This window comes from Loxodonta africana, chromosome 17 (assembly GCF_030014295.1).
Source record: "Loxodonta africana isolate mLoxAfr1 chromosome 17, mLoxAfr1.hap2, whole genome shotgun sequence".
NCBI classification, from domain to species: domain Eukaryota; kingdom Metazoa; phylum Chordata; class Mammalia; order Proboscidea; family Elephantidae; genus Loxodonta; species Loxodonta africana.
In genome coordinates, this window is record NC_087358.1 from 2,628,979 (window position 1) to 3,205,694 (window position 576,716).

Sequence of the window (576,716 nt, forward strand, 5' to 3'; positions counted from 1 at the left end):
CCCAACCCCCTTGTGATGTTTCTGTTGTTATAGCCAAAAAAAAACCCAAAACCAAATCCGCTGCCTTGGAGTCAGTTTTGACTCATAGCAATCCTATAGGTCAGACTAGAACTGCAGCATAGAGTTTCCAAGGAGCTCCTGGTGGACTCGAACTGCTGACCTTTTGGTTAGCAGCCTTAGCTCTTAACCACTATGCCACCAGGATTTCTGTTGTTACTGGGTAACTAAGGCAGTTGGAGTTCAGGGGTTGTTTTTTCCTGCTCAGAGCCCCTTCCCCGAAGCGCCGCCAACCTGGGTCCCAGGTGAACAGAGCTATTAAAACCCGGCCCCCCAGTTATCTTATGTCCTGGCTCAATAGGATGAGCTGGGTGAGTTAGCCGTTCTTTCTGGTTTAAGCTGTGGAAAAGCTCAATTCATTTTTCTCATAACAAGAATTTTGGAGGGGAGTGGATGTAGAGTCAGTTCAGTAGCTGGGTGAGGCTGGTGGTCTTGGTCAGCATCTCCGTATCCCTCTTGGCCTTCTCATGATCATGAGGGTGGGAATGGGGGTGGGTGAGACGGGTCTGCTGTGCACGGCAAGCAGGATGTGTGCATGGCAAAGGGCAGAGTCTCTCCCTGTGTGGCTCATTCTAATGGGCTGGGGATCCTTCTTAGGAGGCAGGCATTAGAAACACCTGCTGTTGTTGTTAGGTGCCATCGCTCAATTCTAATCCATGGTAACCCCGTGTGACAGAGTAGAACTGCCAGTGGGGTTTCTTAGGCTGTACTCTTCATGGAAGCAGATCTCTAGGTTTTTTTCCTGCAGAGGCATTGGTGGGTTTGTACTGCCAGCTTCTTGGTTACCAGCCAAGGGTTTAACTGTTGCATTACCAGGGCTCCACTTACGTAGTGTTCTTTTGTGCTGTCACATAGATTCTGACTCATATCAACCCCATATGGCAGAATAGAACTATCCAATAGTGTGTCCTAGGCTATAATCTTTACCAAAGCAGATTACCAGGTCTTTCTCCTACGGAGCCATTGGGTGGATTCAAACAGCCTGACTTGGCGTTAGCAGCTGATGGCTTCACCTGAATGGTCTGGGATCTGCAGCTTTAAAACCATCAGCCAGGAGAGCAGAGACGGTGCCCCTGAGAAGTCTTTGCATACAGTTGCCCGGTACTGTTTGTACTGTGGTGGCCTCCCGAGTATTGCTGAGTTTTTCCCACTCAGAATACAAGTGTGATGCTGTAGTCCTGATGCTTAACCAGTTTTCTCAATGCTTGTAGGCACTTGTATGTTAGTCACCTAGTGCTGCTATAACAGAAATACCATGAGTGGGTGGCTTTAACAAAGAGAAACTTATTTCTTCACAGTAAAGTAGGCTAAAAGTCCAAATTCAGAGTGTGAGCTCCAGGGGAAGGCTTTCTCTGGCGGCCTTCTCTTCAGTCTTCTCCTGGTCGAGGAGCTTCTCAGGTGCAGGGACCCTGTGTTCAAAGGATGCGCTCTGCTCCTGGTGCTGCTTTCTTGGGTGGTATGAGGTCCCCCCTGTCTCTCTGCTCACTTCTATCTTTTGTATATCAAGAGATTGCCTCAAGACACAATCCAATCCTGTAGGTTGAGTCCTGCCTCACTAACACAACTGCTGCCCATCCTCCCTCATTGACATCATAGAGGCAGGATTTATACCACACAGGAAAATCACACAATACCAGGAACCATAGCCCAGCCCAATGGATACACACATTTTTGGGGGGACATAATTCAATCCATGACAACTTGCTTGTATGTAATGTGTATATGCGTGTCAGTATGTGAGCCAGGTGGTTCCTGTGGTTAAAAACACAGTGTAAAAACCAGGAGTTTGTGGGTTCCCTAATCAAATCTGTTGCCGTCGAGTAGATTCCAATTCCTACTGACCATATAGGACAGAGTAGAACTGTCCCAGAGAATTTCCAAGCCTGTGATCTTTACACGGAAACTCTGGTAGCGTAGTGGTTAAGTGCTACGGCTGCTAACCAACAGGTGTGCAGTTAAATCCACCAGGCTCTCCTTGGAAACTCTTTGGGGCAGTTCTACTCTGTCTTATAGGGTCGCTATGAGTTGGAATTGACTCGAAGTCAGTGGGTTTGGTTTGGTTCTTTGGGATCTTTATAGAAGCAGACCGCCCCGTCTTTCTCTTGAGGGGCAGCTAATGGGTTTGAACCACCAATCTTCCAGTTAGCAGCTGAATGCTTAACCATTGTGCGACCGGTTCTCCTCCTATCTCTGTTGTCGTTGTTGTTAGGTGCCATCGAGTCGGTTCTGACCCATAGCGACCCTATGCACAACAGAACGAAACACTGCCCGGTCCTGCGCCATCCTTACAATCCTTGTTATGCTTGAGCCCATTCTTGCAGCCACTGTGTCAATCCACCTCGTTGAGGGTCCTCCTCTTTTCCGCTGACCCTGTGCTCTGCCAAGCATGCTGTTCTTCTCCAGGGACTGATCCCTCCTGACAACATGTCCAAAGTATGTAAGACACAGTCTTGCCATCCTTGCCTCTAAGGAGCATTCTGGCTGCACTTCTTCTAAGACAGATTTCTTCGTTCTTTTGGCAGTCCATGGTATATTCAATGTTCTTTGCCAACACCACAACTCAAAGGTTTCAATTCTTCTTCTGTCTTCCTTATTCATTGCCCAGCTTTCACATGCATTTGATGCCATCGAAAGTACCATGGCTTGGGTCAGGCGCACCTTAGTCTTCAAGGTGACACCTTTGCCTTTCAAAACTTTGAAGAGGTCCTTTGCAGCAGATTTACCCAATGCAGTGTGTCTTTTGATTTCTTGACTGCTGCTTCCATGGGTGTTGATTGTGGATCCAAGTAAAATGAAATCCTTGACAACTTCAATCTTTTCTCCATTTGTCATGATGTTGCTCATTGGTCCAGTTGTGAGGATTTTTGTTTCCTTTAAATTTTTTTTTTTTTTTTATGTGGAGGTGAAATCCATACTGAAGACTGTGGTCTTTGATCTTCTTTGGTAAGTGCTTCAAGTCCTCTTCACTTTCAGCAAGTAAGGTTGTGTCATCTGCATAACGCAGGTTGTTAATGAGTCTTCCTCCAATCCTGATGCCCTGTTCTTCTTCATATAGTCTAGCTTCTTGAACAGGGCTATTATATTATTAATATGCTAATTCAGAAAGCAAAGAACATTTTGCATTCAGTTTGAGGTGGTATTTTAATATAACTAATAGGGGTTTGTTTTGATTGGAGTCCTGGTGGCGCAGTGGTTAAGAGCTCAGGCTGCTAACCAAAAGGCGGGCAATTAGACTCCACAGGGCGCTCCTTGGAAACCCTATGCTGCAGTTCTGCTCTGTCCTATAGGATCACTATGAGTTGGAATCGACTTGATGGCAATGTTTTTTTTCTTTTTTGCCTTTGTTACCTAGAGATATCGTAACCGAAATACCACAAGTGGTTTTAAAGAACAGAATAGAAATTTATTTTCTCACAGTTTGGGATGCTGGAAGTCTGAATTCAGGGCGCAGCTTTAGGGGGAGGTCCTTCCTTTTCCCCATCATCTCCTAGTAGCCAGCAACCCTTGCGGTTCCTGGGCTTGTAACTGCGCACGCCTACTTCATCTTCAGATAACCTGTCTCCCCCTGTATGCGATTTTCATTGTTTTCCCCTGCCTAAAAATGTTCATTTTATAACTCACAAGTGGTTAGGTTTGGGACACACTCCTCACTGATATAACCTCACTTACAGAACACAAACCCTGTTCTAAACAGAATTACATCTACAGGTACAGAGGTTAGGATTCCAACACAGATCTTCGAGGACACAATTCAACCTTTAACAAGGTTCCCTGGCCACACCTAGCCGCCTTGATCTCTTTGAGCTTTAACTTTCTCATCTATAAAGTGGGAATTACCTTAAATGACTTAATGTCTGCAAATATGCTGAATAAGCTGTGAGAAGATAGTCTTTGTGGTTTCCAGATACAAGGACGGACAAGAAAGGCAGCGGGTGACTTCTTCAGAGTGGTCTCTTCTGTCCCTGAATGGGGTTCCTCGTTGTTTTTCTCTCTGCCTTTCAAACAAAAGCCAGGATCCTGCACATATTCCCCAAGGCTCAACCTGCAGAATGGGGAGACCGGGTGCTCACTAGCGGAGACACTGTTGTTAGATGTTGTCAAGTCAGTCCCGACTCATACGAACAACAGAGAGAAACACTGCCTGGTCTTGCTCTGCCCTCACAATCGTTGCTGTGTTCGAGTCCATTGTTGCTGCTGTTGTTGTTAGGTGCCATTGAGTCGGTTCCGGCTCATAGAGACCCTATTCACAACAGAATGAAACACTGCCCGGTCCTGCACCATCCTTGCAATCGTTGTTATGCTTGAGCTCATTGTTGCAGCCACTGTGTCAATCCACCTTGTTGAGGGTCTCCCCCTTTTCTGCTGACCCTGTACTCTGCCAAGCATGATGTCCTTCTCCAGGGACTGGTCCCTCCTGACGACATGTCCAAAGCAGGTAAGACGCAGTCTCGCCATCCTTGCTTCTAAGGAGCATTCTGGTTGTGTTTCTTCTAAGACAGATTCGTTCATTCTTTTGGCAGTCCACAGTATATTCAATATTCGCCAACACCACAATTCAAAGGTGTCAATTCTTCTTCTGTCTTCCTTACTTATTGTCCAGCTTTCACATGCATATGACACGATTGAAAATACCATGGCTTGGGTCACGTGCACCTTAGTCTTCAAGGTGATGTCTTTGCTCTTCAACACTTGAAAGAGGTCTTTTGCAGCAGATTTACCCAATGCAGTGTGTCTTTTGATTTCTTGACTGCTGCTTCCATGGCTGTTGATTGTGGATCCAAGTAAAATGAAATCCTTGACAACTTCAATCTTTTCTCCATTTGTCATGATGTTGCTCATTGGTCCAGTTGTGAGGATTTTTGTTTTCTTTATGTGGAGGTGCAATCCATACTGAAGACTGTGGTCTTTGATCTTCTTTAGTAAGTGCTTCAAGTCCTCTTCACTTTCAGCAAGCAAGGTTGTGTCATCTGCATAATGCAGGTTGTTATTGAGTCTTCCTCCAATCCTGAAAACCCATTCTTCTTCACGTAGTCCAGCTTCTTGTATTATTTGCTCAGCATACAGATTGAACAGGTATGGTGAAAGAATACAACCCTGACGCATACCTTTCCTGACTTTAAACCAATCAGTATCCCCTTGTTCTGTCCGAACAACTGCCTCTTGATCTATGTAAAGGTTCCTCATGAGGACAATTAAGTGTTCTGGAGTTCCCATTCTTTGCAATGTTATCCATAATTTGTTATGATCCACACAGTTGAATGCCTTTGCATAGTCAAAAAGACACAGGTAAATATCCTTCTAGTATTCTCTGCTTTCAGCCAGGACCCATCTGACATCAGCAATGATATCCCTGGTTCCACGTCCTCTTCTGAATCTGGCCTGAATTTCTGGCAGTTCCCTGTTAATGTAGTGGGTGGCTGAGCTGTCTAAGGCTCTGCGTTCAGGTCGCTGTCTCTCCTGAAGACATGGGTTAGAATCTCACTCCTGAGGGTGTGGTTTTGGTGCCTCGGTGGGGCAGTGGTTAAGAGTTCCGCTGCTAACCAATGGGATTGGGCAGTTTGAATCTACCAGCTGCTCTTTGGAAACCCTATGAGGCGGTTCTCTGTTCCGTGGGGTTGCTATGAGTCAGAATTGACTCGATGGCAACAGGTTTGTTGTTTAAGGAGCCCTGGTGGTGCAGTGGTTAAGTGCTTGGCTGCTAACCAAAACGTCAGTGGTTCGAACCCATTGTTGCAGGCTCCATGTTAATTCATCTTGTTGAGGGTCTGCCTCTTTTTCAGTGATCCTCTGCTTTACCAAAGGAGCTGTGGTTATCAGCTTGGCTGATAACCAAAAGCTTGGCAGTTCAAACCCGCCGGCAATTCTGGGGGAGAAAGATGTGGCATTCTGCTTCCATAAAGATTACAGCCTTGGAAATCACGTAAGGCAGTTCTACTCTGACCTATAGAGTTGCTATGAGTTGGAATCAACTTGATGGCAACGGATTCAGTTTATGGGCTTGCTAATGTATCAACTGTCTTCTCCAGGGATTGGTCCCTCCTATGACATGACCAAAGTGAGGGAGATAAACAGATACTTTGCATGAGGAAGTGCTTTCAAGTCATACTTCACGCTATTTCTTGGAAGTATTATATTGCACCTTATTTCACGCATCAATTTGTCATACGCAATTTATTCTCTCGGCTTTCCTCACTGAATGCATATGAAGAGATAAACTTCTTCATAACTATTTCCAGAGAGAGATATAATTTAGACTATTTGCTCCTCCTGTTTGGTATAACTGTTAAAAGAACTGGACGATAGAAACGTAAAATTGATCTGTTCTTCGGACTGTAAAAGTCTTTAAGGAGGAATTCAGAGATGTCTGTTCAAGTCTGCCCTCAGGGAAATGTTGACCAAGATGGAGCAGTCGAGTGTGAACAGCTTCATCTGAAAATGACACAATTGTTTTAGTGTAATATGGGCTGGCATCTTTGTCTTCTAAGTCTGGGTTTAAGACTGTTTATAACTCTTAACTCTGGTGTCTTAAGGGGATTTATTTCCCTTCTATTCCACAGTTGTTGGTTTTTCTACCATTGATTTCTGTAATTGCACTTGGCTTTCCCTTTTACCCAGCAGAGGTGAACTATGGTGTTATGGATTGAATTGTGTACCCCCAAATAAATGTTGTAAATTCTAACCCATATACCATGGTATAGGAACCGTGGTGGCACAATGGTTAAGTGTTCGGCTGCTAACCAAAAGGTCGGCATTTCAAAAGCATCGGGGGCTCCTCAGGAGAAAGATGTGGGAGCCTGCTTCCGTGACGATCACAGCCTTGGACACTCTGTGGAGCAGTTCTGCCCTGTCCTGTGGGGCTCCTGTGAGTCGGAACGGACTCCACAGCGACGGGTTATGCCTGTGGTTATAATCTCATCTGGGTACAGGTTTTCTCGGTATGTTAATGAGTCAGTATTAGCGTAGGGTGTGTCTGAAATTAATCTTTGACTAAAGGAACCCCCCCCAGACCACCAAAAAGAGCAGATTAAACAAGCGAGCAAGCAAAAATGGAGGGAAGATACATGCCACGTGAAGAATGCCAAGGGCCAAGGAGTAAAACCTGAAAAGAAACAAGGACCTTCCCCCCAAAAAGTAAGAGTCTTCCCCTAAAGTACGGCCGTCCCCTAAAGCCAGTGCCTTGCCTTCGAACTTCTAGCCCCCCAAACTGTGAGAACACAAATTTGTTTGTGAAAGCCACCCACTCGCCATATTTCCGTTACAGCAGCACTAGACACCAAGCACCAAGATACATGGTTTCACAAATTTTAGATGGACAAGATGTTTCTAGGTTTTTTTTTTCCTATTATCTCAAGGTGCTTCAGACAAGCCTTCACCTGAGAGAAACAACTCAGTTTCCTGAGAGCTAGTGAGTATGTGGATATCAGGAGAAGCAAAGAGGAATTAAAAAATTTTTTTTTGTCGTTTTGGTCTGTTTGCGTCTGTTTTCAAACCTGGCCTTATTCAGCAAGTGTGGGAGAGCAGGAGAATCCAGAGCTCGGTAGGGAACAGGGAGGGTGGGGACGGCATTGCCGCTCAGGGGCACTTCCCTGTTACCTAAAAACCAGAACCAAACCTGTTGTCAAGTAGAGTTGATTCCGACTCATAGCCGCCCTATAGGACAGAGTAGGACTACCCCACAGAGTTTCCAAGGAGGGCCTGGTGGATTTGAACTGCTGACCTTTTGGCTAGCAGCCATAGCACTTAACGAATGCACCACCGGCGTTTCCACTCTGTCACCTGGCACCCCTGTCACCTGGGGTCTGATATTTACAAATGCTCACATTTGAAGCCTCTCAAGGGAATAATAGCTTTTTATATTGTTGTTAGTTGCCTTGGTGTCACCCCCGACTCATGGCGACCCCACGCACGATGGAACAGAACGCTGCCTGGACCAGTGCCATCCCTGAGATTGGTTACAGAGCTGATCATTGTGATCCACAGGGTTTTCCGTGGCTGATTTTTGGAAGTAGATCCCCAGGCCTTTCTTCCTAGCCCATCTAAGTCTGGAAGCTCCACCGAACCCTGCTCAGCATCACAACCTCCACTGACAGACGGGCGGTGGCTGCACGTGAGGGGCACTGGCCAGGAATTGAACCCAGGTCTTCTGAATGGAAGGTGAGAACGCTGCCACCGAGCCACCACTGCACCCATTAGTAGCTACCTAAACCAAACAAAACCAAATCTCTTGCCATCAAGTTGATTCCCACTCATAGCGACCCTGTAGGGCAGAGTAGAACCACTCCATAGGGTTTCCAAGGAACAGCTGGTGGATTCAAACTGCTGACCTTTTGGTTAGCAGCCAAGTTTTTAACCACTGCACCACCAGGGCTCCTTGTATCTACCTCCAAAAAAACCAGACCAAACCCACTGCCATCGAGTCGATTCTGACTCATACCGACCCTATAGGAAAAAGTAGAACTGCACCATAGAGTTCCCAAGGAGCGCCTGGCAGATTTGAACTGCCGGCCTCTTGGTTAGCAGCTGTAGCACTTAACCACTACACCATCAGGGTTCTGTATCTACCCTAAAAAAAAAAAAACTACCCTAAGTGGTATTAAATCAGAGAGCACAGCCTTCAAAGCTATCATGCCCTTCTGCTAAAGAGGCAATACCGCTCTCTAGAATTCCCGGGCATCAGTGGTTGCATCAGGCCAGGGTGTGTTTTCCAGCTTCACCCTCCCAAGTCTCCAAATTCCAGATTCAAGAAGGGAAAGGAAATCTAACAAGAGATCCTTCTCTTGGTGCAGTTATTTTTAGAAGTGTATTTAGGTGATAGTAATTCTATTCAAGGGTGTCCATTATGTTCAAGAATGGCCTTAGGGAAGGTGTGTGGTTTAATTACCTCTCTGCAGTAGGACTGGGCTCACATGGCTGCATTAAAGGTTTCACATCTGGCTCTCTTGTGATCAGTGAAACACCAAGAGATAGGGGACAGTCACAGGCATTGAGAGATGATCCAGCTTACGACCTTTGCCTCATTAGCAGTCTGACCCAACCAACCAGAGAGAAGCCTGCCTTTGATTCTGGTAAAACAGACACCCTGTGATCAGAACAGCTATGGGCTCCTCAATGTGGCTCAGAGACGAAGCCCTGGTTCTATAGAAACCTCCTTGTCGGTGCAGACATACCAACTTAGGATATCTTACATCATTTCTCTTTTCCTTCTCTCTTTTCCATTAAAATGTGATGCGACCAGAAAAGCTGGATGGTACCTGGCTACCATTACTGAACATTTTGGTAAAAGATTCTATAGAAGAATCCTGATCAAGAGAGGTAAAAATGAGGAACAGAATTTAAAATTCTCTTGGAATTCAGACTTTCTGGAGCCATTGAGGCTGAATGGACCCCCGAAACTGTTGCCCCGAGATTATCTTTAAACCTTAAACCAAAAGTATCCCCTGCAGTCTTCTTAAAACCAAACAATAAAAAAAAACACACACACACAAAAAAACAATAGCTTAGCTTAATCGGTAAAGAATGTCTGCCTTGAGCATGGTGCCCTTTGAAAGAACTATCTGTATGGAATCAGACTGACAATAGTAACTTGAAAGGTCAGACAGGAAGCTTAGGGGGCAGTGAGTTTAAGTTAATAGAGGAGGAAAAACTCAGAAAAGGAGGGTGGGAATGGCTGCACAACTTGAAGAATGTAATCCATGTCACTCAACTGTACATACAGAAATTGCTGAATTGGTGTGTGTTCTGTGTATATTTTAACAATAATAAAAATAAAAAATTTCCAAATGTTCAAGTTACCCACTCATCTAAAGTAAATGAAAGCAACTGTGCAATCTTTATTTATTTTTTCTTAGAAAAGCATCAAAGGTTCACAGATATGCAGTGAAATCCAATATCTAGATATTTAGATTTTTTCAACTGGGAAAAAAAATTAACAGTTCGTTTGAAATAATTTTGGACTTCCAGAAAAGGTACAAAATTGTACAAAGAATTCCTGTACACCTTTCACCAGCTTCCCCTGGTGTTAACCTCTTACGTAACCTTAGTACAATGATCAAAACCAGGAAATTAACATGAAATTAAATGAACATACTATTAACTAAGCTATACATTTTATTCACAGTTTTTCCTTTATCCCGTAGTATCTAGGAGCGCACATTGTGCTTAGTTGTCACGACTGCTTGTTGTTGGATGTTGTCGAGTTGATTGTGACAGAGTATTCCTTGTGCCACAGAGGGTTTTCCAGGCTGTAATCTTTCCGGGAGCAGGCCGCCAGGTCTTTTTCCCACAGAGCCACGGGGTGGGTTTGAACCACCAACCTTTTAATTAGCAGCTGACCGCTTAACTAACTGCAGCCTAGTGTAGACCAGGTACTAAATATTAAAAAGGAGCCATGATGGCACGATGGTTAAGTGCTCAGCTGCTAACTGAAAGGTCGGCAGTTTGAACCCACCCAGAGGCTCTGGAGGAGAAAGACCTGGTGACCTGCTCCTGTGAAGATGACAGCCTTGGAAACCCCACGTGGCAGTTCTACTCTGTCACAGGGGGCCTCTGTGAGTCAGAATTGACTCGATGGCAATGGGTTTGGTTTTGAGTTTCAGATGTTAATAAGTGAATAAAATACAGTCCTGACCTCAAGACGTCCTGTGCTAGAGGTAACAGAGTGATATATACTCAGGATGGATGCTGGGGATGTAGGTTGGCTAGGCTAACCTAAGACTCTCCTACCCTGAAACCACAATATGAAATTCAAGGTTCAATGCTACAAAAGACTGAGGGAAAATCAGGAAGCAATGTTTAATGAATGGGATTTCAATCCATCTATCTTGTCTTTGTTTTGTGGCTTATGCTGCTCTGTAGTTCAGACTGACGACGGCTAAAAGCTATTGGTTTCTACAAAGAAAAGAAAAATCAAATGCACCGCACGTGAGGGTAATTGAATGGATATCTTCCTCACACTGACAAGCCCACGGCACGCCTGGCTGCTGGGAACCGTGTGGAGGGAAGAAGCTAGATGGTGACTCTCTTCCAAGTCTTTAAATCACAATTACAGACTTACCCTTCTCTAAAAAACCCATTGCCATCTAGTCGATTCCAGCTTAAGGTGACCCTGTGTCTTACGGAGACGAACTGCGCCGTAGGACTTTCATGGTTGTGATCTTCATGGAGCAGATCGTCCAGGCCTTTCTTCCACAGCACTGCTGGGTGGGCTTAAACCGCTAACTGTAAGGTTAGTAGCCAATGGCAAACCACGGTCGCCACCCAGAGATCTACTTCTCTATTCTACTTAGTCCTCAACGATTCTGGAAAAGGCAGCCCAGGACATACTTTATGCCATTAGAAAGGTCAACTGAAGGCACCCTCGTGGCACAATGGTTATGTGCTTGGCTGCTAACCAAAAAGCTGGCAGTTCAAACCCACCCTGTAGCTCTGTGGGAAAAAGACCTGATGATCTGCTCCAGTAAAGATTACAGCCAAGTAAACCCTATGAGGCAGTTCTACTCTGTCATATGGGGCTGTCATGAGTCAAAATCAACTCCATGGCACCCAACAACAACAAAAAGAAGTGGTCTCATGACCCGTAAGCCCTGTCACATTTATTAAACGGTGCCAAAGTTAACCGGTATATGATCGGTCTTTTCATCATCAGTCAAATAATTCCTTCAATCTCCTGTTTCCTAGAATTTTTAAAAAGGATTTTGGGCTTCTCTTTATGCATATTCAATCATCATACTATTTTTTTTCAACAACTGAAGGGGTAAATTCATCCTACAGCGTGATGGATAATGAGAACGCTCTAAATTTATAGCTTCATCAGGTGGTTGTGAGCCACGTTTCCAAGTGGGAGCTCTTCATGGAGAAAAACTCATAGTTTATGTGTAAAAGATCTAAAAATGGCTGTATACCATTTCCTTCTGACTACATAAGAAAACGGAAAAAGAAACAGGCCATCCCTTTTACTGAGCTACAGACCAGTATTCACTGGGATAATAATAATAATCTCAAACATTTCAGCTCTTCCTGCCTTTTGTTGTCGTTTTATTTTTTTTTACTTTGGTGAAAGTATACACTACCAAAGATACACCGTTTTAACAACTTCTGCATGTACAATTCAGTGACATTGATTACATTCTTCAAGTTGTGTTACTATTCTTGCCATCTTATCCCACTTATTCCACCACTGTTATCTTAACCTCAGTGCCCCTGAGCTTCCCACCTAACCTTTTGAGTTGCCCTTGTCAGTTTGATCTCACATAGATAATTCTGTAAAAGAGCACAATCCCCAAAGCAGATGTGCTTTACTAATTAAGATAAATTGTTTTTTGGTTCTCTCTCAGTCTTTTGATTCTGATTTGGTTAGCCCCTTCATCTGTTTGTATGAGAAGACTGAGTAGACCTGTATTGGAGATCAGCAAGAGTAGTGCTGGCCAGCTGAATGGGTCACACAGCAGCCGCCACCAAGGCCTCAGAATAAAGAAAGCTTTGACTCCCGGTGACTCCCACTTCCCTTCCCTCAGTGAGCACAGCCTGCCCTTTGGGAAGCAGATCTGTTCCTGTGTTGTTTAGGGTTCAATATCCTAGAAAATTAACAGCGAGATACTCAGGTTTGCCACGTATATACTTGTTTGTTTTACTGCGAGGCAGTCATGGGAAGGCAAGCAAGGCCTCACAACATTCACTTGGGACAGGAGAATCAGAATTAACAGTCACAATTTACAGTGTTAGTTCAGTGGTTAGAGTCCAACTCTTTAGACTTCAAGTGTTTACCGTTAAAGAGAGGTCTCAGGAGGAAGGCTTAACTACAGCTTGAACTCGGTAGAGGTCTGTATAGCTAGGGTCCAAGGTCGGTAGTGGACAGAATCTCAGTTCCATCTTTGCCTTCTCTCCATGAGTGAGCAGAAATTTAGGTTTTATGTGTGAACTTGTCACCTTGTGTAATGTGGTAGCGATAGTGTCAAACCTTCTCTAACTTCGGGGAGAATGAGAGTCAGCAGAGCAGCTCGAAGCTGACTCCTATGAGGCGGAGGTCAGGCATACCTCCACTCTCCAACTTTTTACCAGTTCCGACACAAGCTGTCCTCCCCGAGGCACTCTCTACTTCTCTGCTGGGTTCCATAATTCGTTGCAGTGGTCACACAGAGCTCACAGACCCTACTCACAGTTACATGGTTTTTTAGGGAAGTAACACGGAATCAGAACTAAGTTGGAAGTAACAGGAACAAGATCAATGTTGGGAAGCACACACAGGAAGGTCTGAAAGGCTCTCCAAAGTGAAGAACACATCCCTCCCTTCTTCAGTGTAGGACAGCTCTCTCTCTCTGTCTCTGTCTTGGGACAGAATCCTCTCGGCCCCCTCAGGATGGGCTCCTCTCAGTCCCCTGAGGACAGGCTCCTCTCGGCCCTCTGAGGACAGGCTTCTCTGGCCCCTCAGGACAGGCTCCTCTCAGCCCCCTGAGGAGAGGCTCCTCTCAGCCCTGAGGACTGGCTCCTCTTGGACCCCCAGGACAGGTTCCTCTGGCCCCTCAGGACAGGCTCCTCTCAGCCTCGAGGGCAGTTTCCTCTCAGCCCCCTGAGGACAAGCCCCTCTCTGCCCCCTGAGAACAGGCTCCACTCGGCCCCTGCCATGCTCAGGCAAGTGTGACAACTCTATTAGTTCTGTTCACAAGTGACCAGAGGCGTCCCACTCAGCCAGTAAATCTGCCCAAAGGTGCTCAGCTCTCTTGCTCTGTGGATTGGCACACCCACTGTAGCCACCTCGCTCTGTGGGCTAGGCCATCTTGGGCCAGTCTCCTGGTTCTGCTGCTACTCTTTCTCTGCTGCTTCTTGCTGTCTCATGGTGATTGCAGTGTTACAGCTCTCTCTGTCTCCTAGGTCTAGGAGGTTCTCAGTGCAGGGACCCTGGGTGCCAAAGATGTGCTCCATTCCAAGCTTTTCCTCCTGATGCTAGTGAAGTCTCCCTCAACCTCTGTGGGATGGCTGCTTATATAGACAAGTAGCTCAATCCTATTGGATGGATTTTACACACACTATTTTTATTTGCATAGCAGACTGACTAATCTCACTGACTAAACTGACACCCCCCCGCCGCCCCATAAGTAGCTCTGTCTATTTGCATAATAACTGACATTTTCTGCTGGCAGGGACTGGCTTTTTCCTTGGGCAAAAGTAACAAGCTTCTCCAAAGGACTAGGGCAACTGTAGCAAATCTTCAGAGCTCTGGGGATACAACTCTTCAGAGCCCTGGGGAAAAAGCTCCCTAGTTGTTTTTGTTTTTTTTCTCTTTTTCACAGAACCAAGGCAAAAGGCCATATAAGGGAACTCAGGTCACTGCACTTGGGGTCCACAAGACAAGGGCCAGTGTGACGTAAATACCAGTCTGTTCTGCTTTTTCTTCAAGGTTAGAGATTAGGTGGATTTGTTTAGATTTATGTCTCAAGGCTAGTTTAGAAAATTAACTATGTTATGTCATCTTTTATTGCAGCATGTCTGTCAGGTCAAAGCCAACGGAAATGTCCTTCACATAGTTCTATGATTTTATGTCTAAGTTCAGAAATTTTCTAAATGACTTTTGGTTAAAGGTAGAGAGCTTCCCAAAGGTAGGCCTATTTCTCAGTTCATATTATGAGGTCTTATTCATATGTATTTTGAAAAGCATAATAGTGAATTATATTTTATGGAATTTGAGGTCTTTACAGAAACGTACAGAACACTCAGGTTGCCGCTAAAGGGTGGGTAAAGAAGCCTACTTACTGGTGCTTTCACTATGGTGTGCACGTAGTGTCCCATGTAACTGACAATAAACACTCCAGTCATCAGATATTGTGAACTCAGCTCTTTCCAGGTCTCTGGGTAGATAATCACCTTGTTAGCTATTGGAAATCTGATATTCCCAGACGTACTTAATAGGCAGGGAAGCCTTGCTTGCTCAAAAGGAGCAAAAGACTCTTTATAACCTGTGAATTTAACACAAACCAACACTTGCAGAGAGGTGATATGGACTGAATTTTTGTCCCCCCAAAATGTGTGTTGTAACACCTAACTTCTGGTGGTGCAATGGTTCAGTGCTTGACTGCTAACTGAAAGGTTAGTGGTTCAAAGCCACTAGCCACTCTGCGGGAGAAACATATGGCAGCCTGTTTCCATAGAGATCACTGCCTTGGAAACCCTGTGGGGCAGTTCCATTCTTCCCTGCGTGGTTGCTGTGAGGCAGAATCACTTGACATCAGTTGGTTTTGTTTTCGGTTTTATACCTATGGTTATAATGCCATTTGGGACTGGATTTTATTTGTTATGTTAATGAGGCAGTTATTAGTGTAGAGTGTGTCTTAAGTCAATCTCACCTGAGATATAAAAGAGTAGATTAAGCAAGCAAGCAAGCAAGCAAGCAAGCAGACCTACGGAAAGGAGATGCCGCACCACATGAAGATCACCCAGGAGTGGAAGCTGAAAAGAGACAAGGAATTTCCCCAGAGCTGACAGAAGGAGAAAGCCTTCCCCTAGAGCCAGTGCCCTGAATTCAGACTCCCAGCTTCTTAAACTGTGAGAAAATAAATTCCTGTTTGTTTAGGCCACCCATTTGTGGTATTTCTGTTTTAGCAGCACTAGATCGCTAAGACAAGAGGCTACGCTTATAGACAGCTTAGATCTTATTCAGCTCCATTAGTAAAATGACAAGCTATTTACAAACAAAATACTCAAATCAACTGAAGTCTGCATAAATCCCCCTAGCCCCTGTCCCTTTTATAGTGTCCTCCTTGGACATCATTTAAAAGTGCAACTAATTGATCTGACTCTGAAAATATTAGCCCCCCCCCCCTTGTTTCCTTAAGAAACACTTGCTGTGCACTTTCCGTTCAATCTGAAGCTGCTGTAAAAATGATTATTAGTGAGCATGCAAGATTATACAAGGTGCATGCTAGCTTTTGCCACGTGGTCAGTCACAAAACTGGAAAGAAATAGCCCTGGTGGAAGTTTGAATGTCCTCACCGAACTGTAAACAATAGAAGAGCCATCGCCTACCCTTGGCTTGGATGTGGCTAAGCTCACGTGATGCTTGTCTTAGTTTGCTGTTGTTGTTAGGTGCCATCGAGTTGGTTTCAACTCCTAGTGCCCCTGTGTGACAGAGTTGAACTGCCTCAAGGATTTCTTAGGCTGAAATGTTTGTGGGAACAGATTGTAGTTCTTTTCTCCCGTGGAGTCACTGGGCGGGCTCAGACCACAGCCTTTCAGCTGGCAGCTGAGGGCGCCAGGGCTCCTTTCTAAGGGGAGGGTCCTTCCTTGTCTCCTTTGGCTTCTAACAGCTTCCAGCGATCCTCGGAGCTCCTGGGCTTGCAGATCCATCTGCTTCATCTTCATGTGGCTTCTCCCCGTGTGTGTCTCTGTGTCTATTCTGATCTTATAAGAGACCACTCAGAAGAGAGATGACAGCCAGGGCCCAGCTAGCCTGGTACCCAAACCAAACCTGTTGCTGTCGCGTCAGCTCCAATGCAGGGCGACCCCATGTGTGTCAGGGTAGAACTGTGCTCCTAGGGCTTTCAGTGGCTGATTTCTGGAAGCAGGTCATCAGACCTTTCTTCTGAGGCACCACTGGGTGGATTCAAACTGTCAGCGTTTCAGTTAGTAGCTGAGCACTTAATCGTTTGCACCACTCAGGCTCTCCTTTTTTTCTGATATTACCTAATCAATAGAGAGAGAAAGAAACAAAAAACAAACAAAAATTCTGCTTGCAAACAGGGTCATATTTATAGGTACTGGGGTTAGCACCTCAGCACATACTTTGGAGGGACACGATTCAACCCACAGTTGTGTTCTTGAGTGAAGAGAGAAGTGAGGGAGTAGAGCCATGGTCTCTTTCTGATGGTAGGAATGAGCTCTCCTGGGGCTCTGTGAGAAGACAGTTTCTGTGATCTCATGGGCATTACCGCAGGGCTTCCAAAGATGCCCAAGGCAGCTGGTGAGCAGACGGTAGGTCTTGGGAGCACAGCAGCCCAGTCCCCTAAACAGCCACCGAAGGGGACTTGTGGGAAGGCTCTTACGGCTATTGCAGACCCTGCCCCTGCCCCCACATTTCTGCTGGGGACCTTCACAGCCTGGGTCCCTACAGCACACACCCAGGCCTTTCTCCATTGCAGAACTGGCTTTGAGTGCATTTACCTAGGAAAACTTACCATCTAGATGTGGTGAAGGCTTCCAATTTAATCTCAAGATTTGAGAGCATTAAGAAACCTGGAAAGAGTAGGCAAGCTTTTAAAGTCTTCTTAGCAGGAGTCCCTGGGTGGTGAAAACAGTTAATATACTCTGCTGGTAACTGCAAGGTTGGAGGTTCGAGCCCACCGAGAAGCGTCTCAGAAGAAAGGCCTAGCGATCTACTTCAGAAGGCAGTCGCTGAAGACCCTATGGAGCACAGTTCTACTTGCTGTGAGTCAGAATGGACTTAATGGAAACTGGTTTTAACTGGTTAGCAAGTAAAGTGATAAATGAGAAAACGGGTGAACTATGGTAGAGTGTGGCCCCATTGCAGGATTTTTTGGGTAGCATTATTGTGACAAAGAGCCCTGGTGGCACAAGGGTTCAGTGCTCGGCTGCTAAGTGAAATGAGAGAAAGACCTGATGATCTGCTTCTGTAGACATCACAGCCTAGTAAACCCTATGGGGAAGTTCTGCGCTGTACCTGGGGTCTCCGTAAGTCGGAACCAACGTGATGGCACCAAACAACAACAAAGCAGCTATTGTGACATTTTAAAATAAACATGGAAAGTGAAAAAAGAATGCAAAACTGCATTCCCACTGTAACATAATGCCACAAAACAAACAGAAAAGTAAGCTAATATTACTCCAATGGGAAGGAAGCACAGTCGAACGTTTTAAACGCTGTTTCCACACACTGGGAACATGGATGCATTTTGTCTTCTGTACACTTTTTCTCATTTCCCACATTTTTCTGTAATAAGCATGAATATGTTTGCATAATGAAACATAACCAATAAACTAACACACACAGATTTAAAATATATTCAAACAAGGGATTTTATACCATATAAGTCTTAACTACTGAGTTTATGTGGAGCCTGAAATTCCCATTATAATCCCTTTTATGATTGAAAGTGTAATATTCAAGAGGATCCAATTTTAAAATATGAAATGCTACAAAGTTGTTGCTGGGTGCTATCGAGTCACTCCTGACTCCTAGTGACGCCATGTGACTGAGTTGCTGTTGCCGTTAGGTGTTGTTGAGTCGGTTTTGACTCATCGCGATCCCTTGTGCAACAGGACGAAACACTGTCCGGTCCTGCTCCATCCTCACAATCATTGTTGTGCTTGGGCCATTGTCGCAGCCACTGTGTCAATCCACCTCATTGAGGGCCTTCCTATTTTGCATTGACCCTCTACTTTACCAAGCATGATGTCCTTCTCCAAGGACTGATACCTCCTGAAAACATGTCCAAAGTATGTGAGGTGAAGTCTTGCCATTCTTACTTTTAATGAGCACTCTGGCTGTACTTTTTCCAAGACGGATTTGTTCGTTCTTCTGGCAGTCACGATATATTCAATATTCTTTGCCAAAACCATAATTCAAAGGCATCGATTCTTTCTTGATCTTCCTTATTCATAGTCCAGCTTTCCAGTGCATATAAAGTGATTGAAAACACCATGCCTTGGGTCAGATAAACAATTCTCAAAGTGACGTCTTTGCTTTTCAACACTTTAAAGAGGTCCTTTGCAGCAAATTTGCCCAATGCAGTGTGTCTTTTGATTTCTTGACTGCTGCTTCCATGGCTGTTGATTGTGGACCCAAGCGAAATGAAATCCTTGACCACCTCGATCTTTTCTCCGTTTATCATGATGTTGCTTCAGTTGTGAGGATTTTTGTTTCATGCTGAGGTGTAATCCATACTGAAGGCTGTGGTCTTTGATCTTCATCAGTAAGTGCTTCAAGTCCTCTTCAGTTTCAGCAAGCAGGTTTGCGTCATCTGCATATCTCAGGTTGTTAATGTGTCTCCTCCAATCCTGATACCCTGTTCTTTTTATAAAGTCCAGTTTCTTGGATTATTTGTTCCGCATAGAGATTGAATGAGTATGGTGAAAAGATGCAACGCTGTGACACAGTAGAATTGCCGTATAGGGTTTCTTAGACTATAGACTTGACAGGAGCAGATTGCCAGGTCTTTCTCCTGAGAAGCTGCTGGAAGGCACTCAAAATACACAGTGGCCACAGGGATGGACTGGAGCACACGAACCATCATGAAGATGGTGCAGGACCGAGTGAGGTTTTGTTGTACCGCTCATGGGGTCACCACAAGCTGGAGCTGACTCAACGGCAACTAACCACCACAGTGCTGCAGCAAACACTCTTGTTCATAGATTTTGGTGCAAATATCAGGTTGTTTCTTCAGGATAAATCCCTGGAAGTGGACATACTGTATCAAGCAGTTCTAGCAATCTAAGATTTTCAACTGCCAGTTGTCAGCACATTCTAACTGTAAAGCACTGGGCCAGAGCGTTGGTACTTGGTCCCATGGGGACTTCATGAGACTTCTCAGGAAAAAGGACAAGGCAGAGACACCAGGGCTGCACTGCTGGCTTCTCCAGAAGGTGCACTTTAGGGCACTTGGGCTCTTCAGCAGTTACATAGAAAGTGGCTTTTAAAAATATTGTGGTTAAATACATAAAAATTTCCATAAGTGCACTATGCTAGTTATTTTTACATTTTGCTTAGGACTATACCTCACGGGGGAGGGCATGGTTGGCAAAAAAACTTAGAGCACAAGTGTTATTTGCATAAATATATGGTATTTTTATTATTTATATTGGTATCTGTATTTTTATTATTTCATTTATATTTGATTTCTATTTCTATAAAACAAACCATTTGCCATCTCAAACTTTTTTACCTGTACAATTCAGTGCCATTAATATGTTCATCATGTTTTTCAACCCACAAAACTATCCGTTTCTAGATTCTCCCATCCCTTAGCAGAAGCTCAGTGCCCCCTAAGCAGTGACTCCCCTTCACCCCCCACCCCAGGTGATTTTGAGGTCACGAATAAAAAAAAAAAATTTTTTTTTTTTTATTCAGAGGATCGGTTAAAGCCACCGTGGTGAAACCTGTGACAGCTGGAACCCAACAGGACTGCCTTGTTTCTCTGGGTGTCACAAGTTTTCCACCTTTGACAGGGTGAAGTCTTACCACTTTTCTATTGCTTGTTTTTGTGGAAAATACTGTGTTTTCCTTCTCTGACAGGTTTCCACCTGACACAGGTTCTGGCTCTCGTAGGTTTTACCGTACCTTCAGGTGAACGTGAGGCATACGCTGTCACAGGGCCTTCGGACAGCAAGTGTGGATCTCAGCTCGTGCTCTGAGTAAGCCTCTGTTTATCACAGCCAGACAAGACTGTCTACCAGGGACCAAATTAACGGAAAATGAGCCCTGGAAGGCTGACAGCTTTAATTGTCATTTAATAGACCCATTTCCTAAGCTCCCTAGTATCCTGTGTTTATTGTGATTGTCAAGGGTCCCAGGGGTAAATCTAATTTAAACTGATGCTCAGTTTGGCCAGGATTGAAGAACTACTCAGTGGTAATTGTGGAATAAAACTGGGTAAAATACTTTTCAGCTCTAGGTGGTTCAAGTACTTCGACTTTTAACACTTAAATACAGCCCATCTGGAACCCTCCAAGGAAAGCTGTGATTCTCCGAGAAAGGGTTTGAAGGTCTCTCTGTCTTCCACTGAAGGTTTTAAAAGGCAGTCAGCAATTAATAAATGAGATCACAGGCGCAATAAAATTCTTTTTTTTTTAACCTGATTTTAATAGGATCATATCTCAGCCTTGGCTCCGAATCGTGTTTAGGATGAAAGGAGGCTGATTATATTCGTCTGACCTCTGGGAGCCCTGTGACGATTGGTGAAAGAAGAAATAAACACCCTTCAGCCATTCGTATTCTAGGACGATTATTTTCTGTTGGGACGAAAATCACCCGTTTCTTGCTTTTCTTTTGGGGGGACAGCAGGGACCATTAAAATAACCAGAACGTATACGGTGGTTGATATTTGCTGCATGATTCTGCTTTGTTCCTCTTTCCCCAGCAAGCTTTTAGAGTCACCCTTGCCATTTTAAAAAGCCTGGGTGTATCTTCTCTGCACGAGGGGTTCCTCTGATTTTTCCTGGGCTATTTGTAAGGAGCCCTGCTGGCACAGTGGTCAAGAGCTTGGCTGTTAGCCAAAAGGTTGGTGGTTCAAACCCACCAGCTGCTCTGTGGGAGAAAGACCTGGTGATCCGCTGCTGTAAAGATTACAGCCTAGGAAACCCTAAGGGACAGTTCAACTCTGTCCTTTAAGGTCACTATGAATCGGAATAGACTCGACGGCAATGGGTTTGGTTTTTTGGTTTGGTAATTCTGTGTACCACTTTGCACTGCATGTGGTTTCCATAAGGAGCCCAGGTAGTGGAGTGGTTAAGTGCTCCACTGGTTTCTAAAAGTGTGGCGGCTTGAACCCACCAGCCGCTCCACGGGAGAAAGAGCTGGCGATCGGCTTCCATAAAAGTTTACAGCCTTGGAAACCCTGCGCAGTGATTCTACGCTGTCACGTGCAGTCACTATGAGTCACAATCAACTCAGTGGCAATGGGTTTGGCTTTGGTTTGTGGTTCTCATAAAACCTTCACATGAGATTGAGTTTTACTACATAGATTAAAGGAGCGTCTCTGAGGCCTACCTAAGGATAATGTCTTTTTCATCATCAGCAATTCAAAAGCAGGCACATTGCAAATATGAGCCAGACACGAGACACTATGGCACACTGCCTCAATAGCCTGAAGGTGATGGCTCCGACTTTCAAGAAAGTCTCATACATTGTATGTTGGCTATGCTCCAAAACCAAACCCACTGCTGTGGAGTTGATTCCGACAAATAGTGACCCTACAGGACAGAGCAGTACTGCTCCATAGGGTATCCAAGGCTTTCCTGAAACAGACTGTCAGGTCCTTCTGCTGTGGATGGGAACTGCCAACCTTTTGATCGGCAGCTGATGGTTTAACTGCTGCACCGCCAGGGATATGCTAGAGTTTGAGAAACGATGTCTGCAAATTCCTAACACCCATGCTTGCAGCATCAGCAGTCTTAGATAGAATGGTTACGTTGAAAAAGTCGCTGTCACATGGGTAGATCTTTTGAAAACTGAGGAAGTTATACAGTCTCCAAAACTAAGGTTGATAAACCATCCTGGGTTATAATAAGAGGACAATGTGGCTGGAAAAAAGTAAAGTCAATAAGTAATATCTAATACGGAAATCCACCACCCGCCTGCCAGTGTTAGCCTGTGGTAGCTGGCGTGTTGCTGTGATGCCAGGTCACCCATGGTGGGCGGGTTTCAGCAGAGCTTCTAAACTAAGTAGGAAGAAAGGCCTGGCCATCTGCTTCTAAAAATTGCCCCATGAAAACCCCGTGGACTACAATGGATCATTAGCTGATATGGTGCCGGAAGACGAGAGGTCGGAAGGCACTCAAAAAACACAGTGGCCGCGACAACGGACTTGAGCACACCGGTGACTGAGAAGATGGCACAGGGCCCGGAAGAGTTCTGTTCTGTTGTACATGGGGTCGCCGTGAGTTGGAGTCGACTCAACAGCAGCTAAGAGCAACAACGACATGGAAAATAAAATGGATTTCTGGGTGGTAAAGACACCTTTTGCACATACCTTTTTTTTTGTCTAGTTCTGCGTGAACTTCACTAAAAGCTCTTTCACAAAGCAGCAATTGGGGTTTAAATACAAAACCAACAGGGTTTGCTACAATAACCTTCGCTGTCTTCACGTTTGCTTACTGAGTCAGAGGCTAAAAGATAAAGGAACACATTTCACTTTTACTTATGTAAATAGAAGATGTAGGTAGTAATCATACCCATTGCCGTGGAGTTGATTCCAACTCATAGTGACCCTATAGGACAGAGTTGAACTGCCTCATAGGGTTTCCAAGGAGCAGGTGGTGGGTTTGAACTGCTGATGTTTTGGTTAGCAGCTGAGCTCTTAACCACTACACCACAAGGGCTCCAGACAGTAATCACGGGAATCTGAAATAATTACACGACTTTTTACACTTCTGACACAACCCCTTGATACAGCTTCATCGCTGAGAAAGATATTCTAGTCTCTTGGTCTGAGAGTCAAAAGCTGGGGCTGTGAGCTGGAGCTCTTGGTCACTGGAAGCAAGTTGCCTTGACAGCATATAGAGAGCCGAGCACTGAGGTAACTGGGTTCTAAACGCGTGTTCGAAGAACGAAGACGGGAAGCTTTTTTCGCAGATGAAAAGATGTGTAAATGAATGATTGGGTTAAAGGTTACATCTGAAAAAAGGGAGACAAAGTTGTAATTAGGTTAGAGTATAAATTTTTTTTTTTTTTTTTATAGAAGGGGAGATTATATTTGAATATGCGTTCAGTTAAGAGCCTACTGTGTACGTGGCTGAGCGTTTGAATCTGGGGAAGGCACACGGACTGACTAACCAGTTGCCATTGAATCAATTCCGACTGACAGTGACCCTGTGGGTGTCACAGGAGAACTGTGCTCCACAGGGTGTGCAATGGCTGGTTTTTCTGAAATAGACCACCAGGCCTTTCTTTAGGTTCCTCTGGGTGGACTCCAATCTCCAGCCTTTTGGTTAGGACCCTAACATGTTAACCATTTTGTTGCTGTATTGATTTGCACTCACAGTGATCCACATGTTAGAGTACAGCTGTGCTCCATAGGGTTTTCAGTGGCTGTACTCCTGCCCACGGTGCAGGCTGGGGCTCCAAGGAGTCAGGAAGGGTTCCAGAAGTAACGTTCAAACAATGAGGGGTAGGAGTTGACAGATAAATACCATGACTTCCTTGTCCCTTGGTGGGATAGTTCTGGGATGTGAAATGTAGAGTTACAGAAGGTTCCCAGAACCTGAGATGTTCACAGCAGCAACAGCTCATTAGCCCTCCTTTTGCTTGCTTTCCACCCTTCGGAGTCTGTGGGAGACACAAACAGTTAAGCACTCAACTACTCGAGGAAAGGTTGGTAGGTTCAAGCCCATCCCCAGGTGATCTGCTTCCAAAAGGTCATGTTCTTGAAAACCCCACAGAGCACTTCTGCTCTGCACACATGGAGTCACCATGAGTCAGAATTGACTTGATGGCAACTAATAACAGTAAGTCTCACTTCAAATGTCCCTAAACCTGTTGCAGTCGAGTCGATTCCGACTCATAGTGACCCTAGAGGACACAGTAGATCTGCCCCATAGGGTTTCCAAAGAGCACCTGGTGGATTTGAACTGCCGACCCTATGGTTAGCAGCCATAGCACTTAACCACTACGCCACCAGGGTTTCCTCAAATGTCCCCAGGTGGCACAAATGGTTTGCACTCGATTGTTAATCTGATGGTTGGTGGTTTGAACCCATCCAGAGGTAAAATGTAGAAAAGTCCTGGCGATCTGCTTCTGCTAAGATTACAGCCAAGAAAATTCTGTGGGGCAGTTCTACCCTGTAACACATGGGGTCGCTATGAATTGGAATCGGCTCAGCAACTAACAATAACAATAGTCTCTCTCTGGAGTACCTGGTGGTGTATAACAGTTGATGTGTTAGGCTGTTACCTGAAAAGTTGGAGGTTCGAGTCCACTCAGAGGTGCCTCAGAAGAAAGGCCTGCTGATCTACTTTGGAAAAACCAGCCATTAAAAGCCCCCTGGAGCATAGTCCTACTCTGACACACATGGGGCCACCAAGAGCTGGAACTGACTCAACAGCGGCCCTCCTCTGACACACATGGGGCCACCAAGAGCTGGAACTGACTCAACAGCGGCCCTACTCTGACGCACATGGGGTCACCAAGAGCTGGAATTGACTCAACAGCGGCCCTACTCTGACATACAGGGGGCCACCAAGAGCTGGAACTGACTCAACAGCAGCCCTACTCTGACACACATGGGGTCACCAAGAGCTGGAACTGACTCAACAGCGGCCCTACTCTGACGCACATGGGGCTACCAAGAGCTGGAATTGACTCAACAGCGGCCCTACTCTGACACACAGGGGTCACCAAGAGCTGGAACTGACTCAACAGCGGCCCTACTCTGACACACATGGGGTCACCAAGAGCTGGAATTGACTCAACAGCGGCCCTACTCTGACGCACATGGCGTCACCAAGAGCTGGAAGTGACTCAACAGCAGCCCTACTCTGACGCACATGGGGTCACCAAGAGCTGGAATTGACTCAACAGTGGCCCTACTCTGATACACATGGGGCCACCAAGAGCTGGAACTGACTCAACAGCGGCCCTACTCTGACGCACATGGGGTCACCAAGAGCTGGAATTGACTCAACAGCGGCCCTACTCTGACACACATGGGGTCACCAAGAGCTGGAACTAACTCAACAGCGGCCCTACTCTGACATACATGGGATCACCAAGAGCTGGAACTGACTCAACAGCGGCCCTACTCTGACACACAGGGGTCACCAAGAGCTGGAAGTGACTCAACAGCAGCCCTACTCTGACGCACATGGGGTCACCAAGAGCTGGAACTGACTCAACAGCGGCTGGTTAGTCGGTTAGTTAGACGGCTAGTTAATGTCACTTCACCAGACCCTGCTCCCTGGACTCACTTCCAAACACACTCCATACGCTCTGTTTTTCCCAGGTCTGCTTCGGGGGAAATCCAAACTAAAACATGTGCTGAACGGATGTTTCACAGAGGAAAAAAAATTTTTTTGATAGGGGAATGGTGTGTTTTGATGGAAGCATTAAAAGGAAGAGTTGTGACGAGGAGCGTTTGAAGGAAGCAGGGGCTTTACTCTCAGGCAGGCTGTGATGAATACGGATTAACAGGTTGGGATGGATGGTGGTTATCGGTGCTGGAGATGGTCACAAAGTTTCCATCGTACACAGAGATTCACAAAAGAAATAGGAAGGAAGATTTTGTGGAAAAACCTACAAAGGACAAGTAATTCTGCTTTTGTATGCAACCAAAACCAAACCCACTGCCGTCAACTCGATTCTGACAGACTGGAACTGCCCCATAGGGTTTCCAAGGAGTGGCTGGTGGACTTGAACAGCTGACCTTTTGGTTAGCAGCCGAGCTCTCAACCACGTCGCCACCAGGGCTCCATTTTGTATGTGAAGTCCTTAGAGCTTGAAGTCTTTCCTTCAGATTCGCACGTCACTACAGGCTTTGTGATGGGACTGGTGAACTCGTTCACACGCGCACCCACAGCAACGATTTCTCCTTCTCTCTAAAAAATACCAACGTAGGGAAACAAGAACAAAAGATGGCAATGTTCTGGTGTGGGTGGGGGGTAACTGCCCCCTTGTGTTTAAGGTGCCTGTTTTCTGCCAGCTTCAAACATCTCAACAAACAACAAAATGCCTGACTACAAAGAGCAACTGCTCTGTATTCTGGAGGAGCCCTGGTGGCACAACCAGGCTGCTGAGTGAAAGGTTCGTGGTTCGAATCCACCAGTGGCTCCACAGGAGAAAGACCTGGCGATCTGCTTCCATGAAGACCATAGCCTATGAGGGCAGTTCTACTCTGCCACATGGGGTTGCTATGAGTCAGAATCACCTCGATAGCACACAACGACATCAATTTTGAGTTCTCAAGGGCATGCTAGAGTTGTTTAGTCTCTGTTGTTGTTGCTGGGTGCCTTCGAGTTGACTCCGACTCATCGCAACTCCCTGTGACAGAGTAGAGCTGCCCCATAGGGTTTCCTACGCTGTGATCTTTACGGGAGCAGATTGCCAGGTCTTTCTCCCACACAGCTGCTGCGTGGGTTCGAACTGCCAACCTTTCAGGTAGCAGCGTTGGGCCACCAGGGCTCCTTTAGTCTTTGTAGGTTATCTTTATCCTGAGCAGGTTTCCAAGCTTATGACAGTCTGTTTCTTATTCCATATGTGAATTATCTTGTTCCAGCTTTTTTTAACCACTTTGTATTTCTACTTTGCATTAAAAAGGAGATTTTTTTTCTGGGCCTGTCTGAGCGGACCCAGGTGTGTTCCCGAGGTCAGGAGCTGACAGGGTAGCAGCAGTAACACGGAAGAGCTTTTCCCCCCGACCAGCTTCTCTCACCATCTGATCTGCGAATTTGCTTTCAGCTTTCACGGCTGAGGCGCTGCTAATTGTCAAATTTGCATTAAGATCGTAAGCTCTGGCAAGCCCGAAATCCATTTTGGCTCATTTCCTCAGCCTCATTCCACAAATAGTATCTCCAGCCCCAAATGCTGAGACCAAAGGAGACAGATTCTGAGCGGCGTAAGGCAGAACTTTGGCCGTTTTTTTTTTTTTTTACTGTAGAGAGATGCTTCGGATAGAGGTAAAAAGAGGCTAGAAATGAGAAGGTGCCCCTCAGCCGTAGCTTGTCTGTGTCAGAGCAGAGCCAACGACTGGCCTTGGAGGAAGGACGGAGTGTTTTCACACCAGGGCAATCTGGACAGAGTGAGGATTACTGCTTTCTGGGGACTTGGGCCATTTTCCTCCAGCTTTGTTCAGTTCTAGCAGCAACTCAGAGACAGTGGCTATGTGGGCAGGCTGATCCTGGTTAAATCAACACCCATTTATACTTAAGCTTTTCTTCAGAATTCATCATTGGGTGATAGCAAAAACCTTTTTTTCTGAGAGTTGGGATTTTTTTTGACCCTGAAAATACGACATTGAAAGAATGTGCTTCTCTGAGTTATGAAGAGCTAAACCTGGACAGGTTTCAATGGTGTTTTCTTTTTTTTCCTCCTACAATTCTAGTTGATTTTATTAAAAATGGGGTAGGGAACTTTACAGGGCGAGGTTGTACTGCAGCCCATTCCCAGTTCATCCCGTTTTATTTAACAAACACAGCTCTTTTTCTAAGAGGAATTAGGATAAGCAAAAATTTCTCCATCTTAAAATAAGCCTCTGAGAGTGTCAGCCTGTATTCAGGAATCTGATAAACACGTTCAAGCTCAACTACCTACATTCGTCATGGCGTTATAGGATTTGATGTTTCTTCCCTGCATTTTCCCTGGACTAATGAGCCATTATTATTTTATACTCTTAATGAAGTGCTTTCAGATGTGAATGATCTAGTTGGCAATTAGTCCCGTTAAATAGCCAAGAAGAGAAAAAAGGAAAAGGTAAAAACAAAACAAACCATCCCTTCCTCCAAGTTCAGGTTCAATTGGGTTCTTGGAAGAGAGTACTTTGAAATAAAATCATTGATTATATTCCATTTTTTGAGTTTCAAGTTGTTTTGGGGTAATACTATGATGTTTTGGGATAATAACATGGATATAATTGTAAGGGAAAAAGAGGAAGACCCTCAGCGAGATGGACTGATGCAGGGCTGCAACAATGGGCTCAAGCATAACAACGATTGTGAGGATGGCACAGGACCCATTGCCATCAAGTCTTCTGTTGTACGTGGGGCCACTATGAGTCGGAACTGACTCGACAACACCTAACAACAACAATAGTTGTAAGCAACTGGGATGCATCACTTTTTCATTTCTTGGAAATTTTTAGATAGAAGTAGGAGGAAAAAATAATCATACTAGGTGTCTTAGTTTCTTGGACAAGAAACTAAGCAAGTGGGTGGCTTTAACAAACAGAAACTTATTTTCTCACAGTTTAGGAGACTAGCAGTCTGAATTTGGGATGCTGGCTCTAGCGGAGGCTCTCTTTCTCTGTTGGCACTGGGGAAGGTCCTTGTCTCTCCTCAGCGTCTGTGCCTTTGTTCCTGGAGATCCTCATGTGGCGTCTCTCTTCCCAGTGTGTCCTTGCTTATGTGCCTAGTCTGATCTTTTCCTATCGTGAAAGTGATTGGCTTTTGAGACAACAAACATAACAAAGAAAACCCTGTTCAAATGGACTCGATCCACCATTGCCACTGAGTTGATTTCAAGGCTTCGCAGCCTGTATGACAGAGTAGAACTGTCCCGTAGCATTTCCAGAGCTGTGTTTTCACAGGGGAAGATCACCAGGTCTGTCTCCTGCTGAGCCACTGGGTAGTTTCAAGCTGCCAACCTGTGAGTTTGCAGCCGAACACTTAGACACATTACCACTAGGCATCCTTGTACGGGGGTTAGGAGTTAGGATTTACGAAACACATATTTTGGGGGCATACAATTCAATCCAGATTACTAGGTTGGTGAATCTCTTACTGTAGAGGACTAAAACAAACCAACTAAACCCGTTGCTGTTGAGTTGATTCTGACTCGTAGCAACCCTATAGGACAGATAGAACTGACCCACAGGGTTTCCAAGGAGCGGCTAGTGGATTCAAACTACCAACTTTTTGGTTGGCAGCTGATCTCTTAAGCACTGCGCCATCAGGGCTCCAAGTTAGGGGAGTTACTCGTTGTTTATTAAAAAGACATGTAATCCATATCTAAGGCGTTCACCACGTTTTCTTTGCACTGGTTTTCCTGAAGTCAGCCTCCATCAAGACAATGGTACAAGGATCCAGGCTGAAAGGGTCATCAAATTGGAAGCTGAGTATGAAAAGAATAAATTCTTAGGTAAATTTTGTGTGACACCCGTTTCACTATTTAGTTAAAAAACAAAAGACAACTATAGAATTTAAAGCGTTTAGTTTTATAGGAATGAGTAACAGGGAAATTACAGTGAATCCGCATAAGTTTTCATCCATGGAGTGCCTTGATCAACCTCAGATGAAGGCAATTTGTAGCTATAAATGGTTCCTTTTTAATTGTATTGCACTGTTTTGGGGGTTAAAGCCAGATCATCAGAAATTTTGGAAAGGTGACTATGGTAAAAAGAGGGCCTGATGGTGCCACAGTTAAGCGCTTGGCTGCTAACCAAAAGGTTGGAGGTGGCAACCCACTCAGGGACTTCGAGGGAGAAAGACCTGGCAATCTGCTCTTGCAAAGATTACAGCGTTGGGGACACTGTGGGACAGTTCTACTCTGTTACATGGGTCACCATGAGTCGGAATCAGTTCCAAGGCACACAACAACGGTGATGATAAATATTACCTAAGGTATAGGTATATTCTGGGATTCGTAAGGGTGTTTCTATAACCTACAGAAGCAATCGTTTCATTAGGAGTTTTATCACTAATCTGATTTTCTAAAAATGAATCTTTTCGAAAAAGATGAGTGAAAGTGCTTTCCTATGAGACGATATGGACTCAAAACGGCTTTAAAAAATGAATTCCTAAGTTGTAATTCATTGAGGTTACAGAAAGGTGAAATACGTAGATAAATTAGAGCTGGGAGATTATAGCAATGGTGGATGCCTAGGTGAGATTTAAGCTCGACTTTCAGGGGCCAGGCACGACACTCTCTCGTCTGCGGTGGTACCTGAGGCAAGCGCTTCCCCTTCGAAGGAAACATCCTTATCATCGTCCTTCATCCTTCCTCCCACACCCCTCCCACACACAAACAACAGTCTGGTAATTGATGTCTGTGGCTCTGGGAGACACTCTATGTAGCCTGCAGTCCCTGCACCAAATGCCTGGACCTGCTTCAGATCTTCAGGGAGTTGGTAGGGGCTGCAGGTGCCCATCTACCCTGAGATGCCTCAGGAGGAGTGAGCTACATGTTCTGGCCACAGGTCTGCCCAATAGCCCAACCCAGTGGGTGTAGCTATTAAGACCTGCAACAGGGCCGGGTCCAAATAAAAAACCAAATGCCTTGCTGTCAAGTGGCTTCTGATTCATGGTGACCCCACGTGTGTCAGACAAGAACTGTACTCAACAGGGTTTTCTTTTCTTCTTTCTTCCTTTTTTCCCTCCCTCCCTCCTTTCCTTTCTTCTCTTTCTCTCCCTCTGTAGGGTCGCTATGAGTTGGAATCAACTCAACGGCAACGGGTCTAATTTTTGGCTGTTTATCTCCTGAGATTGTGTTGGTGCATTGTTAGGTGCCGTCCAGTTGATTTAACCTGATGGCAACCCCATTTGACAGAGTAGAATGCCCCATAGGGTTTCTAGCTTGCATCTTTATGGAGCAGATTGCCAGGTTTTTCTCCCATGGAGCCGCTGAATGGATTTGAACCCCCAAGCTTTCAGTTAGCAGCCAAGCTCTTAACTGTTGCACTACCAGGGCTCTTTAGAAGAAGGATAGACAGTGTAAACCCTATCATAAGGACCTCAGACAAGCAGTTGGCCATAATTTTCCCACAGGAAACTGAAAATGTCTTGCTTCAAATGGCTGTCTGGGGACAAATTTACAAGTTTGAGGTCAGTTAACCAGTTTCTGGGGCATCTGCGTCTATTTTTCTCATTTTTGCTTTAATCTTCTAACAACAACAACAACAAAATGCCTATTTTAGAGCACTGAGGGAATAAAGGCAAATAAAAATAAGATACTCAGAGTGGGCTGAAATCCTTCCACTTGGACATTACCACAGTTAACCTATTAGTGCCCATCCTTCCAGTCTCTCTCTGTGTACATTTACATATATGTACATATGTGGCAAGCACAAGTTTACCAAAATGTGATAATCTTATTATCACAGTTGCCTTTTTTTTTTTTTTGACAACACAATTTTATTCTTACAATTCTGGAGGTTAGAAGTCCACAATCAGTCTTACTGGTCTGAAGTCATGGTGTTGACTGGTTTCTTCTGGAAGCTCTGACGGTGAGTGCATTTCCTTGCCTTTTCAGCTTCTAGGTTTCAGCCTGCATTCCCTGGCTTGTGGCCCCTTCCCTCATTGTCAAAGAACACCACTTCAGTTCCTGCTTCTTCTGTCATCATCACTGGCTTCTCCTGGTCTCATAGTAAAATCTCCCTCTGCCGCTCTTTTATAAGAACACATGATAATAGATATTTTGGGCCCAGGCTGGTCATCCAGGAAAACAACTGTCATTTTTAATGGCTGCCTAGTAGCCCTAAAAGTGGCATAAAGGTTAATTGCTCAGCGGTTAACTAAAAAGTTGGCACTTTGAACCCACCCAGAGGCTCTGTGTGATCTGCTTCTGTAAAGATTGCAGCCTAGAAACCCCTACAGAGCGGTTCTACTCTGTCACATGGGGTCCCATGAGTCGGGATCGATTTGACAGCACAAAGGAACAACACCCAGCGACAGCAACAACTCGGAGCTCTTTGTAAAAAGGTACCATAATTTACTTAGGTAGGTTCTCTCGTGGGACATTTCACTTGTGTCTGATTTCCTCTGGTATAAACCACATTGTCTTAAACATCCCTGTACCTAACTGCAAAAGAACATTCATTATTATTTCCTCAGGATAGGTTGCTAAGTAAAACTAAGAACTTCTGGTACATGTTTTCAAATTGTCATCCTTAAAAGTTGTGTTCATTCCTCACGCATTTGACACACGTTTACGGCTGAGCGGTCAGTGTACATACGAGTTGACTTTTGACCCCTGGCGACCCCATGTGACAGAGCAGAGCTGCCCCGTAGGGTTTTCTAGGGTGTAATCTTTAGGGCAGCAGATCGCCGGGTCTTTCTGCCCTGGAGCCACTGGGCGGGTTTGAACAGCCAACCTTTCTGTTAGCAGCCGAGTGCTTAGCCATTGTGCCACCAGGGTTCCTATGGGGATATAAAGCAGTGAATAAGGCAACAGAGACCATGTCCTCATGGAGACAGACAATAAGTATGAGAGTGTTGAATGTCATACAAGGTCAAGGCCAGGGGGTACTAGAGATTCCAAAAGGAGCAACATGCCAGACTCCCCAGCCTGTGGAGAACCCATGTGAGCACTTCCTAATGTCGTCCCACGTTCCTTTTATGCTGACGTAAACAACGAAGAGCATCCCGGGTAGAATGGTGCTGTGTGTCTGTCTGTACGTCTGTGCAATCCAGATGCAAGGCATGATAAAATATTCTGCCATCCCTGCCCCTCCTAGGATTCAGGCTTAGGAGGTGCCTCGTTGAGAGATTTAAATTCAATAAACTGAGTCAGCAATCTGGCAGGGGAATTGCTTTGTAAGCTGCAGAGCTGAGCTGGCTTCTCTCGACACCTAGAAGGGCGCCTGGACTCCCCGCCACCCTGACAGAATTAGCCATCTGCACATCTTAGAAGGATGAGACAGATAACAAATTTATTGTTTTTTATTTTTTACAAGTGTCTGTTTCTTTTTCTAGACCCTGGGCAACTTAGTGATGGGGGTTGAGCCTGCTCGGGGTCCCAAGGGTCGGTGAAAACTCAGCAGCTTGTTGACTAGTTGGCTGGGTGAGGAAGCCACCTGGTACTCGCGTTACTACCTGGCCGCACTGATTAGGAGCCTGGGTTTAAGTTACACACCTCGGGCCTGTTTAGAGAGGATTTTTTTGCAAAACAAATATTAAAACAAGGTATTTAAATGTTCCCCTTAAAACCTTCTTCCATTGTCCCAGGGGAAGAGGGAGATGACTCATCTCCTTTTTAGCGAGATGTTGTTATTGTCAGTTGCCAATAAGTTGACACCAACTCATGGCCACCCCGTCTACCATGGGACCAAACTGTTTTGATCCATAGGGTTTTTTTTTTTGCTGAAAATATACAGTCATGTATCATTTCAACCATTTCTGCGTGTACGACTCAGTGATGGGGATTACGTTCTCCGAGTTGCGCCAACATTCTCGCCATCCTTCTCCAAGTTGTTCCGCCACCACTGACTTACACTCGCTGCCCCCAAACTTCTCATCTAACCTTTTCTGTTGCCGTTGTCCATTTGTGATCTACAGGGTTTTCACTGGCTGATTTTCATAAGTAGATGGCCAGCCCTTTCTTCTAAGTCCAGCTTAGCCTGGAAGCTCCTCTGAAACCTGTTCAGCATCAGAGCAACCTCTCAGCCTCCACTGACAGATGGCCAGTGGCCGTAAGTGAGGTGCACCGGCTGGGAAGGGAACCCCGGGTCTCCTCCACGGGAGGGAAGAATTTTACCACTGAGCCACTCTTGCCCTCTTTAGCAAGATAACAGGCTAGGAAGTCGGGCCTGGAGGAGAAATCTTAAAATTTCACGTAAGGGAAGCTCAAATTGGAGGACGGTTGGGGAAACCACTTCTTCTTGATGCAGGTAAAAACCAAAAATAAAAACAAAACTGTTGCCGTCGAGTGAATTCTGACTCATAGCGACCCTATAGGACAGAGTAGAACTGTCCCATAGGGCTTCCAAGGAGCTGCTGGTGCGTTTGAACTGATTACTTTTGGTTAGCAGCTGAGCTCTTAACCACTGCACCACCAAGGTTTCCCTTGACGCAGGAAGAGGTGAAAAGAAGAGAGGCGACCAAGCTAGCTAGGGGCAGCAGTCATACCCGAAAGGTGCAGGTATGTCAGGTAAGTCCAGGAAAACACTCAGGACAGAGGTGTTCTTCTGGGCTCCCTGGGGGCTTCAGGGGCTGGGGCAGACCCTGTTCGGGGAGGCTTGAAGGAGAGTGGGACAAGGGCTCATGCAACAGAGAGTGGCTGGGTCTGGGGCTCCAGCAGCTTCAGGTGTGAACATCACAGGTGAGCCATGATCAGGTGGGCCCAGATCACCCTACAGAACACATTGTTGCAGCCACATGTATTCTGAGTGCCTTCCAGCCTCGGGGGCTCGTCTTCCAGCACTATATGGGACAATATTCTGTTAGGATCCATACGGTTTTTATCGGCTAATTTTTGTGAGTGGATAGCCACACCTCTCCTCCTGTATGTAGAGAAAGTGAAACCTGCTCTCAGTGAGGCCCATGAATTATCCAAAAGCAGCTGGTTGCCACTGAGTTGATTTGGATTCATAGCGACCCCATGTGACAGAGTAGAACTGCCCCACAGTGTTTCCAAGGCTGTCGTCTTTACGGAAGCAGGCGGCCACGTCTTTCTCCCAAGGAGCAGCTGGTGAGTTGGAACAGCTGACCTTTTGCTTGGCAGTCCAGTGCTTAACCACTGTACCGCCAGGGCTTCCTCTCTGAGTTACAGAGTTGGTAATAAGCTGATCCCTAATAATTCTCTCTTTGCTGGCGTTCTTCCACCCTCCTGTGTGTGTGTGTGTGTATGTGTGTGTTCGGTGCCATGAAGTCAATTCTGACTCATAGCGACTCCATATGACAGAGTAGAACTGCCCCATAGAATTTCCTAGGATGTAGTATTTACAGGAGCAGGTTGCCAGGTCTTTCTTCTGCAGAGCCACTGGGTGGGTTCGAATCACTGACTTTTCATTTACGGTTGAGCCTTAACCATTGCACCACCAGGGCTCCTTCTCCTGCTGTCCTGTAGCATACATAGCACAGCTGCAACTTGTTGACATGGGCTGCAGTGCCTGCTGACGCTGGGATGCCCGCCGATGTATGACTTCACCTGCCTGAAAGCGTGGTCTGTATCTGTCCCCACGGGGACCCTGAGCCCCAGCCAGCATGTTTCACGAGGAGAGGTACAGCTGAGGAATCTTCTGATTTTATAGTCCTGCAGGGTGATAAAATGCCAGACGTACGGATACTGTTTCGTTGTGCACGACGCTCACGTTCCTTATTCCCATCTGCTGTGAAGAAAGAAATTATTTCTCCCTTTGACTTGTCAGGCTGTTAAGTGTATGTTGCTTAAGATCTTGAAGACTTGAAGCGTAGGTATCAACCAGCGTAAAAGATGCGGTGTGGTGGCCACCCTTCCGTGCAAGCCGAGCTTACCAAGGGCATCTTATTGCCATTGCAGCTATTTTTTATTTTGGAAGGGGAAGATAAACCTTTATGTCTCAGTTTATTAACAAAATCTGTCCTCAAATAAGGGTGAGCTTTCTTAGCTACACACTTGCCTGTCAATTCTTCCTCAAGTTTTGTGCCATTACGTGTGTAACTGCTCCATCGTCACGGTGTATCAGGAATTCTGCCCAAGGAGGGCATTTCCTTTCCCTTTTTTAAAAATTTATTTATTTATTTTTTGTTGTTGTTGAGAATACACACAGCAAAATATACAATTCAACAGTTTCTACGTGTACAATCCAGTGACATTGATTACATTTGTCAGGTTGTGCAGCCATTCTCACGCCCCCCTTTTCCAAGTTGTTCCTCCCCCATTAACATAAACCCACTGCCCCCTAAGCTTCCTGTCTAATCATTTCAGTTGCTGTTGTCAATCTGATCTCATACAAATAGTTCTTAAAAGAGTATAATGCTCAAGGCAGACTTTTTTTGCTAGTTAAACTAAACTATTGTTTAGCTTTTTAAAGTTTTTTTTTTTTTTTTTTATTGTTTAGCTTTAAGAAGACTCCAGGTGAAATGTTTGGTTTAAAGTTTAAAGATTATCTCAGGGCAATAGTTTCAGGGGTTTGTCCAGCCTCCAAGGCTCTAGAAAGTCTGGAGTCCATGAGAATTTGAAATTCTGTTCTGCATTTTTCCCTTTTTGATCAGAATTCTTCTATAGAATCTTTGATCAAAATGTTCAGATGGTAGCCAGGCAACCTTCAGTTCTTCTGGTGTCATGCCAAAGGGGGAAGTTGTTCATGGAGGCAATTAACCACACATTCCATTTTTTTTTTTTTCCATTTTCTCCTCCTGTTTCAAAGAGTGTATTTTCAACTGCAGCCTCATCGGATGGCCTTCCTATAGCCATGCAGAATGGCTTCTTACAGATTCCAAGGAACTGCAAATGCAAAGCTAGTCTCTCTCTCCTGAAACCAGAAACAGAATGTTTCCCTGTACCTGACAGGGAGAGCCCTTTCTGACTCCCTAAACCCCACAGAAAGAACAGTTCTTTGGGCACACTTTTATATTCAGCAAACTCATTAACGTGTCATTTCTCTTATGGGAGAACAATCAGGCATTCATCTCGTCACAATAGAACAGATACACAAAAATATGAGAGCCACAAAGGGGACGAAAGAGGAAAGATGCAGAAAAAAGCAATGTACCCAAAATATTCCCAATCACTAAATTCAGTAATACTGATCTTTATGTAACTAAGACCTCAAAAAAAAAAAAAAAAAAAAAAAAGGAGAGAAGACAATGCAAAATGGATTCGTTTAAGCAGTTTGTGGAGAAATGATAACTGTGAGGGAAAGCCCCCTTTGTAAGGTTTGGCAAATTTATAAATATTTAAATAGGGGAAAACTACTTATTTTATTTTTAATAAACCACTAATATGTTCATCATATACGTGTGCCTGTATGCTGCTGTTCTTGGTTGCCATCACGTTGGCTATGACTCATGGTGACCTTATGTACAGCAGAATGAAACCTTGCCCAGTCCTGTGCCTTCATGACATTTGGTACGCTTGAGTGGATTGTTGTGGCCATGTGTTAATCCATCTCGTTAAGGGTCTTCCTCTTTTTCACTGACCCTCTACTTTACCAAACATGATGACCTTTTCCAGTGATTGGGCTCTCCTGCCGGCGTGTCCAAAGTAAGCAACCCAACGTCTTGCAATCTCGGCCTCTAAGGATCATTCAGGGTTGTGCTTCTTCTAAGACTGGTACATGTATATGATTAATAACACTGTTACCCTAGAAAGAGGTTTAAGAACCCTTTTCCTTTTTTATTAACTTGAAATTCACCTTTATTATTTTAGACCTACCTGGTTTAAAAATATAAGTAAATGATTCCCAACTTCAATATTTTATCAGAATATAGCAAGTGACTCATGACACCCTCCCAGCATCTCAGGAGATGTGACATGGGATTGAAGCTTTGCTGCGGAACATCACGGTCTTTGTGGGGCCTTCCACCTGGTGCTTGGCAGTGACCGTCTTGTGGCTACCTGCAACATCCTTTACGGGAGCAGATCACCAGGACTTCCCTTTGTGGGTTTGAATTGCCAACCTTTCAGTTAGTGGCTGAGCACTTAACTGTTGCACCACCAAAGCTCCCTTTGGATTTGATAGACAGCTTCATGAATAGTCCAACACCTCACCTAGGGATGGGGAAGTACAGGCACTACAGTCTGGGGGCCTCAGTTGAAACTGAGACAAAAAGCTCCTTTGTAATAACCTGTTAAAGTCTGAAACAATATCATCCCTCTTTCTGATATGAGTACTATTAATATGAATTTAAAGTGTTTTATTTTTAATCTTGTGACAAGCCTTTAAAAATTATACAAAAACCATTGTTGTTTTACCTGTGCCCATGAAGAGGTTAGCCCATGGGTACTGACAGTTTGAGAAACACTGCCTTCCAGTTTTTTAATTGGGCACAATTACAACACAGCCCACCTGCTAAGAATCAAAGCTATCTAATCATCGACCCACTGTAGCTGTCTGCTTTTGGATCTGCTCAATTTGAGGTGTCTATATAGAATAAAAATACTATACAGAACAATTTGAGGTGTCTATAGAACACTAATATTCAACACCAGTAGGCAGTTAGAGTTATGGGCCTACAGCTCAGGATAAAATAAAATAAAGAAGAAGTCAAAGAAACGGCTAAGACACTCAGGTAAAGGATGCAGAATGAAAAGATAGTGGAAACCAGAAAATGTAAGTCTCAGATGAATAGTGAGCTGATGGCACCAATCTTTATATCTGAGGAGGAAGATTCGCCCTTCTGAGATTCTGAGGGTATCTCTTTACCTTTATGTACCCAAATTATTCTCATTGTAATCACTAATTCTACTTTCAACTCTTATTGTAATCCCTAATTGCATGACTAAACAATATACATACATACACACACATATATATACATATACAATATGTATATATTCACAACACTTGTACATTAATGTATGAATATACACCACCATGCATCTGTCAGGTTGTCCTACTGCAGTGGCTTGCATGTTGCTGTATACTGGAAGCTTTGCCACTGGTATTTCAAATACCAGCAGGGTCACCCTTGGTGAGCAGGTCTCAGCTGAGCTTCCAGACTAGGAAGAAGGACCCAGCAGTCTGCTTCTGAAAAAATTGGTCAGTGAAAACCTTATGAATAGCAATGGAACATTGTCTCTTACAGCACGGAAAGAAGAGTTCTTCAGGTTGGAAGTCACTCAGAAGACGACTGGGGAAGAGCTGCTTCCAAAAAGTAGAATCAACATTAATGACTTGATGGAGTCAAGCTTTCGGGACCTTCATTTCCAATGCGGCAGGACTCAAAATGTGAAGAAACTGCTGCAAACATCCATTAATAATTGGAACCTGGAATGTACAAAGTATGAATTTAGGAAAATTGGAAATCATCAAAAGTGAAATGAAACGCATAAACATTGATATCCTAGGCATTAGTGAGCTGAAATGGACTGATATTGGCCGTTTTGAACCAGACAATCATATGGTCTACTATGCTGGGAATGACAACTTGAAGAGGAGTGGTGTTGCATTCATTGTCAAAAAGAACATTTCAAGATCTATCCTGAAGTACAACGCTGTCAGTGATAGTATAATATCCATATGCCTATGAGGAGGACGACTAGTTAATACGAATATTATTCATATTACACACCAAACCTTAAGGCCAACGATGAAGAAATTGAAGATTTTTACCAACTTCTGCAGCCTGAAATTGATGGAATGGGAAATCAAGATACACTGATAATTATTGGTGATTAGAATTCGAAAGTTGGAAAAGAAGGATTGGTAGGTGGAAAATATGGTCTTGGTGGTAGAAATGATGCTGGAGATCACACGATAGAGTTTTTCAAGACCAACGACTTCTTCATTGCAAATACCTTTTTTCAACAAAATATATGGCGACTATACCTGTGGACCTCACCAGATGGAATACACAGCAACCAAATTAACTACATCTGTGGAAAGAGACAATGGAAAAGCTCACTATCATCAGTCAGAATGGAGCCAGGGGCCAACTGCAGAAAAGACGATCAATTGCCCATATGCAAGGTGAAGTAGAAGAGAATTAGAACAAGTCCACAGAAGCCAAAGTATGACCTTGAGTATGTCCCACCTGAATTTAGAGACCATCTCAAGAATAGATTCGACACATTGAACACTAACGACTGAAGACCAGACGAGTTGTGCAATGACATGAAGGACATCATACATGAAGAAAGCAAGAGGTCATTAAAAAGACAGAAAAGACCAAAATGGATGTCAGAAGAGACTTTGAAACTTGTTCTTGAATGTCAAGTACCTAAGGCAAAAGAAAGAAATGATGACATAAAAGAGTTGAACAGAAGATTGCAAAGGGCAGCTCCAGAAAACAAAGTAAAGTATTATAATGAAATGTGCAAAGGCCTGGAGACAGAAAACCAAAAGGAAAGAACACATTTCTCAAGCTGAAAGAACTAAAGAAAAAATTCAAGCCTTGAGTTGCAATATTGAAGGTTTCTCTGGGGGAAATATTAAACAACACCAGAAGCATCAAAAGAAGATGGAAGGAATACACAGAGTCGCCATCCTAAAAAGAACTGGTAAATCTTCATCCATTTCACATGGTAGCATGTGATCAAGAACTGACGTTACTGAAGGAAGAAGCCCAAGCTGCACTGAAGACGTTGTTGAAAAACAAGCCTCTGGGAAATGACAAATATCAATTGAGATGTTTCAACAAATGGATGCAGAGCTGGAAGTGCTTGCTCGTCTATGCCAAGAAATTTGGAAGACAGCTACCTGGCCAACTGACTGGAAAAGATCTGTATTTATATCATTCTAAAGAAAGGAGATCCAACAGAATGCTGAACTTATCGAACAATATCATTAGTACCACACAGAAGTAAAATTTTGCTGAAGATCATTCAAAAGTGGTTGCAGCAGTACATCAACAGGGAACTGCCAGAAATTCAGGCCAGATTCAGAAGAGGATATGGGACAGAGGATATCATTGCTAATGTCAGATGGATCCTGGCTGAAAGTAGAGAATATCAGAAAGATGTTTACCTGTGTTTTCTTGACTATGCAAAGGCATTTGACTGTGTGGATCATAACAAATTATGGATAACATTGCAAAGAATAGGAACTCCAGAACACTTACTTGTACTCATAAGGGAGCTGTACCTAGACCAAGTTACAGTCATTTGAATAGAATAACGGGATACTGTGTGGTTTAAAGTCAGGAAAGGTGTGGGTCAGGGTTGTATCCTTTCACCATACCTATACAATCTGTATGCTGAGCAAATAATCTGAGAATCTGGACTATATGAAGAAGAACGAGGCATCAGGATTGGAGCAAGACTCATTAACAACCTGTGATATGCAGATGACACAACCTTGCTTGCCGAAAGTGAAGAGGACTTGAAGCACTTCCTGATGAAGATCAAAGACTGCAGCCTTGCTTCAGTATAGATTACAACTCAACATAAAGAAAACAAAAATCCTCACAACTGGACAAATAAGCAACATCATGATAAATGGAGAAAAGATCGAAGTTGTCAAGGATTTCATTTTACCTGGATTCACAATCAACACCCATGGAAGCAGCAGTCAAGAAATAAAGGATATGTTGCATTGGGTAAATCTGCTGCAAAAAATCTCTTTAAAGTGCCAAAAAGCAAAGATGTCACTTTAAAGACTAAGGTGTGCCTGACCCAAGCCGTGGTGTTTTCTACCACCTCATATGCATAGGAAAACTGGACAATGAATAAGGAAGACTGAAGCAGTATTTATACCCTTGAATTATGATGTTGGTGATGAATATTGAATATATGATGGGTTGCCAAAAGAACAAACAAATCTGACTTGGAATAATACAGCCAGAATGCTCGTTAGAAGCAAGGATGGTGAGACTTCGTTTCACCTATTTTGGACATGTTGTCGGGAGGGACCAGCCCCTGGAGAAGAACATCATGCTTGGTAAAGTAGAGCGTCAGTGAAAAAGAAGAAGACCCTCTATGAGCTGGATTGACACAGTGGCTGCAACAAGGGAGCCAAGCATAATAAAGATTGTGAGGATGGTGCAGGACCAGGCAGTCATTCATTCTTGGGTACATAGAGTCTCTATGAGTCAGAATCGACTCAACAACACCTAAAAACAACTATATATGCACATATATGTATATATATGTTCTTCTTGTTAGGTGCAGTCGAGTCGGCTCTGACTCATACACACACATACACACATATGTACGTAAACACATGAAGTTACTTCTGGATTCACCTACGCAAAACCAATCTCAGCTGAGTCTGAGGTTTTTTAGATCCATTTTTTGAGTGTGTCTTTTGTGTGCATGTATTTTTGTATGTGTGATTTAGGTAGCAGCACCCTGGCCCTGTGGCTTCTTATAATGATCACTTTGTGATAGGCTGATGATGAGGACTATGGAATAAAAATGCCATTTTAGCTAAACTCAACCCTTCTCACTTCCCAGCGAAGCAGAGTGCCACATCGCCTTTTGCCTGTCACCCTTGCTGGTCTCTCATGTATCACTGTAACACTCTATCCTGCTCCACGCCGTCAGCAGCCAGTTCCATTGCACTCTTAGAAGTCTTGGCTGCCCTGTGAGCTGACCCAGCAATTACTGCCAAATGCTTTAGGGATGCCACTGTCCATTATAAACACATCAATGAGCTTGTTGATTGATGTGAGAAGGATGAAATTACACTTCCTCACTTTCAGCAGCTTCCAGAAAGTCACCCACAAGGGGAGACTTCATGGTCTGAGGTGGCACTCTTTGATGACCAGGCCCTGGGAGCAAGAGAGATCCGAGCCCAAGGGGCATGTTGTTGTCGTTAGTTCTGCCTAGTCAGGTTCGACTCATGGTGACCCCATGTGTGCAGAGTAGAACTGTATCCCACAGGGTTTTAAAGGCTATGACCTTTTGGAAGCAGATCACCAGAATGTCTTCTGAGGCACCTCTGGGTGGGTTCGAACTGCCAGCCTTTTGGCCAGTAGTTGAGAGTTTACCATTGGCACCACCCAGGGCCTCAGGGGATGGTCGTCCTTGCCTTCATCTTTGAGTCTGTTAATTCACTGCGTGAGAGAGAGGGGGATGTATTATCATAACCCCCCTTCAAGACCTTTCTGCTCTCTGAATTTAATCCCACATCATTCACACCAGCCAATTCCTTTCCTCCAGGATGAAGGTCCCCGCTTGCTAAAAGCTTTAGGTTGATTACTCGCCTGGACTGAATGCATTGCCCTGTGGAAATGGGGACAAGTAGAGTCAAAAGCCCAATCTCCATCTCCCACCTCCAGGAACCAGCACTGAGGTGACGGTCCCCGATCCTGCAGCCCGGCTCCCTTTCCTTGCTCTGACTACATCCCTGCCACTCAGGCACTTTCGACTCTTGAATTGGGTGGTGTCTGTGGGTGTGAGTAGGTGCTGGAGGTTCAGAGAAAAAACGGGTTAGATCTAGAAGGAATAATTCTTTCTGCTAGAGACTGATATACTTGCAAAGCAGGTGTCTTCTGTGGAGTTTTTACTTCAAAATCTCAGAATTTTAATATACAATATTGCTTTTTTTAATGTTTATACCACCTGCCATCCTTCCAAGGAGCCCTCTTGGTGCAGTGGTTAAGTGCTCAGCTGCTAACTGAAAGGTTGGCAGTTCCAACCCACCAGCTTCTCCACAAGAGAAAGACCTGGTGATCTGCTCCCATAAAGGTTTATAGCCTAGGGGGCACTATGGAACAGCTCTCCTCTGTCATATGGGGTTGCTGTGAGTTGGAATTGACTCGATGGCAATTTTTTGTGTGTGTGGTGGTCCTTCTCAACTGCATAGTTGATTCTCGTCAGCGGTAAAAAGTTGCGCTAAAAGTAAACACAGTAGTGGATCCAACGAGGATCTTTCGATTTACTTCTGTGTTTTCAGCTTTGATAATGTAATCTAGGGCAAGACCCAGAATCTCTCTGGACTATAGTTTTTGTCTTTGTAAATCAAAAAAGAAGGTGAGAAAGTGAGAGAGATGAAAGCAAAGGAGAGGAAGAGATGGGCTCTGGCTTTCTTCATACAGTCGTTTATCAAACATTTAATGACGGCACACATGAATAAGATACAGCCTAGTCCACCAAAAACTTCACAGTAGAGCAGAAGAGAGGTGTAAGAACACCGGGCTCTCACAGTTTGCAAAGCCCGCAGTAGGTTTCCACAACATGATAGAGGAAGCCCTTCGACAAGACGAACTGACACAGCGGCTGCAACAATGGGCTCAAGCACAACACGATTGTGAGAACGGTGAAGTACCGGGCACTGTTTCGTCCTGTTATACGTGGGGTCACTGTGAGTTGGAGTCGACTCAATGGCACCAAACAACAAGAAAAGGCCACACTTTCAGGAATAAATTCTACCTGCAAACACATTTGGGAGGATTTTCCCAAAAGAAATGTCGGTTAGACTGAGACTTGAACAGTGAGGTAGTTCCTGGGTGGTGCAAATGGTTAACACACTCAGCTGTTCACCAAAAGGTTGACTGTTTGAATTCACCCAGCAGTACCTTGGAAGAGAGTCCTGGTGATCCACTTCCAGAAAATCAGCGGTCAAAAACCCTGTGGAGCATGGTTCTCCACCTCCCACGGTTCTCTCCCTCCCACTTCCAGGAACCAGCCCCGAGATAACGTTCCCAGACCCTGCAGCCCAGCTCCCTTTCCTGTTCTGACTACAGCAGGGGTGGCCACGAGTCAGAATCAACCTGATAGCAATTTTTTTTTGGGGGGGGGACAGCGAGTAGGGCTTGACCCAGTGGGGATGTGAGGAAGTAAATTCTAGACTAATGAGCAAAGATTTCTGCCGCATGTTGAAGGAGTGGCAGGCACCAAGATTTCAGCAGATAGAATGCGTGGGTGATGGGGACAGGTAGTGGATGGAACACAAAATTACATGGAACCAGCCCATTCAGGACTCTGAATATCGTGCCAAAGAGTCTGAGAGGATGAGAAAGGCAAGTGATGGCTCCTCTTCCCAAGACAAGGAATTGAGACCAATACGGAGACAAAACTAATCTAAACTCAGAGAATCCCTTCAAGACCTGTAATTCCTGGTTGGATGATCGCCTAATGAACAAAAAGCAAGAAGAAATGTGCGTCACACTGTCCCTCTTCGGCGTCCTGTGGGATCCCAGCGTTAAGTCTCTTCGTTCAAGTGTTTGCCTCATTTGCTCACGTTTGCCGCGACTGCTGATATCTGGATGGATTCTCCAACTATCCTGGCGTGGAGTCATCCTTCCAGACTGCTGTTCCTTTGATGCTTCTTTCCAAGAGACTCCTCTGCTTATCCATAAGGACAGAGTGTCCACTTGTCAATCAAAACACAACCAGTCCCCAAGCTCCCTGGGTGTCCAGGGGCTGGAAGGGAAACAGGGCGGCCTTCCCCCTGGAAGTCTGCCAGTTTTACAGGGATCAGATTCTCGTGGGGAGACCTTGGAAATGGTAGAGAGGAACCCCAGAATAGAAACCTCTGCTTCTGCTATCAGTCTTTTATATGCATCCTTTACTATTCAAGTGCAGCAGTTGGTGGTTCAGTGGTAGAACACTCGCCTTCCATGTGGGAGACCCAGGTTCAATTCCCAGCCAAAACACCTCAAGCACAGCCACCCGCCATCTGTTGGTGGAGGCTTGCATGTTCCTAGGATACTGAACAGGTTGCAGCGGAGCTTCCAGACTGAGACAGACTAGGAGGAAAAACTTGGCAATCCACTTCTGAAAATCAGTCAAAAAAGTCCTGTGGCTCATAAGGGTCTGATCCACGGCTGATCTGGGGAATGGCTCAGGACGGGCCAGCATTTTACTCCCTTGTACATGGGGTTGCCGTGAGTCCAGGGTCCACCTGACAGTAGCTGATAACAACAGCAATACTATTCTAATAAGAAGTTTCAGAGGGCTTTGCAAGACCACCACATTACTCCACTGCAGCTTTGTACCTGCTCTGGGGGTAACCAAATGTGCCTCTTGACTGCCTTGCCTTATTTTGCGTTAGTATAGGTGTTCTTTGCCTTGTCCCCAGGACCCTCCACCCCAGAATGTTCGGGCCTGAACTTTCTCATTCTTCCAATCACTGAGCCGCTTTCTCCTGTGACCAGCAGCAATGAAGGCTGAGGATAAGTAGGCGTGCTTTCTACTCACAGCACCTGAATCAGAGCTGTCTCACATGCCGAGGGGCAGACCCATCCCAGGAGTTTATGTAAAACCTTCGGTAGGGCTTGTGCTGGCCCAGCTACGGTTCTTAGGATGCCTGGGACATTGCAGTGTGATATTTCTGCGTCTCGTTCTTGCTCTGTCTTTTCAGAGAATGGCTGGACAGCAGATTTGGCAAAGCAGGAGATGTCAAGGTTTGGAGACCAAAGAATTTCTGGTGTGGATTTGTCTTCCTGTTAGGTGTTGCTGGGAGATCTGTTCCCTTCAAACCACTGCCAGATGTGTGAACCCACTCAGCAAATGGGCTGATGGTGAAAGGAGAGCTGATGCTTGTTAATTGTCCAGTCGAGCCCTTGCCCACTGGTGAGGGTCTACTGTAAATCCTGAGAAGCCAGGTCTGGAGTGGGGACAAAGAGCCTGGGGGAAACCATGGAATACAGAGGATTGTTTCCACCATCACGGGATGTTTGTCTTTTGGAAATGACACCCAGGCTCGGTATCTATTATAGAAAATGATGGTAAGATTGACTAGTCAGGGCTCTGAGAAACGGTGGAGAAAAAAATGGAGAGTGCTGGAGCTGCTGCCCTTAGAACCTCACAGACCATCCTCATCACAATAACCTGAATGGATCATTCCTTGGCCTTACCTCGGAAATGTGATGAAATTCAAATTAAAAACAAAAACCAAACCCATTGCCGTCAAGTGAATTCTGACTCATAGCAACCCTGTAGGACAGAGTAGAACTGCCCCATAGGGTTTCCAAGGAGCGGCTGGTAGATTCAAATCGCCAACACTGCCCAGGCCTGCGCCATCTTCACAGTTGTTGTTATGCTTGAGCCCACTGTTGCAGCCACTGTGTCAATCCATCTTGTTGAGGGTCTTCCTCTTTTTCTATGAGCCTCTACTAAGCATGATGTCCTTCTCCAGGGACTGATCCCTCCTGACAACATGTCTAAAGTATGTGAGACGTAGTCCTGACATCCTTGCTTCTAAGGAACACTTTGGTTGTACTTCTTTCAAGACAGATTTGTTAGTTCTTTCAGCAGTCCATGGTATATTCAATATTCTTCACCAGCACCACAATTCAAAGGCATCAATTCTTTGGTCCTCCTTATTCAGTAAATTGAATAAGGAATAAGGAACTTATCACTGTGCTATGTTTAAATTATCCTATTTGTATGTACTCATATAAATGCATATATATTTGTTGCTGTTAGTGGCCATCAAGTTAGTCCCAACTCATGGTGACCCCGTGCACAACAGAACAAAACTCTGCCAGGTCCTGCACCATCCCCTTCATCAGTTGTGAATTGGACTGTTGTGATTCATAGGTTTTCCACTGGCTGATTTGCATAAATAGATCACCAGGCCTTTTTTTCTGGTCTGTCTTAGTCTGGAAGCGCCACCGAAATCACAGCAACATGCAAGCCTCCACTGACAGACGAGTAGTGACACGCTTGCTGGAGAATAGAATAGTGCCTGTATTTACTGGTGGCAGCGTCTTAGGTTGGAAACTGGTCACTCTCTTTCTGTTTCTCTTTTACTTCCCTCCCTCCCTGCCTCTCTTCTGTCTGGTGAAAAAATTGTGATGGTGTTCTAAAAACAAAACAAAAGAAAAACAAAAACTTTTTTTTCTAAGACCAGGAGATACTAATTTTGATAATATGGTTACTGAAAATAATTTGACTCAGATTTATGCAATAGCAAAAATGTGAAATGCTTTTCCTAGTGTACAATGGGTATTTCTAATTGTTGTTGTTATCGGATGACGTCAGTTCGATTCTGACTCAAAGAGACTCCACGTGACAGAGTAGAGCTGCCCCATAGGGTTTTCTTGGCTGTGATCCTTACCAGAGCAGGTTGCCAGGTCTTTCTCCCATGGAGCTGCTGGGTGGGTTCAGATTGCCATTCTTTCGGTTAGTAGTCAAGTGCTTAACTGTTGCAACACCAGGGATTGTAGTCTTTAAAAATTTTAGTTCTCCCTCCTGGCTTTTGTATTTCCTTTGATGATTGGGTATAGGATCATCCAAACCTTCCTTAGAATTTATGGAAGTCCCTTCCTTCTCTCCTTTCTTCCTCTCCTCCCTCTCCCTCCATTTTCCCCCCTCTCCCTTCTCCCCTTACCCACCTTATAATGACAATGACTGCATTCTGTGCTTGGCCCATACTAAGGGCTCGTCTGTATTGTCCCACTCAGTCCTCACAGTAACTGTATATCCTTGCTGCTGTTAACAACACTGTTTCACAAATCAGGATGCAGCCGGTTGAGATAAAGTCCCCAAGGTCGAACACCAGGGAAGTGGCAGGTCCAAGATTCACACCAAGGAGTCGAGTTCCACGGTCTGTGATTTAGACTATAACACACTGCTTCCCTACAACATGGGAAGAATTATCACTTGAGAATTAACCTCGAGGAGTTAGGTAAGATGCCCAATGGCATAGCTGGAATTCAAAACTTCCAGTTACCTGGTGGCAGATATCAAGCTCCCCACGACCCCAATTGGGCTGCTTCTCAAGGGGACAAGAGGAATGGCCACAAGCCAGGCATGGATACAGATACTCCTCAGGCCCCAGAGGAGATCAGGGCCAGGGGTCTTTTCTGGAGGAAGGGGACCCTGAATTGGGTCTCTGAGTGTGAGGAGAAGAGATTCAGAAGAAGAGGAAAGGGGCAGCATGGGGGGATCGTAGACACCCAGGGTGGAGGTGGGGCTACACAAGCAAGGGCACCCATGTGGGAAACGTGGTGAAGGGCAGTACTGTGGAGTGAATTGTGTCCCCCAAAGTGTGTGTTGGAATTATAACCTCCACCACCCAGTGGCTCTGTGGGAGAAACACCTGGCGATTTGCTCTTGTAAGGATTATTGCCTAGGAAAATCCCCTGAGGCAGCTCCACTCTGTCATACATGGGGTCGCTGTGAGTCAAAATAGACTCCATGGCACCCAATAACAACCACTGCCACAACAACAACATGTCTATGGATATAATTCTGTTTGGAAATGGGGGGTTTTTTGGTATGCCAATGGGGTCAAGTCGGACTAGGGTGGATTCTAAATCTAATCACTTCTGAATGTTAGAACAAGTACAGATGAGACCAACACACACACACTCACACTCACACTCACACACACATGCCCACACTCACACACTCATATCACTCACACTCATGCACTCACATACTCACATGCATGCACACACACTCACAGACACACTCACCCTCCTACACTCACCCTCCCACACTCACCCTCCCACACACTCAAGTGCTCACACACAGGCACACACAGACACACACCACACATACTCACACACACAAATCAAACACACTCACACACAAATCGCACATACACACTCACAGACATACACACACTCTCACAGACACTCACACACACACAACCACACACACTCCCACACTCACAGTCATGCACATACACTCACACACAAAATCACACACTCACATGCACACTCACACATAATCACACAGTCACACACTCACACTCATACACATATTCACACACACACACCGTCACGCACTCACACTCTTCCTCTCCTTTGATTCCTCACTTGATAAAGAAATGGTGGAACATACACTTCTGTGGATTCGAACCACCAACTTTTGGATTGGCAGCCACCAGGGCTCCCTGGAGTGTGAAATAACAGGGGACCTAAGGAGGTTGCTCAGGCAGCAAGTGTGAGGGGGGGCTTGAAGCTTCTGGAGGAATGACTGCTGTGACAGCCCCCAAAAGGAAGGGGCTTGAGACAAGCTGAAGACTAGAGCAAGTGTGATATCTCCTTCCCGTCGTCATGTCCCCCTTTACCTCAAATAACACAAGACGGGCGTTTGATGGCACTGTGGGGTGGCTATGAATCAGAATCAACTCAACAGCCAAGGGTTTGGTTTTTGGTTTGCTGTTGTTGTTTGCTCCCTATTCATGGTGACCCCACAAACAATGAAAGGAAACGCGGCCTGGTCCTGTGCCATCCCCGTGATGGGTCGGAGGGCGAGAATCGTTGCCCAGCTTGAAGAATGCAATCAGTGTCGTTGCATGTACATGTAGAAATCGTTGAATTGTGTATGCTTTGCTGTGTACATTTTCAACAACAATAAAATTAACTATTATTAAAAAGTGATAATAGACAATATGTAAATGAATGGGAAAAGCTGTGTTGCAATAAAACTTTATTTATGGAAAAAAGAGATTATGCAAACAGAGTTATTAAATAGATACATGTTTTTTATAAGAACTTCCATGCTTTCAGATCACAGAACATCTTAGAAATAAATTAATGTGTGATTCCTGGACAGTTTCAAAAAAAAAAACAATTCTGAATCCATTTGGTAAGTAAATAATCACGCCAACGGATCATACATAAATGTGTTAAACACAAGGACATTTTAATGCCCTAGTTACTATCTGAGTAAATCCATGTGAGAACTTTCGTACCTAAAGTGAAAACGGCGAGCTCTGGGCTTCTTGCCAATTTCATTTTGGGTGTGAAATTTCTAATTTGCAAACTGGAATTTTTGGATCTTATAAGCATTTTTTTTTTTTTTTTTGCCATTGAGAACAGCGTCTGCGCCCACAAAGTAACCTAGTTTCCTGTACCTAACAGTTAGGCAGTGGCAAGAGTCACAGAAGGACATTCTGAGAACAGGGCCTCGGCCCATCTTCAGCCCCTCACCTGTGTCTTGCACCAATGTGCACGGCCTGGTGAACGTCACAGCACCTAATACGGCAGGCAGGCAGTGTCTTCAAGGGGCAGCGGTGGCTCAGTGGTAGGACTCTAGCCTTCTGTGCAGGAGACCCAGGTTCAATTCCCGGCCAATGCACTTTATGCACAGCTAAAACCCATCTGTCAGAGGAGTTTTATGTGTTGCTATGATGCAAAGGAGGCCTGGTGGCACAGTGGTTAAAGTGATTGTCTGCTAATTGAAAGGTCAGTTGTTCAAAGCCACCAGTGGCTCTTTGGGCAAAAGATGTGGCAGTCTGCCGCTGAAGAGAATTACAACCTTGGAGATCCTATGGGGTCACTATAAGTTGAAATTGACTTGATGGCAGTGGGTAGGATGATACTGAGCAGATTTCAACAGAGCTTCCAGACTAAGACAGACTAGGTAGAAAGGCCTGGCAATCTACTTCCAAAAATTGAAAACCCCTATGGATCACAATGATTCCATCCACAACCAATCATGGGGATGGCGCAGGACCAGGAGGTGTTTCTGTTGTGCATGGGGTCACCATGAGTTGAACTCGATGGCAGCTAACAACAATAACTATACAAAGACCAATGCATGAAAACTGCTGTCAAGGGAAAGCCAGGGTGTTTGGTGAGCAAAACACAACTCAGAGGGACCCGTGGAGCCTGGAGTGTTAGGTAACACCGAAAGAGGGAAGGTTTGAGCTGAGATCTGTTCATTCGGCGTAAGGTAGAGGGGAGGGTGAGAGTTCCAGGCAGAGGGAACACCATGTGCAAAGAATTCGTGGTAAGAGAGTGCATGGTACATTCCAGGAAATGAGAGTGGGATTGCAGCTGGAGCAGAGAATAAGGAGATCCTGGAGTGGGACGTGGTCCGGAGGTAGGCTGGGACAAGAAGACTCTAATTTCTGGAGGGTATATTTCTAGGAGTGGGATTGCTGGATTATATGGTATTTCTATTTTTAGCTTTTTAACCAAGTGCCATAACGTTTTCCAAAGCGGTTGTACCATTTTTCATTCCCACCAATTTTTACGCAGGCAGACTGTCACATCTTTCTCCCATGGAGAGGCTGGTAGGTTTGAACTGCCAATCTTTCAGTTAGCAGCCGAGTGCTTACCCACTGCTCTACCAGGGTTCCCTCAGGTACCATTGTCATTACTTAAAAAAAAAATACTAGATCAGTTGACTCCAAGTCCGTTCTGACTCGTGGGAACCCCATGCACACCAGAGTAGAACTGTGCTCCACAGGGTTTTTCAGGGCTGATTTTTCAGGAATAGATCACGAGACCTTTCTTCCAAGGCACCTCTGGATGGACTGGAACCTGCGACCTTTCGGTTAGCAGTTGGGGTGTTTACCGTGTGCACCGCCCGGGGACTGTTGCTGTTGTTGATAGTACACTGACATAGAACAGTGTCAGGAGTAGGAGCTCAACCATGTGCTCAGCAGATGCTCAGCTCCGGGAGGGCCAAGGAGGAAGACAAGGTGTGATTTCCCCTTGACCCTAAAGAGCAGAGCCTTGTAGGGCTCACGAGTAAACATGAGATGCGGGGCTTCAAGCTAAGTTCCTTATGTCCAGTCACTCCCCTCTGGAATTGCTTTTCTGAGTAAAGTGGTTTCTCTGCTTTGGGAAAAGTTCTTTGAAAAAACATACAGGGCTATTGCTAATGCAGGATTTTTCCTCCCATTTTACGAAAACAATACAAACATAGCAAAATGTAGCTAAAGACATGAATTAGAACCTAATTGAAAATGATAATACCAATATTTATTTTCTAACCTCGTGCTATGACATCATTTTGTATCAACTTATGTTACTCTTCACTGTGTTTATAGGGTGTAAATTATGTTATCAAGATCTGTATTTTTGAGGACTTTTTATGGCAATAAAAATGTAAAAAGGCATTTAATATTCTGGAAAGCACTTTCCTAATTGTTTGATAAAAGGATGAGAAGAATTCATTTTCTAACACCTGAAGATTGATGGTCTACACATTGTTGTTGTTGGGTGCCGTCGAGTTGACTCTGACTCGTGGTGACGCCCTGTGACAGAGTGGAACTGCCTCATAAGGTTTTCTAGGTTGTCATCTTTTGGGAAGCAGATCCCCAGGTCTTTCTCCTGTGGAGCAGCTGGCGGGTTCAAACCACCAACCTTTTGGTTAGCAGCCGAGCGCTTAACCACTTTGCTGCCAGGGCTCCTTATGGAAACCACATGTGGGACAGAATGGTGCATGGAATCTCTGACAGAGGATGTTGTTTTTGTTATGTGCCATGGAGTTGATTCTGACTTACACTGAAAAGAAAACAAACAAACAAAAAAAACCCGTTGTCATCTAGTTGATTCTGACTCAAAGTGACCCTAAAGGACAGAGTAGAACTGCCCAAGGGGTTTCCTATGCTGTAATCTTTATGGGATCAGATTGCCAGGCCTTCCTCCCGAGATGCTACTGGGTAGTTTGAATTGCCAACCTTTTGGTTAGCAGCCAAGCGCTTAACCAGTATGCCCCCAGGACTTCCTGGATTTGTGCTTACTTAAGGTAATTTCAACCTTAGAAAAGTCTGAGTTGGCATTCTTTCACTGCTGTTTTGTTTTCCTGTCTGTTCCATACGTTGAATCAATATGTGAGAAATGAACTTTATGCTGTCCAGATTTACCTTTTCCATGCATTGCAAAACATCTAGAGAAGGGGCTTCTGGAAAGAAGTTGTCTGTGGTGAGCCAGATAGATGGATTAGCTTTCAAGGTGAAAATATAGGTCAAGATTTGAGGTTTCCAGCTCCACTTCATACCTTTGTTAAGGCATGAAGAGTTTATTCAGTTTCTGGACTGAAAGATTCTGAAAACATGAAGAACAGAACAGCCTTTGCTCTTTGGAGTCTAGTGGGACTGATGGGCATGCAAACTAACCAAACATGGTACATTATCAGGCAGAGTTTCCATAAACTGTTAGGGGAGAATGAAGGAAGAAACGTGATCAAGAAAGGCTTCTCTGTGGAAGGGCCATTAAAGTCTTGAAGGAAACGTTGGGGTTGACCAGATGGACAGGACAACAGGTGCCAGACTACACAGGCCTCATAAAGCATGGTATATTTTGGAGAACTGCAAGAGTTTCTTTGTGGCAGAAGTGAAACAGGACATGTGTGATGGAGAAAAATGAAAATCTTATATGAAAAGGCTCTTTCATTCTGCAGAATCCACTTTTAGGCATGAAAAATAGTGTTGGCTATGCAAGGACAGATAATATGAATTCAGTATTTGATATCGTTGCCTTTAATTTTCATTAATCAGACAATGAATAGTGTAGACAATACAAGAATGTACATGAACTTTTTGTAATTAATTTTAAAATCTGATACCTGCTGTGAAGGACATGGAATAATTACAAGGGTTTGGGTTTCTTGACAAATTGCTTTCAGGTTTTTGGGTATCCTGAAATATTCTCTGTAAATAGGTCCCTCCCCTCCCCTCCCCTCCCCTCCCCTCCCCTCCCCTTCCTTTCTTCTGTTCTTCTCTTTTCCTTCTTTCTTCTCCAAGTTCAAACATAACAAAGATCAATATTTTACCATCTTCTTTAAGTTTTAAAAAGAAGGCTCCATTGAGTAAGGCTGGCAAGAGGAGACCACGTTTAAACGCCTGTCTTATAAATTCCTATTCAGGCCTACTTCAATTGATTCCTACCATCTAAGAATGAAAACTGCCCCCTCAATCAAAGAAAACAGAAGGAATACACAGAGCCACTGTGCTAAAAAGAGTTGGTCGATGTTCAACCATTTCAGGAGGTAGCATGTGATTAAGAACCAATGGTACTGAAGGAAGAAGTCTAAGCTGCATTGAAGGCATTGGCAAAAAGCAAGGCTCCAGGAATTGAGGGAATACCAATTGAGATGTTTCAACAAACAGATGCAATGCTGGAAGTGCTCACTCATCTATGCCAAGAAATTTGGAAGACAGCTACCTGGCCAACTGACTAGAAGAGATTCATATATGTGCCTATTCCAAAGAAAGGTAATCCAACAGAATGTGGAAATTATTTAACAATACCATTAATGTCACACACAAATAAAGTTTTGCTGAAGATAAAAAATGGTTGCAGCAGTACATCAACAGAGAATTGCCAGAAATTCAAGCCAGATTCAGAAGAGGACGTGGAATGAGGGATATCATTGCAGAAGTCAGATGGATCTTGGCTGAAATTTGAGAATACTGGAAAAAAGTTTACCTGTGTCTTATTGACTATGCAAAGACATCCAACTGTGTGGATCATAACAAATTATGGATAACATTGTGAAGAAAGGGAATTCCAGAACACTTAATTGTGCTCCTGAGGAACCTGTTCATAGATCAAGAGGCAGTTGTTCAGACAGAACAAGGGATACTGAGTGGTTTAAAGTCGGAAAGGTGTGCATCAGGGTTGTATTCTTTCATCACACCTATTCAGTCTGTATGCTGAGCAAATAACCTGAGAAGCTGGACTATATGAAGAAGAAAGGGACATCATGATTAGAGGAAAACTCGTTAGCAATCTGTGTTATGCATAGTATACAACCTTGCTTGATGAAAGTGAAGAGGACTTGAAGCACTTACTAGTGAAGATTAAAGACCACAGCCTTCAGTATGGGTTACACCTCAGCATAAAGAAAACAAAAATCATCACAACTGGACCAATAAACAACATCATGATAAATGCAGAAAAGATTGAAGTTGTCAAAGATTTCATTTTACTTGGCTCCACAATCAACACCCATGAAGTAGCAGTCAAGAAATTAAACAACATATTGCATTGGACAAATCTGCTGCAAAATACCTATTTAAAGTGTTAAAAAGCAAAGATGTCATCTTGAAGACTAAAGTACACCTGACCCAAGCCATGGTATTTTCAATCACATCATATGCATTTGAAAGATGGACAATGAATAAGGAAGACCAGAGAAGAGTTGATGCCTTTCAGTTATGGTGTTGGTGAAGAATATTGACTATACCATGGACTGCCAGAAGAATGAACAAATCCATCTGGGAAGAAATATAGCCAGAATGTTCCTTAGAAGTGAGGATGACAAGACTTTCTCTCATGTACTCTGGACATGATATCAGGAGGGACCAGGCCCTGGAGATGGACATCATGTTTGGTTAAGTAGAGGGTCAGCGAAAAAGAGGAAGATCCTCGATGAGATGGATTGACACAGTGGCTGCAACAGTGGGCTCAAACAGCAAGGATTGTTAGGATGGTGCAGAACTGGATAGTATTTGTTTTGTTGTACGTCTGGTTGCTATGAGTCAGAGCTAACTTAAGAGCACCTTACAACAGCAGTTTAGAAATGATTACCAACTGCAAATTCTCTCAGATATAGTCTCCATTTTAAAAGTGTCTGCCGACAGAAAGTCATATGCTCCCAAGGATATTTCTGAAGTCTAGCCTTTCATACAGAGAATGTAAACAACCCCTTTGAACAGAACATTTCACAGAAAGCAATACCAAGTATTAGCCAAGCCATTTAGAATAACCCCTTAAACCCCTATCCTATTAGAAAAAAATGTGAAGAGCTTAAAATAGATTTCATGCAACGCCTAGAACTTCTCATATGAAGGAAAACAACATTCTGTTATCACCAGGTTTATTACTCTGAAAAGTTTTAGGGTTTTCTTTCTAAATTGGATTTTGATCAAATGCCTAAATAAATGAAACATCTTTTTCCTCTTCTTGAAGCCGTTCTGACTCTGAAGGCCTTGGTTTCCTTGCGTTGGAGCTGTCTCAACATCTTGAAATGAAATGACTAATTAAAGTGTTTTTGTTTTTGGCTGAAGTTTTCTTTTTCTCTGGCTACAGTTCCGTCTTCTTTGACTGAAGCCACTCCAGCATGTTCCCACTTCTAATTTTTGGTGTAGAAAATACCTATGGGTGGGGCATCAAAAACTATGAATGAAACATTTGCCAACTGATTATCCGCCTGGCTTTTCCTGATTAAAAAAAAACCAGAAAATGTGCCCGGAATCCACGATGCCACTGTCATAATTTCATATGAAACAGGCTTTGTAAGAGAATATTTTATGTGCCCGACTATTGGTTTTGTGTAGCATCTTCTGTCTTGTGTGTATGAGCATATATTGATTTTAGAAATAAATAACTTATTTTCTCAAACTCTTTTTGAGAGCCTATATTTGCCAGGTTCTGAGGATCATGCACTTTAATATTATCCCTTGTTTATTTTTGGCTTTGCCCTCTAGGCTGTAAGCTCTTGTAGGGTGGGCCTAGGGCTTTCTTCCACCACCTGTCTGTCAGTCTGTTGTACTGGGGTAGCTTGCATGTTGCTATGATGCCAGAAGCTATGTCACCAGTACTTCAAATACTGGCAGGGCCATCCATGGTGAACAGGTCACTGTGGAGCTTCCAGATTAAGACCAACTAGGAAGAAAGGCTTGGCAATCTACTTCCAAAAATTAGCCAAGGAAAACCTTTTGGATCACAACAGAACATTGTTTGACTCGCTTGCTTTGGATGTGCCGTCAGCAGGGTTTGATCATTAACGGAGAACATTATGTTTGGTGAAGTAGGGGGCCAGCAAGGGCCAGGGAGACCCTCAATGAGATGGACTGGCACAATAGCCACAATGTTGTCGTTGTTAGGTGCCATCGAGTCAGTTCCAACTCATATCTATGTACAACAGAATGAAGCAATGAAGGACTGAAATGTGCCAGTGATCTTCAGGGTAATGCAGAACTGGTCAATGTTTCGTTCTGTTGTGCATAAGGTCGCCATAAGTTGGAGCTGACTAGAAGCAGCTATCTATCTATCTGACTGTCTATTGATCAATCGATCAATCTGTTGATTCATCGATCCATTAATCTATCCATCTACTGATCTACGTACCTACCCACTACCTACCCACCCACCTACTTACCTATCTACATACCTCTTTATCAGTCTGATATCTGTCAGTCTGTCTGTCTACCTACCTACCAACCTATTGGTCTATCAATCTATTGATCTATCTACCTACCTACCCACCTACCTACCTACCTATCTACCTCCCTATGGATCCATTAATCTATCAATCTAGTTACATACCTACCCACCTACTGACCTACCTACCTACCTACCTATTGATCTGTCTACCTACATACCTACTCCTCATCTATGTATCTGTCTACCTACCTACCTATCTATGTAGCTATCTGTCTATGACTCCCTTGTTCACTGTTGAAACCTTCTCATAGGGTACAGTGTCTGGCATATGATTAAGTCCTAAATGAATGGATGATTGAATGAATGGAAGAATAAGCAGAGTCACTGCTTTCAAAGAATACATTGCCAAATGAGGATAGAGAAACTAGCATATAAACAGTTATATATTTATATCAGACCCACAGGTCTAAGAACCAACAGAGCCATGTATAAAAACTATGACACACCCATGAGGGACAGATTCCTGCGTGTGTAGGGTCCAGAAGAAGGGCAGGGAATGTCAGGAACGGACTCCCAGAGGGAATGTTATCTGAACAGTATCATGAGGAGTAAGTAAGAGCTTCCTAGCAGGCCTGGAGGAACTGGAGAGGGGAATGTATTTCAGGTGAAGGAACCCACACTGACAAAGGCATGGATGCTTTCTGACTGTGTTCAGTTTTTTGAGGTATCTATGGGACATGATGTGGAGATTCTCAGTGGGTTTGGAGCTGAAGATCAAGTCTGAAAATGTAAGCATCTTGTCTAATGTTCAATACACATCTCAATTTCCAAATATAGTGTTGGGGACCTGTGAACACTAAATAAATGATAGACAATTTGTAGACTGATTAGATTTAATTTAAAGAAAATTGATGCACAATAGACATCATGATAAATGGCAAAGAAATTGAAGTTGTCAAGGATTTCATTCTTCTTGGATCCACAATCAACACCATGGAAGCAGCATTCAAGAAATCAAAGGCTGGGCAAATCTATTGCAAAAGACCTCTTTAAAGTCTTAAAACACAAAGATGTCACTTTGATGACTAAGGTGTGCCTGACCCAGCCATGGTATTTTCAAATCACCTTCATATGCACGAGAATGTTGGACAATGAAAAAAAGAATACCGAAGAAGAACTGATCCATTCGAATTGTGGTGTTGGTGAAGAATACTGAATAATCTATGGGCTGCCAGAAAGAGAAACAAGTCTGTCTTGGAAGAAGAACAGCCAGAATGTTCCTTAGAAGTGAGGATGACAAGACTTTGTCTCATGTGCTCTGGGCATGTTTGTTATCAGGAGGGACCAGTCTCTGGAGAAGAACATGATGCTTGGTGAAGTAGAGGGTCAGTGAAATAGAGGAAGACCTTCAACGAGATGGACTGACACAGTGACTGCAACGATGGGCTCAAGCATACCTACTATTGGGAGGATAGCACAGGACTGGACAATGTAATGCATAAGACAGCTATGAGTTGGAGCCAAATTGATTGAAACTAACAACAACAAAATGCAATAGTTTAGAATGACTTAAAACTTTATATTTGAGAGATGGAAATGCAATTTTTTAAAAAGGTCTTCAAATAGTAGCTACTGTCTTAAGTCAAAGGGTAGTCTTCCATTTGGGAAGGCCATGTGTTGACAATCTCACTCTACACATGGATGGCGCAATTACTTCCAACAATTTATTTTGTGTAGGTTGAGCCAGATATTGGTAGAGAGAATTTGGGGGTGTTATGACCCCTTCAAGGAGTGCTGGTGGCTCAGTGGTTAAAGCGCTTGACTGCTAACCTAAAGGCCATTGATTCCAACCCACAAGCTACTCCAAGGGAGAAAAGACCTGGTGACCTGCTCCTGTAAAGATCACAGCCTAGCAAACCCTATGGGACACTTCCGTCTTGGATTGAATTGTGTCCCCCTGAAATATGTGTCAACTTGGGTAGGCCACGATTCCCAGTATTGTGTGGCTGTATTTGTGATTGACGTAATTTTCCTGTGTTGTAAATCCTAATCTCCGCCTGTGGTTAATGAGGCAAGATTAGACTCCGTTAAAGAGTATTAGGGTGGAATATAGCACCCTTACTTAGATCGCGTCCCTGATCCGATGTAAGGGGAGTTTCCCTGGGGTGTGGCCTGCACCACTTTTTATCTTACAAGAGATAAAAGGAAAAGGAAGCGAGCAGAGAGGGGAGAGCTTATACCACCAAGAAAGCAGCACCCGGAGAAAAGTGCATCCTTTGGACCCGGGGTCCCTGTGCCTGAGAAGCTCCTTGACCAAGGGAAGATTGATGACAAGGACCTTCCTCCAGAGCCAACAGAGAGAAAGCCTTTCACTGGAGTCGATGCCCTGAATTTGAACTCATAGCCTACAAGACTGCGAGAGAATAAACTTCTCTTTGTTAAAGCCACCCACTTGTGGTATTTCTGTTATAGTAGCACTAGATGACCAAGACATGTATTCTGTCAAATGGGGTCGCTACGACTCAGAATCGATTTGACGGCAAAGGGTGGGTACGTCCCTACTCTCTAAGAGCTTGTAATATAATGTGTGTTCTTCCACATTAAACAGGAAAGGGCACAAAATAAGCAAAGGAAAATTATTGGAAGAACGTTCATGCAATGGGCTTCACGACGTTAAAGGCAATGAAGAATGAAGAGTAAAGGAAGCTCAGACACTTTGGGTCCAGTCCTGGTCGTCAAAAGTACAATTGCTCTGGACAGAGGTAAACGCTGCATGGAACAATGGGGCCTCAGGAGCTTGTTGGCAAAGATCAGCTTTGGGAAGAGGTGAGTTTGGAAATGTGGGAGGCGGGAACTGGGTGGCCAGCTGAGTATTGAAGGAGGGCTCAAACGTAGTCACGGCCGAAAGAAGTTAAGTATATCTGGGGCATGGAAGGAGACGTGCTTGAAGGACAAAGAAAGGAATTTGGACATTATCTTTAGTACATAGCAAATTATAAATATTTATTAATATCCCCTTTTGCCATATAAATGACTCAAAGGTGGCCTGTATGTATTGGCCCCTGTTTATTAACTTCCTCACAGCAAGTTGAGGCCTGTTAGCCCTCCAAAAAGTCCACCAGTACCAAACTCAAATTTGTACACATCCAGCTGTTTTAAAACAGCCCAAATGAGCAGATTTTTAGCCACTTAGAGCCTGCCTGAACTGTGGTGGTGCACCGGTTAAGCACTCAGCTGTTAACCTAGTTGGTGGTTCAAACCCACCCAGCAGCTCCACTGGAGAAAGGCCTGGCGATCTGCTCCAGTTCTACTCTGTCACACGGGGTTGCAACGCATCAGAAGTTGCCTGGAGGGCACCCCACAACAACAGAGCCTGCCTGTTTCACATACCCTGCAAAGCTGCACCCAACATCTCCTAAGCCCAAAACAAAAAACCAAACCCGCTGAGGTCGAGTCAACTCCTACTCATAGTGATCCAAGGTTGAGTCAATTCCTACTCATAGTGATCCTGTAGGACAGAGCAAAACTACCCCAGAGAGTTTCCAAGGAGCGCCTGGTGGATTCAAACTGCCGACCTTTTGGTTAGCAGCTGAGCTCTTAACCACTGAACTACCAGGGCTAGCCCTAGCGAAGACAGAACCCCGCAGGCATGAAGACCCCAGGGTGGTGCTGCTTTCTTGGCCCTCTGACCACAGACTCCCTGCCTTGCTGCAGGAGGCAGCACCTAAGCCGCTCGCTCCCCCTCCTCTTCTGAGGTTACAAGCCCTCTTCCCTTGCTGCCTGCCTATGGCAGATCCCCTGCTGTGGGGGCTGCCCCCTCCACGTGGCTGTCAGTGCTTCCACCCCAATAAATAGCTTGTTGTACAATGTTGCTCTCTCATGGTCATATCTTCTTCATTGATCAGCCCCTAATTCTCTCAAACTCAGTACCAATGGTAGGAACTTATTAAAAAAAATAATGCCTTAGCCATGCCGATAAAAATTGAGGCTTATAACACCATCTGTTTGATCAACTTCTGACTGTGAGATGTTACTGTTCTAAAAGAGACTTTTCTCAGGTAGGGCCCTTCCGCAGGATATTGTTGTTGTTGTTGGGCATCATCCAGCCGATTCTAGTTAAAGTGATCCCATGCGACAGAGTAGAACTGCCCCATAGGGTGTTCTTGGCTGTAATCTTTATGGAAGCAGATTGCTAGGTCTTTCTCCTTCAAAGCAGCTGAATGAGTTTGAACCGACTACCTTTTGGTTAGCGTTTAACCCCTGAGCCACTAGAGCTTTGTTTTGAAAGAGCACACACCCTATGCAGACATTCTTGGTTCAATTCCGACTCATAGTGACCCCATGTGACAGAGAAGAACTGCAGCATAGGGTTTCCTAGGCTGTAAAATTTATTGGAACAGATCTCCAAGTCTCTTCTCCCATGGGTCGCTTGATGAGTACAAACCACTGAGCTTTCAATTAGCAACCGCCAGTGCTCATTTTCTGCAGGATGGAGCATGACATGCTTGCAAATCCACCTCCATGTGTGCTGTGCTGAGCATATGTATCTATGTCTTCATATGGGACCCTGAGCTCTCTATGTGGGAGCCCTGAAAATAGCCTTCTCTGATCATGTTCCAGCCAGTGAGTCCAGGAAGTGAGAGTCCTGTTCCAGTGACCTGGGGAATATGTTGTGTTTGTCCCTTGTGCCGAGACGGTCGTCAGTTGTGAGCTGTCTGAACGCATACTAATCTTTCTCTTAGAAGAAGGTGAAGTGATGTCAAGAATGTACCTTTGTGCTCCAGCTTATTATGCAGAATGAACACTCCGTAGATAGAGGAAAAAGAAAATAATTCAGGAAGCATGCTAAAAATAAAAAAGTGTATTTTGAAGCTCTAATACTAGGAAGTGCTGGGAAAATCGATACCAGTGTTAGGAGGAACAGAAGTGAATGCATGTGATATTGGCCGAAAAGATGAGGGAAGAAACTTGCCACAAGTGGAGCCGTGGTGACGCAGTGGCTAAGCATTCAGCTGCTATAACCAAAAGGTCAGCAACTCAAACCCATCCAGCAGTTCTGCAGGAGAAAGACCTGGCTACCTGCTCCTGTAGATTATGGACTAGGAAGCCCCGTGGGGCAGTTCTACTCTGTCACATGGGATTGCTAGGAGTCGCTACTGGCTCCATGGCAACGGGTTTGGTTTTAGTTTGTAGGCACAGCATGGTGTCAAACTCTTCCTGAAGAGGAAACTGTGCTATGCCTTTTAGAATCATTAAGATGAACTTTCAAGCATTAGTTTGTGAGCAGAATGCTGCTAGAACTTCAGCAGGAGGTGATCCCCCACCAGTGACGGGTGGTGGTGGGTGACCCCAAACCAACATCTAGGTCATAATATGAGAATGAGGAGCTCTCGTGGTACAACAGTTAAGCTCTCGGGTGCTAACCAAAATGTTGACGGTTTCAACACCCTAGTAACTCTGTGGAACAAAAGACCTGGCAATCTGTTCCCTTAAAGACTACAGTCAAGAAAACCCTGTGGGGCAGTCCTACTTTGTCACATGGGTTGCTATGAGTTGAAAACTGACCTGACAGCATTTAACAACAATACAAAATAGAAGGGGGCCTGACAAGACCCAATGCCCTCCCCATGATCAGCTACCTAACACGTGCACTTTCTGTGTGCCCACATGGGAGTGCTCCCCATGATCAGCTACCCAACACATTCACTTTCTGTGTGCCCACATGGGAGTGCTTGCTGCCATGGAAACGAACTTGGGATTGGGATGTATTTCTGGTAGTTTGGAAGATCTGAGTAGGAAGCTGATGAACTCAGAGACAGGGTGTACTGGGTGTATTATTTCTTCTTCCAAAGTCATGTTTTTAAAAGGAAGATAGGAAGATATGGAAAGTAATTGAATGGCACAACATAAGTGGGGAAATAAAAGAATTTGGTCCTCTGGCATGTGGTTCATGGTAACAAAGTGATAAAGAGCAGATAAGATCCCATGAAGTCTGGGAAGAAAAGAGTTGTTTGGGAAAGCAGTTGACTTAATCTCTTGAGAACAATGTGAACTGTATTTTATTCACTCCCGAATCTTTAGCATCTAACACAGTGCTTTATGTGTAGTTGTTGACAGTTGTGGTCCAGTTGGTTCCAACTTATGGCGACCCCATGTGTGCTGAGTAGAACTGCCCCGTAGGGTTTTCTAAGCTGATACCTCTCGGAAGTAGATTGCCCGGCCTGTCTTCTGACATGTCTCTGGGTAGGTTCAAACTCCTAACCTTTCAGCTAGTGGTCGAGGGCTTAACTGTTCGCACCACCCAAAGGGTCCTTTCCATATAGTAAAAACTTAAAATTAAGAGGCTTTAATTTATAAGGGAGGGAGAGACGAAAACATTAAGCAAAGACACTGTAAATCACAATTCTACAAATGACAGTAGGTTTGAACAAAGCAAAACACAACACACAAACAGTGGATGTGCAAAACCCGCACGGTGATTCTCACAGGAAAACAGTGGTGACACTGGCCACGAATACCAACCTACAGCCCTACTTGTGCACATAAACGCAAAACAGTGGGGATTAGCAAAATGGACTCAAAAGATTCATGTAGGCAAATAAACATTACCTCATGGCCATCACTGTGTTTCAGTGAACCGAGTGATTAGAAGGCTACATACAGTTCCAAGGAAATAGATTTGATCCTGGCTCAGGTACAGCAGAGTACATCAAGAATACATGAATTCAAATCAATAGTGTGCTAGTTCAGGGGAGATCAAGATATGAAGATGACTAAGACATATATTTGCCATTAAAGACCTAACAATAGTCAGCGGAGACAGGTTAAAAAATGATAAGAACCGTAGCTGATGTGTCCAAAGGTCATGAGAACATTAGACTCATGTGGCATGTAGCACCACACCTCCACCTTAATGGAGGACAGTAAGAATAGATTTTTAAGTTTTTTTTATAATAGAAAAGTGGCACAGAGATGAGAAATAGAAATGATGGGGGAATCTATCTATTCAGGTAAGAAAATAATTTGTTACCTTTGACAACTATTCATTGAGTATCTACTATGGGCTAGTTACCATGCTAGACACCGGAGATACAAAATTAATAAGATGGTCACGATCTACAGACTGCCTAAAAATTACTTCTTTTTTTATGACTGAAAATTTTGTCTTTTAAAAATTTTTCAAAGAGAGGATAATAGTGCAACTATGACTTTGTAATTAATTCCCATTACCTAGAAACTTCCAATGAACTAGAATTAATTTCTAATTATACACGAAATTACTGAACTCTTAGGAGAAAGGGGTCCCATCACTGAGCGGTTATTGTAAGGAGGGAATGAATGTTAGGCCTCATCAGGCTCAATTTCATGCTTTAAGAAAGCGAATTTTAGCGGGCTCCGGGGAAAACTGTTCTACGTAGGGTAGCTATGAGTTGGAACCAACTGCATGGCACCTAACAACAACTGGGGAAAAAATAGTTACAGTTTTATGACCAGAGAGAGCCACACTGTGACGGTTAATTTTTGTGTCCCCTTGGCTGGACTAAAAACTGTAATTCCCAGTGATTTGACCAAACATTAGCCTGGTTGCTATCACGGTGGAGTTACCTGTGATGAAGTCAGTTGACACTGGGTAGAATAGATTACCTTCTGTAATATAATCGAATGTGACGTAATGTAATTTTGTTGTTAGGTGCCATTAAGTTGGTTTCGACTCATAGCAACCCTATGTACAACAGAACGAAACACTGCCCAATCCAGTGCCATCCTCATAATTCTTGCTAGGTTTGAGCCATTGTTGCAACCACTGTGTCAATCCATGCAGTTGAGGGTTTTCCCTCTTTTTCACCGACCCTCTGCTTACCAGGTATGATGTCCTTCTTCAGGGCCTGGTTCCTCCTGATAACATGTCCAAAGTATGGAAGGCCAAGTCTCACCATCCTCCCTTCTAAGGAGCATTCTTGCTGTGTTTCTTCCAAGACAGATTTGTTCATTCTTTTGGCTGCTCATGGTATAGTCAAAATTCTTCACCGACGCCATAATTCCAAGGCATCAATTCTTCTTCAGTCTTTCTTATTCATTGCCCAGCTTTTGCATGCATATGCAGGGCTTGAAAATACCATGGTTTGGGTCAGGGACGTTTTAGTCCTCAAGGTGACATCTTTGCTTTTGAACACTTTAAAAAGGTCTTTTGCAGCAGGTTTGCCCAATGCAATACGTCCTTCGATTTCTTGACTGCTGCTTCCATGAACGTTGATTGTGGATCCACGTAAAATGAAATTCTTGATAACTTCAATATTTTCTCTGTTTATCATGATGTTCTTTATTGGTCCACTTGTGAGGATTTTTGTTTTCTTTATATTGAGATGTAATCCATACTGAAGGCTGTGGTCTTTGATCTTCTTTAGTAAGTGCTTCAAGTCCTCTTCACTTTCAGCAAGCAAGGTTGTGTCATCTGCATAACGCAGGTTGTTAATGAGTCTTCCTCCAATCCTGATACCCCATTCTTCTTCATATAGTCCAGCTTCTCAAATTAGTTGCTCAGCATACAGACTGTATAAGTATGGTGAAAGGACACAACCCTGATGCACATGTTTCCTGATTTTAAACCACTCAGTATCCCCTCGTACTGTTCGAATGGCTGCCTCTTTGTCTATGTACAGGTTTCTCACGAGCACTATTAAGTGTTCTGGAATTCCCATTATTTGAAATGTTACCCATAATTAGTTATGATCCACACAAATGCCTTCGCATGGTTGATAAAACACAGGTAAATATCTTTCTGGTATTCTCTGCTTTCAGCCAGGATCCATACGGCATCAGCGATGCTGTTTCTCATTCCATATCCTCTTCTGAATTTTTGGCAGTTCCCTGTCGATGTAGTGCTGCAACCATTTTTGAATTATCTTCAGCAAAATTTTACTTGCGTATGATATTAACGATACTGTTGGATAATATCTGCACTATGTTGAATCACTTTTCTTTGGAATGGGTACAAATATGGGTCTCTTCCAATCGCTTGGCCGCGTGGCTGTCTTCCAAATTTCTTGGTATAGCACTTTCAGCCTTGCATCCGTTTGTTGAAACATCTCAATTGGTATTCCGTCAATTCATGGAGCTTTCTTTTTCACCAATGCCTTCGGCGCAGCTTGGACTTCTTCTTTCAGTACAATCAGTTCTTGATCATACACTACCTACTGAAACAGTTGAAGGTACGTTGAATCTCTGTATTCCTTCCATCTTCCTTTGATGTTTCCTGTGTCGTTCAATATTTTGCCCGTAGAATCCTTCAATATTCCAATTCTAGGCTTGAATTTTTTTCTTCAGTTCTTTCAACTTGAGAAATGCCAAGTGTGTTCTTCCGTTTTGATTTTTGAACTCCAGGCCTTTGCACATTTCAATATAATACTTTACTTTGTCTTCTCAAGTCGTCCTTTGAAATCTTTTGTTCAGCTCTTTTACTTAATCATTGCTTCCATTTGCTTTAGCTACTCTACATGCAGGAGTAAGATTCAGAATCTCTTTTGACATTCATTTTGGTCTTTTCTTCCTTTTCTGTCTTTTTAACCATCTTTTGCTTTCTTCATGTATGATGTTCTTGATGTCATCCCCCAACTCATCTGGTCTTTGGTCAGTGGTGTTCAATGCATCAAATTTATTCTTGTGATGGTATCTGGATTCAGATGGATATACTCAAGGTCATACTTTGGCTCTCGTGGAGTTGTTTTAATTTTCTTCAGCATCAACTTGAACTTGCATATGAGCAATTGCATATGAGCAATTCCACAGTTGGCCCCTGGCCTTGCTCTGGCTGTTGATATGGAGCTTTTCCATTGTCTCTCTCCACACACGTAGTTGATTTGATTCTTGTGTATTCCATCTGGCGAGGTCCATGTGTATAATTGCCATTTATCTTGTTGAAAAAAGGTATTTGCAATTAATTAGTTGTTGGTCTTGCAAAATTCTATCATGCTATCTCCAGCATCATTTCTACCAACAAGCCCATATTTTCCAACTACAGATCCTTCTTTGTTTCTAACTTTTACATTCCAATAACCAGTAATTATCAATGTATCTTGATTGCCTATTTGATCAATTTCAGACTGCAAAAGTTGGTAAAAATCTTCAATTTCTTCATCTTTGGACTTAGTGGTTGATGGGCAAATTTGAATAATAGTCATATTAACTGCTCTTCCTCGTAGGTGTATGGATATTATTCTATCACTGACTTTTTTATACTTCAGGATAGATCTTGAAATGTTCTTTTTGACAATGAATGTGACACCATTTCTTTTTGTCATTCCTGTCATAGTAGACCATATGATTGTCCAATTCAAAATGGCCAATATTAGTCCATTCCAGCTCATTAATGCCTAGGATATAGATCTTCATGCATTCCATTTCATTTTTGATAACCTCCAATTTTTCTAAATTCATGCTTCATACATTCCATGTTCATATATATTTTTTTAATTACTCTACATGTAATACAATGTTAGCAATGTAAGGTAGTATGACGTAATGTAATCACATTCCATAATGCAATTGACACAATGTAAACAATAAATCGAGACCATACCAATGTAGAGTTGAACCTAAACCTAATCACCTAAGAGTTAAAAAAAACAAAACAAAACAAAACAGCAGAATGAATACAACGATGCACACAGTGGAAGACAGACTACATGCGAGGATCATATGCAGGCAAAGGAACTGCAAATATCAGCAGCAGACACCAGAAGTAAGAAAGAGGCTCACAGAAGGAATTGACGTTGACCAAGACACTGATTTGGCTTTTTGGCCTCCAGAACTGTGAGAAAACACCTTTCCATTCCACAAAGCTACTCACTTGTCATATTTGTGTTACAGCAGCACCAGCAAACGAAGAAGCTTAGGATGTTGGGAGTCTCTAAATTGAAAAGCATCATCCCATGACCTGCCCCAGACTTGGTGAAGTCCCAGGTGCCTAGCGCGCTGTAGGATAAAACCCAGATTGAATGATTGTAATGACAAAATTATATATACACAACTTTCTTTACTTGAGTCAGTCTTTATTTTTCTCTCTCTCTTTTGTTACTTCTGATAAAAACATATACACTAAAACATTCACCGACACAACTTTCACATTTACAACTCAGTGACAGTGGTTGTATTTCTGTGTTGTGCTGCCATTTTCACTGTCCTACACAACCACCTTTAGCATGAACTCGATGCCCCCAAACAAAAACTCCCCTTTCCCCCTACCCTCTGCCAGTAGAGTATAAGCTCCTTGACTACAGGTAGCTGACTTTTCATTCTTGTAAGCACAGCACTAAGGGTAGCTGACATGTAATATGTCAGGATAATGTTTGCTGCATTTTAACATGAAAAACCAATGAAGAAAGCTGACTACGTATGTTGGTAGAGGATCATCACACACCCTGCCAGCCATTAGATTGATTGGTGAGATTTAACAATTCGTATCACTTTGGGTGCTTTCCTAGGTAATACTGGGACAAAGAAAGTACGGTGGGCCTCTTAATACATTCTATGAATGAGATAAAACCAAAAACCCTTTGAATCGACCCTGATTGTGGTGACTCCATGTGTGTCAGAGTAGAGCTGTGCTCCATGTGTTTTTAATGGCTGATATTTGGGAGCAGATCACCAGGCCTTTCTTCCGAGGCAATTTTGAGTAGACTAGAACCTCCAACCTTTCAGCTAGCAGCCAAGAGTGTTAGGCATTTGTACCACTCAGGAACTTCTATGAATGAGATGACCTATGTGAAATCAACTAGAACATCCTGTCTAAAAGTAAATGCTCAATACACATTTGTTGAAATTGAATGAAATTCAATCATTTATTTATTCATTCATTCATTCCAAAAGCACTTACTGAAAAATCGCAACACGCCTGTTCTTTTGCTGGCGAAAGCAAGGGGTGTACATTGAGGCAGATATGTAAGTAAAGGGTGTTGTTGTTAGGTGCCATCAAGTCAGTTCCTACTCGTAGTGACCCTATGTAGCAAAGCATAATGATGGGATATGAAGAGTGTTGTTACAATTCTTTGCCTAAAATGCTGGAAGGGTACACAGGAGGGAGAAACTAACTATCAGAAGGCATAAAAGAAGGTGTATGGGTTCTTGGCCTGTTTTCTCAGATATATTTTCTGCCTTCTCCATTCTGCATTATGACTCAGGGAGACTACTTTCCAGGCTTTCTCGCCTCCTCGATCCCAAGTAGGCCAGCGGGGGGCACAGTTTTATGATCAGGGAGAACCATAGCATCATGGTTAATTTTTGTGCCAACTTGGCTAGACTATAGTCCTCAGTGGTTTGGCCAAACACTAGCCTAGTTGTGCTCATGGCGTAGTTATATGTGATTAAATCAGTCGGCCTTGAATAGAGCACACTACCTTCCATAATGTAATCTAATGCAGTGCAAGGTAATTACATGTACTGTAATGTTAGCAATGAAATGTAACCGTCCTCCATAACATAATGTAATCTCCTCCCTTAATGCAGTCTATGTAGCGTACTCAGTCAGCTGAGGTCTGATGGGAGACCAAAGGGCTGGATGAGGAGTAAACGCTGTTCCCCCCCGGGTCTCTCTCTCAGTCAGCTGAGGTCTGATGGACGACTAAAGGGCTGGATGAGGGAGTAAATGCTGTTCCCCCCCGGGTCTCTCTCTCAGTCAGCTGAGGTCTGATGGACGACTAAAGGGCTGGATGAGGAGTAAACGCTGTTCCCCCCCGGATCTCTCTCTCAGTCAGCTGAGGTCTGATGGACGACCAAAGGGCTGGATGAGGAGTAAATGCTGTTTCCCCCCGGGTCTCTCTCTCAGTCAGCTGAGGTCTGATGGAAGACCAAAGGGCTGGATGAGGGAGTAAACGCTGTTTCCCCCCCGGGTCTCTCTCTCAGTCAGCTGAGGTCTGATGGAAGACTAAAGGGCTGGATGAGGAGTAAACGCTGTTCCCCCCCGGGTCTCTCTCTCAGTCAGCTGAGGTCTGATGGGAGACCAAAGGGCTGGATGAGGAGTAAACGCTGTTCCCCCCCGGGTCTCTCTCTCAGTCAGCTGAGGTCTGATGGACGACCAAAGGGCTGGATGAGGAGTAAACGCTGTTCCCCCCCGGGTCTCTCTCTCAGTCAGCTGAGGTCTGATGGAAGACCAAAGGGCTGGATGAGGAGTAAACGCTGTTCCCCCCCCGGGTCTCCCTGTTTCGGGCATCAGTTTCAGCAGCGGCCGCTGCATCTTCTCCGTGGATCCTGCTGGGCAGGCCGCTGGGGCTCCAGCTTCCTCAAGTGGCCTGTACTCTTGGTTCTGGAAATACTACCTTCTCCCTCTGTCCCTCTAAGAATCGCAGTGGCTTCTTGCCTTTTCTAACCTCTCAGGTTACCTCCCTGGTAGGCTCCTTGGCTCTTCCATTACCTGTGAAATCAATAACCCGCCTGCAAAACAAATAGCATCACCTGCCTTCCCCAAAGAAGGTCACATCTAAAAGCTAGTGCAATGGAGACTCATTCCTTCTTATAATTAGTCTTCTGTTGTTGCCTTGTTTGGTGGCTGCAAACAAAATTTTATTCTGGCCTCAGATTTCTTCCTTAACAATCAAAACCGAACCTGTTGCTGTAGAGTCAATTCCAACTAACAGCAACCCCACAGGACAGAGTAGAACTGCCCCATAGGGTTTCCGAGACTATAATCTTTATGGAAGCAGACTGACACATCTTTCTCCCACAGAGCTGCTGGGGGGTTCCAACTGCTGACCTTTTGGTTAGCAACTGAGTGCTTAAGTACTCGCACCACCAGGGCTTCAAAAGGACACTAAAGGAATCTTAAACTGTGTTGTTGTTGTTAGGTGCCATCGAGTCGGTTCCAACTCACAGCGACCCTACGCACAACAGAACGAAACACTGCCTAGTCCTGTGCCATCCTCACTGTTGTTGTGATGCTTGAGCCCATCGTTGCAGCCACTGTGTCAATCCATCTCGTTGAGGGTCTTCCTCTTTTCCGCTGACCCTGTGCTCTGCCAAGCATGATGTCCTTCTCCAGGGACTGATCCCTCCTGACAACATGTCCAAAGTATGTAAGACGCGGTCTCGCCATCCTTGCTTCTAAGGAGCATTCTGGTTGTACTTCTTCTAAGACAGATTTGTTCGTTCTTTTGGCAGTCCATGGTATATTCAATATTCTTTGCCAACACCACAATTCAAAGGCGTCAACTCTCCTTCGGTCTTCCTTATTCATTGTCCAGCTTTCACATGCGTATGATGTGACTGAAAATACCATGGCTTGGGTCAGGCGCACCTTAGTCTTCAGGGTGACATTTTTGCTCTTCAACACTTTGAAGAGGTCCTTTGCAGCAGATTTACCCAATGCAGTGTGTCTTTTGATTTCTTGACTGCTGCTTCCATGGCTGTTGAAAGTGGATCCAAATAAAATGAAATCCTTGACAACTTCAATCTTTTCTCCGTTTATTATGATGTTGTTCATTGGTCCAGTTGTGAGGATTTTTGTTTTTTTTATGTTGAGGTGTAATCCATACTGAAGGCTGTGGTCTTTGATCTTCATTAGTAAGTGCTTCAAGTCCTCTTCACTTTCAGCAAGCAAGGTTGTGTCATCTGCATAATGCAGGTTGTTAATGAATCTTCCTCCAATCCTGATGCCCTGTTCTTCTTCATATAGTTCATCTTCTCGTATTATCTGTTCAGCATACAGATTAAATAGGTGTGGTAAAAGAATACAAGCCAGCCGCACACCTTTCCTGACTTTAAACCAATCAGTATCCCCTTGTTCTGTCTGAACAACTGCCTCTTGATCTATGTAATGGTTCCTCATGAGCACAATTGAGTGTTCTGGAATTTCCATTCTTCACAGTGTTATCCATAGTTTGTTATGATCCACACAGTCAAATGCCTCTACATAATCAATAAAACCCAGGAAAACATCCTTCTGGTATTCTCTGCTTTCAGCCAGGATCCATCTGTCATCAGCAATGATGTTTCTGGCTCCACATCCTCTTCTGAAAATGGCCTGATTTCCTGGCAGTTCCCTGTTGATATACTGCTGCAGCTGTTTTTGAATGATCTTCAGCAGAATTTTGCTTGCGTGTGACATTAATGATATTGTTCTATAATTTCCACATTCGGTTGGATCACCTTTCTTGGCAATAGGCATAAATATGGATCTCTTCCAAACAGTTGGCCAGGAAGCTGTCTTCCATATTTCTTGGCATAGATGAGTGAGCACCTCCAGTGCTGCATCTGTTTGTTGAAACATCTCAACTGATATTCCATCAATTCCTGAAGCCTTGTTTTTCACCAATGCCTTCAGAGCAGCTTGGACTTCTTCCTTCAGTACCATCGGTCCCTGATCATATGCCACCTCTTGAAATGGTTGAATATTGACTAATTCTTTTTGGTATAATGACTCTGTGTATTCCTTCCATCTTCTTTTGATGCTTCCTGCATCATTTAATATTTTCCCCATGGAATCCTTCACTATTGCAACTCGAGGCTTGAAGTTTTTCTTCAGTTCTTTCAGCTTGAGAAACACTGAGCGTGTTCTTTCCTTTTGGTTTTCCATCTCCAGCTCTTTGCACATGTCATTATAATACTTAATTTTGTCTTCTCGAGATGCCCTTTGAAATCTTCAGTTCAGTTCTTTTACTTCATGAATTATTCCTTTTGCTTTAGCTGCTCGACGTTCAAGAGCAAGTTTCAGAGTCTCCTCTGACATCCATCTTGGTCTTTTCTTTCTTTCCCATCTTTTCAGTGACCTCTTGCTTTCTTCATGGATGATGTCCTTGATGGCATTCCACAGTTCGTCTGGTCTTCGGTCACTAGTGTTCAATGTGTCAAATCTATTCTTCAGATGGTCTCTAAATTCAGATGGGATATATTCAAGGTCATATTTTGGCTCTCCTGGACTTGCTCTGATTTTCTTCAGTTTCAACTTGAACTTGCATATGAGCAATTGATGGTCTGTTCCACAGTCGGCCCCTGGCCTTGTTCTGACTGATGATATTGAGTTTTCCCATCGTTTCTTTCCAGGGATGTAGTCAATTTGATTTCTGTGTGTTCTATCTGGGGAGGTCTCAAACTGTATACAGCTTCAAATAACCTTAAACTGATTTGCCGTAACCTTCTTAATCAACAAAGAGCTATGGTGGCACAGCGGTTAAGCACTCAGCTGCTAACCAGAAGGTCGGCTGTTTGAACCCACCCAGCGGCTCTGTAGGAGAAAGACCTGGCAATCTATTCCCATAAAGATGACAGCTTAGGAAGCTCTATGGGACAGTTCTACTCTGTCACATGGGGTTGCTATTAGTCGGAATGAACTCAATGGCACCTAACAGCCAGCATGGTTTTTGTATAGACTGCTAAGAAAATGTTGGCAGTTTGAACCCACCCAGCAGCTCCACGGGAGTAAGACCTCGTGATCTGTTCCCATAAAGATGACAGCTTAGGAAACCCTATGGGGCAGTTCTGGTCTGTTACATGGGTTCCCCATGAGTTGGATTTGACTCAGTGGCAGCACTGCTTCTTTTTTGGTTTTCTTAATCCACAGGCCTGTAATTAGGGGACAAATGGGGCCTCTTGTACGCACCCTCTCTAAGTGAAAGATGTTCAGAAATTTCTCTCCTTCAGGAAATGCTGTTTCCTTATCTATAGGATGGGGTCTTTTACACCTAAGAACTAATGATTACCTTGAAGGAGTGAGGGATGAACTCATCAATCTCCTTTTCTGTGGGTGGGAACATATCAAATCCAGTAGGTTTTGATCAGGAGAAATCATATTTTTACACACTTTCAGAATACTCTAGTATCTTCCAGAAACACATTTCAGTTTGAGGAACTTTTTTCATCTTATCTTAATCTCACAGGCTATTTCTCACAAAGATGAAGGACAGTTTGCTACAGTCCTCTGTATAACAGGTTAAGACCATAACTAGGTTCACTCATCATTCAATGAGTTTTTAGTGAGCTTCTACTACAGAGAGTCAGAAATTGTGATAGGGCCTGGGCACTTGCTGTTGGGTGCTGTCAAGTTGATTCCAACACACAGAGACCCAATATGACAGAGTAGAACTGCCCATAGAGTTTTCTAGGCTGTAGACCTTTTTTTCTGGGTTGTCTTTATGGGAGAAGATCACCAAGTCTTTTCTCCCTTGGAACCACTGTTGAGTTCCAGCCATCGACCTTTCTTTCAGTTAGCAGCTGAGTGCTTAACCATTGCACCACCAGGGCTCCTGGGAATTCAGGGAAGCTTCTTGAAATCTTGAGAGATGAGCAAAACTAGACATAGGGCCAATCCTTTAAAATTTCTTTTATAGCAAAAAAAGATTTGCTTCTTTATTTTCTTCTTAGACCAGTTTTTCCAACCCTTACTGTCTATATCTACTTGCCCCACTCTTACAACTTTTGGTGTGAAATTGGGCAAGCGAACATTGTTATTAGGTTCCATGGAGTCAGTTCCAACTCATAATGACCCTACACACAACAGAACAAAACACTGCCCAGCCCTGTGCCATCCTCACAATTGTTGCTCTCTTAGAGTCCATTGTTGCAGCCACTGTGTCATTCATCTCGCTGAGGATCTTCTTTTTCACTGACCCTATACCTTACCAAGCATGATGTCCTTCTCCAGGGACTGGACCCACCTGATAACATGTCCAAAGTACGTGAGACGAAGTCTTGTCATCCTTGCTTCCAAGGAGCATTCTGGCTGTACTTCTTCCAAGGCAGACTTGTACTTCTTCCAAGATAGCCAATACTACTCTGTAAAATAAGTCTCTGAATCTGTAAAATGGTGATGGTTATAGTACTTATCAGATATTTTGGAGGCTTGGGTGAGCTAATAAATGTTCAACAAACATTGGCTCTGACCATTGCTGTTTGTTGCCATCCAGTTGATTCCAACTCATGGCGACCCCATGTGTGCAGAGTAGAACCGCTCCATAGGGTTTTCAAGACTGGTGACGACCCCATGTGTGCAGAGCAGAACCGCTCCATAGGGTTTTCAAGGCTGTGACCTTTCAGAAGTAGATTGTCAGCCTGCCTTCTGAGAGGCCTCTGGGTGACTTCAAACTGCTGAACTTTTGGCTACTAGTCAAGCAGTTAACTGTTTCACCACCCTGGGACTTCCTTGCTCTCAGTGTTGTTGTTGTGTGCCTTGGAGATAATTCTGATTCATAGTGACCTCATGTGATAGAGTAGAACTGACCCACAGGGTTTACTAGGCTGTCATCTTTACGGAAGCAGGCTGCCAGGTCTTTTCCCTCACGGAGCCACTGAGTGGGTTCAGTTAGCAATCTAGCGCTTTTACCGTAGCCATTCCTATTTCCGTGAGAATTTCTATAGCTGTGCTCTCCAATATGGCCAATAGCCACATGTGGTTACTTAAATTTAAATTAATGAAAATGAGATAAGGTTAAAAAGCCAATTTCTCAGCAGCACTAGTCACATTTGAAGTGCAAGGTAGCCACACAAGCCTAGTGGCTACCATACTGGACAGTGCAAATTTCCATCATTGCAGAAGGTTCTATTGGACAGCACTGGTCTCTAGAGTCCTCAAATGAGAGGGAAAGAGAAAGAGAGGAGACAGAAGGGAGAGAGAGAGAGAGAGACAGGGAGAGAGACCCAGAGAGGGAGAGAGAGAGAGAAAGACAGATAGTGAGAGAGATGAGGAGACAGAGGAGAGAGACCCAAAGAGAGGGAGAGACAGAGACAAGAGAAAGACATTGAAGGGGAAAGAGAGAGAGAGAAAGACAGAGAGAGAGAGAGGAAAAGGACAGGAAGCCCTAAGGTGTTGACTGGTGCACAGAATCAGCAAAACTGGGCCAGACTTACTTCTGAGGGGTTTGTTGAAAGTTACGTTTGCATAGACAGTTATTTCCCTGTTTTTAGGACGTTCTATAACATCTTGTGCTCTGGAGCTGGGCTGCCTGGGTTTGAAGAATCCTGGATCCACTACTTATTGGGTATGTGATTTCAGACAAGCTCCTTATGTTCTGTCCTTGTATTTTCTCCCCTGTGGAATGAGGATAATACAGTGCCGACCTCAGCAGCTAATCTGTGAAAAGCACCGGATCCTGCCTGGTCACAGGAAGTCCTCTGTAAGGCACTGTTCCTAGACCTCAGACAGGCACGCGTGGTCAGTGGACTTGCGTGGTCCTGGACTCACGTGGTCAGTGAACTCGTAGTTCCCATAGACACCCAGCTGTATCCCTTCCCGGGCAGCTTCGAAGGCAGGTCCTCTGCCTACTCCCTGCTGAACTTCTCTGAGTCTCTACTCACTGACTTTACAATGGAACTAATGCTCCATTCCCCAGGGTTGGGCTGAGGACTCAGTGAGACAGCATATGGAAGCTCTGGCATACCGTAGGCATTTAATAAGTGCTATTTTCTTCCTTTCTTTTTCTTATTTTTTAAAATTGCTGTTGTTGGTTGCCGTCAAGTTAATTCCGACTCACAACGACTCCCACGTGGCAGTGTAGAACTGCCCCATAGGGTTTCCTAGGCTGTAATCTTCACAGGTTGCTCTTCCGCAGAGGCACTGGGTGGGTTCAAACCACCAACCTTTCAGTTAGCAGCCTAATGCTTAACTGTTTGAGACATCAGGCCTCCTTTGTAAAAAATTAGAAACACTAAAAAGTGCAGGTCATTCTGAATATTATGCCTCATTGCCTTCCTTCCCTCCTTTCTTTTCTTTTCTTAGAACCACTAAGAAGTACAGGTCTTTCTGAATATTATGCCTGATTGTCCTCCAGGGTTATCTAGCGCTGCCTGGGAACATAGACCAGAGAGCCCTGTAAGAGAACGCACAGCTCCTGTGAAGTAGGTAATGCATTTTCCCACTTGGTGTGTTCAGAGGGCATCTCAGCTTGCAGTAAGTTTTCAATCACCTAACCAACGGAAGGGAGAAACAGCGAGAATAATCTGAGATGACAGATGACCCAAGTCGAGGATGGGTGCAAAAGTCATTAATATTCTTATTTATAAATGTTTCCTGACTCAATCCACATTTATCAAGAGGTGCCCAGTAAAGCCTTGTGCTAGGTGCTATTTATCCTTCAGAATAATTTTGACAGCAGATTTATCCTAGCACGTGTTTAGTTTGGGTTTGAGGTTGGTGGTTTAAATCTGCCCAGAGGCTCCTCGGAAGACAGCTCCGGCGAGCTGCTTTTGGAAGGCCACAGCCATTGGAAACCCTGTGGAGCACAGTTCTACTCCGCACACATGAGGTCACCATGAGTTGGAATCTACAACAATATTTAAATTGGTTTATATTCCCTAAACATAGAGTGACTGATGCTAGATAATGAGGCAGCCTGGAGTGTAGCAGGAGAGAGTCAGGCTAAGATTAGAAGTTCACTCAATCAGTAGTCAGTGTGTAATTTCATTTATAAAATGATGTCTTGGTAGGAAGAAAACAACGTTCCTTAGTAACGTATATTGCCAACTGCAATATATGTATATGAGCAGTCCTTTCTGCCAGCCTCAGGGACATTCCCATGGACTGGACATTGCCTTTCTCCGCATTGGCTGCTGCGATGTCCCTTGATTAGGTGCCTCCGATAGGCCAGGGAGAAAAGTACAGGGTACAGGAATATGGACATGGAGCAGTCGTTAAGTATTTGGCTGCTATCCCAAAGATCAACTGTTCAAACCCACCCATCGGCTCCACTGGAAAAAGTCTTAGCGATCTGTTCTTATAAAGATTACAGCCAAGAAAACCCCATGGGGCAGTTTTACTTTGCCACATGGGGTCACTATGAGTCGGAATTGACTCGATGACCCCCAGCAACAACAACATACTGGAAGAACGCACAGGTAACCCCAGCACTGAAATGAGGACACTGAGGGCTGAAGACAAGTCATCTCCTTCATCAAGCGGTTCTCCCCTTTCTGAAACTTGACTAACCTAAAGGCGTGGCCAACAAGCTTTGCAAAGACAAGACCAACTGATAAGCAAAAAAGCCTCATGCAGTGTCAACAGACTAATAGATGAACAAAATGTGGCCCACCCTTACCGTGGACTATCTTTCAACCATAAAGAGAAATGAAGCCCTGATACACACTACAGCAGGGATGAACTGTGGAAATATGCAGAATGAAATAAGTCAACATAGGACAAATAACGTATATTCTCTCTTACATCAACTGTCTAGAATAAGCAAAGGCATAGAGACCAAAACTTGTCAGTGGTTACCAGGGGCTGGAGGAGAGGGGGAATGGGGAATTATTGCTTAATGAGTACTGGGTTTCTGCTTGGGATGATGAACATATTTTGCAAATAAATAATGATTGCACAGTATGAAAATATAATCAATGTCACTGAGTTGTACATTTAAAAATGGTTAGAGTGGCAAATTTTATGTTACATGTATTTTACCACAATGCAATAAAAGATGCATCATGTAAACATGCATAGAAATGATTTCATTAAGTTGGCCCCCATAATTTAAAATGGAAAGATCTCTTAGGGCCATTGGGTTTAAATTCAGGCCTCATTTGCTGGAATCCTATGGAAATTTGAGAAATGAAGGGCAACCAAGACAGAGCAACTTCGTGAAGTACTTTGTGGCGTCAACAGGAAAGCTTTTGGAACCTGTGAAGTGTGGTTTCTGGTGTCAGAGTGCTGTAGGGGTCAGGGTGGTCACATTCCAATTCTCTCCTTGGTAGACTTGGGTAGTATTTGGAGAATGTCATTTTCAATAAATGCCTATCAATAAGGAGGAGTGAGCTCTTGGTGGATGGGGTAAGAAGCATTCCAAAACTAAACCAGTTGCCATCCAGCTGATCGCAGCTCATGGCGACCCCCCGTGTGTCAGAGTAGAGCTGCACCCCACAGGGCTTTCAATGGCTATAATCTTTCAGAAGTAGATTGCGAGGCCTTTCTTTCCAGTTGCCTCTGGGTAGACTTTAACTGCCAGCCTTTTGGTTAGCAGCCGAGCGCGTTAGCTGTTTGCACCACCCAGGGAGTCCGGAGTAAGAAGAGGAATGACAACACATGGAGTGTGAGGGAAGAGCATCAACCTGGCACCTCTGCACCTGTGGCTGGGTAGCAAGTCCATTTACATTTTGGCGTAATTATCAACAAAGTTCGGGATGAATGGATGAATACTTTGACGCAGCATTTACGCTCAGCTGAAAGATCCATGTAGAAAGCCTGTAATTAGGGTATCTGGAAATGTGCAATTTTGATCATTTTTTCTGTTGAACTTATGAAGTATATGGAGCAGAACGGTTCTTGTGCCTGGTCAGAAGATGAAGGGATATTCCTGTTCTTGCGACTCATGCTAGCTAATCAATACGCTCCTCCTGCCTTTCCTCAAAGATAACCAGCGCATCAGGAAACATATATAACTCCCTCCACCATCCACCTGGAATCCAAGCAGGATAAAATGAAATGAGCTTTTTTTTTTTCCTTGTTCAAAAATCCTTTTTACTGTGCCATGAAGAAATAAACATCTACCAGAGGAAAATGAAGAGGGGCTGAGAGGAGGATCTAATTGCTCACTTCAATCACTCCCACACAAACACCTGGTAAAGGATGGGCAGGGACAGAGAGCAGCAGCCATTTCGCAAAAAATTTAAAATAAAAAAGAAAAGGGAAAAAAATTGCTCCAGCAAGAGTTCTGCAGACAAATGGAGACAGCTGTCGCATTTTGTCCAGACTGCTATCTCTTTCAGACAGACCCAGAGAGAAGCCAGGTCTTGGCTTCATTGATCGCTTGATGTTTTTGATAATGGAGAAAAAGGGAGCTTACCCACCGCTCTCTTACTCAGGGAGCAAAATCCTTAAACGGAGTGGAATGTGCACCCACAACCACATCCAAGGTCTGGAATATGAGGTCTTTCTTAGTTTTCTTCCTCACCAGCTTTCACGAATAGAGCCCTGGTGTCGCAACGGTTAAGCTAACCAAAAAGTTGGCAGTTGAGCCCACCCAGCTGCTCTGCAGGAGAAAGACCTGGCCATCTGCTTCCATAAAGGTTACATTCTAGGAAACCCCATGGGGCAGTTCTCCACCAATGGCACCCGAGAACAGTAACACCCTTCACTTTTATTTTAAAGCATGTTTGCACAGTGCTGCAGTCTCAAACCCAGGTTAAGAAAGCTCTTTCAAGTAAAAGGACAATATTGTATGCCCCACGTATACAGATTATCCACAGGAGGCAAATGCATAGAGACAGAGTTTGCTAGTGGTCACCAGGAGCAAGTGGGAAGAGGGTCGGGTTTGCTAGTGGTCACCAGGAGCAGGGGGGAAGGGGTTTGGGCTTGCTAGTGGTCACCAGGAGCGGGCGGAGGGGGGTCGGGTTTGCTAGTGGTCACCAGGGGCAGGGGGGGAGGGGTTTGGGTTTGCTAGTGGTCACCAGGAGCAGGGGGGAAGGGGTTTGGGTTTGCTAGTGGTCACCAGGAGCAGGTGGGAAGGGGGTCGGGTTTGCTAGTGGTCACCAGGAGCAGGTGGGAAGGGGGTCGGGTTTGCTGGTGGTCACCAGGAGCAGGTGAGAAGGGGGCCGGGTTTGCTGGTGGTCACCAGGAGCAGATGGGAAGGGGGTCGGGAGGCATGCTGAAGGGATACTGGGTTTCCGTTGTGGACGATAAGAAAATTTGGAAATGGATAGTGGTGATGGTTGCAGAGCACAGTGAATGTGATCACTGTCATTGAATTGTAGTGTAAAAATGGTTGAAATGGCAAATGTTTTGTGTATGTATTTCACCACGATTTTAAAAAAAGAGAAAGAAAACTGTCTTAGAATTTTGTCCTCCCCATCTCTCTTTGGAGTCTCTGAGTGGTACAAACAGTGAACACTCACGAATGCTATGTCGGAGTTTGGAGTCCGCCCAGAGGCACTGAGAAGAAAGGCCTGGCAATCCGCTTCTGAAAAATCAGCCACTGAAAACTCTATGGAGTGCAGTTCTATTCTGACACATGTGGCGTCTCTACGAGTCAGAGCTGACTCAACAACAACCGGCTCATCTCTTTAGTGTTTGCAGGTGTTCAAATATTTTGTGAGATTATTCTTCCCCCCCCGCTGCCGCCACGAGGCCTTCCTTGATTAATTAAACAATCGTATTGTCTGAACTGCATCTTGATATGGAAACTGCATGCATCCTTAACTTAATCACACCTGAAAAGTTCTTTTTGCTATATATGGTAACACTCACAGGTCCGGGGATTGGGTGGTAGATACCTCCCGGGCCATTATCCAACCTACCACAAGCCTTCTTCTTTTATCGTCTCTGTTCCTGCCTAGCTGGGCTATTTGATGCCCCAAACACTGTTGGGTTGTGGTTGGTATGGATTGCTCAAGTCTCATGTTCTAATAGCGAATTCTACCGCCATCTGACCACTCTGGGCCTCAGGGTCTGTGTGAACATGCCTTTGGTGCAGGAAGACTGGCTGCCGAGCCTTAGACGTTAGAATCTGAGGTCAATAGGATCGGCCAGGAGACATGCAGGAGCAACTGTGACAGCTGAGACATGCGAAGGGTCAGCATACAAGGAAACTGGGACATTTGGAAGCTCCACATGGCTTCCTGTTGTTACAGGATCTGATTAACGGAGTCGCTGACAGGGACAGGACAGCTCCATACACACGTTGTTGCAGACACCAAGGAACGGCCTTCCCGCTCTGCCTGCGAACCGTCTTTATTTTCTGTTGTTTTTGTCCACACCCATGTCCAGTCTGTCACTTTGGCCATTGGTCCTGTTTCTCTAATGTCCTGTGTCCATTCTTCTTCTGTGTGATGACAGAGTGATGTCCATGGCTAGGCTCTTGTTTCCCCAGCTGGTCCTGTTTCTCTAATGTCCTGAGTCCTCTCTTCTTTCACCTGATGACAGGAAGCTAGGCTCTGCTTCCCCAGCTGGTCCTGTTTCTCTAATGTCCTGTGTCCTTTCTTCTTCCATCTGATGACAGGAAGCTAGGCCCTGGTTCCTTGAGCTGGTCCTGTTTCTCTAAGGTCCTGTATCTGTTCTTCTTCCATCTAATGACAGGAAGCTAGGCTCTGTTTCCCCAGCTGGTCCTGTTTCTCTAACGTCCTGTGTCCTTTCTTCTTTCATCTGATGACAGGAAGCTAGGCCTTGGTTCCTTGAGCTGGTCCTGTTTCTCTAACATCCTGTGTCCATTCTTCTTCCATGTGATGACAGAGTGATGTCTATGGCTAGTCTTTGGTTCCTCAAGCTGGTCCTGTTTCTCTAACATCCTGTGTCTATTCTTTTTCCATCTGATGTCAGAGTGATGCCCATGGCTAGGCTCTGGTCCCCCTAGCTGGTCCGTGGAGCTCCTCTGCCCACCTTCAGCACTCGTGCCTCCCCGGCACCCACGCCAGCCCCGTTTCCTTCTTCACTCCTTACCTTGACTGGTCACTTTTCTGGCTCCGCCCAAAAAATGAATCCCCATTGCTGTCTTAACGGAACTCTCCTTCTTATCCTGGTGTCAAAGCACAGCCGAGCTCTCTGTGATTGCTGTTATTTGCCTTCAAGGTGGCTCTGACTCATAGAAACCTTCTTTATGTTGTTGTGGTTGTTAGGTGAAATCGTGTAGATTCTGACTCATAGCTATCCCTCTTGACAGAGTAGAACTGCCGTATAGGGTTTTCTAGGCAGCAATCTTTATGGTAGCAGACAGCCAGGTCTCTCTCCCTTGGAGGCGCTGGGTGGGTTCGAAGTGCTAACCTTTTGGTTGGAAGCTGAGTGCTTTACTGTTGCACCACCAGAGCTCCTTGACCTTATTTATAACAGAATGGAGTATTGCCGGTTCCTGCCACATCTTCGTGATTGTTGGTATGTTTGAGCACATTGTTGCAGGTATGTGTCAATCTGTCTCATTGAGAGTTTCCCTCATTTTTGCTGGCCCTCTGCTTTACCAACCATGAGCTCCAGGTACCACCTAGTTTTTCTGTTGTCACAGTACTTCTCTTTCTTTTCAGCCTGAGACAATTCACTGCCCACCTTTTCTGGTTCTCCTGCCTTCCACATCCCTGTGCCTGGCACACTATCACCCTCTGAACCTGCCAACATGGCTACAATGCCACTTTGTCCATGAATTCTGTGGTTAAATGGGGAACCAACGTGGTCCCAAACTTCTGGATCCAGAAGTAAACAAATGGAACACAGGGGTTAGAATAATTTCACTCTGTACTTCATAGGGTTGTTGTTATTGTTGTTGGTGGGTACCCTGGAGTTGATTCTGATTCATATCGACCCCATGTGACAAAGAAGAACTGCCTCGTCAGCTTCCCGGCTCTAATGTTCATGGGAGCACATGACCAGGTCTTTCTCCCATGGGGCCACTTGGTGTGTTCGAACAGCTGTCCTTTCGGTTAGTAGCCGAGGTCTTAACCATCGTGCAACCAGGACTTCTCATGGGGTGGTCATGGAGATTAAATGACCTAACACAAGTGCTCAGAACTGCGGAAGGCACTCAAAACACATAAGCCATTGTTGTTAGCATCATCGTTACCATCATCGTCATTAGTTTAGATCAGTTTTGCATTATTTTATACGTTAGCTCTTTCTACTTTAAAGTTCATGTCAGTGAAGACTACTGTTAAACGTGAGCTCTGTAATCACAATGACTAGTTGGTTTTGATTAGTGCCTGGCATAACACCAAGTCCTTCAGGACATTTATAAAATGTCATTCAAAGATGGCAATGCTTTAATAAGAGAGTCTGAAGAAGAAAGAAGCTGTTGGTGCCTCAGGACCCCTTTGTCTCATCTCTACGACTCTCTAATCTGGGGACCTTGCATACAGACACTGCAGGAGGGCCAGTTCATTAGAGGGTGTCTACTGGTAGGAGAGGTTGATAAAAAGCTTGCTATTGAATGAACGAAGGAGTCCTGTTGGTGCACTCGGCTGCTAACTGAACAGTTGATGATTTGAACCCACCCAGCTTCTCCAGAGGAGAAATATCTGGTCTTCTGTTCCCGTAAACATTATAGCCTAGGAAACCCTATGGGACAGTCCTACTCTCACCTGTGGTCAATATGAGTCAGATTCAACTGAAGGGCACCCAACAACAATAACAACAACAACAACCCTATGAAGTACGGAGTGAAATTATTCCGACCCCTGTGTTCCGTTTGTCTACCTCTGGATCCAGAAGGTTGAGACCACATTGATTCCCCAATTAACTGTAGAATTAGCGGAGAAAGTGGTATCATAGCCAGTGTTGACAGGTTCAGAGGGGGACAGTGTGCCAGGCACAGGGATGTGCAAGGCAGAAGAACCAGAAAAGGTGAGCAGTGAATTGCCTCAGGCTGAAAAGAAAGAGAAGTACTGTGATAAAAGAAAAACTAGGTGGTACCTGGAGCTCATGGTTGGTAAAGCAGAGGGCCAGCAAAAATGAGGGAAATGCTCAATGAGATGGATTGACACATACCTGCAACAATGTGCTCAAACATACCAACAATCATGAAGATGTGGCAGGAACCGGCAATACTCCATTCTGTTATAAACAAGGTCAAGGAGTTCTGGTGGTATAATGGTTAAATGCTCAGCTACTAACCAAAATGTTAGTGGTTCAAACCCACCCAGCAGCTCTGTGGAGGAAACACCTAGTGATCTGCTCCCGTAAAGATCGCAGCCTAGACAACCCTGTGGGGCAGCTCTACTCTGTCACATGGGGTTTCTATGAGTTGGAATGGACTCAATGGCACCCAACAACAACATTGTGTGAATGAATGAATGAATGAATTCAGCATCCATAGAATGTATGTGACTTCTGTTCCATTGAATGTGAAGATTGGGTTCCCCCTTCTCCTATCTCTACTGATAGATGGGATCAAAGTATTATAAATCAATTGGTCTGCTTGTCCTCCTATTCTGTATAAATTCTCAGAGGAAAAATGGTTGTTCATATAATCAGAGTTGACTCAAAGGCAACAGATTTTTATCCTCTCCCAGTATCAGTGAGAATGCTAAAGAACCAGGTTTGAAGAGACTCAGGAATCATGAAAGTCCAAAAACCAAAACTAAACTCTTTGCGGTCGAGTCAGTTCTGACTATGGCCACCCTGTAGGACAGACAGAGTAGAGCTGCTCCACAGAGTTTCCAAGGAGTGGCTGGTGGATTCTGACTGCTGACTTTTTTGGTTAGCAGCTGAGCTTGTAACCACTGAGCCTCCAGGGCTCCGAGGCAGCCACAGATCCAGCCCAAATCACACCTTAAGAGGAGCCCCACGAGGGTGCTGCTGTTGTAGCTGCTGTCATGGCACATCCTTGCCACCGGCATTGCCACCAAGTCCAACCAGTGCAGCTTAACCCAGGTACCACACCACCATCACCAGCCAGAATCCCTGGCCAGTGCCACCTATGCCCATCACGGGCTCCAGATTAAATCCTGGGCTGACGGGCCAGGTTTGTTCATTTGCTACCTTCTAGCAGCCTAAGCACTTTCCTCCAGCATTTTTGAGATTGCTTGAGATTTCCAAGGTGGAAAGACAGATGAATGCTGGGTGGCCAGTCCCAACAAATGTCCGCTGCAGGTACCACTTTGCACCCCCTGTGATGGCTGTTAACGGCTGTGGAGTCCACCCCGGACTCATGGTGACCCCATGCACAACGGGCTTGGAACATTGTGATCCACAGGGTTTTTACTGGCTGATTTTTGGAAGTAAATTGCCAGGCCTTTCTCCCTAGTCTGCCTCAGCCTGGAAGCTCCATGGAAACTGTTCAGCATCATGCAAGCCTCCCCGACAGATGGGTAGGAGCTGCACACGACGTGCAGTGGTCGGGAATAGAACCTGTGCTCGCACATGGGAGGTGAGAAGTCCACCACCGAGTCCCCGAAACTGCTCTTGGGAATGGTATACAAATATTTTTATTTCTATAAAAAAGTCTAGGGATTTTGTTTCAGATAATGAGTGAGAAAAATGCTGGGTCTCTTTGCTTTTTAATGCCTCAAATGTGTGTCTACACAACATTGCGAAGATGCTGATTGTATGAGCATTTTTGGAAGAGAAAACAGGCCCATTTTCACATTTTGAGCAATCTTGTTAATTTGCACATTAAGGAGAAATGAAAGACATAGAGACTGCGTTAGGATAAAGGCCTTACTGATCTAATATGCAGTAAATTAGCCTCCACAGAGCTGGAAGACAGGCGATAGAGTAGCTCATACAGCTCCCTGCCGTGTTGTGCCAAGTCTGACTCATAGCGACCCCTTGTGCCAGAGTAGAACCACCCCATAGGGTTTCCTAGGCTGTAACCCTTGTGGAAGCAGATTGCCAGGTCTTTCTCCATGGAGCCACTGAGTGGTTCAAACAGCCAACCTTTCGGCTAGCGGTTGAGTGTTTAACCATTGCAACACCAGGGATCACTTAAAAAAAAAAAAATATATATATATATATATATATATACACACATGCGTTGTTGTGTGGATTGAATTGAGTGTCCCCAAACTGTGTTGGAAATTCTAACCCTTATACCTGTGGCGGAAACCCTGGTAGCATAGTGGTTAAGTGCTTTGGCTACTAACCAAAAGGGTGGCAGTTCAAATCCACCAGGTAGTCCTTGGAAACTCTTTGGGGCAGTTCTATTCTGTCCTATAGGGTCGCTGTGACTCGGAATTGACTCGACAGCAACAGGTTTGGTTTTTGTTTTTTTATACCTGTGGTACAGCCCTAGGTGGCACAGTGGTTAAGAGCTCGGCTGCTAACCAAAAGGTCAGGAGTTTGAATCCACCAGCTGCTTCTTGGAAACCCTATGGGGCACTTTTACTCTGTCCTATAGGGTCGAAATTGAGTTGGATTTGACTCCATGGCAATGGGTTGGTTTGGTCTTTGGTACTCCGTGGTTATAATCCTGTTTGGGAATGGGTTTTACTTGTTATGTTAATGAGGCGGTATTAGTGTAGGATGTGTCTGAGTCAGTCTCTTGAGATACAAAGAGCAGATTAAGCATAAACAGGGAGAAAGGCACAGTCCTCATGATCACCAAGAAACCAAGGAATAGAAATCAAAAAGAGACAAAGAACGTCCCCCAAAGCCAACAGAGAGAGAAAGCCTTCCCCCAGAACCAGTGCCATGAATTCGGAACCCGTGGTAGTGTAGTGGTTAAAGCGGTCGCCTGCTAACCGAAATGTTGGCAGTTCAAACCCACCAGGTGCTCCTCAGAAGAAAGATATGGCAATCTGCTTCCGTAAAGGTAATAGCCTTGAAAACCCTACAGTGCAATTCTACCCTGTCCTATAGAGTCATTATGAGTTGGGATCGACTTGATGGCAACGGATATGTATGCAGCCTCTTAAGCTGTGAGAAAACAAATTTCTGTTTGTTAAAGCCACCCACTTGTGGTGTTTCTGCTACAGCATCACTGGATGACTGAGACACACTTCTATGGGGTTGTGATGGCCTTTCGTGGTTATGTCAAAATATGTAGGGAGGATGAGCAGATGTGAATTGTGGGGTCTTGTCATTTTTCTTGGGCCCCCTGGTCTTTCCAAACTGACTACTGTTTAGTTGGACCCTCTTACCCCTGGGTCCCCGGGTCTGAGCCTGACCTCAGATGCCCGTCTGCCCGTGGAAGGCAGCATTGCCTCCTCTCACATGCGGGACCGAAGGTGGTGTCAGCAGAGGGGACAGCCGATTTTAGAAGTGCCACCTTTCCTGATTTGCCTTCAGGCTGTGTGCATTTTGTTTTTCTTTGAAAAATATGTTCTTATGGTATTTCACTGTAATTAAGGAGCCAAAAATAACTCTAAATGGGTTTAGCATTTTTACTCCAGGTGTGGGTCTTTTTTTTTTTTTTTTTTCTTTTCCCTGTCTTCAGAGCATGGTGTAAGAATCCACCCAGACAATTAGATTTCTGCTGCAATGACAGATGGCCTGGTGCATCTTTTCCCGACACGCACGTGGTTGGTACCTGAATGTTGAAGTTATCTCAGGGAGAGCCACGCAAAGAAAACCAATGGTGAAAACAAAGAAGCATTATTGCTGTAATAATTGATAGCATTCCACCTTACTACGTGAAAATTAGGGAGTAATATCAACAAGAGCAGTGCATGAAAAGTATTACCTTTATATTACTATTATTATTATTTTTAACCTTTAAATGACCCTAGATTTGGGGACGGAAAAAGTAAAAGGAAAGCTCACTAAGCGTTGGCATTTGCATCCAAGCTGCATTCTACAAACCTATGAAAAAGAGGTCCTATTAAAAATTTGTGCAGAAAATGTATGCAAATCATATAAATAGGCACATATTCACATCTGATGGCCTTTTCCTTGATAGCTGTGCTCATATATTTTAATACTTATATTGACATTTTTTAAAGTGGAGTTGACTCTGATTTGAGAAGTTTCAAATGCAGATTGGACCTTCCCAGAGTCTTCATTTTTGGGATTCTGTGAGGGAATTCGTCCTTCTCTGAGACCCTGCCTCCTTCTGTAGAGACATTCGTGCTCTCCACCTACCCTATTAAATCTTGCGTTGGTTAAGTTGACATCATCAGGTGAGTGCGTCCTGAGATCCCTCCTCTGCTACCTGTAAGCTCACCTCACCTCCCTCCCATATTCAAGGGCAGGGGGGTTCTCCTGCACCCTGGCATCTGCACTGGGAGTAGCACCTCGCCACTGCCCCACGGTGGTTGCTGCTGTCCACCTCCACCCTAATCTCCCTTCTGCACCCAGCTCACCCCATGCTCAACAAGGAAGAGTCTTCTCATTATCTACGGAATAAAAACTTATTTTAAAAATTATATATTAAACAAAAACACCAAAATCTTACTGAGTTCTAATTCCCTATCCCTGTCAGCTCTTGAAAGACAAGTCCACCTTTGCTTGCTCTCTTTTTTCTTTCTGCCTGTCTTAGTTTCTTAGTGCTGGTATAACAGGAACACTACAAGTGGATGGCTTTAAAAGCAGAAATGTCTTTTCTCTCAGCATAGGAGGCTGGAAGTCCGACTTCAGGGTATTGGGTCTAGAGGAAGGCATACTTTCTCTGCTGGCTCTGGGCGAAGGTTCTTGCCTCTTTTTGGCATCTTTTCCTGGTTCCTTGGAGATCCCAGGTGGTGGCATCTGTCTTCCTCCATCCCTGCTTGCTTGCTGCCTGCTTGATCTGCTGTCTTATATCTCAGAAGAGATCGATGTAACACACACCCTACGCTTACACTGCCTAATTAACATAGCAAGGAAAACCCTATTCCCAAATGGGATTATAACCACAAGTATGCTAGGATTTACAGCACATATTTTTGGGAGACTGTTCAATCCATAACACGCTCTTTACCCTATAATCCAACTCCCCATCCCACCTGCTCTGAGGAGATTCTGACACAGGCTCCCGACTAGTGACATTCTGGAAAGCCGATGGACACTTCCCGGTTCTCACTAGATGTCCCTGGAAATTGATCCCAGTGCCCATTCCCTCCTTCTCCAAGCCTCCCTGTAGTTTCCTTGGCATTTTTCTCTGAAGGTTTTTATCCTTCTTCTCTGGGCTCTTCTTGGTCACTTTTAGAGGTTTATTATTTGATGTGGATTGAATTGTATCCCCCAAAATGTGTTGGAATCCTAACCCCTGTACGTGTGGATGTAGCCTACTTGGAGATAGGGTTTTCTTTGTTAGGTTAACAATACGCTATCAGTGCAAGGTGTGTCCTAAGCCCAGTCATTGCTGAGTGACATGAGTGCTCAGCTGCTAACCCAAAGATTGGTGTTTGAAACCAAGTGGTTAAGAGCTCAGGCTGCTAACCGAAAGAGGTTTTCTTTACGGCAATGACTATGGTTAATAACAATGGCCAAGACAGTAAGCGCTTTTAGTTTTAGCACATAGGTATTTGTGGAAAAAAACACACAAAAAGCTATAGTGAGTAGGAATCACTTCACAAAGGGGGAAATGTAGGCTTGGCTGCTAACCAAAAGGTGGGCAGTTCGAACCCACCATCCACTCCTTGGAAACCTTATGCGGCAATTCTACTCTGTCTTATCGGGTCGCCATGAGTTGGACTCGACTCGACGGCAACAGATTTAGTTTTTTGGCTTTTTAGTGTCTGCATGGGAGAAAGGCTTGGCCACCTGCTCCCATAAAGGTTATAACCTTGAAAACCCTATAGGGCACTTCTACTGTGCCTGTGGGGTCGCCAAGAGTGGAAATCGACTGGATGGCACTTAACAACAACATCAGATTTCCACTCCATTTCTATCAGTCACTAAATCTTATACGCTCCCTGGGTCAAACTAACGCACCATGTCTTCCTTTACTCCCGCTACCATTTCTTTAGTTTTAGTTTTTAGCCTCGTAGCCCCCTTCTTCTCCCTTTCCATTACAGCCTCCTAAGAACTGATCTTTCTGCAAAGCTCTTCACTGTTGCCAGAGTGTATTTTTCTAAATCACAAATCTAATCATGTGGCTTTTTTGTTTGAAAGCTGCCAAGGCTCTGCAGAGCTTTCAGGGTAAAGAGCCAATTCCTTAGCAGAATACACAATGTCTTTGTGTTCTCACTTCTCTTGATCAGTATTTCCCAAAGCATGTTTCCTGAAATACTTGTGGGGAGAGAGCATGAGGAGCAAAAGGGAGTTTGTTTTTCTACCACAGGGCTTTAATATGTTAACACAAGCTGTCTATCTACAAGGGGAGCAGTCAGTGGCGGTTCAGTGGTAAACTTCTCATCTTCCTGGTTTTGATTCCAAGCCGACGCTCCTCAGCTGTAGCCACCACTTGTCTGTCAGTGGAGGTTTGCGTGTTGCTGTGACGGTGAACAGACTTCAGTGGAGCTTCCAGACTAAGACAGACTAGGAAGAAAAGCCTGGCAATCTGCTTCCAAAAATTGGTCAATGAAAGCCCTATGGAACACAACGGTTTGATCCTTTTGTGCATGGGGTCGCCATGAGTCAGAGGCCGGCTTGATGGCAGTTAACAACAACATCAGTCAACAAGAGGTGGATATGGTATGCAGTGTTTCCCAAAGTGGTTTGATAGTGGAATCTTTTTTCTCCCCCCTAAAGATAATTTGAGACTTCTGGTGGTCCAAGTAACACAACTTAGAAAATCCTCTTTCGACCATACCTCGTGACACTCGCCCTTACACACTCTTGTTGTTTGGTGTCATCCAGTTGGCTCTGATTCATGGCGACGCCACGTACAACAGAACCAAACACTGCCTGGTCCTTGCGCCATCCTCCCCATCGTCGCTGTGCTTGAGCCCATTGTTGCAGCCAGTTTGTCAGTCCATCTCATTGAGGGTCTCCTTCTTTTTCACTGACCTTCAACTTTACCAAGAATGATGTCTTTCTTCAGGGGTTGATCACTCCTGATAACATGTGTAAATAAACAAGACAGAGTCTCGCCATCCTTCCTTCTAAGGAGCATTCTGGCTGTATTTCCTCCAGAACAGGTTTGTTCATCCTTCTGGCAGTCCATGGTGTTTTCAATATTCTGTGCCAACACCACAGCGTGATTGCATCAGTTCTTCCGTCTCCTTTTTTCATTGTCAAGCTTTCACATGCATATGAGGTGATTGAAAATGCCACAGCTTGGGTCAGGCACAACTTAGTCATCAAAGTGACATTTTTGCTTTTCAAGATTTTAAAGAGATCTTTTGCAGCAGATTGACCCTATGCAATACGTCCTTTGATTTCTCGATTGCTGCTTCCATGGGCATTGATTGTTGATCCAAGAAGAATGAAATCCTTGACAATGTCAATATTTTTTTCCTTTTATCCTAACATCGTTTATTGGTCTAATCATGAGGATTTTTGTTTAGTGGTTTCCTGAATATATGGTGCTCTTTCTCACCTATGCCTCTTTGCACAGGCTTTCCTTCTGCCTAGAGCATCTTTCTGTGATTTTTTAAAATCTAAATAACTTCTAGTTTTTTCAAAATAAATGTATCTATATTCTTGTTGTTTTAGGTGCCACCCAGTCAATTCCGACTCATGGAGATTCCATGTGACAGAGAACTGCCCTGTAAAGTTTTCTAGGCTACAATCTTTAGGGAAGCAGATTGCCAGGTCTTTCTCCTGCAAAGCTGCTGGGTGGGTTCGGTTAGCAACCAAGAGCACTTAACCATTGAGTCACCAGGACTCTATTCTGTATCTCTGTCTCTGTCTCTACAGTTATGGATTGAATTGTGTCTCCTAAGATGTGTGTCAACTTGGCTAGGCCATTATTCCCAGTATTGTATGACTGTCCACCATTTTGTCATCTGTTGTGATTTTCCTATGTGTTGTAAAACTTACCTCTGTGATGTTAATCAGGTGGGATTAAAGGCAGTTATGTTAATGAGGCAGGACTCAATCTACAAGATTAGATTGCATCTTGAGTCAATCTCTTTTGAGATACAAAAGAGAGAAGTGAATAGAGAGACGGGGGACCTCATACCACCAAAAAAAGAAGAGCCAGGAGCAAGCATCCTTTGGACCCGAGGTCCCTGCTCTGAAAAGCTCCTAGACCAGCAGTAGATTGATGACTAGGACCTTCTGCCAGAGCCAACAGAGAGAGAAAGTGTTTCCCTGGAGCTGGCACTGTGAATTCAGACTCCTGGCCTCCTAAACTGTGAAAGAATAAATTTCTCTTTGTTAAATCCATCCACTTGTGGTATTTCTGTTATAGCAGTTGTTGCTTTTAGGAGCCGTCAAGTCAGTTCTGACTCATAGCGACCCTATAGAACAGAGAAGAACTGCCCCATAGGATTTCTAAGGAGCAGCTGGTAGATTTGAACTGCAGACCTTTTGATTAGCAATTGAGCTTTTAACCACTATGCTACTAAGACATATACCTATAACTCTCTCTCTTTCTACCTGAATCTCTATTATCTATCAGGATGGCAATGATTTGGCACTTTAAGATAGATATCACCCAAAATGTGCTGCTGGACCTAAAAGCAGCATCTGAAAAGGTTTCTCAGTAGGTTCTGAGCAAGGACAGAATGGTTAAAATGTATGTAAAGCTTCCCACCTGCTATTTTGATTGACCACCCTTGTTAGATTGGGTTACCTGGGGACAGACTTTGAGACGTACAGTTGCTTGCAGAGTGTTTTCTGGGAGGTGGTCTTGGGGGGCACAATGTAGGGAAGAGAAGGAAGCAGGATCAGGCAGAGAGGAGATACTGACCCCAAACGCAATTGTGGTATGGATGTATGGAGTTGTTGCTGTTGTTAAGTGCTGTTGAATCGATTTCTACTCATAGGGCCTCCATGTGATTGAGGAGAACTTCCCCATAGGGTTTACTGGAGCTGATCACCTGGTCTTTCTCCCGTGGAGCTGCTGGGAGGGTTCTAACCACCAACCTTTTGGTTAGCAGCTGAGTGCTTTAGCCATGGCACCACTAGGGCTCCTACATTTATCAAAGGATTTAGGAGTTTGAAAATCATGAGAAACTACTCTATTCCAGTAAGCCAGACCAAACCAAACCTGTCGCTGTTGAGTGGATTCCAGCTCATAGCGACCCTATAGGACAGAGTAGAACTGCCCCATAGGGATTCCAAGGTGCCACTGGAGGATTTGAGCTGCTGACCTTATGATTAGTAGCCAAACTTTTAACCACTACATCACCAGGGCTCCTCCAATAAGCCGTATGTCCTGAATAGCACCCAAAGTGATTAAAATATCAAGACCATTTAAAAGAACACACTTACTAAACTGAACTAGAAGGCACTGTAAACTAAAAACTCTGCCGGTAAACTTCCACTTTCATGTGTGGGGGCCTACTACTAGTCAAAGGAGCTTTTATCTGGTCAAGTAACTGAGAGCCCCTGCTGTGACAGACTCATTCACCTCAAGGAACTGTACATCTCCTGGGTATTTTTGTTCAACTGAAAGAGTGCTCCACAGCCAATCCCACAGTACTCTCTGTCCTCCGCTATTACGATTCCTGAGACATGCGGACTGATTCTGCCATGGGACCTTTCCTGTCTGAGACAGGGTTCTCTTTTTCCCTCGAGTCAGGACTCCCAGTGGAGTGACCTCCTTTGGGGCGAGGAAACAGAAAAAAAAAAATGACCATCCAACCTGGTACCTGGATTCCACTGGCCTTTGAAATAGTTTTTTTACCTTGTTTTGGCTCTTTTCCCCTGGGGACCATCTCAATGGCCATCGTGCTGAGACTAACTGTTGACACTCTCCTGGAAGAGCACATGAGTAGGGGTATTAACACTACTTTTCCGGCATGGACTGGGCTGTCAGGACCCCGATCTGATACTGAGTGGTGGGCTGATGGGGCCTGGGTCCAACAGGAAGGAAAGCACAACATGTCTGAGGAGCGAGTTGTTATCCAAATTCTCAGTACCCTCCACCACCCCACCGCCAGGTGCTGCTGAGTCGACTCCGACTCATGGCGACCCCAAGTGTGTCAGAGTACAACTGCTCTCCATAGAGTTTTTTAAAAAATTTTTATTTATTTTGTTGTTATTGTTCAGAATATACACAGCAAAATGCATACCACTTCAAGAGTTTCTACACGTATAATTCAGTGACATTGATTGCATCTTTGAGTTGTGCAACCATTCTTATCCTCCTTCTCTGAGTTGTTTCTCCTCCATTAACATAAACTCACTGCCCTCTAAGTTCCCCATCTATTCTTTCGAGTTGCTGTTCTCAATTTGATCCCAACTAGACAGCTCTTAAAACAGCACAATGCTCAAGGCCGACATTCTTTACTAGTTAAGCTAAACTGCTGTTTGGTTTTAAGAAGACTTCAGGGGATATATTTAGTTTAAAGTTTAAAGATCATCTCAGGGCAATAGTTTCAGGGGTTCATCTGGCCTCCAGGTATCAAGAAAGTCTAGAGTCTACAATAATTTGAAATTCTGTTCCACATTTTCCCTCTTTTGATTCTTCTAGAGAATCTTTGATCAAAGTGTTCAGTAATGGTATCCGGGCACCAACCAGTTCTTCTGGTCTCATGGTAAAGGAGGCAGTTGTTCACTAAGCATGGGGTTTTCAATGGCTGATATTCAGAAGTTGATCACCAGGTTTTTCTTCTAAGGTGCCTCTGGGTGGACTCAAATCTCCAACCTTTCAGTTAGTAGCCAGATGCCTGACAGTTTGCCCCACCGAGGGACTCCTCCAAGGACCCCCAAATCCACCTGCCTCTGTCGAGGTTACACTTGGATGGAACGTTCAAGGCTTGGGTGGCCCCATCTAGATAAGGCAGTCACCTGGGGAAGGCTAGTGCTCCAAGACAAAGAGGTGTTGGCCAGCTTGACTTCCCACTGGGATGTGGCTCACTGGACTGCAGGTTGCACTGGGGGGGTGGTTTTTCTGCCACTCCACCAAAGGGCAAGCTGTAACTTCATTATAGTTGCCTTTCTGCTGCTTTGGCAGCACAACTTGGCAACAGCTTCCAGGTTGGCTGTTGGGTGGATGGGAGTCCATGGTGCCTCTTGGCTTCTCTGGCAAGACTGCATGTTACCTTGTACAACCCCAGGCTTTTCCAGAGTAATTATGCCACACCCTTCCCCTCTCCCTTCCTCGAATTGTGTCTGTCATGGTCTGAGTTTCTTGCCTGGCTTCTTGGTGTGTGGTGGTGGTGAGGGGGATAAGGGTGGAGGTGGGATAAAGATGAGTTCCAAAAGCACAGGAGTCAATCCTTCCACACAAGCACGTCCAGGACTTTAGCTTAAAGAGAGGCCCTGATGTGTAAGAGCCTATTCTGACACTAACTTGTAAATATTTTTTACCTTGTACAAAATTAGGAGCCCTGATGGCACAACACTGGTGGTGTAGTGGTTAAGAGCTATGGCTGCGAACCAAAGGGTCAGCAATTTGACTCCATCAGATGCTCCTTGGAAACTGTATGGGGCTGTCCTACTCTGTCCTATAGGGTCTGTATGAGTTGGGATCGACTTGACAGCAACAGGTTTGGTTTTGGTTTTGGGTGGTGCAATGGTTAAGCGTTTGGCTGCTAACAGAAATGTTGGCCATTGGATTGATAAAGAACAATAATGAATCTGTGAAACATTTCATAACATGGAGGAACCTGGGAGGTATTATGCTGAGTGAAATTAGTCAGTTGCAAAAGGACAAATATTATATAAGACCAGTAATGTAAGAACTCGAGAAATAGTTTAAACAGGGAAGAAAATATTCTTTGATGGTCACTAGAGGGGACGGGAAGGAGGGAAGGAGAGGAGTTTTCACTAATTAGACATAGATAAGAACTATTTTAGGTGAAGGGAAAGACAACATGCGATGCAGGAGAGGTCAGCACAACTGGACTAAACCAAAAGCAAAGAAGTTTCCGAATAAACTGAAGGCTTGGGCCAGTGCAGCAGGGGCGGGGGTCAGGGGACATCTAAGTCAATTGGCATAATAAAATATATTAAGAAAACATTCTGCATCCCACATTGGAGAGTGGCATCTGGGGTCTTAAACCCTAGCAAGCAGCCATCTAAGATGCATCAATTTGTCTCAACCCACCTGGATCAAAGGAGAATGAAGAACACCAAAGACACAAGGTAATTGTGAGCCCAAGAGACAGAAAGGGCCACATAAACCAGAGACTACACTAGCCTGAGACCAGAAGAACTAGATGGTGCCTGGCTACTACCGATGCCTGTCCTGACAGGAAACACAACAGAGAACCCCTGAGGGAGCAGGAGAGCAGTGGGATGCAGACCCCAAATTCTCATAAAAAGACCACACTTAATGGTCTGACTGAGACTAGAAGGACCCTGGATGTCATGGTCCCCAGACCTTCTATTAGCCCAAGACAGGAACCATTCCCAAAGCCAACTCTTCAGACAGGGATTGGACTGGACTGTGGGATAGAAAATGATACTGGTGAAGAGTGAGCTTCTTGGATCAAGTAGACGTATGAGACTATGTAGTCATCTCCTGTCTGAAGGGGAGATGAGAGGGTGGAGGGGGTCAGAAGCTGGCCAAATGGACAGGAAAAGAGAGAGTTGAGGGAAGGTATGTGCTGTCTCCTTAAAGTGAGAGCATTTAGGAGCATATAGCAAGGTGTTTATAAATTTTTGTATGAGAGTCTGACTTGATCTGTAAATTTTCACTTAAGGCATAATAAAAATTAAAAAAAAAAGAAAGAAAGAAATATTGGCCATTGGGACCACCCAACAGCTCTGAAGGAGAAAGACCTGTAGATTTCCTCCCATAAAGGTTACAGCCAGGAAAACCCTATGAGGCACTTCTACTCTGCTACATGGGGTCACTATGAGTGGGAATCAATTTGACAACACCCAACAACAAGGTACAAAATAGGACATTAGCAAAAATCACTCCATGTAGACAGAAAATGTGTATTCAGATTAAAGACAGTCATGGAAACAATAAATCATCAAAGACTATTAGTTTCCTAACGCAGCTGTTAGAAACTATCACAAACTTAGTGGCTTGATACAACAGAAATTTATTATCTTACATTTTCTGTAATGAGTCTTCTGAACCAAACCAAACCCATTGCCGTCAAGTCTGTTCCAACTCACAGCGACCCTACAGGACAGAATAGAACTGACCCATAGGTTCTTCAAGGAGTGGCTGGTGGGTTCAAATCACTAACCTTTTGGTCAGCAGCTGAGCTGTTAAACACTGCGAGACCAGGGCTCGGAAATGGGTCGCACACGGTTAAAATTGAGGATTGCGTTCCTTCTAGAGGTTCCAGGGAGAATCTGTTCCTGACCTTTTCTAGCTTCAAGGGGATGCTCACATTTCTTGGCTTGTGGCTTCATCGTTCTGACTTCTGCTCCCATCCTCATGTCTCCTTCTCTGACTCTAACCTGCCTACTTCCCTGTGATTACATGGGGCTCACCCAGATAACCCCGGATAGCTTCCCATCTGAAGATCCCTAAGTAACATACTTACAGGTTCTAGTGCTTAGTATGTGGGTGTCTTCAGGGGACATTATTCTGCCTACCACAGATACTATTGCTCCTGGTGTTAAGCAAAAAATTTTATTTGAATAGGTAAGAAATACATCCTTGTGTATCCCCAAAGGACAGAACAGAGATTGTTGGTAGACCAGTCACTCGCCCTGTCCCCATTTCTTATCAGCTGTCATCAGTCCACTTCAGCTACGGCCAACACATGGAATTAGGCCAACCACATGTTCACTTGCTGGCTGATCTTTCACTCCGTAACCCTGGCGGTGCTGTGGTCAAGAGCCCAGCTGCAAATCAAAAGGTCAGCAGTTTGAATTCGCCAGCGGCTCCTTAGAAACCCTATGGGGCAGATCTACTCTGTTCTGTGGGGTCGCTATGAGTCAGAATCAACTCGACGGCAAGGGTCTGGTTTGGTTTCCTTAGCTGCAGACGTGAATTGAGAACTTACACACGTCCTATGTGCTTGCCGAGTTCCGTAGGTGGCACAACTGGTTTGGACTCGACTGCTAAATTAAAGGTTGGTGGTTCAAACACACCCCTCAGTGTCAGGAAAGAAAGGCCTAACGATCCGATTCTGTAAAGATTACAGCCAAGAAAACCCTATGGGGCAGCTCTACTCCATCACACAGGGTCACTATGAGCTGGAATTGACTCGATGGCAGCTTTTTTTGTTTTGTTTTGGTGACCATACACATACGTGAACACACAACCCCTACTGGCCCTCTGGGATCAACGCAGGGTCAAAAGTGAACTTTTTTCAGAAGCTCTTCCTTCTCTGGTTCCATCTGCGGTAGGTAGCTAAGTGGTCATTCCAGCTACACAAACACTCCTCCTGTCCTGGCAATATCTGGATCTCAGTTCTGGAGCTCCCTGAGAACGTTGGTACATAAAATTCCAGTTTCTGGAATTTTCTGATGGTATTGAGTGAGTCTTCCATCCCTGGAATATCTTTGTCAGCCTCCACCCCTTCATTTCACAGCTCAAAGCAAAATAGAAGCCAGCTATGATCTCAAATGATTTATTTTTAATAAAATATAGTTTAAAACTCTGGTTATATTGATGTTAAAGAAATGTACAAAGTAACACACACATGCACATATACACACATACATACATACATGTGAGAATGTTCTATTTATGTAAGTAGTGACAGTGCATGTCAGTAAGACAGAATGAGTCGCAGGAATTACCATAAAGAAACACAAATAGGAATTTTTATTCTCCTAAAAGACCTTCATGGTTTCCCTGAAGGGAAAGCAGTGGGTTTGCTTCTGTTAAGCTAATCTTTAACTTCCTTACTATTTTAGATTCTTCAGGATTTGTATAGTTTACAGTTTTCAAGCACTTCTTATTTATTTTGCATGAAACTCATAGTGGTACCACTTAATATTTTAATTAATGATGTAGAGGTAATCACTTTTATTTGCTTATTTGTTTCAGTAACACAACTATTAATTTCCAAAACGGTTCTTCAGTGATAGCCATAGTTTAAAAAAAAAAAATTTTTTTTAGGCTGTTGTAATGAAATTTATTCACAAAATTAGTTTCCAAGGGACTAAACACTAGTTTTGCATTTTCTCGATCATCAGCGTTCTCTTGTATATTTATAGCATAGAGTACTAAACGGAGCCAAACAGAGCCCCACGCAGGATTGTACATTTTCTATTAACCCAAGGGTCTGTCTTCAAGCAGAGGCTTCAGATACTTTGGGGTAAATCGCTTGGGGCCATTCTTTGGTGTCCCCATTTATAAAGCCAAAGTCACTATTTCTTGTTTTGAAAATAATAATTTGATCAGGTTCACAAGGAGAAAATTACAAAGATACTCAGCTTCTGCTGCATGTTTTAGTAAAATGACAGATGGATTGAAAATAGGTATCTCTGTGTTCACCAGCACATTCACTGGAAACTAAGACTGTCCTGAGGTAGAGTCTAGCCTAGCAAATGCTCATCTGTGAGTACTTTAGAACGCTCTGGGTTCGTGCTGTGAGGCAGGTAAGGGCCGAGTGCTGAGAAAGCAGAGAGGAAGAAGTGCCTCCTTTTTTCTGGGAGAGGAGAGTGGCAGAAGGCTTCACAAAGCAGTATTTGAAATGTTTTGGTCTTTTTCAGTTAGTGACATTATTAAGGGAGGGTGCTGTGGACCGACCAGCCAGTCAGAGGGGAGAGTTGAGGGTAAGTTATTTATTTTTTCTCATATAGATCATAAAACAGGTAGGAGGCATGATCAAGTAGTGCTATTGTTGGGCGGGAAACGCTGGTGGCGTAGAGGTTAAGAGCTCTGGCTGCTAACCAAAAGGTCGGCGGTTCTGATCCACCAGCTGCTCCTTGGAAACTCTATGGGGCAGTTCTACTTTATCCTACAGGATCGCTATGAGTCGGAATCGACTCGATGGCAACAGGTTTTCAACAGGATTGTTGGTTGCCGTCAAGTCAATTCCAACTCATAGCAACCGCGTGTGACACAGTGGAACTGCCCCATAGGGTTTCCTAGGCCGTAATTCTATGAGAGCAGATCGCCAGGTCTTTTCTCCCTTGGAGCTGCTGGTGGGTTCAAACCACCAACCTTTAGGTTAGTAGCTGGGCACTTAAGCATCTCTCTACCAGGGCTTTGTAAGAAGTGGTACAGGACTTCAAATATGTAGATGTGTTTAGAGAGTCTTGTTCTGCCAAAGGTGCAGTACCTGAAAAGCTTTTTCCTGCTCTTACTGGAAAGCGCATCGTTTATAGGCAGTAGTGAAAAAACAAGAAAATGTTAGTGAAGCAGATTGTCAGTTTTGAAAAGTTTTCTGACTTTGGAGAAGAAAATATCCAGTTGTTGACATGGCTGCGTTTTGCTCAGTGATGTTTCACGGACTCCGTGTTCCTGGACCTGGATTCACAGCCGAGAGACGTCATTTACCAAATAAATTCCTTCAAAAGTTACTGAACTTGTGTCGCACATTTTTTTTTAATTGTTGTTGAACATACAAACAACAAAGCATTCACCAATTCAGCAATTCCTACCTGCACAGCTCAGTAACACTGACTGTGTTCTCCAAGTTGAGCAACCATCCTCACCCTCCTTTCTCAAATTGTACCTCCCCCATTAACATGAACTCACTGCCCCCCAGCTTCCTATTTAACCCTTCGAGTTGCTGTTGTCAATTTGATCCCATAGACATAGTTCTTAAAAGAGCACAATTCTCAAGGCAGTCAGTTTTTACTAGTTAAGAGAAACTATTCGGTTTTAAGATGACTTTAGGGGATCTTTTTGGTTTAAGGTTTAAAGATTAACTCAGGGCAATAGTTTCAGGCTTCAGCCAGTATCCATGTTCCAGAAAGTCTGGAGTCTATGAAAATTTGAAATTCTGTTCTGCATTCCCCCCCCTTTTTTCTTACAAATTTTTCATTTGTTTAGTGAGGGAAATATTAATTCATTCCACATAGGATTGTGGTCAGGCTGAAATAAGACAGCGTGTGTTAAGTGCTTGGCACATGGGAGGCACTGAAATTCTGGTTCTTGTTGTTATGATTAAACATTACTTTCAGAACAAGACACGTGAATGAAGCCTGTGTACACCCCTCTCGCTATGCTTTATTTCTCGCTAATGTTACCTTGTTTTACAGCCCAGATGCGCAACGTGAAAAGAAGGAACTGTCTTAAAGGAGCTGAAATCAATTATGTGCTAACAAGACCAACGCACATTTGGAATTTTAACCCTTCTACCATCAATTAATCTGGGAGCCTTGGTAATAAAATGTAAGATTTTTCTTCTCTTAAAGCTAGCTGTGGACTGCATCTAAATTTACATTAAGTAGGCAATCAAAATCTTTCACTTTTATTACAAAAGACTTGTAGTGGAAAAAGGGAGACAATTTAAATGCATAAGGAATGAGGTGGAATAATGATTTGTACATTCTTATAATCGCTACTTCCTTTCCCTAGCGCCCTACGATAAATGTGCTGTCTTTTTAAACTTCATTAATGAGAGATTACAAATTTAATGGGCTACAATAATTCTACCTTAATTTTAGAGCAGTGGGTTCCAGGTGTCTGCTCTTCCTGAGTTATCTTCTCCTCTACATCCTCAACGATTTCAGACAAGCTCTTTACAGATTGCGGTAATGTATGGTGTTGGTACCAAAAGCATTTATGTTTTAGTTCTCATGTTGGAGATTATTAAACCTTTAATGCAGCAAGGGAAAAAACAGCCAATTCTGCTCTTATGCAAAAAAACAAATACCTTTTACCAAGTTTTAAAATTTTAATTGGAATTAAGGCTTTCTTAGCAGTCCATGTGGCTTAGTGCACAATGCAGTAAGAAATCTGGCAACCAACATTGAAAAAGACAAGTCGATTCTGACGCATAGCCACCCTGTAGGACAGAGTAGAAGCGCCTCCTAGGGTTCCCAAGGCTGTAATCTGTGTGGAAGCAGACTGCCACATCATTCTTCCACGGAGCCGCTGGTAGGTTCGAACCAACAACTTCCCGGTGAGCAGTCAAACACTTAAACACTGTGCCACCAGGGCTCCTTAACTAGCATTTAACCAGGTCTAAATGCATTGCGGTTCAGTGGTAGAGTTCTTGCTTTCCATGCAGAAAAGCCAGGTTCGATTCCAGGGCGATGTACCTCAAGCGCAGCCACCACTCATCTGTCAACGGACGCTTTTATGTTGCTGTGATTCTGAACAGATTTTAGTGCAGCTTCCAGACTAAGACTGGGAAGAAAGGCCTGGTGATCCACTTCTGAAAATCAGCCACTGAAAACCCAGAAGATCACAGTGGTCTGATCCTCCAGTGAGTCATGGGAATGGCACAGATTTGGTTTGGTTTTGTTGTGCATGGGGTCGCCATGATTTGGGGCCAACTTGATGGCAGCTAACAACCAAAACAAATGCCTAAATTGACAGGGTTATAACTCGATGAAAGCATTTGGGCTGTTTTAACTTTTTATGAAAGGTCCACAAAGAACAGATCTCAATACTGAAAATGGCAACTGTCCAGTTCAGGGCCTGCCATGACCATAATCCCGGCCTTTTACTTACTGGGCTGGCATTTAGTGTTTCTAACATTGATTTTTTTTTTTTCTTTTCCTGAACATGTTTCCTGTCTAGTGATGTTTCCGAACTTCTGAATTTGAGGAATGATACTGAAGCAACTAAGTCAGCAGATCAGAGGAGGTTATCCAAGTCATTTCCAAAGTTCAAGCCGGAGCTGAAAATCTTCCCTGGAACTGCCTGAGGTTAGAAGGGACTTCTAAGTAGAAAACAGAAACTTTCTCCCAAGACTGATTGTCCTTTAAAACCATCGAGAGGGGATAAACAACAACAATTAGTCTCCAGCTTTCGCTTCTCCAGCCACTAATAGTTCTCCTGATTGGTCCCATGGGATAGAAGGAATCTCTGCTCTTCCTCTGAGTAAAAAGCTTTGGGTTGAGCTTCACGCTTGCGATGTTTTCCTGTCTTATCGTGTTATCAATTACACCCTGAGGCGGTTTTCAGCTTCGGTTTAATCGTCTCCCACTCTGTCCTGTGGATGTCATTGACCGTTGCTTCCTTCATAGTTTAATTTAAAGGCTTTTTTTGCAAGGGAGAACTGAATAGGACAGGATGGCATTTTAACATATTTCATAGGAGTCCCTACCTCAATACTCCAAAACTCATAGCGACCCTATAGGACAGAGTAGAACTGCCCCATGGGGTTTCCAAGGAGCAACTGATGGATTTGAACTGCCAACATTTTGGTTAGCAGCCGAGCTCTTAACAACTGCGCCACCAGGGCTCCTCCTCAATATTACTTTATACCAAACTGATCCAAGAGTTGAAACTATGAAATGTCTGGCTTTGTGTGTGTGTGCATGTGTGTGTGTGCGCGTGTGCACACGTGTGCAGGTGTATGCACATGGCACCAATGTAGTAGTTCAAGGACAGGGAACAACTGAAAGAACTTTTTTTTTTTTTTTAAAGAATTAGATCCATTTATCAGCCAATTTGTTGGCCCTTAGAGATTTTACCTGTACAGAAATCCTGTGGCAAATTGATGTAGAATAATCTTGCCAGAGAAAAGATGCCTAATTCTCCACTCCATTACCTCCAGCCCAGCCTGATTAGCCCCTGTCTCCTGAGACCTAGGGGCAGCCATTCTCTGGAGCTATTTCCTGTGTCCACCAGGAAGTAGAAGACATAAGTACCCTGTTATGGATTGAATCGTGTTCCCCCAAAATGTGTGTCAACTTAGCTAGGCCACGATTCCCAGCATTGTGTGATTGTCCACCATTTTGTGATCCGATGTGATTTTCCTATGTGTTGTAAATCCTACTTCTATGATGTTAGCGAGGTGGGATTAGTGGCAGTTATGTTAATAAGTCAGGATTCAATCTACAAGATTATGTTGTGTCTTAAGCCAATCTCTTCCGAGAAGTAAAAGACAGACGTGAGCACAGAGACATGGGGCCCTCATGCCGTCAAGAAAGAGGCACCACAAGTAGAGCGCATCCTTTGGACCTGGGGTCCCTGGGCTGAGAAACTCCTCAATCAAGGGAAGGCTGACGACAAGGACATTCCCCCAGAGCTGACAGAGAAAGAAAGCCTTCCCCTGGGGCTGGCACCCTGAATTCGGACTTCTAACCCCTAGACTGTGAGAAAATTAATTTCTCTTTCTTCAAGCCATACACTTGTGGTGTTTCTGTTATGGCAGCACTAGGTGACTAAGACATCCACTGTGGTATTTCTCTTACAGCAGCACTAGGTGACTAAGGCATCCACTGTGGTATTTCTGTTATAGCAGCACTAGGTGACTAAGGCATCCACTTGTGGTATTTCTGTTATGGCAGCACTAGGTGACTAAGACATCCACTTGTGGTATTTCTGTTACAGCAGCACTAGGTGACTAAGACATCTACTGTGGTATTTCTCTTATAGCAGCACTAGGTGACTAAGGCATCCACCTGTGGTATTTCTTTTACAGCAGCACTAGGTGACTAAGACATCCACTTGTGGTATTTCTGTTATAGCAGCACTAGGTGACTAAGACATCCACTTGTGGTATTTCTGTTATAGCAGCACTAGGTGACTAAGGCATCCAGCTGTGGTATTTCTGTTATAGCAGCACTAGGTGACTCAGACATCCACTTGTGGTATTTCTGTATGGCAGCACTAGGTGACTAAGACATCCACTGTGGTATTTCTGTTATAGCAGCACTAGGTGACTAAGGCATCCAGCTGTGGTATTTCTGTTATAGCAGCACTAGGTGACTAAGGCATCCAGCTGTGGTATTTCTGTTATAGCAGCACTAGGTGACTAAGGCATCCAGCTGTGGTATTTCTGTTATAGCAGCACTAGGTGACTAAGGCATCCACTTGTGGTATTTCTGTATGGCAGCACTAGGTGACTAAGACATCCACTGTGGTATTTCTGTTATAGCAGCACTAGGTGACTAAGGCATCCAGCTGTGGTATTTCTGTTATAGCAGCACTAGGTGACTAAGACATCCACTGTGGTATTTCTGTTATAGCAGCACTAGGTGACTAAGACATCCACTTGTGGTATTTCTGTTATAGCAGCACTAGGTGACTAAGGCATCCACTGTGGTATTTCTGTTACAGCAGCACTAGGTGACTAAGACATCCACTGTGGTATTTCTCTTACAGCAGCACTAGGTGACTAAGACATCCACTTGTGGTATTTCTGTTATAGCAGCACTAGGTGACTAAGGCATCCACTGTGGTATTTCTGTTACAGCAGCACTAGGTGACTAAGACATCCACTGTGGTATTTCTCTTACAGCAGCACTAGGTGACTAAGACATCCACTGTGGTATTTCTCTTATAGCAGCACTAGGTGACTAAGGCATCCACTTGTGGTATTTCTGTTATGGCAGCACTAGGTGACTAAGACATCCACTTGTGGTATTTCTGTTATAGCAGCACTAGGTGACTAAGGCATGCACTTGTGGTATTTCTGTTATAGCAGCACTAGGTGACTAAGGCATCCACCTGTGGTATTTCTGTTATAGCAGCACTAGGTGACTAAGGCATCCACTTGTGGTATTTCTGTTATAGCAGCACTAGGTGACTAAGGCATCCACCTGTGGTATTTCTGTTATAGCAGCACCAGGTGACTAAGACACCATCCGCCTGTGGTATTTCTGTTATAGCAGCACTAGGTGACTAAGGCATCCACTTGTGGTATTTCTGTTATAGCAGCACTAGGTGACTAAGGCATCCACCTGTGGTATTTCTGTTATAGCAGCACTAGGTGACTAAGGCATCCACTTGTGGTATTTCTGTTATAGCAGCACTAGGTGACTAAGGCATCCACCTGTGGTATTTCTGTTATAGCAGCACCAGGTGACTAAGACACCATCCACCTGTGGTATTTCTGTTATAGCAGCACTAGGTGACTAAGGCATCCACTTGTGGTATTTCTGTTATAGCAGCACTAGGTGACTAAGGCATCCACCTGTGGTATTTCTGTTATAGCAGCACTAGGTGACTAAGGCATCCACTTGTGGTATTTCTGTTATAGCAGCACTAGGTGACTAAGACATCCACTTGTGGTATTTCTGTTATAGCAGCACTAGGTGACTAAGGCATCCACTGTGGTATTTCTCTTACAGCAGCACTAGGTGACTAAGACATCCACTGTGGTATTTCTCTTACAGCAGCACTAGGTGACTAAGGCATCCACCTGTGGTATTTCTGTTATGGCAGCACTAGGTGACTAAGGCATCCACTTGTGGTATTTCTGTTATAGCAGCACTAGGTGACTAAGGCATGCACTTGTGGTATTTCTGTTATGGCAGCACTAGGTGACTAAGACATCCACTTGTGGTATTTCTGTTATGGCAGCACTAGGTGACTAAGACATCCACTTGTGGTATTTCTGTTATAGCAGCACTAGGTGACTAAGGCATGCACTTGTGGTATTTCTGTTATGGCAGCACTAGGTGACTAAGACATCCACTTGTGGTATTTCTGTTATAGCAGCACTAGGTGACTAAGGCATGCACTTGTGGTATTTCTGTTATGGCAGCACTAGGTGACTAAGACATCCACTTGTGGTATTTCTGTTATAGCAGCACTAGGTGACTAAGGCATGCACTTGTGGTATTTCTGTTATGGCAGCACTAGGTGACTAAGACATCCACTTGTGGTATTTCTGTTATGGCAGCACTAGGTGACTAAGACATCCACTTGTGGTATTTCTGTTATAGCAGCACTAGGTGACTAAGGCATGCACTTGTGGTATTTCTGTTATGGCAGCACTAGGTGACTAAGACATCCACTTGTGGTATTTCTGTTATAGCAGCACTAGGTGACTAAGGCATGCACTTGTGGTATTTCTGTTATAGCAGCACTAGGTGACTAAGACATCCACTTGTGGTATTTCTGTTGTAGCAGCACTAGGTGACTAAGGCATCCACCTGTGGTATTTCTGTTATGGCAGCACTAGGTGACTAAGACATCCACCTGTGGTATTTCTGTTATGGCAGCACTAGGTGACTAAGACATCCACTTGTGGTATTTCTGTTATAGCAGCACTAGGTGACTAAGACATCCACCTGTGGTATTTCTGTTATAGCAGCGCTAGGTGACTAAGACATCCACTGTGGTATTTCTCTTACAGCAGCACTAGGTGACTAAGACATCCACTTGTGGTATTTCTGTTATAGCAGCACTAGGTGACTAAGACATCCACTTGTGGTATTTCTGTTATAGCAGCACTAGGTGACTAAGGCATCCACTTGTGGTGTTTCTGTTATAGCAGCACTAGGTGACTAAGGCATCCACTTGTGGTATTTCTGTTATAGCAGCACTAGGTGACTAAGGCATCCACCTGTGGTATTTCTGTTATAGCAGCACCAGGTGACTAAGACACCATCCACCTGTGGTATTTCTGTTATAGCAGCACTAGGTGACTAAGGCATCCACTTGTGGTATTTCTGTTATAGCAGCACTAGGTGACTAAGGCATCCACCTGTGGTATTTCTGTTATAGCAGCACTAGGTGACTAAGGCATCCACTTGTGGTATTTCTGTTATAGCAGCACTAGGTGACTAAGACATCCACTTGTGGTATTTCTGTTATAGCAGCACTAGGTGACTAAGGCATCCACTGTGGTATTTCTCTTACAGCAGCACTAGGTGACTAAGACATCCACTGTGGTATTTCTCTTACAGCAGCACTAGGTGACTAAGGCATCCACCTGTGGTATTTCTGTTATGGCAGCACTAGGTGACTAAGGCATCCACTTGTGGTATTTCTGTTATAGCAGCACTAGGTGACTAAGACATCCACTTGTGGTATTTCTGTTATAGCAGCACTAGGTGACTAAGGCATGCACTTGTGGTATTTCTGTTATGGCAGCACTAGGTGACTAAGACATCCACTTGTGGTATTTCTGTTATGGCAGCACTAGGTGACTAAGACATCCACTTGTGGTATTTCTGTTATAGCAGCACTAGGTGACTAAGGCATGCACTTGTGGTATTTCTGTTATGGCAGCACTAGGTGACTAAGACATCCACTTGTGGTATTTCTGTTGTAGCAGCACTAGGTGACTAAGGCATCCACCTGTGGTATTTCTGTTATGGCAGCACTAGGTGACTAAGACATCCACCTGTGGTATTTCTGTTATGGCAGCACTAGGTGACTAAGACATCCACTTGTGGTATTTCTGTTATAGCAGCACTAGGTGACTAAGACATCCACCTGTGGTATTTCTGTTATAGCAGCGCTAGGTGACTAAGACATCCACTGTGGTATTTCTCTTACAGCAGCACTAGGTGACTAAGACATCCACTTGTGGTATTTCTGTTATAGCAGCACTAGGTGACTAAGACATCCACTTGTGGTATTTCTGTTATAGCAGCACTAGGTGACTAAGGCATCCACTTGTGGTGTTTCTGTTATAGCAGCACTAGGTGACTAAGGCATCCACTTGTGGTATTTCTTTTACAGCAGCACTGGGTGACTAAGACATCCACCTGTGGTATTTCTTTTACAGCAGCACTAGGTGACTAAGACATCCACTTGTGGTATTTCTGTTATGGCAGCACTAGGTGACTAAGACATCCACTTGTGGTATTTCTGTTATAGCAGCACTAGGTGACTAAGACATCCACTTGTGGTATTTCTGTTACAGCAGCACTAGGTGACTAAGACATCCACTTGTGGTATTTCTGTTATAGCAGCACTAGGTGACTAAGACATCCACCTGTGGTATTTCTGTTATGGCAGCACTAGGTGACTAAGACATCCACTGTGGTATTTCTGTTATAGCAGCACTAGGTGACTAAGACATCCACTTGTGGTATTTCTGTTACAGCAGCACTAGGTGACTAAGACATCCACTTGTGGTATTTCTGTTACAGCAGCACTAGGTGACTAAGACATCCACTTGTGGTATTTCTGTTATAGGAGCACTAGATGACTAAGACATCCACCTGTGGTATTTCTGTTATAGGAGCACTAGATGACTAAGACATCCACTTGTGGTATTTCTGTTACCGCAGCACTAGGTGACTAAGACACCATCCCCTGGCGGTATTTCTCTCATAGCAGCACTAGATGACTGAGACATCCACTTGTGGTATTTCTGTTATAGCAGCACTAGGTGACTGAGACATCCACTTGTGGTATTTCTGTTACAGCAGCACTAGGTGACTAAGACATCCACTTGTGGTATTTCTGTTAGAGCAGCACTAGGTGGCTAAGACATCCACTTGTGGTATTTCTGTTATAGCAGCACTAGGTGACCAAGACATCCACTTGTGGTATTTCTGTTACAGCAGCACTAGGCGACTAAGACATCCACTTGTGGTATTTCTCTCATAGCAGCACTAGATGACTGAGACACCATCCATTTGTGGTATTTCTGTTACAGCAGCACTAGGTGACTAAGAGAGAGCCCTAGTGTAATATACTGGAAAGGGCGAGAGATTCAAAATCAGATAAAAGTGAGGATGGAGTCCCTGGGTGGTGCCAATGGTTAAGTGCTCAACAACTAGGTGAAAGGTTGATGGTTTGAACCCACCCGGAAGCTCCTCGAAGACAGGCCTGGCAATCTACCTCCGGAAGAGCACAGCCTGAAAACCCTACAGAGCAGTTCTACTCTGACACACATAGGGTTGCCATGAGTTGGAATCAACTCAATGGCAGCTACCCCAAAGTGAGGCTAGTCCCTGGGTGGTGCAAGTAGGCAATGTGCTTGGCTGCTGGCCAGAAGGTTGGAGGTTCTTGTCCACCTAGAAGCACTTCAGAAGAGAGCCCTGGCGATCTACTTCTGACAAATCTGCCACTGAAAGCCCCACAGAGCACAGCTCTGCTCGGACACACATGGGGTCCCTGTGACGGGGCACGGCTCTGCTTGGACACACGTGGGGTCGCCGTGACGGGGCACGGCTCTGCTGGGACACACGTGGGGTCGCCGTGACGGGCCACAGCTCTCCTCGAACACACGTGGGGTCACCGTGACAGAGCACGGCTCTGCTGGGACACACGTGGGGTCGCCGTGACTGGGCACAGCTCTCCTCGGACACATGTGGGGTCGCCGTGACGGGGCACAGCTCTGCTGGGACACACGTGGGGTCATCGTGACAGAGCACAGCTCTGCTGGGACACACGTGGGGTCGCCGTGACGGGGCGCGGCTCTGCTCTGACACACGTGGGGTCGCCGTGACAGGGCACAGCTCTGCTGGAACACACGTGGGGTCGCCGTGACAGAGAACAGCTCTGCTGGGACACACGTGGGGTCACCGTGACAGAGCACAGCTCTGCTGGGACACACATGGGGTCGCCGTGACGGGGCACAGCTCTGCTCGGACACACGTGGGGTCGCCTGACGGGGCACGGCTCTCTTCGGACACACGTGGGGTCGCCGTGACGGGGCACAGCTCTGCTGGGACACACGTGGGGTCGCCGTGACGGGGCACAGCTCTCCTTGAACACACGTGGGGTCGCCGTGACAGAGCACAGCTCTGCTGGGACACACGTGGGGTCGCCGTGACGGGGCACAGCTCTGCTGGGACACACATGGGGTCGCCGTGACGGGGCACAGCTCTGCTCGGACACACGTGGGGTCGCCGTGACGGGGCACGGCTCTGCTGGGACACACGTGGGGTCGCCGTGACGGGGCACGGCTCTGCTGGGACACACGTGGGGTCGCCGTGACGGGGCACGGCTCTGCTGGGACACACGTGGGGTCGCCGTGACAGAGCACAGCTCTCCTCGGACACACGTGGGGTCGCCGTGACGGGGCACGGCTCTGCTGGGACACATGTGGGGTCGCCGTGACGGGGCACGGCTCTGCTCGGACACATGTGGGGTCGCCGTGACGGGGCACTGCTCTGCTGGGATACACGTGGGGTCGCCGTGACGGGGCACAGCTCTGCTGGGACACACATGGGGTCGCCGTGACGGGGCGCGGCTCTGCTCGGACACACGTGGGGTCGCCATGAGCTGGAACAGATTCCACAGCATGTGGTCTGACTTTAGGTGTTTTAAAGTGAGGACAGTTGTAGGTGACTCTTCTGTCACTGCCAAGCCTTTCCCACTCAGCCCTCACCTTCCCTTCTCTTCTCTCCTCCTAACATCTCCTTATCCTTGGCCCACATACATTTTTTTCAAAGTCTGATTTCCTCATTTCTGTTTTCTGACTCCACAGATGTTGAATCCTACCCTTCCTACCCTACTTGTGTCCACAAATAAACGTGACTTTCTCCACTTTCTCTGGGTTCCCTGGGCTTGGAAGATGGTCTCAGATGGCTCCTGACCACTGGACTCCTTGGCCTGACTCAGACGCCAGCTGTGCCTCCACTGGGCCTTCCACAGAGATTGCAGACTCAGGCGTCTTGTCAGGCACCTTCGTGTATGGTTGTATGATCACCTGCTGAGACCTTTCCAATGAAACCAACTTAAAAAAAAGAACAAAACAAGTTTTAGTCTTCATGTTGAGATACTTTTGAAAATTATACCATACGATGTGTTATTAGTTTTTGTCACCACTATTAGGATTTTTTTCTCCCTAATCAAGTAGCTTCCAATCCTTGAAATCATGTTCACTTCTCTCTTACTTCCCCATAGTTACGATCAAGGCCTCTCAAATTTTCTTTTAAACGTTTCTTACTTTAGAATTTTCTCCCCTAACCTAGGCCACCCTCCTGACACTTCATACCGAGAGTTGCCTTCAGGATCTATCCATTCAAATTCTTTGATGTCTCCCCATTCCGTCTGTCAAATTGATCTTAATCCGCTGCTTTTGCATTTTGCTCCTCAAACACTTTCAGTGGTTCCTCGCGGTGCGTCAGCGTCACAGCAACACACAAGCCTCCATGGACAGACGAGTGGTGGCTGTGCGTGAGGTGCATTGGCTGGGAATCGGACCCGGATCTCCTGCATGGAAGGCGAGAACTCTGCCACTGAGCCACCATTACACCTTGAATACGTAAGTATAGATACTCCTTTAGTGCCTCCCCTACTGTATCATAAATAAGCCCACGATGTCAGGGCTCCAGGCCTCTCCTTTTCTGAATACGTGGGTTTTAATGGTGGCCTGTGAAACCTGCCATCAATGTTACAAAAATCTTTTCACCGTACCGCTTTTGATTTCTCCACAAAATGGAGTATTTAGCACAAATAGAGTAGTCCACCTTAGCATAGCTACCAAGGACACATACTTTTCTTTCTTTCTTTTAGATATTGTCGCTTTCTTGTACACTTCTGGTTAAAATGCCCGTAACGATTCTGTTTGCCTCAGCATCCTGGCCATTAGCCTAAGACTGATGACCTTTTAGGGTTCATCCTACTAAACAGACGTGAGGATGCACAAAGAGAGTGAATTACTGTACAGACCTAAAGCAAAGAATTTATGGATGGCCTCTTGCTTGAAGGAATACTTAATTTGAGTCTGGTTTTGGTAAACCACCACATCCAGAAGAAACCCTCTGAAGGTACTTGGTCTCTAAGCAAAGTTTGCAGACTGCTGCCTTAGTTATCTAGTGCTGCTATAACAGAAATACAAGTGGCCGGCTTTAATAATCAGATTTTATTTTCTCAGTTAGGAGGCTAGAGGTCCTAATTCGGGGCACCGGCTCTAGGGGAAGGCTTTCTGTCAGCTCTGAGGGAAGTACCTATCTCTTCAGCTTCTGTTCCTAGGCTCCTTGGTGATCTCCATGTGGCGTGGCATCTATCTTCCCTCTATGTCTGCTTGCTTGCTTCGTTACCTGCCCAATCTGCTCTTTTTATATCTCAGAAGAGACAGACTTAAGAAACACCTACACTAATTCTACCTCATTTACATAACAAAGAAAACCTGTTCATAAATGGGATCACATCCTCACACATAGGGGTTAGGACATGACATGGAGGTCATGCACTCGGCTGCTAACCGAAAGGTCAGCGGTTTGAACCCACCAGCGGCTCTGTGGGAGAAGGATGTGGCAGTCCTTCTATAAAGATGACAGCCTTGGAAACCCTATGGGGCAGCTCTACTCTGTCCTATAGGGTTGCTGTGAATTGGAACCAACAGTAGCAGGTTTGGTTTTTGTTATATTTTGGGGGAACACAATTCAGTCTATAATAATGGCTGCTTCAGAATGAATTTTTCCCTTCTTGCAATGATAAACATCAGTAATTCCAGTTATGCCTTTGCCCCCCAGGTCAAATCCAGGGACAAACACAACCCTTGTCCTTAAAGAGTCAAGCCTGGGCTTGAGGCAGCTTCTGAGACACACTTCTGGAACAGTGATACATACCTCCTTTTGGGGACCCATCTTTTCTCCACCACTTGGGTCAACGGTGTCTTAGTTTCCCAGTGCTACTATGACAGAAACACCGCAAGTGGATGGCTTTGAAGAACAGAGATTTGTTATCTCACAGTTCTGGTGGCTAGAAGTCCAGATGAGGGTCTTGGCCATGTAGATTCCTTTGCCGGTCACGCCGGGGTTCTTGTTCTCGGGGATCCTCACGTGGTTGCCGTCTTCCGCAGTATGTGCCTGTGTCTCTGTATCTATTCTGCTTCTTATAACTCAGAAGTGATTAGGTTTAGGACCACTCTACAGTGGTGTAACCTCTGGGGGGTGCAAGCAGTTAAGCCCTCGACTACTAGCTAAAATGTTGGTGGTTCAAACCTGCTCAACCTGCTTAAAATAGCAAACACCTCCCTAACACACAGGAGTCCCTGGGAGGTGCAAACAGTTAACACGCTTGTCTGCTAATGGAAAGGTGCAAGTCTGAGTCCACACAAAGGGACCTAGGAAGAAGTCCTGGTGATCTGCTTCCAAAAAGTGAGCCATTAAAAGTCTATGGACCACAGTTCTACTCTGACACACACGGGGTTGCCAGGAGTCAGAACTGACTGGAAGGCAACTGGTTTGATTTTTTGTTTTTGCTTTTGCACTGGTATCGTCTCATAACATAACAAAGAAAACCCTATCACCAAATAGGATCATATCTACAGGTATAGGGGTTTGGATTCCAGCACATATTTTGGGGGGACACAATTCAGTCAATAACAGATGGTGTTGGATGTGAGTTTCACATTTGAAATGTTATTCACTTGTGTGGACTTTTTAAATTTTAATTCCATTGCTGGATCCAGGTTTCTGATTCATAAAGCAAACCCATCTATGCTTCATCAACATTATTGCTGTCAGAGCTCACAGCCGTATCAGTCGAAGAAGTTCTGTGTTTTGTAAGTTCATGTTGTGAGAGTATTGGCAGAAGGTGTTGCAATCAGTATTGGTTTTCCTGGACAAACTCTGCAATCAAACCCACTGCTGTCCAGTCAATTCCGACACGTAGCTACCCTATAAGACAGAGTAGAACTGCTCCCATGGAGTTTCCAAGGCTGTAAATCTTTACGGAAGCTGACTGCCACATCCTTCTCCTATGGAGCAGCTGGTGGGTTTGAACCACTGGCCTTTTGGTGAGCAGCCAAGCACTTTAACCACTGCAGTTAAAATAGTCTTCTTGTTCCCTTCAAATGGAGGTGGACAAAGCTATTAACTTCCTGTTGTCCTCATGTCCCTTCACCTACCCTTTTAAAAATGTTATTAGGCACTTTAATATGTGGGTTGAAATCAGCAGAGGACAAGCTATTACTAAAAAATCTTGGTCAGCTGTGGCCCGTCACTAGCTATGCAGGCACCTTAGGAAATTAGCTCAGACCTCTAGGCCTGAGGTCTGAGAGAAACAAGGGTCTAGGAAGAGACACTATACCACAAACAGAAAATGCTGCCACTAGGCTGCTCTGGGCTGCTGCTGCTCACCTGTAAAACCAGTCTGTTTTTATGCTTTCATGAGTGTAAGGAGATGGGGTGGGAGAAGGGAAGGGCATTAACCGATGGAAAGTTTCCTTTTATGAATGTATCAAGAGCTAGATATCAGAGCAACTTGGGAGAAATAGCAAACAGGTGCAGAAACAGGTGAGTGGACTATTGCTTCTTAGTACCGTGAAATAAGCGCCCGGGGGAAGAAGTAACGTTGCCAGGTTCTGTGTGCGTGTATGCTAGGACTGCTAGGACTGGTAGACAGCCCGTTAATGCAAACAGTCTGGGGAAGGTTAGAAGTTAGAAACTGAAGCAGTGACGGGGCTGAGTAGGCAGAAAAGTTGATTCTGTGGGTACGTACTTGAAGTTAGAAGGATCAGGAGGGAAATTTAGTCAGAAGACAAGTGTGGGGTTATAAGGAAGATTGGCGCAAGTTGAGAAGTGCTCAGAAGCCAGAAGAATTTGGGTTTGAATCAAAATTTCTTCACATACCACTTCTGTTCTTTGTAAGTGTCAAGCTATGCAGCAAGATGAGGTTTCAGGTTAAATTCCTGACAAGTAAAAGAAATAAACAAAAGCTAACGACCCACCCTCTACATTTTCCCGATTATGAAAAGTCAAGAATGAAATAATACCTTTTCAGTGCCTGGTGTGTAAAATGAGGAATTTATAGCCCATCTTTCAGTGTCCACCCCAGCGACTCCTCATTCTTTGCCCACCTGACATGGGGGTGGAACCAACAATTCCTTTGTGCAACATGTGTCTTATGCAAGAGGGAGTTTTTGTGTTTGCATTTTCCTTTATAACCTGTATTTGCAAAAGTTACTGAGATCTGACCGTTTAACCAGTTCAGTAGCTTACATGGCCTTCCCCATTTGAGGTTCCTGGTTTCTTTGTCCACATTTTGGCCAAATAAATTTCAATGAGACATTTTTTTTTAGTGGAGTATGTGGCATATCTACCAGGAATGCATTTCTTTTAATATTGACTTTTTTTTGCTTTACACGTGAACAATTTGAGTGTAAGAGTCTTGAGTCTTGAAGTTTTCCCCACAGCAGCTCCATACTTATTGGCCTGTTATCATTTAGCATTTCTTATGACAGAGAACACTTTTGAGAACAACCTAACTTTTCATTTTTTACTTATTTTTGTCAACATCTATAGGGGTTCTACTTTATCTCTTAAGCATAAACTTTCCTATGTTGTTGTTAGGTGCCATCCAGTCAATTTTGACTCACAGTGACCCCACATGACAGAATAGGACTGCCCCATACAGTTTCCAAGGCTGTAATCTTTCAAGGAGCAGATCACCAGGTCTTTCTCCCTCAGAATCTCTGGGTGGGTTTGAAACACTCAACTTCTCCATTAGCAGGCCAGTACTCAGACTCTGCGCCACCGGTCTTCTTCAGTTTCCCTACGGAGTATAGACATTTTCTCTCACGCTATACGTAATAGCGTGGGTATAAGGCACTGCAAGTAAATCAAATAGCTCCAGAAAATATAGAAACCATACCATCAAAAGGAAGGAGTGATGAAAACTGATGGTTACATGGAACAGCCAGGTGGAAGGAAGGCCAACGTTAAATCACACGATGACGAATTCGGCAAGCGCCCCGGGAAGAAAGCTGCACTCCCAGAATAAATCCCTGTCTCCTGGGAGACGACACCTGGGAGTGATTCTGCCCCTGATGATGAGAAGGTACTCACACATAATGAAGCAATTACAAAACCGAGGTCGCTTACCTATGACCAAGGAGAGACAGTTATTTGGATTAAAAAAAACCCGCTGCTCTCGAGTCAGTTCTGACTCATAGTGGCCCCATATAGAAACGGGAAGCACCAGAGATGGAGCTGGAGGTAGAAAGCAGTAGGTAAAAAAGGCAGGAATGCTGTTTCTTTCTGGTACATTAACCAGACTTCTACCTCGTCACAGAGTCTCTGCCGGCGTCACCGAGTGCGAGAGCTTTGGGTAAAAGTAGTTCCTACTGTGTTAACTAGGTATTATGATTGAGAGCATGCCACATATGGGCTGGCTGGAGAGTGCTTTTTCTAATAGATCTGAGTCCTGTTATCTAGAAGGAAGCTTAGGAGCCCTGGAGGCACAGTGGTTAAGTGCTTGGCTGCTAACTAAAAGGTCGGCAGTTCGAACCCACGAGCTGCTCTGCAGGAGAACGGTGTGGCAGTCTGTTTCCACAAAGATTACAGCCTTGAAAGCCCTATGGGATAGTTCTTCTCTGTCCTGCAGGGTTGCTATGTGTTGACGTTGACTGTAAGCTTCACAGCTCCTCAATACAAGCCAAAGCACAAATTGTGGTTAGGTCAACATCTTACGGTATTTTTCTTTTATCCTTTTATTTACAATACTGCTAGATAAATCTAAGTGAATCAATTGACAAATTCTTTCAGTCTGCCAACTTTATTTTTTTTTATTTCAACTGAAGAACATTTTCATCACTTATGTCTTTGAGGATTAGTTCTGTTCTTCCCCCCCACCCCCCCCCCCCCGCCCCGTCTCCTTTGATCTCCACTTTCACCATCTTTGTTCTCATTGGGATGATTTCTTTGTCTTTTTTCTCTGTATTATCCGGAGGCTGCTTTAAATTTTAATTCTAGTATTTAATTTTATTTTAGCACTTCCTTATCTCAGCTCACTCCCTGTTTTTCTCATCTGTTATCTTTACGAATTACGTTATTTCTCTCTGTGCTTTTCTGTTCTTTTTCATGGAATTTGCTACTTTTGCACCAAGGCCTTATAACAGCATCCAAAATTAGATTTTCTTTTTGTAATAAATTATTCTCCCAAATGTGTTATTCCACTGAGTGGTCTATTGCCTGTATCAATCAGGGTAGGCTAGGTCATACTGTAGTGACAAGCAACTCCCACATTTTGGCGACCATAATAAAGAAGGTTTACTTCTGGTGTCCAGCGCAATCGATTGGAAGTGCTGTTCCTTCTCTCCTCACTCTGACTCAAGCATTAAATATCGCCAGTGCCTGTGACAGACAAAAAGAAAGGATGTGGCAAACCAAGCACTGCCTCTTAAAGCGCTCACTGGAAAGTGTCCCATGTCGCTTCTCATATTTCATTGATCCAAACAAGTCGCATGCCCACCGCCAATTTCAAGGGGACACGAAGGGCAAGGGAGATGTGGGGGTCTAGTGGCAGGATTCTTGCCTTCCATGAGGGAGACCCGAGTTTGGTTCCCAGCCAATTGTGCCACCAGGGCTCCTATTAAATATATATGTATATATATATTTATAAAATTATTAAATATACTATGTATTTTATAAAATATGTAAAAATATATATACCTTTATAAAATATGGAAAATATATGTATGTATAAAATTTATATTATATATACACATATACATGTATATTTATAATTTTTTTTTTAATAAAGTCTTTGCTAACTTTTTTGGAATAAATCATTACTCCTGATGCTCTCAGAAAACTTTGCTTACGCTGCACTTGTGGCCTTTATGTCTGGCCTTTAATGATAGCTTTTTGGGACACAGCAAAGCTCTCTCCTAAACTTGAACTTCTTAAGAACACAATTGTGTATATTTTCAACAACAACAAGATAAATAAAAGAATACCATTGTGTTTTCTCCTCTTTGTGCCTCCCAGGGCCTGACACAGCGCCTCAGTATTGTGCCTCCCAGGGCCTGACACAGCGCCTCAGTATTGTGCCTCCCAGGGCCTGACACAGCGCCTCAGTATTGTGCCTCCCAGGGCCTGACACAGCGCCTCAGTATTGTGCCTCCCAGGGCCTGACACAGCGCCTCAGTAAGCACCAGCCGACTTCTGGGACTTTAGTTTTACAGGTAGTATCCTGACACAGGTAAGGTCGTCTCAGGCGTGGGGTCTTTTAATGCAGTGACCATTCTCTCTTTGTATTCATGCCATCTTTAGACTAAAAGAGTTCATGCAAATGAGCTATGAAGCAAAATCCATTTTATTTGAAAAATTGTGCATATACTATGCATATCTTTTTTTTTAAAAAAAATTATTTTACTTGAATATATATTTTAGGTGATGGACTTAATATCTGTAAAATTTTAGATTTGTAATACTTCTTTTCTCATATCTCTTACCCTCTTCTTTCATTGGTCATTTTTCATGTCAAATTTTCTTATTACCTATTTTCATAAGTCCACACATTTTGTTCCCACCACTTGCCCATCAAGTTTGTCATACTGTGGTGGCTTTCATGTTGCTGTGATGGTGGGAGCTATGCCACCCATTTTTCAAATACCAGCAGGGTCACCCATGGTGGACAGTTTTCAGCAGAGCTTCCAGACTAAGACAGACTAAGAAGAAAGGCCTGGTGACCTACTTCCAAAGATTAGCCAGTGAAAACCCTATGGATCACAATAGGATTGTCCAATACAGAGCTGGAAGATGAGCCTCCTGGGTTGGAAGGCACTCAATACACAGTGGCCTCAACGATGGCCTCGAGCAGACCAACGATGGTAAAGATGGCACATGTCACACATGGGGCAGCCATGCGTCGGAAACAATTCAAAGACAACCAACGGCAACATATTTTGTTCCTATTTAAATTCCCAGTTTTCGTTCCACATTGAGATAGCCTACTTCTGGTAGCCCCCATCATCACCCCGCCTTCACACCTTTGCCGGCTGGTTCTCATCGTTGATACCCAAGTCGTTACCTCAGAGAGGCCTGTCCTCACCACTCACCATGAAGGGTTCTCCACCTTGTTCCGATCCCTCCATCCCATAGCTCTGCTCTATTTTCTTTTTGGAAGAAAAATGAAGAAATCCCCTTGCTAATATTTCTATGGTTTTATTCATTCTGTACTCCTCCTTCCCTCAAACACACCTCCCTTAGCAAACTCACACACAAAGCAAAAAGCTACAAGTGAGATAGCTCTTTATTTATATAAATAATATAATAAATGATTTGGAAATGTAATTTTCAGATCTCCTGAAGACTAATCAGCACAATAAATTATCATTTCACCACTGAAGCTCTGAGCCAGAATGGTATAGGGCTCACCACATTGTAAGGCTTCAGTGAACAAAACAAATAAGCCCATGGCTGTCTAGTCCATTCTGACTCACAGTGGCCCCATGTGACAGAGTACAACTGCCCCAAAGGGTTTCCTAGGCTGTGTTCTTTACTGGAGAAGATGGTCAAGCCTTTCTCCTGAGGAGCCACTGGTGGGTTCGAACTGTCGACATTTCACTTAGCAGCCAAGTGCTTAAACACTGTGCACCAGGGCTCCAAGCCTTCAATTAAACTTGTTGCTGTCACGTTGATTCTGACTTATAGCAACCGTACAGGACAGAGTAGAACTGCCCCATAGAGTTTCCAAGGAGCAGCTGGTGGGTTAGAACTGCCAACCTTTTGGTTAGCAGCCTGAGCTTTTAACCACCATGCCAACAGGGCCCGGGGTTGGACTACCAGGGCTCCTGATTGTGCTTTTAGGTGCTGTCAAGTTGATTCTGACTCATGATGACCGCATGCGACAGAGGAGAACTGTGTTCCATAGGGGTTTTGTGGCTGTAATCTTTACAGAAGCAGGTTGCCAGGCCTTTCTTCCATGGAGCCGCTGTGTGGATTCAACCATCAACCCTTTGTTTAGCAGCTAAGCACTTAACCCTTGTGCCACCTAGCACTACTCCAACAGAAATACCACAAGTGGGTAGCTTTAAAGAACAGCAATTTATTTTCCCACAGTTTAGGAGGCTAGAAGTCCTAATTCAGCACATTAGCTGTAGGGGAAGCTCTTTCTCTCTGTCGGCTCTGGCGGAAGGCCCTCCCTCAGCTCCTTCAGTGCCGGCGTTCCTTGGTGACCTTCACGCGGCCCGCATCTTCCCCCTTTTAGGCTTGCTTGTCTCTGAGCCTAATCTGCTCTTTTTATATCTCCAAAGCAATCGGCTTAAGACGAACCCAACACTGATATGACTTCATTAACACAATAAAGAAAACTCTCTTCTCAAATAGAGTATGGGGGTCAGGATTCCACACATATTTTAGGGGGACACAATTCACTCCATAACAGGAGGAACTGGTCTTTCTGGAACCCTAGAGAGTCAAGGGCTTCCCCAGTTGTGCCATTCACCCTTCAGCTGTGGGTGTTGGGTGCCCCTGAGTCAATTCCAACTCACAGCACCCCAGTGTGACAGAGTAGAACTGCTCCCAAGGGTTTCCTAGGCTATCACCTTTACTGGCATAGATTGCCAGGTCTTTCTCCCACCGGGTGGGTTCAGCCTTCTGGTAGCAGCCAAGTGCTTAGCCACTGCAACACCAGGCCTCCTTCAGCTGCTCAGTGAGACGGCTTTCTCACTCACTCTTGAATTTGCCCTCCTGGTCAGAACTGACCTCCAGGATTCTCTAAACAATACTGGCTGACAGTTTCTTCAGCCTCTAAGTAAGGCAGTGGTCAGACGCAGCACACTCCTCTGACCTCCATAAAGCTGAAATAAAGGTCCTCTGAAGGCATCCAGTTGGGAAAACAGCATCAGGGCTTCAGAGGGAGAGAACAGAAGGAGGCCTGGTGGCAAAGCCATTAAGTGCTCAGGTGCCAACCCAAAGGTCAGTGGTTCGAACCCACTAGCCGCTCTGCGGGAGAAACGTGGTGTCTGCTTTCATAAAGATTACAGCCTAGGAACCTCTGTGGGGCAGTTCTGCCCTGTCACATGGGGTCGCCATGAGTCAGAGTTGACTTGACGGCACACAACCACAACAACAACAGAGTGTATAAGAAGTATGAATATGAAAGTCTAGACCGTAGCTTCTGTAGGTGGCCAGTCAGCTTGTCTGTGGGAAAGTTCTCTGTGGGAGCCCTCGCCTAGTCATCCGTGCATGGTGGTCCGAGGAGGTGACAGAGGGAGCTGATGGCAGGATGACGAACAGAGGGCATGTGAACTTGGTTTCTGGTGCATGAAGAACTTCTTCAGGGCTGAGTCCTTTAACTGGATGGCTCAGCCTCTCTTCATTTTTGTGGTATCTTAGAACCAAACACTCTTAAAGAAAATGCTTCTTGAGCGTTGTTGTTATTGTTATAGGATGCCTTTGAGTCGATTCCGACTCCCAGTGACCCCAAGTGACAGAGCAGAGCTGTCTTATACGGTTTCTAGGCTGTAATCTTTATTGGAACAGATCGTCAAGTCTTTCTCCGATGGAACAGCTGGGTGGGCATTAAAGATTCTGGTTTCATAAACCAATTGCCTGTACAAATAATTCTTACACGCTCAATGGTGACTCATCACCACTTCTCCCCTCCAGGTACTGGGATGCTAAACTCCCTGAAAATCAAACCAGCTCAGTTGCAGGTGAGTCAGCCCAACGCACAGTGACCCCATGAGTGTCGCGGAAAAACTGCGCTCTGAGGGTTTTCAATGCCTGGTTGTTTTCAGAAGAGATCGCCAGGGCTTTATTCTGAGGTACCTCTGGGTGGACTCAAACTCTCAATCCTTCAGTTAGCCACAGAGCAATTTAACCATTTGCACCACCCAGGGACTCCTCTGATTTAATAGAGGCTAGGAAGGAAAAAAAAAAAAAAACCACTTCTTTCTCCACACTTTTTTAAAGAGTGCCATTTTATGATTTCCAGCTTTCCTCTGGTCTTTTTCATACATTTAAACTTTGGCCGAGCTTTCTGACATTCTCAAGGTACTATTCTGGAGGGGCTAAGAGGCTAATTTGAGTTTTCTGCTATTCAATGAGGCTTTACGGAATTACCTTGTATCTCCCCTCCTTACAAAATGCTAGCAGTCCTGACAGCACTGAGATTCTTTTTAGAGCACTGACCTTTCTGGGTTGTCAAACTCCTTCAGCTCCTGGAGAAATAGATGACTTCAGATGAGGTCTAAAGGGTTGATGGCAGTCTTAAACTTACTACAATTCCCAAGACTAATGCTTTTTATAGAAACCCTTTGCTGGCTTCATCGTTCAAATGGATAACTGAATGGGGAAAGAAGGACTCACTCAGCTATTTGCTCTCATGCGTATTAATTCATAAAACTGAAGACCCAGAGGGAGCCTGGTGAGATTAAGCTCTCCATGCCCTAGCCTCCAGGGAGAATTTGTTCAGAAACCGCCACTAGAAACCTTGCCACTTCCTTCAGTAACGTACCCTGTGCCTTATCAGTCCTTACAGACAGCTGCTTCTTCATACACTCTAACTTAAATTATTCTAGAAAGCGATTCGTCAGTTTTGTTCACCCAAGTATTCCCAGTTCTTTGAGAGAATCACTGTCGTGTAGTAGGTTCTAAGTAACTAATTTTTTTTTAAAGGAATGAATGACTGAACAAATAAATGAACATAAAGCTATACAACAGAGGAGATAACACAAACACTCAAGTTACCAGGCATTATTAAACATCAAAGATGTAGTGAAACCCATGTGAAATTGTTCACCAAACCCATGCTTACCTTGCTTACTGGGTCATCTGAACCTGTTGGGGACTGTAAATCTAAAAATAGGCTTTTATTCTGTAGGAAGGTTGGGAGAGAGGCAGATGGCAGCCATACCTAGAGGCAGAATCACTGATGTGGTGAAAAAATGTGACATTGTTCACTACAGATGATCTGGTCAGCTTACCTTGCCTAGAGAATAATCTGCTTACTGGTAGGACTTGGAGTTGGAAGATGTAGAGATGACAACCATAGCAAAGGCGTGGAGACAGGAAAATACGGGGGTGGGTTCAGACACATTGAATAGTATGGTGTGTCCTGAGAGTCTTGTATGTCTGTCTATTTGTGGCTATGGTGGTGGAGAGGGCAGGAGTAGGTTGGGAAAAGACCAGGAAGATTTTCTGGGGCCCCTAAAAATGGTTGCCAGAGAGTTCATAGTAAGAAAAGATCACTCATGTGACAAAATACCACATGATAGGCTCCATGAAATCTGGGATTTTTGTCCATTATAGCTCCTGCTCTACCTGTGGCCCGTGAAGCCGCACCTAGGATGTGGTGGGCTTTGGGTAAACACTTGGTGAGTGAGTGTGAAGTTCTCTCACTGTGAGGATGGCCAGCATAGGTCATGCCTTTGATCTGCTGTTCAACTTCTATTTGTTTGCATTTTCTCTGCTGAAGGGTCAGCACTGAAACTAGAAAAGGTAGATGAGTTGTCCACAAAAAGTGATTCAAGGCCAAGACCGTAAAAGAACATCTAGCTTCTTGAAGTAACATCAACAAGGTGTGCTACAGAAAAATGATATGTTAGGTACTCATATAAGCTTTAGATGCAACTCCTCAATACTGTCAATAATTTTTAAGAACTTATGAAGAATAGCAAGAGCTACAAGAAAAATGGTTAGTGGTTACTATTGGCCCACCACCTAAAGGACAAATTCCACAAACGTTGTTTCCAGGCTACATCTACACTTGAAGATTATTATTAACTGGATTTTTTCTGAGCTCTTGGGGGGATGCTAATTACAGTAGTTCCCTCTGCCACTCCATGCTGGAAAGCGGCTGGGGAAAGGAGTGTATGGTGAGGGATGGGCCGTACATACATGCATATTCTTGTTATGGACTTCAAGAACAACACCCAAGCCAGTGCTGTCGAGTCGATTCTGACTCATAGCAAGCTGCCAAGAACAACACAGCAGCAGTAAAATAGATATGGTGTAGAGTAATTGGAAATGAGGTTGTTCTTCTAGTTCAACAGAGATCGGTCAGTCAGTAAGACAGTGATCGGTAAAGATTCTATGGAAGAATTCTGATCAAACGGAAGGAAATGCAAAACAGATTTTCAAATTCTCGTTGAATCCAGACCTTCTGGAGCCATGCAGGCTGGATGGACCCACAAAACTATTGCTGGGAGATAATCTTTAAACCTTAAACAAAAAATATCCCTGGAAGCCCTCTTAAAACCAAGTGAGAGTTTAGCTTAACTGGTAAAGAATATCTGATTTGAGCATTGTGCTCGTTTAAGATCTAGCTATACAAGATAAAATTACAACAGCAACTCGAAATGTTGGATAGGAAGCTCAGGGGGCAGTGAGCTTGTGTAAACAGGGGAGGAACAATTCAGAACAGGGGGATGAGAATGGTAGCACAACTTGAAGAATGTGATCAGTGTCACTGCATTGTACGTGTAGAAACTGTTGAATTGTTGTATGTTCTGCTGTGTGTATTCTCAACAATAATAAAAAAATTATAAAGAAAAAAAAAGGTAGAGATCAGGCTGCATATGGCCAAATTCTGCAAACATAGAAGATACAGTAAGAACAAAGGATACCATCCAGTTGGAAATCACTCTTGGAACCACAGTCTGACAGATGCATACATATGTAGGACTAAGTATCAAAAGCTAGAGTCACACTAACTGAAATTAGTTTCAAATACAGCTTCAAATGTCCAATCCAGGCTTGGCCACAAAAGTCCCCACCTTACAGGGTTATTGTCAGGTTCCAATACATTGGTGTGAAGGCTTACAAATCTCTGAGAACAGTGCCTGACCCAGAGTGAGGATTTTATTATTTTATCTGTTAGTAGTAATAGCAAAAGACCTCTTTAAAATCTTGAAAAGTAAAGATGTCTGTTTGATGACTAAGGTGCGCCTGACCCAAACCATGTATTTTCAGTTGCCTCATATGCATGCAAAAGCTGGACGATGAATAAGGAAGGAGAGTAGATGAATTTGAATTCTGGTGTTGGCAAAGAGTATTGAATGTGCCATTGACTGTCAGAAGAAAGAAACAATCTGTCTCGGAAGCCAGAATGCTTCTTAGAAGAGAGGATGGTGAGACTTCATCTCGCATACTTTGGAGATGTTATCGGGAGGGATCAGTCCCTGGAGAAAGACATCATGCTTGGTAAAATAGAGGGTCAGCGAAAAAGAGGAAGACCCTCAACAAGATGGGTTGACACAGTGTCTGCAACAATGGGCTCAAACATAGCAACAATTGTGAGAATGGTGCAGGACTGGGCAACATTTCCTTCTGGTATACATGGGGTTGCTATGAGTCAGAGCCAACTCAATAGGGCCTAATGATAAAAATAATAAGGTATTAGCAATAAAAATTTGAACATCTTTCAAATAAAAAAAATTTTTTAATTTTGTTTGTAAACAGAAAAATGGCAAACGTCTTACTTTTCATGAATTGAAAAGTGGGAATGAGCAATGGAAATATTTGTTGATTTCTGTAACTCATTCATACATTTATGCAACGAACATTTATTGAGCACCTTTTATCTGCCAGCACTGCCCTTGATACTGGGGACATAAAGACAATGAAGACAAGGAATTTATTCTTAAGAAGCTCAGTCTAGTAGTGCTGCCCCTGAGAATTACAGAGTCTTTAATGCCTAAAGCACTTTACTGCACTTGCTTGTATCAAGAGTATCTTGGTTAGTGTTATGTATTGAATCATGTCCCCCCAAAACGTGTGTCAATTTGCCTAGTCCATGATTCCCAGTATTGTGTGATTGCCCACCATTTTGTCACCTGACGTGATTTTCCTGTGTTGTATATCCTACCTCCGATGTTAATGAGATGGGATTAGAGGCAGCTATGTTAATGAGGTAGGACTCAATCTACAAGATTATGTTGTGTCTTAAGTCAATCTCTTTTGAGACATAAAAGAGAGAAGCAAGACAGGGGAATCTCATACCACCAAGATAACAGCACCAGGAGCAGATCGCATACTTTGGACCCAGGGTTCCTACACAAAGAATCTCCTAGTCCAGGGGAAGATTGTTGACAAGGACCTTCCCCCAGAGCCGACAGAGAGAGAAAGCCTTCCCCTGGACCTGGCACCCTGATTCAGACTTCTAGCCTCCTAGACTATAAGAGAACAAATATCTGTTTAAGCCCTCCACTTGTGGTATTTCTGTAACAGCAGCACTAGATAACTGAGACGGTTAGATTGCAAGCTCCTTGAGGAACACACTGTTTCATTTCCATGGTTACATCCCTGGCACCTAGTACACTGCCTGTCACCTAATATTCACTCAGACTTCCGACTCCATCACAGTGAATCTAGCTATAGTTGTTATTAGATGCGATCGAGGCAATTCTGACTCATAGCAACCCCATGTAACAAAGTAGAAATGTCCCAGAGGATTTTCTAGGCCGTAATCTTTACAGAGCTCCAACGAGGCAGTGGTTAAGCACTTGGCTGCTAACCGAAAGGAGAGCAGTGTGAACCCACCAGCTGCCCCAAGGGAGAAAGATGTGGCAGTCTGCTTCCATAAAGATTACAGCCTTAGATACCCTATGGGGCAGTTCTACTTTGTCCTACAGGGTCCCTATGAGCCGGAATCAACTCGACAGCAATGGATATATTTTTTTTTAAATATACAAAAGGGCTCAGAAAAGTTGAAAAATATGGAGCAAGACATACCAAGCAAATAAGGTATTTAAAGAAAATTGTTACATCTGTTTTAATATCAAAACTGAGAAACACTAAAGATTGCATGTATAAAAAACATTATGACAATCATATTATAAGCCAACATATAAGCATATATTACAGCATGATACATTTTATATATTACACCAGGTAAGGAATTGCCATTTTTTCAGAGCAAAGACCTTGAGCTTTGTTCATTATTTTGATACAATTTAGATTCAGAAGGAAAAGAATAGGCTTTTTGCATCAACAACCTCCCCCTCCCCCACTCCACCAAAGAGCTCACTAATGCTAGTAACAGTAGCTAAAAGACAGTACCGTCCAACCTCAAAAAAATGTTGGAAGGCACTCAAAGGACGACTGGGGAAGAGCTGCTTCCTCAAAGTAGAGTCGACCTTAATGACATGAATGAAGTAAAGCTCTCGGGACCTTCATTTGCTGATGTGACACGACTCAAAATGAGAAGAAACAGCTGCATATATCCATTAATTATTGGAACCTCGAATGTACGAAGTATGAATCTAGGAAAATTGGAAATAGTCAAAAATGAAATGGAACGCATAAACATCGATGTCCTAGGCATTAGTGAGCTGAAATGGACTAGTATTGGCCATTTTGAACTGGACAATCATATAGTCTACTATGCCAGGAATGACAACTTGAAGAGGAATGGTGTTGCATTCATCATCAAAAAGTACATTTCAAGATCTATCCTGAAGTACAACACTATCAGTGATAGGATAATATCCATACACCTACAAGGAAGACCAGTTAATATGTCTATTATCCAAATTTATGCACCGACCACTAAGGCCAAAGATAAAGAAATGGAAGATTTTTATCAGCTTCTGTAGTCTGAAATTGATCGAACATGCAATCAGGATGCATTGATAATTACTGGTGATTGGCATGTGAAAGTTAGAAACAAAGAAAAAGGTTTGGTAGTTGGAAAATATGGCCTTGGTGATAGAAACAATGCCAGGGATCAAATGATAGAATTTTGCAAGACCAAAGACTTCTTTATTGCAAATACTTTCTTTCACCAACACAAACGGCGACTGTACACATGGACCTCACCAGATGGAAAACACAGGAATCAAATCGACTACATTCATGGAAAGAGATGATGGAAAAGCTCAATATCATCAGACGGAACAAGGCCAGGGGCCAACTGTGGAATAGACCAACAATTGCTTATATGCAAGTTCAAGCTGAAACTGAAGAAAATCAGAGCAAGTCCACGAGAGCCAAAATATGACCTTGAGTATATCCCACCTGACTTGAGTATATCCCACCATCTCAAGAATAGATTTGGCACATTGAACACTAATGACTGAAGACCAGACAAGTTGTGGAATGATGTCAAGGACATCATACATGAAGAAAACAAGAGGTCATTGAAAAGAAAGAAAAGACCAAGATGGATGTCAGAGGGGACTCTGAAACTTGCTCCCAAACTTCCAGCAGCTAAAGCAAAAGGAAGAAATGATGAAGTAAAAGAACTGAACAGAAGATTTCAAAGGGAGGCTCGAGAAGACAAAGTAAAGCATTATAATGACATGTGCAAAGAGTTGGAGATGGAAAACCAAAAGCGAAGAACATGCTTGGCATTTCTCAAACTGAAAGAACTGAAGAAAAAATTCAAGTCTCAAGTTGCAATAGTAAAGGATTCTATAGGGAAAATATTAAACTATGCAGGAAACATCAAACAAGATGGAAGAAATACACTGTCACTATACCAAAAAGAATTAGCCAATGTCCAGCCATTTCAAGAGGTAGCATATGATCAGGAACTGATGGTACTGAAGGAAGAAGTCCAAGCTGAACTGAAGGCATTGGCAAAAAACAAGGCTCCAGGAATTGATGGAATTATCAGTTGAGATGTTTCAACAAAAGGATGCAGTGCTGGAAATATTCACTCATCTATGCCAAGAAATATGGAAGACAGCTTCCTGGCCAACTGACTGGAAGAGATTCATTTTTATGCCTATTCCCAGGAAAGGTGATCCAACCGAATGTGGAAATTATAGAACAATATCATTAATGTCACATGCAAGAAAAATTTTGCTGAAGATCATTCAAAAGTGGCTGCAGCAGTGTATCGACAGGGAACTGCCGGAAATTCAGGCCAGATTCAGAAGAGGATGTGGAACCAGGGATATCATTGCTGGTGTCAGAGGGATCCTGGCTGAAAGCAGAGAATACCAGAAGGATGTTGACCTGTGTTTTATTGACTATGCAAAGGCATTCGACTCTGTGGATCATAACAAATTATGGATAACATCAAAAAGAATGGGAATTCCAGAACACTTGTGTTCATGAGGAACCTGTACATAAAGCAAGAGGCAGCTGTTCAGAAGGAACAAGGGGATACTGGGTGGTTTAAAGTCAGGAAAGGTGTGTATCAGGGTTGTATCCTTTCACCATACCTATTTAACCTGTATGCTGAGCAAACAATCTGGGAAGCTGGATTATAGAAGAAGAACCTGGCATTAGGATTGAAGGAAGACTCATTAACAGCGTGCGTTATGCAGATGACACAACCTTGCTTGCTGAAAGTGAAGAGGACTTGAAGCACTTACTAATGAAGATCAAAGACCACAGCCTTCAGTATGGCTTGCACCTCAACATAAAAAAAAAAAAAAAAAAAAAAATCCTCACAGCTGGACCAATAAGCAACATCATGATAAATGGAGAAAAGATTGAAGTTGTCAAGGATTTCATTTTACTTGGATCCACGATCAACAGCCATGGAAGCAGCAGTCAAGAAATCAAAAGACACATTGCATTGGGCAAATCTGCTGCAAAGGACCTCTTTAAAGTGTTGAAAGGCAAAGGTGTCACCTTCAGGACTAAGGTGCGCCTGACCCAAGCCATGGTATTTTCAATTGCATTATATACATTTGAAAGCTGGACAACGAATAAGGAAGACTGAAGAAGAATTGATGCCTTTGAATTGTGGTGTTGGCTAAGTATATTGAATATGCCATGGACTGCCAGAAGAATGAACAGATCCATCTGGAAGAGGTACAACCAGAACACTCCTTAGAAGCAAGGATGGCAAGACTGTGTTTTAAATACTTTGGACATGTTGTCAGGAGGGATCAGCCCCTGGAGAAGGACATCATGCTTGATAAAGTAGAGGGTCAATGAATAAGAGGAAGACCCTCAAGAGGTGGATTGACACAGTGGTTGCAACAATGGGCTCAAGCATAACAAGGATTGTAAGGATGGCACAGGACTAGGCAGCGTTTCATTCTCTTGTGTAAAGGGTCGCTGTAAGTCGGAACCAACTCAACGGCACCCAACAACAGACAGTAGTGTTGCCTGTCAGGTACTGTGTAAGTTCACTATATAATTCTAACTTTAAACAGTCTTTTGAGATATTTGATCTTACTAAGCACCGTTTGAAAGATGAAGAAATTGAAGCTTACAGAAATTAAGATATTGGCTCAGTTACCTCACTGAAATCTATACCAGCCAGACTCCAGGAGAGTGACTTAGCCGCGCCAGGTCTGCAACTGAGGTCTCCACAGAAATTCCTTAAGAGGCGTGAGAAGAACCTTGAGACAGCAGCACAGGGTGGCAGTGAAGGTTACAGTGTCATGTTGTGATCCATAGGGTTTTCATTGGCTAATTTTTGGAAATGGATAACCAGGCCTTTCTTCCTAGTCTGTCTTAGTCTGGAGGCTCTGCTGAAACCTGTCCACCATGGGTGATCCTGCTGGTATTTGAAATATCGGTGGCATAGCTTCCAGCATCACAGCAACATGCAAACCACCACAGTAGGACAGACTGACAGATGGGTCAGTTTGGGTCACTGCGAGTAATTGCCACCTGTGTAAAAGTATCTGGGGTTGGGTACCTGGCCCAGAGCTTTACCTTCCCCAGAACGAAGGAGTACCTTTTTCTGATTTCACACAGAGAGGCTAAATGAACTAGTGGTGTTGCTGGGTGTTCCATATAACCCTGGGAGAGCCAGCTGAATCCTAGTCCTTCCTGATATGAATTATTTATGGTTCTATAAAGGCTGTTTTGAAGATTTGTCTCAGCAGGATGCTTAGAAAAGTCAGCTTCAGTTATCACATCTTAAAACAGATGTATTCTGATTGGCATAAATCCATTCTATCCCTTCCAGATTTCCCAGTGCAAACCTCTAACATGCTTGAAATCACAGCATCTCAGAGAGCAGTGAGCGTCCCTGAAAGCACCCTTAGCATCAGCACTCTTCAGGGAGGGGTTTTTAAATGCCTGCTGCAGCTGACCGCCTCTCCTGACCTTGTTTTCTTCAGGCAGGATCTAATATGAGCCACACCGTAGGCGTTTGGGAGCCTTTGCAGTGTTTCTATTTCTAACTTTCAGGTTCTCTGGTTTCATTCTGAGGAGCCCTGGTGGTGCAGTGGTTAAGCATCCAGCTGTTAACTGAAAGGTCAGCAGTTTGAACCCACCAGCCACTCTGAAAAGAAAGATGTGCCAGTCTGCTTCCGTAAAGACTCCAAAACCAAAAAAACCAAACCCCTTGCCGTTGAGTCAATCCTGACTCATAGCAACCCTATAGGACAGAAAAGAACTGCCCCGTTGGTTTCCAAGGAGCATCTGGTGGATTAGAACTGCTGACTCAGCTCTTCCACTGTGCCACCAGCCTTGGAAATCCTATGGGGCAGTTCTACTCTGTCCTCACTTTGAGTAGGAATTGACTCGATGGCAATGGGTTAGCTTCATCCTGAGCCCAAGCACACCTCTCCTGTCACCGCATTCACTGCTGAGGTTCACTAATGCATTTGTGTCTCCATAGCTGACGTGACTTGGGAGGGCAAGGCGAATAACTTCATTCACTACTTCAGCAACATTTGCTGGGCTCCCACCACATGCCTGGCACTCTCTGGGCTCTAAGGTACAACGGTGAAGCCAGCAACCAAAGCCTCTGCTCTCGCTGAGCTGATGCAGAGAGCAAACGAGGGAACAAGCACAGACACATTGCATGTTGTCATTGTTGCTGTCAGCTGCCCTTGAGTTGCCGCCTGACTCATGGCAACTCCCTGTACAACGGGATTGGACCGTTGTGGTCCATAGAGTTTTCACTGGCTGATTTTCAGAAGTAGATCACCAGGCATTTCTTCCTGAGTCCCCAGTGGTGTGGAAGCTGCACTGAAAGGTCTTCCATATCATAACAACACACACGTCCCCACTGACGGGTGGGTGGTGCAGCAAATCTGCTGCAAAGGCTTCCTTAAAGTGTCACCCTGAGGACTGAGGTGCCCCTGACCCAAGCCATGGTGCTTTTAATTGCCTCATAGACATGTGAAAGCTGGACAATGAATAAGGATGACTGAAGAAGAATTGACGCCTTTGAATTGTGGTGTTGGCAACGAATATCGAATATATCATGGACTGTTAGAAGAACGAACAAATGTGTCTTGGAAGAAGTGCAGCCAGAATGCTCCTTAGAAGTAAGGATGGTGAGACTGCGTCTTACGTGCTTTGGACATGTTATTAGGAGGGACCAATTCTGGAGAAGGAGAGGTAAAGTAGAAGGTCAACGAAAGAGAGGAAGACCCTCAAAGAGATGGATCGACACAGTGTCTGCAACAATGGGCTCAAGCTTAGTATCAATTTTGAGGATGGGAAAGACCTGGCAGTGCTTCCTTCTGTTGTGGTTGCAATAGCTCTGATTCGGAACCAACATGACAGCATCTAACAGCAACAAATCTTTAGGGAAGCAGATACCACATCCTTCTGCCATGGAGCGGCTGGTGGGTCATAACTGCTGACCTTTAGATTAGCAGCCAAGCACTTAACCACTGAGCAACCAGGCCCTTGGAAACGCTATAGGGCAGTTCTACTCTATCCTACAGGCTCCCTATGAGTCAAAGGCAACTCAAAGGCGGTGGGTTTTTGTTGCCGTTGTTGTTCTTTTTTAATCATTATGGAAATAGGTCCTCAGGTCTCTCTCCTAAGGAACCTCTGAGTGAGTTCAAACCACCAACTCATTGGTTAGCAGCCAGATATACTATATGAAGTGTGCTGAAGGCTATGGAGAAAAATAAAACAGGAAAGCAGAGGGGGAGTGCTGGTGGGGGGATCGCTGTTTTTTATTGTGTTCAGGGAGGGTCTTTCTGGTATTGGGCCAAGAGAGGGAGGTAAGAGAGTGAGTCGTAGAATCTGGGAATGACCAGTCCATGCAGAGGAAAAAAAAAAAAAAACAAGGCCCTGAGGCAGGAGGCCAATGTGGCTGAAACAGAAGGAGAGGCGGGAGAGGGAAAGTGGCCCAAGTGGAAGCCAGACTGGGCCTTGTAGGGCATCGAGGAGCACCTGGCTGTAGAAGGGTCAGTTCAGCTTTCTGATTAATTCAGAATCAGCTTCCGGAAGCCTCAGCTTCATCTTTCCCTTCCCCCCTTTAAGGAGATGCAAAGCCCCTGGAGTGTTTGAGCAGAGGTGTCAGACCTGACTCAGCTCTAAAAGGTTCTTCTGGCAACAGCTTATCGACGTTCTGTCCTCCACTGCACAAAGCAGTGCATCTTGCCTATCTTACGGAGCTCTCGTTCCGCAGTGGTTCTTGCCTATCTTATGGAGCTCTCGTTCCGCAGTGGTTAAGAGCTCAGCTGCTAGCCAAAAAGGTTGGCACCTCGAATCCACCAGCCGCAACTTGGAAACGCTATGGGGCAGTTCTACTCGGTCCTACAGTGTGTCTTGCATATCTAAGGTTTATTAAAAAGAGTTCTAGTTGTGCAAGGGTTAAGTGCTAACCAAAAGGTTGGGGGTTTGAACACACCCAGCACTCCACGAGAAAAAAAATCTGAAGATCTGCCCCTGTGAAGAATACAGGCTAGAAAACCCTATGGGGCAATTACTCTGTTCCACGGGGGTCGCAAGCAGTCAAAATTGATTCGAACGCACACAACAACAGGTTTATTAAATAATTACTTTTAATTAACAGGAAGGCCTGATTTTCAGGAGTATTTCTGTACGCCCTTACTTTGGATTTCCCAGCAACATGTGTGCTGACATATAAAATAGTCCCATATAAAATGTTCACCTAAAATAAGTAAACACCTAATGAAAAATAACTGCGTCTGACTTCTTCCACGTTTTAGTCTTTCCCCGTTAATTTATAACGCAGTTCAGTGTTCCTGGGAGACAGTGGATTAGGACTGAGCTGAATAAAAAGCTGTTGTTGTTTTAGGGCAAATCCACAGATTCGGAAGCAGCATGGCTCTGCTAATGAAGAATGGACTAGGCTTTGGCTTTCTCTGTTACTGTGTTGCTGTGTGCTGACTCAAACGATCTCATGTGGCAGAGTAGGACTACCCCACAGGGCTTCTGAAGCTGTCATCTTTACCGGAGCAGATCTCCAGGCCTTTTCTCCCGAGGAGCCGCTGGGTGTATTCAAACCACCAACCTTTGGGTTAGCACCCCAGAGTTTAACTGTTGCACCACCAGGGCTCCTTTTCATAAAAAGTAGAACATCAAATTATGGAAATTTGTGTCTAGTCATTTTTACAAGAGTCTACTAAAATCTAGGGCACATCATAATTAAGTTAAAAAATAAAAGATGAAATGCGAATGTATAGCTGAAGAGAAATATAATCCTAACTGTTAGTGACTCAGTTTTGGAAAATATTGATTTTCATAGTTACACCCAATTTGAAATATGAACAGAAAATGATTTCTTTTACCTCTTCGCTTAAATCAGGATGGTATATCAGAATACCAAACCCTTTCCTCTCTTCTCTTTTTGACTTTTTGATAATATTCGTGTGTGCTTAGGAAGGGAAAGGAGTGTGAGCTGCGTGCCCCGAGGCCATTAGTGAATCTTGGGAAGGTGTGGCTGGCCTGCAGTCCAGAAGGGTTGCCTTCTGGTGGCAGAACATTTTTCTCTATGTGTCGCCATTTTCTCAAAAGACGTATTTTGTAATTAATTTAATTCAATGCGAAGGAGCCCTGGTGGCACAATAGTTAAGCACTCAGCAGGTAACCAATAGGTTGGCGGTTAGAACCCACGTAGCAGCTCAGCGGCAGAAAGACCCAGTGATCTGCTCCCATAAAGATTAAAAAAAAATAATTAAAAAAAAATTTTTTTTTTTTTATAAAGATTACAGCCTAGGAAATCCTACGGGCAGTTCTGCTCTGTCACGTGGGGTCGCTATGAGACAGAATCACTCAGAGGCACCCAGCAACATTCCACACATATTTATATGCACATTTTTGAATTTTCAGCTATTTTGTGTCACAGTACGAGGGCAAGCAAAAGGATAATGAAAAAGGCGTGGTGGAGATTCAGCCACCAAGCGTTCCACTGAGAAAGAAATTTTAAAACAAGAAACGTTGGTTTGATTTCAAGATGGCTTGTCAAAAAAAAAAAAGCATGCTGCCAATGAACTGCAGAAGCACAAACAACAGACTGTTGGAGCCAACAGTGAAGTGATAAGGTCAGCAGAATTGCTGACTGAGCTCAAAAAGGCCAAAGGGATTAAAGAGAATAAAAGCTTTTTTCAAATATATTGAGGAAAGAGGAACAGCAGCAGAAAGAAGGGGTGCAGAAGAATAGGGAGGGAGGGAGGAGCCTGTGTTAGCTAAAGAGGCTCAGGGCTGAACTGCCTCTACAAACCCGTGTCTGACAGCCAGGCAACCCTGGGCAGCTGCGGCCTAACGAGGACCTGTTCATGAGGAACTGATGTAGCAGCTGATGGCATTTCTGCATAACGTGGGCAGAGGTTAGAATTCTCCAACAGGCCTGCTTCTACCTGTACTCAGGTGTCTACAAAGCGATCTGCTATCCAAGCTGCTGCCTTTATCCAGGGGTGCAGCCTGATCCTACCTTCAGCCCTGGGAGACTTCCACAAAATTAAAAAAATCAAGTAGAACATGTGGAGTCTCAAAGGATTGATAAAAAGACTGGGAGGTACCCAGGCTGTGTGTTTCAACCCTGTTCTTGCCATCGGCTTCCTAAATGTCACTGTGCTTCTATTAAAAAAAAAAAAAAAAAAAGAACAAAAAACTAAACTCATTGCTGTGGAGTTGATACGAACTCATAGCAATCCTATAGGACAGAGTAGAACTGCCCCAAAGGGTTTTCAGGAAGTGCGTGGTGGATTCAAACTGCTGACTTTTTGGTTAGCATTCAGGCTCTGAAACACTGCGCCACCAGGACTGCAATAGGAGGCTCTCTTCTGATCTGTCATAAAAAAGGACCTTATATTCACCCACCAAAATATATGAAGCTCAAGAGAGCTTAGCATGTGTCATAAGCTTAAAGTGTTTGTCAAATACGTAGTTAAGACGATAACAAAGCCAAGTCAATAAGAGTTAAGTTTCTCAGTTCTGTCAACGGAGAGATAGTACAGGCAAGTGGTTACGTGCACCATGTATAGAGACACACTGCCTTGCCTTGAACCCATGTCTTACTGTTTACTGGCTGTGTGACCCAGGGCAAATTACTCAACTGCTCTGGGCCTCTGTTTCCTTTGCAAAATTGACATCTATTACAAGGGTTAAATGAGATAAGCCAGGTAATGCTCTGTAATATCAGTTATTATTATTAGAGAAAAATCCTTTAAGACTCAAAGAAAGGATCTGGAATTCAAACCTACATTTCTGCCAATGAGAAGAAAGTGAGCTTATAAGAATTGGGCCTAAAACATATTTTCAATAATAACGTGTCTGTAAATAGAAGTTCACAACTGGAATGTCCCTCAGAAGGGAAGATGGTGAGATTTCAGCTCACTTAACCTGATGGCACAGGGGCTAAGCACTCAGCTGCTAACTGAAAGGCTGGCAGCTCGAGCCCACCAGTGGCTCTAAAGACCTGGAACTCTGCTCCTGCGAAGACTACAGGTTAGAAAACCCTATGGGGCGGTTCTATTCTGTCACATGGGGTCGCTGTAAGTTGGCATCGATTTGACGGCACACAACAACAGCAGCACTTGGGACATGTCATCAAGGAAGACCAACTGCTGGAATAGAACATCATGTTGCACGAAGTAGAGGGTCAACAAAAATGAAAGAAACCATCAACAAGACGGATTCACACAATAGCCGCAACAGTGGACTGAAACGTCGACCGCAATGAGGACAGCGCAGGACTGGGCAAGATCTCGCTCTGTTCTCACGAGCTGGAGCGGAGTCAGCACCAACTACCGACGACAATACAGTTGGAGCGAAGCAACCTGAACACTGAGTGTGGCGCTGCCTACCTGTCTACAGCCCTCAGACGTCAAGAGTGAGCGCTGAACTTCGCTTCGTGGCTCAGCTGTTTGACAACCACAGATGGCCTGTGAACTCACAAAGGTGACAGAGATCTTCACAAGTCCTCCAGTTGGGGTTTTTTTTTTTTTTTAATTAACTTTTATTAAGCTTCAAGTGAACATTTACAAATCCAATCAGTCTGTCACATGTAGGTTTACATACTTACTCCCTTCTCCCACTTGCTCTCCCCCATTGAGTCAGCCGTTTCAGTCTCTCGTTTCGTGCCAATTTTGCCATCTTCCCTCTCTCTCTATCTTCCCATCCCCCCTCCAGTCAAGAGTTGCCAACACACTCTCCAGTGTCCACCTGATTTAATTAGCTCACTCTTCTTCAGCATCTCTCTCCCCCCGCTGACCAGTCCCTTTCATGTCTGATGACTTGTCTTCGGGGATGGTTCCTGTCCTGTGCCATCAGAAGTTCTGGGGAGCATTGTCTCTGGGATTCCTCTAGTCGCAGTCATACCATTAGGTATGGTCTTTTTATGAGAATTTGGGGTCTGTATCCCACTGATCTCCTGTTCCCTCAGGGGTTCTCTGTTGTGCTCCCTGTCAGGGTAGTCATCGATTGTGGCCGGGCACCAACTAGTTCTTCTGGTCTCAGGATGATATAGGTCTCTGGTTCATGTGGCCCTTTCTGTCTCTTGGGTTCTTAGTTGTCGTGTGACCTTGGTGTTCTTCCTTTGCCTTTGCTCCAGGTGGGTTGAGACCAATTGATGTATCTTAGATGGCCGCTTATTGGCATTTAGGACCCCAGTCTCCACAATTCAAAGTGGGATGCAGAATGTTTTCATAATAGAATTATTTTGCCCATTGACTTAGAAGTCCCCTCAAACCAAGTTCCCCAGACCCCAGCCCCTGCTCCGCTGAGCTTTGGAGCTTTCATTTTATCCCGGAAACCTCTTTGCTTTTAGTCCAGTCCAATTAGGCTGACCTTCCTTGTATTGAGTGTTGTCTTTTCCTTCACCCAAAGCAGTTGTTATCTACTGATTGATCAATAAAAAACCCTCTCCCTCCCTCCCTCCCTCCCCTCTTTGTAACCATAAAAGTATGTGTTCTTTTCCGTTTTTTCTATTTCTCAAGATCTTATAATAGTGGTCTTATACAATATTTGTCCTTTTGCAACTGACTCATTTCGCTCAGCATAATGCCTTCCAGGTTCCTCCATGTTATGAAATGTTTCAGAGATTCGTCACTGTTCTTTATCGATGCGTAGTATTCCATTGTGTGAATATACCACAATTTATTTACCCATTCATCCGTTGATGGACACCTTGGTTGCTTCCAACTTTTTGCTATTGTAAACTGAGCTGCAATAAACATGGGTGGGCATATATCTGTTTGTATGAAGGCTCTTGTATCTCTAGGGTATATTCCCAGGAGTGGGATTTCTGGGTTGTATGGTAGTTCTATTTCTAACTGTTTAAGATAACGCCAGATAGATTTCCAAAGTGGTTGTACCATTTTACATTCCCACCAGCAGTGTATGAGAGTTCCAATCTCTCCGCAGCCTCTCCAACATTTATTATTTTGTGTTTTTTGGATTAATGCCAGCCTTGCCGGTGTGAGATGGAATCTCATCGTAGTTTTAATTTGCATTTCTCTAATGGCTAATGATCGAGAGCATTTTCTCATGTACCTGTTGGCTGCCTGAATATCTTCTTTAGTGAAATGTGTGTTCATATCCTTTGCCCACTTCTTGATTGGGTTGTTTGTCTTTTTGTGGTTGAGTTTTGACAGAATCATGTAGATTTTAGAGATCAGGCGCTGGTCGGAGATGTCATAGCTGAAAATTCTTTCCCAATCTGTAGGTGGTCTTTTTACTCTTTTGGTGAAGTCTTTAGATGAGCATAGGTGTTTGATTTTTAGGAGCTCCCAGTTATCGGGTTTCTCTTCATCATTTTTGGTAATGTTTTGTATTCTGTTTATACCTTGTATTAGGGCTCCTAGGGTTGTCCCAATTTTTTCTTCCATGATCTTTATCGTTTTAGTCTTTACGTTTAGGTCTTTGGTCCACTTGGAGTTAGTTTTTGTGCATGGTGTGAGGTATGGGTCCTGTTTCATTTTTTTGCAAATGGATATCCAGTTATGCCAGCACCATTTGTTAAAAAGGCTATCTTTTCCCCAGTTAATTGACACTGGTCCTTTGTCAAATATCAGCTGCTCATACTTGGATGGATCTATGTCTGGGTTCTCAATTCTGTTCCATTGGTCTATGTGTCTGTTGTTGTACCAATACCAGGCTGTTTTGACTACTGTGGCTGTATAATAGGTTCTGAAGTCAGGTAAGGTGAGGCCTCCCACTTTCTTCTTCTTTTTCAGTAGTGCTTTGCTTACTCGGGGCTTCTTTCCCTTCCATATGAAATTGGTGATTTGTTTCTCTATCCCCTTAAAATATGACATTGGAATTTGGATCGGAAGTGTGTTAAATGTATAGATGGCTTTTGGTAGAATAGACATTTTTACTATGTTAAGTCTTCCTATCCATGAGCAAGGTATGTTTTTCCACTTAAGTATGTCCTTTTGAATTTCTTGTAGTAGAGCTTTGTAGTTTTCTTTGTATAGGTCTTTTACATCCTTGGTAAGATTTATTCCTAAGTATCTTATCTTCTTGGGGGCTACTGTGAATGGTATTGATTTGGTTATTTCCTCTTCGGTGTTCTTTTTGTTGATGTAGAGGAATCCAAGTGATTTTTGTATGTTTATTTTATAACCTGAGACTCTGCCAAACTCTTCTATTAGTTTCAGTAGTTTTCTGGAGGATTCCTTAGGGTTTTCTGTGTATATCATCATGTCATCTGCAAATAGTGATAACTTTACTTCTTCCTTGCCAATCCGGATACCTTTTATTTCTTTGTCTAGCCTAATTGCCCTGGCTAAGACTTCCAACACGATGTTGAATAAGAGCGGTGATAAAGGGCATCCTTGTCTGGTTCCCGTTCTAAAGGGAAATGCTTTCAGGTTCTCTCCATTTAGAGTGATATTGGCTGTTGGCTTTGCATAGATGCCCTTTATTATGTTGAGGAATTTTCCTTCAATTCCTATTTTGGTAAGAGTTTTTATCATGAATGGGTGTTGGACTTTGTCAAATGCCTTTTCTGCATCAATTGATAAGATCATGTGGTTTTTGTCTTTTGTTTTATTTATGTGATGGATTACATTAATGGTTTTTCTGATATTAAACCAGCCTTGCGTACCTGGTATAAATCCCACTTGATCAGGGTGAATTATTTTTTTGATGTGTTGTTGGATTCTATTGGCTAGAATTTTGTTGAGGATTTTTGCATCAATGTTCATGAGGGATATAGGTCTATAATTTTCTTTTTTTGTAATGTCTTTACCTGGTTTTGGTGTCAGGGAGATGGTGGCTTCATAGAATGAGTTGGGTAGTATTCTGTCATTTTCTATGCTTTGGAATACCTTTAGTAGTAGTGGTGTTAACTCATCTCTGAAGGTTTGGTAGAACTCTGCAGTGAAGCCGTCCGGGCCAGGGCTTTTTTTTTTGGGAGTTTTTTGATTACCGTTTCAATCTCTTTTTTTTTATGGGTCTATTTAGTTGTTCTACTTCTGAATGTGTTAGTTTAGGTAGGTAGTGTTTTTCCAGGAATTCATCCATTTCTTCTAGGTTTTCAAATTTGTTAGAGTACAATTTTTCAGAGTAATCTGAAATGATTCTTTTAATTTCATTTGGTTCTGTTGTGATGTGGTCCTTCTCATTTCTTATTCGGGTTATTTGTTTCCTTTCCTGTATTTCTTTAGTCAGTCTAGCCAATGGTTTATCAATTTTGTTAATTTTTTCAAAGAACCAGCTTTTGGCTTTGTTAATTCTTTCAATTGTTTTTCTGTTCTCTAATTCATTTAGTTCAGCTCTAATTTTTATTATTTGTTTTCTTCTGGAGCCTGATGGATTCTTTTGTTGCTCACTTTCTATTTGTTTAAGTTGTAGGGACAGTTCTCTGATTTTGGCTCTTTCTTCTTTTTGTATGTGTGCATTTATTGACATAAATTGGCCTCTGAGCACTGCTTTTGCTGTGTCCCAGAGGTTTTGATAGGAAGTATTTTCATTCTTGTTGCTTTCTATGAATTTCCTTATTCCATCCTTAATGTCTTCTATAACCCAGTCTTTTTTCAGGAGGGTATTGTTCATTTTCCAAGTATTTGATTTCTTTTCCCTAGTTTTTCTGTTATTGATCTCTAATTTTATTGCCTTGTGGTCTGAGAAGATGCTTTGTAATATTTCGATGTTTTGGACTCTGCAAAGGTTTGTTTTATGACCTAATATGTGGTCTATTCTAGAGAATGTTCCATGTGCACTAGAAAAAAAAGTATACTTTGCAGCAGTTGGGTGGAGAGTTCTGTATAAGTCTATGAGGTCAAGTTGGTTGATTGTTGTAAGTAGGTCTTCCGTGTCTCTATTGAGCTTCTTACTGGATGTCCTGTCCTCCGAAAGTGGTGTGTTGAAGTCTCCTACTATAAATGTGGAGGTGTCTATCTCACTTTTCAATTCTGTTAAAATTTGATTTATGTATCTTGCAGCCCTGTCATTGGGTGCATAAATATTTAATATGGTTATGTCTTCCTGATCAATTGTCCCTTTTATCATTATATAGTGTCCTTCTTTATCCTTTGTTGCGGATTTAAGTCTAAAGTCTATTTTGTCCGAAATTAATATTGCTACTCCTCTTCTTTTTTGCTTATTATTTGCTTGATATATTTTTTTCCATCTTTTGAGTTTTAGTTTGTTTGTGTCTCTAAGTCTAAGGTGTGTCTCTTGTAGGCAGCATATAGATGGATCGTGTTTCTTTATCCAGTCTGTGACTCTCTGTCTCTTTATTGGTGCATTTAGTCCATTTACATTCAGCGTAATTATAGATAAGTAAGTTTTTAGTGCTGTCATTTTGATGCCTTTTCATGTGTGTTGTTGGCCATTTCATTTTTCCGCATACTTTTTTGTGCTGAGACGTTTTTCTTAGTAGATTGTGAGATCCTCATTTTCATAATATTTAACTTTATATTTGTTGAGTCGTTACGTTTTTCTTGGCTTTTTTCTTGAGTTATGGAATTGATATTCCTTTTTGTGGTTACCTTATTATTTACCCCTATTTTTCTAAGTAAAAACCTAACTTGTATCCTTCTATATTGCCTTGTATCACTCTCCATCTGGCAGTTCAATGCCTCCTATATTTAGTCCCCCTTTTTGATTATTGTGATCGTTTATCTATTGATTTCCATGATTTCCTGTTATGTGTATCATTTTGTTTATTTATTTATTTTTTAGAATTAATCTTAATTTGTTTGTTTTTGTGCTTTCCCTATTTGAGTTGCGTTGATATCAGGACGTTCTGTTTTGTGACCTTGTATTGTGCTGGTACCTGATATTATTGGTCATCAGGCCAAACAATCTCCTTTAGCATTTCTTGCAGTCTTGGTTTAGTTTTTGCAAATTCTCTAAACTTGTGTTTATCTGTAAATATCTTAATTTCGCCTTCATATTTCAGAGAGAGTTTTGCTGGATATATGATCCTTGGTTGGCAGTTTTTCTCCTTCAGTGCTCTGTATATGTCGTCCCATTCCCTTCTTGCCTGCATGGTTTCTGCTGAGTAGTCTGAACTTATTCTTATTGATTCTCCCTTGAAGGAAACCTTTCTTTTCTCCCTGGCTGCGTCTAAAATTTTCTGTTTGTCTTTGGTTTTGGCAAGTTTGATGTCAATATGTCTTGGTGTTTTTCTTTTTGGATCAATCTTAAATGGGGTTCGATAAACATCTTGGATAGATATCCTTTCGTCTTTCATGATGTCAGGGAAGTTTTGTGTCAGGAGTTCTTCAACTATTTTCTCTGTGTTATCTGTCCCCCTTCCCTGTTCTGGGACTCCAATCACTCGCAAGTTATCCTTCTTGATAGAGTCCCTCATGATTCTTAGGGTTTCTTCATTTTTTTTAATTCTTTTATCTGATTTTTTTTCAGCTATGTTGGTGTTGATTCCCTGGTCCTCCAGAAGTCCCAGTCTACATTCTAATTGCTCGAGTCTGCTCCTCTGACTTTCTCTTGCGTTGTCAAATTCTGTAATTTTATTGTTAATCTTTTGGATTTCTGCATGCTGTCTCTCTATGGATTCTTGCAACTTATTAATTTTTCCACTATGTTCTTGAATAACCTTTTTGAGTTCTTCAACAGTTTTATCAGTGTGTTCCTTGGCTTTTTCTGCATTTATCCTAATTTCATTTGTGATATCTTTAAGCATTCTGTAAATTAGTTTTTTATATTCTGTATCGGATAATTCCAGGATTGTATCTTCATTTGGGAAAGATTTTGATTCTTTTGTTTGGGGGGTTGGAGAAGCTGTCATGGTCTGTTTCTTTATGTGGTTTGATATGGACTGCTGTCTCCGAGCCATCACTGAGAAACTAGATTTGCCAGGTAATCAGCTGGTACGCTGGCTCCTAGTTCTGAAAACGATCACTGTCTGCCTGTATCTGTTCATTCTCCGTCTCTAAGTCTGTGTTTGTTGTTCAGAGTTTGTAGATTGTTATGTATGTGATCGATTGACTTGTTTTTCCGAGTCTTTGTTGCAAGAGGGATCCGCGGTAGCGTCCACCTAGTCTGCCATCTTCCTCCAATTGGGTTTTAATGTAATCCATATGAAGGCATTAAAGACTGTGTATTTCTCTTTCCCACAGTTGTAAACCCAGGAGGTGAAAACTGAACATTTTCCACATTGATCAATCTACTTGCTCAAAGGCACCAAGGGCTAGAGGCAGAGCAGGGCCCTAGTCTAGGTCCCCCAGCTCTTTATTGGTCATGGCCCACACACTCTGTGGTTGGGAGCCTCTTCAAAGAGGCACGGAAATGGATTTCCTTGCCAAGGAGAACAGGGGTCATTGGTGGCCCCGAACTTCAGGGGCTACACTGAGAACTCTGGGACCAGCAAAAACTTAAGCAAAATACAGTGGGCTAGTTTGCATGACAGGAGCCCTGGTGGTGAAACATTAAGCACTTGGCTGCTATCTGAAAGGCTGGCTGTTCAAACCCGCCCCGCGGCTCCACTGGAGAAAGACCTGTGCATCTGCTTCTGTAAAGATTACAGCCTAGAAAACCCTATGGGGCAGTCCTACTGTGTCACATGGGGTCACTACGAGTCATAATGGACTCAGTGACAATGGGTTTTTTTGTTTGTTTTTTTTAAAGGAAATCTCAAAGTCTAGAATAATATTGTCAGAAATAGGTCCAGAAGCATCCATTCATCCATTTAGTCATTCACTTATTCATTCAACAAGTATTATCTAAGGTCTCCTATGTGCCAGGCATTTAAGATACGTCAGGGAACAAAAACAGACATAGATCCTTGCCTTTATGAAGTTTGATCTCTTCCAGGGGAAAACAAGTCATAATTAATAGCATGCTAAGTAAACAAATTGTCTAGCTTGTGTTGTCCTTGTTGGGTGCTGTCAAATTGATTCCGACTCACAGCAACCCCGTGTGTTAAGGAGTAGAACTGCCCCATAGCGTTTCCTGGTCTGTAGTCTTTTTGGAAGCAGAATGCCAGGTAAGATCAATGGACAGTTCGTTCAGGAGGCACATATGTGTCTTCTACTACAAAAGATAATACCTGATTAATTAGTGTTTCTCAAAAGAAGAATAGATTAAAGGAAAAATGATTACGTCACAGGGGCTATTTTAATAAAAATTTTGAAAGAGAGATGGTGGCAATAAGATAGGAAGCAAAAGCCCTGAGATCAGAGGATGCCTGTTTGAAAAACAGCGTAGAGACTGGTGTGGTTAGAGGAGAAGCAAGTAAAAGAGAAATAGGCTATACTATAACAGAGGTAATAGCGGGTTGAGTGTGGAACATAGAGACTTAGTAAGACAAGAAACAGAGAGACCCCCAGATCTGCAAACAAAATAAAAAGAAATGGGCCAGGGCGTGGAAACAAAGCCACTGCCCGGAACAGTAATAGTCCGCAAACGTCTTTAAAGTGGCCTTTCAGAAGCAGCTGGAGAAAACCAGGCCCAGGGACATGCACAGAACATGCACCTGTGACCGCTATGTGACCTTCTACCACGGGCAGTGAGTGGCTACAGCCCCAGCCAGGGAATCGAAGCTGGGGAGCAGGAGACTGAACAGGAGTGACACCCCATAATAAATCCCGCTATGACTCCCAGTATATGCCAAGAAATGCCATGAAATATGAAAGATAGCTTTCTGGCCAACTAGCTGGAAGAGAGCCATTTTTATGCTTAATCCCAAGAAAGGTGATCCAACTGAATGTGGAAATTATAGAACAATATCATTAATATCACACCCAAGCAAAATTTTGCTGAAGATCATTAAAAAATGGCCGCAGCAGTATATCGACAGGGAACTGCTAGAAATTCAGGACAGTTTCAGAAGAGGATGTGGAGCCAGCAATATCATTGCTGATATCAGGTGGATCCTGGATGAAAGCAGAGAATACCAGAAGGATATTTACCTCTGTTTTATTCACTATGCAAAGGCATTCAACTGTGTGGATCATAACAAATTATGGATAACATCAAAAAGAATGGGAATTCCAGGACACTTAATTGTGCTCATGAGGAACCTTTACATAGATCAAGAGGCAGTTGTTTGGACAGAACAAGGGGATACTGATTGGTTTAAAGTCAGGAAAGGTGTGTGTCAGGGTTGTATTCTTTCACCACACCTATTCAATCTGTATGCTGAGCAAATAATACAAGAAGCTGGACTATGTGAAGAAGAATGGGACATCAGGATTGGAGGAAGACTCATTAACAATGTGTGTTATGCAGATGACACAACCTTGCTTGCTGAAAGTGAAGAGGAGTTGAGGCACTTACTAATGAAGATCAAAAACCACAGCCTTCAGTATGGATTGTACCTCAACATAAAGAAAACAAAAATCCTCACAACTGGACCAATGAGCAACATCATGATAAATGGAGAAAAGACTGAAGTTGTCAAGGATTTCATTTTACTTGGATCCACGATCAACAGCCATGGAAGCAGCAGTCAAGAAATGAAAAGACGCATTGCATTGGGTAAATCTGCTGCAAAGGACCTCTTTAAAGTGTTGAAGAACAAAGATGTCACCCTGAAGACTAAGGTGTGCCTAACCCAAGCCATGGTACCTTCAATCGTGTCATACGCATGTGAAAGCTGGACAATGAATAAGGAAGACTGAAGAAGAACTGACACCTTTGTATTGTGGTGTTGGCGAAGAATATTGAACACACCATGGACTGCCAAAGAGCGAACAGGTCTGTCCTGGAAGAAGTACAGCCACAGTGCTCCTTGGAGGCGAGGATGGAGAGACTGCATCTTACATACTTTGGACATGTTGTCAGGAGGGATCAGTTCCTGGAGAACGACATCATGCTTGGCAGAGTACAGGAAGACCCTCGACGAGGTGGAGTGACACAGTGGCTGCAACAATGGCCTCAAGCATAACAACGATTGTAAGGATGGCTCAGGACCGGGCAATGTTTCGTTCTGTCTTGCATAGGGTCGCCATGAGTCGGAACCGACTCAACGGCCCCTAACAACAACGACACGACTCCCAGAGACCTCCAGGCAGAAGCCATTTTGGAAAGCTGCTGCAAGTGCACCTTAGTTAACATATCCCTGCCTGTGCCTATGAATAAACATGAATCTTTTCCCTCCCAAGAACTTTTGGAAACTCGGGCCTGTCTTTTGTTCTGTGAGATGAGGGTATGCGTTGCTCTAGGCCCTCCTCGTCTCCGCTTGCAAGTCTCTTCAATAAAGCTTTGCTTGTGTGGAAAACTACTTGCCTTACCTGCTCATTCTTGACCAGTGAGAGGCAAGAACCTTATTCCGGTAACAGCAAGGATCTTTGATGGTAAGCCATTAGAGCCAAGCGAAGAATATGGAGAGGAATAAGATAAAATGTCTGCCTCCGAGATGCTCCTGACCATTCTATTTAATACTCCCATGTATTCAGAATCCACTCACCAGCACTCCCTAAGTCCCATGCCCTGCTCTGACTATTCTTTTATCCAAATCATTTATTGCCTTATAATGCCCTAGAAAGGAGCCCTGGTGGTGCAAAGTTTAAGCACTCAGCATTGTCCAAATTTCATCATAAGCCAACAAAACTCTTCCCTCACACCTAGGACTGTTTATGAAATGGATAATTTTGTTTCATTGCTCACATCTGTCTGTTTCTTGTTAAGTCTTAGTTCCTGATAGCTGCTATAACAGAAATACCACAGGTGGGTGGCTCTAACAAACAGAAATCTATTTTCTCACAGTTTAGGAGGCTACAAATCAGAATTCAGGGCACTGGCTCTAAGGGAAGGCTCTCTCCCTCTGTAGGTTCTGGGGGAAGGTCCTTGTCTCTTCACAGTTTTGGTTCTTTGGTTCCTTGGCGACCTTCATGTGGCATGTATCTTCCCCTCCATTCATGCTTCCTCCTCCGTGCCTAATCTGCTCTTTTTCTATCTCAGAAGTGATTGGGTTAAGACACACCCTACACTGATACGGTCTCATTAACCTAACAAAGAAAGTCCTATTTCCAAATGGGGTCACATTCATAGGTATAGGGATTTAGAATTAACAACATATATTTTGGGGGACGCAGTTCAATCCATAGGAGTAGCCTTCAGGTAGTGACATAGTCTTGAAGGTGGTCCCAGAGTGACCAAGGAATAAGGATGGATTTGGGGTCAACATCTGGGTGGGAATCCTACCTCTGCTGCTTTCCTGCGTGTGATCTTGTGTGTGTTCCTTCACCACTTTAAGCCTCACCAATAAATAGGAACAAGACCAGTGTTCTCTCAACCTCTGAGAGCTGTGGTGAGGCTTCACTGAGAAAACTGGAAGGGCCTTTATAGATTGTGAAGCTTTAAACAACTGTAAGTTACTAGCCAACTTTTTTTTTTTTTTAATCAGTTTATCAGGGAAACCTTGGTTCAAACCACCACCACCAAAAAAAAAAAAAAAAAAAAATCATTGAGATCGCTGCAAGTTTTTAATTAGGGGCTTCCTTATTTACCATTGCTGGCCTTCCTACATTCGTTTCCTCCTACTGCTCCTGGTACAGTTCTTACTGCTATTGGGTGCCAATGCCAACTCTTAGCAGTCCATGTGACAGAGTAGAACTTCCCCACAGGGTTTTTTGGGTTGTAATCTTTATGGGAGCAAATCACAAGGTCTTTTCTTCTTTGGAGCTGCTGGGTCGGTTTGAACTGCCAACCTTTTGGTTAGCACCCGAGCACTTATCCATTGTACCGCAAGGGCTCCTTCTGGTCCAGAGAGGAATAAGCTAATAATATACAAGGACCTCCGGCACACACTTGCTATGAATTTTCCTCAGCACAGCATCCCTCATATCATAACTGCAAAGAGCTTCAGAGGAGAAGGAGAATCTACACTCTGACACCTTGTGCCTCTGTTCTAGCTTTTCAGTTAGCTCATCGCCTTATTCTGGCTATTTTCATCTTCATTTCCGGAAAATGTGGGCCTATGGGTAAGAATTTTCTCTAGCTATTGTGCAACGATTAAGTGCTCAGCTGCTAACTGAAAAGTCTGAACCTACCCAGAGGCTCCATGGGAGAAAGACCTGGCAACCTGCTCCCATAAAGATTCACAGCCTAGAAAACCCTATGGGGCAATTCTACTTCTGTCTCATGCGGTCATTAGAGTGAGAATGGACTCGATGGCACCTAACAACATAACAGCGACATTACTAGTCTTCCAAAGGTAGTTACTTCTCCTGTGTGAGATTGCCTGTGAATCAAGAAGAAGACATTGCTCAATATTACCAGTGGACTTTTCCATTATTTCTTTCATTTTTTTCCTGCCCATATGTCCCTCATGGGTTTTACTCACTCCTCTCCTCTTAATAATGGCTCACATTTGTATCATGATAACAGATCCCCTGTGATGTAGAGTACAGCCACTCCTCATTTATCGACATGGTTAGGTTCCAAAGACCAGGTCATTGTGCAAAAATCGGCTCTATGTGAAAATGGAGGATGGCAGTATCAGGTACAAACTGGAGGATGATTACATCATCACAGAACTTCCAAATTACATGATTACATACCTGTAAAATCACATCATTACATAACTTCCAAATCATATCATTACATAACTGCCTAATTACATCATTACATAACTGCCAAACCACAGAGAATCATGTCCCAGCCAAGCTGACACATAACCTTAACCATCACAGCCAGCGTTATCTCACCACCTCACACCTTGGCATTCATTACTGTCAGACGTAAGTCATTAACGTACAAAATAGTTAGTAGATTTGTTACTATTGTTGTGATTGTGAAATGTCAGCTAATGAGACTGGCAATAAGTGAGGAGTAGGTGTATTATCGAATTGGAACCTCAAAAGAAGAACCTGAAGAGATAGACAAGGAAGGAGTGGTTATCAGCTACTCTGTGTGTGTGTGTGTGTCTGTCTGTGTGTGTGTGTGTGTGTGTGTGTGTATGAGGTAACCACAGCTCAGTTACCATTTTTTTGCATGATGGCGACTGGAATCCTGTTTGCTGACTTCAAATGTCTGGATTTCATGAGAATTTGAAATTCTAGTCCTCATTTTTCCCTTTTTTGATGAGATTTTTCTATAGAATCCTTAATCACAATGTTCCTATTCCTGACTCTCTTCCTCTGTTTCTCCAGGTGGATAAAATGTATCTATTGACAAGGCGAAAGGGCCACATAAAAAGCCAGTAGAAAGGAAAGAAATTGTGGGGATGGTGGAAGCAGAGCTGATTCAGAGTTTAAAAGCTAATAAAGAACTTACGGTGAAAACTCTACACTATGAGACATGTTTTCAGCTAGGTGCATAGCCTTAGACAGGAGAGTTCACTTCTTCTGGTTTCACCTTCCTCACTTATGGAAGTAAAGGGGGTGGATTTGATGATCTCTAAGGTCCTTTTTTGGAAACTCTGGAGGTGTAGTGGTTAGAAGCTATGGCTGCTAACCAAAAGGTAGGCAGTTCAAATCCACCAGGCGGTCCTTGGAAACTCTATGGGGCAGTTCTAGTCTGTCCTATATGGTCACCATGAGTTGGAATTGACTTGACAGCAGCGGGTTTGGTTTTTAAGGTCTTTTTAGGGATATTATCTTTAAATTCTGGTTCTATATCACAAAATATTTATTGTGCCCCTGTGTGTAGTGCTTCTAACTCCAGAGATACAAAGAGTTGTAAGAGATCCTCCCTGTCTTCTAATGGCTAATAATCCAAATGGAGGGTTACCAGATGACAGTGAGAAGACAAACGAAGATTCAGGGTCAAAATTGCTAAGTCCTCAATGACTGATCCACAAACATAAGTGCTAGGAGAGAGGAGGGAAAGTCATTGTTAGGCCTAACTGTAGGAAAACAGATTGACTTCTAGACCTTGGAGTTTCATGTGAAGGAGAAGTCTCTCAGCTTAATGTTGGTTGCAGACCAGTATGAAGAATAGAACAAAAAACGTGTATTTTTTGTTTACTTTTAAAAATTTTTATTCATTTTTGTTGTTGGTGGTGAAAATATAGACGGCAGAGCACACACCAGTTCAACAGTTTCTACATGTACAATTCAGTGACGTTGATTACACTCTTCAAGTTGTGCCATCATTTTCTCCCTCCTCCTCCAAACTGTTTCTCTCCCATTAACATAAACTGCCCCTAAGCTTCCTGTCTAACCTTCGAGTTGGATCCCATATAGAGTGTTGTTTCAAAGAGCCCAATGTTCAATGAAGACATTTTTTACTAATTATAAGCCAACCTATTGTTTGTTCTAAAGAAAACTTCACAGGATATTTTTGGTTTAAGGTTTAAAGATTATCTCAAGGCAATAGTTTCAGAGGTTCATCCTGCCTCAATTGCTCCAGGAAGTCTGGATTCTGTGAGATTTTAATCCTGTGCCACAGTTGTCCCCCTTTTCATCAGGATTCTTCTTGAGACTCTTTAATCAGAATATTCCTATCCATGGCTCTCCTTCTTCCTCTGTTGCTCCAGGTAAATAAAAATGTGTCTATTGATAAATGGGGGAGGGATCACATAAAAAGTCAGTAAAAAGGAAAGTAATTGCAAAGGTGGGGATAGTGGTGGCCATTCAGAGTTTAAAAGCTGTTATAGTCCTTATGATGAAAAATCTATGCTGTAAGACATCAAATCACTTTTTCACTTGGTTCACAAGGTTTTGTATTTATCAAACCTTGAGATGAAAATTAAAAGCAAGGCAAAACTTTAAGAGGACAGAGATGTGCAGGCCGATGGACCATTTGTCTGGGAGAATAGCTTTTAGAGCTGATATTTCTCTGTGTGTATTTTTCCTCAGAGTTCAATCTTTTTAAAGATGGCGCTCTCTGGGTTACCATGACAACCTGTAGATATCATCTTTAGAGAGTTAAGGCCACAGATCTCAGCCTGAAGTATTTTTCCCACATACTTATAGAAAAATCCTGTTGATGTCCTCTAGATGGGCTAAACAAAACGTGGAAAACCTGATGCTATTATGGTCCATTTCTTTGAAATATTTCTGGTATGGCTTCTATACTGTTAAAGGACAACTACCGCCACCCCCGTCTTCCCCATTTTACCATTATCTTTAAACTCTGAAGCATCATTCATTTTCAGTTATTTACTGAACTTTTCTCAAGACAAGGCAAAAGCAAAGGCTGACGCTCATTTCTCTTTTGCACTTGTCTTTTAAAAGGGAGAAAGATTCTAATTGTGGGTTGTGCTGTGGTTTTAGAGTTCTTCCTTTGGCTGTGTTATCTCAAGATAGTATCCATAGTAACAAAGCTGGGGGAGGGCTAACAGCTAAGTTATAACCGTGAAAAAAGGACTGGAAGATATAGATGAGGTAAAAGGTCCCCAAAGTGTGGTTATTTTCTGTCACAGCTGTAGTGAACATGGGTGCCTGGGGGTAGCCAACGCTTACGGCAGCTGCTAAATAGCCACGGAGATAAACATTCAAGTTTGGAAAATCCCCCAGAAGGGGTAATGACAGTAATGCCATGTTGTAAATGTGTTTCACTATAAAATAATGGGGTGAGAAATTGAGAGTCTTTATGATGTGAAAACAAGTATCTTCAACTTCTTTGATGATTTCAAAAGGCATTGATGATGCTGATTTCTCTGTATGATGATCACTTAAGCAATCTAGAACTCAGACTGTATACTGTACTGAGTAATTCGGTAGCTGACATGGAAGAGAGTGGCAGGAATTTGTTTTTTCAAAGGACTCCCAAGGCATTTCTTCATATTTACTAGGACAAATTTGAATTTTGGATGTCACACGGGCAGCTGAACCTTGCAGCCAATAGCACCCTGTGGCCACGTTCAGTCATTTGTGGAATAGCACCACATGACCATGTTCGTTCATTGGTGGAGTAGCACCATGTGGCCGTGTTCACTCATTGGTGGAGCAGCACCAAATGGCCATGTTCAGTCACTGGTGGAGTAGCACCATGTAGCCATGTTCATTCTTTGGTGGAGTAGCACCACATGGCCATGTTTAGTCATTAGTGGAGTAGCACCATGTGGTCAAGTTCAGTAATTGGTGGAGTAACACCATGTGGCCATGTTCAGTCATTGGTGGAGCAGCACCACATGACCATGTTCATTCATTGGTGGAGCAGCACCATTTGGCCGTGTTCACTCATTGGTGGAGCAGCACCACGTGGCCATGTTTAGTCCTTGGTGGAGTAGCACCATGTGGCCACGTTCAGTCATGAATGGAGTAGCACCACATGACCATGTTCATTCATTGGTGGAGCAGCACCACGTGGCCATGTTTAGTCATTGGTGGAGTAGCACCACGTGATCATGTTCAGTCATGAATGGAGTAGTACCATGTAACCATGTTTAGTCATTGGTGGAGCAGCACCACGTGGCCATGTTCAGTCATGAATGGAGTAGTACCACGTAGCCACGTTTAGTCACTGGTGGAGTAGCATCATGTTGCCACATTCAGTAATGAATGGAGTAGTACCACGTGGCCATGTTCATTCGTGGTGGAGCAGCACCACATGACCATGTTCATTCATTGGTGGAGTAGCACCACAGGGCCGTGTGTCTTGCTCATCTAGTGCTGCTATAACAGAAATACTGCAAGTGGATGGCTTTAACAAACAGAAATTAATTTTCTCACAGTTTAGCAGGTTACAAGTCCAAATTCAGGGTGTCGGCTCCAGGGAAAGGCTTTCTGTCTCTGTCAGCTCTGGAGGAAGATCCTTATCCTCAATCTTCCCCTGGTCAAGGAGCTTCTCGGCCACAGGGACCCCGTGTCCAGAGGACACACTCTGCTCCTGGTACTGCTTTCTTGGTGGTGTGAGGTTCCCAGCTCTCTGCTTGCTTCCCTTTCCTTTTATCTCTTGAGAGATAAAAGGTGGTGCAGGCCACACCCCAGGGAAAATCATTTTACATTGGATCAGGAATGTGGCCTGAACAAGGGTGTTACATCCCACCCTAATCCTCTTTAACCATAGGCAGAGATTATGATTTATAATACATAGGAAAATCACAAAATGGAGAACAACCACACATGGCCTAACCAAGATGACACATATTTTTGGGGGACATGATTCAATCTATCAGACCATGTTCATTTATTAATGGAATAGCACCACGTGGCCATGTTTAGTCATTGGTGGAGTAGCACCAAGTGGCCATGTTCAGTCATTGGTGGAGTAGCACCACGTGGCCATGTTCAGTCACTGGTGGAGTAGCACCACGTGGCCATGTTCACTCATTGGTGGAGCGGCACCACGTGGCCATGTTCAGTCATTGGTGGAGTAGCACCACGTGGCCATGTGCAGTCATTGGTGGAGTAGCACCATGTAGCCATGTTCATTCATTGATGGAATAGCACCAAGTGGCCATGTTTGGTCTTTGGTGGAGCAGCACCACGTGGCCATATTCAGTCATGAATGGAGTAGCACCATGTGGCCATGTTCAGTCATTAGTGGAGTAGCACCCTGGTTTACACTCACTGTTGTTAGGTGTCGAGTTGATTCCAACTCTTGTTGATCCCATGTGTAACAGAATAGAACTGCTCTGTAGGGTTTCCTAGCATAATCTTTACTGGAGTGGATCACTAGGTCTTTTCTCCCACAGAGCTACTGGTGGGTTTGAACTACTGACCTTTCAGTTAGCAGTCGAGTGCTTAACTGTTGCACCACCAGGGCTCCTTAAGAGGCCCAGTGCTTTGTATTTTACAATAGTAATGAGCCACTGCCCTCAAGTATGTCAAATTATGGGTGAGCATGGTATAATTTGCCCTTGTTGCAGTGATTTGTAATTTTTTTCATAGTAAGGGTAAACCATATGAACAATGAGTACCAAATGTGTTTCATTTGTAAGAATTTTTGTAGCAGCTAGTTGCCATCAAGTCAACTTTGACTCACAGCAGCCTCATGTGTGTCAGAGTAGAACTGCTCCATAGGGTTCTCAAGGCTGTGACTTTTCAGGAGCAGATGACCAGGTCCATCTTCCGAGGCACCTCTGGGTGCTCTTGAACCACCAACCTTTCAGTTAGTAGTTAAGCCCTTGACTGCACCACCTGGGATGTAAGAATAATCCTAAAGATATATTGTACAATAGCGCTGCAAGGGTTTAATGAGAAGAGATTCTTGACAACCATATTACAGTGTAATTAATGAAGAGAAAGCGCCTTCTGGGGTTGTGTTTAATTAATGTTAATGTTGAAGTAATTGAGCCAATTTAATGGGTTTTGGTATTGTCTTAGCATAAATCAGTATTCATAAAAGTTAATGATAATTATATTTTTTACTTAGAAGAATTCACTTAACAAGTGCTGTTTCAAGTGCTTTCATGAGGCAGGGTGGGATTATATTCACCAAAATCACTCATTAAGGTAAGCGAGGACCCTGAGTTGTGCAAATAGTTCATGCGTTCTGCTTCTAACCAGAAGGTCGGCAGTTCGAGTTCACCCAGAGGCACCATGAAAGAAAGACATCCTGATGTGCTTCTGATCAGTCAGCCATTGAAACCCTGTGGGCCCCAGCTCTACTGTGACACACATGGGGTCACTAGGAGTTGGAATTAACTCAATGGCAACTTTTTTTTTTTTAAGGTAAGTAAAGGGAAGGCTTGGAAGAAAAAACTGCATTCCATTTCAAAATTTATTGCCACTGAAAAATGCATAGACATTGAATAAATTAGAATACATTTGATATAGTCTCCAAAATTCAACCCAGTAAAAATTATGATACCTAATTATTGTAACAACATCAAGATTAGAAGATGACTCATTATCAATTTGTGGTATGCAAATGACACAACACTGGTTGGTAAAAGCGAAGAAGACTTGAAGTACTTACTGATAAAGATCAAAGACCACAGCCTTCAGTATGGATTACACCTCAACATAAAGAAAATAAAATCCTCACAAGTGGACCAATAAGCAACATCATGTTAAATGGAGAAAATACTGAAGTTGTCAGGAGTTTCATTTTACTTGGATCCACAACCAACTCCCACGGAAGCAGCAGTCAAGAAATCAAACAAAGTATTGCACTGGGCAAATGTGCTGCAAAACGCTTCTTTCAAGTGTAAAAAATGAAGATGTCACTTTCGGGAGTAGCGTGTGCCTGACCCAAGCCATGCGTGTTTTCAATGGTCTCATATACATGCAAAAGCTGAACAATGAATAAGGAAGATGGAAGAAGAATTGATGCCTTTGAATTATGATGTAGGTAAAGAATATTGAATAACTTGGACTTCCAGAATAATGAACAAATCTGTCTTGAAAGAAGTATAACCAGAATGCTCCTTAGAAGGGGGCACGGTGAGGCTTTGTCTCACATACTTTGGACGTGTTGTCAGGAGGAACCAGTCCCTGAAGAACATTATGCTTTATAAAGTAGAGGGAGAGCGAAAAAAAGGAAGACGCTCAATGATATTGACACGGTGGCTGCAACAGTGGGCTCAAACATCACAAGGATTGTGAGGATGGTACAGGACCGGACAGTGTTTCATTCTGTTACGCGTGGGGTTGCTATGGGTCAGCACCAACTTGATGGCATCTAACAACAACAACGATTATTGTAAAGCAGAGAAGTATTAGGCAAGATGAAAGCAACAGCTGGGAGTCATTGTCTCTCTCTCTTTATCTTGCTCTGTCTCTCCTATAACACTTCAAAACAATGATTCGATACAATAGTCATTTTATGTAAGTGAAAGAGGCATGGAGTGAGGTATGGGCAATAATCGATTTTAATTCATACAGTCAAAATTTTACTTTGAATTCTAGCAGGAAACTGGATTCTTACCTTGTCACTCTTTCTAGATATTCAGGAGAAGTTTCACTTGCAGTCCTAAAGCATTTGAGCAATCCATTTGTCACTGGCAAACTGAACAGTTCAATTCCTGTGAAGAGGTTAACAGGTTAACAGACATCACTGGTGGGAAAGGAGAATGGATTTAAAGTTAATGGAAAAAACACTGGTTTTGAAGATCATTTTTTTAAAAGTATTTTGTTGAGTTTTCAGTAAAGGGTTACACAGCAGTTTAGGTTCCCATTCAATAATTTCTACATAGTTTGCTCGGTGACGTTGATTGCATTCTTCACAATGCGTGAGCATTCTCAATACTTCCATTCTGTTTGTTTCATTTCCATTAATCTAGTTTCCCTGCCTCATTACATTCTCATTTTTGTTTTCAAGTAATTGTTTACTGATTGGTCTCATATAGGCGATTTTTTAAAGAAACACAGTACTTACAGGTGATATTCATTATTTTTTGAGCCAGTTTGTTATTTAGCTACAAAGTGACCTCAGGGGTTAGTTTCGGCTCAAGGTTTGAAGAGTGTCTCAGGGTAATAGTCTTGGGAAGTCTTCTAGTCTCAATCAGCCCAGTAGATCAGCTGTTTTTTGTTTATTTTTAAGAATTTAGTTCTATTCCACATTTTTCTCTCATTCTATCAGGGTCTATCTATTATGGCCCTGATATTACTAGTCAATAGTGGTAGCTAGGCACCATGTAGTTCTTCTGGTCTCAGGGTACATGAGGCCATCGTTCACGTAGACTATTTGTCCTGTAGACTAGGTTCTTCTTCGAGTCTTTGATTTCCTTCTTTCTGTTTTGCTCTAGATGAGGAGAGGCCAATATTTGCATCGTTGATGGTTTTTGGCAAGCTTCTAAGACCCCAGACACTATTCACCAAACTAGTATGTAGAATATAACTTTATGAACTATGTTATGTCAATTGACCAAGATGTTCCATGGGATTGAAAAATATTTTTAAGTTTATTTTTTTCATTTATAAAACCTGTGGGTGTACTGCTAGTTCAGTGGCGGAATTCTGACCTTCCATGGGGAGATCCAGGTTTGAATTCTATTTTCTTAGATTGGTTTCCTAGCAAAGGCATTAAGGGACTAAAGTTTGTGCTTTTTTAAGACTTTCCATACGCACCTCGTGCGCAGCCGCCACCCATTTGTCATTGGAGGCATGTGTGTTGCTTGATGCTGAACAGGTTTCAGTGGAGCTTCCAGACTAAGGGGGGCTAGGAAGAAAGGCCTGGTGATCTACTTCTGAAAATCAGTCAGCGAAACCCTGTGGATCACAACAGTCTGACTCCACCATCGTGCAAGTGGTCATCACGAGTCTGGGACCAAATCAGTTACAGTTAACAGCATAAAAGCAATGTTGTCGTCAGTGTTGTTAGGTGCTATCCCACTCACAGTGACCTTATGTACAACAGAAGGAAACACTGCCCAGTCCTGTGCCATCCTCACAATCGTTGTTATGCTCGAGCCCATTAGTGAAGCCACCGTGTCAGTCCATCTCATTGAGGGTCTTCCTCTCTTTCTCTGACCCTCTACTTTACCAAACATGATGTCCTTCTCCAGGGACTGATCCTTCCTGATAACATGTCCAAAGCCTGTGAGACACAGTCTCGCCACCCTTGCTTCTAAGGACCATTCTGGTTGTACTTCTTCCAAGATAGATTTGTTCGTTCTTTTGGCAGTCCATGGTATACTCAATATTCTTCGCCAGCACCACAATTCAAAGGCATCAGTTCTTCCTCGGTCTTCCTTATTCATCATCCAGCTTTTACATGCGTATGAGATGACTGAAAACACCATGGCTTGGGTCAGGTGTACCTTAGTCTTCAAGGTGACTTCTTTGCTTTTCAACAGTTTAAAGAGGTCTTTTGCAGAAACAGACCTAAATAGATATAAAAAGAAATATGTGTTTATATTAAGTATTTATTGTTTATCCTCCCCTCACCCTTCCTTGAAGCAAGCCTGGGTTTTATTTGGAAATCTCTCTATCCCTATATTTCGTTTCAGTTGACCTGGGTGGGGGAAGAGCTAGGACAGAGCACATGGTCAGTGTGGGGGAGGAGCTGGGACAGGGCACGTGGTCAGTGTGGGGGAGGAGCTGGGACAGGGCACGTGGTCAGTGTGGGGGAGGAGCTGGGACAGGGCACGTGGTCAGTGTGGGGGAGGAGCTGGGACAGGGCACGTGGTCAGTGTGGGGGAGGAGCTGGGACAGGGCACGTGGTCAGTGTGGGGGAGGAGCTGGGGCAGAGCACGTGGTCAGTGTGGGGGAGGAGCTGGGACAGAGCACGTGGTCAGTGTGGGGGAGGAGCTGGGACAGGGCACGTGGTCAGTGTGGGGGAGGAGCTGGGGCAGAGCACGTGGTCAGTGTGGGGGAGGAGCTGGGACAGGGCACACGGTCAGTGCTGGGGGAGGAGCTGGGACAGAGCACGTGGTCAGTGTGGGGGAGGAGCTGGGACAGGGCACATGGCCTGAATCTGTGCTCAGCATCTGCCTGCCATGTGATTGATTGATTTTGATCACATCACTCGAGGCTGAATAACCATCTTGGCTCTCAGGAGTTCTGTTGATCTGTGGATTTGAACCTTGAAATTCAAGGCTGCTAGAGCTGTGACACCCGAGGAGAGTCATTGTGAGGAGTTAACACAGCAAGTGCACCTCAGAGAGAAGAGGAGAGACAGAATCCTGATGAGGTCGTCTGAGGCCTGCATTTAGCTACCTGGAGGCACCTTCCAGCCCTGAACTGCGGTGTTATGAAAGCTAACAAATTTTCTTTATTTCTTAAATTAGTTGGTTTGAGCTGCAGCCAAAGAATCCTCATAGAAACATCAGAAACATCGCTCTCTGGAGGGAAATTGGAAAACACAGAAAGGCACTAAAAAAAAAAAAAAAAGGTTACAATCAGCTTTCATTTATTTTGATGTATTTATTTCCTATACTTTTCTCTACATCTTTAAGGGTAACTGTGGTTGGAATCTTGAAGTATTTTTTTTTACTCTTTATTTCTTTGCACACAAAAGAATTTTTTACTTTTATTAAGGATGATATTTGCATAATTCATATATTGTTTTTCAAAATGGAAATCCTATCATACCAATAATTTTTACCTTTTTGTTTTCCCTTAATACTGTTGCTTGAACGTTCCCCATTTCATGAACTTTTCTTTGAAAACACAGTTTTTAATAGTGGAACTGTATTTCCTAGTGCATACAAACCATCATTTATTTTACTTTTCTATTATTGTTGGACTTTCTGGGCTTATTTCTTTTTTCTTTTATGGCATGTAGTTTATGTTACTGGTAAACGAATCTTTGTCCAATTTTCCATTTCCTTAGCTTGGTGTCCTAGCAGGAGCTTTATGGGACTAAAGCCTGTGCATTTTTTTTTTTTTTTAATTTTTATTAAGCTTCAAGTGAACATTTACCATTCCAATCAGTCTGTCACATGTAGGTTTACATACATCTTACTCCCTTCTCCCACTTGCTCTCCCCCTATTGAGTCAGCCCTTACAGTCTCTCGTTTCGTGCCAATTTTACTTTCTTCCCTCTCTCTCTATCTTCCCATCCCCCCTCCAGTCAAGAGTTGCCAGCACACTCTCCCGTGTCCACCTGATTTAATTAGCTCACTCTTCATCAGTATCTCTCTCCCCCCCACTGACCAGTCCTTTTCATGCCTGATGATTTGTCTTCGGGGATGGTTCCTGTCCTGTGCCATCAGAAGTTCTGGGGAGCATTGTCTCTGGGATTCCTCTAGTCGCAATCATACCATTAGGTGTGGTCTTTTAATGAGAATTTGGGGTCTGCGTCCCATTGGTCTCCTGCTCCCTCAGGAGTTGTCTGTTGTGTTCCCTGACAGGGCAGACATCGATTGTGGCCGGGCACCAACTAGTTCTTCTGGTCTCAGGATATTGTAGGTCTCTGGTTCAAGTGGCCCTTTCTGTCTCTTGGGTTCTTAGTTGTCGTGTGACCTTGGTGTTCTTCCTTTGCCTTTGCTCCCGGTGGGTTGAGACCAATTGATGTATCTTAGATGGCTGCTTGTTGGCATTTAGGACCCCAGGTGCCACAATTCAAAGTGGGATGCAGAGTGTTTTCATAATAGAATTGTTTTGCCCATTGATTTAGAAGTCCTCTCAAACCAAGTTCCCCAGACCCCAGCCCCTGCTTCGCTATCCTTTGAAGCTTTCATTTTATCTCGGAAACCTCTTTACTTTTAATCCTGTCCAATTAGGCTGACCTTCCTTGTTTTGAGTGTTGTCTTTCCCTTCACCCAAAGCAGTTCCCATCTACAGATTGATCAATAAAAAGCCCCCTCCCTCCCTCCCTCCCTCCCTCCCCCCTTTGTAACCACAAAAGTATGTGTTCTTTTCCGTTTTTTCTATTTCTCAAGATCTTATAATAGTGGTCTTATACAATATTTGTCCTTTTGCAACTGACTCATTTCGCTCAGCATAATGCCTTCCAGATTCCTCCATGTTATGAAATGTTTCAGAGATTCGTCACTGTTCTTTATCGATGCGTAGTATTCCATTGTGTGAATATACCACAATTTATTTACCCATTCGTCCGTTGATGGACATCTTGGTTGCTTCCAGCTTTTTGCTATTGTAAACAGAGCTGCAATAAACATGGGTGTGCATATATCTGTTTGTGTGAAGGGTCTTGTATTTTTAGGGTATATTCCGAGGAGTGGGATTTCTGGGTTGTATGGTAGTTCTATTTCTAACTGTTTAAGATAACGCCAGATGGATTTCCAAAGTGGTTGTACCATTTTACAATACCACCAGCAGTGTATGAGAGTTCCACTCTCTCCGCAGCCTCTCCAACATTTATTATTTTGTGTTTTTTGAATTAATGCCAGTCTAGTTGGTGTCAGATGGAATCTCATCGTAGTTTTAATTTGCATTTCTCTAATGGCTAATGATCGAGAGCATTTTCTCATGTATCTGTTGGCTGCCTGAATATCTTCCTTAGTGAAATGTGTGTTCATATCCTTTGCCCACTTCTTGATTGGGTTGTTTGTCTTTTTGTGGTTGAGTTTTGACAGAATCATGTAGATTTTAGAGATCAGGCGCTGGTCTGAGATGTCATAGCTGAATATTCTTTCCCAATCTGTAGGTGGTCTTTTTACTCTTTTGGTGAAGTCTTTAGATGAGCATAGGTGTTTGATTTTTAGGAGCTCCCAGTTATCTGGTTTCTCTTCATCATTTTTGGTAATGTTTTGTATTCTGTTTATGCCCTGTATTAGGGCTCCTAGGGTAGATCCTATTTTTTCTTCCATGATTTTTATCGTTTTAGTCTTTATGTTTAGGTCTTTGATCCACTTGGAGTTAGTTTTTGTGCATGGTGTGAGGTATGGGTCCTGTTTCATTCTTTTGCAAATGGATATCCAGGTATGCCAGCACCATTTGTTAAAAAGACTATTATTTCCCCAATTGACTGACACTGGTCCTTTGTCAAATATCAGCTGCTCATACATGGATGGATTTATATCTGGATTCTCAATTCTGTTCCATTGGTCTATGTGCCTGTTGTTGTACCAGTACCAGGCTGTTTTGACTACTGTAGCTATATAATAGGTTCTGAAATCAGGTAGGGTGAGGCCTCCCACTTTCTTCTTCTTTTTCAGTAATGTTTTGCTTATCCGGGGGTTCTTTCCTTTCCATATGAAATTAGTGATTTGTTTCTCTATTCCCTTAAACTATGACATTGGTATTTGGATTGGAAGTGCGTTGTATGTATAAATGGCTTTTGGTAGAATAGACATTTTTACTATGTTAAGTCTTCCTATCCATGAGCAGGGTATGTTTTTCCATTTAAGTGTGTCCTTTTGAATTTCTTGTAGCAGAGTTTTATAGTTTTCTTTGTATAGGTCTTTTACATCCTTGGTAAGATTTATTCCTAAGTATTTTATCTTCTTGGGGGCTACTGTGAATGGTATTGATTTGGTTATTTCCTCTTCGGTGTTCTTTTTGTTGATGTAGAGGAATCCAAGTGATTTTTGTATGTTTATTTTATAACCTGAGACTCTTCCAAACTCTTCTATTAGTTTCAGTAGTTTTCTGGAGGATTTCTTAGGGTTTTCCATGTATACGATCATGTCATCTGCAAATAGTGATAGCTTTACTTCCTCCTTACCAATCTGGATACCCTTTATTTCTTTGTCTAGCCTAATTGCCCTGGCTAGGACTTCAAGTACGATGTTGAATAAGAGCGGTGATAAAGGGCATCCTTGTCTGGTTCCCGTTCTCAAGGGAAATGCTTTCAGGTTCTCTCCATTTAGAGTGATATTGGCTGTTGGCTTTGCATAGATGCCCTTTATTATGTTGAGGAATTTTCCTTCAATTCCTATTTTGGTAAGAGTTTTTATCATAAATGGGTGTTGAACTTTGTCAAATGCCTTTTCTGCATCTATTGATAAGATCATGTGGTTTTTATCTTTTGTTTTATTGATGTGATGGATTACATTAATGGTTTTTCTGATATTAAACCAGCCTTGCATACCTGGTATAAATCCCACTTGATCAGGGTGAATTATTTTTTTGATGTGTTGTTGGATTCTATTGGCTAGAATTTTGTTAAGGATTTTTGCATCTATGTTCATGAGGGATATAGGTCTAAAATTTTCTTTTTTTGTAATGTCTTTACCTGGTTTTGGTATCAGGGAGATGGTAGCTTCATAGAATGAGTTGGGTAGTATTCCGTCTTTTTCTATGCTTTGAAATACCTTCAATAGTAATGGTGTTAAGTCTTCTCTGAAGGTTTGGTAGAACTCTGCAGTGAAGCCATCTGGGCCAGGACTTTTTTTTGTTGGGAGTTTTTTGATTACCGTTTCAATTTCTTTTTTTGTTATGGGTCTATTTAGTTGTTCTACTTCTGAATGTGTTAGTTTAGGTAAGTAGTATTGTTCCAGGAATTTATCCATTTCTTCTAGGTTTTCAAATTTGTTAGAGTACAATTTTATGTAGTAATCTGAAATGATTCTTTTGATTTCATTTGGTTCTGTTGTGATGTGGTCCTTCTCGTTTCTTATTCGGGTTATTTGTTTCCTTTCCTGTTTTTCTTTAGTCAGTCTAGCCAATGGTTTATCAATTTTGTTAATTTTTTCAAAGAACCAGCTTTTGGCTTTATTAATTCTTTCAATTGTTTTTCTGTTCTCTAATTCATTTAGTTCAGCTCTAATTTTTATTATTTGTTTTCTTTGGGTGCCTGATGGATTCTTTTGTTGCTCACTTTCTATTTGTTCAAGTTGTCGGGACAGTTCTCTGATTTTGGTTCTTTCTTCTTTTTGTATGTGTGCATTTATCGATATAAATTGGCCTCTGAGCACTGCTTTTGCTGTGTCCCAGAGGTTTTGATAGGAAGTATTTTCATTCTCGTTGCTTTCTATGAATTTCCTTATTCCCTCCTTCATGTCTTCTATAACCCAGTCTTTTTTCAGGAGGGTATTGTTCATTTTCCAAGTATTTGATTTCTTTTCCCTAGTTTTTCTGTTATTGATTTCTAGCTTCATTGCCTTGTGGTCTGAGAAGATGCTTTGTAATATTTCGATGTTTTGGATTCTGGAAAGATTTGTTTTATGCCCTAATATGTGGTCTATTCTAGAGAATGTTCCATGTGCGCTAGAAAAAAAAGTATATTTTGCAGCAGTTGGGTGGAGAGTTCTGTATAAGTCAATGAGGTCAAGTTGGTTGATTGTTGTAAGTAGGTCTTCCGTGTCTCTATTGAGCTTCTTACTGGATGTCCTGTCCTTCTCCGAAAGTGGTGTGTTGAAGTCTCCTACTATATATGTGGAGGTGTCTATCTCACTTTTCAATTCTGTTAAAATTTGATTTATGTATCTTGCAGCCCTGTCATTAGGTGCGTAAATATTTAATATGGTTATGTCTTCCTGATCAATTGTCCCTTTTATCGTTATATAGTGTCCTTCTTTATCCTTTGTGGCGGATTTAAGTCTAAAGTCTATTTTGTCAGAAATTAATATTGCTACTCCTCTTCTTTTTTGCTTGATATATTTTTTTCCATCCTTTGAGTTTTAGTTTGTTTGTGTCTCTAAGTCTAAGGTGTGTCTCTTGTAGGCAGCATATAGATGGATCGTGTTTTTTTATCCAGTCTGTGACTCTCTGTCTCTTTATTGGTGCATTTAGTCCATTTACATTCAGCGTAATTATAGATAAGTAAGTTTTTAGTGCTGTCATTTTGATGCCTTTTCATGTGTGTTGTTGGCCATTTCATTTTTCCACATGCTTTTTTGTGCTGAGACGTTTTTCTTAGTAGCTTGTGAGATCCTCATTTTCATAATGTTTAACTTTGTGTTTATTGAGTCGTTACGTTTTTCTTGGCTTTTTTCTTGAGTTATGGAATTGATATTCCTTTTTGTGGTTACCTTTTTATTTACCCCTATTTTTCTAAGTAAAAACCTAACTTGTATCCTTCTATTTCGCCTTGTATCACTCTCCATCTGGCAGTTCAATGCCTCCTATATTTAGTCCCTCTTTTTGATTATTTTGATCGTTTATCTATTGATTTCCATGATTTCCTGTTGTGTGTATTATTTTGTTTATTTATTTATTTTTTAGAATTAGTCTTAATTTGTTTGTTTTTGTGCTTTCCCTGTTTGAGTTGCGTTGATACCAGGACGTTCTGTTTTGTGACCTTGTATTGTGCTGGTACCTGATATTATTGGTCATCAGGCCAAACAATCTCCTTTAGCATTTCTTGCAGTCTTGGTTTAGTTTTTGCAAATTCTCTAAACTTGTGTTTATCTGTAAATATCTTAATTTCTCCTTCATATTTCAGAGAGAGTTTTGCTGGATATATGATCCTTGGTTGGCAGTTTTTCTCGTTTAGTGCTCTGTATATGTCGTCCCATTCCCTTCTTGCCTGCATGGTTTCTGCTGAGTAGTCTGAACTTATTCTTATTGATTCTCCCTTGAAGGAAACCTTTCTTTTCTCCCTGGCTGCTTTTAAAATTTTCTGTTTGTCTTTGGTTTTGGCAAGTTTGATGATGATATGTCTTGGTGTTTTTCTTTTTGGATCAATCTTAAATGGGGTTCGATGAGCATCTTGGATAGATATCCTTTCTTCTTTCATGATGTCAGGGAAGTTTTGTGTCAGGAGTTCTTCAACTATTTTCTCTGTGTTTTCTGTCCCCCCTCCCTGTTCTGGGACTCCAATCACTCGCAAGTTATCCTTCTTGATAGAGTCCCACATGATTCTTAGGGTTTCTTCATTTTTTTTAATTCTTTTATCTTATTTTTTTTCAGCTATGTTGGTGTTGTTTCCCTGGTCCTCCAGAAGTCCCAGTCTACATTCTAATTGCTCGAGTCTGCTCCTCTGACTTTCTCTTGCGTTGTCAAATTCTGTAATTTTATTGTTAATCTTTTGGATTTCTACATGCTGTCTCTCTATGGATTCTTGCAACTTGTTAATTTTTCCACTATGTTCTTGAATAATCTTTTTGAGTTCTTCAACAGTTTTATCAGTGTGTTCCTTGGCTTTTTCTGCATTTATCCTAATTTCATTTGTGATATCTTTAAGCATTCTGTAAATTAGTTTTTTATATTCTGTATCTGATAATTCCAGGATTGTATCTTCATTTGGGAAAGATTTTGATTCTTTTGTTTGGGGGGTTGGAGAAGCTGTCATGGTCTGTTTCTTTATGTGGTTTGATATGGACTGCTGTCTCCGAGCCATCACAGGGAAACTAGATTTTCCAAGTAGTCAGCTAAAAAAAAATGCAGTCAGATCCCTATCTGAATTCTCTCTCTGGCTCCGGGTATTCGGATGTTAATGGGGTCGCCTGGGGAGGGTGGGGGAGGGATCTGAGAGCTAGGAGTGTAGCACCACAGAATATAGAGCTGAACACCACGTTCACGCTCTGCCCCCGTTCGCCAAAATCCGGGCTGGACGGGTCCCTGGCTAGGACACTGCTTTCCTTGCTCGGAAACCAGTCACTTCCTCCTGGGGACTTCCTCCGGTGCGCGGCACCGCTCGTGGGCACTGGGTGGGCGTTTCCCGCACGAACGGGTGGGCCCGCCCCCAGGGTCTATTCAGGCGATTATAATTAGGTCCCGTGGTCACGCCCCGCCTATGCGCGCGCCCAAATCCCAGCGGGATGACTTCCGGGTTGAGACGCTGCTTTCCCTGTTCAGGAACCAGTCACTTCCTCCCCGGGACTTCTCCTTCTGGAGCGCCGCACCTCTCGCGCGAACTGGGCTGGGGTCACCTGCACGGCCAGGTGGGCCCGCCCCCTGGGTCAATTCAGGGTAATAAAAATGGACCCCGCGCTCACGCCCCACCCGTGCGCGCGCCCAAATCCCAGCGGGATGACTTCCGGGTTGAGACGCTGCTTTCCCCGTTTCGGAACCAGTCACTTCCTCTCGGGGACTTCTCCTTCCGGAGCGCCACACCTCTCGCGCGAACTGGTTTGGCATCACCTGCACGGCCAGGTGGGCCCGCCCCCTGGGTCAATTCAGGGCAATAAAAATGGACTCCGCGCTCACGCCCCGCTCGTGCGCGCGCCCAAGCCCCGGCAGGACGGCACCCCGTCTGGGACGCTACTTTCTGCGCTTCGGGACCAATCAGTTCCTCCCGGGGACTTCTCCTTCCGGTGTGCCACACCTCTCGCGCAAACTGGGAGGGCGTCACTTGCACGACCAGGTGGTCCCGCCCCCTGGGTCAATTCAGGGTAATAAAAATGGACCCCGCGCTCATGCCCCGCCCGCGCGCGCGCGCCCAGATCCCAGCGGAATGGCTCCCCGTCTGGGATGCTGCTTTCCCTGTTTTGAGACCAGACACTTCTGGGGATTTCTCCCTCTGGTGTGCCGTGCCACACGCGTGGACTGGGTGTGCGTCCTCCCGCACGAACGTGTGGGCCCCGCCCTGGGGTCACTTTAGGGAAATATAGGTGACCCCCCCCCGCTCGCGCCCCGTCGGCTTCTCGCCTGACTCCCGGTGACGGCACCCCAGCTGGGACGCTGTTCTCCCCCCTCCCAGATCAGTCACTGCCTCCCGGGTGCTTCTCCCTCCAGCTGCGCCCCTACGCTGCCCGCGCCAACCTGCTAGACTTCCTCCCGGGATGGGTTCGGGGGGGAAGGGGTGGGCCCCCTTTCTGGGCCGTCTGCCCCCCTGGGCTCTGCCCCAGATCGAGCTCCGAAGGTCACCTGCCTGGTGCGCTGGCTCCTAGTTCTGAAAACAGTCGCTGTCTGCCCGTATTTGTTCGTTTTCCGTCTCTAAGTCTGTGCTTGTTGTTCAGAGTTCGTAGATTGTTATGTATGTGATCGATTCCCTTGTTTTTCCGAGTCTTTGTTGCAAGAGGGATCCGCGGTAGCGTCCACCTAGTCCGCCATCTTGGCCCCCGCCCCAAGCCTGTGCATTTTTAAGAGTCTTGACGTGAATATCAAATTGTTCTTCTAAAGGCATATACAGGTAGTCCCCGACTTACAACTTACTCAGTTTATGACTAATCACACTTACGATTGTCTGGCTGTTTTTTTGTTCATTTATCTGTAGCAATATGTACTGCATATTGCTACATATCGTCCTATCAGAAGCATCGGTTGTTAATTTGAAAACAAGTTGTTCCAGTTTCTCACGCTGTAATGCCTGCACTGCTTATACCCCTAACACTATCATAATGAAAACTAAAAAAAAAGAAAAAAAACCATGTATTCGATGGTATAAACAGTATACAAAACGTTATAAAGAATGTAGAAGAAAAACTAGATAACTGGGAGCTCCTAAAAATCAAACACCTATGCTCATCCAAAGACTTCACCAAAAGAGTAAGAAGACTACCTACAGACTGGGAAAAAGTTTTTAGCTATGACATTTCTGATCAGTGTCTGATCTCTAAAATCTACATCATACTGCAAAAACTCAACTGCAAAAAGACAACCCAATTAAAAAATGGGCAAAAGATATGAATAGACACTTCATTAAAGAAGACATTCAGGTAGCTAACAGATATATGAGGAAGTGTTCACCATCATTAGCCATTAGAAAAGTGCAGATCAAAACTACAATGAGATTTCATCTCATTCCAACAAGGCTGGCATTAATCCAAAAAACACAAAATAATAAATGTTGGAGAGGCTGTGGAGAGATTGGAACACTTACACACTGCTGGTGGGAATGTAAAATGGAAATCAATTTGGTGCTTCCTTAAAAAGCTAGAAATAGAACTACCATATGATCCAGCAATCCGACTCCTTGGAACATATCCTAGAGAAATAAGAGCCTTTACACGAACAGATATATGCACACCCATGTTTATTACAGCACTGTTTACAATAGCAAAAAGATGGAAGCAACCAAGGTGCCCATCAATGGATGAATGGATAAATAAATTATGGTATATTCACACAATGGAATACTGTGCATTGATAAAGAACAGTGAGGAATCTGTGAAACATTTCATAACATGGAGGAACCTGGAAGGCGTGATGCTGAGTGAAATTAGTCAGTTGCAAAAGGACAAATATTGTATAAGACCACTATTATAAGAACTTGAGAAATAGTTTAAATTGAGAAGAAAACATTCTCTTGTGGTTACGAGAGGGAGGAGGGAGGGAAGATGGGAGAGGGGTATTCACTAATTACATAGTAGATAAGAACTACTTTAGGTGAAGGGAAAGACAGCACACAATACAGGGGAGGTCAGCACAATTGGACTAAACCAAAAGCAAAGAAGTTTCCTGAATAGACTGAATGCTTCAAAGGCCAGCGTACCAGGGGCAGGGGTTTGGGGACCATGGTTTCAGGGGACATCTAAGTCAATTGGCATAATAAAATATATTAAGAAAACATTCTGCATCCCACTTTGAAGAGTGGCATCTGGGGTCTTAAACACCAGCAAGCAGCTATCTAAGATGCATCAATTGGTCTCAACCCACCTGGATCAAAGGAGAATGAAGAACACCAAGGACACAAGGTGATTACGAGCCCAAGAGACAGAAAGGGCCACATGAACTAGAGACTTTCATCATCCTGAGACCAGAAGAACTAGATGGTGCCTAGCTACAACCAATGACTGCCCTGACAGGGAACACAACAGAGAACCCCTGAGGGAGCAGGAGAGCAGTGGGATGCAGATCCCAAATTCTCATAAGACCAGACTTAATGGTCTGGCTGAGACTAGAAGGACCCCGGTGGTCATGGCCCCCAGACCTTCCATTGGCCTAGGACAGAAGCCATTCCCGAAGCCAACTCTTCAGACATGGATCGGACTGGGTTGAAGAGGGATGGTGGTGAGGAGTGAGCTTCTTGGATCAAGTGTACACTTGAGACTAGGTTGGCATCTCCTGCCTGGAGGGGAGATGAGAGGGTAGGGGGGTTAGAAGCTGGCGAAATGGACACGAAAAGAGAGCATGGAGGGAGGGAGTGGGTTGTCTCATTAGGCTGAGAGTAATTGGGAGTGTGTAGCAAGGTGTATATGGGTTTTTCTGTGAGAGACTGACTTGATTTGTAAACTTTCACTTGAACTGCAATAAAAATTATTTAAAAAAAAATTTAAAAATACATGTATTCGACTTAGGTCAGAACCAACTTACAACCTAGAAGTTGGAACTGAAGCCCGTAAGTCAGGGACTACCTGTACTAACTTACATTTCCGAGAAACTTGCCAGGCTCCAGCGCCATCGTTTGTTACCGTATCTGCTCATTTAATAAGCAAAACATGCTATCACATTGTTGTATTCACATGTGTTTATTTTACTACTGGGAGACTGAATTTTTTTTCATACATCTATTATCTACATTTTTTCTGTGAATTCATGAGTCTTTTCCATTTCCCATTGGCATTTTAACTCTTTCCTTCTCCTTTTCAGTTATTTTAGGCATTTCTTTTCTAAAACCACTAACTGCAATAAGGGGCACTGCACGGATAGCTATTTTAGCACTCGGTGTAGCACAAATAGAGCTCGGAGACAACTGATCCCCCAATTCCAAACTAACAATGCCATAGATTCTTCTTCCCTAGAAATAGCAACGAAATTGGCTTCTGAAAACCAAAAACCCCAGTCAACACTTTTTCTAAAAAGGGGTCTGGCACAAACCCGTTGCCATCGAGTTGATTTGATTCGAGTAGATTCTGACCCATAGCGACCCTATAGGACAGAGTATAACTGCCCCATGGCGTTTCCAAGGAGGGGGTGGTGGATTCGAAATGCCATCCTTTTGGTTAGCAGCTGTTTTTTTTTTTTTTTGTGCTGGGAGGGCTCCAAAAACAGGGGGTCAGGCAGAGCTAAATGTGGCACCAGCTTGCGCACCGCCCACCCTTGTGGATCTGACTGTAGGAAGAAAATGTGTGTGTTGTTCATACAAGCTCTGTGTCTCACAGATGTGGTTTTTATTTAAGGCCTTTATTCAGTGTAAAATCCCGCTGCAGGGTTGGAAACAGCTCTTTCTTCCCATAACCTGTCATCTACCAGCCTGCATCTTTATTTACTAAAAAGAACACATTCTGTTTTCTGAGATGTGTGTTGATTTTTTTTTTTTTTTTTGGCCTCCCCAGAATCGCAGAATAACACCTTGTCAATTTTTACTCAAAAGCTTGTTTCCTCATATTTTGATGTTAGATCATTTTCCAGGGATAAGAGATAGGGAAACAACTTCGAAGTTCAAGTCCACAAAATCTCTTCCTCTCAAAGCTTTTATTGACCGGCTGAGTAAACTCGGCAGTGTATTTTATTGCTGTGTAGTGAAGAAATTGCAATCTTAAAAAAAAGGAAGCAGGAAAAAGCTTGCTCGGTTAAAATCTTTATGAAAACCTGAAAATGCCTCCGCCCTACTTTCTTCCTATGATGAAATCATAACCACAACAAAGACTTGCTGATGTTGTGGTGTTAACCCATACCATCTGGAATGCACACTTGCCTAATAAAATATCTCGTCTTTACAGTTTTCTTGTCCCATCTAATAATCTAAAAGGGCTGAAGGAGTGATGTTGAGTCATTTTTGTACAATATTTGGAGCTGTTCCCTCACATTTAACGGGATTATAACACTGCTCCATCAGAGGGAGCCCTGGTGGAACAGTGGTTAAGTGCTTGGCAACTAACCAATAGGTTAGTGGTTCAGGATCACCCAGTGGCTCTGTGGGAGGAAGCCCTGGTCATCTGCTCCAGTAAAGATTACAGCTTTGGAAACCCTTATGGGGCATTTCTACTCTGTCCTATAGGGTCACTATGAGTTGGGATGGACTCAACGGCAGCGGGTTTTGGGTTTTGACATTGCTCCTTAGTGTTCATCACCACACAACTGGAGCACTCCTTGTTAAGTTTTCCACACTATTTATTTTATGTCTTGGATATATTTATTATAATATCTGTTAAAAGTTCCTTTTTGGAAAATTACAAGGCATGCATTGAAAAGAAGTACTAAGTTTTTTCTTACTTCCTCATGGTTGAAGCACGTGTAGTGGCCCTGGTGGGCTGACTCTGGGTTTGGCGGCTCTGTGCAGGGCTTAGAGCAAGAAGATATGCCATTAGTCCTCATGGCAACCTCCTCAACCAAGGGGAGAACAATGTTGGTTTACATGGGAATCCTGGGGCAGGGACTGAGGTGAGGACCACCAGTGAAGCCCACTGAGCCCCTCTGGGGTCTCCCTTATGCTCTCAGAGTGAACTTCAGAGGACAGCAGGACCAGATGAGAAAGTAGGTGAGTAAGCCCTGGTTTCCACCACTCGTCCGTCAGTCTGTCTACTGTAGTGGCTAGCATGTTACTGTGAGACCGGAAGCTATGCCACCAGCATTTCAAATACCAGCAGGGTTAACCATGGTGGCAGGTTTTGGCAGAGCTTCCAGGCTAAGACAGAGTAGGAAGAAAGGCCTAGACATTTACTATGTGAAAATTAGTCAGTGAAAACTTTATCAATCACAACAGGACATCGTACAACTTGCTTGCTTTGGGCATGTTGTTGCTTTGGATCAATTGCTGGAGGAGGATGTCCTTTTGGTGAAGGAGAGGACCAGCAAGGGCGAGGAAGACCCTTGGTGAGACGATTGGCCCAGCAGTCGCAATGATGGACTTGAACATGGTGATGACGAGAATGACGTTGGACTGGGTGACATTGTTTCTCTTGTGCACGAGTTACCTACCTACCTACCTACCTACCTACCTATCTACCTATGGTTTGTCTGCCTGTCTGTTTGCCTACCTGTCTATCTATGTCTATCTGTCTGTCATCTATCTATCTAAGGCCTGGTTTACACAACAGGGTGTGATGGGGTGTGAACATTTTGAAATGCAAAAATTGTAAAAAGAAACACTTCTGCAGCAGGGTTGAGCCTTGCTTTAGGCCCATCTCTAAACTTGTGTTGCAGTAACAACATTACCACCTGTCTTAGGCTGGGTTTTCTAGAGAAGCCAGGTCAGGAAAGTATAGAAATGTGCATATAGAGAGAGATTCATATCACGGAAATGACTCATGTGGTTTTAGACTGAAACATCCCAAGTCTGTGGGTCCGGCTAGAGGCTTCTCCTGATTCACAGAGCCACGGAGGCTGGCAAACCCAAGACTCGCAGGTCCGAGAGCAGGGTTCTTGCTCACAGGCTGCAAAGATGGACAAATGCCACGATCAGCAGGCAAGACCGCAGGTGAGCCGCTAGCTCAAGTCCCAAGAACGGGGGATCAGAGAAACAGAAGCCACAAGCAGGATCCAGAGCAAGCAAAAGCCACGAGCCTTGCCAGAGTGTCCACTTATATTGGATGCAGGCCACACACCCAAGGAAACTCTCTTTCAGCTGATTGGCCACTCACAGCAGATCTTATCGTGGAGGCGATCACAACATCACAGGACTGCCTAACCGCTGAGAATCATGGCCAGCCAAGCTGACACACAACCCTAACCACCGCATCACCTGATTCCATAATTTTAAATTACCGCACACACCAAATTCTCTTCCCGGCTGTGTACGTACACTCGTTGATGTCACATGGGGTCTAATCTGTCACGTGGGGTCATTATGAGTCAGAATTGACTTGACAGCACCCAACAACAACAACAACAATGGGTATTTTATATACGTGGAATCATACAATATTTGTCCTTTTATGACTGACTGACTTCACTGGGTACAATGTTTTAAAGATTCATCCATGTTGTACCTCCATGCTTGCTTGTAGCTGTGCCAGGCAGCCGGAGCCCCTTGCCCCCCACTCCCAAATATGGCCCGACCATCTCAGGTTTAGCAGCAGGAGTTTCCACCCAGGTCTCCTGTGCCCAGTAAGACTAGTTCTTCGAGTTGGATTATCAACAAAGAGCATGTTCAGAACCACGTTTACTGCCAGGTCAGCTCCTGAAATTACCAAGTTTATTTCTCTCATTTCTTCAAAATATGCAGCGGCCTAAGATGTGTGTCAAAGAGGCAGATATCACAGAATATTCTTTAAAAAAAAAAAAAAATCACACAATGATTCAATCAGAAGGCCCTTTCTCTTTGCCAAGTCAGAGTTCAGGGGGAGAATGAGGAGACATCTAAAAGTGCACTTCCCTTGTGGGTCAGAGGGTGTTTGTTTGGGAAAGGTAATAAGGGAAGGGAAGGAACTTAGAGAAGGAGCGAGATGCTTTGCCTCAGAGAAGGACTTGTTAGAAAGAGCGCTAGGCCACTCAAGAGAAGGAGCAGAAAGCTGGGGCTGGCCTTCCAGCTACGTCACAGAATGGAGTGAGGATTTACGGGACCGAGAAGGGAAATGCGTTGCAAGATTCTGTGGCATCAGTGATTGCTCAATGACAATTTTTCCAAAGAGATTAAAGTCCGAAAACAGAAAGGGCCCGTGTGCTTGTCTTCGGCACCACAAAGAGGGAGGCAGCTGCAGAGACTTTGCTGTTGTGGTTCCCTGCCGCACAGTAAGTCCCTGGCTCATGCAACCCTGAGTACAACCAAATCGGTCCATTGTGATTCAGAGGGTTTTCTTCCATTGATTTTCAGAAGTAGATTGCCAGGCCTTTCTTCCTAGTCTGGAAGTTCCGCTGAAACCTGCTCAGCATCATAGCAACATGGAAGCCTTTACTGACAGACGGGTGGTGGCTGCGCACAAGGTGCACTGGGTGGGAATCAGACTGGGGTCTCCTGCATGGGAGGTGAGAATCGTACCACTGAATCACCCCTGCCCTCTGCAGAGACTTTAGCCCTTCACACAGCCTGTCTGGTGTGTGTGGTGGGGGGAGGGGGGTGACTGTGTCAGTTAAAAAGTTAAAAGAAGGCAAACTGAACCCCGCAGCCACGACAAGGGTAAAGAAAGTGAAGCCCAGTGGCCTCAGGGCGTACACGTGGAAGGAGTGCCTGGAGGTGAGCACAGAGCCGCAGCGGCTTGAATGCAGACCATAGAGCAGGGCAGCTGCGTGCAAAGGCAGGAACTCGCCTGGAGCATCTCAGGGCTTCTGGTGGTGTCTCTCATGGTTTGCCCTGTGAACGCTTCCACCCTGACTTTGCACGCACACGTTTTACTGTGGCAAAGGGCACGGCTCACTCTGCGTTTCCCCAGCAGGGTCCTGTTGGGTGGTGGTGTGGAGACCTTGACTGGTGCGAGCAGTTAATGCACTCGGCTGCTAACCTGAAGGTGGGGGGTTGAAGCCCACCCAGCGGCACCTCAGAAGAAAGGCCTGGTGACCTACTTCTGAAAGATCAGCCACTGAAAACCCTGCAGAGCACAGTTCTACTCTGACACACACGGGGACGCCGTGAGTCAGAGCTGCCTCGAAGGCAGCTGGTTTGGGTTTTTGGTTTGGGTGGTGGTGTGGTTCTGATGTCCCCTGAACAGGGAGCCAAAGCACTGGGAGTTTTCCCCCCACAGGGTATGTGGAAAACGAAGTTGGAAAGAAAGAAGACAGTGATCTTGCAGGAATGTACACCTGGCCTGGCCCAGGAGCTAGTCCAGACAGAGGATGCTCAGCCCGAAACAGGAGCCTGGAGAGCCACACACCCTGCCCACCCGCCCGTCTCACCGAACGGTCCCCTCGGCCTGAGACGATGGACAGACAAGGGCATCACATGCCTGACTTTTTGTACATAGGGGGTCACTGTGAGTCGGAACTGACGCACAGGCACCTCGCAGCCGCGCCCCTTGAAACTAAATGCACGCACACCCGGGGGAGGCGGCCTAGCGGTTAAGTGCTCGGCTGCTAACCAAAGGTCGGTGGTTCAAACCCGCCAGCTGCTCTGGGGGAGAAAGACGCGCGGTCTGCTTCTGCAGAGGTTGCAGCCTCGGAAACCCCGTGGGGCAGCTCTGCTCTCTCCTACAGGGTCACTATGAGTTGGAATCAACTTGGCGGCAATGGGTTTGGGGTTTTAGGGGAGGTCCAAGCTTTCATTGGGCCCAAAGCTTCGATTTTATGAGCTTCTTTCATTTTACCGTCTTCTTTCAGATAAAGAAACCCACAGTTACAAATAGAACATTTAGCGTAGGGCCATCTCAGGAAGCTGTGCCCTGTCTTCCTGCCCCAGCAGTTCTATTGTGACTCGCGGTGACCCATGTGTTACAGAGCAGAGCTGCCCCATAGGGCTTTCTTGGCTGCAGTTCACCACATGCCAGGTCCTGTGCTGATTCCTATGGGCTGAGATAACGATACAGAAAAACACTGTTTTGATTTGCTGCTTGTCAGCCCAGAGATAGGCAACGAGAGCGGAAGTGGCCCTGCTCTCAGGAAGCAAACAAGCTAAGACAAAAGAAAAGGTAAGATGGGAAATGTTTAGTGCTCCTCAGGGAAACGATGAAATATACGTTATGCTTAAAAAGGAGAGTGGACGATGGAGTGGGGTGTAGATAACCTTACCACGGAGAACTGGCATGACCCCGAACAGCAAACAAGTCGGAGATTGACAGCCACGCTCACTGGCAGTTTCCATAAGACGGGAAAACACCCCCAGAGAGAAGGGACCAGATATAATAGTGAAGATACAGTACAAATGTTTCGTTTTATTTTCTTGTTGTTAAAATATACACAGCAAAATAGACATCAATTTCTACGTGTGTCATTTAGTAACATTGATGCAGCCATTCCCGCCCGCCAGCCTGCCATTTGGGAGCTGCTCCTCCGTCGTTAGCATAAGCTCACTGCTCCCTAAACTTCCTTTCTTATCTTTCGAGTTGCTGCTGTCAATTTGATCTCATAGACACAGATCTTAAAAGAGCACAATGCTCAAGGCAGACTTTTTTTTTTTTTTTTGCTAATTAAGCTAAACTATTTGGTTCAAAGAATATGTAAGGGGACATTTTTGGTTTAAGGTTTAAAGATTAACTCAGGGCAATAGTTTTGAGGGTTCATCCAGCCTCCAAGGCTCCTGAAAGGATTCAATGAGAATTTGAATTCGGTCCCTCAGTTTCCCTTTTTTTGACTAGGATTCTTCTGTAGGATCTTTGGATACAGTTCAAATATTAATGAGGGCTTGCCACATGCTGGAGTTCCTTGGGCGTACATATAATTAACACATTCGACTGCTAACCAGAGGTTGGAGGTTCGAGTCCACCCAGAGCCACTTCAAAAGAAAGTCTTGGTGATCTCCTTCTGTAATTAGCCACTGAAAATCTTGCGGAGCAGCTCCACTCTGACACACATGAAGTCGCCATGAGTTGGAGTCCACTTAACAGCAGTTTACCGCATGCCAGGTGCTGTGTTGATTGCTATGCGCTAGCTCATCTAATTTTCCCAAGAGCCTAGGAAGTGGGCACTCTTATTATGCCCATTTTAAGATGAAGCGATTGGTTCACGGAGGCTCACATGACTCAAAAGTGGAGGAGCAAGGACTTGAAGCTAGGTCTGCCTGATTCAGAGCCCCTCTGCATCATTGACGTGATACCTGGTGCCCTGTGTGTGTGTTGATAATGGGTGTAGCATGCTAGGATCCTACACACTACATCTGTCCAAATAAACTCTGCTGCCAGCAAGTCGATTCCAACTCATAGTAATCCTATAGGACGGAGTAGAGCTGCCCCGTAGAGTTTCCAAGGCTGTAATCTTTAGGGAAGGAAACTACCACATCTTTCTTCCACGGAGGGGCTGGTGGGTTTGAACTGCCGACTTTTTGGTTAGCAGCCCAGCACTTAACCAGTACACCACCAGGGATCCTCTGACATCTATCAGATAGGGAGTATTGACATGAAGCAGAATAAATAAGAAGTCCCACCACTTCTCTATCAGTTTGTGTTACTTCGGTGGCTTGTGTGTTGCTGTGATGATGGAAGCTATGCCATTAGTATTTCAAATAGAAATTTGAAATCTGAAATTTCCTTAGATGTGAGGATGGCGAGACTTTGTCTCATGTACTTTGGACATGTTACCAGCAGGAACCAATCCTGGAGAAAGATGCTGTGCTTGGTAAAGGGTCAGTGAAAAAGAGGAAGACCCTCAACGAGATGGATTGACATAGTGGCTGCAACAATGGGCTCAAACACAGCAACAATTGTGAGGGTGGCGCGGGACCAGGCAGCGTTTCCTTTTGTTATACACAGGGTTGCTAGAGGTCAGAACCGACATGACAGCACCTAACAACCATTAGAAAGCACTTGCCAGTAAGATCTTGCGGTGTTAGAGATATCAGATGTGTAACTGTATTGTCAGCGGTGGGCCCCATCTGGTTCAACGTTTGTCCTGCACCAGGGTTCTGGATGGTTTCCACCAGGGCAAGGAACATACATTAAGAAATAGGAGGCAGCAGAAACTTATATAAGCCAAGGGTCAGCAGGAGCAGGGAAGGACCATCTAACTATCCCACCCAGAGGCACGGCAGCATGCATAGGTCCTACAGTGTGGATCTATGTACAGCTGGGGGATGCCACCCCTGTGGTCTCTGCCTTTACAGGGAGAGCCTGAGAAAGCAGCTTTGTCTGTCTTCATGAAGGGGAAGGTATGCACGTCTGCCAGACAAAATACAGGGCGTCCAGTTAAACTTGAATTTCATACAAATAACAAATACTTCCTTTTATAAAGATAAGCTCAAAGCTGGTTCCTGTGAGGCGGAGGCTAAAGATGTCTCAGGCATGCAACTTTTCCAAGCTGCTGTCCCACTCCATCATCTCTAACATCAGCTACTCCCTCTCCTTTCAGGGCTCTCTGTCCAGTCTTTGGGCTCCTTAATTTGCTCCAGCGTCTCACAACGCTCAGGAACTGTATAAAGGAAATGGCTCACATGGTTGTGGAGGCTGGCAAGTCCTAAATTCGTGGGTCAGGTGTAGGCTGCTCCTGATCCACATGGCTGCAGGGCTGACAAACCTAAACCGAAACCACAAGCTGCTGGCTCACAAGCTTAGAAAGCTGGCGAATCAGGTCATGTGGTAGGCTGCTGGTCCACAGGGCTGTGGAAGCCAGCGAACCCCAGAATAGGCAGGTCAGACAGCTGGCCTCTGGGGAGGTCAGTTGATCACAAATCGGACATGGGATCCAGATGCAGAGAGAGAGGGCCTTGCCAGGACACACACACATATATCTTAGATGCAGGCCACACCCCAGGAAAGGGCGTAACTTTGGTAAGAGGCAGGCTTGTGTCTGGCTCTCTTGCAAGGCTTCGACCCAAGACGCATCTTACAGCAATCCCGCCTCCTTTAACAAGCAGAGGTCAGGATCCACAACACATAAAGTGGAGGACAACCACACAATACTGGGAATCATGGCCTAGCCAAGTTGACACATAACTACAACCATCATAGGTTCCATACACCTTATTTGCGCAGTCCCACTAAATCACTGTTTGTGAGTCACAAAGACCAGGTTAGGTAATTCATCGCACCACAATAAGTAAGTCCCAAATGATGCAACAGATAAAAAATTACTCACTGGTTCTCTGAAATTCAGATTTATCTGGGAGTCCTGTTCTGTTTTGCTAAGTCTGACAATTCTAGTAGGGAGATTCACAAGCAGGTTGGTGACGGGCTATCTGGATCAGGGGTTGTTGTTAGGTGCCATTGAGTCAGCTCCAACTCATGGAGACCCCAAGTATAACAGAATGAAACGTTGCCCGGCTCTGAACCATCTTCATGGTCATTGGTATGCTTGAGTCCATTGTTGAGGGTCACTCTGAGGACTCAGGTGCACCTGACTCAAGCCATGGCCTTTTCAATGACCTCGTATGCATATGAAAGCTGGACAATTAAAAAGGAAGACAGAAGAAGAATTGGCACATTCGAACTGTGGTGTTGGCCATGAATATTGAGTATACCATGGACTGCCAGAGAAGACCTGGTGGCGCAGTGTTAAGAGCTCGGCTGCTAACTGATAGGTCAGCAGTTTGAGCCCACCAGCCACTCCATGGGAGAAAGGTGTGGTGGTCTGCTTCCTTAAAGATTACAGCTTTGGGTCACAGAAGCTCCATAGCTCCACTTCCCTCCAAACTCCCTGAGGGACTGAATTACTGGGCTGAGGGCTGTGGGAACCATGGTCTTGGGGAACATCTAGCTCAGTTGGCATAACATAGTTTATAAAGAAAACGTTCTACATTCTACTTTGGTGAATAGCGTCTCAGGTCTTAAAAGCTTCTGAGATACTCCACTGATCTCACCCCGTCTGGAGCAAAGGAGAATGAAGAAAACCAAAGATACAAGGGAAAGATTAGTTCAAAGGACTAATGGACCACAACTACCACAGCCTCCACCAGACTAAGTCCAGCACAACTAGATGGTGCCTGGCCACCACCACTGCCTACTCTGACAGGGATCACAATAGAGGGTCCCGGACAGAGCTGGAGAAAAATGTAAAACAAAATTTTAACTCACAAAAAAAGACCAGACTTGCTGGCCCCAAGAGTATGGCCTCTGGACACTTCTTTTAGCTCAGCAATGGAGTTACTCCTGAGGTTCACCCTTCAGACAAAGATTAGACAGGCCCATGAAACAAAACAAGACTAAAAGGGCACACCAGCCCTGGGGCAAAGACTAGAAGGCAGGAGGGGACAGGAAAACTGGTAATAGGAAACCCAAGATCCAGAGGGGAGAGTGTTGATATGTCGTGGCACTGGTAACCAATGTCACAAAACAATGTGTACTAATTGTTTAATGAGAAGTTAGTTTGTTCTATAAATCTTCATCTAAAGCACAAATTTAAAAAAAGAAAAAAATGTATTACAGCCTTGGAAACCCTATGGGACATTTGTACTCTGTCCTACATGGTCACTGTGAGTCAGAATTGACTTGATGGGTTTGGTTTTTTGGTTTTGGGTGGACTGCCAGAGGAATGAACAAATCAATCTTAGACGAAATACAACCAGAAAAAGTCTTTAGAAGAGAGGATGACAAGACTTCAACTCACTTACTTCGGACATGTCATCAGGAAAGACCAATCCATAGAGAAGGACGTTATGGTGGGTAAAGTAGAGGGTCCTTGAAAAGGAGGAAGGCCTCAGTGAGACGGACTGGAGTCTGAGCTGTTCTATATGGAGTTGTCTGGGAACTGCAGCTGCCCATGGTCTGGAGACCTTTGGGCCTGGAGAGGAAGCCAATGGTCCTCTGGGCAGTTGGCTCAGATGCAGTCCTTCTCCTTGGGGCAGGGAAGCCCAGCTAGCCTGACTGGCCATCTCCGGCTACTTTCAGGCAATTCCTGTCCATTACACTGTACTGGCTGCAGGACTTTGAACCCGTCAACCGCATTTGGGCCTGAGGTGCCTCATCTGTGTTCATTCACCGAGTGTTTGATGACGGCCACAAAGTGAAGGCCATACAGCACGGGCTACAAAGAAGTCTCCGCAGCTCCTGACTTCATAGAACGGAACATTTGGCTGAAGAGTCAGACGAGGAAGAGCGTCAGAGTCACGAAATGAGCCCTACGACAAAGGCCCTTGGTCACAAAAGAGAGGCACCCTGCCCAGTTTGTGCAGTTCAGGGGCCAATAAACCAAACCGGTTGTTGTCCAGTCGATTCCGACTCATGGTGACCCAACGCGTGTCAGAGTAAAACTGCTCCTTAGGGTTTTCAACGGCTGATTTTTGGAAATCGATTACCAGGCCTTTCTTCCGTGGCATCTCTGGGTAGACTGGAACCTTCAACCTTTCAGTTGGTAGCTGAGCACCCAGGGATTCTAAATAATAAATAAGAGCTGTTTTAAGCTACTAGGGTTTGGGGTGGTTTCTTCCTAGTCAGCCCCTGCTGACCACCACCACCAGTGACTGTCAGGCTGAGCCCGCTCCTGGTGTCCCCGTGTGCTGAGCCCGCTCCTGGTGTCCCCGTGTGCTGACCCCGCTCCTGGTGTCCCCGTGTGCTGACCCCGCTCCTGGTGTCCCCGTGTGCTGACCCTGCTCCTGGTGTCCCCGTGCGTCAGCATAGACCTGTGCACACAGAGTTTTCAACGGCTGATTGTCATAACTAGATCGCCAGGCCTTTCTTCCGTGCCACCTCTGGTTGGACTCAAACCTCTAACCTTTGGGCTATCAGTAGGACACGTTAACCATTTGTACCACCCAGGGACTCTGTAGTTCAAGGCAGGCTTCCTAAAAGAGGTCTTTTTAAAATCAAATCTTGACCTCAACTTTTTGAAGACAGGAGACTGGACCACATGAACTCTGCTGTCCTTCCACAGAGAAGTTCTCTGACAGTAAGTATGGTGGATGCCCATTGCCGCTAGTTGGTTCAGACTCATGGCAACCCCATGTGACAGAGGAGAACTGCCCCATAGGGGTTTTCTAGGCTGTAATCTTTACAGGACCAGATCACCAGCTCTTTCTCCTGCAGGGCTGCTGGGTGAACTTGAACCACCAACTTTTTGATTAGCAGCTGAGTGCTTAACCACAGTATCACCAGGGCTCCTTAGTGAGATGAATGGATCTTACAAAAGAAAGCCTTCAACTTAATTGCCAGGCTTGTCTGCCAAAGATAAGAAAACTAAAGGGCTCTGCATAGCCATCTGAGAGCCGTAGCTGTGGTGACCAACTCCAGTCTGTCTGGGACTTTTCTGGTTTTAAAACGGAAAGTCCTGTCTCCCAGGAAGCCCTTCATTCCTGGGCAAACTGGGAGGATTGGTCACCCTGGAAGAGGCAGTGCTGACAATGCTGTTAACCAGTGCCATAACTGGTGCTGAGCTTATGGGATTTCTGTCCTTGTCCATCTCCAAAACAAAGACAGGAAGGTGTGAAATGACCCCTGATGGGGAGAAAACAAAAACATTGCTGTCACCTGGATTTTGACTCATGGCGACCTCACCTGTTACAGAGCAGAACTGAGCTTCATAGGGTTTTCTTGGCTGTAATCTTACGGGAACAGATAGCCAGGCCTTTCTTCCAGGGCACTACTGGGTGGGTTTGAAACTGTTTAATGTAGAGAAGAGGGTAGACAATGAGCTCCTCCTGAAGTCCTCCTAGCCTGCTGATTTTCTCTCCCACCTGCCACTGGTCTTCTAGAGAAGGAGAAGACAGCGGCCTTGTGGACCATCAGACTGAACCCATGGCTGCTCCAAAGCCATCAGCCATGAAAGTACAATTGTTTACACATCAAATCTGTTGATTAAAAAAGAAGCAAAGAAAAAAAAAGATAAATCATGCCCTAAGTGAACGAGGGAGGAGGAAAGCGGGACGGGAACAGATGATGTTTACGACTGACTGAGGATTTCAATCTCAGCAGCTACGGTGATGGACTTGGGATCAGTGGGAACCGAGATAGTTCACTTAACAGATGGTAGGCAGCTCCTTCTGAGAAGGCTTCTCTGAGCCTGGGTCTAAATGAGTAGTTCGTATCTGTATACATTAACATTTTTTAAAGCAATATAATCTCAGGGGACTTTTTGTGGTAAACAGATTTTCTGGGTCTCTTCAGTGGCAAACTTATCATTGGACCAGGGTTCATTTCACTGGTTCAAAAATTATACATTAGGAATTCAAATGGACAGTGGTCTATCCTAAGAAGGATACAAGAATTTGAGAGCTGAAGCTGCCTCTTTTCCAGGTGCTAATGGCGTTCTGTAAGTTCTGTTCTTTCGACCACTCCTTGGGGCAAACATCTGCCTACTTGAAACGGCATTAGGATAATAACTGTATTTAAGTCTTTCCTTATAGACCTCTCATGCAAAATTCAGTGCACAGACAACCAGCCTAGGCAAAATGGAAGCAATCAGGTGTGTCCAAACTAACCTGTTCTTTATTTTTAGGCATCTTCTATAGCAATTATTATACACAACTACATATTTAATAAGTGGCTCTCGTGGCACAATGCTTCAATGCTCAGCTGCTAACTGGAAAGTTGGTAGTTCAAACCCACCCAGGGGCTCTGCAGGAGAAAAGACCTGGTGATTTGTTCCTGTAAAGATCACAGCCTAGAAAACCCTGTGGGCCAGTTGTCCTCTGTCACATGGAACCACTACAAATGGCACATGACAACAATGTATTTAATACAGCACGTCTGTCTTTTTCTTCTTGGATTTTAAGTCTTGTCCAATAACACCCAACACTCATGTGACATGGCACTGGGGCCAATTGTTCCTGGGCCTGTAAAACTAGAAGAAGCTAATTAAATTGACATGTATGTGCCCATGTGTAGGGCTCACGCAGTAAAATGGAAATAAAAATTGTTTTTTCTAAGATAAGGTGTTATAGATTGAATTGTGTCCCCCTAAAATGTGTGTGTGTATCTACTTGACTAGGCTGTGATTCCCAGTATTGTGTGATTGTCCACCATTTTGTAATGATGTGGTTTCCCTATGTGTTGTAAACCCTACCTCTATGATGTTAATGAGACAGAATTAGAGCCAGTTATGTTAAAGAGACAAGACTCAATCTACAAGATTAGATTGTGTCTGAAATCAATCTCTTTTAAGATATAAAAGAGAGAAGCAAGCAGAGAGACAGGGGGACCTCTTACCACCAAAAAAGCAGCTCCAGGAGCAGAGCTCATCCTTTGGACTTAGGGTTCCTGCGTGGAGAAGCTCCTAGACCTACGGAAGATTGATGACATGGACCTTCCTCCAGAGCTGACAGAGAGAAAGCCTTCCCTAGAGCTGGTGCCCTGAATTTGGACTTCTAACTTACTAGGCTGTGAGAGAATAAACTTCTGTTTGTTAATGCCATCCACTTGTGGTATTTCTGTTATAGCAGCACTAGATAAGCAGGGGAAAGGAAAAATTTGCTAGGGTTGGACCATAAAAATGAGAAAGAATTGGAATTCTCCGTGGAGATCTAATACTTGTAGTTTACTTAAGAATTCTTGTGGTCAACAAAGAACTTAGGAGTGCTTGTCAACTGGACATTGAGGTAAAAGTCAAATGGTCTTTCCTTCTATTTTTTATTTCAAAAATAAATGTACCTCTGTTTTTGAACACAATAAAAACAAAACCAAACCAGTTTCCATTAAGTGGATCCAGATGCCTGGTGACCCCACGTGTGTCAGAGTGGAACTATATACCCCGTGGGTTTTCAATGGCCGATTTCTCAGAAGTAGACTGCCAGATCTTTCTTCCAAGGCAACTTTGGTGGATTTGAACCTCCAGCCTTTAGGTTAGCAGTCGAGCCGGTTAAACATTTGCACCACCCAGGGACTCCATTCAATCACAATAGAAGAGTACAAAATATAATTAAAATATCTCCTTCCAGCCCCTAGGGCCCCCTACTTCTCTACAATCATTTCTAGGAAGGTACAATTTTTGGTCTTTTCTGGTTTGGTTCTTCCAGTGGCTACTCTGTGTGTTTAACCCTTGTGATTGCGGCAATGTTTTTTGTTGTATTTTAAAAATGTAAACGTATCCACGATACAAATTCCCATTAGGCAAGGGGAGTTTAGCATACTTAAGCTTCTCTCCACTTCTGCCAATTTGCCACGTTTTGTGTTGAATCTTGACTTGGTTGACTTCATACCTCTAAATAATGTAGTTAAACGTCTCCTAACCCATTGACATTGTGTCGCCAGCCTCGCACGCTCCCCTGCAGGGGTTCCCTTTCTTTACACTGTAGGAGATGCAGCGTTGGCGTTCCATCCTGCCCAGACCCCCACGGTGTCAGCAACCCACAGGCCAAGACCCCCAGCCCTACTTTAGTACCTTATCACTTTGTTAGAGAGCAGTTTCCCAGTATAGCCTGGAGGTAAATATCACGGCTGGTGCTTGAGCAAGCTGAGGTAGGGAGCGGGTGACTGAAAGATTTATTCATAGACACATCTTCAATTACCACCCAGTTCAGCCTGGAGGTAAATATCACAGCTGGTAGGTGCCTGAGAAAGTGGAGGTGGGGAGCAGTTGACTAAAAGGGGAGCTCTTAGGCAGGTCTTCAGTCACCACCAGATTGGAGCCTGGCTTTCCACGTCCACTCTCCTCATCTGCCAGTCTGGAGCTTCTGGTGCCTTCTGAGCTTTCCAGGAAGACCGGCTATGACTTCCGATGCTGAGTGGCACTTCCTGCATTCCTTTTTATCCACAAATGTGATCTGGTCAGTCTTTCAGAAGTTAGTCAATTCTTCGGCTTGTTGGAAGGCTCACTCTCTTCTTAGTTTGGTTATGGATCTACTGCTCTTGTTCTTTGCAGCAATTTCAGTGAGGTTTTTGGGAGGGAACAGAGAGAAACACATCACCCTTTGAGCAGGAAGTTCTGACCTTTCATTCTAGCCCTAGCTCCTTAGTGTGGGAGTTGGACTCCGTTTTGCTTGTGCAGAAACTGGAATGGAGTAGTTTTGTCAGACATTCCGTGCTGAAAGACTTTGTTTATCATCTTGTATGCATGTGAAAGTCTGACAATGAAAAAGGAAGCCAGGAAAAGAATGGATGCATAAGAACTGTGGTGCTGGCGATGAAGATGGAGTATATTCTGGACCATCACAGGAGCCCTGGTGGTGCAGTGGTTAAGCACTTGGCCACTAACTGAAAGTTTGGCAGTTCGAACCCACCAGCCTCTCCTTGGGAAAAAGACACGGCAGTCTGCTTCTGTAAAGATTACAGCCTAGAGGGCAGTTCTGCTCTGTCACATGGGGTCACTATGAGTCAGAATGGACTTGATAGCACCCAATGATAACAACGTCATGGGAATTACCACATTCGCTTTGAACTGTGGTTATTTGTGCTCAACTCATCTCCGCCAGACCATAGCCTCACAAAGCACAGGGCACATGTTTTAACTGCATTTGTATTCTCTGCAACCCCTAGAATGGTGGGGGCTCAACAAGTATTTGCTGATTTCTCACTAGAGCAAAACACCTTCTTTCCATTACACTTGTACCAGAGGCTCATTTTAGGATTCTTTCAATATCACAGACATTTCCTTGAGAGTTTGTCTTAGGAATTCCTGTTGTTGTTAGGTGCCACTGAGTCAATTCTGACGCATCTCGACCCCACGTGACAGAGTAGAACTACCCCGTGGGTTTCTAGGCTGTCCTCTTACAGGAGCAGATAGCCAGGTCTTTCCCCCACGGAGCCACTGGGTAGGTTTGAACTGCCAACCTTTCAGTTAGCAGCCGAATGTTTAACTGTTGTGCCACCAGGGCTCCTTTTTTTTTTTTTTTTAATAACTTTTATTAAGCTTCAAGTGAACGTTTACAAATCCAATCAGTCTGTCACATATAAGTTTACATACATCTCACTCCCTACTCCCACTTACTCTCCCCCTCTTGAGTCAGCCCTTTCAGTCTCTCCTTTCTTGACAATTGTGCCTGCTTCCCTCTCTCTCTATCCTCCCATCCCCCCTCCAGACAAGAGTTGCCAACACAGTCTCAAGTGTCCACCTGATATAATTAGCTCACTCTTCATCAGCGTCTCTCTCCCACCCGCTGACCAGTCCCTTTCATGTCTGATGAGTTGTCTTCGGGGATGGTTCCTGTCCTGTGTCAACAGAAGGTCTGGGGAGCATGGCCGCCGGGATTCCTCCAGTCTCAGTCAGACCATTAAGTTTGGTCTTTTTATGAGAATTTGGGGTCTGCATCCCACTGATCTCCTGCTCCCTCAGGGGTCCTCTGCTGTGCTCCCTGTCAGGGCAGTCATCGATTGTGGCCAGGCACCAACTAGTTCTTCTGGTCTCAGGATGATGTAGGTCTCTGGTTCATGTGGCCCTTTCTGTCTCTTGGGTTCTTAGTTTTCGTGTGGCCTTGGTGTTCTTCATTTTCCTTTGCTCCAGGTGGGTTGAGACCAATTGCTGCATCTTAGATGGCCGCTTGTTAGCATTTAAGACCCCAGACGCCACATTTCAAAGTGGGATGCAGAATGATTTCATAATAGAATTATTTTGCCAATTGACTTAGAAGTCCCCGCAAACCATGTTCCCCAGACCCCCGCGCTTGCTCCGCTGAGCTTTGAAGCATTCATTTTATCCCGGAAACTTCTTTGCTTTTGGTCCAGTCCAATTGAGCTGACCTTCCATGTATTGAGTGTTGTCTTTCCCTTCACCTAAAGCAGTTCTTATCTACTGATTAATCAATAAAAAACCCTCTCCCACCCTCCCTCCCTCCCCGCCTCGTAACCACAAAAGCATGTGTTCTTCTCAGGTTTACTATTTCTCAAGATCTTATAATAGTGGTCTTATACAATATTTGTCCTTTTGCCTCTGACTCATTTCGCTCAGCATAATGCCTTCCAGGTTCCTCCATGTTATGAAATGTTTCAGAGATTCGTCACTGTTCTTTATCGATGCGTAGTATTCCATTGTGTGAATATACCACAATTTATTTACCCATTCATCCGTTGATGGACACCTTGGTTGCTTCCAACTTTTTGCTATTGTAAACAGAGCTGCAATAAACATGGGTGGGCATATATCTGTTTGTATGAAGGCTCTTGTATCTCTAGGGTATATTCCCAGGAGTGGGATTTCTGGGTTGTATGGTAGTTCTATTTCTAACTGTTTAAGATAACGCCAGATAGATTTCCAAAGTGGTTGTACCATTTTACATTCCCACCAGCAGTGTATGAGAGTTCCAATCTCTCCGCAGCCTCTCCAACATTTATTATTTTGTGTTTTTTGGATTAATGCTAGCCTTGCTGGTGTGAGATGGAATCTCAGTCAGTCTAGCCAATGGTTTATCAATTTTGTTAATTTTTTCAAAGAACCAGCTTTTGGTTTTGTTAATTCTTTCGATTGTTTTTCTGTTCTCTAATTCATTTAGTTCAGCTCTAATTTTTATTATTTGTTTTCTTCTGGTGCCTGATGGATTCTTTTGTTGCTCACTTTCTATTTGTTCAAGTTGTCGGGACAGTTCTCTGATTTTGGCTCTTTCTTCTTTTTGTATGTGTGCATTTATTGATATAAATTGGCCTCTGAGCACTGCTTTTGCTGTGTCCCAGAGGTTTTGATAGGAAGTATTTTCATTCTCGTTGCTTTCTATGAATTTCCTTATTCCCTCCTTCATGTCTTCTATAACCCAGTCTTTTTTCAGGAGGGTATTGTTCATTTTCCAAGTATTTGATTTCTTTTCCCTAGTTTTTCTGTTATTGATCTCTAGTTTTATTGCCTTGTGGTCTGAGAAGATGCTTTGTAATATTTCGATGTTTTGGACTCTGCAAAGGTTTGTTTTATGACCTAATATGTGGTCTATTCTAGAGAATGTTCCATGTGCGCTAGAAAAAAAAGTATACTTTGCAGCAGTTGGGTGGAGAGTTCTGTATAAGTCAATGAGGTCAAGTTGGTTGATTGTTGTAATTAGATCTTCCGTGTCTCTATTGAGCTTCTTACTGGATGTCCTGTCCTTCTCCGAAAGTGGTGTGTTGAAGTCTCCTACTATAATTGTGGAGGTATCTATCTCGCTTTTCAATTCTGTTAAAATTTGATTTATGTATCTTGCAACCCTGTCATTGGGTGCGTAAATATTTAATATGGTTATGTCTTCCTGATCAATTGTCCCTTTTATCATTATATAGTGTCCTTCTTTATCCTTTGTGGTGGATTTAAGTCTAAAGTCTATTTTGTCTGAAATTAATATTGCTACTCCTCTTCTTTTTTGCTTATTGTTTGCTTGATATACTTTTTTCCATCCTTTGAATTTTAGTTTGTTTGTGTCTCTAAGTCTAAGGTGTGTCTCTCGTAGGCAGCATATAGATGGATCGTGTTTCTTTATCCAGTCTGTGACTCTCTGTCTCTTTATTGGTGCATTTCGTCCATTTACATTCAGGGTAATTATAGATAAATAAGTTTTTAGTGCTGTCATTTTGATGCCTTTTTATGTGTGTTGTTGACAATTTCATTTTTCCACATACTTTTTTGTGCTGAGGCGTTTTTCTTAGTAAATTGTGAGATCCTCATTTTCATAGTGCTTGACTTTATGTTAGTTGAGTCGTTACATTTTTCTTGTTTTTTATCTTGAGTTATAGAGTTGTTATACCTTTTTGTGGTTACCTTATTATTTACCCCTATTTTTCTAAGTAAAAACCTAACTTGTATTGTTCTATATCACCTTGTATCACTCTCCATATGGCAGTTCAATGCCTCCTGTATTTAGTCCCTCTTTTTGATTATTGTGATCTTTTACCTATTGATTTCCATGATTCCCTGTTATGTGTATTTTTTTTTTTTAATTAATCTTAATTTGTTTGTTTTTGTGATTTCCCTATTTGAGTTGATATCAGGACGTTCTGATTTGTGACCTTGTGTTGTGCTGATATCTGATATTATTGGTTCTCTGACCAAACAATATCCTTTAGTATTTCTTGTAGCTTTGGTTTGGTTTTTGCAAATTCTCTAAACTTGTGTTTGTCTGTAAATATCTTAATTTCGCCTTCATATTTCAGAGAGAGTTTTGCTGGATATATGATCCTTCATTGGCAGTTTTTCTCCTTCAGTGCTCTGTATATGTCGTCCCATTCCCTTCTTGCCTGCATGGTTTCCGCTGAGTAGTCAGAACATATTCTTATTGATTCTCCCTTGAAGGAAACCTTTCTTTTCTCCCTGGCTGCTTTTAAAATTTTCTGTTTATCTTTGGTTTTGGTGAGTTTGATGATAATATGTCTTGGTGTTTTTCTTTTTGGATCAATCTTAAATGGGGTTCGATGAGCATCTTGGATAGCTATCCTTTCGTCTTTCATGATGTCAGGGAAGTTTTCTGTCAGGAGTTCTTCAACTATTTTCTCTGTGTTTTCTGTCCCCCCTCCCTGTTCTGGGACTCCAATCACCCACAGGTTATCCTTCTTGATAGAGTCCCACATAATTCTTAGGGTTTCTTCATTTTTTTTAATTCTTTTATCTGATTTTTTTTCAGCTATGTTGGTGTTGATTCCCTGGTCCTCCAGATGTCCCAGTCTGCATTCTAATTGCTCGAGTCTGCTCCTCTGACTTCCTAGTGCGTTGTCTAATTCTGTAATTTTATTGTTAATCTTTTGGATTTCTACATGCTGTCTCTCTATGGATTCTTGCAACTTATTAATTTTTCCAGTATGTTCTTGAATAATCTTTTTGAGTTCTTCAACAGTTTTATCAGTGTGTTCCTTGGCTTTTTCTGCAGTTATCCTAATTTCATTTGTGATATCATTAAGCATTCTGTAAATTAGTTTTTTATATTCTGTATCTGATAATTCCAAGATTGTATCTTCATTTGGGAAAGGTTTTGATTCTTTTGTTTGGGGGGTTGGAGAAGCTGTCATGGTCTGCTTCTTTAAGTGGTTTGATATGGATTGTTGTCTCCGAGCCATCACTGGGAAACTAGTTTTTCCAGAAAATCCGCTAAAAAAAAATGCAGTCAGATCCCTATCAGAGTTCTCCCTCTGGCTCAGGCTATTCAGATGTTAATGAAGCCGCCTGGGGAGGGTGGGGGAGGGAACAGAGAGATAGGAGAGTAGCACCTCAGAATATAGCCAGAGTTGCTTGTCTTGCTTGGAATGACTATTATATCTCAGATTCCCGCGGGCGCATCGCCTATGTGTGCTGGCTGTGTGGAGATTGCCTGGGGGGGGTCTGGCCAGCTGGAGTCACGGTCAGATCCTCCGCTTCCAGCCCCACGCCCAGTGTCAAAGCTCCCCTACTGGGACGGTGCACTGTCGACTCCAAAATCAGTCGCTGCCTCCCGGGGACTTCTCATCCCTCCAGCCACGTGGCCGTGCCGCCTCCGAGAACCAGTTGGGCCTCCTCCCGGGGTTAGTTCAGATGGGTGGAGCAGCTCCCCGTGCTTGTGCCGTGACCGAGTGTCCCGGCTGGGACGCTGTTCTCCCCGCTCCAATACCAGTCGCTGCCTCCCGGGGACTTCTCCTACCGGCTGCTTCCCACGCCGCCTGTGCGACCCGGCTGGTCCCCTTCCCGGGGTTAGTTCAGGGGGGTGGAGCAACTCTCCGTGTTTATGGCGTACCTGCGTCCAGTCCAAATCCCTGCGGGACGGTTCCCCGGCTCGGATGCTGCTCTTTCTGCTCCAAGACCAGTCACTGCCTCCCGGGGACTTCTCCTACCGGCTGCGTCCCACGCCGCCCGTGGAGCCGGCTGGTCCCCCTCCCGGGGTTAGTTCGGGGGGTGGAGCAGGTCTCTGTGCTTGTGCCGTACCTGACTGGTACGCTGGCTCCAGGCTCTGGAAACAATCGCTGCTTCCCCATATTAGTTCGTTCTCCGTCTCTAAATCTGTGTTTGTTGTTCAGGGTTCGTAGATTGTTATGTATGTGATGGATTCACTTGTTTTTCCGTGTCTTTGTTGTAAGAGGGATCCGAGGTAGCATCTGCCTAGTCCGCCATCTTGGCTCCGCCCCCCAGGGCTCCTTTTTAACAATTCTTGATGTCAGTTCATTGCTGTTCTTAAAGATGTCCCAGGCGGGCATTCCACACAAGTATGGGGTGAGTGGGGTTTCAGGGTGCAGCAAGCTGGAAAGTGATGAGGAGGGACTGAGAAACAAAACAAAGGTATTTCATTGTTTTAGGAGTTGGTGTCCTCGAGGTTATGAGCGTCAGGCATTGATACAATGGGGAGCTTGAACAGAACTTCTAGCGGTAGGTTTGGATCACAGTTGAAAACACTACCATTGTCCACATTATCCTAAACCCGGGAAACCCCATGACTTAGTGAGTGTTCCTGTAAAGATTACAGACTTGAAAACCCAATGGGACGGTTTTACTCTGTCACGTGGGGATGCTATGAGTCCAAAATCAACAAAACAGGCACCCAACAACAACAATGAAAGGTACAGGTGGGTGCCTCCATGGGCCAGACGCTAAGTCACATTGTACTTTATTCTTAAAATAGCTCCACCAGGTAAATGGTAGGAACCATGCTCAGAGAGGTTAGTTTATTAACCCGAGGCCACCCTGGGGGGTGTAATCAGTTAAGGAGCTCAGCTGTGAACCAGAAGGTTGGATGCTTGAGTCCTCCCAGAGGTGTTCTGAAGAAAGGCCTGGCAATCTACTTTCAAAAAATCAACCGTTGGAACCCCATGGAGCACAGCTCTACTCTGACACTTGGGGAATCACCATGTGTCAGAATTGACTTGATGGCAATTTTTTTTCTTTTTTTTTCTTTGACCCAGCTAGTTAAGTGGAAAGCCAACATTCTAAACCAGGCCTCCCAGAACTCAGTAAGAAGATAAAGTCCCTTGTTCTGCCAAGGGCTTCAAATCCATCAGGGCTCTGCACAGATGATTATGCCACCAAAGGGTAAAAACGTGCTCCCCCGCCAAAAACAAGCCAAACCCTTTGCCATGGAGTCAATTCTGACTCAGCAACTTTGTAGTACAGAGTAGAACTGCCTCACAGGGATTCCAAGGCTGTGATCTTCACAGAAGCAGACTGTCACATCTTTCTTCCATGGAGTGGCTGGTGGATTTGAACCACCGACCTCTCAGTTAGCAGCCAAGCACTTAACCACTGCAGCACTAGCACTCCTCATTCTCCCCAAAACCAAAAAACCAAGCCCAACCCATTGCTGTCAAGTTGGTTCTGACCCACAGCAACTGTGGAACAGAGCAGAACTGCCCCACACAGTTTCCAAGGAATGGCTGCTGTCAAGTTGGTTCTGACCCACAGCGACTATAGAACAGAGTAGAACTGCCCCACACAGTTTCCAAGGAATGGCTGCTGTCAAGTTGGTTCTGACCCACAGCGACTATAGAACAGAGTAGAACTGCCCCACACAGTTTCCAAGGAATGGCTGCTGTCAAGTTGGTTCTGACCCACAGCGACTATAGAACAGAGTAGAACTGCCCCACACAGTTTCCAAGGAGTGGTTGCTGTCAAGTTTGTTCTGACCCACAGCGACTGTAGAACAGAGTAGAACTGCCCCACACAGTTTCCAAGGAGTGGCTGCTGTCAAGTTGGTTCTGACCCACAGCGACTGTAGAACAGAGTAGAACTGCCCCACACAGTTTCCAAGGAGTGGCTGCTGTCAAGTTGGTTCTGACCCACAGCGACTATAGAACAGAGCAGAACTGCCCCACGCAGTTTCCAAGGAGTGGCTGCTGTCAAGTTGGTTCTGACCCACGGCGACTATAGAACAGAGCAGAACTGCCCCATGCAGTTTCCAAGGTGTGGCTGCTGTCAAGTTGGTTCTGACCCACGGCGACTATAGAACAGAGCAGAACTGCCCCACGCAGTTTCCAAGGAGTGGCTGCTGTCAAGTTGGTTCTGACCCACGGCGACTATAGAACAGAGCAGAACTGCCCCACGCAGTTTCCAAGGTGTGGCTGGTGGGTTCAAACTGACCACCTTTTGGTTAGTAGCTGAGCTCTTAACCACTGGGCACCATGGCTCCAAAGGACTGCATTTTTTTCATAGTTATGGTTCCCGCCTCTTATCTGAAGCTGCCCCAGCAATCCTAGCTTCTGACCTGTGACCCTCTCTCACCCATCAGACCGGAAGATCATCACCAGATAGCTGGCAGCACCTTTGGAGGGGGTCTTTTTTTTTCTGGCTCTACTATCTTCCATAGCTCCAAGTCAACCCACCGTCCTACCAGACATCTCAAAATCCCCCTCTGTGCTCCTTTTAAAAAATCACCTATGTATGTGAGACCAAAAGGTCAACAATTAAAACAGAGATGAGAATGTAAGGGGTCAGGGAGCCAAATTAATGGAAACGGAACAATCAGAAGGAAACTATGAGAATGGTCACCCATTGTGAGGAACGTAACCAATGTCACTAAACAACTTGTATAGAAATTGTTGAATGGGAACCTAAACTACTGTGTAAACCTTCACCAAAAACACAATAAAATATTATTATTAAAGAAAAAAAAAGTCTCCCTCCGAGACATGGTGATGGCACCTGCAAATACTTTAAGAACCCTTTCGCAGCTCATTTTACACTATTTCAGTCCGGTCAGTGTCCTCTTACTGACCCTCTATAAATATTCACAGGCAGCTGTCTTTATGATAATTTATTATGAATAGAAATTGTTCCCTTCTTAGGCAGTCCTGGCATCTCATTTTAATGTATGGAAGATTACTTAGTGATGCGCTCTGATAATTCCTTAAATCTGTCACCTATCAGAGGAGTGAAACATTGGGGGGCCTCCAACACATACCTGAAGCAATGCACAGCGGGGCAAAAAAAAAAAAAACCCACTGCCGTCGAGTCAATTCCGACTCATAGCGACCCTATAGGACAGAGTGGAAGTGCCCCATAGAGTTTCCAAGGAGCACCTGGTGGATTTGAACTGCCAACCTTTTTTTTGGCTGGCAGCCGCAGCACTTAACCACTACACCACCAGGGTTTCCACAGCTGGGCAAGAAGGGAAATATTCAAAAAAGGAAAGAAGGTTGCTTTCTTTTCACAGCGAAAACACTGGATCATACATTGCAAAGCCTTCCTGTGATTCGAAGCCTTATTATCAACTTACCTGTTTCACGGGGGTGTGGGGGGCAGTACTGACAACAAAAGGCCTTTTTCATCTTCTGTCTTAAATTACCTGCATAATTCATGAGCCAAAAGCAAAGTGGGGCCCAGAGCTGAGGCACAGGTGGGTCAGGCAGCTCACAGCTAATGATCAGGGATGCGTTCTTCACCCCAGCCTCCGGCCTGCCCGTGGCACACAGCTAGAGTCGATTGCTCGGAGTTCACTTTGACTCTACTTTTCATGTCAAAAGTGGAACATCACTTGATAATCACTAAGTGTTTTGCTTGGGTGGGTGGTTTTGCTTAGATACTAAATATTAAAGTTTCCTTTAGTCAAAGGAATCTTAATGGTGGATTTGAAGCTGAAGGCTCCTGGCACATCGTAATCACGACTTTCTGTTCAAGGCTCTGCTTATCATCACCTGGGATTGTGTCGTGCCTGCAGCTCAGTCCTTCTCTCCGAGATGTCAGTGACAGCCAGGTACAGCCTGTTCCTCAGACGACAGGTCACCACCCTCTGTCCAGTTGTCGTACTGTGGCGGCCAGTGATGCTGGAAGCCTTGCCACTGATGTTGCGAATACCAGAATGGTCACCCATGGCGGACAGGCTTCAGTGGAGCTTCTGAACTAGACAGTTTAGGAAGACAGGCTTGATGGCCTACTTCCAAAAATGAGCCAATGAAAACCCTGTGGATCGCAACAGAACATTGTCTGATGTAGTGATAGAAGATGAGCCCCGTAGCTGGGAAGGCACTCAGAATCCACAGTGGCCACAACAACGGGCTCAAGCAGGCCGGTGATTGTGAAGATGGCACAGGACCAGGCAATGCTTCGTCTGTTACACACGGGCTCACCATAGCTGAAGCCAACTTGACAACAAATAAAACCAACAACAATCAGACATCAAGAGTGCTCTCCTGAATTGAGCTGTTGATACAAAGGACAAGCTGCTGGCTCCGCCCAACTTCTTTTAGTCCAGCTGACCCTCAGTTTCTGCAGGGACCCGCAGCACCCTAGGGGGTGGGACCATGTCACTCTAACCAGGTTCCAGCTGACGCTCTCCACCTCTTCGTTGGGTAGGCAGTCCAACATGGGTTAGTTTTCCATTCACAGTTAGTTTTGGTCCAAGGAGTGTCAGCTTGGACAGCTGCTGGGCTGCAGGCACGGGGCAAGTTTCTGCTTCCCTTCCTTCCCATCACCAGCCTGAAGAAAACAGAAGGAGGCTTTGCCAACAGCAGTCTGCTGCTGCTTCATTTTACCTTTAGTCATATAGAGTGGCCTTTGGAGTCATAGGGCTTTTAGTAAACTGAATTAACAAAACACACACACACACAGAGCTAACAACAAAAGAAGTACTTCTAGCAATCTATGTCTTAGAAGGAAATGGATTTATTCAAATCATAGCTGTGTGCCAGAGCTACGAGTCAAGGTCTGAAGGGAGAAACTCCTATGGCCACAAACACTGACAAAATCTCTCTACTATTGAAAAAACGAGAGAGGTCTATTTGGCCTTTATAAAGCTGATGTGAAAAAATTTAAAGTAACGGTCTTTTATATTTTATTATTTTACATATCTCACATATATGTGAGTATTACTTATCCTGAACTATGGCCCATTTGGTGATTCCCATCCCATTGCGTGCAGGGAGGAGGTGAGTTGGCTTTTCTAACAGATGCTGTCACTGTCACCCCTATTCAGAACCATTTACCTAAACCTGGAATGTATGGAAGATAAATACTCACTTTAAAAAGCCAGCTACAAGATAAATGAAAGCAGGTTTATTTGTAATAGCAAACGACTGTAAATAACTAAAAATCTCTTCCACAGGTGAGTAGATAATATACGTGCATTGTGGCGTATCTGTACGACGTAGTGTGCTCGGCAATAGAATGGGAGTGAACCACTGGTACACACAACACGCATGGATATCAGAAGGATTGTGCTGCGTGAAAGAAGTCAGGCAAAAGGAAAGTCCGTAGTGTGTGATTTCATGTACACGCATCAGGTCCCTGGGTCTGTAGCAGCCGAGATCCATGACTCTTTGCAACACCCAGGCAAGTGTGTGGGTCTGGAGCGATGCAGAAACTAATTTTGTTCAACTCCCATGCACTGCAAAAAAAGAACGTGGAAAGAGCCGTTTTAGACCATTTCTGCTGGCACCTTTGCAGAGTGCACTTTATAAAGGGAAGACATTTTTGGGTCTAGTTTATTGCAGAGGCCTTTACGGATGCTGACAGTAATGGAGATAATTACAGGTATAGAGCTGATCAAAGCTTGACTTGTAAGGAGCACTTGGAGTGCTTGCTGATAGTGTAAGAATTTTCTGCAAAGCATTACCTCAGATATGATTCGGGGGTTTCTTGATAGAGACCAGTGTGACAGGGGCAAGAATGCAGCAAAGAGGCTGATCCAATAATGTGAGGGAAAGATCCAGAAAGAGCCAAGAAAAGACAGTTCTAGCGCCAGCCAAGAGTTTCATTAGGTCTCAGAACTACAATTTATCAAAATGTCTGTGCAGTTAACACTCTCAGCTGCTCACCAAAAAGTTGGAGGTTCCAGTCCACCCAGAGGTGCCTTGGAAGAAAGCCCTGGCAGTCTACCCCAGAAAAACCAGCCCTTGAAAACTCTGTGGAGCACAGTTCTACCGTGACACACGCGGGGTCGCCACGACAGCTCTACCGTGACACACGCGGGGTCGCCAAGACAGTTCTACTGTGACACACGCGGAGTCGCCATGAATTAGAACCAACCTGACAGCAACTGGTTTGGTTGGTGTATAGTACCTGTATTTATTCACCCAAGAAATATTTATTGAGAATCCGTGAAGGCCAGGTTACACTCTGGGCTCTGGCCACGTGGCAGTTTCTGCCCTCCTGGCACGTCCGTTCTAGGGAAGGAAGACAGACACTAATGTGTCAGACGGTGATGAGCATCATGGAGAAATACAGTTAGGATAAGGGAGACAGGGTGCTGTTTGCTACAGGACAGTCAAGGAAAACCTCTGTGACGAGGCAACATCCGAGCAGAGACCAGAAGAGGAAGGAGTGAGCCAGGCAACAGAGGGCGGGACAGAGAATGGAACAGAGAAGGCGAAAGCCTGGGGAGGGGCTTGTCGGGTATAGTTGAGGAGATCCATGTTTGTGTGGGGATTATAGACAGACAGACATATTTTTGCAAAGTAAAAAAAAAAAGCACACTGTATGTATTCATTTAATATTCTCTTCTGCGTAACATCAAAGGATTATTTTACTATCATCATGAACTCCAGATCTGAAAGAAACCTCTAAGCTATTATTCAAAAGAGATCCCTGAAAATGGCTAGGCCGAGAGACAAAATAATCTGTAGTACAGAATTAAGAAGTGTTAAGGATTGAACTATGCCCCCCAAAATGTGTGTCTACTTGGTTAGACCGTGATTCCCAGTCTTCTGTGATTGTCCACTTTTTGTCATCTACTGTGATTTCCTATGTGTTGTAAATCCTGCCTCTAGACGTTAATGAGGTGGATTAGCAGCAGTTATGTTAGTAGGGCAGGACTCAATCTACAAGATTAGGTTGCATTTTAAGCCAGTCTCTTCTGAGATATAAAAGATAGAAGCGAGCAGAGCAGAGAGGCATGAGGACCTCATACCACCAAGAAAGCCATGCCAGGAGCAGAGCATGTCTTTTGGACCCGGAGTCCCTGTCTGAGAAGCTCCTAGTCCAGGGGAAGGTTGATGACAAGGACCTTCCTCCAGAGCCAACAGAGAAAGACAGACTTCCCCTGGAGCTGATGCCCTGAATTTGGACTTCTAGACTCCTAAACTGTGAGAGAATAAAACTCTGTTAAAGCTACCCACCTGTGGTATTTCTGTTACAGCAGCACTAGATAACTAAAACAGTCAGTAAACAAGATTAAACCAGTGAGCACCATGTTTAGTGGGTAATCTGTCCCTGGTCTAGTGGGACAGGACACCAGGTAGGTATGATTGAAGGCTGAGCTGGGAGAGAAGAAAGGCCTCACTCACAGTGGTAGCCAAGTCCAGACTTAAGGGCAAGTTTTTTTAATTATTATTATTTAATTAAATATATATTTTATTCTTTATGAGAATGCACAGAGCAAAGCATGCACCCATTCAACAATTTCTACACATGCAGTTCAATGACATTGGTTACTTTCTCCATCTCGTGTCAGTAATCTCGCTGTTTCTACTCAGAGTTTTCACCACCATCAACTCAGACTCACGACCCCCCTAGTCTTCCCATCTGTACTTTAGAGTTGCTGTTGTCAGTTTGGTCTCAGATGGATAACCTCTTAAAAGAAGGTAATACTCAAGGCATACATTCTTTACTGATTGCAGTTCAAATCTACCAGCTGCTCCTTGGAAACCCTATGGGGCTGTTCTACTCTCCTATAGAGTCGCTATGAGTCGGAATCAACTTGACAGCAATGGGTCTGGTTCTGGTTTTGTCTTAACACATGATGGTGTCACTCATTTCTATAGCCTGAGACCTGACGGGCTGTCTGACGTGGTTCTCAGGAAGGTGAAGAGGGGCAAGCTTAGTATGGTCAAGGACCTGGGGATGGGTGCAAGCTGGGAGCACTAATGATACCAGACTAAACAGTCGAAACACTGCGACTTGAATGAAAGCTAACGCTAATGGATAGCCTTGAAAACGCTTAACTAGTTAACCAGTTGCCGTCGCGTTGGCTCTGACTCATGGTGACCCTGTGTGTGTCAGAGCAGAACGTGTTCCATAAGGTTTTCAGGGACCGATTTTTCAGAAGTAGATCACCAGGACTTTTTCTGAGGCATCTCTGGGTGGATTCAAACCTCCAACCTTTTGGTTAGCAGCCGAGGGTGTTTACCATTTGCAACACCCAGAGACTCCCTGAAAACAGTTTTCTAAGTGAAATGAGTTAGTCACAGTAGAACAAATGCTGTACGATGCCACTTGCATGCAATAGGCAAGTACACAGACACCAACGTTGACTAGTGGTTCTGGGGGCGAGGGGAGACACTGCTTTGGCAGCTCTGGGTCTTGCTCAGTGGTGGTGGGTGATCGGGAGGGGAGGGTGGTGATGGGGGCGCACACGAGGAGCATCAATGTCACTGAATTTTATGAGTAAAAATGCTGAATTGGCAAATGTTTTGTTGTATGTATTTTTACCACAATTAAAAAAAAAAAAAAAACCAAGCCGAGCATTTAAAACCTGTAGCATTTTCCTCTACTACTAATAATAAAAAGAATGAACGCTAAGCACATGGAAGAAAGTAAGAGGACAAAAACCCCGATCATCATCCCCCTCGGTGCCACACACGTGCGTAGACCCAAACGGGTGCCTGACAACTTTGAGGAACCAATGGCTGGGTAAACATGTTGCTTGGAGGTCTGGGCTATTTTTCAAGGTTTATAACTTGGCTATAAAAATGCATTTGTGACATTTTAAGTCCCAGCCTGAGAGCAAATTTTTTATTTTTAAATTCAAACATAACCTTCCAAAACTCATTCTGGCACCTTTTCTAGGGCTTGGTGAATTGTTTCAAAGCTGCGTCATGCTGGTCAGTCTCCGCTTTATTGCCAAGCGTGTAATAGGTGAACCGAGTTGAATTGTGTTAAGATGGTACGTGATTAGGCAGCAACACGACTTTAAAGCAGACAACGGCGGGAGATGTAACTGGATTAAGGGAGAAGAATAGCACGTTTAGGCAGCTGGGCTGTTTCTAAGGATTAAAGCTACGGCTCCTTTGGATTTGTATTTTCATCCTGTAACATAATACGGGAGATCCAAAAATATCACAGTGTTCTCCAGAATAAAGGGTACCAATTTGTTCTCTATCATCAGCAATATTGTGTCTTTCAAACAGCTTTCAGCTGGTGATCTCCACCTGCTGCACACATATTACCCAAACCCCTAACACCAAAGTCGGTATTGCCATGGTTGGTCATTGACTGGAACAGCAGATGAGAGCTAGACACTCTTGAGTTTGGCTCAAATTTCTACAACCCTGAGTCAAGTGGATACGAACACCTGGAGTTTCTGAGGTCGAGAGCCTCTGCCAACTGCCGAACTCATTGTCACATCCCCACCTGCCTCCAAAATCAGAACCCCACTACTGGATGCAGCCAGGGGTGTTAGGATTCTGATCACAAGCTGCAGAAACCCACCTGAGTAAAGAAAGCAAATGTCGTTGTCGTCAGTCGCCATCCAGTTGGCTTGGACTCATGGTGACCTCATGTACGACAGAAGGAAATGTTGCCTGGTCCTGTGCCATCTTCATGATCGCTGGTGTGCTCCAGTCCATCATTGCAGGCACTGTGTATTTCAAGTGTCTTTCAACCTAGGGGACTCATCTTCCAGCACTATATCAGACAATGTACTGTTGTGTTTCATAGGGCTTTCATTTACTAGTTTTTGAAAGTAGGTTGCCAGACCTTTCTTCCTGGTCTCAGTCTGGAAGCTCCTCTAAAAACTGTCCACCATGGGTGACGCTGCTGGTATTTGAAATATTGGTGGCATAGCTTCCAGGATCACAGAAACACGAAAGCCACCACAGTATGACAAACTGAAAGATGACTGGTGGAAATAAAGCAATTTATTATAAAGAAACAAGGTGTCTTATACAACACAAAGGAGGCAACGTAGCCAGGCCTCAGGGAAGACTGAAATGGGGAGACAGGAAACCAGACAGTGTTCTCACTCAGATTCCTGTCTCTGCTTCCCTCTCTGCCTATGCCTGTATTCTTTCTCTAAAGACCCATTTCCTCTGCTCTTCCATCTGCGCAGCTTGACATGGCACCCTCAGCACCATACTTACGGGTTTTACTCCTTGCCTTCTCTGTAATAAAAAAAAAATTCATTATTTATTGCTGCAGAACAAATCGCATCAAAACTCAGTGGCTTAAAGCAACAAGCACTGATTATCTCACCATTTCTGTGGGGCAGGGATCCAGGTGTGGCCTGCCAGGGTGCCTCGTCTTCAAGGTCACATATAAAGCTGCAATCAAGGTGCTGACAAGGGCTGCAGACTCCTCCGAAGGCTCAACTGAGGGAGGCTCTGCTTCCAAGGCCACTAGGTGGCTGTTGGCAGGACTCAGCTCTTTGCAGGCTGTTGGACTGAGGGCCCAGTTCATCATGGTGACCTCCCACGTTGGTCTTTCCCTAGGACAAGCCACAATATGGCCACTGTCTTCCATCAGATCGAGCAAGCAAGGGTGAGTAATAGAGAGGAGCAAGGTGGAAGGGTCACTGTCATTTTATACCCTAATCTTGGAGGTGACATCCCACCACTTTTCCCTATTTTTTATTTGTTAGAAAAGGAGCTCTGGTTATGCAAAGGTTAAGTGCTGGGCTGTTAACTAAAAGGTTGGTGGTTCAAACTCACCTAGTGGTTCTGCTGGAGAAAACCGGGTGATCTGCTTCTGTAATGACTGTAGCTTAGAAAACCCTATGGGGCAGTTCTACGCTGTCACATGGGTTGTTACGACTCGGAATCGACCCAACGGCACACAACAACAACATTTGTCAGAAGTGCGGCACCGTTCTAGCCTGCACTTGAGGGGAGCGAGTCACACAGGGCGTGGATTCCAGGGGGTGCATGTCACTGGGCCATATTACAGATTGCCTAAAGCATCTTCATTGCCTCTGTCTCTCTCTCTGTCATTCTGCAAATCCATTAGGAAAGATCTCTGATCAACCCAACCTGGGTCAGGTGCCTATTATTATTTCCATCAGCTGTGGCCAGGAGGCAGCGTCTCAGTGTACCTGCATGTTGGTGGTAGTCCTGGTGCAGGACAAAGGGGTCATGTTGTATTGGCGTGTTGGTGGTAGTTATAGTGTAGGACAAAGGGGTAATGGTGTCCTGGTGTGTTGGTTGTAGCCCTTGTGCAGAACAAAAGAGTCATGGTGTACTGGTGTGTTGGTTGTAGTCTTGGTGCAGGACAAAGGGATAATGGTGTACTGGTGTGTTGGTGGTAGTCTTGGTGCAGGACAAAGGGGTAGTGGTGTACCGGCGTGCTGGTGGTCTTGGTGCAGGACAAAAGGGTCATGGTGTACTGGCGTGTTGGTGGTAGTCATGGTACAGGACAAAGGGCTAATAGTGTACAGCTGTGTTGGTGGTAGTCTTGGTGCAGGACAAAGGGGTAATGGTGTACCGGCGTGTTGGTGGTAGTCTTGGTGCAGGACAAAGGGGTAATGGTGTACAGCTGTGTTGGTGGTAGTCGTGGTGCAGGACAAAATGGTCATGGTGTACTAGTGTGTTGGTGGTAGTCATGTCACAGGACAATGGGGTTCAGCATGGGTGAAGAGGGAAATTAAAGAGAATCACAGTGTAGGATTGAGTCATATCCCAAATGGATCCTGCCCGTGAAGTACTCTGGGATTGAGCAAGAGTGGCTGGCCAGACAGTAACCCTGTCTGTAGTTAGGGACCTTCACCAGACACCCTTCTCTAACCTCCCACCCTGCTGGAGTTAACAGTAACCGATTAATGGCCTTTAAGTGCAAATCCAACCATCAATTAGCAAAGTAAACACCCTAGAACCAGCAGGGCCATGTTCCCAGATTTCACTTCCCCTCCTTCTCCCCTGCTGTGCAGGCATCTCATTGGCTCCCCTTTGTAATTCACCAACTCTTTGAGTATATGAATGTTAGACCAAGGGGCCCCCCCAGTGCGCCAATATTATAACCTAGGCGATTTTCAGACTGCAATGTCCTGCCATCTATTACCATCCTCTGTAGATAAATTTCTCCTTGTTAAAACTTTCAGTCCAGTCAGCCTGGCTTTCATTGCCTCTTTTTTCAGAATCTGAACCAAAACTTCCCAAGAGTGTTTTGGGGCTGTCCTACCACCCGTCACACCAGCCTCCACTTTTGGTATTACCCTGACCTGTGGTGCTGTGGATGCTGTCACACAGGGACCTGGGAAAATGCTCCAGGTTGGGACCACACGAAGCTTACTTTACCACCCTTTCTTCTGTTGTTGTTTTGATTAGGATTAGGCTTAGGGTTCTGTTTAGGGTTAGGGTTACGTTTAGCGTAAATTTTAGGATTAAAGTTAGAGTTAAGTTTATGTTTTAGTGCTTGGGTTTAGGTTTAGGATTTGGTTTATGGGTAGGGTTAGGGTTAGGTTTAGAATTAGGGTTAGGGTTACACTTAAGGTTAGGATTAGTGGTTAGATTTAGTTTTCTGGTTAGGTTATACTTAGGGTTATGTTTAGATTTAGGTAGCACTAGGGTTAGGTTTAGGGTTACAGATAGGTTTTTGTTTTTAATACTGTTTTATTGTGTTTCTAATAAAGGTTTACAAGGCAGCTTATCACCACCTTTCTTCATGGGAATAAAACTTCCCAGCAGATTAATACACATCCCCAGGAGGCCGATTCTGTGCCTACCAATTTTCTGGATAACTCACACCCTTGAAGACTTTAATCCCAAACTATATACGTAACTAAGGCTAAAGTGCTCTCTGGAGAGTTCATACTATGTGTCGTAATCCTTTACACACATAACCTGAGAAGCACAGAAGGCTGGTGTTATAAGCGGCTGACTTGTCCCTTTGTGGTTTAAGGCAAATTAACCACCTGTATTCTATGGCACTATCTATACGTCTGTCCTCTTGAAGATGTTTGAGGATCTCAAAGATTAGCAAAAATGTAACAAACACTATTTAGTTCTCCAATTATCTCCCAAAGTATCTCAGAGGGTACTTAGTGTCCCATTAGGTTATTTTGGAGCCATGGTAGCACAGTGGTTAAGAGCTCAGCTGCTAACCAGAAGGTTAGCAGTTCGAATCCACCAGCCACTCCTTGGAAATCTTAGGAGGAGGTTCTACTCTGTCCTGTAGGGTGGCTATGAGTTTGAACAGATTCCAGAAAATCTGAACTCCTGTGTGATCTAGCAGGCACATGTTAAAGTTTTGGGAGAGGCTGATTAAGATATGTATCATTTTCAAGAGAAGATTCCTCAGGTGTTTGTGATATTTTGGGTGTGTTTAATGGACTTAATTCACCATGATAGCTCCAGTGTTCTGTCTCAAGTCCAGCAAGTGCTGGAACTGTTCTCTGGTTCACCGTCCGCTCCATTAGCCTCCCCTTGATAACTCTAGGTTTGTGCTCAGGATGCAGGTATTCCCGTCTGCAGCGTAGGCGTTTACCGCCCCACTACATATCACACACCTGAGCTCACCTCTGCTGTCTTCTGTGCTGACCACTAAGGAAAGAAAAAACACTTTCCCACAAAACAAAGTGCTTGTTGCTCAGGTTAGTCAAGGCAGGCACTGGTCAAGCCCCTGACTCACTAACCCTCCCCAGGCAGCAGGGGTCTGTTGTGCTAGAGGTCACCAGACACTCCATAGATAAGGAAGTAAGTGGAGGAATTACAAAATTGCTGGCTTCTTGTTATATATGAGAAAATACATTGGGAAAATGCTACTTAAATTTAGGCCAGCTCAGTTTATTTGGCTGTAGTCAAAACTTTGCTAAGGCTCCCAAGATGTTTTAGGATCCTAATCTGCTGTCTTAGTTACCTAGTGCTGCCATAATAAAAATACTACAAATGGGTGGTTTTAAGGAACATGTATTTATTTTTGCACAGTTTGAGAGGCTCTAGGGAGAGGTCCTTCCTTGTGTATTTCAGCTTCTAGTAGCCACCAGTGATCCGTGTAGATGTGTCTGTCTCCATCCTCTGCCTCATTCTCCCCCTGTGTGTGCCTCTGTGTCTAATCTGCTCTTTTTGTAACTAAGAAGTGATTGGATTTAGAACCCACCCACTTATCTAGGACCTAATTTACGTAATGAAGAAAACCCTCTTTCCAAACAGAATCGTATTTATGAGGATAAACCCATTGCCATCCAGTCGATTGCAACATACAGTGACTCTATAGGACACAGTAGAACTGTCCCCCAGGATTTCCAAGGCTGTAATCATTATGGAAGCAGACTGCCACATATTTCACCCAAAAAGCGGCTGGTGGGATCAAACTGCTGAGCTATTGATTAGCAGCCGAGCATTTAACCTCTGTGCCACCAGGGCTCATTACAGGTATAGGGGCTAGGATTTCCATACATATTTTGGAGGCGCACAAGTCAATCCATAACATCCCCTATCAGTTCACTGAGAGCTGGAGCAACTTGTGGCTCTTCAGGCTCTCCAAGGATGTGATAACACCCATTGGTGGAACTGCTGTCTAGGGTGTTGTAAACCAACCAGCTCACCACCCCATCCTGTTCCATTACAAACCGCATTTCAAACAATTGCATTATAATGACACAGCTGTACGGAACACTATTACCATACGTGTTAGCCATTGTTAGTCGCCATTGGGTTGGCCCCAACTCATGGCAACCTTACGTATAATAGAACAAAACACTGCCTGATCCGCACCACGTTCACGGTCATTGTATGTTTGAGTCCATTGTTTCAGCTATCGTGTCACTCCATCTCATTGAGAGTTTCCCTGATTTTCTTTGGCCCTCTGCTTTGCGTGTCAGTTTATCTGTTAGTTGGCATAGGCTATACTGCTATGACAAACAGACTCAAAGCAGAATAGCTCAATCCGAGAGAAGTTTATTTCTCTGGCAAGTCCAGATATACTCCGATAAAAATCTCTTCTGTCTTTTAGAATATATTAATGAGTACCTACAGGTTACTTGGTATTGAACAAAACCAATAGAAGCAAATACACTTGACAATGGACAGAAGTCATTTCTTTGTCCTGATATAAGGGACAAGGGTTTGAACCCAAGCATAACAACTCAAGGGGGACATTGGTGGTTTAGTGGTAGAATTCTTGCCATCCACGTGGAAGTTCTTGTTGTTGTTAGGTGCCATCCAGTTGGTTCCGACCCATAGAATCCCTATGTACAACAGAAGGACACACTGCCCAGTCCTGCACTATCCTAACAATCATTGCTATGCTTAATCCCATTGTTACAGCCACTGTGTCAATCCATCTTGTTGAGGGTCTTCCTCTTTTTCACTGGCCTTCTACTTTACCAAGCATGATGTCCTTCTCCAGGGACTGATCTTCTCCTGATAAGGTGTCCAAAGTATGTGAGACATAGTCTCACTGTCCTTGCTTCCTAGGAGCATTCTGGTTGTACTTCTTCCAAGATAGATGCGTTTGTTCTTTTGGCAGTCTGTGGTATAGTCAATATTCTTTGCCAATACCACAATTCAAAGGCGACAGTTCTTCTTCAGTATTCCTTTTTCATTGTCTGGTTTTCACATGCATATGAGGCAATTGAAAACACCATGGCTTGGTCAGGCACACTTGAGTCCTCAAGGTGACATCTTTGCTTTTTAACACTTTAAAGAGGCCTTTTGCAGCAGATTTTCCCAATGTAATTTGTCTTTTGATTTCTTGACTGCTATTTCCGTGGGAGTTGATTGTGAATCCAAGTTAAATGAATAATCCTTGATAATTTCAATCTTTTCTCTGTTTATCATGATGTTGCTTATTTGTCCAGTTGTGAGGATTTTTGTTTTCTTTCTGTTGAGGTATAATCCATACTGAAGGCTGTGATCTTTGATTTTCATCAGTAAGCGCTTCAAGTCCTCTTCACTTTCAGCAAGCAGGTTTGTGCCATCTCCATAATGCAGGCTGTTAATGAATCTTCCTCCAGTCCTGATGCCCTGTTGTTTTCCATATAGTCCAGCTTCTGGGATTATTTGCTGAGCGTACAGATTGAATAGGTATGGTGAAAGGATACAACTCTGATGCACACCTTTCTTGACTTTAAACCATGAGGTGTCTCCTTGTTCTGTTCGAACGACTGCCTCTTTATCTATGTCCAGGTTCCTCATAAGCACAATTAAAGGTTTTGGAATTTCCATTCTTTGAAATGTGATCCATAATTTGTTATGATCCACACAGTCGAATGTCTTTGCATAGTCAATAAAACACAGGTAAACATCCTTCTGGAATTCTCTGCTTTCAGCCAGGATCCACCTGACATCAGCAATGATATCCCTGGTTCCATATCTTCTTCTGAATCCAGCTTGAGTTTATGTCAGTTTCCTGTGGATATACTTTTGAATGACCTTCAGCAAAATTTTACTTGCATGTGACATTAATGATATCGTTTGATAATTTCCACATCCAGTTGAATCATCTTTTTTGGGAATAAGCATAAACATGGATCTCTTCTAGTCGGTTGGCCAGATAGCTTGTCTTCCAAATTTCTTGGCACAGACAAGTGAGCACGTCCAGTGCTGTATCCATTTGTTGAAACATCTCAATTGGTATTCCATCTATTCCTGGAGCCTTGCTTTACACCAGTGCCTTCAGTGCAGCTTGGACTTCTTCCTTCAGTACCATCTGTTCTTGATCATATGCTACCCCCTGAAATGCTTGAACCTCAACAAATTCTTTTTGCTATGGTGGCTCTGTGTATTCCTTCTATCTTCTTTTGATGCTTCCTGGATCATTTAATATTCTCCCCATAGAATCCTTCAATATTGCAACTGGAGGCTTGAATTTTTTCTTCAGTTCTTTCAGCTTGAGAAATATTGAGCGTGTTCTTCCCTTCTGGTTTTCTATCTCCAGGTCTTTGCACATGTTATTATAATACTTGGTCTTCTGGAGTTGGCCTTTGAAATCTTCTGTTCAGCTCTTTTACTTCATCGTTTCTTCTATGGCTTTAGGTACTCGACATTCAATAGCAACTTTCAGAGTCTCTTCTTACATCCATTCTGGTCTTTTCTTTCTTTCCTGTCTTTTTAATGACTTCTTGCTTTCTTTGTGGATGGTGTCCTTGATGTCATTCCATACCTCATCTGGTCTTCAGTCTTTACTATGCAGCGCATCAAATTTATTCTTGAGATGGTCTCTAAATTCAGGTGGGATATACTCAGTGTTGTACTTTGACCTTTGTGGACTTCTAATTTTCTTCAGCTTAATCTGAACTTGTATATAAGCAATTGATGGTCTGTTCTGCAGTTGGTCCCTGGCCATGTTCTAACTGACGATATTGAGCTTTTCCATCAGCTCTTTCCACAGATGTAGTCAGTGATTCCTGGGTATTCCATTTGACAAGATCTTTTTTTGTATGTGTATATGTATAGTCGCCTTTTATGTTGGTGAAAAAAGGTATTTGCAATGTCGTTGATTTTGCAAAATTCTATCATGTGATCTCCGGCATCTTTCCTATCACCGAAGCCATATTTCCCAACTACCAATCCTTCTTCTTTGTTTCCAGCTTTCCCATTCCAATCACCAGTAATTATCAATGCATCCTGATTGCATGTTCAACCAATTTCACAGTGCAGAAGTTTGTAAAAATCTTCAATTTCTTCGTCTTTGACCTTAGTTTTTGGTGCATAAATTTGAATAATAGTCATACTAACTGGTCTTCCCTGTAGGTGTTTGTATATAATCTTATCACTTACAGCATTGTACTTCAGGATAGACCTTGAAATGTCCTTTTTGACAATGAACGCAACGCCATTCCTCTTCAAGTTGTCATTCTCGTCATAGTAGGCCCTACAATTTTCCAATTCAAAATGGCCACTACCAGTCCATTTCAGCTCACTAATGCCTAGGATCTCGATGTTTATGCGTTCCATTTCATTTTTGATGATTTCTAATTTTCCTAGATCCATGCTTTATACATTACAGGTTCCAATTATTAATGGATATTTGCAGCTGTTTCTTCTCATTTTGAGCCCTGCCACATCAGCAAATGAAGGTCCTGAAAGCTTGACTCCATCCACATCATTAAGGTTAACTCTACTTTGAGGAGGCAGCTCTTGCCCAGTTATCTTTTGAGAGCCTTCCAACCTAGGGGGCTAATCTACTGGCCCTGTATCAGATGACTTTTCATTGCTATTCATAAGGTTTTCGTTGTCACATTTGTTGTACAGTCAGGCATCTGCCACTCTGTCATACCGTGGGGGCTTGCTGTGATGCTGAAAGCTACGCCACCAGTATTCAATGCCAGCAGGGTCACCCATGGTCGACAGGTTTCAGCTGAGCATCCAGACTAAGAAAGACCAGGAAGAAGGACACAGCAGTCTATTTCTGAAAAGATTCAGCCAGTGAAACCACGTGGAAGACCCAGGTTCAACTCCCAGCCAACCCACCTCATGCACAGCCATTGCCCCTCTGTCAGTGGTGGCTTGTGTGTTGCTGAACTGGCTTTGGTGGAGCTTCTAGACTAAGACAGGCTAGGAAGAGAGGCCTGATGATACGCTTCTGAGCAATCAGCCAACGCATCCCAAGAGTCCAATCTGCAGCAGATCATGGGCAGGCACAGTTGCCGCAGCGTTTTGTTCTGTTGTGCATGGGGTCTCCACTAACAACAACAGCACAACAACTCCAGTCAGTACTATGCATGGAATAGGACGATTTCCACTATATTTATGTCCACAAATTCATTTGTCTAAACTCCCGTCATAGAAATGGAAATACTTAAGCTTTTTAGCTGAAATATCTCATTGGATTTAAGCCTACAACATTTTCACAGACAGCTCTTCATTTCCGATGATCTCATGCTGCTCTGTACAGCTGTGTGGTGATGGTGTGGTGGCAGTGAACCATTAGGGTTGAGCTGGACCATCCTTTATGATTCCCGTTTTAGCAACTTATTAATGCCCACCCCCCACCAAATAAGTGAATGACCCCTTGACATTCTGTTATTTGATGTCATACTCAGAATTATTCTTTACAGAAACTGAAAAAAAAAAAAAAAAACTCCTCCATTTGTTCAGTTATTATTATCCTCCCGAGGGCTGTGAGTTAGCAGAAATGAGTTAAAATATGGCACGCGTAGAATTATGTAGAAACTCAGAGAACAATTATCTGAGCTGTGGATTTGGGTTAATCAAAAAACTTGAAATGCAGGTCACTGAGTCATCTGTTTCTCTAAGACTTCCTTCTTCCTGGTTCTGGGGGCAGCGAGACAGGGAGGGTGTAAGTGGTTACAGATGACATCAAAGACTGATCCTACAGGCCAGGGCTCAGAAAGGTTGTCTCCATCTTTTGGCTTTGGGATTGTTGTTGGGTGCTGTCAGTTGATTTTTAACTAATATGGACCGCATGTGACAGAGTAGAACTGCCCATAGTGTTTCCTAGGCTGTAACCTTTACGGGAGCAAATCATCAAGTCTTTCTCCTGTGGAGCTGCTGGGTAGGTTCGAGCAGCCAACTTTTGGTTAGCAGCTGAGCATTTCACCACTGTGTACCAGGGCACCTTTTAAGCATATTGGTGACATTAATTCTTAAGGTGGCCCTGTATATAGGTATTATTCCCATAATTCAGATAGGAAACTTAGCTAGGAAGTAGAGAAGTTGGGTTTAAATCCATAAATCTGCCTCCAGAGTCCACACTCCTAACAACTACCTCAGAGAAGCCTCAGCAAACAGAAATCAAAAAAGCAGTAGAGACAATCACACATCCAAAGCTGGCTCTTTAAAAAGACTAGTGGAATAGCTAAAGCTGTGCCAGGATGTATCCAGGAAAATGGAAAGCGAACCTAAGCAATGTTAGGATTTTAAAAAGTAACATAACTACATATAGAATGTTGTTATTGTGTGTTGTGGAGTCGATTCCGACTCATAGTGACCCCATATGACAGAGTAGAAGTGCCTCTTAGGGTTTTCTAGGCTGTAATCTTTCCAGGAGCAGATTGCCAGGTCTTTCTCCCATGGAGCCACTAGTGGGTTCAAACCCCCAACCTTTTGGTTAGCAGCCAAGCACTTAACCATTGCACCCCTATGGTTCCTGACTTTGGGATAGTGCCATTGGAATGTGAAGATTTTGTTTTTTGGCTACTGGGCAACTATTCCTACCATCTTTTCTCACTTCCTAGGACTGACTGCCAGAGTGGTCTTGAGCAGAATTTTGAAGCTCAGTTTCCTCCCTGGTAAATGGGATCATCACACCTATCTCGGGTCATTGTGATGATTGAAGAAAGTGTTCTGTGTAAGCCTTCTTCACACCACACCCAGAATAGAGCAAATACTCAATTAAAGTGTGCTGTTTGTTGGTGTTATGGTGAAGTGGGGTGGCTAGAAAAGAAGAACATTAATGAATACCAAGCAGATATGAGAATAAATGAATTGAAAGTCAACAACTGAAACACAAAGAAAACCAAACCCAAAACAAAATCCGTTCCCATCGAGTTGATTCCGACTCATAGCGACCCTTTGGGACAGAGTAGAACTACCCAATAGGGTTTCCAAGGCTGTAACTCTATGGAAGCAAACTGCCACATCTTTCCCCCACAGAGTGGCTGGTTGGTTCGAACCACTGACGTTTCGGTTAGCAGCGGAGTGTTTTACAACTGCACCACCAGGGCTCCTTATATATCATATACCATGGTTAATGTGGAGTCCCTGGGTGGTACACATGGTTAACATGCTCAGCTGCTAACTGAAAGGTTGGAGGTTTGAGTCTACTTAAAGGCTCCTTGGAAGAAAGGCCTGGCAGTCTACTTCCGGAAAAAAAAAATTAGCCATTGAGAACACTATGGAGCACCTTTCTACTCTGGCACACATGGGGTTGCTGTGAGTTGGAATCAATTCCATGGAGACTGGCTTTTTACAGTTAATATAGAGAAGATTTTGGATTTTGGTCTTAAAGGCCTTTCTGTTAGATTTATGTATTATGGCGAGTCTACTGATTTTGAGTACTCTGGGAGAACTCAAAGTCGATCTTGAAATAGAACTTTTTTTTCTTTTTTATTGTACTTTAAATGAAGTTTTACAGAACAAACTAGCTTCTCATTAAGCAGTTACTACACATATTGTTTTATGGCATTGGTTAACAACCCCACGACATGTCAACACTCTCCCTTCTCAACCTTGGTTCCTTATTACCAGCTTCCCTGTCCCCTCCTGCCTTCTAGTCCTTGCCCCTGGGCTGGTGTGCCCCTTTAGTCTGGTTTTGTTTTATGGGCCTGTCTAATCTTTGGCTGAAGGTTGAACCTCAGGAGTGACTTCATTATTAAGCTAAAACTGTGTCTGGGGGCCATACTCTAGAGGTTTCTCCAGTCTCTGTCAGGCCAGTAAGTCTGGTCTTTTTTTGAGAGTCAGAATTTTGTTCTACATTTTTCTCCAGCTCTGTCTGGGACCTTCTAATGTGATCCCTGTCAGAGCAGTCAGTGGTGGCAACTGGGTACCATCTAGTTGTACTGGACTCAGTCTGGTGGAGGGCATGGTAGTTGTGGTCCATTAGTCCTTTGGGCTAATCTTTGCCTTGTGTCTTTTGTTTTCTTCATTCTTCCTTGCTCCAGAAAGGGTGAGACCAGTGGAGTATCTTAGATGGCCGCACACAGGCTTTTAAGACCCCAGATACTACTCAACAAAGTAGAACGTAGAACATTTTCTTTATAAACTATGTTATTCCAATTGAGCTAAATGTTCCCCAAGACCATGGTTCCAGCAGCCCTCAGCCCAGCAATTCCATCCCTCAGGGAGTTTGGATGTGTCTATGAAGCTTTCATGACCTTCCATCGTACAAGTTGTGCTGGCTTCCCAGTATTGTGTACTGTCTTACACTTCCAGAAATTTCCCGCTTGTCTATTAAGCATTTTCCCATCCCCAACCCTCCCCTCCCTCATAACCATCAAAGTCTCTTTTCATGGGTTTTTATTTTAGTGGTCTCATACAATACTTGTCCTTTTGTGATTGACTTATTTCACTCAGCATAATGCCCTCCAGATTCATTCGTGTTATAAGATGCTTCGCAGATTCATCATTCTTCTTTATTGTTGCATAGTACTCCACTGTGTGTATGTACCAGTTTGTTCCTCCATTCATCTGTTGATGGGCATCTAGGTGGTTTCCATCTTTTTGCTGTAGTGAACAATGCTGCAGTGAACATGGGTGTGCATATGTCTATTTGTGTAACGACTCTTATTTCTCTAGGATATGTTTGTGGGAGTGGGATTGCTGGATCATATGGTATTTCTATTTCCAGCTTTCTAAGGAACCGCCATATTGTTTTCCACAATGGCTATATTGTTTCGCATTCCCACCAGCAGTGCATAAGCGTTCCAATCTCCCCGCAGCCTCTCCAGTATTTATTATTTTCTGGTTTTTTTTGATTCATGCCAGTAATGCCAAGTTGAGATGGTATTTCACTGTGGTTTTGATTTGCATTTCTCTAATTGCTCGTGACCACAAGCATTTCCTCATGTGTCTGTCAGCTGCTTTAATGTCTTCTTTGGTGAAAGCATCTATTCATTTGCCCACTTTTTAATTGGATTATTTTTCTTTTTATTGTAGAGGTGCTGGGTTTTGCTGTAGATTTTAGAGATTAGAACTTTGTCTGATTTGTAGCAGGCAATTCCCCCCCACCCCCCCAGCCTGTACATTCTCTTTTCACTCTTTCGGTCAAGTCTTTTGATGAGCATAAATGTTTAAGTTTTAGAAGATCCCAGTTCTCAAGTTTATCTTCTGGAGTTTGTGTTGTTGGTTATAGTTTGTATCCTTTTAATGCTATGTACTAAAATAGTTTTATTAGGATCTCTAGTGTTGATCCTATTTTTCCTTCTACGAACTTTATAGTTTTTGGCTTTATATTTAGGTCTTTGATCCATTTTGAATTAGTTTTTGTGTATGGTGTGAGGTATGGGTCCTGTTTCATTTTTTTTGCAGATGGACATCCAGTTTTGCCAGCACCATTTATTAAAAAGACTGTCTTTTCCCAACTTGTTGGACTTTAGGCCCTTGTTCAAGATCAGGTGACCGTAGGTGGATGGGTTTAGATCTGGGTTCTCAGTTCAGTTCCATTGGTCAATGTGTCTATCATTGTACCAGTACCAGGCTGTTCTGACTACCGTAGCTGTACAGTAGGTTCTGAGGTCAGGTAGTGTGAGTCCCCCTACTTTATTCTTCCTCTTCTATAGTGCTTTACTTATCAGGGGCTTCTTCCTTTTCCATAAAAAGCCAGTGATTAGTTTTTCCATCTGTTTAAAGAATGTTGTTGGTATTTGGATCAGGATTGCTTGTACCTGTAAATTGCTTTGGGTAGAACTGTCACTTTCACAATGTTGAGTCTACCTATCCATGAGCTTGGTATGTTTTTCCATTTATGTAGATCTCTTTTAGTTTCCTGCAGTTGTGTTTTCTTTGTATAGGTCTTTTATATCCCTGGTTAGATTTATTCCTAAGTATTTTATTTTTTTAGGGGCTATTATAAATGGTATTGTTTTCCTGGTTTCCTTTTCATCATTCTCTTTATTGGTGTATGGGAATCCAGCTGATTTTTGTGTGTTTATCTTGTATCCTGCTACCCTGCTGAATCTTTCTATTAGTTGAAATTGAACATTTTTTGTAGAAAATTAGAAGTTATCAGGTCAATTTTCTTTGGCAAGGAAGCCAAAATGAGATAACCATTTTCTCAGAGATGGATGAGATAGAAAAAGATATCTTATTTTTAGTGATATTCTTGATAATGTAGATGGGCTGCTTTTGTAGTTTTAAATAAATTGGAGAGATAGCAAACAGTACGGGAGAAATGTCTGGTCAGCCCTCATTTCAGAAAGTGCTTCCCAGCTCGAGAAATGCCCTACATCATCACAGTCTCTGTGGACGGCCTGAATCTCAGAAGACTATGGCAGAATTCGGAAATATTTTACCGTTCTTGTTGTTATTAGGTGTCATCATGTTGGTTCCAACTCATAGTGACCCCATGCACAGCAGAACAAAACAGTGCTTGGTTCTGCACTATCCTCAAAATCGTTGCTATGTTTGAGACCATCGTTGCAGCCACTGTGTCAATCCATTTTATTGAGAGTCTTCCTCTTCTTTGCTGACCCCCAACCTTACCAAGCATGATGTCTTTCTCCAGGGACTGGTCCCTCCTGATAATCTGTCCAAAGTATGTAAGATGATGTCTTACCATCCTTGCTTCTATGGAGCGTTCTGGATGTACTTCTTCCAAGACAGATTTGTTCATTCTTCTGGCAGTCCATGTTATACTCAATGTTCTTTGCCAACACCACAATTCAAAGGCATCAATTCTTCTTCATTCTTCCGTATTCATTGTCCAGCTTTCGCATGCACGTGAGGTGATCAAAAATACCATGACTTGGATCAGGTACACCTTAGTCCTCAGAGTGACATCTTTGCTTCTTAACAGTTTAAAGAGGCCTTTTGCAGCAGATTTGCCCAATGCAATACGTTGTTTGATTTCTTGACTGCTGCTTCCATGGGTCTTGACTGTGGATCCAAGTAAAATGAAACCCTTGACAGCTTCAACTTTTTCTCCATTTATGTTGCTTATTGGTGCAATTGTGAGGATTTTTGTTTTCTTTACATTGAGGTGTAATTCATACTGAAGGCTGCAGTCTTTTTAATTCATACTGAAGGCTGTAGTAAGTGTTTGAAGTCCTCTTCACTTTCAACAAGCAAGGTGGTGTCATCTGCATTTTGCAGGTTGTTAATGAGTCTTCCTCCAATCCTGATGCTCCATTCTTCTCCATATAGTCCAGCTTCTTGGACTATTTGCTCAGCATACAGATTGAATAAATATGGTGAAAGGATGCAATCCTGACTAACACCTTTCCTGATTTTAAACCTGGGAGTATCCCCTTGTTGCGTTTGAAAGGCTACCTCTTGATCTCTGCACAGGTTCCTTATGAGCACAATATTTTACTACATTCTAGGAAATGATTAAGTCCAGAAAATTGGTTTTCTGTTTGAATTTCATGTAGATTGAAGATGCTTCCATAATTTTAATTTTTTTTTTCATTTCCAGTGGACGTTAAAAACTGTACCTCCTTGCTATGAATTGTTTTCTTTGTAGTGATAACAAGACCAATAAAACAAAACAAAAGAAAAAAAAATGATGGCATTGATATAAACTGATGCAGTGAAAATTCATGTGATAAGATGTACAAAATGGGAGGGAATCTATGGGTGAGGCTCTAGCCATCCTAGCATTCTTCTAGCCCAGAGTCCTGCCCAGTGGACAATTTCATTTTTTTTGTCCATTATGCATGATTTTCCACATCTGTAGAGTTTTACTGCATGCTTTGTGTCTTAGGCTGGATTCTCTAGACAAAACCAGTAAAAAGTATAAATACTTATTTAAGAGATTTATATCAAGGAAATGGCTTATGCAGTTGTTGAGGCTAGAATGTTCCAAATCCACAGGTCAGGCTGGGGGCTTCTCCTGATTCCTGTAGCCGCAGAGGCTGGCGAACCCAAGATCGGCACGTCAGACATCAGGGCTCTTGCTCTAGGCTGCAAAGGCCAACAGATTCCAAGATCAGCAGACAAGACCACAGGTAAGCTGCTAGCTCAAGTCCTGAGAACTGGAGCCATCTGCAGGATCCAGACCAAGCAAAAGCCCTCGAGCCTCGTCAGAGAGTTCACTTCCATTAGATGCAGGGCACACCACCAAGGAAACTCCCTTTCAACTGATTGGCTACTTGCACCAGACCCCACCATGGAGGTGATTACATTATATAAAAATCTCATCATGGAAGTAATTACATCACCAGCTGCCAAACCACTAAGAATCATGGCTCTGCCAAGCTGACACACAATCTTATTGATTAACTTTATACAATAATTTTCAAAACAACTTCACTTTTCTTGAAAAGGATATGTGTTTGAAACCATAGAAATTGAATTGAACCCCAACTTTAATGGCACATTGCCAGTCATTTACCTGCATAATGTCAGTATCTTGGTCAAGATTTGCTATCCTGAAATGGTTTCCAGGATCACAGCAGAGTGAAAAGAAGAATAAACTCACATGTGTGGGATTTCTCCGTATCACACTGATGAGTTTATTCAAGGAAAAGTCCAAATTCTGTGTTATCTTAGGGATTCTGGAAAGATCAGCCTTAAGTCATCACAATCATCAAACTAATTTGCCGCTAATAAGAGTTCAAAAAGGAGGAAAATGCACGTGAAAAGATCAGACGTGGGTAGCAACAACCTCAGGTATTATATATGCCATTGATACATTTGGCAAAGTTATACAACAAAATGTTTATTTTTAATCAAAATCATATGCCAGAGAAATGGCGCCAATCTGATTCAAAGCAAAGATGTAATTTTTTTTTCCCCATTTGACTGTTTTTATTTAGTGACAGGTTTTATTTATTGGTGACTTTTATTTTATTTATATATTGAGCTGGAAACTAGGAAAATGGATCCATATTTTCCATAGACACACCCATCTGAATTTGTTGTAAATCACTGAAGAAAATGAAACTCAGATCATCCCCTCATTGTCTCTTCCTGATTAAATATATAATCGTCATAAATTGGTAATAAAAATATATTTAGGCTTGATTTAGTAAATGTGTTGTTGTTGCTAGGCACTGTTGAGTCAGTTGTAACTCATGACGATCCCAGTGACGGTAGGACTACTCCACGGGTTTCCTAGACTGTAATCTTTATGGGGTCTGATGGCCAGAACGTTCTCCTGTGGAGCTGCTGGGTGGGTTCAAACCGCTAACTTTGCAGTTATCAGCCGAGCACTTAACACTGTGGCACCAGGGCTCTTTTAGTAAATAGAGGAGTTTCTTATTTATAAACTAAAGGTGTTCCTGAAATTTGTAAACAAACTGTACACTGCCATCTAAAAAAGACTAGAAATATTTGCTTAATGAATGATATTCGTAGATAGGCCTATGTGAGATGTTCAAAGGGCATTTTTCATGTTACTACCTTCTAGATATCACTTAATTTATTTTTGATAACTCAGTATTATTATAGATAAAATGCACATAATAAACATACATTGCATAAATAATTTATTAAAGACTATAATTAAAAAAAAAAATTTTTAAATATAATTCCATCCAAGGAGCCCTGATGGCAAAACCTTTAAGTGCTCCTAGCAAAAGGTTGGCGATTCGAATCCACCCTGGGGATCTGTGGGAGAAAGACCTGGTGATCTGCTCGCATAACGATTACCAAAAACCAAAATCAAACCCGTTGATGTTGATTCTGACTCAGCTACCCTATAGGACAGAGTAGAACTGCTCCATAGGGTTTCCAAGGAGGGCCTGGTGGATTCGAACTGCCAGCCTTTTGGCTAGCAGCCAAGCTCTTAATCACAAGGCCCATAAAGATTCGCCCCCCGCCCCGGCAAAAAAAAAAAAAAAAAAAAACCAAACCCATTGCCATCTGGGCAACTCTGACTCATAGCGACCCTATAGGATAGAATAGAACTGCCACATAGGGTTTCCAAGGAGCTGCTGATAGATTCAGACTGCTGACATTCTGGTCTGCAGCCAAGCCTTAACCACCGTGCCACCAGGGCTCCCCATAAGGGCTACAGCCTAGGAATTCCTATGGAGTAAAGGCCACTCTATCATATGGGGTTTCTATGATTCGGGATCACCTCGACGGCACCCAACAACAGCAACATATATCGTTTCATATGTTTGTATTTTGGCAGCAGTGGGTAACTAAGAAGGAGCCCTGTTGGTGCAACGGTTAAGGTCTCAGCTGCTAACCGAAGTGTGAGCAGTTCAAACCCACCACTGGCTTCACAAGGGAAAGACCTGGCAGTCTGCTTCTGTAAAGATTACAGCCTAGGGAACTCTTACGGGGCAGTTTTGCTTTGTCACGTGGGGTCACTATAAGTCAGAACTGACTGAAGTATACATAAAACAACAACAACAGAATTTTACCTAAGAGAAAAAATGCCTTTATAAATTGCCTTTATTTTCCTAAAGCACACACTGTTAACATCTCTCCCTGCCATCCCAAAACTTGCTCAGTCCTGGGCTTGTGTGAGCCTGGGAGAGGCCATCAGGCACTGGGCGTTGCCTGGGCACACACACCCCTACCTCAGGGGCGCACACGCCCCCACCTCAGGGGCGCACACGCCCCCATCTCAGGGACGCACACATCCCTATCTCAGAGATGTACATGCCCCTATCTCAGGATGACGGAGAAAAGTGAGCCTCAATCCTGGCCGGCATCTTCCAGCGCAGTGTGAGAGGTCTGGAGAGGGCTCACCCCAGAAACTTTTTTGTTTTTATTAGACTCATATACCAGAGAAAAGGTGAACATCAGCCTCTGAAAAGCTGTTCTCTCCTTGGTATCAGACACAACATTTCCTCTCAAGGAAGTGAAATAGAACATAGCAGTCAAGAGCTTGGACTCTGGAATCAGAGCTAAATGTGCAGGTTTGATATTTAAAGCTATTTGACTTTGGGTGATTTGTTTAACCTTTCCTTAGCCTTCATTTCCTTATCTGTGAAATGCCCTGAAAGAATAACCAGCTCTTGGAGTTATTACTGAGAACAGTGGTGGCTCAGGGATCGAATTCTCACCTTCTGGACGGGAGACTTGGGTTTGATTCCCAGCCAACGCACAGCCACCACCTGTGTGTCGGTGCAGGCTCGCACGTTGCCGTGATGTTGAACAGGTTTCGGCTGTACTTCCAGACTAAGACGGACTGGGAAGAAAGGGCTGGCGACCTTTTTTTCGGAAAACCGACTAGATCACAACCATCTGCTCTGCAGCCGATGGTGGGGACGCTGCCGAACCAGGCAGCACTCCGTTCCACTGTGTATGGGCTCACCACGAGTCAGGACCGGCTCCAAGGCAGCTCAGGGCAACAACACAGTTGTTTTGAGAGTTAATGAGGTAATACACGAAATGACTTAGCACAGTGCTTGGCAACACATAGAAAGAATGAATAAAGAGTGTTGGGTGGTTGTTGCTTTGTTATAGTTATCATCTACGGAAAAAAAAAAAAAAACATGGAAGAGAGTATTGCCGTCTTCCTTCTGTGATTAGAAATATGCTATCATTCCAGAGAAGGGCAGTTCAATAGTTACCACAAATCAGTGTATTCAAAACAAGGTACCATCAAGGCGGTTGCTACCTTTCTCCTAGAAAAGCCCCTTGGAACTCCGATGCCTGTTACACAACTCCTATTACTCCAAAACATTTACTACACAATCTACTCCTAGAGAAGATTTGACTGAAATACATAGTTTCCAGATTTTCCACAAGGTTCAAAGTTGCATACCTCAGAGTGGGCAATGATTGGATGCATGGAAGTGGCTATTGGCTTCTGAGGGGTAAATAAATGTCCTGGGCAAGTTGTTTCTCTAGGTTTTTACACAGTGAATTATGTCTAAGGAAATACTTTCACCATTTCTGTGATCCTCCTCTAGCCCTTTCATGACTTGTGGGAGATACGGTATTTTTAAGACTCCGGAGTTTTAAGGAAAGGCGGTAGACTGGTTTGAACACACTTAGCCTCAAGGTGGGAGCCTTTGAATGCGGGAAACTCAGGAACCTTGAGCTGGAGCCTCATTTTTGTGTGGATTGAGCATTGTCTTAGACGCCTCCTGGATGTGTGAATTTTTTAAACTTTCAGCAGGTTTGGCTTTATTTTTGTAAGATGAGCCTCCTTGCTATGTTTCCCAGTCACTATGTTCTCATCAGAATAAGCTATTCCTAACCTTCATTTGGAGCCCTGGTGGCACAGTGGTTAAACGTTCCTCTGCTATCCAAAAAGTCAGCAGTTTGAATCCACCAGCTGCTCCTCGGAAACCCTATGGAGCTGTTCTACTCTGTGCTATAGGGTCGGTATGAGTCAAAATCAACTCAATGGCAACAAGTTAGTCTTCATCCAGTCATAGTAGCCATTTTCTTCCTAACATCATTCATTAGTTCCAGGTATTACTGGCTCTCTGATTCTCTAGCTTCTGAACAGTAAATAAGGCCTTCCCAACAGTGAATCACTTATTACAGTGATACTTTTCAAGAGACTTGAATGTCTGTAAGCTATTCTTAACCTGCATTCAACCTTAGGGCCCCATCGTTGCTTCCACGTGTAGCAGGTGGAATGCACCTCTGGTAGCAGGTCTGCAGTATTCCAGGGCAGCTGTTTCTGCTTCTTGGCTGTTAGTACTGCTTTTGTTATGAGGGATACATAGTGTGGTAATTTTCCTGACATTCACATTCCTTCAGCTTTATTTATTTGACCTGTCAGTACTGCTTTTGCAGTAAGGAAGAATACATTGTACCATGTTTTGGAAAGTTTCATGAAAAATAATAAAAAAGCAAAGAAGAAGGAGACTAGAATAAAATGTATGTGCAGTCATTGCCAGGTGCCTTCATGTTTTGCACATTTTCAAGAAATAAAATAAAAAGAAAAACGATTTTATCATTGTCTCCTATTGGCAGGGTCTGCTGGGACACATGTTATCCCAGATAATGAGTATCAAAATCCCTGAGTCATAACAAAAATTCTGAACTGGCCTCTTAATCAGCATGCCTTCCATTAGTGAAAACACTTGGTATCAACAAAAAATTCAAAGGAGAAATAATTAAGTCTTGAAAGGTCTAGTCTAGATTTTAAATGTTCCTGATTTCCTTTAGATTCCAGAGGCAGGTCTTCATTTTATTTTATTTTTTTCATTGTGTTTTTAAGACGCAATGTAATTGAGGAAAAAAATTGAGAGGAGTCTGTTACAGTGTACTGCCATTCCTAACCCCTAATTATTCATTTCCTGTAGTGACTGGAATGTATCTAGGTGAGGCCATTTTGGCTCATGATTTTATGTTCCGTGATTCATCATCCTTGCTCCCATATAATGATGAAAATATCTACCCAAACCACAAAAACACACACATAAAATGATGAAAATATCTACAGAAAAAAAAAATACAACTTTTGAAGAATATAGGGATTTAGAGTAAAGTATCTCTATTAAATTATAACTTTTAAAAACATGGTGCAGGCAAAAACAGGTCTGCTCTTTCTATTCGGCAATTCCAATTTTATTTTTAAGAAAATAAGGAAGACTATTGGAAAGCACTGTATGCAGTAATAAATTTTTGTGTGTTCTGTGCACTGTCATAATGCATTACTATTAGGTGATTTATATTTCTTAGGAAAACTACCTGGCCTTGTTTAATATTCACTGATGAAACCGATTTAATGTAAAAGACCTGCGTCCTTGCCTTGAGTCGTTGCTAGAATGACTTTTATAGCAATCGTCTTCGGGACTGCTGTTGTCACATCCGTCACAGGACCACAGGCTGTAGGCTGAGCGCTAGAGGCATTCGTCTCTGAGATGCAGCTGCTTGGCTTTGTGAAAAGGGTCTCGCCTACTTTGACATGTAGCTGAAAACCTAATGCAGGACGTGAAGTGTGTCTGATGAGTTCTACCTGAACCCCTGGCCTCCAGCCCAGCATATCCGTCACACACATCATTCATATCTCTTCCATAGGAGAAAATTGATACTTTTTTGCATAACTTATATCCTTGTCATAGTGGAGGATGTTAAAATCTTAGAGCCGGTGAATGGCAACAAACGACTTTAGAAGTACATAAATGAGCAACAATGTGTTCATGTCTGATGAAGATGTTAGAGCAGGGTCATCAGCACTGAACAGTCTAACAATGAGAAAGCTCACAAAACAGGCTGCCCAGCCATAACTTGAACAGAACTTGCTCCATTTTCCCCTTCCCTACCCTGCCTCTGTCTCCAAGTATGATTTTGCTGTTAACTTCTCTAAAAGTTAAATGTTAACCAATGATTCCCCCAGGACTGTGAAGAAACCAGTGATATCTATCTAAGCCTGTCAAACAGGACAATGCTCATCACAATGGCGCCAGTCACCACCTGGGCTGATGGGATAGTGGCAGGAAAAGATCAACATGTTTGACATGTGATCACCTAAACCAAACAGAAAGAGAATGCACATTCCACAAATTCCTAAAACCCATGTCCCCTTTTCCATATAAAACCCCAGCTGGCCTGCAGTTCCTGGAGACAGAGAGCTTTAGGAGGCGATCGTTCCCCTCTGTCTCCAGGTACCAGTATATATAGTAAAGCTCTTGACACCCACCTCACCCCGTCTCAAGAACTGGCTGTTTTCAGCAGGCGGCTCTAACTTGCAAAATTACGGTAACACAGAAATATGTCTGTGCCTGCGCGTGTGCAAAGAATGGGAATTCCAGAGCACTTAATTGTGCTTATGAGGAATCTTTACATAGATCAAGAGGCAGTAGTTTGGACAGAACAAGGGGATACTGATTGGTTTAAAGTCAGGAATGGTGTGCGTCAGGGTTGTATTCTTTCACCATACCTAATCTGTATGCTGAGCAAATAATCTGAGAAGCTGGACTATATGAAGAAGAATGTGGCATTAGGATTGGAGGAAGGCTCGTTAACAACCTACGTTATGCAGATGACACAACCTTGCTTGCTGAAAGTGAAGAAGACTTGAAGCACTTACTAATGAAGATCAAAGACCACAGCCTTCAGTATGGATTGCACCTCAACATAAAGAAAACAAAAATCCTCACAACTGGACCAACGAGCAACATCATGATAAACGGAGAAAAGATTGAAGTTGTCGAGGATTTCATTTTACTTAGATCCACAATCAACACCCATGGAAGCAGCAGTCAAGAAATCAAAAGACACATTGGGCAAATCTGCTGCAAAGGACCTCTTCAAAGTGTTGAAGAGCAAAGATGTTACCCTGAAGACTAGGGTGTGCCTGACCCAAGCCATGGTGTTTTCAATCACATCATATGGATGTGAAAGCTGGACCATGAATAAGGAAGACCAAAGAAGAGGTGACGCTTTTGAATTGTGGTGTTGGCGAAGAATATTGAATATACCATGGACTGCCAAAAGAACAAACAAATCTGTCTTAGAAGAAGTACAGCCAGAATGTTCCTTAGAGGCAAGGATGGCGAGACTGCATCTTATATACATTGGACATGTTGTCAGGAGGGATCAGTCCCTGGACAAGGACATCATGCTTGGCAGAGTACAGGGTCAGCGGAAAAGAGGAAGACCCTCAACGAGGTGAATTGACACAGTGGCTGCAACAATGAGCTCAAGCATAGCAACGATTGTAAGGATGGCTCAGGACCAGGCAGTGTTTCGTTCTGTTGTGCGTAGGGTCGCTATGAGTTGGAACTGACTCGATGGCACCTAACAACAACAACATGTGTGTGTGCGTGTGTTTTCCACATTCTGTACTCATATACAAACACACACACACATACATACACACATGAACTTTACTTCCTTTTTAAACTACAGTACCCAGGACATAATCATTTTTGGCTTAATACTCTATATTCTATATCCAAACTGAAACAAACAAAAAGCCACTACCATCCAGTCCATCATGACTCATAGCAACCCTATAGGACACAGTAGAACTGACCCATAGGGTTTTCAAGGAGCAGCTAGTGGATTTGAACTGCTGATCTTTTCTTAGCAGCCAAGCTCTTAACACTGCACCACCAGGGCTCCATATCCTGTATCAGTGGTGTTAAAATACACGTAGTCCCTGACTTATGACAGGGTTCCATTTCAAAGACTCCATCGTAAATTGGTTCTAATGTAATTTGAACACCTCATTTTTTTATTTTCGTTTTTATTATTATTGACATTTATTATCAGTGTCTTTATAAACCCTGCCTTTATTTGTCTTTATGGGTTGGAAACATTACACATAAATTTATAGGTATTTTTAATGCATGAATACATACATAAAAAAAAATACACGAATCATAAAAATTTACTCCGACTATGAAGAAGAGTTGGGTGATGGTGGCATTTTGTCAGTTGTGGTAATAACTCCACTTTTGTAAGTGTCCGGAAGGCTCTGAATTACTCCTGGGAATGGGGGTGGCGTTTCTAGTCAGAAAATTAGCGAGAATTGTCTGTATGGTCCTTTTCTTCTTTTCTTCATATATTTTGTGTTAACATCACACTGTTTGCCAAATTTGCCTACAGCCTTTAGTGAAGTGATTGGCATTTGGGTCCATGTTTTCAAGCAATTGAAACCCCTAATTTAGCTTAGAAAACTAAATCTATATGACAGTGTTTTGAACAGGAAGTCATAAAATTGAACATCTGAGAATGAGAACATGGACAACTTTTGCGCTGCAACGGTGTATATAGTACAAATTCCTAATGACAAGATGTACAGAAAGGAAAAGGACAGTCATAAGTGTGGTTCATCATAACTCGGGGGCTATCTGTATTTGGAATACACAGCTTTATCAATAATTGTCTTTTAAATCAGACATTGTTTCTCTTCACATTTACATTATAAATTATTTGTGTTGTTAGTTGTTTTGTCGGGTGCCATCGCGTCTGCTCTGACTCATGGTGACCCCACGCCCGAGGGAGCAGAACATGGGGCCGTCGCACATCATCTTCACAACCATCGGTCGGCTCCGGTCGTGGCTGCAGCCTCCGTGTGTCTGAGTGCCTTCCGCCCCAGGGGCTCATCATCGGTCGGCTCCATGCAGCCTCCGTGTGTCTGAGTGCCTTCCGCCCCAGGGGCTCATCATCGGTCGGCTCCAGTCATTGCTGCAGCCTCCGTGTGTCTGAGTGCCTTCCGCCCCAGGGGCTCATCATCGGTCGGCTCCAGTTGTTGCTGCAGCCTCTGTGTTCTGAGCGCCTTCCGCCCCAGGGGCTCATCATCGGTCGGCTCCATGCAGCCTCCGTGTGTCTGAGCGCCTTCCGCCCCAGGGGCTCATCATCGGTCGGCTCCAGTCGTTGCTGCAGCCTCTGTGTGTCTGAGTGCCTTCCGCCCCAGGGGCTCATCATCGGTGGGCTCCAGTCGTTGCTGCAGCCTCTGCGTGTCTGAGTGCCTTCCACCCCAGGGGCTCATCATCGGTCAGCTCCAGTCGTTGCTGCAGCCTCTGTGTTCTGAGTGCCTTCCACCCTAGGGGCTCATCAGCAGCACCATCGCAGACAATATTCGATTGTGATCCATAGGGTTTTCGTTGGCTGGTTTTTGGAAGTAGATCACCAGGCCTTTCTTCCTACTCTGTCTTAGTCTGGAAGCTCCACTGAAACCACACGAAACCCTGCTGGTGTTTGGAATATGGTGGCATAGCTTCCGGCGTCACAGGAACACGTAAGCCACCGCAGCAGGAAAAAACCAACAGATGAGCGGCGAAAGTTCCTTCTACCACCACACAGACATGTATGTTAGGAAACACACATAGAAATAGAAACTTACCAAGGATAAGATACTTTATTTTATTTATTAGCATTGCATAAATACTTTTTTCTCACTTTTTGCTCTGCGTGATTTAAAAATTTTGTAATATTTGGTTTTATACTTCATGATAAAATATTTTAAAGACCCGGTTTCAGCTCATTTTATTTATTCTAGTTTTATTTTTGAAATTTTATTGTGATAAAATATATAACAAAAATTTGCCATTTAACTGTTATTTAAGTGTACAATTTAGTGACATCAGTTATATGCACCACGTTGTACAACTACCTCCATTATCCATTTCCAAAACTTTTCCTTCAGCCAAACAGAAACCCAGTACCCCTTAAGCAGTAAGTCCCCATCCTCCCCTCCATCAGCCCCTGGTAGCCACCAATAAACCTGGTCTCCATGCACTTGCCTATTCTATACATTTCGTATAAATGAGGTTATTCAATATTTGTCCTTCAGTGTCTGACTTACCTCACTCGGCATAACATTTTCAAGGTTTATTTCTGTTATGGCATATATCAGAAGTTTATTTCTCTTCATGGCTGAATAATATTCCATTGCACTTGTGTACAACATTTAGTTTGTCCATTCTTCTGCTGATGGACACGTGGGCTGTTTCCACCTTTTGGCTACTGTGAATAAGGCTGCAATGAACATTGGTGTACGGGTATTTATTTGAGCCCCTATTTTCAATTATTTTGGGTACATACCTAGAAGTGGAATTGCTGGTCATATGATAACTCTACGTTTAATTTTTTGAGGAACCACCAGACTGTTTTCCATAGTGACTGGACCATTTTACAATCCCACCAGCAATGCACCAGCATTCCAATTTCTCTACATCCTCACCAACATGTGTTAGTTTCCATTTTTCTGGTAACAGCCAGCCTAGTGGGTGTGAAGTGATGCCTCACTGTGATTTTGATTTGCAGTTCCTAATGGCTAAATGAGGGGCCATGTTGGTGCAGTGGACCTCACCAGATAGAACACACAGGAATCAAATCAACTACATCTGTGGAAAGAGACAATGGAAAAGCTCAATATTATCAGTCAGAACAAGGCCAGGGGCCCACTGTGGAGCAGATCATCAATAGCTCAAATGCACGTTCAAGTTGAAACTGAAGAAAATCAGAGCAAGTCCGTAAGGACCAAAATATAACCTTGAGTATGTTCCACATGGATTTAGAGACAGTCTCAAGAGTAGATTTGACGTGATGAACTGTAACGACCGAAGACCAGATAAGTTGGGGAATGACATCAAGGACATCATATATGACAAAAGCAAGAAGTCATTGAAAAGACAGAAAAGAAAGAAAAGGCCAAGATGGATGTCAGAGGAGACTCTGAAACTTGCTCTCAAATGTCGAGCAGCTAAAGCAAAAGGAAGAAAGGATGAAGTGAAAGAACTGAACAGAAGATTTCAAAGGGCGTCTTGAGAAGACAAAGTAAAGTATTATAACGACATGTGCAAAGAGCTGAAGATAGAAAACCAAAAGAGAAGAACACATTCAGCATTTCTCAATCTGAAAGAACCAAGGAAAAAATTCAAGCCTCAAGTTGCAATAGTGAAGGACTCTATGGGGAAAAAATTAAATGATGCAGGAAGCATCAAAAGAAGATGGAAGGAATACACACAGTCATTATATCAAAAATAATTAGTCGATGTCCAGCCATTTCAAGAGGTAGCATATGATTGGGAACCGATGGTACTGAAGGAAGAAGTCCAAGCTGCTCTGAAGGCATTGGCGAAAAACAAGGCTCCAGGAATTGACAGAATATCAATTGAGATGTTTCAACAAACGGATGCAGTGCTGGAGGTACTCACTCGTCTATGCCAAGAAATATGGAAGACAGCTTCCTGGCCAACTGACTGGAAGGCATCCATATTTATGCCTATTCCCAATAAAGGTGATCCAACCAAATGTGGAAATTATCGAACAATATCATTAATATCACACCCAAGCAAAATTTTGCTGAAGATCATTCAAAAGCAGCTGCAGCAGTATATCGACAGGGAACTGCCAGAAATTCAGGCCAGTTTCAGAAGAGGACGTGGAACCAGGGATATCACTGCTGATGTCAGATGGATCCTGGCTGAAAGCAGAGAATACCAGAAAGATGTTGACCTGTGTTTTATTGACTATGCAAAGGCATTCGACTGTGTGGATCATAACAAATTATGGATAAGATTGGGAAGAATGGGAATTCCCGAACACTTAATTGTGCTCATGAGGAACCTTTACATAGGTCAGGAGGCAGTTGTTCAGACAGAACAAGGAGATGCAGAATGGTTTAAATTCAGGAAAGTAGTGCATCAGTGTTGCATCCTTCCAGCATATCTATTCAGTCTGTATGCTGAGCAAATAATCCCAGAATCTGGACTATATGAAGAAGAATGTGGCATCAGGATTGGAGGAAGACTTATTAACAACCTGCGTTATGCAGTTGACACAACCTTGCTTGCTGAAAGTGAAGAGGACTTGAAGCACTTACTAATGAAGATCAAAGACCACAGCCTTCATATGGATTGCACCTCAACGTAAACAAAAATCCTCACAACTGGACCAATGAGCAACATCATAATAAATGGAGAAAAGATTGAAGTTGTCAAAGATTTCATTTTACTGGTATCCGCAATCAACACCCACAGGAACAGCAGTCAAGAAATCAAAAGATGCATTGCACTGGGCAAATCTGCTGCAAAGGACCTCTTTAAAGTGTTGAAAAGCAAAGATATCACCTTCAAGACTAAGGTGCACCTGACCCAAGCCATGATATTTTCAATCACATCATATGGATGTGAAAGCTGGACAATGAATAAGGAAGGCCGAAGAACTGACACCTTTGAATTGTGGTGTTGGGGAAGAATATTGAATATACCGTGCACTGCCAAAAGAATGAACAAATCTGTCTTAGAATAAGTACAACCAGAATGCTCCCTAGAAGCAAGAATGGTGAGACTGCATCTTACACACTTTGGACATGTTGCCAGGAGGGATCACCAGGACACCAAGCTTGGAAAAGGACGCCATACTTGGGAAAGCACAGGGTCGGCTAAAAAAAGGAAGACCCTCAACGAGATAGATTGACACAGTGGCTGCAACAATGGGTTCAAGCATAACAATTGTAAGGATGGCGCAGGACCCGGCAGTGTTTCGCTGTGCTGTGCATAGGGTCGCTATGAGTTGTAACCGACTGGATGGCACCTAACAACAACATTGCTTGATCCCACGTATATGAAATATCTAGACTAAGTAAATGCATAGAGATCCAAGTTCGTTAGTGGTTACCAGCAGCAGGTGAGGGGAGAGTTGAGGAAGAATTGCTTAACGGGCACTGAGCTCCTGTTGGGGGTGATGGAAAAATTTGGAAATGGATAGTGGTGATGGCTGCACAGCATGGGGAGTGTAATTAATGTCACTGACTTGTGCACATAAAAACTGGTTGAAATGGCATATGCTTCGATGTATATATTTTTTACCACAATGTTGTTGTTGGGTGCCGTTGAGTCAATTCCAACTCGTAGTGACCCCATGTGACAAAGTAGAAATGCCTCACAGGGTTTTCAAGGTCATAATCTTTACAAGAGCAGATCAGCATGTCTGTCTCCCATGGAGCCCACCAACCTTTTGGTTAGCAGCCAAGCACTCAACCATTGCATCACCAGGACTCCTTTCTACTGCAGTAAAATATGTAAATGTTTAAAAGACTATAATAATAAAATGTGAAGACAATTAAAAAAAAAGGGAGGGGGGCTGCTCCCTGTTTTACCAGCTAGGATCTTGAGGGAAATGCACTCTCCCCCGTGGCACAGGTTCATCCTGTGTGGGATCTGCTGGTAGTTTTTCCTCACTGTTTTATCCAACGGTGGCACACCGATCCTGTGGATTACGGTCTAGGCCACACCCTCCACTTCACTGCTACTCAAGCCTTCTGTGAAAACACCAAAAGCCACAACAAAATCACATGGCCGGGGGAGGGGGCCAAGATGGCTGACTCGGTAGACGCTACCTCGGATCCCTCTTGCAACAAAGACTTGGAAAAACAAGTGAATCGATCACATACATGACAATCTACGAACCCTGACCAACAAACACAGATTTAAAGAGTTGACCTGAGTGACAGAGACTGAGAACGAACAACTACGGGAAAGCAGCAACTGTTTTTGGAGCCTGGAGCCAGCGTCCCAGTCAGGAAACTTTGGCGTGGGGCTTTGGACTGGGCGCAGGGGAGCTGAACACGACATCTAGTGACGGTGCAAACATAGGGCACAGCCCCAGCCCCCTGAACTGACCTGGGGTGGGCCTGCTGGTCTGCACCAGTGGTGCAGCGATGCAGCTGGTAGGAGGAGAAGTCACCGGGAGGCAGCGACTGTTTTTGGAGCCAGGAGTGTAGCGTCCCAGCCGTTGATGCTGGGCTTTGGACTGGCAGCAGAGGAACTGACCACGGCTTCTGAGAGAGTGCAAGCACGGGACGCGGGGCTGACCCTCGGAGGTAATCTCTACCCAGTCAGCGCACACAGGCGACGCGCCCCTCGGGAATCTCAGATAAAACAGTCATCCCAAGCAAGATAAGTAACTTTGTCTATATTCCAGAGTGCTACTTTCTCCTGTTTTTCTGAACCCTCCCCTTCCCTTCCCAGGCGGCTTCATTAACATTGGAATTTCCTGAGCCAGAGGGAGAACTGCTCCGTGGTTTTTCTTTTCCTTTTTTTGGTCTTTTCCTAACCCATTCTTCTGGCCTGAGAGAAGCAACCACAAAAAACCTAGGGACCAAAAATCCTTCCCTAATTGGACTAAAAGCACAGAACCAGCTCCAGCCAAGCATACATGATCCACAGTCTCGGGCTTTCATCCATAAAGGGAACAAGGTGGCTATTATAATGCAAAGGCATTTCTGATAGGGATCTGACTGCATTTGTTTTAGCAGACTTACTGGAAAGACAAGTTTCCCAGGTCTGATATCTCTGCGTATTCAACAGAGCTCCCACTGACCCACAACAGGGAACTGAGGGCTGAAACTCCCTCCAGACCACCTAGCCTCCTCCCTTAGGGGTCTAAGGAGGGTGACACCTACCAGTCTGTAGCGGTACTTGCATTGGGGGCCTAAGGTACAGCTGCAGAGCCCACCCACCAAGGTGCTTTAGGAATAGAGACACACCTACCTCACTGACACTTGGGGGAAGCCTGTCAGCATCCTGCCCACCTCGGAGTGTGAACCCCAGCTGCTATTAGAATCTGGTGCACATAACCATCACCACTACTTCTCAAGGTGGATAGGTGACAGTGTGCATCACACACTTGATGACCCAAAATCAGATTCTACTCAAGAATAGTGACTGGACTCAGGCTTATATATCTGATAACAGCCCAAACCAGCTGGTAATAGGTCATAAGTGAGTCAAGGGCTACAACAATCAAGACAGCGCAATCTAGTAGCCCATCTACGTATATTGAAAGAAAACGAAACAAGATAAGACTCAGTGAGCAAATATAGAATAAATCACTACAATATCTTAGTGATGGCTCAGAGACAGCAGTCTATATCAAACCACATGAAGAAGCAGGCCATGACTGCTTCTACAACCCCTCAAACTAAAGAATCAAAATCTTTCCCAAATGAAGATACAATCCTGGAATTACCAGATACAGAGTATAAAAAACTAATTTACAGAATGCTTCAAGACATCATGGATGACCTCAGAAATGAAATAAGGCAAGCTACACAAAAAGCCAAGGAACACACTGATAAAGCAGTTGAAAAACTAAAAAAGGTTATTCAAGAACACAGTAGAAAAATTAATAAGTTGCAAGAATCCATAGAGAGACAGCATGCAGAAATCCAAAAGATTAACAATAAAATTACAGAATTAGACAACGCAATAGGAAGTCAGAGGAGCAGACTCGAGCAATTAGAATGCAGAGTGGGAAATCTGGAAGACCAGGGAATTAACACCAATATAGCCGAAAAAAAATCAGATAAAAGAATTAAAAAAAAATGAAGAAACCCTAAGAATCATGAGGGACTCTACCAAGAAGGATAACTTGCGTATGATTGGAGTCCCAGAACAGGGAGGGATAACAGAAAACACAGAGAGAATAGTTGAAGATCTGCTGACAGAAAACTTCCCTGACATCATGAAAGACGAAAGGATATCTATCCAAGATGCTCATCGAACCCCATTTAAGATTGATCCAAAAAGAAAAACACCAACACATATTATCATCAAACTGGCCAAAACCAAAGATAAAGAGAAAATTTTAAAAGCAGCCAGGGATAAAAGAAAGGTCTCCTACAAGGGAGAATCAATAAGAATAAGTTCAGACTACTCAGCAGAAACCATGCACGCAAGAAGGCAATGGGATGACATATACAGAGCACTGAAGGAGAAAAACTGCCAGCCAAGGATCATATATCCAGCAAAACTCTCTCTGAAATATGCAGGCCAGATTAAGATGTTTACAGATAAACACAAGCTTAGAGAATTTGCAAAAACCAAACCAAAGCTACAAGAAATACTAAAGGAAATTGTTTGGTCAGAAAACCAATAATATCACATACCAGCACAACACAAGGTCACAGAACATCCTGATATCAACTCAAATAGGGAAATCACAAAAGCAAATTAAGATTAACTTAAAAAAAAAACAAAGAATGCTCAAAACAGGAAATCATTGAAGTCAATATGTAAAAGATCACAATGATCAAAAAGAGGGACTAAATACAGGTGGCATAGAACTGCCATATGGAAAGGGATACAAGGCGATATAGGACAATATAAGTTAGGTTTTTACTTAGAAAAATAAGGGTAAATATTAAGGTAACCACAAAGAGGTATAACAACTCCATAACTCAAAATAAAAACCAAGAAAAACGTAACGACTCAGCAAACATAAAGTCAAATACTACGAAAATGAGGAACACACAATTTACAAAGACAAACGTCTCAGCTCAAAAAAGTAAGTGGAAAAATGAAATTGTCAACAACACACATAAAAAGGCATCAAAATGACAACACTAAACACATACTTATCTATAATTACGCTGAATGTAAATGGACTAAATGCAACAATAAAGAGACAGACAGTCTCAGACTGGATAAAGAAGCATGATCCGTCTATATGCTGCCTACAAGAGACACACCTTAGACTTAGAGACACAAACAAACTAAAACTCAAAGGATGGAAAAAATATATCAAGCAAACAATAAGCAAAAAAGAGCAGGAGTAGCAATATTAATTTCTGACACAATAGACTTTAAAGTTAAATCCACCACAAAGGATAAAGAAGGACACTACATAATGATAAAAGGGACAATTGATCAGGAAGACATAACCATATTAAATACTTATGCACCCAATGACAGGGCTGAAAGATACATAAAACAAATTTTAACAGAACTGAAAAGTGAGATAGACGCCTCCACAATTATAGTAGGAGACTTCAACACACCACTTTCGGAGAAGGACAGGACATCCAGTAAGAAGCTCAATAGAGACACGGAAGACCTACTTACTACAATCAACCAACTTGACCTCATTGACTTACACAGAACTCTCCACCCAACTGCTGTAAAGTATACTTTTTTTTCTAGCGCACATGGAACATTCTCTAGAATAGACCACATATTAGGTCATAAAACAAACCTTTGCAGAATCCAAAACATCAAAATATTACAAAGCATCCTCTCAGACCACAAGGCCATAAAAGTGGAAATCAATAACAGAAAAATTAGGGAAAACAAATCAAATACTTGGAAACTGAACAATACCCTGCTGAAAAAAGACTGGGTTATAGAAGACATTGAGGATGGAATAAAGAAATTCATAGAATGCAACGAGAATGAAAATACTTCCTATCAAAACCTCTGGGACACAGCAAAAGCAGTGCTCAGAGGCCAATTTATATCGATAAATGTACACATACAAAAAGAAGAAAGAGCCAGAATCAGAGAACTGTCCCTACAACTTAAACAAATAGAAAGTGAGCAGCAAAAGAATCCATCAGGCACCAGAAGAAAACAAATAATAGAAATTAGAGCTGAACTAAATGAATTAGAGAACAGAAAAACAATTGAAAGAATTAACAAAGCCAAAAGCTGGTTCTTTGAAAAAATTAACAAAATTGATAAACCATTGGCTAGACTGACTAAAGAAATACAGGAAAGGAAACAAATAACCCGAATAAGAAATGAGACGGGCCACATCGCAACAGACCCAACTGAAATTAAAAGAATCATATCGGATTATTACTAAAAATTGTACTCTAACAAATTTGCAAACCTAGAAGAAATGGATGAATTCCTGGAAAAACACTACCTACCTAAACTAACACAATCAGAAGTAGAACAACTAAATAGACCCATAACAAAAAAAGAGATTGAAACGGTAATCAAAAAACTCCCAACAAAAAAAAAGCCCTGGCCCGGACAGCTTCACTGCAGAGTTCTACCAAACTTTCAGAGAAGAGTTAACACCACTACTACTAAAGGTATTTCAAAGCATAGAAAATGACGGAATACTACCTAACTCATTCTATGAAGCCACCATTTCCCTGATACCAAAACCAGGTAAAGACATCACAAAAAAAGAAAATTACAGACCTATATCCCTCATGAACATAGATGCAAAAATCCTCAACAAAATTCTCGCCAATAGAATTCTACAACATATCAAAAAAATAATCCACCATGACCAAGTGGGATTTATACCAGGTATGCAAGGCTGGTTTAATATTAGAAAAACCATTAATGTAATCCACTATATAAATAAAACAAAAGACAAAAACCACATGATCTTATCAATTGATGCAGAAAAGGCATTTGACAAAGTCCAACACCCATTTATGATAAAAACTCTCAGCAAAATAGGAATTGAAGGAAAATTCCTCAACATAATAAAGGGCATCTATATAAAGCCAACAGCCAACATCACTCTAAATGGAGAGAGCCTGAGAGCATTTCCCTTAAGAACGGGAACCAGACAAGGATGCCCTTTATCACTGCTCTTATTCAACATTGTGCTAGAAGTCCTAGCCAGAGCAATTAGGCTAGACAAATAAACGGCATCCGGATTGGCAAGGAGGAAGTAAAATTATCTCTATTTGCAGATGACATGATCTTATACACAGAAAACCCTAAGGAATCCTCCAGAAAACTACTGAAACTAATAGAAGAGTTTGGCAGAGTCTCAGGTTATAAGATAAACATACAAAAATCACTTGGATTCCTCTACATCAACAAAAAGAACATCGAAGAGGAAATCACCAAATCAATACCATTCACAGTAGCCCGCAAGAAGATAAAACACTTAGGAATAAATCTTACCAAAGATGTAAAAGACCTATACAAAGTACTACTACAAGAAACTAAAAAGGACCTACTTAAGTGGAAAAACATACCTTGCTCATGGATAGAAAGACTTAACATAGTAAAAATGTTTATTCTACCAAAAGCCATCTATACATACAATGCACTTCAGATCCAAATTCCAATGTCATTTTTTAATGTGATGGAGAAACAAATCACCAACTTCATATGGAAGGGAAAGAAGCCTCGGATAAGTAAAGCATTACTGAAAAAGAAGAAGAAAGTGGGAGGCCTCAGTCTACCTGATTTCAGAACCTATTATACAGCCACAGTAGTCAAAACAGCCTGGTACTGGTACAACAACAGGCACATAGACCAATGGAACAGAATTGAGAACCCAGACATAAATCCACCCACATATGAGCAGCTGATATTTGACAAAGGCCCAGTGTCAGTTAATTGGGGAAAAGATAGTCTTTTTAACAAATGGTGCTGGCATAACTGGATATCCATTTGCAAAAAAATGAAATAGGACCCATACCTCACACCATGCACAAAAACTAAGTCCAAGTGGATCAAAGACCTAAACATAAAAGACTAAAACGATAAAGATCACGGAAGAAAAAATAGGGACAATGTTAGGAGCCCTAATACAGGGCATAAACAGAATACAAAACATTACCAAAAATGACGAAGAGAAGCCAGATAACTGGGAGCTCCTAAAAATCAAACACCTATGCTCATCTAAAGACTTCACCAAAAGAGTAAAAAGACCACCTACAGACTGGGAAAGAATTTTCAGCTATGACATCTCTGACCAGCGCCTGATCTCTAAAATCTATATGATTCTGTCAAAATTCAACCACAAAAAGACAAACAACCCAATGAAGAAGTGGGCAAAGGATATGAACATGCACTTCACTAAAGAAGATATTCAGGCAGCTAACAGATACATGAGAAAATGCTCTCGATCATTAGCCATTAGAGAAATGCAAGTTAAAACTACGATGAGATTCCATCTCACTCCAACAAGGCTGGCATTAATCCAAAAAACACAAAATAATAAATGTTGGAGAGGCTGCGGAGAGATTGGAACTCTTATACACTGCTGGTGGGAATGTAAAATGGTACAACCACTTTGGAAATCTATCTGGCGTTATCTTGAACAGTTAGAAATAGAGCTACCATACAACCCAGAAATCCCACTCCTCGGAATATACCCTAGAGAAATAAGAGCCTTCACACAAACAGATATATGCACACCCATGTTTATTGCAGCTCTGTTTACTATAGCAAAAAGCTGGAAGCAACAACCAAGGTGTTCATCAACGGATGAATGGTTAAATAAATTGTGGTATATTCACACAATGGAATACTACGCATCGATATAGAACAGTGACAAATTTGTGAAACATTTCATAACGTGGAGTAACCTGGAAGGCATTATGCTGACCGAAATTAGTCGGAGGCAAAAGGATAAATACTGTATAAGACCACTATTATAAGATCTTGAGAAATAGTATAAACTGAGAAGAACACATACTTTTGTGGTTGTGAGGGGGGGGAGGGAGGGAGGGTGGGAGAGGGTTTTTTACTGATTAGTTAGTAGATAAGAACTACTTTAGGTGAAGGGAAGGACAATACTCAATACATGGAAGGTCAACTCAACTGGACTGGACCAAAAGCAAAGAAGTTTCCGGGATAAACTGAATGCTTCAAAGGTCAGCGGAGCAAGGGCAGGGGTTTGGGGACCATGGTTTAAGGGGACTTCTAAGTCAACTGGCAAAATAATTCTCTTATGAAAACATTCTGCATCCCACTTTGAAATGTGGTGTCTGGGGTTTTAAATGGTAACAAGCGGCCATCTAAGATGCATCAGTTGGTCTCAACCCACCTGAATCAAAGGAGAATGAAGAACACCAAGGTCACACGATAACTATGAGCCCAAGAGACAGAAAGGGCCACATGAACCAGAGACTTACATCATCCTGAGACCAGAAGAACTAGATGGTGCCCGGCCACAACCGATGACTGCCCTGACAGGGAGCACAACGGAGAACCCCTCAGGGAGCAGGAGATCAGTGGGATGCAGACCCCAAATTCTCATAAAAAGACCGGACTTAATGGTCTGGCTGAGACTAGAGGAATCCCGGCGGTCTTGGTCCCCAAACCTTCTATTGGCCCAGGACAGGAACCATTCCCGAAGACAACTCATCAGACATGGAAGGGACTGGACAATGGGTAGGAGAGAGAAGCTGATGAAGAGTGAGCTACTTGTATCAGGTGGACACTCGAGACTGTGTTGGCATCTCCTGTCTGGAGGGAGCATGGGAGGGTAGAGGGGGTTAGAAACTGGCAAAATTGTCAGGAAAGGAGAGACTGGAAGGGCTGACTCATTAGGGGAAGAGAAAGTGGGAGTATGGAGTAAGGTGTATATAAACTTATATGTGACAGACTGACTTGATTTGTAAACGTTCACTTGAAGCTCAATAAAAATTTAAAAAAAAAATCACATGGCCATTGTTAGATTACGATCTTTTAATATTCCAGGTTTTTTCTATTCTAAAAGGTAACTGTTGTGGACAACATTCTGCTGTGATCCATAGGGGTTTCTTTGGCTAATTTTCAGAAATAGATTGCCTGGCCTTTCTTCCTTGTTCATCTTAGTCTGGAAGCTCTGCTGAAACCTGTCCACCATGGGTGATCCTGTGGGCATGTGAAATACCAGTGGCACAGCCTCCAGTATCACAGCAATAGGCAAGTCACCACAGCATGACAAACCGATAGATGGGCTTGTATTTCACCCCAACCAAACCCTCTGCTTTCAAGTTTGTGTCAACTCATAGCAACCCTATAGGACAGAGTAGAACTACCACATAGGGCTTCCAAGGAGTGGCTGTTGGATTAGAACTGCTGACTTTTTTGGTTAGCAGCTATAGCTCTTATCCACTGCACCACCAGGACTCCACTTGTACTTTAGAGCCTCAGAACTGTCCATTTCGTCCCTTAGTGGTTTTCCATGGCCAGGCCAAGCCAGGCCTATATGAGCTTCAATAAATGTTAAATGAATTATTTATGCAATGAGTAGATGAACACCCGGCTGTAACAATGTGTGGACTGTGTGATCCACGGCCCAGTCACCCATCAACAGGGAGGACAAGGAGAAACAGGAGGGGTGAGCAGCAAACCTATCTCATCATGAGCTGTGTGAGATACGCTGTTATCTGAAGACAGCGCAGGGCCAGGAGTCTAGGAAAACCGGCTGAGTTTAAGGAATGGAATTCACTTTTTCTAATCCCCACTCCAATCCTGGCACCACGTTTTCAGACTGCCTCCCACACAGTTTGGTAAGACCAACCCTAGCAACGTGAATTATGAGTTGCTGCGATTCCATTAAGAAATCCCCCTGTGGTGTTTCTTTTCGAGCAGCACTAGATAACTGAGACAGATGACATCGATTCAATTTCACGCAATTTTTTTGTTGTTTAATCATTTTTATTTGCAAGACGTAGATGTGTTAAATCATTCACAAGGCACAACACTACTGCCATTCTGAATTTAAGTCTAAAGTTAAATAAACACTAATTGTATTGTGTCTCCTCTCTAAATAGATGGTGTTGCTGGCTGCCATCGAGTCGGCTTCCAATCACGGTGACCCCATGCACACCAGAACAAACAGTGCCTAGTCCTGCACCATCTTCACAGCCGTTGGTGTGCTCCAGTCCACTGCTGTGGCCACTGTGTATTCTGAGTGTCTTCCAGCCTAGGGGGTTCATCTTCCAGCTATTTATCAGACAACATTCTATTGCGATCCATAGGGTTTTCATCAGATAATTTATGGAAGTAGGTCACCAGGCCTTTCTTCCTAGTCTGTGCTAGTTTGGAAGCTTCGCTGAAACCTGTCCACCATGGGTGACCCTGATAGTATTTGGAATACAGAAGACATAGCTTCCAGCATCATAACGACATGCAAGTCACCACAGTTTGACAGACTGACAGACAGGTGGTGATGGAAATATATGGTTGAAATAGGAAATTCACATTAGCTCACTATGACTGTCCCTGCTTTACCAGTTCAGATGCTGGGCAAAAAGCTACAGCATGTGGCTGGATTTCACATCAACTTCCAGTCTTGAAATACTGAGGTACCAAGCTAAGGTAATTTCAGTCGCCTCACATGCATGTGCAACCAACACAATAAAAAAGGAAGACTGAAGAAGAATTGATGCCTTTGAATTACGGTGTTGGCGAAGAATACTGAATATACCATGAACTGCCAGAAGAATGAACAAACCTGTCTCAGAACAATACAACCAAAGTGCTCCTTAGAAGTAAGGATGGCCAGACATGGCCTTGCTTTCTTTGATCATCATATCAGGAGGGACCAATCCCTGGAGAAGGACATCATGCTTGATAAAGTAGAAGGTCAGCGAGAAAGAGGAAGTCCCTCAATGAGATGGATTGACACAGTGGCCGCAACAATGGGCTCAAACATAACAACAATTGTGAGGATGGTGCAGGACTAGGCAACATTTGTTTTGTTGTACATAGAGTTGCTATGAGTCAGAGCCAACTTGATGGCACAACAAGCCAGTCTGGACTAACAGCTGAAGGTCTTTTCACTGGTGAATATTCAGATCATGACCATTGCACAAATGGCCACTTAGAGTTAAACTTTGGTTTCTGTGCATGTATGAAAACGCAGAAGAAGAAAATAGAAGCTTATCACTTATGCAACTGAGAGACTCTACAGCGTTTGAGCTGTGGATCCCTCCAGATGAGTTAGCTGAGAGGAGAATATCCACTGATGAGCATGCGGAAGACCCACCATCATATTCGCAAAGCCCACCGCCTCCCTGTGCTTGAGCAGGGGCTGAAGGCTTTGCTGCCTGCGCCGTGGAGAAAGGTGTGAGGAGCAGCCTTCCTCCTGGCAACATTTCCAACAAAGGCTGCTGCCAGGGATGTTCCCTCCGTTGTTCTCTGCAAGGCAGGGCGTCCTGATCTTTCATTTCCCGTCAAAGGCTGAAGATTGGTAGTCATTGTTTGCTGCCTGAATGGAGAATTGTACACATGTTCGCTTGCCAGGGAAAAGGGAGCTGGAAATAAGCACAGCTGGCCCCATTTGCAGAGTCCAGTGAGGGCTTGTGGGAGGCCGGGAGTGCTCTGAGCAATCTGCTATCATAACCCCCCTGTACTGAAACTGGAGAATGTATTTTATCTGTTCCCTCTTTTGTTTTTTTTGTTTTGTTTTTAATACCCAGTCTGTTTTCTTACAGAAGTTGATTCACCAGAGTCACCCATAAAAGTACAACAAAGCATTCAAGAAATCTGAGATCAAGTTTCTCTGTGGCTTGTGAAACAGCAGGGATCATTCCACGACCATTGGAAGGTGTGCTTTCTGACAGTGACCGTTTTATAAACTTACTTAAACAGAATGAAATGCAGCAAGGAAAAACACTGTTGGGTTTGCATTTGTCATTCCCAGCCCATCCCAGGGTCCAGGGCCAAGGTCAGGGAAAGGACCAACGTCCCCTTCTGGAATCTGAAGCAGCACGATGCCAGTTCAGGTAGAACTTACAGGAAAAACACTTGGCTTTTTGGAAATTATGCAGCTTTGGGGACATCAAAAAATGCTGCGGCTAACTGAAAGTTCAACAGTTCAAACCCATCAGCTTCTCCACTGGAAAAAAGACCTGGAGGTCTGCCTCCCAGGGGTGTCACCAGGGGGTGCAGACTGCACCAGGTGACACTGTCGGGGGGTGACACCAAAATGACTGTCTATAAAAGTTTTGTGCAGTGTTTCAGCAAAAATTTATTATTTTTTATAAGAATATCCCTGTAGTCAGTTATAACAACAAAAACATTTTTGTAAGCCCAGCTTATGTGTATCCGCACACCTACAAAGCTAAAACTCTATGCTAATTTACTTTTTGAACCTTCTAACACGTTCCAGTCAGAGCTGTCATTATTACCCAGTTACAGTGATGCTGCGAATCACGGGGTTTCGTCCCGGCATACACTACAAGCACGCACTGTTGTTTTTGTTAGAGTAGCTAATTTTGTCAAATTTTCTGGTGTTTTAGCTACAATATTGTGGTGATTAGTATTTGTGAACCTGTGTCAATAACTTTTTTGAGAATGAAGTAGTAATTAAAGGAAAAGAAAGAGTGATGTATGGGAATTACCATTTACAAGTAACCTTAGTACGAAAAACACTGCTAAGGATCCTGTATGGTCTGGTGCAGGAGGAGGTTCATGGGGGAGAGTGACACCATAAGTTACCTCAGTGGGTGGCACCAGCCCTGGTGGCTCCACTGCTGCCCCGTAAAGATTACAGCCTAGGAAACCTCAAGGGGCAGTTCTACTCCATCATGTGCGGTCACTCTGAGTCAGAATTGGCTCCTCCGCACCCACCACCACCACCAGCATGCACTAAAGCAGGGGTCTCTCAGAGGGCACCTTCTCCAGGGGTGACGGAGGGTGGACACAGACAAACAGGCTTGAGGCGGAAAAATCGGAGAACTAATCACAAGCAAGTGTAAGGTACTTCAGGGTTCTCAGAATGAGTGGAGAAATCTTTGCAGATGCCCTGTGGTTCTATAGCAGAAACTGCAGCCATGAGGAGTCCCCAGGTGGTGCAAGCAGTTAAGCGCTCGGCTACTCACTGAAAGACTGGGGGCCCAAGTCCACCCAGAGTGTCCTCTGAAGAAAGGGCTGGTGATCTGCACCCCAAAGCGCCCCGTCACGGAATCCCTGTAGAGCACGGTTCTGTTCTGACACACAGGGGTCACCATGAGTTGGAATCAACTCGATGGCAACTGTTTTTATTTATTAATTTATTTTTGGTTATCACATTAGGCCAGCAGAATCTGTGAATTTATGGTAATGGGATCTCAATTGAGCCCATATTTTAAGGAGTTATATTTTTTTTTATATACATTAATAAATTCAAGGAATATTTACTTTTTTCCGCTACTTTACTCAGATAATATTGAGCAAGTGTTCCTTGAGTTGCCGTACAACCTAAAGTAATCCATTGCTGTTTATACGTTAACCAAACACACTCAAATGAAAAACCTCACGCTTGGCCTATTTCTATTTACTTTTCTCACTGTTATCAGCTTTCATATCTCTTCTCTATTTCTCCAGCACATACAAAGAGCTACTTATGAACATAAAATGAAACAAAGAAAGCTGCTCGTTCGAGTATGCCTGAAAAAAAAAAAATACTGGTCATTGTAATGATTTCTTTGAATATATGTTATAGGCTTTGGGAGAACTGAAAAGTCATCACAAATAAAATCTTGCATTTGTATTATAGTTATTTTTCCGAGGCCCTTTCGTAATGTGGAATTTAGTTTATCTTCCCCAAACCCTCAAGGCTGGCTGAGGCAGGTGCTATTAATCTCATTTTATCAATAAGACACATGGAGTAGCTTCATTGGCTGTCCTCAGCAAGAAAGTCACTGAACAAGCCCAGATGTTGAAGCCAACTATGGGAGAAGAAATTTGACTGATTCATTCACAAAATTTGAGTTGTAGTGTTGGCGAAGACTATTGAATATACCCGTGGACTGCCAGAAGAATGAACAAATCAGTCTTGGATGAGGTTTAGCCAGGATGCTCCTCAGAAGCAAGGATGGGGAGACTTCATCTCACATGCTTTGGACATGTTACCAGGAGTGACCAATTCCTGGAGAAGAACATCGTGCTTGTAAAGTAAGGGGTCAGCAAAAAAGAGCTAGGTCCTTAACGAGATGGACCAACACGGCGGCTGCAGCAATAGGCTCAAACTCGCCTGCTGTGGTGAGGATGGCGCGGGACAGGGCAATGTTTCGTTCTGCTGTACATGGGGTCACTACGAGTTGGAGCAGACTCCAGGGCACTAACAATAACAGCAACGTTACTGCGTGTTGCAAGCACTGTTCCAGGTGTTGAATATCCCAAAGTGAGTAAACTAAGTAAGAATCCCTGCCTTCGTGGGGTTCACATGCTAGGGGACAAGACACAGTCTGTGATCAAATACATGAGTTCATTATACCCTGTAATGGATGTTGATATGTGCTGCGGAGAAAAATGAAGCAGATTAGGGGGATCGGGTGTGCATTTGCGTGTGTGTGTGTGTGTGCTTGTGCGTGCCTGTGTGCGTGTGTGCGCGCTGGGGAAAAACCAGTTGCCACGGAGTCCGTTCCGACTCATGACAACCCCACGTGTATAAGAGTAGAACTGTGCTCCACAGGGTTTTCAGTGGCTGATCTTTCAGAAGTATATCACTAGGCCTTTCTTCCAAGGTGCCTTTGGGAGGACTTGAACCTCCAACCTTTTGGTTACCAGATGAATGTGTTAACTGTTTGAACTTACCAGGGACTCAAGTGTGTTGGGGAAGGGTTTTGCTATTTTAAACAAGTTTTCAGAGAAGACTTAGTAAGAAGAAATATGAGAAAAGATCTGAAAGACTTCAGGGGGCAGGACCTGTGGATATTGGGGAAAGAGAATCCAGGCAGAGGGAAGAGCCAGTGCAAAGCACAGAGGCTTACCGGGGACGTTAGATGGAGGCTGGAGTAGAAAGAATGAGAGAGTGAAAGGACACGAGATCAGAGAGGAATGGAGTGGGCATTAAATCTGGGTTTCCCACTTCTCAGTGATGTGTCTCTATTCTTTGCCTTGAAGGGAGTTTTAGGCAAGGTAGAATGAACGTAGGAATGAAGCTGATTTTATCTCAGTCACTCTGAGGGGAGCACTGAAATGGGGCACTCTGACTCACATGCAGCAAAACCAACAAGAAAAGTCCAGAGATCATGAGCAACTACTTGGGGGATTGGGGCAGAATGGGGAGCCAGTGACGCTAAGGCAGTGGGTGACATTAGGACACGGGGTGGGGCTTTGTTTCTCAGGAAACAGCAAAACTGTCCAGGAATCACATATTCCTTTATTTCTAAGATGTTCTGTGACCAGAAAGCATCAAAGTTCTTACAATGAAGATACATTCATTTAATAATTTGTTGGCATATTTTCTTTTTTTTCATAAATAAAATTTTATTGGAACACAGCCATTCTTATTCATGTATGTATTGTCAATTATTTCTTTTTTAAAATAATTTATTTTATTGCTTCCTTGTTGTAGAAATGTACAGAGTAAAACCACCAATTCAGCAGTTTCTACATGTAGAATTTGGTGACCCTGATAACATTCTACAAGTTGTGCAACCATTCTCACCCTCCTTTTCCAAATTGTTCCTCCCCCATTAACATAAACTCACTACCCCTTAAGCTTCCTATCTAACCTCTCAAGTTGCTGTTGTCAATTTGATCCCATTAGATAGTTACTAAAAGAGCACAATGCTCAAGGCTGACGTTCTTTACTAATTAAGGTAAACTATTGTATGATTTTATTGTATGGTTTGAAGAAGACTGCAGGTTATTTTTATATTTTTGGTTTAAGGTTTAAAAATTATCTCAGAGCAATAGTTTTGGGGGTTCACCCAGGTTCAGTGGCTCCAGAAAGTCTAGATTCCATAAGAATTTTAAATTGTTTCACATTTTCCCCTTTTGATCAGCATTTTGATGAGAGGAGAGGTTTGTTTTCTGAACAACTGATAGCATGAAGTGCTTTCTGAGGGAAATGGGCTCAAAGGAGGAACCCTGGGTTCTGGGAAGAAGAGGAAGATGTATGGATACCACACCCTCAGGAGGAAACTGAAAAGCAGAAGCATGAAAGGAAAATGAAGTCAGGGAGCCCCAAAGGCAAAGTTAGTCCAGATCTTCAGGGAGGCAATTATGAATAATGGCCAATGTTCTATAAGTCTTTGCAGTCCAGCAAATCTGGGTTTAAATCCTCTCCCCAGAGTCAGTTGCGCTACCAGACCATGTTATTTAGCTTCCTGAATATCAGCTTCCTTGTTGGTGCAAATGGTTGAGCACTTAACTACAGCCAAAACGTCGGTGGTTCAAATCCAACCAGCAGGATAATGACATGGCCATCTGTTTCCATAAAGATCACAGCCTAGAAAACCCTATGGGGCAGTTCTACTCCGTCACATGGACCCCTGTGAATTGAAAGGCAACTTGAAGGCATCCAACAACAACAATAATAATCCCTAACATTTACTGAGCATATCTATAGGTTATCTTTTTTAATCTTCACAACAACCTCATGCAGTTGGAATGTAAATCTCCCATTTTGTAGCCCAAAGAGACTCATTTGCATGATCCTACAGGGAAGCCAGTGGTGGGAGTATGGAGTTGAGTCTGACCTGTCTGATTTACAGCCCGAATTCTTTGCTGTTTTACTACACCACTGTTGTCAGTTGATCCCAATTGTTGTTGCTAGGTTTCTTTGAGTTGGTTGCGAGTCATAGTGACCCCACATGTAACGGAACCAAACGTCGCCTGGGCCTGCACCATCTTCACAATGGTAGGTATGTTTGAGCCCATCGTTGTAGCCACCGTGTCAGTCCACTTTGTTGAGGGTCTCCCTCCTTTTTGCTGGCCCTCCACTATTATGAATACAGATGATCATGTGTGTGAAGTGCCCAGCAAGCGACTAAATGATAGTCACAATGTTTCAAGGGTCAAGCCAGCTTCAGGGAGTGGGAAAACCAATCCCAGAGCAAGGGAAAGAATTCCCGGGTGAGCTTCACCTCTCTCCATACTTCGGTTTCCTTTCTTTGGCTGTGGGAAGCCTATTTTCTCAATTCTGCTGCGTTTGCCTGTTAACCTCATTGTCAGTGACCTGTAACCACATCCTTGTCTCCAGAGAGAATTGCTATTCCAGAGTCAGTGGCGTCAATCCTATCGTTAAGTGTCATGATTCAAACAGAATCAAATTATCTTCCTGCAAAAGTCCTGGGAGCCTTCTCTCTATACTTGCAGGAGAAAGCCCATGAGCGGGGTGGCTCAGTATCTGGGTCTTTTCTGCTCCTGAGAGTGGAATTCTCCAACCTGTTGCTTCAATTCACCACAAGAATACCTTTTTGAAGAATCTGGCCTTTTTAAAAGCTCCTGATACTAAAAATATGCAGAAGTTCTGTGCTAACTCAACAGGACCCAAAAAAAAACCAACCAAACTCGTTGCCATGGAGTCAATTCTGACTCCTAGGAGCCAACAGGAACAGCCTCGTTAAAGAGGCAGGTACATGGCCCAGGAACTCTTCTCCTGCGCTGCTGAGGCTGAATGGTCCGCAGGGTGGAGAATGCTTTGCCTGGCCTGGAGGTTACAGAAAACCAAGAAAACCCTGTGGGGCAGATCTACTCTGCACGCGTGGGGTTGCCATGAATCAGAATCGACTTGAGGGCAACTGACAACAACAACAGAGGTCTTTGAGAGTAATATTGCACAGAAAACTGAGATAAAAGCCTTCATGTTTTTCCGGTAGTTAAAGGGAGGGCAGGGACGCTGGTGGTGTAGTGGTTAAAGTGCTCAGCTGCTAACCGAAAAGTCGGCGGTTTGAACTCCTCCAGCAGCTCCACAGGAGAAAGATGTGGCGGTTTGCTTCCGTGAAGATCACAGCCTTGGAAGCCCTGTGGGGCAGTTCTGCTCTACCTATAGGGTCACTGTGAGCTGGAACTGACTGATGGCAATGGGCCGAGGAAGGGCAGCCCCTCCCCAGTTTATTTAATTAATTAATTAATTTTTAAATATTTTATTGTGCTTTAGGACAAGGTTTATAGACCAAGTAGTTTTGCTATTTGACAACCTGTACACAGAATATCCCAGGACATTGTTTGCAGTCCCCTCAGTGTTGTCGGCACTTGCCCCATTTCCGTCCTGGGTTCCCCATTACCTTTCGTCCGGTTTTCCTACCCTTTTCTGTCTTCTTGTCTTTGGGCAGATTTTGCCCTTTTGGTCGCATTAATAACTGTTCTACGGAATATATTCCTATCAGGCATTATTGTCTATTTTATAGGCCTGTCAACGGTCTGGAAACCCTGGTGGTGTAGTGGTTAAGAGCTACAGCTGCTAAACAAAAGATCGGTAGTTTGAATCTACCAGGCGTTCCTTGGAAACTCCATGGGGCTGTTCTATAGGGTCACTATGAGTCAGAATCGGCTCGATGGCAGTGGGTTTGGTTTTGGTTTGATCTATGGTTTGGCTGAAAGGTGGTCTCCAGGAATGGCTTCAGTTCCATGTTAGAAGAGTGTCTTAGGGCCATACTCTTGGGGGTTCCTCCAGTCTCTATCAAACCAGTAAGTCTGATCTTTTTTACAGATTTGATTTTTGTTCTACATTTTTCTCCCACTCTGCACGGGGCCCTCTGTTGTGATCCTGGTCAGAATGGGGAGGTAGTGGTAGCCAGGCACCATCTAGTTCTTCTGGTCTCTGGGTCACATAGGCTGTGGTTCATGGGGTCCATTAGTCCATTAGACTAATTGCTCCCTTGAGTCTTCCATTTTCTCCACTCTCCTTTGCTCTGGCCAGGATGAGACCAATAGCTGTACCTTAGATGGCCACTGGGAAACTTTTAAGACCTCAGAAGCTACTCACCAAAGCAGGATGTGGAACATTATCTTTATGAACTATGCTGTGCCAATTGACATAGACGTCCTTCGCTCCACAGTTTATTTTATTGATTAACTCCTTGTTTCACTTAAACTTTCAGAACCTCAGGAAAGGAGAGAACTGTTGACAGGGGTTTGCTGCTGTTAGCTGCCTTCTGCTCAGCTCACAACTCATGAAGACCCCGTGCACAATGGAATGAAACACTGCCGGGTTCTCCTCCGTCACCATGATCAGCTGCGGATTGGATTGTCGTGATCCACAGGATTTTCATCGGCTGATTTTTGGAAGTAGACTGCTAAGCCTTTCTTCCTAGCCCATGTTAGTCTGGAAGCTCCACTGAAACGTGTTCAGCATCATAGCAACAAGTAACCTTCAATGACAGTCGGGTAGTAGGTGTGCATGAGGTGCACTGGCCAGGGATGGAGCCTGGGTCTCCCGTATGATGATGAGAATTCTGCTCTGAGCCACAACTGCCCCCACTGACAGACATAGGTTCACCAAATGGACATGACCTCCAAAGCCACTGAGGTTTCTTTATTTAGTCAATGGTTCACTTTTAACAGCTTGACTTTGTCTTCACTTTCCCCTCGGTGTTCAGTGGGTTTGTATGCTGGGTAGTAGGATTTAGGCCTGCTGGATTGTGAGTCTGGGCAAGTCTGTGTGCCTGTCTCTCTGTGCAGAGGGAAGGATGGCCCCATTCGAGAATAGGTGTGGAAGCTGGAGCCTGGGGCTCTTGGGGAGTAGGGGGCCACGTTTGTGAGACTGTCTCAGGTGTCAGGGTGAGGAGGGGGCAGGAAGTGCTCTCTGGAACTCTGGGCAAGTGGTAATACCAGTACCAGTCTTCCCCTTCTTGCAGAGAACAGTGAGGCACAGAATTTTTAGTTCTCGTGGAATGCAGGTTCTGGATGGCATGGAGGCTGAGGTGACCCACCCAAGCTAAGGCCCTGAGATAATCTTTGAAAACCTTGAGCCTTGAGAAAATTGGTTTTCTACAGTCATCTTTCAGGCAAACAATGCCCAGCTTATTTAGTAAAGACAGTTTTTCTTCAGGCATTGTGCTCTTTTAAAAGAATTATTTATGTGCAGTTTTGACCACTAAAACTTCAAAGGTCAGACTAGGAGCTATGTTTTAGGGTAAATCATTCCTTATTTTTATTGTTCTTCGAAAAATGCTGTATGGAATCCTACTGACCACAAATTGTTTACTAGTGATAAGCTGGAGTAGAAGAATCTGCGAAGGGTCTCTCTCCTTTGGAACTGTTGTTGAAGATATACACAGCATAACATACACCAGTTCTACAGTTTCCACATGTACAAGTCAGTGACATTGGCTACGTTCTTTAACTTGTGCGACCATTCTCACCCACCTTTTTCAAATTGTTCCTTCCCCGTTAACATAAACTCACTGCCCCCTAAGTTTCCTATCTAAACTTTCCGGTTGCTGTTGTCAATTTGATCCCATATAGATAGATGTTAAAAGAGCACAAAGCCCAAGGGAGACGTTCTTCGCTTTTAAGCTAAACTATAGTTTACAGAAGACTTCAGGAGATATTTTTGGTTTAAGGTTTAAAGATTATTTCAGGGCAACAGTTTCAGGGATTCATCCAGCCTCCATGGCTCCAGAAAGTCTGGAGTCCATGAGAATTTTTAATTCTGTTCTGCATTTTCCCCCTTTTGATCAGGGTTCTTCTATAGAATCTTGGATCAAAGCATTGAGTAATGGAAGGCAGGCACCATCCAGCTCTTCTGGGTTCGTGGTAAAGGAGGCAGTTGCTCATGGAGGTGATTAGGCACACCTCTCATTTCCTCCTCTTATTCCTGCCTCTCCTTTGTCTGTTGCTCGAGGCAAATAGGGGCCAATTGTCTTTGGAGCATTTTGACTCTCTAGGCGAAATGTTACCCTGGTTTGCAAATTGCATTTTAAATAAACTTCAGCCAATTTCTATTATTGGCTTAATATGCTTTTTGTTTGGACAACGAGGAAGGGTTACCTGAAGGCTGGACCTCACTCCATGATCTAGCCCATCAAGAATAGCACAGCAACTGTCACCTTTCTGAGCTGAGCCACAGCCTCGAGGCTGCAAGCCACCCTTCCCTCAGTGTGGCTCTGTCCTCATCACTGATCCTGTCCCCTGGGCCCCACAATTCCAGAGAGGCAGTCTGGCAAGTTGCCATGGCAACCTCATGCTTTCAACTTCTCCTTGGCTGCAGGTCTAATGAGATTCCAGAAGCTGCAGGCCCCGCCCAGCCCCAGTGGCTGCAGCTAAAGCCAGAGCAGGATAACCAGCCAATGCATTGGCTCCCTTTAATGAGCTCCTTAGTGGTGTCTGCAGGCTGCTTCTGCATGAGCAATTGCCACTGAGCTGCTTGAATCTTTTGCCCAGGGACACACGATGACCATGGGCAGCTCAGTGGTTGTTGTGGGCACCCCCCATCTGGCTCAGCGGCTGCTGGGAGGCTTTCTGGCTTCTCCTTGTTATGTTCTCCTTTGGATTTGCTGCAGCCAGTCAGCGGTAAAGAACAAACGTGACTCTCAGCAAAATGGATTTATGGGACTCCCACACCCTGAACCTAAACTGTCTCAGAGAATCTCATCCAAAGGGCTTTCTCAACAAAGCAGCTTCTCTTTGCCTCTAGCCATTTTATTTCACTCTCTAAAAACCTTCAGGATTTTGAAAGTCTGTTTTTAAAAAAACAAGGGCAGTAAGTGTAGTCAATATCTGCCCATTGCATACTCTGCTTGGCAATGTTTCTCTCTGTTGGGGGCCTACGAGTTGATTCCTGCTCACAGAGACCCTATAGGACAGAGTACAACTGCCCCAGAGGGCTTTCTAGGACGCTATCTTTAGTGGGAGCCTGGTTGTGCAGTGGTTAAGAACTTGGCTGCTAACCAAAAAGCCTGGAGTTGGAATCCACCAGCCACTCCTTGGAAACCCTGTGTCCTATAGGGTCACTATGAGTTGGAATAGACTCAATGACAATGAGTTTTTTTGGTTTGGTAATTTTTACTGGGGGTAGATCGCCAAGATTTTTATCCCATGGAGCTGGTGGTGGGTTCCAACTGCTGACTTTTTGGTTAGCAGCTGAACTCTTCACCATTGTGCCACCATGGCTCCTTCAGCCTAGGGTGGTAGTTCTTAAATTTTAGCAAGCCTCAGCATTACCAATTGTTGTTGGGTGCCGTCCAGTCGAATTAGACTTATACCTACCCTTTAGGACAGAGTAGAATTGCCCCATAGGGCTTCCTAATCTATAGGGTCGCTGTGAGTCAGAAATGACGCAATGGCAATGGGTTTGCTTTGTTTGTTTGTTTTTAATCTTTATGGGAGCAGATCACCAGGTCATTCTCCCATGGAGCTGCTGAGTGGGTTCAAACTGCCTACTTTTCAGTTAGCAGCCAAGTGCTCAACAGTTGCACCACCAGGGCTCTCATACAAAAAACAAAAAAACAAAACACTTTGCCATTGAGTCAATTCTGATTCATAGTGACCTTACTGGACAGAGTAAACCGCCCCATAGGGTTTCCAAGGCTGTGATCTTTAAGGAAGCACACTGCCACATCTTTCTTCTGTGGAGGGGTTGGTGGGTTTGAACCACTGACCCTTCTGTTAGCAGCTGAGTGCTTAACTACTGCACCACCACGGCTCTTTAAAGCTCTTGCGCTCTTTGTGAAAAGGACCTGCAGGCAACATGCTGATTAGTAAATGCTTTCCCATCCAGAGAAGGAAGCCCGAGCTGCGGTCTGGTGGAGAGATGAATATAGGTACACCCTATGCCATGTGGGGGAGATTTATTTGCTTGCTTCCTCCTACTAGTAAGTGGACAATCAAGTCCCAACAGCAGGCAGGAGAGAGGCTGAGCAGGGAGCCCCACACACTGTATCTCCCCCGGCTGGCTTGAGTGTCAGTCACAGTAAACCCAGGAGATAGGGCTCAAGAAGCCAGTGGGAGCCTTCACTGGCAGGGTTATTCGAGGCCATAACCGAGGTGCCTTCCCTGCTGGGGGGAGCCATCATCTGAGAATTCTGTTATCTGCTCTGATGGGCAAGGAGTCCTCGTTTGCTGTTGGGAACATACGGCACCTGGCTGGCAGCATAGATGCCTGCGGTCAGTGGCTCGCATCATCTTGAAAGCCTTCCTCAGTGTCAAAGCAGGGAATTCTTTGTTTCTGGATCATAGAAGGAAGTGATGTGCCAAGTGGTTCAAAAATCCCCCCCAAACATATGGGCACTATTTCCAAAACCAAGCCAACTTTATGTTGACGAAGCTTCCTAATGACTGCCATCCTTCTGCCTCTTTGGTGATGCCTTGGAAAGGGGTACTCACCATCTGGCTGGAAGTAGGGGTGTCACAAACCCCACAGCAGGGAGAATGTGAGAAAAAGAAAGATGTTCTGTATGTTTCTATAATGATCTCAGATCCCATAAGATACATCACTGTTATGCTTTCAAACGCATATGTATAAACTTTCATAATATGAAGTTAGAAATGGAGATATGTATACCCCTGCGAGACCCTCTAACATTAACTGTAAGTCATTAGAGGCCTATAAGTCATGAGAAAGTTATTTAGAAAACTTCTGAACTTAGACATAGAAACATGTGATGTATGCAATGAACGCAAAGGACCTTCGAGTTCACTTTGACCTGGCATGCTGTGACGCAAGAAAACAAACGAAAACACCAAACCCGTTGCCGTTGAGTTGATAGTGACCCTATAGGACAGAGTATAACTGCCCCATAGTGATTCCAAGGGGTGCCTGGTGGATTTGAACTCCTGACCTTTCTGTTAGCAGTGGATCTCTTAACCACTATACCAAAAGAAAGCGTAACGTAAATCTAAACAACCCCCACAATCTCTAGCCTTGAAGAGAAGATGCGTTTTTCAGCTACTGTAATCCTGCCAAAAAGCTGTAACACAGTTGTCTTTGATGTCACACTGGCCCTTGTCATATGGAGCCAAGGTGACAAATTCACATATAAACCCTGAATTTCTGCCCACTCATTGAGTAAAGGCAGAGATGGAACCGAGATTCCGTCCACCTCCACCAACCTTGAACCCTAGCTAAGAGGAACCTTTGCCGAGTTCAAGTCGTGATTAAGCCTTCCTCCTGAGACCTCTCATTAAAGACAAAAGCCTAGAGTCTAAAGATTTGGACTTTAACCACTGAACTAACATTGTAATTGTTCATTTGGATTCTCCAGGTCTAAATGAATGTCGTGAGGTCTTACTTGTGTGCCTTGCGGTGATGACCTTGCAGTAAACTAAGAGAGCTTATGCGTGACAAAGCTGAGTATGTCGCTATTAAATTTCTATGATTAAATCGTACACAACACAAGACAAAACGGAAAGCCTTTGGCATGACGCTCCAGCCTGCAGGACAGCTGGAGACATGTGCTAGGGGTAGAGACCTGGCTGTGCTCTCTTCCGGTAGCTTTTTGGCCCTTGGAGTCCCTGGATGGGGCAAACGGTTAAGCACTCAGCTGTTAACCAAAAGGTTGGAGATTCCAGTCCTCCCAGATGCACCTTGGAAGAAAGCCCTGGTGATCAAGTTCCCAAAACTCAGCCGTTGGAAACACTGTGGGTCACAGTGCCGCTCCGGCACACGCGGGGTCGCCGTGGGTCGCAGTGCCGCTCCGGCACACGAGGGGTCACCCTGGGTCGCAGTCCCGCTCCTGCACACGCGGGGTCATCATGAGTTGGAGCTGACTCAACGGGAATTTGTTCTGGTGCTATCTTTGGATAGAGCACCTGACACGTCTATACATAAATAAGAACACTTCTTCGTTTTATTATCTCCACATAAACTGAGACTTCAGAACACATCTCCATGTTGGGAAAATTTGATATCAGCAGGTCACAAGTTGTGTCCACTTTTATACGTCTATGATAAAAATGACTGATATAATCGGGTTGTGTATCATCTAGAGGCTGGCCTTAAAACTGAGTATTGCCACAAGGATCCGGTGACTGCTGTGCGTTTTTGCTTATGTTGTCCCCTATGCCAAGTGAAGGCAAGTGATATCTTAGCAGTAAAGGAACATTATAGAGTGGTTGAGGCAGGAAAGGGGGAGAAGGAACAAACCGTTTGGGGGCCTGCAGAATATATTGTTGTCACTGTTGGGTGCTGGGTGCGGTCGACTTGATTCTGACTCATAGCGACCCCATGTGACAAAGTAAAACAGCCCTGTAGGGTATCCTTGGCTGTAACCTTTATGGAAGCAGATTGCCAGGTCTTTCTCCCACAGAACCAAGCCCCTGGGTGAGTTTGAACCACTGTCAGCCTTTCAGTTAATAGCCGAGCATTTAACCAGTGCACCACCAGGGTTTCTTCTAAAAACCAAACCAAACCCATTGCCACTGAGTTGATTCTGACTCATAGCGACCCTATAGAACTGCCCCACAGGGTTTCCAAGGAGTGGGTGGTGGATTCAAAATGCAGCTGAGCTCTTAACCACCGCGCCACCAGGGCTCCGGGGCCAAACTCCAGAGAGCCCGCCCCATGGCAGCCAGCACTGTGTTGATGTTGGGAGCAGATGCTTTAGGTAGTTTCCTTTTTGCACAGACCAACCCGCAACCCTTCAACCATGCGTCAGCGAAAAGTGTGGCAGTGAAAAAAGCAATGCAGAATTTCCTGTTGATTCTGGTAGTAGGTGGGTTAGGTGCCTGTTTAATGCAGGGTTCAGAGACACTGCAGTGGGCAACTTATTTTCAAATGAACAAACAAGGCAGTTAGGGCGTCACCAAGGGACACCTTATTAAAATTTACATCCCAGGAGTGACAAGGCTTTGGATGTTATGAGGCCTGATTACCTTGAAATTAAAAAAAAAAAAAAAAGCTTTAAAAGTCATAGTAAATTTTTGGACAATTTGTTTATGTCAAGGAGCTTTGTACTTAGTTTCATGATTTTGCAAATTCAACTAGGAGAAACAATTTACATCGACACTGGAGGTCTGTTAAATTTATTTTTCCTTTAGAAGTTGTGTTGGGAAGCTGCCAAGATGGCGCCCTGTGATCCTCGATGTTGTTCACTGTTGCTGGGTGCTGTCAAGTTGATTTTGACTCATGGCAACCCAGAATAGACCTGCCCACAGGGTTTTGTAGCCTGTAATCTTTCAGAGAGCAGATCACCAGGTCTTTCTCCCATGGAGCTGCTGGTGGGTTCAAACTTCCAACCTTTCAGTTAGCATCTAAGTGCATAACAATTGCACCACCGGGCCATGGTTTTGATAATAGTTACCTGCATTTATTGAGCACTTACTGTATCCAAGACAAAGTGTTCGTAAGCATTATTTCTTGTAATCTTTATCAACAACTGTAGTTATTATTTTCCCTTCATTTTTTAGATAAGGGAACCAGGACTTGGTTAAGTTAAGTAAGTAAACCACCTGAGATCACAAAGCTACTAAGCGGCAGTTTCAGGGTCACAGCTAGGATCAGCTGTCTCAGAGATCCTGTTCATCCATGTTCTGCTTATTTCACATTGAAATCTCATGATTTTATCAGATCTGTATCTCATTAAAAATAAAAAATGAAATACTCGTTAAACCTTAAACCAGAAATATCTCCTGAAGTCTCCTCTAATCCCAACAACAGTTTAGCTTAACTAGTAAAGAATGTCTGCCTTGAACATTGTGCTCTTTTAAAGAACTATCTATATGGGATGAACTTGACAACAAAACCTCCAAAGGTTATATAGGAAGCTTAGGGGCAGTGAGTTTATGTTAATGAAGGAGGAACAACTCGGAAAGGAGGCTGAGCATGGTTGTACAATTCAAAGAACGTGGTGAATGTCACTGAAATGTGCAACTGGAAATTGTTGAATTAGTGTGTGTTCGTTGTATATATTTTCAACAACAACAACAACAAAATAAAATAGATTATTTAAAAAATAAATAAAGAATGAAAGGAGCCAGCTTCCTGGAGACCCCTAACTGGATGTGTCCCAGGCACCTGAGAATCAGGTGACTAACTGAGTCATCACGGTACACCTACTTCTCCCTTTAGTAGGATCAACGATGCCAGTCTCCCCACTCTGGACGCCTTTATTCCTGGGGTAGAAGCCCGTTCTTGAAGCATCTATAAGAAAACAATTGGCTTGCCCCTTGTCCCAGGAGGGTCTTTTGCCTCCCTGAGACAAACACCCATGTTGTTGGTCTGATTCTCCTGGGAGTCATCTTTATAAGGCGACATCTCACTACACGGCAGAATAAACGTGATAGAGATTGGGTGTGCCAGGCCTAAATAAATAAATAAATAAACAAAGAAACCCTTTGCAGTCAAGTCAATTCTAACTCATAGCGACCCCACAGAACAGAGAACTGCCCCCTAGGGCTTCCAAGGAGGGACTGGTGGATTCTAACTGCCAACCTTTTGATTAGCAGCTGAGCTCTTAACCACTCCTCCACCAGGGCCAGTGACCCCTATCTCTCCTGTTTTTTTTTTTCCCCTAAGAATTTATTTTATTTTTGTTGTTATTGAAAATATACACACCAGAACACGCACCAATTCAATAATTTGTGCATGATGTCGATTACATTCTTCAAGTTGTGCAACCATTCTCACCCTCTTTTTCCAAATTATTCCTCCACCATTAACATAAACACACTGCCCCCTGAGTTTGTTCCCCAACCTTTCGAGTTGTTGTCAATTTGATCCCATATAGATGGTTCTTTGAAGGAGCTCTGATGGCAGAGTGGTTAAAGTGTGGCAGTCCGAGCCTACCAGCAACTCTGTGCGAGAAAGGCTCATGATCTGCTCCAGTAAAGATGACAGCCTTGGAACCCTATGGGGTAGTTCTACTCTGTCCTCTAGGGCCACTATGAGTTGGAATCAACTTGACGGCAACGGATTTGGTTGTTTGGGTTTGTTAAATGTTTCTTTAAAATAGCACAATGTTAAGGCAGACGTTCTTCATGAGTTAAGACGTGACTGCTGACAGATTCTTTAAAGAAGAACTCTGCCTCCAAACACTAGTTGGTTTCAAGAAGGTTTCCTTGAACATGCACCAGTTGTTTGGTTTGGCTTATTTGGTTTAAAGAAAACTTCAGGGGATATTTTTGGTTTAAAGATTATCTCAGGGTGATAATTTCAGGTTTTTTTTCAGCCTCTATGGACATCATGCTTGGCAAAGCACAGGGGCAGCGGAGAAGAGGAGGACCCTCAAAGCGGTGGGTTGACACAGCGGCTACAATGAGCTCAAGCATAACAATGATTGTGAGGATGGTGCAGGACCGGGCAGCATTTTGTTCTGTTGTGCATAGTGTCACTATGAGTCAGAACCAACCCGATGGCAACTAACAACAACAATGACAACATGGCTCCAGGAAGTCTGGATTCCATAAGAATTTGAAATTCTGTTCCACATTTTTTCCCCTTTCCTCTTAAATTGACACACATGATGGCTGTTTTGGTTTGTTTCATTTTCCTGGAAAAGGTGTTTTTGAGGAGCAGGGGCTGGGTGGGAGCTGAGTGTTGAGCAGAAAGAGAGGGGAATACAAGGTGAGGGATGGGTGTTTCTGTTCTCAGCTGACCCAAGAGTTGGGGTCTGACTCTTGAGAAGCTGGAGGGCCATTTTGACTATAGAGCTGGCATGACTCATGGCTCATGCTGTGTTGCTTTCAGGGCCAGGTGGCACAAGATTGCATAGGGCTTGGGAGAGGGACATTCTTTCCATTTCTGTGCAGAAGGCAGTGACTACAACCACAGGGCTCTGGAGCATCTTCAGAGGTGATGGCGCTTGCCACACCTGCTGAAGAGACAGGGGAGCAGGGGCTCTTGTTTATAGAATCTATCGGGAGTCATGGCAGAGGGTGGTGATGCCTTACAAAGCCTGTGTGCAGCACCTTAAATGATAAGGCCAGAAGATAAGACAATGAATGTGCTTGGGAATAACTAACAACTGGGGACGTTAGGAAGGTCAAAGCTGATATAATTACACAGGTAAGCACTTTAAGCCAGCTAAATTCTAGCACTGTTGTTGCTGGGTCTGTAATTTTCCAGCAAACTGAAGTGGTATGTAAGGTCCCCGTGTAGTACAAACAATTTGCCCTTGCCTACTAACCTAAAAATTGGTGGCCTGAACCCTCGTGTAGGCTCTGCAGAAGAAAGTCCCGGCAATCTGCTACTGCAAAGATGACAACCAAGAAAATCCTACAGAGCACAGTTCTACCCTGTAACACATGGGGTCACCATGAGTTAGAATAAACTCGATGGCAACCAGTTTGGGTTTTAGTTTATAATAACAGCTAACACCCGCTTCTCAGTTGGGTCTTGATAAAGCCTTGTGTCACCAATGACTTGGTCAACATCTCTCCCCTGACCCTTTGTGTTCCTTTGTAGCTCCAGGTTCTGCTTGACCCTCTTGTTGTTGTTGTTGCTGGGTACCGTTGAGTAGATTCTGACTTACAGGACCCTCTAGGACAGAGTAGAACTGCCCCATAGGGTTTCCAATGCTGTAATTTTTATGGAAGCAGATCACCAGGTCCTCCTCTCACAGTGCAGTTGTTGGATTTGAATATCCGACATTTAGCTTAGCAGCCAAGCGCTCAACCATAGTGCCACTAGGGCTTCTCTTCTCAGTTTAGGAGGCAGAAAGTCCAGATTCAGGGCATCAGCTCTAGGGAAAGGCTCTCTCTGTCAGCTCTAGGGAGAGGTTCTCGTCTCTTTTCAGCTTCTGTTCTTCAGGTCCTAGGCAATCTTCATGTGGCTTGTAACTTCATGTAACTTTCACTGAAACACAATTTAAAAAAAAGCGATTGGCTTAAGACACAGCCTACATTGATATGGTCTCATAACATAGCAAAGTATTATAGCTTGAATTGTGTCCCCAGAACTGTGTGTCAACTTGGCTAGCCCATGATTCCCAGTATTGTGTGGTTGTTCTTTATTTTGTCATCTGATGTGATTTTCCTGTGTGTTGTAAATCCTACCTCTATGATGTTAATGAGGCAATATTTGAAGCAGTTATGTAATGAGGCAGGATTAGAGGCAGTTTTGTTAATAAGGCAGGATACAATCCACATATTAGGTTGTATCTTGAATCAATCTCTTTTGAGATATAAAAGAGAGAAGCGAGCAAAGAAACAAGGGGATCTCATTACCACTAAGCAAGAAGAGCCAGGAGTGCAGAGCATCTTTTGGACCCAGGGCCCCTGTGCCAAGAAGCTCCTAGACCAGGGGAACATTGATTACAAGGACCTTCCCCCAGAGCAGACAGAGAAAGAAAGCCTTTCCTAGGAGCTGGCACCCTGAATTTGGACTTCTAGGCTCCTAGACTGTGAGAGAATAAATTTCTGTTTGTTAAAGCCATCCGCTTATTGTGTTTCTGTTATAACAGCACTAGATGACTGAGACAGAATTTGTTACTGAGAGTGGGGTGCAGCTCTAATGGATACCTACAATGTGGGAGTGTTTTTGGAATTGAGTAATGGGTAGAGGCTGGAAGAGTATTAAAATTTCTAACAGTAAAAGACTAGATTGCCTTGAAGAGACTGTTGGTGGAATTACGGACATCAAAGACAATTCTGGTGAGGACTCAAAAGGAAGTGAGGAGAGCTGTAACACTGGAGACAGTGCAGATGATGAGAAGCAGCAGCAGAGGAACGGCAGTGGCAGAACCAGGAGACTGGTGTGAGATGGTGTGGGAGCTGATCCACAGAGCAAGAGAGCTGAATGCCTTCGGACAGGAGGCTTCCTGGCAGAGTGGGGTGCCTCAGAGAACTTATCATTTGAGCTAATGAGCTTTGGGACACTTGTCTGAGTAGGGCAGACAGCAGGCTGGCCCAAGGGGCCCGAGGGACCAAGGAACCAGGGAGCAGAAACTGAAGAGACAAGGAATGCAGGAAGTAGAGCTGCCTCAGTCTCAAAGGGTAGGGCCACAACCTGTGGGGTCTCAAAGGATGGATCCATGACCTGCTGTGTCTCAGAGTGTGGTGCCTACATTTCAAAAAGTAGATCTTCCCAACTAGGTTCAGGAGTGTGGGGCTGCCTTGCATGAGTGCCACTGGGATGGGGCTGGATCTTCTGCCCAGGGCTGAGGAGGACAAAAGAACCAGGCTTGCCAGGGCTGAGAGGGCAGAGTTGTCACTCAGATAAACTAGAAAAATGGGACTGCCCAAATCCAGGGGAGCTGAGTTGCTGTTCCAGTGGGCCTGGAAGATGGAGCTATAGCCCAGGGTGGAGTGGCCTCCACCCAGAATACAGAGTCTGGAGGGCAGGACCATTGCCTAAATGGTCTCAGAGAACAGAGGATTATTTTCAAGCCTTGAGAGCTAATGCAATGTGTTCTGCTGGGTTTTAGACTTGCATAGTGTCTATTATCACTTCTTTCCTTCCAATTTCTCCTATTTGTATAGGAAATGTCTACCTTGTGCCTGTCCCACCATTGTACTTTGAAAGCAGGTAACTTGTATTCTAGACTACACAGATGAAGAGGAATTTTGCAGGAGCTGGAATTTGTACTTGGAGTTGATTTAAGACTTTGGGGATGATATGGCGAGGAGAATGTGTTTTACATGTGGTAAGGACATGAATTTTGGGGAGCCAAAGGGTGGAATGTTATGGATTAAATTGTGTCCCCTAAAAATGTGCATCAATTTGGCTAGGTCATGATTCCCAGTACTGTGTGCTTGTCCTCCATTTTGTGATCTGATATAATTACATATGTGCTGTAAAACCTTACCTTTATGATGTTAATGAGGCAGGATTAGAGGCAGTTTTGTAGATGAGGCAGGACTCAGTTCACAGAATTAGGTTGTATCTTGAGTCAATCTCTTTTGAGATGTAAAAGAGAGAATCTAGCAGAGAGGGTAGGGACCACATTACCACCAAGAAAGAAGTGCCAGGAGTGGAGTGCCTCATTTAGACCCAGGGTTCCTGTGCTGAGAAGCTTCTAGACCAGCGGAAGATTGATGACAAGGACCTTCCCCCAGTGCCAACAGAGAAAGAAAGGCTTCCCCTGGAGCTGGCACCTTGAATTTGGACTTTTAGCCTCCTGGACTGCAAGAGAAGCCATCCACTTATGGTATTTTGTTATAGCAGCACTATTTCCAAATGGGATCACAACCACAGCTATAAAAACCCATTATCACTGAGTCGATTCTGACTCACAGCGACCCCACAGGACAGAGTAGAACTTCCCCCAAGGGGCCTCTAAGAAGTGGCTGGTGGATTTGAACTGCCAACCCTTTGGTTAGCAGCCGAGCTCTTAACCACTGTGCCACCAAGGCTGTGGCTCCGAGGTATAGGGGTTAGGGTTTACAACATGTGTTTTGGGAGGACACTATTGAATCCATAACATTCGACAAATGCCCGTTCTCCCCACACTCCCCCCCAAAAAAAAAAGTCACATGAAATTTACAAGCTCATTAAAAAGAGGAGGTAAAAGGAGGTATAGCATAATTATTCCATTACACTTACATGGGGATTAAACTACAAGTGTGTTCCACTATAATAAAGCTTTCCAGGCACCAGTCAGCTTTGCAGCTCTCATCTGAGGTGACCGTTTTCCAGAACAGCACCTTAAAACAAAAGTGGGCGGTATTTGTTTCTTACCTTTGTTTGCATTTACCTAGGTAAATTTGTTTAAAAGAGGATTTACACTAGACAAAGCAACAACAAACACCTGTCCACTTACCTTTTTCACAGAAATGTTGATTTCTGGCTTATCACCAAATGCAGTTTGGTTATTTTTTTCCTATCTTGAAAATTAGATCAATAAACCACAAAGGCTACAAATTGATTTTGCAGCTATTGCATTATTTTAAACAAAAAAGGAAACAGCCACAGAATAATTGAATCAATCTTGTTCTATAGACATAGCTCCAGGCCAAAGCCCTAGGCATTTCCTTCATTCCCCACTCTTGTTTTAGAAAGACTCCATGGTTTTCCAGGCACTATTTCTGAATTCTTTTTTTTCTTGTTTTCAAATTTATTGTATATTCCAGGTAGTCTTTTTTTTATCTTTATGTTTTACTTTCTGAGAGTTCATGTTTAGGCCACATAGTACCTTTAGGGGGAAAAAAAAAGTTCCATTAAGCTTGGCTCTTTCCCTTGCACAAAGGTTCCTTTAATCTTGCAGATTGTTATTTGGTGAAGTCAAGTGGTAAATCTGTCCTCATCGGCGGAGCATTCTGACTACTGACTGGAGAGCTTTTGGCTGACGTTAACCAAGAAAGCACCATAGCCCCAGTCTATTTAGATTTACTCTCCTTTGTTTTCAGTGAGGTATGAAATTTCTTTTGTTGTTGTTGTTGTCTTTGGTGTCTTCTAGTCGATTCTGATTCACAGCGACCCCATGTGACAGAGTAGAACTGCCCCTTGGGATTTTCTAGTTTGTAATCTTTCTGGGGAGCCCTAGTGGAGCAGTAGTTAAGAGATCTACTACTAACCAAAATGTTGGCAGTTCAAATCCATGAGCTGCTCCTTAGAAACACTCTGAGGTAGTTCTATTCCGACCTATAAGGTCGCTAGAAGTCAGAATCCACTTGAAGGCAATGGGTTCGGTTTGGTTGGGAATCTTTATGGAAGAAGCCTTGGTGGCACAATGATTAAGTGCTTTTCTGTTAATCAGAAGATTGGCGGTTCGAATCCATTCAGCAGTTTCCTGGGAGAAAGACCTGGGACCTGCTTCTGTAAAGATCCCCCCCAAAAACAAACCCACTGCCCTCAAGTTGAATGCAACTCATACCAACCCTATAGGACAGAGTAGAACTGCCCCAGAAGGTTTCCAAGGCTGTGAATCTTTACAGAAGCAGACTGCCACATCTTTCTCCGGTGGAGCTCTGGTGGATTTGAACTGTTGATGTTTTGGCTAGCAGCCCCAACTGGTTTAACCATTGTACCACCAGGGCTCCCTGCCCATCTTGGCAACCCTATGGGGCAGTCCTACTTTGTCCTATAGGGTCACTGTGAGTTGGAATTGACTAGATGGCAAAAGATTTGGTTTGGTTTTTAATCTGCTGAAGCAGATCACCAGGCCTTTCTCCCACAGAGCTCCTGGGTGGGTTCAAACCCCCAATGTCTGAGTCAGAAGCCGAGAACTTCATCATTGTGCCACCAGGTCCCCACGACATTTCTACTACAAATTTTCACCCAAATTTTTCTTCCCTCCTTAACTGAAGGAAGTTCCCTCACATCACCATTTGTACAAAAACCAGGTCACAAGGTGCAGCTTCATTTAACAAATGCGTTAAAAACATGTGTCTGACATCTGTCGTGGGAGCTCACAGCAGCCAGCTTCAAAACATTTTTTTCTGAAAGAGACAAGACAGAAATATAACACGTTTTCTGTCACATTAATCTTAAGTAGCGTGGCTTTGTTTGAAGGGAAAAAAAATCCTTCTAAAAACCCTGTGTTGAAACCATGTCATAACTATTAACTTAGCTATAACTTTCTAATTACATTTTGAAAAATAGTTCCACGAGAACACAATTTTAGAAGGGTAATTCTTTCCTTCTAATACCATTTTATGGAGTTTCAGGGGTCATTTTTCAAGAAAGACAGAACCAAGTTCATTCTTTTTTACTTTGACTTGCTATTAATGGAATACTCATTAATTAAGAGGCATTTGTGAAATATGAATAAGAGAATGATAGGATGTCCAGGCAAAAAAGAGGAAGACCCTCAAGGAGATGGATTGACACAGTGGCTGCAACAATGGGCTCAAGCATAGCAACGATCATAGCACAGGACAAGGCAGTGTTTCCTTCTGTAGTACATAGGGTTGCTATGAGTCAAAACTGACTCAGTGGCACCTAACAACACAACAACAGGGTGTCCAAATACAGGAAGTCCCCGGGTTATGAATGTCAGACTTGCAAACATATCATTAAGTGACATTGAGTCGGTTCCAAGTCATAGAGACCCTATGTACAACAGAGGGAAACACTCCTTGTTATGCTTGAGTCTGTTGTTACAGCTACTGTGTCAGTCCATCTCGTCGAGAGTCTTCCTCTTTTTCCCCGACCCTCTACTTTACCAAACATTATGTCCTTCTTCAGGGACTGGTCCCTCCTGATAACATGTCCAAAGTATGTGAGACAAGGACTCACCATCCTTGCTTCTAAGGAACATTCTGGCTGTACTTCTTCTAAGACAGATTTGTTCATTCTTCTGCAGGTCATGGTATATTCAATATTCTTCACCAACACCATAATTCAAGGCATCAGTTCGTCTTTGTCTTCCTTATTCATTATTCAGCATTCCTATGCGTATGACACAATTGAAAACACCATGAATTGTCCAACGTTCAACCAATTCAAGAGGTAGCATATAATCAAGAACCGGTAGCACTAAAGGAAGAGGGCCAAGCTGCACTGAAGGAATTAGTGAAAAACAAGGCTCCAGGAACTGATGGAATACCAGTTGAGATATTTCAGCAAATGCGTGCAACACTGGAACTGCTCGCTCACTTATGCCGAGAAACTTGGAACACAGCTCCCTGGTCAACTGACAGGAAAAGATCCATATTCGTGGCCACTGCAAAGAGAGGTGATCCAACAGAACTCTAAAATTATCAAACATCATTAACATCACATGTAAGTAAAATTATGCTAAAAATAATTCAAAAATGGCTGCAGCAGTACATCGACAAGGAAGTGCCAGAAATTCAAGCCAGATTCAGAAGAGGATATGGAATGAGCGATATCAATTGCTGATGTCAGATGGATCCTGCCTGAAAGTAGAGAATACCAAAAAGATGTTTACTTGTGTTTGCTTGACTATGCAAATGTGTTCAACAGTGTGGACCATAACAAATAATGGATAACATTATGAAAAATAGGAATTTCAGGACTTGTGCTCCGTTGGAACCTGTACATACACCAAAAGGCAGTTGTTTGAATAGTACAAGGAGATACTGTGTGGTTTAAATTCAGGAAATGTGTGTGCCCGGGTTGTATCCTTTCACCATACTATTCAATCGATATGCTGAGCAAATAATCCGAGAAGGTGGATGATATGAAGATGTGGCATTAGGATTGGAGGAAGACTCATTAACAACCTGTGTTATGCGGATGACACAACCTTGCTTGCTGAAAACGAAGAGAACTGACGCACTTACCAATGAAGATAAAAAAGCTTTCAGTGGGGATTACACCGCAACATAAAGAAAATGAAATTCTCACAACTGGACCAATAAGTAACATCATGATAAAGGGAGAAAAGATTGAAATTGTCAAGGATTTCATTTTACTTGGATCCACGATCAACAGCCACGGAAGCGGCAGTCAAGAGTTCAAATGACATATTGCACTGGGCAAATATACTGCAGAAGACAATGCAGAGATGTGCCTGACCCAGGCATCAGTATCTGCAATTGGAGGGCTGGACAATGAATAACAAAGAATGAGCAAGAATTAATGCCTTTGAATTATGGTGTTAGCAAAGGATATTGGATATACCATGGACTTCCAGAAGAATTAACAAGCAGAGCTGGACAATGAATAACAAAGAATGAGCAAGAATTAATGCCTTTGAATTATGGTGTTAGCAAAGGATATTGGATATACCATGGACTTCCAGAAGAATTAACAAATCTGTTTTGGAAGAAGTACAGCCCGAATACTCTTTAGAAGCAAGGATGGCGAGACTTTGTCTCATGTGCTTTGGGCAGGTTATCACAAGGGCCAGTCCCTTGAGAAGGACTTCACACTTGGTTAAGGGTCAATGAAAAAGAGGAAGACCCTCAACAAGTGGATTGGCACAGTGGCGGCAACCATGGGCTCAAACACAGCAATTTTTCTTAACTACAAACTGTTGTCTATTGAAGAACAAATTTTCTTACTTTTTATTGAGTCCACTGTGTAAATCTGCTTTTCATTGTTAGTGCTTTTCGTGTCCTACTTAAGAAATATTTGCCTATTACATAGTTTTGAAGATTTTCTCTCATTTTCTTTAAGAAATTTTACTATTGTACTGATAACATTTAGATCTATAATCCATCTCGAATTAATTTTTGTATATATTGTGAGGGGGTTAAGGTTAGCTTTTTTTTTCCCCATATGGAAAATGATCCCGCATCGTGTATCAAATATCTCAATGTTTCTTCATTGCGTTTCAGTGGCACCTTTGTTGTTTGAATCCCTTTCTATTTCAGTTTTCTGTTTGTCCATCCTCGTCCCCAGCAGCGTAGTAATTTTATTACTGTTGATTTAGAATATGTTTTGATATTTAATTTAGTCCCCTAGTTTCACACCTCAACATAAAGAAAACTAAAATCCCCACAACTGGACCAATGAGCAACATCATGATAAACAGAGAAAAGATTGAAGTTGTCAAGGATTTCATTTTACTTGGATCCACAATCAACAGCCATGGAAGCAGTAGTCGAGAAATCAAATGAAGCACTGTATTGGGCAAATCTGCTTCAAAAGATCTCCTGAAGGTGTTAAAAAGCAAAGATGTCACCTTGAGGACTAAGGTGTGCCTGATCCAGGCCATGATGTTTTCAGTCACCTCACGTGCATGCAAAAGCTGGACAATGAATAAGGAAAATGCAAGAAGAATTTATGCCTTTGAATTATGGTGTTGGCAAAGAATATTGAATATACCAGGGACTGCCAGAAGATAGACATTCTGTACTCTAGGAAGGTGAGATTTCATCTCACATAGTTTGGGCATGTTATCAGGAGGGACCACCCCTGGAGAAGGACATCATGCCTGGAAAAGTAGAGGTTCAGCGAAAAAGAGGAAGACCCTTAACGAGATGGATTGACACAGTGGCTGTAACAATGGGCTCAAGCATAGCAACAATGGCGAGGGTGGCTCAGGACAGGGCAATGTGTCATTCTGTTATACATAACGTTGCTGTGAGTAGGAACTGGTTCAAGGGCACCTAAAAGCAGCAGCATCTTTGCCCTTCAAGATTGCCTGGACACTAGTAGGTCATCTACATTTCCACATATATTTAGAATGGTTTGATGATTTCCACAAAAATAGGTGCTGAGATTTTAATTGTAATGCGTTTAATCTACAGATAAAATTGAAAAGAACTGACTTCTTAAGAAAATAAGTTTTAGAATCCATGAGTAGGACAATTTCTTAAATTTCCTAGGCCCTTTGTAATTTCTTTTAGCAACAGTTATAGTTTTTACTGAAGAGGTTGTATACTCTATAATTAGATTTACCTAGGGTTTTAAGTTTTTGGATGCTACTGTAAGTACTCTTTACTATTTTTTTCAATCTCATTTTCCAAATATTTATTGATAATGTATGGAAATATAGTTTATATTTGTATTATGCTGTTGTATTTTGAGACTTATTAAATTCATTTATTACTTATCATAGATTATTTGTAGAATCTTTTGGGTTTTTTTATATACACAATTATGTCATCAGAGAATAAAGAGTTTTTCTTTTCCTTTCCAATGCCTATAATGTTGATTTCTTTTTCTTGCCTTGTTGTATTGGCTAGGTACAGAAGTAAAAGATTGATATCTTTTTCTTTTTTGCAACTTCAAGGAAGAAGAATTCAATATTTCACCTTTAACCTTAAATCAGAGCATAAGATTTTGTAGACACTGTTGTTCGCTTTAAGGGAATATTCTCTGTTCCTGCTTTGCTGAGACAGTTTATCTTGAAAAGGGACTAAATTTTATTAAATGACATTTTTCCATCTATTGAGATGATCATATGTTTTTCTCCTTTAGTCTAATAACGTAATCAATCACATTGATTGCTTTTCTCGTGTTAAACCAGCCTTGCATTCCTGATATAAATTTTACTTGATAATAACAGACTATCCTTTCATATATATCAGTGGGTTTGATTTGTTATTATCTCATTTGGAATTTTTGCAGTTTTGTTTATGAAAAACATTAGTCTGAAATTTTCCTTTCTTGTATTATCCTTGACAGATTTTGGTATTAGGATTACGCTGGCCTTTTAAATTGTAAATTGGTTTGGAAAATATTTCTTTTTTTCTATTCTTTGCAAGAATTTTGTCTGCGTTGGTAGTAGCTCTCCCTTAAATGTCTGGGAAAAAATCTTTCATAAATCTACAGGAGTTTACAATTTTTCTTAAACTTTTTTTTGGGGAGTGGGGTTAATATTTTAAATTATGAATTCAATTATTTGACAAATATGAGACTATTAAGATTTTTTATTATTTTTTCTTGATGGTTTTGTGAAATTGTCTTTTGCAAGAAATTTTCTCATTTCATCTAAATTTTTAAATTCAGTGACATAAAATGTTGTATGATGCCCTTTGTTTTTTCCATGAATATAGAATCTGTAGTGATATAATCTTTTTCATTTCTTTTGTTGATAAATTTGGCTTTTTTTCCTGATCAGTCATGCTAGAGGTTTATCTATTTTATTAGTCTTTTTAAGTAATTAACTTTTGACTGTACTAATTTCCCTTTTATATTCTTTTCCCCCCATTATTCACGCCTGCATTTATCCTTATTTCATTTCTTCAGCTTTCACTATATTTAATTTGCCATCCTTTTTCTAACTTCTTGAGATGAACACTTAGAGCTTTGCTTTTCAGCTTATATTTTTTTCTAATAGCTGTTGTTGACTATAAAAATTTCTCTAAATATGGCTTTAGCTTAACCCCACAAATTTTAAAATACTATGTGTTCAGTATTATTCAGATTATTTTTAATCTCCATTTTTATTTATTTTTTTATTCATGCCTCATTCAAAAGTGAATTGTTTAATTTCCAAACATTTGCTAGTTTTCTATTTATTTTTTTTTTCAAGTTGGTTTTTAGCTTAATACCAGTGTGTTCAAGAACATTCCCTATATGATTCCAATGTTTAAAATTCATTGAGATTTATTTCATGGCCCATCTTATGTTCCATATTGGTAAATACTCCATGTGCTCTCCAAAAGAATATGAATCGTGTAGATGACGGATGCAAAATAAGTCAATGAGTGAGGATTTATAAATTGTGGTTCCAAACTTCTCTTAGTAGCTTTTTTTTTATTTCTTTCAATTATTGAGAGAGATGTGCTAAAATCATCCACTATGATTTTGAATTTAACTTTTTTCTTTTTAATCCTTCTAAAATTTGTATTACTTATTTCGGAATTTTGTTGTTCATATCATTAAATTTTTATGATTTTCTCTTTTATTATTATAAAATTTTACTTTTATCTCTGACACTGCTTATTAACTTAAAGTTTTCTGATATTAGCATAGTTACAACAGTATTCTGTGGGTTAATTTTTGCATGATACAGCTTTGTGTGTCCTTTATTTTCATCTTTAATAAGTCCTTATATTAAAGGTGTGTTTTTTGTAAGCAGCATGTAGTTTTTGCTGTTTTTAACCCAGTTTGATAATCTTCATTTCTTAATTAGAGAATTTAGTCAGGTTATATTTTATGTAATTATTTTTTTACTTACTTTACACCTATCATTTATTATTTGTTTTAATTTTTTCCACTTGCTTTTTTTGTTTTTGTTTGCTTAATCCAGTATTTTTATTACTCCATTTCACTACTCTATCAGCTTTTTAGTTACACAATTTATTTTAACGGTTCTTTTAATTTTCGAGCCCTGGTGGCACAGTGGTTAAGAGCTCAGCTGCTAACCAAAAGGTTGACAGTTCAAATCCACTAGCCCCCCCTTGGAAACTATGGGGTAGTTCTACTCTGTCCTATAGGGTTGCTACGATTAGGGATTAACTAGATGGCATTTTTTTTTTAATTCTACTAATTATTGCATGAGATTAAAACAGGCATCTTCCATTTTTAAAGTCATATAAATTCGTGTTTTTACTTTTTCCTGGACAGTGCAAGGATCTTACAATGCTTTAACTCCATGTATGTTTATTCCACATCTAGCTTCATTGTCGTGCATTTTAATTCTGTATATATTAAACTTCACAAGATATTATCTGATTAAAAAAAAAAAATTGCAGCCGAGTCGATTCTGACTTATACCTACCCTATAGGACAGAGTAGAACTGCCACTACAGGGTTTCCAAGGAGTTCCTGGTGGATTCGAACTGCTGACCTTTTAAAGCAGCCAAACTCTTAATTATCTTCTAAAGCCAATATTAATTTACATTTACCCACATAATTAATGTTTTCAGAGCTCTTCATTCCTTCCTACAGTCTCGTGCTTCCATCTGATATTATTCAACCTGGAAATTTCCAGTTAGTGTTTTTGATTATACCAGTTAGAGGCTAAGTGAATTCAGGTTCACTCAGCTTCTAAATGGTATAATCACTTAGCTTCTTTAAGATTCTGTGACATGATAAAATTAGTACCTAATTTAGGCAGCTGGATGGTCAAAACGAGATAAGCGGTGGTACAGTACTTAGGACTACTACCCACCACACAGAACACACTCGGTAAAGGGTAACTTCAAATACAATTGATTTCATTTTTACTGTTGTTACTATTTTAGGTGAACTGTAAGCCTTTTGGAAACCCTGGTGGAGTAGTGGTTAAGTGCTATAGCTGCTAACCAAGAAGTCAGCAGTTCAAATCCACCAGTCACTCCTTGGAAGCTCTATGGGGCAGTTAGTTCTACTCTGTCCTGTAGGGTCGCTATGAGTCAGAATCAACTTGACAGCAGTGGGTTTGGTTTAGTTTTTTTTTTTTTTTTTTACAAGCCTTTTACTTACATATCATATCACTTAAATATGCTAAACCATGCCCGTTTACAAGTGCGTTGCTTGGTGTTTTTATTCAAATTTCCATGCCAAACTTCAAATAAATATAAGGCATATTTTGTGAACTTTTAGTTCATATAAAAATTATTCCACGCCAAACAGCTCCTTCAAAAATATTCGCAGAAGAGATAGATACTGGAAAAATCAAATGGTTAAGTTGAAACACAGGTTTCCTTCACGCAATCAACAAGGTATCTTCAAAAATGTTGGAAAATATTTAAGCCATGTGTGGTTACAGTTTCATGTACTCAAAGAGAGACGACGTTTCATAACAAACAAATACAAGGTAGAGAAAAGTCAACCTGGCCACTAGCAGCAGTTTGGGTTACTGTATCATTGATTTCAAAGTGTGATGATCATTTAAGATGTCAAAACGCTTGTTAATTTGATGTCAAATGTAGAGATAGTATTAATAATTGTTATTTATACTCTAAAGTGGAACACTTAGTTAGTCTGGCTTAATCCAATTAACCTTTCAAGAGCTAAACGCTGTTTGTGCAAGGACTAATTAGCATTTTGTTTTAGCAGTTTGCGTTTGGCTACACATCTGGTTAGCAAAGCAGAGCAGTTGTTTATACTGAGTTTCCAAATTAATAGAATGATGTATATTTTCAGAGAAATAGTAATTATACATTCAGCAAGTGCCTCAGACTCCTCTTAGTTCTGCAGGAATAAGATATAGCCCTTGCCCTCAAAGACCTTTCCGTCTAGCGGGTGTGCCCGGCATTTGTTCTCAGACACGTAAATCTTGGTCTGTACTTCCTACCCTCCTGCAGAAGTATTTATGCCTCAAAAATCAGTGAGCTTTAGTTCTTAAGCCCAACCTGAAACCATCAGAACTCCAGTTGAGGGTGGGCTGGATACTGGTTAGGCGTAGAATGAAGTCAACTAGTAATACCCGAGAGCCAACACAAACGCATTCAAGCTACAATTTTTTCTTTTGGGCATTAAAGTGTTCAGACCCACCAGTCTGTCATTTTGAAGCCCTGGTGGCACAGTGGTTAAAAGCTGGCTGCTAACCAAAAATCAGCAGTTCAAATCCACCAGCTGCTCCTTGGACACTCCATAGGGCAGTTCTGCTCTGTCCTGTAGGGTCTCTATGAGTCTGAACTGACTGAACAGCAATGCGTTTGGGTTTTAGTGTCTGTCAGTTTGTCTGTAGTGTGGTGGCTTGCGTGTTGCTGTGATGCTAGAAGCTACACCACCAGTATTTCAGATACCAGCTGAGTCACGTGGTGGAAGGTTTCAGTGGCGCTTCCAGACTAAGACTAGGAAGAAAGGCCTGGCAATCTGCATCTGAAAATTAGCTAATGAAAGCCCTATGGATCACAACAAAACATTATTTGACACACTTGCTTTGGACATGTCATCAGAAGGGATCAATCACTAGAGAAGACATGATGTTTGGTGAAGTAGAGGATGCAGGACTGGGCAACAGTTCATTCTGTCGTACTTAAGGTCACCATGAGTCGAGCTGACTCAATGGTAGCTACCAAGAACAACATGGCAGAGAGGCAAAGCAAGATGTGTCTACATGCTGTGCCTGGATGTACCGCCACTGGGGTGAAAGAGGACACAGGCAGAGAAGTTCTAGGTGTTTTTATACTTAAAGGTACATCAGTGAAAACATAATTACCACACTAAAAGATTATTTAGGATCAATCTATGTAAAGACAGCAAGTCGGTTGAAGAATAACATTAAATACATTTTAGCGCAGAAAGGACACAGCAGAGATCACGAGCAGCATGACCACACCAGAAGTTTGAGAGATTTGAGTTGTGAAATAAAACGATAAGCTTTGCTTTATGAAAACAGAGTTCCCCACCCACGACACTAAAGTTCATCTTATTAAATGTCAGAAACCTATGTACTGTATAATCATGGAACATCTATGCTTTTTAACGCCTGTAAACTCTGCCCTGACCTATAACATTTAGAAGCAGCTTGTCTAGTTTTCCGTCACAGTATTGAGGTGATCGGGCTCCTTGAAACCCTTGAAACTTATTCTTTCAGAAAACAATCAAAGATAATGAACATGTCCTGTTTCCAAGACTCCAGAGCTCTTATAATCATGGCTTCTGATCTTGTGATTGTCTCAGCAAGATTTCTTTTTTGTATTCTTTATAAGGTTTGAGCATATACTGCTGTCTTATAAGATTTATGTATTCTGACATAATCATCAACCAAACATTTTTTTCAATGTTTCTGATAAAGTTGTGTATAGAGCACGTTGAAAATCTTAGTTAATATCGGCGCACCAACTTACTTGGTAATGGCGTGCTGCCCAGCTTTTAAAGTTGTCTATTAAACCTGCATTGTTGTTGTTCAGTGCCGTCAGGTAGGTTCTGACTCATAGCAACCCTATGTACAGCAGAACCAAACAATCCCCGGGCCTGAGCCATCCTCGCAATCCATGCTACGCTTGAGTCCATCTCACTGAGGGTCTTCCTCTTTTTCACTGACCTTCTACTTTACCAAGCATGATGTCCTTCCCCAGGGACGGATCCCTCCTGATAACATGTCCCAAGGACATGAGACATAGTCTCACCATCCTGGCTTCTAAGGAGCATTGTGGCTATATTTGTTTGTGAAAATACACACAACAAAACATAAACCACTTCAACAACTTCTACATGCATAATTCAGTGACACTGGTTATATTCTTCAAGTCATGCGACCTTTCTTGACAGATTTTCTGTGATTTCACCATCATTGATACAAACCCACAGCTCCCTAAGGCTTTTCACCTAATCTTTCGGGTTGCTATTGTCAATTTGATTACATATAGATAATTCATTTAAAGCTCATACTGCTTAATGCAGACATTCTTTTCTAATTAGTCTAAACTATTATTTGGTTTGAAGATAATCAGTCTGGCAGTGGTACCCAGGAATCTGCATTTTATCAGGTACTCAACGTGAGTCTGATGTAAATAAGCCTTAGGCTGGACACTGGGAGGAACTGTGCTCGGTTCTGACCCCAGCATCCAGCCTCCACATCCTGAGTGGGCAGTTCACCTCCTCACCCCTTCCTCTTCTTTATCCTAAAATGAGAGGGTTGAGAAGGTGTTCTTGACAATGCCTTGCAGCTGCCCTGGTTCTAGCATTTCTTAGTTTGTCTTGTTGTTGTGTTGTTAGGTACCATCGACCTGATTTCCACTCATAGAACTGCCCCACAGGGTTTTCTAGACTGTAATCGTTGTAAGAGCAGATTGCCAGGTCTTTCTCTCCTGGAGACGCTGGGTAGGTTTGAAGTGCCAACCTTTCAGATACCTGATGGCAAATAAATCCTGAGAAAAGTCCTCAGATTAAAAAGTCTTGTCTCCTCTGATCATCTGATACAGTGGTTGAAAGTTTAAAAAAAAAAAAAAAAACCATTGATGTGGAGTGGATTCCGATTCATAGCGACCCTACAGGACAGAGTAGAGCTGCCCCACAGAGTTTCCAAGGCTGTAATCTTCCTGGAAGCAGACTGCCACATCTTTCTGTGGTGTAGTACCTGGTGGATTTGAACCACCAACCTTTCAGTTAATAGCAGGGCACTTAACCACTGCACCACTAGGGCTCCTTCATTGAAAGATAACCATACTTTATTCATAAATAATACACAGAATTCCTCAGTAAAGCCCTTTCCCTTTTAAAAAACTCTATCATCCCAGTGCATTAAGTTTTCTACTTCTGTGGCTATGAGTCATCTATTTAAATTAAAGTGGAGTGCTGCAAGAATTCTATCCTGTTGTCATCGAGTTGATTCCGACTCCTAGCAACCCTTTGGGGCAGAGTAGAACTGCCCCATAGGGTTTCCAAGGCTGCAAATATTTACAGGAGCGGACTGCCACATCTTTCTCCCAAGGAGCAGCTGGTGGGTTCCAAGCACAGTGCAACCAGGGCTCTTGCTGTAAGAGTTAAAAAAAACAAACCAAACCCGTTGTGGTGAAGTTGATTCCTACTCACAGCAACTGTAAGAGTATAACAGTGTAATTGTTCTTATGTATTTTATTCTTGTGAGTTTCAGGATTGTACTCTGAAATTTTCATCAGCATACTAATAAATGCCTCAAGGAAATATCATTTATTCATTGGCAGAGAAACCTGTGAAAAAAAATTTTTAAATAAAGATTGTATTTTCAAAATTCTCATTACAGCATTTATATTATTGTTCCCAAGGAATTATTTCACTCCCCACCCCTGCCCCGAAGAAAACACCCAGTGTACTGCTGTATGCAGGATAATCACAAAGCCACAAGCTTGTACAGTAAAGTCTCAAACTTTGGGCCGCATTGGGTACAGAAGAAATAGGGAAGGGTTGGTACACAACACCCAGGAAATGAAGTCACGAAGTTCCAGAAATACACTTACTATTTTTTCCTATTAAACACAGGAGTTAACAAAAATATCAAAACCTGGGAAATATAAATAAACAAACTGAAAATCCAGATCTAATTAATGGTTGGTGTTTGTAGCCTGCGTGGAAGAAAAATCAGCAGATTAACATCCCTGGTCTCCCCTATTTGGAGCATATTCAGATCCAGAACACAAGAATCAAGACCCCTTTCTCCTTTGTTTTGTTTTGCTTTATTTATTTAGTTTTTGTCAGTTGCCACTGAGTCGGATCAGGCTCATGGAGATCTTACGTATAAGAGAACAAAACGTTAGCCGATCCTCTGCCATCATCCTGAGCATTTCTATGTTCGACCCACTGTTGCAGCCACTGTGTCAATCCATCTCATTGAGGGTCTTCCTCTTTTTCACTGACCCTCTACTTTACCAAGCATGATGTCCTTCTTCAGGGATTGGTCCCCCCTGATAAGGTGTCTAAAGTAAGTGAGGCGAAGTATCGCCATCCTTGATTCTAAGGGGCACTCTCGCTGTACTTCTTCCAACACAGATTTGTTTTTTTTTTCTGTCAGTCCATGGTATATTCAATATTCTTCACCAACACCATAGTTCAAAGGCAACAATTCTTTGATTTTCCTTACTCATCGTCCTGCTCTCAGACACACCCTACTCTACGCTAATGCTTCCACAAAGAACACCCATTCCCAAAAGGGATTATAGCCACAAGTATAGGGGTTAGGACTTACATCACATATTCTGGGGGGAGACAATTCAAGTATGAGGAAGAAAGAAGTCACATTTTGGAGGCAAACCAGCTAGCGGAGGCAGAGGAGGGAGGAGAGAGAGGGCTGGCATAAGGACTTCAGGGAGCCTTGGAAAGTGTGTGCTTCCCTAGAAAGTGTGTATAATGCCCAAGGAGGTGGGAGGAGATATCAAAAGGAATGATCAAAGAGGGCTTAATGAAGGGACTATTTACAAAGGTGGAGCCCTGGTGACAGGGTGCTCAAGCTCTTGGCTGCTAACGAAAATGTTGGCGATGTTGGCAATTCAAACACACCCACCAGTTCCATGGGAGGAAAGACCTGGCAACCAAACCCACTGCCATCAAGTCCAGCCGATTCCAACTCATAGCGACCCCTATAGGACAGAACAGAACTGGCCCGCAGGGGTTCCAAGGAGCAGCTGGTGGACTTGAACTGCTGACCTTTTGGTTGGCACCTGAACTCTTCTTAACCACTGCACTGTCAGGGCTTCCCCATAAAGATTACAGCCTGGGGAACTCTAAGGGGCAGTTCTCCTTTGTCACATGGGATTGCTGTGATCAAATCGACTTGTTGGTAACGGGTGTTCTGAATTCGGCTATGTTACAGGTCACTTTCATGACAAGTAAGACCTTGATTATCTCAAATGGGCTGCATGAACTGAAATTTGAAATGGCTGAAAAAAAACATTCCTATGAAGGAATATGCTTCCGGCATGTAGCCATCTGCCTGAGATGCGTTGTTAGGGCTTAAAAGTTCAGCCCCTTCTGCTGACATCAGTTCTAACATTCCTTGTCAGCTGCTCTTTTGTCAGCCTTACATAAGATCAGCAGTGATGTTATTCTATTGTTGATTTAGTGCTATTTCTGCATGTGAATTGCTAAACCACACCAGGTTTAGTTGTGGTTATATTTAACCTTATTCTTCTCAGTAAACCTTTTAAGACATGACAAAAAAAAAAAAGAATCCTTCCCTGCAGTGAGATGGGTTTTTATAAACTGCCGGGAACTTCAGGCTTCTGTCAGGGTTCAATAAGGTTGTGTGCTCTGACAACTCTACCCCCGAGGCAGCATTTTGGGGACCTGACTCCCACTCCTTTTTGGTCTTTGCCTGCAATGTCATCTTGAACCAATCAGTTGATTCATTAGAAGAAATATCTTCAGAGGTCACATATATCTTAGGAGACTGATCAAGAGCACGTTTTCTTCCAGAAGGATTTCAGGGATCAATATTGTCTAAAGGTGGGGTGCAGTGGGGGTGCAGTGGTAGAATTCTCACCTTCCATGCAGGAGACCTGGGTTTGATTCACGGCCAATGCACCGTAAGCATAGCCACCACCCGTCTGTCAGCAGAGGCTTGCATGTTGCTGTAATACTGGGGAAGATAGATGCAATAGCACCTGAGGGGACATGAAGACCACCAAGGAACTGAGGAAGAGAAGTAGAAAAGGGACAAGGACCTTCCCCCAGAGCTGACAGGAAGACTAAGCAGACTAGAAAAAAGGCCAGGCAATCTATTCCTCAAACTCAGCCAATGAGAACCCCAGGGATCACAGGGTCCAATCCCATTGTACATGGGGTTGTCATGAGTCAGCAGCCTACTTAATGGCGACCAACAACACAGTAGTCCAAGGGAAGATACCCCATTCATTTGGCCCACTAGGTTTTCAGCACTGTGCTAAATACAATAAAGACACAAAAACTAATCAATAGCTTCTTCCCTTTAGGTACTTATACCCTTTAGAGTAGATAAGACAAGCAAGTAACTTCACACCAAAGATACAGAGACCATCATGTGGCCAGCTGAGGGGACTCAGAGAAAGAAGGTTATTTCCCTTGGAAAAGATTACAGCTACAGGACAAAATCTAGAGTCCTTGGAATCTAAACGACATTACAGTCTTTCTTCCTTAGCTCCCGACCTCCCTCTTCTCCCGTGCACCTTATCCTACATGATCTCTGTTCCCAAAAAGCCACGTGACTTCACACCCACGAGTCCTTGCCCACGTGGCTGCCTTCACCTGAAATGCACTTCTCCACCTGGGAAAGGCTCAGCCGAACACCAAACCAGTTGTCACCCGGGCTACTCTGACTCAGGGCAACTCCGTGTGGGCAGAGCAGGACTGTGCGCCATCGGGTTTTCAGTGGCTGATTTTTCAGGAGTAGATCGCCAGGCCTTTCCTTCAAAGCAGCTGAGAGGTGAGCTGATGATGTATTAACCCTTTGAACCACTCAGGGTCTCCTGGTAAAGGCCACTCACTCTCTGCAAATTAACTCTATTGTCACCCTCTGTGATAGTGTCACCAACAGCCCCCTTTCTCATTCTGGCCTGTGGACCTCCATCAATAACTGTTAAATCACTTATATTTCAGTTGAGCCATTTTGCATGACGAATGATAGAGTTGTCATTTCATTCTAATATTTGTCTTTCCCCTTTACAATGAGATCTTGCAAGGAAAGGACCTTGACCAATTTATCATTATATCCCCCAGCAACTAACAAAATTCCTGGAACATAATAAATGTGCATAATAACTGCTTGTGGAATAAGATAGCATTTCTCTTAGGCCTTGAAGGATAGGGTATTGGCCAGATCAAGCAGTGATTTCCAGCTACCCTACCATCTTCTGGGGAAATGCCTGCTGTACCTACAGCTTTTTCTGAAGGATTTAATACATGCAGACCACCAAGAGCTATATCAAGTGGCCTTTCTACCATGGCCATTGCTTACAGAATCAGGAATGGAGACTGAGCCCAAAGGCCTTCATTTACCAAAGCCTCATAAGTGGTCAAACATATCGGTGCTATTGTTGTCTGCCATTGAGTCAACTCCAACCCATGGTGACCTCCTGTACAAAAGAACAAAACTGTCCAGTCCTGTGCCATCTTCATGACATATATTTGAGTCCATTGTTGTGGCTTGGGTCAATCCATCTCACTGAGAGTTTCCCTCATTTTTGACGACCCTCTACTTTACCACGGGTGATGGTCTTTTCTAGAGATTGGTCTTTCCTAAGACACTTTCAAAGCAAGCAAGATGAAATCTCACCATCCTCACTTCTAAGGAACATTCTGGTTGCATTTCTTCTAACGCTGATCTGTTGTTCGCTCTTCTGGTAGTCCGCAATATATTCAACATTCTTTGACAAAACCACAATTTAAACACATCCATTCTTCTTCTATCTTCTGTTTTCATTGTACGGCTTTTGATCTGCAATTTACTGACTGGGTGAACCAGTAAGATCCTCTTGAGGAATTTGACCTCAAGACACTAAGGGACAAGGCCAGTGCATGCTTCAGTGGAGGCAGAGACAGAGTAGCGGATTCAGCACGTGTTGAAGCAGCAGTGTTGAAGCTACACACTCCTGCTGCTAAGCAGGCAATCAAGGAACCTGGGTGCTGGGTATATGTTGTGCCCGGAATCACATGCAAATGTCCATAGACCCAAACAAACTGGTGGAAGTAGCCTGAGTTATTTTTTTCTGTCCCGTGCTATCTATAAAAGCCCAAACTAAATTGAGAAGGGAATGTACAAAAAATAATAAAATACATTTTTATTGCCTATAAACTCTTAATTATAGAAAATTTGAAAAATATAAACACACAAAGAAGAAAAAAAGTATTAAAATATAGTCACTGTTCACATTTTTTGGTATATACCTCATGTATATACTTAAAGAATAAATTCAAGTTTAAGCTCTTTATCCGTTCACTGGTGGAAACAATTGAAAATAGCAGTTAAAACCACACCTCAGGAAGACGCATCTTGCTGTTCCCTATGTAGGGTTGGAAAGTTTGGAGATATTGAGACAAGTTAGAGGGTAATTGCACCAGACTGAGTCATTCTACAAAGGCTTCTAGAGTCCTAGTGTGGTGTAATCAGTTAAGTGCTCCATTACTACCTGAAAGGCTGGAGGTTCAAGTTCACCAAGAAGCACCTCACAAGGAAGGGCTGGTAATCTACTTCTTGGTGATCACAGACATTGAAAACCCTATGGAGTACAGCTATACTCAGAAACACATAGCGTCCTCAGGAGTTAGAACTGGCTTTACGGTAACTTTTTTTCTTTTTTTTTAAATAAAGGCTTCAGATAGGGTAATGACAACGTTGTTGTGCTGCTGAGTTGGTTTCTGAATCATAGCGACCCCGTGTACAACAGAATGAAACATTGCTTGGTCCTGCGCTATCCTCACAATCATTATGCTTGAACCCATCCTTGCAGCCACTGTGTCAATCTATTTGTGGAGGGTCTTCATCTTTTTTGCTGACCCTCTACTTTACCAAACATGATGTCCTTCTCCAGAAACTGGTCCCTCCTGATAACATATCCAAAGTATATGAGATGAAGTCTCACCATCCTCGCTTCTAAGGAGCATTCTGGCTCTACTTCTTCCAAGACATACATGTTTATTCTTCTGGCAGTCCATGGTATATTCCATGTTCTTTGCCAACACCATAATTCAAAGTCATCAATTCTTCTTTGATCTTCTTTATTCGTTGTCCAGCTTTCACATGCATATGAGACTATTGAAAATACCATGGCTTGGGACTTGTGGACCTTAATCCTCAAGGTGACGTTTTTGCTTTTTAACATTTTAGAGAGGTCTTTTGCAGCAGAGTCCTGGTGATGCAGTGATTAAGAGCTCAATTACTAACCAAAATGTTGGCAGTTCAAATACACCAGCCGCTCTTTGGAAACTCTATGGGGCAGCTCTACTCTGTCCTGTAGGGTCCGTTTAAGTTCAAATCGACTCCACAGCAACAGTTATTCATTTTTCTCTTTTGCAGCAGATTTGCCATGTGCAATATGTCCTTTGATTTCTTGACTGCTGCTTCCATGGGCATTGATCAAGAATCCAAGTAAAATGAAGTCCTTGAAAATGTTTATCTTTTTTCCATTTATTGGTCCACTTGTGAGGATTTTTGCTTTCTTTCTCTTGAGGTGCAACCCACACTGAAGGCTGTGGTCTTTGATCTTCAGCAGCGAGTGCTTCAAGTTCTCTTGGCTTTCAGCAAGGAAAGTTGTGTCATCTGCATACTGCAGGTTTTTAATGAGTCTTCCTCCAATCCTGATGCTATGTTCTTCTTCGTATAGTCCAGCTTCTTGGGCTATTTGCTCAGCATACAGATTGAATACGGTGAAAGGATACAACCCTGATGCACACCTTTCCTGATTTTAAACCGCACAGTATCCCCTTGTTCTGTTCAAACACCTGCCTCTTGATCTATGTACAGCTTCTGCATGAGCACAATTAATTCCTATTCTTCCCAATGTTCACCATAATTTGTTATGATCTACTCAGTTGAATGCCTTTGCAGATAAACAGATAAACATCTTTCCGGTATTCTCTGCTTTCAGCCAACATTCATCTAACATTAGCAAGGATATCCCTCATTCCACATCCTCTTTTGAATCCAGTTTGAATTTCTGGCAGTTCTCTGTCGACGTACTGCTGCAGCCAGTTTTGAATTATCTTCAGCAAAATTTTACTTGTGTGTGATATTAATGATATTGTTCAATAATTTCCACATTCTGTTGGATCACCTTTCTTTGTAATGGACACAAATATGGATCTCTTCCAGTCAATTGGCCAGGTAGCTGTCTTCCAAATTTCTTGGCACAGAAAAGTGAGTGATTCCAGTGTTGTGTCCATTTCTTGAAACATCCGAATTGGTATTCTGTCAATTCCTGAAGCTTTGTTTTTTTGCCAATGCCTTCTGTGCACCTTGGACTTCTTTCTTGAATATCGTCAGTTCTTGATCATATGCTACCTTCTGAAATGTTCGACTGTCGACCCATGCTTTTTGGTACGGTGACTTTGAAACAGGCTGCTCGGCCATATCTTGAACAGAAGCTGTGCCATTTTTCCCTTCCCTAGCCTGCCTCTGTCTCCTAGTATGATTTTGCTGTTAGGGCCTCTAAAAATTAAGTGTTAACCAATGTTTCCCCTAGACCGTGGAAAAATCAGTGATATGTACCTAAGCCTGTCAAACAGGATGAAGCATGGGCCCCAGCCACCCCTGGGGTGATGTGATAATGGCAGGAAAAGATCAACATGTTTGAAATACGACTACCGAAACCAAACAGAAAGAGAATGGACATTCCACAAGTTCCTAAAACCTACAGCCTTTTTTCCCTTTAAAACCAGAGCTGGCCTGCAGTTCCTGGAGACAGAGCACTTTAGGAGGAGATCATTCCTCTCTGTCTCCATATACAGGTATATATGATAAAGCTCCTGCCACCCACCTAACCCCCGTCTCAAGAGGTGGCTGTTTGCAACAGGCGGCTCTAACTCTCGAAATTGCAGCAACAAATTTGTGTATTCTTTCCATCTTTTGGTGTTTCCTGGGTCATTTAATATTTTGCTTATAAACTTCAATTTCTATTATTGGCTTAATATGATTTTTTGTTTTAATGGTACCATTGCCAGTTTGCCTTTGTATGTGCACAGGTCTCATCCTTACGCGTGACTGAGTTGGTGGTACAGGAAGGTAAAGGCAAACAGGGTCAAAGAAAGACAAGACAAGAGAGAGTGGGATCCAGGGCTGTAGAGATGCACTGCACAGGGGTTTATGCTGGGCCTGCTCTCCAGCAGTCCCCAGGAGCTCACAGGATAATCAGCCACCCACTTGCATAGCAATCCAACTAATAAAGTCACAATAATTAGCTGCCTGCTTACATTGTAGTGTGGAGAGTTTGGGAAACAGGGGCTGCGTCTACAAGGATGGCATTCGTAAACATTTTCAAATTCTACACTTAAAAAGCCATAATGCTTTTGCTGAATGTAAGCTGTCAGAAGGCTAAGATGAAATAAGACTTGTGTGTTCCTTTCCCTCAGGACCTGGAGGAAGTTCTCCTCTGCTCCTTATAGAATGTTTATAAGCCCTGGGATGGGCTGAGGAAGACTGGAGCTGGTGCAACTGTTCTACTATTAGCCAGGTGGTACAGGACAAGCCCTGATGTTCTAGGGTAATAATTATTGTTGTTGTGTGCCATCAAGTCAATTTCAACTCATAACGACCCTATAGCACAGAGCAGACCTGTCCCATAGGGTTTCCAAAGCTGTAATCTTTAGGGAAGTAGACCTCCAGGTCCTTCTTCTGTGGAGCAGCTGGGTGGATTCACTCTGCCAATCTTTCAGTTAGCAGCCAAGTACTTAACCATTGCATGACCAGAGCTCCTTGGGGGTAATAGTAGGATCATTATAAAAGAAAGACACACCTAGAAATCTTCAGCCTCGGCTTGGAGAACCAGCTTCCTACTTATGCCCCAGAGATGGATGTTTCTCTGACGGATTCCACTGGGAAGGAAGGGTCTGTCTGTTGGCGTATGCAAGGAGCACAGGAACGCTTGTGTGAGACTTGGAACTGGCCACTGGAAATGGGCTCCTCTCTGGGGATCATTCATAAAGGCCTTGGGCAGGGTGTAAGAGTCATAAAAGGAGAGAGAAAAGGAGAGAGGTGCCGAAAGAGTTTCCTGCATTCTATTAAGAAGAAGACAATGGCCAACTGGTAGAAAGGGAGTCAGAAGAAATTAGGTCCAAAATATAAGCTCTACAAAAAAAGTAGAATAAAGAGTCCTGGTGGCACAATATAGGAAACCTGGTGGCGCAGTGGTTAAGCACTAGTCTACTAACCAAAAGATCAGCAGTTCAAAATTCCAGCCACTCTGTGAGAGAAAGACGTGGCAGTCCACTTCCATAAAGATAACAGTCTAAGAAACTGTATGGGGCAATTCTACCGTGTCACATGGACAGCTATGAGTGGAAATTGACTTGATGGCACCCAACAAAAGTAACAAAAAGTAGAATATATCAAAGACCAATGTATATATAGTATACAGAGAAACGATTAAAAAAATTCAAACAACATAGTATTGTTATAGTATGGGAATAAAGTAATATAAATCACTTGGCAAATTGGAAACAAAGAAGAAGGATGGGTAGTTGGAAAATATGGCCTTGGTGATAGAAACAATGCTGGAGATCATATGATTGAATTTTGCAAGATGAACAACTTCTTCTTTGCAAATACCTTTTTCACCAACATAAATGATGACTATACACATGGACCTCACCAGGTGGAATACAAAGAAATCAAATTCACTACATCTGTGGAAAGAGAAGATGGAAAAGCTCAATATCATCAGTCAGGACAAGGCCAGGGCTGACTGTGGAACAGACCGTCAATTATTTATGCAAGTTCAAGTTGAAACAAGCCCATGAGAGCCAAAATATGACCTTGAGTATATCCCACCTGAATTTAGAAACCATATAAAGAATGATTTGACACGTTGAACACTAATGACCAAAGACCAAACAAGTTGTGGAATGATATCAACGACATCATACATGAAGAAAGCAAGAGGTCATTAAAAAGACAGGAGAGAAAGAAAAGACCTAAATGGATGTCAGAAGGAACTCTGAAACTTGCTCTTGAATGTCGAGTAGCTAAAGAAAAAGGAAAAAAATGATGAAGTAAAAGAGTTGAACAGAAGATTTCAAAGAGCAGCCCAAGAAAACAATGTAAAGTATTATAATGACATGTGTAGAGACCTGGAGATAGAAAAACAAAAGGGAAGAATATGCTCAGCATTTCTTAAGCTGAAAGAACTGAAGAAAAAATTCAAGCTTCCAGTTGCAATATTGAAGGATTCTACGGGGAAAATATTAAACAATGCAGGAAGCATCAAAAGAAGATGGAAGGGGGGGCCAAGATGGCGGACTAGGTGGACGCTACCGAGGATCCCTCTTGCAACAAAGACTCGGAAAAACAAGGGAATTGATCACATACATAACAATCTACAAACTCTGAACAACAAGCACAGACTTAGAGACGGAAAACGACCAAATACGGGCAGACAGTGACCGTTTTCAGAACTAGGAGCCAGCGTACCTGGCAGGTGACCTTCGGAGCCCTATCTGGGGCAGAGCCCAGGGGGGCAGACGGCACAGAAGGGGGTCCCAGCCCTTCCCCTCCTAACCCATCCCAGGAGGAAGTCTAGCTGGTTGGCGCGGGCGGCGTAGTGGCGCAGCTGGAGGGAGAAGCACCCGGGAGGCAGTGACTGATCTGGGAGTGGGGAGAACAGCGTCCCAGCCGGGAAGCCGTCCCACCGGGAGTTTGGCAGGAAGCGGGCAGGGCGCAAGCGGGGGGGGGGTCAGCTATATTTCCCTAAAGTGACCCCGGGGCGGGGCCCACACGTTCGTACAGGGAGACGCACACCCAGTCTGCGCGTGTGGAGCGGCGCACCGGAGGGAGAAGTCCCCCGGAGGAGGTGACTGGTCTCGGAGCGGGGAAAGCAGCGTCCCACCCAGGGTGCCGTCCTGCTGGGATTTGGGCATGCGCGCGAGCGGGTGTGGGCAGGGCATGAGCGCAGGGTCCAATTTTATTCCCCTGAATTGACCCGGGGGCGGGCCCACCTGGTCGTGCGGGTGATTCCCACCCAATTCGTGCGTGTGGTGCGGCGCTCTGGAAGGGGAAGTCCCCGGGAGGAAGTGACTGGTCCCTGAGCGGGGAAAGCAGCGTCCCAGCCGGGAGTCGTCCCGCTGGGATTAGGGCGTGCGCGCGGGCGGGGCATGACCTCGGGGTCCAATTTTATTCCCCTGAATAGACCCTGGGGGCGGGCCCACCCATTCGTGCGGGAAACACCCACCCAGTTCACACGAGCAGTGCTGCGCATCGGAGGGAGAAATCCCCAGGAGGAAGTGACTGGTCTCGGAGCAGGGAAAGCAGCGTCCCAACTGGGGACCCGTCCTGCCCAGATTTTGGTGGACGGGGGCGGAGCGTGAACGCGGTGTTCAGCTCTGTATTCGGTGGTGCTACACTCCTAGCTCTCTGACCCTCCCCAGGCGGCTCCATTAACATCCGAGTACCCGGAGCCAGAGGGAGAATTCAGATAGGGATCTGACTGCATTTTCTTTTAGCTGATTACCTGGAAAATCCAGTTTCCCAGTGATGGCTTGGAGACAGCAGTCCATATCAAACCACATAAAGAAACAGACCATGACAGCTTCTCCAACCCCCCAAACAAAAGAATCAAAATCTTTCCCAAATGAAGGTACAATCCTGGAATTATCAGATACAGAATATAAAAAACTAATTTACAGAATGCTTCAAGATATCACAAATGAAATTAGGATAACTGCAGAAAAAGCCAAGGAACACACTGATAAAACTGTTGAAGAACTCAAAAAGATTATTCAAGAATACAGTGGAAAAATTAATAAGTTGCAAGAATCCATAGAGAGACAGCATGTAGAAATCCAAAAGATTAACAATAAAATTACAGAATTAGACAACGCAAGAGAAAGTCAGAGGAGCAGACTCGAGCAATTAGAATGTAGACTGGGACTTCTGGAGGACCAGGGAATCAACACCAACATAGCTGAAAAAAAATCAGATAAAAGAATTAAAAAAAATGAAGAAACCCTAAGAATCATGTGGGACTCCATCAAGAAGGATAACTTGCGAGTGATTGGAGTCCCAGAACAGGGAAGGGGGACAGAAAACACAGAGAAAATAGTTGAAGAACTCCTGACACAAAACTTCCCTGACATCATGAAAGACGAAAGGATATCTATCCAAGATGCTCATCGAACCCCGTTTAAGATTAATCCAAAAAGAAAAACACCAAGACATATTATCATCAAACTCGCCAAAACCAAAGACAAACAGAAAATTTTAAAAGCAGCCAGAGAGAAAAGAAAGGTTTCCTTCAAGGGAGAATCAATAAGAATAAGTTCAGATTACTCAGCAGAAACCATGCAGGCAAGAAGGGAATGGGACGACGTATACAGAGCACTGAACGAGAAAAACTGCTAACCAAGGATCATATATCCAGCAAAACTCTCTCTGAAATATGAAGGAGAAATTAAGATATTTACAGATAAACACAAGTTTAGAGAATTTGCAAAAACTAAACCAAGACTGCAAGAAATGCTAAAGGAGATTGTTTGGCCTGATGACCAATAATATCAGGTACCAGCACAATACAAGGTCACAAAACAGAACGTCCTGATATCAACGCAACTCAAATAGGGAAAGCACAAAAACAAACAAATTAAGACTAATTCTAAAAAATAAATAAATAAACAAAATGATACACATAACAGGAAATCATGGAAATCAATAGATAAACGATCACAATAATCAAAAAGAGGGACTAAATATAGGAGGCATTGAACTGCCAGATGGAGAGTGATACAAGGCGGTATAGAAGGATACAAGTTAGGTTTTTACTTAGAAAAATAGGGGTAAATAATAAGGTAACCACAAAAAGGAATATCAATTCCATAACTCAAGAAAAAAGCCAAGAAAAACGTAACGACTCAACAAACACAAAGTTAAACATTAGGAAAATGAGGATCTCACAAGCTACTATGAAAAACGTCTCAGCACAAAAAAGCATGTGGAAAAATGAAATGGCCAACAACACACATGAAAAGGCATCAAAATGACAGCACTAAAAACTTATTTATCTATAATTACGCTGAATGTAAATGGACTAAATGCACCAATAAAGAGACAGAGAGTCTCGGACTGGATAAAGAAACACGATCCATCTATATGCTGCCTACAAGAGACACACCTTAGACTTCGAGACACAAACAAACTAAAACTCAAAGGATGGAAAAAAATATATCAAGCAAACAATAAGCAAAAAAGAAGAGGAGTAGCAATATTAATTTCTGACTAAATAGACTTTAGACTTAAATCCACCACAAAGGATAAAGAAGGACACTACATAATGATTAAAGGGACAATTGATCAGGAAGACATAACCATACTAAATATTTATGCACCCAATGACAGGGCTGCAAGATACATAAAACAAATTTTAACAGAACTGAAAAGTGAGATAGACACCTCCACATTTATAGTAGGAGACTTCAACACACCACTTTCGGAGAAGGACAGGACATCCAGTAAGAAGCTCAATAGAGACACGGAAGACCTACTTACAACAATCAACCAACTTGACCTCATTGACTTATACAGAACTCTCCACCCAACGGCTGCAAAATATACTTTTTTCTCTAGTGCACATGGAACATTCTCTAGAATAGACCACATAAAAAAAAAAAAAATAGGTCATAAAACAAATCTTTGCAGAATCCAAAACATCGAAATATTACAAAGCATCTTCTCAGACCACAAGGCAATGAAGCTAGAAATCAATAACAGAAAAACTAGGGAAAAGAAATCAAATACTTGGAAAATGAACAATACCCTCCTGAAAAAAGACTGGGTTATAGAAGACATGAAGGAGGGAATGAGGAAATTCTTAGAAAGCAACGAGAATGAAAATACTTCCTATCAAAACCTCTGGGACACAACAAAAGCAGTGCTCAGAGGCCAATTTATATCGATAAATGCACACATACAAAAAGAAGAAAGAACCAAAATCAGAGAACTGTCCCTACAACTTGAACAAATAGAAAGTGAGCAACAAAAGAACCCATCAGGCACCAGAAGAAAACAAATAATAAAAATTAGAGCTCAACTAAATGAATTAGAGAACAGAAAAACAATTGAAAGAATTAACAAAGTCAAAAGCTGGTTCTTTGAAAAAATTAACAAAATTGATAAACCATTGGCTAGACTGACTAAAGAAATACAGGAAAGGAAACAAATAACCGGAATAAGAAACGAGAAGGACCACATCACAACAGAACCAAATGAAATTAAAAGAATCATTTCAGATTACTACGTAAAATTGTACTCTAACAAATTTGAAAACCTAGAAGAAATGGATAAATTCTTGGAACAATACTACCTACCTAAACTAACACATTCAGAAGTAAAACAACTAAATAGACCCATAACAAAAAAAAGAGATTTAAATGGTAATCAAAAAACTTCCAACAAAAAAAAGTCCTGGCCCGGACGGCTTCACTGCAGAGTTCTACCAAACTTTCAGAGAAGACTTAACACCATTACTATTGAAGGTATTTCAAAGCATAGAAAAAGACGGAATACTACCCAACTCATTCTATGAAGCTACCATCTCCCTGATACCAAAACCAGGTAAAGACATTACAAAAAAAGAATATTTTAGACCTATATCCCTCTTGAACATAGATGCAAAAATCCTCAGCAAAATTCTAGACAGTAGAATCCAACAACACATCAAAAAAATAATTCACCCTGATCAAGTGGGATTTATACCAGGTATGCAAGGCTGGTTTAATATCAGAAAAACCATTAATGTAATCCATCACATAAATAAAACAAAAGATAAAAACCACATGATCTTATCAATAGATGCAGAAAAAGCATTTGACAAAGTCCAACACCCATTTATGATAAAAACTCTTACCAAAATAGGAATTGAAGGAAAATTCCTCAACATAATAAAGGGCATCTATGCAAAGCCAACAGCCAATATCACTCTAAATGGAGAGAATCTGAAAGCATTTCCCTTGAGAACGGGAACCAGACAAGGATGCCCTTTATCACCGCTCTTATTCAACATCGTACTTGAAGTCCTAGCCAGGGCAATTAGGCTAGACAAAGAAATAAAGGGTATCCAGATTGGCAAGGAGGAAGTCAAGCTATCACTATTTGCAGATGACATGATCGTATACATGGAAAACCCTAAGGAATCCTCCAGAAAACTACTGAAACTAATAGAAGAGTTTGGAAGAGTCTCAGGTTATAAAATAAACATACAAAAATCACTTGGATTCCCCTACATCAACAAAAAGAACACCGAAGAGGAAATAACCAAAGCAATACCATTCACAGTAGCCCCCAAGAAGATAAAATACCTAGGAATAAACCTTACCAAGGATGTAAAAGACCTATACAAAGAAAACTATAAAACTCTGCTACAAGAAATTCAAAAGGACATACTTAAGTGGAAAAACATACCCTGCTCATGGATAGGAAGACTTAACATAGTAAAAATGTCTATTCTACCACAAGCCATTTATACATATAACGCACTTCCAATCCAAATACCAATGTCATACTTTAAGGGGATAGAGAAACAAATCACTAATTTCATATGGAAGGGAAAGAACCCCCGGATAAGCAAAACATTACTGAAAAAGAAGAAGAAAGTGGGAGACCTCACCCTACCTGATTTCAGAACCTATTATATAGCTACAGTAGTCAAAACAGCCTGGTACTGGTACAACAACAGGCACATAGACCAATGGAACAGAATTGAGAACCCAGATATAAATCCATCCATGTATGAGCAGCTGATATTTGACAAAGGACCAGTGTCAGTTAATTGGGGAAATAATAGTCTTTTTAACAAATGGTGCTGGCATACCTGGATATCCATTTGCAAAAGAATGAAACAGGACCCATACCTCACACCATGCACAAAAACTAACTCCAAGTGGATCAAAGACTAAAACGATAAAGATCATGGAACAAAAAATAGGGACAACACTAGGAGCCCTAATACAGGGCATAAACAGAATACAAAACATTACCAAAAATGATGAAGAGAAACCAGATAACTGGGAGCTCTTAAAAATCAAACACCTATGCTCATCTAAAGACTTCACCAAAAGAGTAAAAAGACCACCTACAGACTGGGAAAGAATATTCAGCTATGACATCTCAGACCAGCGCCTGATCTCTAAAATTTACATGATTCTGTCAAAACTCAACCACAAAAAGACAAACAACCCAATCAAGAAGTGGGCAAAGGATATGAATACACATTTCACTAAAGAAGATATTCAGGCAGCCAACAGATACATGAGAAAATGCTCCCAATCATTAGGCATTAGAGAAATGCAAATTAAAACTACGATGAGATTTCATCTCACACCAACTAAAAAAAAAAAAAAAAAGACTGGCATTAATCCAAAAAACACAAAATAATAAATGTTGGAGAGGCTGCGGAGAGATTGGAACTCTCATACACTGCTGGTGGGATTGTAAAATGGTACAACCACTTTGGAAATCCGTCTGGCGTTATCTTAAACAGTTAGAAATAGAACTACCATACAACCCAGAAATCCCACTCCTCGGAATATACCCTAGAGATACAAGAGCCTTCACACAAACAGATATATGCCCACCCATGTTTATTGCAGCTCTGTTTACAATAGCAAAAAGCTGGAAGCAACCAAGGTGTCCATCAACGGATGAATGGGTAAATAAATTGTGGTATATTCACACAATGGAATACTACGCATCGATAAAGAACAGTGACGAATCTCTGAAACATTTCATAACATGGAGGAATCTGGAAGGCATTATGCTGAGTGAAATGAGTCAGTTGCAAAAGGACAAATATTGTATAAGACCACTATTATAAGATCTTGAGAAATAGAAAAAACGGAGAAGAACACATACTTATGTGGTTACAAAGGGGGGAGGGAGGGAGGGAGAGGGCTTTTTATTGATCAATCTGTAGATAAGAACTGCTTTGGATGAAGAGAAAGACAACACTCAATACAAGGAAGGTCAGCCTAATTGGACTGGATTAAAAGCAAAGAGGTTTCCGGGATAAAATGAAAGCTCCAAAGCTCAGCGGAGCAGGGGCTGGGGTCTGGGGAACTTGGTTTGAGGGGACTTCTAACTCAGTGGGCAAAATAATTCTATTATGAAAACACTCTGCATCCCACTTTGAATTGTGGCGCCTGGGGTCCTAAATGCCAATAAGCGGCCATCTAAGATACATCAATTGGTCTCAACCCACCTGGAGCAAAGGCAAAGGAAGAACACCAAGGTCACACGACAACTAAGAACCCAAGAGACAGAAAGGGCCACATGAACCAGAGACCTATATCATCCTGAGACCAGAAGAACTAGTTGGTGCCCGGCCACAATCGATGTCTCCCCTGTCAGGGAGCACAACAGACAACTCCTGAGGGAGCAGGAGACCAATGGGATATAGACCCCAAATTCTCATGAAAAGACCATACCTAATGGTATGTTTGCCACTAGAGGAATCCCAGAGACAATGCTCCCCAGAACTTCTGATGGCACAGGACAGGAACCATCCCCGAAGACAAATCATCAGGCATGAAAAGGACTGGTCAGTAGGGGGGAGAGAGATGCTGAAGAAGAGTGAGCTAATTAAATCAGGTGGACACTGGAGAGTGTGTTGGCAACTCTTGACTGGAGAGGGGATGGGAAGATAGAGAGAGAGGGAAGATGGCAAAATTGGCACGAAACGAGAGACTGTAAGGGCTGACTCAATGGGGGAGAGCAAGTGGGAGAAGGGAGTAAGATGTATGTAAACCTACATGTGACAGATTGATTGGAATGGTAAATGTTCACTTGAAGCTTAACAAAAATTAAAGGAAAAAAAAAAAAGAAGAAGATGGAAGGAATATACAGAGTCACTATACCAAAAAGAATTGGTCCATGTTCAACCATTTCAGGAGGTAACATATGATCAGGAACCGGGACTGAAGGAAGAAGTCCAAGCTGCACTGAGGGCACTGGTGAAAAACAAGGCTCCAGGAATTGAAGGAACACCAATTGAGATGTTTCAACAAACAGATGCAGCGCTGAAAGTGCTCACTCAGCTATGCCAAGAAATTTGGAAGACAGCTACCTGGTCAACTAACTGGAAGAGATTCATATTTATGCCCATTTCCAAGAAAGATGATCCAACTGAATGTGGAAATTATCAAACAATACCATTAATATCACGTGCAAGCAAAATTTTGCTGAAGATTGTTCAAAAGTGGCAGCAGCAGTATATCAACAGGGAACTGCTAGGAATCCAAGCTGAATTTAGAAGAGTATGTGGAACCAGGGATATCACTGCTGATGTCAGATGAATCCTAGCTGAAAAGCAGAGAATACCAGAAAGATTTTTACCTGTGTTTTATTGACTAGGCAAACGCATTTGACTGTGTGGACCATACCAAATTATGGATAATATTGCGGAGAGTGGGAATTCCAGAACATTAAATTGTGCTCATGAGGAATCTGTACATGGATCAAGAGGCGGATGTTTAAACAGGACAAGAGGATACTACATGGTTTAAAGTCAGGAAAGGTGTGCATCACAGTTGTGTCATTTCACCATACCTATTTGGAAACCCTGATGGCATAGTGGTTAAGTGCTATGGCTGCTAACCAAAAGATCAGTGGTTCAAATCTGCCAGGCACTCCTTGGAAATTCTATGGGGCAGTTCTACTCTGTCCTATAGGGTCTCTATGAGTCGGATTTTTTTTGCCGGTGAGCAAATAACCCCAGATGCTGGACCATATGAAGAAGAACAGGGCATCAGGATTGGATGAAGACTCATTAACAACCTGCATTATGCAGATGACACAACCTTCTTGCTGAGAGTGAAAGGGACTTGATGTACTTACTGATGAAGATCAAAGACTACAGACTTCAGTATGGATTGCAACTCAACATAAAGAACACAAAAATCCTCACAACTGGGTCAATAAACGCATCTTGATAAATGGAGAAGAGATTGAAGTTGTCAAGGATTTCATTTTACTTGGATCCACAATCAACAGCCATGGAGGCAGCAGTCAAGCAATCAAAAGATGCATTGCATTGAGCAAATCAGCTGCAAAAGGTCTCTTTAAAGCGCTGAAAAGCAAGGATGTCACCTTGAGTACTAAGGTGCACCTGACTCAAGCCACAGTGTTTTCAATCCCCTCATATGCATGTGAAAGCTGAACAAGGAATAAGGAAGACAGAAGAATTATTGACACCTTTGAATTGTGGTATTTTAGAAGAATATTGAGTATACTATGGACCGCCAAAGAAACAAACAATTCTGTCTTGAAAGAAGTACAACCAGAATGCTCCTTAGAAGCAAGGATGGCCAGACTACGTCTCACATACTTTGGATATGTTATCAGGAGGGATCAGTCCCTGGAGAAGGATATCACACTTAGTAAAGTACAGGGTCATCGAAAAAGAGGAAGAACCTCAACGAGATGGATTGACATGCTGGCTGCAAAAATAGACGCAAGCATAACAACGATTGTAAGGATGGTGCAGGACCGGGCAGTGTTTCGTTCTGTTGTGCATGGGGTTGCTATGGGTGGGAACCAACTAGACGGCACCTAACAACAGTAAAGTGCTTGACGTTTAGGGTACAGTTAATCGTGGTAACTAGCATTTTCCAAGTGCTTTAACATTCTCACCCACATCTATAACCTGGGATTTTTTTCTTCCCTAAGTAATGAGTGTCCTGGATCGGCAGAATTTTGATTTGAGGAAATTTAGGATCTCCGACCTTTAAATTAAGATCCTGCCCTCCTAGGAAGAGGTCCAGGCGTCATCAGAAGGGACGATCATTCAGCAGCAATTTCCCATGGCTTCCGTGACGAATTCCCTGTGTTGGTCTGGAATCTATGTGACAGATTTCCTGGTGCCAGAGGCCAAGGAACTCCATCCATACAAGCTGTGGTCCTTCTGAACAACAAGTAAATCTGATTAAAGAGGGAAACTCAGAAGGAGGAAGACAAAGGGTTTCCGTTCTCTGTGTTTATCATGCCAACTCAACTAGAGCGCAAGAATCAGAAAATCTGTAGGTACGCCGGTTCATAAAAATAAACCATCGCGCTCAACTCAATTCCAACTCCTAGTGACCCTATAGGACAGAGTAGAACTGCCCCGTGGGGTTTCCAAGGCTATAATCTTTACAGAAGCAGGCTGCCACATCTTTTTCCCACTGAGCCGCTGATGGGTTTGAACCGCTGACCTTTCGGCTAGCAGCCGAGCACTTAGCCACTGCACCACCAGGACACACAGATAAATATGTCTCAATGTTTTACTCTTCATTTATTGCACTCTGTGACTAATTATATCCTCTCCTTCAATGCTGTGGACTCATTTTTTGTGGCCCACGGAAACACAGTCCAAAGATGGCAGGAGCATAATTCTAATTTATTTCCAATTCAGATTTTTATACCTGTAATTATGTTTGTGTTAAATTAGATTAAAATGTCAATCCACCAATTTGCTTCTTCCTTTGTAACCTTTTGCATACAAAGTTTGTCATCCTGACAAATAAAAGGCCTTTACAACCTCGACACCTAAGAAGAAATGCAAATTGTATTTGTCCAAATTAGAAAACAAGCATCAATCATGTCATTGAAAAAATATCAGTTCCTCCACGCGCTCGGAACTCTTTGGCTGTTTGGAGTTTATAGGATTAAAATATGACTTAATTTGATATTAAAAGTGAAAAATCAATGTCATTAGATATTGCAATGGTTAATTCAAAAAATTACCCAGTTATTAATTAGGGCCTGAATAAGCTGCAGCCTTCATTTTAGTGAAAGTAGTTGGAATGTTTTACTTGGTTTCTAAAGTATGTGTGTAACTCCTGAAATAGAGAATTTTAGTTCCATTTCATTGAAATGGAAGCTAGCTTTTTCCAAGATACCTCACTCTAGCTGTCTACCTTGCCAGAGACTATTCCGTTTCTGATTTATGTGTAACGTAACATTTCATAGATGGCGACGTCAACTCTGCCCTTTAAAATACGGGAACTGGGCCCTGGCTCCAGCTGTTTAACAAGGGTGTGTTCTGAAGTCTTAAACTCAGCCAGGGCAAATCCCAGGAGATGATAAGGATCTCTTCCCTCCTCTGCTCTCCCTAGTTGGGTGTGGTTGGGGCACCAGGGATAGTCTGTCACCCCTTCCCATCAAAGTGCTCAGCCAAGAACTTTGGGAAAGAAGAGAAGACAAGTGCCCTGCTATGGGCCACCCAGATTAGACTTAACACCAGCACCTCCAAGATTACCAAACAACAATCCAAGCCCACTGCCATCAAGCCAGCTCTGACTCACAGCTACCCTATAGGACTAAAAGGTACATATTTAGGTAGACCCCAAGGTGTTGTGTTTTCCGTTCCTCAAAAGCAGGACTTAGGCTCATTTCTGCTGTTTGTAAGTTTCCTACAAACATCCTGTCCACATAGGCTCTTCTTAAGTTTTGATGCTGTACCTCGGTGATCATGATGTTGACAGTGACCCTCAAGGTGCATCTGAGAGACTCTCTTCGTCTGTCACCCTGGCCCTCTCCCTGTCCCAGCGCAGAGCCTTTTGTATATACAAAGCATAATGTTTTCAAGGTTCGTCCACATTATAACACATATCAGAACTTCATTCCTTTTTATGGCTGAATGATACCGCATTGTATGTATATACCACAATTTGCTTATCCATCCATCCGCTGATGGAAATTTGGGATGCTTCCACCTTTTGACTACAGTGAATAGTGCTATTATGAACATGCGTGTACATATACTTGAATGCCTGTTTTCAATTTTGGGGGGTATATGTTCAGTCATTGCATTTTATTAGTTGGAATAATTCTATAAAACACATGTCCCCTCAACTGCAGTGTGCTTACCAAGTGGTACAGTTCCTAGAGAAAAGGGAAGATAAATGGGGGGTACTTTCATTTACCTGTGTTCAAGATAACGAACTTGTTTCTTCTCATGATGCAAAGATGACCTAATTTTTTTTGTATTATGGACTCATACATTTAAACATGGTTCATGATTTTCAATCTATTACAACTATTACCGTTTTGACGCACACAATTGACCTGACTTTGGCCAGTGAGCACCTGCCTATTCAGGTTAGTTCCTGAGTCTGTTAGACAAATTGTAGTTGCTTTTGATAGCTTCCTTGCTGTCTGCTATGAAAAGATGCTTCAGGATCATTTTGTATATTTTTGCCACAGACCTGGAATCAGTACTTCTCTGAGAAGCCTGGTTTCTTGTCGCGAGAAATGATTTTCAGGACCACGATCTACACACTAAGTGATGTTTGCTGCTACTTACTGTGTTGGTCATTGTTTCTCTGCTTTTTTAGTTGGACAGAACCAGAAAATAAATAGTGGGAATTGTCAGACAAAGTAAAGCAGAGGTCTAGAGATTCTTGGAGTGATTATGGGGTAACACAGTGGGAATTGTTACAGAAAGAAAGAATAAGGAAAGGGTCTATCTCCTGTCCAGTTTTATGTCTCTAGTTCTTCCACCTAATATTAACATACAGCAAATATTGAATTATTAGAGCAAAAAGAATAAGGGCACTATATTACCTCAGAAGTCAGAGTCTCAGTAAAGTAATAGCTAACTTACTGAGGGCTTGGATCCCTGGTGGTGCTGTGGTTAAGAGCTATGGCTGATAACCAAGTGGTCGGCAGTTTTGAATCCACCAGCCACTCCTTGGAAACCCTATGCGGCAGTCCTACTCTGTCCTAAAGGGTCACTATGAGTTGGAATCGACTGGACAGCAACAGGTTTGGTTTTTTTTTTTTGGTTATTGAGGGCTTACCATGGGCATAAAACTACTAATCTCTTCTTTGTTGTTTTTGTTAGGTGCCCTGGAGTCATTTCCGACTTGTAGTGACCCTATGAACAACACAACAAAACACTGCCCAGTCCTGTGCCATCCTCACAATCATTGCTATGTTTGAGCTCACTGTGGCAATCCATCTCATGGTGGGTCTTCTTCTTTTTCACTGACCCTCTACTTTACCAATCACGATGTCCTTTTCCAGGAACTGGTCCCTCCTGAGAACATGTCCAAAGTACACGAGACAAAGTTTCTCCATCCTTGCTTCAAAGGAGCTTTCTGCCTGTACTTCCTCAAGGACAGATTTGTTCGTTCTTCTGGCGGTCCGTGGTGTATTCTGTATTCTTCACCAACACCACAATTCAGAGGCATCAACTCCTCTTCAGTCTTCCTCATTCATTGTCCAGCTTTCACGTGCATATGAGGTGACGGAAAATACCATGGCTTGGGTCAGGCGCACCTCAGTCCTCACAGTGATGTCTTCGCTTTTTAACCCTTTAAAGAGATCTTTTGCTGCAGTTTGCCTGATATTTGATTCCTTGACTGCTGCTTCCATGGGAACTGATTGTTTAAGAGATAAAATATCAAATGCTCATTCTGATATTTCCAGTTAAAATTTAGCATTTTAGGAATATTACTTAATCTCTTCAACACAGAGATTTCTGACTCTCAAAGCCAAGGGGTTGGTGAAATCAGACTATTCCATGATCACTCATTTGCTTTGTTCCATATTACACTAACAACAATCTCAGAAAAACAACACTAATACTTCCACCATCAACATTATTACCAAATTACATGTTTTTTTGCATTTGTTCTCCCTACTCCCCCCCATCTCCTGTTTTATAGTTGTGGTAAATCTGCAGTGTCAAGGCATATAGCCATTAGTCTCCTAAGCCCACACTAGCCTTTTTATGGCTTAGTTTGTTTTACCTTTTTGTAATTGTTGTTGAGAATATATACAGCAAAAGTGTACCAGCTCCACAATCTCCACATGGACAATTCAGTGACGTTGATTACATTCTTCCAGTCGTGCAACCATTCTCACCCCCCTTTTCCAAATTGTTCCTCCCCCATTAACATAAACTCGCTGCCCCCTAAGCTTCCTATCTAACCTTTCGGGTTGCTGTAGTTGGTTTGATCCCAAAGAGATAGTCCTTTGAAAGGGTACAATGCTCAAGGCAGAGCCAGATTAGTCTCACTTCTTCAGGAAACTATGTATTTATTGCTCATCACCAGGCTTTACGTCAATATTTCAAGTCATTTTGGTTGTCTGAGGCTTACTGTCCAGAAGATTCCTCAGGAACAATACGTGTGAGCGTCTGTGTGTTTATGATGTACTGTGTTCTTTATACCTAAATGTCGATTCAGCTGAAGATTAAACGCTTGTGTCTCAGTTTCTTTCCTTGAGTGTGTTAGACATGTTACTCCATCTTCTTCAGGCACAGAGTTACTGCTGAAAAGTCAGATACTTATCTAATTCCACTTGCTCTCTCTGACTAGATATCCAAAGAATTAATTTTTCTTTTTCTTTAAAGTCTGTTAATTTCACCACAATGTGTCTTAGTGTTGGTTGTCCGTGTTGATATGGTCAGGTACATGACATGCACTTTCAATACATTTTTTCATATATTTGAAATATGTTTTCTTGAATTTTTTTTTTTTTTTTACAAATTGTTCTATTTCTTTGCTTTGGTTTTCTTCTTTAGGGATTTACGGTACCTTACTTCTGGATTTTTTTCACTTACCTTTAGAATTTGTCACTTTTTCTTGAAATCTTTTTCTTCATTACTCTTGGTTTTTAAATATTTTCTCCTTTTTACCTTCCATTTCTCTTACAGCATTGTCTGTTTTGTTTTTTCTTGTGTTCCTTATTTCTGAAATTTTTTTTTCTTTTATTTCTAATTCTTTCTGAGTTCTGTCACTTAATTACAGGATTTTTGTAATTCTGGTCTACATTTTTCAAAATCTTATACCTATTAATTCTAAGTCTTTTAGCTCATTTTGGAATAGTAGATTATGGGTTTGATCTGTTTGGTCAAATATGCCTTTCTGGCATGCTTTTATATTCTACACAAATGTTATCTGCTCTTTATTCTTATTTCTTATTAATAGCTTTTTGCAGGATTTGGCACTGGCCTTTTTCTTTTGCTCATCTTCAGACACAATTAATTTTTCTGGACTTTTAGAAGGATTTATAGAACAGAGTAGTATGTTTTTATTTTCTTCTTCAGGGCTATCAAGGATTTGAATTTTGGATTTCTTTTAGCTTGTCTTTAGTATTTATCGCTTACTCTTGAAATCTTTTATCTCTTTCTTCGTTGCTCTTTTAATTTTAAAATATTTTCTCCTTTCCACCTTCTGTTTCTCTTACAACATTATCTCCTTTATTTATTTATTTTTTGTTCTCTCTAAAAAAACATGAAACCAAACCCGTTGCCATTGAGTTGGTTTCGACTGATAGCAGCCCTGTAGGACAGAGTTGAACGGCCACATAGGGCTCCTAAGGCTGTAATCTTTACTGAAGTAAACCACCACATCTTTCTCCTGAGGAACATTTAGTGGGTTTGAACCACTAACTTGTTGGTTAGCAGCTGAGTTTTTCCTTGTTTTTCATGTCCTTGACCCTTTTGAGGAGTGTGGGTATGTATTTTATAAAATGTTCCTCAGTTTGGGTTTATCTAGTGTTTTTCCCATGATTAGACTGGGGTTATGGGTTTTTGGAAAGAATTCCCCAAAAGGGAAGTATCCTTCTCACCCCATCATATGTGGGGGTGGTGATGTTAGCCTTGCTCACATGGCTAAGGCTCCATGTGTTTTTGTTGCATTAATGAATAAAAAATTTTTTTCCACACTCATTCAGAAAGCTCCAGGTGACATATATGCAATAGTTTCCTTGATCCTGTTTAAGATTCTAGTGGTTGCAACTTTCTTCTTCAAGGCCCAGGCACATGTATTTGAAATATTCAGAGTTTAACTCTCTACTTAGAGAAGGAGGAGGCCTGATGGTGCAAGGGTTAAATGCTTAGCTACTAATTAAAGGTTGGCAGCTCGAACCCTCCCAGTGGCTCTGTGGGAGAAAGACCTGGCCATCTGCTTCCATAAAGGTTACAGAGAAAAAAACCCTATGGGAAAGTTCTACTTGCATGGGATAACTGTGAGTCAGAATCAACTCAATGGCACCCAACAGAATTTAGAGAAGGGAGTTGCAGGGTGGCTGAAATGGTTAACGCTTTCACTGATAACTGAAAGGTTGGCAGTTCAAGCCTACCCAGGGGTGTCTTGGAAGAAAGGCCTGACAATCTGCTTCTGACGAATCAGCCATTGAGAACTCTGAGGAGCACGGCTTTCCTCCGACACACATAGGGTTGCAACTCAACAGTAACTCTTTTTGTCTAGAGAAAAATAGGAACCCCCTTACCCGACAGGGTATGGCAATGGAACAACCTGCCAAATGCTATCCTAGGAAGGCCTGACACTTTGATAACCTTCGATTCACAGTAACAAAATTCATATGAAGAGTTTTCAGAGATTATAAATTGTAAATTAAAAAAAAAAGTATTGAATAGTTTAAAGTGGCTTGTGGAGTCAGCTCAGAACTTGCTTAGCTGGCATCTGCCAAGCTTTGGTCTGATCCTAACGAAACTCTACCTCCCGGTGCCTGTCTTTCCAAGGGACATCCCGCTGACAGCAGGAAGCTTAAGATCCCATTTGGGCATATATGCCTTATTGCTAACACTGCCTTTTCTTCCTTCATTAAAGTAAAGGAGAAAATGGGAAATTTCAAATGCAGGAGTGCAGTTGGTTCATCAATTTAAACATGTTAGAAAATGATAGAAAGGCAATGCAATATTAGTAACATGTACCCACCCAATTAAAAACATTACAGGAGAAAACAGCTTTGGTCATCTGGTGAAAAATAAAATTCTATTTGGGAAGTTAAGGTTTGTATTAAACTCACTCATTTTTCTGGATTTAAAGTGGCAATCCATAACAACATTGTGAATGTCAGGTGTCTTTGAGTAGACTCTGCCTCATAGTAACTCCCTGTGACAGAGTAGAACTGCCTGACAAGGGTTTTCTAGGCCGTAAATTTTTATTTTTTTTTTTAATCTTTACAGGAGCAGATCACCAGCCCTTTCTCCTATGGGGCTGCTGAGTGGGTTTGAACCCTCAACTCTTCCATTAGCAGCTGAGCACTTAACTGCTTGCACCAGAAGGGCTCCCCCATAATAATAACACATACATTGTTGTGGACCTTCAAAAAAAAAGGTCCACAAAAATTGGCAGCACTTTTATGTTTGTTGCCTCATTTTAAGTTCACACATTCCCTGAGGAGCAGGTGTTTTATCAGTGAGAAAACTGAGACTCAGAGAACCTAGGAACCTAGGAACAGGTTGTACAGCTTGTAAATTATGCCCATAGTGATTGGTTAAATCACTCCTCATCCCATCTAAGACTGATGCTGTTTTTTTTTGCTTTCATAAATACGATTTTTTTTTTTCTCACAAGAGGATAAAAATGTATTAACTTGGCAATTACAGAAGTTATCTAAATCTAGGGACAACTGGAATAAGTGATTACATAATAATGTCTATTCCAAGAAAACCCAATGGAGCACTGTTCTAGTCTGTAATACATGGGGTTGCCATGAGTTGGAATAGTTTTTTTTTTTATTTAGGTTGATTATGGTCCAGACCCTATAGTTAATCTTCAAACTAGCCTGTAAGTTAGATAATATTCTTTCCTCTTTAATGATGAAAAAATTGAAGTCCAGTTGTTGTTGTGGTTAGGTGCTGTCCAGTTGGTTCTGACTCATAGTGACCCTATGTACAACAGAATGAAACACTGACTGGTCCTGCACCATCCTCATAATCTTTGCTATGTTTGAGCCCATTGTTACAGCTACTGTGTCAATCCATCTGGTTTAGGGTCTTCCTATTTTCGTTGACCTTCTACTTTACCAAGCATGATGTCCTTCTCCAGGGACTGATCCCTCCTGATAACATGCCCAAAGTACATAAGATGAAGTCTCACAATCCTCACTTCTAAGGAACGTTCTGGTTGCACTTCTTGTAGTGGTTGAGTGCTCCACTGCTAACTGAAAGGTCGGTGGTTCGAACCCACCAGTTGCTCCACAGGAGAAAAATGTGGCAGTCTGCTTCTGTAAAGATTTACAGATTTGGAATCCCTATGGGCCAATTCTGCTCTGCCAATGGGTCACTATGAGCTGGAATCAAGGCGATGGCAATGGAAGTTTAGGTAGATGAGTTCAAATAAGTGATGCTAACGGCTGTATCATGTAAATCCCAGTTTTAGTGGTTTAAGACAATAACAGCTGATTTCTTGCTCCTGCAAGGTCCAATACAAATGTTGCTGGTACAGGAATGGTCTTCCCCGTGGTCAGTCAGAGTCCTGGGCTCTTTCTCCTTTTATGGACTTAACAGTCCCCTGTTGGATTCTCTGAATGCTGCTGTTAGAAAAACTGTTTATACAGCTAATAAAAGTTTTGTACGTAACCCAAAAAAGCAGATTTCAGCCTGGCCCCATCTGAGCGATATCCATTTTCAGATTGATGGTCAAATCAATGCAAGCTTCCAAAGAAGGAAATCAAAGACTCAGAGAAGAAATGAGTCTACAGGGCTAACAGCCTACATGAGCCATGACTTCATCTACCCTGAGCCCAGAAGAACTAGATGGTGTCCAGCTACCACTATCGAACATTCTAATTAGGGTCATAATAGATGGACCCACATAAAATGGAAGAAAAATGCTAAGCAGAACTCAAATTCTTAAAAAGTTCATTTACTGGACTGGTTGAGACTAGAGGACTCCCTGAGACTATCACTCTGAGGCACTCTTTAAATCTGAAACCAAAACTATCCCGAGACCACCTTTTAGTGAAATAACAGATTGGCACACAAAACAAATAATATTACCCGTGAGAGCAAGGCTCTGTGAAAAAGCCATCTCTATGAGACCAAAAGGTCAACAATTACCCTAAAGCAAAGATGAGACGATAACGGGGCACGGAAACTGTAGTACTGGAAATGAAACAACCAGAGCGCAATTAAAGGGAATGCTGATACGTTGTGAAAAATGTAGCTAATGTCACTGAATGATTGTGTAGAAATTGTCCAATGGGAACCTGATTTGCTGAGTAAACTTTCACTGTTGTTGTTAGGTGCCGTCAAGTCAGTTCCGACTCATAGTGACCCTATGCACAATAGAACAAAATACTGCCTGGTCCTGAGCTATCCTTACAACCGTTGTTATACTTGAGCTCATCGTTGCACCCACTGTGTCAATCCACCTCTTTGAGGGTCTTGCTCTTTTCTGCTGACCCTGTACTCTGCCAAGCATGATGTCCTTCTCCAGGGACTGACTCCTCCTGACAACATGTTCAAAGTATGTAAGATGCAGTCTCACCATCCTTGCCTCTGAGGAGCATTCTGGTTGTACTTCTTCTAAGACAGATTTGTTCGTTCTTTTGGCAGTCCATGGTATATTCAATATTCTTCGCCAACACCACAATTCAAAGGCGTCAATTCTTCTCTGGTCTTCCTTATTCACTGTCCAGCTTTCACATGCATACAATGCAATTGAAAATACCATGGCTTCAGGCACACCTTAGTCTTCAGGGTGACATCTTTGCTCTTCAACACTTTGAAGAGGTCCTTTGCAGCAGATTTACCCAATGCAATGCGTCTTTTGATTTCTTGACTGTTGCTCCCATGGGTGTTGATTGTGGATCCAAGTAAAATGAAATTCTTGACAACTTCAATCTCATCTCCGTTTATCATGATGTTGCTCATTGGTCCAGTTGTGAGGATTTTTGTTTTCTTTATGTTGAGGTGTAATCCATACTGAAGGCTGTGGTCTTTGATCTTCATTAGTAAGTGCTTCAAGTCCTCTTCATTTTCAAGGTTGTGTCATCTGCATAACGCAGGTTGTTAATGAGTCTTCCTCCAATCCTGATGCCCCGTTCTTCTTCATACAGTCCAGCTTCTTGGATTATTTGCTCAGTATACAGATTGAATAAAAAAAAATAGGTATGGTGAAAGAATAGAACCATGATGCACACCTTTCCTGACTTTAAACCATGCAGTATCCCATTGTTCTGTCTGAACAACCACCTCTTAATCTATGTAATGGTTCCTCATGAGCACAATTAAGTGTTCTACAATTCCCATTCTAAATTTCACTAGTAACGAATAAAATATTATTTAAAAGGAAAAATGAATACAAGCTTTCTGGGCACAGGAGACTTTAGTGGATAGGACCTGGCAGTGACCTATCACTTCTGTCCATGCTGCACTGGTAGGAGCTCAGTCACAGGACACTCCATGGTGCAGAGAGGCTGGGAGACATGATCTAGCTGTGTGCTCGGTAGGCAAGGGATGTGCGTTTTGGTGAGCACACAGAAATCCTCCATAATAGTAACTTGTCCAAGTCACAGGGCTAGTAAGGGTGAAGTCAGGATTTGAATTTGAATGTGGTTCTGAACCATGCCCTTTTCATTATATGATGTCCCTTCCAAATATATAAATGTATATATATTTTTAAAGAGATTAGTTTTATTGTTTTCAGACATAAGGAGCCCTGGTGGCACAATGGTTAAGTGCTTGGCTGCTAGTCGAAATGTTGGCATTTGGAACCCACCAGAGAGAAAAGGAAGAGAAGATCTGGGGATCTGCTTCCATGATGAAGACAGCTTAGAAAACCCTACGGTGCAGTGCTGCTCTGTTATACTGGGTCGCTATGAGTCGGAATCAACTCTACAGCACCCAGCAACAGTAGCGTATACAAGCTGGGTCTAAGAATTAGGGAGGAGCTCTGCTGGTACAAAAGCTAGCACTCAGCCACTCACTTCAAGGTTACTGGTTTGAACCCACTCAGCAGCTCTGAGGAAGAAAGGCCTGGTGATCTGTCCCCATAAAGATTACTGCCTAAATAACCCCACGGGGCGGTCTACTCCGTCACATGAGTTGCTGTTAGTCAAAACCCTACTCTAGGCTGTGATCCTTACGGGGGCAGATGGCCAGGTCTTTCTCCTGGGGAGAGGCTGGTGGCTTTGAATTGATCGCCTTTTGGTTAGTAGCCGAGCACTTAACCATTATACCACCGGGGCTGTTTATAAGCCAGATAACCAAATATTACTCAGTAAATACTTTTAGAAGACTTGTTTTGACAGATTGACAGAAATAGTTTATTTTTAAAGTATGCCTTGTAATTGGTATAACAATCATTTGAAATTGGAATCTTGAAGCTACTTCAAACTATTTTTCTCCCATAGGCAATTTACAAACTCACCCTGAAATCCTGTTTATACAATTACCCATTGCTATCGAGCCAATTCCAACTCATAACCATGCTATAGGACAGAGTAGAACTGCCCCTTCGGGTTTCCAAAGATGGAAATCTTCACAGAAGCAGACAGCCACGTCTTTCTCCCACGGAGCGGCTGGTGGGTTCAAACCACCAACATTCTGGTTAGCAACTGAGTGACTAACCACTGCACCACCAGGGTTCCTTGTTTATACAATTAATAAAGACTTTATAGGTAATCCACAACAGGCTCCATTGTGGCCCCCTCTGGGTGATATCCGTTTCCAGATTGATTTTCAAATGAGTACAAGCCCCTGGCACCCTAAATTTCATTTTGCGTATGTTTCAGCACTGTGCTCTGCTTTTTACTCAGCTGCCCATACAAAGGCATCCTCATCTCAGGGGTCTGAGGGTGGTACCAACAGATAGGTGCTCAACTACTGGCTGCAAGACTGGTGGTTCGAACCCACCCAGAAGCTCCTCAATGGACAGAACTGGCGATCTGCTTCCAAAAGGTCATAGTCTTGAAAGAGCCTTGGGGCAGTTGTACTCTGCTCATGTGGGGTCACCATGAGTCGGAATAGAGTTGACGGCAACTGACAACAACAACAATAGCATGTAGGAAAAGAAAAATAAGGCATTCTCTTCTCATGTTCTATGCATGCGTGCGGTCACCGCAGATGACTACAGCACAGGTGTCACTGCACAGCAGTGGCAGAGGGAAGTCTTGGGTTCCCTGTGCCTTGCTGTGCGCCTGTGTGCATTAAATGAACGGGCCTTTGACTGGCTAACTCATTAATTCCAGCCACTTAATAATCGGTGAAACTTGCTGAATGAGTGTCTATGGTGGTGATCAGTATTCATTATGGACATAGCTGAAATGGACACCAGCTACATATCAACCCCCCAAAAAATGTGGTCTAAATCAGAGAAGAAGGGTCCTCTGAAATCCCAGAGCAAGCCCATGGCCAGGCTCAGTGTTGGAGATAACACACCTGTCTTCCAGAAAACGCTTCTTGGAGTGTCCTTCCAAACCTGATGTACCAGGGTCTACTGGGACTCTACCTGGATTTGTCCTTTTTCATTCTGGATCTTTCTCTCCATTGCTTCTCCTTCAGTGAAACGTTGTTGTCGTGCCCCAGCATCTTAAAGCCCACATGTGCTTCCCAGGGTGTTGTTTCCCTGATCCATTGCTGCAGTTTTGGGCTCTTTTCAGTATGTTATTCACTGATTGTTTCATATTTGTTGCTGTTGTCGGGTGCTGTCAATTCCAGCTCATAACAACCCCATGTGGCAGAGTAGAACAGCCTCACGGGGCTTTCTAGGATGTAATCTTTACAGGAACAGATAGCCAGGTCTTTCTACTGTGGAGCAGCTGGATGTGTTCAAACAGCCAAACTTTGAGTTAGCAGACAAGTGCTTAATCGTGTGTGCCACCAGGGCTCCTGTTTTGCATCTATCTTGTCTTAATTCAAAAAGGATATATAGTTCGCAGCTATACATATCTTTAGAAGATAATGTCTTAAACGCTGAAGAAGTGGGAATATCCAGCATCTCAGTGGTAGGGGAGGAGATGCATTTGTGGGGGCGGTCCCTATCCCCGTCATCAGAACACCACACTGTAAGCCCGTCTATGAAAGCAATCAATGTAGTAACCTAGCTCTGACCAAAAGTTTATAGTTTTGTTTTTGTTGTGGGTTTTTTTTTTTTTTTTCCTATCAGAGCAATCTAGAAGTAATGATACTTAGATGGACATTGTGAGAACAGGAACCTCAAAAGTTTCACCTTGGCCCTGAAAGGGTGTCTGTGGGTCTCATACTAAGAGTCACCTCTCCAGAAAATTCAGGATTTAGGATTTCTCCCACATAATAGGCTGAGTGCCAGGAAATCTCAGTAGAGCTTCAACCCAAGGCTGACATGGTGATTATTAAAAGGTCAAATGTTTTTTAAATTAGCTGCCACCGAGTTGGCCCCCAACTCATGGCAACCCCACACACAATAGGCTGTTGTGATTCACAGGTTTTTCATTGGCTGATTTTCAGAAGTAGCTGGGCAGGCCTTTCTTCTTAGTCTGTCTTAGTCTAGAAGCTCTGCTGAAACCTGTTTAATACCGTAGCAACACACAAGCATCTCCTGACAGGCGGGGGGTGGCTGTGCGTGAAAGCTTTGGCTGGGAATCAAACCCAGGTCTCCTGCATCGAAGGTGAGGATTCTACCACTGAACCACCAACACCCAGGGTAGTAACAAGGGTAAAAGGGGTGCTCAGGGGCAATGTCTAAGTTGCACCCCCGCAATTTCAAGACAAACAAGAGTTGGTAGCAGAAACGCCTTCCCCCCTCTTGTCTGGCTGCCTTAGACCGGTGCCTTTTGTATTGTAGTGCCTCGGAATGTCATTCTGTGCCTCATTTGGCATCGCCTTTGTCCTGCCCCCAGGGACAAGTGCCCCCTTCTGCCCCTCCTAGCTACACCTCTGCTGATGTCCCCCAGATAGTTGGGGAATAAAAGGCACCTCAGTGTTTGTCCCAAACGGGGCTCAGCCCTGCCCCTCTGAAGCAGTCCATTCTCATGGGCCTTGTTTATGGGTACCGTTGAGTCAATTCCAACTCACAGCGACCCCATGTGACAGAATAGAACTGCCTCATAGGGTTTCCTAGGCTGTAATCTTTACAGGAATAGATCATCAGGTCTTTTTATTCTATGGAGCCATTGGGTGGGTTTGAACTGCCAGTCTTTTGGTTAGCAGCTGAGCGCTTAACCACCGTGCCACCAGGGCTTCTTTGATGGACCTTAATAACCTGGAAGACTCATGAGGAGTTAGAGAGAGAACTTGAGTGGCAGAGCTGGTCTGGAGAGGCCCAGGAAGGAGGTGGAGGAGGTTTGCCACTCTGGAAAAAAGGGTGACTCAGACAAAGGCAGGAGCTGGCTCCCCCATTAACCTGGAAGGGGGTGTGACCAGGGTGCCAGAAGCTTCCATGGCCTTGTCAGTGAAGGGGTCTCACCCTTACCCTCATTTCCTCAGAGTTGCTCTCCTGACAGAGAGGAGCTCTGACAAGGAAAGGCTGTTGGGTTTTCCTGGCTCTCCTCCCAGATGGGGCTCCATCCCTGGTAGGTTTTGAAATGAGTTGTCATGGAAATATGTTTTGAAGATAGATAATAGTAGCCAGGCAACCTGAGCAGCAGTGATTGCAAATCGGGCTTTGACGTGCCCTCCTAACAGCCCGCAGAGCAATTTCGGAACAAGGGCGCCTGTAATGTTGAGGTTTCACGGTCTTCATGGGCTTGGGCCAGGTGTGAGGAGCCGCCCTGCGTGGGCAGGCCCTGTTAACTGCTGATCACTGGGGACGTGAGTTCGCTCAGGGCTTTCCAGGGCTCTTGCTTCTCCTCCTCCCCCAGCAGCGCTTCCAGGAGATGGTGGAGAGGATATGCAATTCTAATCAGCCTGTTAGGCTCTCAGGAGAGCTCCAGGGAGGCAGCAGAGATGGCTGGCTGAAATGACGGTTGCAGGTTGTCTGTGGATTCCACGGGTGAGTTCTGCACAAGGCAGCTGATCACTGGGTGCTGGCCACTGGTGGGTGGGTGGGAGACAGCAGCTTTGGTGCAAACAGCCTCATAAATATGCACCTGGCTCCTGTCTGCACTGTAATAAGAGAGTACACTTCTGGAAACCCATCTTTGAAAACATCCACGGGGGAGACACACAAATCACTCAGACCTTAGAATGTTTGTTGTGACTTCAGCCATCAGCGTGACCATCCACATTGCTCACATTTACCTAATAATTGCCAAATTATTAACAAAACCGCACACACACACACACACACACATATAAGATTCTGGTTCTGGTTTCCTGTTGCTTGGTTGATATATACATATATATACACACACACTCAGAGCTACCATTTGGACTAAGTTATGCTTAAGTGAAAAAAGGACTTTGTACATACAAACTCCAAAACACCAAACCAAACCCGTTGCCATTGAGTTGATTCTGACTCACAGTAAATCTATGTTACAGAGTAGAACTGCCCCATAGGGTTTCCAAGGTGTGGCTAGTGGATCTGAACTCCTGCTGACCTTTTGGTTAGCAGCTGGGCTCTCAACCACTGCGCCACCAGGGCTATATATATATACGTATATATAAATATATATCTATACATATATATATGTATATATATACGTATATATATATAATTTTTTTTTAACTAAAAGCATAGCATTTAAAGCAAGATTTCATGAAGTTTGTTGTCTGTTAACTGCTGTTGAGTCAACCTCTGAATCATGTTGAGCCCACGTACAATGGGACCAGATCTTTTTGTGATCCATCAGGTTCTTGTTGGCTGATTTTCTGAAGCAAGTCTCCAGGCCTTTCTTCCTAGGCTATCTTAGTCCAGAAGCTCCCCTCAAATCTGTTCAGCATCACGGCACCCCAAAAGCCTCCACTGACAGACTGGTGGTGGCTGCACATGAGGTACAGTGGCTGGGAATCGAACCCGGGTCTCCTGCATGGAAGACAATGTGGAGAAGACCAGGTGAAATTGTGCACTATAGATTGTAAGTAAGCACCATTAAACCAGTGGGTATCATGCTTATTGGGTAATCTGCCCCTACTTCTTCTCCTTCCCCTCATAATCCCCTTAGCTTCTATCACCACATATTTTCAGAAGCCAAAAATCGAGGTCTGGATGTAATTAACGGTGAAAAACAAGTTCTAGATTTTCTGCATTAGCTATTTCGACTCCTTCAGTCAGGGTTCAGGTTATGGTAATGATTTACCAGCTGGCCAGAACTTCCTGCCACTTCCTGCTGGGAACATCTGGACCTGAGTTACATGGTCTCAGTGCTTCGACAGTGAGGTTCCCCAGAATAAGACCTTTCCCATACACCTCTCCACCTTTCCACTTCACAGAGGGCAAAAGTCAAGTTCAGGGAGCTGGAGCTACCTGTTCAGACACTCCACCAGTAAGCAAGAGTCCATCCCAGATTTTTCTGGCTCGAAAGCCCTACTCTCACACTGCTGATGGAAGGAGGCTTCTTGCCAATTATCACTTAGGAGGTCTGCCCTTTTCTCTTCCTCGGCATCTCCATAGGAGATAGTCACCCATAACTGAAAGTATAGCCTACCCAGGGGATCTCCATGCCCACCAAGCCAGATCATAAGAAATCAAGAGATGCTCGTGTTTTCTCCCAGTCTTTGCTGACATTGGGGTCCCTGGGTGGTACAAATATTGAACAATATTTGGCTGCTAACTGAAAGGTTAGAGGTTTGAGTCCACCCAGAGGCACCTTGGAAGAAAGGCCTGGAGATCTAAAACCCAAAGCCAAACCTGTTACCATGAAGTTGATTCCAGCTCATGGTGACCCTGTGTGTTGGAGTAGGCCTGCGTTCCCTATAGTTTGTTAGGTTGTAATCTTTATAGAAGCAGATCACCAGGCCGTTCTTCCACGGAGTTGTTGGGTGGGTTCAATCCACCAGCCTCTAGGTTACTAAAAAAAAAAGTAGTGAAGCACAAACCATTTACATCACCTAAGGAACTTCCCTGGCCGTCTACTTCAGGAAAGTCCGCCACTGAAATCCCCTGGAGCACAGTTCTACTCTGACGCACATGGGGTCGCCATGAGTCAGAAGCCATTCCAAGTAAACTGGTACCAGTTGCTGGCCTCACTTTCAGCCCTCAGACATGGGCCTGGCTTCTTGGGTGTCAGAGCATCAGGACTGTGAACAAGGTAGGTGTCAAGGTCAGCTGGCAACTGAGCCAACTTTGAGGCACAATTTTTTTAAAGCTTAGTGAAATCAGATAAGTCATTAATCCAATCTCCACAGCAGATAAAAAAATTTCAATGCTCTTCAGAGTGCATCTCTGCATGCCTTTAAGTTCATTAAACCATTTAAAATTTCAGCGGACAGGACTTTGGGGACTGCCTCCTCTACCTGTCTACCAAGATTTAGCCACTTCACTATTTTATTGACGAAAGCTTCTGCATCAAAAAGCCATATAACTCCTGATGCCTCTGAAGTAATTAATAGGATGGAAAATTCAGTAGACTCACAGCATGCTTATGATTTAATTTTCTTTCTTTGTTTCGTTACAGAAGTACTACATACCTATTCCTGGAGGTCTGGATACACACATATAGACATAAACTCTAAAAAAAAAGAAAAAAACTAAAATGCATATCAGCATGGAGGGAAAATGATCAGATTGGTTAAATTTAGTTCTAGGTACTAAAATCTGTGAGCCTAGGGTTAATTATTGTTTGCTTAAATAAGATTGTGTGCCTGACATTCGTGTTCCAGCACACAGAAGTGTTAGCTACACTTGGATTTCTGATATTAAATGCCGTAATTAAAAAAAAAAAATGTATTTGCTACGGAAAATACATGCATTTTTAGCTAGACTTTAAAAAAAAAAAAATTAGCTCTGGATAACAACATTCAACCGGAAACAGAGTGCATGGTTTTGCTAAACGTCCTCATGTGGAGTAGGCAATAGGCAACATCTGGTCTTAAATTATTGGGGACACAATCTCTTTTATGCTTTGTTCAATATAATGTATTAAATGTTTACTGTGCACCAACTCTCTGCTAGGCACTATGTTAGGTAGTAGATAATTGAAATGCTATTCATACTTCTGCAGATACTTGTTTAGAGACACTTGAAGCAGGAAAACTTGACATGAATGATGCCAAAAGCTGAAGTGACCCTCCCTATCACCTCAAAAGAGAAACTGCCCCTTTTCTGCTAATTTTCCTCTCATTCTTTGCGTGTTGACGTCTGACCTGAGGTCTCGTCCCAAGCTTTAGCAGGCGCTCTGGTGGCACAGTGGCTAAGCACTCGGCTGGTCACTGAAAGGTCTGCAGTTTGAACCCACCAGGGTCTCCTCAGGAGAAAGATGTGGCAGTCTGTTTCCATGAGGATTTACAGCCTTGGAAGCCCTGTGGGGCAGCCCTACTCTGTCCTTTTGGGTGGGTCACTATGAGTCAGAACTGACTTGATGGCAGTGGGCTTGGCAACAGGTACCACGGTTTAACAGTTTCATCATTTTGTCAAAGAAAATTTCTGCATAGAAAGGCTATAACTCTTGATGTTTCTGAATTAATGAACCTGATGAAAAATCCAGTAGATCACAGTCATGTTTATGATTTAACTTTCTTTCGTTCTTTACAAAAGTGCTGCAAATGAGAACGTTTGCTTCCTGTGTACCTTCCGTTCCTTTAACGCCCTGCCCTGGGCCAACGAACCTTCCATGATTCCTGGATCCTTCTGTAATAAAGCCCTGACTCCCCCATCTGGCACTCCGGGTTCTCCTCCATCTGACCCCAACCTTCTTTGCCAACCTCACCTATCATGAATCACCTATACCTTATGCTCCAGCCAATTTGGGCTACTCAATTTTCCCCGAAGAGGGTTCATTCTTCCCATCCCATCATCCCCTCAGCACACCGCGCCCACAACCTCAACTTCGTCTGCCATAAGTCCACCCGTCCCCTAAGAACGACCCAGACTTTGAGCTCCCACCCCAGCCCGAGGCAGTTAGTCCCTGCTCTGAGATCCCACAGGGCTTGTTTTGTCTTCTTCATGCCATTAACTCTTGGTCTCCTGTGTTTTACTATTTGAGCATTTGCCTTAATTTTGCTGTTAAATTGCAAGCTGTTAGGTGGAGTGAACGACTGTATCTTAGGAACCTCAGGGACCCCTCTGTTGCACTTCCTGCCCAGGGGCTTGGTAAACATTCACGGAATGACTGAGTGTACGTCTGATTCCTTTCTTCTTCGGATCTCTGTTTACAGGCTGGAAGTGAGAGGCATAGTACATACGAGGGTAAGTCAAAAAGTCTCACTACTAGGGTTCCGGTTCCTACATGCACAGGTTTATTCCACACAAAACGTGTTTAAACACGTCTCTGTGATCAGTGGATGGCTGCAGGCAGGTTCTCTCAGTAACACACTTGTCTTAGTCTTGTGAAAAACCTGTTGCCGTCGAGTCAATTCCGGCTCATAGCAAACCTATAGGACAAAGGAGAACTGCCCCATAGAGTTTCCAAGCAGCGCCTGGTGGATTCGAACTACCAACCTTTTGGTTAGCAGCCATAGCTCTTAATCTCTCCGCCACCAGGGTTTCCTTAGTCTCGTTAGATGACTTCAAATGAAAGGATACTTTTTGTGCCATGGAAAAAAATGATTTTGAGGTCAGGGCTAATAACAAATTTTTAACAAAACTCAAGTGGACATCTTCCCAAATCACTGAAGCTTTGCAACAAGTCTATGGGAATGCTGCGCCACATAAAACAACAGTTTTCAGATGGATCAACCGTTTCAAGGAAGGCCGGGAAGACCTCAAGGATGACCCAGGAGAGGGAAGACTGCTCCGAAGGTTATGGAGACTGTTTTTTGGGATTCCGGAGGGGTAACCGTGAGAGACTTTGTCCAGGGACACAGGACAATCAATGTGGCTTATTACGAAGAAGTTTTAAGGAAACTGAAAATGGTATTGGTGAGAAAAAGGCCAGGAAGTTTGCATCAAGGAATTTTTTTTCCATTATGACAAAGTGCCTGCTCATTCTTCCAGGGTAGCCAGGGCTGTCCTAAAAGAATTTTGTTGGGAAACCTTAACCCATTCCCACCACAGCCCTGATCTTGCCCCTTCAGACTCTTTCCCAAAACTCAAAGAACTTTTGAAAGGAACACGATTTGAGTCCCTGGACGATGCTACCACTGCTGTTATGAAGTGGTAGAAATATAAGAGTACAAAATTCTTCGTGGAAGGGTCAGAGAGATGGAAACACTGCCTTCAGAAGTGTATGGAACTAGATGGAGGACACATCGAGATACAATAGCTGCATGTTTTAGTATTTCGTTTAATAAATATTTCTATGATTTTACAGCAGTACTTTTGACTTACCCTCGTATATATTAACAGCCTGGAAGTGAGAGGCCTAGTACATATTTAAGCTCACCATTGTGCCCTGCCTACCTGCATCTCTGCACCCGTGCCCCTCTCCCTCAAATTATAGGAGAGCATTGAGTCATCTGTGGAGCCCTGGTGGCACAGTGGTTAAGTGTTCAGCTGCTAACCAAAAGATTGGCAGTTTGAATCCACCAGCCGCTCCTTGGAAGCCCTATGGGGCAGTTCTACTCTGTCCTACAGTGTCGCTGTGAGTCGGAATCAACTGGACAGCACCAAGTTTGTTTGTTTGTTTTAACTGAGTCATCCAGGAGATTTCAGACAATAGGTCATAGTGGCCAATCACCTGTGTTCCTGGAAGACTTCCATTTATAACAAGACCTCAGGGCACTGTGGCCTCCAGTCATCACAGATGCCAAAGACAATCCAACATCAAGTGCACCATGAAACATGCTGGTGAAATGGCCAAGAAGAGATGTCCTCTGGAGAGAGGTACGTTCATTCCCTTCTCATCCCCGCACTCACGCCTACAAACCTGAAGAGGACCCTACCCTTGCACTTACTGTTTTCCAGGATAGACAGAACTGGCATTTACTGGGCCAACCTTAGGCAGAAATAGGGAAGCAGACGTGTTTTTCATCTCTCCTTTTTGTATTTCTGCTGCCTTTCTGCATCCTGCTTGAAGTCCACGTTCTACATCTAACTCATACTACGATGTTGGAGACAGAAACTAACGGTATACTATCCTTCTTGGCATTATTTGCATTTTAAAAAATAATGTGTAGAGAAAACAGCACTTTCTTAAAAATTGAGGCCTCTTTCAGGATGGAATTTCAGTCTTGGGACCGCCTGTGGACATGTGTAAATAGTTTTGCGATAACAACCGTGATTACATGTGACCTAGGAAAATACACAATACACCAACTCAGTAGCTCTCATGTTTCTTATTTGTAAAATGGTGAAAATAAATAGCAACCTGTCAAGGTTGTTCTGAGGATTAAATGAGCTATTACTTCTGTCAAGAGCTGGGAAGGGTTTGAGATTTCACCCTACTTGTAATCTAGCAGTTTAGCCAGCCACAGTTTCAAGAGACTCAGGGTATCAGACAAAGGACTTTGTTACAGCAAAATCAGTAACCAGGTTAGCTGCATTTTCTTGTGCTGGTTCTCTGAACCCCAGTTTACAACACAGGTTACACAATAAGGGCCAGATGTGGGGGGCGGGGTGCACTACGAAGAACCCTGAGCTTAAGGAACTTGACTCTTTTATAGTGGGCAGTGTACACGCGGCCTTTTGCTCCAGCAGCAAACATTATGTTTATTACTGTTGTTGCTGTTAGATGCCATCAAGTCAGCTCCGAATCATGGCCTCCTTTTGCAAAACACCGCCTGAGCTTGCGCCATCTTGGAGATGGTTGACGTGTTTGAATTCACTGTGGGTAGCCATTGTGTCAATCCATCCCTCTCACTGAGGGTTGCCTTGCCTTTGCTGACGCTCTGTTGTTGTTGTTAGCTGCCGTCAAGTAGGTTCCAACTCATAGCGACCCTGTGCACAACAGAACAAAACACTGCCCGGTCCTGAGCCAGCCTTACAATCGTTGTTATGCTTGAGCTCATTATTGCAGCCACTGTGTCAGTCCACCTCGTTGAGGGTCTTCCTCTCTTCCGCTGACCCTGTACTCTGCCAAGCATGATGTCCTTCTCCAGGGACTGATCCCTCCTGACAACATGTCCAAAGTATGTAAGACGCAGTCTCACCATCCTTGCCTCTAAGGAGCATTCTGGCCGCACTTCTTCCAAGACAGATTTGTTCGTTCTTTTGGCAGTCCCTGGTATATTCAATATTCTTCGCCAACACCACAATTCAAAGGTGTCAACTCTTCTTCGGTCTTCCTTATTCATTGTCCAGCTTTCACAATTTTTTTCAAATTGCTGACCCTCTACTTTACCAAATATGAAATCTTTCTCCAGGGATTTCTCCCTCTTGATGGTGTATCCAAAGTAAGCACACTGAAGTCTTGGACAATATTCTGTTGTGATCCATAGGTTTTTCATTGGCTAATTTTTTTTTTTTTTTTTAATATTTGGGAGTAGATCAGCAGGCCCTTCTTCCTACTCTGTCTTAATCTAGAAGCTCCACTAAAACCCGTCCGTCATGGGTGGTATTTGAAATACTGGTGGCATTGCTCCCAGCATCACAGCATCACAAAAGCCTCCACATTATGACAGACTGACAGACAGTGGTTGCTTGTTATACGGGACAGTAATCGTGCCTGCTCTTTGCTCTGGACAGAGACACTATCCATCTATCTTCCATAGCTATCTGCTATGCAAACATCCTTGAAAATATAGTCCAGGACAAAGACGGGGGTGCCTCTGCTGGCAAGGCATGCAGAAATGTGGGACACCTACGGAGAATGATCTCCCAACTGGACAATCACTGATCACAGCAGCCGGCAGAGAGTGCCTTCCATAACCACACTACAACTATAGCTGTGAGGAGCCCTGCTGGAGCAGGGGCTACAGCACATGGCTACTAACCAAAAGACTGGTGATTCAAACCCACCATCTGCTCCACAGGAAAAAGATGTGGCCATTGGCTTCCATGAATATTACAGCCTTGAAAATCCTATGGGGCAGCTGGAATAGTTGGGTCACAAAAATGACTTACAGTTCTGTCTCATGAAAAGATGACCTCATTCTTCGATCAAATGAAATGCAAACGAGTCACCATCCATCTCCTGTGTTTTAGGACTTGAGAGAGGCACCATTCATTCACAGGGACCCAAACCATGTTGGAAACCTCGAGGAGAGAGTTTGTGTTCCTCCAGCGAATCCAGCGTTGGTGCTTATTCTGCCCTCTGGGCGCTATGCTATTCCCCGGGAGGCCATAAATTAGCCTGTTCACTGCAGAGTTTGACCTTTCCACCCCCAGTTGTTTCTCCTGCTTTGGCTCCCAGCGCTGTGACTGGCTTCGCTGCTGCAGGACGAGTGCCTTGTGGTCCGTTTCCTTCTGTACATCATGTCTTCAAAAGGCCATTTGGTTTTTCCATTGAGTCGAAATGACAAAGGAAGGTTCTGAAAGGAGGTGGATGCACCAAGTCAGCAGCACGCGGGGAGCCCTGAGGGTAAGGTCAGTCACATCTAGACCCAGGGAAGACCATGCTTGCCCTGGGGCTCCTCCCATCTCTCCCTGGAATAACAAGCTTACCTCCAGAAAGAAGCCTGCTGTTGTCCTACGGCCTAGCTCTCCTGTCTCCTGGAAAAGCAATGATCAGATGATCTGCTGCTAACCAAAAGGTCGGCAGTTCAAACCCACCCAGTGGCTTCATTGGAGAAAGGCCTGGCAATCTGCTCCTGGAAAGATTACTGCCTAGGAAACCCTGTGGGGCAGTTCTGATCAGTCGCACGGGGTTGCTGTGAGCTGGAGTCCACTCGATGGCAAACGACACCAACAAAACAAACTCGTTTACCCCTAGCATCCTGTACCATATGTGGCATACAATCTTGGATCAATAAAAATTTCTTAACTTTTTGACTAAACATTAAAGAGCCTATATACTTTCCCTCCCAGGTAACATTTGAATTTTAATAATAACGGCAGTGCTGCGACAAAATAAAAAACCAGTTTCCATCGAGTCGATTTTGATTCCTGGCGACCCCGTGTGTCAGAGGAGAACTGCCCCACAAGGTTTTCAGTGGTTGTGACCTTTTGGACGTAGGTTGCCAGGCCTTTCTTCTGAGGCACCTCTGGGTGGACTCAAACCTCCAACCTTTCGGTTACCAGCCAAGCGTGCAGCCGTTTAGGATGAGAAGCCCTGATGTTGCAGTGGTTAAGCACTCAGCTGCTTACTGAAGAAAGATGTGGCAGTCTGGCCCTGTAAAGATTACAGCCTTGGAAACCGTGGAGGGAAGTTCGACTGTGTCCTGTAGGGTCACCGTGAGTCGGCATCAGCTAGAAGGCAACGGGTATTTTAGGGGTCCTGTTTATATCAGGAGGTTACAGGGAGCAGTGCTCCTCAAGCATTGTGTACATATGAATTCCCTGGGCCTCTTGTTGGAAAGCAGCTTCTGACTCAGCAGTTTCAGGCTGGGGCCTGAGATTTAGCGTTTCTATCAAACAATGCCCAGGTGGTGCCAAGGCTGTTGGTCAAAGCTAAGCAACAAGGATGTAGAGAACTTTGCTTGGGGTTGGGGAGGGAAACGAGGGGCTTTGATGGCTGCTTGGCTTGAGACACGGGGGGAATTGTGCAGTCTTCAGCAGCCCCAGCCACCTCCTCTCCAGGGCTCAGCCCCCACTGCTTACTCCAATGCTCCACACAGACTCTCAGCCACACCCAGGAAAGCAGCAGGGATAAGCGGTGGTGGCGGGTGGGGAAAGATAATTGCAGACAACACCTTTGGTGACCTCACACCTTCCTCTGGGGCTGGCCCGGCTCCAGCTCCAAAAGCAGATGGCTGCAGCATCACGTAGAGGGACCCCTCCCTCCTCAGGTCCTTTTGGGATGAACGGAGAATCACCTAAAGGGCAGACTGTGTGCTGTCTATCGATCACATTCCCACAACCATGTGTGCTGCCCAGACACAAAGCTGGCACAAACCAGCCCTGCTTTGGAGAAATCTGCTCAGCTCCAGAATCAGCCAGTCCTGTGGTGTCAGAACTCCAGATGAGGAATGATGGCTCAGACTTACAGAGCAGGAAGGAGAAACCATGCTCTTATGCCTCTGAGAGCTTGTTCACTGAGACAGAACAACAACAAAGAAACCAAAGCCATCTCTGCCACAGTGCCTGGGATTTTGAGGCAGTTTAATTCCATCTAAATCATCTCAGAAGACATTTGTTGAGTGGCTTCATGTGGCTTACACCTTTGCCACACTGCCTCAGACTAATGCCGGAAGAATGAGCAAATCAGTCTTAGAAGAAACAAAACCAGAATGCTCCTTAGAAATGAGGATGGTGAGACTTTGGCTTGCTTACTTTGGACAAGTCATCAGAAAGGCCAGTCGCTAGAACAGGATGTGGTGTTTGGTGGCTGTTTTTGCTGTGTGACTTAGAGCAACCTTAAAGGACAGAGTAGAGCTGCCCCATAGGGTCTTCTAGGTTGTGATCTTTATGTGAGCAGATTGCCAGGTTTTTTTTTCCCTTTGAGCTGCTGGATGGGTTCAAACTGCTGCCTTTTGGTTACCAACTGAGTGCTTAACTGCTCTGCCACCGGGGTTCCTTTGGTAAAGTGTCAGCAAAAATGGAAACCCTCCATGAGATGGGTCGACGCAATAGCCACAACAGTGGAGTCAAACATACCAATGATCATGAAGATGGCCCAGGGCCAGGCAACGTTTGGTTCTGTCATACGTAAAGTCATCATGAAGATGGCCCAGGGCCAGGCAGCATTTGGTTCCGTCATACGTAAAGTCATCATGAAGATGGCCCAGGGCCAGGCAACGTTTGGTTCCGTCATACGTAAAGTCATCATGAAGATGGCCCAGGGCCAGGCAGCGTTTGGTTCTGTCATACATAAAGTCATCATGAGTTGGAGCCGACTCGCGTCAGCTAACAACAGTTCAGGATTATTGGAACCATTTCTCCCTACCTGGCTTTAAGGGTAGAGATGCCCCCAGGGTCCTGGCCAGCCTGCTGTCTCCGCTCACCCCTTCCCATGCTTTCCTTGTTGTGCTCCCCCAGTTCAGGATTGAGGGGCTCCACTGCACGTTCCTCCCCACAGCTGATGTTGAGCTCCCTCCCTTGCTTCTTGCCTCCCCTGCCATCCCAGGTCAATTCTGAAGCTCGTGGGGCAAATATATTTGCAATAATGCAAACAATACTTAACAGGTCCTCAGATACGTTGATATCTCCCAGGAACAACTGGAAGTTGTAGGTGGAGGGACTTTTCAGTCATTCTGGCAGGTGGGCAGGAGGGACTGCATTTAGCTCCACGCCAGACAGTCCTTGAAAGTGTTGCCTGTAATCAACCAATCAAGTGGCAAGGACACTCTAGAGGGGCTGGAAGACACAAGAAAAGCTTGGAGGTGGGCTCCTGGTGAGCACTGAGCTGTGCCTATAACTCACCTCACCTTACAGGGTTTCGGGAAGAGATCAAGGCTCACAGAAGTCTCTCCATCTTGTCTTTGTGATGTCTGAAATGGCACAGTTGAAGGCTTCCTTAACCCAAGGCTTTGTCCTCTCTTAGAACTGCCAGTGTTCCAACGTCATTGTTGGGTGCCATCAAGTTGATTTTCAGCTTATAGTGACCCCATGTGACAAAGTAGAACTGCCCCGAGGGGTTTTCTAGGGAGCCCTGGTGGCGCAGTGGTTAAGAGCTTGCCTGCTAACCAAAAGGTCAGCAGTTTGAATCCACCAGCTGCTCCTTGGAAATCCAATGGAGCGCTTCTACCCTGTCCTTTAGGGTTGCTATGAGTTGGAATGACTTGACAGCAGTGGGTTTGGTTGGTTTTTATCTTTACAGAGAGAAGCCCTGGTGGCAAAGTGGGTAAGTGCTTAGCTGGTAACTGAAAGGCCAGAGGTTCAAACCCACCAGCTGCTCCATGGGAGAAAGATGTGGCAGTTTGCTTCTGTAAAAACAAAAAACCGAACCCATTGCTACCGAGTTACAGCAACCCTATAGGCTAGAGTAGAACTGTCCTATAGGATTTCTAAGGAGCAGCTGGTGGACTTGAACAACCGACATTTTGGTTAGGAGTCAAAAGCTTAACCACTGTGCAACCAGGGCCCTGCTTAAGAAGGATTTCACACATGCAGTATATATTGGTCCCATGACCCAGGGAGCACATCACAAAGTATTTTCACCCCCAAAACAACACATTTAACCATACCTTCCCAATAACACAAAGGAAACAGTAAACGTACTTGCAAACCTTATCTCACCGTACAGAAGCCAAAAGACACAAAAGTTTCACACAGCCACTCCTCCAGGAAGCATCCCCTATTACAAATGGCTCTCAACCCTCTAACGTGGTGTGGACCAACCTTCCCTGTTCCTTAGGCAGTTGGACCAGTATCCACCAGGACGCCAGAATGTTCTAAGTGCCTCAAATGCTGCCAATACAACTCCAGGGGTGGAAAACACAGCTGGAACATATACGTGCCATTGCCTGTTACAGGGTTTAACGCTTCGGAAGTACCCTCATCTACACTTGTGTCTCCCTGTGTTTTGTTTTATTGTTACTAATTTATTAACTCTTTTTTGCTTTTTAATTAGACATAGATGAAGATCACTGTAGCCACCACCGCCTTTAATGACAATGACAATGCTTTTGCAAAAGAAGAGCACCTAAAAGGATGAATCTCTAGCTGTGAGGATTCAACACAAGTGAGAAAGATATTTGGAACAGGGCTGGGGTGGAGGGCGGGGAAGGATCTAGGTAAGGGATTTCCACCTTACTTAACTCTCCCTTCACTGTTCTTGATGAAAATAAGCCTGAGTACCTCCAAGTCCTCAGGAAAAGGGGTGTCTGCCTAAAGCTGCTGCACCCAGAGAGGGGAGTATGCTGGAGAAGTTAAAACACAGACTCTGGTCTCAGACTCTCGGATCAGAAGCCCAGGTCTTCCTCCCTCTAGGAGCTGTGGCACTGTGGGGACTTCTCCAAGCCTCTGCGATGCTAACTCTCCCTGCAAGGGACCATCCCCCCAGCTGCATAGCTGGCCTGCTCTTCTTGTCACCAGATCACAGTGACAGTGACAATTAATGGTATTGCAGGGAAGGAGACCACTCCCAAGCCACAGCCTTCTGTGAAAATAGATCTTTTCACTGAACTCATGCCTAGGCAAATATCTGCAATCAGAATGGGGTTCAAAATAAAATAATTTTTAAAAGAATTTTGTCATTTATGAAAGACACATGGATGTATATAGGAAAACACAAGCCGTATTGAAAAGTTAGAAACCCAGCTCAGGCATTTCCTATCTGTGTGATCTTGGGCAACTTAATTCAATAAACCTCTATTGCAAGGGGTGCAAACCAGTGTTTCTCAGGCCAAATATACTCAGCAAATGTGATTCTTTTGGATCACAATTTGTTTTAATGAACCCAGATTTTTAAATTGGGAGATTTCACCAAAAAATCTAGATGTCTTTTTTTTCAATTGATCAGTTTATTTTTGGTGGCAATATACACAACCAAATATACATCCATTCATAATTTCTCCATCTACCCACCCACCCACCCACCCATTTATTAATCTATTCATCCACCCATCCATCCATCCACCCACCCACCATCCATCCTTCCATCCATCCATCCATCCATCCGTCCGTCCGTCCGTCCGTCCGTCCACCCGCCCACCCACCTGCTCACCCACCCATCCATCTGTCCAGGCATCCATCCATGCAACCACCCACCGACCCCCCCACCCCCCCACCCACCCACCCATCCACCCATCCACCCATCCACCCATCCATCCATCCATCCATCCATCCATCCATCCATCCATCCATCCATCCATCCATCCATCCATCGACCCGCCCACTCACCTACCCATTCATCCACCTATTCATTTAGCAATCCATTCATCCATACATACGTATACTTATTTGCTCCTCCCACCACCACCAAACATTAACAGCTGCTTTTATGTGTTAATGAGCCTTAGCAAGATGACTAATTTCAGAGGAAGTTTTGAGGATATGGACTTTGAGTTTGTTGTTGGGTGTCACCGAGGAAACAGCAGACAGATGTTAACAGGAGCTCTGCTGTTCTAGGTGGGATTTTCCTGGAAGTCTGTCAGTTTTCCAACTACCTTAAGTTTGTGGCACCTGAGCCAGAAACACGAGCTGTGCTTCATTCCCTTCTTCCTATGTGAACGGTTTTGCAAGTGTGTGTTGTAGTATTTTGTAAAGGTGTAAGAAAGTGCAGTTATTTTACTAATTGGAACATCTGTCATAAGAATTTACACAGAGGCTACCTCACTTTGTTGTTGTTGTTGGGTGCCGTCTAGTTGATTCAGACTCAGGGCGGCCTCATGTGACAGAGTAGAACTGCCCCCTAGGGTTTCTTAGGCTATGATCTTTGTGGGAGTAGATCTCCAGGTCTTTCTCCCAACGGGTCACTGGGTGGGCTTGAAAGGCTGGTCTTTCAGTTAGCAGCGGAACACTTAACTGTTGGACCACCAGGGCTCCCTACCTTACAATTCCCACATATCTTTTCTGAATTGAATTGAACTGAAACTAGAAGCCCACCTTTGCCAGGCTTACTCCAGGTAACGTGCCCATTTAGTCACCTACAGAGGTGGAACAGGTTCTTCATAATGCAGGCTCTCCTTAACTACATGGGCAACTGCTGTGAAGGTCACGTGAAGCATTGATGGATCATGAACTAAGAGCCAGAAGACCTAGCTTTTCTGAGGCTGATTTGCCAGGATGTCTTCCCTAGGGTTTACTTTCTCAGGAGTACTCCTAAAAGTCTCTGTTCTTTGGACTCCTTTGGTAGGTGTCTTAGTTATTGTCTTAGTCATCTGGTGCTGCTATAACAGAAATACCAAAAGTGGATGGGTTTAACAAAGAGAAATTTATTCTCTCACAGTCCAGTGGGTTACAAGTCCGAATTCAGGGTGTCAGCTCCAGGGAAAGGCTTTCTCTCTCTGTCAGCTCTGGAGGAAGATTCCTTGTCATCAATCTTCCCCTGGCCAAGGAGCTTCTCAGGCACAAGGACCCCAAGTCCAAAGCACGTGCTCTGCCCCTGGAGCTGCTGTCTTGGTGGCATGAGGCCCCCAACTCTCTCTTGAGAGATAAAAGGTGGTGCAGGCCACCCTGCAGGGAAACTCCCTTTTGGATTGGGGAGGTGACCTGAGTAAGGGTGGTGTTACTTCCCACCCTAATCCTTTTAACCACAGGCAGAGATTATGATTTATGACACATAGGAAATTCACAAAATGGAGGACAACCACACATGGCCTAACCACGTTGACACATATTTTGGGGGGACACAATTCAATCATTACAGTTATCTAGTGCTGCTTTATCAGAAATACCACGAGTGGATGGCTTTAACAAAGTGAAATTCATTTTCTCACAGTCTAGTAGGTTACAAGTCTAAATTCAGTGTATCAGCTCCAGGGGAAGCCTCTCTCCCTCTCTCTGTTGGCTCTGGAGGAAAGTTCTTGTCATCAGTCTTGCCCTGGCCTAGGAGCTTCTTCATGCAGGAACCCCAGGTCCAAAGAAAGTGCTCTGCTCCTGGCACTGCTCTCTTAGTGGTCCCCCCTCTCTGCTTGCTTCCCTTTCCTTTTATCTCTTGAGAAATAAAAGATGGTGCAGGCCACACCCAGGGAAACTCCCTTTACATTGCATCAAGGATGTGACCTGGTAAGGGTGTTACAATCCCACCCTAATCCTCTTTAACATAAAATTACAATCACGAAATGGAGGACAACCACAGAATACTGGGAACCATGGCCTAACCAAGTTGATACACACATTTTTGGGGGAGACGTAATTCAATCCATAACAGGAAGCTTCCTGGCCTTGGGCTTTCAGGTAAGTTTGGCCAATAAAAGCTATTGCTGTCCAGTGGATTCTGATTCATGGGGGGAGGGAAAAGAAGGAGGTCGAAGAGGATGAAGAGGAAAGCGAAGTCAGCTATTTATTCCTCTGGGTTCTTCCATACAGTGTTGCTTTAGGCTGGCTGCACCCACTGGGTCAAGTGCAGACTTCTAGTAGGGGCCCCTGAGTATCTGGTACCTCTTCTTGCCCTTCAGGCCTAAGAGTGGTAAAAGCAATTTCTTTTCTCAGTCCCAGGATATTCCACTATCTCTGGTGGCTTCCAGGAGCCCTGATGGGGCAAAGCTTAAGCACTCGTCTGCTAACTGAAAGGTTGGCAGTTCAAATCCACCCAGTGGCTCTGCAGAAAGACCTGGAAATCTGCTTCCATAAAGGTTATAGCCGTGAAAACCCTGTGAGGCAGCTCTAGTCTGTCATGTGCAGTCACCATAGTTGGAACTGACTGGACAGCACATGAAAACAACAATGGTTTCCCTACCTCACTGGTCATACCTTTGTAATAGTACCCTTTTACTAAATTCTGCTTTGAGTGTCCCAGTTTCCTGCCAAGATCCACCTGACACACAGACCTGTTCAGAGGGTGGGCTATGAAAACTTAGAGCCTTTTAACCTATTTGTTGTGATTTTACTCCATTGAAAGCCACTTAACACCAGCCTTCCCATCTCACAAGAAAATTGTAAAGTCAAAAAACAAACAGACAAACATACCGGTTGTTATCGAGTTGATTCCAACTCATAGCAACCCTATAGGACAGGGTAGAACTGCCCCACATGGTTTCCAAGGAGTACTGGTGGATTTGAGCCACCGACCTTTTGGTTAGCAGCCAAGTTCCTAACACTGTGCCACCAGGGCTCCAAAGTCAAAATAAGGAAGTGGAAAAAAAAAAAAAAAAGTGGTTTTGGGAGGGATAAAAGAAAAAAGAAATTCGGAAGTAAGGTCCTGATACAGCTTAAGCAATGTCATCTTTTTATCTTTTTCAGCCATACTCACAGGCCAAGGTGAAGTGTTTACTCACTAGCAATTCCAGAGAAATGTATCATGTGCTTCTGTAACGTTGCCTCTTTCTGGGATGTTTTTCATTAGGTAGCATCCTCCTTTCTGCCTGTTATTCAACCGAGCATGGAAAATGTTGCTCACAAATTCCCAGCTTCATCAGAATATCCACACACTTGGCTGAGTGCCCTTCATTTTGTGGGCACAGATGTCCAGTTGCTGAGACAAATGGATCACACTGGAAATCAGCAAGTGCAGTGGAACCAGCCTTGACTTTGGAGAGTGCAGCTCAACTGGGTTCCATGTTTCCAAGCTCAAGAAGAAACTTTCTTTACTGGTTCGTAGGCATATTGGCCACCACCTGTCTGTCAGTTTGTTGTGCTGTGGTGGCTTATGCATTGCGATGATGCTGGAAGTTATGCCACCAGTATTTCAGATATCAGCAGGGTCACAGCTGGTGGACACATTTCAGGGGAGCTTGCAGACTAAGACAGACTAGGAAGAAAGGCCTAATGATCTACTCCTGCAGATTAGTCAATGAAAACCCTACGGATCACAACAGAATACCATCTGAAGGAGTGCTGGAAGATGAGCCCCCTGGGTTGGAACTCACTGCCGTCAGGTCAACTGCAACTCATAGCAACCCTATAGGACAGAGTAGAACTGCCCCATAGAGTTTCTAAGGCTGCAGTCTTTATGAAATCAGACTGCCACATCTTTCTCCCATGGAGCAGCTAGAGGATTCGAACTTTTGGTTAGTATCCAAGCACTTTAACCACTGTGCCACCAGGTTGGAAGGCACTCAAAATACACGGTGGCCACAACAATGATCGCAAGCATACTGATGATAGTGAAGATAGTGCAGGACCAGCCAATGTTTTGTTCTGTTGTACATGGGGTCACCGTGAGTTGGAGCTGACTCAACAACAACAACAGGGATACCAAGGCGTAGCCTGTTCTTGTTGGGCTGAAACAATCCTTGTGGTGCCTCATTATGCAGCATTTGCAGCAAATAGGACGAACACACACATTGGGGCAATTCTACACATCCCTGTACTCCGGGCAAGGGCTGCTTGCTGATTGACTTGCCCACGAAGGAACCGGTAGATCTGTAGTCCCCTGTGAGCACACCTGAGCACGAGGGCTAAGGTGTTCTGCTCTAATTTCTCAGATGTTGTTTACATTCCTGAATGTTTCCAGAATTTCTTTGTGGGTTGTCATGTACCTCCAAGTCTCAATCTACCCCTTTAATAAATGTCCAGGACTCCAGAGACACCTCACCAGCTACAGGCACTCAAAGATTTGACCCGTGAGAGAGTAAAACATATAAAGGGTAGCAGGTGGATACTTTCATCCCTGATACTTTTCATTATTTCAGTGGACAGAGAAATTATCTTTGGACTAGGATTAAAGTGGGGAGGAAGGGGGGAATACAGTATCAAGCTTTTCTGGCTGTGCAGTTATCGTTGTTATTGGGAGCTGTCTTCCTATCTAAACTTTAGAGTTGCTATTGTTATTTTGACCCCATATAGATAGTTCTTAAAAGAGCACAATGCTCAAGGCAGATATTTTTTATTAGTTGAGCTAAACTGTTGTTTGGTTTTAAGAAGACTTCAGGGGATATTGTTGGTTTACGGATTAAAGCTTATCTCTGGGCAAAAGTTTCCAGGGTTCTTCCAGCCTCAATGGCTCCAGAAAATCTAGAGCCCATGAGAATTTGAAATTCTGTTCTTCATTTCCCACCTTCTAATCAGGATTCTTCCATAAAATCTTTCATCAAACTGTGCAGTGATGGTAGCCGGGCACCACCCAGTTCTGGTGTCACGGCAAAGGGGGCAGCTGTTCACTGAGTGCAGTGCAGGCATTGAGGGCATGGTGATTCAGTGCTAGAATTTCCGCCTTCCCCATGGGAAACCCAACGCACCTCAAGAGCAGCCACCAACCATCTGTCAGTGAAGGCTTGTGTGTTGCTATGATGCTGAACAGATTTCAGAGGAGCTTCCAGGCGAAGACAGGCTAGGATGAGAGGCCCAGCAATATACTTCTGGAAATCAACCAATGCAAACCCCATGGAGCAGAATGCCCCTATCCCATTGTACATGGAGTCACCATGAATTGTGGGCCAACTCGATGGTGGGTAACAGCAAACATCAACAATGCAGATGACATCCCTGTAGCCCTTCCTAAAGGCAGACGATGGACTAGAGGGTTTCTACCAAAGTTGTTCTGGGTCCAGAACTGTGTGTGTCAGCTCTAGTTTGCTTCTCTCCACTGCTACTGAGTGCCTTTGACAAGATCTTTACCATTAATACAACACTTATCTGCCAGTTTTCTGTAGTGTGATGGCTTGAGTGTCACTGTGATGCTGGAAGCTTTGCCATGGGCATTTCAAGTACCAGGAGGGCCACCCATGGTGGGTAGGTTTTAGCAGAGCTTCCAGGCTAGGACAGACTAGGAAGAAAGGCTTGGTGATCTACTTCTGAAAATTAGCCAATGAAAACTATGATTGCAGAATATTTCTGAGACTTTGACTTGCTTACTTGGAATGTATTACCAGGACCCATCACTGGAGACAGACATCATGTTTGGTAAAGTGAAGGGCCAGCAAAGACATAGAAGACATTCACTGACATGGATTAATACACTGGCCACAGCAATGGACTCAAACATACCAACGATCATGAAGATGGTGCAGGACCAGCCAATGTTGTGTTCTGTTATACCTGGGGTTGCCATGGGTCAAGGTCCTCTAGATGGCAACTAACAATAATAACAATTACTGTTAATAAAGAACACAGAGCAGTCACACAGCAGAGAAAATATGACTTTGGTTATATAACAACACAGTTGCTCCCCTGCCCCCTCAGTTCCGTAAAGAAATAACCATTCCTCCCTTATCAGCGTGGTCAGGTTCCAAAGACCAGGTCACTATGCAAAAATCGGCCTTATGTGAATATGGGGCATGACCACACTGGATCACAAAACGGAAGACGACTACATCTGCATAACTGCCAAATTACACCATTACAGAATTGCCAAACCACTGCGAATCATGGCCCAGCCAAGTGGACGTATAACCTTGGCTATCACAGCCAGTGTTCCTCTGGCCTCACACCTGGGCATTCTTTACTGCCAGATGTACAATGTTCATGCACAAATTAGTCAATAGTAGATTTTTTACTATTGTCATAAATGCAAAATGTCGGTTAACGAGTTAGTCGATAAATTAGGTGTAGGTGTAGTTTGGGTCTACAGGGGCAGGGTTTAGGGTCCTACCTCCCTATACTTCCCTGAGTATTTTACACGGACAGAGGTATGTAGAATATAGTGCTCATACAGAGTAAAGGAGCCCTGGTAGGACAACCATTAAGCACTTGGCTGCTAATCAGAAAGTTGATGGTTCATATCTACCCAGAGGCTCTGTGAGAAGAAGACTTGGTGACCTTCTTGCATAAAGATTATGACCTAGGAAACCTTATGGGCAGTTCTACTCTGTCACATGGGGTTGCTATGAGTCAGAATTGACTCCAAGGCACCCAAAAACAATAATAGAGAACACATCCTCTGTTTCTGTCTCCCCTGGCGCTAGACCTGTGGACTATAAGGTCTGTGAGAAAAATTGCAACCTGCAACTACCTGGAAGATTCTGGAATTGTGTGATGCCATTCACCCAGGCTCTAAATTGTAGCCTGAACAGTGACCATGCCCACAGAGCCCCGAATTCGTATCAAAAGCCTGTAGCAAGTGTCAGAGCCACTGTTTCTACCTTCCTTATGTGAGATTCACGGTGCCATTTGCTGTCAGAGATTCCATCTTGCTAAAAAAGCAGGACCCTGTGAGAAAGCTTTGGAGTCCCTGGGTGGTGAAAACAGTTAACATGCTTGGCTGCTAACCAGAAGGTTGGAGGTTCAAGTCCACCCAGAAGCACCTCAGAAGGAAGGCTTGGTGATCTACTTTTGAAAAATCTGCCACTGAAAACCCAATGGAACTCAGTTCTACTCTGACACACGCAGGGTCGCTATGGGTTGGGGTGGCCTTAATGGCAACTGGGTGGGGGTTCTGGTGATAAAGCTTTGGAACTTAAAGGAACGGTTGTGTTCACAAACACGGGAGAGGGTCACCACAGGGAGTTGGAGGCAAGGGGCCTACTTGGTCTCTTCTTGTCTTTTGTAAAAGTCGTAATCTGAGCACAAAACTATTTACAGCCATAAAAATCCCCTTCCTTCAGCATATTGAAGCACACATAATACCTTCTCCTCAAGTAAACCGCGAGTGTGTAAGCCGGCTTTCTGCAGGCCGTATAGCGCCAGATTTCATGAGATTATAATTAAGAGGATTGGTATGGTTAGCTCCCTAAAAAAGGCCGGACCCAAGCTAACCCTTTAATAAAAAACCCAGAATACGCGTACTTTTTTCTTTAATTAAAAAAGGAGGGGAACAGTATTTTCTTAATGCTCTTTCTTTGCTTACACTGTCCCTCACCTTGTGGTCCTCAACCTTACAGCTTGTCTCTATTTGCATGTATCTAGTCAGATCATGGAGTCCTGGTGGTGCAGTGGCTAAGAGCTTGGCTGCTAACCTGAAGGTCGGCAGCTGGAGTCCACCAGCCACTCCTTGGAAACCCTATGGGGCAGTTCTACTCTGTCCTAGAGGGTCACTGTGAGTAGGAATTGACAGCAATGGGTTTGGTTTTTTTAATCCAGATCACATATATTTTGTTGTTGTTGTTGTTAGGTGCCATCGAGTCAATTAGGATTCCTAGTGACCACACGTGGCAGAGTAGAGCTGCCCCCTAGGGTTTTCTTGGCTGTAATCTTTAGGGGAGCAGGTCTTTCCCCCATGCAGCTGCTGGTGGGTTCAAACCACCAACCTTTCAGTTAACAGCCAAGTGTTTCAGCATTGTGTCACCAGAGCTCCTTCTCATACATAATTAAGTATGCAAATTACCCTTGCGGCCTTGTTGTCTGTCTGTCGCCCCACGTACGGAGCATGGCTGCACTACTGTGGATGGAGCACAGGCTAGGGGTGTTTCTGCTGATGGCGAGGTTGACAGCCCCAGTCCCTAATGTTAGGACGCTTGTGATTTGGGGCTTTGAAGACGAAATAGACTTTAATTGCTTCATGAATTGTATTCTTGGGATAAGGAGCCCAGGTGGTGCAATGGTTAAGTGCTCGGCTACTAACGAATAGGTCAGCTGTTTGAACCCATCCAGCGGCTGCACAGAAGAAAGACCTGGGGATCTGCTCCTGTAAGGACCACAGACTAGAAAGCCCTATGGGGCAGCACTCCTCTGTCACATGGGGTCACCATGAGTCGGAATCAACTTGACTGCAGACATCAAGACCAGCAATAACATACTTGGGATATGTATTCGCATCTGAAGAGGAGAAACACAGTTGGCCTCCCGGGTCCCTGGGTTAAGCTTTTCTGGAAAGCACTAACTCCTGGGCTGGCAGTCATGTACCGTCCACAGGGACGCTTTTTCTGCAGCTGAAGAGAACGCACCCCTCCAGAGGGGACGCTCTGTGCCTGGTGTAGGTGACGTGGAGTGTAAGGCACATGGGCATCGAGACACAAACATCCCCAAATATACCTGCCTCGTCAGCTTTTCCTTGTGAGCAAAATGCCCTTTGGGAAAGCAGACCTTTTCCTAAGAGTGAGCTTAGAGATTTCTCAGTCCTTCTCCCATTTGGCTCTGATGGAATTCGGTTTTCTTATCAATTAAAAATGGTGCATTTTACAGGAGAAAAACGTGAAACAGAACTAAAATTCATAAAAAGCCCAGAATTAACTGGACCAGTTGAGACCAGAGGACTCCCTGAGACTATCGCCCTGAGGTACTCTTTAAACCTTGAACCAAAACTAGCCCCTAAGGTCACCTTGTAGCTAAATATCAGATTGACTCACAAAATAAAGGATATCACTCATGAGCACAGTGGTCCTTAAAAAAAAAATTCTATATGAGACAAAAAGTCAACAGTTACTGTAAAGCAAAGATGACAAGGTAAGTGGGCAGGGAAACTAGAGTACTGGAAATGGAACAACCAGAACGCAATTAATGAGAACGTTGACACGTCGTGAAAAAGGAAACTAATGTCACTGAACAACTTGTTTGGAAATTGTCAAATGGGAACCTACAATTTCCTGTGTAAACTTTCACCAAAAACACAATAAAATATTATTTTTTAGTGACGCATTTAGCCTCTTGCAGGGCAGGCCTAAGATTTCTGATGGATCCAACTCATCCTGAAAAGTACACCTGGCACATCCTGGGAAATGACAGGCATCCAGGGGGACATCTGCCATGTGGCACTGGCACTCTGGTGTTCTGCAGGACCACTGCCCTGAGAAATTGGCAGAAACATTCCCGCAGATTACCCTTCCTCCCTGGCTTTGTGTGAGAATGGCCAGCTACGGGCCACATCTGCCTGTCCACCCTTCGTTCAGATCAATCTGGGACCAAGCTCATGACACATGATTGTCCTTTTTTTTAGCTTTTGTTTTTTAGAGGCGCATTGTCTGAAAGCCACATCAATTTACTGGTTATTCATTTTGCTTTCTGCTCCAGGGATGTTGATAAAGACTGTGGATCTAAATAATTGCTTCCCTCTCCACCAACTCACAGAAGCTGTCCTGGTGCGTTCTATGTCCTGAGGGCAAGGGAAAGCTGTGTGCTGTGTGTGGCAATTATTCTCCATGTTGCTGCCACTTTCTCAGCATACGAATGTGTCAGGAGGGTGGCTGTTTATCATCTGACGGTGGCATTAGGGCAGATGTGGGGGTGCAGAGGGAGGTGGAAAATCTCCAGTCCCCCACCTCCCTTCCAATGTATGCTCTCACTTTGTGGAGCCAAGCTCCTTGCATAATCACACCGGCCTGCCTTTCCCAGGTATTTTCCTGAGTAGAATTTTTGCTAAGACGGGTTCAACTAATGAAGGAAAGAATGTCATCTGTCTGTGAAAAACCCGTAATTCTCACACACACACACACAAAAAATTGCAGATACAAAGTGGCTTCTTGGGTTTCGTTTACCCCTGCCTCTCCTCATCACCACTCACCTGCTTCTCCTCTTCGCCGCTCACGAGTAATGGGTCACACGAGCACAAGGGAGGGACAAAGCTCATCAGGCACAGGGGGTGCCCGTAAATGACGGGAGGACGAAGCCGTGGAAGGAGGAGGCTGCTTTTGGATAAGGCTGCAATGTGCCGAAGATAGCGATGAGAGCAGTAATGCTGATAACGAGGGCAGCAATCGTCTTTTGAGTTTGTTGAGCCCATGGGTGGCAGAAACGATCTGTGCTCAAATGATAACCGAAAGGTTGTCGGTTCCAATCTACCAAACGGTCCTGTGGAAGAAAGACCTGGTGATCTGCTTCCATTATGATTACAGCCTTGAAAGCCCTATGGAGCCTTGCTCTGCTGTAACACATGGGGTTGCCATGAATCAGAACTGATTGGGCAGCAAAGGTTTTGGGTTTTTGTTTTTGTTTTCGGTACTATGCACAAGGCTTTTGCTAAGTTGCTGTGTATCTTTAGCTCATCCAGTTACCACAGCAACCACAGAAGTAAGCTATTTATCTTAGCATCTAGTGCTACTCTAACAGAAATACCACAAATGAAATACCACAAGAGAAATTTATTTTCTTACAGTTAAGTAGGCTAAAAGTCCAAATTCAGGGCATCAGCTCCAGGGCAGGTCTTTCTCTGTCGGTCTTCTCATCAGTCTTCTGCCAGTGTAGGAGCTTCTCTGCGCAGGGACCCCAGGTCCAAACAACACGCTCTGCTCCCAGCATTGTTTTCTTGGTGGTATGCAGTCCCCCGTCTCTCTGCTCACTTCTCTCTTTTATATCTCAAAAGAGATTGCCTCAAAACACAATCCAATCTTGTAGATTGAGTCCTGCCTCACTAACACAACTGCCATCCATCCCCCCTCATTAACATCATACAGGCAGGATTTGCAACATATAGAAAAACCGCACAATACCAGGAATCATGGCCTAGCCAAATTGATCACACATTTTGGGGGGGACATAATTCAATCCATGACCAAAACCAAACCCAGTGCCGTTGAGTTGATTCCGGCTCATAGCGACCCTATAGGACAGGGTAGAACTGCCCCATAGGGTTTCCAAGGAGCGCATGGTAGATTTGAAGTGCCGACCTTTTGGTTAGCAGCTGTAGCTCTTAACCACTATGCCACCAGGGTTTCCCAATCCACGACACTACTCTTATTACCTTATCATGTCTACAACAGAACTCTGGATTCCACTTCCACCAATCTGTTCTTCCCCAAGATGTCTCCGTCTCAGTAAGTGGCACCACCAGTGGCCAAGCTGCTCTGCCACAAACCTGGAAATGTGTCATCTTTGCTCCCCTGCATCCAGGTGGACAGCAGATTTCTTCAGTTGGCCTTCTGAGTCTGATTCCTGCTAACCTCTCAGACCACTCTCCCATTCCTCTCCCAGTTCTTCTGACCAACTACAATGACTTTTTTAGACCTTGAAAGTGTCACTCTTGTCAGAAAACGACATTTAATATATCTCAAATCCCTCCACTTCAGTTAAAGCCCATAGCTAAAATCTTAGCCTAAGATACCTTCACGTCTAGCTTGTTGTTGTTGTCCAGTGTCATCGAGTCAATTTTGACTAACAGTGACTCCATATGACTGAGTAGAACTGTCCCATAGGGTTTCACTTGGCTGCTGACCAAAAGGTCAGCAGTTTGAATCCACCAGCTGCTTCTTGGAAACCCAATGGAGGCAGTTCTACTGTGTCCTATAGGGTTTCGTTTGAGTCGGAATCGATTCAATGGCCAGGGCAAGGGGTAATCTTTAAGGAAGCAGAGCACCAGGCCTTTCTCCCATGGAGCCATTGGGTGGGTTCTAACCACCAGGATTTTCAGTTAGTAGTCAAGTGCTTAACTATTGTGCCACCAAGGCTCCTTATGGCCAGCTTAAATATAGACATAGTCTCCTGACTGGTCTACACATTTTATACTCTTGTCCTTTTGTGAAGACCCAACAGCAAGAAGGAGCTCTAGTGGTGCAGTGCGTAAGAGCTCCGCTGCTAACCAAAAGTTGGAATCCATCAGCCACTCCTTGGAAACCCTATGGGGCAGCTCTACTCTGTCTTATAGGGTCACTATGAGTTGAAATCTACTTGACGGCAATGGGTTGTTTTTTTTTCTTTTAACAGCAAGAATGAGCATTGAGTCATGAATCTAATCACATCACCCCTACTTCTTCAAACCTCCCATGGCTTTGCATTTGTCTTAGACAGAAATCCCAATTGCCTCACTTGGCTGCCTTCATCTGTTTACTGCCTGCCTTTCAGACCCTCCCCTCCCAAAGCTCTTCTCCATCCTCATTATTGCCAGCTGCACAGACCTTTCTCCTCCTCCTTGAGGCATGCGGTCATGTTTGCTCCACCACCGGGGAAGGTTGAAGGTCAGGGTTGGGAAGAGTTTGGATGATAGACAAAGTAGCTGATCTTTTTTTTTTTTTTAATTTTGGTGAAAATAGACACAGTCAGGCACCATTTCAACAATTTCTATGTGTACAACTCAGTGACATTGATTAGAATCTTCAAATAGTACATTCTCACCATCCTTCTCCAAATTGTTCTACCACCATTGACTTAAACTCACTGTTCCCTAAGCTTCTCATCTAACCTTTTGAGTTGCCGTTGTCAATTTGATCTCACATAGAGAATTCTTCAAAAGAGCATAATGCTCAAGGCAGACATACTTTACTTATTAAGATAAACTTTTTTTTTTTTTTTGTTCAAAGAAGACTTCAGAGGATAGTTTGAGTTTAAGATGTAAAGTTTAATGATTACCTCAGGGCAATAGTTTTGAGGGTTCATTCAGCTTCAATGGCTCCAGAAAGTCTAGATTCCGTTGAGAATTTGAAATTTCAGAGTAGTTGATCATAAAGGGAATGATTTTGGGTTTTGCTTATAGGTTTTGTACTGAGTCTGGTGTACGTGGACCTCTTGGGAAGAGGCTATATACCTCCCTCCGATTTTGGTCAGAATCCTCAAAGTTTATGGATCCATGTTGCCTTGCCTACAAGGTCTGATGACAACACATGGATGAAAACTCTGAGGGTGTACTATTGGCAAGTCAACATAATAAATGAATCACCCCACAGATGAGGAGACTGAGGCTTAGAGAGGTGCGTTAAGCATAAGGTCAAAGCTAATGACCTGCAGAGGCAGAACTGACTGACTTCAGAGGGTTTTTACTACCCTCTGAAGATGTTCTTCTGCCTCTCACATGGCAATATTATTCTCACACCATTCTTGTTTTTACAACATTTAATCCGAATCACATGATTCAATATAGATAAAGATAGGTAGCTATGATAGGGTTGACTGACTAATGGCTACCTTAAGGACAATAGAAGGAAACGTTGCCTGATCCTGTGTCATCCTCACAATCACTGACATCTTTGAGTCCATTGTTGTGGCCATTGTGCCAATCCATCTCACCAAGGGTACTTCACCAAACATGATGTCCTTCTCTAGCGATTGATCCCTCTTGATCATGTATTATAAGCAAGCTAGTTGGACATTGTTCCGTTGTATCCACAAGGTTTTCATTGGCTAATTTTTGGAAGTAGATCCCCAGACCTTTCTTCTTAATGTTTCATGAGTATATCTTCTTCCTCACTAATACATCTTTAAGCTCCGTTGGTTAAGAGCTCAGCTGTTAACCAAAAAGTCAACAGTTCTAATCCACCAGCTGCTCCTTGGAAACCCTACGGAGCAGTTCCACTCTGTCCTATAGGGTGCCTATAGAGTCACTTTGAGCCAAAATTGACTCGACAGTAATGGGTTTGGTTTTTTTTTTAAGCTCCATTAGCCCGAAAACCAACCTTTCACAGTGCTTGACACGCAGAAGGCACACCAAAGACGTCTGTCATTTAACTAACTATATCTCTTGTGTTTCTGGAAACATTTGACCAAGTTGCTATTAAATCCTTGTGGAAGGATCAGTAACTACGCTGATATTTTGCAGGCAAAGTGATTCTACATAAAAGAGTTCTCAGGACACAAGTTTCAATTTAAACACAATGATGTTGAATTCCTCCAAGTGAACTAAGATGAATACACAGATATATACAAGTGGTGCAATAGTTTAAGTGCTTGGCTGCTAATTGAAAGTTGGTGATTTGAACCCACCCAGCATCTCTGTGGGAGAAAGACCTGGCCATATGCTCCCGTAAAGATTACAGCCTAAAAAGCCCTATAGGGCAGTTCTACTCTGTCATATGGGGTTGCTATGTGTTGAAACAGACTCGATGATACCAACAATACCAACACACACTCATACACTTCACTCTTAAATCCCTCACAAGGGAGTTTCTTAATGGAATCACGATAACTCATAATTCACATTACCAGATGGTTCTTACCAAACTGTATGGGAAAAAAAAAAAAAATGTAATGTTGAAATTGCAGTGGTGATGAGAAAAATTGGACTCCATTCCTTAAACCCAGCCAGTCTTCCTAGACTCCTGGCCCTGCACTGTCTTCAGTAACAGCATATCTCACATAGCCCATGATGAGATAGGTTTGCCGCTCACCCCTCCTGTTTCTCCTTGTCCTCCCTGTTGATGGGTGACTGGGCTGTGGATCACACAGTCCATGCATTGCTGCAGCCGGGTGTTCTCTACTCATTGCTTAAATATTTCACTTAACATTTATTGAAGCTCATATAGGCCTGGCTTGGCCTGGCCGTGGAAAACCACTAAGAAACATAATGGACAATTCCTAGGCCCCAAAGTACAAGTATCCACAGCCTATCTGTCAGTTTGTCATACTCTTGTGGCTTGTGTGTTGTTCTGATGCTGGAAGCTATGCCCATGGTATTTCAAATACCAACAGGATCACCCACGGTGATCTTCCAGACTGAGACAGAGTAGAGGGAAAAGCCTGGTGATCTATTTTCAAAAATTAGCTAACGAAAATCCTATGGATCACAACAGAATTTTGTCCAACATATTGCTGGAAGATGAGCCCCCTAAGTTGGAAGGCACTCAAAACACATAGTGACCGTACTAATGGACTCAAGCATACCAATGATCACGAAGATGGCGCAGGATCAGGCAACGTTTAACTCTGTTGTATGTGGGGTCACCATGAGTCGCAGCCAATTCCATGGCAAATATCAATAATAACAACAGCAACAAAAGTACAAGTATTAGTAAAGGAAGCTTGACCCAGTCCTGGCCATTAAGTTGAGTTGCGAAATTCCTTCCTTGTATGGTGGCTGAAGCTATTTCTGGGTGCTGACATGCTGTGAATATAAAGAGCAGCATTCACACTTGCCAGCTTCTCTGATTTGGCAGAGGTCTCACCTGGTATGAAGCACCTCGGCCGTCACAGTTTGGGTTTGCCTGTGTGGGCTACAAAGAGAGGCAAGAGGAGCTGCTTTCACTCCCCCCATCCTTGGCTAATTTATATCCCTTGCACGGCTTATCAGCTTCTTCAGGAGTGAAACAAAGAAAATTTAACCTTGAACTGAATATCCACATTGTTATTCCCTCCCATCCTCTAATCTGAAACAGTTGTCTTGGTCTGACTTATTGCAACTATGCTGTGTGCTGGGAATACAAAAATCACCCTGCTGGAGTCCCTTTCCTCAAGAAATTGTGAGGTCTAGACATACTACATGCAGACACACCGTATACACACAAATACACATGAGATGCCGTGGCAGAGCTGAGAAGAGAGTAACTAATTCTGCCAGGCTTAGGGGCATGCAGGTGGAGGTGAAAAAAAAGAAAGAGCATTGAGCAGTCTCCTTGAATTAGGTGTTGAAGGTTGAATAGGAATTCTCCAGGCTGACCTGGAGTGAATGGCACTCCAGGCAGAGGGAACCAAAACCCAGATCAAACCCATTGCTGTCCAGTTGATTCCAACTCACAGGAAACCTATAGGACAGGGTAAAACAGTCCCATAGGGTTTCCAAGGAGTGGCTAGTTAGCAGCTGAGCTCTTAATGGTTGTGCCACAGGGTGTTAAAAGGTGGAGCAGTGTGGGGTATAACATGTTCAGGGCGTGATTGGAGTTGGTGGCTGAAGCCTAGCAATGGCTAACATCCCTCAGGAAGAGTAAAGACAGTGATTAGAACTTAGGGGGCAGTATCCCTAAAAGACTGAGATTCAAGATCTGAACAGGAGTCTCTGTGTCTCCAAATCGCTCTCTCTTTATAAGGATACGTATTGGATTTAGTGCCCACACTATTCCAGTATGACCTCATTTAACTTGGTTACATCTGCAAAGACCTTATTTCCACATACGACCACACTCACAGGTGCCAGGGGTTAGGACTTTCAACATATGTGAAGCCATGTGAATAACCAGGAGAGAGATATGTTGAAGACGTACATCTTAGTCATCTAGCGCTGCTATAACAGAAACACCACTAGTGGTGGCTTTGACGAGCAGAAATTTATATTCTCACAATTCAGGAGCTGTAAGTCTGAATTCAGGGCGATGCTGGGGGAAGACTTTCTGTTGGCTCTAGGGGAAAGTCCTTGTCTCTTTTCTGCTTCTGTTTCTCGGTCCCTTGGTGATCTTCATGTGGTGTGGCATCTATCTTCCCCCATCTCTGCTTGTCTCTTTTCTGCTTCTGTTTCTCGGTCCCTTGGTGATCTTCATGTGGTGTGACATCTATCTTCCTCCATCTCTGCTGGCTTGCTTCCTTGCTTTATCTGTTCTTTTACATCTCAAAAGGGATTGACTCCAGACACACCCTATATTAATACTGCCTCATTAACATAACAGAAAAACCCACTCCCTAATGGGATTATAACCACAGGTACAGAGGTTAGGATTTACAACACATATTTTGGGGGGCAAAATTCAATCCATGACAGAGTCCAGGGAGGAGTTGTTGAATGACGCACCTGCTGGCCTTGGCATATGGAAGATCATAGGTTTCCCTCACAAGGTCACAGCTGGGGGAGCTGTGACAGCAGAAAGCATTGATAGATGTTGAAGAGCGGATGGAAGGAAAATGGAGACAACACACCTATCTACTCTTGTGTACTAGTTTGCTAGGGCTGCCACAAATTAGGTGGCTTAAAGCAACAGAAATTCATTCCTTCACAGTTCTGGCTTCTTGTTGGTAGACGCTGTCATGTCGGTTCCAACTCATAGCGACCCTATGTATGACAGAAGGAAACACTGGCTGCTCTCCCCCCATTCTCACAATCATTGTTAAGCCGAAGCCCATTGCTGCAGCCATTGTGACAGTTGATCTTGTTGAAGGTCCTTCTCTTTTTCGCTGACCGTCTACCAAGCATGATGTCCTTCTCTAGGGACAGGTCCCACCTGATAACATGTCCAAAGTATGTGAGAAGTCTTGTCATTCTTGTTTCTAAGGAACATTCTGGCTGTACTTCTTCAAAGATAGGTTTGTTCATTCTTCTGGCAGTCCCTGGTATATTCAATACTCTTCGCCAACACCATAATTCAAAGGTGTTCATTCTTCTTCAATCTTCCTTATTCATCGTCCAGCTTTCACAGGCATAGGAGGCGATTGAAGATACAAGGCACTGACAGAGCGTGTTCCCACTGAAGGCTGTCAGGAAGCATTCTTCCTTGCCTTTCTCTAGGTTTGGATAGTCGCAGGCAATCCTTGGCATTTCTTGGCTGAATGACTTCTATCACGTGGCCGTCTTTCCTCTGTGCGTGTCGGTGTCTCTATATGCCTCCAAGTCTCTCTCTCCTTACAAGGACACATAGTGGATTTAGTGTCCGCTCCATTGCAGTATGACCTCATCTTTACTTGATTACATCTACAAAGATCTCACTTCCAAATAAGGTCACATTCACAGGTGCCAGGAGTTAGGACTTCCAACATATCTTTTTGGGGACACAATTCAACCTACTATATCTTGTAAGAAGCTCGGCATGAAGAGAAGGGTAAAGACGGTAGCTCGAGGGGATACACACCACAACTGTGGTTCGTATTCTAAGAATTCTGGAGAGGATTGAGTCAGTGAGGACCAAACCCACTGTTGTCAAGTCGATTGCGATTCATAGTGACCCTATACCCTATAGGACAGGGTAGAACTGCCTCATAGGGATTCCAAGGCTGTGATCTTTATGGAAACAGATCAACAGGTTGTTCTCCTGCTGAGCAGCTGGTGGGTTCGAACCGACACCCTTTCGGTTAGTAGCTGAGCACTTAACCATTGCACCACCAGGGCCCTTTCAGTGACAACAAAGAGGTTAAAGATAAAAGTAAGGAAGTTGATTGCTGGAGGAAAGAAAAGGGAGCATCTCGTGTTGATGGAAGGATTAGCCTGGGGGAGGAGCAATTCTCCAAGACAGAAGCACTGTATTATGCCCACTGCCATCAAGCCAATTTTGACTCATAGCAATCCTATAGGACAGAGTAGAACTGCCCCATAGGGTTTCCAAGGCTGTAATCTTTATGGGAGTAGACCTCCAGGTCTTCTTCCTGTGGAGCAGCTGGTGGGTTCCAACAGCTGACCTTTCAGGTAGCAGCTGAGCACTTAAGCAGGGCTTCTTCCAAAACAGGATTGAGGAAGGCAATCCTGGATGAGGGTAGAAATGAGGGGCTGGAGGTAAGGCCCCTGGCCTGCTGGCATCTGTTTTACCTGACAAGTAGGAGGCGAGGTTATCACCTCTAATTATGAAATAGAAGGATTTTCTTAAAAATTCCAGGCATCAAAAAGAAATGGAGAAAAATTTCTGGACAAAAAGGACCGTTGCAACAAGGCTTTTAGTTTGGCCAAGGAGGGAACGAGATTTTGTCCTTTTAGAGTGAACCCTGGTGGCGCAACAGCTAAGCGCTCGGCTATTAATCGGAAGGTCATGAGCTTAAACCCACTTGGTGGATCTGTGGAAGGGAGACTGATGATCTGCTCCCATAAGGATTAAAAAACAAACCCGTTGCCGTGGAGTCGATTCCAACTCGTAGCGACCCTATATGACAAAACAGAACTGCCCCATAGGGTTTCCAAGCATCGGCTGGTGGATTTGAACTGCCAACATTTTGGTTAGTTGCCGTAGCTCTCAACCTCCATACTACGAGGGCTCCCCTACGGGGGCAGTTCTACTCTGTAACATGGGGTCATTATGAATCAAAAATTGATTTGACAGTACCCAACAACCACAACACACACAAACACACACACCCACAAACATATACAAGCTTTGGATGCTCACAGATATAAAGTTATAGGCTTCTTTTCTTTACTTGTTCTTTATTTTTGAGGAATGACATTCATATACGTTACTTATTAAACTGAATAAAACTAAGACCCAGAAGAATTAAAGACCTAGGAACCTTGAGTCTGTTATAAATAGCTTCAATAAGTTTCAAGTTTCTTTTTTTTTTTTTTAATTTTCAGATGTAATATTTTCCTTAGGAGCTCTAATGGCACAACAATTAAGCACTTGAGCTGCTAAGCTTCAAACCACCCAGCAGCTCAGCAGGAGAAAGACCTGAGACTGCTCCCATAAAGATGAACGGCCTAGAAAACCCTCAGGGGCAGGTCCATTCTGTCGCATGGGCTCACCATAAGTCACAATCAACTCGATGGCACCTTAAAACAGCAGAATGAATTGGGTGTGGAAAAGAAAGATCCAAAGGAGCCCCTCTCCCCAAATGAGCCTCTATCTCCAGGAGGAAGAAAACAAACCAAAACAGGGGGCCACTTTGACTGCCAGCTGGACCATTTCTTCACAAACATGAGCACTTTGGGCATTTTTATTCATGAAGTTTTTACATATGAATAATTCAAAATAATTTATAAAATATTTGCCTTTGGGGAATAAAAAATCACAGTAGATGTAATCAAAGGAAAAATAGATTTTAGGATGGAGTCATGAATAAAATTATTTACAAACCCTGGTCAAAGGGACAGAAATACAATAGAAAGCACACAGGGGATTATTTCTTTTTTTTATCAAGCAAACCTTGGCAGATTTGTGTTTTCAAATTCTACATATTTTCCTTCCTGTCGCAGCTGACATCCGTGAAATTCCATGACAGGGACATGACTGCAGCTTTAGAAAGATGAAGCACCTTTTCCTCAATTAATGTCTACACAGAGCCTTAATGATGAAAAGTGCCATTAAGTGCCAAGTATTATTAATTATTTTCTACTGCAGGAGGCATAGAGTCCTCATTATATACTGTTTCAAATATTATAAAATATTTACAAAATAAAAAAAATGCAAATAAGCCAGATAAAAAAGACATTTTCCTTTCTAGGCAAAACTAAGATCAAAACCTAAGGAAAACTCATTTGCATGACACACAAGGAGCACTCCATAAACTCTGAAGATACCTGGCGCTCTTTGTTCTTTTTGCATATCTCTTACCAGTCTGCTATTTGCACTTGCTGAAGCGAGTTCCTACCTAAAATGTTAGCATGGATGTTGATCCCGTCTGATGGCAAACATCTGTTGGGTTCCCATCCTTTATCTTTGTCCAGTCCTCTACCCCTGGGCTCTCTCTGTGGACTGGGACTGAACCAGCTTCCAAACACCCTGGATTCAGTGAGGGAAAAACCCAGGGCGGTTTGTAATCTCAGGATCTGGTCTACACTGGAGTCGTTCCCCCATCCAGCCCCAGGTTGGTCTAGCATTAATTAGCAGCTCAATTAGCTTTAATTAATGGGGCACTTATTTTGTGTCATGCTCTGCTCTCAGATTGCACCCTGTCTACGAAAGAGCTTTATTCTCTGATTTTTACTTTATCCTAGAGAAAGAGAGAGAGAGAGAGACAGGTAGATAGACAGACAGATAACCTGCCATTGACTCGGCTCTGACTCACGGCAACCTCAGGTACAACAGAATGAAAAGCTGCCGGCTCCTGTGTCATCTTCACAATCACCAGCTGGAGTCCATCACCGTGGCAGTTGCCTCAATCTGTCTCCATTGCCCTCGCTGGCCCTCCGCTGCACCAAACACGATGTCCTCCTCCACTGACTGAGCCCTCCTGGTGATCCTCCCCCAAGCAAGCAAGTGGGACAACATTCTGTTGTGATCCATAAGGTTTTCGTGGACTAATTTTCAGAAGTAGATGGCCAGGCTTTTTCTAGTCTTAGTCTGGAAGGTCTGCTGAAACCTGTCCACCAGGGGTGACCCTGCTGGTATCTGAAATAAGGGTATCATAGCTTCCAGCAACCTATCAACACGCAAACCACCCCAGTACTACAAACCGACAGATGGGCGTTAGATTTTCAAGTAGGTCAGTCCTTATATTTTCTTGTGAGAGAAGGCCAAAGTAGAGTAAGATAAGCTGGCGGGAGAAAATGCTGAACTTTTCGTTCCTCATTTTTCTCCGAAGGCCCATCTTTTCTAATCACTTACGGAGTTACCTTGGTTACTCAAGGGCCCAGATGTTCCTGGAGGCTGCATCCCTGTTGTGCCCGCATTTAGCTTCCTGGCTGGTGACTTGCTTGGACTCAGCCCAGCGCAGATGGCGGCACCACTAAGTCAGCAGATGATGACACACGGTTTTCTGATCCTCCTTCAAGTGCTGCTTTGCTTATAAGAGCTCATTTCCTGGGAGTCCAAATAATTACGTTTCACCTGTGCTATGTACTCCATAATTACATTATTTTCTTAATTATGCTTGATAGCGAAGTTATCAAAATTCAACATGATCGAGACCAAAATAAGCCTGGGAGCAAAATGTCTCCTGCTAAAGCATCACGGTAATTTATAAATGCGGTATTTTGCACATTTCCAGGAAGGGAAGTCACTCAGCCCCAGGATAGCTGGATACTTTGGGAACCAAATGGTAAACATTTTAGAAATACTGCAGGTTCTCCTATGTTTTAGTGAGCCTGACTAGAGAATATCATCTGATTTTTGTAAAAGAGCAGATACTTTGTTACCAGAAGGTCAAAAGTATTGCATAGGGCAAACCTACTGCACGAGACCTCTTCAAAGTGTTGAAAAGCAAAGCCATCACTTTGAGGACTAAGGTACACCTGACCCAAGGCACGGTATTTTCAATTGTCTTATATGCTCCTTAGAGGCAAGGATGGCGAGACTTTGTCTCACGTACTTTAGACATTTTATCAGGAGGGACCAGTTCCAGGAGAAGCACATCATGCTTGGTAAGAAGAGTGTCAGCAAAAAAGAGGAAGACCCTCGACAAGATGGATTGACACAGTGGTTGCAACAATCGGCTTAAACATAGTAACTATCGTGGGGATGGCGCAGGACCAGGCAGTTTGCATTCTGTTGTACTCAGGGTGGCTCTGAGTGGGAACCAACTCGACAACACCTAACAACAGCAACACCTTCCAAAGGGTCGCACAACAAGAGAGGAAGGTGGGTAGTGCGAGGCAAGTGTCTGGGGTCATGAGCAGATGCCCACTGTAATATCCCTTAGTGGGGCAAAGCTCAGTTTCCACTTCAGTTTCTTCTTCTCCTTCTTCCTCTGCTTCTCCTTTTTGTATTCTCCCCCCTTCTCTCTTTTTCTGTTGTTCTTTCCACTTTCAGCTTTCCCATCTAAATAGTGTTTCATTCAACATATCTTGACTGGATGTTAACTGTGAACACCTGTGTTAACTAAGTTCTTCTACCCCCTTGAAAAACCCCATGAAGTTGACAGAGGATTTAACAGCAGCAAAAGTTTTGAATATGTAACAAGAGCCCAGGGGGCACAAGGGTTAAGTGCTTGGCTGCTAACGAAAAGCTTGGTGGTTTGAACCCACCAGAGGTTTTGAGGGAGAAAGACCTGGTCATCTGCTCCTGTGAAGATTAGAGCCTAGAGAGCCCTACGGGGTAGCTCTACTCTGCCACTTGGGGTCGCTATGAGTCCAAATCAATTCAACAGCCCCTAACGGCAAAAACAACAAGGCTTGGATAGCTATTTGCAGATACTGATTATTTGAAGATACCCAGTGTTTGAAGCCACTGATGTTTTGATGAAGGAGTCTGGCACCAATTTGTTCTTAGAGTGTGTCTTTAGAATCTCACTGGCACTTGTCTTCATCTGAGCTCTCTGGTGTTAGCAGGAAGAATTTCATCTAGAACATGCAAGAATAAAATTTCACTAGAAAAGTCAAAAGATAATATGGGAAGGTTCTTACTGTTTTGCAAATGAAGCGACTTGGCTGGTCAAGATGTGCTGAGTTCTCATGGGCCAGGTGATTCTCAGGGACAGTGGGAGGGCCTCACTGTTGTTCATGGCCGTGGAGTCCGCTCGGGCTCATGGCAACCTTAAATATAACAGATTGAAACGCTGCCTGGTCCTGCACCGTTTCATGATCCTCGGTATGGCTGAGTCCATTGCTGTGGCTGTTGAGTCAATCCAGATCTTTGATTCCTTCATTTTCATCCTTTTCTAGCAATTGTTTTTTTCTGAGTAAGCAAAACAAAGTCTGAGCATCCTCTCGTCTAAGGAGCATTTTAGCTGTACTTCCTCCAAGACAAATTTGTTCGTTCTTCTAGCAGCTCTTCTTACTCTAACTCTTCTCCTATAGCCCTCTGCTTGAGGGAGACCAAACCTACCAGATGATTTTCCAGCATATCGGATGGCGACGTGAGCCTGCAGAAGTGTCTGCTTCAAATGACAGAACTGGCTTCGCATATAGGCTGCGTGGAAAGTGTGCTTTAATAAAGTGATACTAGAGACATTGGACCGACTGTTCTGACCAGGAACACAACAGAAGGCTCCAACAGAAAGGGAGAAAAATATAGAATAAAACTCAAATTCCTAAAAAAAAGGCCAGACTTACTGGACCAACAGAGCCTAGAGGAACCCCCAAGACTATTGCCCTAAAATAATCTTTAACTTGGAAATGAAGCTATTTCTGGAGGTTGCCTTTCACCCAAATAATAGATCGGTTTATAAAATAAACAGTATCACCCATGAGTACTGTGCTCCCTTAAATAATCAACTATATAAGGCCAAAAGGTCAACACTTAACCCTAAAGCAAAGGTGAGAAGGCAAGGAGGGGAAGGGGAGCTACATCAACGGAAACAGAACAAACAAATGGAAATGATGAGAATGGTGACATGCTGTGAAGAATGTAACCAATGCCATGGAACAATTTGTATAAAAATTGTTAAATGAGAACCTAATTTGCTGTGTAAATGTCACCTTAAACACAATAAAATATTACTAAAAAAAAAAAGCATGGAGATACATTGTGCCATGGTCTCCCCTACCCTGAGACCAGAACTAGATGGTGCCCAGCTACCACTACCACTAATGACTGTTCTGATCAAGGTCACAATAGATGGACCTTGATGAAGTGGGAGAAAAGTGAGAATTAGAACTCAAATTCTTAAAAGGTCCAGACTCCCCGGACCAGTTGAGACTAGAGGACTCCCTGAGACTATTGCCCTGAGATACTCTTTAAGCCTGGAACCAAAACTATCCCTGAGGTCCCTTTTTAGCAAAATAACAGGTTGGCACACAAAATAAAGTATATTACCCATAAGTACGGTGCTCCTTTAAAAAAAAATCTACATGAAGCCAAAGGGTCAACAACTACTCAAAAGCAAAGATGACAAGATAAGGGGCAGGGAAACTAGAGTACAGGAAATGGAACAACCAGACGCAATTAAAGAGAATGTTGAAACAGTATAACCAACGTCACTGAACAATTTGTGTATAAATTCACAAAAGGGAGCTGAATTTGCCGTGTAAACTTTCATGGAAAACACAATAAAATATTATTTAAAAAGAGAGAGAGTGACATTGAGGGCATTACCCTTTCTCTCACTTCCAATTGCCTCCCAAGTGTCTGAAATACCAACGTAAAAGTTCTTCTTTGGGGTCCCTGTCTCCAATTAAGTCTGAGTGTGATTGCCTGTACAAATAATTCCGTCAAGCCCCATGGAGATTCACCTCCTCTTCCCTCTAGGTACTGGGATGCCTAACTCCCTGTGAACTGAACCAAACCAGTTGCTAGTGAGTTGGCCCCATGTGTCAGAGTAGAACTGTGCTTCATAGGGTTTTCAATGGCTGGTTTTTAGGAAGTAGGTAGCCAGGCCTTTCTTCCAAGGCACCTCTGGGTGGGTTTGAACCTCCAACCTTTCAGTTAGCAGTCGAACGCTGTACCATTTGCTCCACAAAGCAACTCCCTCTAGAAGGTGTGATATTGAGGAAAAAAGAAAGAACATCAAGAGGTGAGTTAGGAGGCGCTAAAGGTAGGCTTTACGTACTTGACAGTTTGGGGTAGGTTGGCTTTTCTCTGAGATGCTGCCTGTATAACAGGAATCTTGCCCATTGAAGGCAACCCCTTCCCAATGATTTAGTTCACCCTGTGACCTTCTAGATCTTGGGACATGGGGATGTGGCCTTCGGCAAAATGTTTTTGTTTTTAAGATGCCTGCATGTGAGATTACATATTACAGCAGGGAATTTTTTTGGCTTATTATATTTTTTAAAAAATAATATTTTACTGTGTGTGTGTGTTCAGTGAAAGTTTACACAGCAAATTAGGGTCACGCAAATCATTCGGTGATATTGGGTACATTTTTCACAGAGTGTCCACTCTTGCATTAATTCCCTTCTGGATATTTTGTTTCCAGGAGTCTAGTTTCCCTGCCGCTTTACCCTTTCATCTTTGCTTGAGAGTATTTGTCCACCATTTGGTCTCATATAGCTGGTTTTTTTTTTTAAAGGCACATAGTACTAACTGGTAATATTCTTTATTTTTATGGGCCAATCTGTTATTTAGCTAAAAGGTGCCCTCAGGGAGTAGTTTCAGTTCAAGGTTTATGGACTATCTCAGAGCCATAGTCTAGGAAAGTTCCCCAGTCTCAAATGGCCCAGGAAATCTGAACTTTTTAAGAATTTGAGTTCTGTTTCGTGTTTTTCTTCCATTCTCCCAAGCTCCATCTATTGTGTCCCTGATCAGAACAGTCATTAGTGGCAACTGGGCACCATCTAGTTCTTCTGGTTTCAGGGTAGATAAGGGCATGGTTTGTGTAGATTAGCTACTTCATCAAGGAAAGTAGGCAGTTTAGTAGCACCAAGTACATTGCCCTGGGGCTTACTAGAGGGTCCAGCTTGAATGTTCTATTATCTTCTATGGAAAAAATCCATTGCCACCAAGTCAATTCCGACTCATCGCAACGCTATAGGACAGAGTAGAACTGCCCCACAGGGTTTCCAAAGAGTGGCTGGTGGATTCAAACTGCTGAACTTTTGGTTAGCAGCCATAGGTCTTAACTACTGCTCCTCCAGGGGTCCTATGTAGACAGGTTGAAATGAGATGCCCATCACCACAGGTTTCTTCCTACTATATATATGTCCATATCCACTGCCTGGACTGGATTTGTCTTCCAAAGGGTCATATGGAAACTATTTTTCTCTTCAATTTCCCCACATTCACAGGATTTCTCTCCTACATGGCCTTATGCCATGTTTTAGCTTAAAACCAAACCTATTGCCACTGAGTCAATTCCAACTGATGGTGACCACATGTTACAGAGTAGAGCTGCTCCGTAGGGCTTTCTGGGCTGTAATATTTATGGAAGCCAATCCTCAGGTCTTTTCTTCTGTGGTACCACTGGGTGGGTTCAAACTGTCAACCTTTAGGCTAGTCAACAAGCCTAGGTTAGTAGTCGGGTGCAAACCATTTGTGCCATTCAAGGACCTTACCTTTAGCTTAGAGGCGGGTAAAACAAATTAAAAAACAGTACAAAACAAAAACAACAGAACTAGCATCACCAGAGAAGAAAGGAAAATGAATCAAGACATAAGGAGATGTTTGCAGTGTGGGAGGAAAGAGGGCTCTGTTGATTGTTGCTGGTCTACAGAAGGTGGTCTTCCCTCAAATGTCGGTTTCTGCGGATGGAATCCATTGCTCATTTGTACCGAGGAGAGGTGCATTTGATTAATTTTGGAAACCTCAACACTGCAATGTGCTAAATTTTAATTATTTCACTTCCTGCTTGGTGTATTAATGTTGTGATTGCCCTTGAAAATGTATTACAGTTGATGATTTATGCAAAACCCAGTCGGCTCCACGGCTCCATTAGTTTCAATTAAAACCTGCCGAGGAGAAAGTGTGCTGGGCCACGGTGGCTGTGAATCACCAGTGTTCTCTCGAGCAGGTACAGTCCGTTTACTTAAAGCATTACCTTTGTTTATCCCCCGGAACCATCTCTTTCGTTGTGCAGCTAACCGCTGAGAGAGGAAATTGTTGAGCTTTGGTCTGCTGGCCCTGGGTTCCAGCTAAAGCCATCTAGGAAAATGAATTTCATCTGTACTTCTCAGCCGGCATAGATATTTGGGGCCAATTCTTCCTTTGTTCGAAGTATTGGAGGGCTGGATTGGCCAAAAGAAACTGTCTAGCAGTTACCCTTTTCCGATTTCAATTAGCAGTGTTTGGTCAGTCTCCAGGCACCGCAGCCGTTTGGAGTGAATCATACAGCTTTCCACAATGATGCCTGGCCTGACGCTCATTGACCTCAATGGCTTCAACTACCCAGAGGTCATGGGGTTTTCCATGGTGGTCCCCGTACCCAGTCCCTCTAATTACTGATTTGGCTGCACGGTTATTGAAATCTCCTCTCCAGCTGACAGCCCTTTCTATGTCTGCTCCAAGCCGTGTCACTGAGCTTGCCCAGCAGGTCCGGGAAGGGTTCTTTCTGAGTACCAGGGAGACGGGCAGCCAGACCTGATTTCAACGGCAGCTTCATTTTAATCGCACTTGGAAACTCTGGACTGCAGGCTTCCCGTTTACAAAGTGAAGGGAGCTGCAAGCTGCCAAGTGAGAGGGCAGCTTGCCAGAGGCAGGACCCTTGCCCGTTGGAGAAAACGGGGTGTGCCTTTCTCTGCTTTATAGACCCCAGGCCGAGGTGGAAGGTGGAACTGCGGAGCTGTGAGGCCTAGGCTCTGCAGGGGACACGTGTGGTCCCAAATGTGCCCTTCCTTCCAACTTCCTCTCCTGCCCCTCCCCTCGCTCACTATGTGCTGATCACACACACTTGGTCACACACTCAGTCACACACAGTCACATACACTCAGTCATACACACTTGGTCATATACACTCAGTCACACACAGTCACACACAGGAAGTCACACACACTTGGTTACACACTCTAGATCACACACAGACACACACACTAGGTCATGCACACTAGGTCACACGCTTGGTCAAACACACCAGGTCACACACTCCAGGTCACACACTCTAGGTCACACACTGTAGGTCACACGCACTAGGTCACACACCAGGTCACACACAGACACACACACTGGGTCTCACACTCGGTTACACACACTAGGTCACACACACTGGGTCACAACACTAGGTCACACATACTAGGTCACACACAGTCACACATAGTCACACACACTAGATCACATAAACTAGATCACACATACTTGGTCACACACATTAGGTCACACACACTAGGTTATACACTCTAGGTCACACACACTAGGTCACACACTCAGTCACACACACTAGGTCACACACAGTTACACACACTAGGTCACACACTCAGTTACACATACTAGGTCACACACACTGGGTCACACACACTAGGTCACACACTCTAGGTCACACATACTAGGTCACACACAGTCACACACTCTAGATCACACATACTTGGTCACACACATTAGGTCACACACACTAGGTTATACACTCCAGGTCACACACTAGGTCACACAGACACACACACTAGGTCACACATACTCAGTTACACACTCTAGGTCACACACTAGGTCACACACTCTAGGTCACACACTAGGTCACACACACTAGTTCACACACACTAGGTCACACACTCCAGGTCACACACAGTTGAAGGTGCCAGGTGCCTTCCCACCTCAGGACATTTGTCCTGATTGCCCTCTCTGTCTCAACAGTTAGCTCTTCTTTTTTTTTTATGATTTAGTTCTGTGCTATAATGATCCCCCCTCAGGGCTCTTGACTGCTGCATAATTCTCCACCATCTCTCAGTCATTTCCTTGATGGCACTTACCACAACTCGACATTTCACCTGGCATGTTCTGAGTTCCTGCTGCAGTGTGAGCTCCACCAGGGGGTATGTACCCCACCCGGCACCCAGGACAGAGCTGGGATGTCGTCACTCTCAGTTCTCTGTGTTCTAGGCCACCACCCTCTGTCACTTTGCCATACTGTGGTGGCTTGCATGTTGCTGTGATGCTGGAAGCTATGCCACTGGTATTTCAAATACCAGAAGGGTCATCCATGTTGGACAGGTTTCAGAGGAGCTTCCGGGAAGAAAGTCCTGGGGATCTACTTCTGAAAATTAGCCAATGAAGCCCTGTGGATCACAGCGGAATATTGTCTAATACAGTGCTGGGAGATGAGGCCCCTGGGCTGGAAAATACTCAGGATACTCAGTGGCTGCAACAGTAGACTGGAGCATACCAAAAATCGTGAAGATGGTGCAGGTCAGGCAACTTTTCGTTCTGCTGTCCATGGGGTTGCCATGGATCAAAACTGACTCGACAGTAGCTAACAACAACAGATGTTCCAGGAGGTGACGTTTTCATCTAGCTCACGTTCCCACTTACCCAACACGCATCTATTGACTTACTCCCCTGTGAGTCCTCACCAGAAGGCGCTTCTCAGGACAGAGCCTTGTTGTCGTTCTTTACGGAAGGTGAGGTCTTGGCATGGAGTGTAGATGGAGATTCAAGGTCCTCGTGTTCTCAATTCCGGAGCTCTGGTGGTGCAGTGGCTAGGCACTCCGCTGCTAACAGAAAGATCAGTGGCTCGAACCCACTCAGCGTTTCCACAGGAGAAAGGCCTGGTGGTCTGCTCCTGTGAAGATTACAGCCCTGGAGACCCCGTGGGACAGTTCTCCCTGTCACATGGGGTCGCTGTGAGTCGACAGTTCTACCCTGTTACATGGGGTCGCCGTGAGTCGACAGCTCTACCCTGTCACATGGGGTCGCCGTGAGTCGACAGCTCTACCCTGTCACATGGGGTCGCTGTGAGTCGACAGTTCTACCTGTCACATGGGGTCGCCGTGAGTCGACAGCTCTACCCTGTCACATGGGGTCGCTGTGAGTCGACAGTTCTACCCTGTCACATGGGGTCGCTGTGAGTCGACAGTTCTACCCTGTCACATGGGGTCGCTGTGAGTCGGAATCGCCTGGACGGTAATGGGTTTAGCTTTTTGTTTGGTGCTCACTTCAGGAGTTGGCATTTGTACTCAGAAAGAAGTGTGGTTAGTTGGTAGAGTATTGGTAGAGTAACCATTAACGCCTCCACCTGTCGCTGCATCCCTGGACACGCTGCCAATGCCGTATTCTAAACGCCTCTCTCTGGGGTCTACACGGTGGTCAAGGACACTGGTTTTGTCACCAGGCAGATGCTTCCACCCTGTTATCCTACCTTCTATCTTTGAAATCTAAGGCAAGACATAACTTTTCTGAGTTTATTTCCAATGATATTGAAATGGTAATAGCCCATGATTACCACTGTGAGAATTCACGCGACAATGTACAGCCGACTCAATGTGGCTCCCGGCACGCAGAACACAGTCAGCAGGTGCAGCAACCTTTTTAGAATAGCATCAGGCAACTCTTCAGACACAAATCATCAAACCTACAAGAGCACTATTGGCCATTTTCTTCTTTGGAACGAGCGCTACTTTTAACAGTCCTTTAAAAAAATGAATATGCTCTGGGGGCCCAGTATCCATCAGGGTCCTGGCAGGAACTAGATGGTACACCCAAAAAGTGTAGACTAAAGAGCTTTTAATAAAGTGACGGGCAGCACCGAGGAGCCGCCTTAAGGTGTGGAGAAGGAAGCAGGGTCCAGCGACAGGAAGAGCCTATACGGCTCTTAGAAGATAACAGAATGCAATTCCAGTACCAAAGAACAACGTGTAACTCATTTTCAGCTGGTTGTTCAAGCTCCCGCCATGTGACAAGCTAGGCGCTAGACTGTTCCATTGTTTGATCACTTGTAGACAAGCTGGGGAGAGAGGACACACACATGCTGACCCGGCAACAGTGCTCAAATGCTTCCCGGCATCAGAATCAGGGGCAGGACTTGTTAACACACAGACTGCTGGGCCCCATCCTCACATTCCTGGCTCAGTAGGTGTGTTGGGCGGGGGCGGGAGCAGCAAGAACTTGGATTTCTAGCAGGCTCCCTGGTGAAACTGAAGCTGCTCGTGCAGGACCACACTGAGAACCAGTGAACTAGGACAGTGTGCTGTTGTTAGGTGCCATCGATCAGTTCCGACTCATGACAGCCCCAGGGACAACAGAATGAAACACTGCCTGGTCATGTGCCATCTTCACAACCCTTGGTATGCTTGAGTCCGTTGTTGTGGCCACTGTGTGTTTTGAGTGCCCTCATCACCCAGCTCTGTATCAGACAATGTTCTATTGTCATCCATAGGGTTTTCATGGACTAGTTTTCAGAAGTAGATCACAAGGCCTTTCTTCCCAGCCTGTCTTAGCTTGGAAGTTCTGATGAAACCTGTCCACCACAGGTGATACTGCTGGTGTTTGAAATACCAGCGGCATAGCTCCCAGAGTCACACCAATACGCGAGCCACCACCGGATGACAGACTGACAGATGGGCAGGACAGTATAACAGGGTATTTAATACAACTGTCCCTGCAGTTTCCAGAACAGAGCCGCCAAGTCTGAGAAAAACAGGTGGCAGATGACCTATGCAGAAGTGACTAAGGGATGGTAAGACTGGCTTTGTGACACTTAGACCACCAGTCCTTTAGGGCTGTCTAAGTTTAGGTAGTAAATTGATCAGAGAGGCATTTCGCAAGGGTTGCTTCAGAGAGAATCACAGAGTACCTTGGCCAAGTGAAGAAGGTTTCAATAAATCCACTTGCTGGGAGTCTCCTGGAGTTTGGGAAAGGTAGGACCTGGTGCCACAACTCATTCCTGAGGAACCTAACAGCTTGAGGCGCTGCACGTTTTGTATAAATCTAAAACTATTCTAAAATTACAAGTTTATTTAAGAAAATGATTGTCAGTGGGGCAAGGTGGCCATCAGAGGGAGATCCTAGAGGTAGACTGTCACAGTGCCAGAATCGTGCTGAGCCAGGAGAAGCTTAGCTTGTTCAGGGAATGATAGTAAAATGCTCCAGATGGTGTGGGGCGGGGGGCAGAGTGGCTCTCTGAAACCCCACCAAGCTCCCCACAAGTGGAACAGCCAACATTTGGCCACCCAACACACACAAGTGGCCCTGACACCAGGTTACCACTATGTTAACCATGGAAGGCTGTGATCTTTCCCCTAATCCACTGCTGTTGTTGTTGCTAGCTGCTGTCAAGTGGACCCCGTCTCATGGTGACCCTGTGCACAAAAGAACAAAATGCTGCCTGGCCCTGTGACATTCCCAGAATCTGTTGCAGATCACACTATTGTGATTTGTAGGGTTTTCATTGGCCAATTTTTGGAAGTAGATAGCCAGGTCTTTCTTCCTAGTCCATCTCAGTCTGGTGGCTTCAGCATCATAGCAACACGTAAGCCCTCACTGACAGATGGGTAGTGGCTATACATGAGAAGTGTCGGCCTGGAATCAAACCTGGGTCTACCACATGGAAGGTGAGAATTCTACCATTGGACCACAGCGCTCCCATATAATTCACTACTACTGCCTTCTAATCCTGCTGTCTCCCTCCCGCTAGACAAAAAGGGGCCATGGATAGTAGCTAACAAGTAAAGAGAAGGAGGAGCAGTGAACAGAGAGGAAACGAGCCACCCGTGCCCTCCTGCAGAATCCCGAGACCACGTGTGGCCGTAAGGAGAGGGGATGAGGTTTATGGGGAACAAAAGAATTAATTATTGACGATAGATTTGACTAGACGTCTATTTTCTGGGAGAAGAGACCATTTGTTACTACCTGAGAAAGACTAGGAATGCCATAGGGTGTCCCCAAGTTTACAAAGAATAGAGGGAAAAAAACTATGCAAAAGTGCAAGTTTAAAATGCAGCCATGACAAAGAATCAAGTTACTTTCTGCTGTGTCCTGCTGTGTCCAGCTTGTTGAAATAATATGTTACCATTTCTTGTGCTCCGTGTTCTATTGAAGATGTGGTAAGGGAGGTAGGAAAAATTACAGAGGCAGCGGTTAAACTCGATTATAGCGATGAACATGAGCTTCACACACGGAAGGGCCACTGGGGGCTGAATTAAAGCAAAAGGAAGTAATTTCCAGGCCACACACGTACATGAGAACACACACACACACACTCACATACATGCCATACACACACATGCATGTGTGAGAACACACACACACCACACACACACACGCATGCTTGAGAACATATACACACACCATGCAAACCCTGTACCCCCGACCACCACACATGCTCACAACACACATATTGACACCACACCCTCCATACACACACATACATCACACACACACCACACACACAGCCTTGCACACACACTCACACCACACACACACCCCTGCACACACACGCACGCACACACAGCACAGCAGCAGCACAGGCAGTGAGCGTGAACAGGGCAGGGTAGCCTAGGGCAGCACGGTGGTGCAGTGTGGCTTAAACGTGCTGCACGTGGATGGACATGCAATGCAGGTGGAGAGCTGCAAATACGTGTTAGCTCTTCCTTGCTCAGCAGTGACTTCCTGTAGGTGGTCTACTGGAACTTCAGATTGTGACCAGTCCAAGAAAAAGGTGATGCTACTTGGCATAGAGAGGGAGATGAGAAGATGGATAAAGTGAACATTCATTGAGTAAAATTAATTAGACCTGGAGACTGGGTGACGTGGGGTATGAAGTAGAAACAGGAAGCAAAGCTCTCAATCTCCAAACTGTATGTGCTTGATTGATGATACCAAAAACCAACGTAGGTCAAAACTACAATGAGGTACCTTCCCACCCCAACAATACTGGCACTGATTTAAAAAAAAAGAAGAAAAGAAATGTTGGAGGGGTTGCCGGGAGACTGGAACTCTAACACATGCTGGTAAGAATGTAAAATTGTACAGCCATTATGAAAAACGATATGGCGCCTCCTTAAAAAGCTAGAAATAGAAATACCATACAATCCTGTAATCCCACTGCTAGGAATATATCCTAGAAAAATAAGAGTCATCACATGAACAGACACATGTACACCCATGTTCATTGCATCATTATTCACAATAGCAAAAAAGATGGAAACAATTTAAGTGCCCATCAACAGATGAATGGATAAACAAATTATGGTACATACACACAATGGAATACTACACAACAATAAAGAACAATGACGAATCTGTGAAACATCTCACAACCTGGATGAACCTGGTGGACACTATGCTGAGTGAAATAAGTCAATCACGAAAGGACAAATATTGTATGAGACCACTATTGTAAAAACCCAAGATTTACACACAGGAAAAAACAATCTTTGATGATTACTAATAGGAAGGGGAGGGGTGAGGAGGGGAAATCACTAACTAGATAATAGACAAGTATTAACTTTGGTAGAGGGAAAGACAACACACAATGGAGGGGGGAAGTCAGCACAATTTGACCAAGGCAGTCATAGAAGCTTCCTAGACACATCCAAACACCTTGAGGGACCAAGTTCCTGGGGCTGAGGGCTGGGGACCAGTCTCGGGGGACATCTAGATCAATTGGCATAACAGTTCATAAGGAAAATGTTGTCCATCCTACTTTTTTGTGAGAAGCATCTGGGGTCTTAAAAGCTTGTGAGTGGCTATCTAAGATACATATATTGGTCCCATCCCATCCACAGCAAAGGAGAATGAAAAAACAAAAACAAAGACACAGGAAAATATTAATCCAAAGGACTAATGGGCCACATGAACCACAGCCTCCACCAGCCTGAGCCCAGAAGAACTAGATGGTGTCCGGCTGCCTCCACCAACCACTCTGACAGGGATCACAGGAGAGGGGGAGAAAAATGTAAACAAAATTCCAATTCACACACAAAAAAAGACCAGCTTTATGAGGCCATGATATGGAGCAGCAACTGACCATCAGTTTGATAAATCAGCCCAGGGGTTTGAATCTCTAGGCCATTGAAGCCCTAAAGGGGAAGGATTAATTCTGTCCTTAAAGAGCTTCCATATGAGTGGACCATGAGAGAAACAGCAAAGACAATAAATAAAATAATAAGATACATGAGCAGGATAATAACACCATGAGGAAAAAAAATAAGGTCACGTGAAATATTAGAGCCAATCATCCTCCCGACTCTTTTCTTGTCCCTTACAGCCTTTCTTCTTTCTGCTAGTAGGACTCTAGCTTGTCTTGGACAACGAGCCCAGTGGGATTTTCCACATCAGAGTTGGAAACAATCAGGCCCAGCTTGAGGAAAAAAAAAAAAAATACCAACAAGTAGGTACAGAAGCTAAGTGTTGGAAACATGAGTTTCCCCTTTTCCACCTTTGTCACCAACAGCCCAGCTAGGGAACTAACATTTTGGAGTCCCTGCTATGCACCAGGCACTGTGAACACTTTTCCTTCCAGTGAAAACCTGCTTTTAGAAGAGAGCGGGCCCTGGGTGGTGCAAATGGTTTGTGCTTGGCTGCTAACTGAAAGGGTGGAGGTTCAAATCACCTAGCTGCACCATGGAAGAAAGGTCTGACAATCTACTTTTGTAAATACTGTTGTTGTTTTTGTTCTTGTTAGGTGTCTTCAAGTCAGTTTTGACTCATAGCAACCCCATGTGACATACAGAACTGCTCCATAGTGTTTTTTTTGGCTGTGATCTTCACAGGAGCAAATTGCAAGGTCTTTCTTTCTCCTGCAAAGTCACTGGGTGGGTTAGAACTGCCAGCTTTTTGATTAGCAACCAAGCACTTAACAGTTACAAAGAAAACTTGATGGAACTCAGTTCTACTCAATAACACATGGGGTTGCCATGAGTTGGAAATGACTCGATGGCAATGGGCTTTGCTTTTGTTCTTTTAAAGGAGGATCTAATAAATCTAATCACTACAAGAAGAAATGAAAAGAAGTGCAGTTGCAAAAGGACAAATATTGTATAAGACCAGTATTATAAAAACTCAAAAAATAGTTTAAACAGAGAAGAAAATATTCTTTGATGGTTATGAGTGTGGGGAGGGAGGGAGGGAGGGAGGGAGGGGGGTTTTCACTAACTAGATAGTATATAAGAACTATTTTAGGTGAAGGGAAAGACAACACACAATACAGGACAGGTTAGCATAACTGGACTAAACCAAAAGCAAAGAAGTTTCTTGAATAAACTGAATGCTTCGAAGGCCAGTGTAGCAGGGGTGAGGGTTTGGGGACCATGGTTTCAAGGGACATCTAAGTCAATTGGCATAATAAAATCTATTAAAAAAACATTCTGCATCCCACTTTGGAGAGTGGCATCTGGGGTCTTAAACGCTAGCAAGCAGCCACCTAAGATGCATCAGTTGGTCTCAACCCACCTGGAGCAAAGGAGAATGAAGAACACCAAAGACACAAGGTAATGATGAGCCCAAGAGACAGAAAGGGCCACATAAACCAGAGACTACATCAGCCTGAGACCAGAAGAACTAGATGGTGCCCAGCTACAACCGATGACTGCCCTGACAGGGAACACAACAGAGAACCCCTGAGGGAGCAGGAAAGCAGTGGGATGAAGACCTCAATTCTCGTAAAAAGACCAGACTTAATGGTCTGACTGAGACTAGAAGGACCCCAGAGGTAATGGTCCCCAGACCTTCTGTTAGCCCAAGACAGGAACCATTCCCAAAGTCAACTCTTCAGACAGGGATTGGACTAGACTATGGGATAGAAAATGATACTGATGAAGAGTGAGCTTCTTGGCTCAAGTAGACACGTGAGACTATGTGGCCAGCTCCTTTGTGGAGAGGAGATGAGAGGGCAGAAGGGGATAGAAGCTGGCCGAATGGACACGAAAATAGAGAGTGGAGGGAAGGAGTGTGCTGTCTTATTAGAGGGAGAGCAACTAGGAGTATATAGCAAGGTGTATATAAGTTTTTGTATGAGAGACTGACTTGATTTGTAAACTTTCACTTACAGCACAATAAAAATTAAAAAAAAAAAAAAGAAATGAGAAGAAGTCATGTGTTGGGATGGCCATTATATTTCTATTTCCATGTAACTCAACCTTGAGCACTGTGGGAAAACTGGGATCTTGTGGGAAACACAAGGGGGAACACAGAGAACAGAATTTCAAGTTTTCATGAACACCAGACTTTCAGGGCTGCATGAACCCCTGAAACTATTGCCTTGAAATAATCTTTAAATCTTAAGACCCTTTCATTACCTGTGAAATACATGGTTGCCCACCAACATTTTCTGCCTCTGAGGCTGATTGGAAAGCTACTTTCTCACCCACAGCTCAGGGTGCTGCAAAGTCAGGGGTCTTTATGACTGTTTGAAACCAAAAAACAAACAAAACAGCGTGTGCCACAAATTACCGTCTGTACAGGGTATTGTACGAGGTGTGTGCATTTTTGGTAGGAAAACTAGAAAGTCTGAAAATTTTTATTTGGCACACAAATGTACCACTAGGCTCTGGGTGGGCTCTGGTGTACAATTAGTAGGAAACGTATGTTCCACTTGGCGTCTAAGGGCAGGCCTGTGGGAGGGGACAAGGAAAAAAAATGCATGCTACCCACCAAAGACTCACACCTGCCCAATGATTCAGCATGCTTCCATTAACAAACACATGTGGTATCAACAAAAAGTCAGAGCAGAAAATAAGTGGGTGCTGAAAGGGTAAACCAAAAACTATCTTCTGACATCTTTTTAGAACCAAACAATAGTTTAGCTGAATTAGTAAAAAAAGAAACTGTCTGTCTAGAGCATGATGCTTTTCTAGTAGCTATCTATACGAGACCAAACTGACAACAGAAGCTTTAAAGGCTGGATAGGAGCCTTAGGGAGCAGTGAGTTTCTGTTAATGCGGGAGAAGCCCTTCAGAAAAGCGGGGTGAGAATGGCTGCACAACTTGAAGAATGTGGTCAGTGTCACTGAATCGTACATGTAGAAACGGTTGGATTGGTGTATGTTCTGCTGTGTATTTTCTCAACAACCGCAAAACCAAAAAGGAGTATGAGTTTTAAAATGCTGAGAAATGCTGCCTTGGGCCAATGGCCTGATGTCCAATAATGGTGTGGCGAACCTCAGCTCAGTGGAAGAGCCCACGCCGCACACAGGACTGCCTTTGCTGAAAGCAGATGAGAACACCCTGTGCTGGTCTTAAACTTTATGTAGCAACCGAGCGATGGGACCCATGGCATCTGTTTTCCCTTTGGTTTGTTCACATTTACAAGCCTCCTGGTTTTTCCTTTAACCATGAAGGCTGCATTGTAAAGCTCTATTCTAGATCCCTCATTTTCAGGAATTCCTTAATTTTGGGCACCTAGAAATGAATTCCATCTTTCGGGGGCTCCAAGCTTGCCTGGCCAGTATTTTCATACCATTGCAAGTCTCTTTGTGTTCTGCAGAAAGAAACACGCACACATACACACACACACACACACACACACACATCCCTCTTCCTCCACACAGTATCGATTGATCTTTTCCTTCTTATGTTCAACAGTTAAGCTAGTAACCATCTATAATACTTAGCAGTTTACTCAAATGCAGCCCGATTTTCTCCTGAAATAAAATTCCATTTTAAGCACCAGAATTTGTATGACAAATTTGGTGCTTTCAAAATAACAGAAGATATAAATTTTTACCACTGAGTTACAGGCTTTGGAAAAGAGAAGGTTAGTAAATGAAAAATGTCATGCGAACTGAATAACTAACGGCAATAACGAACGTCATCTCAGCAGAGAGTCTCGTACGAGGCAGGATTGGCATGCCGGTTCCATCGAAGCTGCTGCTGAGAACGGGATGGAAGCCTGCTCACGCAGCACCTTTGCTGTTCACACTCTATTATCTTGCTTACTTAGTAAATTTAACGTTGTGTAATTTATTTTTTATTGCCTCATTTTTAAGTCTCTCTTTCTCTTCATCCCAGGGTTATCTTCAGGGGCTTAGGCTGCCTCCTGCAACTGAGATGTCCATTTTTATAAAAGGAGAAGAACCCTGTTAAAGAAGATGAGCATCAAACACTGCCATTTATTGGAGTCAAGAAAAAAGATGCCACATTGTGTTACAAAATTACCAGGACAAGGACTGTTGATGTTGCCACCGTTGGGTGCCCTCAAATCGATTCCGACTCACAGTGACTTTGTGGGACAGAGTGGAGACAGAGAGCAGAAAAGGCCGTTTGGCAGTGAATGCCGCCTTCAATGAGGAGACCTCCACCACATTATTAAAAGAAAATCCATTCTTTTGCTCCTTTTTTCCCTCTCATGAGAGATAAAGACCCTTTATAACTGATTTAGGAGCCCTGGTAGCACAGTTGTTAAGTGCTCAGCTTCAAACCAAAAGGTCACTGGTTCAAACCCACCAGTGGCTCTATGGGAGAAAGATGTGAAAATCTGTCTCCGTAAAGATTAAAGCCTTGGAAACCCTATGGGGCAGTTCTACCCTATCCTATAGGGTCATTTTATGGTCACTATGAGTTGGAATTGATGGCACTGATGGCAGCGAGTTTGGTTTTGGGATAACTGATATTCTCAGATAATATCTTTCTATTCAGACATCTTTATTTTTCACTTAGCACAATTCCTCTTCTTCTTCCTGTCTTCCACCTTCCTAACCCTTGTGCACTCTGCTGCCATGACTGTGAGGTGAACTCATCCTCATCAATCAGCAATGGGAGGCATTGCTCACAAAAGGACAAACATGAAGGAGCATATTTTAAAAATTTCAAAATCCAGGCACCAATTATCATTCTTCATAAAAAAAAAAAAAAGATGAAATCATTAGAAAATTGAGACACTGTTAAAGTCTAACAAATACAGGCAAGATTATGCAAACACGAGATGCTTGGTCAGCTATCTTAGGAGTTCGTAAGGATGTTCCTATCCTTTTAAAAGTTAAATCTGACAACAAAATAAAATTTTTAAAGAGCTTACTATGTGCAACTTCCAAAAAAGACCTGAAGCTTACTAAAATAACTTATCTTAAGAATTAGGCAGCAATGTGGTTCAGTGGTAGAATTCTTGTCTTCCATGCAGGAGACTCAGGTTCTGTGAACCTCATGCCCAGCCACCACCCATCTGTCACTGGAAGTTTGTGTGTTGCTGTGATGTTGAACAGGTTTCAATGGAACTTCCAGCTAAGACAGGCCAGGAAGAAAGACCTAGTGATCTACTTTCAAAAATCGGTCAATGAAAACCCAGTGGATCACAAGGGTCCAATATGCAGCCCACCATGGGGATGGCGCAGGACCAGGCCGTGTTTTGTTCCATTGTGCATGGGGTCATCATGAGTTGGGGGCTGACTCAACAGCAGCTAACAACAACAACAACTAGGAACTAGGTTAGTTGTCTCATGAATAAAATACCTGAGCATGTAGAAGGGGCTTAGAATTGGCTAAGGAGTAAAGGCTGAAAGAGTTTTGGGTGCTTGATAGCAAAAGCCTACACTGTCTAGATTGCCTTGAAGGAACTGTTGGTAGAATTATCCACATTAAAGACGATTCTGGTGAGGGCTCAGAAAGAAGTGAGGGGAGCTGTAAAGAAAACGTCTGTTGTCACTAACAAAACGTTGCTGGAAATGTGGATGTTACATGTGCTTCTGGTGAGGTCTTAAAAGGAAATGATGAAGATGTTATTAGATACTGGAGAGAATATGATCCTTGTTACAAAGTGGTAAATAATTTGGTTGAATTATGTTTGAATGTTTTGTGGAAAGTAGAACTTGAAGATTAGAAAAATTCTCAGCCTATCTGTATCATAAAAATTGAGACAACATGCACTGAAGAGAACATCAAGTTACAGCCATTTGGTAAAGAGATCAGGCATGTTACCTGTGGATCCAATCAACCATCTCACCAGAAATGCTGCCAGGTTAGGCTGCAGGGGTCAGAGATGTGGTGAAATGAGGTAAGACTGTCAGAGTACTGGGATGACATAGACAGAAAACAGACCAGTAGAGCTAGGCTTCACATATCTGTTATAATTCAAGAAAAATAAAGAATGACCCTAGAGCCTGAAGGAATCAAACCCTAAAGGAAAGAATAACCCTGGGGGAGCAGGGCCACTCATCCCTTGGTAACAGAAGACAGGGCCACCTCAGCTCCAGAAGGCAAAGTCATCTCCTTGGGTTCTGATGGTGGAGCCACCAGCTCTGTTCCAGGACCAGGACCGCTTCCCCCATTCCAGAGGGCATGGTTACAACCTAGGTGGGTCTAGAAGACAGAGGGTTATTTTCAAGTCTTGAAATCTAATGGAATTTTCTCTGATGGGTTTTGGACTTGCTTTGAGCTTATGATCCCTTCTTTCCTTCCAATTTATCCCTCTTGCCATGGGACTGTCTACCTTATGCCACATTATATCCTGGAAGTAGATACATTGCATTTTAGTTTCACAGGTCTGCAGATGGAAAGGAACGTTGGTCCAGGATGGAACATACCAAAAGTCACCCTCATACATGATGTAGAAGCTGAGATTTTGGTCTTAGAGTTGATGCTGGAAAGGGTTAAGACTTTGAGGGATACTGATAGAGTAAATGCTTTTTTACACTTGGGAAGGAAAAGCATTTAGGGGGTCAGAGAGAAGACTGCTATGAATTGAATGGCATCCCACCAAAAGATAGTCTTAACTCATGAGTGAACATGACCTTTGGAAATAGGGTCTTTGAAGATGTTATCAGTTCAATGAGGTCATATTGGAACAGTGTGGGTCCTAACCTCACCTGAGTGATGTCCTTATGAGAGCAGACACAGAGACACGCAGGCGAAAGAGGTCCATGTGGAAATATACCTTCAAGTCAAGGAATGCCACAAAATCCCCAGGGCTACCAGAGCTGGAGCAGATGAGAAAGGAGTGGAAAGAGAGAGTATAGCCCTAACAGTGCCCTGAGTTCAGACTTCTAGCCTCCAGAACTGTGAGACAATAAATTCTGCTCTTATGAGCCACCCAGTTTGTGGTATTTTGTTATGGGGGCCCAGAAAGGATAAATGAATAAGTTTCTCTCCAGGACCTAGGCATCCACACAGGACTTCTTGTCTCCATGCATGTGCACCTTTTAGAAACTGAAACAACTCAATTGGTACTTACGAGTCCTATCTGCTTATGAAAACGTGGGTCTTGAGAGAGAGTGCAAAGTTTTCTAGGGTCATATTTGGTGTCGGCGCTGGTATCTTGGGACACAGGGACACTCCTGGTCATGAGTGTGGACTCTCGGGTGGGGTTACCTGGGGTTACCTCCTGGCTCTCTTGCTCACTGGCTGTGTGACCCTGGAAGAGTTATTTAACTTCTCTGTTCTTCATTTTCCTCAACTGAAAAGTGGGAATAAGAAGAGCTGAGAGCTGTTCTGAGGATAGCATGAGTTCATGTGCAGAGTGCTTACAACAGTGCCTGCCAAGTGGGAAGCACCCGATAAAACAGGCTATGATTATTTGTTGTTGAGAATATACACAGCAGAACGTGCACCAATTCAACAATTTCTACACATGCTATCCAGTGACATTGATTTCATTCTTTAAGTTGTACAACCATGCTCACCCTTTGTCTTGGTTATCTAGTGCTGCTATAACAAATACCACAAGTGGATGGTTTTAACAAAGAGAAGTTTAGTCTATCACAGTCCAGTAGGCTAGAAGTCTGAATTCAGGGTGCCAGCTCTAGGGGAAGGCTTTCTCCCTCTGTCAACTCTGTGGGAAGGTCCTTGTCATCAATCTTTCCTTGGTCTAGGAGCTTCTCCACCCAAGAATCTTGGGTCTAAAGATGCGCTTTGCTCCTGGCACTGCATTCTTGGTGGTACGAGGTTCACCTGTCTCTCTGCTGGCCCCTCTCTTTTATATCTCAAAAGAGATTGGCTTAAGACACAGCCTGATCTTGTAGATCTCTTCAATATAATTGCACCTTTTTAATCTGCATGCTGAACAAATAATACGAGAAGCTGGACTATATGAAGAAGAACAGGGCATCAGGACTGGAGGAAGACTCATTAACAACCTGTGTTATGCAGATGACACAACCTTGCTTGGTGAAAGTGAAGAGGACTTGAAGCACTTACTAATGAAGATCAAAGACCACAGCCTTCAGTATGGATTGCACCTCAACATAAAGAAAACAAAAATCCTCACAACTGGACCAATGAGCAACATCATGATAAATGGAGAAAAGATTGAAGTTGTCATGGATTTCTTTTTACTTGGATCCACAATCAACGGCCATGGAAGCAGCAGTCAAGAAATCAAAAGACGCATTGCATTGGCCAAATCTGCTGCAAAGGACCTCTTCAAAGCGTTGAAGAGCAAAGATGTCACCCTGACGACTAAGGTGCGCCTGACCCAAGCCATGGTATTTTCAATCGCATCATATGCATGTGAAAGCTGGACAATGAATAAGGAAGACTGAAGAAGAGTTGACGCCTTTGAATTGTGGTGTTGGCAAAGAATATTGAATATACCATGGACTGCCAAAAGAATGAACAAATCTGTCTCGGAATAAGTGCAGCCAGAATGCTCCTTAGAAGCAAGGATGGTGAGACTGCGTCTTACATACTTTGGACATGTTGTCAGGAGGGATGAGTTCCTGGAGAAGTATATCATGCTTGGCAGAGTACAGGGTCAGCGGAAAAGAGGAAGACCCTCAGTGAGGTGGATTGACACAGTGGCTGCAACAATGAGCTCAAGCACAACAACGATTGTAAGGATGGCGCCGGACCGGGCAGTGTTTCGTTTTATTGTGCATAGGGTCACTATAAGTCGGAACCGACTCGACAGCACCTAACAACAACAGTCCATCATAGTGATAGGATTTACAACACATAGGAAAATCTCATCAAATGACAAAATGGTAGAAAATCACACAATACTGGTAATCTTGGCATCACCAAGTTGACATATATTTTGGGGGGACACAATTCAATCCATGACACCCTCCATTTCCAAACTGTTTCTACCCCATTAACATAAACTCACTGCCTCCTAAACTTCCTATCTAACCTTTCAAGTTGCTATTGTCAATTTGGTCCCATAGAGATAGTTCTTAAAAGAGCCCAATGCTCAAGGTAGACATTCTCTACTAGTAAAGCTAAGTTATAGTTTGGCTTAAAGAAGACTTCAGGGAATATTTGTGGTTTAAGATTTAAAGATTATCCCAGGGCAATAGTTGCGAGGGTCCATTCAGCCTCCATGCTTCCAGAAATTCTGGAATCCATGAGAAGTTGAAATCCTGTTCTGCATTTTCCCAGGCTATGATTCTATTTTGTTACATGGTTTGTAGGGTAAAAATTGCTACTTTCCGATAGGAATCTGCATCATCTGCCACTGTTTCTGGAAGCAGGAAGACTGACGAGCGGTCCCCCATCACACTGTCTTTGGATCCTATAGCAGTGACGATCGCTGACAGGTAGTTCTGGAGGTAGAGACAGGGCATCCTTATTGTTTTGATATCCTCATTCTCACTAGGCTCTGATGGTCTTTATTTTTGTTTGATTTAAATCCCTCACACCACCTTTCCCTCTCTGTTGACTCGGGTTTTGACATGACTATTGCTGGACCTGCCATCCCCTGAGGCCGGTGCCTAGCAACGGCCACATTGTATCCTCTTGGGTCTCCTCCACCAATTCCCTTCCAGCTAGATGCGCTGGGCTCCTCTCCTTCATTTCCTTTTAGCATGCAGGCCTCTCCTCCATGCTCTGACAGCCAGCCTCACCATTTTGTCCACGTCCTTCATTTAAAAATGCACCTCATCCGGGAAACCTTTCCAGAATAAAGATGGCACCCTTGAAGACAGCCAAAGAGGAACTGGAGAACTCCTACAGGTTTCAGACCTGCCAGCGGCTCTCTCACCTCAGGGAGCTCCACAGAGCCTCTTCCTGCTGTTCTCTGCCACGCTTCTTATCTTCCCATTTTCCTCACTAACGTTTCAGACCTGCCAGTGGCTCTCTCACCTCAGTGAACTCCACAGAGCCTCTTCCTGCTGTTCCCTGCCACACTTCTCCTTACTGTCCCCATTTTCCTCACTAACGTTTCAGCTGCTCCAATTGTTCCTCGCTCTGCAATCATGCAGCCAGATGCCATGAATCAACTCAGACTCATGGAGACCCCGTGCCTGTCAGAGTAGAACTGCGCTCTGGAGGGTTTTCAATGGCCGATTTTTCAGGAGTAGATCCACAGCCCTTTCCTCCCAGGTGCCTCTGGGTGAACTCGAACTTCCAATCTTTCGGTTAGCAGCCAAGCATATTAACCGTTAGCACCACTCAGGGACTCCCTAGAATCAAATATTGTTATTAGGTGCCAGCGGGTCAATTCCGACACATAGCGGCCCCATATGAGGGAGTAGAGCTACTCCATAGGGTTTCCTAGGCTCGCTATGAGCGGGAATCGACTCAGCAGCAATGGGTTTGGTGTTTTTGTTCATCTTTACAGGAGCGGATCACCAGGCCTTTCTCCCATGGAGCCGTTGGTGGGTTCGAAGTGCCGACTTGCAGTTAGTGGCCAAGCACTTAACCATTGAGCCACCAGGGCACCTTTAAAATCAAATATCCCCTTATTTTTCCGCTCAACCCTATTTACCCACATTTTTCATACAATGTGGTGATCACTGATTTCAGCGGTGCTATTCACTTATAAGGCCAACTAAAAACAGCAGATGGACCCCTGTTTCAGTCAGTGGTCCTCGTGGTATATGGTGTTTCTCTACGGATCCTGTCTTATGATGTGGTGTCACCAGGGGGATGTGGGGGTGCAGACCGCACCCAGTGGCACCATCAGAGGAGGTGAGTGCCACCAGCAGTGCTGAGCCCGAGCGCCAGCCAGCTTCAGGGCACAAGGTGCCACCTACCATCTTTGCAGCAGAATTTTCAGATGGCCAGGGACCTGGGGGTCACCAGGAGAAGGGGGAGGTGAGGAGTGGATGGTGGGAGGCTGCCGGAGGGCGTGCGCTGGCCTTACGTTCAGTAAGGGGATGCGGGGAGCACTGGGGTGAAGGAGCAGGTGATGGGTTTCGTTTGTAGTGCTGCAAGCACACGCTGCTGCTTTTGTTGGTGGTGGTGGGTGGGGGTGACACGGTAAGTTACTGAACTGAGTGATACCAGCCCTAGTGACACCACTGCTCCATTGAGTCACTGTCTCTTGAGGGCCTGCCTTTTTAGGCACTGTTCTCTTCAGGTTCATCCTGATGACCTTAACTAGAAAAGAAAACAAAGAGTTACAAATTTTAATTGAACAAGGGAGAAGGCAAATAATATACGTAGCTTTTTTGTTGTTGTTGTTCCTTGTAAACAAGAAGGTAAGGGGCCCTGGTGGCTCAACAGTTAAGCACTCAGCTGCTAACCAAAAGGCTGAAGGTTCAAACTCACCCACTGGCTCTTCGGGAGAAAGACCTGGCAACCTGATTCTGTAAAAATGACAGCCTAGAAAGCCCAATGGGGCAGTTCTGCTCTGTCACTGGTGGTCACTAGGAGGTGAAATGGACTCGACAGCACCTAGCAGCAAACAAGAAGATAAGCCTAATCTAAAATTCCACGGATTCTGCTTTATGATCAGGTTTAAAAGGAAAACGTAAATTCTAAACAAGGCTGATTTTCCCTGGTTATGTGCTCTTCTGCTCCCTAACCTGTCATGGCTCCCGGGCTCTGTCAGCACAGGCCCGGCAAGAAGAGGTTTCTTCAGGGTCTAGTCATAACTGAGAGCCCCCTCTGTGGAAGTGTGACCGTTATCACTATTCCCTTCGAGCTGAATAAAATGATGAACCTGCCAAACCCAGAGGCACCTCGGAAAAGACCTGGCCATCTACTTAGAAATAATCAGCCACAGAAAACTCCATGGAGCACAGGTCTACTCTGACGCATACGGGGCCCCCAGGAGTCGAAGTCAACTCAGCAGCGACTGGTTTTTCTGCTTTGAAACATGACAAGCAGAGCTCCTTTAGAAACTAAATAACCGGGAAATTACAGAGCCTGGAAGAAAATGGTGTGAACTGCCATAAGTGGATTCACAACTTCAAGAGAATATCTTCTTTGCAAACGTGACTTTGAAGAGTCTCACCAGTTTTCTGTGGCAGCATATTTCCTGGTTTCAGCCCTTTGGGGTTATTAAATAATTACATGGTGCAGTATAAGCTGTTTGGGGGACTCGTCTGCTATATTTTTCCTTTAAATCATCATTCAAAGCTTGGTGCTTAGCTGTTGACAAGGGTTAAGTCAATAATGACTCTGACTTGACAAACGTGTTTAATTTTGCACAGAGGTAAATGTGCGAAGCGTTTCCATCTCTGGTTGTGTAGAGGTGGAATTACACAGCACGACATTCTCAGGCCACTTTCCTCACCTGGTCTGCTGTCTGAGCTTCCTTAGAGAGCACTCTCACAGTGAGTAGCAAGAGGACGCGCTGCTTGGGCGCCCTGAGGCATGGACAACCCCACAACACACACACACACACAAAAAAAACTAGAAGGAAATGGTTATTTTCTTCCCCAATGTGACTTCAGGCATTTTCAGTCCCTGGGTAGCACGAGTAGTTAAGGTTGGAAGTTCAAACATACTCAGAGGCACTTGGAAGAAATGCCTGGCAGTCTCCTGAAAAATCAGCTACTGAAACCCTGTGGGGCACAGTTCTACTCTGACACGTACCGCGTCACCGTGAGTCCAAACTAACCTGATAAAAGCTGGTTTAGGCCAATGCAAGAGAGGAGTTTATCTTCTTTTGACTTAACGTTTTTTTTCTTTTTAACTCTGATATACTCACATCTTCGTGCTGCTGCTCTCTGAAAGAGATGAAGTTAACAATTTTAATAAATGAACACAGCAGAGAAGGATAAAACCCTGGGCTGACGGTTTTGGAGTGTGTAAATCCAAGGACGCGTGTCATCAGGGCACCAGGCTACACAGACACAGCAGCTGGAGCGTCCTTCTTTCCTGAGCGCGCTCTGCGTGAATATTACACGGGACTGTTTTCCCCTCTGTCTGTTTTACTTATTTTCAGAAATAGCTTTGCAATGACCTGGTGCTCTAGTTGCCTTCTTCTTCTAAAGACCTTCTCTAGAGACTGGGGCTGTCTTTTTTCAGTGCTTAATTCAGTTAGCTGTGTAGCTTGTGTTGAACTGGGGGAAGTTAGATCATGGCTACAGAAATGATCCCAGGGCTCTCAGATTCTGTAGTTTGATATACCTGGTAACGATTCTCTTAAGCTATGACGCTAATACAGATAGTAGATGAAGGAGAACATCTTATATTTTCCAGGAACCGTATTTCAAAAGATAAAGAATCCAGTAGGTCTTTTAGTGATGACGGAGAATTATGTTGGACTCTAGTTGGACTCTAACTAAATATATTACCCTTATTTCAATGGGGAGAGAGACATAGGGAGACAGACAGGTTTTCCCTCCTTTTGCCATCAGTCATGGATTGAATTTTGTCCCCCCAAAATATCTGTCAACTTGGCTAGGCCATAATTCCCAGTGTTGTGTGATTGTCCACCATTTTGTCATCTGATATGATTTTCCAATGTGTTGTAAATCCTGCCTCTATGATGTTAATGAGGCAGGATTAGAAGCAGTTATGTTAATGAGGCAGGACTCAATCTTCAAGATTAGGTTGTATGTTGAGTCAATCTCTTTTGAGATATAAAAGAGACAAGCGAGCAGAGAGAAGGGAGATCTCATACCACCAAGAAAGCAGGACCAGGAGAAGAGCACATCCTTTGGACCTGGAATCCCTGCTCTGAGGAGCTCTTAGGCCAGAGGAAGACTGATGAGAAGGACCCTCCTCCAGAGCCAACAGAGAAAGAAAGCCTTTCACTGGAGCTGGCGCCCAGAATTCAGACTTTTAGCCTACTAGACTGTGAAATAATATTTTTTTCTTTGTTAAAGCCAACCACTTGTGGTATTTCTGTAATAGCAGCACTAGATGAATAAGACATCGTCTTTTCACTTCCTACCCAATCAATGGTGCAATGGTTAGGTACTTGGCTGCTAACCTAAAGGTCGGCAGTTTGAACCCACCAGCTGCTCTGTGAGACAAAGACCTGACGGTCTGCTCCTGTAAGCCTAGAAAACCCTATACGACAGTTCTACTCTGTCACATGGGGTCACTATGAGTATAAAATTGACTCGATGGCACCTAACAGCAACAAGGACCCAGTCAATGGCCACAGTGGAAGAGTGAGAGTCATCTCCCTAAGCCCGCCCTGGAAGTTTCTAGAATGTTTGTTTAAATCTGTGCTTTTCAAAGGGGGAGGGTGATGGGGAGTATGTGGGAAGACATTTCATGTAATATATGTGTATCCTTTCTAGGGAGGTTCTCTATGAAGGGCTTCTGATACTAAAAGCATTTTACCTTTTCCAGGAATACATATTTCAAAAGATAAAGAATTCAGTAAGTCTTTTAGTGATCTGCTTCCAAAAGGTCACAGCCTTGAAAACCCTGTGGAGCAGTTCTACTCTGCAGAGCAACTCAGTGTTTAGGCATTGTCTCTCCCTCTAGCTGGCATCTCTTATTTGTGTAAAAACGGTGATATTAAATTCACATAAAAATAACATAATATGGTATAAATTTCAATTGTTAAATATGAAATGGATGGCATTTATTTGCATGGCTACTTTGAAATACTTTATTCCTTTGGGTGTGTATATAAATATACTGATAGTCAGGGAACTCATCTATTACAAAGTCTCCTTTTAAAAGATTAATTTAAACTCACACACACACACACACACACAAAAGGCCAGACTTACTGGCCTGACAAAGACTGGAGAAACCCCGAGAGTATGGCCCCTGGACATGCTTACAGCTCAGTAACGAAGTCACTCCTGAGGTTCACCCTTCAGTCAAAGATTAGACAAGCCCATAAAACAAAATGAGACTAAAGGGGCACACCAGCCCAGGGGCAGGTAGGAGAAGGTAGGAGGGACAAGAAAGCTGGTAATGGGGAACCCGAGGCTGAGAAGGGAAGAGAGTTGACACGTGGCAATGTTGGCAACCAATGTCACAAAACAATGTGTATATTAATTGTTTGATGAGAAACTTGTTTGCTATGTAAACCTTCATTTAAAGTACAACAAAAAAAGGAAAAAAACAGTAAAAAAAAAAAAAAAAGCCATTTTATTTAACTTATCTGATTTTTAGGTTATGTACAACATCTAAAAGAAAAAAAAAACTGGTACCAAACATAAATAACCAACTATAGACCGATTCTAAAATAAATTTTACATAACATCTAAAAGAAAAAAAAAAAAAAAAAACTGGTACCAAACATAAATAACCAACTATAGACTGATTCTAAAATAAAATTTTACATAATTTTATGATTAACCCTAAACATGTTTGTTGAAACATCTCAGTTGGTATTCTGTCAATTCCTAGAGCCTTGTTTCTCACCAATCCCTTCAGTGCAGCTTGGACTTCTTCCTTCAGTACCGTTGGTTCTTGATCATATGCTACCTCCTGAAATGGTTCAACATCAACCAATTCTTTTCGGTATGTGACTCTGTGTATTCCTTCCATTTTCTTTTGATGCTTCCTGCATCATTTAGTATTTTCCTGGTAGAATCCTTCAGTATTGCAACTTGAGGCTTGAATTTTTTTCTTCAATTCTTTTAGCTTGAGAAATGCTGAGCATGTTCTTCCCTTTTGGTTCTCTATCTTCAGGTCTTTACACATGTCATTATAATACTTTACTTTGTCTTCTTAAGCCACCCTTTGAAATCTCCTGATCAGCTCTTTTACTTCATCGCTTCTTGCTTTTGCTTTAGCTACTCTATTTTCAAGACCAACATGTCATTATAATACTTTACTTTGTCTTCTTAAGCCACCGTTTGAAATCTCCTGTTCAGCTCTTTTACTTCATCACTTCTTGCTTTTGCTTTAGCTACTCTATGTTCAAGACCAACTTTCAGAGTCTCTTCTAACATCTCTTTTGGTCTTTTCTTTCTTGTCTTTAATGAACCCTGTTTTTCTTTATGTATGTTGTCTTTGATGTTATTCCACAACTCATCTGGTCTTCGGTCATTAGTGTTCAAAATATATTCTTGAGATTGTCTCTAAATTCAGGTGGGATATATGCAAAGGCATTCAACTGTGGGGATCACAACATTGCGAAGGATGGGAATTCCAGAGCACTTAATTTTGCTCGTGAGGAACCTGTACTTAGATCAAGAGGCAGTTGTTTGAACAGAACAAGGGGATACTGCATGGTTTAAAGTCAGGAAAGGTGTGCATCGGGATTGTACCCTTTCACCATACCTATTCGATCTGTATGCTGAGCAAATAATCTGAGAAACGGGACTACGTGAAGAAGAACAGGGCATTAAGATTGGAGGAAGATTCATTAACAACCTGTGCTATACAGATGATATGGCCTTGCTTGCTGTAGGTGAAGAGGACGTGAAGCACTTGCTCGTGAAGATCAAACACCACAGCCTTCAGTGTGGATTATACCTTAACATAAAGAAAACAAAAATTCTCACAACTGGACCAATAAGCAACATCATGATAAATGGAGAAAAGATTGAAGTTGTCAAGGATTTTATTTTACCTGGATCCACAATCAACAGTCATGGAAGCAGCAGTCAAGAACTCAAAAGATGCACTGCATTGGGCAAATCTGCTGCAAAGGACCTCTTTAAAGTGTTGGAAAGCAAAGATGTCACCTTGAAGATTAAGGTGCGCCTGACACAATCTGCGATGTTGTCAATCACCACATATGCATGCGAAAGCTGGACAGTGAATAAGAAAGACCGAAGAAGAATTGACGCCTTTGAATTGTGTTGGTGAAGAATATCGAATATACCATGGACTGCCAAAAGAACGAACAAATCTGTCTTGGAATAAGTACAACCAGAATGTTCCTTAGGAGCAAGGACTGCGAGATTGCATCTCACGTACTTTGGGCATGTTATCAGTAGAGGTCAGTCCCTGGAGAAGGACATCATGCTTGACAAAGTACAGGATCAGCAAAAAAGAGGAAGACCCTCAACAAGACAGATTGACACAGTGGCTACAACAATGGGCTCAAGGGACCACTGTGAGGATGGCACGGGACCAGGCAGCATGTCATTCTGTTGTACATAGGGTCATTAGGGGTCGGAGCCGACTCGACAGTGCTTAACAACAACATACTGAAGGTGGTACTTTGGCTCTGTGGACTTGTTCTAATTTTCTTCAGTTTCAACTTGAACTTGCATATGAGCAATTGATGATCTGTTCTGCACTCGCCTCCTGGCCTTGTTCTGACTGATGATATCGAGTTTCTCCATCATCTCTTTCCACAGATTTGGTTGATTTGATTCCTCTCTAGACCATCTGGTGAGGTCCACTTATATACTCTCCATTTATGTTGTTGAAAAAAGGTATTTGCAAGGAATAAGTTGTTGGTATTGCACAATTCTATCCTGTGATCTCCAGCATCCTTTCTATCACCAAGGTCATATTTTCCAACTACGAATCCTTCTTTGTTTCCAACATTCACATTCCAATTGCCAGTTATTACCAATGCATCTTGATTGCATGTTTGATGAATTTCAGATTGCAGAAGTTGATAAAAAAGTCTTCAATTTCTTCATCTTTGGCCCTAGTGGTTGGTGCGTAAAATTGAATAATAGTTGTATTAACTGGTCTTCCTTGTAGGTGTGTGGATATTATCCTATCACTGGTAGCATAGTACTTCAGGATAGATCTTGAAATGTTTTTTTAGAGAATGAATGTGGTACCATGTCTCTTCAATTTGTCGTTCCTGGCATAGTAGGCCATATGACTGTCTGACTCAAAATGGCCTATATCAATCCATTTCATCTCACTAATGCCTGTTGTTGTTGTTATTGTTATGTGCTGTTGAGTAGGTTCCAGCTCATAGTGACCCTAGAATTTCCCAATAAGGTTTCCAAGGAGCAATCAGTGGATTTGAAGCCAAGCTCTTAACCACTATGCATGCCTCCAGGACTCCCACTAATGCCTAGGATATTGATTTTTATGTGTTTCATTTCATTTTCGATTAGTCATGGATTTTGTATATTCTTAAGAAAGCTCCACTTCCACACAAAGATTATAAAAAAGTACTCCACTATTTTCCTCTAGTATTTTCAAGATTGGAATTTTATCCTATATGGATTTGTGTGTGTGTGTGTGTGTGTGTAAGTGTCCAACTTTATATTTCTCAAAATGGACAATACGGTGTTTCAGAAATTATGTCAGAACACCATATTGTCCATTTTGAGAAAAATAAATTTAGACACTTATATACCTAAAAAGTTCCATGTAAGATAAAATGCTATTCTTTAAAATATAATGAAAAATACTAGAGGAAAATAGCAGAGAATATTTTTTATAACCTTTGCGTGGAAGTGGTACTTTCATAAGAATATACAAAATCCAGGGCTCATAAAGGAGAAATTAGAAACTCTGAGTTGACTTTACAAAGAGAGAAAGAAACCTTCAATATGGCTAAAGACACCAGAAACAACCTATATAGTTAGAGAAAAATGCACAACAATGGTTGAATAAGAAAATGTCCCACTGACTTTAACATTATGACCATGCATCTTAAGTGGCCCCTCAGTGCTGCCCTGAAAAGTTTTACACTGAAGTAACACAGTCCAAGTCCAACAGTTCACTCCTTCTGTCCCTTCAGAGATCCAGTGACCTTCTCATTTCACCAAGAAAATAGATTGGATCAGTCAGAGGTGGTTTCCTTGTCCATCTACCAGCCTACCTGTTCGACACCTGTATATTTTGCCTTGTTGCTTCTTGTTAAAACGGATGAATGATCTGTGCTCTTATCTAAAGTCAGAGTCTCCAACTGTAAACTGGATAACATAGTCTCTAACTTATCTGAGAACTTTATTTCTTCAATGGTCCTCGCTCTGTCTTACGTCATTAATTCAAACTCTCTTGGCTCATTGCTATCAGCACATAAACATCTTACAAAAATATATCCCATCTTACAAAATTAAAATAAACCTTCCTTGAGCCTGTGTGGTCCTCTGGCTACTACCCTATTTCTCTGTAGACCAAAGCTCCTTGATATCTCAAGTGGTGTGCCCTTGTTAGTTGTTGCTTTGCAGTTTTGCTGCAGCTCCGACTCATGACAAACATACATACAACAGAATGAAATGTTGCCCAAACCTGCACCAGCTTCAGAATTGTTGGTATGCTGGAGGCTATTTGTTGTGACCGCTGTGTATCTTGAGTGCCTTCCAACCTAGGGGGCTCAACTGCTAACTCTATATTAGACAACATGATGTTGTGATCCACAGGGATTTCATTGGCTGATTTTCGGAAGTAGATCACTGGGCCTTTCTTCCTAGTCTGTCTTTGTCTGCAAGGTCTGCTGAAACCTGTCCACCATGGGTGACTCTGCTGGTATTTGAAATACGGGTGGCATAGCTTCCAGCATCACAGCAACATGCAGGCCACTACAGTATGACAAATGGATAGACAGGTGGTTGCCAAATGCAGCAGTGTCTTCTAAATCCTTGGCATAGCATTAATTCCTCCCATATTCTGCTGGTCAAACAGAATCCACTCCTATGTGAGGTCACACAAAGGACCACTAGGGATCATAGGGCTTCAAAAGGAGAAATAGTATCAGCGTGTTTTATGTAGAGTTCACTGTTTTAAGCGCTTCCCTTGGCTTCTGAGCCCCCATGCTTTCCTGGTTCTTCTTCCAGCTCATGGACCACTTCTTTTCAGGCCCCTTTGGTGGATTCTCCTCCTGGTCCTCCCCTCCTGTGGGTGGTGGATTGCCTAAGGACTTGGTTCCTGGACAGCTTCATGTCCCTGTCTTCACTGACTTCCGCGGAGTTCCACGGCTTTAACTTTCACACACGGATGACTCACCGGTCCATGGCATCTCCTCCCCATTGAACACCATTCTCCTGCAGACCACACTGCCTGTGCAACAGCGAGATATTGGATGGGCTTCTCTAGCTTAACATGTAGGTGATGCCTTGCTTTCCCTTCCAGTCTCCTCCATCCCAGCGAAGGGCTCCATCATTCACCTGGTGTTTAAGCCAAATATCATGTAGGTTTCTTTCCTGTTTCTCTCCTATTCCACATTTAATCCATCAACTACTCTCGGCAACTTTACACTCAAAATATATCACTAGCCTGGTAACTTCTCACTACATCTAGCACCAACTCCCCAGAACTTGCTTGGGCTTCTGAAACAACCTGCTATGTGCTGTGATAGCCTATTGTGTGAGCCACCTGTTCTCACTGTTCCCAACACTTGCCCTTTTTTCTCTCTCTCTCTCACACATACACACACACACACACACACTTCACAGAATCACATGATCTTTCTACAACACAAGTCACATTGCATCACTCCCCTAAGCAAAACCCTTAAAGGCTTTCATTCTCCAACAAAATAAAACCCATAGTTTATAGTTTACAGGGCCTTGAGTTTTCTGGGCCCAGGCTCTCCCTCTGCAGGCGTCTTACCGTCCTCCTCTTTACTTATAGTCTTCCAACTCACTGGCCTTCTTGCAGCTTCCAGAACATTATGGCAGTCCTGGTCCTGCCTCAGGGCCTTTGCACTAGCCATTTCCTCAGGTTGAATGTTTTTCCTCCAGATAGCTGCTCTTTTAGTCCTCAGATGGTCACCTTCCTGATTTTTGTTGAAGTTGTTGTGTGCCGTCAAATCAATTCCAACTCGTATGACCCTAAGGACAGTGTAGAACTGACCCACTGAGTTTTCTTGACTGTGATCTTTACAGGAACAGATCACAGGGTCTTTCTCCCATGGAGCCGCTGGGTGGGTTTGAGCCTCCAAACTTTTGGTCAGCAGTAAGCACTTAACTTTTGTACCATCAGAGCTTTTATCTGCCTATCTAAAATATCACAATGTATAGTTTGTTGTATATCCCTTACCCTGCTCGATTTTCCCTCCTACTTCTTGTATAATGTCGTATCTATGTGCTGTTTGATTTTGTACGTCTTCCACTCTAAACTGTTAACTCTGAGAGGGTGGAGATTGGTATTACTCACAGACACAATCCTAGTATCTAGAAGGATGTCGGGCACCAACTGCCCAGTAAATATCTATGGAATAAACAATGAATGAATAAAAAGACACTCCAGAGACCACAAAAGGGCACTTGTGTTATATATGACAGACAATATTTATATTGAGAATGTAAAGAGCCACCACAAAGCAATAAACGAGAGACAATCCAATAAAACAATAAAAATAAAAATAGTATAAGCAGTAAATGTACTGAAGAAGAAACCCAAGTTGTAACAAGCATATGAAAAGACTCTTACAAACTTCACTAGTAATCGGAGAAATATTGATCATAACAGTGAGCTACCACTTCCTCCTACTCAGAATGGCAAAATTTAAAAGATTGACAATATCCATTGAGGGCCAGTGTGTGGGGAAATATATACTATTGTAAAATATTGGTAATAAAAGAAATGAGTACTTTTCTCTGGGGGGAAATTTGATAGTATGTATCATAATTTTAAGTGCATACATCTCTAGAAATTCTACTTCTATGTATCTAAATTTTAAACAGAATACTCACACGTGTACAGGCTTTTTTCCTGCAGCTTAGTTTTATTTGGCAAAAAACTAGAAATAAGCTAAATATCCATTAATAGAAACTGCGATTAACTCTAAGGAACCCTGGTGGTGCAGTGGTTAAGTGCTCGGCTGCTAACAAAAGGTCAGCGGTTCAAACCCACCAGCTGCTCCACAGGAGAAAGGCCTGGCGATCTGCTCCTGTAAAGGTTACAGCCTAGGAAACACTATGGGGCCGTTCTACTCCGTCACATGGGGTCACCATGAGTCAAAATTGAATCGACGCCGGTGAGTTTTTGGGTGATTGAGTGAGGAATGAAATGAAGGTAGGGATGAAGGCAAGGTCAATTTTTATATTTATGTAACGTGTATTGTGTTATTTTTTAAAATGATGGAGTATTATGTATTTTCATGTAACTTATAATAATTAAAAATGCTTCACGCATGAGAGCTATGTGGAGATACAGGGAACACATTGAATAACTCTGGTCAAGGAGGAAGTTATCTGGTTATCCATTTTTGCATAAGAAATTCCAAAACTTGTGTCATTTTATTTCATTATGTTGTGAGACTGGGCAGGACTCAGTGGGTGATTCTTCTGTCCCAGGAAGCACTGACCAAGGAGTGTTCATTGGTGGATACTGGGGGGTTCAGGGTGGCTTCCTTCACAAGTCTGCTCTGTTAAGGGGGATGACTGGTAGGCTGGGTTCAGCTGAGACTGGCCCCTACGCATAGCCTCTCCAGCAGTGTGGTCATAGGGAATTTGGACTCTAACATGGTGGAAGGGCTCACAGACAAGGGAGCTAAGATTCAGGAAGTGGAAGCTGCCAGAGATTTAAGGTTTGGGCTAAAAACTTGGCACAGCGTTAACATCTTCCATATTCTATTACCGTATCTCTACACAAATAAGGAACGCCTTCTATATTTGTTTGGCAATCACTCTTCCCCCTACCTAAGTAGTTTTGTAAGTACACTATGCTAGTTTATTTTTCACAACAACATGTAAAAAAATTAGCATAGAGGGGCTTTGAAAATGCCTCGCTGGGGGTGGGGACATTGGCAAATAAATGTAGAAGGTGCACCTTATTTGCATAAAAATACAGTAATCAAAGCAGCCACAAAATTCACCCACCTCTCAGTAATAAGGGCCTTAGAGCTCACCTTTCAGTGGGAAGAGTGTCAAAAATTGGAGGCCAGCTTTGAATGAGTTGCACTGATCAGTTCTATCTATCTCCCTGTGATTGTCCATCTTGTACAACTTCCATTTATAGATCATTTGGTATTGATCTCATACCTTTTCTCCTGTGGACTAAAGCATGGTGTTCAGTATGAAATAACTGGATAGACAAATGTCATAGAAAGGCTGGAACCTAGCCTGACACAGACGGCAGAGGTCTGACTGGAGTGACACTTTGGAGAGGCAATGTGTGTAGAGGTGGTAATAAAAACCTCAGGAGTGAAGCCTGTCACCCAGGAAACATGCAGAGATGGGGTAAAGAAGGATAAGGGCCATGGTAAATTCGCCCTGTGGTGATTTTTTTTCCCTCAATGTTGTTGTTAGGTGCTATTGAGTTGGCTCTGACTCACAGTGACCCCACATCTACAACAGAACTAAAGGTTGTCCAGTCCTGAGCCATCTGCACGATCACTTCTTGATGCGAGCGCATTGTTGCAGAGCCACTGTGTCAATCTATCCCGTTAAGGGTCTTCCTCTTTTTTGCTGACCTTCTACTTTGCCAAGCATGATGTCCTTCTCCAAGGGCTGGTCCCTCCAGATAACATGTCCAAAGTATGTAAGACAAGCTCTTGCCATATTTGCTTCTACGGGGCACTCTGGCTGTACTTCTTCCAAGACGGATTTGTTTTTTCTTCTGGCATTCCATGGTATATTCAGTATTCTTTGCCAACACCACAATTCAAATGCATCAGTTCTTCTTCAGTCTTCCTTTTCTCTCAATAGCTGGTTGTTATGATTGAATTGTGTTCCCCCAAAATGTGTTAAAATCCTAACCACTGTACCAGTAAATATGACCGTGTTTGGAAATACGGGTTTTCTTTTGTTATGATAATGAGGTCATGCCAGAGTAGGGTGGGTCCTAAACCTAATCCCTTCTGAATTATAAACATATGGAATAGATAAAAGTATACAAACGGGGGGAGACAGACGCCATGTGCAAATCATCCACAAGCCAAGGAACAAAGGAATGCCTGGACTACCTATAAAGGAGGAGCTGACACAGCCAAGACCTGATATGGGCTTACAGTCACTAAAACTGTGAGACAATAATCGATTTCCCTTAAAGCCACCCACTTGTGGTATGTGTGTTACAGCAGCACTGGGTGACTGAGACACTGAGCGTAGAAACAGGGAATTTGCTTTGTTGGTCTGCACTGTGCAGGATATCATCAGGGAGGATGTGAAGGAAAGCCAAGAGTGTTCTCTAGTGGTTCACATGTTGGTATTTCTCTTCAACAACTGTGGGCCTCTGGAGACTCAGGAGAAGTTAAGAATTCCTATGCAGAGGTGTTTAAAGTGACCCACCTCATTGTTCTGTCTGATTAGAGAAGAACGTGCAACAAAGAGTGTGTTGGCGTCCTGAAGCAGAGGGAGATATAGTGAGAGGCTGGATTCATTTCTCTTCAGAATTCTCTATTTTCGAGAAATTATAAGTCATACTCGTTATAACACTCAAGCAAGAAATGACTGTTTAAAGCTAATAACCCAAACCTGTTGTCTTGGAGTCGGTTCTGACTCATAGAGACCCTATAGGACAAAGTAGAACTGCCCCATAGGGTTTCCAAGGAGCGGCTGGTAGATTTGAACTGCCGACCTTTTGGTCAAAAGTTGAGCTCTTAACCACTGTGCCACCAGAAATTCCCATCCCCAGTCCCATTTCCCAAATCTCTTTTTTGTCCTTTTTGCTTTTTGAAATTTATTTTTGAAAACATTTAGTATAAATTGTTTTAAGCATAGTGAAAATTACAAAGTAAATAAGTAATACTCATCCTGTCAAAAAGTTGACTTAATACTGACGTTTCTTCATACATGGTTTGCATCTTTTTTAAAAAGACACTAACATTCCAGATACAATGCAGTTCCCTTTATGTGCCTCTAGAATGCCCCATGCTTTCTCTCTGTTGTGAGTTTATGTGTTTTCTTACAGAGGGTTTTTTGTAGGTTGACTTCACTGTGCATGCCAAATGACAAAAATAGTACTATTTGTGCATTTGTACACTGCACACAAATGACACACTATATGTCTGCTCTGCAACATGTTTTCTTCACTCTAGATTATGTTTTTGATATATATCCATGTTCATAAAGTAGATTAAGTGTATTCATTTTAATATGCTTTAATTGCTTCATAGTCTTCCATCATGTGCTGACTGCATTAAAACGTATTTAACCACTCAACCAAAGATTCACAATTTGTTTCCAGTTTGGGGACTTCATAAATAGTGCACTAACATGCATCTTGTACGTGTATCCAGGGATACATGAGGAGGAAGAAATCCTGGTGGCACAAACAGGTAAATGCTCAGCTGCTGACCAAAAGGTTGGGAGTTCAAACTCACCCAGCAGCCCTGCAGGAGGAAGGCCTGGTGACCTGCTCCCATAAAGATTTCAGCCTAGGAAGCCCTATGGGGCAGTTCTACTCTGACACATGAGGTAGCCGTGAGTGGGAATCGACTCGGCGGCACCCAACAACAACAACAATCACATACACAGGGGAGTTCTGTAGGGTGTATATTTAGAAATAAGCTGGCCTGGACGCTAAGAAGCAAAACCTTCAACTCAGTGTGACTCACAAATGAGACCATTCCTTAAATGTCCTTAGAAGGAGGTCTCAGGTGGGTAGGCTTTAAACCAAACTGATGCCTCTAGTCGATTCTGACTTGCAGCAACCTTATGGGACAGAATAGGGTTTCCAGTGCTGTAATCTTTACGGAAGCAGGCTGCCACATCTTTCTCCCACTCAGTGGCTGGTGGGTTTGAACTGCCGAACTTTCAATTAGCAGCAGAGCACTTGACCACTGTGCCACCAGGGCACATTGGGTAGGTTTCAGCGTTGGTTTATTCAAGACTCAACGAGGTCATCAAGTACCCAAGTCCCTTTTCTTCTCTATCCTGCCGTCCTGGCATGGCTTCCTTCTCGGGCTGGTGGCAAAATGGTTGCAGAGTTTGCAAACATGTCATCCAGGCACAAGAATGTCTGGAAGAAGAGGGAAGGCCGTTTTCCCTAAGACAATCGTCTTAAGAGTTGTAATCTTTCTCCAGAATATCCCCAGCAGACTTGCCCTTCTAATTCACTTGTTGGGATCAAGTCACTGCCAAAGAAAATACCATCATCTTTAGAAAAATCAAGCTTGTTCCTGGAAGTGGAGGTGGTGTCTACTTCTGTTGAAAGAGATGACTGTATGGTGAACAGAGAGATGAACAAACCAGGCTCTGAAAAGAAGGCAAGAAGCTAGACAAACATGCGTGGTGGGCACACAACAACGTCCAGTGCACAATACAGGTGGTCTCTGACTTACTCAGGTTACAAGGAACCACACTTAAGATCGTCTGTTTTTGCGTGTTTTTGTACATCTTATTGTTAGTAATATGTACACATACAGTGTTACAGCGTGTAATTTGCTGATGTTCTACTCCGGATAATCCATACCCCTCCACAAGTGGAGCTAGTACCACAGCTGACAAAACACCAACGCTGTTCAGCTCTTCTTCATCATCAGTGTAAATGTTTATGACTTGTGTATTTCTCATGTGTGTATGCATGTATTAAAATATATCTGTAAGTTTATATGCAATGTTTCCAACCCCAAAAGGCACATAAAGATTGGATTTACAAAGATACTGATAATAAAAGGCAATAATAATGAAAACTAAAAAAAAAAAAAGATACTCCAGTCAAAACTGACTTATGACGGAGTCATCAGAGCAGAACCCCGTCTTACGTCAGGGGCTCACTGTGTGTCCATCTGTGACTCTGTGAGCATTGCCAGATTGCCCTCCAAAGGGAATCTCCCAATTCACACTCTCACCAGTGACAGACTAGAATTCCATCAAACGGCCTCATGGGTGTTTGGTAAATTCAGGGTTTGCTTTATTGCCGATCTGCTGGGATGTGTAGCATTTTGTTATTGCTTTCATATCCATTTTTCTGATTACTAATAAACCGTGAACACTTCCATACGTTTTGGGACATTCAGGTTTTGTTTTCTATAAGTTGTTTCCTTAATTCCTCTAACCACTTTTTTGTTTTCCTACTGAGTTTTCCTTTGTGATTTGTAGGAAGTCTTTATATTTCTGTACACAAATCCTTTGTCAATATACCTGCTGCCATTGAGTCAATTCCAACTCATAGCAACCCTTTAGGACAGCATAGAATGGCCCCATAGGGTTTCCAAGGCTGTAATCTTTATGCAAGCAGACTACCACATCTTTCTCCCAAGGAACAGCTCGTAGGTTTCAACCACTGACCTTTTGGTTAGCAGCTAAGCACTTAACCATTGAGACACCAGGGCTCCTTTTGGTTAATATAGATTATAAATATCTTCTTGCCATCTGTCCTGTTTTAACCTTGTTTATAAAAATAGTAGATTCCCAAAGTTTTGAAAGCAAATTTTGGAAGAATGAGGGATTCAGAATGACGGAAAGATACGTGCAGTAGTATTCTAGAGTATCAAATTTAAATGTTTGGAAAAAAAGCCATTCTGTGTCCAATTAAAAACCAAGGGCCAAAAAATAAGTTACTGCAGTTGAAAGGAGAAGTGGACGGGATTGTCAATGAGCTGTGAGGTTGGCTGTCTAATCTCTTGAGGACCTGCTATGAGCCAGCAGCTGTTCTAGGTGAGTTAGGTGTATTAACACATTGATCTTTGCAACAATCTTGTAAGTTCTATACAAGTTCACAGAACAGGCAAAGACATACACAAGGGGCAAGACAGATACCACGTGAAAATTGTCTACAGGCCAAGGGACCAAGGAATACCTGGACTGTCTGCAAGGAAGGAATCAACACAGGCAAGACCTTGTTTTGGACTTCTGGCCTCCAGAACAGTGAGAAAATAAATTATTTCATAAATCACACTCTCGATTTACAGGCAAGGAAACTGAGGCAGAGCACAGTGAAGTAACAGGCACAGGCATACTAGGTAATGTTTCCAAAGTCACCCAGTAGGTAAGAGGTTGAAGCATAATTTCAGTTCATGGAGCTAGTTCCAGTCTATGCTCTTAATCACTGTTTACACATTCGCTCGTGCTTTCTGTCATGGTGGCAGGATTTGGAGCAGAGAAAAAGAAAGAACTGGATCCAAAGGCTTTTCCTGAGTATAAGTAGTGGGCAGTGTGAATTTAACCTTTTTCTTATTAAATTCATATTCTCAGAATGAAATAAGTTGGGAATGAAGGCATATAAATTCCAAAGTATTTTTTGTTTGTTTGTTTCAAAATCACCTATCCTCTCCCTCCCATCTTCCTTCTCTCTTTCCCTCCCTCCCAACCTCCCTCCCTCCTTCTTTGCCTCCCCCCTTCGTGCCTTCCTTCCACCTCATGGTCTTCACACTATTTGAACACACTCGCCAGTTCTCAATGTCAAATTCTATGAGGATAATAATTTTGTCTACAATCATACATACAATCCATTAGTGACTTCAGATGGGACCACAGCTGACGTACGGGAGCAATCATGAGATAGACAATTCCTTGTTTAAGTGCTGGACTCTCTCCTCTGGTCCCTGGGTGTTTTACTGACTTCCTTTGGATTTAAAAGGTCAAGAAAACACGCCAAAGGCCCCTGACTTTTCAGTGTATCCTGCAAACAGTTTTCCCTCTTCATGTAATAAAGGGATCTTTTCCCACTTTATCATTTTCTCCTCCAATTAAAAAAAGATCACTCAATATTTTTTCAGGTCGACACACCAAAAATCACCATAAAGATAATCAGATTTGAGACTTCTGTAATGAATAGGAGCTGGCAGCCTCCTTCAGCTGAAGCGATGGAACACGCAAGGAGAGAATCCGCCAGAAAGCCACGCTCATCAAACACGTTTGGGCTTTCAAAGCTCAGATGGCGTGTCTAAAGTCACAGTTGTCACCATCACCCACTGCTCTGCACACGGATTCACACACACAGGGTCTGAGTGAATGACTGTCACATGTGGATGAAGAGATGAAGAGCAGGTTTATCCTCTCTCAGGAAGTAGACCTAGTGGTGCAATGGTTAAGTGCTCGGCTGCTAACCTATATAGGTCCGAGGTTTGAACTCACCCAGTGGCTCTGCAGGAGAAAGACCCGGTGACCTGCTCCCGTAAAGACTGCAGTCTAGAGAACCCTGTGGGGCAGTTCTAGTCTGTCACATGGGGTCACCGTGACTCGAAAACCAACCCGATGGCACCCAACAACAGCAACATTAGGAAGTTGTAGATGATTCTCAATTAAGAGAGACCATGAATCCCATTCAGTGCTACTTGTCCCGTATAATTAAATGGAATCTAGGTGAACAAATGTCCACTAATTTGGGCCAACGTCCCTACCAACCCCTGCCACGTCACTGGGTTCTGCATGCTGGGGATGTTTCCAGACTAGTATATGGTGGAGCATCTAATCAAGAAGGTTTGGACTAAAAATCTTCTCTCAGGACCACTAAATAAAAACAAGGAGTACAGGTGCTAAACCAGTTTGGTTGTGAAGACCAACAGGAATGTCACCTATCACTCATTGCCAACCTCTTCCGTTACGTGAAGAAGTGTGTGACATGCTCCAAGATATAGTTTCCTAGACGTTCCATTTGTTTTGTTTTGCTTTTTCCTCTCCAAAAAGATTTTAAATTTTGTGAAGGGCAATAATTGTGGCTTGTATTTTATTTCTTTTCTGTACACAGTTCATTCCATCCCACCTACTTTACCCACCAACAAGGATGTTGTTGTGGTTGGGTGCTGTAGAATTGATTTTCAACTCACAGTGGCCCCATATGACGTGTAGAACTGTGCCATAGGATTTCCTATCCTGTAATCTTTATGGGAGCAGATCACCAGGTCTTTCTCACAATGACTCTATGGGTGGGTTTGAACCACTGACCTTTTGTTTAGCAGCCAAGCACTTAACTGTTGAGCCACCAGAGTATTATCCTATACCTATATATATTTTTTTATAACCCATACTTCCTTTCCTTACTCCCTGGCTTAGCCATCTAGTGCCGCTGTAACAGAAATACGACAAGTGGATGGCTTAATGAAGAGAAATTTTCTCTCTCACAGTCTAGGAGGCTAGAAGTCTGAATTCAGAGTGCCAGCTCCAGGGGAAGGCTTCATCTCTCTCTGTCAGCTCTGGGGGAAGGTCTTTGTCATCAATCTTCCCCAGCTGACAAGCTTCTTAGGTACAAGGACCCCAGATCCAAAGGATACGCCATTCTCCTGGCTCTTGTTTCTTGGTGGTATGAAGTCCCCATGTCTCTCTGCTGGCTTCTTTCTTTTATATCTCAAAAAGATTGACTTAAGACACTACCTAGTCTTGTAGCTTAAGTCTTGCCTCATTAACATAACTGGCACTAATTCCATCTCATTAACATCATAGAGGTAAGACTTACAACACATAGGGAAATCACATCAGATGACAAAATGGCGGACAATCACACAATACTGGTAATCGTGACCTAGCCAAGCTGACACACATTTTGGGGGGACACAATTCAATACATAATACTCTCTAAATATGCGTGCACATAGAGCCCAGTGGGGATCTACAGAAAACCCTCCTGGTATTTTCATGCAGTGTTGTCATCTTTCTAACCTGAGAAGATAAAAATGAAATGCAATTCTCCAGAGTAAATTGTCACTCACACACACACACACACACACACATGCTGGAGAAGAAAGCTAAAGTACTGGGCTAATTCAATTTGATTTAAAATTTTATTGGCCATTTAGTAGTGTGTGGCTGTGCTAGGTGCTATAGATAATACAGAATTGAGTAAGACCTGTCTCTCACCCTCCACAATACACCATTTGGTAAGGAGACAGACAGGGACAGAAATGACTCTGAGATGAGACAGGATGGAATAAAGGTGACCCTGGGAGAATAAATACAGCATTATGAGATTGTCAGTTATATACGTTCCAAAATTATCTCTTTGTAATATGGTTTGGTGGTGCAGTGGTTAAGAGCTCAGCTGCTAACCAAAAGGCTGGCAGTTCGAATCCACAAGCTGCTCCTTGGAAACCCTACGGGGCAGCTCTATTTTGTCCTGATGGCAGCAGACTTTTTTGTTTGTTTGCTTGCTTGTTTAATATGGTTTTCTAAGTTGATTCAAATGTCTGTTGATCTCTCTTCCTAAATTAACGTCTCTCCCTTGAAAAGTCATTGTCTTTGTTGTTATTTATTCATTCTCTCCCCCACCCCTACCATGGTGGCACAATGGTTGAGTGGTCAGCAGCTAACTGAAAGGTTGGCGTTTCAAACCCACCCGGGGCTCCATGGAAGAAAGACCTAGCGATCTGCTTCTGTACAGATTATAGCCTTTGAAACCCTATGGTGCAGTTCTACTCTGCTATGTGGGGTTGCTGTGTGTTGGAATCAGCTTGATAGCACCCACTGAGAACAAAAACATCTATTTTTCTCTCCTTATTCTACTGTTCTTTTTCTGTCTTGTCTACTTTCTCCTGTGTCTGCAATGTTTTCCCAGACATGAAGTGATGGCAGAAATGATTTTCTTTTGAAGGGAAAATAACTGTGCCAGGAAAATACTCCTTCAAAATAATCGCTTAAATTCTGGATCTTGCTAGTTCTTAGAAACAGGAACAAATGAGTTTTCACTGTCCATGCTCAATTAACAAAGTGGCTGGCTGTTCTAGATGATGAGAGTTGACAGAGGTCAGAGCAGAGGCAGGAACTAGCTACTTTTGAGTAGCATGGTGTTGGGCGTGTGGTTGGAGATCAATACGTACTCACTGGTAAACTAATTCCTTCTGGGAGGATAAGTAGATGACAGATAGACACGTAGACAGGTAGGTAGGTAGATAGGAAGGTAGGTAGACAGGGAGGTAGATACGTAGATAGGTAGGTAGGTAGGTAGATAAACCCAGTGCCGTCGAGTCGATTCCAACTCATAGCGACCCTATAGGACAGAGTAGAACTGCCCCGTAGAGTTTCCAAGGAGCGCCTGGCAGATTCAAAGTGCTGACCCTTTGGTTAGCAGCCGTAGCACTTAACCACTACGCCACCAGGGTTTCCAGGTAGGTAGATAGGGAGGTAGATATGTAGATAGGTAGGTAGGTAGGTAGGTAGCTGCCATTGAATCAACCCCAACTCATGGCCACCTCCTGTACGCCAGAATGAAGCCCTGTCTGGTCTTGGGTCATTCTCACAATCATCTGTGTGTTTGAGTCCATCTTTTTGGCTATTATGCCAACCCATCTGTCTTAGTCATCTAGGGCTGCTATAACAGAAATGCCGCAAGTGGGTGGCTTTAACAAACAGAAATTTATTTTCTCACAGTTTAGGGGGCTAGAAGTCCAAATTCAGGATGCTGGCTCTAGGGGAAGGCTCTCTATTTCTGTCGGCCTCAGGGAAACAGCTTTGTCTCTGTTTAGCATCTGTCCCTCGGCTCCTTGGCGATCTTTGTGTGTCATCTATCTTCCCCTCCATTTCTGCTTCTTCTCTGTGCCTAATCTGCTCCTTTTATATCTCAAAAGTTATTGGTTTAAAACATACCCTACTGATATGGCCTCGTTAACATAACAAAGAAAACCCCATTCCCAAATGGCATTGCATCCACATATACAGGGTCAGGATTTACAGCACACATTTTGGGTTTGGGGGGACACAATTCAACCTGTAGCACCATCTCACTGAGGATCTCCCTCACCCTGGCTGGCCCTCCACTTCACCAAACGTGACGTCTTCCTCCAGGGACTGATGCCTCCTGATGGTGCATCCAAAGTAGGTGAGTCAGACAATGTTCTGTTGTGATCCATAAGGTTTTTGTTGGGTAATTTTTGGAAATAGACCTCCGAGCCTTTCTTCCTAGTCTGTCTGAGTGTGGAGTCTCCACTGGAGCCTGTCCACCATGAGGGACCGTGTTCTTGTTTGAAATACCGGGGCCATACCTTCTAGCATCACAGCAACACACACATCACTGCAGTGGGGCACGCTGACAGACGAGAGGTGGACGTGTAGGATAAATACAATGAATTTGTGTAATCCGTCCCCCGCCCCAGTTTCAGACTATAATCTCTCCTATTTGCCTAACCTCTCATTCACACGCTGTATCTCATTTGAGCCCGACAGGGGGGCTGTGAGGAGGCCTGGTCAGGGATTATCCACTTTTGACAAAGAAAGGGGCTGAAGTTCAATTTATGGATATCCCTACCCTGGTCTTTGGAGTGCAAATCCAGTGCTCCTTCTTTCAATCGAGCATCTAACCTCCAGGCTCTAACCTTCCCATCTTCAGAGGGACATGTTGGTAGAAGTTTTTTAAAATTTGTTTGATAATAACTTGATATTACACTGTAAAATGCCCATGATTTAAAAGATTCAGTAGGAACTCAACTCTTTCTTTTTCCTCTTTCCTCCTTCAAAATGTGCTCTGCTGATTTTGACTAGGAGGAAAAATTCTGTAGCTGTGATTTGGCCTGTGGCAGCTTTGCTTCACCCACCAAGCGTGAGATGGAAGTTCAAGAAACATCAGTGGAGAAAAGGGAGCTCTCCTCATTAATAAAAGCAATTAGGGTGTCCCCAGCTGAGCAGCTGCGAGCCCAGTGTGTTCTGAGAGAGCTGCAGCCATCCGGGCGCAGCGTGCCAACTGAGCAAGATTCTCCGGCAGGAAACTAAATATTGCCGTTGATTTAAATGCCCTTGCCCTCGCCTCTTTGCAGCTCCTGGTTTGCAGCCGATTTTGCTTAAGGGGAGAGCTTATTCTTTGGAGAGAACGTCCATGGTGTGCAGCCCTCGAGGTGACAAAACTAGTCTGCCCTTTGAAAAATCAAAGCGGGGCACTTAAATGCTCTAGATATCAGAGTGAAAACATTTATGCCCAGTGACTTACTTTTGAGGTAAGTGTGCCTGCTGTGAGGAGTCCCTGGGTGATACACATGGTCAGTGTGTTTGTTTGCTAATTGAAGTGTTGGAAGTTCTATCCATCTAGAGGCACCATGGAAGAAAGGCCTGGAGATCTATTTCTAAAAATAAAACCAGTCATTGAAAACTCTATGGAGCTAGTTCTACTCTGACACACAAGGAGGCGCTGTGAGTCAGTCAGTGGCAACTACTTTCACTCCTGCTGGGAAGTCACAGGTGGAAAGAACAGTCAAACAATTGGTATCTTCTGTCACATCCTTTCAAATAAAAGTCCCTGAAGAGCAAGCCTGTTGCAGGCTCACAAGACGTGGAGGTTCCCGGTAGAATTGCGGGGACCCTGCAGTCACTGGGACCCAGAGAAATGCTTCCAAACCACAGACTGGAGGAAAACTCCCAGCATCGCCTGGTGCCTGCTTTGTTGCTGTTGGGTGCCACTGAATTGATTTTTCACTCATAGTGACCCCACGTGACAAAGTAGAACTGCTCCACAGGGTTTCCTATGCTCTTATCTTTATGGGAGCAGGCTGCCAGGCCTTTCTCCCCTCAGAGCTGCTGGGGGGGATGAGGGCCGCATCACTAGCCTTTCCATTAGCAGCTAAGAGCTCACCCATTGCACCACCAGGGCTCCTTTCTCCTTACAAAGCTTCCTCATTACCTATGAGAGCAGGTTTTGTTCAGCTCTTTCAGGCTGCAAGGAGCAGTCACACTCAGGGTTCTTTGTTTCATGATGGGGCCATCGTAAATCCTTATAGGAAGAAAAAGGGAGAAAGAAATGTCCTATCTGCCAAAAGCCCAGCCCATGTGGACAACTGGAACGTTAGTTGTTGCTGCCCAGAGCACAGCAGGAACTTGTCGGCCTGCACCGTGAGGTGGCCGAAGGTCCACTGCACTGCTCAGGACTTAGCTGTCCTCTCTACTCCTCACTCTTGCTACTGCTCATTCTGTCCCTGCTGATGAATAGCTGGAACCCCAGGTGGTCGAGTGGTTAGAAGCTCGGCTGCTAACCAAAAGGTCTGCAGTTCAAATCCACCAGCTGCCCCTTGGAAGCCCTAGGGGGCAGTTCTACTCTGTCCTGTAGGGCCACTATGAGCCAGAATCAACCCAACAGCAACAGGTTTTTGGTTTTAATGCATAGCTGACCTTCAGTCTTCTCTAACTCTTGAATCCAGCTTCCCCTTTCTTGTGGGTCCCGCCATCTCTCGGGGTCTCCTCTTCTGTGCGACCTTAGTAAACTTGCGCCGATTGATGTTTGTCCTGCATTCCACCACCACCCTCCTTCCTGATCACATTACATCCCCGCTTTGAGTAATTCTCGATGGTGTGTGACCTAGGAGGGGTTCACGCCTCACTTTCAGAGCAGAAATTATGAGGCCTGATCGTCCTTCTCCTTGCCTCTGAGGACTTGGGGGTGGCAGAAGGGGTGAGCACTGGCTTAGATTTTGCCAATATGATTCGTTCTTTTGAAACTTCAAATCCTTTTTTTTCTATTTTTAGTAATATTTTATTATGTTTTCAGTGAAGGCTCCCATTCAACCGTTTCTACAGAGACATTGGTCACATTCTTCAAAAGGTCACATTCCCCTCATTTCGGTTCTGGTTGCTCCATTTCCATTAATCTAGTTTCCCTGCCCCTTCCATTCTCCCTTTGTTTTAAAGTAATTCTTGACTGTTTGGTCTCATACAGGTAGTTTTTGTAAAGGGGCACAGTACTGTTTATTTTTTGAGCCAATTTGTTATTTAGCTACAAGGTGACCTCAGGTGTTAGTTTCAGTTCAAGGTTTGAAGAATATCTCAGGGCAACAGTTTTGGGGAGTCCTTCAGTCTCAACCAATCCAGCAGGTTTGGGTTTTTTTTTTTTTTAACTTTTAATTTTTTAGGAATTTGAGATTATGTTCCACGTTTTCTCCTATCCTATCAACGTCCATCTGTTGTGGCCCTGATCAGGACTGTCGGTGGTGGAAATTCAAGTCATGAGTGGATGATGCAAGCATCTGAGAATGGCTAGAAGGCTGAGCCAACTGAGAAGCACAAGCGTGTGAAAGCGTTTCATTCCTGTGAGTGACATTGGCTCCTGTTCATGTTCCTGACTCTGCATCACCTATATCTTCTCTCTGTCTCTTGAAGACAGCTTTTCAATAAATTTAATTTCATGGCAAAGCACTAAAACATACGTACTACGAGGGCTGAAATTTTTTTCTGCGGTAGCTTATACATCAAGCAGTGCCTGGGACATAGTGGATGCTCAATGGGTATTTATTAAATGAATTAATAAAGGAATGGGATGTCAATTTCCGTTGCTTGCAATCATGAGCCTTAGCTACTTCACAATCTGGTACTGGAATTTGTTTAAGGCACCGTGAACAATTGTGGCATATTTGGGATTGGTTCCGCCAGGCGCTCCTTGGAAACTCTACAGGGCAGTTCTATTCTGTCCTATGGGGTCGCTATGAGTCGGAATTGACTTGAAGGCAGTGGGTTTTTTTTTTTTTTTGAAACAGTTCACATTCTGTTAACATTGCAGAATGAGAATCTAGCAACCAATGGTACATGCCCCAGTGAAATTGTTAATTAAGTTATCACCTGGAATGAAGTACCCATTTGGAGCAAGGGTCTAGGCAACCGCATTGGCTGCAGTATCTAAAATAATAAAAGCAGAAACGGAAGTTCATCTGGCAGAGGTTCTGCCCCCAGAGGCTGCTGGAAGATACACAGCACAGTTCATCGCTGCAATGACTGCTGGGTGACCAGGGACCAGAAATGCTAAAAACCTTTGAGTGTGCGAGAGGCCCCACAGGATGCGGCAGCTTTTCGTTTGGTCATTGATAGGGTCACCATGAGCCAGAACTGACTCGATGGCACCTATCAGCAACTACAACATAATTCAGAGACATCAATTCTTCCTAGGTCTTCCTTATTCTTTGTCCAGCTTTCACATGCATATGAGGCAATTGAAAATACCATGGCTTGAGTTAGCTGTACCTTAGTCCTCACAGTGACATCTTCGCTTTTTAACACCTTAAAGAGAGCTTTTGCAGCATATATGCCCAATGCAATGTGTCTTGATTTCTTGACTACTGCTTCCATGGATGCTGATTGTGGATCCAAGTAAAATGAAATCCTTGACAACTTCAAAATCCTTGACAACCTCAACAGCAACATTATTGTTTATTAAATATATCCCAAAAGACCTGACTGGTGTTCCAATCCCCTCTTCCAAATGGCACCTTGATCTCTCTTTTGGGGTAAACTTCCATTGTGTGTGATCATCAAAGGAGGTAGAGATGAACTTCAACACAATGGATACTGGGGCCAGCTTGTTCCATTCCTTGCTTAGGAAACCAAAAGATGAGTAATTGACGTAGAGTCGGTCCATGAGCCTGGAGTCTTGAATCTTGGAGCAAACCATTCAAAGTTGTAAGAGATGACTAGAAGCCATTTCAAGATTGCTACATCAAAGTGCCTCAGACATACTCATTTCCTGCTGCCATCACCACTTTGGTGTCTCTTACTAACCAGTCTTCCTGCAATCCTTGGATCCTGATCATTTTCCAAGCCCAGTTCTCTACCCCCTAATCAATTTTGTGAGCCCCATTATCCCTCCAATAAATTATTTTATCCTAGGAGAGGCAATTATTTTTTGTTTATTATAGCTACCTAACCACCAGCCATCTGTCAGTTTGTTATATTGTGGTGGTTTGAGTGTTGCTATGATGCTAGACCAGACGAGTTGTGGAATGACATCAAGGACATCATCCATGAAGAAAGCAAGAGGTCACTGAAAAGACAGGAAAGAAAGAAAAGACCAAGATGGATGTCAGAGGAGACTCTGAAACTTGCTCTTGAGCGTTGAGCAGCTAAAGCCAAAGGAAGAATCGATGAAGTAAAAGAACTGAACACAAGATTTCAAAGGGCCTCTTGAGAAGACAAAGTAAAGTATTATAATGACATGTGCAAAGAGCTGGAGAAGGAAAACCAAAAGGGAAGAACACGCTCGGTGTTTCTCAAGCTGAAAGAACTGAAGAAAAAATTCAAGCCTCGAGTTGCAATAGTGAAGGATTCTATGGGGAAAATATTAAATGACGCAGGAAGCATCAAAAGAAGATGGAAGGAATACAGAGTCATTATACCAAAAAGAATTAGTCGATATCCAACCATTTCAAGAGGTGGCATATGATCGGGAACCGATGGTTCTGAAGGAAGAAGTCCAAGCTGCTCTGAAGGCATTGGCGAAAAACAAGGCTCCAGGTATTGATGGAATATCAATTGAGATGTTTCAACAAACAGATGCAGCGCTGGAGGTGCTCACTCATCTATGCCAAGAAATATGGAAGACAGCTTCCTGGCCAACTGACTAGAAAAGATCCATATTTATGCCTATTCCCAAGAAAGGTGATCAAACTGAATGTGGAAATTATAGAACGATATCATCAATATCACACACAAGCAAAATTTTGCTGAAGATCATTCAAAAATGACTGCAGCAGTATATCAACAGGGAACTGCCAGAAATTCAGGCCAGATTCAGAAGAGGACGTGGAACCAGGGATATCATTGCTGATGTCAGATGGATCCTGGCTGAAAGCAGAGGATACCAGGAGGTTGTTTACCTGTGTTTTATTAACTATGCAAATGCATTCAACTGTGTGGATCATAACAAATTATGGATAACATTGCAAAGAATGGGAATTCCGGAACACTTAATTGTGCTCATAAGGAACCTTTACATAGATCAAGAGGCAGTTGTTCGAACAAAACAAGGGGATACTGATTGGTTTAAAGTCAGGAAGGGTGTGTGGCAGGGTTGTATTCTTTCACCATACCTATTTAATCCGTATGCTGAACAAATAATATGAGAAGCTGGACTATATGAAGAAGAACGGGGCATCAGGGTTGGAGGAAGACTCATTAACAACCTGTGTTATGCAGATGACACAGCCTTGCTTGCTGAAAGTGAAGAGGGCTTGAAGCACTTACTAATGAAGATCAAAGACCACAGCCTTCAGTATGGATTACACTTCAACATAAAGAAAACAAAAATCCTCACAACTGGACCAATGAGCAACATCATGATAAATGGAGAAAAGATTGAAGTTGTCATGGATTTCATTTTACTTGGATCCACAATCAACAGCCATGGAAGCAGCAGTCAAGAAATCAAAAGATGCATTGCATTGGGCAAATCTGCTGCATAGGACCTCTTCAAAGTGTTGAAAAGCAAAGATGTCACCCTGACGACTAAGGTGCGCCTGACCCAAGCCATGGTATTTCCAGTCACATCATATGCATGTGAAAGCTGGACAATGAATAAGGAAGACCGAAGAAGAGTTGATGCCTTTGAATTGTGGTGTTGGCGAAGAATGTTGAATATATCATGGACTGCCAAAAGAATGAACAAATCTGTCTTAGAAGTGCAGCCAGAATGCTCCTTAGGGGCCAGGATGGTGAGGCTGTGTCTTACATACTTGGGACATGTTGTCAGGAGGGATCATTCCCTGGAGAAGGGTATCATGCTTGGCAGAGTAAAGGTCATCGGAAAAGAGGAAGACCCTCAACAAGGTGGACTGACACAGTGGCTGCAACAATGAGCTCAAGCATAACAATGATTGTAAGGATGGTGCAGGACCGGGCAGTGTTTCGTTCTGCTGTGCATGGGGTCGCTATGAGTCAGAACCGACTCAACGGCACCTAACAGTAAGAACAACAACATGATGCTAGAAGCTATGTCACTGGTATTTTAAGCACTAGCTGCATCACTCTTGGTGGACAGGTTTCAGCAGAGCTTCCAGACTAAGAAGAAAGGTCTGGTGATCTATTTCTAAGAAGAAAGGTCTGGTGATCTATTTCTGATAATTAGCCAATGAAAATACAGTGAATCACAACAGAACATGTCTGATCTGCTTGCTCCAAGGAAGACCAGCCCCTGGAGGAGATCGTTGTGTGTGGTGAAGCAGAGGGCCAGCACAGGCAAGAGAGACCTTCAGTGACATGGATTTGGCACAATAGCTGCAACAACGGCCTCAAACCTGTGCAATTGTGAAGATGACGTGGGACTGGGCAACGTTTCATTCTGTTGCACATAAGGTCACCGTGAGTCCGAATCAACCCAACAACGTAAACAAAGCTACGTGTATTTATTTGCACAACAATCACTTCTTTGTGTCACTTCCTCATAGTTCTGCATTCAAACTTGTTAAGAGAGAGAATATGAACGGGTTGGCCAGTCACCATCCAGAAAGGAAGACTCCAGTTCAGTAGAAGTCATGGCATTCTAGCCTTCAGGCCACTGGCCAGTAGATGGATTTGTGTTTGTGGTCAAGGATACTCTATTTAGTCCAATCCATTCTGGGCAGAGTCACACACTACCAAGCATAATGAGCCATATAAACTTTTATGAGAAGGGGGCTATGAGTAACTCATGAGTGAAGGTCCTTCCTTCGGGTGCTTTGAACTTCTCAGAAAGAGGAATTATTCCAGGTGTGTGCCTCGTGTCGCCTCATTGGGGCAATACAGAAAGCTCTGAAAAGTCAGGTTTCTGTGCCAGTGTATTCTAGCTGCTATAAAACCCTAGATGACATCGTCACATGGCAGTCTCTGAGGACCTTTGCAAATACACCCTGGGAGAATCACAGCTAAAGTTCACTCCTCTCTCTCCTTGCCGTTTTAACCATTGCACTTTATTATGTGCAGTTTAAAGAGCTCCAGCTCCAGCCCAAGGGCTGTAAGTCACTGTTCCCTGATTTTGTAGGGCGCTGCAAAAAGGTACAAATGGTATTCTGTGGCCTGAAAAGGAAGGCAGGGTTTGCGTGTGGAGAGCAAACAGGGTCTTTGTGAATAGGAGAGCTCAGGCATTGGGAGAGACAGCTTTGCTCAACGTTAATTGCTGCTGGTGATTATGACAATAGGCTGGGCATTTTGTTCTTTCTCAGAAGTGATGGCTCATTGTGCGATGACAAGCATTAGCGAGGCCCTTTTACTATAATTGTGATTCTGAATTCTAGACTACTTTGCATGCTGCTAGCTGCCATTCACCTTCATTATAGGTTTTGCAAATTAGACAGCCACTCTGCGGGTGTCTAGTATAGGTGCAGGGAGCCAATACTGCTTGGGAAAGAATATATTATTAAACCTACAGAGTAAGCTGTCACAGGCGCTGTGCCTCTAAACCACAGGCTGTCCATCTTCTCTCCCTCCTGTGAGGAATCCAGGCTCCCCCAGATGCTAAAAGCAGAGAAAGGAAAATCCAATATTCATATCTCAGCATAGCAGGAATAAAATGCTCATAGGCAATTTGTCAGTGGTTATTAACTGTGACCTAGAAACATGGAACCATGGCAGGGCCTTCTCATGTATGTGTGTCAGGATGAGATTTTTTTTCCCCACTCCCTTCTTTTCTAACACTCCCCCCTTTCTGTCTTTGGTAAAACAGTGAAAAAGTGACCCTGGTAGCATAATAACACACGGGAGGTGGTCAGCATCAGTGGGAGAAGAAAGCCTCAGGTCGGTGTCTTAGTTTCCTAGGACTACTGTAGCTGAAATACCACCGGAGGTGGCTTTAAAGAAGCGAATTTATTTGCGTACTGTTCTGGAGGCTGAAGGTCCAAATCAGGGTCTCAGCCTTGTCATATTCTTCCTCGTAGTTAGCCCCAGGGATTCCCTGGCTCCTTGGCATCTTTCTTGCCCAGTGTGTGTCTCTGTGCCTAATCTTTTTTTATAGCTCAGAAAAAAATTAGATTTAGAACCCACCCTATTAGGGCATGATCTAATAAACATAATAAAGAAAAATCTAATTTCAAATGGGATCACCCACAGGTGAAAGGGTTGGGATTCTCACACATATTTTGGGGAGACACAATTTAATCCATAACAGTAATTTTCCTTGGAAAGAATCCAAATGACTCAAAGGCTGTCCGCAGTAACTCCTGGGGACTGAGGACTCCAACAGCACCCCACTAGCATCTTTAGGAAACTTGGAAAAATTGATTAGCAGATATTTGGGGCTCTGAGAGAAGGGGAGAGGACAAGAGTTCCACAAAGGAGAATAGAGAAGAGGGGCCAGAGAGAGGAGGTATGCATATCTGAGGCAGATGCTTCTTAGACTGATAAAAAAAAATAGGCAAGGCAATTCCACCCAAAGCCAAAAATAACAACCAAAACAACTACATGCAAAAAAGGTCACCCCTTCCTCTGTGTTCTGTGTGAATACGGGGTCATCTCAGAGTAAAGGAAAGCATCTCCATGCCCTTGAAGGCATTGTGGGTGTAGCTAAAAGGTTATCTTCATCGTGTTCTCTTCTTGTCTATGGAGAGTCGAATTAAACAATGTGTATTGCATCAGGACCCTGGAGAGCAGCACAATGCCCATAAACTTAGTCACAACGGAGTCACTGCACAGGTGCAAATGGTTAATGTGCTGGGCTACTAACCAAAAGGTTGGCAGTTCAAGTTTACCCAGAGGTGCCTCAGAAGAAAGGCCTGAGGATATACATCCCGAAAAATCAGCCATTGATAACACTAGGGAGCATAGTTCTACTCTGAAACTCATGGGATCCCCATGAATCAGAATTTCGTCAATGACAACTTTCTTTTTTTCTCATGTTGCAAAGAATGTAGGCAGCCACAATCAAGTCACCTCTCAATAAATGGAGATATGTTCTACGGAAATAAGATGACCTAAAGCAGAAAGGACACCATCTCAGATGCTACCCAACTAGACAGTCCAGAGGATTACAGCATCACTCAAAACCATTGCTAAGGATTGCACTGTGTCCACCCAAAGTAAGTGTCATACATTCTGACCCCGACACCTGTGGTTGTAATCCCATTTGGAAACGGAGTTTCTTGTTATGTTAATGAGCAGTGTTAGTGTTAAGTGTGTCTTAAATTAATCTCCTTTGCGATATAAAGAGCAGATAAAGCAAAATAGCAGAGCTGGACAAAGATAGATGCTAAAGGGTCGCTATGAGCTGGAATCAACTCAATAGCAACAGGTTTGTTTTTGTTTAGTTTATGCCACATCAGCATCACCAAGGAGCCAAGGAATAGAAGCTGGAAAGAGAGAAGGACCTTTCCGCAGAGCTAATAGAGAGAGAGAGACCCTCCCTCTCAAGCCAGCTCTCTGAATCCAGGCTTCTAGCCTCCTCACCATGAGAAAATAAATTTCTATTTCCTAAAGCCATCCACCTGTGCTATTTCTGTTACAGCAGCACTAGATAACTGAGACAACCACTCAGGATACAACCCTAACTCAAGAAGTTAGATGGTCATTCCAGCGTCCCCCACGCAATTCTTGTTGCTGCGGCCCAAGAAAGGAGCTTTACTCCGGGGCCACGTAGGAGACGTGGCTGCTCTTACTCAGTTTCTACTACTTCTGATGCTGTTGACGTTGGTGGGGTTAGTGGAGATGGTGGCAGCATCCCGTTCGACTGCATTTCAGAGGTAGAGCCAACAGGACTGCCGAATAAACTTGTCTGGGGACCGAGGGAAGGAGAACCCAGTAGACGTTTCTGGTGCCCTGATGGCTTGGCCTCTCCTCTCTCCTGACACTTTCCCACTCAGTACTTAGTTCCTATTTTGCCTCCTTCATTAGTGCCCAGTAAACCCGTTTCTGAAACCAATACTAAAGCCCAGAGACACACTTGTACCCTGCAGCAGGCTTGCCATCCTCCTAACAAAGCCATTCCCACAAGGGAATTCTTGACTCTCAAAAAAACACACAAACAAACTAGGAAATAGATACTATCATATTCCCATTTCACAGATTGGGAGAATGAAGCTGAGCAACATTAAGTGACTCACCCACAGTTATACCTCAGAAAGCGGTAGAAGTGAGGTGAAAACTCAGGTCTGTCTGATATGCGACGTCCTTAGCCAACACATGAAGCAGTTCATTACCATATTCTTCCTGTAAAAATAGCCTCAATGATTGTTGTGTGTGGAATAGCAGCATAGCCCATTCTATTATCACCCACTGTCATAACCCATCTCGACTCCCCCGACACACACGACCTTGACTTCATAGTAAAGGAGGCGCTTCCTATCTCTCTGAACTCTTATTTAACAATCCAGGAATGCACTGGCCATCCTTCGCTTCACTGAGAATGTTCTTAAGCCTATGGAAAAATTCACACAGATATTGTTGGGGGGAAGGCTATGGCTGTATTCGAGAAGCCAGTAATGCACTCAAATAAATCATACATTCCCAGTAAATACACTTTCCCTCCACACAGCACGATATGACTCCTTTAGGTCAAATAAAATTATTTCTTTTTGTTGCTGGCGATTTTCTATTCATTGGAGTCACAGCCTCAACTTACAAGAAAAAAATAAACTCAGTAAAGAGTTTACCATTTTGTTTTCTACATCCCTGAACAAATGACCTCTAGACTTAAATAGCATGCTCAAGGCATAAAGCACACATGGACATCAGTGGAATTACAGGTAGTCCCTGACTGATGACGCGTTTGAGTTACAACAAACCACATTTATGACCTTGTTTTTGTTTTTGGTTTTTTTTTGGTATGTCTTATCATTAGCAATAGGTACTACTTACAGTGTCAAATATATCTTTAAGTTTATATATAATGTTTCCAACTTCCAAAGACAAATAAAGAGGGTTTATTTTTTTTATAAAGATACTGATAATATCTATACTGAAAACTTAAAAAATGAGGTATTCAACTTATGTAAGAACAAATACATGACAGTCGGAGACTACTTGTCTTCCATTTGTAATCGTAGAAACCAGTCTTTTTTTTTTTTAAGCATTTAATACTCCTTATCTTTAAAGACATTGAAATTTTAGGTTCATTTTTTAATGTATGCTTTTACTTTATCTTATTAAAGTACAACATGTATTTATTGAATGCAACAGTCTATGCTGAGCATTGTGCCAGGTAATTGACCTCTGTTATATTACTTCAAACAAACAAAAAAAAAAAACGCTAAATTAAAGGCAGTTCTTCACATCAGATAAGCCTCTACTTTATTAAAAACTTCACAGCATCTGTGTAATCACCTTATTAAGAAACACATGTATATTGTTGTTTTTAGGTGCTGTTGAGTTAGTTCTGACTCATAGTGACCTTAGGTACAACAGACCGGAACACTGCATGGTCCGGTGCCATCCTCACAATCACTGTCATGCTTGGGGCCGTTGTCGGCAGCCAATGTGTCAATCCATCCAGCCGAGTGTCCTCCTCTTTTTCACTGACCCTCTACTTTACCAAGCATGATATCCTTTTCCAGGGACGGGTCCCTCCTGATAACATGTCCAAAGTACATGAGAGGAAGTCGTGCCATCTTCGCTTCTAAGGACCACTCTGGCTGTTCTTCTTCCAAGCCAAATCTGTTTTTTCTTCTGGAGGTGTACAAAAAAACCTTTTTTTTTTTTTTCTTCTAAGACAAATCTGTTTTTTCTTCTGGAGGTCTATGGTGTATTCAATTTTCATTGCTTACACCATAATTCAAATGCATCAATTCTTCTTCCTTATTCATTGTCCAGCTTTCACATGTATATGAGGCAATTTAACATTCTATGGCTTGGGTCAGACTTACCTTAATCTTCAAAGTGACATCTTTGCTTTTTGACACTTTAAAGAAATCTTTTGCAGCAGATTTGCCCAATGCAACACTTGTTTGATTTCTTGACTGCTGCTTCCACGGGTGTTGATTGTGCATCCAAGTAAAACGAAATCCTTGAAACTTCAGTATTTTCTGTTTATCATGATGTTGCTCACTGGTCCAGTTGTGAGGATTTTTGTTTTCTTTATGTTGAGGTGTAACCCATACTGAAGGCTGTAGTCTTTGATCTTCATCAGTAAGTGCTTCAGGTCTCTTCACTTTTAGCAAGCAAGGTCTTGTCATTTGCACATCAGGTTGTTACTGAGTCTTCCTCCAGTCTTGACGCTGTGTTCCTCTCCACATAGTCCAGCTTCTTGGATTGTTTGCAAAGACTGCATAAGTGTGATGGAAAGATACAACCTTGAAGCACATCTTTTCTGATTTTAAACCACTCAGTATCCCCTTTTCCTGCTCAAATGACTGCCTCTGGGTTTATATACAGGTTCCACACAAGCGTAATTTTTCTGGAATTCCCATTCTTTGCAATATTATCCATAATTTGTTATGATCCACAGAGTTGAATGCCTTTGCATAGCCAATAAAACATCTTTGTGGTACCCTCTGCTTTCAGCAAAGATCCATCTGACATCAGTAGTGATATTCCTCATTCCATGTCCTCTTCTGAATCTGGCTCAAATTTCTGGAAGCTCCCTATAGATGTACTGCTGCAGCAGCTTTTGAATGATCTTCACCAAAATTTTACTTGTGTGAGTTATTAATGACGTCGTTCAATAATTTCCACGTTCTGTAGGATCACCTTTCTTTGGAATGGACACAAATAAGGATCACTTCCAGTCTGTTGGCCGGGTACCTGTCTTCCATAGTTTATGTTATAGACGAATTAGTGCTTCCAGCATTGCATTCGTCTGCAGAAACATCTCAGTTGGTACTTTGTCAATTCTGGGAGCCCTCTTTTTTTTGTGGGGGGAGGGAAGGGCAATGCCTTTAGTGCAACTTGGACTTCTTCCTTCAATACCATAGGTTCTTGATCACATGCTGTCTCCTGAAATGGTTGGAAGTCAACCAATTCTTTTCGGTACAGTGACTCTGTGTACTACTTCCACCTTTCTTTTGATACTTTCTGAGTTGTTCAATTTTTTGCTCATAGAATCCTTCAGTATTGCAACTTGAGGCTTGAATTTTTTCTTCACTTCTTTCAGCTTGAAAAATGCCAAATGTGTTCTTCCTTTTGGTTTTCTAATTCAAGGTATTTGCACATTTCATTATAATACTTTACTTTGTCTTCTCCAGCAGCCCTTTGAAATCTTCCGTTCAGCTCTTTTACGTCATCATTTCTTCCTTTCCCTTTAGCTACTATTCTATGTTCAAGAGCAAGTTTCAGAATCTCTTCTGACATCCATTTCGGTCTTTTCTTTCTGTCCTGTCTTTTTAATGATGTTTTGCTTTCTTCATGTATGATGTCCTTGATGTCATCCCACAACTCATCTGGTTCTTGGTCATTAGTGTTCAATGTGTCAAATCTATTTTTGAGATAGTCTCTAAATTCAGGTGGGATATACTCAAGGTCATTCTTTGGCTCTCATGGATTTGTTTTAATTATCTTTAGCTTCAACTTGAACTTGCATGTGAACAATTGATAGTCTGTTGCACACTCAGTCCCTGGCCTTTTTCTGAGTTTCTCCATTGTCTCTTTCCATGGATGTAGTCATTTTGACTCTTGTGTATTCCATGCAGCCAGGTCCACATATACGGTTGCCATTTATGTTGAAGAAAGATATTATGTTGAAGAAAGATATTTCCAATGAATAAGTTATTGGTCTTGCAAAATTCTATCCTGCAATTCCTTTTGTCATTTCTATCACCAAGACCATATTTTCTAACTACTGATACTTCTTTGTTTCCAATTTTTGCATTCCAATCACCAGTAATTATCAATGAATCTTGACTGCATGTTTGATCAATTTCAGACTGCAGAAGTTGGTAAAAATCTTCAATTTCTTCATCTTTGGCATCAGTAGTTGGTGGGTAAATTTGAATAATACTTGTATTAACTGGTCTTTCTTGTAGGCATATGAATATTGCCCTATCACTGACAACCTTGTAGTTCAGGATAGACCTTGAAATGTTCTTTTCGACAATGAATTTGACACCACTCCTTTTCAACCTGTCATTCACATCATAGTAGTCCATACAATTTTCTGATTTAAAATGGCCAATACCAGTCCATATCAGCTCACTAATGCCTAGGATACAGATCTTCAAGTGTTCCATTTAATATCTGACAACTTTTCATTTTCCTAGATTCATACTTCATACATTCTATGTTCCAATTATTAATGGCTTTTTGCAGCCATTTCTTCTCATTTTCAGTTGTTTGTTGGTGGCGTACACCTGGGTAGTGTTTCCTTCTGTTACTCGTATGATTGCCATGGGTCAGACTCAACTCAACAGCACCTAACAACAACCACCACCCCCAAAGTTAGGTTCATACCTAATTTCTACAGGACTCAAGTGTTATAATCAAGTCAAAGCCTCCCGTCCTTTTTAGCAGCAGAGATGTCTGCCATGCTGGGCCCTGTCCTTTGTACTGTTGGGCCCCTTGGGAAAAAGTGCAGCAAGAGTTGGATGGAGGGATGAGCTTGAGGCCACCTGTCTAACGAAACCAGGACCAACAAGAGAGCCCATCCCAACACCTGAAAAGTAGGGAGATGGATTCAGAGGGAGGAAGACAACCCAGAGATTTTTCTGTGGCTTCTTTGTTTACCTGTATCAATAATAACAGAATAGGACAATGCTTAAAGTAAAATTTTTCTATCAATACCTACTTGTATCTTCACGCACGTTTGACAGTTGATATAAGACTCACACATATGACTCTCTGCTTTTATTTAAACAATTCAGAATTTCAAAGAAAAAAGATAAACTTCACTAAGGAGCTATTATTAGCTGCTACTGAGAAGAAAAGTTTCTGAAAAAGAGCTCACCCAGCAGAGTTTAAACTGCTTTGAGGACATTATCATATGTATTAGCTTGTCTCAATAAGCAATCCTCAAAAACGATTTTAGTGTGTTTGATTAAGCAAATGGCAGGTGATTAAGTGCCAGTCAACACTCAGCTATCTCTTCCTGTTATCATGTTTGCTGTTGTTGGCTTCCATTGAGTTAGCCACCTACTCATGGAGACCCCATGCACAATGGACTGAAACACTACTCAGTCCTATCTCATTCCTTGATCAGTTCCATATTAGACCACTATGATCTATAGGGTTTTCATTGGCTGTTTTTCCTTAGATCTCCAGGCCTTTCTTCCTAGTCTGTCTTAGTCTGGAAGCTCCAGTGAAATCTGTTTAGCACCATAGCAACACACAAGCCTCCACTGACAGACGGGTCATGGCTGCTCTTGAGGTGCATTGGCTGGGAATTAAACCCCAGTCTCCTACACGGAAGACGATAATTCTACCCCAGAGCCACCAATGCCACCTCACCAAACAAAGAGGAGTTAAAAGATGTGACTTATGCCTGTCTTCAGCATTATTCAAAATTAAAACCAAAGTGTTCTCATCCATAAATAGGTGGTAGGTCAGGGTGGCAAACACATTTAAAGAATCTGAGTGTCCCACTTAAAAAGCTATGTTGGACTTTGGAATCAAAGAGGGTTCCAAAGTTGGGCTTTGTAACTCTGGTAGAGTTACAAAGTGCTACAGTGAGGATTAGAGGAAGTGTTTAAAATGCACCTACTGCATAGTGAATGCTCACAAATGATACCAAAACCAAACCAAACCCAGTGCTGTCGAGTTGATTCCCACTCAGAGTGACCCTATAGGACAGAGTAGAACTGCCCCATAGAGTTTCCAAGGAGCACCTGGTGGATTTGAACTGCTGACTCTTTTGTTAGCAGCCATAGTACTTAACCACTACACCACCAGGGTTTCCCATGAAGGATAGCTCTTATATTAAAAGGCATTCAATGTCTGCCTTAAGCATTGTACTCTTTTAAAGAACTAATCATTTGGGATCAAATTTGACAACAGCAACTCAAAAAATGAAAGAAGCTTAGGGGGCAGTGAGTTTATGTTAATGGAGGAGGAACAGCTCAGGAGGGTGAGAATGGCTGAACAACTGGAAGAATGCAATCAATATCAACGGATTGTATGTAGAAATTGTTGAATCGGTGTATGTTCTGCTGTGTATATTTTCAAATTAAAAAAATAGGCATTGATGTTTAAAAATTGAAAAGATTTCCATATGACTCCCATTTCAACCCTCCCAGTCCTAAATATTTAACTTATTTAACCTAATTCCTCAAATGCAACACAGGCATACCTTTCCCTCCTGTTTAGTGGCAATGAATCACTTTAGCACTCGCCATTCACCTTTTGATGGGTGAGAACTTTGACTTTAGCTTTCATTTTCAAATCCAAGCTCTTCTCATTTTGAATAATGAAAACTCAGATCTCTTGCCATCCATATCCCTAGTACGACTGTGATATTTTTCCCTGGAATTCTGAACCACTTTTGTGGAAAAAGGAAAGGCATATATGTAGGTTTGAGTCAAGTGTTTGTCAAGGTCCTACAGAGAAGAATAAAGCAAATAGTTCTTACACTCAAGGAGTTTTCTATTTTGGGAATTTCTTCTTGGATTTCAGGCAATCATATCAAAATCCCCTTTACTTGCCACCTGATCTAATTTCTCTGCTGGAATAAGTAATAGAGGCCATTAAAAATTCATGGACAAACTGTGCGGAGTTTGTTCCCCTGCGAATTTAATTTTAGAAATTAATGAGCTCTGCTGATGCATTTCCCCAGTAAATTAATGAAAGATTATGTAATCCTATTTAGCTAGACCAGGGCACCTGAGCTCTGACGTATGAGGGCATCAACCCTCTCCCCACACATGCTCACCTGGAGCTGAAGGCCAAGCTCCTAGTGTTCATTTTGGAACTGTTTACACTAACCTGGAGTCCCTGATGGTGCAAATGGTTAATGTGCCCACTGCTAACCAAAAGATTGGAAGTTCAAGTCCACCGGAGGTGCCCTGGAAGAAAGGCCTGGTGATCTATTTCCAAAAATATCAGGCACTGAACACCCTGTGGAGCACAGCTCCACTCTGACACACGTGGGGTCGCCATGACAGCTCCACTCTGACACATTTGGGGTCGCCACGACAGTTCTAGTGTGACACACATGGGGTCGCCATGACAGTTCCACTCTGACACACGTGGGGTCGCCACGACAGTTCCACTCTGACACACGTGGGGTCGCCACGACAGTTCTACTGTGATGCACGTGGGGTCGCCATGACAGCTCCACTCTGACACACGTGGGGTCGCCATGACAGTTCCACTCTGACACACGTGGGGTCACCCTGAATTGGAGTCGACTCTGCAGTAACCGGTCAAGTTTGAGCTGGAGGTCAGTGAGAAGGAAGGTGGGTTTTTCCCGGGAGCGTGAGAATTAGGGAAGAATTGACCCTTGAAGAGCAGTGCTCTGGAAGGTGCCAGCACCTCCTGCTGCGGAGTGTGTGTGCTAAGAAGAACAGGAAGAGCTTCTGGAGTTGTTTGTTCACTTGTCTCTGAGGAATACTCGATGGAAGGAGTCCTCGGCAACCTGCGTAAGAAGAGATATTCCAAAGTGTTGATATGATGGAAATCTCCAAGAGAAGGACATGCAGCTAGGCGGACTGAATGCCCCATGTAACCACATCTCTTTCTAATCCACGGGAGTCATGGGTTCTGCTGAAGCAGTGAGAATCATTGGCCAGAAGCTCCCAAGGGCTCTTCTGCTACCTTGCAGGCTGCAGGGATAGCTGGCCGTGCCCTGGGGGTGGAAAGACACCAAGAGCTAGCAGCCAGATGGCCTCACTGTCTCAGGTACCTAGTGCATCTCTAACACAAATACCAAAAGTGGGTGGCTTTAAAGAGCGGGAATTCATTGTCTGGTAGTTCTGGAGGCTAGAAGTCCAAATTAGGATCTCGACCATGTAGACTCCTTCCTTGTCGGCAGCTGCTGGTGCTCCTTGGTTCCTTGGCTTGTAGCTGATATTCACATGGTGTCTTCATATATGTGTCTCTCTGTCTATTCTGCCCTTTTTATGACTCAGATGTGATCAGGTTTAGGATTCACCCAACACCAGTATGACTTCGTTAATATGACAAAAGATAAACCTTATTTTCCAAATAGGATCACATCCACAGGTACAAAGGCCAGGAATTCAACAACCGTATTTGGGAACACCATTCAATTCATAACATTCGTGAACATAACTCAGACCTCAACTCTAAAGAATGGCGAGGTGTTGACTTGTTCATGTAGGAACCATCTACAAAAGAAAAAAGAAAAACTAAGCCTGGCTGTTCAGTCGATTCTGACTCCATCTATGTCACTGCATTCAATCCTCAGGGAAACTTCGTGGTCGTTAACTCTATGATTATCCTCATCACAGATTGTCTTGGATTGAATCGTTTCCCCCAAAAACGTGTGTCAGCTTGGCTAGACCGTCATTCCCGTATTGTGTGGTTGTCCACCATTTTGTCATCTGATGTGATTTTCCTGTGTGTTGTAAATCCTACCTCTGTGATACTAACGAGGCAGGATTAGAGGCAGTTATGTTAATGAGGCAGAGCCTAATCTACAACATTAGGTTGTGTTTTGAGTCAATCTGTTTTGAGATATAAAAGAGAGAAATGAGCAGAGAGACAGGGGGATCTCATGCCATCAAGAAAGCAGTGCCAGGAGTAGATCATGTCCTTTGGACCCAGGGTCTCTGCACTGAGAAGATCCTAGAACAGGGAAAGATTGATGACAAGGACCTTCCCCCAGAGCTGACAGAGAAAGCCTTCCCCTGGATCCAGCACCCTGAATTTGCACTTCTAGCCTCCTAAACTGTGAGAGAACAAACTTCTCTTTGTTAAAGCTATCCATTTGTGGTGTTTCTGTTATAGCAGCACTAGATAACAAGACACAGATGAAGAAACTGAAGTTCCAAGAGGATAACTTACTCAGAGTCAGATATTCAATATGCAAGGGGTCTAGGATTTTAATCTAGTATGTCTTCTGAGAACAGAACCTTGAGTTGGGATCATAGTCATTTGGGGATAAATATGGCCTTTCTCTAACTCCCCACACTGAGGACACCCATTTGTAAAATCAGTATATAAATTAATTGTTCCTTGAGGCTCAATATGAAAGTGAAATGGTATAAACTCAGGACTGGGCAGCGTTTCGTTTCATTGTGCATGGGTCTCCATAAGTCGGGGGCTGACTCAATGGCAGCTAACGACAACAACAACAAAGGTAAAAATATTCTTAAAACTCAAGCTGTCTGTTGCTGCTTCCACCTTCAAAATGGCAGGTGGCATAATTCACATCAGAAGAGAAATATATTTTTACATTGCTCACTTTCCCCCCTTGTAGAAGGTCTGTAAGGAGTTATGGTGGCACAGTGGTTAAGCACTCAGCTGCTAATTAGAAGGCTGGCAGTTTGAACCCACCAGTGGCTCCGAAGGAGAAAGACCTGGTGATTTGCTATCGTAAAGATTACATTCTTGGAAATTTGAGGCAGTTCTGCCCTGGCCTAGAGGGTCCCTGTGAGTCGGGGTCAGTTTGATAAATAGCAGGTTTAAACGGTCTATTGTCTGTCAAAGCACAATGAGTCTCAAATATGCAAAAGGAAGAAGACTGCTTGCCCACAGGATTGGAGAAAGTCGCATCTGAAAAGTAAGTAGCATGCGTAGACAATAATTTTTTAGGTTTAGGTTTAGGAAATAGGGGGAAAAAGAATAAGAGAGGAAGCAGGAGGGACGAGAGACAAGGAGAGAAAAAGGAGAGGAGAGGAGAAGATAGTGATAATATGGCCATACCCTGGAGCCCAAATTAGTACAAAGGGCCAATAAATATATATTTTTAATATTTTATAGTATTTTTGGTGAAAGTATTGGGCCAAGAAATATTTTATGAACAGGAAAGACTAATGTTCAATATTATGTTGTTTCCTTTTCTGTAGCACAAAACATGTTCGTTTCCTGAAATCTTTAGTAAAATTTGCTAGCACAAGATATCTCGGGTGAGTAATCTTTTGTGGAAACAAGGGAAGGGCCAGTTTCCACGTCTGCACTGGCAAAGAGAAGAGGCCAGGAGTAAGAGAGCTTTCATGTCCATTAGGAGCAGGAAGTCACAGCCAGAAATGTTCAGGGAAATGTAAGCCCTTTGGTGGAAGCTTCGTTGGCCTCCTGGGATTTACAGGGTAGTTCCTGGCCAACACACGACATGCGCAGCAACGTTCTATTTGTCGGTGGCGATTTGCGTGTTGCTAACATGTGGAACAGGTTTCAGCAGAGCTTCCAGACTAAGATGGACTAGGAAGAAATGCCTGGTCACCTACTACCCAAAATTAGCTAGTGAAAATCCTATGGATCACAATAGTCAGATTCTCAACGGATCATGGGGATGGCGTAGGACGAGGCAGTGTTTCCTTCCATTGTGCAAGGGATCTCCATGAGTCAGAGGCTTACTCAACGGAAGCCAACAACAACAACCACAACAACATTCATGATAACTGGAAGGGATGGTGGAGTTTAGGCTGCCACTTTGCTTAATCAAATCCATTAAAATCATTTTTGAGGATTCCTTATTGAGACAAGCTAATACTTATAAGGAGTCCTGGTGGTGCAGTGGTAAAGCCCTTAGCTTCTAACTGAAGAGTTGGTGGTTCAAATCCACCAGCTGCTCCACTGGAGAAAGATGTGGCAGTCGACTTCCATGAAGATTACAGTCTTAGAAATCCCAGGGGCAGTTCTACTCTCTCCTATAGGGTTGCTATGAGTCAGAATCCGCTCCATGGCAATGTCCTTGTTAGATTGTTAGGTGACGTCGAGTCGGTTCCGACTCATAGAGACCCTATGCACAAAAGAATGAAACACTGCCCAGTCCTGCGCCATCCTTACAATCATTGTTATGCTTGAGCTCATTGTTGCTACCACTGTGTCAATCCACCTCGTTGAGGGTCTTCGTCTTTTCCACTGACCCTGTACTTTGCCAAGCATGATGTACTTCTCCAGGGACTGATCCCTCCTGACAACATGTCCAAAGTATGTAAGATGCAGTCTTGCCATCCTTGCTCCTAAGGAGCATTTTGGTTGTACTTCTTCTAAGACAGATTTGTTCATTCTTTTGGCAGTCCATGGTATATTTAATATTGTTTGCCAACACAATTCAAAGGCATCAATTCTTCTTCGGTCTTCCTTATTCACTGTCCAGCTTTCACGTGCATATGATGCATGTCTGTCAGTTTGTCATACTGTGGGGGCTTGCGTGTTGCTGTGATGCTGGAAGCTATGCCACCAGTATTCAGATACCAGCAGGGTCACCCATGGAGGATAGGTTTCAGCTGAGCTTCCAGACTGAAAGAGACTAGGAAGAAGGACCTGGCAGTCTACTTCTGAAAAGCATTAGCCAGTGAAAACCTTATGAATAGCAGCGGAACATTGACTGATATAGTGCTGGAAGATGAGCCCCCCAGGTTGGAAGGCACTCAAAAGATGACTGGGGAAGAGCTGCCTTCTCAAAGTAGAGTCAATCATGGCAATGGAATGGGTTAATACATATGATAATGTCCCCAAGGTAGTGAACAACTGTACTGCTGTTGTTAGGTGCTGTCACGGATTGAATTGTGTCCCCCCAAAATGTGTGTCAACTTGAATAGGCCATGATTCCTAGTATTGTGTGGCTTTCCTCCACTTTGTGATTGTAATTTTATGTTAAAGAGGATTAGGGTAGGATTGTAACACCCTTGTTTAGGTCACATCCCCAATCCAAAGTAAAGGAAGTTTCCCTGGGGTGTGACCTGCACCACCTTTTATCTCACAAGAGATAAAAGGAAAGGAACCTAAGCAAAGAGTGGGGACCTCATACCACCAAGAAAGCAGTGCAGGGAGCAAAGCGCTTCCTTTAGACCCAGGGTCCCTGTGTGGAGAAGCTCCTAGTCCCGGGGAAGATAGATGAGGAGGCCAAGAGAGAGAGGAAACCTTACCCTGGAGCTGACACCCTGAATTTGGATTTTTAGCCTACTTTACTGTGAAGTAATAATTTCTCTTTGTTAAAGCTATCCGCTTGTATTTCTGTTACAGCAGCACAAGATGTGCTGTCCAGTTGGTTCTGACTCATAGCAACCCGATGTACCACAGAACGAAACACTGCCTGGTCCGGCGCCATCCTCACAGTAGTTCTGCTTGAGCCCTTTTCTGTAGCCATTGTGTCAAGCCAGCTCATTGAGGGTTTTCCTCTTTTTCCCTGACCCTCTACTTTACCAAGCATAATGTCCTTCTCCAGGGACTCATCCCTCCTGACAACATGTCCAAAGTATGTGAGACATAATATTGCCATCCTTGCTTCTAAGGAGCATTCTGGCTGTACTTCTTCCAAGACAGATTTGTTCATTCTCTCAGCAGTCCATGGCATATATTCAATATTCTTCACACCACCACAATTCAAAGGCATCAATTCTTCTTTGGTCTACATTATTCATCCTACAGCTCTCCCATGCATATGAGCTGACTGAAAACACCACGGCTTGGGTCAGGCGCACCTTAGTCTTCAAGGTGACATCTTTGTTTTTCAACACTTTGAAGAGGTCTTTTGCAGAAGATTGCCCAATGCAATGCATCTTTTGATTTCTTGACTGCTGCTTCCATGGGTGTTGATTGTGGATCCAGGTAAAATGAAACCCTTGACAACTTCAATCTTTTCTCTGTTTATTGTAATGTTGCTTATTGGTCCAGTTGTGAGGTTTTTTTTTTTTTTCCTCCATGTTGAGGTGTAATCCATATTGAAGGCTAAGGTGTTTGATCTTTATCAGTAAGTGCTTCAAGCTCTTTTCGTTTTCAGCATGCAAGGTTGTGTCATCTCCATAACACAGGTTGTTAGGTCTTCCTCCAATCCTGGTGCCCTGTTCTTCGTATAGTCCAGCTTCTTGGGTTTTTTTTTCAGCATACAGGTTGAATAAGTATGGTGAAATAATACCACCGCGATGCACACCTTTCCTGACTTTAAACCACACAGTATCCCCTTGTTCTGTCCAAAAGACTGTCTCTTGATCTATATATAGGTTCCTCATGAGCACAATTAAATGTTCGGGAATTCGCATTCTTTACAATGTTATCCATAATTTGTTATGATCCACAGAGTCGATTGCCTTTGCATAGTCGATAAAACACAGGTAAGCATCTTTCTGGTATTCTCTGCTTTTAGCCAGGATCCATCTGACATCAGCAACAATAGCCCTGGTTCCATGTCCTCTTCTGAATACCGCTTGAATTTCTGGCAGCTCCCTGTGTAATGCTGCTTCAACCACTTTTGAATGCTCTTCAGCAAAATTTTACTTGTGTGTTATAACGATATTTTCGATAATTTCCACATTTGGTTGGATCACCTTTCTTGGGAACAGGCATAAATATGGATCTCTTCCAGTCAGTTGGCCAGGTAGCTGTCTTCCAAATTTCATGGCATAGATGAGTGATCATCTCCAGTGCTGCATCTGTTTGTTGAAACATCTCTATTGGTATGCCATCAGTTTCTGGGGCCTTGTTTCTTGCCAATGCCTTCAGTGCAGCTTGGACTTCCTTCTTCAGCACCATCAGTTCCTGATCGTATTCTACCTCCTGAAATGGTTGAACATCCACCAGTTCTTTTTGGTACAGTGACTCTGTGTATTTCTTCCATCTTCTTTTGATGCTTCCTGTGTCATTTAATATTTTTCCCATACAATCCTTCAATATTGCAACTCAAGGCTTGAATTTTTCCGTCAGGTCTTTCAGCTTGAGAAATGCCAAACATGCTCTTCCTTTGGTTTTCTATCTCCAGGTCCTTGCACATGTCATTATAGTACTTAACTTTGTCTTCTCAAGCCTCCTTTTGAAATCTTCTGTTCAGCTCTTCTACTTTATCATTTCTTCCTTTCACTTTAGCTACTCAATGTTCAGGAACAAATTTCAGAGTCTCTTCTGACATCCATTTTGGTCTTTCTGTCCTGTCTTTTTAATGATGTTTTGCTTTCTTCATGTATGATGTCCTTGATGTCATTCCACAACTCATCTGGTCTTCAGTCATTAGTGTTCAACATGTTAAATCTATTCATAAGATGGTCTCTAAATTCAGGTGAGATATACCCAAGGTCGTACTTTGGTTCTCATCTACTTGTTCTAACTTTCTCCAGTTTCAACTTGAACTTGCTTATGAGCAATTGATGTCTGTGCCACACTCAGCCGCTGGCCTTGTTCTGACTCATGATACTGAGCTTTTCCGTAGTCTCTTTCCAGAGATGTAGTCGATTCAATTCCTGTGTGTTCCATTTGGTGAGGTCCACATGTATAGTTATTGTTTATGCTGGTGAAGACAGATATTTGTAATGAGGAAGTCGATGGCCTTGCAAAATTTTATCTTGTGATCTCTGGCATAGTTTCTATCACCAAGGCCATATTTTCTAGCTACTGTTCCTTCTTCTTTCTTTCCATCTTTTGTATTCCAATCACCAGTAATTATCAATGCATCCTGATTGCATGTTCAATCAATTCCAGAGTGCAAAAGTTGCTAAAAATCTTCAATTCCTTTATCTTCAGTCGCAGTGGTTGAAAAATAGTCATATTAACTGATCTTCCTACCACTGGATATTATCCTACCACTGATAAAGTTGTACTTCAGGATAGATCTTGAAATGTCCTTTTTGACGATGAATGCAATGCCGTTCCTCTTCAAGTTGTCATTCCTGGCATAGTAGACTATATGATTGTCTGTTTCAAAATGGCAACTACCAGTCCATTTCAGCTCACTAATGCCTAGGATATCAATGTTTATGCATTCCATTTCATTTTTGATGATTTCCAGTTCTCCTAGATGCATACTTCTTACATTCCATGTTCTGATTACTAATGGATGTTTGCAGCTTTTTCTTCTCATTTTGAGTTGTGCCACATCAGCAAAGGAAGGTCCTGAAAGCTTGATTCCATCCATGCCATTAAGGTCAACTTTACTTGGAGGAGGCAGCTCTTCCCCAGTTGTATTTTGAGTGCCTTCCAACCTGAGGGGCTCAACTTCCAGCGCTATATCAGACAATGTTCTGCTGCTATTCATAAGGTTTTCAGTGGCTAATTCTTTTTAGAAGTAGACCACCGGGTCCTTCTTCCTAGTCTGTCTTAGTCTAGAAGCTCAGCTGAAACCTGTCCGCCATGGGTGACCCGCTGGTATTTGAACACTGGTGGCATAGCTTCCAGCATCAGAGCAACATGCAAACCCCCACAGTATGACAAACTGACAGATGTGTGGGGGGAAAACTCTACTAAGTGGACTTTTTCTCAGAAAACTCAAACAAAGACCTAGAGGAAGACTGTTCTCAAATTCCACACAGTGAAGCTTAGGCCAAACCCTGAGATTCCTGTCACTAGAAACCATTCTGTAACATAACCATCAGCATAATTTTTAGGACAAGGAGGGTATTTCCCTAGAAGGAAATGGGAAAAAATAAATAAGAAATGAGAAATGGGAAAAATAAACAAATAAAAAGGAGGATATAAAATTTGCTGTCCACATCATTCTCTTTATCTGCTTGTCTCAAACATCTAACCAACATGTTGTTGGGTGCTGTCGAGTCTGTTCTGACTCACAGTGACCCCATGTGACAGAGTAGAACTGCCCCCATAGACCTTTCTAAGCTGTAATTGTTGCAGGAGCATGTCACCAAGTCCTTCTCCCACGGAGCATCTGGGTGGGTTGGAACGGCTGACATTTCGGTTAGCAGCTGAGCGCTTCACCATTGTGCCACCAGGACTCTCTGAAAACATAGACTCTTTTACTCATATTTACATTCCAGATCTCTCTCGGTGACTGGCGTATGAAAATTCTCAAAAATTGTTTTCTAATAATAACCAGTGTCCAGTCTTTCCTGACTCGGGGTAACCCCATGCATGTCAGAGTAGGACTGCACTCCATAATGTTTTCAATAGCTGATTTTTCAGAAGTAGATCATCGGTCTTTCTTCTGAGGTGACTCTGGGTGGACTCAAACCTCCAACCTTCTGGTTAGTAGCCTAGTGCTTAACCATTCAGCCAATAATACAAGCATTTATGAAAAGCTCACTACGTGATGCTAAGCGCTTTATGTAGAATAATGGAATTTAATTCTTACAAAAAATGCTGTGAAGTAGATCATATAATCTCCATTGTTATGGATTGAATTGTAACCCCTGAAAACATGTGTGGAAATCCTAACCTCTGTACCTGTAAATATGACTCTATCTGGAAATAGAGGTTTTCTTTCATTCTGTTCATTAGGCCATACCAGTGTAGAGTGGTTCCTAAACCTGGTCACTTCTGAGTGGTATCTTATCAAAAGACCAGGGTGGTTACAGACACACACACGGGGCAGAGCAAGACAGGCAACAGCAACAGGCTCATCTACAAGCTGAGAGCTCAGCTGCTAACTAAAAGCTTGACAGTTGGAATCCACCAGCCGCTCTTTGGGAACTTTATGGGGCAGTCCTATTGTGTCCTGAGGGTCACCGTGAGTCAGGCTTGACTCTACAGCAAAGGGTTTGGTCTGTTTTTGGTTTACTAGAAGCTGAAGGAGCTCTGGTGGTACAACAGTTAAGTGCCTTGGCTGCTGACAAAAAGATGGCAGTTCCAACTCACTCGGTGTCTCTTTGGAAGAAAGATCTGGTGATCTGCTCCTGTAAAAATGGCTGCTGTTGTTAGGTTTCATCAAGTCGGTTACTACTCATAGTGACCTTATGGACAACAGGACAAAACACTGCCCAGTTCTGCACCATCCTCACAATCATTGCTATGCTAGAGCCCATCGTTGTAGCCACTGTGTCAATCCATCTTGTTGAGGGTTTTCCTCTCTTTAGCTGACCCTCTACTTTATCATGCATGATATTCTTCTCCAGGGACTGATCCCTCCTCATAACATTCCAAAGTATGTGACGAAGCCTAGAAGATTAGAAGGATAGACATGGTGTAAACCCGGTACAAACTCAGAGATGATCTGAGATACATCTATACTCCTGACGTCTACTTCTCATTGAAGATGTCTTCTTCTGTTGCTCTCTTTTGCTCACCTTTCCTTTCCAAATCTACTTGAACTTGAGCACTTGTCAAGTGGAATGCCACTAGTTCAATTCACTGCCTTGTCTTTTATGCTGCATGTTTGATATAGTGACTTGCAACTCGATCCTTAAAATGCAAGACACAAGCTGTTAAATTGGAGTTCCAATAAAATTAAACCAGAGATCAACATTTGAAATCACTTACATTTATTTGGATTTCACCAGGGGAATGTTAGTTGTTTGTGATATTAGAAAGACAATGCTTTTATGATCTCCGTATAATAGGTTTACCAAAGCACCTTGTCTTGTCTATATTTTGGTGATTCTAAAGAGAAAATTTGTGCACGTCTTCATTATTGTGCAGTTGATGGAGCTGAATCATCCATGACTTTAAAAAAACATTCAGAACAAAGGAAATATAGTTTGACTGGATTCTAAAAGAAAAATCTGGGAGTTTGTCCTGTAAGTCACTATTTAAACTTTAGTGTGCTGTCAAGGGTTGTATATTTCACATGTGAATATATGACCTCCCACACCATCGTAGGAGTAAGTTGATTAAAAACCCATTGCTGCTGAGTGCTTTCCAACTCATAGAGACCTTGTAGGGCAGAGCAGAGCTGCTCCATAAAGTTTCCAAGTTTGTATGTCTTTATGGAAGCTGACCGCCGCATCTTTCTCCCACGGAGCAGCTGGTGGGTTCGAACCACTGTCCTTTTGATTAGCAGCGGAATGCTCAACCAATAATAAGCAACCTGACTTAAGTTCTTTATTTTTTTCAAGTATTTTATTCATTGAAGTATTTCAGTGGAATTTAAATAAGCTAAAAATAATTTTTTTTTGACTTCTCAAAAGTATAAATTGCCTTCTTTATCCTACATGGTACAGTGTAGGTATAAAAGGATAAAGGCAATGGTAATGGGATCTCTATTGAGATGTCAGGGTATTTAATTAAGGATAACTATCTTTTTATCTTTAGATGCAATTAAGAGACATTCATTATTATCGGCTCAGTGGTTAAGTGCCTGGCTGCTAACTGAAAGTTTGGTGTTTTGAACCCACAAGCCGCTCGTTTTTTTGGGGTGGGTCTGCTTCCGTAAAGATTACAGCCTTGGAAACCCTATGGAGCAGTTCTACTCTGTCCTACGGAGTCGCTATGAGTTGGAATTGATTCGTTGGCAACTGGTTTTTGGTCATTATTATTATTAATAATTGAGTTTTAATTTAAGTATCCATGGCACTGTAGCTGTGGTATAAGCCACAGAAGTTTTATACCAAGAACATAGCAGACACACAGTGTAAGGTGTTTGTGTATCTGAAATTTTAGGACACAAAGGGGAAATGCTGACATCTCTGTCAAGCTGCACACAGGCTACCTGTTGAGTAAAAAGAACATGTCTTTATGTTTGATTAACAAGGCAGGGGAATGCAAAGCTAGGTCGTAGGCAGTTGCCCATTGCCCCACCAGACAATGTTTTTTAAACCATATTTCATGGAGCCCTGGCATGAGGAGGGGGTTCCTGAGAATACCTGGGGGCCCCTCAGGGATTAGGAGCTCTGGTTACTCAATGGTTAACACTCGGCTGATAACCCAAAGGTCAGCAGTTTGAACCCACCAGCCACTCTGCAGCAGAAAGACCAGGTGATCTGCTTTCATAAAGATTACGGTTAAGAAAACCCTTTGGGGCAGTTCTACTCTGTCACGTGGGGTTGCTGTGAGTCAGGTTAACTGGATGATAACACGGCAACAAGACAACTCAGGGACAGAGGTGTTAACAGGGAAGCTGAGTGAGCAGAACACAGGCCCTAACCAGCTTCTACCACAGAAACTCTGTTTTACTTACTTTCCAGTGGTATTCCACTAGTGATTTCATTAGAAAAAAAAAAAAAAGAGTTCTGCTACTAAAATCCGTTTAAGAGTGTAGCAGGCCTGGTGATCTACTTCCAATAAATCAGACATTGAAAACCCTATGGAGCACAGTTGTACTGTCACACACATGGGGTCACCATGAGTTGGAATCGACTCAATGGCAATTGGTGTACTGATAGCAATAATTTGGGTGGTATGGGGTCAGAAAAAGCCTCTCTGAAGTGGTGGTATTTAATCTAACATCTGAAGTAATTTTTTTTTTTTTAAAGAGACGTTGAGTCAAATACCACAAGTAGATGGCTTTAAGAAATGGAAGTTTACTCTCTCACAGTCCAGTAGGCTAGAAGTCCTAACTCAGATGCCAGCTCCAGGGGAAGCCTTGTATAAGAGCATTAGACAACTCAGACGGGAAGTGCTCTTATGAAGAATCATCTGTATGAATGCAAGCTGGCAACTGTTCACCTGAAGCACAGATGAGAACTTCGGGGCAGACAGCGTAAATTAATGACGATGAAATAGTATGGATAGAGATAGTGAGAATGGTGACACGATGTGAAGAATGTAACCAATGTCACTGAACTGTGTATGTAGAAAATTTTCAATGCGTGCATGTTTGTATATATTGCCACCAAAAATAAATTAAAAAAAAATATGCTATGAAGAAATGGATGACACAATAAATGAATGAATAAAAGTGGTCACAGCTTCTACTCCTAGCATTCAGACATTCATAGTCATGTCTGGAGGGCCAAAAAGGGGAATAGCTTCTGCCCAATAACCTATTTTTATGCAAGGGTCAGAGAACTTTGTGGGTAAGAACTGGTGCAAAGAGAAAGTGAGGTTGAGGTTTTGTCTAATTTTTGCCTCATTCAAATGATTTGATCCTCAGGTCCTTGGTCTGCTTTCAAGAAGGCGGTAGGATATGTGTACACACATGTGCTACTTGAAGCTCCGTTTTAAATATGGCTACCATATTTTTAAGAAAACAACACGCACCTTCCACGTTTGTTTGCAAAACTTCCTCTCCTGTGAGGTATTTTCATAAGGGCCATTATGCCAATTTTTAAAAATATGTCCCTAAAAAAAAATTAGCATAGTGTGCTTACAAAAATATCTCTCTGGGGGAGGGCACAGGTGGCAAACAAATGCAGAAGGTACATATTAAACCCAATGCCGTCATATTATTTGTATAAAAATACCGTGATCCAACAAACTCTATTCAGATTCTCAGTACCACCTAGGGGGCAATTATTATAAAACATTGTAGAATAAGGATAATTAATGCTGGAGACTGGTAAAATATGTTCTTTAACACTTAATTTTTTTGTTGTTGAAAATATGTACAGCAAAAACACACCAATTGAATAATTTATGTACAATTCAGTGACACTGATTACATTCTTCAAGTTAGACAATCATTCTCACTGTCCCCCTCCAAATCATTCCTCCACCATTCACATAAACTTACTGCCCCCTAAGTCTCTCATCTAACCTTTCGAGTTGGTGTTGTCAATTTGATCCTATATAGACCATTCTTTAAAGGAGCACAATGCTCAAAGCAGACATTGTTTACTAATTAAGCTAAACTATCATTTGGTTTCAAGAAGACTTCAGGGGATATTTTTGGTTTGAAGATTATTGTTTAAAGTTATGTCAGGGCAATAGTTTTGGGGATTCATCTGGTAAAATATGTTTTGTGGAAGCCAATGAGCTGGCTTTCTTAGTAACTATGGTTTTGGTTTTATAGCTACAGCAGTAAAAGGGAGGTAAAGGAAGCAAGGGTCTGCCTCCTGAGCTTCCACAGACCCTTCTTGTCCCCTCTGATGAGCGCACAGGGACTCTGGCCTGAGAAAGGAAAGAAGCTCCCAATGGCCTCCGGAGACACATGATTCTGTTTGGCAGTTTATGATGTTTATCTTATAGGCATTGACTGTGGCCTGGGGCGGGGGGGAAGATAAGAAGACTCTAATTTTTAAACTTATAAATTAAACAATTCTCTACTGAAATGGAGTCCCTGGTTGGTGAACACGCTTGGCTGCTAACAGAAAGGTTGGTGGTTCCAGTCCATCCAGAGATGCCACCACAGAAAGACTTCATGATCTTCTTCTGAAAAAATCAGCCACCAACAACACTATGGAGCACAGTTCTACCCTGACACACATGGGACCACCATGACTTGAAATCAACAGGATGGCAACCGGTTTGGCTTTTTTGGTACTTGAGAGGCTACCTTGCCAATTCAGGCTGATTCCTTTCAAATATTTTTATCTGCGAGTTACTCTTTTTTTTTTTTTTTAATTAATCAAAATTTTAGGTTTTGTTTTATCTAAAATATATGACTTTTTTTTTACAAAAATTGTACCTTCATTGCTATTATCTTATTCAATTCATCTAGTATTTACAAGTCTTTTTATGTCTTTGAGCATCTTCAAGCAATCAAATAATCTATTGTATCGCAAAGATAAGTGGAAACTGACCTTGAAGTTTGATTAATTCCTAAAATAAGTGTGAAGGGTTTTGAGCATCAAGGACTTGAATTAACCTGTAGGAAAACAAATGGTGCTTCTCAAATCTCACCCATGAGTGAGGGTTATGGATAATTGATGACCTAGCTGATTAATTATTCCAAAATGAGTAGTGTCTAATTTCAGAGTTTATATTTTCATAAAATAATCAATTGGGGTGATAAAGGGTTGTGAGAGGGGGTGGCTAACTACAGCTTGTCCAGAAATTTAACAGAAGGGCAAATAAAGCTTCCACTCATGGTGGAGCAAAGAATAAGCTGCTAAGTGAAAGGCTAGCAGCTCAAGCCAACTCAGCAACTCCAAGGAAGAAAGACCTGACAATGTGCTTCCATAAAGTTACAGCCCTAAAAACCCCATGGGCAGGTCTACTCTGTCATCTGGGGTCACTGTGAGTTGGAATTGACTTGACACCAGCCAACAACAACAACCTTCTCATAATATACACCACTTAGATCATCAAGCTGCAGGTACTAAGATTTTGGCTTCAGTTTGTTAAAACACAGCAGAACAAAACAAACCACTACTGCCAATGGACTAAGGGGGCCAAGTGTTAAATACAGGAACTATTAAGAGATATTAGAAAATGAAGTAGGCATGGGGTGGTCAGTTAAATCTTTACAGGAAAAAACAGAAAGTGCAGCCAGTAATGTAAGCAGCTTGTAAAATGCATGGCAAAAAATAATTCCTGTGTAATTTTTTTCCCTTGAGAACATATTTTTCAAGTGCACAGAAGTGTGCGCACCAAACAAAAAAAAAATGAGAATAGTAAAAATATTAAGTTGACAAAACTCAAGCACACCTACTCTGCCATTGGAGAACTGGATAGTGATACATGACTTCTAAAATCCCAGCCCATTTCCCAGGATTTCCAGGAATTCCCAGGAGTTTACATCTTCACAGCCTTCTGCTTCCAGACTCTGTACCTTCATATTGGGTTCTTGAGTCACCTCATGGAGGCTGCTCAGTTCTTTCACCGCCTTCACAAAAATCTTCCCATGTTGGTCATCTTATGAGTTTGGTTGAATCAGCAGAGCCCTCTTAGTTGCTAGTACTTCCTCCACTACTCTTCATTTCTGTCTCACTTTGTCTAAGCTTGCTGTTCACTTCAGGATTAACAATGAGAAAAACCCCTTCTGAGATGAGTTAGCAATCACACTTTGTGGTAAGCTATGTGAGTGTTAAAACGATGAGAAAAAACAACAGGACCGACCTTTCCTGAGGGGGCGTCTAGTGGGAAAAAAAAAAATAAAATTCTTTCCTCCTCATGACAATGATTGCACTTCATCCAGAGTCTGATACGCCATCGAGGAGCCCTGGCGGCACAATAGTTAAGCGCTAGGCTGCTAACTGTAAGGTCAGCAGTTTGAACCCACCCAGTGGCTCCCCAGGAGAAAGATCTGCCGATCTGTTTCCATAAAGATTACAGCCTAGGAAACCCTAGAGGACAGTTCTACTCTGTCACATGGGTCACTACGAGTCAGAAACGACTTAATGGCACCCACAACAACATGTACCAGTTAGTACAATGGGTTTGTAATAAATTAGTTTTTTTATAAAAAACTAATTTTTTCCCTTGGGAATTCCCTAAAAACACTTTTTTTTTTTTAATTCATTCATTCATTCAATGAACATCTAAAGTTTTTGGAAAATGCCAGTTATGGGTTCCAAATGTTGTTTCTTTCTTCTTGTGTCCATTACTATGACCAGACATGTATCAGTGTATCTGTCCATTTTCCTGTATTTACCAACATTCCTTGTCCTTAGCAAAATTTTAATCATTTTAATCCTTTCTCCCTAAAACAAACCCCAGTTACGTTGAAATCCACATCTTTAAGCTCTACCATCTACTTCACTTCTTTGATATCATCACCAACCATACTCAAGCCACTCGTCCTCAGTTGATAAGATTTTAGCACCTGGATTATCTTCTTCCTCTCTGCCTTTCTACCTTTCAACATTCTTGATAATTTCAGTACCAACACGGATAATACACCTACTATGGTGTCCTGGTGGCACAATCGTTATGCACTTGGATTAGGTCAGCAGTTCAAATCCACACATCAGCTCTGTGGGAGAAAGATCTGGTGCTCTGCTCCTGTAAAGATTACAGCCTAGAAAACCCTATGGGGAGTTCTACTCTGTCACATGGGATTGCTATGAGTCAGAATCTACTCGATGGTACCTAACAACAACAATAACAATATTTCTACATTCTGGATTTTCTATTTCTTTATCTTTCATATCAAGCTCTCCTTTCTAATTCAGCCACATACTTCCATAGTTAGATGAACTTGGTGACATGACTTTGTCATGACCAATAATGGCACCACCAGCGCAAAATCTCATTTTCAAGGCATCCACTCTCTCTTCCTCACTATCATAGCTATCAATAGGGAAATGGCAAAAACAAAACAACAAAATCAGCATATTGTAGGCTATAGTAGGATACACTGCAACGGTTAAAAGGGTTGAGCTAGATCTTCATACATCAAAATAAAAATATCTCCAAGGCATGTTAATGAGCAAAAATATCAGGTGACAGAAAAATATCTACAGATGACACTATTTATGAAAAAGGAGAAAACCTATACACGTATATAAATATGTGTGTGTGTATGACCTGGAAGAATACACAATAAATTGATGATCACCTCTGGCAAGAAGAGTGTAACTGAGTAGTGATTAAGAGCAAAGCCAGCTTCTATAATGCATGATTTTTTTTTAACATGAGATTATGTATTTGAGTATTATTTGTGTAACTTAAAATTAAAAAAAAAAGTTTTACAACAATGAACATTCTGAAAAGGAAACTAAGAAAATAATCCCGTTTATAATAACATCTAAAAGAATAGAATATCTAGTAATAAATTTAACCAAGGGGGTGAAAGACTTGTAAACTGAAAACTACAAAGCATTGCTGAAAGAAGTTAAAGACCTAAATAAATGGAAAGGCATTCCATGTTCATGGATTGGAAGACTTACTATTGTTAATACTACCCAAAGCAATCTACAGATTCAATGCAATCCTTACTAAAATCCAAACAACTTTTTAATTTTTTTTAAGGAACAGAAAAACCCATCCCAAATTCAAGTTGGTATTGAAGGGACTCCAAAGAGCCAACCAAGTTTGAGAAGAAAAAGTTGCAGGACTAAACCTTCCTGATTTTAAAACTTACTACAAAACTATAGTAATCAAAAACATTGTGGTACTGGCGTATAGATCAATGGACACAAATTCCAAGTCCAGAAATAAACTCGGGCATCTATGGCCAATTGATTCGCAACAAGGGGACCAAGACCATTCAATAGGGAAAGAACAATCTCTTCAACAAATAGTGCTGGGACAACTGGATCTCCTCGTGCAAAGAGTGAATTTGGACCCCTACCTCACACCACATACAAAAATTAACTCTAAATGTATCAATGACCTAAATCTAAGAGCTAAAACCATAAAACTCTTAGAAGAAAACACACAGGTAAATCTTCTTGACCTTGGATTTGACAAACGATTCTTAGATATGACACCAAAAGCATGAGCAACAAAGGAAAACAAGTAGATAAGTTGGACTTCATCAAAGTGAGAAAAAAAAAAAACATTTTGTACATCAAAGGACATTCTGAAGAAAATGAAGAGAAAACTTACATAATTAGAAAAAATAATTGAAAAATCATGTATCAGATAGGAGCTTAGTATTTGGAATATATTAAGAACTCTTACAACTCAACAACCAAAAGACAAAAACTCAATTAAAAAATGGGCAAAGGACTTGAATGAACATTTCTTCAAAGAAGATACATAAATGGCCAACTACACATGAAAAGATGCTCAACACCCTTAGTCATCAGGGAGATGCCAATTAAATCACAGTGGAACACCACGTTGTATACATTCTGTGGCTATCATCAGAAAAATGGAAAATTAAGTGTTGGTGAGAGTGCAAAACAGTGCAACTGGTGTGGAAATCGGTTGGCATTTTCTCTCAAAAAGTTAAACATGGAATTATCATGTGACTCAGCAATTGTAATCCTAGGTATACATCCAAAGGAATTGGAAACAGGTACTCAGACAAGTACATGTATATGCATGTTCATAGCAACAGTACTCGCAGTGACCAAAAGGGAGAAAAGCCACGTGTCCATCAATGGATGAATGGATAAGCCAAATGTGGTAAACTCTTACAACAGTGTACCATTCAGCCATGGGAAGGAATGAAGCTCTGATGCAAACTACAACGTGGATGACCCTCCAGACGTTATGCTGAGTAAAAGAAGCCAGACACCAAAGGTCCGTGTTGTATGAAATATCTAGAATAGATAAACGCAGAAGGCTAGTAGACAGAATGGTAGTTGCCAAGGTCTGTGGGCAGGGGGCAATGGGGAGAAGCTGCTTAATGGGTAAGGGGTTTTACTTTGGAGTAGGGAAATGTTTTGGGACTAGAGACAGGGTGGTCGCACAACATTGTGGATGTACTAAATGTCACTGAATTGTTCCCCTCAAAATGGTTACTTTTACATGAATTTCACCTTGATAAAATTTTTGAAGAGGAAAAAACACTTTTGTTACATTGTCTTCCCCTTAAAAATTCTATTCAGATATTGATTGTTGATTGATAGTGCATTTAATTGATAGATTAACTAGACAAGAAGAATAGGTATTATGACATTAACCGTTCCCACTTAGGAACATGTAACTTCTCTCGATTTACCCATGAGACTTTTTATGTCCTTCCGTAAAATTGCGTACTAATAAATCCTGCACAACCTCATTAAGTTTATTCAGGCATTATTTATATTCTTTTGTTATTGTTTAGGGGCTCTTTCCTCCTGATATTTTCTAAAAGGCTACTTTTAACAGGAAATCCATTATATACCTGATACATACTTGATACATCACCAGAGCTTTTAAAAGTTCTGATTATTTTTGGTTGATTTGATTTGTCCAGGAAGATAATATACCATCCCCTGACAGCTTAGGATGATGAGCTGATGCTTAAGCTCTCCACAACGAAGTTTCTCCCAAGCTTTAAACAGGGAAAATCAAATAACCCATGTGACCATTTTGTAGAGATGACTGTTGTTGTCTTTGTTAGCTACGATCAAGTTGATTCTGACTCACGGTGACCCCGTGTGACAGAGCAGAACTGCCCCATAGGGTTTTCTAGGCTGTCATCTTTAAGGAAGCAGGTTGGCAGGCCTTTCTCCTTTGTGCGCTGCTCAAGTTCTTGTAGAAACAAATGAGTGGCAACTGTCACCAATTCCTCTTTCACGATGCAGAGCTTCTTGCTGTCCAGGGCTGCTCACCGAGGTTCTTGTTGTTGGACGTCGCTGAATCAATTTTGACATATTGACCCCATGTTTTACAGAGTAGAATTGCCCTATAGGTGTTCCAGGCTGTAATCCTTATGGGAACAGATTGTCAGGTGTTTCTCCTGCAGACCTGCTGGGTAGGTTCAAACCGCCCACCTTCTGATTGGCAGACTAGTGTACCTTTGTGCCACCAGGGCCACCTGTTGTGATGATTAAATGTGTTAATATACACAAAGCAGTTAAAAAACCATGCCTGGCACACAGTTCCCACTAGTACCCAAGTGCTACCGCCGTTGTCGTTGCCGTTTGACTCCTTAGTCGGAGTCAGCAGCCAGCACCTTCCTCGGTCTGCTTCTGTTAGGACCAAAATTTACCATCTCAAACAATACTTTTTTCCATTCTTTCCACCAGCTCATTTTTTTTGTCCCAACCAAAGTTGTAGGACTGTTTGGCCAGGAGTCCTTTCACTATCCAGGCATTTGCTGCCCTTGCAAGCATGAAATAGCCAGCTAAAGGATCCTTTCTCACTTTAGTCCCCTGCACTCCAACCAACCAAACAAACAAGAAAAAAAAACACCCAACCCAGGGCCGTCAAGTCCATTCCAACTCATAGCGACCCGATATGACAGAGTAGAACTACTGCGTAGGGTTTGCTAAGCTGTAATCTTTATGGAAGAAGATCATGAAGTCTTCCTGCCACAGAGCCACTATGTAGGTTCAAACCACCAACTTTTCAGTTAGCAGCAGGGAGCTTAACCACTGTGCCACCATCTTGTAAAACTTCCTCAATGTGTCCGCAGCATGGTGGTGCTCTTCCATTACTGCAGCCTCCATTCACATTTTTGCCCTGTTCTGTTATTTAGTCAGGTCCCTGGGTGGCACAAGTGGTTTGTGCTTGGTGGTACAGTGGTTAAGAGCTTGGCTGCAAACTGGAAGGCCCACAGTTCAAATCCACCAGCTGCTCCTTGGAAATCCTACGGGGTAGTTCTACTCTGTCCTATAGGGTTGCTACGAGTTGGAATCGACTTGACGGCTATGAGTTTGGTTTTTTGGCTTACTAACCTAAAGGATAGTGGTTGGAACCCCCCAGCGGCTCTACAGAAGAAAGACCTGACGATCCGCTTTCACAAAGAGTACAGCCTAGAAAACCCTACATGGCAGTTCTGCTCCGTAACACATGGGATCGCTACGAGTCAGAATCAGCCCCAAGGCCGCAGGTTTGGCACGTGTAAGAGGAAGGTGATATAATCACCGGTTGAGAATCCCATCTGGGATCAAAGCCCTACGGGGCGGTTCTGCCTTGTCCCACATGGGGTCTCTGTGAGTCAGGATCGTCAAATGGCAATGACAACCTCCTCCTGCATTTGTCCGTTTGTCCATGGATCCTCTCTTCCCACCCCACCCCCTTCAGGTATAATAAGTAAGAGTGCTTAGAATTTTTAGATGTTTCTCCTTTAGGAAAGGGTTCTCTGCAAACATTGTCAGAAGGTACTCGAAGTGAAGATGCTAATTAACACCCAAGTAGAAATCTCTGCATGTCTAGTTTGGTGCCAAGAGAAATCAATCAGCAGTTGGAGCAGGAAATTAGAAAGATCAGCTTGAAAGCAGACTGTGTCATCCTCTCCAGTTGTAATAACTCCTTGTCTCAATTTGTGAGTTGTGCTATGCTAAAATTAAATTTTAGTAGCTACAAGCAATAGAAGGAGCCCTAGTGGCTCAACAGCTAAGTACTCTGTTGCAAACCTGAAGGCCGGCAGTTTGAACCCACCCAGCAAGCAGCTCCCTGGGAGACAGACCTAGTGATCTGCTCCCGTAAACATCACAGCCCAGGAGACCCTATGGGGCAGTTCTCCTCTGTCACACGGGGTTGCCGTGGATCAGAACCAACTCAATGGCACCCAACAACACAACCTCAACAACACAAGCAGTAAGTATTCAATTCGTGTCTATAAAAGGAAGACAGACTAATTTATTGTGATAAAACGTATTTCCTTCCTAAGCCTTCACTGACGTTGCTAATGTATTACATGGAACCAAAATTAAAAAAAAAAAATCACTTTCACAGAATTACCTTTACAGTAAAACTGAGCCCTTACTGCTTTGAAGGGATAAGCAGAGGATTACGTGTTGCTGCAAAAACACCTGCCCAGCGAGTTTATGAAAATACCTGTGGGGGGAGGGGGCGTTGGCAACAGGCCTGTGTCACGTGCATAAAAATACGGTGTTTGAGATCTATAACATAAAGTCACCGGGAGACAATTGCTCAGATTATTCAGCTCCTCAAGTATCATAATTAAAAAGACAAATGCGTGCAGAGATCAAATGAAAAGTCACACAGAGGCCTCTATTTCACTGGGGAGGTCAGGAAACCACACAGCACCGAACGCCTGAATCTCTCGACCCCAAGGCAGGGAAATTTGGATCGTTTTAGGGTTTAAGATTCCCTAGCACTGAGTTAAGACCTGCTTGGAATAGAATTGTTTTAAAAAACATGTTTGGACTAGAAAAGCTATTTCAAGGCAGAGTGACATTTTGCTTACACAGCTTGCCAAGGGCGAAAGACCTTTATAAACACTGGGTTTGGTTTCGGCTTTTCTTCCCCGCTATTGCTGCATTCTTTTTTTAAAAAAGGCTTCTCATCTGCTAGTAGGTTTCCATGTTTTATTAGGACCTCTAGGTCAGCTCAGAGTAGGGAAGGCCAAAAGAAAAACCAAACCCACTGCAGTTGAGTCGATTCCAGCTCATGGCGACCCTACCAGACAGAGTAGAAGGATTTTCCCCATATTTATTTATCTTGTTTCTCTACCCACACCCAAGGAAACCTGGTGGCTCAATGGTTAAGTGCTTCACTGCTAAATGAAAGGTTGGCAGGTTGAATACACCCAGTGGCTCCATAGGAGAAAAACCTGGTGATCGGCTTCTGTGAAGACTATAACTTGAAAAACCCTGTGCGGCCGTTCTATTCTGTCCTCTAGGGTCACTGCGAGTGGGCATCAACTTGATGGCTTATAACAGCACCCACACCTATATCTGTGTACTTCATTGTGTATGTAATTTTTAATCCATCCCAACCCTAAATGCTTTGGGACTGGGTGGAGAGGAGTCAGGAAGCAATCAGTCACAGGTTCCAAACCAAACCCAACCTCAGTTCAGCAGTTCCTAGATGACGGGGATTTCCTGCGGAGCAAACAGTAAGGTGCTCAGCTGCTAACGGAAAGGTTAGCTGTTCAAGTCCACCCAGAGGCCCCTTGGAAGAAAGGCCTGGTGATCTACTTCCAAAAAATCAGCCACTGAAAACACTATGGAACAAAGTTGTGCCCTGACACACATGGGGTCATCATGTGCTGGGGTCTATTCCACAACAACTGTTTTCTTCCTTCCTTCCTCCCTCCCTCCCTCCCTTCCTTCCTCCCTCCCTCCCTCCCTCCCTTCCTTCCTCCCTCCCTTCCTTCCTCCCTCCCTTCCTTCCTTCCTCCCTTCCTTCCTTCCTTTCTTCCTTCCTCCCTCCTTTTCTCTCCCTTCCTTCCTTCCTCCCTTCCTTCCTTCCTTTCTTCCTTCCTCCCTCCTTTTCTCTCCCTCCCTCCCTTCCTCCCCCTCCCTCCCTCCCTCCCTTCCTTCCTTCCTTCCTCCCTTCCTTCCTCCCTTCCTCCCTCCCTTCCTTCCTTCCTCCCTTCCTTTTTTCCTTCCTCCCTCCTTTTCTCTCTCTCCCTCCTCCCTCCCTCCCTCCCTTCCTTCCTCCCTCCTTTTCTCTCCCTCCCTCCTTCCCTCCCTCCCTTCCTTCCTTCCTCCCTCCCTCCCTTCCTTCCTTTCTTCCTTCCTCCCTCCTTTTCTGTCCCTCCCTCCCTTCCTCCCTCCCTCCCTCCCTTCCTTCCTCTCTCCCTTCCTCCCTCCCTCCCTCCCTTCCTCCCTCCCTCCCTCCCTTCCTCCCTCCCTCCCTCCCTCCCTTCCTCCCTCCCTCCCTCCCTTCCTCCCTCCCTTCCTTCCTCCCTCCCTTCCTTCCTTCCTTCCTTTCTTCCTTCCTCCCTCCTTTTCTGTCCCTCCCTCCCTCCTTTCCTTCCTTCCTCCCTTCTGCCCTCCTTTTCTCTCCCTCCCTCCCTTCCTTCCTCCCCTCTGCCCTCCTTTTCTCTCTCTCCCTCCCTTCCTCCCTCCCTCCTTTCCTTCCTTCCTTTGTCCCTTCCTTCCTTCCTTTCTCTCTCTTCCTTTCTCCCTGTCTCCCTCCTTTCCTCCCTCCCTCCCTCCCTTCTTTCCTTCCTTCCTTCATCCCTTCCTCTCTCTCTTTCTTCCTTTCTCCCTCCCTCCCTCTCCCTCCCTCACTCCCTTCCCTCCTTCCTTCTTTCTTTCTTTCTCAGTTGGAGTCGTGGGTGGTGGGAATGAAAAACATGCTCAGCTACTAACCCAAAGTTTGGAGGTTTAAACCCACCCAGCGGTGCATCAGAAGAAAGGCCTGGCAATCTACTGTCAAAAAACTCAGCTGCTGAAAACCCCACGGAGCACAGTTCTGGCCTGACACACACGAGGTCGTCACAAACAGAAACCGACTTCACAGGAGCGGGTAAGATGACGGGGTAGAACGAGACTCTGAAATCCCTTTTTCCATCTTTTTAGGGAATAACTAGACAGGTAGTCTGGGAATTGTAAGAATCCCGATGGCTCTTTCTGTGGCTGTGTGAAGACCGTAGCGGGTAGGTGGGAGGGTGAAGAGCTGAAGTTCCTGCTCTTTAAACCTGGTTTAGGATTAAAGGGAATTACAGGCTCATGGCTCACTGAAGAGAAACAAATGCCCCGTTACACAGAGGGGCTGAGGGCCTGGAGGGGCCTTTATACCCTAGAAAGCACATGTGCTGTTTGCCTCCAGGCTCAGGGCTGGGGAGAGAGGCAGCAGGAGAAAGCAGCTCGTCTGTCAGCCGGAATCCGGTACTGAACGCTACCCGGGGTAAACCATCCTGAGTCATTGCTGAAATTAGCATCTTGGTCTCAGAAAGGATTGGAGGATTTTTTTTTTTTTTTTTGTCTCCGAGTTAATCAGAGATAATATTCTTACCATTCATGGGGAGAACTCCACTCCTGAATTTTTACCTTTTTCCCGCTCTGCAGCCGCTGCAGACTGCACTGCAGACACAGAGCCGGTCCAGCTTCTCCGCTGCCGGGGGAGCAGCTCACACTTCTCCCGAAAGGCCAGGGCTGACTGGGACTTCGGAGTACCCGGAAATCCCGGGGTCTACAACGGGGCTTGGGTGCGTGGGTAGAGGGGTGGGGGAGACTCCCAGAATGCTTGACTGCCTCTCTGTTTCGTGAATATTAACACAGGTGTTCAGGAACAAAGAAAAGGAAGATGTTATGGGTTGAATTGTGTCCCTCAAAAATATGTGTTGTAAATCTTAACCGCTATATGGAGCCCTGCTGGTGCAGTGGTTAAAGTGCTCGGCTGCTACCTGAAAGTTCTGTGGTATGAACCCACCAGGTGCTCCGCGGGAGAAGATGTGGCAGTCTGTTTCTCTGAAGACTTACATCCCTGGAAACTGTATGAGGCAGTTCCACTCTGTCACAGGGGTCACTATGAGTCAGAGTAGACTTGATGGCGACAAGTTTTACAGTGGCTATAATTCCACTTGGGAATAGATTTTCTTTGTTATGTTAATGAGACAGTATTAGTGTAGGCCTACCTTAAGTCAAACTCTTTTGGGATGTAAAAGGAGCAGATTAAGTAAGTGGAGAAGCAAGCTTCCCTGGAGGAAGGCAGATGTCAAGAGATGGGAAGATCATCGAAGAGCCAAGGAGCAAAAGCTGCAAAGAGACAGGAACCCTCCCCCAGAGCCAAGACAGAGAGCCTTCCCCTGGAGCTGACACCCTGAATTCAGACCTCTAGCCTCCCGTCCTGTCATCTAGTGCTGTTATAACAAAAATACCACAGGTGAGTGTCTGAGTCACCTAGTGCTGCTATAACAGAAATACCACAAGTGGATGTCTTAGTCACCTAGTGCTGCTGTAACAGAAATACCACAGGTGGATGGTGTCTTAGTCACCTAGTGCTGCTATAACAGAAATACCACAAGTGGATGTCTTAGTCACCTAGTGCTGCTGTAACAGAAATACCACAAGTGGATGTCTTAGTCACCTAGTGCTGCTGTAACAGAAATACCACAGGTGGATGGTGTCTTAGTCACCTAGTGCTGCTATAACAGAAATACCACAAGTGGATGTCTTAGTCACCTAGTGCTGCTATAACAGAAATACCACAAGTGGATGTCTTAGTCACCTAGTGCTGCTGTAACAGAAATACCACAGGTGGATGGTGTCTTAGTCACCTAGTGCTGCTATAACAGAAATACCACAAGTGGATGTCTTAGTCACCTAGTGCTGCTGTAACAGAAATACCACAAGTGGATGTCTTAGTCACCTAGTGCTGCTATAACAGAAATACCACAGTGGATGTCTTAGTCACCTAGTGCTGCTATAACAGAAATACCACAAGTGGATGTCTTAGTCATCTAGTGCTGCTATAACAGAAACACCACAAGTGGATGTCTTAATCATCTGGTGCTGCCATAACAGAAATACCACAAGTAGAAGGTGTCTCAGTCACCTAGTGCTGCTGTAACAGAAATACCACAAGTGGATGCCTTAGTCACCTAGTGCTGCTATAACAGAAATACCACAGGTGGATGTCTTAGTCACCTAGTGCTGCTGTAACAGAAATACCACAAGTGGATGCCTTAGTCACCTAGTGCTGCTATAACAGAAATACCACAGGTGGATGCCTTAGTCACCTAGTGCTGCTATAACAGAAATACCACAAGTGGATGTCTTAGTCATCTAGTGCTGCTATAACAGAAATACCACAGGTGGATGCCTTAGTCACCTAGTGCTGCTATAACAGAAATACCACAAGTGGATGTCTCAGTCACCTAGTGCTGCTATAACAGAAATACCACAGTGGATGTCTTGGTCACCTAGTGCTGCTGTAACAGAAATACCACAAGTGGATGTCTCAGTCACCTAGTGCTGCTATAACAGAAATACCACAGTGGATGTCTTGGTCACCTAGTGCTGCTATAACAGAAATACCACAAGTGGATGCCTTTAACAAACAAAATTTTTTTCTCTCACAACCTAAGAGGCTAGAAGTCTGAATTAGGGCATCAGTTCCAGGGAAAGGCTTTCTCTCTTTATCAGCTCTGGGGGAAAGTCCTTGTCGTCAATCTTCCCCTGGTCTAAGAGCTTCTCAGTACAGATACCCCAGGTCCAAAGGACAAGCTCTGCTTCTGACTCTTCTGTCTTGGTAGTAGGGGTCCTTCTCCCTCTGCTGGCTTCTCTCTCCTTTCAACTCTTGTAAGATAAAAGGTCATTCAGGCCACATCCCAGGGAAACTCCCCTTAAGTTGGATCAGGAATATGACCTGAGTAAGGGTGTTACATTCCACCCTAATCCCCTTTAACATAGCCTAATCTTACCTCGTTAACCACAAAATGAAGGACAGCCACACAATACTAGAAGTCATGGCCTTGCCAAGATGACACGTATTTTGGGGGAACACAATCCATGACAGCAGCTAAACTTCAAGAAAATAAATTTCTGTTCTTTAAAGCCACCTACTTGGAGTGTTTCTGTTACAGCAGCACTAGATAACTAGAACAGAATTGTTTTCATATTATCTGACTTCATAGGTTGTGTGTGTGTGTGTGTTTATGCATGCACAATTTGAAGTGAATGGAAAAGAAAATGTATGTTACTATTTGTTATGTCCTCTAATCTAAACTACCTTTAGAAGTTGACTTTAAAGTTGACTGCCAAAGAAATAGTAAAAGGAATAAAACAAAGCAAACTGGACAGGTGGATAGAGTTCTCAAATATAATTTATTTGGTCAGCGGGTAAATATATTTTGAGCACTTGAGTATGAAGGTCTATGCAAGACAGTGAAGATGATAAAGAGCAAGCAGGTATGGTTTCTTTCCATGGTGCTTACTTTCACAGTGCAGCTAAGCCGTAACCCACTGCCATTGAGTGGATTCCGACCCACAGTGACCCTACAGGGCAGAGCAGAACTGCCCCACAGTTTCCAAGGAGTGCCTGGTGGATTAGAACTTTTGGTTAGTAGCCATAGCCCTTAACCACTACGCCACCAGGGTTTCCAAGCTAAGCCATATAAACAAAAAATCATGAAGCAAAGCACCAACGGTGTCCTTCAAGTCAGTTCTGACTCATGGTGACCTCATGTGTGTCAGAGTAGGACTGGGCTCCATAGGGCTTTCAATGGCTGGTTTTTCAGTAGTAGAGTGCCAGACCTTTCTTCTGAGGTGCCTCTGGGTGGACTTGAACCATCAACCTTTCAGTTATCAGCTGAGCACGTTAACCGTTTTCATTGCCCAGGGACTCCGTCATGCAAATGCAAAGTAGATGGTTATAAACTCCATGAGGGCAAGGAAAATGACTCATCCTAGCATTTCAGGAGAGAGACCAGCTCTGCTGGGGGAGGGGAGGTTATCGTGAGGTCCTTAAATCTGAGCTTTGAAGGATGGGGGCAATGACTCCTCCTGTGGCAGAGTAGAACTTCACATAGGATTTTCTGGGCTGTAATCTTTACAGGAGTAGATTGCCGGGTCTTTCTCCTGTGGAGCAGCTGGGTGGGTTCGAACTGCCAACCTTTGTGCCACCAGGGCTCCTTTTTTACACCCATATCTCCTTAACCCTTGCCATAGACTTCTGGAGATGGGTGTTGTTATCAACACTATCTTACAGATGAGAAAAATGAGGCTTTGCTTAAAATCTCTAAGCCTCATTTTAAGCACCCTATGTGAGGACACAGAGATTCTAGGCCTCTCCACTTCCAGACCACTGTGCCCCTCTGTGTCTTCTCCCCTCCCTGTACCCACTTTTCACCTTCGGCTCCTTGAATGCAGGGAAGATGTCGTAGTCTTCTTTTTAGCCCTTATGCCACCCAGCATAGTGAGTAGCATCCTTACAGCTAAACATGTTTTCGAGTTAAATGACGTAGAAGTAAAAGGCCCTAGTGACATCACTACCTAAAGGCCTTAGTTTCCCAGTTTAGAGTCTCTTAATGCTGAGCAAGGCGGTGGTCATGGCTCGGTGGTAGAATTCTCGCCTTCCTTGCAGGAGACCTGGGTTCACTTCCTGGCCAAGGTACCTCACATGTAGCCACCACCCATCTCTCAGTGGAGGCTTAACTGTTGCTATGACTCTGAACAGATTTCAGCAAAAGTTCCAGACTAAGACAGACTAGGAGGAAAGGCCTGGTGATCTGCTTGTAAAAATCAGCCAAGGAAAACTTTAAGGACCATAACAGTCCAATTCTCAATCTATCATGGAGACGGTGCAGGACTGGGCAGAAATTCGTTCCTCCATGCATGGGGTCGCCACGAGCTGGGGCCAACTTGACAGCAGCTAACAACAAAAGCAACAGTACTCAGCAAGCGCTTCTCCCACCGTGATCAGTGTCTCCCAGCTGTCTAGACTAGAAGACAATATGCCTCGCTCAAAGCTTCTAACGGGAGATTTCATTGGTTCATCTCTTCCTGGGCCCTACGAGCAAGATGAATATCCATTTAAGTTCAGCGTGTTCATTCCTCTTCCAAACAAGCGCTGCTGCGCTCTGCTACGTCCACCACATTCTGCCACGGTGCTTTAAGGGCAAGACTGGTGGCGTTTGTCTGGAATCAGACACCTGTTATCAGTTTGGAGTGTGGCTGATCTATCCTGTTCCAGAATGTCTAGGGGGCTGATGGAGACGAATGAGCGTGGTTAATGTCCCTGCTGCTTTGCACAGCTTCTCTTACATAGATGACCGTGGAGAAATGCCCATAAATAGAGCCTGAACACAATGTCTTTCACACAGACGAAAGTGCTTTCATTCATCATCTTTCATCCCCACATCTTGTAGGACATTAGCTGTATTTCCTCTCATCCTTTCCACAGTTATACCACACTCTAATCTCTCCAGCTAAGAGGTGAGAAGCCCAATGTCTTAGTCTGGGTTTTCTAGAGGCGCAAAACCAGTGAGACCTTTATATGTAGACATAGAGGTGAAACCAAAAAACCCAAGCCCGTTCCCCTGCATGCAGGCCACACCCAAGGAAACTCCCCTTTCAGCTGATTGGCTGCTCACATCAGATCACATCATGGAAAGTGATTACATCGTATCACATTGTGGAAAAGCACCCAGTCCAGTGTCTGCCAAACTACCGAGGATCACAGCCTGGCCAAGTTGGTACATGACATTAGCCGTCACACGGAAGATGAGTTTTCACAATATCGGCCAAAATAACCAAAACCAAACCCACGGCCGTTGAGTCGATTCCCACTCGTAGCGACTCTATAGGACAGAGTAGAGCTGCCCCACAGGGTTTCCACCATTGAGTCGATTCCCACTTATAGCGACTCTATAGGGCAGAGTAGAGCTGTCCCACAGGGTTTCCACCACTGAGTCGATTCCCACTCATAGCGACTCTATAGGGCAGAGTAGAGCTGCCCACAGGGTTTCCAAGGCTGTCGTCTTTACAGAAGCAGGCTGCCACGTCTTTCTCTTGCACAACAGCTGGTGGGTTCAGCTGCCCCAAAGGGTTTCCAAGGCTGTCGTCCTTACAGAAGCAGGCTGCCACATCTTCCTCCTGCACAACAGCTGGTGGGTTCGAACCATGGACCTTTCTGTTAGCAGCCAAGCACTTTAAGCACTGCACCCCCAGGGCTTCCGAATGGTACCAAATGATATACAAAAAGTCAGTGTAACAGCAGATCATTAAAAGAACACAAAATTTAGGGCAGAGTATGCAACAACAACCATTCAACTAGTATGTCTCGAATAGCTACTGTCCAGGAACAATCTGCCGGACTAACCAGTTCCCACTGGGTTGACTCAGACTCATGGTCACCCCCCGTGTGTCAGAGTAGAACTGTGCTCCACAGCCTCTTGAGCATCAGGCCTGGAAGCTGGTTCAGGATCATTTCCCCTGCATCGTGTTGTCAAAGCAGCTGCAGACTGATTTTTCAGAAGGAGATCACCAGGCCCTTCTTCCAAGGCACCTCTGGGTGGACTCAAACCTCTAACCTTTCAGTTAGCAGCCAAGGGTATTAGCCATTTGCACCATCCGGGAAATGTGTCCTCTATACCTGAGTTGCCTATATGAACAAGATAGATGTCTGCCCTCAGGGACCCTACTGTTCACACTCAGCAGCTCCAAAGGGCTGTGGTAACCATTTTCATAAGGAGCCCCCAAAGGCTATGGCAGCCCATAGAAGACACACTTTATCTAGCTTAGGAGCTAAGGAAAGCTTCTACAGGAGTTGGTAGCCAGCCTGCAGAAGTGGAAAATGCACATATTACAAACCTGGGATTAAAGAGTTTGGCACTGGAGGAGAACTAAGGACCAGAGCTAAAAGACAGAACCAGGGAAGTTGCATGCAAACTGGGAAAGTATATATTTAGAATACAGAATTATGGCTATTGGTACAATTTAGTACTTTACACTTGATCTAAGAGATACCAAACCAAGACATCATTCACTCCAATTTTTAATTTAATCTCTACTGTGGCATACTGGAAATCCTGGTGGCGTAGAGGTTAAGTGCTACGGCTGATAACCAAAGGGTCAGCAGTTCGAATCCACCAGGCGCTCCTTGGAAACTCTATGGGGTAATTCTTCTCTGTCTTATAGGGTTGCTATGAGTCAGAATTGACTCAATGGCACTGGGTTTGTGGCAGATTAGGAACACTGGTGGCACAGTGGTTAAGTGCTCAGTTGCTTGGTTCAAACCCACCAGCCAATCCACAGGAGAAAGATGTGGCAGTCTGCTTCTGTAAAGATTACAGCCTTGGAAACCCTATGGGGCAGTTCTGAAGGGTTGCCGTGCATTGGAACTGACTCAAAGGCAATGAGTTCGTTTCGTCACTACTATTATGGTATCAGATTAAATTTAGCCACATACTCTTTGACACTCTTCCCATGGAGAAATGGAGTCTATGTCCCATCCTGTTAAGTCTGAGTGGAGTCTGTGGCTGCTTTGACAACACGATGCAGGGGAAATGATCCTGAACCAGCTTGCAGGCCTGACCCTCAAGAGCCTGGAGGCTTTCACTGTCTGTTCGCTGGAAGACTTGCTTTTAGAACTGAGTGGTCCTCCTGTGTGGGAGCACAAACTGACCCATGAAGACACCACCTGGAGGGAGAACTGAGGTCCTCGGCCAACAGCCCCAACTGAGCTCTTATCTGGCAGCCTGAACCAACTGGCCAGCCACATGATAAACTCATTTCGGAAGGAGGTCCTGCAGGCCCAGGCAAACTACCACAGTTAACACTACATGAAGCAGGTACGAGCCATATCCTCTAAGAGCTACTCAAATTGCAGGTTAGTGATTTAAGGTACTGCATTTTGGAGTGGCTCATTACACAGCAATAGGTAGCTGGAATCAGCACCTACCTTAAGAAACTGTGCTTGGCGTTTGGCTTACAATGCAAAGATTGCGTGGATGAGCCACAGGGCTTCAGAGCTGTTTATGGTGCAGACCTCTGTCCACCTCAGTGGGTCACATACTCAATGATAGCAGTCACAGAGGGAGATGGGACTGAGGGGTAGATCTCAGAAATAGCTCTGCCAGATGCTGTTTTTCTGATTCTCCATTGTGATCATGCAGACAATAAACCCAGCTGAAATGAACACATGTTCTCAATTAGAACCTATTGATAATAATTGGGAACACAGCACACGCCAACCCTGGTCTCCAATCAGTGCTATTAAGAGGCTAAAAGATCTTAGCAAGACTGTAAGAGATCCTCAGGAACACATACATAAAGCACCATCTCCTGTATACCGCCCTCCTCACAAAGCTTTTAGGAGGATTAATGAGATAATGCCTAGAAAGTCCTTGGAATACAGCAGAATAAAAACTACAGACCAGTAGAAAACGTGGTTCATCTCAGTTGACAGTGTTGTTGTTATTGTTGTGTGCTGTCAAGCTGTTTCCATAGCAACCCCTTACGGCAGAGTAGAGCTGCCCCATAGGGTTTTCTAGGCTGTAATCTTTAGGGGAGCAGATTGCCAGTCTTTCTCTCATGGAGCCACTGGGTAGGTTTGAATTGCTGACTTTTCAGTTAGTGGCCAAGCATTTAACCATTGTGCCACTGGGGGGGTTTGAATTGCTGACTTTTCAGTTAGTGGCCAAGCATTTAACCATTGTGCCACTGGGGGGGTTTGAATTGCTGACTTTTCAGTTAGTGGCCAAGCATTTAACCATTGTGCCACCTGGGCTCCTTCTATTGAAAGTATGGAAAGCTGTTTTTAAGAAAAGAAAAACCAATAAAAATTTAATAAGCAAACTCATCTTGCTAATAATTTCATTTGTTTCTTGACATCTCACCTCCTAGTCACTTAGGCTTAAAACCTGAGTCACATTTATTGACAGTTGCAAAAATTATAGATTCTGTCTCCACATGGGGTCACCATCAGTTCGAATCAACTTGACAGCACCTAACAACAACATCAACAAACACACAATAGTGTAGGTGACAAGATACTCAAGTGGTGAGTGGCAGCGGAACAGGAGGAACGAGACCAAGAGGAGAAGTGCTGGGTGGAGGCTGGTGAAGGATGGGTTCCCAGAGAGAAGTGAGCACCTGAGGGCAGCAGAGCAAGGTCAGAGCCTGGAGTGCATCTGGGAAGAGTCCACTGGTGTGGGCCAAAAGTCTCGCGTGATTCTTCATAGGGTTTGGGAAAAGCCAGATTTAACAGGAAGTTTCATATACTTTCTGCCCTATATTGCTTTTTCCTAAAGCCTCAGGGAAGACTGGTAGAATATTGTGGGGTGGTGGGTTGTGAAATGTAAGGGAAGGGACACAGAGGAGAAACCAGTCAGGGTCACACTACCACCAACTTCTTGTTGTAGAAACTGCTAGCTTGCTGACTTCTTGTTCCATAACAGAACCCCTGAACTTAAGTTGGGCGCATGATGTCTGTATATTTTTCAGCCACTCTTGCAGCTAGGCATGGCCATGGGATTACATTATGGTCAGTGAGATATGAGTAGAAGTAGTGTGTGCAAATTCCTAGAAGTGTCCTTAATGGAGGGCAACTTGTCTTTTCTTCTTCCTTCATCCTCTGCTTAGATCATGGGCTTGATTTAACCCCTGAGGACTGGTGGAATATCAACCTAGGGGAACCCTGGTTTTTCAGATGACTTGCGGACCAGAACTGTCATTTCAACTCTGGATTGCCTACCTGCAACAATTCATGACATAGAATTAAGTTTCTGACTTGCTTACACGTCAACTTACACCCTACCTTGAATCACGCTCTCCTAGTGCAGCCCAGGTTTTTAGGGAACACTAAGCCAGTATTTATACATGCTGGTCTCCCCTAACTAAATGGAAGTTAGGATTAGGTGGAAGATCCTTGAGGGAAAGAATCTGCATTGCATGTCCCATAACTTAGCACCTTGCTGAGCACATGTTATTGTTGGGTGCCCTAGAGTCCAAATCAACTCATAGAAGCCCCATGAAACACAGTAGAACTGCCACAGAGGGTTTTCTTGGTTGTACCCTTTACGGGAGCAGATTGCCAGGTTTTTCTCCTAAAGAGTGGCAGGGTGGTTTCAAGCCACCAACCAAGCACTTAGCCATTGCGTGGCACATAGTAGTGCACTTATAAATATTTCTGGAATGAATGAATGAAAATATACTCACTTTTACATGATGCTTGAATCCCAACTGTGTTAATTACAGGGAAACCTGTGAGAGCCGGAACTCAACAGGACTGCCTTGTTTTTCCGCGTCTCACAAGTTTTCTGCCTTTGGCAGGGTGCAGTCTTACCACTCTTCTATCACTCCCTCCTCCCCCAATTCATGAATTGCAAAAAATAAAGCTTATGAGTTTGTACACAAATATACAATTGTAGAAATTCTCATTTTCACACTGATCCCTCCTGTGACTTTCCTCAGTATGTCTTATGCTGTTTTTTGAAATGAAAACATATTCTCATGTGCATACTCAATTAAAAAAACAAGAGAAATCTTCTTTAAAGAATGTATCTGCATGCATAAATTTCTTCCTGTAGTGCCAAGAATAGAAACATGAGGATTGTGTCTACTGTCATTGATATAATCATATTAGTTCCTCCAAGGGTGGCTACATCATGTAGGATTTTAGAAATCTTAAAAAATTAATATACTCAGGTTTGTCATGCATAAACTAGTTTATGGCAAAGTAGTCATGGGAAGGCACACAAGTAAGGCCTCACGACATTCATTCAGAACCGGAGAATAAGGTTTAACAATTACAATCACAACATTAGTTCAATGACTAGAGTTCAAATCTTTAGACTTCAGAGATGTCTCGGGAGGAAGGCTAAACCATGGCTTGAACTCGGTGGAGGTCCCTCTTTTAGCTAGGGTCCAAGGCTGTCAGGGACAGGTGAATCTCAGTTCCATCTCTGCCTTCTCTCAATGAGTAAGCAGAAATTTAGGGCTTATAAGTGAATTCTGACTTCTTCCTTCAGTACCATTGGTCCTATCATATGCCACCTCTTGAAATGGTTGAATATTGACCAATTCTTGTGACTCAGTGCATTCTTTCCATCTCCTTTTGATGCTTCCTGTGTCATTTAATATTTTCCCACTGAAATCCTTCAGTATCACAACTCATGTCTTGAATTTTTTCTTCAGTTCTTTCAGCTTGAGAAATGCCAAGCGTGTTTTTCCTTTTTTATCTCCGGGTCTTTGCACATGTCATTATAATACTTTACTTTGTCTTCTCAAGCTACCCTTTGAAACCTTCTGTTCAGCTCTTTTGCTTCATCATTTCTTCCCTTTGTTTTAGCTACTTGATGTTCAAGAACAACTTTCAGAGTCTCTTCTGACATCCATTTTCGCCTTTTCTTTCTTTCCTGTCTTTTTAATGACCTCTTGCTTTTTTCATGCATGATGTCCTTGATGTTATTCCACAACTCATCTAGTCTTCAGTCATTGGTGTTCAACACATCAAATCTATTCTTGAGATAGTCTCTAAATTCAGGTGGGATATACTCAAGGTCTTACTTTGGCTCTCGTGGACTTGTTCTAATGTTCTTCAGTTTCACCTTGAACTTGTATATGAGCAATTGATGGTCAGTTCCACAGTCAGCCCCTGGCCTTGTTCTGATGTTGGAGAAGAATATCAAGTATACCATGGACCACCAAAAGAACGAACAAATCTGTCTTGAAAGAAGTACAGTCAGAATGCTCCTTAGAAGCAAGGATGATGAGACTATGTCTCACATACTTTGGACATGTTATCAGGGGGGACCACAGAGAAGAACATCGTGCTTGGTAAAGTAGAGGGTCAGGGAGAAAGAGGAAGACCCTCAATGACATGGATTGACACAATGGCTGCAAGCATGACAAGGACTGTGAGGGAGGCACAGGACTGGGCAGTGTTTCTTTCCGTTTTACATAGGGTTGCTATGAGCCAGAATCTACCTGATGGTGCCTAACAACAACACAATGTGAATTTATCACCTTGGCTCTACATAAGGCCAGTGTGAAGTCAAAGACCGGTATGTTATGTCTTTTCTGCATGGTTAGAGAGTAGCTGAATGACACATCTTCTCTCTAAGGCTAGAGCTCAGGGAAGTTGTTCAGCTGTTTAGATTACGTTATGTTTTCTGTGCCACAGCACGCTGGGTCAAAGGGAACATAAAAGCCCTTTACGTTCTTTCCATACTTCACATGCTGCTTTGTCTAAGTTCAGAAGTTTCCTAAATAACTTTCTCATGACTTACAGGTTACTAGTGACTTACAGTTAATGTCAGAGAGCCTCACAAAGGTAGACACATTTCTATTTCTCAGTTCATATTATGAGTGTTTATATTTATGTATTTTGAAAGCATAATAGTGACTTATACTTTATGGGATTTGAGATCATTATAGGAACATAGGAGCACTATAGAACAGGCTATTTTATTTTAGTTTAGTTTTTTGGTTATGTAGAAGAGAGAATGCTTTGTTTACCTTTTGCTAAATAAAGATAAACTGCTGCCCCTTAAATTTTCACTGATAATCTAGATGAAGAGCACAAAAAACTACAGTGACATTAAGAAATGAGAGGATTTGCTGCATCAAAGTCCTGACTTTGAAATTATAAAATATCTCCTATAACCTCTGCAAGCAAATACTGTAGGTTTTAATAAAAATTTAATCTCTGTGCCTTGTTTAAATTTATGATGTCTGAGTTGCCTTCAGTGAATAAAATTTGGAAAAATTACATGGGAAGTCCTATTGATCTTGAAAGAAATTTAGTATCAGATGACAGCTCACTAAGCTCATGCCCCAGTGAACACATTTGGATTTAGTTCACTGCTGATAAATGCAAAGAGGCAACATCCAAGGCCCCTTAATTAAAATATTCCATCAGAAGTATTTTTAAATCACACGACATCCTCATTTCAATAAAAAGTAGTTTTTATCTTAGGGGCAAAACAATATTTTACTTAAATTTTAACTTATTTCTTAAGTTTAAAAAGAGGCCAATTTACTATGATGATTTACCTAAAAGCAAAATATTTTATTGAAAATCCATCGATTAAGTAGACATTTACCAATCATGCAATTAATACGAAAAAAAGTATTGATTTCTTAAATAATTTAAAAACTGATTCAAAGTGTTTATTATTCTGGACACATCAAAAATGTTTAAACTTCTAATTATAAAGATAGCACCGTTGGTGGTACAATTATTAAGTGCTCTGCTGCTAATTGAAAGGTTAGAGATTCGCACCCATCCAGTGGTACCATGGGAGAAAGGCCTGGTGACTGGCATCCATTAAGATTACAGCCTAGAAAACCCTTTGGGGCAGCTCTACTCTGTCACATGGAGTCTCTCTGAGATGGAATCAACTCAATGGCACCCAACAAAAACAACCATAAACATACTCAAAATTCAGTACCCATAAGAAAACAATTGCAAAATTAACTAAGAAATAAAAAAAGAAAATAGAAGAAATGATGAAATAGATTGTTATATGAAACTACTAAGTAAAAATTTCAATAATGAGTAAAAATTAAAACAAAAAGAGAAGTCTATTTTCAAAAGCGGGTCCCACAATCTCACCAGGTGACAGATCTGTCTTTCATGACATCAAAAATTAATAGATATCTCTAAGCACAGAAGGAACACTGTCTGATATAATGCAGGAAGATGAATCCCTCAGGTCAGAAGGCACTCAAAGTACAATTGGGGAACAGCTGCCTCCTCAAAGTAGAGTTGACTTTAATGACATGGATGGAATCAAGCTTTCAGGACCTTCATTTGCTGATACGGCACAACTCAAAATGAGAAGAAACAGCTGCAAACAGCTATTAGTAAGCAGAATGTGGAATGTGCTAAGTACGAATCTAGGTAAATTCGAAGTTGTCAAAAAATGAAATGAAACGCATAAGCATAAGCATTGATATTCTATAGGGTTGCTAGGAAGAAGGACCCGGCAGTCTACTTCCGAAAAGCATTATCCAGTGAAAACCTTATGAATAGCAGCGGAACATTGTGTGATATAGTGCTGAAAGATGAGCCCCCCAGGCTGGAAGGCACTCAAAAGATGACTGGGGAAGAGCTGCTTCCTCAAAGTAGAGTCGACCTTAATGACGTGGATGGAGTAAAGCTTCCGGGACCTTCATCTGCTGATGTGGCATGACTCAAAATGAGAAGAAACAGCTGCAAACATCCATTAATAATCGGAACCTGGAATGTATGAAATATGAATCTAGGAAAATTGGACATCATCAAAAATGAAATGGAACGCATACACATCGATATCCTAGACATTAGTGAGCTGAAATGGACTGGTATTGGCCATTTTGAATCAGACAATCATATAGTCTACTATGCTGGGAATGACAACTTGAAGAGGAATGGTGTTGCGTTCATCGTCAAAAAGAACATTTCAAAATCTATCCTGAAGGACAACGCTGTCAGTGATAGGATAATATCCATACGCCTACAAGGAAGACCAGTTAATAAGACTATTATTCAAATTTACGCACCAACTACTCGGGCCAAAGATGAAGAAATAGAAGATTTTTATCAACTGCTACAGTCTGAAATTGATCGAACATGCAATCAAGATGCATTGATAATTACTGGCGATTGGAATGCAAAAGTTGGAAACAAAGAAGAAGGGTCAGTAGTTGGAAAATACGGCCTTGGGGATAGAAACAATGCTGGAGATCGAATGATAGGATTTTGCAAGACCAACGACTTCTTCACTGCAAATACCTTCTTTAACCAACATAAACGGCGACTATACACGTGGAGCTCACCAGGTAGAACACATGGAAATCAAATTGACTACATCTATGGAAAGAAATGATGGAAAAGCTCAATATCATCAGTCAGAACAAGTCCAGGGGCCAACTGTGGAACAGACCATCAATTGCTCATATGCAAGTTCAAGCTGAAACTGAAGAAAATCAGAGCAAGTCCACGAGAGCCAAAATATGACCTTGAGTATAGCCCACCTGAATTTAGAGACCATCTGAAGAACAGATTTGATGCATTGAACGCTAATGACCGCAGACCAGACGAGTTGTTGAATGACATCAAGGACATCATCCATGAAAAAAGCAAAAGGTCACTGAAAAGACAGGAAAGAAAGAAAAGACCAAGATGGATGTCAGAGGAGACTCTGAAACTTGCTCTTGAGTGTCGAGCAGCTAAAGCAAAAGGAAGAATCTATGAAGTAAAAGAACTGAACGGAAGATTTCAAAGAGCCTCTCGAGCACACAAAGTATTATAATGACATGTGCAAAGAGCTGGAGATGGAAAACCAAAAGGGAAGAACACGCTCGGCATTTTTCAAGCTGAAAGAACTGAAGAAAAAATTCAAGCCTCAAGTTGCAATACTGAAGGATTCCATGGGGAAAATATTAAATGATGCAGGAAGCATCAAAAGTAGATGGAAGGAATACACAGAGTCATTATACCAAAAAGAATTAGTCGATATCCAACCATTTCAAGAGGTGGCGTATGATCGGGAACTGATGGCACTGAAGGAAAAAGTCCAACTTGCTCTGAAGGCACTGGTGAAAAACAAGGCTCCAGGAATTGATGGAATATCAACTGAGATGATTCAACAAACAGATGCAACGCTGGAGGTGCTCACTCGTCTATGCCAAGAAATAAGGAGGACAGCTTCCTGGCCAACTGACTGGAAGAGATCCATATTTATGCCTTTTCCCAAGAAAGGTGATCCAACTGAATGTGGAAATTATAGAACAATATCGTTAATATGACATGCGAGCAAAATTTTGCTGAAGATCATTCAAAAATGGCTGCAGCAGTGTATCGACAGGGAACTGCCAGAAATTCGGGCCGGTTTCAGAAGAGGACGTGGAACCAGGGATATCATTGCTGATGTCAGATGGATCCTGGCTGAAAGCAGAGAATACCAGAAGGATGTTGACCTGTGTTTTATTGACTATGCAAAGGCATTCGACTGTGTGGATCGTAACAAATTATGGACAACACTGGGAAGAATGGGAATTCCAGAACACTTAATTGTGCTCATAAGGAACCTTTACATAGATTAAGAGGCAGTTGTTCGAACAGAACAAGGGGATACTGATTGGCTTAAAGTCAGGAAGGGTGTGCATCAGGGTTGTATTCTTTCACCATACCTATTTAATCTGTATGCTGAACAAATAATACGAGAAGCTGGACTATATGAAGAAGAACGGGGCATCAGGATTGGAGGAAGACTCATTAACAACCTGCGTTATGCAGATGGCACAACCTTCCTTGCTGAAAGTGAGGAGGACTTGAAGCACTTACTAATGAAAATCAAAGACCACAGCCTTCAGTATGGATTGCACCTCAGCATAAAGAAAACAAAAGTCCTCACAACCGGACCAATGAGCAACATCATGGTAAATGGAGAAAAGATTGAAGTTGTCAAGGATTTCATTTTACTTGAATCCACAATCAACAGCCATAGAAGCAGCAGTCAAGAAATTAAAAGATGCATTGCATTGGGTAAATGTGCTGCAAAGGACCTCTTCAAAGTGTTGAAGAGCAAAGATGTCACCCTGAAGACTAAGGTGAGCCTGACCCAAGCCATGGTATTTTCAATAACATCATATGCATGTGAAAGCTGGCCAATGAAATAACGAAGACCGAAGAAGAACTGATGCCTTTGAATTGTGTTGGCAAACAATATTGAATATACCATGGACTGCCAAAAGAATGAACAAATCTGTCTGGAAAGAAGTGAGGCCAGAATGCTACTTGGAGGCAAGGATGGTGAGACTGCGTCTTACATACTTTGGACATGTTGTCAGGAGGGATGGGTCCCTGGAGAAGGACATCATGCTTGGCAGAGTACAGGGTCAGCGGAAAAGAGGAGGACCCTCAACAAGGTGGACTGATACAGTGGTAGCAACGATGAGCTCAAGCATAACAATGTTTGTAAGGATGGCGCAGGACCGGGCAGTGTTTCGTTCTGCTGTGCATGGGGTTGCTCTGAGTCGGAACCGACTTGACAGCAGCCAACAACAAGAACAACAACAGGGTTGCTGTGAGTTGGAATTGACTCAATGGCAACAGATTTACTGAGCTGAGATGGACCAGTATTGGCCATTTTGAATCAGACAATCATACGGCCTACTATGTCAGGAATGACAAATTGAAGAGGAATGGCATCACATTTATCACTAAAAAGAACATTTCCAGATCAGTTCTAAAGTACAACACTGACAGTGACGGGATAATATCCGTATGCCTACAAGGAAGACCAGTTAATATAACTAGCATTCAAATTTACACACCAACCACTAAGGCCAAAGATGAACATGTTGAAGATTTTTACCAACTTCTGCAGCCTGAAATTCATTGAACATGCAATCAGGATGCATTGAAAATTACTGGTGATTGGAATGCAAAAGTGGGGGAAAAAAAGAAGGATTGGTAGTTGGAAAATATGGCCTTGGTGATAGAAATAATGCCAAAAATCACATAACGGAATTTCTCAAGACCAGTGACATCTTCATTGTAAATACATTGTTTTACCAACATAAACATAAATGAAATACATTGATTTACCAAAATAAACATAAACATACATATGGACCTTGCCAGATGGAATACGCAGCAATCAAATTGACTACACCTGTGGAAAGAGACTATGGGAAAGCTCAATATTATCAGTCAGAACAAGGCTAGGGGCTAACAGTGGAACAGAACATCAATTGCTCCTATCCAAGTTCAAGCTGAAGATGAAGAATATTAGAACAAGTCCAAGAGAGACAAAGTACAACCTTCAGTATATCCCATCTAAATTTAGAGACCATCTCAAGAATAGATTGGACTTATTGAACACTAATGACAGAAGACCAGACAAGCTGTGGAATGACCCGGAGGACATCATACATGAAGAAAGCAAGTAGTCATTAAAAAGACAGGAAAGGGGGGAAGAAAAAAAAGGCAAAATGGATGCCAGAAGAGATTCTGAAACTTGCTTTTGAAAGTAGAGTAGCTAAAGCAAAAGAAAGAAATGATGAAGTAACAGAGCAGAACAGAAGATTCCAAAGGGCAGCTCTAGAAGACAAACTAAAGCACTGTAATGAAAAGTGCAGAGACCTGCAGTCAGCAAACCAGAAGAACACGCTCGGCATATCTCAACCTGAAAGAACTGAAGAAAAAATTCAAACCTCAAGATGCAGTATTGAAGAATTTTACAGGGAAAATATTAAACAATGCAGGAAGCATCAAAAGAAGATGGAAGGAATGCACGGAGTCACTGTACGAAAAAGAATTGGTCACTATTCAATCATTTCAGGAGGTAGCATACTTTCACCATACTTATTCAGTCTGTATGCTGAACAAATAATCTGAGAACCTGGACTGTATTAAAAAGAATAAGGTATCAGCATACCATCCAGAACTGGTGGTACTGAAGGAAGAAGTCGGAGCTGCAGTGAAGGTGTTGGTGAAAATCAAGACTCCAGGAATTGAGGGAATACCAATTGCAATGTTTCAACAAATGGATGCAGCGCTGGAAGTGCTTACTTGTCTCCGCCAAGAAATTTGGAAGACCTAGCCAGCTGACTGGAAGAGATGCATATTTGTGCCCGTTCCAAAGAAAAGTAATCAAGCAGATGTGGAAATTATCAAACAATATCATTAATATCACACACAAGTAAAATTTTGCTGAAGATCGTTCAAAAGCATTTGTAAGTGAACATCAACAGGAAACGGCCAGAAATTCTAGCTGGATTCAAAAGAGGACATGGAATTGCTGATGTCAGATGGATCCTGGCTGAAAGTGGAGAATACCAGAAAGATGTTTACCTGTGTTTTATTGACTATGCAAAGGCACTTGACTGTGTGGATCATAACAAATTATGGATAACGTTGTGAAGGACAGGGATTCCAGAACACTTAATTGTTTTCATGAGCAACCTGTACATAGAAGAAGAGGCAGTTGTTCAAACAGAACAAGGGGACATACGTGATTTAAAGTCAGGAAAGGTGTGCATCAGGGTTGTATCCTTTCACCATACCTATTCAATCTGTATGCTGAGCAAATAATCTGAGAACGTGGGCTGTACTAAAAATAACAGGGCATCAGGACTGGATGAAGACTCATTAACAACCTGTGATATGCAGATGACAAAACCTTGCTTGCTGAAAGTGAAGAAAACCTAAAGCACTTACTGATGAAGATCAAAAACCACAACCTTCAGTATGTATTGTATCTCAAAATAAAGAAAACAAAACTCCTCACAACTGGGCCAATAAGTAACATCATGATAAATGGAGAAAAGATTGAAGTTGTCAAGGATTTCATTTTACTTGGATCCGCAATCAACTCCCATGGAAACAGCAGCCCAGAAATCAAAGGGTGTGTTGCATTGGGCAAATCTGCTGCAAAAGACTTCCTTAAAGTGTTAAAAAGCACAGATGTCACTTTAAGGACTAAGTTGTGCCTGACCCAAGCCATGATAGTTTCAGTCCTCTTATGTACGTGAAAGCTGGACAATGAAAAAAGAAGACCAAAGAAGAATTGATGCCTTTGAATTATGATGTTAGTGAGGAATATTGAATATACCACAAACTACCAGAAGAACGAACAAATCTGTTTTGTAAGAAGTACAGCCAAAATGCTCCTTAGAAGCAAGGATGGCAAGGCTTTGTCTCACATACTTTGGACGTGCTATCAAGAGGGACTAGTCTCTGGAGAAGGACATCATTCTTGGTAAAGTAGAGAGTCAGCAAGAAAGAGGAAGACCCTCGTGGAGATGAATTAACACAGTGGCTACAACGATAGACTCAAGCATAACAAATTGTGAGGATGGTGCAGGACTGGGCAGTGTTTTGTTTTATTCTCCATAGGATGGCTATGAATAACAACCAAGTGGAAGATACATAACAACAACTAGCATAGAAACCTGACCTTCTGAGTCTGTTTATTTCTTCTAGTAGATTTTTTTTTAACAGTATAAATTTATTGTCTCGAAGTACAGGAGGCTAGAAGTCCAAAATCAAGATGACTGCAGGGTCATGCTATCTCTGAAAACTCTAGGGGAGGACCCTCCCTTGCCTCTTCCTAGCTTCTTGATGGTTCCTGGCAACCCTCGGCTTTCCTTGGCTTATACATTCATCCTCCCCGTCTCTGGTCCCACTTCACATGGCCGTCTTCCTTGGTGTTTCTTCTCCTTTTTTCATGAGGACACCAGTCATATTGGATTAAGACCAGCTCTGTTCCAGTATGTTAACTGGTAACATCTGCAAAGACCTTATCTCCATATGAAGTCATGTTCACATATCTTCTAGGGGGTGGGCCCATTTCGATCCAGCCCACCTGCCCAGTGCCCTACCCGCAGTGAGTGATGGAGCATGGACTTGAAGGCAAGAATGCGTGCCTTCAAAGCCCACTCTCATTCCTGATGCTAGAAATAAGTAGAAACTTCAAACACACTGCTTGTAGACGTTTGTGCTGACCCTCTTGTTTCCAGATGTTCTTGCCCTGTATCCGCCTGTTTTCCCTTTGCTCCTTTCATCTCGTCTGTGGTCCAGGGAAGCCTGGATCTACATTTGCCTCATTTTTAATCCACCTTTCCTCTCATCCTCAATTTCTTTCTTTTGTTGTTCTTTCAAAGTTTTTTTTTTTTTTTTTTTTTTTACCGTTAAACCCTTCGAGTCCTCTCCCACAACCTCTGAGGATCCCTGGGATGTGGCAGAGACACCAATTGGTCAGCATGGCCACCTGCAATAGGCTAAAAAATTGTTGTCGGGTCAATAATGGCTCATAGTGGCCCCATGCGACAGACTAGAACTGCCCCATAGGACTTTGAAGGCTTTATCCTTACAGAAGCAGATTGCCACATCTTTCTCCCATAGAGTAGCCAGTGAGTTCAAATGCTGCCAAACTTTTGGCTGGCAGCTGAGTACTTAACCACTGCATCACCAGGGCTCTTTCAGATGCATATCAGCCTTGCACCTTGTCAGAGGGCAGAACTCCCCTCCAGAATAAGGATGAGTCCACTCTCTTCACAGGCTTCCATTTATGGGTAGTTTGACTGACAAGTCCTGTATCTTCCATGGGACACAGGGTTCCCAATTTGTGTAAACCTTCAGATGAAAATAATTTGATCAATACAAACATGATCAGAAGTTCCAGTATTGCTTTGAGGAATCAAAGAAATGTAAATAATCTTAAATAGGAAAAAAAAAAAGAGAGAGAGAGAGATTAGTACAAATGAAATCCTCCCCATTCAGTAGCATTTCAATTCTACCCCCATCTTTGTAATTGAAGGCGTGACAACTCAATATAACTTGCTAGCAACAGGCCAAGTAGGATTATATCTTTAATAATAAAAGTGTCACTGTGTATTTGTGGGCGGAGGCTGGGCTCTAGGTTTTCATCCTCCTGGAATAAAAAGCAGGCTCCTGCAGGCATGGAGTTTTTTGCAGGGATTTTTCTGAGATTATACTCCACCCTACTTTCCAGATTTCTTGCGGGGGGGGGGATAAGAGTAGTGTGTTTCATTACACTGGGTGAAGCCTTGTTTTCTTTTAAATAACAAAAGCTAATATTTTATGAGCACGTTCTGTACTATATTCAGACCACAGAACAAAGTCGTATCTCCAAAAACACTGTGGAAAGTATCAGAGTTAATGTTTTTAGGAGAAACACAATGTGAGAAGCAGTTCTAGGCACTTCACATAAATTAACCAAATTCTTTACAATAATCACATGAGGATTGTACTCACTTTAGAGAGGAGAAACTCAAGCCAAGATTATAGAACTAGGAAGTTTCAGAGCCAGGACTCAAACTTGGCTTTTGACAGTAGTTTCTAGATTTACTTCAAACACACACATACACACACGTACATACACCACACATACCATACACACACACACCACATGCCATACACGCACACACCACACAGTCGTTCAAACAGAACAAGGGAATACTATTTGGTTTAAAATCAGGAAAGGTGTGCACCAGGGTTGTATCCTTTCACCAAACCTACTCAATCTGAATGCTGAGCAAAAAACTCAAGAAGCTGGACTATATGAAGAAGAACGGGGCATCAGGATTGGTGGAAGACTAATTAACAACCTTTGATATGCCGATGACACAAACTTGCTTGCTGAGAGTGAAGAGGACTTGAAACACTTACTGATGAAGATAAGACTCCAGCCTTCAATATGGATTACATCTCAACATAAAGAAAACAAAAATCCCCACAACTGGACCAATAGGCAACATCATGACAAATGCAGAAAAGATTGAAGTTGTCAAGGATTTCACTTTACTTGAATCTACAATCAACACCCGTGGAAGCAGCAGTCAAGAAATCAAATGACATATTGCACTGGGCAAATCTGCTGCAAAAGACCTCTTTGAAGTGTTAAAAAGCAAAGATGTCACTTTGAGGACTAAGGTGCACCTGACCCAAGACATGGTATTTTCAATCACCTCATATACATGGGAAAGCTGGACAATGAATAAAGGAGATGGAAGAATTGATGCCTTTGAATTGTGGTGTTGGTGAAGACTACTGAATATACCATGGACTGCCAGAAGAACAAACAAATCTGTCTTGGAAGAAGTACAGCCAGAATGCTCATTAGAAGCAAGGATGGTGAGACTGTGTCTCACATACTATGGACATGTTATTGGGAGGGACCAGTCCCTGGAGAAGGACATCATGCTTGGTAATGTAGAGGGTCAGTGAAAGAGAAGAAGACCCTCACAGAAATGGATTGACACAGTGGCTGCAACAATGGGCTCAGTCATATCAATGATTGTGAGGATGGTGTAGGACTGGGCAGCGTTTCACTCTGATATGCACAGAGTCACTATGAGTTGGAACCGACTCGTAGCATACAACAACAACAACAGTCTTTACAGGAGCAGATCATCAAGTCTTTCTGATAGGGAGCCTCTGGGTGGCTTTGAACCACCGACCTTTCAATCAGCAGCCGCATGCTTAATCATTGCGTCACCAGGGCTCCTTAGTCACCCAATAAATGCTTACTAAATAACTTCATTTTAAGTTTCCCTTTTGCCCATCCAGAGTCTTGAGAGATATTGCTGCATATTTCCTTGAAGTCAGCATTTCACTCTGAAAGTTTTAGTAGCAGCTACAAGGTTGAAGACTTGACTTTATGTGATTTTGCCTGCCCTGCACTAATGCCTGGGGACCCCATTGTCAACAGCACTTTCTCCAAAGATATATGTGTTTCTCTCCAAATAAACTGGTCTTATTTCTAAACCAGCTCTTTCTGAAACTTTTAAAGAACAAATTAAAGGACCTTTTGATGTACAACTTCATAAAAGGCTTGGAATGGGATGTTAAACCTCGTATCTATCAGTTCTCTCTTTTCTATTTACCTACCCCTCGTAATCCAAATACTCTAATGGATTGAGCAGTCATCATTTCTAAATAACTCATTTTGTCTTTTCCCCAAGATTCGGTGATCCTACTCTTTGTAGAGAGGCTTTGAGCTCACTGGTCTGGAATGGCCAAAGTTTCCTCTAGAACATTCTTGTGATGGAACTAACACTGGCCAATCCCCCTCCCCTCTAATGCAATGGTTTCCATATTGGTTTGTCTTCCCACACTTTTCCCTTGATTTTCTTCCAGTTTTTGAGAGCAGGTCAGAGGGCCCTAGTGATTTATTAAGTGCTCGGCTGCTAACTGAGAGGTTGGCATTTGGAACATACCCAGAAATTCTGTGGGAGAAATACTTGGCTATCTGTTCCTATAAAAATTACATCCTATGAAACCCTATGAAGCAGTTCTATTCTATCAGACAGGGTCACTGTGAGTCAAAATTGACTCAACAGCATCTACCAACAACAACAAATTTGTCAGTCCACCACCTGTCTGTCAGTGTGTCATACTGTGGTGGCTTGTGTGTTGCTGTGATGCTGGAAGCTATGCCACCAGCATTTCAATTACCAGTGGGGTCATCCAGGGTGGACAGGTTTCAGCATAGGTCTCGCAATCTACTTCTGAAAATTAGCCAGTAAAAACCCTACAGATCACAACAGAACATTGTCTGATATAGCGATGGAAGACGAGCCCCCTAGATGGAAGACAGGCAAAATGCACAACGGCCTCAACAGTGGACTCGAGTATACCAACGATCATGAAAATGGTGCAGGACCAAACCTGTTGTACTTGGGCTCGCCTGGAATTGGAGCCAACATGACAGCAACTAACAACAAAAACAAGTTTATTGATCGGGTCTAGAATTCCTATTTCTTTAACACTTTTTCATCTAATTACTTCTGACTATTCTGCTTTGAAAGAAAATTTGGAGCAGGAATTTTCTTAAAGTTTTCCTTAGTAGAAAGCAAATAATACATTACCACTACCACCCTCATCCTGATATCACCTTTCCCCTGGAGTTTATTTCTTTAACAGCAAGTATCTAGAATAGTCTTTGATTCATTGAGACTGGGGGAATCAAATGCCTAGAAATAATCTTTAAACCTTGAACAAAAATTATCCCATGAAACCATCATTAAACTAAACAACAGTTTAGTTCAATTAATACGGAATGTTTGCCTGGAGCACTGAGCTCTTACAGAGAATTATCTATATGAGTTCAAACTGACAATAGTTAATCTAAAGCACAGATGGGAGCTTTAAGGGGCAGAGTTCTAAATTAATGGCAATTAAACAATACGGATAGAGATAGAATGATAACACAATGCGAAGTGTGTAACCAATGTCATTGAATTGTTCATGTGAAATTGTGGATGGATGTATGTTTAGTCATGTATACTGCCACCAAAAATAAACAAAAGAAGGAAAAAAAAGAGCTGTCCTTGATTCTTTACTTAGAGGGCTACCATTGATTACTTCAGCAACATTTTATTTTTATTCTGAAGTTCATGAATTCCTTAAGGCATTGCTTCAGTTATTTTTGGCTGACATCTTGTTTGTCTTTAGACATGGCATCCTTCGGGGCTATCCCTTCACTGGGGAGATTATTCCACTTTTCCAGAGGTACTTTGTTTTCTGCTATGGACTCCTTCCTTCTCCCAGTTAAGGCTATAGGGAAGCATTTCCAAAAACTGGGATGCTAATAGGTCTTTTATTTAAAAAAAAAAAAAAAAAAGTTTATCTCAAATTGGCTCGGAAGTAGATATGCTGTGCTAAACAAAGTTAAAATTTCTTGATAGGGGTGGGGGAGTTCACAGCATCTTTGATACGCTAATGTGTTTTGTGACTCTCCAAGAAAGATTAATGATTTCAAGTTTTCCAAATGTGTTTCGTCTTAGGCCCTTTCTCCCTCTTGTCTTGCTCCACTACCAACCAGGGGTAAGATGCATTGAACAACAAACTATCTCTGAGAAATGCTGATGGTATAATTTTAGAGTCCATGGATCCTTTGATCTTCGGCATTTATTTATCCAAGGTTTTCAATGAGGGGTTTTGAGGACATTTCTAAGATTTATGTTTATTATTGGCCCTAAAGATCCCCTTTATCTTTTTAACTTAAATAATGTTAAGAAGTTTTGGTACCAGAAGTAGGCAGAATAATGCTACCCCACTCCCCTCCAAAAAAAAAAAAAAATGTTGACACCATAATTCTCAGAACCCATGAATGTGTTAGGTTACATGGCAAGGGGGAAATCAAGGTTCCAGGTGAAATTTAGTTGCTAATCAGCTGACCTAAAAATAAGAAGATTATAGATGTACAAAAAAAAAAAGAGCAGCTGCTGAGGCTGCTTATGTACAGCCAAACATTCATGGGATTTTGTTCCTTGATTTGGAGGTTTAGTGGCATGGTTTCATGGGACATCCCAGTTAATTGGCCTAATAACATGTTTAGTGCTTTTGTTCTACCTCCTTTTCTTCCGAGAAGTCGCTGGTGGGTTCAAACCACTGAGCTTTTAGTTAGCAGCTGAGCACTTGACCATACCATTGTGTCACCAGGGCTCTTTAATAGGTAGATAGATAGAGAGATGGATGGATGGATGGTTGGATGGATGGATGGATGGATGGATGGATGGATGGATGGATGGATGGATGGATGGATGGATGGATGGATGGATGGATGGATGGATGGATGGGTGGATGGGTGGATGGGTGGGAGGGTGGGCAGACGGGTGGATGGACGGGTGGACGGGTGGGTGGCTGCGTGGATGGATGGGTGGGTGGGTGGATGGATGGATGGATGGATGGATGGATGGATGGATGGATGGATGGATGGATAACATGAATTGAAGCTCAGCCAATCCAGTGGCACAGTCCTGTAATGCACAGTTCATATGTGACATTCAAGCTTCATCCGTTGTTACTTACTCAGAATCTGACCCAGCCTTGGATACAAAGCCGTGTACTCTTGTAATAGCTGTGAAGAGCTTTCCTAGAGAAATTAGCAAGTGGTTCAGAGGCCTTTTTGGTTTCCCTTCACTGAGCACACACACATGGTGTGCAGTCACCAGTACACCACTCACTCTGGGCTCTGCTGTTGTTCTCCTGGGGTTCTGGGTCCATATATATATATAGCTTTTAAGTCACTGCTGTGGGCATACAGCTTTCCCTCCTGGTTCAGCAAGGCTTTGTGTTCTATCCAGCCTGTGGTCTTGGGAGAAGTAGGAGAAGCAGGCCCATGTGTGTATGTAGCTCTCAGTGCCCTTGTACAGGTGAGGCCTGGGTGGGTGCACAGGAGAGTTCAACATGTGTTGTCCAAGGGAGCGGGAAGAAAGAAGAGAGCAACAACACACCTGCAGAATGCAGGAAGTGAGGGAATTGAGAGGACAGAGGAATAGAAGGAAGAAGAGGGAACTTTTCAGGAGGTCATGTGACCTTATTCACAAACAGAAAAAAATCAAACAAAACCCATTGCTGTCAATTCCAATTCATGGTGATCCCAAGTGTGTCAGAGTAGAACTGTGCTCCATAGGGTTTTCATTGGCTGATTTTTCGGAAATAGATCATCTACACCTCGGTGGACTTGAACCTCCAAACTTTTGGTTAGCACATCTAAAACCAAACCTGTTGTCATCGAGTCAATTCCAACCCATAGTGACCCCATGTGTTACAGAGTAGAACTGTGCTCCGTAAGGTTTACTTGGATGTAATCTTAATGGAAGCAATGTGTCAGGCCTTTCTTCCATCACACTGCTGGGTGGGTTTGAACCTCCAACCTTCTGGTTAGTTGTCAAGCAGAAACCATTTGCACCACCAAGGGACCTTCAAAGGGGGAGGAGAAGGATATTTCAGGTGATGCCTTCTGGTCTATATGGTTCTTTTATTTTTACCATGGAGCCCTGGCGGTACAGTAGTTAAGGGCTCGACTGCTAAACAAAAAGCCAGTAGTGGGAACCCACCAGCTGCTCTATAAGAGAAAGTTGTGGCCAGCCATCTTCTGTAAAGATTAGAGCATTGGAAAACCTATGGGGCCATTCTATAGGTCATATAGAGTCACTATGAGTTGGAATTGACTAGACAGTAATGACAATAATTTTACCATGAACTATTTGATATATGATGTTGTTGTTAGATGCTGTCCAGTCAATTCCAACTCAAAGCGGCCCCATGTGACAGAGTAGAACTGCGCTATAGGGTCTCCCAGACTGTAATCTTTATGGGAGCAGATTGCCAGGCCTTTCTCCTGTGGAGCCACTGGGCAGGTTTGAACCACCAACCTTTCAGACAAGTGAAGATCTCTAACATATATAAATTGTGAAGCACAATAAAAAAATGAACTTATATAAATTATTGTAAAAATGGCGTGGCATCAGACCTCACATAACTTTAGGGGAGGAGAGAGAATCAAGATGAGAGTCAGCCCAAGGGTGATTCCTATGAGGTGGAGGTCAGACATACCTTCACCCTCCAACCATTTTACTAATTCTAGAATAAGCTGTCCCTCTCACTGCACTCTCTACTTCTCTGCTGGGTTCTAGAACTCATTGCAATGGCCACACAGAACTCACAGACATTACTCACAATTATGGGTTTATTAGGGAAACAGCTCTGTCAGTATTGACAGGCAATAACTCAGGATCAGGGTTAGGAAGCACGCAGCCAAAGTCTCCCTTCTTCAGGGCAAGACAGCTCCTCTCAGCCATGCAGGCCTCCTCTCGCCCCTCTGTCAATACGTGCCCAGAGGCACCCACTCTACCAGGAAGCTTCCTGTCCTAAAACACAAAGCTATCTAATTTTGTGGGTCAGGAAGACACCATGCTGTCTTGCACAGGTCTCCTGCTTCTGTCTCTGCGTTTCTCTGCTGGTGGGCTCTGCTGTGCTTGCCATCGCTTCCTGACACCTCAGGCCATCTCCAGTGTTACAGTTCTCTGTCCCCTGGGTCTAGGAGGTTCTCAGCACAGGGACACTGGGTTCAAAAGGCACGCTCTGCTCCTGGCTCTTCTTGATGGCAGTGAGGTCTCCTTTCCTTTGACTCTGAGATTGGCTCCCTTTAAACCTAGCAGGATGGCAAAATGGAGCAATCCCCTACAAAGGTTCTACACCACTTATTTGCATAGCCACACCCCTGCAAGGATTTCATGCACTTTATTTGCATTATTAGCAGGTTGTTCAATCTCCTTGGTGAGCCACAAACACCTTATTTGCATAGTCCCACTCAATCATTTTGTGGGAGTCACAAGACCATGGCTAGAGGGCCATATTATAGTAATTCACTGCACCACAATTATAAGGCACAATATAAAATGAATCATCTTCCTCTCCAAAAATAGCAAGTAAAAATGACATCTCACTCCCAGATATGCCTAACTATGCGTCATATTGTGTGGGAAGAGAAACGTCACTGGTAATTCTCATGTGAAACTTTGAAAGTCATGAAACATTGGCTGCTTTGGGTGAGGTTTCAAGGCCAGGTGGTTCCAGATGATGATGAAATGTTTGTTTAGAAACCTTAGGGACCAGCTTGGCACAGTTTGCAGCATCCTTATTCAACTTTCCCATTGAACCTCCAATGGCAGCTGTGTGATCCCAGATGGGGCTCCGGCCAGTGGCACAGGTGAATGAGCTGCTCACAGGGGTTCATTAATCAAAGGTACCCTCTATATCCCCAACCCCTGTCAGTCAGTCATACCACAGCGGCTTGCATGCTGCTATCTTGCTGGACACTACACCGTCAGGATTTGAAATACCAGCAGGGTCACTTATGGTGGACATATTTCAGTAGAGCTTCCAGAGTGAGACAGACTAGGAAGAAAATCATGGCCATCTTTTTTATGAAGTTAGTCAATAAAAACTTACAGATCACAACAGAATATCATCAAATATAGTGCTGAAAGATGAGCCCCTTAGGCTGGAAGACATTGAACATACACAGTGGCTACAGTGATAGACTTGAGCATACCAACGATTGGACATGGCACAGGAAAGTAAAATATTTTGTTCTATTTTACGCCTACTCCTGATTTATCAACTCTCTCTTTATCTGACATTTCGCATTTACAATAGTAAAAAAATCTACTCTCTGATTATTTTGCACATAAACAACGGAAGTCTGGCAGTAATGAACACGAAGGTGTAAGGCGAGAGTAAAGCTGGATGTAATGGTTAAAGTTATATGTCAGCATAACATGGGCCATGATTTATGTAACAATGTAATTTGGCAGTTATATAATGATGAAGTCATCTTCCATTTTGTGATCTGATGTGGTCATCCTCCATTTTCACATAACAACCTGGTCTTTGGAACCTAGCCATGCTGATAAATGAGGAGTGGGTGTACAGAAGGTCATCATGAGTCAGAGCCAATTCAATGGCAGCTAACAACCACAACAGCTTGGTAATCAGTTAATAGAGATACAGTGCTTGGAAAAGTGCTGGTCCACATAGTAAATGCTCTTTATGTCCTTGTTTATGATCATTATTATTTCACTGAATACAAATATGAGACAAAGGGAAAAGATTCTGGCCAGCACCCTTAGGGGGAAAGAACAGACAACATGCCCTGATCTGAGGGGATTGTGGTGTTGGGTAGCTGGAAAGTGAGGAGTGCCACGCTGTGAGGTTGCTTGCCAGGAGGAGTGGAGAGTTTCCTGGGAAAATTATGGGAATTGATGGCGATTTGCTTTGGCCATCCCATGAGGTGAGTGCAGACTTCTCAGGACAGCACAGAACCTGCAGAGACCATGCCCCAAAATGATTTGCTGAACAAATGAATGAGTTGAGCTTTGGAAGCTCTCAAAGGGAAGACAGCATATCTTTTATTTTCTTTACTTTTTCTCCCACACTTAACATTCTTCACCAGAACTCTAAGATACTTGGAGCTTGGGAAAGGACCAAGGAGTTTGAAATGTAGCTCCTTTAACCATTATGTTCAAAGACAGAAATGGGGGAGACGGGGGTTGACTTCCTGTCAACACTGAAAATGTCCATCACATCATATTTGTGATCAACTTAACAGCAACATTTCAAGATCTGTGGTTTCAAAATGCTGCCCTTCTCAAGTGATGCCACCTCTTTTTAACACTCTTACTTTAACAGTCTTTCCCCCACCCCCATCTCACCTCATAAATACCTCTGAAAGTCACTGAGAGGCTATTCTAGAAAATGTCCTTATCAAATGGTGATAATATATTAGGTTGCCCTATTTTCTAACCACTTTCTTATTTTAGAGCAGAATTTTACAACTGGAACCTTGAAAACATCCACGAAAAATATCACAGGACTAAGCTGAATTTTTTCCTGAAATGGGCAGACAAGTTGAACATTAGAACATTTGTCAGTTATCTTTCTCTGTGCCACAAACCATCCCAAAACTCTGTAGCTTAGAACACTGACCATTTACTTGGCACATGAGTGTGCAGGTCAATACATTGGGTTTGGGTTAGTTGGGCAGTTTTTCTGGTTTGAGCTAAGCATGACTTTTTGTGCATGCGTGTGGTTTTTGTGAAAATATACACGACAAAACTTACACCCATTCAACAGTTTGCATAGGTGCAGTTCAGTGACAAAGGTTACATACTTCACATTGTGTCACTGTCTTAGTCATCTAGTGCTGCTGTAACAGAAATACCACAAGTGGATGGCTTCAACAAATGGAAGTTTATTCTCTCACAGTCTAGGGGGTTAGAAGTTCAAATTCAGGGTGCCAGTTCAGGGAAAGGATTTCTCTCTCTGTCTGCTCTGGGGAAAGTTCCTTGTCATCAATCTTCTCCTGGTCTAGGAGGTTCTAAGGGTAGAAACCCTGGGTCCCAAGGAGGCACTCTGCTCCTGGCACTTTCTTGGTGGTATGAGGTCCCTCTGTCTCTCTGCTCGCTGCTCTCTTTTATATCTCAAAAGAGACTGACTCAAGACACAATCCAATCTTGTAGATTGAATCCTGCCTCATTAACATAACTACCTCTACTCCTGCCTCAATAACATCATAGAGATAGGATTTACAACATATTGGAAAATCACATCAGATGACAAAGTGGTAGACAATCACACAATACTGGGAATCAGGGCCTAGCCAAGTTGACACACATTTTTGGGGGACACAATTCAATCCATAACTGTCACCATTCTATCTCTACCCACATTGTTCTACCACATTTGACTTAGACTCCCTGCCCCTTAAAGTTCTCATCTTTGCTTTTGGGTTACTGTTGTCAGTTTTTATTTCATATAGATAATTCTTTAAAAAAGAGCAATCCTCAAGGTGATCATTCCGTATTAATTGAGCTAAACTCTTGTTTAGTTTAAAAAATGGCTTCATGGAATAGTTTAGGTTCAAGGCTTAAAAATTGTCTCCAGGCAATTTATTTGGGGCTTCACCCAGTCTCAGTGGATCCAGTAAGTCTGGTTTCCAACAAAAATTTGAAGTTCTATTCTGCAATTTTGCTCCTTTTGATCTGGATCCATCCATATTTGGCCCTTGATCAAAACATTCGGTAATGGTAGCCAGGCACCATCCAGTCCTTCTGGTCTCATGACAGGGGAGGCATAGTTCACGGAGAAAGTTAGACCTGCCATCCACCTTCTTCTCTGGTTCCTGGGTCTCCTTCTTCCTCTGTTGTTCCAGATGAACAGAGAAAAATTGTCATATCTTCAGTGGCACACTCACAAGGTTTTAAGACTCCAGGCACTACACATGACAGTTCTTAACAAAGACCACTCATGTGTCCGAGGGTTACCTTGAGCTGGCTGGTTTATGAAGGCCTCGGATGGGACGACCAGGAAAAGTGGGAACACTGAGGCCTATCTCCATAAGGTCACTCATTCTAGAATAGTCTATCCCAAACTTATGCACATGGCTTCCATAGCATTCCAAGAGCAGCAAGAGAGGAAGCCCCCTATGCACACGCACTCTCCAAGTCTCTGTTTGTATCACATTTACTGCTATTCCATTAGCAAAACCAAATCCCATGGATGAACTCCATGTCTGTGTGGGAGGGGGCTGCCCAAGGTTATGCCTATGGGAAGGTATGAACAAATCGGGAGCCAGTATGGGGACAATTTGAAGTCCCTGGGTGGTATCACACTCAGCACCTAACCAAAGGATTGGAGGTTTCAGCCCACCCAGAGGTGCCTTAGAAAGGAGAAAGGCCTGGTGACCTATTTCAGAAAAATCAGCCATTGAAAACCATATGGAGCACAGTTCTACAATGACACACGTGGGGCCTCCAGGAGCCGGAGTTGACTCCTTGGCAACTGGTTAACTGCAACACTTTACCAAAGGTTGTAGCTATGGTCACAGGAAGTATAACATTTTCAGGAGAAATCTAAGTACCGGGACCCAGGGGGCCACAGTTTGTCACTGTGAAGCCTTCTTATCAGAAGCAGAAATATGACTCAGGAGGCAGTCCTTCTGGGGGTTCAGATGTGCCTGGCACCCCCTCGTCCCAGCACGCCTCCCTTCCCACCCCCTGCTCCTGACTGCGTCTCTTCAGCTGCTTTGTCACTGCCCGCTTCCAGATCCTTTCTCTCCAGGCAGCCCTGCAGGGTGATAAATGAGGTAACTGCACCCACAACGTGACTGTCCACAAAGATGCCCAGAGCATGCACAATGCAGCAGCTTTGGAGGCACAGAGCAAACGCTGGAATCCTACTAGGTTGCATGGAGGTCATCACTGCAGAAATAAAATGTGGTTTGAAACCAGCATCCTAGGCCCTAGACAGCTTTGCTTAAATTAGAGGAATAATCCAGTAGGTGCCCCAGGGTGACTTCTGGATGGCCTCAGCAGGCCAAAGTGCATCCACGAAAAGGCTGCATGCAATTAAACAAAATTGTCTGTCATCTGGCTGTCTTGTCACGTTCACTCAAATTACAGGTAAGCAATCAAAGCACCATAAAGGAAAGCAGGAGCATGGGCCGCCGTTATAAACCCGATAAGTGCCTTTGATCAAGGAAAGATTTCTTACCAAGCAGACTCCCAGTCCCCGATCACCCATGGATTTATTTACAGGGTGAAATGAGCTCTCAGTAGCCCTCATTACTATCTTGCTAGATAAAAAGATCACCTAATCAATGAAAAGTGACAGCTTCACATGGTATGGTACAGATACAATGAAGCAACACTGACCTTGCCCTTGGAGAACAGACAAGAAGCAGACCACAGGGGTACAAAGGGGCAGGTGTAGTAACAGTAACAACAGCAAAATACAATTTATTTCAATATGGACTAGGTAAACCAGGGCTTTATTAGCTATTTTATACATGGTATTTGGCTTAATTGTTGGGTGCCAGCGAGTGGATTCCGACTCATAGTGACCCCATGTGACAGAGTAGACCTGCCCCCATAGGGATTTCTAGGCTGTAATCTTTACTGGGGAGCGCTGGTGGCACAGTGGTTAAGAGCTTGGCTGCTAACCGAAAGGTCAGTCGTTCGAATCCACTAGCCACTCCTTGGAAACCCTACGGGGCCAGTTCTACTCTGTCCTATAGGGTTGCGTTGAGTCAGAATTGACTGAACAGCTATGGGTTTAATCTTTACTGGTGCAGATTGCTACAGCTGCTAACCAAAAGGTCCACAGTTTGAATCCACCAGGTGCTCCTTGGAAAGCCTATGGGGCAGTTCTACTCTCTCCTATAGGGTCGCTATGAGTTGGAATTGACTTGATGACAATGAGTTTGGTTTGGCGTTTTTTTGGTGCAGATTGCCAGGTTTTCCTCCCATGGAGCCACTGGGGGGGCAGTTTGAACCACTGATCTTCCATTTAGTAGCCAAGTGCCTAACCATTGTACCACCAGGGCTTCTTAAAGGAGTGGTTAAGAGCTTGGCTGCTAACCACAAGATTGGCGGTTCAAACTCACCAGCCACTCTGAGGGAGAAAGATGTGACAGTCTGCTTCCATAAAGATTATAGCCTTGCAAACCCTATGGGGCAGTTCTGCTTTGTCCTACAGGGTCACTATGAGTTGAAATTGACTTGACGGCAATGAGTTTGGTTTATTTAGCTTAATTTTTAAACCCAAGAGTGAGGTGGTTATGACCAATGCTAGCTGCCGAGGTGAAAAACTAGGGTTCCATCTGGATCTGCAAGGACATTCAAGGTCACAGAGCTGTGAAGTGGTAGGGACTGAGCTCAAATTGAGTCTGTCTGACTCCAAGTGTTTCATTGCAATACACTCCTCTTGTCCTAATGCATAGCCATCTGACGTAAGTAGAGAAGGCGAAGGGAATATTTAAGTGACGTTCCTCAGCCTGGAGCCAGGCACGGGCGCTGCGACATGGATAGAGTGTCTATCCTTCAGAAGCTTGCAGTGTAGCGAGGGGGGAGACAGACATGCTGTAATGTGATATTAATGCAGCCCAGTGTCTGTGGTAGAGCCCTGGTGGTGAAGTGGTTAAGAGCCCACTGCTAACCAAAAGGTCGGCAGTTCAAACCCACCAGCCGATCCTTAGAAACCGTATGGGGCAGTTCTACTCTGTCCTATTTTGTAGCTGTGAGTCAGAATAGACTCAATGGCAACAGGTTTGGTTTTGGGTTTGGTCTGTGCTGGGCAGATACACATACGTGAGACATCAGTAAAGACTAGTATAGACCCTGTCCTCCTCCAGCCCTTTCTCTAACACAGACACGATACGCCTTGGTACAAATGTGTTAAACTAGAAGAGCGCCAGAGCCATGGCTACTACTGAAACTAGGAGAAAGGAGCGGGAAATATTCAAATCAGTCACTGTCCTATTTTAGGATGTCTTCTAGCTCTAAAGTACTATGTTTTAGAAAACTTGAAGGACTTTCATCTCTTGATTCTTTTACTCTTCCTATGGTGTTATTAACATTTTACAGGTGAGAAAACAAATATTAAAAACAAATAACACACAAATGAACCTGTTGCCGGGGAGTTGACTCTGACTCATCAATATTTTGCAGATGAGAAAACAAATATAACCAAAAAACTGTTATCATCAAGTCCAATTCAGGCTCCTATCAACCCTATAGTTCAACTCTGCCCCAAAAGGTTTCCAAGGCTGTCATCTTTAAGGGAGCAAATCTCCAGATCTTTTTTCCAAGAAGCAGATCATGTGTTCGAACTGCTGACCTTTCGGTTTCCAGCCAAGTGCTTAACCACCATGCAACCAAGGCTCCTTAGTAAAACAAATATGTTGTTGTTGTTGTTGTTAGGTGCCATTGAATTGGTTCCGACTCACAGCGACCCTATGTGCTACAGAAGGAAACACTGCCCAGTCCTGTGCCATGCTCACAATCATTGTTATGCTTTACCCCATTGTTGCAGCCACTCTGTCAATCCATCTTGTGGAGGGTCTTTTTCTTTTCCACTGATTCTGTACTTCACCAAGCATGATGTCCTTCTCCAGAGACTAATCCTTCTGGATAACATGTTCAAAGTATTCAAGACGCAGTCTCACCACCCTTGCTTCTAAGGAGCATGCTGGTTGTACTCCTTCCAAGACAGATTTGTTCATTCCTTTGGCAGCCCATTGTATAGACAACATCCTTCACCAACACCACAATTCAAAGGCCTCAATTCTTGTTGTTGTTAGGTGCCGTTGAGTCGGTTCCAACTCATAGCGACCCTATGCACAACAGAACAAAACACTGCCCGGTCCTGAGCCATCCTTACAATCGTTGTTACGCTTGAGCTCACTGTGTCAGTCCACCTCGTTGAGAGTCTTCCTCTTTTCCACTGACCTTTACTCTGCCAAGCATGATGTCCTTCTCCAGGGACTGATCCCTCTTGACAACATGTCCAAAGTATGTAAGACGCAGTCTCACCATCCTTGCTTCTAAGGAGCATTCTGATTGTACCTCTTCTAAGTCAGATTTGTTCGTTCTTTTGGCAGTCCATGGTATATTCAATATTCTTAGCCAACACCACAATTCAAAGGTGTCAGTTCTTCTTCAGTCTTCCTTATTCATTGTCCAGCTTTCTTTCACATGCATATGATGCGACTGAAAATACCATGGCTTGGGTCAGGCGCACCTTAGTCTTCAGGGTGACATCTTTGCTCTTCAACACTTTGAAGAGGTCCTTTGCAGCACATTTACCCAATGCAATGCGTCTTTTAATTTCTTGACTGCTGCTTCCATGGCTGTTGATTGTGGATCCAAGTAAAATGAAATCCTCGACAACTTCAATCTTTTCTCCGTTTGTCGTGATGTTGCTCATTGGTCCGGCTGTGAGGATTTTTGTTTTCTTTATGTTGAGGAGCAATCCATACTGAAGGCTTTGGTCTTTTATCTTCATCAGTAAGTGCTTCAAGTCCTTTTCACTTTCAGAAAGCAAAGTTGTGTCATCTGCATAACACAGGTTGTTAATGAGTCTTCCTCCAATCCTGATGCCCTGTTCTTCTTCATATAGTTCAGCTTCTCAGATTATTTGCTCAGCATAGAGATTGAATACCAAAAAAAAAAAAAACAAACCCAGTGCCGTCGAGTCCATTCCGACTCAGAGTGACCCTATAGGACGGAGTAGAACTGCTCCATAGAGTTTCCAAGGAGCGCCTGGCGGATTTGAACTGCCATCCCTTTGGTTAGCAGCCGTAGCACTTAACCACTGCGCCACCCGGGTTTCCACAGATTGAATAGTTATGGTGAAAGAATACAACCCTGATGCACACCCTTCCTGACTTTAAACCAATCAGTATCCCCTTGTTCTGTCCGAACAACTGCCTGTTGATCTATGTAAAGGTTCCTCATGAGCACAATTAAGTGTTCTGGAATTCCCATTCTTTTTGATGTTATCCATAATTTGTTATGATCCACACAGTCGAATGCCTTTGCATAGTCAATAAAACACAGGTCAACATCCTTCTGGTATTCTCTGCTTTCAGCCAGGATCCATCTGACATCAGCAATGATATCCCTGGTCCACGTCCTCTTCTGAAACTGGCCTGAATTTATGACAGTTCCCTGTCGATATACTGCTGCAGGCATTTTTAAAAGATCTTCTGCAAAATTTTGCTTGTGTGTGATATTAATGATATTGTTCTATAATTTCCACATTCAGTTGGATAACCTTTCTTGGGAATAGGCAAAAATATGGATCTCTTCCAGTCAGTTGGCCAGGAAGCTGTCTTCCATATTTTTTGGTATAGATGAGTTAGCACCTCCAGCGCTGCATCTGTTTGTTGAAACATCTCGATTGATATTCCAAGCAAAATGAAATCCTTGACAAATTCAATATTTTCTCTGTTTATCATGATGTTGCTTATTGGTCCAATTGTGAGGATTTTTGTTTTCCTTATGTTGAGGTGTAATCCATACTGAAGGCTGTTGTCCTTGATCTTCATCAGTAAGTGCTTCAAGTCCTCTTCACTTTCAGCGAGCAAGGTTGTGTCTTCTGCATAACACAGGTTATTAATGGATCTTCCTCCAATCCTGATGCTGAGTTCTTCTTCGTATAGTCCAGCTTCTTAGGTTATTTGATCAGCATACAGATTGAATAGGTGTGGTGAAAGGATAGAACCCTGACGCACACCTTTCCTGACTTTAAACCAATCAGTATCCCCTTGTTCTGTTTGAACAATTCTCTCTTGATCTATGTACCGGTTCCTCATGAGCACACTTATAGAGAGGTAAAAACAAATATAGAGACATAAAAATTCTCAGTGTAACCCAAGGGTAGAATGGTAGAGGCATGATTAGAAGACATTTCTGACTCCATCTGCAGTCACTGTACCACTTAAGGCAAAACTCAGCTGTGTTTTCCTTGCACTCGTCTACTGCTTTCATCTTATCTTGGTGTATCTCACACTGTTTCCTGTCCGAAAGGATTCTGACCACCCTTGCCTCCAATCTCACTTTAAAAATATACCTATTTTCCCACTCCTCGGAGTATACCCTAGAGATACAAGAGCCTTCATACAAACAGATATATGCACACCCATGTTTATTGCAGCCCTGTTTACAACAGCAAAAAGCTGGAAGCAACCAAGGTGTCCATCAACGGATGAATGGGTAAATAAATTGTGGTATATTCACACAATGGAATACTACGCATCGATAAAGAACAGTGACGAATCTATGAAACATTTCATAACATGGAGGAACCTGGAAGGCATTATGCTGAGTGAAATTAGTCAGAGGCAAAAGGACAAATATTGTATAAGACCACTATTATAAGATCTTGAGAAATAGTAAACCTGAGAAGAACACATACTTTTGTGGTTACGACGGGGGGAGGGAGGGAGGGTGGGGGAGGGTTTTTTATTGATTAATCAGTAGATAAGAACTGCTTTAGGTGAAGGGAAAGACAACACTCAATACATGGAAGGTCAGCTCAATTGGACTGGACCAAAAGCAAAGAAGTTTCCGGGATAAAATGAATGCTTCAGAGGTCAGGGGAGCAAGTGCGGGGGTCTGGGGAACATGGTTTGCGGGGACTTCTAAGTCAATTGGCAAAATAATTCTATTATGAAATCATTCTGCATCCCACTTTGAAATGTGGCGTCTGGGGTCTTAAATGCTAACAAGCGGCCATCTAAGATGCATCAATTGGTCTCAACCCACCTGGAGCAAAGGAAAATGAAGAACACCAAGGCCACACGACAACTAAGAGCCCAGGAGACAGAAAGGGCCACATGAACCAGAGACCTACATCATCCTGAGACCAGAAGAACTAGTTGGTGCCCAGCCACAATCGATGACTGCCCTGACAGGGAGCACAGCAGAGGACCCCTGAGGGAGCAGGAGATCAGTGGGATACAGACCCCAAATTCTCATAAAAAGACCAAACTTAATGGTCTGACTGAGACTGGAGGAATCCCGGCGGCCATGCTCCCCAGACCTTCAGTTGACACAGGACAGGAACCATCCCCGAAGACAACTCATCAGAAATGAAAGGGACTGGTCAGCAGGTGGGAGAGAGACGCTGATGAAGAGTGAGCTAATTATATCAGGTGGACACTTGAGATTGTGTTGGCAACTCTTGTCTGGAGAGGGGATGGGAGGGTAGAGAGAGAGGGAAGCTGGCAAAATTGTCAAGAAAGGAGAGACTGAAAGGGCTGACTCAAGAGGGGGAGAGCAAGTGGGAGTAGGGAGTGAGATGTATGTAAACTTATATGTGACAGACTGATTGGATTTGTAAACGTTCACTTGAAGCTTAATAAAAGTTATTAAAAATATATATATATATATATACCTATTTGTGGCACAGTTGAAATGCAACTTCTCTAGTGAAGCTACCTGCTTCTAGTGTTGGAAATAATTCTTCCATTATGGGAAGCTCCACAACATTTCTATTCTCTTGCAGGACTTACAACTTTCTGTCTTGTAGAGTAGATATATGGTTTACCTTTCTTGTTTTAAAACCCATTGCAATCAAGTCGATTCCAACTCCTAGTGACCCTATAGAACTGAGTAGAAGTGTCTCATAAGACTTCCAAGGCTATAATCTTTACAGAAACAGTTTTGGAAAAAGTTTGGCCAGATGTCCCTTAGAAGCGAGGATGGCAAAACTTCATCTCGCTTACTTTGGCGCCTAACAACAACAACAACTCTTGTTTCAAATTTATAAGCTCTGGACTGTATCTTTTCACATGAGTGCACATCAAGAGTGAGGTGTGGTTGTAGAGCTGTAGTGAGCAAGTCACGCAAGGTCCTTCCTTTCCAGAACTTTTTTCTCATTTAGAAAGCAATAAATAAGTAAGTAATCTAGACTATTTTAAATAGTGGCAACTCATAAGACGAAAATAAAACAGAAGGATAAGGCGCTTAGTTCTGTTGGCCAAGGAAGGGTTCTATGGAGAAAGGAGAAGATGTTAGCCACGTAAACACTGCGAGAGAGGGTTCCAGGCAGAGGAGTAGCAACTGTGAATATCCTGAAGTGGGAAAAAGTTCAGTGCGTATAAGGACAGAAATGATATGATTAGAGTAGGGTAAGCTGGGGGGCAAGAGATAAAATTTAGCCTACACTGGAAACCCTGGTGGCATACTGGTTAAGTGCCATGGCTGCTGACCAAAAGGTCGGCAGTTGAAAACCATCAGACGCTCCTTAGAAACTCTATGGGGTGGTTCTGCTCTGTCCTATAGGGTCACTATGAGTTGGAACAGACTCTACCGCAATGGTTTTGTTCTGTTTGGACCACACAGATCCTAGTAGGCCAAGTCAAGTTTGCTCAATAGAGTTCTTCATGTTCTGAGATGCTCCTCTTAGATGGGTGTTGTTGTAGCTGCCACTGACTTGGCCCCCATCCCAAGGCAGCCCACGCACAATGGAAGGAAACGCTGCCCGGTCCGTCACCAACCCCATGATTGGCTGTGGATCAAACCACTGTGATCCACAGAGTTTTCTTTGAACGGTTATCAATAGGTCACCAGACCTTTCTTCTTAGTCTGGCTTAATCTGGGAACTCTACTGACATCTGTTCCGCATCACAGCAACACACAAGCCTCCACCGGCAGACGGGTGGTGGCCACGCATGAGGTGCACTGGCTAGAAGCCCAACCCCGGCCTCCCGCACGGAAGGAGAGAGTCCTGTCACTGAGCCGGCAGTGTGTCATTCTTAGCTGGGGTAGGTCTGCCAGTCGTTAGGAGCCCTTGAGTCAGTTCTGACTCAGCAGCCCTACGTACAGCAGAAGGGAACGCTGCCCGGCCCTGTGCCGTCCTTAATGGCTGTCACATTTGAGTCTACTGTCGAAGCTACTGTGTCGGTCCATCTTGTTGAGGGTCTTCCTCTTTCTCACTGACCCTCCACTTTACTAAGCATGTTGTCCTTCTTCAGGGACTGGTCCTCTCTAAAAACATCTCCAAAGTACCTGAGACGGAGTCTCATCATCCTGGCTTCCAAGGAGCGCTCTGGCTGTACTTCTTCCAAAACAGACTTGTTCGTTCTTCTGGCAGTCCGTGGTATATTCAATATTCTTTGCCAGGTATGTAATAAACGTCTTCAAATATTAATAAAATTATGTCTGCCCAGAATTTGATGGTTCTGGTCACTTTGGCAAACGAGTCTACATGAAAAAAACAATCAATCATGTGGCCTGTATCCCAGCTAAAGAGTTCAGATTTTCACTCAGTTGTCAGATTAGATCTGGGTCAAAAATTCCTTGTGTCATCTATAGGGAGTCTTACTTTTTGTTAGTGTTTATTTAACATCATTACATTTTTATTAATTAGCTGAAGGTTTTAAAGTCCTCTTAAGGTAACGGTGGAGGATCTCCTGAAAATCTGGCAGAGATTCTTCAGTTTCCTGTCTACAAGATATTACAAGGGTGAGATTTCAGGCAGGACTTTCTTTACAAGCAGCTCTACAGCTAGAGTGTCGTTATTGATGTGATTACCCACCTTGGAATTGGAATGTCTTTGGAACCTGATGTGACCTTCATTCCAGGGGAGGCTGAAATTCTGTTAAGGAGGAGGATGCGGATGCAAAGTACCATTTTGAGGAATAAATAGCAGTATCTTCCCCGTTCTCTGAAGCACACAATAAAATACAGTGTGCCAGGGGTGTAAGGTTCTCTCCACACTGCAAGTAAAACTAGAGGAAAACCATTCCTACGTTGGAATGGAGACGATTCATCATCTTTATCTTCCACGAATCTCACAGAAATCCCTGGCCCTGAATATCTTCTCCAAGCAAAGCTGCAGAGTGAGTAATGGTGAAGAATGTTGGAAAAGAACCACAATGTTTCTGAAACTCAAAAACACATATTCATCCAGTCACATGCCTGTAAGAAGGGGATTTGCACCTTGTCTGCCGTCATTGTCCTTATCTCAGAAGTCCTTAGTCTACTCAGCAAAGAAAACCGAGTAGAGAAGCAAAAATGTGAACGTTAGAGGACACGTGGTCTTAGAACTGCACCTGAATTCTTTACCAGCACAGATACTAAAGCATACTAAGATTTTGCATTGCTGACATTCTTTAACCCAAGTACCACTGTTTGCTGGTTCCATAACAATCCTGAGACGTAGCATGATCCCTTTTATACCGGGTGGTGCTGCCATCATGGACCGAGTCAGTCGCTACTGCAATCTGCATGGGCTCTTTCGGCGAGTAAAGATCACTTCACCCAAGAGAGAAACAAAAGGGGAAATTAGGGCACCACTCAATTTCAAATGCTCGCAGAATCCAGACTTTCTGAAGCCGTGGAGGCTGGATGAATACCCTAAACTATTGCCCTGAGATAATCTTTAAACCTAAAACAAAAAATATCCACTGAAGTACGCCTTAAATCAAACAACAGTTTAGCTTAACTAGTAAAGAATGTCTGCCTTGAGCACTGCACTCTTTTAAAGAACTATCTATATGGGATCAACCTTGCAATGACAACTTGAAAGGTTTGCTAGGAAGCTTGGGGGGTAGTTAAGCTTATGATAATAGGGAGGACCAACTCAGAAGAGGAGGGTGAGAAGGGGTGCACAATGTGAAGACTGTCATCAGTGTCACTGAATTGTACATGCAGAAATGGTTGAATTGGTGTATGTTTGGCTGTCTATATTCTCAACAACAACACAAAGAGTATCGCTCAATAACCAATCCGATTGGCACATTAAGGGCACCTGTGAATAATGTCTATAAATGGTGCTATTTTTGGTTATTGTTTCATATATCTTGACATATTTAACATGGCCAGCCCACTTCTTTTCCCCGCATCTTTCCCATATGCAAAGCATTTCATTTGTTGGAACCACCAGGTCTCTGTTTGCTCACATCTACCAGTGCCTGGTTACCTACAAATTCATAGTTCCTTCCCACGGCTGCAACGCTCCAGCACACAAACATGGCAGTGAAAGCCAGGTGTGCATCAAACGGTGTCAAAGTGAAATCAAGAAAAAGCACAGGCAGACCTTGCCATTTCCCAAAGCCTGCTAAGCCCAGAAATACAACCGTGTGCTTTACGTGCTTTCGGCACCTGTTCCCGTTGCCGTCAAGTGGATTTTCAATTCATAGCGACCCTATGGGACAGGGAAAACCCGCAGGGTTTCCAAGCCTGTAAATTTTTAAGAAAGTGGACTGCTTAAAGAGAGGACCAATAAGATGTAAAAAATCAGTCCAATGAGCACTGGAAAAGCTAGAATCGCTAAGATGGTATAATTGCTGGATTAGGTACAAACGAAGTCCCTGGGTGGTACAAACGATTAATGTTCTCGGTAGTTAACTGAAATGTGGGAGCTCAAATTCACCCAGAGGCAACTTGGAAGGAAGGACTGATGACCTACTTCTGAAGAATCAGCTACTAGAGACCCTGTGGAGCACAGTCTTGCTCTGACACACACGGGGCGCCATGAGTCAGAGTTCCCTCAAAGGCAACTGGTTTACCGGTAGATATAAAACAGCTGAACGTCTTCGAGAGCAACAAATTGTACCTTTGGGGTTATCTGTCTCACCGGAAAGAAATCATTTGCATCTCTACTGGATAAAAGTCGACAAGCCGACCTCTGTCCCTAGGAGCTGTAAAACAACCCCTTTGTCTACTTCTAAGGTTCAGATAATTTTTCAGATGCTATAAGTTAAAATTCTCTGTGATACCTCACTTACCTTTTAGGGCAGACATTGTAAAGAATAACTCTTTCTTCCCACAAAATTCCACTAGAAGCCACTTTTACTCAGCTGGCCTTGTCACTATTCTTGGCCAAAATGGCGATTCGCATGATTAAAGGAATGAAAGCAGTGAGTGGCCCCAAAGATGAAGATGTCTGGTAAAGATTACTTTGATTAGTTATCTCTCTTGCCCTCAAAGCCTTTTGCCTATCAAATATCCTTAGAAATATCATTTTTACTATATTAGCTCAACAAGAGGGTGTGCTCCCATCTAAAACTTATAAGTCAGTCCCTTCTTAAACATAATTTATCTAGGGAAAAAAAAAACCTATCTAAGTAAAGGCAAAAATATGGGATTGGAATCATTTGTGCCATTTTTATCATATTTTAACATAAACTAAAGAAGAAAGAAAAATTATAGGAGGAAATAAAGAAAGAGCAAAAAAGCCAAGCTGGAAAAAAATAAAAAATAAAATAAAAGGTTTTGGAAAGCTACAGGAAAGCATAAGAACAAATTTCATTTCACTCTATACACATCTGATTATATAAAGAGCTGGGATTCACTACTCCTCTGGTGGCAATAAATTTGATTTATGTTTAAGATAAAAATAAGCAGGCCTGTGATTTAAGTTGTACACAGACACATAAAGAACATTAGTGCTTGCTGTGACGTTAGAGTAAAGAATAAATGACAGGTAATAAAACCGTATCTTAATCTGTAGGGGCTTTAAACATCATTTTTAGGTTACATAAAACCAGCTAATTCCAAGTGCTTAATTTTCTGGAGTCATACAAAATTCCTGGGACACTTAATTACAGTGGAGAGAAACAAGATTTTTTTTCAAATAAATAACTAGATTTGACTCTTGCCTTTCTGACTTAAAGAAGTTATTAGAACAGCTGTAAATTGAGGACTTTCAGCTGATTAAAACCGCTCCATCTTTGTCACTTTGTGCCAGTCTGTGGTCGGTGTGCTTGACAGAATTCAGAAGGAGAGACAGAACAGCAGACGGTACAAGGAGTTCTGAGCCCCAGAGAAATCTGCCTCCGTTCCCACTCCATCTGTGCCTGGAGTGGTACCTCGCCCAGAGTACAGAGATGCTGAGCTAAAGACAGCAGAAGTGCATGATGGGAAAATCCAAGAACAGCTTTTGTGTCATGCTAAGCATTAATGAAACACTTCATGCCACAGCACACATCTTAAACTGAGAAAGATGAGAAGCATGCATGCATTTGAGGGCAACCAGGGGAATTCTTCGAGTTCAGAGCCCAAAGAAAGGTCTCTGGATGACGGCAATGTGAAGTGATAGCTGGACGATGTCACCGTCTGGCTTTGGGGTCTGATGAAGGACACCTTGTGCAAAACGTGGGCCTCCCGGGAAGCGTAAGAAATACATTCTGGCAGCCAGGAATTGCTGACAGGACCCGGGATAGGCAAACAGCTTGGGGATTTCTCCTGTGTACCTCAACCTGAATAATGTTGCTGACGGAGCCCAAGAGAAAGAAAAAATGAGCAGTTGTTTTTTTGTTTCATTATGTTAAGTGTGCTACTACAGAAATTTTTATTAGATAGTAGCCATTGTTTCTCCAAAACATAGGGAAATACAGGAAAATACGTTGTGTTTTTCTGTCTCTGTAAGGTTCCCCTCTCCTGAAATCTTTTTCAGGGCTCCGATTCTCTCCCTCTCCTGACTGCTGAACTCCAGGCCACTAGCCTGCTCCTGTCCTCACAACCTGGCGTGGGCATCGCAGGAAGGTAAGAAGCACAGGAGGTAAGGCCTGGAGTCATGCCAGCCCACTGCAGTCTCAGAGCTCTCTTTCCGTCCCTCCTCTCTTACACACACACCCACCCACCCCCCACCTCACCCCCCCACCCCCAAACACACACCAGGAAGCTGGCTTCACCTTAGGATCATTTACTACTGGTTCCACCAGGATCTACCCTCAAAGATGAGTTGTTGTTGTTGGGTGCCATCAAGTCAATTTCGACTCACAGCAACCCCATATGACACAGTAGAACTGCCCCATAGGGTTTCCTTGGCTGTAATCTTTATGGAAGCAGGTAGCCAGATCTTTCTCTCGTGAAGGCACTGAATGGGTTCGAACCTCCAACATTTGGGTTAGCAGCTGAACACTTAACCATTGTGCCACCAGGACTCCTTAGTTAGAGCTTATTTCACACTAACTCTGGTTCTTCCTATTTACTGTCACCTTAGAGAAAGTCAGGGGTCTCAACTATTGTTGCTGGGCACCGTCAAGTAGAATCCGACTCATAGGGTCCCCATGTGACAGGGTAGAGCTGCCCCATAGGGTTTTCTATGTTGTGATCTTTATAGGAGCAGATCTCCAGGTCTTTCTCCCCAGAAACCAACCTTCTGTTTGCAGCCGAGTGCTTAACCATTTTGTAACAGGGGTTCCTGCCCTTACTTGTAGCTACTAAAACTTAATTTTATCTTGGGGTGGAATATTTCTCTAATGAAAGAGTAAAAAGGAGGCAAGAAATCCAGGTCCAGCCAGGTCACCTAAGTGGCGCCATCTTCCACTGAACAACAAATGGATGAAGCACTAGACTGAGCATTGAGACACCTGGCTTCTAAACATGGCCCTCGTAGGACCAAGTCACTTTACTGCTTATTATGGATTGGATTGTGTCTCCCAAAGACATGTGTTGAAATCCTAACCCCTGTAGCTGTAAATACAACCCTGTTTGGAAAAAGAGGTTTCCTTTTATGTTAATGTGTGGTGCAAATGGTCAGTGTGCTCACTGATAGCCAAAAGGTTAGAGGTTCAATTCCACCTAGAGACCCCTAGGAAGAAAGGTTTGCCGACCTACTTCTGAAAAATCAGCCATTGAAAGCCTTATGGAGTACATTTCTGCTCTGACAGACCTGGGGTCACTATGAGTCATAATTAACCCAATGGCAACTGGCAGATATTAATGAGGTCATACCAGTGTCGGGTGGGTTCCAAACCTAATCACTTCTGAGTCACAGAAAGACCAGACTAGACACAGAGACACACACACAGTGAAGACAGATGCCATGTGAGGGTCATCTACAAACCAAGGAATGACAAGGAACACCAAGGAATGACGGAGAACACCAAGGAATGACGGGGAACACCAAGGAATGACGGGAACACCAAGGAATGACGGCAAACACCAAGGAATGACGGGAACACCAAGGAATGACGGGAACACCAAGGAATGACGGCGAACACCAAGGAATGACGGGAACACCAAGGAATGACGGCGAACACCAAGGAGTACATGCCAGAACCAACAAGGAAGGACCTGGCGGAGCTGATACCCTGGTTTGTACACAGTGAGGTAATAAATACCTGTGCTTTAACTTCACCCATGTGTGGTATTTGTGCTGCAGCAGCATTAGGTAGCTAATACACCTCTCTAGGTTTCAGTTAGGAGCCCTGGTGGTGCAGTTAAGCCCTCAGTTGCTAACTAATAGGAGGGTGTTTGAAACCCACCAGCCACTCCAAAAGAAGAAGATGTAGCAATCTTTTACCATAAAGATTACAGCCTAGTCTGGGGCAGCTCTACTCTGTCACACGGGGTTGCTGTGAGTTGGAATCCACTCACAGAACCTAAAAACAGGTTTAAACGTCACCAACTGTGAAACCAGGTGAAGGAGCCCTGAGATTCCTTTCAGCTCTATGATTCTATAAGTACAATTCCTCAACTCCACAAGAGATTCTTTGTGTTGCCATGTGTCTTAGTCATCTAGTGCTGCTATAACAGAAATACCACATGTGGATGGCTTTAACAAAGAGAAATTTATTGTCTCACAGTCTAGGAGGTTAGAAGTCTGAATTCAGGGTGTCAACTCCAGGGGAAGGCTTTCTTTTTCGGTAGGCTCTAGGAGAATGTCCTTGCCATCAAGCTTCCCCTGGTCTAGGAGTTTCTCAGCGCAGGAATCTCAGGTCCAAAGGAGGCACGCTGCTCCCAGCATTGCTTTCTTGGTGGTATGAGGTCCCCATGCCTCACTTTTTTTAATCTCAAAAGAGGCTGAGTTAAGACACAACCTAATCCTGTAGATTGAGTCCTGCCTCACTGACATATCTGCCTCTAATCCTGCCTCATTAACATCAGAGAGGTAGGATTTACAACACATAGGAAAGTCACATCAGATGACAAAATGATGGGCACTCACACAATACTGGGAATCATGGACACACGTAATTTTGGGGGGACACAATACAACCTATAACACCATGGAAGGAAGGTCTCTGGTAGGGTATTAAAAGGAATTCTAGGGTCAGGGTTTCCTTTTGGTCTCCTTTCACATTGGTAGGAGGTTATCCAGAGAATTAAGGACTGAGGCAGAGGGAAGAATGTTTCACCTGTGGAAGGGGAGAACAATTTCACTTTCTTCTTAGCAAGGGTGGAGCTGGGTAACAGAGCCATGGAGTCTAGTCATTCCCAGGCTTTCATATCCTGGGAACTTAGCTCACTGGAGCTCATCAATGCAGCCTGTTAACCAATTTGCTTCAGAAGTGTTTTGTGATCAGTGGTGCCACCTCCAGCAACTCTAGCCTTAAGGGTTGTTGATTGATGCTCAGATAATATAGCAGAGCTAGAATTTTATGCTAACAATATTCCTCCTTCAAAGCATGGATCATGTGGGTTCTTATTTGAGAAAAACTTAGGGGGTATAATAACAATTTATTATTATATATTGTGTTCCTTGTTCAGTCTTCCTTTTTCATTTTCCAGCTTTCACAAGCATATGAGATGATTGAAAATATCATGGATTGGGTCAGACACACGTTAGACATAGAAATGACATCTTTGCTTTTTAAGATTTTAAAGAGGTCTTTTGCCCCATACAATATGTCATTTGATTTCTTGACTGCTGCTTCCGTGGGCATTCATTGTTGACCCAAGTAAAATGAAATCCTTGACAACTTCAGTATTTTCTCCATTTATCATGAAGTACAGCCAGAGTGCTCTTTAGAAGGAAGATGAGACTCTGCCTCATGTATTTTGGACATGTTATCAGGAGGGATCAGTCCCTGGAGAAGGACATCATGCTTGGTAAAGTAGAGGGTCAGTGAAAAAGAGGAAGACCCTTAATGAAATCGATTGACACAGTGGCTCCAACAATGGGCTCAAGCATAACAAGTATCGTGAGGATGGCATAGGACTAGGCAACATTTCATTCTATTATACATGGGGGTACCCATGAGTCAGAGACAACTTCACAGCACCTAACATACACATAACATCATGTTTCTGAGGGATAAATGGGTTCTTGCTTGCTGTCTTTCAGGTTGTCTCAGTCAGATGGCAGCTGGTGTTGTAGTCATCTGAAGGCTCGACTGGGCTGAATGTCCAAGATGGCACATACAACATGGCTAGCAATTGATACTAACTGTCAATTGCAAGTTCAGCTGTGTACAAGAACACCTACATGTTGTCTCTTCATGTGGCTTGGGCTTGCTCACAGGAAGATGGCTCCAGAGTGACCAGACTTCCTTCACAATGGTTCAGGGCTCCAAGTGCGTAAGGTAAAAGCTGGTAGTCCTCTCAAATACTGGCCGTGGTCCTGGCATAGCATCACTTCCTCCATACTTTACTGATAAAGTAAATCAAAGGTTGGTCCAGACAGACTCCCCCTCTTAATAGGAGAAATCGCAAAGAATTTGCAGCCATCTTGTCTACCACGCCTGCCTAAGTCTGCAAATCTAAGCTTATTCTCTGCACCAAGGACTCCACAGGTGTCGACTTGTGCCCAACAGGCCTAGGAGTCTCTCCTAGTGATTTAAGACACGAGTGAATCCTCCCCTGAGGACAAAGAGAAAGTGCTGTACGGCACCCCGGGTGGTGGTGTTGTCAAGTCAGCTCCGACTCATGGGGAGCCTGTGTACAATAGAACAAAATGCTGCCGGGTCCTGCACCATCTTCACAACTGTTGGTATGTTTGAGTCCATTGTTGAGGCCACTGTGTATCCTGAGAGCCTTCCAGCTTAGGAGGCGCACCTTCCAGCACTTTATCGAACAGTACTCTGTTGTGATCCCTAGGGTTTTCACTGACTAGTTTTCAGAGGTAGACCACCAGGCCTTTCTTGCTACTCTGGCTTCGTCTGGAAGCTCCACTGAAGCCTGTCACCAGGTGGCCCTGCTGATATTTGAAATACTGGCGATGTAGCTTCCAGCATCATAACAACACTCAAGCCACTGAAGTACAACAACCTGACAGGCGGTTGGGGACTATGACTGTACTTTGCCTTTATATTTAAAATGTATTTTTTCAGAGGCTCCCTTTGTTTTACTGCAACATAGTTTTACTACAAAATAAAGAAAATGTACATTTTGAAGGAAAAACACTTTTTTATTCAGAAAAAGCAAAATTAGGGAAAAATTTCCAGTAAGCATATATTTTTTCTTCCTGAAAAAGTGCTTTGGGCTCTAAGTTGCCTTACACATATAATGGACCACCAGGGTTTCAATCCCCAGATTGTCTTGTTAGTACTCAATTGCCACATGAAAGTGATATCTGCCAGTGACGCACCCCTACCCTCCCAACTCAAGAGCCACTGGCGTTTTAACAAGACCTCACTTTGTTTCTCACATATGAAAAATGCTTCTCTGCAGTGCATCCATCTCTCTGATAACACAAGGCTATTATGCCTATTTTAATTCTTTTTATGAAAACTAACCTTTCATGTCCCGGGACCTTTTCATGCCCTGGGTCAAGCTAATGTGCAAAAATGCACACCCATTATTACCTATTTACTTGGGTTACTGTTCCGGCTAAGGGGTAATTTTCCACCAGGCATTTGTTTAGAAATTTGGCAGCATGCAGGGAACATCGCCGTACTTAAAGAGCATCCAGAATTTAGAATGACATCCAGCAATATTAAGCAAGTGTAGATAATGCTCTCAAACTTCATCAAATATTCATGGTTAATTATAGTCATAATATTTATGTTGCTGTGAAAATTAAGGTTGTGAGCCTCTTGTACACAGGCTAAAAATATAAGTGTACAGACTGTGCGGTTGCTTACCCCTTTCATTACGGGAATCTCTCACCGTCATTAAATGGCATGACAAGGGCGCTGTTCTTCGGCTCCCAGCTTTGTGCTGCAGGTCTGCTTCCTCCCTTGAGAGACTGAACAGAACTCGGCTGACGAGCTGAAGACCCACTAGGAGTCTCCCACAAGAGGGTGGGGTGCTGAGAGCCCCAACGGCTACACAGTCGTGAACAAAAATCAGGACACACGGGGTTGACGAGGCTGAGATGCTCCAGCAGCTGCGGACAGATTATCTGAAATTCAGAAGAGGCCTGCACAATCCGAAGCATGTGGCCATGACATCTGAGGGGAAGTAAGACAGCAGGCCCCCAGGGAGGAAGCGCTGGAATAATCTAGTTTTATCTCTTTTCTACTCAGTGATTATTGGGAATAAAAAATGCAATTGTAAATTTAAAAGACTGTTCTGGAAAGTTCTTTCCAAAAAAAGTATGTCTGATGTTAGTGTCTGTCTTTGAAGATGATCAGTTGAAAATAAAATCAAACCTCTTAGGTAAGCTAGGGTACTTTTTGGCTCACCTGTCTTAGTCATCGAGTGCTGCTATAACAAAAATACCCCAATTGGGTGGCTTTAAGAAACAGGAATTTATTCTTTCACAGTTTAGGAGGCTAGAATTCTGAATTCAGGAAGCAGGCTCTAGGGAAGGCTCTCTCTCTCTGCTCTGGGGGAGGTCTTTGTCTCTCTTCAGCTTCAGTTCATTGGCTCCTTGGTGTCCCCGTGCAGTACCCTGTCTCTATTTCCCCATCTCTGCTTTCTCCTCTGTCCCAGTCTGCTCTTTTTATATCTCAAAGGTGATTGGCTTAAGACACACCCTACACTAATATGGTCTCATTAACATAACAAAGAAAACCCATTCCCAAATGCAATTATAATCACAGATATAAGGAGTAATATTTGTGACACGTATTTGGGGGTACACAATTCAGTCCATGGCACCTTCCAAAGCCCCTTTCCATGCACCTGGCATACCTGCTCACAGAACTTGTAATTCAGTCTCTCTCACCTCCGGGTCTTTTCTTATTCTGTTCCTTTTTTTAGGAATACCCACTTCCTTTTCTAAGGAACGCCAGGAAAGTTTAACTCATCTTTAATATTCAATATCATCTTTTCTGTGGTTCCTGAACCTTCTAGAATCCAGACAAGCTGAGCTAGATGCACAGTTTTTGAAGTTCCTTTTATACTCTGTTCTTACGTTCACTAACACAATTATCATATTTTCACCTAGCATAGGTTTACATTTGTTTTTCCATTACCAAATAGGAAATCACTTAACAAATTGGCAATGAAGCACATTTTGGAGACCTGGAAAACACCAGATGACAAAATTAAGTTTCAAAAACATCTCAGCATGTTCAAATGATGAGCCAGGACCTGCAATGATAAAACTGATTAAACTAAATGCAGCATTCTTCACTGGGTCTCAGAAAGTAACTGCAAAGTTCTAGTGCAGACCTAGCTTGATAGCAGCAGCAGGTATGAGGGAGATCGCTAGACATTTTAGTTCGTTGCAACGAAGATTTCAGTCTATAGCAGCAAAGTGGCAGCTAAAGAACAAACAGCAACCAAAAATAACTAGCACCATCTTCAGCTACATTAATCAATTTATATATTCAGCTAGAGAAAAGTTACTGGCATTTGGCACCCTTTGCTGGGTTCACCATTCTAGAAAATGTTGTCTAGTCTACGGGGCTTTCTTTTAAGAAGGTCATTAGCAAATTCTAGTTCATTAAGGAGCCCTGGTTAAGTGCTCAGCTGCAAACCAAAAAGTTAGCAGTTCAAACCCACCCAAAGGTGCCTCAGAAGATAGGCCTGGTGATCTGCTTCCAAAAGTTACAGTCTTGAAAACCCTATGGAGCAGTTCTACTCTGCAGACATGAGGTCACCATGAGTCAGAACCAACTCTACAGCGGCCAGCAACAAACTCGTTCAAGCCTGTTTTGCCACGTTTGCTGTCCCTGGCCGGCTATCACAGCGCTGGCTGACATCGATGGTGACCTGGCGTGCAAGGTCGAGAAAGGATGTCAGAGAGAAATGGATGAGTGAAGCTGGCAGACAAGAGGACTGAGTGGGGACATGGTCACTGGCTTTGAGTCTCTGGAAGACAATTACATAGGAGAAGGCATAGCCTTCATCTTATGGCTCCAGAGGGCAAAGCTGGGACTTGAGATGGAAACGAAGGGAAGGACTTTTGACTCATCAAGGGAAGGCTTTTCAGGCTTTTTTAATTTAAAAAAGTCCTTAGAACTATGCTGTTGTTGTTAGATGCCGTTGAGTCGATTCTGACTCATGGCTACCCCATGTGACAGTAGAATGGCCCCACAGCGTTTCCAAGGCTGTAATCTTTATGGAGCCACATCTTTCTCCCACAGAGTCTCCGAGTGGGTTTCAACCACCAACCTTTTACCACCAGGGCTCCTTTGTTAAAACATAATCCATCCATACTGAGCAGATTACAGTGTCCGACTGAAATCTGGACCAGCTGGGGACAATTACCACATCTAAGACTGTTTGAATTTCCAGCCTTATCCATTATTTGACAATCTTTTCTTGGGCACCTATGCTATTCCAGATCTCCTGAGAATTGCTAGGATTATAAGAATAATAAAAAAGGGACCTTGAGGAGATTGCTGTTTATTAACTCAGACAGATTTATAAACAGATCTTTTCAATAACGGTTAAATGCTAAGACAGAGGTATGCATAGAGAATGGGGTGAGGCAGCGGTTAAAGCACTCGGCTGCTAACCAAGAAATTGGTGGTTCAAACCCACCAGCCGCTCCGTGCGAGAAAGGTGTGGCAGTCTGCTTCCATAAAGATTTGCAGTCTTGGAAACCTATGGGGCAGTTCTATTCTGTCCTATAGAGTCAATACAAGTTGGAATCCACTCGATAGCAGTAGGTGTTTTTGTTTTTGTTTTTGTTTTTCTTTGATCCCATCAGTGGCACAGTGGTTAAGAGCGACCACCAGCTATGGCTGCTAACCAAAATGTCAGCAGTTTGAATCCACCAGCCGCTCCTTGGAAACCCTATGGAGCAGTTCTACTCTGTCCTATAGGGTTGCTATGAGTTGGAATCAACTCGATGGCAAAGGGTTTTTTATAAAGATCACAGCCCAGGAAAGTCAATGGGGCAGTTCTACTCTGTCACATAGGTTGCTATGAGTTGGAATCAACTCGACGGCTCCCAACAAACAAATGAAGCTTCCTTAAAATGGAGGGTTCAGGGTTGAACAGAAGTTGTTTGGTAGAAAAAACAAAAGAAAAGACTATTTCAGGCAGAGTAATGGCATACCCAGAGGCATCCAGTAGTGAAACAGTACATCGTGTGTGAGGAAATCAGTAGTTTAGACACGCTGGGGACTGAACTTGAGAAAGCGTAGGAGAAGAAGCTGTAGCGAGGTGTAAGAGGGATTAAGGTGGCCTCTGTGTGAGTTAGACTTTATCCTATGGCCTGTAGCTCCCTGGCTTCTCAAAGTAAAATTTTAAAACGTGAAACTGGCACCTGTAACTAATTTTAAATTTTCCCAATTCAGACCATTAAATACAAGCACAAGCCATCACGTACTTTCAATACAAAATCGTAATAGAGTATATTGGCACCAAAAGAATAGAAAAAATATACATACTCCAAGAACAAAGTACTATATTTTAAAATAACAGTTTCAGCTTTTTGTCAAGCTTCTTTGTGTTTTTCTTATTTTCTTCACTTTGCCAAGGAGAACTTCATTCAGGAGTGCCAAAGCTACGTGGTACAAAACAACAGCAAATATTTATTCTCTCATGGTCGGGAATTTAGGAGAAGCTCAGGTGGGTGCCTCTGCCTCATGTTTCTCATAAGGCTGCAGCCAGGTGGTACCTGGGGCTGAGATCATTGCAAGGGTTCCTTCACTCAGGTACTTTTTACCTGGGATGGCATGGTAAGCTGAATAATGGCCCCCAGAGACATCCACAAGTTCTTGGTGAAGGACGGTCGGGAGCAGAGCACAGCACAGACCAGACACCTGTGAAGGTGTGGTCAACAGGCATTTGTTACTCACAGTTTAAGAAGGATGGGGATGAGTAGATCAGCACTCTCCATCATCAGCCTGGGCTCCCCGGAGTCAGGCTCCTGTCCACCAGGTGACATCACATCCAAGCACGCCCCAGTTCATGTCTCAGGAGGAGAAAGCTAAGTTTCTCTCTCTTGGGATTAAACACTAATTGGACAGCCATGTCTGCATGCCACATAGCATGTACAGAGAGCAGGTAAAGGGAGGAGTAATGAAAGGGGGAGGGGGACTAAAAGGCAAAGACAGTAATAAAAGTGAAAGCCCCTGTAGGCAATGGTGTTGTTGTTGTTAGGTGTCGTTAGGTCAGTTCCAACTCATAACGACCCTACATGCAACAGAAGGAAACACTGCCTGGTCCTGTGCCATCTTCACAATTGTTGCTATGCTTAAGCCCCTTGTTGCAGCTACTGTGTCAATCCATCTCATTGAGGGTCTTCCTTTTTTTCCCTGACCCTCTACTTTACCAAGCATGATGTCCTACTCCAAGGACTGGTCTTCCCTGATAACATGTCCAAAGTACGTGAGCTTCTAATGACCATTCTGGCTGTACTTCTTCCAAGACAGATTTGTTCATTCTTCTGACAGTCTGTGATATATTCAATACTCTTCACCAACACCATAATTCAAAGGTATCAGTTCTTCTTCTGTCTTGTTCATTGTCCAGTTTTCCCGTGCATATGAGGGACTTGAAAATACCATGGTGTCATGGATTGAACTGTGTCCTCCAGAAATGTCTGTCAATTTGGCAAGGTCATGATTCCCAGCATTGTGTGACTGTCTGCCATTTTGTCGTCTGCTGTCGTTTCCCTATGTGCTGTAAATCCTATCACTATGACGTAATGAGATGGATTAGTGGCGATTACATTGATGAGATCTGCAAATTAGCATCTTAAGCCAATCTCTTCTGAGATAATAAAGACAGAAGCAAGCAGAGAGATATGGGGGACCTCATACCACCAAGAAAGCAGCATCGGGAGCAGAGCGTATCCTCTGGGTCTGAGTTTCCTGTGCAGAGAAGCTCCGAGACAATGGGAAGATTGATGACAAGGACCTTCCTCCAGAGTCGACAGAGAAAAGAAAGCCTTCCCCTGGAGCTGGCACCCTGAATTTGAAATTGTAACCTACTAGACTGTGAGACGATACGTTTCTCTTTGTTAAAGCCATCCACTTGTGGTATTTCTGTTACAGCAGCACTAGATGACTAAGACACATACCAGTGATCGCACACTTTAGTCCTCAAAGTGACATGTTTTCTTTGCAACACTTTAAAGAGGACTTTTGAGGCTGATTTTCCCAATGCAATTTGTTGTTTATTTCTTGACTGCCGCTTCCATGGGCATTGATTGTGGATCTAAGTAAAATGAAACCCTTGACAACTTCGATATTTTTTCTGTTTATCAAGATGTTGCTTATTGGTCCACTTGTGTGAATTTTTGTTTCCTCCAGGCAATGGACATCATTACTGCCCCTGTTCAGGATATTGTAGATTTAATGGTGCCAGAGAACAGCCCTCCTCCTTTACCCCACTAAAACAGCTTAACAGAGTTCTAGGTTTCTTCAGAGAGCAATCATCTCCCCATAAAACACATAGTTTACTTCGTGTCCGTTAGGAGCCATTATGTCCATTAGCAGCTAGGGAGACAGTGAGGGGGCAATTATAGTATAACACACCTAGTGCATCCAGCACTAGGACCTGCGAATATTACTTTATATGAATAAAAGACCTTGCAGATGTGATTAAACTAAGGTTCTTGAGATGATGGAAAACCAAAAAAAAAAAACGACCATCAAGTTGATTCTCACTCATAGCAACCCTAGAGCACAGAGTAGAACTGCCCAGTAGGGTTTCCAAGGAGCAGCTGGTGGATTCGAAGTGCCAAACTTCTGGTTAGCAGCCAAGCTCTTAACTACTGTGCCACCAGGGCTCCTGAGACGGGGATTATGCAGCTAACTTGGGGATATCTGGATGATACAGATAAGCCCCGCCTAAATGCAATCTCAACTGTCCTTATTAGAAAGAGATAGAGGTAGGTTGACAGAGACGACAATGTGACCACTGAAGCAAGATACAGTGCTGCTGGCTTTGAAGGTGGAAGAATGGAACCATAAATCAAGCAATGTAGCTCTAGAATCTGAAATAGCAAGGAAAAGTTTTCTCCCTTAGAGCTTCCAAAGAGAGTCCAGCCCTGCTGCTGTCCTGATTTTGATCCAGTGAAACCGATTTCAAACTTCTGACCTCCAGAAGAACAGATGTGTGATGTTTTAAGCCACCAAGCTTGGGGTAATCTGTTAGAGCAGCTGTGGTGGTTAATGTCATGTGTCAGCTTGGCTAGGCTGTACTCTCAGAGGTCTGGCAGACACCATGCATGACCTACCATTCTGTGGTCTGATATGAGCAGCCAATCGGCTGAAAGGGACATTTCCTTAGGGGTGTGGCCTACATGCATGATGTAAACAGATGTTACAGCAAAGCTCACTCTCTCTCAATCCTGCGTTCATCTTGTCACCCTCTAACCTCCAGTTCTTGAGAAGTGAGAATGAAGCCTGCCGCCTGACCTACAGATTTTGAGTTCATCAGCCCTTGCAACCACTTGAGTCAGGAGAAGCCTCCAGCCTGCCGCCTGATCCATGGATTTGGGACTTGCCAGCCTCCTCAGTTGTGTGAGCCATTTCCTTGAAATAAGTCTCTCCATATTTACATATATGCTTCCCTGGTTTTGTTCTTCTAGAAAACCCAGCCTATTACAGCACCCATAGGAAACTAATACAGATGGGAAGACTTAAAATGCTGGGGCTGGAATGACAAGGTCTCCTTTAGCACCTCCGCTATTTCTGTGTGGTATTTCCACATGGTGCCTCCACATGGCGCCTCCATGTGGCGCCTCCCTGTGGCATCTCCACATGGCACCTACACATGGTGCCTCCACATGGCAACTCCACATGGCACCTCCACATGATGTCTCCATATGGCAGCTTCAGGATAGCCAGGCTTCTTCCATGATGGCTCAAGTATCCCAAAGCATATGTGAAAAGAGAGCCAGGTGGAAATCATTTTGCTTTTTTAAAAACTTTCCTTAGAAGTCATGCAGTGTTACTTTTGCAGTAGATTCTAGTCATTAAAAGCAAGTCAATAAGTCTGGACCACTTTCAAAAGGAAGGGAATTTGACTCTACCTTTTGAAGTGATCAGTGTGACATGTTAGAACCACAATCATGCAGATGCACTGTTATTTTTATCCAGGACCTTTATTGCTTCACTTTTCTTAATTATGTTTATGACCCAGCTCAAAGTAAGTGTGGGGTAGGGGTCAGAGTTCCAGGTTTGGGGTTGGCTTTTTCCATATGGATAACTAATTGACTCACCACTATTTATTAAAGAGTCCAACATTTTTCCCGCTCAACTGCAGTAATTTTGTAAAAACTCAGATGTCCTTATGTGTAGAGGTCTCTTTCTGGGCCCTTTATTCTTTTCTATTAACCTATTCTTGTCCAATACTAATGACATCAGCTTTATTACAGAGAAATGATAAAATCTCCAACTCTGATTAAGAGGTTTTCATTTCTCCTTTTAGTTCTGTCAGTTTTTGTTTTGTGTATTTTTAAGCTTTGTTACCAAGCTCATATGAATTTAGAATACTCTTATCTTTCTATTGACCTGATGCTGTTGTCATTTCTATTTCTTGCCTTAAAATCTACTTTGTCTCACAGAGTAACTCTAGAGTGCTTTTGCTCGTTGTTTGCATAGCACATCTTTCTCAATGATTTTATTTCAACCTAAAGTAAAAAGTGGTCATTAAATTTATAGTATGTCTATAGTACAGTAGTGGTCTGTGGCTTTGATCTGTTTTTAATCAAGTCTAATAAGCTTTGTGATGAAGTAAAAGAACTGAAGATTTCAAAGGTCGTCTCCAGAAGACAAAGTAAAGTATTATAAAGACATGTACAAAGAGCTGGAGATGGAAAACCAAAAGGGAAGAACACTCTCGGCATTCCTCAAGCTGAAAGAACTGAAGAAAAAAATTCAAGCATAGATTTGCAATACTGAAGGATTCTATGGGGAAAATATTAAATGATGCAGGAAGCATCAAAAGAAGATGGAAGGAATACACAGAGTCATTATACCAAAAAGAATTAGTTGATGATCAACCATTTCAAGAGGTGGCATATGATCAGGAACCGATGGTACTGAAGGAAGAAGTCCAAGCTGCTCTGAAGGCATTGGTGAAAAATAAGGCTCCAGGAATTGACGGAATACCAATTGAGATGTTTCAAAAAACAGATGCAGCGCTGGAGGTGCTCACTCGTCTATGCCAAGAAATATGGAGGACAGCTTCCTGGCCAACTGACTGGAAGAGATCCATATTTATGCCTATTCCCAAGAAAGGTGATCCAACCGAATGTGGAAATTATAAACCAATATCATTAATATCACATGCAAGCAAAATTTTGCTGAAGATCATTCAAGAACGGCTACAGCAGTATATCGACAGGGAACTGCCAGAAATTCAGGTCGGTTTCAGACGAGGACATGGAACCAGGAATATCATTGCTGATGTCAGATGGATCCTGGCTGAAAGCAGAGGATACCAGAAGAATGTTTATCTGTGTTTTATTGACTACACAATGGCACTCGACTGTATGGATCATAACAAATTATGGATAACATTGTGAAGAATGGGAATTCCAGAAAACTTAATTGAGCTCATAAGGAACCTTTACATAGATCAAGAAGCAGTTGTTCGGACAGAGCAAGGGGATACTGATTGGTTTAAAGTCAGGAAAGGTGTGCATCAGGGTTGTGTTCTTTCACCATACCTATTCAATCTCTATGGTGAGCAAATAATACGAGAAGCTGGATTATATAAAGAAGAAGAGGGCATCAGGATTGGAGGAAGACTCGTTAACAACCTGTGTTATGCAGATGACACAACCTTGCTTGCTGAAGGTGAAGAGGACTTGAAGCACTTACTAATGAAGATCAAAGACCACAGCCTTCAGTATGGATTGCACTTCAGCATAAAGAAAACAAAAATCGTCACAACTGGACCAATGAACAACATCATGATAAATGGAGAAAAGATGGAAGTTGTCGAGGATTTCATTTTACTTGGATCCACAATCAACAGCCATGGAAGCAGCAGTCAAGAAATCAAAAGATGCATTGCATCGGGCAAATCTGCTGCAAAGGACCTCTTTAAAGTGTTGAAGAGCAAAGATATCACCTTGAAGACTAAGGTGCCCCTGACCCAAGCCATGGTATTTTCAATAGCATCATATGCATGTGAAAGCTGGACAATGAATAAGGAAGACTGAAGAAGAATTGACGCCTTTGAATTGTGGTGTTGACGAAGAATATTGAATATACCATGGACTGCCAAAAGAATGAACAAATCTGTCTTAGAAGAAGTACAACTAGAATGCTCCTTAGAAGCAAGGATGGTGAGACTGCGTCCTACATACTTTGGACATGTTGTCAGGAGGGATCAGTCCCTGGAGAAGGACATCATGCTTGGCAGAGTACAGGGTCAGCGGAAAAGAGGAAGACCCTCAGTGAGGTGGATTGACACAGTGGCTGCAACAATGAGCTCAAGCAGAACAACGATTGTAAGGATGGCGCAGGGCCGGGCAGTGTTTCCTTCTGTTGTGCATGGGGTCGCTTTGAGTCAGAACCGACTGGATGGCACCTAACAACAACAACAACAGCTGTAATTTATTTGTGGGCATTTCGAGCAGCCTATGTTGATGGCATGCCCTTCCAGAGAGTATTTATTTGGGTTTGTTTCTCTCTGTCACCCCAGCTGCTCTCAAACTGTGAGACTTTAAGCTAGGTTTGCAGCCAAGAGTGTCTTAGGCCACTTAGGAATTGCAGCATTCATGAGAGAAAGTCAGTCGTTAAAAACTCTTACCGAAAAGTTTTTCACCCAAGAGCTCATCAGGCCAAAGCTGACAAAATCTGTTTGCATCTCTCTGTCCTGAAAACATTTTTTCTTTTCTAGTCCAGTTTCCACCTAGTCCAGCTTTTTCCTGAAGGTGTAAGCATCAAGAGTCCTAGATTTAATGGTGTTCTCATTTCCAACTCTTCGTCAAGAATGATCTGAAAGCCTCACCTCCGGTCTTTCTGTGGCAATAGAAGACAAATCTCCGATTATCTCAGTCTGTAATTAACTCTGGAGCCCTGGTGGCACAGGGGTTAAGCACTTGGCTGCTAGCCAAAAGGCCATCAGTTCAAACCCACCTGCTGAACCACAGGAGAAAGACCGGGCGATCCGATTCGTAAAGATTACAGCCTTGGAAACACCATGGGGCATTCTCCATTCAATAGCTTCTCTTGAATTTTCAGCCCCTGGAGATTTTCCTTACCTTCTGGGGTGCTCAGCCACACATTTGAAAGCGTATTTGTTATGTTTTATCTATGTTTTTTAGTAGGATATTTTTCTCCAAGTTATTTCCTATGTACTAAGCGTCTCAGGACTAGTTTCTAGCTCATCATTTCCGTTTGTGTATATGCTGTGTTCATTTGTCATATGTTACAGTTTTATGTATACCAAGGTCCGTTAGTTGACCATTAATTTATCCCACTCTCTCAACTCGGCACCAGTAGCACGATATCAATTTTTATTTTGTAGTTTCAGAGAACATTTCAATACCTGGCAGGACAACTCCCTCGTCAGTACTCTTTTGATAACGTGTTTTATTTGTAATTCTCTCTAGGTGGTTATGTCAAACAAGTCATCTCTTTCTTAAACATGTCCTAGTAAAATACTGCATGATAATTAGTTATGCAACGTAGGAAAGTCTCATTATTTTATTTTGTAAACCCCACATTTATTTACAGACTAAGCTTTTTTAAAGGATTTCCATTGACACATCCAGGTCTCTGACAGCACTTTTCAGTCCTTTCTTCATATTTTGTGAATTCCTGACCCCAACCAAGTGTCCTTGCAATTTCACTCTTTTTATGAGAATCTGCTATTAAGAGAATTTCTGACTCAACTAATTTGTAATAATCACTAAGTTTCCTCTTGAAGTAGCATCTGTGCACTATGCTTTAGCTGCACTTGCAGAATGAGAAGGTTTATCTTTAAAGGATAATGGGGGGAGAGGCTCTTCTGATCTTCCCGAATTCCTGAAATCAGAGCTCCAGTAGTCCCGCACAGAAAGGAACGCTCTGGCAGAAGGCAGCCTTATTAGCATGGCCGTAACATTTATTGTCCTTATTCATCTGCCTGATTCTTCCCTTTGCCATCTGGAGATTTGTTTTCAAACTTCAGCAAAAGCAAATTCTCCTTCTGTACCCCTCTAGGGTTCACCTTGAAGCCAGGCCTGCTCTACGCAGCGTCTCCTCTTACAGCCACTGGTGGGCAACTGCTGCTCTGCGGCCTCACACCGCCCCCTCCACCTGAGAAACCTGCACTTGCACCCTCCTCTCTCTCAGTGCGCCACTAGGGGCTCAGCCAGAAGGATAAGGAAACACAGCTCTTCCTGCCCATTTTTTTCAGAGCAAGTCATCTATCATAGAGAATTTTAAAATCAATAACATCACCTCTCCCCAGATTTTCAGTACAAAAAAGGAAGGAGGGAGGGGGAAGGGAGGGAAGAAAGGAAGAAGGGAGGGAGGAAGGAAAGAAAAAAAATTCCATATAAAATCCACCTGAAAAATTTCCTGGGAAAAGAGATTCCTTGAAGGATACCACTGCCGTTCACAGACAGTTGCCTGGTGGTGCAATGGTTAAGTGCTTGGCTGCAAGGCTAGAGGTTCAAACTCACCTAGCGTCTCCAAGGGAGAAAGACCGGGTGATCTCCCATAAAGACTAAACTCCTTGCCGTCAAGTCAGTTCTGACCCATAGTGGCCCTGCAGGACAGAGTAGAACTGCCCCACAGGGTTTCCAAAGCTGTAATCTTTATGGAAGCAGACGGAGTAGCTGGTGGGTTCAAACCACTGACCTTTCGGTTAGCTGCCGAGCACTGTCGCCACTGTGCCACCAAAGCTCCTCTGTAAAGGCTATGCGGAGAAAACCCCATGGAGAAGTTCTACTCTGTCGCATGGGATCACTATGAATTGAACATGAGTCAAGTTCAATTAACAACAGAATCTCTAGCACTGAAGTCCCTGGATGGTGCGAACAGTTAATGCTCTCAGCTGCTGACTGAAAGTTTGGCAGTTCATGTCCACCCAGAAGCACCTCAGAGGAAAGGCCTGGCAATCTACTTCTGAAAAATCAGACATTGAAAACTCTATGGAGCCCAGTTCTAGTCTGACACGCAAGAGGGCACCGTGAGCCGGAATCACTCAGCGGCGATGGGCTGACTGGTCTGTTTCCGTCTTTTAGGGTTACTTTGAGAGCAGCCTGAGGTGAATGAGTCTGTCAGCCTCAGAACTACAACAGACTGCAGAAGCGACACTTCCCAGCAGTTCAGAGATGCTTTGTGCTGTGGGTCACGAACCCCACGTTGACGGACTATTCTGACGTCTGTCAGGGAGGAATGGTATTTACTAAGTGGGGGGCAGTCACTGGATTCCAACTCTTTGGCCTCAAATTTTCTTCTCAGCAAAATAGCGACCACACATTTGAAGATGAACTTCTGTCCCATTTTTAATATTTGTGAAAGGAAAGATAAACTTTACATTTGAAAGATGTCTACATCCCTATAAATGATGCAATATATCAAAACAGGATTTTAAGTAAATCTAACCCAGGTATTAGGCAGTTAGGGAGCCCTGGTGGTGCAATGGTTAAGTGCTCAGATGCTAAAAAAGGTCGGTGATATGAACACACCCAGTGACTCCGAAGGAAAAAGGCCTGGTGATCTGCTCCCGTTAAGATTGTTGTTGGGTGCTGTCGCGTTGGTTCCTACTCATAGCGGCCTTATGTAAAACAGAACAAAACATCGCTGGGTCTTGCGCCATCTTCACAATAGTGGGTATGCTTGAACTCACTGTTGCAGCCACTGTGTTAGTCCATCTCTTTGAGGGTCTTCCTGTTTTTCGCTGACCCTCTACTTTACCCAGCATGGTGTCCTCCAGGGATTGGTCCCTTCTGAAAACATGCTTGCTTTTAAGATGCATTCTGGCTGTACTTCTTCCAAGACAGATTTGTTCATTCTTCTGACAGCCTGTGGTATATTCGATATTCGTTGCCAACACCTTAACAGTCTAGGAAACCCTACATGGAATTCTACTGTATCCTATAGGGTCTCTATGAGTTGGAATCGACTCGATGGTACACAAAAACAAGACTATATAGTTACAGCACAGAAGAACTCTGACTTGCTCAATGGCCTCAGACCCTGATTTATCCTTTTCCAGCCTTTCACTCTCTGTGCCGCCTTATGCCGACCTTGTTGACGTTCTCGGGTGGTTTTGATGGACATGCCTCTCTATTTTCATTTAAAATCTTTACATCTTATAATTGCCTTAAAATAACATGTCTGAAAAAGCATTTTTTCACATACCAAAAATGTATGAACAGTAATATTTTAGAAATGAGCCACGAAGATATTAATATTAAAATCATTACATTCCCACATAGTTTTGCTCTTGGAGCGGACTTTGTCATTAATTGAAACCATAGCGATACTTTCTAACAATGTTATTAAATGAAGCTTTGACACAACAGCGATTTCAGCAGTAGGAACTTCGTCTGAGGGTGAATGATCGTAAGGTGGGATAACAAGAATCCGGAGAAGATCTGGGTCCAGGCAATAAAGTGTTGCTCAAGTAATGGATACATACAATTTCCTGAACCAGAAAGGTACAGAAACTTAATTTTGTAGGAAAGAAAGAGATCTTTCTCCCCATTGACAGATTAGTTCACGAGAGATAGTGAGGAGAAAAAAAATGGCTTAGCTGTGTCTCTACGCAGGAAATGAATGGGCATTGTCACAGCCATTTATTCTTTTTGGAACATTTACACAGTTGGTGGAGGGTCCAGTTCACTTGATGTCCACGACAGTCATGATGAACACCAGATAAACTCACTACCTTGCTGAGAAAGTTTGGTGAATTCAAAGTCATTCTTAGTCTTATTGTGAATATTATCTACAATGTGTTAAAGAGATAAATAACTACGATTATTTATTTTTGCAAGTAATAGTTCCCACCAGATCCCTGTTATTTAAATTACCCATCTAAAGACTGCATTAATTCAATTACCGGGATAATTGGCACATCTTTACTTGGTACTGTGTAGACAAATGCTTATTCTATATGACCATTTGTCATTGTCCTGGGGACAAAAAGTATGATAATCTCATTCCATTACATATATTATTGGTGCTAAAAAAAAAAAAAAAAAGGAAAGCTGAGTATCAGCTACCCAACTACTGTAGTTTTGCAAATAACATGACTACATGTATAAATGCGTAGTGTGCCTAAGAAAATAATGTGGGAAGGGGTTGTGTGGTTGGCAAAAAATATATAGTGCATGTGCTATCTGAGTAAAAATATGGTACCTTATATTGTTGCTCTGTTGTTACCGTTAGGTCAGCACATATCAATTTTCAACTCACAGGGACCCCAGGTGACAGAGTAGAGCTGTCCCACGGAGTTTTATAAGCTGTAATCTTCATAGGAGCAGATGGCCAGGTCTTTCTCCTGCGGAGCTGCTGGGTGGGTTTGAACTGCCAACCTTTCGGTTATTAGCCAAGAGCGTAACTGGTGGGCCACCAGAGGCTCCTTAAATCAGCTCCACTGATGAGAAAATTCTTCCTCTCGGATAACAATCTTATTCACTGTCATATAAGATCAGATAAAGGGCTCAGCTGTAGGAAATCTTCAAGAATATGAACATAACCAGTTCAGCTTCACTTCTGTGTCTACCATTTTACAGCCCCAGTCTGTCAAGGGGACACCAAGCCTCTCAGCGTGAAGATGTTTAATAACCTGTAAGCCCCCAAATCTTGGCCGATTCAAATGCTAAGTGACTAGGAGGTGCCTAGACTGACTCTTTAATTTTTATTTAATATTTTGATGACTGTTAGGTCTCTCTAAAATTTGAGACATCAAAACGTCCGTAATTTCACTACTGATTTGCTTTATTTTTGAAGGTGATTCTGGGGCAGGGAATTACAACGAAGTGCGGTGTCAGCAACACTACAGGCTCTGATGGGATACACCTTTGGTGCTTTCTGCAGGAGGATCATTTATTAACGGCCAAACTCATGATGTTTATTATACCAGAGGTTGTTCCTACGGAGTCAGAGTAACCATGCGGGTTTTGTGATGGAGTGAATTGTGGTTTTGAGCAATAAACTGAACTTTTTTAATCTAAAGTTTCTCACTTAAAGAGCAAAAGGCGGCCGAGTAAGCAGCAGCAGGCCAAGGGAGGAACACAGGTGTTTTAGTGTAGGCAGAGGAATGAAAATATCTTTACGCAGAGTGTGCTGCACAAACACTGATCGGTTCATGTTTACTGAATCGGTCTGAACTGAACTGAATTAACTCCTGGGAGGAAGGATTCATTTTCTAGGTTTGAGTGTTTTACTAAGACAGGGTCCTTGGTGATGCTAACTGAAAGGTCGGCAGTTCGAACCCACTGGTGGCTCCAAAGGAGAAAAGAGCCAGCAATTCGCTTCCCTAAAGATTACAGCCTTGGAAACCCTATGGGGCGATTCTACTCTGTCCTATAGGGTCGCTATGAGTTGGAGTTGACTCAATGGGTTATAATCAAGATGGTAAGGAAAGAAAATGAGTTCTTCACACACATTCCCGTGTATGGGTCAGGAAGAACCCTGGAGGACCACTCTTCTCCACCTCCTCAGAAGAGCTGAAATGGCATGTTTTCACCATGAGCATTTAAAGCTTGATGACTTAAAGTCAGATCCTAAAGAGTGAAAGTCACGTCTCCAGTGCATGTCGTACTTGTTTAGCGGTTTCTAATTCTGTGCTTGTAAACAAAATTATTCTTAGTCCTTTGGCAACTGTTATTTGTCCTGCGGGAAAATTACTCCCTAAAGAAATGCAAATTGTGTGGTGGTACTTGATGGCTCTGGAGTAATTACCACGCTATCAGACAGCTCAGAATTAAGAGAAGTCTTGGCATCAAAATTCCATATGGTTGATTCTAAAATAAGATGCTTAGCGGGCAGAATACTCGATGACATACACTGAATAAGTAGAATTCTGAGCCAAGTTCATCTCAAACTTGATGCTATCACAATTTGTATCTAGGGGCAAACAAAGGTCAATCAAATGCTTCAAAAATTTAATAAATAGTTGAGAAAGTTGTAATTTTAAGGAAGTGCAGTCAGTAAGATTGATCAACGCACTGCCACTATCACTATAATTGGAGTAATCCATAGGTGGCGTGGTGGTTAAGAACTCGGCTGCTAACCAAAAGGTCAGCAGTTCAGATCCACCAGTTGCTCTACGGGGCAGTTCTACTCTATCCTATAGGGTCGCTATGAGTCGGAATCAACTCAACGGCAACGAGTTTAGGCCATGGAATAAGTACACTAATCATTATTTATTATGGCAGGAGAGAAGATGATATGGGAAAGGTAAATTGAGTATTTTGGGTTTTTTCCGTATCTATTCAATAAAGAAAACCACAGCACTCCACAAAATTTTCTCTGTGCATGCCCTCATTTACAGAGAACATTGACTGTCTTGTAGGATGCCACCAATTTTATGGAGACCGTACCTGACCTGATATCCATAGACTTGCTCCCTTACTTGATATTTATGGAGAGCACACCTGACCTGTCACCTGTAGACTTGATCCCTCACTTGATATTTATGGAGAACATACCTGACCTGTTACCTGTAGGCTTGATCCCCCACTTGATATTAATCATTCATTCTCTCAAGAAATATTTATGGAACTTTTACTACACATCAGGCCCTGTTTAAACTGCAATTGACAATTAAGAGGGAAAAAAGCCCCTGCTTTTTTTTTTTTATACACTTTCAAATAATTTCAGACTTACAGAAAAGTTGGAAAAGGATTACAAATAATTTGCTTGAGTAAGTTCCACCTATGTTACCCAAATATTAACATATATTACTTTTGTATCACCATTCTCACTATATACACACAGAGACACACACAGTGTGAGACAACGTATTGTTATATAGCTATACACATGGACACAAATACATATATTTATATACACAGTCACGTGTTGCTTAACATCCACAATACGTCCTGCGAAACAGGATGTTATGTGATTTGATGTTATGTGAATACCATATTATACACAGGCAGTTCCCAGATTATGAACACCCAACCTACATACAACCTGTAGTTATGAACCAGTCCCTGTAAAGCCTATTATATTAAAATTTTTTAAGTACATACAATGATTTATAACAACAAATGGGCACCACTTTGCAATGCACATCAAAACATTATTATTATTATCACCATATTATTATGTTAAAAATGTTCTCTGATTGGAATTTCCAAACTCTATTATACCTTACGGGACCACGGATGTATGTGTGATTGGATGTCACCCAAATTGATGTTATATGATGAATGGCTGTATATGTAACATTTCCTGAATCATTTGAGAGTAAGTTACAGTCACAATGTTGTTGTTGTGTGTCCTTACATCCTTTCCTGACTCAGTGATTCTATAAGTTAGAATTCTATATGATAGAGTAGAACTGCCCCCACAGGGCTTACTATAATCTTTATGGAAGCATATTGCCAGGTTTTTCTCCCTCAGAGCTGCTGGTGGGTTCAAACCACCAACCTTAACTGTTGAGTGGTTAACCATTTACATATTCTAAAACAAGTTGTGTCAAATTTGACACATTCAACATTAATGAGATGAGTTATGGAATGAGATCACCGACATCATACATGAAGAAAACAAGAGATCATTAAAAAGACAGGAAAGAAAGTGTCTTAGTTGTCTAGTGCTGCTTTAACAGAAATACCACAAGTGGATGGCTTTAACAAAGAGAAGTTTATTCTCTCACAGTCTAGTAGGCTAGAAGTCCAAATTCAGGGAGTCAGCCCAGAGGAAGGCTTTTTCTGTTGGTTCTGGAGGAAGGTCCTTGTCATCAACCTTTCCCTGCACTAGGAGCTTCTCCATGCAGGAACCCCAGGTCCAAAGGACGTGCTCTGCTCCCGGAGCTGCATTCTTGATGGTATGAGGTTCCCATGTCTCTCTGCTCTCTTCTGTCTTTTATATCTCAAAAGAAATTGGATTAGAGCACCATCTAATCTTGCAGATCTCATCAACATAACTGCCAGTAATCCATTTCATTAACATCATAGTGATAGGATTTACAATACAAAGGGAAATCACATCAGATGACAAAATGGTGGACAATCATACAATACTGGAAATCATGACCTAGCCAAGTTGACAGATACTTTTGGAGGACATGCTTCAATCCGTGACAGAAAAAAAAGACCAAAATGGATGTCAGAAGAGACTCTGAAAACTTGCTTTCGAACGTACAGTAGGTAAAGCAAAAGAAAGAAATGATGAAGTAAAAGAGCTGAACAGAAGATTTTGAAGGGCAGCCCGAGAAGACAAAGCAAGATATTACAATAAAATGTGTGAAGACCTAGAGTTAGAAAGTCATAAGGGAAGAACATACTCAGCATTTCTCAAGCTGTAAGAATTTAATAAAAAATTCAAGCCTGAAGGTGTAGTATTGAAGCAGAAATTTTGAATGACACAGGAAGCATCAAAAGAAGGTCGAAGGAATACACAAAGCCACCGTACCAAAATGAAGTGGTTGAGATCAATCATCTCAGGAGGCAGTATATGATCAAGACCTTATGGTAGTGAAAGAAGGGATCCAAGCTGCACTGAAGGCACTGGCAAAAAACAAGGCTCCAGGAATTGATGGAATACCTATTGAGATGTTTCAACAAACGGATGCAGCGCTGGAGGTGCTCACTCGTCTATGCCAAGAAATTTGGAAGACAGCTACCTGGCCAATCGACTGGAAGAGGTCCATACTTGGGCCAATTCCAAAGAAAGGTGATCCAACCTAATGTGGAAATTATCAAACAGTATCATTAATATCACACACAAGTAAAATTTTGCTGAAAATCATTCAAACGTGGTTGCAGCAGCACATCAACAGGGAAGTGCCAGAAATTCAAGCCAGATTCAGAAGAGGACTTGGAACAAGGGATATTATTGCTGCTGTCAGATGGATCCTGGCTGAAAGCAGAGAATACCAAGAAGATGTTTACCTATGTTTCATTGACTATGCAAAGGCATTGGACTGTGAGAAAAATTATGGATAGCATTCTGAAGAACGAGAATTCCAGAGCACTGAATTGTGCTCATGAGGAACCTGTATATAGACGAAGAGGCGGTCATTTGAACAGAACAAGGGGATGCTGCATGGTTAAAAGTCAGGAAATGTGTTGTATCTTTTCATCATACTTATTCGATCTATATACTGAGCAAATAATCCAAAAGGCTGGACTATATGAAGAAGAACCTGGCATCAGGATTGGAGGAAGACTCACTAACAACCTGGGTTATGCAGATGACAGAACCTTGCGGGCTGAAAGTGGAGAGGACTTGAAGCACTTACTGAGGAAAATCGAAGACTACAGCTTCCAATATGGATTGCACCTCAACATAAAAAAAACAAAAATCCTCACAACTGGACCAATAAACAACATAGTGATAAACAGAAAAAGTTGAAGTTGTCAAGGATTTCATTTTACTTGGATTCACAGTTAACGCCCATGGAAGCAGCAGTCAAGAAATCAAATGACTTATTGCATTGGGCAAATCTACTGCAAGAGACCTCTTTAAAGTGTTGAAATGAAAGATGTCACTTTGAGGCCTAAGGTGCCCCTGACTCAAGCCACAGTATTTTCAATCACCTCTTATGCATGTGAAAGCGATGAATAAGGAAGACCAAAGAAGAATCGATGCCTTTGAATTATGGTGTTGGCAAAGAATATTGAATGCACCATGGATTTCGAGAAAAACAAACAAATATGTCTCCACCACCATTACCTTAACTCGCTGCCCACATAAGGTTCTTATCTAACCATCCGAGTTGTCATTTTCAATTTTATCTCACATAGATCAATTTTTAAAAGAACTCCATACACTTGAAACAACAGAGGAAGAAAGAGAGTCAGGAGTCAGAGCAAGAAATCGAGTAAGTATCTGATTGCCTTCATGAGCACTTGCCTTCTTTGCCATGAGACCAGAAAGAATAGATAGTGCCTGGCTACCATTACTGAATATTTTGATCAAAAATTATATTAAAAAAAATAATAATGATGATCAAAAGGGAGAAAATGTGGAACAGATTGAAAAATTGTTAATGAACTCCAGATTTTCTGGAGCCATTGAGGCTAGATGAAGTCCTGAAACTATTGCCCTGAGCTAATCTTTAAACTGTAAACCTTAAACCAAAACTGTACCCTGAAGTCTTCTTTGAACCAAAAAATAGCTTCTCTTAGTAAAGAATGTCTGCTCTGAGCATTGTGCTCTTTTCAAGAATTATTAGCTAAGTTCCTAATATATATAATTTCACTGAATTTGTACCCTACCTTGTAAGATAGATACAGTGTTTGAGAAACTTATCCAAGGTCATACACCAAATAAATGGTATAAATACAACTCAGAATCAAATCTGTCTGACTCCAAAGCCAGACCTGGTGCTCTTCTAATCATACCTAATAGATAGAATACAATTAAGGCCAAGTTATGTCTGCTAGGTTTTATATATGGTCTAGCATTGAGAGGATAAAGATCGATATGGACAGGGCTCTCAGCAAAAACCTTTCGAAGTCACCGATTATGGATTTTACCTTTCACAGCCGTTGTTGATTTGTGTGGAAAGGTTTGGATGGTGCCTTGGCCAGAGGTGTAGCAGTGACCGTAGAAGTATGACGACCGTTTGCCTGAAGCAGTGTGTGAAATGTGTTTATCAGTCAGAATCCTGTAGGTGAGAAAATCCACCTTTGGACAGCTCTCTTGCTGGCGGTATTTTTGGCTCTGTTGCTCAGACGGCCCACAAGAGTGCACGTGGACCCTAGGCCACACCCGTCATGGCAGCAGCAGAAGGAGGATGAGGAGGGCACTCGAGGTTATGGCCCCAACAGGGTCATTTAAAGATGTAGCTCTTCTCAGGATAGCCAGCTCTGCTGATTGATTATGTGGGTGTGGCCCAGCATTACCTGATGGCTCTGGTGTCATCGGAGAGCAGTCCCAAGCCCACCACTTGAGGGGTCTCTCATCAGTGGCTATTAAAACCTCTCCACTGCTGCTAGGAAGTCACTGGGTGGGCGAATGGTTAATGTACTCGGCTGCTAACTGAAAGGTTGGAGGTTCTAGTCCACCCAGAGGCACCTTAGAAGAAGGATCTGGTGACCTGCTTCTGAAAAATCAGCCATTGAAAACGCCATGGAACCTGGTACTACTCCGACACACACGGGGTCACCATGAGTAGGAGTTGACTCCACAGCGACTTTTTTTTTGTACTGCTCCAGTCTCCCCTTAAATTGCAGCCACTTCTTCTACCATCCACAATGTCATTGTTGTTGCTGTTGTGTGCCATCAGTCGATTCTAACTCATAGTGCCCCCATGTGACAGAGTAGAACTGGCCTATAGGGTCTTTTAGGCTGTAATCTTTATGGAAGCAGACCGCTGGGTCTTTCTCCTGTGGAGCCGCCGGGGGAGTTTGAACTGCCAACCTTTCAGCACTTAGCCATTATGCCACTAGGGCTCCTTACTACCCACAATAACCAAAAAGACAGAGAGGAAAAAAAAACCCTTTGCTGTAGAGTAGATTCTGACATAGTAGGACAGAGTAGAACAGCCCCATAGAGTTTGCGAGGAGCCCCTGGTGGATTTGAACTGCCATGACCACTACGCCACCAGGGTTTCCACTCTAGTACTGGTTCATCTTGTTCCATTGCCTATGGACCTGGCGATCTGCTTCCATAAAGATTGCACCCTGGGGCAGTTCAACTCTGTCACATGGGATCGCTGCGAGTCAAGATCAACTGTCAGCACCCCAGAAACAACCACAACATTGTGGATGGTAGAAGTGGTTACAGTTTAAGGGGAAACATGCAGTACCAAAAGAAAAAGAAAAAACGCAGCAGTTGCCATGGCGTTGACTTCGACTCATGGTGACCCCACGTGTGCCAGAGCAGGACTGTGCTCCACAGGGTTTTCAGTTTAAATTTGTTTATCACAGTGGGATGTGAGAAGGTTCTCTTTCCATTCTCTTCTTCACATCTCTTTTTGTTTCATGTCACAAAAGGAGGCCTGGCATTTCAACTTTCTTAAACCTTCCAATTCCTTTTTCAGCCACTCTCTTCAACAGAGGAAAAGGAATGGAAGTTAAGTACCCCTCAACTGGCTGTTACCTGGAAATTAATTTCCCTGCCCGCTCAGGCTACTCCCTGAGGGTTCGGATTAGTTATTGTTCTGTCTTTGATTAAGATTCATAATCCCAGTGTCCTGGGGCCTAAATGCTAGTCATAAATTCTTTCCATTCTTTCTCCCAAGAGCCCTTGAATGTGGCCCTGAAGAGAAAGCCCTGGCAGAATTCCCTAGGCAGAATGCAAGTCACGCCTGCCCCCTACTACCACTCCAGGACCCTCTCTCTTTTTTTAATATTTTATTTTATTTATTGTTGATGACAACGTACATAGCAATCCATATACCAATTCAACAATTTCCACACATACAATTCAGTGACATTGACTGCATTCCTCACAGAGGGGAACCATTCTCAGCTGCTTTTTCTGAATTGTTCCTCCTGCATTAACAAAAACTCACAGTTCCCTATGCTTCCTGTGGAGTCTTCTGACTTTCTGTTGTCAGTTTGATCTCGTATAGACAGTTTTTTAAAAGCCCACAATGCTCAAGGCAGACATTCTTTACTGTATAAGCTAAACTGTTGTTTGATTTAAAGAAGACTTTTTGGTTTATGGTTTCAGGGTTAAAAATTATCTCAGGGCAACAGTTTCAGGAGCTCATCTAACCTCAAAGGCTCCGGAAAGTCTGGATTCCCTGGGAATTTGAAATTCTGTTCTGCCTCTTCCCCTTTTTGATCAGGATTGTTCTATAGAATCTTTGATCAAAATGTTCAGTAATGGCAGCTGAGCACCATCCAATTTTTCTTCTGTTCTCATGGCAAAGGAGGCAGTTGTTTATGGAGGCAATGGCCACACATACCCTTTCCTCCTCAGATTCCTGAATCTCCTTTTTCCCACTTAACAACACTCTTCATTTAACCATTTGTAGTGTCCGTTCACCCAGTCCGGGAGGGCCCCTACTGAAGAGACTGATGCTTCGTGAAGCTGGAGGTCCGTCAGGTCGGCCAGAACAGTCCTGTTTCTCTAGCTCCACCCTAGGTAACAGCCCAGGATCAAGGCTTCTCCTGGTCTTGGAGGTGAGGAGGTAAGAAACATTTACAGCTCGGCACCTCTCTCACTGCCTTGCCTCTGACCTCCCACTCGTAAAACAGAAATAACATCTCTCTATTAGACTGACTGTGCAAAAACGCAAGAGCCTATAATCTTGGAGCTAGGCATGTCTCAGCAGGTCTAACTGTTAATAGATCGGTAGGGCACACGGACCCTGAACTCTACATAATAAATGGAGTCACTGACCACGTCCCTGTCTCGGCAGAAGCTGGTGATAATGTACAGATCTTCTGTGTGAGGAAAACCAAACCAGAGCCTGGTGCTGGGGGTGTGTAAAGTATGCCGGTGACACTTCAGCAGGAAGAATGTTGCTCACCCTGGCAACCCTTCTTCTCCCTGGGAGGCGATAATGCAGCTGTTATGACTTTTTATAATTTAGCCGAGAAGCACTAACACAGATTTTTATTCAAGGGTTTAACAAATTCAAAATAATGGAGCATCCTAATAGACCAAATGGCACAGAGTGTCATGGATTGAATTGTGTCCCCCAAAAATATCTGTCAACTTAGCTGGGTCATGATTCTCAGTATTGTGGAATTGTCCACCACTTTATGTGTTTTTCCTATATGTTGTAAATCCTATTAGTATGATATAATAAAATGGACTACTGGCAGTTATGTTGATGAGATCTACAAGATCAGATAGTGTCTTAAGCCAATATCTTTGAGATATAAAAGAGAGAAGTGAACAGAGAGACATGGGACCTCATACCACCAAGAAAGCAGCGCCGGGAGCAGAGCACATCATTTAGATCTGGGGTTCCTGTGCTGAGATGCTCCCAGACCACGGGAAGATTGATGACAAGTACCTTCCTCCAGAGCCAAAAGAGAGAGAAAGCCTTCCCTTGGAGCTAGCACCCTGAATTTGGACTTGTAGCCTACTAGACAGAGAGAGAATAAACTTCTCTTTGTTAAAGCGATTCACTTGTGGTATTTCTGTTATAGCAGCGCTAGGTGACTAAGACAGAGTAACACAGCTTTACTCAGACAGAGAACTTGCATTATATTGACGTTAGGTGACATACTGGAGTAATAAAATTTTTAGTTCCTGGTGTTCAGTTTTGGGGCCCTGGTGGCACAGTGGTTAAGCATTTGCCTGCAACCAAAAGGTCAGCAGTTCAAATCCACCAGCTGCTCCTCGGAAACCTTATGGTACAGTTCTACCCTGTCCTATAGGGTTGATATGAGTCGGGATCGACTCAAAGGCAACGGGTTTGGTTTTGGTTTTCAACTTTAAGAATATTGTTTTATTTCATTTGTTTTACATTCCTGGGATTCTGTACTCAAGTACCAGAGTCTGGGAGAATTACGGAAAGACATTGTGAAGCCCTTGCTGGTGTAGTCTAAATTCAAATAGGAAGTAGATTTAACAAACTGACCATAATCAGAAGTTCTGTTTTCATTTCCCTTCAATACCTTTTTTTCCTAACATTGCAAAAGCCAGGGCTGAGAAGGGGTACGCATTTCTGTTTTAACCTACATTAAAATGAGCAGTGAGGTTGTGGAAAACTTCTTTTGTTGTATACGTGTGTGGCAGGGAGTGTTTATGGTTTTGTTTAAAATTTGTACTGCAGAAGAAAAATGGAAAACTTATACAAAACAGAGCCTAGAATGGGAGCGTTTGGCTACAGTCAGGAGCTTGTGATTCAGCATCATCACTGATGAATATTCAACGAGTACACAGACAGCTGCTAGCCTTTATGCATGTTAATTTTGGTTTAAAATTGCAGCCAAAATAGTAAGCACTTTAAAATTTGGATGGAAAGGATTCTACCCTCAAGGAGCTTCAGATTTAATCAGGAGAAAATACTATTACCTGTCTTTTTACAAAATGCCTTTAACTCTTATAAAGAATTTTTTTAACCTACGTGGTCTTACTTTATTTCTGCAATTCCCTGGTAGATAGGCAAAATGATACTATTGGCCATTTTTGCCCATGAAGTGACTGACACATGTAAGAGGGAAGAGAGATAAAACTAGCATTCATTGAGACATTTGAGGAGACCTGGTGGTGCAGTCATTAAAAGCGTGGCTGCTAACCAAGAGGTCACCAGTTCAAATCCACCAGCTGTTCCTTGAAAACCCTATGAGGCAGTTCTACTCTATCCTATAGGGTGGCTATGAGTCGGAATCGACTCCACGGAAATAGGTTAAGCACTTGGCTGCTAATGGAAAGGTTGGCGGTTCAAACTCACTTAGTGGCTCCAAGGAAGAAAAACAAGGCAATCTGGTCCCATAAAAATTACAGCCTAGGACACCCTATGGGGCAGTCCTACTCTGTCACATGGGGTTGCTATGAGTCAAAATCAACTCCATGGCTATGGGTTTAGTTTATATATTTGACAGGCTATCTGTGTGGCAGAAATGGTTAAGCACTCAACTACTAGCAGAAAGATGGGCAGTTCAAACCCACCCAGAGACATCTGAGGAGAAAGGCCTGGTGGTCTGCTTCTGAAAGGTCACAGCTTTGGAAACCCATGGAGCAATTCTGCTCTACTCACATGAGGTCTCCATGAGTTGCAGTCAACTGAACAGCAACTAACAACAACAATACATTTGACTCCTAAAGAATGAGGAAAAGCTTTCAAGCTGTCATCTAAGATGCATCAATTGGTCCCAACTCACTTGGAACAAAGGAGAATGAAGAATACAAAAGACACAAGGAAAATACAAGACCAAGAGACAAAAGGGCCACATAAACCAGAGACTCCATCGGCTTGAGACCAGAAGAGCTAGATGGTGCCCAGCTACCACCAGTGACCTCCCTAACAGGGAACACAACAGAGAGTCCCTGATGTAGCAGGAGAAAAGTGGGGTGCAGAACTCAATTTCATGTAAAAAGATCAGACTTAATGGTTCGACTGAGACTGGAGGAGCCCCTGAAGTCACGGCCCCGGGATGCTCTGTTAACCCAGAACTAAAACCACTCCTGAAGCCCACTCTTCAGACAAAGATTAGACTGGACTATAAACACAAGGAAACCCTGGTGTCATAGTGGTTAAGAGTTATAGCTGCTAACCAAAAGGTTGGCAGTTCACATCCACCAGGTGCTCCTTGGAAACCCTGTGGGGCAGTTCTCCTCGGTCCTATAGGGTCACTATGAGTTGGAATTGACTAGACGGCAATGGGTTTTTTTTTGGTTTATAAAATATAAAGTAATACTTGTGAAGAGTGTTCTTCCTAGTTCAAGCAGTTACATGAGACCAAATGGGTGGCTCCCATCTGGAGGCAGGATAAGAAGGCAGGAAGGGACAGGAGCTGGCTGGATGGACATGAGAAACCTGGGGCGAAAGGGGGAGTGTGCTGTCACATTATAGGAATTGCAGCTAGGGTCACATAATATGTATATAAATTTTTGTATGAGAAATTAACTTGAGCAGTAAACTTTCACCTAAAGCACAATAAAAAAAAATGTTTTTTAATGGGCATGAGCTAAGAGAAATGGTGCTTTGAGTAAATCATACAGGTTGATTTTATATTCTAACAAGCTTCAAGTTCGTGCGTTCAACGTGAACGGCTATGTATAAGCTAGATGGTCCAGGGTAAGGCAGGTCTGGGAAGGAGAAACCTAGAGGTTTAGCATCTCTGAGCAGTGCAGAAAAGAAAAAGCTGTGGGCAACGAGCTAAAACAAGTCCAGAGACTGAAAAAAATGGATTTGTGCATCCTGCTGCAAGGGCTTGTTACGGTTGTCGTCAGGTGCCGTCAAGTCGATTTTCAACTCAGTGATCCCATGCCACGGAATAGAACGGCCCCATGGGCTTTTCTAGGCTTTAATCTTATGGAAGCTGATTTCCAGGTCTTTCTTCCTTGGTGCCACTGGGTGGGTTCAAACTGCCAACCTTGCAATTAGCAGCCGAGAGCTTAACTGTTTCGCCACCCAAGGCTCCTTTGAAGGGGCTTAGCCAAAGGTAAAAGTGAAGCCTGGGCCGAGAAACGGCGAGAAAAGGAGGAGCAAGAGAAAGGGTAAATGCAGCAAAAGGATTCAGGCTCTGAATCCAGGACCTGGTTTTTCAGATGCTTTTATAAGTCCACACGCTTCACGCAGTGAGTGTAGACAGTCAGACCAAGTCACTCTGGTCTACGCCAGCGGCTGTGGGGTCGACTCCGACTCATGGCGACCCCACGCGTGTCAGAGTACAGCTGTGCTCCACAGGGTTTTCAGTGGCTGTTTCTTTAGAAGTAGATCACCAGGCCTTTTTTCTAACGCACTTCTGGGTGGACTTGAAACTCCAACCTTTAGGTTAGCAGCTGAGCGCCTTAGTTGTTTGCACCAGCCAGGGATTCTACCCTCCGGTCTACGGGTACAAATTCTACACATACTTCAGTGTCTGGTTCAAGGTCCTCCTCCTACGGAAAGCTTTCCCTGAGTGTTCTACCACCCCTCCTGTTTTGAAATGTCTTCACATTTAACTTTTCTAATGTACTTGCTTTATATTGTCTGGTGTAAAACAATAATTCATGGCCTTTTCCTTGCCACTTACACGTGAAGTGTTTTGAGGGTGGAAACCATGTCTTGTACTTCTCTGTGACCCCATATTGCCTTGAAAAATAAGTGCCAGCAAGGGGCATGCGATCCACCCCCCGACATTTAGTGGCTTAGAAGAGCAATGATTTACTTCCTACAGTCCTATGGGTGACTGGGTGGTTCTTCCATGGGGCTCTGGGTCAGCTCACTGGATGAAATGGCCCCAAGCACAGAGTTGGTGCCACAGGGCCAGCTTGCATGGTCTATGCAGTCACATAGGGCTGGGTGCTCTGAAGAGCCCCACCTTTGAGGTTTGATGCTCTGTGGCTGCCTCTTTTAAAATTCTTAATGATTTTATCTCTGAATTTGTGTTTTGTAAGTGAAGTTCTCAGCTGCTAACCAAAAGTTGGAAACCCTGGTGGCGTAGTGGTTAAGTGCTAAGGCTGCTAACCAAAGGGCCAGCAGTTCGAATACACCAGGCACTCCTTGGAAACTCTATGAGGCAGTTCTCCTCTGTCCTGTAGGGTCGCTATGAGTCAGAATTGACTCGAGGGCACTGGGTTTTTGGGTAACCAAAAGTTGGTGGTTTGAGCCCACCAGCCGCTCCACAGGAGATAGACGTGGTAGTCAGCGGGGGGGATTATTCCTATAGGCAAGGCAAGCACGATGCCTGTCTTGCTTACCACATCACATTTTTTTCACCACGTCAAAGACTCTGATTCTAGGTATGGCTGGTATCTGCCCTCTCTCAACCCCACAGCACCTTCCTACAGAAAGCAAAGCCTCTTTTCAATTTTATAATTCACAACAGGGGCAAATTACCCAGTAAGCAAGGTAAGCACAGGCTTACTTGTGCTTACTTACTAATCTGTAGTGCACAATTTCACATGGGTTTCACGTCATCAAAACAATCATCAAAGATGAGGTGAAACCCACGTGAAATTGTTCAGTACAGACTAGTAAGTAAGCACAAGTAAGCCTGTGCTTCCCTTGCTTACTGGGTCATCTGCCCCGAGCAGTCAGCTTCTGTAAATATTAAAAAAACAGTCTGGAAAACCCCGTAGGGGAATTCTACTCTGTCCTGCAGGGTTGCTAAGAGTTGGAATGGACTCTACGGAACAGGTTTGGTTTTTGTCTGAGTAAAGTTCTATGTTGTTGTCGTTAGGTGCCACAGGGTACATTCCAACCCCATGTGACAGAGCAGAACTGCCCCATAGGGTTTTGTAGGCTGTAATCTTTACAGGAGCGGATCTCCAGGTCTTTCTTCTGCAGAGCCCCTTTTGGTGAGCAGTTGAGCACTTTAACCACTGTGCCATCAAGGTTCCAAGCAGAAGCTGCAGAGCTGTCCAGGGCCATCCTCAGAAGTTACACAATATCACTTTCGCCACAATTTATTCATCAAGCGTCACAGGGCCAGCCACAGTGAAGAGGACGTACACCTACTTCCTGGGGGACTAGGTAAGGACACAGGAAGGAAACAGGGTGGGATTGACTACCTACTGAAGACCAAGAGAACCACTGGTCAAGAGGAATAGCCAGCAGGGCCTTCAGGCTAGCGAGACCAGAATTGAAATCCCTGCTCTACCACGGCCTGACGTGGGCAGCTTCCTCGGTTTCTCTGAGCTTTAGCTTCCTCATCCGTAAAAGGAAACTTGCTGTGAGGGTTGAGTATGACGTGCAGGGTGCATGGCACGTACTCAGTATTCCACACGGTGCCCTGGTGGCACAAGTGCTCTGTGCTCAGCTGTTAATCTGAAGGTTGGTGGGTCAAATTCATCCAGAGGTATCTCAGGAGAAAGGACTGGCCATCCGCTTCTATAAAGATTACAGCCTAGGAGATGCTATGGGCAGTTCTGCTCTGCAACATAAAGGGTTGGCGTGACTCGGGATTACCTCCACTAGCCCTGGTGGCGCAGTGGTTAAAAGCTCAGCTGCTAACCAAAAAAGTCAGCAGTTCAAATCCACCAGCTGCTCCTTGAAAACCTAATGGGGCAGTTCTACCCTGTCCTGTGGGGTCACTACGAATCGGAATCAACTCGACGGCAATGGTTTGGTGTTTTGGTTTTTCTGGCAATGGGTTTGGGTTGTCCCTGAATGGCACAGGTGGTTAATGAGCTCAACTGCTAACCAAAGGGTTGGAGGTCTGAGTCTACCCAGAGGCACCTCAGAAGAAAGGCCTGGAGATCTACCTCTGAAAGGTCACAGCCACTGAAAAACCCTCTGGAGTGCAGTTCTACTCTGACACACGGGGGCGCTATGAGCTGGAGTTGACTCGGTGGCAACTGCTGCTGTAGCTGCTCTGACGAGTAGTCACCTGCAGTGCTTTCAGAGGGTCAGAAAAGGCCGCCCTATTAAAACAAAACCAAACCCACTGTTGTCGAGTCGATTTTGACTCATAGAGGCCCCAAAGGACAGCGTAGAACTGCCCCCGTAGGGTTTCCAAGGAGCAGCTGGTGGATTCAAACTGCTGACCTCTTGGTTAGCAGCTGAGCTCTTAACCACTGTACCACCAGGGCTCCAGTCCTCCTACAGAGGGGAATAAAAACTTCTACTTTGAACACTTACAGGTTCATTATTCATTCGTTTGGGTAATATGTTTGATGCTGCTTGGATATCAAGTTGACCTTGGCTAAATATTTACTGAAGGGTGTGTTCCCTCTCCGGTGCCTGGGAAGTGTTGATGTTATTTAGAAACACAAATAACTCTGGCAAAGCTTCTTCTTCTTCTTTTTTTTTTTTCTTAAACATGCTAACTTGTTAACAAGTTTTCAGAACTTGGCCAACAGGCAATTTTAATAAAAGGGAGAGAGAGCACGGGTGTCTTTCTGAGGAGCGAGTGTCCACTGAATGGAAAAAAGGAGCAACTAGGCACTGAAGACAAATCTCCCTTCCTGAGTGAGTACTGTTGTTAGGTAATGTCCAGTCAATTCTGACTCAGCGACCGCATGTGACAGGGTAGAACTGCCCCATAGGGTTTCCTAGGCTGTCATCTTTACGGGAGCTAATGGCCAGGCCTTTCTCCCGCGGAGCCACTGAGCGAGTTCAAATGGCCAGCCTTTCGGTTAGCAGGGGTTGTGTGACCCGAGCTCCTTTCCTGATGAAGAAATTGGCGTCTGGCGACTGAGCTTTAGCTTAACTTAAAACAGTGCAACAGAGGCCTCCTTACAAAATGTCAAAGATCTTCGATGTTTTCGTACCCCCCGTTTATTCTCTGACATGAGGTGGGTTCCAAACAATTGTTGCTCAACCTGGGACTCTCTGACCATTTGCTTCTGCCCATGCAGTACTCTCTCAAAGTAGCGAGAATACACACACCCCTCAGTGAACAGCCTAAGGTTCCATTCCTCTTTCATTTGAATAAGAACATTCATTGATGATAATAAAGTGAACACAACATCTCAGGAAATCTGTCATTGTTATAACTGGAAATGAACCAATGAAGAAAAGGTGAAGAGACCCTTCTGACTAAATTGACTACAACATTCTGCAACAATGGAGAACAATAAAATACAATTAACACAGAAAATGGCCTCAGGCAGTAAGTCTCGGGGTATTTAATGAGATGTGATGAGATGTAGAGGTCAGCAGCTCTGAGTGACCTGCTATTGTACAGAGATTAGAAAAGTTTCCAAACCTCTTAAATGTGTGCAACTTATCATTTGTGAAATATGAATTGTTGCTCAATTTTCATTCAAAGGAAATAAGGTTTTTGTTTTTTTTTTTTTCATTTGTTAAATTCACAAGGATTTCTAAAAGGTAACATTCAATACTGCCACAGTGGGGTGAGACAGCTGATGCTATGGGTGGGAATTCACATTTCCACAAAGTAATTAGGTCAGAAAGTATCAAATAGCTCAGGAAAGTTCATACCTTTGTATCTAGTAATTCCTTTGAAAAAAATTAGAGCTTTGTAAAATATGTATATGCAAAAATGTTCGTTACAGCAGGCTACACGATGGTAAAACTCTGGAAACAGACTAAGCAGCCAAAGTTGGGAAAATGGTTCAACAAGATGGGCTGACACAGTGGCGGCAACAATGGACTCAAGCATGACAACAACTGCGAGGATGGTGCAGGACCGAGCGGCGTTTCCTTCTGCTGTACATAGAGTCGCTATGAGTCAGAGCCGACTTTGCAGCACCCGGTAACAATAGCAACATGATGTTGTTTATTGGTCCAGTTGTAAGGATTTTTGTTTTCTTCTCACATCACAAAATAATAGTTGATAAAACAAAGTAAGACAAAATAAAACAAAACAAAAAACCAGGACATAAAATTGTAAAGCATGAACTTTTTCATTAAGGAGCCCTGGTGGTGCAACTGCTAACCAGTAGATTAGTGGTTCAAACCCACCTAGTGGCTCCACTGGAAAAAGGACCTGGTGCTCTGCTCCTATAAAAATGACAGCCGAGCAAACCCGATGGAGTAGTTCTACTCTGTCACATGGGGCTGCTACTAGAAGTGGATGGCACCCAACAACAACAACCTCTTTAAAAGTAGCCCTGGTGGAGCAATGGTTAAGTAGTCCGCAGCTAACTGAAGGGTTGGTGATTTGAACCCACCCAGCAGCTCCATGGGGGAAAGACCTGGTGATCTGCTCCCGTAAAGATTATAGCCTAGGAAACCCTAGGTCATCATGAGTCGGAACTGACCTGACAGCACCGAACGATAACAAACTTTACAATAAATGCTTTGATATAAAAGAAGTGGAAGAGGAGTAGATGCCTCCAGACAAACCCTCATTCTAAGGATGTGGTAAAATCCACCTCTGGTAATGCAGCTGCTCCAGCGCCGCCTTAGGAGCAGTAATGGGGCGCTGGTTGACTGGGCTTGGGAGCAGACCCTGTGGTAGAGAGGCGTCTGCTTGTACGGCAGTGCTGCTAGGAGCCCTGCTATAAGCCAAAGAGCCTCTAGCAAGGAATACAGCCTTTCGTGTCCATATCCAAGGGAGACCCAAGGGGCACCACAGTCTCTAAAGAAGGCCAACTGTGGATGTTGTAATTAAGAGCTGTTTCCATCCAAAGTTCTACTTGATAAAGCCAACTAGAAGGCTACTGAATATAGATTTGACAATCCAATTTTGTTTTTAATTCATTAAATGTGGTTTAGTAGTACCTAAAGAAAAGGTCAACGGGTTTCATAAGAAACTTCCAGACTTCCTGACAACACAGTTTATCCTCCTGCAACATTAACACTGCCTTTCGAACACCCAATGAGTGTTGACTATTGTCCAGGAAAGGCCAAACACCATTACACCCGACATGTTAAATGTGATGTTTTCCAAATGCCTATTAGGAAACCCTGGATTTATAACAGAGTGTTGTCGTCTCTCAATTTTATCCTGTTTACTGTGGAAATGTGTTGAAATGAAAATTCATGAACACAGTGTTTTTGCCACAAAGTCTCCAAAGCCCTAATGAATATGTCACCTGGACAACTCTAGGAGCCCTAATACATGGCATAAACAGAACACAAAACATTACTAACAATGCACAAACACCAGAAGGGAAACTAGACAACTGGATCTCCTAAAAATCAAACACTTATGCATATCAAAACACTTTATAAAAAGAGTAAAAAGACAATCTACAGACTGGGAAAAAATGTTTGGCTACGACAAATCCAATCGGTGTCTAATCTCTAAAATCTACAAGGTAATGCAAGACCTCAACAACAAAAAGAAATAACCCATTTAAAAAATGGGCAAAGGATATGAACAGGCACTTCACTAAAGAAGACATTCAGGTACCTAACAGATGCATGAGGAAATGCTCACGATCATTAGCCATTAGAGAAATGCAAATCAAAACTACAATGAGATACCATCTCATCCCAATAAGGCTAGCATTAATCCAAAAAACAAAAAATAATAAATGTTGGAGAGGTTGTGGAGAGACCGGGACACTTATACACTGCTGGTGGGAATGTAAAATTGTACAGCCACTTTGGAAATCGATTTGGCGCTTCCTTAAAAAGCTAGAAATAGAACTACCATGCAATCCAGGAATCCCATTCCTTGGAATATATCCTAGAGAAATAAGAGCCCTCACGCGAATAGATATATGCACACCCATGTTCATTGCAGCACTGTTTACAATAGCAAAATGTTGGAAACAACTTAGGTGCCCATCAACAGACAAATGGATAAACAAATTATGGTATATTCACACAATGGAATACTACGCAACAATAAAGAACAACAATGAATCCATGAAACATAACATGGAGGAACCTGGAAGGCATTATGCTGAGTGAAATTAGTCAGTTGAAAAAGGACAAATATTGTGTGAGAACACTATTATAAGAATTCAAGAAAAGGTTTAAACACAGACGAGAACATTCTTTGATGGTTATGAGGGTGGGGAGGGAGGGAGAAGGGTATTCACCAAAAACTAGATAGTAGAAAAGAATTATTTTAGGTAAAGGGAAGGACAATACACAGCACAGGGGAAGTCGGCACAACTGGACTAAAGCTAACAAGTTTCCTGAATATGACAAAACACTTCTAGGGACAGAAGACCAGCAACAGGGGTCTGGGAACCATGGGGACATCTAGGTCAATTGGTATAAAAAAGTTTATTAAGAAAATGTTCTGCCTCCCACTTTGGTGAGTGGCATCTAGGGTCTTAAAAGCTAGGAAGTGGCCACCTAAGATGCATCTATTTGTCCCAACCCACCTGGAGCAAAGGAGAATGAAGAACACCAAAGACACAAGGAAAATATGAGCCCAGGAGACAGAAAGGGCCACATAAGACAGAGACTCCATCAGCCGGGGACCAGAAGAACTAGACGGTGGCTGACTACCACCAATGACCTCCCTGACAGGGAACACAACAGAGAATCCCTGACGGAGCAGGAGAAAAGGGGTGCCGAACTCAAATTCTAGTAAAGAGAACAGACTTAATGGTCTGGCTGAGACTGGAAGGACCCCAGAAACCACGACCCCCAGACTCTCTGTTAGCCCAAAACTAAAACCATTCCCGAAGCCAACTCTTCAGACAAAGATTTGACTGAACTATAAGACACATAAAATGATACCGGTGAGGAGTGTGCTTCTTGGCTCAAGTAGATACGTAAGACTAAATGGGCAGCTCCTGTCTCAAGGTGAGATGGGAAAGTAGAGGGAGACAGGAGCTGGCTGAATGGACCCTGGAAATACAGGATGGAGAGGAGGAGTGTGTTGTCACATTGTGGGAAGAGCAAGTGGGGTCACATAACAATGTGTGTACAAGTGTTTGTATGAGAAACTGACTTAAACTGTAAACTTTCACTTAAAGCACAATAAAAAAAGAAGAATTAAATCTCCAGGCCTTTCTTCCTAGTCTCTCTTAGTCTGGAAGTTCTACTGAAACCTGCCTACTATGGAAGATCCTGCTGGTTTTTGAAGTATAGCTTCCAGCATCATAGCGCCATACAAGCCACACAGTAGGACAAACTGACAGATAAAAAAATCCTCAATAAACGTCAACTATTACTCCTACTGCTGCAATTATTACTGCTGTTGCTGTATTGCTATAACAGGCTCTGTGCCTGTTACGTGTTCCAGGTGCCTAGCATAAGTGCTTGTGTGTGGTACGTACTCATTAATAGTTGTTGCTTTCGCTACCTGCATACTGACCCACAGGCAGTGCTGATATTCAAGCAGTACGCATCAGCACAAGTACCGATTTTTTTCGGCCAGTCTCCGTTTTGACTACGTCAGCACCTATTTTGATCGCCAGGTGCCTGTGCTGTTTTCATTGTGAATTATTTTGCATAAGACCTCTACCCATAAGTATCATAGGGCCATAGTTTTATGTACTTTGCCCAGTGGACCATAGCTACCTTTTTCCGTTAGTTGATGTCTGACCAGAAAGCTTTCCCTCTCAAAGTTGTGTTAGACGAACATAGTTGTTTTTGTTTGGTGAAAATATACACAGTAATACACCATTCAACAATTTCTACATGTACAATTCAGTGACATTGGTTACATCCTTCAAGTTGTGCCGTCATTCTCACCCTCCTTTTCTGAGGTTGTAAGGGGCGGGGGAGAGCTTGCACTCGCGAAGAGGAAGAGGCAGGGGGATGGAGACATTCCTCAGTAAGGCGGTCCCTACATAGTTAAACTTTAAGCCAAGGAAATGATCTTTACAGGGGTCTGTGATTTGATAAAACCCTTAACTTGATAAAGTCCCCAACTAACTTGATAATTAAACCTTAAGCCAAGGAAATAGTCTTCATAGGGGGGTCTTGTCCTGGCTTTGAAATGTTAATAGAGACAGATCAAGAGGAAAAAAAAGGAGTATAAGACCCTAAGAAAACGACTATGGGGCACTCAGATTCTTTCTCTACCTGAGTAACCCGCTTGATGCTTCCTAGTCAAGTGTACTTTCACTACTAACCCTCTGCTTGCTAATAAACCTCTGCTCGCTTGGCACTGTTTGTCTCAGTGTTTGAATTCTTTCCTGCACTGAAGACAAGAACCGAGGCCATTCTCTGGTAACAAGTTGTTCCACACCATTGGCTTAAACTCCCTGCCCCCTGAGCTTCTCATCTAACCTTTCAAGTTGCTGTTGTCAATTTGATCTTACACAGATAATTCCTTAAAAGAGCACAATGCTCAAAGCAGACAAACTTTACTCATTAAGGTAAACTATTTCTGGTTCAAAGAAGCCTTCAGTGGATACTTTTAGTTTGAAGATTATCTCAAAGCAATGGTTTTGGGGGTTCATCCAGCCTCCATGGCTCCAGAAAGTCTGGATTCCATTTAGAATTTGAAATTCTCTTCTGCCTTTTCCCCCTTTTGACTGGGATTCTTCTATACAATCTTTGATTGAAAAAAAAACTTTCAGTAATGGTCTCATGGCAAAGGAGACAGTTGTTGGTGTAGATTACCACAGTTTTGAAGAACGCTCACAGTACTTAGCACATTACACATTCAGAGCCAACCTTGTGCAGGGGTTTCCATGTGGACGTTACACCAAGTATCTGGATAAACCAAAACCAAACCCGCTGCCGTCGAGTCGATTCCGACTCATACCATCTGGATAGCCGGAAAAAACCTTGAAGTTGGGTTCCATCATCCACCAGCTGTGGAATTTATTTTCTCATAGTGCTGGCTTAGGGAATTTTTAGTTGGCTGTATTTCTGACAGGTCTGACATTTCCTACATGTCATTTAATTTAATTTATGGTCCTTGCTGAATAATTGTGACTCCAGGCTAATGGTGCTAGGAGAAGAGTCACAGTGTGGCAAGTGGGCTTCTCAGATGTCTCAGGTAGAGCTGGCCTTCAGGTCTCATGTCATTTTTCACGGTGCCCTCAGCCTTCATACAACCAGGTAGGTTTTCTGAAGATGTGGGCAGACTTCATTGAACATCTGGAGGCTATGAAAATACAAATCACTGAGCCAGCCAGGACCTTTCCAGTTATCTCTCCCACCATAAGCTGCATTAAAATGGCTCTTTTGAACAAGACTGTGTGTGCAGGGGGAGGGGGGACACAACTGGGAAGGCACACAGAGGGGTCTCCAAATGTCTGTGGCCCACGTATCAGGAAAATGGGTCCCAGCACTAGAGGCTCTCAGACCCGTCTCGGTATTGTCACAATCCAGGCTGGGAGCACATGCTGCTTGGGGATTCTGGAATGCAAGAGTGTACTTGTAATGAGATGGCCCTCACTCACTTACTGCCTGGTTAGTAGCCTCGTGATTGCCACACTCGGCCTCTGTGATCAGTCTCAGCAAATGAAAAACAGCAGCAAACCTCAGCTTTCCAGACGGCTTACATTAAGAGTTGATGGACATGTTTTCAAGGCTGAAGTGGTAATGGCAAGGAATCTGTGATGCAGAGAATAGACCTGATGCTTATTCATGGATAAAGGGGGTTCTCTGGGTGAGATGCATCAGCTGGAGGACTCCCTAGGCAGGGCTTTGGTTGATTTAAAGCCTCTGCTCAAATGTCAATGTCTTATATAATTCTGGCTACCCCATCTTCCTGATAGATTGTATCATTTTCTTTGAGAACTAATACAGCTTTATTGCAGATGAGAGTCTAGACAAGGGTACATTTTCTGGAATAGAATTTGACCACACATACACAGACAGACGGAGAGAACACAAAATAGTAACCCACTTCTAGTATTTATCCTAAGGAAATGTTATTCACGGATGTGCGCAGAAGTTTAATTTTAAGGTGGGGAATGGCAGCACTTTTTTTTTTAACAGTGAAAAACTATAGATTACCAGATGTCTAAAAACAGGAAAGCAGCTGCATAAATCATGGCACTTTTATATAATAAAATAGGATGACATAGCAAAAGAAATACCTATAGAGGCTGTTTAATGATAAAAATAATGTTTCTAATGTACTATTAAGTAAAAGAAATATGTATATGTACCAAAACCAAACCAAACCCATTGCTGTCGAGTAGATTCCAACTCATAGCAACCCTGTAGGACAGAGTAGAATGGCCTCATAGGGTTTCCAAGGCTGTACTGTGGTGGCTTGCACGTTGCTATGATGCTGGAAGCGATGCCACTGGTATTTCAAATACCAGTAAGGTAACCCATGGAGGGCAATTTTCAGTGGGGCTTCAAGTCTAAGACAGACGAGGAAGAAGGAACTAGTCTACTCCAAAAAAAGATTGTCCAGTGAAAAGAGCTCAAGAATACCAGCAGAACATTACCTGATACAGTACCTGAAGATGAGTCCCTCAGGTTGGAAAACCAAAAACCAAACCTGTTCCTGTCTAGTCGATTCTGACTCATAGTGACCCTATAGGGCAGAGGAGAACTGCCCCACAGGGTTTTCAAGGAGCGCCTGGTGGATTCAAACTGCCCACCTTTTGGTTAGCAGCCAATCTCTTAACCACTGTGCCACCAGGGTGCCTTGGGTTGGAAGGTGCTCAAAATACCACTGGGGAAGAGCTGCCTCCTCAAAGTGGGTAGAACTTAATGACATGGATGGAATCAAGCTACAGGGACTTTCAGTCGCTGATGTGACATGACTCAAAATGAAAAGAAACAGCTGCAGACAACCATTAATAATTGGAGTGTGGAATGCACAAAGTATGAATCTAGGAAAAACGGACATTATCAAAAATGAAATGGAACACATAAAGATCTATATGCTAGGCATTGGTGAGCTAAAATGGACTGGTATTGGCCATTTTGAATCAGACAATCATATGGTCTACTTTGCCAGCAATGATAAATTGAAGAGGAATGGTGATGTATTCATCATCAAAAAGAACATTTCAAGCTCTGTCCTGAAGTACAGCACCGTCAGTGATAGGATAATATCTGTATACCTGCGGTGAAGACCAGTTAATATGACTATACAAATTTACACACCAACCACTAGGCCAAAGATGAGGAAACAGAAGATTTTTACCAACATCTGCAGTTTGAAATTGATTAAGCACGCAATCAAGATGCATTGATAATTGTTGGTGATTGGAATGAAAAAGTTGGAAACAAAGAAGGATCGGTAGTTGGAAAATATGGCCTTGGTGACAGAAAGAACACCTACAATCACATGATAGAATCTTTCAAGACCAATGAATTATTCATTGCAAATATCTTTTTTCCACAGCATAAACAGCGACTATACACTTGGGCCTCATCACATGGAAAACACAGGTAACAAATCAACTGCATCTGTGGAAAGAGATGATGGAAAAGCTCAATATCATAAGTCAGAACAAGGCCAGGGGCTGAATGCACAACAGATCATCAATTGCTCCTATGCTAGTTCAAGTTGAAGCTGAAGAAAATTAAAATAAGTCCATGAGAGCCAAAATATGACCTTGAGTATATCCCACCTGAATTTAGAGAGCATCTCAAGAATAGATTTCATGCACTGAACACTAATGACCAAAGACCAGACCAGCTGAGGGATGATATCAAGGATATTATACATGAAGAAAGTAAAAGTTCATTAAAAAGACAGGAAAGAAAGAAAGAAAACACCAAAATGAATGTTAAAAGAGCCTCTGAAACCAGCTCTTGAATGTAGTGTAGCTCAAGCTAACAGAAAAAAAAATGATGACGTAAAAGAGCTGAACAGAAGATTTCAAAGGGCAGCTCTAGAAGACATAGTAAAGAATTATAATAAAATGTGCAAAGATCTGGGGTTGGAAAATCAAAAGGGAAGAACAGGTTCGGCTTTTCCCAAGCTGAAAGAACTGAAGAAAAAAGCTTTGAGCTGCAAATTGAAGGATCCTATGGGCAACAAGGAAGCATCAAAAGAAGATGGAAGGAATACACAGAGTCATAGTACCAAAAAGAATTGATGACGTTCAAACATTTCAGGAGGTAGCATACGATCAAGAACCAATGGTACTGAAGGAAGAGGTCCAAGTTACACTGAAGACACTGACGAAAAACAAGGCTCCAGGAATTGACGGAATACCAATCGAGATGTTTCAACAACTGGATATAGCACTGGAGGTGCTTACCCATCTATGCCAAGAAATCCGGAAGACAGCTTCCTGGCCAACCGACTGCGAGAGGTTCATGTCTGTGCTCATTCCAAAGAAAGATGATCCAACAGAATGCAGAAATTATTGAACAATATCATTAATAACACATGCAAGTAAAATTTTGCGCCAAAGGTCATTCAGAAGAGGTTGCAGCAGTACATCAACAGGGAACTGCCAGAAATTCAACCCAGATTCAGAAGAGGACATGGAACAAGAGATACTGGTGATATCAGATGGATCTTGGATGAAAGCAGAGAATACCAGAAAGATGTTTACCTGTGTTTTATTGACTATGAAAAGGCATTCTACTGCCTGCATCATAATAAATTAAGTATAACATTGCAAAGAATGGGAATTCCAGGACACTTAATTGTGCTCATGAGGAATCCGTACATAGATCAAGAGGCAGTCGTTCCAATAGAACAAGGGAATACCGTATGGTTTAAAATTAAGTAAGGTGTGCGTCAGGGTTGTATCCTTTCACCATACCTACTCAATCTGTATGCTGAGCAAATAATCTGAGAATCTGGGCTATATGAACAAGAACGGGGCATCAGGATTGGAGGAAGACTCATTAACAATCTTCTATACGTAGATGACACAACCTTGTTTGCTGAAAGTGAAGAGGACTTGAAGCATTTACTGATGAAAATCAAAGACTACAGCCACCAATATGGATTATACCTCAACATGAAGAAAACAACATAAAAAAAAACATAAAGCAACGTCATGATAAATATGACCTTGAGTATATCCCACCTGAATTTAGACAGCATCTGGAGAAAAGACTGAAGTTGTCGAGAATTTCATTTTACTTGGATCCACCATCAATGCCCACCTTCCTCCAGAGCCCACAGAGAGAGAAAGCCTTCCCCTGGAGGGGATGCCCTGAATTTGGACTTCTAGGCTACTTTACTGTGAGGAAATAAATTTCTCTTTGTTAAAGCCATCCACTTGTGGTATTTCTGTTATAGCAGCACTAGATGACTAAGACAGACATCACGCTTGGTAGAGTGTCAGCAAAAAAAGAGGAAGACCTTCAGTGAGACAGATAGACATAGTGCCTGCAAGAACAGGCTGAAACGTAACAGTGATTGTGAGGATGGTGCGGGACAAGGCAGTGTTCTGTTCTGTTGTACGTAAGGTTCCTAAGAGTCGGAACCAACTCAACGGCACCTAACAAGAGCATACCTTCACAGAAGCCGACCACCACATCTTTCTCCCATGGAGTGGCTGGTGGGTTTGAGCCACTAACCTTTGTGTTAGCCGCCAAGGGCTGAACTGCCAAGGGCTCTCGAGTGCCCAGACTACATAGGTGGAAGGGTACACCAAACGCGAGCTGTGTGATTGTTTTGCAGATAGGATTTTGGCTGCTTTTTTAATTCTTTTTGTTTAATGATGTAAGTAAATGTATTAACTCTATGAGAAACGTTTTTTTGTTTGTTTCTTTACTGAAAAAAAATTTAACTACGAAAATAGATGTGCAAATCAATTGTGACCTTATGGAATTATAGACTGCTGGAGATAAATACGTATCTGTCTATGTGACAGTGACAGAGACTCATCTTTGTAAATTCTGTAAAATGAGAGGCGTTTATGAACTAGGCATTTATGCATTTGTTGAATGTATAAATAAATTAGCCCTGTTTTCTACAGTAATATATGATACACTCTGAAATTCTAGATCAATATACCATATACTTTAAACTTTTTATTTTATCTGAGATGATTTTTCTCAAGCCTTACACAGAAAAAAAAAAAAAAAATCGACAGAGCCAGCCAGAAATGCTGTTCATTCAGGAAGTTCTTATGGCTTCCGCTCCCACCACAATGGATAATTCACCACTTCTCAATCACATCCTAAAAAAGAATTCACACATTAGAACTGTGGTGTTGATGAAGAATATTGAATATACCCTGGATTGTCTGAAGAATAAACAATTCTGTCTCGGAAGAAGTACAAACAGAATGCTCCTTAGAAGAGAGGGTGGCAAAACTTCATTTCATGTTTTTTGGACAAGTTAGCAGAAGGGATCAGTCCCTGGAGAAGGACATCATGCTTGGTAAAGTAGAGGGTCAGTGAAAAAGAGGAGGACCCTCCATGAGATGGACTGACACTGTGGCTGCAACAATGGGCTCAAGTGTTTTGTTCTGTTGTACATGGGGTCACTATGAGTCACAACCAATTTATGGCACCTAACAACATCATCAACAACAATAACAAATCACAGCCCATATTTTTTTTTTCTCATGCTGTGTCCCCCACTCATCCATCCTTACAAAGTCTCCCATTCACAAGCCCAGTTCACAGCTTACTTTGTGAGGTTTTCTCAGATCCTCCTCCCTAGAAATGGATTCCAATCCTTCACCGTGTGGACTTTTGACTTTTTGCAAAAGAATTATTTGTGCATATCTTATCTTTTTTTGTAACTGATATTTTATTGTGTTTCAGTGAAAGTTTACACAGCAAATCAGTTCCCATTTGACAATTTCTACACAAATTGTTCAGCAGCATTAGTTACGTTTTTCACAATGTGTCAACATTCTCTATTTGTGTTCTGGTTGTTCCATTTCCAGTGCTCTAGTTTCCCTGCCCCCTTTGTATTCTCACCTTTGCTTTGGAATAATTGTTGATTTTTTGGTCTCGTATAGATGGTTTTTTTTTTAACGCAGCTCTGTACTCACAGATAATGTCCTTTATTTGTGTGCCAATCTGTTATTTCACTAAAAGATGACCTCAGGGGATAGTTTCAGTTCAAGGTTGAAAGAGTATCTCAGAGCGAGTCTCAGGGAGTCCTTTGGTCTCAACTGATCCAGGAAGTCTGGTCTTTTTTAGAGACTGAGTTCTGTTCCATGTTTCTCTCCCATTCTATCAGGGTACCTCTACTGTGGTCCTGATCAGAATGGGCAGTAGTTCTAGCCGGGCTCCACCTAGTTCTTCTGGTCCGTATCTTGTCTTTTCTAATAGATTGTAAGCTTTCGGAGGGCAGAGAGTTTACTTAACTTTGTATATTTTAAGATAGGTGACATTTACCGAACAAGTACTTAAATATCATCTGGATATGTAAATGAACTAACCTAGGTGTCAGAATATAGAGAGACACATAAATCTCACTGATAGGAATTTTGCTGAAAACCTGGCTAATCTTAGCACTGATCTGAGAGTGAAGCCAAAATTAAATATGTTTGTTGTTATTTGTCATTGAGTCAGCTCAGACTAATGGTAACCTTATGCATAATGGAAACATTGCTCGACCCTACACTATCCTGATGATCTTTGACATGCTTGAGCTCGTTGTTGAAGCTGTTGTGTCAATCCATCTCATGGAGTTTTCCTTTATTTTCTCTGATTCTCTACTTTACCGAAAACAATGTCCTTCTCTCGCGACTGGTCTTTCCTGGTGGATGACATGTCCAAAGTTAGCAAGACTAAGTCTCAACATCCTTGCTTCTAAGGAACATTCCGATTATATTTCTTCTAAGACTGGTAAAACTAAATGTAGATACTGGGATAGTTTGTGATTTTTTTTAATATTTTTAAGTGTAATTAGTAGTCACTTTTGAAATTCATCCTAATACAGTGCCTAACTCAGTGAGTATTTATATAAACAGAGACTACATGGGAAGCACCCTGAAGTATGACAGCAACCTATGGTTCATACTCCTTTTCAGGAGAATCTATTCTCCTTAAGGACTCACAGAAGCAAAGGTCAGAAAAAAAGCATAGCTGGAAACGGCCATCTCTCTGGCACTTGCTGCTGACCTATCTTTCTAGCCCTTAAAATGGCATCATGAAGATCCAGGCTAGAAGCTTCTGAAATGACGCCTTGGGTTGGGAGCACTTTGCAAACTATAAAGGGCACAGCAAATGTTAGTTATGATGGTTACTATTCAGAAAAGGCTTTTGCAAAGTGTGTGTGGCATGAACCCCCCAATTTTGAGAAGGTGAGTTTGGTATGCCTCCGTTGGTGCCACCCTCGATGCTTTCCTTTCGTATTCAGGAACATACGTCAGGGACATGCCCTCTGTAGAAAATCGCTTGTTTTGTAAATGTCAGTGATTTGAAAATATTCCTAACTCACCATATACAAATGAGAACTCAGCCTGAGTACTCTGATATCGAAAGCTCACACTCAAGGAACTCCTACACCTGGACTTCCAGGCAGACCCCACACTTCCAAGAGGGCTTCCAGCAGTAAGCAGCCACGTTTTACAAAGTCCTCCTGCACCTCTCAGAAAGAGCGAGGCTCTGAGTACAGCCTGCAATTGATAAACTATTTAGGAGCTATATTTGCATTCGCTCCTACTATTTTTCACAGGAGTCCCTGGGAGGTGCAAATGGTTAAGCGCTCAACTACTAACTGAAAGATTGGTGCTTCAAACCCACCCAGAGGTGCCTCGGAAGGAAGGCCTGGCAATCTGCTTCCAAACCATCACCACCTTGATAATCCCGTGGAGCAGTTCTACTTTACACACTCGGGATGGCGATGAGTTGGAGCCAACTCGACAGCAACTAATAGAAACAACATTATTCATAGAAGAGATTCAAATGTGGTCCAGGTTGCAGGCAGTTCATAAGTAGTTTGTTCTAAGTCAAGACTTAGCTTCTTTGGGAATGAGCTTTGTTTATAGTTTATAATGTAACTTCCTAACCTGATTACAAAAAAAAAAAAAGAGCCAGTTTTCTAATATTCACAGAAAGTACTTTCTATTTTCTTAGATTTCTTTAAAAATAGGGGAAGACAGAACAGGTAGATCCAGCAAACCTCTCTAAAGCGAAAATCAGAGAAAAAGAAGAGAGAGGGATTCGTGACTCCCATAAAGCCTGGGAAAATAAAAAGGAGAAGGCAAAAGTGTTTTTAAGGAGCCCCGGTGGAGTAAACGGTTAAGAACTCAGCTGCTAACCAAAAGTTGGAGGTTCAAACCCACCCAGTGGTTTTATGGGAGAAAAACCTGTAAAGATTACAGCCTAGAAAATCCTCTGTCACATAGGTTTGCTATGATGGAATTGACTGGACAGCACCTACAACAACAACAATAGGGTAAATGATGGTTCCATTAATGGAGATTGGAAAACTGGGTTGGGGCTGAAGAGATGGACCTATTCTTCAAATTTCTGAAAGTGTTGACACCTCAGTTCACCCTCCTGGTGACTGGCCTCAGCTGAAGAGTGTCTTATCCCAGGTCACGCCTACTTCTTCATTTAATGACTGGCTGGTGTGGGTATGCAGCATGATGGATCACTTTTATATGTCCTTTCTCACATGGTTTTGTAATTCCCACCAAATGACTGGGTGGAGCTATGCAAATGAGATGTTTGTGGCCAACCAAGGAGATTGGATAACTTGCTAATAATGCAAATAGGGTGCATGACACCCTTGTGGGGATGGGACCATGCAAATAAGGTGTATGGAAACTTAATGAGGGGATTGGTCAGTTTTGTCATCCCACTAGGCTTACAATGAGCCATCCCAGAAGTAGATGGAGGGGACCTCACTACTGCCAAGAAAGAAGAGCTAGGAGTGGAGCATGTCCTTTGGACCCACGATTCCTGCACTGAGAGCCTCCTAGACCCAGGCGACAGAGAGAGGGAGCAGTAATACCAGAGACAGTGAGAGATGGTGAGAAGCGGTAGAAGAGGAGCAGCAGCAGCAGAGGCAGCAGAACTAAGAGAGCAGGAAAAGGCAAAGTGAGCTTCCTGGTCCATGGAGCAAGAGAGCTGAGTACTTTTGGTCAGGAAGCTTGTTGACAGGTGGCCTCTGGGCACTTGGTAGAACTGGGCTTGCTGACTACAGAATGAGAGAGCTGAGCGTCTTCAGGCTGAGGCTTACTGGCAGAGTTGGGCACCCCCAGACACTTGCTGGCAGAGCTAAAGAGCTTTGTAGCACTTTCCTGAGCAGAGCAGAGGCCAGGCCATGGGGCTGAGGGCCAGACAGAGGCCAGCCTGTGGGCATGGCTGAGAAGAGGCTGTCTGATCAAAGAACTGTATTCTGAGTCATTTCTGATCCTGAATTTTAACCTGCTACTTCCCTAATATACCCTGCAGTTGTGAGTATTGTCTGTGAGTTCTGCGTGGCCATTGCGAAGGAATCATCTAACCCAGCAGAGAAGTAGAGAGTGCCGTGGGAGGGACAGGTAGTGTCAGAATCAGTAAAAAGGTTAAAGAGAAGGGATATGTCTGGCCTCCACCTCACAGGAGTCAGCTTTGGGCTGATGCTGATTCTCTCCCCACCCCATGAAGTTAGACTAGGTCAGACTCTCCTGCCACACCATTTTTACAGTTGGTGTCAGAAGTAGGATTCATTGCAATGGCTCCAGGCTCATGGAAGCATGATCCTTTGTAAGAGAAAGAATAGAGGGGCGTGGGAAGTGAAACTTCTGATTTTTAGATGGTTACTTTGCTTGTTGTCTATAATGGCCAAGAGGAAAGTAAGAGATGTTATGCTGCAGCAGAAGGGAGAAAGGCTGCATCTGGAGTGGCTTGGGGCAAAAGCCAGGCTGGTGAAACAAGATGGTTGATAGGGGGCCAAATTCTTCTGGTTCCACCCAGACAGAGGGCCAATGCCATATGCATATGAATGGGAAGATAGTCAAGATGTGGAGAAGAGAAGATGAAACTGGAATGTTTTAAAAAGGGTTATGTGTTTATTTGAACATATTATGGAAATTGAATGTTTCTCCTACCCAGTACCGTAAAACAGACCTAAATAAATGATGGAAATGAGTATTGGGTATTATAGATTACAGAGAGTGTGCAACTCTGCCTTCAGCTAATACTAGATTGGAGATGCTAAAAGCGGAACTAAGAAGATTTGTTCAAAAGAAACACAGGCTGTTGGTATAAACGCAGTAGCCCTGTATATATAGTATCAGGGGCTTAGGTTGAAAACCTGAGCTGCAAGCAGAATCTTTCCAGTCATGAAATTTGCATTTGAAGAGATGCAGATCTACCCAGGACTGCTGAGAGAACAAGAGATTTACATGTGAAGGAATGAAGGATTTGCAAGAAAAAAATTACTATTTTGCTTTTTGAATTCTGAGCAAGCAGTTTGCCTTGGGTGCATCAAGGCAGGAAAAGTCAGCGCCCATCAGAATAACCCCCTTCTAGGACTGGAGGTTAAAGGGACTGGGCAAGTAGACAGTCTGGTGTGCTCACTTGTGGTGAGCACGTGGGGCCATTCAATGAGTGGAAGTGGGAGAGGTGCAGTAATGAAGGGATGGGCTGAGTTTGGACATGTTCCATTGGTACCCATTGACCTAGTCCACAGGGGCTAGGGATGAGAGAGAGAGAGAGAGAGAAAGGTTGACTGGTCTTAAGTGCAGGGAGTTGTGTGGACTCCTGAGCCTAAAAGTGGTGCCTGTTGACTACATGGGGGCTAGGGATGAGAAGGAGAGAGGGAGAAGGGGGCTGGGTGGTCTGAAGTGCAGGGAGGCATGTGGGCTTCTGAGCCTATGGCTGGTACCCATTGATCTAGCCCACAGGGTTAGGAATGAGCTGACCAGAACCTAACCAAATGAAGAGAAAGATGTTTGATATCGTGAGCTAGTGTAAATTGCTGCAAATTGATGGATTGCCCTGACCTGGACTTTGCTCATGGATGAAGTTGCTCAAAGTTTCAACTAGAATAGAAGATTCTTCAGATTAAGGAACATATTTGTCTCCTCAGAGTACTGGTTTGATCGAGACAGGAAATTTAAACATTGGCTTCTAAAATGGGGAAGATAAAGGTATGAAGTGGCTGGCTTACATGCTTTCGTGGGTGTGCTTAAACTTAAAACGACGGGGCACAAAGGAGGGTCCCCAATGAACAGTTTCCTGTTTTCCTGATGGGTCTGGGGAAGAGAAGGTGGGGGAAGATGCCGATAGGATTATATGATTCAGTTGTGATGTTGATCGTTAACAGGGTTAACTGTGACTGTAAAATCTGTAATTGTAGGAGCCATAAGTGTGAAAAAAGTGGACTAAAGGGGACACGCTGCTGGACTCGAGTACAGTGGCCGAACCTAAAGTCCCATAAAGGTCTTGCTATGCTGATACTTCGTGAGGCTCAGAGCAAGGGAACAATCTCTTAGTTAAACTTTCTCAGACACCAGAATGGGTGATGCTGAGATGACTTTTGGAGAACCTGACCAGATCAGGGGACACCTGCAGCAGACCTGCATGGCTGATGCCTGATTAGCCTCACCCTGAGGACTTTTTGCCCTACCGAAGGACTAGTTGTGAATGACTATTTCCGACTGATAAAATGATTGTGGGGGGGAAGTTAACTGTTCAAGTGTGACAGAGTCATGGCTAGAAAAGCCAGGAAGTGGTCTGCAGTGTGATGGATTGCTTTTATATGGCCTTTCTCTCCACGGTCTTATAACTCCCACCAGAAGACTGGGCAGGACTACGCAAATGAGGTTTTTGTGGCTCACAAAGGGGATTGGATAACTTGCTAATAATGCAAATAAGATGCATGAAACCGTTGTGGGGGTGGGGCCATGCAAATAATGTGTATGGAACTCTAACAAGGGGATTGGTCGGTTTTGCCATCCAGCTAGGCTTAAAATGAGCCATCCAGAGGTGGATGGGGGGCAACCCACTGCCACCAAGAAACAACAGCTAGGAGTGGAATGCGTCCTTCGGACCTGGGATCCCTGTGCTGAGAGCCTCCTAGACCCAGGTGACAGAGTGAGAGAGCTGTAACATGGGAGACTGTGAGAGATGGCGAGAAGCAGCAGCAGAGAAACAACGGCAGCAGAAGCAGCAGAACCAGGAGACAGTGCTGTGGACTTCCCAGCCTACGAAGTGAGAAAACTGAGTGCCTTAGGGCCAGAAGCTTGCTGACAGAGTGGGGTGCCTGGGCCCTTGGAGGAGCTAGGCTGACTCACCGAGCAGGAGAGCTGAGTGCCTTCGGGCAGGAGGCTTGCTGATGGGGTGGGGTGCCTCTGGCCACTTGTGGGCAGATCTAGGCTTGCCGACCCATGGATCTAGAGAACTGAGTGCCTCCAGGCAGGAGGCTTCCTGGAGGAGTGGAGTGCCTCTGGGCACCTACTGGCGGAGCTAAAGAGCTTTGTAACACTTGCCCAAGCAGGGCAGAGGCTGGGCTGAGGGGCTAAGGGCCAGAGAGAAGCTGGCCTGCAGACAAGGCTGAGAAGAGACCGTCCTGGTTGAAGAACTGTATCCTGAGTCATTTCTGATCCTGAGTTGTAACCTGCTACTTCCCTAATAGGAGCCCTGGTGGTGCAGTGGATAGAGGCTCGACTGCTAACCAAAGCGTCAGCAGTTCAAATCACCAGCTGCTCTTTGGAAACCCTACAGGGCAGTTCTACTCTGTCCTACAGGGTCATTATGAGTCGGAATCGACTCAGTAGCAATAGGTTTTGTTTTTACTTCTCTAATAAACCCAATAATCATGAATACAAATCAAGGGCTTTCCCACACATCATTTTCCAAGCCTCTGGAAGAGGTATCAAAAATAAAGATTTGATGACAGCCTCACACTGATTCCACTACCCGTTGCCCACCTCCTTCAAGGCATCTTGCAGTCTGTTCTCTAAACTTTCATCTCCTGTCCTACCACCTTGCTATAGCCTCCCCCCACAACCTATGCTTGTCATTGCACTTGTCAAGGATTTCATTCTACTTCAATCTACAATCACCACCCATGGGAGCACGGTCAAGAAATCAAAAATGACATATTGCACTGGGCAAAACTGCTGCAAAAGACCTCTTTAAAGTGTTAAAAAAGCTAAGATATCATTTTAATGACCAAGATGTGCCTGACTCAAGCCTTGGTCTTTCCAATCGCCTCATATGCACGTGAAAGCTGGACATGAAAAGGAAGATCAAAGGAGAACTGATGCGTTTCGACTGTGGTGTCGGCAAAGAATACTGGATATATGGTGAAGTGCCATGAGAATGAACAAATCAGTTTTGGAGAAAGTACAGCCAAAATGCTCCTTAGAAGCGAGGATGCAGAGACTTCATCTTGCTTACTTTGGAGACATCGTCAAGAAAGATCAATTGCTAGAAAAAGGCATCATGTTTGGTAAAGTGGAGGGTCAGCAAAAATGTGAGAAACCCTCAGTGAGATGGGTTGCCACAACAGCCACAACAACGGACTGAAACAAACAACAATTGTGAGGACGGCACAGAATCCGGCAACATTTCATTCCGTTATGCTTAGGTCTCCATGAGTCAGAGCCAACGTGCTGGCACCTAGCAACGGTAGACGACTTCCTGTTTCCGTGAAACTTTTCACAACTCTGTCCTTTGCTTAACTGTCTGACAGTGTTCTATCCATCTCACCCTCTTCTCTCAGAGGTAAAATCTACCCGTTCTCCAAAACCTCCTTCAAAACATATTGCAAAGCCTGTCACCCTTCAATGAAGTCTCCCCCAATTTCCCCCTAAAAGATGTATCTGACCTTTTCTGTTCCCATAGTGCTTTGCATCGTTTTTGATGTTTAGTGTCTGTTGCTCTGGTTACCCTGTGAGCTCTCTGGAGACAGAGAACGTCTTACCAACACTAAGAGCTTAGTAGGATTAAGATTCAGTCTTCTTGATGGGATCTGAGCCCTTTTGCGTTATCACTTCTGTATCCTCATGTTTATAACAGAAACAGAACAAATAGAAATGCTTTTTGTCCTAGATTTGCATTTTTGTCGTCAGTGGCTTCACCCTTCTCTGCTCTGAACTGGACAGGGGAATGCAGAAATAAACACCAAGCATGAAGCCTCCCCTTTACCCTTGACCCTTAAAGCCAAAACCGAGCTTTAGACCTAGTTCTGGGAAACTCCCAAAATTTCATTCCTTTCTCTTGGTCTCACCTGGTCCTTTTATGCGTCTCGGCTAAAATCACATCTAGCACCAAACACTGCTAGCTGAGACGTTATTTTAAAAAGTAAAAGAGTGTTGAAGAAATGTACTTAAGTAGCATCTGCCACTTTCCCATCTCATGTCCTGCCAAATCCCCCAAAATATCCACCCCCTTCTGGTCTTGTAAATGTGTGATCCCTTCACTGCTAATTTGGTGACACCTGTAAAAAGATGAAGAACAGGCTTTCATCTTTCTCTGTTCCTCCCTTCCCTCCTTTTCACTCATGGAGCCTTCTCGCTCTAAGTCTTCTCTTGACTCTTTGGCTGGATCTTGTGACACCATCTTCGTGTTTATCTTCCAAAGAAACGTGGAGTAAAGAAAGAAGGCTGACTATGTGGTCAACTCTGGGGCTCAATAAATGCTTATTAAAGGAAAGAAGAAAGGGAAGGAGGGAGGAAGGAAGGAAGGAAGGAAGAAAAGGGAGGAAGTGAGAGGGGGAGGAGGAAACCAGAGAGGGCATGGAAGAAGCAAAGGAGGAAAGAGGGAGGGAGATACCGAGGGAAGGGAGGTGGGGGGAGGGAACAATCCCACTCAGAGTTTCTCCTCTGCTGCCTCCCAGGTCTATAGCAAAACTGAGAGCCTCCCTCACACATAATAGGCTGTCCAATAAGGAGTAATTTCAACACTCTGAGGAAGATACAAAGGAATAAATATAAGCAGTAAGTACCTCAGATACTTAGTCACACAACTGTAATATCTAGCCTTTTTTTTTTTAATGACCCCAGGGAAAAAAATTTTTTTTTTCCTCAGGAAGATTCATTTTTAGGTGATCAGATTATTTTGGGCTTTCTTAAAAGCTCTGAGTCCATGAAAGGCTGATTTTGACGGCAGAGTTGTTGTACTTCCTTTGGAAGGATCCAGACCTACTGAATTTAATGTTAAATGGAAAATTAGCTTCTCAGAATTTTCTTATCCTTTAAAAATACACGACATTTCTGTGCCCTTTAGATGAAAAGTGTCAGTGACAAAAAATTAAGGGAACAAAATACCTCATAAAAGCTCATTAAAATTAAAATCCACTAGTTCAGGACTTATAATTTTGACACTGGTCGACGTTTCATTTTGCCTGTGATAAAACTTTCTGAAGATATTAAATAATACAAATAGGTATTCAGGGGAAATATTTCACTCCTGAAGAGGACAAACCTCTGAAGTATCTATTTGCTAGCAAACAGTATTATAAATAGGATTATTCATAATATAAATAAAATAAATACAAAATAATATAACGTCTTATTATAATTATAATTATTTAAACTTACCCATTCTATAAATCAAGAGGCTTTGGTGGTGCAGCTGTTAAGCGCTCAGCTGTGAACTGAAAGGTTGGTGGTTTGAACCTACGCGGCAGCTCCGAGGGGGAAAGACCTGGTGACCTGCTCCGGTAAAGATTTCAGCTCTACTCTGTCACATGGGGCCATTACGAGATGAAGCGGCCTGGACAGCACTCGACAACAACAACATTCCATAAATCAGGTTGGATGCAGATCTACGTACGGTTTAATGGGGCTAATTTAGACGATCCTACACCAGGCTGGTGTAACACAAAGGCTTCCGTGTCTGCTGAGTGGTATTGGACAACAGGTCTGACTGTGTATGAACTGCTCTATCAATTATTCTGGGGCCCCTGGGGGGTGCAAATGGTTAACACGCTAGGCTGCTAACCAAAAGGTTGGAGGTTCGAGTCCATCAGAGGCACCTTGGAAGAAAGGCCTGGCAATCCACTTCTGAAAAGCCAGCTGTTGGAAAGCTGTGGAGCACAGTGCTACTCTGACACACAAGGGGATGCGAGTGAAAGTCGATCGACGACAAAGGGTTTTAGTGATACATCTGGGTTGCTGTGAGCAACAGGTGAGAGGCTTCATGGGAAAAGCAGCCCTCCAGCCCGCCCCTGACCTGACCCCTCGTGGAGACAGACTGGGATCTCGTCCTCTGTCATTCTAGCGTTTGTCACATAACAAGCCCCGAGCCTGTCAGGCGTTGTTACAGGACAACACGTTTTTGTGTGGAACATCCCTTCCTGTGTTTCTCGTTTTCTGTCCTGAGTCTCTCCCAGCCCCGGTCACACCACACGCACCTGGGCTGCAGCACAGCTCTATTGGCGGTGCGCTTGGCTTTGCAGGACACCAACCAATCGCTGACTGTGAACAGACAAAGCTTTCTTGCTCCCAGGTGATATGTGTGTGAGCCTGTGACTAACACTAAGGAATGTTTCTTTTCCTGTGTTCTCGCTTTAATGACATTTAAAGACATGAAGGCTTTCCAGGAAGCTTCCTGCCACCAAGACCAGGTTTGGGGATCATTAGATAAGGAGCCTTGGTTGCACAGTGGTTAGCGCTCAGCTGCTAACTGAGAGGTCGGCATTTCAAACCCGCCAGCTGCTTCTCAGGAGAAAGATATGGCAGTGGACTTCCATAAAAATTTACAGCCTTGGAAACCCTATGGGGTAGTTCTACTCTGTCCTGTAGAGTCACTTTGAGTTGGAATCCACTTGATGGCAATGGGTTTGTTTGTTTTTTGTTTAATTTTTTACCATGTATTTAAGAAGCCCTAGTGGCACAATGGTTAAGCACTCAGCTGCTAACTGTAAGCTTGGTGGTTCAAGCCCACTAGTGGCTCCATGGAAGAAAGAAGCGATCTGCTCCCGTAAAGATTACAGCCTAGGAAACCCTATGGGGAAGTTCTACTCTATCAAATGGGGTCATTATGAATAGAAATTAACTTGATGGCACCCAGCAACCACCAGGGATGGAGTACCCAACAAGCAAGGTAAGCACGTGCTTAGGGCATCAACAGAACAGGGGCACCAGCTGTCCAGAGCAAAGACCCACAGATGCCAAGGTGGCAGGACACGAGGCAAAGGGAGAGCCACAGTGGAAGGGAACCAGCAGGCACTAAATGAAACTGACGGCAGCTCCAGTGTGTGAAGAGTGTGCCGGCTGGAAATACAGTTCACGCAGAGTCACGAGGGCACCCAGGTGCGTGAAGAGTGTGCCGGCTGGAAATACAGTTCACGCAGAGTCACGAGGGCACCCAGGTGCGTGAAGAGTGTGCCGGCTGGAAATACAGTCCACGCAGAGTCACGAGGGCACCCAGGTGCGTGAAGAGTGTGCCGGCTGGAAATACAGTCCACGCAGAGTCACGAGGGCACCCAGGTGCGTGAAGAGTGTGCCGGCTGGAAATACAGTTCACGCAGAGTCACGAGGGCACCCAGGTGCGTGAAGAGTGTGCCGGCTGGAAATACAGTCCACGCAGAGTCACGAGGGCACCCAGGTGCGTGAAGAGTGTGCCGGCTGGAAATACAGTTCACGCAGAGTCACGAGGGCACCCAGGTGCGTGAAGAGTGTGCCGGCTGGAAATACAGTCCACGCAGAGTCACAAGGGCACCCAGGTGCGTGAAGAGTGTGCCGGCTGGAAATACAGTCCACGCAGAGTCACGAGGGCACCCAGGTGCGTGAAGAGTGTGCCGGCTGGAAATACAGTCCACGCAGAGTCACGAGGGCACCCAGGTGCGTGAAGAGTGTGCCGGCTGGAAATACAGTTCACGCAGAGTCACGAGGGCACCCAGGTGCGTGAAGAGTGTGCCGGCTGGAAATACAGTTCACGCAGAGTCACGAGGGCACCCAGGTGCGTGAAGAGTGTGCCGGCTGGAAATACAGTTCACGCAGAGTCACGAGGGCACCCAGGTGCGTGAAGAGTGTGCCGGCTGGAAATACAGTTCACGCAGAGTCACGAGGGCACCCAGGTGCGTGAAGAGTGTGCCGGCTGGAAATACAGTTCACGCAGAGTCACGAGGGCACCCAGGTGCGTGAAGAGTGTGCCGGCTGGAAATACAGTTCACGCAGTCACGAGGGCACCCAGGTGCGTGAAGAGTGTGCCGGCTGGAAATACAGTCCACGCAGAGTCACGAGGGCACCCAGGTGCGTGAAGAGTGTGCCGACGGGAAATACAGTCCACGCAGAGTCACGAGGGCACCCAGGTGCGTGAAGAGTGTGCCGGCTGGAAATACAGTTCACGCAGAGTCACGAGGGCACCCAGGTGCGTGAAGAGTGTGCCGGCTGGAAATACAGTCCACGCAGAGTCACGAGGGCACCCAGGTGCGTGAAGAGTGTGCCGGCTGGAAATACAGTCCACGCAGAGTCACGAGGGCACCCAGGTGCGTGAAGAGTGTGCCGGCTGGAAATACAGTCCACGCAGAGTCACGAGGGCACCCAGGTGCGTGAAGAGTGTGCCGGCTGGAAATACAGTCCACGCAGAGTCACGAGGGCACCCAGGTGCGTGAAGAGTGTGCCGGCTGGAAATACAGTTCACGCAGAGTCACGAGGGCACCCAGGTGCGTGAAGAGTGTGCCGGCTGGAAATACAGTCCACGCAGAGTCACGAGGGCACCCAGGTGCAAAGCCGTTTAAACTATGAGGCCCTGACCACTTTAACACCTTTGTCGACATCTGTCTCCTGAGGTCCTCTCCTACGAACTGAAACTCCTTACCTCGGTGGGTCTCTTGGGAGTATACTACTTCTTCCTAATAAACAAGAGGTGGGGGTGAGTATAACTCTTGCTACATTCACGTACCAAACCTTTTTATAATCCAATTCATCTCATTCCACTAAAATGGCATATGCCACTTTTGTGTTCAATCGCTAATATTATAGTTGCATTTGAAATCATGGATAACTAAGACATACACACACATGTAGGTATACATAGGTATATACATGCGTATGTGTGTGTACGTATATATATAACCTATTGCTGTTGAGTCGATTTTGACTCATAGTGACACTGTAGTACAGGGTAGAACTGCCCCATAGGGTTTCCAAGGAGCGGCTGGTGGACTCGAACTGCCAACCTTTTGTTAGCAGCCATAGCTCTTAACCACTGCACCACCAGGGTTCCAGTGTGTATATACACACTCACATAACCCATGGAAAGCATGAGTAAGCAAAGGAGGGGGCACCACAGTTATCAGCTCTTAGACCCCTACTTGCCCTCACCCTGCCCTGACGACAACATCAACAACAGACAAGAGGACGCACCGTCACATGCACACCGTGACCACACAGATGCTGGCCACCCACCCTTCAGTGGTCTCCTTGTTGCTGTTGCTAGGTACCGTCGAGTCGGTTACAACATGTAACAACTCCACATATAACGGAAAGAAATGCTGCCTGGTCCTGCACCATCCTCACATTCGTGGTTATGCTTGACCCCATTGTTGCAGCCACTGTGTCAATCCATCTCCTTGAGGGTCTTCCTCTTTTTCCCTGACTCTCTACCTTACCAAGTATGATGTCCTTCTTCAGGGACTGATCCCTCCTGAGAACATGTCCAAAGAATGTGAGACGAAGCCTCGCCATCCTCACTTTCAAGGAGCACACTGGCTGTACTTCTTAGAAACCACCATCTCTCAGCAATGAGTCATGTCAGCTAGGAGATTCTGCAAGTTTGCTGACTCACTCCTGCCTACGCCTACCTCAGTCTGCACCCCGGAAGCTGGTCTGTCCATTCTTCTCGGCTCACTGTGCTGAACGTTCACCCCATTTCTCTGCACACTTACTGAGTCCCCATAGTGATGCTGGACAATGTTGGGATCAAGCAAACCCTGCGCTTTGGGAAGAAACGCTCCAAGGAGATGCCACCATCCCAGTTGCCCTCAGCTTTCAAGCTCACAGCCATGGTGATGTCAGGCTGACGGCAACCTCCCTGCTCCCTGAGTTTTTTGTCTGTTGTATCGTTGGCTGATTCCTACTAGTAGTGACCCTGTAGGACAGAGCAGGACTGCCCCAGAGGGTTTCCAAGGCTGTAACCTTCAGAGAAACCAATTGCCACATCTTTCTCCCGTGGAGCAGCTGGTGGGTTTGAGCTGCTGACCTTTAGGTTAGCAGCTGAGCACTTAACCACTGTACCACCAGGCCTCCTTGTATTTTGTCTACAATGGACAAACTCACAGTAGCTCTCAGCACATGTAGTCGGATTTTCATGCTTTGGAAGAGAAGAGGATCCCAGGTCATTTCTTTCCATTTTTCAACCCAGACTGGAGGGCAACCCTGCTAACAGGGAGAGGCTGAAGAGAGGGAAGATGGGACATGAGCCGCAGCTCTGAACACAAAGGCGATCAGTAAACACTGACACAGGAGGGAGAGGGGCTTTGCCAATGTCAACTAATACCTGCTGATAATGCCAAGTGGGAGCCCTGGTGGCACAACAGTTAAGCACTCAGCTGCAATGCAAAGGTTGGCAGTTCAAACCCACCCAGTGGCTCCGCAGTGATCTCCTCCTGTAAAAATGCAGCCTAGAACACCCTCTGGGGCAGTTCTACCTGGTCGCATGGGGTCAGAACTGCCTTGACAGCACCCAACAACAACTACAATACCCAACAGCAATTTGCCTCCATCCTGGTGTCTCTGGTCTACATTTCCAGGGAAACTCTCAGTGATCCCTCTCAGCAGCACTTGGAGATACTCACAGGGTCCTGGGGAAAGCTTTGCTGCTGGCTTCCTGGGAAAGACGAGAGCACCTGGGATTTGCTGACAGTGAAACCTGCTTACTTTTTCCTTCGGAGTAGGTTTATGGTAGAGCTCTTGCCTTCCATGCAGGAGACCCGGGTTCAATTCCCAATCAGTAAACCTCAAGCACAGCCTCCACCCATATGTCAGTGGAGGGTTGTGAGTTGTTATGATGCTGAACAGGTTTCAGTGGCACTTCCAGATTAAGATGAACTAGGAGGAAAGGCCTGGTGACCTACTTCTAAAAATTAGACCTGAAAACCCTGTGGATCGCAACGGTCCGATTCACAACTTATCATGGGGAGTTTTGTTTCATTGTGTGTGGGGTTGACATGAGTTGGGGCCGATTAGATGGCAGCCTACAGTAAACAGCAAGGTGTGTGTTAGGAACACCTTGTGTGGCTCTGGGGGGCAACAGCCATACACTCCTGAGACCTCACAAGTACACACAAAGCACACCGGCCTGGGGGTGAGTTGAATTCTTGGTCTGGTGAACAAGTCCTCCTAAGACATTTGTGGCTGAGCTACAAGAACCTAAAGAGACAGGACATTAGGAATTGCTAACAGATCTCAGGAAGGATTACCAGGACACAATGGCTTAGCTGAGTTCATCTATTTTTTCTACTAAATTGCTCTGTAGGTTCTGTCACACATGGAGGAAGAGATTAGAGAAAGAGAAATCAGAGTGTTACAACTCCGTGCTGAGGCATAGCTCTGAGGTCCTTCTAAATTGCCTGAGGCAGGCTTCAAAACCCCTGTCGTGTGTGGCTAAAGTAAGAGTTCGTGTCTGGGTGTGATGACAGAAAATCTCAAGACCTTTTTTGCCTGTGACTCCATATCAAAATGTGCACCCAGGTACTGTGGAAAACATTCCAAGTTGCCAATGATGACACAAAGGTTAAGCACACGGCTGCTATCCAAAAGGTCACCCATCTGAACCCACCAGCGGCTCCTCAGGAGAAAGACGTGGCTGTCTGCTTCCACAAAGATTACAATCTTGGAAACCCTATGGAGCAGTTCTGCTCTGCCCTACAGGGGTGCTATATGAGTTGAAATTGACTCAGTGGACCCCAACAACGCAACAGCTTGCCGCCATATTTGAAAAGTCCACTTGAAGGTGATAACCACCAGCAACAGAAAAACAGGAATGTCCTCCTGAGACAGTGCAGGGTGTAACTACACACCTCGAGAAAAAGGACAGAATCCCAGTGCGAGCGTAGGACTTTCTGAGTCCACTTGGAGAGTTTTCCTTTACACTACTCTGCCTCCCTGTTCTAGTTTGGGAAGCAACATAAATTCTTGAGAAGTTAAATAAAAACATACATTTAATGTCAGATCAAGTCAATTCAGGACATGTTGCAAGAAACCAGAAAATGAATTCCTAAAGGTGTAGGTCAGACGATGCTGCCCCTACAGAAAGGGAGCCTGGGGATCTTGAACTAAGCCTTGAGGGAGGGGTTAAGCTCGAATACTTAGAAAGCAGGGTGGAGCTTGTTATTTTTCAAGTTCTCCTTTCTTTCAATAAAGAGTAACTTAATACTTGCTGTCTTTTATGCATAGCTAAGTATCTATAGGTGGAATGAAAAGAAGCATAGAAAAACAAACACAAAATCAGTTGGCGGGAAACATCGAGTAACTTGGCAAAGTGTTGTTAGAGGCTGAAGTTACGCGATGGGTAACTGGAAGATCACTGTTCAGCCTTCTCTTCTTTCGTGAGTGTTCCGAAGTTCCCTTTCCCAGACCTTCACCAAGAAAGGTAACGAACAACCAGAAGCCGTCTCTAAGAACTGTGAGGACGAGCCCACCCCAAACCTCTCAGCAGGTGTTGTTTGTGTTGTTGTTAGCTGCCTTCCAGTTGGCCCCTGACTCACAGAGGAGCAAGATGCTGCCCGGCTCTGCGCCATCTCCGCGACTGGAGACAGATGGACTGCTGTGACCCATCGGGTTTTCATTGGCTGATTTTCAGAGGCAGATCACCAGGCCTTTCCTCCTAGTCTTAGAAGCTCCACTGAAACCCATGTGGCATCGTAGCAACGCACAAGCCTCCAGTGACAGACAGGATGTAGCTGCCCATGGGGTGCACTGACCGGGAATTGAACCTGAATCTCCCTCACGGAAGGTGAGAATTCTAAGGTCAACCCATCTGATGATGGTAAGCACCAGCAACAGGAAAACAGGATTATCCTCATGGAAGAGGGTTGAACTACCACACGGCGATTGGAATGAAGATAAACCTGAGGAGGAAGACACAATGCACATACCAAAAGATGGATTGGGTTGCAGAAAAGCATAATTCATAATTTGGAGCCGGGGCAGTGATACTGACTGATGCGTGAGCCTCAATTATCCTTCCATTCCGCTGTGCCTCTCCTGCTGCTGCCCGCCCCCCACGCCAGGTGGGTCGCTCACCCCATTCTGACTCTCTTCCAAGAACATAGTCCTTATTTCAGTTTTACAAAAATTGCGGCTTTTATTTCCACTCATAACGACTCATTTCATAATGTTAGGATCACTATTACTTGCCTACTGTATTTCTTTTTAATTGCAAGTTTCAGATTATTTAAACTATTTTTAGTGCCTTGGCTATGCCCACCCACCATCAACTGTTTCTGCTCCCTCTCCTGGAGCCCAGCTGCCAGAAGAGGCTTGTTTCAGAATTAGCCTGTGGGGGAAGTTTTCAATTAGTTCATTATACTAATAATGAACTACAAGCAGAATCTTTGCAAATTCATGGGCAGAATTCTATCTGCTCATCTGTGTAGAAGGACAGCATGAAGGTATTAAAAGAATTGATAGATTAACATCCTGTTTTTTTTTTTTTTTTGTAGTGCAAAAAGTGAAATGCACCACGGCATTAGGGTTCACAACAGCTCGTCATCTTGACATGGCATCGTGCACCCCAAATCTCCATGCCAGTTTAGCAGCGGCCACTCGCTTTGCCCAATTCAGTCTCTGAAGTAGGGAGTCTCTTAGTTGGGTTTATTTATCTAGCTCTAAAGAGCAAAATCTCTCCCAAGTTACCCGTAAAGGACAAACAAACAAACAACAACAACAACAAAAACCCAGTTGCCATAGAGTCAGTTTTGACTCACAGGGACCCCGTGTGTACAGAGGAGAGCTGAGCTCTGTAGAGCTGTCAAGGCTGTGACCTTTCAGGAGCAGATGGCCAGGCTTTTCTTCCGCGGTGCCGCCGGACAGGTTCAAAGCACCAGTCTTTGGTTTAGTAGCTGGGCACTAAACCGTTTGTGCCACCCAGGGATTCCTACCCTTAAGGAACCAAACCAAAAAAACCCATAGCTGTCAATTGCAACTCATAGTGCCCCCATGTGACAGAGCAGAACCGCCCCATAGGGTTTTCTAGGCTCTGACCTTTACAGGAGCCGATTGCCAAGTCTTTCTCCCACAGAGCCACTGGCGAGGTTACAGTCACCGACCTTTCTGCTAGCAGCTGAGCTCTGAACCAATTGCACCACCAGGGCTCCTTCATAAAGATTGTTGTTGTGGGGTGCTGTCAAGTCGATTCCAACTCATAGTGCCCCATGTGACAGAAGAACTGCCCCATAGGGCTTCCTAGGCTGTAAGCAGATCACCAGGTCTTTCTCTCAAGGAGCAGCTGGATGGGTTAGAACCACACACCCTTCCATTAGCACCTGAGCACTTAACCACCGCACCACCTGGTCTCCTCCCTAAGAAAAGCCTATGGAGAGTTCTGTAACACATCTGGTTGCCATAGGTCAGCATCAACTCCACGGCAACAGATTTGGGTTTTTTTGGTTAATCTTCGTTGGGCGTAGCCCATGTTTCAGGCCCTTTTTACATCCACTAAGTGATTTGATCCTCACGATGGCTCCTGCAAAGAGAACATTCAGGTGCTGGTGACTCTGACCGTGACCTAGACTCTGACAGCAAGTTTTCACAGAGCCGTCTTTTGACCTCCCAGTTCAGAGTGGACAGGGGTGAATCCGGAGGAGGAACAAGGCAGAAGTAAAAATGAAGAGGGGGTGAGGGTGCTGACTTCCTCTCTCTTCGTGAGCGAGACAGGCTCGCTCCATCCTAGTTTTCACAGGGACGTTTTCATCTCTCTTAGAGATGATCCTCTGCCAAGAATTCTACAAATTTAAGGTTTGAAGACTGTCAGCTGACATTTAAGTGTTGTTATTTGTCATGGATTGAATCATGTCCCCCAAAATACGTGTGTCAGCTTGGCTAACCCATGATTCCCTGTACTGTGTGGTTGTCCTCCATTTTGTAATTGTAATTTTTTGTGTGTGTTGTGAATCCTAATCTCTGCCTGTGGTTAATGAGGCAAGATTAGATTACGTTCAAGAGGATGAGGGTGGAATTGTAACACCCTTACTAAGGTCACACCCCTGATCCAATGTAAGGGGAGCTTCCCTGGGGTGTGACCTGCACCACCTTTTATCTTACAAGAGATAAAAGCAAAGGGAAGCAAGTGGGCAGGGGGAGCGGCTCATACCACCAAGAAAGCAGCGCTGGGAGCAGAATGAGTCCTTTGGACCCAAGGTCCCTGTGTGGAGAAGCTCCTAGTCCGGGGGAAGAATGATGAGATGGCTGACAGAGAAAGAAAGCCTTCCCCTGGAGCTGACGCCTTAAATTTGGACTTTTAGCCTACTTTACTGTGAGGAAATAAATTTCTGTTTGTTAAAGTCATCCACTTGGGGTATTTCTGTTATAGCAGCACTAGATGACTGAAACATTATTGTTATTAGGGTCTCAAGCTGACTCCTACTCCTAGTGACCCTGTAGAACTGAATAGAACTGCCCCACAGGGTTTCTAAGGCTGTAATCTTTACAGAAGCAGGTCACCAGGTCTTCTCCCGCACAGCAGCTGGTGGGTTCGAACCTCCAACGTTCAGGTGAGCAGCAGAGCACTTAACCACTGCTCAGCAGTCTAACATAGGTGCACTAAAGAGAAAATCGCTGAGGTAATCCCACCCCACCCCCCACCCCCCCACCCATGTCTTAATGCAGTCCTAGCCTGACAGAGAGACAGCATGCTATTTCGGCCAAAAGTAATTTGGTCAAAAGCAAATTGGCCCATACAACAAACTGGCTGAAAATAAATACGCCCAACAGCCATTAGATTCCAAGATGCGCAATTATGATACAGCATGGGGCAGCTTTACAGGGCTACAGGGATCTTTAAACATTATTTTACGTTTTTCAGAAATTTTATTTTTATCCTGATGTATATTGAATTCCTCCTCAAACAATTACTCTGTGTTGCTTGTGAAAAGTTTAAACAATTAAAGGAACTGCTTAGGAGGTAGCTGAAGGAGCCGACAATGTTGTTGTTGTTGTTGTCGTCATTGTGAGTTGAATCTGACTCGTAGTGACCCTACAGGACACAGCAGAACTGCTCCATAGGGTTTCCAAGGCTGTAATCTATACGGAAGCAGACTGGCACATCTTTCTCCTCCAGAGTGGCTGGTGGGTTCGAACCGCCAACCTTTTGGTTAGCAGCCGAGCACTTAACCATTGTACCACCATGTTCCTTAGCATTTAACTAGATTCCAAAAAATATATTCAGCAGCTTAAAATTGGTGCGGAAAACATTATTTCAAAGAAAACCGCTGCTTTAAACATATTAAAACAATATAATTTTACCATCTTCACCTCTTTTTATTGATGGGCTTTTTAGAGGGAAAATAACTGTAACCCCAGAGACCGTGTTTTTATCCAATATGCATTTTAGAATGTCCCAGAAACAATCGGGAAAAGTTACTAAGAGAAACTGGTAAAGAACATTCTTTTAACTTGGGGGAAAAAAGCGTCTTTGTGGAAAACAGGAGTTGAAAATCAGGTACCGGAAACAGCTTTGCAGGTATTGGGAGGGGGTGTCCTTGGAATCCACCTTTTGGCAAGCTTGCCTGGAGCCCCTGTGGACTACAATCCAGACTTTGGTTCCTGCTGTCTCTGGTAAAAGGTATTTACGGAGGTGCCATTAGCATTCCCCGAGCCACATTCCCCCAGAGAGGAGTAATTGAAGAGATTCACAGCTCTCAGCCTTTTCGGCTTTGGAGCTAGCAGGCAGGGCTCCGAACAGGAGGTAGGAAGAGTCTAGTCCTCAATAGCGAGTTCCCAGAATAGCTGAGCAGCCTGGGTCTGCTGACAGCTCCCCCGCTCCTTGGTGGACTGGCTGCTTCTGAAAAGGGCCAGAGAAGGAGTCAGAGATGCGCCACAGGGAGGGGCTGCCTGGTGGGAACACACTGTGGGGGAGGGGCTGCCTGGTGGGAACACACTGTGGGGGAGGGGCTGCCTGGTGGAAGCACACTGTGGGGAGGGGCTGCCTGGTGGGAACACACGTCGGGGAGGGGCTGCCTGGTGGGAACACACGTCGGGGAGGGGCTGCCTGGTGGGAACACGCTGTGGGTAGGGGCTGCCTGGTGGGAACACACTGTGGGGAGGGGCTGCCTGGTGGGAGCATGCTGTGGGGAGGGGCTGCCTGGTGGGAACATGCTGCGGGGGAGGGGCTGCCTGGTGGGAACACACTGTGGGGTGGGGCTGCCTGGTGGGAACACACTGTGGGGGAGGGGCTGCCTGGTGGGAACCATGCTGTAGGGAGGGGCTGCCTGGTGGGAACACGCTGCGGGGGAGGGGCTGCCTGGTGGGAACACGCTGTGGGGAGGGGCTGCCTGGTGGGAACACACTGTGGGGGAGGGGCTGCCTGGTGGGAACCATGCTGTAGGGAGGGGCTGCCTGGTGGGAACACGCTGCGGGGGAGGGGCTGCCTGGTGGGAACACGCTGTGGGGAGGGGCTGCCTGGTGGGAACATGCTGCGGGGGAGGGGCTGCCTGGTGGGAACACGCTGTGGGGAGGGGCTGCCTGGTGGGAACACACTGTGGGGGAGGGGCTGCCTGGTGGGAACCATGCTGTAGGGAGGGGCTTCCTGGTGGGAACACGCTGCGGGGGAGGGGCTGCCTGGTGGGAACACACTGTGGGGGAGGGGCTGCCTGGTGGGAACCATGCTGTAGGGAGGGGCTGCCTGGTGGGAACACGCTGTGGGGAGGGGCTGCCTGGTGGGAACACACTGTGGGGGAGGGGCTGCCTGGTGGGAACCATGCTGTAGGGAGGGGCTTCCTGGTGGGAACACGCTGCGGGGGAGGGGCTGCCTGGTGGGAACACACTGTGGGGGAGGGGCTGCCTGGTGGGAACCATGCTGTAGGGAGGGGCTGCCTGGTAGGAACACGCTGTGGGGGAGGGGCTGCCTGGTGGGAACACGCTGTGGGGGAGGGGCTGCCTGGTGGGAACACGCTGTGGGGGAGGGGCTCCCTGGCGGGACCACATGGGGCCCTAGAGGTGGGGACTACTGGCCAGAGTTGGAGCCATGGAAAAGATGCAGGCACTTCAGCTCCTGGGGATGCCACGTAAGGCAGAGCGACAGAAGGAATACTCTCGTTTTTCTCCTCCTCCTCCTGCGTCCTAGTCTTCTGCCAGCGCCTCTTGTCGGCGAAAACTCCCTGGAAGCCTGTTACGAGGAGGGAGCTGGAGAATGTTGCACCTGCCCTACAGAGCTGCCCCATCTGTCAGTCTGTGGTACTGCGGTGGTTCACGTGTTGTGATGTTGGAAGCTGTGCCTCCACTATCTCCGATACCAGCAGGGTCACTGTCTTACTCATTTAGTGCTGCTATAACAAAAATACCACAAGAGGATTGCTTTAACAAAGAGAAATTTATTTTCTCACAGTCTGGTAGGCTACAAGTCCAAATTCAGGGCATCAGCTCCAGGGGAAGGCTTTCTTCTCTTGTCGGCTCTGGAGGAAGGTCCTTCTCATCAGTCTTTCCCTGGACTAGGAGCTTCCCACGCAGGAATCCTGGGTCCAAAGGACATGCTCTGCTCCTGGCACTGCTTTCCTGGTGGTGTGAGGTCCCCCATGTCTCTTTGCTTGCTTCTCTCTTTTATATCTTAAGAGATTGCCTTAAGATACTCTCTAATCTTGTATATCTCATCAGTGTCACCGCCGACAATCCATTTATTACATCATAGTGATAAGATTTACGACACAGAGGGAAATCACATCAGATGACAAAATGGTGGACAATCATACAATACTGGGAATCATGACCCAGCCAAGTTGACAGATATTTTGGGGACACAATTCAGTCCATGACAGACACCCATGGTGAACAGGTTTCAGCAGAGCTTCCAGACTAAGGCACACTAGCAAAAAAAGCACAGTGATCTGCTTCTAAAATTTAGCCAGTGAAAAACCTTATGGAGCTGCAACTGGGAAGGTTACATAGGAAATTTAGGGGGTGGTGAGCTTATGTCAATGGGGGAGGAACAACTCAGAAGAGGGTGAGAATGGTTGCACAGCTTGAAGAATGTGATTGATGTCACTGAATTGTACCTGTAGAAATTGATGAATTGATGTATGTTCTGCTGTGTATATTCTCAACAACAACAAATACAATTAAAAAATAGAACCTTGTGGGGCACAACAGAATCGTGTCTGCCTCCTTGGCTTTGGACACGCTACCAGGAGGGAGATCGCTGGAGAAGAACATTATGTTTGGTGAAATAGAGGGCCGGCAAGGGCAGGGGAGACCTCTGTGAGATGGAGTGGCACCATAGCCTCAACAGTGGACTTGAACGTGCCTCCAACCCTGAAGATAATGCAGGGTCGGGTGACATTCCGTTCTGTTACACATGTGGTCACCATGAGCTGGAAGGACACAATAACAGCTAACAACAGTGATACGGGGCGGAACAGGGGAAGGGAGAGAACAGGCCTGAGCGTAAGTGGACCAGAACACATGCTCTATTGAAACATCCTGAGAACTGGCCAGCTGACTGGGAGATGAGCTGAAAACCCATAGGTAGGAATGCCAGTAGAGAACGGTCACGGCAATGTCACACCTGCGGACCCCTCAGGCCATGTCAGCCACAGGTGACCACTGGTCAACAGTAAGGAACTTCAGGCTGAGGAGACCTCATCTCTCAGCTCACTGTTCTCTATTTTCTCCTCTCTGGAAAAAAACATATTTTAATTTTTGTTATCGGAGTTGAAATAGATAATAACATATTAACACAATGCAATCTAATTTGATTACCCTGTTAATTACCAGTCTTTTGTTTCGGAATGTCCATGCAAACCTCTTCTTCATCATCCTGAATAGTCAAGTTGCATCTCGGTGTTCTCAGAAAGATTAGTGTGTTGAATGTTTCGATCTGCTAATAACAACAGCTCTGTTCTAAGAACGTAGTAAATGTGTGCAGGTCTTTACAGCATATGGCACACATTCAGTGCTTTATCCAGTTTTGCTTTATGCCCTGTGATCCTGAAGGAAAAAGGAAATAACTAGTATTTTTGGAAGATAAATGATATACCAGGCACTGTGTCTTTGGCGTACTGGTTAAGAGCTGTGGCTGCTAATGAAAAGGTCGGCAGTTCGAATCTACCAGGTGCTCCTTGGAAACCCTGTGGGGCAGTTCTACTCTGGGCTATAGGGTCATTATGAGTTGGAATTGACTCGATGGCAACAGGTTTGTTTGTATGACTGTGTGTGGCTTTATTACCTTGAGACAGATGAATTCAGTTAATCCTAATAACAAGCCAATGAGGCAGATATTATTCCCATTTTACGGATGAGAAAACTTACATGGAGAGAATGAATTATCTATCCTGTTCAAGGTCAAACAGCCAAGCCCATGTCCAGGGACCCTATCATGCTGAAAACTGTACACACACACACAAACATATACACCTATACGTGCACACATAAATTTCGTGATATATATGGTATGTACGCATATTATCAGCAGCCCTGGTGGTCAGATTGTGAAATTCCACACACGGACAGAATACAAAAGCTAATGACTTTAGAAAAAAATCACAGCTAGTGGAAAATACAGGACATGGTGTCACTGGTGCACGCGCTGTGTTATCATCAGAGAGATATCAGGAAAGAGAAACCCCCCCGGCCATTTCAGCAGAAAGAATTTCACAGAGAGCTGTTGACTAAATAACTGACACTGTAAAACAGAAGGCTAAGACGTCAGGGAAGCAGTAACTGCAGTGAGCGCTACTCCTGTTGCTGTCGGGTGCCATCGAGTCGATTCCAACTCATAGTGACCCCGCGTGATGGAGCAGAACTGCCCCACACTGTCTCCTAGGCCGTCATCTTCAAGGGAGCAGATTGCCAGGGCTTTCTCTGGGGGAGCTGTTGGGTGAGTTTGAACCACTGACCTTTCAGTTAGCAGTCAGGTGCTTAACCATTGCACCACCAGGGCTCCTTAGAACCTTTAGGGCTGGGGAACAAAAGGGAGAGGCTGAAAATATCAAAATGCAGCAACTTTGAAGAGGCCCTTGTGGGTTCACTAAGGGAAGGAGGCAGCAATCAGCTGGTGTTGTGGTCCCTGGCCCTGGAGAAGGGGTCCCGGTGGAGCTGGGGCTCGGACCTCTGAGAAGACATGATGAGGCCATCCTATGAGCATCGGGAAAATGGCAAAAGTGAGTGTGACTTCTACCAGAAAGAATGGTGCTGCCGGAATGAAGAAAGAAGCCGAGGAGACTTCGCTGTTGGTGTTACTTACAGCCGAGTCAACTCCGACTCATGGCCACCTTAGGTATGACTGAACAAAACATTGCGGGTCCTGGGCCATCTTCATGATCCTTGGTATGTTTGCATCTCCCAGTACTATATCAGACAACATTTTGTTATGATCCACAGGGTTTTCACTGGCTAATTTTTAGAAGTAGATTGCCAGGCCTTTCTTCCTAGTCCATCTTAGTCTGGAAGCTCCACTGAGTCCTATCCACCATGGTTAACCCTGTTGGTATTTGAAATACCAGTGGCATAGCTTCCAGTGTGTAGCAACATGCGAGTCACCACAGTGTGACAAACTGACAGACAGGCAGGGAGGACGGGTTAGTGCTAGCAGGACTGAAAGCAAGTAAGGATGTCTCTGGGAGCAAAGAAAGGAGCAGCTTCCTTCCTCCACCTCCAGCCTTGCTGCTCCCTCTACTGCTTCTAGTGGAGAAGCCTCACAGGAAGCCCGCTGGCAAAGCAGAAATACAGTTCACAGAAACCCAGCCCAGCATCACAAGGCATTGAAGAGTGGCTCGGAGATAGACAACATCTTAAAAACTGGCACACTCCGTATTGTTAATCACTTATTAACTATAACGTGGATAATGAAAATTACATTCCCAAAACTAAAGGGATATACATGTTGTATATTTTCTATTCCCTTCCCTATATCGCATACTTGGTTCCCAAGGTTTACATACCTTCAGGGTCAATTTCAAATGGTACCTCATGCCTAGTCAGAAAGCTTGTTGTTGTTAGTTATTGTCACGTAACGTAACATTGCCCAGTCCCGCGCCATCTTCATGATCACTGAGCCCCTTGTTCATTCATGAGCCCATTGTCACTACTTTTTTCAGTCCATCTCATTGAGGGTTTCCCTCATTTTCACTTACCCTTCCTTTTCTAGTGATTGGTCCCTCCTGATGGCATGTCCAAAGTAAGCAAGGCAAATTCTCACCATCCTCATTTTTAAGGAGTATTCTGACTGCATTTCTTCCCAGACAGTTTGGTTCATTCTTCTGGCAGTTCATGATATATTCAATATATAGCCACTCCTCACTTGTTGACATAGTTAGGCTCCAAAGACCAGGTCATTATGAAAATTTGGTGTTATGCAAGTAAGGATGACCACATCAGATCAGAAAACGGAGGATGACTACATTATTACATAATCGCCAAATGGCATCGTTAGATAACCGCCAAATTATGCTGTTACATACCTGCCAAATTACATCATTACGTAACTGCCAAACCACTGAGAACCACGGCCCAGTCAAGTTGACACATAACCTTGACTATCACAGTCAGCGTTACTCTCGCCTGGCACCCTGACATTTGTTACTGCCGGACATACATCATTAGTGCACAAAATAGTCGGATAGCAGATTTTTTACTATTGTCATGAGTGTGAAATGTAGGATAAGGAGACAGCCGGGAAGTGAGGAGTAGGCATACTTAACCAATAACACAGATCAAATGCATCAATAACACAGATCAAATGCATCAATTCTCCTGTCATACTTTTTCATTGTCCAGCTTTCACATGCACATAAAGTCATTGGAAAGACCACGGCTTGAGTCAGGTACATCTTAGTCATCAAGACAACATCTTTGCTTTTTAACACTTTAAAGAGATCTTTGCAGCAGATTTGCCCAATGCAATGTGCCATTTGATTTCCTGACAGTTGCTTCTATGGACGTAAGGTTAGAAAGCTAGTCGCTTCTAAGCCCATTAGCATGTCTGTACCTCTCTTAAGGACTTTCAGCACACCTGGCTTTGTGTTGTGTATTGTACTGTGTTCGCTAGACTTGAAGCCAGAGGAAAGGTTTACATTTTATCTCTCTGTCTCTAGCACAGAGTGCCTAGCACAATAGAAGCACTCAAACATATTTTTTAAATTTAAGCTGTAGTATTACTAAACTATGTAAATTCAAACTTTGGGGTGCGAATAGGGTGACCAACTGTCTGTTTTACCTAAAACCGGGGGTGGTGATCCTGGAATGCAAAACTTCCAATGGTAAAACGAGGACAGTCCTCGGCAAACCAGAACAAGCAGTTACCTACTTGCAAAATGTAAAATGTAGTACAAAACAAAATGGCTGCTTAGTTTTGTAAATTCACTATCTAATTTTGGCAAAATGCATTTCCAAAAAGCAAAATGGTCTTGAACAACGGTAGAATAAAATAGCAAGAAGAAGTTATACGTAAACCCTCATCCTCTGGTCAGAAATCCATTTCTGATACAGTGATGGTTATTATTCTTAACTACCATTACAAAATAAGAATAGGTTTACATCTTCCCTTTCAATATAACTATGAAGTAAACTTTCTCTTTTCTGTTTTGGACAGAAGAAAATAAATCCATAGTTGCTGTTGTTAGGTAATGTATACTCAATTCTGACTCGTGGAGACCCCACATGATGCAGCAGAAGTGCTCCACAGGTTTTCTAGGCTGTCATCTTTACAGGAGCAGATTGTCAGTTCCTTCTCCCACGGAGCTGCTGGGTGGGTCTGAATCACCAACCTTTCGGCTAGCAGCCGAGCACTTAACCTCTCTGCCACCAACCAAACAAAGCACTGCCATCAAGTTGATTCTGACTCATAGCAACCCTACAGGATAGAGTAGAACTGCCCATAGAGTCTCCAAGGAGCACCTGGTGGATTGGAGCTGCCGGTCTTTTGGTTAGCAGATGTAGCTCTTAACCACTGCACCACCAGGGTTTCCTCTGCCACCAAAAAAAAAAAAAAGCCACCAGGGCTCCTTGAAATCCACAGTGAAGGTGCTAATTAAAGGTCCCTACATCTCACATGAGAAAAACCCCAGGTACTGAGAGTTTGAAATGAACCAATTAAGACCACGGTATCCATTTGCATCCCCTCAGGCGTCAACACATGATGACAGCCGGACTCTGGGCACAGGGTGTTTTAACCTAACGATGTCTGCAGCAGGACCCAGTTACAAAGTGCTCATAACTCGCTGCTTGCATGCTTCTGGCAAAGGGCTGTCGAGAGATGCTAAAGACCGTTTTATCCTACCCTTGGACTCCTGCAAGGAGCCCTGGCTGATAACTGAAACGTCAGCAGTTAGAATCCACCAGCTGCTCCGTGGAAGAAAGACCTGGCAATCTGCTCCTGTAAAAACTAGAGGCTTGGAAACCCTATGGGGGCAGTTCTACTCCATCATATAGGGTCCCTATGAGTCGGAATCAACTTGATCGCAAGGGCTGTTTTTGGTTTTGGACTTACCTCTATAGGAAGATATTTGTGCCACCTCAAAGGCCCAGTGTGAATGCCACTCCACCATGTTTGGGCAGACAGTAACTCCGGGGAAAAACACCAGGGATCCACTCATCATTCAGCTGCTCACTCAAACACGCACTTATTGAGCACCTAACTAAGTATGACCGGCACGCTGTTAAGTGTGGTGAATACAAAGAGGAATAAAACTATTTTTAAGGCAATGGGGAAATAAACAAAGCTCTATGGGACTGTGGGGTATGGGAACTAACCTGGCTTGGGAAGTCAAGTGAAGTACCACAGAGGAGGTGGGTCAGCAGTTATAAGAGGAGGAAGGGGAAGGCAGAGGAGGAAGACCCTGGAGAAGTATGTGGGATGACCAGATAAATTAGTACGTGGCAGCGGGGCGGACTGGGGGGGCGGGAATTTGCAAGGCAGGAGCATGTATACTACACCATGGGCTGTCAGAAGAAGGAACCAATCTGTCCTGGGAGAAGTACAGCCAGAATGCTCCTTAGAAACGAGGACGGCAAGACTTGGTCTCAAGTACTTTGGACATGTTATCAGGAGGGTCCAGTCCCTGGAGAAGGACATCATGCTTCGTAAAGAAAAAAGCAGAGGGTTAGCAAAAAAGAGGAAGGCCCTCAACAAGATGGATTGACCCAGTGGCTGCAAAAATGGGCTCAGGCACAACAATGATTGTAAGGATAGTGCGGGACAAGACAGCGTTAAGTTCTGTCACACATAAGGTCACCATGAGTCAGAATAGACTAAACAACATCTATACATATTTTTTTTAATGGTTAAAAGAAGAGGGTACAGGCAAGGCCATGTTCAGTTGTAAAGAAAGCTGAAATACATGCTCAGGTGTTCTGGGAAACAATTTAAGTGGAGAAGAGAAGATCTGTGACCATAAATTAGAAGAAATGCTGTCTTAAATGCTCTTTACCAGGTTTCTTTATGACCAAGCTTCTAGAAGACTATATAATATGGTAATGTGTTTTATATTTCTACAAGGCAAGCGAGAGAGAGTATTCCCAAATTTATTTCACTGCAGAAACCTTTTTTTTTTCTCTCCCCCAGTGGCCTCCTATCAAAAACAACCCTTTTGGCAAAGTGGACGTAGTCAAGGCTGAGAGTTACGAGCTGTGGGGCCCGAGGCCGGCTCCTGTACAGCACTGACCTCCAGTTTCCTTACACGCTGAGCTGAAGAACATTCTAGCATTTCATTAGGCTGGTCCCTTTGAGGTGGAGAAGGTGCATAAGGAGGAGATTACTGAAAGGCGAACCACACATAGGAAGACTCGGAAGCCTTCTGAGCAGGAGGTGGGAGGTTTGTTAGACGCTGTCAGGTAGAGTTCCTACTCACGGTGACTCCGTGTGACAGGGCAGAATCGCCTCATAGGGTTTCCTAGGTTGTAACCTTTACGGGAGCAGATCACTAGGACTTTCTCCTGTGGAGCTACTGGGTGGGTTCGAACCACCAACCTTTCAGTTAGCAGCTGAGCGCTTCACCATTTGCACCACCAAGTCTCCTTAATATAAAGCCTGTTGCTGTTGTTGTGTGCCATCGAGTCAGCTCCAACTCATAGCAACCTCATGTGACAGAGCAGGAGTGTCCCATAGGGCTTTCTTGGCTGTCATCTTTATGGGAGCAGATTGTCAGTTCTTTCTCCCAGAAGAGGCTGGATGGGCTCCAGCCGCCAACCCTTCTGTTAGCAGCTGAGCGCTTAGCTTAACTATTGTGCCACCAGAGCTCCTTAATAAAAAACCTAAAAGAAGAGCAGAAATACATGTGCTGCCACCTGGTCAGCAGCGAAGGCCTATGGCAGCCCCCCTGCTTGGGCTGCTCACGTTTTCCCCACCCTTCCTCCCTATCCCTATTTCATTCATTCATGCTTCATTGATTCATTAATTCAAGTGATAATTATTAAACTGTCATACTGTGGTGGCCTGCATGTTGCTGTGATGCTGGAAGCTGCATTACCAATATTTCAAACACCAGCAGGGTCACCCATGGAGGACATATTTCAGCAGAGCTTCCAGACTAAGACAGACTAAGAAGAAAGGCCTGGCAATCTACTTACAAAAATGAGCCAATGAAAACCTTATGGATCACAATAGAACATTGACTCGCTTGCTTTGAACACATCATCAGGAGGGACCAGTCACTAGAGAAGGACGTCTTGTTTGGTTAAGTAGAGGGTCAGCAAGTGTGAGGAAGATGCTTGGTGATTTGGATTGGCACAATAGCCACAAAGATGCACTGGAACATGCCAGCAATCATGACAGTGATGTAGGATTCGACAACATTTCCTTCTGTTCTACATAAGGTTACCATGAGTCAGGGTTGACTGGAGGGCAACTATCTATCTACCTATCATCTGTCCGTCCATCCGTGCATCCATCCGTCCATCCATCCATCCATCCATCTACCTATCTATCTATCTGTCTATCCATCCATCCATCTATGCACCCATCCACCAACCCACCCACCCGTCCGTCTGTTCATCCACCCATCTGCCCATTCACCCACCCACCCACCCACCCGTCCATCCGTCCATCCATCCATCCGTCCATCCATCCATCTCTCTAGCTATCCCATCCTGGACTTTCTGCTCCAGGTAGCCTGAATTCTGTCTACCCTCCTTCTCTGTTCTCCTTGGTATATAATGCCTGAATCACATAGTCCTACATCTCAATATTGTTGTAGTCACTCTTAAGAAACAGGATGGGCCCCCATCCAAAATTTAGGTCATATGTTGACACTGATGCTGGCATACACCTAAGAAGCAAGAAAAAGTTATTACTTAAATAATGACTTAAATAATTTTCTGGGAAGAGCAGGGCAGGTTTCCCAAGCTAGTCTGAATGTGGCTTGACAGAGCAAGAATAGGAGACTGGTTTGGGGTTTTAACATGGTGTTTAGGGGATAGGGTCAGAGTGAGGATTCTCACACACAGGCAGAGGCTTACATGATTTGTATTTCCTGCTGGCACCAAACAAAAGAACCCCCAAGATTTCTTATCAGCTTACCCAGATATGGGTCAGAGGGTAGAGGGAGAAAGGAGGCTTAAAAGCTGCCAGCAGGCAGACATCAAAAAATGGAGTCTGGACAACTGCCTCCTTTGCCATGAGACCAGAAGAACTGGATGGTGCCCGGCTACCATCACTGAACATTTTGATCTAAAATTTTGTAGAAGAGTCCTGATGAAAAGCAGGGAAAAAAAAAGGAACAAAACTACAAACTCTCAACAGAATCCAGACATCCTGGAGTCGAGGAGGCTGAACGAACACCTGAAACTATTGCTCAGAGACAGTCTTTAAACATTAAACCTCCAACCAAAGCTTTTCCTGGAAGTCTGCTTTGAACCAAACAACAGTTTAGCTTAATTAGTAAAGTATGCCTGCCCTGAGCATTGCGCTTTCTTAAAGAATCATCTATATGGAATAAAATTGATGATAGCATCTTGAAAGGGTAGATCAGAAGCTTCGGGAGCAGTAAGTTAATGTTAAGGGCAGTAGAAAAATTTGAAAAGGATGGTGAGAACAGTCATACAACTTGAGGAATGTAAACAATGTCATTGAATTGTACATGTGGAATCTATTGAAATGGTGTATCCTTTGCCATGTATATTTTCACAAAAAATTAAATTACAATGAAGTCAGACTCCTTGTTACAAGTATATATTGGTTTGTATCATTACCTCTTTGCTTCCAGTTACATTGGATGGGCCTCCTAAATACGACTGTAAATCTGCTCAAAGCAATTACTGATACTATTCTATGGCTCTCCAATTGCAACAAGCCAGTGCTGAGTCCAGAGAAGATACTTAATCAATTTTCCATGCAGGGAGTAGAATTCTGCATCTTGAAGAAAAGGACCCATGAAGCATCAGGTTAACTCACTCCCACATTTACACGGACACTGGCAACCAAACACAGGATGTAGGGAATTACCTGGAAATATATACACTACATGTCCCTTATTGTCATGATTGTCCATAATTACTATTGATAAATGATTCCCAAGTGCTCACACATGCAAGGAGAAGCTGCCAAGAATACGGCCAGCGACTTCTGATTCAAAGAACTCCAGCTGTGCCTCTGATCAGCATAGAACTATCACAGACAATAAGAAATGATAAACCAAAAAAAGCAAAACCAAGCCTGTTGCCATTGAGTTGATTTCGACTCATAGTGACCCTATAGGACAGAGTAGAACTGCCCCCTATAGTTTCCAAGGAGCGCCTGGTGGATTTGAACTGCTGACCTTCCAGTTAGCAGCCATAGCTCTTAACCACTACACCACCAGGGTTTCCAAATGACAAACAGATAACACCAAATGAGCAGACAACAGCTTCTACTCATTTATGAAAACGATGGTTCAGGCATGGAAGAAATTGGGAGCCGGTTTATTTGGATACGTGAATCTGGTTTCCGCTTCATTTTCCTATTGCACCTTTTCTAAACTATTCTTAAATTCATTTAAGGAAGTTCAGAAGAAAACTTTATTTCTGTCTGAGCCATGAGACAAGGTCATTTGGAAATTACAAAATATCCTGGGCTGTTAAATTAAAAATCACCAAATCTCTCTGAGACTTTCCTGTGAGGCCAGATCAGTGGTTCTAAGTATCTGACGTCACGCGGTTCATGTGTTTTGTTCATTTGTTAGGTTGATGCACTACACTGAGGTCAAAAATACTTTCTTTGGGAGGCCATTTCTTTTTAGAAACTTAAAAAGAATTCTAAATCTACTCAGATGATATTTTGTCTAGAGTTTGGCTCATAAAAAATACTGAATGTGTGCTTTGTGATCTAATAAGTCACTTCCACACTTTATGACTGATGAAAGATAAAATAAAAATGACTTTGCAAATGAAACAAAGGGGAAGAAAAGAACCGAACAGTCGTCAAGTGCTGGAACATCCCTAGCTCTCTGACAGTCCTTGTTCACTCGTTTACAGATACCCCCCACCCATTCCGGTCCTGTTTCCAGCACTTTCTACGGCTCAGTGTGGGCATTCTCACTAGTGATTTTCTCACAACAAGGTCCAGCTGTGTATTTTATTTCTCTGGCACCAAGAAAGGCACAACAGTTAAGTGCTCAGCTGCTAACTGAAAGGTTGGTTGTTTAAATCCACCCAGTGGCTCCACAGGAAACAGACCTGGCGATCTGTTCCCGTAAAGATTTCAGCCTAGGAAACCCTACTCTGTCACATGGGATCACTATGCCTCAGAATCGACTGGACAGCACCTAACAAAAACAACCAAGAACTCCACATACCTACTTCTTTTCAAACATACTTTTCAATTCACGAAATGTGAAAATATATGAGAAAAATTATAAAAATAATTATAACCCTGATACCTTTTGGGGCTATGCTAGCACCAACATGGTAGAAAGGGCACTGGTCCGAATCAGTCTGGTCTCAGACCGATTCAAAGTCAAGGTCTACTCGAACTGTATTGGTTGTATTAATTCATTAAACCTTCTGAGCCTCAGTTTCTCCATCAAAGTTATTAACCTCTCAGAGTTCTGTGGTTGGTCATAGGTAGTCCAAAAACAAAAAAAAACACCCTTTGCCATCAAGTCCATTCCAACTCACAGCAACCCTATAGGACAGAGTAGAACTGCCCCACAGCGTTTCCAAGGAAGGGCTGGTGGATTGAAACTGCCAACCTTTTGCTTAGCAGTCGAGCTCTTAACCACTGTACCACCAGGGGTCCAACAGGTGTCCAGTCCCTGCTGAATGAGTGAACAATCTCAGAGTCGTTTCTCTCTCATCATATTCTGCTTTGGTCCCCCTTTTCCTTTCCCATTTGATACTACTTCTTCCTTCATACTGCTGACTGAAGACCAGTTGCTGTCAAGCCGACTCCTGCTCACGGCTACCCCATGCGTGTCAGAGCAGAACTGTGCCCCATAGGGTTGTCAATGGCTGATTTTCAGAAGCCATTTGCCAGGCTGTACTTTTGAGGCGTCTCTGGATGGACTTGAACCTGCAACCTTTTGGGTAGCAGCCGAGTACATTAACCTTGTTTGTACCATCCAGGGACTCCATACTACTTACTATGCCCTTTCTTTTCTATTCCTAATTATACAAGAGTCTTGCCTTTCTGTGATTTTTCACTTAAAATCACTTCTCTCATTTCCTTCATTTCCTTTGCAGCCACCTCCATGACTCCTTTTCTCAAACCAGCCCTAAACCTGTTGCCACCGAGCCGATTCTGACTCCTAATCAGCCCTGTAGGATGGAGGAGAGCTGCCCCACAGCATTTCCAAGGCTGTAATCTTTACAGGAGCAGGTCACTGGGACTTTCTCCTGTGGAGTGGCTGAGGATTTTGAACCACTGAACTTCCGGTTAGCTGCCGAGCTCTTAACCACTGTGCCACCAGGGCTGCTGGAGATGTGAAGCAGGAAATTTTCCAAGCACTAGGGCTGCTATGAAGAGCACAGCGGTAATGAGCTTGGCTGCTGACCAAAAGTCCAGCAGTTCGAATCCACTAGCTGCTCCTTAGAAACCCTATGGGGCACTTCTAGGCTGTCCTGTAGGGTGGCCGTGAGTTGGAGTTGACTCGACGACAGCTAGCTTCACATCCCCAGAGTCACCTTCTTTCTCATATCCAAAAGCTAGCAAAATCAAGCCCACTGCTTATTCTATCCACTGAGTAAATAATAAGTGACCGAAGTGTGGGTGACAAACTCATCCTCAAAGAACATACACTCTGAGCAATGAAATCTGGCAAAGAAATGATAGCTAGTAATTGCAACCCACTTAGAAACAGGTGTGATTTCTCTAACCAACCGTTAATACATTTGCTCAACCCTGGTTACTGCTCTGGCAAACACTACATCGCCATAGAAACTTTGTTTCCAAATTATGTGTTTATAGAGTTTACTGGTGGCGTATGTGAGGTTCCACGGTGCTGTTGTTTGCTCTGACAGTGATCAAGGCCCTTATTCATCGCCTACAGCCGCCCCTCAGCACAGTCCTCCCGAGTTAAAGGGTTCCGCGGCGTAACAGCCAATCTCCCAGCCTTCTGTCCTTCGTGACGCGTAGAGCTGGCATCTCCCTGGGTGTACTTAGCTGAAAGTAAAGGAACTGACTAAGCAAAGAACACATCGAATTAAAGTAATAGTCAAAATACAACCACGTTAGAAAAAAAAAAAAAATTTTTTTTTTTAAAGCTCCTTTCACCACACCTTGGTTCTTTCCTGGACCCACACACTGTCTTTGACTAGACTGGGAAAAGAATTCAAACAATAACTAAAATAAGTGATTCTATTTCATCTGGAAAGGTCATACATACTCTGAAGAAACAGACCAGCCATCACTAAATTAAATTAATAAAAACCCCTGGTGTTGGAGCGCTGAAACGCTCAGCTGCTTGCTAACTGAAGGTGGTGGCTTGAACCCAGAGCTCTGCCGGAGGAAGACGTGGCAGCCTGCTTCCACGAAGATGACAGCCTTGGAAGCCCTGTGGGTCAGTTCTACTCTGTCACACGGGGTCACTGTGAGGGGAGTCGATTCAAAGGCACCCACCAACAACACCAACAAATGAGCCAACTCCTTACCTGTAAAATTTTCATTTCCTCAAGTAAAATCCTGTCAGTGAAAAAACTATAGATTATAGTTTGCTATATAAGTACCGTTCCGAGGTTTTATTCAATGTCAGATCAGACTGTCATCACATATTAGGAAAAGTTCAGTTTTGCTTTTTTAAAACTTTTATTGTGGTGAAATACAGGTAACAAAGCACTTGCCATTTCAACCATTTTTATTTGTACAATTCAGCGAGAGTTATTATGTTCTCCATGTCGTGAAACCATCGCCACTCCTCAAATGTTTTCATCAGTCTGAACAGAAACTCAGCACGCCTTAAGCAATACCCTCTCACTTCCTCTCCCACTCGCCCCTGGAAGCACTGACAAACTGGGGTCCCAATATGCTTGTCCATCCCACGTATTTCACGTAAGTGGGATCGTGTTCTTTTACGTCTGAATTATTTCACTCAGCATAATGTTTCAAGGAAACACTCGGGGTGTTTCCACCTTTTGGCTACTGTGAGAAATGTTGAGTACACGTCTGTTTACATTCCTGCTTTCGCATCTGCTGGGCATTTCTAGGAGTGGAATTGCTAGCTCATACGGTAACTCTAAGGAGCCCTGGTGGTACAACAGGTTAAGCAAGTGACATGGGATCGCTATGAGCCAAAACTGCCTCCATGGCACCCAACAACAACATTCTGTGTTTACCTTTTTGAGGAAGCATCATTGTTTTCCACAGCGGCTGAACCGTTTATAATCCCACCAGCAATACAGCCTCGCCAACACTTGTTATTTTCCATTTTTCTGCTAAGAGCCATTTTCGTGGGAGTGAAAATTCCCAGGGTGGTGTAAACTGTTAATACGCTCAACCGCTAACCAAAGGGCTGGAGGTTTGGGTCCACCCAGAGGTGCCTGAGAAGGAAGACCTCATGACCTGCTTCTGCAAAACCAGCCGTTGAAGACCCTGTGGAGCACAGTTCCACTCTGACACACGTGGCGTTGCCGTGAGTTGGAGTTGGCTCCCCAGCAGGTAGTGGTGGGGGAGTGAAGTGGGCATCACCGTGGTGGAGGAGCTCAGCCTTGAGGTTCCCTGGGCCCCTCTGTACATGCTTCGACATGTTCTTTCTTTCCCACACTCCTGGGCACGCAGAATCAGCGTCCCCGTGGTTTAACCTAGTTTCATAACCTGAGAAGCAACGATGTCTGCTAGCCAGTCTGCTTCTCTGACAATTTTATACACTTTCGTTCACTCTCTCTAACCTCTGAGGGGGGAAAAAAATCCTGTGAAAATCTGTGGAATTATTTCTGGTTTATATCAGTGAAAAACAAAATGGCCACGAAAAACTGTTGAATTAAAAAAAAAAAGAAAAAAAGCAATAAGCTCACACTTTTGACTAGCATAGGAAGAACCAAGTCAAGATATAAACTGGGCTCTTCTTATAGGCAACAGAAAAAAGGAACTATCTTTTATAAATAAGCAAAGGAGCTACGTGTGTCTTAACAAGACTGAATGGTTAAGTTCTGATTCAAATGATAGCGTGTGCTGTTTGGCTACCTGTACCCTGGCAGCGTAGTGGTTAAGTGCTATGGCTGCTAACCAAAGGGTCGGCAGTTCGAATCCTCCAGATGCTCCTTGGAAACTCTATGGGGCAGTTCCACTCCGTCCTATAGGGTCGCTATGAGTCGGAATCAACTTGACGGCACTGGATTTGGTTTTGGTTTTGGTTTTGGTTTTAATCACAAAGTACTTCCTGATACGTTATCTTGGCTGATCCTGTTACCACGCTGTGCAACAATCAGAACCAGTGAGCAGCAGGGTGTTTTTGTTAGGCGCCAGCGTTAATCTCAACTACCAGCAACGCTGTGTGACAGAGTAGAGCTGTCCCACTGGGTTTCCTAAGCCGTAAGATTTACAGGAGCAGAGCACCAGGCCTTTCTTCCAGGGAGCCTCTGAGTGGGCTCAAACTGCCAGCTTGTCGGGTAGTAGTCAAGTGCTTAACCACTGAGCAATCAGGTAAGATTTTGAAACTATCTCCTGGTTGATTATCCCTTACCTGTAAATTGGTTTGCTTTCCTGGACCCCTTCAACTGTTAAAGTGAATCATAAGGCTCATTGCCCCAAGGAAGACAACTGAATGAACCAACTAGTGGAAAGAAGTTCACAAGGCAGGAAAAATGAGGTTATAATCTGTAAGGGCCAGTGAAGGCTCTTCTGATGCAAAGCAGGAGAGAGGAAGAGATTGGAAAGCCACCAGAATAAGGAGAGGTATAAGCTGCGTCTCTCAGAAAATGACCACCTCACCTCCCTGGGCCTGATCCTAGAGGTGAGAGCAAAAAACCCCATTGCACTCGAGTCACTTCCAACTCATGGCAACCCTATAGGACAGAGTATAAATGCCCCACAGGGTTTTCAAGGAGTGGCTGATGGATTTGAATTGCCGATCTTTTGGTTAGCAGCCGAGCTCTTAACCACTCTGCCACCAGTGCTCTGGGAGTAAGAGCAGGATTTTAAAAAAAGGGGGCGAGGGAACAGATAAAATAAAGGGAAAACAAAAGTAAAGGGGACTTATCACCGACTTCCTGTTTAGAAACTGCCCAGCAAGGTGCCTTCAAGCTAATATGGCAGGCCAAAACTAGTTGACTCCGACCCACAGCACCCCCACGTGTGTTAGAGTAGAACTGTGCGCCACAGAATTTTAATGTCTGGTTTTTCAGAAGTAGGTCACCAGGATTTTCTGAGGTAACTCTGGGTAGACTCAAACCTCCAACCTTTTGGCTAGCAGCCAAGCACATTAATAGTTTGCACATGACAGCACAGCAGAATAAAGTGGCGGTGTGGCATGTTTAGGCAGAGAGAGGCCAGGAGAGTGCCTCTATGCCCTACTGAACTCTTAGGTGACATGCGGGCAGTTGTGGGGAGGGAGCTGAGAGCTGGCAAAGGCCACTGAGGCACAGGGTGAGATGACTCCATAGCAGAGGCTGCAGCGTGGAGAGCCTTGGCATGGAGGGGACTCAGTATTCCACCGAGATTCCTAAGATCTGCCCAACAGGGGAGCCGAGGTGAGGCCAGCTCTGCTGCAGAGTTGGGCAGAGGCCACGGCCACACTATGCAAGGAAAAATGACCTTGAGTTGCCCCAGCCATGGGCATTTCATCAGCTAACTCAGTGAGGATGGACTGCGATGCCCAGGGGCATCCACTGTGTCTTAGTGGAAAGTCAGGAGGGTTGGCTGCACCCCACCAACACTAAGGAGTATGCAGTGTTCTCCGCCACCAGACGCCACCTCGGAAAGAAGGGTGGGGAGGGAAAACTCAAGAGAAGAAGGCAGCTTTTGTGGAGGGTTTGAACTTTGGATCCATTGAATGTTTACCCAAAAGAGACTCTAAGTTAGCTGAAAAGAGACTGTTATATGACTTTATCATTAACGAATAAGTTTAATTTTTTTTTTTTTTTATGCCAGCAACAGGATTGCAGGAAACAGCTAGATAAAACTGGATTTGGAAAACAAAGAACCTACATTTTTGCACACTTGATTTGCAATGTGAAATTTTGACCCTGTCAGCGGTATAGTGTACAAGTGAGCAATCTGACACTAAGAAATATTCAAAAAATTACAATCATCAAAATCATGTATTTCAAGGAGCCATTGTCTAGGAAACTGGTAGACTCTGCACAAACGCCTAGCCGAAGTGGCAGTTCTGCCACTCGAGAGTGAAGTACCCATACGCTGCTGTTGTGTACCATCCAGTCGGTTCTGACTCACAGCAACCCTATAGGACAGAGCAGAAGTGCCCCCGCAGAGTTCCCTAAGCTGTAACCTTTATGGAAGCAGGTCACCAGGTTTTTTCTCCCAAGGAGCAACTGGTGGGCTTGAACTGTTGGTTAGCAGCTGAGTGGTTAATCATTGTGTCACCACAGCTCCTTAAGTCCCAGTATGGATGAACACAAACCAAACTGGCTCTAAGTTGAGAATGTGGAGAAAACTATTACCCATCGCTAAGAAAACAAATTTGTAGATTTTCCAAAATGGTGAAATTTCAGACATTGGAGTCTATTGATCTCACAATTACACACAAGGCAAATGAAGAGTTTCCATTTTGGCAGATGACAGTCATCCAACTCCAAAGGTCAAGAGTAAGAATGCTGGGATTCAAGAGTGAGAACTGAACAAGTAAGGCACTCAGAAAAGCGAAAATGAGCATTTGGGACCAGAACGTCCAAGCAGGCTGTTCCAGGCAAGAGTTCTCTGCCACCAGGGCTTCCACACTGCCCGAGGACCAAGCTTCCGGCAATCGCACCTCCCTAACCCTTCCTCTTCATTCTGCTTGGGTGTGCTCCCACCGAGGCCACAGGAGCAGGGGTTTACAGCAAAACCTCTGAGAACAGGACCCTGTGTAAGGTGGAAGGAAACCTGTCAGAGAAGGAAAACTCACTGGGCATTTATGAGGTGGGATTCCTTTTTTTTTTTTTTGTACAAAAATATGCACACCAGCTTTAATCATAACAAACTGGAAACTCCCAAGCATTCACCACAAGTAGAATGGGTAAACAAATTCTGGTATATTCGTAGAAGAAAATACTAACAACAATGAAAACAAATAAACTACAACTACACCCAACAAGGAAACAAGGATACACCCAGCTTAATTTTCCAGACACAATGCTGAGCAAAGGGGGCCAGAAACAAAAGGCTAGCTCTACGTGACGACATTGGTATAAAGCTCACAAAGAGGTTAAGCTTATCTAGAGTGACAGTGTGGAGGAGCAGCACCCTGGCAGCACCCTGGCCAAGGCACTGGCAGAAGCACAAGGGAACCTTCTGGAATGCTGGAAGTAGTCTATATCTTAATCTGGCTGGTGTTTACACAGGTGAGTCATTGTTGTTTTGGGTACCGTCGAATCGGTTCCCACGCCTAGAGACTCCACGTGACAGGGCAACTGCCCGCCAGGTTTTCTAGGCTGTCATCTTTATGAGAGCAGATAGCCAGGTCTTTCTCCCACGGAGCTGCTGGTGGGTTTGTACCGCCAACTCTTCATTTAGCAACAGGTGCTTTGACCTCTGTGCCACCAGGGCTCCTTCCCAGGTGAGTACATACAAAGGAATTCGCCAAAGTGTACGCTTAAGATCTGTGCAGTTTCTCTTTCTTTTCTTTTTTTTAAATTATTCTTCAGATGAAGTTTTACAGAGCAAACTGGTTTCTCATTAGACAACAAATACACATGTTGTTTTGTAACATTGGTTGCCAATCCCACGACACGTCAACACTCTCTGTTCTCAGGTTGGGGTCCCCATTACCAGCTTTCCTGTCCCCTCCTGCCTTCTAGTCCTTGCCCCTGGGTTGGTGTGCCCAGTTAGTCTTATTTTGTTTTATGGGCCTGATAATCTTTGGCTGAAGGGTTAATCTCGGGAGTGATTTCAGTTCTGAGTTAAAAGGGTGTCTGGGGGCCATATTCTCAGGGTTTCTACTTTGTCTGTCAGACCAGTAAGTCTGGTTTTCTTTCTGTTTGGAGTTAGAATTTCGTTCTACATTTTTTTTTTTTAATTACTGTACTTTAGATGAAGGTTTATAGAACAAACTAGCTTCTCATTAAACAATCAGTACACATACTGTTTTGTGACATTGGTTGACAACCCTGCAACACGTCAACAGTCTCCCTTCTCGACATGAGGTTCCCCATTACCAGCTTTCCTGTCCCTTCCTGCCTTCTCATCCTCGCCCCCGGCTCGTTTTTACCTTTGGTCTCATTTTGTTTTATGGGCCTGTCCACTCTTTGGCTGAAGAGGGAACCTCGGGAGTGATGTCAGTACTGAGTTCAAAGAGTGCCCAGGGGCCACTGAGGTAGGATTCTTAATAGGTGGTGACAGAAAAATGGTAAGACTGCACCTTATCAAAGGCGGAAAACTTTGGAGACCCTGAGAAATAAGGCAGTCCTGTTGGAAACCCTGGTGGCGCAGTGGGTAAGTGCTACGGCTGCCAGCCAAGAGGTCAGCAGTTTGAATCCGCCAGGCGCTCCTTGGAAACTCTATCGGGCAGTTCTACTCTGTCCTATAGGGTCACTATGAGTCAGAATCGACTTGACGGCAGTGGGTTTGGGTTTGGGTCAAGTTCCAGCTCTCACAGGTTTCACTGTATAAGAAAAAGAACATAAATTGCTTCAGGCTCACTGTGACTAGTTAGAAAATAAAATGAGATTCATGAAATACCTTTGTATTCCAGAGCTCCAGCTCACTTCTTATCATGGACATAGGGTAATACAAGTTGAATATCAAGTAATTAATGTTCATCTTGAGCACTTCCCTGGAATTCTAGTCCATGAAAGCCTATCTTAACACACCCTGCGCTCTGATGGCCACACTCTCCAATGTGCCGGTGCCATCCAGGAAGACTGTGCTTCATAAATTCCATATTGGTATTACAATAGCAGAGCAGAATAATTTTAGAACTTTTTCTTCCATTTGGTAATTGCTCCATTGCTTTTGAAGATAATGGCTCGCAATTATTCCAGTGTGAGATGCATTCGTTTTATTATATTACCTAAATTATGTAGATGTAATAAGGCTTTAACAGCCCCTGGTAAAGGCACAAGATATTCTTATTCATTTCAATTATGCTTTTTTAATATTGACTTGCACACACAATGACATTTGCACTCTTCTTCATGACAAAATAAACATCTGTGTTGTGTTTTTAAGCATCATATTTTTTAGATTTAGATTTACAATAATTATTTTTTACTTCCTCATTCTATCAAAGATAAACTTGCCACGTCTATTCTGACTCGTAGTGACCCCATAGGACAGAGGAGAACTGACCCAGCAGGGTTTCCAAGGAGCGGCTGGTGGATTCGTACTGCTGACCTTTAGGTTAGCAGTCAGCTCTTAGCCACTGCACCACCACAGAGGTAGGTATGTTTTTTTTTAATATTTGGCTACCTTAATTATCTGTAGAGCGCCAGATGTACAAGATGAACAAACAGGCTCAGAAAGTTCGAGTAACCTGCCCAGGATAGCAAAGTAGGAAATGGTGTTTGTCCTAACCACTGCACCTCACCGCCATTCCAGAGTGGGTCTGGTCATGTTCATTTCCACATTAAGTCACTGTTGTTCTTGTTGGCTGTCATGGAGTCGGTTTTTGACTTGTGGCGACCCCATGTGACAGAGTAGAACTGCCCCAAATATTTTCTAGGCTGGAGGCTTTAAGGGAGCAGATTGCTGGGTCTCTCTCCCAGGGAGCCGTTGTTGGGTTCAAACTGCCAACCTTCTGGCTAGCAGCCGAGTGCTTCACCATTGTACCACCAGGGCTCCATCACTGCCCTCTGGCCTCCCCTCTCTGTCCTCTCTTTTCAGAATCAGGCCTCCTCTCAGAGCAGAAGCAGCAAAGTCTGTGAGATCCAGGCTTGAGCCCTGCACCCTCTGCAGATCCTAGCTGGGTAACAGTGGGTGCGTTAAGTCACAGTAATGGGTGCTGGTCCTAGCAAATACCTCCTCAGATCTTAGAACTTAGCACGGCAACAGCATCTTTCTTGCTACAGTGCAGTGGGATGCGGTTAGGGCTGCTCTCCTCCAAGCAGTGACTCGGGTACCCAGGCTGCTCTCATCTGTGGCTGCAAAGATGCACCCTCCTATCCAGGCAGCAGTTGAGGGAGAAGAGAGGATGTGGATGGATGCAACTCTGGGTACGCAACCACGAACGGGAACTCATCAGCTTCCACCACCCAGCGAGCCCATCCAGCAAAGGAGCCAGGAAAGGGAGAAGAGCGCATGGACTTGACTGAGTATGAGTCATCAGACCAGGCTAGGAGCCCTCGTGGCCCAGCAGGTAAGAGCTCGGCTGCTATCCAAAAGGTCAGCAGTTCAAATCCACCAGGTGCTCCATGGAAACCCTATGCGGCAATTCTACTCTGTCCTATAGGGTCACTACGAGTCAGAATGTACTTGACAGCAATGAAGCTTTTTTTTAATATATATACAAAATTAAAGTTGTATGTATATATTAAATACGTAAATTTAATATAAATTTAATGTTTAGATATTTTATTTTTATATATACTTAAACTTATTGTATATAATATTTTATATGTATTACATATGTAACTCAATGCAGCTGAAAGATATATGTATATATATATAATCTGTAAATGTGTATACAAGGAGTCCTTGAATGGTGCAAACAGTGAAGCCCTCAGCCACTAAATGAAAGGTTGGCAGTTCAAATCCACCCATAGGCATCTCAGAAGAAAGGCTTGGTGATCTGCGTCTGAAAGGCCACAGACTGGAAAACCCCATGGAGCTGTTCTGCTCTGCACACATGGGGTCACCATGAGTCAGAATCCACTTAACAGCAACTAGTTTGCTTTGGTTTTATGCTCTCATTGGAGAAAAAACTTCCTTGGATCTATGAGGTGAAAATCAAAAGAAGAAAGTGGATTTGCCAAATGAAACCTCAGTTAATCGAAGATACCCTGAGAAACCATACTCTAGAATTCTTCATACAAGATCTTCCTTACGACATCATATCTTGTTGTTGTTAGGTGCCCTCGAGTAGGCTCCAACTCATAGCGACACCGTGTACAACAGAACCAAACACTGCCTGGTCCTGCTCCAGTCTCACAATCACTGCTGTATTTGAGCCCACTGTTGCGACCACTGTGTCAATCCATCTTGTTGAGTCTTCCTCTCTTTTGCTGGCCCTCTACTTTACCAAGCATGATGTCCTTCTCCAGGGACTGATAACATGTCCAAAATACGTGAGACAAAGTCTCATCATCCTCCCTTATAAGGAGAATTCTGGCTGTACTTCTTCCAAGAGAGATTTGTTCATTCTTCTGGCAGTCTGTGGTATATTCATTATTCTTTGGCAGCACCAATTCTTCTTCAGTCTTTCTTATTCACTGTCCAGCTTTCACAGGCATATGAGGTCATTGAAAATACCATGGCTTGGGTCAGGGGCACCTTAGTCACCAAAGTGACATGTTTGCATTTCAATGCTTTAAAGCGCTTTTGCAGCAGATTTATCCAAGGCAATAAGTCCTTTGATTTCTTGAATGCTGCCTCTATGGGCATTGACTAGGGATTGAAGAAAAACAAAATCCTTGACAACTTCAGTCTTTTCTTCATTTATCTTGGTGCTGCTTATTGGTCCACTTATGAGGATTTTGTTTTCTTTATGTTGAGGTATAATCCATACTGAAGGCTGTGGTCTTTGATCTTCATCAGCAAGTGCTTCAAGTTCTCTTTGCTTTCAGCAAGCAAGGTTATGTCATCTGCATAACGCAGGTTGTTAATGAGTCTTCCTCCAATCCTGACGCCACGTTCTTCTTCATAGAGTTCAGCTTCTTAGATTATTTGTTCAGCATACAGATTGAATAAGTATGGTGAAGGAATACAACCCTGACACATACCTTTCCTGGGTTTAAACCACACAGTCTCCCCTTGCTCTGTTTAAAAGACTGCCTCTTGGTCTATGTACAGGTTCCTCATGAGCACAATTAAGTGTTCTGGAATTCCCATTCTTCACAATGTTATCCATAATTTGTCATGATCCACACAGTCGAGTGTGTTTGCATAGTCAATAAAACACAGGTAAAGATCTTTCTGGTATGCTCTGCTTTCAGCCAGGATCAATTTGACCTCCGCAATGATATTCCCTCATCCCACTTCTTCTGAATCCAGCTTGAATTCCTGGCATTTTCCTGTTGATGTACTGCTGCAACCGCTTTTGAATGATCTTCAGCAAAATTTTACTTGTGTGTGATTCTAATGATATTATTATATAATTTCTGCTTTCTATTGAATCACCTTCCTTTGGAGGCACAAATGTGGATGTCTTCCAGATTTCTTGGCACAGATGAGTGAGCACCTGTAGTGTTGCATCCATTTGTTGAAACGTCTCAGTTGGAATTCCATCAATTCCTGGAGCCTTGTTTTTTTGCCAATACCTTCAATGCACCTTAGACTTCTTCCTTCAGTACCATTGGTTCTTGATCATATGCTACCACCTAAAATGCCTGAATGTCAACCAATCGTTTTTGGTAAGGTGACTGTGTATATTCTTTCCATCTTCCTTAATGCTTCCTATGTCATTCAATATTTTGCCCACAGAATCCTGCACTATTGAAACTCGGGGGTTGAATTTTTTCTTCAGTTCTTTCAGCCTGAGAAATGCTGAGTGTATTCTTCCATTTTGGCTTTCTAACTCCAAGTCTTTGCACATTTCATTATAATACTTTACTTCGTCATTTCATTATAATACTTCACTTTGTCTTTTCGAGCCGCCCTTTGAAATCTTCTGTTCAGCTCTTCTACTTCATCATTTCTTTCATTTGCTTTAGCTACTCTATGTTCAAGAGAAACTTCCAGAGTCTCTTCTGACATCCATTTTGGTCTTTTCTTTCTTTCTTATGTTTTTAATGACCAGTTGCATTCTTCATGTATGATGTCCTTGATGTCATTTCACACTTCATCTGGTCTTCAATCATTAGTGTTTAATGCGTCAAATTTGCTCTGAGATGGTCTCTAAATTCAGGCAGGATATACTCAAGGTCATATTTTGGCTCTTGTGGACTTGTTCTAATTCTCTTCATCTTCAATTTGAATTTGCGTATGAGCAGTTGATGATCTGATCTGCAGTCGTCCCCTGGACTTATTCTGATTGATGATGTTGAGCTTTTCCATCGTTTTTTCCAAGATACTGTTGATCTGATTTCTGCTTATTCCATCTGGTGAGGTCCTCGTGTATAGTTGTTGTTTATGTTGTTGAAAAAAGGTATTTGCCGTGAAGAAGTCGTTGGTCTTGCAAAATTCTATCATGTAGTCTCTGGTGTCATTTTCTATCACCAAGGCCTATTTTCCAATTACAGATTCTTCTTTCCAACTTTTGTATTCTAATCACTAGTAATTAGATTGCATGTTTGATCAATTTCATACCACAGAAGTTGGTAAAAATCTTTAATTTCTTCATCCTTGGCCTTAGTGATTGGTGCTTAAATTGGAGTAACAGTCCTATTAACTGGTCCTCCCTGTAGGCGTATGGAAATCATCCCGTCACTGGCAGCATTGTACTTCAGGATGGAGCTTGGAATGTTCTTTTTTTGATGATGAGTGCATCACCATTCCTCTTCAATTTGTCATTCCTGGCAAGATAGAACATGTGATTGTCTGATTCAAAATGGCCAATATCAGTCCATTTCAGCTCACTAATGTCTAGGATATCCATCTTTATGCGTGTCATTTCATTTTGGACAACTTCCAATTTTCCTAGATTCATACTTCATACACTCTATTTTCCTATTATTAACGGAAGTTTGCAGCTGTTTCTTCTATTTTGAGTCATGCCACACCAGCAAATGAAGATATTGAAAGCTTGACGCCATCCATGTCATTAAGGCTGACTCTGCTTTGAAGAGGTAGCTCTTCCCCAGTTGCATTTTGAGTGCCTTCCAACCTGAGGGGCTCATCTTCCAGCACTGTGTCATACAACGTTCCGCCACTATTCATAAGGTTTTCATTGGGCAGTCTTTTTGGAAGTAGGCCACCAGGTCCTTCTTCCTAATCTGTCTTATTCTGGAAGCTCTACTTAAACCTGTCCATCATGGGTGACCCTGCTGGTATTTGAAATACAGATAGCATAACTACCAGTATCACATCAACACGCAAGCCACCACAGTACGGCAAACTGACAGATGTGTTGTAGACAACATTATACATCAGGGAAAAACTCAGAATCCCAGCAGGAGATTAAGTGGACCCTTAGGAGGAGTAAAGAAGGGTTGTTAGAGGGGAGAAACAAAACGTGAGGGGTGTACGTGGGAAGGTTATGAAAGAGAGAAGATAATTAGTTTTTGTTGTTAATGATATTTCCCTCTTCAAAATTAGGAGGCTGAGGGATAATAAATATGTTGGAAAAAATCCACTAGTAACTATTGTGTCTTTCTGAAAATACTAATTAGACTCATCAAGGATTTTTTGTTTTGTTTTCAATTCCTTGAATTCTTTTACTTCAGAAATCAGTTGTTCTCGTAATAAACTGAGTGGATTCTTGTCCAGCTTCAGCTTCCCAACTGTCCCCTCTGAGCTATGTCTTTTGGCTGCATAGTTTAGGTATTTCAGCATTTTGGGATTCTTTTGATAGTGTTTAATGCTTTTTCATATCTCAATCCCTTCCTTCTCCCTAACATTTCCTAAAGCCTGGAATGTATTCTTAGGATTCCGGGATCCTTGCTACCTGTATAAGTGATCCTTCTGATGACCAGCATGACGTGGACCCTCCTCTGGTAGACGGAGAGGAGTAGTTCCTCTGACTGAGAAGCCTACTGCGAATTCCCCAGGTGCCTGTTTGGTAAAACAGGAGTAGCAACAAGTCCCGAGAAATTTAACTCGCTTTTCAGTATCTTCCCTCTCACGTTATTGCTATGAGACTTCTTTTTGTTTCCTCTCTGGTTGTTTGTCTTTAAAGAATAATACCCTTCTCATTTTTGTATAATTATACATTTATTATAAACAATCACACTCCACCAAACATTGTAAAGAAGCAGAGAAAACAAAGCCACCCAAACTTTATCACCTAGAGGAAGCCACCATAATAAGGTTGACAAAAAATCATTGAGACATTTTTCTATTCGTGTAGAACATAGAAGGATAAATCGATAAACAGATATAGATAGAAAGACTAAAATGGGCTTCTAGTTCACCCGTTACTTTTCAATGAAAAATGTACATGGGATCAAATTGACAAGAGCAGCTCGAACGGTTAGATAGGAAGCTCGGGAGGCAGTGAGCTCACGTCAGTGGCTGAGGAACAACTGAGAAAAGGAGGGTGAGAATCGTTGCCCAGGTGGAAGGACATAACCAGTGTCGCCGAATTTGTTGAATTGGTTTATGTTCTGCTGTTCATATT